We start from the raw sequence: 456,487 nt of genomic DNA, 5'->3' as shown, positions 1-456,487 counted from the left end.
TTTGCGGATACAGCCATAGAATAGGGTACCGAGGAGGAACAATCGTACCATATGGTTTTGGGGTAAAGTTTAGCACTTGGGATTTAATATCCGCATTCAGTGTTTATCTGTACAGCATTTTGTGCGCCGTCTGTCTCTCGCGTCTCATCCTGTTGATTCTGAGGCATTCACATTCACTATTGCCTACATTTGTCTTATTTTGCCACTCATTCGGTGCTAAGAAATCAGAATGCTTCATTTCCGTACATAAGAATTTCTATTTTTTTGTCACTGTTCCTTATTACCTGAAAAATTTCTTGCGGTGTGAAAATAAATTCTTTCATATTAACAGTCTTTTCTATTATACCAAGGACTCCGTCATTAGGCGGTATGAGTGACCCGACAGTAAGAACTTTTTAATCAAAGGTGTCTACCATGACAACTATAAACAATTGGGTAAGTCATTCCGTTGGAAAGGGGGGGCAGGGTGTCACGTTGCTATTGGTTAACGCGTAAGACGTTATCGCAAATGCCGTTCTACCGGCGAGAGTGTACTAGCCTATTGTCAACGAACAACAAAAAAATGACAGGCGGAAAAAATTCTTCGAGTCGCAAGCTTTTGTACTATGGTAGGACGGAGTGTCATGAGCAACATACTAAAAATCCTGACCGATGGGATATGAGCATTGTCCCTGGGGGGCGGGAGGGGGGGGGGGGTTAAAGGTCACTTTTTAGGTTTTTCTTGAATAACACGAAACCGCGGATTATGGCGGAAATGTGTGTCAGTACAAAATTAAATTACATTCAGTTTGCTACAAAAATGGTCCTATTAACTTTTTTCTCTAGGCTAATAGTTCAAGCGTTGAAAGTGATGAAAAAATCGCAAATTATTAAAAATATTGTTTTAACGGTATAAAATTAATATTTATCTTTAAATGAAGTATGTAAAAAACAAATATTAAATGTATGTACCACGTCAAAGTACAGTAGAGTCGTATTAAGAGGTAAGTTACGATCCGGTGATGTAACAGGGGTGTGGGGGGGGGGGGGGGGGAGAGATGCTTGGGGTAGAAGCGCAAGGGAAGGTAGGTCGCCGGACTGTGTGCATCTACTTTCAACTTTCATGCGCCTGCAAACCGACAATCGAGCAGGTGATTTCCCACTCTATATACGTCACAAGTAGAGCGAACTAACGGATCCAAAGGAACGGTTCACCAAAATGAACGGGAGGAGCAAAGAACGAATTCTAAGGAAAGGTCTTTCACAGTTCACTTCGGTCGCGGCTTTCTACTTACAGTTCCCGGGAACGGGAAACGGTCGGTCTCGTTTCCCCAACGGCACGTCGCCCGGTCTCGTTCCAGCCTCGGTCGCGTTCCCGTCTCTGTTTCGGTCTTCCTCGGCCGGACTCGTCCTCCTTCGCGTGGCCATTCGTCGCATTTTCACTGCCGACTGCTCCTTGTTAGTTCAGTACCGAGTTGTTCGTTTCGTTCGCTGCGCACGCCCATTCTAAATCTATTTTAAACCTTTCTTGAACTCTGGACTTCTGGTTCTTTTCGTATTCTAATCAGCGTCCACGACCGGTAATTAAAATGTATTCTGTAAATTACATAAAATTACGTGGTATGTAATACGTACATCTTTTCAGGTAACAAAAGGGCACATCAGCTTACTTCATTATTTCGATCAAAAGCAGAAGACATACTTATAAAATAGGCAAGTTTTTTTTTTGTTATTACACATACAAAAGAAGTCGGCACGGCACACACGAGTGGTCATTTTCCGTCTTTTTTTTATCCAAGGTAAAACAGCATGTTCATTGTTGTGGAAGGCAGACCGACTTACAACCGAATGAAGCCTGCGCTCCGGATTCGAGTGTCAGGTGTCACATTTTGTAATGAGAATATGATAACGTCGGCCGAAGTGGCCGTGCGGTTAAAGGCGCTGCAGTCTGGAACCGCAAGACCGCTACGGTCGCAGGTTCGAATCCTGCCTCGGGCATGGATGTTTGTGATGTCCTTAGGTTAGTTAGGTTTAAGTAGTTCTAAGTTCTAGGGGACTAATGACCTCAGAAGTTGAGTCCCATAGTGCTCAGAGCCATTAATATGATAACTTCTACAATATAATTTCAGTGGTACAGCGTGGCGCACGAAAAATCGGCCCGAGTACTATATTGCCCATTGCCGCCCACCAATCGTCATCTATTGTTTCGAAGTTGTTGTTTGCATTAGGCTATTTGTTATTTCTTTACTGGCTAATTATTACATGTTTATCTACTCTGCTCCTAGCGCTCAACAAATCGTGCGTAATTGGCGAGCAATCTGTACTCGGGGCCGGTTTTTTGTGAGCCGAATTTTACTTCACTGCGATCAGCCACATATCGCTACAATTGGCTAAACGAGAGGTTTTTCAGGTTCACGAAAATTACTTCTACAAGTGTGTGAGAATTCTGTAATTAATAAAAACTCCAGGGGGGAGGCAAGTGCCCCCTCGCTTTTGGCGCCTTCCATCTTCAGTCATCTATGCTACTAACTTTCAATTTTTCATAAGAACCATATACCATGCACAAATGAACTGTGAACGAGTGAAAATGAACGGTTCCCAAAAAAGAGCGATCACCGGTGGACTAGTTACCAAGGATGAACGAATTTGTCCATCTCTAGTCACAAGAAGCCAACTTCAGGCTGTTTCATCGACTTATACCGAGCCTCCACAGCGCGCCTTACTGCAGACGCAGTGCGCATACATTCCCGGGTCAAAGAGCAGACAGTATACAGAAAGGAAAGTAGAGGGTGGCTCCTTTGATTTGTATGAAGCCAAGCGCTGTGCTCATCGTCATACTGAAACTGAGTAAACGCGAAACGGTAGCTGCTTACTACTACGGCTCGAAATGGACTTTCTAACGAAGCAGAACTAATGTAACCGACTAAATGAATACTTTTACGAAAGGAAACGGTAATGAAACAAGGTGTGATAAATTTTTAGTTAAAAGCTTATCACATGAGCTTTAAATTGATTTCTGTTCACGTGTGCAATCTGCGAACGGCCACTGCCTTTACGAGGGTTGCCCAGAGAGTAATGCACCAATTTTTTTTTTCTCAGCCATAAACAATGCTATGAGTGCCAAACGTTACGTGTCTATTATTTGAAGTCTTCTGAGTGAGCGCGCCAAATTTGCATCACTTTCGACAGATAGCATAGCTGCAGTACATTTCAAAACGGCGTCTGTAGGTGATGTAGGTTACAAGCAAAGTGCCGTCATTGAATTTCTCACTGAAGAGAAAGAAACTGTGGGAAATATTCACAAACGCTTGTGCAAAGTCTATGAAGCAAATGATGGCGACAGAAGAACATTTAGTCGCTGGGCACGGTGGCTGAGGTCACCAGAAGGTGGTTCGGCAAAGCTCCACGATTTGCAGCGGTCGGGGAGACCATTCACGGCTGTATCACCTGACATGTTGCAGCGAGCTGATGATGTCATTCCCGAGGACATATGCCATTCGTGGAAGACAGTTTGAGGACGATGAGGAGGAGATTCACGCGGTGAAGCACTGGCTTCGCCACTAGGACAATGATTGGTGCCGATATGGCATACACGCCCTTGTTTCGCGCTGGAGGAAGGCCATAGAACGAGATGTAGATTACGTGGAAAAATAGGGTGTGTATCTAAAACACCATTCTTTCGTGTGCGTAATTATCATTATGTTCAATACAAAACTGTCGAAGAAAAAATGCGGTGCTACTTTGTGGGCAACCCTCGTAGCTTCAGATGACAATGGAGCTACTTCGTTTTGTAAATATCGTTTTTTCTTTATCTGCAGCAGTTTTATTTTACACCTTAATTTTTCTTTTCTGAGACTGTGAACCGATAAATCAACTTCACTTCCAACAGAAATCGTTGTTATTGAACACTCCGCTGGCGTATCAGTGTTTGCATCATTGCTTAATTTTTCATTCATGTTTTCAATCTAAAAGTAAGTCACACTACTGACCATTAAAATTGCTGCACCAAGAAGAAATAAAGACGATAAACGGGTATTCGTTGGACAAATATATTATACTAGAACTGACATGTGATAACATTTTCACGCAGTTTGGGTTCACAGATCCTGAGAAATCAGTACCCAGAACAACCACCTCTGGTCGTAATAACGGCCTTGATATGCCTGGGCATTGAATCAATCAGAGCTTGGATGGCGTGTAGAGGTACAGCTGCCCATGCAGCTTCAACACGAAACCACAGTTCATCAAGAGTAGTGACTGGCTTATTGGGACGAGTCAGTTGCTCGGCCACCATTGACCAGACGTTTTCAATTGGTGAGAGATCTGGAGAATGTGCTGGCCAGGACAGCAGTCGAACATTTTCAGTATCCAGAAAGGCCCGTATAGGACCTGCAACATGCGGTCGTGCATTATCCTGCTGAAATGTAGGGTTTCGCAGGGACAAATGAAGGGTAGAGCCACGGGCCGCAACACATCTGAAATGTAACGTCCACTGTTCAAAGTGCCATCATTGTGAGCAAGAGGTGGCACCCCATACCATCACGTCAGGTGATACGCCAGTATGGCGATGACGAATACAAGCTTCCAATGTGCAATGGATCAAATGGTTCAAATGGCTCTGAGCACTATGGGACTTAACTTCTAAGGTCATCAGTCCCCTAGAACTTAGAACTACTTAAACCTAACTATCCTAAGGACATCACACACATCCATGCCCGAGGCAGGATTCGAACCTGCGACCGTAGCGGTCGCGCGGTTCCAGACTGTAGTGCCTAGAACCGCTCGGCCACCTCGACCGGCTCCAATGTGCATTCACCGCGATGTCGCCAAACACGGATGCGACCATCATGATGCTGTAAACAGAACCTGGATTTTCCCGAAAAAATGATGTTTTGCCATTCGTGCACCCAGGTTCGTCGTTGAGTACACCATCGCAGGCGCTCCTGTCTGTGATACAGCGTCGATGGTAACCGCAGCCATGGTCTCTGAGCCGATAGTCCATGCCGCTGCAAACGTCGTAGAACTGTTCGTGCAGGTGGTTGTTGTCTTGTAAACGTCCCCATCTGTTGACTAAGGGATCGAGACGTGTCTGCACGATCCGTTACAGTCATGCGGATAAGATGCCTGTCATCTCAACTGCTAGTGATACGAGGCCGTTGGGACCCGGCACGGCGTTCCGTATTACCCTCCTGAACACACCAATTCCATATTCTGCTAACAGTCATTGGATCTCGATCAACGCGAGCAGCAATGTCGCGATACTACAAACCGCAATCGCGATAGTCTACAATCCGACCTTTATCAAAGTCGGAAACGTGATGGTACTCATTTCTCCTCCTTTACACGAGACATCGCAACAACGTTTCATCAGGCAACACCGGTCAACTGCTGTTTGTGTATGAGAAATCGGTTGGAAACTTTCCTCATGTCACCACGTTGTAGGTGTCGCCACCGGCGCCAACCTTGTGTGAATGCTCTGAAAAGCTAATCATTTGCATATCACAGCATCTTCTTCCTGCCGGTTAAATTTCGCTTCTGTAGCACGTCATCTTCGTGGTGTAGTAAATTTTAAGGCCAGTAGAGTATTACTTTAAATGAATTTACACAAATTTAATTTACACAAATCTATTGAATTAGTCCCAGCTTTAAAAAGTTCACTCTAATATATTACGTAATATGAATCATATTCGTTAAATAAATGACAATTTGTAAGTGTCCCTTAGAAACTTTGTCTAGTGTTGGCCTAAACATGAGATGTGTTCACGTTTTCCATTATGTAACAGTTAGCAAAGAATGTCGTCTTCTTCATAATTTTCTTCTAGCGTTAAGTGCTACAATAAATCGCCAGCACTAGTTTGAGAAACGTGCATTTACTTCAGCGAACTGTTCATAACTGACAAGTGGACCGTCTCTACCAATTTCTTCCAAATTTATGGTATACGCAGGGCTTGCGTACAAATGAAAATAACAGAAGGAGGAGTCCAGATGGCCTAGCGTTTAGAAAAAATAGCATTTTTGGCGCGGGTCGGGTGAGGCAGTTTCTAGGCAGCGGTTGGCGCAACAGAAAGAGTGCGGAACGGAATTCCGACGGTGGCGGCGTCGAAACGCCATGGGGAAACTATTTTACTTTTTTTCTTTTCAATTTATACATTACTTACATTGAAAATAAACCAAAATAATGCTCAATATGTTGAATACATTAATATTTTCATAAAAGGCGTGAAAAGGAAAGGTGAAAGCAAAATTCAGAGACTCTCATATCAGCCCCACATATAAAAATTTTGACTGATGTATCGAAGTCCTATATATGTGGGAAGGACAAACAAATCTACACTTATACAACGAAATTTTTCAAGATCGTGCAGTGTTAAAGTGATTCTACCAAAGGCACTACGCTAGTGCAAATGTGCGAGTTCCTTTTTTATCGCCAGGTGTATGAGTTGATTTGGAACCTCGAAAACTGCTCTTATGTCATCGATAAAAAATGGGAAATCCCATCCCGAGTACACTACAGCACAATACTCTCTGCTGTACATCACCGCCAATGTTTGGTGACGTGATGCATTCATGCGGTTTCAGGGGCGGTGGCAATGGGGGGAGGGGGGGCTATAGCCCCCCCCCCCCTCAAATGGAGTATCATATTACACTGGATAAAATGACTTCAGAAATCAGCGAATATATTACTTCAACAGATTCAATCATTTTTTAAAATAATTATGTAGCAATATAGGTATCAATGTATTTCAAATACATTTTAACAAAAGGATATGAGCGGCAAAAAGCTTACTACCTAAACCATTAAATATCATTTAACTTAAAATGGGCGTCATATTATTTATTAATATACATTGGATGTATGTTAATGTGCGAGTACCACTTACAATAATTAAGAAACCTAAATATGCCGGGGATGCCTACCAACACTTAAATTGCTGACCCCAGACAAAAACTTCGAAATCGCCGGACATTTGGGCCAAATTGTATTATTTTCCCGGGCACACATGTTCTGTAGACACGCTTTTACCCTTAACTCCAAAACAGTTAGCAAAAACAACTTTAAGCAACACCAAATTTGTCGGTGAAGGAACCCAGCTCTCCTTTTGTAAGGGATATTCCATTCCCCCAAACCACACCCCTCCCCCGCCCTCAGCCGTTACCCATGACCGACTTCTAGAATCGACCCTGTGTGGTTTGCTGCTAAGCAATACCACAGTATATATTAGATTGTGGCAATACGATGAGAGAGGGACTTTTACGAATGTAATCGAAGTTTGTGTATTTATAGAAATTTTAAAACAACCATGTAATTGTATAAAAACGACGTTTTAGCGTGCAACAAGCCGAGAAAATGACTACTTTTCCAGTTTTTACAGTAAATATCGCCCCAACAGTTGTTAATCAACCATTGCAAAATAATGAAAGTATCTAATTTTACATACAAAGCTCTCATATACAGTTTAAAATCGCTTACTGAGAAATTGTATGCAATCACAAATTTTTTTGCCTTTCCATTTACATGCCTTTTATGAAAGTATTAATAAATACAACATATTAAACATTACTTCTGTTTATTTTGTAGTGTAAGCGACGTAAAAATTTAAAATATGAAAGATGAAATAGTTTGTACAGACGGACTCGTAATTACGATTCTTGATTTATCCTTCCGTTTTCTTTCTACTGAGCCATTCCCTAATTACAGACTGTGTTATCATTAACGTCTCATGCCTCGAACAAGCAACGCCAAAAATTTTATTTTCTTTTAAACTTTTGCCACCTGGTGTTCCCACGTTTTTTTTTTTCTGCCAGCAGCGTAATACGCCGCTCTGCAACCTACAGATAAAGTTAAAAAATACATAATGAGAAGATATAACAATAAAAACAGGTGATAAAACGGTGACTGTTTAAAACTGGTACATGGCGAAAAGTTCTGAAGAAAACATGAAAAACAAAGGGGTCAGTGATGCTGATTAAAAACACTTAGGAAATAGGCACAATTAAAAAATATGGTGACAGTCTGGTTTCTGTTTGCAACACTTTAAGGGGGGCTGGAAGGATCCATCTTCTCCATGTTAATTTTAGCAAATAGAAGGAACATTTTTTCTAAAACCATTAAACATATTGCTCTGTAACTTGGACTACAGGTCCAGTGAATATTTCTCTACAAAGTTATAATGCCATGTTAAGAAATATTTATTGGTTTTTGTTTCACGTTTTTTTAAAACAGATGCTTATATTTTCTCTAAAATTTTGCACTTTTTCTTCTATAACTCTTGAATTATACAATGTTTTTTACAATTTGTTGTAAAAAATGAAGGAAAAGAAGTAAAAAATATTGTGTATAAATTTCCTCAAAGATGAAAATTTTAAAGTTACGGGAAAGGGCTTCCAAAGTTTTTTAATACATTCCTGCCAAATATGATGGATTATCAGCATCCTCTTCTTTCTCCAGTGTTAGTTTCCTTTTCACTGGTCTTTTCTTCCCTTTTGCTGCATGTTGTAGGCTTTTGTCTCCTCTTCCTACACCTCTTAGTCTTTCTTCATCAATTAGGCACATTGTGGAAATGGTGTTGTGCCCTGGTTGGAAACCTAAACGTTTCAGCACATCACATTTGATAATGTTTCCTTCATTGTATGTTGCCACTGCAAAATGCAATGTTTTTATGTGTACAAAAACTCTTTTGGGAATCCTAATCCAAATTAAATTATTTACACTTTCATTTGGATTTTGTGTTTTCCCATGTAAACACTTTTCCAATAAACTTTGATGTGATAAATCTCTAAATATGGGCTTATTTACATCAATTACAGCATTTGGCAAACTGTTTTTATGGGCATATTCTTTTCCTGATTGGTACTTACACCATGAGTCATCACCTGTGGTGCACAGTGTATGTTGTGGGTGCTCATTTTTTGATGCAGTAAGAAAAAATAATGCCGATACTGCTCTCCTCATATGCTCAATGCTTCTTGTATTTTGCCTAATTGCACACCCATAATAGGTCTGCAATCTCTCAATTGCTTCATCTGTCAATCTTCCTCTTCCTCCAAGGCTCTTACCATCACTAAGGTTCTGGGATCCTAATGTCTGCTTTAGTTTGTGCAAGCGAGTGCCCATGCACTTCCACACATGTCCAATGCACTCCTGTTATGTAATGTGAATTTCATTGCCATAAAGTACGCAACTCGTGGTTTTGCGGTAGCGTTCTCACTTCCAGCGCATGGGGTCCCGGTTTCGATTCCCGGCAGGGTCAGGGATTTTCCCTGCCTTGAGATGACTGGGTGTTGTTGTGTCGTCTTCATCATCATCATCATTCATCTCCATTACGGTCGGAGGAAGGCAATGGCAAACCACCTCCGTTAGGACCTTGCCTTTTCGGCAGTGCAGGTCTCTCGCATTGTCACCTACACTCCTCAGAGTATGGGACCTCATCATCATCAAGGTTGAGTTCTACAGCTTTATATCCCTTAGAATCACCATCTTCTAGATAGTTAGTGTATTGTACATTATACCACTCCTGTGATCGGGCAAGAATTGCTTTCACGCCCTCTACTTCCATCGCTCCACTCATGCCGTGAAAATTTGCTTCACAACTTTCACTATGTTCGTCCTTGGTACTGCCCTTACATCTACAATGTTTTGAGAGAATAACAACATCAATTACTTCGCAACTGTCTCCACTGGTAACTGTCACAACTCCATTTAAAGATTTATGACCTCTACATTACCATGATCCATCTAAAGTAACAGTTAAATCTCTACAATTCCCATTATCTGTCACAGCTTCTTCAGCTACTTTCTTCATTGTTGCTTGAGCAATATCTTCAGCAGAAGATCCCACCAATTCATTATAAAATCCAAACTTGGTTTGTGATTTTGGCAAGTTCATAATTCCACATAACACTGTCCCTGCAGCACTGCCCTTGCCAATGCAACGCAAGCTATACACTAGCCTAACATTTATATCATACACTTTCTTTCCACTATTACCACTACTGTTAGAATTAGAAAACGAATCTTTTGCAGCACATTTGTTACACTTCAATAACATTTTACATGCCAAACCAATGTGTGAAGTTATTTTCATTTCCAGTCCTCTCTCTTTGCAAACTTGGCATAATATGTTATGTTTCAAAATATTAGAGAGCAAGGAAATGTTAATTATTTCATTCACATCATTACTGTCACTTTCATAGTTTCCAAATTTTCTTTGCTGTCACAAAGTATCTTGCTGGAAGAAGTTCTATTACATTCATTTGGAGTAGTCAGCATAGCAGTCTGAGCAGCATCTCCCTTCGAAACAACAAAAGATTTCTTCTTCCACTCATGGTGCCCTTTCTTGAATACTCGATTGGTGAAATTGGGCATACTGATATCCACAAACCAAATACATAAAACAGGTACAAGCAAAATTCGTCAAATATGCAAAATTGAACAGCTAAACAACACAAAGCAAACTCAACAAGGCAACACACATGGTATAGCGTTTATGTTTACCGACATGAACAGTCACTTGTCACCGAGATAAAGCCATACAACGTTGGAAAACAAAACACTGTCTAATTCTGCAAAGATACCCTGTTTGCAGCCAGCGAGCGCCGCCATCAGAGGTGACACACCAAGTCGCTACAACTGTTTACATGGCACGTCAACTCTGCAGCGATAAAAAACACACTTAGAATTCACTTAGAAAGGTGAAACGTGATTTGTTTTATTCGGAAAACTCCAAATAATTTTATAATGAAAAAAAAACAAAAAACGTTAATTTTGTCATTTTCATCATTCCGGCTCCCCTTAAAAAGGGGATGCACAACACTGAACACTCACAGAAAACACTGTACTATAGAGTATGACAGCATATGGGTATGAGGGGGGGGGGGACCCGGACGGATGAGGGTGGGGAAGGGGGGAGCTGATAGAGTGAGAGGGCACAGAAAAAGGGGGGAAGTGGGGTGGATGTGAGAAAGGAGTGGGGAAGACAATGGAGGGGAAAGAAAAAGGACTCGGCTCGGGGGGGAAAGAGAATGGAGTCAAGGAGTGGGTATGGTGGAGAGAAAAGAGGATGTAAGGGGGAAGAAGGAGCCCAGGAAAAGTACTGAGGGAGAGAGGGGGAGGTTAGGATCATTGTTGATAGGAGGAATAAATGGAGGGAGAGAGGGCATCATCCAGGAGGGTGAGTTGATGGAAGCCACCTCAGGAAAGGAGATGAAGGGTGTAGAGGCGGAGGGTAGGGGGGACACAATAGTGAAGGTGCAGCCGTGGGTGGGAGTTAGAGAGGAGAGGAGCAACCTGGGGATGGGGGCATCAAGTCGGCAGGAGGTGTAGATGACGCGGACATGGTCAAGGAAAAGGAGCAGTTGGGGGAAAGGAATCAGGTCATAGAGGATCCGCGTGTTGGATGGAAGGCATATACAGAGGGCGATGCGGAGTGCATGGCACTCGAGGATCTGGAGGGACTTATATAATTTGGGGGGCGAATATCCAGGCAGGAGTGGCATAACAGAGGATTGGACAGATTAAGGATTTTTAGGTGTGGAGGATGGTAGAGGAGTTCAACCCTCATGTCCGGCCAGAGAGGAGTTTAAGGAGACAGAGGTAGTTGTGGGCTTTGGATTGGACAGAGGAGAGATGAGGGATCCAGGTGAGATGACGGTCAATGGTGAGTCCTAGGTAGGTGAGGGTGGGGGAGAGGTGGACAGGATGAGTGCAGATGGTAAGGGGAAAATCAAGGAAGGAGTGAGTGGTACAACCTACGATGATTGCCTGGGTCTTGGAAGGATTGATTTTTGGGAGTCACCACTGGTTACAACATGTGGCAAAAAGGTCAAGGTGAGTCTGGATAAGGAGTTAGGACCATTGAAGGGTAGGAGCGAGGGCAAGGAAGGCGGTGCTAATGGCATACTGCAGAAGGTGGACCGGAGGCGGGGGGGGGGGGGGTTGGGGCATATCTGCATGTACAAGAAATAGAAGCGAGGGGAGGGGACAGAGCCCTGGGGCACACCTGCAGAGGGGTAGAAGGTGCGCGAATTGGTGTTATGAATGATAATGTAGGAAAAGCAGTGGGAGAGGGAGGCAATCAGATGGACATAGTTGATAGGAAGGGCATAGGTCTAGAGTTTACACAGGAGACTGGGATGTCATACATGTTCGTAGGCCTTTTCAAGGTCTAGGGAGACAAAAATGGTGGAGCAACGGGAGTTAAGCTGGAGAGAGAGGTGATGAGTGAGGTGTAGGAGTTGGTCATCAGCAGTGAAGGAAGGTCAAAAGCCTCACTGGGTGTTTAGGAGGAGGTGGTGTCGGTGAAGGTGGCGATGGATGCACTGGGTAAGGATGGATTACAGGAGCTTGCTGATTACTGAGGTGAGACATGTAGGGCGATAGCAAGAGGCATCAGATGGAGGCTTGTTGGGTTTGGAGAACATCAGGATACAGGAAGTTTTCCACAGTTTTGGGTAGAAACCAGTGGCAACGATTATGTTGTAGAGGGCAGCAAGGACTACAGGGAAGGATGTGTTTGAGATGGTAACGCTGTCGTGGCTGGGAGCGGTGTTGCGTTTAGTGCAGACTGTGAGGCTGATGTCCTGTGTAGTTATGGGAGTGTTAAGTCCTGATGGTGGCGTGTCGCCCAAGTACTGGAAGCTAGGAGGAGGATGAGGAGATTACTGTTTAACGTCCCGTCAACAACGAGGTCATTAGAGACGGAGCACAAGCTCGGATTAGGGAAGGATGGGGAAGGAAATCGGCCGTGCCCTTTCTAAGGATCCATCCCGGCATTTGCCTGAAGCGATTTAGGGAAATCACGGAAAACCTAAATCAGGATGGCCGGACACGGGATTGAACCGTCATCCTGGAAGCTAGGAGTAAGGGGAGGAGTGGAGGTATCCATACGTTTGATGATGTTGGGGAAGAGGGAATAATCAAATTAGGGATCATCTGGAATGGAAAAGACATTGGATAGTTGGGAGGCAAAGTGGTTGGCCTTACTGAGGTTGTCAGGAAAGGGATGGTCATCAAGGAGGAGAGGGTACTGCGGGGTAGGGCAACTCCCAGTAAGGTGGTGGAAAGCAGACCAATACTTGGAACAGTTTATCGGGAGTGTGGCATTGAGTTGTTTGCATGTCTGTCGCCAGGCATGGCGTTTCTTCACAGTAAGCATGTTGCGGCTGTGTCGTTGTAATTGCCGGTGGTGGGTGAGTGTGACCCCATCACGAGTGCAGAAGAAGGATTGGTAGAGGCAATGGGTGGGATTCATGAAGGAGAAGGACGGCCTGTGGGGACAGGGCCGGGCGGTGAGGGTGGATGGCTTTGGTAGGGATATGGGTGGCGAAGGCGTCAGATAAGGTCTGTTGGAGGAAGGTAGTGGTTCAGGAGATGTCATCGGCAGATTGGAGGGTAGGGTCTTGGCGTTCGACCTGGGTGTGTATGGAGTCGTGGTAGGCATCCCAGTTGGTGCAGGAGTAGTCATGGACAAGTTTAGGAGGAATGTCAGTGTGAGGAACAGGGTGGGGATGGTGACCACCAGAAATAGTGAGGAGGAAGAGGGCATGGTCACTGCCAATTAGGTCAAGGACATCCGTGGTGATGCACCCAAGGAGGTTGGGAGAGGCTAGGATCATGTCAGGAGTGGTGTTGGATTCGGGTTCAAATGGTTATGAGCACTATGGGACTCAACTTCTGAGGTCATTAGTCCCCTAGAACTTAGAACTAGTTAAACCTAACTAACCTAAGGACATCACACATATCCATGCCCGAGGCAGGATTCGAACCTGCAACCGTAGCGGTCTCGCGGTTCCAGACTGCAGCGCCTAGAACCGCACGGCCACTTCGGCTGGCTTGGATTCGGGTCGGGTGTGTTGGGGGAGGGGAACCAAGTCTCCCTGGAGGGTGGTGATAAGCAAATGCCACTGCTGGAGTTCGGCAGGATCACAGCTGTGGATATTGAGGTTTGCGGCAACCATGTAGGTGCCGGCCGCGGTGGTCTCGTGGTTCTAGGCGTGCAGTCCGGAACCGTGCGACTGCTACGGTCGCAGGTTCGAATCCTGCCTCGGGCATGGATGTGTGTGATGTCCTTAGGTTAGTTAGGTTTAAGTAGTTCTAAGTTCTAGGGGACTTATGGCCACAGCAGTTGAGTCCCATAGTGCTCAGAGCCATTTGAACCATGTAGGTGGAGAAGGTGCAGTCATTGTGGCCAGGAAATCGTATGGGATATGGGTGCAAGGGCGGTTGTAGATGGTGACACATGTGACGCTAAGGGTGGGGAAGAAGAGGCTGAGGGTGAGATGCTCAACAGGATTGTTGAGGAGAGGGTGGGGCTGAACAGGGGGGTGCTTGAGGTGGCCAATAGCAACCCTGTCACAAGCCAGGGGGGTGGGTTATCGGTGACATAGACAAGGGTTGTGAGGTGGGTGAACGTCAAGTGGGCCTGGTTGTGGGAGTAGGTGGCATAGGTGGTGAGGTGGAAGATGGAACAGGCAGAAAGGGCGATTTGGGAAAGGTTGTGGGGGTATTGGAAGGAGTGGATGTTTTGGAGGACTATGGTGACAAAGCAGATGATGTCCTCTGCAGTAGGAGGAGGGCGGAGTGAATTGTTGGGGTGGATGGGGTCATTGAGAGGGCGGACAGGGACAGTAAGCTCAGGATGACGGGAGGAGGTATTGCTTTATATTTCGAGGAGGAGGTAGGAGGGGGTTTGTTACTGGTATTACAGAGGGGGGACAGTTTTGCAGTGGGGCAGGTAGGGGGCTCTTGCAGGTGGCAGTGACATGGTCGTTGTACTTTAGGCAGCATTGGCAGTGGTAGGATTGGAGGGGGGAACGGGAGGGGTCCACTTTATGATGTCTATTGTAGATTAGGGCTCCTTCTGTAAGGAGGCAGTCGATGGAGGAGGAGGATTCGTTTAAGAGACACATTAGGTAAGTCAGCCTGGCATCATTAAAGATGCAATGGGCCGAGCAGATTTCAATGTCAGGATGGGGATTTAGTTCCACCAACACCTCGACCTCTGTGACCATGGGGCTAAGCTTCGTGATCACGGCAGTGAAGGCCAGTGGACATTGGGGAGGTTGAGGCTGTCAGGGAGAGGATGGGGTTTGGTAGGGGGTATGAGTGGCTTGTGGACCAAATTTGATACTTGGGATTTTAGAGAGAAGATCGATGTGGAAGGAACCATTGGGGGATTTAAGGAGGACCGAGTCCTTTCGAGGAATGAGAATCGAGATGGGGGCACTGGGGAAGTATTTACAGATGGCCAGGGTGAGGGTGTGGGCGTTGAGGAATTGTGGGCTGGGATTGGAGAGGATGAAGGTGTGGGTAGAAGGGGTTGTAGGGGTGGGGGCCAGGGTCATGTCCATGGCGGCTGGTGGGTGTCAGGAATCAGGAGTTTTCTTTGTGGAGATGGTGGGGGCAGAGTCAACATTAGAGCATTTAGCAGGTTTATTGGACAGGGCAGAATAGGAAGGGGGCTGAGAGAGGGGTTGCAGGGGGAGGTGGTGGGGATCAAGTTCTCCCTGAGGGGCGGGTGATGCAGGATGTGGGGGTGTGGGTGTTGCAGAGACTGTGGCACGGCGGGTGGAAATCCGTGCCGGCTGGGAGCCTGTTGTAGGAGGTGCAGTAAGTGGTGGCAAGTCTGAAGATGGCGATAAGGCGACAACTAAGGTTGAGGGAGAGTCAGGGGAAGAGTCAGCCGAAAATGGCGTAGGAGTGGGGTGGACAGAGAGGGAAGGGAGGACGGGGATGGGGCGGCAGATGAGCTCCATGTGATGGTGGTTGGAGCAGCTGAAGGGGAGGTGAAAATGATGGAGGTGGTGGGGTGGGACATGGTGGTGATGTGCAAGTGGGGGATGAAGATGGTGATGGTGGTGACAGTGACAGCGGCAAGGACGAGAAACGGCGGCAGTAGTGAGGACAGTGACGGCGGCGTAGGATGGCATTGGTGTCAATGGCAGCTGCGGAGACAACGGCGGCAGTGACGAGGAACCCTTCAGCGAGAGGGGGATGGCAGCCCCTCCGGCAGACGGTCGGGGTGGTCTGGCAAATCCCTTTTGGCAGCGGCTTTGACGGACAAATGGCGTGGCCCAGGATCCTTGGCGGGATGCGGTGGCGGTGGCGGCGTTAGCAGCGAGCTCCAGATGGCGCTGGCGAGCTCCGCACGGCGGCTAACATGCAGACGGACCTTGAGGGTATTCCAGGCAATATAATACGAAGACTTTGAAGGATGTGGAGCGAGCTTCCCCACTCTTTTTGTTATCCTTTATTGAATTTCGATTCCCCCCCCCCCGAGGGGGGGGGGGAGCGGACTGACAGTAGCTTAATACGGTGCTCTGCAGCTGATAGAAGAGTTAAAAAACATAATGGGAAGATGATAAGCAATATGTAAAGGCGATAAAATGGTGACTTTGTTAAAAGCAGTAAAATGGCGGATAGCTGCGGAAGTTAAAATAGAAAAAACTTGGGGTTGACAATGCTGATGAAGACACACAAAAAGTACACAGGCACAATTAAAAAAACATGGCGACAGTATGGTTTCTGTTCACAACACTTTAAAAAGGGGCCACACAACACTGAACTCTCAAACACTGCACCAGAGATTAGAGACGGAGATAATACACCACTGCCTAAAGCAGATGGGGTGGGGGTGGGGGAGGGAAGAACGCGGACAGATGAGAGGAAAAAGGGGTGCGGAAAGCAAAAAGGGAGGCGAGCCGATGGACGGTGAGGACACAGAAAAAGGAGGGAGCAGAGTGGACACGAGAAAATGAGTGGGGAAGACAGTGGGGGGGGGGGGAACTAAAAGGACTGGGGGGGGGGAGAGAATGGAGTCAAGGAGTGGATAGGTGGAGAAAAAACAGGATGGAAGGGGGGGGGGAGAGGGAGGCCAGGAAATGGACAGTGGGAGGGAGGGATAAGGGGATAAGAGCTCTCCCTTCTGTCACTTTCATTTCCAAGCAAGCCTTGCATATGCCACAAATTTAGACGAAATCGGTGATGATGAGTAGGCACCATCCCCTTGAAGCTGCAGGCTACTTGGACGTGGTGTGCTCAGCCAATAATCTCAGGTAAAATACAGGTGTACCAAAAAGAATCATCCAATTTTAAAAAATTACAACTATTGTGTTATTTGACACATGTGTCTGAACAGCATAATGTTGGAAAGAGCAACCTCTCGAGTTTTACCTTGTTACCGTGAGGTAGCAGCAGTGTGTGCCCACTTCAGTTCTAGTAAAAATGGTGTCGGGACAACAGAAAGCGTTTTGTGTTTTTTGTTTTTCGCAGTGCAGGTCAGTTATAATAGTTCAGCATGACTTCCATGCTAGGTACAGTGTGAATCCTCCTACAGCACAGAGCATTAGACGATGGCATGAACAATTCTGAGAAACAGGTTGCTTGTGTAAAAGCAAATCGCCGGGCCATCTCCGAGTGTCTGACACAGACATCGAACGCATCCGCCGTAGTTTCACAAGGAGTCTGGAGAAATCTGTTCACCCTACAGCTCGACAGCTCAACGTGCTCCCGATGTCCAGCCGGCCACTGTGGTCGAGCAGTTCTAGGCGCTTCAGTCCGGTACCACAAGGCTCCTATGGTCGCAGGTTCGAATGCTGCTTCAGGCATGGATGTCTATGATGTCCTTGGGTTAGTTAGGTTGAAGTAGTTCCAAGCCTAGGGGACTGATGACCTCAGATGTTAAATCCCATAGTGCTTAGAGCCATTTGAACCCAATGTCCATCTGGCGTGTGTTGCGTTGACGTCTACTCATGAAATAAGACAAAATTCAGTGACTGCAATCTCTTTGTGAAGGTGACAAACTACAACGTGTGGAGGTCTGTAATTCCTTTCTTGGCAAGATGGAGGACGACATTTTTTTTTACACAATTAGTGTTTAGTGATGAGGCAATATTCCATTTAAGTGGAAACGTGAACTGTCATAATGTGAGAATTTGGGGTATGGAACAAGCACATGAAGTTGTACAACATGAGAGGGACTTTTCAAAATTTAATGTGTTTTGTGCAGTTCTGTGTGAAATGGTGCATGGTCCATTTTTCTGTTACAGGAAGAACATATCTCGATATGTTTGAGAACTTTCTTTTCCCACAGTTGGAGACTGATTCGAACGACTTCATTTACCAACAGGATAGGGCACCGTATCTGGAAGTACAGAAATTTTGAAATCAAAGGATTACTGAATGATGGCCCGGTCGCACAGGGCTAAATGATTCAGCCTTACATTACTGCCCTCCAAGGTCACAGGAACTGAATGTATATGATATTTCTTGTGGGGGGTTTATAAAAAATTCTGTTTACGTGCCTCCATTACCAACAACAATGAATGAACTGAGACATCGCATAAACAGCAGCTGTGGAAGCTGTAACTAGACATGCTCGCTGCAGTATGGGAACAATTTGCATACTGCATTGACATAAGATGTGCATCTCAAGGGGGGGGGGGGGGTTCATATTGAACACCTATGAAAAGGTATTTAAAAAAAGCTTTTTGATTTTTTCGTTCATCAAAAAACTACATTCACTGTATATGATTATTAATCTCAAAAATGTAGATGTGCCAAACAAGATGATTCTTTTTGATGCACCCTGTATTTTAACCTCTATTTTCTCCATACTTTAGTGAGGTGTAGCTTTCCTTCCACCTTTAAAAACAATTACCATATGTTAGCTGCATTTAGTATACAACGACGTATCACCAAAAATGAACCAAACAAAATAGCCAGCGGCCTCATTTTTCACTGCAAACCCTTCAAATTTTATTCTACAGCGTAATCAGAAATTAGATACCAGAGTAACTACAACCCATAACTAAAAACAGACACTTCATCATCAAGATGTGATATGATACTGTAAGATACGAAAGAAATCAATTTTATATACCAGTTATCTTCCTCAGAATCGTATGAGAGATGCTAACACAATAGCGAAGAAGACGTGGAAACGTGAAACAATCGTTTTCCATTTTTTAAAGGAAAAGCAGAATCTCTACCGAAAAGCTAACTCAAGGAGTTGATGTAGCCTTGCTTCATTTACATACAGTATCTGTTTACAGTTTAATGAGCTTTTATTTTTTACATCAAGGAAAGTCGAAAACTCATTTTTCCCATGTACTGCTACTTCGTGGGAATCGCTCGTTACTTTCCTGTGTGGTGTTTTCTCTTACTACTGCTCATTACATGTTTCTGACTTTTACAGCATGTCAAACAACTGTTTACTTTTAGTTACACCCAACAGCTAAAATGCACAATTAATAACGTAAACAAAACCTATCGGTCCTCCCTTATGTTAGCTTTAAACACAGCTGTTTACACGGTTTCAATGTGGCAGACTTCGTGTATGCACATTAAATTTCACGTATGGATTTCAGCTGAGTTTCCATTCTGTATACTTTCTATTTTGTGCACGGGGAGTTTGTGTTTTGCACATCAGTGAGCGCTACGTGGGATGCAGATGACTAATACCATTAACGCAAGAAATACTCATTTAATAAACTGGAAATAATTCCACTACATAAACACATGTTCAGTGAAATTGTTTTGTCGATTCACATAAACTGGGCAGCAAATGTCGGGGAGGTGTAGTCTGTAAACTGAAAACCGAGCAGCGCTCGTGGTGGAGGAAGTCACCTTTCCCAGTGGAACATTGCAGCTGCCGTACAGGATGACTAAGAAACTACACTACTGGCCATTAAAATTGCTACACCAAGAAGAAATGTAGATGATAAACGGGTATTCATTGGACAAATATATTATACTAGAACTGACATGTGATTACATTTTCAGGCAATTTGGGTGCATAGATCCTGAGAAATCAGTACCCAGAACAACCACCTCCGGCCGTAATAATGGCCTTGATTCGCCTGGGCTTTGAGTCAAACAGAGCTTGGATGGCGTGTACAGGTGCAGCTGCCCATGCAGCTTCAACAAGATACCACAGTTCATCAAGAGTAGTGAATGGCATATTGTGACGAGCCAGTTGCTCGGCCACCATTGACTAGACGTTTTCTATTGGTGAGAGAGCTGGAGAATGTGCTGGCCAAGACATAAGTCGCACATTTACTGTATCCAGAAAGGACCGTACAGGACATGCAACATGTGGTCGTGCATTATCCTGCTGAAATGTAGGGTTTCGCAGGCACGAATGAAGGGTAGAGCCACGGGTCGCAACACATCTGAAATGTAACGTCCACTGTCCAAAGTGCCATCAATGCGAACAAGAGGTGATCGAGACGTGTAACCAGTGGCACCCCGTACCATCACGCCGGGTGATAGGCCAGTATGGCGATGACGAATACACGCTTCCAACGTGCGTTTACCGCTATGTCGCCAAACACGGATGCGACCATCATGATGCTGTAAACAGAACCTGGATTCATCCGAAAAAATGACGTTTTGCCATTCGTGCACCCAGGTTTGTCGTTGAGTACACCATCACAGGTGCTCCTGTCTGTGATGCAGCGTCGAGGGTAACCGCAGCCATGGTCTCCGAGCTGATAGTCCATGCTGCTGCAAACGTCGCCGAACTGTTCGTGCAGATGGTTGTTGTCTTGCAAACGTCCCCATCTGTTGACTCAGGGATCGAGACGTGGCTGCACGATCCGTAACAGCCCTGCGGATAAGATGCCTGTCATCTCGACTGCTAGTGATACGAGGCCGTTGGGATCCGGCACGGCGTTCCGTATTACCCTCCTGAACACACCGATTCCATATTCTGCAAACAGTCATTGGATCTCGATCAACGCGAACAGCAATGTCGCGATACGATAAACCGTAATCGCGATAGGCTACAATCCGACCTTTATCAAAGTCGAAAACGTGATGGTACGCATTTCTCCTCCTTACACGAGGCATCACAACAACGTTTCACCAGGCAACGCCGGTCAACTGCTGTTTGTGTATGAGAAATCGGTTGGCAACTTTCCTCATGTCAGCACGTTGTAGGTGTCGCCACCGACGCCAACCTTGTGTGAATGCTCTGAAAAGCTTATCATTTGCATGTCACAGCATCTGCTTCCTGTCGGTTAAGTTTCGCGTCTGTTGCACGTCATCTTCGTAATGTAGCAATTTTAATGGCCAGTAGTGTATTACCAGTTATGGGCGATTACTTCTGAAATAATAAATAGTTCACTTACTTTTTTCCCATCTCTCTCGCTTTTATTTGACTGCTCCTTAGACAATGGGCACACCGAATGCGCCGCGCTTGGCACCTAGGAAGTTGTAGGATACTCTTAGCAGTGCCAATTGTGTTAACAGTTCGAGCGGCGCGGTCTATTGCCCGACGAATTTGCAGCAGTTCTGAAGAGAATGCCGTGAAGTGTTTCCTTCAATTTAGAAATCGAGTAGAACTTACGAGGGCTTAAGTCAGGGGAGTGCAGTAGGTGTTATAGCACTTAGCAGCCCCATCAGTCAAACAAATAAGTGACAGCTTGCACTGTACGTGCTTGAGCACTGTCCTGCAAAATGATGGTCAGGTCCTGCAGAAAGTGTCATTACTTCTGTCTCTAAGCAGGTCGTACATAGGTTGTGTTCGAAAAATGAACAGCATAGAGACAGAAGGATGACACTTTCTGCAGGACCTGACCATCATTTTGCAGGACAGTGATCCAGCACGTACAGTGCAAGCTGTTACTGATTTGTTTGATTGATGGGGCTGCTAAGTGCTATACCACCTACTGCACTCCCATGACTTAAGCTCTCGTGAGTTCAACTCGTTTTCTAAACTTCACGGCATTCGCTTCAGAACTGCTACAAATTCGTCGAGCAATAGACCGCGCCGCTCGAACTGTCAACACAAATGTCACTGCTAAGAGTATCCTACGACATCCACATCGCTGGCAACGGGTTATACCAATGCTGGTGACTACTTTGAAGGTCAGTAAAACTTTGTAACACATATCTGTTTTGTACGAGCTGTAAATAAATAGTTGCCACTATTAAAGTTCCAACCCTCGTAGAAAGAGCGAGGGAGACAATGGCAGTGTGAGAGAAAGAGGGGGACACAGTGGCAGTGGAACATAGTTTACAGTGACAGAAGAGACCTAGGGAAAGAGTGAAGAAGACAGTACCAGAGGGGGTGGGGTGGGGACGGGGAATAAAGAGAAAGAGAAAGTGGAAGTGGGAGAGAGCCAGTGATCATGAGAGACTGAGTATATGACAATGACAACAAGGAAAAGAGACGTAATGACAGTGAGATGAGACAGAAGTAGTAGGAAGGAAGGAATGAGATATTAGCAGAAAGAGGGAGCAACAGGGAGACAGTGACAGTGAAATGAGACCATACTAGTAGGACACAACGAAGGTGACTGTGGCTGTGACACAGGAGACAGACAGTGAGAGACAAAGAGATAATGAGTGGGAATGGACGGGTATGAGAGACTTACAGTGATGGACTAACGGGTGTGATTTAGCTATAGTTAGAGAAGGTTGTGGGAGTTTGAGATCAGTTGCATGTTGGCATGCCAAAATTTTTGTGAAAATTTTTAGGGAAGGTTCTTTTAAATAAGTAAGAACGTATTTGCATTTTTGTCCTCTGATAGGACCATTTTTCTGCTGGTTCACTGCAGTGTTCATACATTTGTGCTGAGGTCCTTGTCGGCTGAATGCAGGACAAAAATATACGTGAATGTCTTCGTGATTTGTGGAGAGTTTGTCATGCTCCATCACAAAATTATGGAGAATGCATACCGCTTTTGTAGTTACTTACATCAGTTTCAGTAGCTTTTCGCAATAGTCTCCACTTTGATACCCTTATATCGAATGCACACTCAACGCTTCGGCAAGCTCTCTAAAGATAGTAATTGTACGCTCTTTTTCTGTCATTGGAATTTCTCCCAGGAAAGGATTTCATCAAGTAGTCCAATAGAGGATAATCACCATTTCTTATTAAAACAAGCTTATTAAAATGAGCAGACCTCTCTGAGGGAATTTTGAGGTGACCTGAGTCTAGATTTTGAAACAATGTTGCAGTTTGGGAGTTGTCCGAGTCATATTGTCGCCACCGCGTGCTAATGTCAGCGCAACAAATTTACAACTGCAACTGGTTCAACTGGTTCTGAGCACTATTGGACTTAAACTCCTGAGGTCATCAGTCCCCTAGCACTTAGAACTACTTGAACCTAACTAAGCTAAGGATATCACACACATCCATGCCCGAGGCAGGATTCGAACCTGCGACCATAGCGGTCGCGCGGTTCCAGACTGTAGCGCCTAGAACCGATCGGCCACTCTGGCCGGCAACAGATTTACAATTCGCGTCTACTACAGCTTGCAGTAAAATGGTAAATTCTTGTTTGTAGCTGTAATACAATGATCCACTGTGATGCGGTCTTTTAATCTCTACGTATTTCCCGTCCATAGCACCGATGCAGTTCGGAAAATACATTTCACAAAAAAGTCGTCGGCAGTGTTCCAACTTTTCTTAGTAGTAGGAACTAGCAGGTATTTATCCTTCTTGAGTACCAGAGTATTTGAGATGTCTCCTTTACTATGCAAGCCACTGTTGAGTGGCCCAGGCGAAAATGGAACGCAAGAGACCTGTAACACTCTCCCATCGCTAAGTATTCGATATTAAAAATAGTGAAAACATTATTATTTCACTTCTGAACCAATTGTGGAGTCAGTTTCTAGTCCGTATAAAACAAACTTATAGTTTCTTTTCTGAACAACGTTTAAAAGGGAGGTGGAAAAGCTAGCAGTCCCGCTTTCGTAAAGAACTGAGAGAAGTCCGCAAAGAACGAAGTCGAGACGGAGCTGATAACTTTGCCACAAGCTCTTGGTGCGTTCTTGAACAGTTACAATTAAAAAAAAAAAATGCTACAATGATCTCCGAGCATAGAGATTCTAGCGTTTTAGAAAGTGAAAGCCAGTCAACAACGCCACGCTCTTACGAGGCATGTTTTTTTAAGTAAGTACTGTTTTGAAATTAAAAAAAGACATGCTACGATGTCTCAATAATTTTATTTTTACATGAAAGCCTGTACCTTAATCTACTTTTCTACATAATTTCCGTCAATATTGAGGCACTTGTCATAACGTTGTACCAGTTTTTGAATACCCTCCTCACAGAAGTCTGCCGCCTGACTTGTTAACCACTGCATCACCACTAATTTGACTTCGTCATCGTCTTGAAGACGCTGACCGGCCAGGTGTTTCTCCAAATGCTGGGCGCAAGATCGGGGCTGTACGGAGAATGATCTAGAGTTTCCCATCGAAAAGATGTGATGAGATCTTTGGTTTGATTCGCCACATGCGGACGGGCATTGTCTTGCAGCAAAACGATGCCCTTGCTTAACTTGCTACGTCTTTTGTTCTGAATTGAACGGCGCAGATTGTGCAATGTCTTACAGTAAGCTGCTGCATTGATTGTTTCATTACGAGGCAGAAATTCCACAAGCAATACTCCTTTTCTGTCCCAAAAAACTGTGCACATGATTTTCCCGGCAGAAATTGTTTGCTTAAACTTCACTTTTCTGGGTGAATCACAATGCCGCCATTCCATGGACTGTTGCTTTGAGTCTGGTGTGACGTAGGCCACCCATGTTTCAATTGTTCCACGAGTTCATGTTGAGTTTGAGCGTCATCTTCATCCAGTAAGGGCTGCAAACCGTTGTTTTTGAACTTTTTCGGTGGTTTCCCGCCCTCGTCGTTTCTCACCTCAAAATCAACACTTTTGAATTTTTTGAACTACTCGCGTCGACAAGCATTCGACACGATTCTGCAGCAGTTTTCTTCAAATAATAAAACAGAACCAATGCTGCCCGCAAATCGTAGTTCGTAGGTACAAAACTCGACATGTTTATGGGTTTGAAACAGATACCAATGTATATAACTTGGCTTATTGTGTGTTGACATTCGTCGTCAGCCGTTACAGAAAGTAATGGCGCTGTAGAAGCGGTCTCACGGGCCCAACACTGACGGCTAGCACCATGTATAGGGAAATTCCGGTTTCATACTTCTACACCTGGTATATACATCGACACATTTATATACTTCGACACATACAAATAAGAAATAAGTACGCATGATATAACGTTTGGTTACATCAGAATTCTTACCATGACCCTATAGTCCTAGCCATCTGTTCACTACATCAGTTAAAACTACGTTTACGCCTCATACCTGATATTACGTGCATAATTTTGGTAAATTTGAATTTCTGGGCCACGGTAACAGATCATGATATCGACAAAAGTTTCGAAGTTCCCCGAGAATTTCATTTTAAGAATTGCGATGATACATCCTGAATAGAAATTATAGAGGTGACCATCTCCATAGTTCGATACTGATACCCGAGATATGATCACATGAAAAATCATATGTTCTCGCCCACCTTTTTGTAATATATTGATACCGCGCACTGCCATGTACTAACTTGACCATGCTAGCATTACATGGCAGTAAATATAGCTTTCGTATCATCTATTCAGTATTAGGGTTATGGGGTTGCCATTTAAATAAACCATATTCGGAAATAGCTTGTTTCTAGAGGCGTTTTAAACGATTTAGAAAATAAGGGTAGTGCTTCAGTGTAAAAACACTTTAAGAATGCAAATGTGATTTCATATGTACTGTAAAGTACAGAACAATGTTCGCAAACGAATGGAAAAAGTTTGATTACTTACTTAATTATAAGGGGTGATCACAAAATTTTACAAGGGATGATCAAAAAGTTTCTGTATGAAGGCCGTACAGTCCAGATCGATGTACCAGTCACGCAGGATCGCCCTGAGCATTGAGGCAATCATTCCACCTGCCCATGACTCCACTGAACCTTTCACCTGCCTCCTGCATCTTTCCCTCCTCTTCCCTCTCTCTGACCATCTCCTTCTCATCCTCATCTGTTTGTCCATTCCCTCATTATCCATGTGTCCACCTCCTCCTCCTCCTCCACACTCTTTCTGTCCATCTTCTCCTCTATCTCTCTCTATCCATTTCCTCCTCATTCTTTCTCTATCCTTCTCCTCATCTCCTCTATATGACCCTTCCCTCCTTTGCCGCTACCTCTGTCTCTCCCCATACTGCCCCTCTCTTTGTTCATCTCCTCCTACCCCCCATCTCACTGTCCATCCCCACCTGCTCCCTGTCTCCCTATTCATCCACTCCTGATCCCAATCTCTGCCTATTCCTTCCTCTGTCAGTCTCAACCTTCTCCCAGCCATTCCGATCTACATATGTAGCCCCTGAAAAACAGGTCGATAAAGCAGGCTATTACTACTTCCACATCACACCCATCATGCAGGACAACCTACATATCAGGAATTTAAAAAACTGAATTTTGCCCCTAACATGTAGGCTGCCATGCAAAGCAAGCTGATAATGGATGCTGATACTACTTCAGCCTATAGATTGGGGGCTGGAGAATTGTTCCCTGCTTTTAACGTGTAGGCTGCCATGCAAAGTAGATTGATAAGGCAGACTGATACTATTTGCACACATCTCACCTGTTGTACAGGGCAGCCTATGAGGCATGCTTTGAAAAAACACGTTTTTACCCCTGTCTTCTCTCATAATAGGGCTAATAGGCTATAAATCTCACATTACTGATGCTCAGGAAGTTAACTGTTTGTGTGCCAAATTTTGTTGAAATCATTCCAAGGGTTTGGGAAGATATCCCAGACTTACAAATTCATCTATAGAACAGTATACTTACTGTGGATGTGGCCAGTACTCCATATAATCATCAACATATGACACATTTTTCTACTACAGTGCTTTCATTTCCATTCACTTGTATCAGAATTTTCAGTAGATGCAACCTTTGTTCACATTCTTTGGGTTTCACAGAAACATTTCTGTCTGAGGTGTAGCTTCTTAAAAATTATTAAAGGTGAGGTAATGTAAACTTGGTGCTAATAAGTCTCATCGAAATTATTCATTTCAGTTGGGTGGTGTAAAACAGATACTTAACTTCTTCTTATTCGATGTCCTGGTGAACTTGACCAGAACAGGATAGGTAGAATTACCATCAGAGTGCAATGTAACTTGAAATTATGGGTATACCTTTCTACATTTTTAAGACATTTTATTACTCAGAGTGATACAGGAGGCTGGTTGCAAATAACAGTTCAACAGTGAACCTCGTACTCCCCAACTCATATTTTCATATACACTTTCAAACAATTACTCCATTGTTCATTTTACAGTTTTCAGTAATTACAATTGAAAAGTATCTCATCAAGTCAATTTGACATACATAAAAATAGTATAAACATTACTATTTGTTTAACACATACAAATTAGCGAGAAAATAACGATAACAGTGGATTTTATGTCAGACAGGGGAATAAACAGTGAGTTTGGCAAATTCATTAATTACACAATAATACAATTAAATACTGTGTTCCTACCGTGTTTACAACAGATGTTTTAACAGATCTTTCAGTTGACATTTAGAATAATTTGGTATTTTAAACAGAAAGTATCTTTTGACGATTTGTTTACAGGTTTTGGGTTTCGTTACTTCGTTAAACACATATTAGTACTTCAAATATCAATTAACATTGATAGATACCGTGCTTATACTTACGTTATTATGAGCATTACTTTATGTATATTGGTCGACAAACAAAAATGAGTGACATGATATAACACGTTTTTATTATAATATCTTAATTAAAACAGAATAGGATAATTTCAGATATTTCTACCAACTGATTGACTTTTATGGTCCTTTTGTGTTAGTACTTCATAATCATTTATGTATTACATTAGCCGTTAGGTAGAGATTACCACTTCGTTTACGTTTCTTACATTGTGGTTATCTTGCTCTTTGCCTAATTTGGAATAGTTGCTTATTAAATAATTAACTCACTAGGGTAATATACGAAATAGATCCATTATACTGTTGTAACAGTATTGGAATTTGGTCAGTGGCTGGCCCTCAATAAAATAAGAGTTGGGGTGGCGATCTGCTCAATTTGTCGTTAATTCTGGTCTGTTATACTGGTACACAGGGATGGTGCTATGATTTTCGTCCTCTAGGTAAACGTTCTTAAGCTCCTTCTCCATATTTTTATTTTCACCTTTTTTATAAAGTCGAAAAATTTTAATGGAAAATAATTAACCCTCCACAACGCTGCTTTGCAGATGTGCAATGCAAAGTTTCAACTCTCTTTTCATCTTTGTCCTTGAAGTTTAACACTGGAAACTGCCTTGCAGATGGGCAATGTTGCTTTATGAAGGCAATTGAAAAGAATCTGCCGCTAGAATGCGCTACTGAGTGTATTCCTCCATGTAGCGCTGTTAGTCAGGCACACATTTCTTTCTGTCTATGGTGATTGTGATATTTTCAAGCAAGAACACGTGAACATAAAAGATATACAGTGCTTCTATAACCTCTGGCGAATACAGTTTACAGTTCAGATTGTATCTTTGCTAATAAATACGTGAGTACTACATGAATCAATTTTGGTTGCATATGTGCAACAGAGCATAGTAATTCTCTCACCAAATAGCAATAGAAATTCTAGTTTCTCGTGCTACTTCGAATGTTATAATGGAGTTAACAGCATATTTTGAAAATGGACAGTTAAAGTTATGACTTATGAAGAATTTATGTCCCTAAAATGTCCATCTGACAGTGAAGATGGTTTATATTTGATGATTCAGATGAAGGTCTTACAATATCTGTAAATGCGCTGGAATCTGCATGATAGCGAGCCATAGAATACTAGAGGGATTACCCATAATTCAAATAATTTTTTGGAGGATGATAATAATGAATTTGTTGCTGATATACCGGTATTACAAGGTTCTGAAATACAACCAAGGATACAGAAAAATAGAATCATTTGGAAAGAAAAATCATTTCACAACTAACCTTCGCCAAAAGCATCTGGGAACTCTGTGATTCGCCTTGCATTGGAAATTACAACAGAAAAGAACTACACATATATTTTGACATATATTGTCAATAATGAACCATGAACCTTGCCGTTGGTGGGGAGGCTTGCGTGCCTCAGCGATACAGATAGCCGTACCATAGGTGCAACCAAAACGGAGGGGTATCTGTTGAGAGGCCAGACAAACCCGTGGTTCCTGGACAGGGGCAGCAGCCTTTTGAGTAGTTGCAGGGGCAACAGTCTGGATGATTGACTGATCTGGCCTTGTAACACTAACCAAAACGGCCTTGCTGTGCTGGTACTGCAAATGGCTGAAAGCAAGGGGAAACTACAGCCGTAATTTTTCCCGAGGGCATGCTGCTTTACTGTATGGTTAAATGATGATGGCGTCCTCTTGGGTAAAATATTCCAGAGGTAAAATAGTCCCCCATTCGGAACTCCGGGCGGGGACTACTCAAGAGGACGTCGTTATCAGGAGAAAGAAAACTGGCATTCTACGAATCGGAGTTTGGAAGGTCAGCTCCCTTAATCGGGCAGGTAGGTTAGAAAATTCAAATAGGGAAACGGATATGTTAAAGTTAGATGTAGTGGGAATTAGTGATGTTCGGTGGCAGGAGGAACAAGGCTTCTGGTCAGGGTTATAAATACAAAATCAAGTAGGGGTAGTGCAGGAGTAGGTTTAATAATGAATAAAAAAATAGGAGTGCAGGTAAGCTACTACAAACAGCATAGTGAACGCATTATTGTGGCCAAGATAGACACGAAGCCCACACCTACTACAGTAGTACAAGTTTATATGCCAACTAGCTCTGCAGATGACGAAGAAATTGAAGAAATGTATGATGAAATCAAAGAAATTATTCAGGTAGTGAAGGGAGAAGAAAATGTAATAGTGATGGGTGACTGGAATTCGGTAGTAGGAAAAGGGAGAGAAGGAAACATAGTAGGCGAATATGGATTGGGGCTAAGAAATGAAAGAGGAAGCCGCCTGGTAGAATTTTGCACAGAGCATAACTTAATCATAGCTAACACTTGGTTCAAGAATCATAAAAGAAGGCTGTATACATGGAAGAAGCCTGGAGATACTGACAGCTATCCTGGAGATACTAAAAGGTATCAGACAGATTATGTAATGGTAAGACAGAGATTTAGGAACCAGGTTTTAAATTGTAAGACATTTTCAGGGGCAGATGTGGACTCTGACCACAATCTATTGGTTATGAACTGTAGATTAAAACTGAAGAAACCGCAAAAAGGTGGGATTTTAAGGAGATGGGACCTGGATAAACTGACTAAACCAGAGGTTCTACAGAGTTTCAGGGAGAGCATAAGTGAACAATTGACAGGAATGGGGGAAAGAAATACAGTAGAAGAAGAATGGGTAGCTTTGAGGGATGAAGTAGTGAAGGCAGCAGAGGCGCAAGTAGGTAAAAAGACAAGGGCTAGTAGAAATCCTTGGGTAACAGAAGAAATATTGAATTTAATTGATGAAAGGAGAAAATATAAAAATTCAGTAAATGAAGCAGGCAAAAGGGAATACAAACGTCTCAAAAATGAGATTGACAGGAAGTGCAAAATGGCTAACAAGGGATGGCTAGAGGACTAATGTAAGGATGTAGAGGCTTATCTCACTAGGGGTAAGATAGATACTGCCTACAGCAAAATTAAAGAGACTTTGGAGAAAAGAGAAACACTTGTTTGAATATCAAGAGCTCAGATGGAAACCCAGTTCTAAGCAAACAAGAGAAAGCAGAAAGGTGGAAGGAGTATATAGAGGGTCTATACAACGGCGGTGTACTTGAGGACAATATTACGGAAATGGAAGAGGATGTAGATGAAGATGAAATTGGAGAGACGATACTGCGTGAAGAGTTTGACAGAGCACTGAAACACCTGAGTCGAAACTAGGCCCCGGGAGTAGACAACATTCCATTAGAACTACTGACGGCCTTGGGAGAGCCAGTCCCGACGGAACTCTACTATCTGTTGAGCAAGATGTATGAAACAGGCGAAATACCCTCATACTTCGAGAAGAACATAATAAGTCCAATCCCAAAGAAAGCAGGTGTTGACAGATGTGAAAATTACCGAACTGTCAGTTTAATAAGCCACAGGTGCAAAATACTAACGAGAATTCCTTACAGTCGAATGGAAAAAATAGTAGAGCTGACCTCAGGGAAGATCAGTTTGGATTCCGTAGAAATATTGCAACACGTGAGGCAATACTGACCCTACGACTTATCTTTGAAGCTAGATTAAGGAAAGGCAAACCTACGTTTCTAGTATTTGTAGACTTAGAGAAAGAGTTTGACAATGTTGACTGGAATACTCTCTATTAAATTCCGAAGGTGGCAGGGGTAAAATACAGGGAGCGAAAGGCTATTTACAATTTGTACAGAAACCAGATGGCAGTTATAAGAGTCGAGGGACATGAAGGGGAAGCAGTGGTTGGGAAGGGAGTGAGACAGGGTTGTAGACTCTCCTCGATGTTATTCAACCTTTATATTGGGCAAGCAGTGAAGGAAATAAAAAAAAATTCGGAGTAGGTATTAAAATCCATGGAGAAGTAATACAAACTTTGAGGTTTGCCGGTCTTGGAAGAGCAGTTGAACGGAATGGATAGTGTCTTGAAAGGAGGATATAAGATGAACATCAACAGAAGCAAAACGATGACAATGGAATGTAGTCGAATTACGTCAGGTGATGCTGAGGGAATTAAGTTAGGAAATGAGACACTTAGAGTAGTAAAGGAGTTTTGCTATTTGGGGAGCAAAATAACTGATGATGGTCAAAGTAGAGAGGATATAAAATATAGACTGGCAATGGCAAGGAAAGCGTTTCTGAAGGAGAGAAATTTGTTAACATCGAGTATAGATTTAAGTGTCAGGAAGTCTTTTCTGAAAGTATTTGTATGGAGTGTAGCCATGTATGGAAGTGAAACATGGACAATAAATAGTTTGGACAAGAAGAGAATAGAAGTTTTCGAAATGTGGTGCTACAGAAGAATGCTGAAGATTAGATGTGTAGATCACATAACTAATGAGGAGGTATTGAATAGAATTGGGGAGAAGAGGAATTTGTGGCACAACTTGAATAGAAGAAGGGATCGGTTGGTAGGACATGTTCTGAGACATTGAGGGATCACCAATTTAGTATTGGAGGGCAGCGTGGAGAGTAAAAATCGTAGAGGGAGCCCAAGAGATGAATACACTAAGCAGATTCAGAAGGATGTAGGCTGCAGTAGGTACTGGGAGATGAAGAAGCTTGCACAGGATAGAGTAGGATGGAGAGCTGCATCAAACCAGTCTCAGGACTGAAGACCACAACAACAATATATTGTACATCTGCAGATATAGCTGTATACCTGTCTAAGCTCGGGATACAGTCTTTGGGAACGATCCAAAGGAATAGATTGCCAAACTCCAAATTTCAAAATGAAAAGGAGCTGAAAAAACAAGTACGCTAGTATTCTGAGGAGTATTAAAGTGTTGGACATTTCATCTATTTTGTATAAAGATAATAATATTGTCTGAGTTCTGTCTACTTTTGATGGCGAGCTACTAAAATCTGAAGGGAAAAGGTTTGAGGGAATGGTACCATGTGCTGCTGTTGTTTCTGTTTACAACTGACATATGGGAAATGTGGATATATTAGATAGTGGAATTGGCAGGTGTAATATAAAAATTAGATCAAAAATTAGAGCCAAACGATATTATTTACGTTTTTTTCCATGTGACTGATAATGTAATAAATTCGTGGACTGTATACAGCAGGGTACCCACTGAAAAAGGAACGGCAGATATGACAATAATCCAGAAGAAGTTAAGATCTGAATTGGCTCAGACTCTCTGCCAGATTGGTCCTGGTGCAAAAAACGGGGAACTAGCACAGAGAGCAACAGGCTTAAGTATAATGCATCGTCTTTGCCTCCAAAGGATGTAAGCTTAAATCCCTCTGTCACTGGCCATTGCGGGATGAGAACAACGTTCAAACGCCATAACTGCAAAAGCTATACCTCAGTCATGTGTGAGAAGTGCAAAGTAAACTTATGATTAAATAAACACAAAAACTGCCGCTTTGCATTCCATAGCATCTAAAGACGTCCATCAGCTTCTTATAGTGCCATTAATTCTTTCATAAATGTTTTGCATTAGGTGTTTAAAACTGTTTTGCACTCAGTTAATGTTTATTGATGATATAAATTTCACATCGCTTTGCGTAAGAGCAAAGCATCGTGTGTTAAGTGTATATGAAAAGTTTCATACTGTGTTGCATAAATGCAATGCCTTTTTTTTTTTTTTTTTAGAATTAAGGATGTATTACTTTATCGACATTTTTCCTGTCGTCCTTGAACAATTTCAAGGAAAAAAAATTATTTGCTGTTCTAAGAAAAAGATGCAAAAACACTTAAACAAGGCTTTTTGAAGACCCTTTTTAATGCTTGTAGTTTACATAAATTCGGTATATTACAGAATTGTCTTTTGTCATAGTCTTTTTTAGATTCAAGCTCGTCCATAATCCTGGTATAATTTAACGAATGGGCTCTGAGTCTATTACGCTCATAGTTAATTCAACAAATCTCTTATGCCCCATTGTAGTTCCCAAACGTTTCTTCACTCTTGCAAGACGCTGAATGACCTCTCTGTTTGGGCAACAGTAACAGGTAAAGTGCAGACAATCTGTAAAGCTACCATTATATTTGGGAATATGTTACCAACACTGCGTTTGTGAAGGGCATTGAGAAGGTATAGAGGGCCCTCGTCACCAGTTTTTTTCTTATTTAAACTGTTAAAACGCTTTTTCCACTCAACAGCCCGATATCGAAATCTAAAAGCTTCTCATTCCCTGTCAAACTAGCCATTTCAGTTTCTGGAACGATTTTATCATTGTCAGCAACGCTTGCTCTAATACTATCGCTTCCACTATTTTGTGTGCCTTCGTCCTCAATGCCGGAGGGGCCGTGCGAATCTGGGCGTTACAGTCTGGAGCCGAGCGACCGCTACGGTCGCAGGTTCGAATCCTGCCTCGGGCATGGATGTGTGTGATGTCCTTAGGTTAGTTAGGTTTAATTAGTTCTAAGTTCTAGGCGACTGATGACCTCAGAAGTTAAGTCCCATAGTGCTCAGAGCCATTTGAACCATTTTTGCAAATGCTGCCCGGACAGTCATCTCTCATTTGATAGATATGGTCCTATCTCTGCACTGACGATGCTACAAATACTTTAAGCATCTTTCTTGCATATCAACACCTGCAAATTAATTTTTGAACGAGACGGTCGTTTTTAAAAAAAATGGTTCAAATGGCTCTGAGCACTATGGGATTCAACTGCTGTGGTCATAAGTCCCCTAGAACTTAGAACTACTTAAACCTAACTAACCTAAGGACATCACACACATCCATGCCCGAGGCAGGATTCGAACCTGCGACCGTAGCAGTCGCACGGTTCCGGACTGCGCGCCTAGAACCGCGAGACCACCGCGGCCGGCAGGTCGTTTTTAAGTACCAACACGATAGCACCTTTAACCAGTTACAAGTCCATCTAACAAATGACGTACCTTGCCTCTGAGAATTCTGATCCTGCTCATTATTAATTAAGGAAACCTCATCGTCGTATCTGTGTCCAACATGGCTGGATTAGCGAGTGGCACAAATGCCTGTCCCTATTAGGCAACAATGTCTTTTTCGGACGTATGCTTTCGTTTTTTAATTTTCAAATGTGTGTGAATTCCTAAGGGACCAAACTGCTGAGGTCACCAGCCCCTAGACTTACACATTACTTAAACTAACTTATGCTAAGAACAACACACACACCCATGCCCGAGAGAGGATGCATACCTCAGGCGGGAGGGGCCGCGCAGTTCGCGACATAGCGCCTCTAACCGCGCAGCCACTTCGCGCGGCTTCGTTCTTGATAACCTGATGAAGTTCTCTAACATTTTTTTTTCCTAACAGGTCTTTCGTTTCCATGATAACAATACTCTTAAAACTGTGTGATGCAACGATACAAAGACGTAACTTCCTGCAGAATCACGAAGTAATGGAGAGCGTGCAGCAGCTATTCAGCTCGACTGACTTCTGACAAGGGAACCTCCCCATCGCACCCCCCTCAGATTTAGTTATAAGTTGGCACAGTGGATAGGCCTTGAAAAACTGAACACAGATCAATCGAGAAAACAGGAAGAAGTTTTGTCGAACTATGAAAAAAATAAGCAAAATATACAAATTGAGTAGTCGATGTGTAACATAAGCAACATCATGGACACGATGATCTGAGGAGCGCCGTGGTCTTGTGGTTAGCGTAAGCAACTGGGAAAAAATTGAAAACGTTAAAAACGTATGTTTTGACAGAGCACAGGGAAAGCTGTGTGACTGTGAAACTGTTGCATTCATTTGTTGCAGTTTATGTGACAAACTCTTATGTTTTCATCACTTTTTTGGGAGTTATTATCACATCCACAAGAAAACCTAAATCGGGCAAGGTAGAAGAATCTTTTTACCCATTCGCCAAGTGTACAAGTTAGGTGGGTCGACAACATATTCCTGTCATGTGACGCACATGCCGTCACCAGTGTCGTATAGAATATATCAGACGTGTTTTCCTGTGGAGGAATCGGTTGACCTATGATCTTGCGATCAAATGTTTTCGGTTCCCATTGGAGAGGCACGTACTTTCGTCTACTAATCGCACGGTTTTGCGGTGCGGTCGCAAAATATAGACACTAAACTTATTACAGTGAACAGAGACGTCAATGAACGAACTGACAGATCATAACTTTGCGAAAATAAAGGAAGTAAAGATTTTACCCGAGGGAAGACTTGAACCAAGGACCTTTCGTTCCTCAGTAGTTCACGCTAACCACGGGACCACGGCGCTCCTGAATTGACACTATGCTTAATGTTGCTTATCTTGCACATGGACTACTCAGTTTGTATATTTTACTTATTTTTTCCATAGTTCCACACAACTTCTTCCTGTTTTCTCGATTGACCTGTGTTCAGTTTTTCAAGGCCTGTCCACTGTGCCAGCTTATAACTAAATCTGAGGGGGGGGTGCGATGGGGAGGTTCCCTTGTGAGGACTACTTACCAGTCAAAATACAAAACAAAACTTTGCATGTTCACACTCGCACGAATTCGTTGAATTCGGTGCGGTAAACTGGGCTTGTTAAAACTCTTCCGTTCGAAAGCTGGAGCTCTACAATAGCTGATACTCGTAATAGAGGTTGACGCAGTAGCTCACCCTACTGACTGCCTTCTCAAGTGGAAGTGTAAACTGTTTTAAAATGACCGAAACGTAAACAGTTTTATCTACAATGTCATCCTAATTCTCTAACAGGCAAAAATCTTTTTGAAATGGCGAAAAGATGGAAGTAACAAAGAGTGTTTTGAGACAATGGGTACTCCCCACAGCAAATACAGAAGGCACTGAAAATGAAACAGACCTGCCATATATGGGTAACCTCTCATCAAAAATAGGACGGCTTCTCAGCAGACAAAAAGTAAAAGTGATTTTTCGTCCTCCACCCAAGATAGCTTAACTCGTGGGCTCCGCCAAAGATGATTTGCTGCTCCTAAAATCTTGAGTTTACAAAATTCCATGTGAATGTGGCCTTTCTTACATTGGGCAAACAATTCGTACTGTCCAAGAAAGATGTACAGGACACCGGAGGTACACACGAATTTTACAACCTAACAAGTCGGCAGTGGCAGAGCATCGTATTGACACTGGTCACAAAATGTTGTATGACAACGTCGAAATTATGGCAACTACGTCGTCTTTTTGGGACTCGATAGTGAAGGGGGCAATTGAGATTCGCTTGACGTCGAATCTAATTAACAGAGATAGTGGTTTCAACCTTGATAAATCATGGAATACGGCACTTGGTGTAATAAACTCACAAAGTCGACGTCACAGTGCAGCTCACAATGATGTATCGACATGCCAACTCAGATCGACTGCGGAGTCATAGATGTAACTCGAGCATTGTGCACGTCTCTGCCGCCGACCAACGTTTGTGGCGCAGTGGCGCATTTGCGTCTGTGGCCGTATCAGGCCCCCACAACCGCACGAGTGGTCGACTGTGAAGAGCGGACAAATTGAATAGCTGGGCGGCGGCCATTAGAGTGGTAAACTGACGCGCGGAGTTCGAATGTTTATACATCGCTTTTGGTTCTAAAAAGCCTTCCCTTGAGTTAGGCCACAAACATAATGCCCCATTTAAATACGTTACTACAATATACTTTTTAATTTATGAACAAACAGCAACTAGTAACTGTTTATGAATTTATCTTACGTACTGCATGGAATCTGCCGTAGATAAAAGTTATGTACTGGACCCCTAGCATTTTTCGTAGTTCATTTACGATAGATGTACGCAAAATGCATCAAAATACTCGAAGATTTGCCGACTATATTAATAGATTTTATATTAATAGATATTTTCTGACTCTACCTTGCTTTAGATTTTATGACGAGAAGTGCGTTATATATGGCATATTGCTTTGGCAACTCACGACCAAATTATCAAGTTTCAACGTAACCTAGACCATGAAAACACTACCGATCAGCCAACTTTCTTCAAAATGATCAGAACATATAAAAAGTTATTCTGTCGGTCGGAAATCTTGCCTCCTGACAGCGTGTAACCATTTTTGTAACAGGTATGGTTTTGAGAAAGGAAACCTGCAAATAGATGCACAGACATTATGCTAATACCGTGTTACAAAAACATTTATTAAGCAAGTACACTGACATACAAAACAACTTAAAATATCCACATACCTGTGAAATGTAATATTCGTTCTTTTCTCGAATTTATTTGTACAATTAATCGCTGCACAACTCTTCACCATTGTACTTCTTTTGATTGGAACGTACAGACAGTAGAATTACGAGTAACAAATACTGTATGTACGCCCCAACAAATATACAATGTTGAATCAGGGTCTTCATAAACAACAATGCTACACAACACATCAGACTACAACCACTATAATGGCGTCCAGCCGAAGGTTCAAATTATCCCGCGACTGCAGCGCCATAAGTGAGTCTAGTTATTTTTTACAAGGTCTTTGGGCCGTATGCTCAGTCGTGCGGTACACGAGTCTAAAGGGACGAAGCGAGCACTGGAGCGGTAGTCTTGCGGCTCACTCTGAAGATGGTTGAACGTTATACAGCCGAAATATTAGAAGGAGAATTCTTGCGGCAGCACACCCGAAACTTAATGGAACAACAAATATAGATGTTGATGATGTCAATTAATTAAACTTTTAATTTATTTAATACATTTATTTGGACACTAACCTAAAAGCTACCAACATAAAAAATCATTTTAAGATACTCAATTCTCTTACTAGTGTATATGAGTTCTACATTGTCTGATGTACTGGTTGTGCCTTCCCTGCAAAACTGTAGTACCTTGAATTAGTTTAACCACTAGTTATAAATGTGCAGTACATGGTCTTTTTTTTTTTTGAAAAAAAAAAAAGAGGCACAAAGGTTCAATCAAGGCCTCCAGTGCTGAGGCCTGTCAGTCAAAATCATCGGTGCAGATTTTAAAACTTACATTTGATTTCTGTTTAGTTAGGCACTCAGGTCTACCCTAGCCCAGGGTCCTTGTGTCGAGCTTACCCTCCTCCCCGCGTTTCTCCCCTCTCCCCCACCTAAATTCAGCCCTGTTGGTGTGGTATTATAACTTATCTGTTAATTTACATTATATTCTACATCCTTCTGCAACACGTACAATTTCATATGGGACACGTCAGTGAAGCAAAATCATGAGGTGTAAGTGCAGACATTGTCTTTGCATTATGGTACGAGATCTCTATCAACTGCCACATCAGATTTGTACGTGTTTGATACGTTGAGGAATAAGTGTGATGACAAGCATTTATGCATTTACACATTTGCCTCAGTCTCGTGACGTAGCCTAAAGAATATCATTAGTACCCATTCTTGGCAACGTAACTTGTGTGTAAAATGTGAAAACAAATTCGTACTGTTACCATTCTTCTCTCAAAAACCCTGCTTTGCCTTTATTTCAACCAAAGTGTATCGTTCCTCATTGATTCCGAAGAAAATCAACATTAAATGGTTCATTTAAAAGTCAGTGTTCTCTTTACGTCGAAGAGGCTGAATTAAATGTCGGAGCAGTTATTCTTTGCTGTCAGTTAAAACATCTTTGTAACTAGGGGGGGTAGACGGCAACTGCCAAAGTTCTCCCCCGATTCTGGAAGATTACCTTTCATTTTTACAATACTCTTGATGTCATTATCATTTCTTTCCTTTTTGTTTCGGGCGCTTTTACTTGTGTGACAACGAGAAATGGACGACGAGAAGGAAGACACGCCACAGGAGGACATGGAAGAAGACGAACTGGAAGAAGAGCAGGACGGCGACCTCCCTCCAGAAACTGAGGAGGAAGAGGTAGATAACGAACCCGTAGAGGAAACTACAGACCAGGAAGAATTGAAATCTACAGAAACTCGTAAAAAAAGTGTAACGATGAAGGGAGATGTCCCTACGTTTAGAGAAGGAAGTGACGTAGCCGGCCAGTTTTCGGGAGAAATTCCTGTACGCTTCTTGCAGAGAGGTTCACATGTTGGAAAAGGGTTAGCAGTACTCACGAGTGGCGGCGATTCTCAAGGTAGGAATTTAAAACTATAGTACTGTCTACGACCGTGCAAACGGCCTTCTAGCTAATTTGACAGCATTTTATTTGTATGCCATCTCGTTTCTTCGGCATTTAGCCATCAAATAACTTTCATAAATTTGTGCTGTTTCTAGTAAAATCTTTGCATAATAGGAACAATACCCTATTAGAGTATATTTTCTCCTTTTTGAGATTTAGAAATATGAATGTGATGATGTAAATCTAAAATTACCTTACACTGCCTGCCTTCTAGGAGGGACTGAAACAAATACAATATAAATGATGGTTTATTACAAATATAATGATCCTCATTACCAGCAGCATCTTCACTGCTTCATTAAGCATTTACTAGAGCCCTCAGTTATATGCGTACATGTTTCTAGTGTCATGTGTCCACATTCCATTAGGAAGTCGTGTCATAGTTTTCTTATCTCTTGGAATCTAGTAAAGAATTTCTTGTGCCGTCTATCTTCATTTCATTTTCGTTATGGCCATTAATAAATCTTGTTTCAGTCCGTTCCCCGATCAATTTATTTGTTTTCCTTTCTATTTTTAGTACTCGCTAATTGGCATCTTTCCACAGCTGTGTGAGCAATACTCGGTTTTTGAATGGCTTGCCCATTAAAAGTTCAGTTAAATTTTTATATATCGGTTCCTCACTTTCAGGCACTGTAGCACAACAAACCGAGGAGAAAAGGACGTCTCTTGGATAGATCTTCAATGCACTGTAGCACTGAAACTGCATATTTGAGGAATAAGCAAATATAAATACGAAATCCTCCAAATACGGCACGATAAATTCGGAAACTGTAAAATCGAGATTGCGCTGTACGATGTGCTTTTGTTACGGAATCTGAGCACAGGACATGTGATCTACAGTAGTTACCCAGTTACAGCAAGCATAGCAGACGTGTGGTCTACTCAGCCAAACACGTGACTTTTTCGTAGCGCGCATACATAAATGAAAATACGTACAGTATAGGAATAAGTAGTGCTATGGCTACATATATAATTTTAGTTCTGCTTTTTTTCATGAGAGATGTGGTTAGGCTGGAATGCAAGACGACATCTTAAATTCATGCAAATGATGCTATGACATTGCTACTATTGTTTGAGAGAAATATGTGGCTTGGAAGTAACAACAGAACTTAACCCTACAACATTAAAGTGGGAGACATTATGAGATGCTTACTAAGCATTATAAATTTTACTACCACATATTTCATTCAACGGAGGTCATAATTTATAGTTTATGTACTAGTTAATTACAATTATAAGGTCTCCAGTGGTAGGTTGCATACAAAATAAGTACGATATGTACTGTTTTACATCCGATACTGGCAATTATACAGCTCAAAATGTTGGCGGGAACCACGAATTGGTAGTAATTGCAATGGTAATTTCTAGGAGGGTTTAGTTATCTAGGGTTAAATAACTGGTAGTGAAGCAATTAATTTTATATTCTTTACTGTCACAAATACTTGGCTGTTATTCTACGAATAGGTCGCGGTTTCCAGGAAAGTGGTTAAGCTGTTTCGACTGCATTTTCGAATACCTCGCGATTTACAAAGGTGTTTTTATGCTGGGACGTAAGGGCACGTCTTGCATTGGCAGAAGAAATCTGGTTGTGGTGACAGACTGATCTGAGCGTAGCCAGACGTCTAGGTAAGACGGGAATACACTAGATTTGTTGTGAGTTGGCGAAGCGAAATTTGGGAACAAGAAAAACAAGAAAGGCCGTGAAATAGTTGGAAACTGATGTTCGATGGAATTCAACGAGTGTCGAAAAAGTGCTTCCTTGAGTCCATTGAATTTTGCACTAAGGAAGTGTTGTTCAGAACACTGAAAGAAAAAATGCCCCCTGAGGCGAAGATCGTTAATGGCTGCTTCATTTCATACAACATTCAAAATACTGAAGGTTTTTACCTACGATTAACTATGGTCCGAACTTTGTAGTTACGAAAGATGGTTCTGTTCACACACAGAACATGGACAGAATGTGACGGGACGTCAGAAGTGCCATCCCACGATATGGGAGAAAGACCAAACATTTCGTGTGCTACCTAGCTGACTGTATGCACCGTCGAGCACAGACAGAAAAATTACGTCACTTTTTTGTTGAAGCGGGTAATCTTTACGCGCCCAGAGGAATTGTAATGCAATAATTCTTTCGAAGAATGTTCAAACAAGCTTGGCGACTATAATTCAGTGCTTTTCGGGAAACCGGCGCCTTCAGTTTCCTCAACATTACAGATATGTTACATATTTGCTTGGTAGTGGAAATTTTGTACATTACTTTGGAATATCTTTGTTCGCGTTTCATTCCAAAAATTTCTCGTTGTTTATGTGTTGGCGCACTGTAAATGTGTTGATACGATTGTCTGATTACATGCTCTCATTCTGTGTTTTGATTGGCTGAGGAGATCACGTGTCCTGTGCATCGTACGGTGCAGTTTCGATTTCACAGCTTCCGAAGCTATAGAGCCATATTTGGCGGATTTCGTATTTATACTTGCTTATTCCGCAAATAGGCAGTTTCAATGCCACAGCGCATTAAAGACCTATCCAAGAGGCGTCTTGTTTTTCTGGCGTTTTTGTTCTACTGCGCGTGAAAGTGCGATACTGATATATAAAATTGTAGCGAAAGTTGATATCTCACTGCTATTACTCAGAGTTGGAAATATACGCTGACTGTAATTTTCCATTTTCAGACATACCAGAAGCTTTGCTTTGAAACTCCTATGTAGTAAATAACACAATTTTATGCTATTCCAATCTTTTTCATTTCCTTTGTTGTTCACCCAGTCGTCTTCTGATGCTCTAATTCCGAAAGTTCAGGCATTGTTTCTTTGACTTGATGATTAATTTGTGGTGTCAACTTCCGATATGCTGATTATAAATTATTTTAGCATTACTGTAATTTATTTCTAGACTTACTCTGTTAGGTCATTTCCTCCATTAGTTGTTGACCTTAATTTCATTCCTGAAATTTCCACAGTCAGCTGCAGTCTAATTGTACTGTATTGTATATTTGTTGGTTGAGGTTTATTATATGCACTTGACTGTGTACACTACCGACAAAAGTTTTCGATCACCATGATAAAAACTACATACATTATTTCAATGCAGAAACGCATTGTACTAACTAAATAGACTGACAAAATAAATATTTTCTCTCTCTATCATTAACTACAATACGTTATTATTTAGATTTTAGTCTCTTCAAAGTATCCACCATTTGCCCGAGGAATAGCTATTCAAGAGCTTTGCATTCTGGAGGTAAGATTTTGTAGTGTTTTTGCAGGTATTACTGTCCAGCAAGTCTGTAAAGTATTCTATGGATCTTCAACATTAGAAGACCTCAGTGTTCTGACCTGCCAGTCAAGTTCATCCCACAGGAGTTCTATTGAATTTAAGTCAGATGATGCACTTGGCCAAAACATGTTCTTCAGATCGTCACATTTCTCTTTCCTATTACCATACCCTTCAGCCAAGGCAGGAGCATGTCTGGGATCATTACCCTGCCGCAAAATAAACCCACGACCAACAAGTCCTTTGCCAGATGGAACTGCATTGTTGATCAATATCCTGTGACATTGTTCCTCCTTCAGTGTTCCGTTAATTCTCACTAGATCATCGACTTTATCATCCGCAAAACATCCTGACACCATGGCCGATCCTCCACTATCCTTCAACATTGGCATGACAAGTTGATTCTTCATACGTTCTGTAATTTTCGTTTGCGTGGTTAATGAATTGACATCTGAAGGCTGTATCTGCTTATCTTTTTTCTATATTCCCTTCAGTTTAAACGAGTTTCTAATCTGAGGAGTTAACTTTTTATGGTTTTAATTACTCTTATTGATTATTCTCTGTTATTTCTGGTTTAAATCCACTTCTAATTTCACTGTATACAACATGTTTCTGCGACATGTTTAAATATAGCCCCTTTACCATAGGCGACGAAATATTGCACATAAATCACTCACTACCGCAACGGCTAATCAACTGGCATATGGAAACACCCTACTGGCTCACTGTCATAACTGAGGACCAGTGGTTGCTGCCTGAAGCTATCATTTTATTATTATTATATTTTGTTGAAGTGTCAGCGCCATTCGAATAAAACCACCGATGCTATCGCAAGACAGAGACATTTCGTGGTTCACTGAGTTTCTCCTACACTCAGTGCGGAGATTGTGCTACGTTATTCTATGAGAGTGTGACATGTGGATTTTTCTTCACCCTCAACGGGTGATTGTGTGGTGTGCACTGTCGAGTCACGAGATAATCGCCAGTATTTCTTGATGACACGGTGACTACGTGACTACCGAAAGGTACGTGAAGGTTTTAGAAGATCATCCTCATTATCCAAAGTGACCCTGATTTCGACAAGATGTGGTTCATTCGTGCCGGAGCTCAACCACATCGAATCAGAAAAGTGTTTGATGTCCTAGAGGAACACTTTGGGGACCGCACTGTGGCTCTGATGTACCCAGAGACCATTGGCATGGGCCTCGATTGGCCGCCATATTCTCCGGACCTGAACACAAGCGACTCCTTTTTGTGGGGCTGTATTAAAGACAAGGTGTACAGCAATAACCCCCAAACCATTGCTGAGCAAGAAACAACCATTCGGGAGGTCATCGACAGCATCGACGTTCCGACACTTCAGCGGGTCACGCAGAATTTCGCTATTCGTCTGCGCCGCATCACCGCCAATGATGGCAGGCATATTGAACATGTCATAACCTAAATCCGAATATCTGTAGTGACGTTTACATGTTGAATAAAGTATGTGCACGCCGTAGTTTGTAACTAATTTACTTTTTTCGTATAGTTCAGCAAAACAAGGAGTGCTGGTCATTCCATGCAACTCGCATTGTACGATAAGCAGGGAGTGAAATTTCAAATCAGCTGCTTTGCTTAAAAAAATTGATTTATTTATATGAAGCAAAGCTTCATCCGTCTCTGTAGTTACTGTAGTTAGTTTCTCAGTAAAGCTTTTACTTTTCGTGTAAAAACATAAAAACGACTGTTATGGGAATCGCGTGTGTTCCCTGCTACGCAGTCTGTCTCATATGATTTTGAGGAAACTATTGATTAAAAAAGAATTCTTTATCTTATAGCCACTCGTCACAGCTTGACACTGAACTGGTTTTCTTTTTTGTCATCGTAGTTATTATTGTGGTGCTTCAAAGTGAAGCACAACTAAGCGCATATTATAAAGAATTTTACAGGAAGATTGTAGTCGCTGTCCATTTTACGTTTGGTGCATTTTAAGGCGTATATTCCTTCGTAAGAAATGTAGCTAACATATTTAAATTGTGTTTAATGCTGGAAAGAAATCCGTTGATGTTCCCAGTCTCAAGTAAATACGAGATACGTTTGGGCGTTTGGATGCGATGAGCTACGACACACCACCCTCGATAGGACCGCGCTCTGCGCAATGCGGAGCTGTCGGCTGCCGATACATGCTGAGGCATTCAGTCCCACTTGTGCTTTCAAGCTGGAAAGATGTCTTGACTTGTGCATATCTATGCTGCGTTTAGTCAACACGTCGTTCACGCTAGAGGACTGTTTGAAGTTGATGTCTTTTGACCAGTTTATTGAGAAAAGCCGATATGTGAGGGATTACGCAATTTTCTTTCTCAGTTGTTTCAGCTTGAAATATTGATAACGCCCTCTTCAGAAGAGCTCATGATTGCAGCTGAGCCAGAAAAGTGAACAGTGATTCGTACTGTCTTGTTTGTCGTAACCCAGGTCGCATCGCGTAATTGTATAGTATATCGTATCGCCCCAGCGGTAACGCGAGTGTCGCACCAACAAAGATCGCGTTGCGCGATTTTTATTACAAGGAATGGTATCGCATATTGTGTTGCCTCATTGTGAACAGCACCTAATGTGTTACATAATATCCCGTGCCACAATGCAAGAATGTAACAGACAATACGTTACGTATACGGCCTACTTTCACTAGTTAGCTGATATGTTTGTCTATGACGTTTCTAGACATTTCTGTATTCGTTCATGCTTTAATGTTCAAACCATTCAGAGCAACAAACAGATCTGACAACTTTGAAGATGTCCGCAATGAAATCGTTATCAGTGACCGTGAAGCAATTGTGAAAATGATTATCAAAGTACAACAGGCAACTGAAGCATGTAAAAATATTTGTATGTTCAGCAAACTAAATAAAGTGACGGTAGTGACATATCTAAAAAAAAGCAAAAGCAAAAATGCTGAATTCCATTATAAAAATTTCTTTACACAGAACAAGTCAGAGATATTGCAACAATTTAATTCTCACATCACTACAAGGATGAGTGATATAAATATTCGTATCAGTGATGGTAAGAAAGGGTAGAAATCGCTAAAACTGAGCAAAGTTCCAGGGCCCGATTCTATACCGAATTTGCGACTGAGTGAGACTCTCTTTTAACCAAAATCTACAGCAGATCTCTCTTATCCTTGATGTCGATTTGCTGCAGAATCTTAGAGCATATTTTGAGCTCAAACATAATGACACCAGAATGAAAAATTCTCTTATCATAGCACAAAAAGGCGAATATGTCCTGAGCAGGGCTACGGATGCAAAAGAAGGAAACTAGCTTTTCAACTTATCAGGCAGCTTCAGAGACCGTTAAATCAAAAGATTGCATAAGTAGGGTTAACTCGCAAAATAAGCGCGAATATGTGAAGATGTTTTGATTTAAATGTCTTTGAAGCTGGCAGACAAGTCGAAAAGCTACTTATATTTTACATTCCTAAGTCTGACCAGGAAATAATCGCCTTTTTTGTGCTATGATAGGAGCATTTTTCATTCTAGTTCTCAATTTTTAATCTATCATAATTCTGATATTAGTCCGCGATAGCTCGACAACCAATGCAGGTCCATGTTGATTCGGCCGACGACCGATCCTGTGTAGGTTTTTTTGTTGTCTTTGGAACCATGTTGCCTACGTCGTGGCGACGGATAAATCTTTCACAAAACAACGGTACGACCATTAATTACATGTATTTGCCAAACTTCTTACAAACTCTGAACCGATCGCACAAGTCTGAACTATACTGTTTTTGCTTGTAAAATCTGAATGATGCTACATATTTGAAATCGAATTTTCAATTTTATCGTAAGAATGCATTTTTACTTGCCTGACTCACTTTAAATCGTTTCCGTGCATTCAATTCACGGAAGAACGAACTTTTTAGCTCGACTTTAAACCATCGTATCTCGAGAACGCATAAAGATAAGTGGATAATAATTTCATTTTGACTTTATCCATCTATCTACGTTCGTGCAAAGTTTGAAACGATTGGTTTAATTTCAAAGTTTAGAAATGACGCGCTTCAAAAACTTCCCAAAAAAGGGTTCTTTTGCATGTAAAATTCAAACAAAGGAAGATGTTTTCGGTTAGAATATATCTTACGTTAAACCTAGATCCGATCCACCGTGGACCATATTTGAACCATCCGTCTCGCTCCTATCCGGAGTTATTTAATACTGTCTGTTTTTCCACGAAGAATCCGGACGGTGATGAACTCTTTTCGCACGTAAATTTCGAACGGTGCGTATGCAAATGGTGCCATTAGCTGAGCATCAATTTTAGCCCAATTAAAATCTTTTGCAAGAGGAATTAATCGATTAGCTCAATTTGCCTGGGTACCAGGTGCAATTCGTTGTTGACCTTGCTTACTTAATATACTGTAACATAGCTACACTAAGACAGATACTCGAATGGTGAAACAAATGGTGAGTTTTTCGCGCGATGCTAGAGTTACCGTTGTTGCGCTGACATAACCCGACATGAACTACACTCCTGGAAATTGAAATAAGAACACCGTGAATTCATTGTCCCAGGAAGGGGAAACTTTATTGACACATTCCTGGGGTCAGATACATCACATGATCACACCGACAGAACCACAGGCACATAGACACAGGCAACAGAGCACGCACAATGTCGGCACTAGTACAGTGTATATCCACCTTTCGCAGCAATGCAGGCTGCTATTCTCCCATGGAGACGATCGTAGAGATGCTGGATGTAGTCCTGTGGAACGGCTTGCCATGCCATTTCCACCTGGCGCCTCAGTTGGACCAGCGTTCGTGCTGGACGTGCAGACCGCGTGAGACGACGCTTCATCCAGTCCCAAACATGCTCAATGGGGGACAGATCCGGAGATCTTGCTGGCCAGGGTGGTTGACTTACACCTTCTAGAGCACGTTGGGTGGCACGGGATACATGCGGACGTGCATTGTCCTGTTGGAACAGCAAGTTCTCTTGCCGGTCTAGGAATGGTAGAACGATGGGTTCGATGACGGTTTGGATGTACCGTGCACTATTCAGTGTCCCCTCGACGATCACCAGTGGTGTACGGCCAGTGTAGGAGATCGCTCCCCACCCCATGATGCCGGGTGTTGGCCCTGTGGCCCTGTGTGCCTCGGTCGTATGCAGTCCTGATTGTGGCGCTCACCTGCACGGCGCCAAACACGCATACGACCATCATTGGCACCAAGGCAGAAGCGACTCTCATCGCTGAAGACGACACGTCTCCATTCGTCCCTCCATTCACGCCTGTCGCGACACCACTGGAGGCGGGCTGCACGATGTTGGGGCGTGAGCGGAAGACGGCCTAACTGTGTGCGGGACCGTAGCCCAGCTTCATGGAGACGGTTGCGAATGGTCCTCGCCGATACCCCAGGAGCAACAGTGTCCCTAATTTGCTGGGAAGTGGCGGTGCGGTCCCCTACGGCACTGCGTCGCTGCGGTCCGGTCCCAGGTCGACGGGCACGTGCACCTTCCGCCGACCACTGGCGACAACATCGATGTACTGTGGAGACCTCACGCCCCACGTGTTGAGCAATTCGGCGGTACGTCCACCCGGCCTCCCGCATGCCCACTATACGCCCTCGCTCAAAGTCCGTCAACTGCACATACGGTTCACGTCCACGCTGTCGCGGCATGCTACCAGTGTTAAAGACTGCGATGGAGCTCCGTATGCCACGGCAAACTGGCTGACACTGACGGCGGCGGTGCATAAATGCTGCGCAGCTAGCGCCATTCGACGGCCAACACCGCGGTTCCTGGTGTGTCCGCTGTGCCGTGCGTGTGATCATTGCTTGTACAGCCCTCTCGCAGTGTCCGGAGCAAGTATGGTGGGTCTGACACACCGGTGTCAATGTGTTCTTTTTTCCGTTTCCAGGAGTGTATATTGAGTCTACGCCTACAGTAGGATACGTCACTCATAGTGACCTTCAAAAGTCCAGTAGCTTATTGTGCTTTATTTCGTTTGCTCGAAATTCGTGAAGCGTTCGATAAGCATTATTTACAAGTGGGTCTAAACAGAACTTAGCGTCATGACAACTCGGAAATACACCGAGGTGACAAAAGTCATGGGCAGCGATATGCACATATACAGATGACACACAAGCTTTAAAAGACAGGAATTAACAGACTTTGAACGCGGAATGATAGTTTGAGCTAGATGCATGGGGCATTCCAGTCCGGAAACCGCCAGGGAATTACGAATGTAAGATCCACAGTGTCTTGAGTGTGCCGCAAATACCACATTCCAGGCATTATCTCTCACAGCGGACAGCGGCCTCCACGTAACGACCGAGAGCAGCGACATTTGCGCAGGTAGAGTCGGCATTGCTAATAGAGCAGCAACAGTGCGTGAAATAGCCGCAGAAATCAATGTGGGACGTACGACGAACGTATCTGTTAGAACAGTGCAGCCAAATCTGGCGCGACTTACTAACAGCACATCACCTGCAGCGCCTCTCGTGGGCACTTGACTATATTGTCTGGAACCTAGACGACTGGAAAATCGTGGCGTGGTCAGATGAGTCCTGATTTCAGTTCGTAATATCTGATGGTAGGGTTCGAGTGCGGTGCAGACCCCACGAAGCCATAGACCCAAGTTATCAAGACACTGTGCAAGCTGGTGGTGTTGTGTACGATTTCGTACACAGTGGTAATGAGAGGTGGGATACAGAGTGGTGTGGCAACTGTTGTCATAGGAAAGCTGGACGGGAGCAGAAATGGTTAGTGAAAAAGCAAACGCATAAACAGAAAATTTACTTAACTTGTATTTTACCAAGTGTACGAAGACACATTACAATGCTGCAGCAAGACATAGAGTCCAGCTATCAATGTAACAAGGAAGGGCTCCAAGTACGAATCAGGCTGAATGGCTGCCGTCAGCCGCCCAATATCGCAGCGGCAGAGTGTGTTCGTGGGACAGCGGGCACGCGTCATTGCGTCCAGCAGATCCCGCATAACCTAACTGAAGCTTGCCATTCCACTGGTATAACACTCATGGGCTGGTATCGATAAGTGATACCACATTTCTCCCCCCCCCCCCCGCCTCCTCCAACCCTCCTCACGATGCAGGTGGCAATGAGGGGATGGGAGCCAAAACTGAGGAAGGTGCCAAGTTCCGACCTGTGCCTGGCATTAAGTCCTGAGCCTGCCTGGGAACACCAGCCAACGAGCCAGGCAGAGGGTGTGCATCCACATCTAGAGGCGGAGTAGCAAATGAAGATGGTGGCACTTCGATGACTGCAGAGGGACCCGAAGCATGTGGGACGGCCGCTGGAAGGAGACGGCAACAACCGTGAAAGGACGTCGACTGGACGTCGACTTCCATGAGGTCCAGGACCGGGCCAATGGCCGGGGCACACTAAGAGGACGGTCACGCAATTCACATGGGCGAATTTGATGCTGGTGGCCCATTAGCAATCCTCTTGATCCCTGCAGGAGAAACATAGAACATTCCAAGGAAACATACAATGGTGCCTTACTCCCAGTGCCTCCATCCGCCATACGGCCTATAAAAGTCTAGTATCGTTAGTCTGATACTCTGTGGGAGGTACAAAGTTTGCCGATCTTTTACTTAAATGTGTGTACAAAACGTTAAGATTCGCCGTTGGAGTGTGGGTGGAATGGTGCACTAGTAATGTGGTTGATGCCAGAGGCAATGCAAAACTGTTCAAACTCGGTGGCAACAAATTATGGCCTGTTGTCAGTCACAAACACTTCAAGCAATCCCTAGAGGCAGAAGATCGAAGACTAGGCTGGGATTGTGGAACAAGCCGTAGAAGAGTACATAGGAATCGTGAAGGAAAATTTGCTAAAAGCGTCAACGACGATTATTCCCATGTTTAGTTGCTTTGCATTTCACTGTTTTCACCGCATATCAAGGAGGGATTCTCGTTTTAATTTCCTGTTCAAAATAATTTTTTCTATGCAATTTTTTTTTACACCATACAATAGTTACAACAAGTTGGGAGAATTTGTGTGTGCTGCAAATTGCATAACATCGTTTATGCATGCAATGGCTTCTTCAGGGGTATTCATTTTTCTAGGGGCATCATTTTGCCCCTCTTCTTCTTCCTTTGTTTCTTCTTCATGATCCTCTGCGTTGCGGATTTCTATTAAATCTGTTTTTGAAGTGAAAGTGGAGTGAGTTGATAGAAGGTCATCATTTCGAATGTAATCATCTGCACTACATGAAGTGTTTCCATTTTCATTAATTCCACAGTTGCTGCTGCTGTTTTTCTTGAAATTCGCTGGCCACAGGAGTGTTTTGTTGAGTTTGCATCAGTATTCGCCTATAATGGCACTTGAATATGTAAATAACGACCTGGTCCATAGGTTGTGTGAGGCTGGTTGAACCTGGAGAGAACCAAGCCAATTTCACGTTTGATAACGTTATTTTCGGGTGGCAGGTTGCGGTGTCTAGGAAAAGAACTTGTCGATTTATTTTTTTCACTTTCTCATTGAAAGAGTCCAGTCATTCTTCCATAAGACCACTCACCATCCACGCCTTTTTATTGCTTCGCCATGTGACTGGAAGCTTACTGACGTCTATGTTTTCGAAACAACGTGGTTTTGCCACCTTACCAATCACCAGTGGCTTCTCCATTGCTCCTAACATGTTTCCACACAGCAGTACAGTGAGTCTTTCCTTGGACATTTTTCCGCCGGTACACTTTTCACCTCGAATTGCTAGCGATTTTGAAAGCAGCGCGCGATAAAACAGTCCCGTTTCATCGGCACTGAACACGTCATTCGGGTCATAATTCACAATTAGGTTGGACAGTATTGTCTTCCATTCTGTTGCTACAATTTCCAGCGCGTCCTAAGCTTCCCCACACACTTCATTCCACACGATGTTGTGCCTAGCTTTAAAAGTGTCCAGCCATCCTGTGGATGCTTTAAACTCCGTAAGTCGAAGCTCTTTAGCGACTTTCAGAGCCTCACTCTGCAACATGGGTAAGTATTTTGCTCGCGCACTTACGAACAATTCCCATACTATTTCGTTAATTCCTCCATTTCTGGTCTTCTCTGCCTTTCAGACAATAAGAAATTCAGCCTTCAGTTGCAATGCAAACTTTTTTTATTTTACCAAGGTTTTTCAGAACCTATAAATTAACCCATACAGACATATATTAAACATTGAACTACATCATCAATCTAATGATTTCATAATAAGGAAAATCGTGATACTTACAGAAATTAAATTATTTTGAGGGCAAAACGTTGGCCATGCCACAGAATAAAACTAATATAGAATAAAGACGCATAATCATAAGATTATGTTTGTCAATACTAAAAACATTAAGCAAAACGGGCCAGGAATAAGGGTCACATGTAAGCAACAAGGAAACTAGGCGTCGCGAGCAGTTCCGCAGCGAGGCTTGACCAGCGGCCAAGCATATGCGCATGCGCAAGCGCTAGAGACAAGTTGCCTCAAAATTACTTACAAGGGAACCTACCCATCGCACCCCCCTCAGATTTAGTTATACGCTGGCACAGTGGATAGGCCTTGAAAAACTGAACACAGATCAATCAAGAAAACAGGAAGAAGTTGTGTGGAACTATGAAAAAAATAAGCAAAATATACAAACTGAGTAGTCCATGCGCAGGATAAGCAACATGAAGGATAATCTGAGCTCAGGAGCGCTGTGGTCCCGTGGTTAGCGTGAGCACCTGCGGAACGAGAGGTTCTTGGTTCAAGTCTACCCTCGACTGAAAAGTTTAATTTTTGTTTTCAGACAATTATCAAAGTTCAGGCACTCACACATAATCAACTTCGCTCTCCAAAATTCCAGGACATGTTCAGATTTGCTTGAACATATGCAGGATTTGACGGTCTACACACGGAAAAATTTGAAAACGTTAAAAACATATGTTTTGATAGAGCACAGGTAAAACTGTGCGACTGTGAAACTGTTGCATTCATTTGTTGCAGTTTATGTGACAAACTCTTATGTTTTCATCACTTTTTTGGGAGTGATTATCACATCCACAAGAAAACCTAAATCGGGCAAGGTAGAAGAATCTTTTTACTCATTCGCCAAGTGTACAAAAAAAGGTGCGTCGACAACATATTCCTGTCATGTGAAGCACATGCCGTCACCAGTGTCGTATAGAATATATCAGACGTGTTTTCCTGTGGAGGAATCGGTTGACCTATGACCTTGCGAACAAATGTTTTCGGTTCCCATTGGAGAGGCACGTTCTTTCGTCTACTAATCGCACGGTTTTGCGGTGCGGTCACAAAACAGAGACACTAAACTTATTACAGTGAATAGAGACGTCAGTGAATGAACGGACAGATCATAACTTCGCGAAAATAAAGAAATTAAAATTTTCACTCGATGGAAGACTTGAACCACGGATCTCTCGTTCTGCAGGTGCTCACGCTAACCACGGGACCACGGCCCTCCTGAGCACACACTATCCTTGATGTTGCCTATCTTTCACATGGACTACTCAGTTTGTATGTTTTGCTTATTTTTTTCATAGTTCCACACAACTTCTTCCTGTTTTCTTGATTAATCTGTGTTCAGTTTTTCAAGGCCTATCCACTGTGCCAACTTATAACTAAATCTGAGGGGGGGTGCGATGGGGAGGTTCCCTTGTTAGCGCAATGTACATTGTAAACAAAATGTGATAGGAAACAATCCTGCAAATGGACAAATGCCTACTTATGGTACAATACATTAAACAATTTTCCTAAGAACAAGCTACTAAGTCAGGGCAAGAATATTTACATTCAAATATTATGATGAGGGGGCAAAACCCCACTAACTATTAAATTAGTATGGGAGACACAGGTGTGCAAAGCATGAAATATCTTGAACATAAAACAGGCAAATTAAGAAACACCTTTGCAACTGGTGTCATTACCAGTATAATACAAAATATACGGAGACACAATGTACGAACGCACTATAATAAAGGGGCAAAGCAGATAGGAAACAGCATCGGCCATTCGAAGCAGACCGTGGGTCAACTCCACTGGAGTAAAGGTTGAAATCCTTCGAAATAATTTCTATTTTTTAGTTACAGCTGATCATTAAGTAAATTTTCTCTATCAATAATAAGATGTTTAAACATCTGCAATTCTTCAAGGGTGTCTAACTTACATTTTCGACTTCATTATGCAAAAGTTCTGCATCTTTTAGAGGCTTGGGAGCATGGGCCATTTCGACAAGATGTTCAGCAAATATAGATCCTCGTGTTCCATCACCGCTTTTATTCGGCAGATGCTCTTTAAACCTAACAGACAGGGCCATTCCGATCTGGTCAGTGTAATAACAGAGACATTCAGCACAAGTGATTTTATATACACCTGATAGGGATGATTTGACCCAGGGTCCACTTCGAATGTACGGTGCTCTATCCTATCTGCTTTGCCCCTTTATTATAGTGCGTCTGTACATTGTGTCTCCATATATTTTGTATTAAACTGGTAATGACACCAGTTGTAAAGGTGTTTCTTAATTTGCCTGTTTTATGTTCAAGATATTTCATGCTTCGAACACCTGTGTCTCCCATACTAATTTATTAGTTACTGTAGTGGGGTTTCGCCCTCTTATTATATTATTTTAATGTAAATAAATATTCTTGCCTTGACTTAGTAACTAGTCCTTAGGAAAATTGTTTAATGTACTGTTCCATAAGTAGGCATTTGTCCATTTGCAGGGTTGTTTCCTATCACATTTTGTTTACAATGTACATTGCGCTAAGTAATTTTGAGACAGCTTGTTTCTAGCGCTTGCGCATGCGCTCGCGACACCTAGTTTCCTTGTTGCTTACGTGTGGCCCTTATTCCTGGCCCGGCGTAGCTCCGTCTACGTTTTTGGGTTAATTTATAGGTTCTGAAGAAGATACAATTATTGGCTTCGAAACCTAGGTACATTAAAAAAATTTTACCTTGCAACTGAAGACTGAATTTCTTATTGTCTGAACAGTTCACGGTTGCTGAAGCGCTCCATTATGTTAAAGATTTGTTCTTCGCCTTTCTTTTCATCTGCCTATTCCCTTTCATCCATTCGTCCCGAATCTTACCCCTGTTTCATAAAGTCTCATAAATTTGTGTTTTACTGCATTTGAAACGCAACATAATTTCGCGCACAGAGAGTTTGTCTTCCTCACTCGCCTCGATTACATTACTCTCTTCGTTGAGTGTTAACGACACATACCGTTTGTTTGACATCATGTTACTGTATCTATTAAAGTGCTACTAGTCAACTGTTAATATTTGTACGGTTTGGGCAGATTTCCGAATTATACACGTGCCGATTTGAGCAAGTTTTACTGTACGTCGGTTTCTACAATATATAAGCACCTGAGATCATATTGTTCGGATCATAAATTAACAAATGATAATTTATTTTTCAAATCTTAGAAAATGTGGTATCGTATCCAGGTAGGTTAGCGTGTGTGTGCGCGCGTGTGTGTGTGTGTGTGTGTGTGACGGGAGCAATTTCAGGGGCACCAAATTCATATTCTTGAAGATGAAGGGGGGGGGGGGAAACCTTATTTCACAAAGCGCCTAGCATCCAGCGCAAGTTGGCCTATTGATTAGTCATGTGATTTCGAAATGCATCCCAGTTCGTTTTTGAATAGAACGAATCAAAAGTTGATTTTTGAGCGCATGCTTAGTGTACATGGTGTGTCTGCCAGGGGAATCACTGTCTCAACAGGAAATAAAAAGCCTACCCGCTGACAGAAGGAGATGAGGCTAAAAGAGCTGGCCGAAATAAACACGAATGGGTGAACGACAGTCGCTGTTAGTTTATATGGTTGACTGGGTGTGCAAATGGTAAGCGTTGTTATAATTATTAGTGAAATCTATAGATTCAGATTACCAGAATGGCAATAAACGACTATCAGGTAAGAAAGATTACATATTATCTTCTTGGTGTATCCGAGGAAATGAAATTTTCACAGAAAATTTTTTGCCAGATCGCTACACAAGAAGTTGTACAGTCCTCGGTTAGCAGCCGCATTAAGTTCTGTTCTCGCAATAGCGTGGAAAACGCATTGTGCGAACACGTAATAATGCCTAACCGAAGAATAAACGCGGGATAACTGTACCTGTGATTCTGGCAGGGTTAGTGAAGTTAACCGGAGAATTAAGTTTTGACAATGGCAGGAATAATGACATAATTAGTGATGACAGGATCGTATGTTAGAACGACTAAGGAGAAGAAACACAAATTTTATGGAAGAATACGTCAAAAATTTCGTTATACCACTTTTCGATCGCATGGTTGTGAAACCTGAGCCCTAGTAGACATTTGATATTGGTACTTAATGAATTATATTCTGTCGTGCGATTTTTGTAATGAGGTACGTAAAAGTGACCAATTGTATCAAAACAGTCTCGCTTATTTGGCGTGTGCTACAATTGCTGGAATATTAGAAAGGCCTATTTCGTTTTATCTAGCCGACAGTGACAAAATAGACGTAATCAAATGGAGAAACCACACCAGTTCTGGGTACAAATCGTGTTAACAGCTTTTTCAGTTTTTGATTTTTCATGTAGCAAAACCTTTGACGAAGTTTGATGAGGTAATAGATTCCTTCGCAGAAAGGAAACACACCGTGTAAAGCTGCAGCGAGATTAGAGTGAAAAATATGCTGGGACCTAAGGATTGAAGAAATGAGTACTGTATTGCTTGTCTTTTGTCACACTAGTTTTGTGTTTTCTATATTTAATTTTATGCCACACAAAACACAAAGTTATTAGCTAATAGGCAATAAAGAGTGCAAATTTTCTGGAGTTATTCTCCCTGCCACAGGCCGACTGGGAGCGGGAGAGGCACCACAGCACATTTTAATTTACACTGACCTGAATATAGGTTTGACGGCTTCCATTACGGAATATACACATTTGAACTTCCACAGAGTGAAGTACAGTGACGTGCGATTGAAGAATGGTTCAAATGGCTCTGAGCACTATGGGACTTAACATCTGAGGTCATCAGTCCCCTAGACTTAGAACTATTTAAACCTAACTAACCGAAGGATATCACACACAGCCATTTCCGATGCAGGATTCGCACCTGCGACCTTAGCAGCAGCGCGGTTCCGGACTGAAGCGCCAAGAACCGCTTGGCCACATGGCCGGCGATTTAAGAATGCTGTGTGAAGAGATGTACCACTCCACTTTGCGCATGCAAATAACATGTAAGGCATTTCTTCGAAAGTTTGTGTTCACACCCTTCAGAAAGATTTGCGGTATAAAACGAACATATTTTTGAAAAATCGATTTAAAAAAAAAAATTGTATATGTCGTAGGCCTATCTCAAATGTTCGGGGGTGGGGGGTACTATCAAGTTTTTGCCCTGGTTCGGGAATATCGTAGATCTGGGACTGATTGTATCATCACAGTCTTAATAACAACAATATTTTCAAATTTTGAAATACTGTAATATGAAAACAGAGAGAGATAAAATGCTAAAATTTGAATTTGGTGTGGTTACATATCTCCTCAGGGAGAAAAAATAAGCCGAGCTTAATCCAAATCCGGGAAGGTGGGTGCGATTGCCTGAATGACTTGATATGGAATGACACTACCTCTAGCTGATGGTTAATTATGGGAATTTGTTTCTCCCTGAACGTGACAGGTAGATATAGTAGTATCACTAGGCAAGAAGATTAAAAGGGAATGGTAAATCATGGAAAGATTCATGAAATAACGTCTTGATTTGAAGATTTCCTGTACTGGGGCATTAACAAGGCACAATCAGTTGCATAAACTTACAAAAATGTCTATGAATGAATGAACAACAGACCAATTGGATACCAGTACACACCGTAAGTGTCAAATGTCTGACGGAAAGATCAGTTAATGTAGTCTCTTTAGATGACATGTATCTAATCAAACAAAAATGAACAACGTAATTTATGGATAGAGAATGTAGTTACTAATCTAGTACAATAACCAAAGCAACTGCATGACACAGTAATGAACTTGTGGTCTGTATTAGAGATGGGGGATCCGCTCTTGAACTAATTCATAGAGTTCAATCTTTCAAAGGAGTGAACAATCAGTGATTCAGAAAAAAAGAACGGTAGCTCCAAACGTTTCCCAGGCAGAGAGAGAGAGAGAGAGAGAGAGAGAGAGAGAGAGAGACGGAGCATATCAGCAGCGCCTCTGCTGGTCAGAGCACAGTGCACGCCACACAACACAGCCAGCGCCGGCCTCTGCCCTGCTTCTACCTTGGCTGCCTGCATTGTGCAGTGCCCCATTGGATTTTGTGTTTCACATATGCCGGGCCGTCTCTGTGCGTCGTCTGCCGTGTGCACTGTGCAGTGTCTGGCGCAGCTTAACTTCGCATCGCACTCTGTCGGCGATCGTTTCAGTCGCACGTCCTGCCCTCTGGGCAGTTGATGCCAGCAACAGGACAGAGAGCCACCTAGCGGATAACATAGGAACTACTTGCAAAAACCTGCTCGCAAGGGAGCGGACGATTTGTCTCGGAGCGGGTGAGCTCCCCCCACCCTCGGAACTCGCCCGCTCAACGCTCACCCCACCGTCTCGACTCTAGCCAGAGCGTCGAGCAAAGCGACTCTGGTGTCACTCTGGTCTCTGCGGTCTCAGCTCACGCAGTAATACAGCTCGCGGCTCGACCTGCTCGACTCAGCGCCTCTGCATCGGAGTTTGTCCCCACTGGATATTGTTCTTCATAGTAATACCGCTATGTATATTACATTATTATGTTATGTGTACATCAATTGTTTTTATTTTATTTTTATTTGTTTAAACTGATTAGATTAGGTTCCTGATGACTACTCTTACTATAGGATTTTTATTATGGACACTCGAATTTACGCTTTAATTACGAGCGAACCGATAAACGTATCGCAAAATGTGATACACCAATATTTTCCTTGTTTTATTCTGCGTAAGGCTATATGCAGCACTTTCGTTTTACAGTCAAATTTATATTTTTTTTTCTTATTCTGGTACGGATTTTGCGATTTTAGGCGTCTTCGAAAGGAAAAATATATGGCTTGCGATGTATTTGTATGAGGTTAATGACATTTTAATACATTATAGCCAAATATATTGTTAATGTAAATCTCAAGTTACAACATTTTCCGATCACCCAAAAAACCACGCTAGTGCAAAATAAATCAATAATCAAAAACTTTGTCATATCGTGGAAATTTCAATAAACAATACAAAATTCTTACTCATTATCTATGTTACTTCAAAATAGGATCAAATAAGATCAAAATACAGGTATAGTACTGGAATAAACCAAGTTTAAAGGGCAATGTGCCTTTCATTTATTTTCTTTTGTAAATGAGTGGTGAGTCATGAAAAACAGCTAATTCATTTCAGGGAGTGAACAGTTCTGATCCAATCTCTGAAAAGAACAGTTTTGCCCATCTCTAGTCTGTATGTGAACTAATCTGCCAACATTTGTTTTCATCTCTGATGGCTTCATACATGGCACTGTAACAGGTTACGTAGTTTGCAAAAGGGGTTGGATCACATTCCACTCCCGATATAGTAACAAATTCTCAGATAATTCACAATTAGTTCTCGATAGTCATCAAGGGAAGTCTGTAGTACTGTTATATTAATAGGCACACAAAACCAACTTATCTTAACACCTTCACAGGTTGTGCATCTATCTCTTAGCACCACGGAAAGCCATTTGAATTAATAACTTGAACATGTAAGAAACATTTAATCACTGTGCTTGTCATATGAACAGCTCGGTGCTGGTGCAGGAAGTTCCAGGGATTGGGACTGCTTCTTGTAGCATGCTTTTCAGGCAAAACTCAGCACTGCGGCAAAGAGACACAGGACAGAGAAAACTCTTGTCATAGTAAGCTTACAACTCATGATGTGGTTTTTGCTGTGCGATGGACCTCTGTTGTAATGCTTGATTGTCTGCCAGGGCAGATGAATGGCGGGCATGAGTGTGTAGTAGTGCATCACCACACAGTAATCTTCAAGCAAGAAGGTGAGAGCTGGGTGTTGGACACAGTGGATGTTCCTGGGGCAACAGTTGTGTCAGTAGGGCCAGGCCCACTGCCAGTGGCATAGGCAGCAGTGTGGTATGCAGTGGCCTCTGGGATGCCACGTTACAAGCCGAGCCCAATGGCGACACCCTGTCATAATGCCAGCGGGGCAGGGGACTGTGGTACACTGCAGTCAGCGAGCATAGTCAGGTATGCTGCAGTTTGGGGGTGGGGCCTGGTGACAGATGCGGTGATGTGCTGCTGCTCAGGCAGGTGGCACATGGAGGGAAATGCACAGTGTGCCCTACATGTGTGGCATAACACACGCTGTCCTGCACAGGTGCTGCACATTCCCATCACTGCTGCATCTTGCTTGTATACTGGTCACATGTTGTGGTGAGGGCATGTGCCAATCTCGCATGGGTAGTGACAGGTGTCTTGGTGCCAGAGGCATGGTCGCAGGTGTCTTGGTGTCAAAGGCGTGGAGCTGGTGCCTTGTGATTGAGTTGGGGAGGGCCATAGGGCAGGTCCAGCAGCACGGATGAAGTGGTGGGTGTCATGGCAGCTCTGCAGGAACAGGTGGTCGTGTAAACAGCAGAGCAGAATCTGTCCTCGGATCCAAAGCACTGCCCATCAGGTCAGTAGTGTCACCTGGGTTAGTGTTTCCACCACTCGGTGCCACCTCAATTTTGAAGGTTGGCAATACACAAGGGCTGGGAAAATTGAGCATCTACATTGGCGTCAGTTGTTCAGTGGTGACTGTGGTGGTAGTGCCACATTGACATAGAGAAAAGGTTTTTTTCTCAAGCTTGAGCACAATGTGTGGGACTGAATACTGTGGTTGGAGTGGCAGGGGGCTGGCATTCACCTTGAGCATGACATGCTTGCGCTTGTTAAGGTCCCATTGCGCAAAGGATCTACAGTCATCTTGGCATTGAGGGGTGCTAGGTGCACGGGTGCCATGCAGTCACACAGCTGGGTACGAAGGCCAGGGTGCAGGTGCTGGGTGGCAGAGGCTGCAGCTTGATGAAGTCACTTGAAATGGTGAGCAGCATCCTGTACATGACCTCAGGGATGGACACACCCAAGTCAGTCTGTGGGCCACCTGTAAGCCAAGGATAGCTAGCAGCAGAATGGAGGACCAATTTGCAGGTTGACAGGTAAGGGCAGCTTTTAGGGTCTTATGGAAGCTCTACACGATGCCTTTAGCAGCAGGTTGGTAAGTGGTTGTAAAATGGATAAGTGTACTGCAAGTTTTGGTGAGTGTCTTAAACTCTTAAACAGGCAAGATGTGATCTGTCATCTGTGGTCTGTCATCACATGGTGATGGCACCCAAAATGCTAGACGCAAATGCCTATAAAAGCCTTGGCTACTGTATCTGCCATGATGTCGGCCAGTGGGAAGGCTTCTGGCCAATGAGTGAATCTGTCAGTGATGGCAAGGATTGTAAAGATTGCTGTTTGATGATGGAAGGGGGCCTGCAGTATCCATGTGAACAGGGGAAAAATGGTGGTATACTTGGGGGAAAGAAGTGATAGGTGCTTGTATATGATGGCCTGATTCAGTGTGCTGACACTGGAGGAAGGTTTGGACCCATTTTGGTGCATTCCCACTGGATACCAGGCTGGACAGAATGCTCCTATACAAGGGCCTCAGATGCACAGACAGCAGGCTAAGTCCCTATCGGGAACTGCATGTCATTTGTGGTTAGGGCCAATATATGTGTCACTATGCAGTCTTAACAGATCAGGATTGGCTGCCTGAGCAGCAGCTGCAAAAGTATTGTCAATGTGAGTGGTGAGGGCGCAGGAGCCACTGAAGCTTTTGTCAGTGATATTCTGTGCCTTCTGTTGGTTGTGAACTGTGCCATATGCTCCCGCTGATGAAACTGCTTAGGGGAAATCTGTGTGCTTCCCTTTTGACAGTAACCTATTGTAAGGGGTTGTCATTGGTGTAGACCATGAAGGGGCATCCTCCCACCAAGGGGTGGAAATACTTGACCGCCTCATATATATGGTGAGGAACTTGCGGTCATATATGGCCCAACTTTGCTGTGGCACAGAGAGATTCATGGAAAAGAATGTCAATGGCTGCCAGGAATGTTAAATGCATTGTTAAAGTATGGGGCCTGGGGCAGACTGACTGGTGTCCGTTACAAGTGCCACCAGGGTGTTCAGGTGGGGGCGTTCAAGGAGGGCAGCATGTGAGAGGTCATGTTTTGTTTGTTTGAAACCCTCCATCTTTTACACCATCCAGGTTAAGGGCCTACTGCCTTCAGATGTGTCACCATGAAGTGCGGCAGTGATTGTTGCTTGCACACTTGCAGAATTTTTGAGGTGGCACCAGAAAAAAAGTTTGTCATTCCAAGGAACCTGCAGCATTTTTTGAAGTTTGCAGAAGTGAAAATTTGGTAGCAGCCTGGGTATTCTTGTCCATTGAGCGGGATCAGCAGATGATATCCAGTGTCCAAAAAAGTTAGTCTCTGGAACACCAAAAAAGTACTTCTCCAGATTGATGACAGCTCCTGGCTTTTGGAGGCAGGAAAATAACTCCTGGAGGCACTGATAGTGCTCTGCAAGATTGTGGGCATAAATACCATCCAAGTAGGTGAAACAACACAAAACACCATGTAGGACATAGGCGAGAAAGCGTTTCCTGATGTGGTTAATGTTGTGGAGTCGGAAGGGCATAAACGCACTTTCCAGAGCCTGAAGGTGGTGATTAGTGTTGTCTTCTCCATGTCCTCTGGGGCGACCAGAGACTGCGCAAATGCTTGTGTGCAGTCTGCTTTGCTGAAAACAGTTGTGCTAGACAGATTATCTCTGTAGCTGCGAAAGAGGATAACTGGAGAGTGGTAAAGGCCTATCCTTGCCTTGCGAGAATGAAAGATGCTGCATGGAAGCCGTGTGCCATCCTTTCTTTTTTTTACTAGCTGTGGGGTGGAGGTCCATAGGCTTTTTGAGGGGTGGAGCACACTGGCGGCAATTGCTGCCATGATTTGGATCTGCATGGCACTTTGTTTAACTGGTAGAAGGCAGTGGTGGAACCGTGTCACCACTATGGTCGCAGGTTCGAATCCTGTCTTGGGCATGGCTGTGTGTGATGTCCTTAGGTTAGTTAGGTATATGTAGTTCTAAGTTCTAGAGGACTGATGACCTCATATGTTAAGTCCCATTATGTAGTTCTAAGTTCTAGAGGACTGATGACCTCAAATGTTAAGTCCCATAATGTTCAGAGCCATTTGAACCATTTTTGAAGGCAGTGGAGGTGACAGAAAACTGTAGAGCATGCTGCTGTTTCAATGTAGTCAATGTATCAAGATGCAGCTCCTAGGTGGTGCTGAAAGGACAGTTGAGGAAAGTCCGAGAGGTGGTCAACAAAAGGGCCAGAAGATGATTGCTTGATGGTGATATCACTGACGACACAGCAATTCACCAGGTCGAGGAGGATGCTGTAATGAGTGTGAAGTTAACACCATGGATAGGATCCATAATGTCAGCTACTATAAAGGTCCATGTGAAATCTCAGTCGAGGCTGAGGTCAACGGACTGGGTGTGGGACCAGTAGGTTGTGGCCACAGAACCATTTGCTGCGGCGAGGAGGAGGAGACATGGGTGGTGGGAGGGGGTAACAGATAATGGAGATGGATGGAAAGATTGGAGCCATTGTCAAGAAGGAAGATTGTCAGACAAGAGGAGTTCTGATAATCATGGGCGAACAAGCACTGAGAAATAGCAGAGCAGCTTGCAATGTGTAAGGCCAGCATTGCCATATGCTCATTTCATTTTTTTGTTGGCTGCCACCAGTGTTTCGGGACCATGCATATGGTGTCTGACAGTCTGTGGCATCACAACCAAAATGCTCATGGTACCAGCAAAGATCTCTGGCAACCGAAACATCCCAGCCACCACTGTGCCACTGGCTGGCTGGTTAGGGGGTGGGAGGGGGAAGAGTGCTTTCGCAGGCATTCACACTGGTAGTCATATGCATTGTGAGGCAGGGATGGGCACAGTGCGGGCTTGGGTTTTGTGCGTGATCCAGGATGGAGGTGAGCTTGCACATCTTGCCAATCATGTAGGTTATAGTGAGCGGAGATGCTGGAAGAACTGTGAGGGCTACATGTTGGTGCATTCCTCTGATGAAAATAGTACACATGTGCACTACATTTTCAATGCGAGCAGCAGTATTATCAACAAATCCCTTAGGCTACCAAATCTGCCTGGCTGTGACAGATCAGTGATGATATTACAGGCCTCTGTAGTGACCAAATGCTTGTGCTGCATGACTGTTAGGGCGAATTGCATGGAGTCACAGGTAATAAAGGAGCCTGCAGATATTGCCTCCACAGAAGCAAACCATAACTGGAGGTTGGAACAGTTGAACAGTAACAGGTGGATGGTGGTGTGGGTCAGTTAGGGAGGAGCGGTGTGTGCAAGGATGGTGGCGGTGTTAGCAAGCCGTACACAGTGGTTGAGGAAGGTGTGGGCACTGGCCATATATGCTTGTAGATTTCGGGACTGGGAGGGTTTAGGTTACCAGCCAGGGCTGAACTTGATAGTAGTGGTAAACAGGGATTGGACTTGCTCTGCTGCGTGCCACTTCATTTGCTATGCTGGTGTTGTAATGGTGGTGTACTGTGCTGCTGAACATTCACAGACTGGGTGTGGTGATCACCAACCAGATGGTGGGGAAATTTGACTTATGTGGTCATTTGGTGCGCATACACGCTGCCCCATGTGGAGCTTGGTTGGGGAGGGGTATTCAGACAGGGCACCAGTGTGGGAATTTGTTTCTTGCTGAACACAAGATGCAGGTACAGTAGTATTGCTAGGCATTTAGGGTAAAAGGAATGCTAAATCATGGAAACATGTCATGAAAGAATGCCCATATTTGAACATTTCCAGTACTGAAACATTAACAAGGCAGTATCAGTTGCATAAATTTCCAAAAATGTCTATGAATGAGTGAACTTTGGGCCTGGATACCAGTACATGCCTGAAGTACCTACTGTCTGCCAGAAGGATCAGTTAACAGTGTCTTTAGATATTCGTGTGGTACAGCAAAGACGATTAATTTAATACATGGATCCAAGAACTATACAGTACACCAATAACTGGTTTGAAATGGGTAACATGAGTATCGATAATCAAACAAAACTGAACAAGGCAAAAATTTATACAATTACTGAATTGAGAATGTAGTGACTAAACTAGTACAATAACCAAAGCAACTTCACCAAACGATAGTGAACTTTTGATCCGTAGCAGCGCTAATCTAACAATGTTCGGATTTCATCTCAAATGGCTGCAAGCTGGTTACCTAGTTCACAAAGGGGTCAGATCACATTACACTGAATATGTTGTAACAGACTACATGAAGTGGATACTCCACAGTCGGAAAGGCCATGGTGAGGTGGTACTGAATCATTCATGCCCCAAAATATCGTGTCAGTCCTGTGACAGTTAGTTCTATATAGGTGTCAGGGGAATCCTGCAATGTTGTTAGCTTATTAGGCACACGAAACAAACTCACCTTTGGCGTGCTCACAGGTAATGTGTCTATCTTGTAACACTACAGCAAGCCATTAAGTTTTGCTGAATTAATAACATGAACATGCAAGAAACATTTAATCACTGTGTTTCTCACATGAACAGCTGGACATTGGCGCAGGAATTGTCGGGAGTTGTGAGTGCTTCCTGTACCATGCTTTTCAGTAAAAACCAAGGGGCTGTGACAAAGAGGCATGTGGCAGAGAAAACTCTCGTCATAGGATGCTTACAGCTTGCCATCCATTTTTTGCTGGGTGATGTGTCATATGCTGTAATGCATGTTACTCTCAACTTAACAAAATATATGATTTATTGCTTATTTAGTCTGACAATGAGGTGTTTGGACCGAAATTTTGATGAAAAGCTAACAAGATTATCAAATTGGGTCATTTGAAAGTAAAAGGCCACAAGAAATACCTATTATAGCAATCAGCTGCTGATAATGTAAAGCAGACAGAGTGTGTCTGATGCAGTTCTGTATGATTTATATGCAATAACAACTACTTTACACATCATCTCAACAACTGTTTATGAATAGATCCAGATGGCAAAGACAGCTTTATGGACCAGCCATATTTGCAGCCCCTATGGTAAAGGTAAACTTGGAGGATTATAAAGCACTCAGGATTTTAAAATGTTCATGAGCTACAAAGATGTTATATTATGACAGAATTTCAAAATTTTGGGTAAATAGCATTGTGCCAGGATATACCAATCAGAGATTGGATTGAGAAATCAGGTAGAGTGTGATGGAATGTTATATTTGCTAATAAAGTATTCATAATCACAGTTATTTTAAATTTATGGATTAAAGGATATACTTCTTGGTATCACTGGAAGATATTTTGATTGAGAGAGTTGATGGCTGTAACATGAAAACTAACAAAATGAGGAGAATAACTTGAAATTTCAGTTAAGGTTCCCAGTGACAGAGGTTTGTTTCCCAGAGACAGAGATTTGAGAAACAGAAATGATTAACTGCACTGGAAAGTGTATGTGATTATGTGAGTGAAGTCTGGAGTGATCATTCTGAGATAGACAACTTCGTGTCAAAAATGAAAGAGACCAGTGATGGAGCTATGAATTGATGAAGGGTTCTGTTTATTCATGGTAAATTCCACCATTAATACTAGGACCTGCATGGTGAAAAAGGACCAGGAATGTTTAATAGATTGATTCAATACCAACTATAACATTTGTAGATTTGTGTTTTCCATGAAGTACAGGTTATTGATAACAAAATGTTGCTAATCAGATAGTTTACTGCCAGTCAAATTTTTAGATTACCCCTCTCTGAGAAAAATATTTGTGAATGGCAGTAACATGAGCACAGTGGAAAGTGATGTTGTTTATAGTGGCAAAATTCCTTTATATGGGCAGTGTGGTGAGGAATTCCAGTAGTCACCATCCTGTAGGACAAATAACATCTGAGTTCTCCAGCTACCAGTCATGCCCAACTGCAGGAAAGATACTTCATTGTTGGGGGAAATGGGTTTCATTTCTTCAGGTGTGTCATCTTTCTTTCTTCAGTGCTGGCCAACTATTTCTATTTTTTCTTTCTTCCTTCCCCTTCCACTGCTGGTAGAGTACGAATCTGCCAACCCATTTTTAGTCATTCCTTATGAATAAGGCAACTTGAGAACACCGTTTATACATTGCCTGAAAAGAAGAAGAAGAAAAAAGAAAGAAAGAAAGTAAACAAGAAGCATTTCAGACATGTACACACTACTGATGGGTATGTAAATTATTAGACTTGCAATTATCTGTGACAGAATGGTCACCAAGTGCATTAGTGTTACTCATGTGTAGTGTTGTCACCAAGTCTAGTAGGGTATGTAAAGGGCATGAACAATGTCAGATATTAAGTGATCACTCTGATGGTCACAAAGATGCCACATACGCATGTGAGACAGCATTATCAACATCTGACCTAGATTGAAAGGGGCCTCATTGGGTTTGCCATTTAACTGGCTGGTCAAATCATGTAATATCAAGATTTATGGGGCATTCAGATGTGGTAGCTGCCTGATGCTGGACTGTATGGAAAGGTGAGGGGAGGCACATTTGTCATTTTCAGTCGACCTCATCTGACTACCACAAAGGTGGATCATGGTATTGTGCACCAAACACATAATAATCATGTTCACATCAGTGCTTGTCATTGAAGAACAGGTAATGGATTCTGTGCAACATTCTATGTCATCCGATACCATTTACTGGAGACTGACATCAGCCAGACTATGGAATTAGCATCTCATGTGGAGGCTGCCGTTAACACTACAACACATATGGCCGCGTTTGAAGTGGTGCTGTGGCTAGGAACCATGGACTGCCAATGAGTGGCATTACTTTGTGTTCATCAATGAATCACAGTTCTTCACTATCCCATACAACCATCTTCAGCGAGTATATTAACACCCTGTGAGGTGGTCCCATTCTTCCAATGTTTTGGAGAGGCATAACAGTGTTATTTCTGGTGTCATGGTCATGGTGTAGGCAGCTATCAGTTATGCCTTTAGCTCATGGCTGGTTGTGACTGAGAGGACTCTGATGGCACAACCGTATGTCACGGACTTCCTGCATCCTGCTTCCTCATTTGCTGCCTCTAATACAGCAATATCATTGTTCCATTTTTCAACAGGAAATTGATTGTCCACACATGGCATGTACCTCTGTGACCTGTCTCTGCGTGATGTTGAGACACTCCTGTGGCCAGCAAGATCCCCAGATCTGCCCTGACAGAATATGTCTAGGATCATCTCAGATATCAACTCCATCCCAGTGCCATTATCCATGAGAGCCAAGACTAGTTACAACAGGTTTGAGCCAGCTCAACTCAAGAGAGGATATAGCAGCTTTATGGTGCCTCCCCAACTGAATCAGTGTATGCATCATGGCCAGACATGGTGCAACATGATGCTGATAAATGGGCTCGTACTGCAAAGTTCTTTGTAATCACTGAAATAACATCACCTACCATCTCAACTTTCAAAGTTTCATTTTGTTTCCTTCTGCCCTTCTGGATGCTTTACCTGTTCTGTCAGACATTTTATTATCTTCTCTCTATCCCACACTCATAGCGTTACAAGTGTAAGAACTTTAGCACTTCTCAGAGGTATACTGCGTCGCAGTTGTATGCGAAATGCTTTGCTTCATGCATGTAAGAGTCAAGTCCAACCAATGCCCTACACTTTTCACCATCCATTTCAAATGTAAACGAGATATGTGCTTTTGTTAAGTTAAACTAATCTCTTCCAAGCAACAAATATTCTCTTCATTAGGATCTGTACCATACAATGCCTATAAAATATGCCCATAATTTTGCAAATCTGTTATCAGTAGTTGCTCCTATTACAAGCAGAATAAAAGATGCTCACTAAAATATTCTTGACCGAAAAAAATGTGTCAGGCTCAATTTAGTTCAATCCAAAGAAGTTGAATGAATCAAAAGAAGATGAATAAGTGTTGGAATTAATTTTCATTATACATAACTCAGACTTCTTTCCATTTTCCTCATTGAGCTTATATATAGGATGTCCCAGAATGTTTAACCTGATCATAAAACAGGCATTACTATTTATTTATGCCATATATCCATGATATCCTCCTTTTATTGTTTTGACAAACTTATTAAGTTTCCATGATGGTGTGCTTCAATTTACGAATCTCTCTCTGAGAGTACCACTGTTGATTAAAGAATAAAATGGCAGCATCAGTTTAGGAGAAAGTACAATGTGTTGTATGGCTGGATAAGACAAAAATTTCCAATCACAGTGTGACAGTGGTTCAGTATACTTACAGGAAATGGAGCAAGTATTTTGAAATGTGGATACAGTTGAAAAGAAGAAAAGCAGCAACTGACCTGCAGAGACTATCGACAACATCTGGACAATGTTTACATGATCACCATGTGTCCAGGAGTCTTTGGCTGAAAAATTTCCATGTTAGTGGATTGGAAGGGATGATCCAATCTCATGACCACCAAGATTGTGAGACATTACACATTGCAATTTTGCTATTGGGGATATATTGATACCAAGATGGGTGTCACACCTGTACTGGATATGCTCACATTGCTTGGTCACATCATTCAAACTGTTGAAAGTGTCATCCCTCAAATGTACAAAGTTTTGACATGAGATAGAGTACCATTTGGAAGCTTTGCAAGTTATCAACGATGTTCACATCGAGTGTATTAAATGATATTGCATAAGACTAAAAAGTTTATTACTGTGTGTATGCATGTGTGAAATACTTTGTATCAATTTTAATTATAGAGCTGTGATCACTTTAAATCATGATAAACTTTCTAGGATGCCTTAGGTATCTGACAAAATCACTGAATACCATGAACCAGACTGTAAATGTTAGTCGTTAATAAATAACTTGTTCCTGATGGAAATATTGATATCTGTGTGTATGATTTAGGAAATGTATTTCAGAATTATACTGTATGATATATGTTCTAAAAATATAATAACTTATATGTAACACAGCAAGTTTGTACATTAACATTAAGATATTGGGAACCACTTTTTATGAATACTTTTTCATTGTGCTCTCTAGGGATGAATGCTGCAGTACGTGCAGTAGTACGTTTTGGTATATATCTTGGATGTAAAGTTTATTTCATAAAAGAAGGTTATCAAGGAATGGTAGATGGCGGAGACAATATTGAGGAAGCAGGCTGGGCGACAGTTTCATCCATTATACATAAGGTAAGCTGCCAAATGTAACTGTTCTTTATAATTTACGTTAGGTGGAATGCTTGGTTCATCAGAGTAATTTTTGAAACTTAGACTGATTAAAACTGCAGGCCAACTGAGCGATTTTTCTCTTTGTATTTGTTCCTGTTTTATTATGTTATGTCCGTATCTGTAGCTGAGCATTCAGCATCAACATGTTGGACTGCCATGCAGAGTTCCTGGGTTCAGTACCCAGTACTGACAGGTATTTTTTCTTTGTGGGAGGACTGGAACAGTGTGTACTAAGCCTTATGAGGCTACCTGAGGAGGTATTTGAGTTAGAAGTAGCAGTTTCAGGGTCTGGGTAGCTTAGAATGACAGGATGAGTGATATGTTGACACCATGCTCTTCTATTTTATCAAGCAAGTACCTTTAGCAAGCAAGGAGCTTGTCAGCAACTGAAAGTAATGATATCTGTTTCACACCTTTATTTCGCCTAATCATCTGGAAAACTCTAGCTAGGTGGCGAACTGAAGTTACTGTATTGTAGTGCATTCTAGAGAGAGACGTTTAGAGACTTACTGCAGAGAGAGAAATCACAATGCCAGAAACAAATAAGTGTCTTTAACACTCTCAAAACTTGAATATTAATCGTTGATTAATGATGCATCGAAGCCTAATTGTGAGATATGGAGACAGGATTCAAGAGTGAAGATTCAGCCAAGCTATTGGTTCTCCTCATCATAAGAAACAGAACTTGAAAATCATGTGGAAGTTGGTACAAGTTCCTGAGGCTTAGCTTTTTGAGCCTTCAGAAAACCCATATAGAACAGTGCTTTGAAGTGCCATGCCCCCAAACATCTGTTGCATTTTAAGTTGCAGCCTTAAGTCTGCTAACTGTTTGGAGAACATAACTTGATATTAAAATTTCTATAAACATTGACTGTCATTTTAATCTTTGTGGAAAATATTCAAAATGCTTTCTGGTAACTTAAATTTTGCACTACATTATGGTCATACTGAATGCTAGTCAGGGACATGTAGTCTGAGCAACTAAATACTGTAGATAGTTTTAATCTGTTTACTGGCTTTACAAAAACCAAGACATGTTAGGATTTTTGCCAGATTAGTCAGCAAAATTATACTTTCAAATTCATTGAACACTTATCACATGGCTTCTCTTATGTTCATTCTTGGCTTTGTTCAACTTTTTTTGTGTAGGAGACTTTGACATTGCTTAAATCTGTGAAGGAGATTTCTTTCCTTTTCTAGCAATTTTATATCATGGCTGTTGAGCCAATATGAGTTTCTCTCATCCATTACACTCTTACTTGGCATATACATATCTGAAATATATTGAACAATACTTTTTAATTTTGTCAGTTGATACTCTACATTTTTGTCCCCAGAGATGAATGTTTAATATTGATCACCTGCATGATCTGCAGTCTGTCCCCTGTGTTCACTTCTTAAGCAAACATATGTTCACAACTTACCATTCTTTTTAATACCTACAGTCATTGTTGCCATAACACTCACATGGTCACAGATTTCCTGCTCTGCTACACCATACTTGAAAAGTTTGAGTTTTTTAATTACAAGGAAATCTTAGGCTGCAGATATAATCATACATTGTAAATAATCAGTATTTATTATCCAAAGTGTTGTGTTGTTAAAATGGAGGCAAATAAATGTAGTTTATGATATTATTTATTATGTTATTATTAATTTCTTGTTGCTATGCAAATTTGAATAATGCTGAAAGCTGCATTTCATTCGCAATGTCCATAAATGAGTAGATAACTGTTAATTTCAAGTGGAAATGTTGTTCTTCGTATAAATAACAATGAAAATGAAGATGAAGAAGATAATGTTAAATATTGAGCTTGGAAGAATGATAACATAAGTTAACTGTGACAGCAATATGTGTTATGTCTGGAACTTGTGGTGACGGGCAGATGTGCAATATTCAAGCCAGAGTGTCATATTCACTCCTCCCCACCTCCCTCCCCTGTCCTTTCTTCCTCCATAATCTCAACACTTACACCAAAATCCATTTCATCTGGTCCTTCTCAAATCAATGAGCCACCCTCCTACTAGATGTCAATCTCCACATTTCAGGTGACTTCATAAATATTTCTGTTCATATAAAGTGTTCAACCACCAGCAGCACTTCCAGCCATCATCAGTTCCACATCAAAAAGTCTCTTCCATACAGCTTCGCCCCATGAATGCTGCATCTGCAATGGAAGGCAGGAGTTGTCGAAATGTAACGATAACCTTCCAGAACCTTTATTGACAGATAATATCCTATCCAGCTCATTCATAAACAGATCTCCTATGCCACATTGTCCTCAAGTGCCAGTAAACCTGGTAACCAATGCCCAACAGCACTCTTCCAATTACACAATATCACCTCCTTAAAACGTCCAACAACATCCTTCTCCAGGGCAATGTCATTCCCTTAGGTGAGGGATACCCTATGCAAAATCTTGCCCACATCACCAAAAGTAGTGATCAGCCATCCATCCAACCTACAGAATATCCTTGTCCATCCCTGTTTCAGTTGTGCTTCGTGTCATACACACGAGTCACTCCCTTGTGGATGACCCAGCCACAAGACTTCTCCCATACACCCGTTCACCACCTCCTATCACAGTTCTGTTACAGACATTTCATACCTTGTAAAAGGCAAGAATGTGTGTAAAAGTAGCCGTCTTACATGTCATCTATGTTGCAATTACTGCACAGCATTCTATGGGGGCATGACAGGTAACTCACATGGGTGGGTACTGTCCAAACTGTGGTGAACTGCGAACTTGACCATCCAGTTGCCAAACATCCTGCACACTGCCACACAAATGACTTCCCTCTTTCCTGATGAGGCAACAGTTTGTTGCGAAAGCTTGAATTTTGTGTGTATGTTTGTGTGTCTATCGACGTGCCAGCACTTTCGTTTGGTAAGTCACATCATCCTTGTTTTTAGATATATTTTTTTCCCACGTGGAATGTTCCCCCCCCCCCCCCCCCCCTCTCTCTCTCTCTCTCTCTCTCTCTCTCTCTCTCTCTCTCTCTCTCTCTCTATATATATATATATATATATATATATATATATATATATATATATATATATATATATAATGAGGGAAACATTCCACGTAGGAAAAATATATATAAAAACAAAGATGATGTGACTTACCAAATGAAAGTGCTGGCAGGTCGACAGACACACAAACAAACACAAACATACACACGACCTGCCAGCACTTTCATTTGGTAAGTCACATCATCTTTGTTTTTAGATATATTTTTCCTACGTGGAATGTTTCCCTCATTATATATATATATATATATATATATATATATATATATATATATATATATATATATATATATATAGTTATGATTTTTGAGACTTTATTTTTATAGATCATGAATTTTCTGTGTATGATATAATTAGGGCTGAGAATCTAATATGTATATAATGATAAAGTGTAATTGTAGTTAATACAACCATTATGGTTATAATAGTTGTTATGTTATTTTCTATTAATGATTGTATTACAATTCATTTTGGTAGAAATCCAAGGAATGGCGGTAAACCACCTAGGGATAGTAGAGATAAGAATATTATGAATTTAATTTCAGTTTTTATATTTCTGGCTGAATAAATTTGGTTCATAAAAAATAGATTTATTTGCTTAAATAATAAGACCATAATTAATCTTAATAGTGAATAAATAAAAAAGTATAGTTCTCAGATGTTTTCTCTAACTGTTAGGGATCTGATTATTCACCCTAAATGTCTAATTGAGGAATATGCTAGAAGTTGTCGTAGAGATGTTTGATTTAAACCACCTATTGCCCCAATAATAACTCTTAGAATGATAATTGTTCAAATGAAAGTTCTTAGTTGAATACAATAAGATAATGCCATTATTGGGGCAATTTTTTGTCATGTTATTAGTGTTAAACAGTTATTTCATCTCGAAGCTCCTATTACTTCTGGAAATCAGAAATGAAAGGGTGCAGCCCCAATATTTAATAATAATCTAGATCTGATTATTATTGATGGAATAAATTCTGTTTCTCATCTTATTGGATACTTTATTTGAATCAACAAAATTGAAAATAATAGTATTGTCGATGCTATTGCTTGGACAATAAAATATTTAATTGATGACTCATTTATTATTATATTTTTATTTCTTGTTAGGAGCGGAATAAATGAAAGTAAGTTGATCTCAAGTCCTATTCAAACTCCAAATCAGGAGTTTGATGAAATGGACAGGATCGTTCCCATCATTAATGTTGATAGGAAGAGAAGTTTTGTAGAGTTGTTGGTCATTAAAAAGGAGGGGATTGATACCTCTATAAATGGGTTATGAACCCATTAGCTTGTTTAGCTTACCTTTTTACATTAAGGTGTATGATGCACGTTAGTTTTTGATACTAAAGGAGGTAGTTTAATTCTGTCTTATGTAATTCTTAATGAAGGTAATTTTTATTTACTTGATTTACCCTATCAAGGTAACCCTTTAGTCAGGCACTTCGTTTATATTTAATATACAAATTAAAATTTTTTTTTAAAAATTTGTTTTTGTATTATTTTGGTTATTTCTAATTAATTTATCTCGTTTCGGATAATTTGAATATATATATATATATATTACATTTAATTAAATTTAAATACCTATAATGTTATTTTATTATTATTAAATGATTATTTTAATACATTTATTTACCTAGGATTATAGCTACTTATGTTTTTAGCTTAAAATAGGTTATTATATTATAAATTATATAATAATATGTAATTTAATATTAAATATTATTATAATTGGATATAATAAATATAATTAATAATATTTAATATTAAATATTATATTAATATAAATAATTATATTAATTATGATAATATAATTATATAATTAACTATAATTAGATTATTTAACTAATTAATATTTAAGTTAACTTAATATAAAGTTAATTTTATATTAATAACATATTACATTAATTTACATAATTGTATAAAATATATTTATTATATTATTTAATCTTTCTTTATTAATAGTGAAAAGAAAGAATATAATACATTTATTGGTATACATGTTCCATATTAATCTTTATTTATACATAATAGAGAAGTTGTTGTGGTCATTCGGAGGTGCGTTTCTTTTTTTTTGTCATTTTTTGTTTTCTTTTCTTTTTTTTTCTTTAAATATTTGAATCTTTTATTTTTTCTTAATTTTATAAATTTTCATATTTCTTATTTTGTTTCCAAAAGTTTTATTCTTGCTTGTTTATTCACTTTTTCTTTGCATTATATGTAAGTTTTGTTAAACTAAATGTTCTTTTTGCGGTAATTTGATTTAATTATCAAGTGATTTTGGATTTAGCAATTGATTTAGTATCGGCATAATTCGTGCCAGCAGCCGCGGTTATACGATTGATACAAGTGAATATTATTGGTTAAAACAGTTGTTTATATTTTTAGGGTTAAAATATAAATTTGTAAGGTGAAATGTTAAAATTTATTTATTGCTCTTTTTATGAATCTGTGAAATTTAAATAATAAACTAGGATTAGATACCCTATTATTTTAAATTTTAATTATATTTACCAGGGTACTATTAGTTAATGTCTTTAAACCCAAAGAATTTGGCGGTATCTCATTCCATTCAGAGGAACCTACCCCGTGATTGATAATACACGATTTACTCTACTTTATTTATTTGTTTGTATATCTCCGTTATCAGAGGATCTTTTTAGAGTTATAATTCTCAAGATTTATAATTATAAAGTATTTCAGGTCAAGGTGCAGCTTATAGTTAAGAGGAGGTGGGTTACAATAGATTTTTGTTTATAACGGATTTGATGGTGAAATACTATTAATGAAGGTGGATTTGATAGTAATTTAATTTATTTAATTTAACTGATATTGGCTCTGAGGTGTGTACACATCGCCCGTCGCTCTCATTATTGATTATTCTATTTATTAATTAAATGTAGCTTCAATTTAGATGAGATAAGTCGTAACATAGTAGATGTACTGGAAAGTGTATCTAGGAAGAGTTTCAAGATATAACTTATTAGTAAAGTGTTTCATTTACACTGAAAATTTTTCTGTGCAAATCAGGATATCTTGATTATTTATTTTATTACATTTATTTTTTTTGTTTATTTAATTATTTAATAAAAATAATTTTGTCGAATTTTGTCTTAGTATATTTTGTAGAATTGATTTTTTAGATTATAGTTTATTGGTAATGTAATTGTTTTATGAAATATTATTTTGAATTTTTTAAAGTAGATTTTATTTATTGTACCTTTTGTATCAGGGTTTATCAAAATTTTAGTATTTACTTTACTTTTCTCGATTTGGGTAGATTTATAAATAATTTATAGTTAATGTATCATAATTATTATTAAATTATTTATAGAAATGAGATGTTAATCGTTTCCTAAGATATCTAGTTTCTTAAGAAAAAATTTAATTTTTTAAAGTTAATTGTTTTTATTTAATTTTTTAAGTATAAATATTAACTTATTTATTCTTTAAGGGGTAAGCTTTGAAGTTAATAACCTGTAATTTGTTTTATAAAATATAATAGTAAGCTTTAAACCAGCTATCTTTAAGATTACGTTTTAGTTCATTATTTTTTATTTTGATTTTATAGTTATTTTAGGTTTTTTATTAAGATTATTTATTTAATTTTAAAATTTTTGTAATAATGATAGAATTAGTATATTTATTTGTATATAATTTTTACCTTGTGAATTTATTATAAGGAACTAGGCAAAATTGATTTCCGCCTGTTTATCAAAAACATGTCCTCTTGAAAATACTTTGAGGTCTGGCCTGCTCACTGAGCGGATTTTTAAAGAGCCGCGGTATTTTGACCGTGCAAAGGTAGCATAATCATTAGTCTCTTAATAATAGAGGGAAACATTCCACATGGGAAAAATATATCTATATATATCTAAAAACAAAGATGATGTGACTTACCGAACGAAAGCGCTGGCAGGTCGATAGACACACAAACAAACACAAACACACACACAAAATTCAAGCTTTCGCAACAAAATGTTGCCTCATCAGGAAAGAGGGGAAGGAGAGGGAAAGACGAAAGGATGTGGGTTTTAAGGGAGAGGGTAAGGAGTCATTCCAATCCCGGGAGCGGAAAGACTTACCTTAGGGGGAAAAAAGGACAGGTATACAGTCGCACACACACACACATATCCATCCACACATATACAGACACAAGCAGACATATTTAAAGACAAAGAGTTTTGTGCAATTAATACTATATATATATATATATATATATATATATATATATATATATATATATATATATATATATATATATATTGTCTGCTTGTGTCTGTATGTGTGGATGGATATGTGTGTGTGTGTGCGAGTGTATACCTGTCCTTTTTTCCCCCTAAGGTAAGTCTTTCCGCTCCCGGGATTGGAATGACTCCTTACCCTCTCCCTTAAAACCCACATCCTTTCGTCTTTCCCTCTCCTTCCCTCTTTCCTGATGAGCCAACAGTTTGTTGCGAAAGCTTGAATTTTGTGTGTATATTTGTGTTTGTTTGTGTGTCTATCGACCTGCCAGCGCTTTTGTTTGGTAAGTCTCATCATCTTTCTTTTTAGATATATTTTTTCCACGTGGAATGTTTCCCTCTGTTATATTCATATATATATATATATATATATATATATATATATATATATATATATATATATATATATATATAAAGAAAGATGATGAGACTTACCAAACAAAAGCGCTGGCAGGTCGATAGACACACAAACAAACACAAATATACACACAAAATTCAAGCTTTCGCAACAAACTGTTGCCTCATCAGGAAAGAGGGAAGGAGAGGGAAAGACGAAAGGATGTGGGTTTTAAGGGAGAGGGTAAGGAGTCATTCCAATCCCGGGAGCGGAAAGACTTACCTTAGGGGGAAAAAAGGACAGGTATACACTCGCACACACACACATATCCATCCACACATACAGACACAAGCAGACATATTTGAAATATGTCTGCTTGTATATATATATATATATATATATATATATATATATATATATATATATATATATATATATATATATAGGCAAACATTCCACGCGGGAAAAATATATATAATCATGTGAGTCAAGTCTCACGAATTAATGAAATATCCACAGAAGAAAAGTTTGTTGACAAAGAATTGTGGCTGCCATATTTGCTGAAAGTAACCACTTGTGATGTTTATCTGTGGGCTGTCTAAAGGGAAATCTGTACACAAATAACCCAATAATGTTATAAGACTAGAATAAAAATATTCATAATGAAACTCTGAGAACTGATCTGACAGAATTGTGCAAAGTGTACTTTAACATGTTACGACAAGTGCAAAAGTGCTTTGAAGCACAAGGAGGCCATTTTCGGCACCTAATGTAATGTAAATGACAAGATCAATTCAGTAAATACAGACCTTTGCATAAGCTTATTCATTATTTCTTTACTATCTAATTATTAGATATTTATGTATTTGTCGTTGTATCTGCCTGTGGTGGGCAATGTTTTGGCATAATTGGCAAGCAGTCTGTACTCAGTGCCATTTTTTCATATGCCACCCTGTATTATGCCTATCTATCTGCCACACATCAGTCTGCTGTAGGTGAGTGACTTTTCCTTATTTTATGTATTGTTCCACCCAGAATTTTCCTGCTATAAGTTTTTTCTATTTCTGAAGTTGTTATATCTATTTTTTAATTTTATTTTGAATCATAAAGTTTCCATATAGCTATGTCTTCCTTTTTTATTTGAACTGTAGTGTTGCAATGTACTTTTCTGTGAAAAGCTTGACACCATGTGTCCTTTTGTATAACTAACAACTTTATTATTTTGAAGTTTCATCCAGATAGTTTAAAAGTTTTATGTTTATTTATTGCTTACTTAGCCTGACCAGATTTCGGCCTTAAGCCTCTCTCTTACATGTGGCCAGGAATAACACATACAAAGATACCACAAAAACATTCACAACAACAACAATAATAATAACTGACAGTAATAATAATAATAATAATAATAATAATAATGTTCTTTACTATACAGATAATCATTTTGAGAATGCAGCTGAGTTATGTATTGGTACAGAGAGGATTTTGCTTCATTGAGACCAATAATAATAATAATAATTATTATTATTATTATAGCAAAGGACATTAAGAATGATGAATATTAGTTTAGTATGTTTGATGCCATGTTTTGTTTTATTTACTTTTAGTTTAGTTTTAGTTATATCATGTTCCATAGACCATTTTCTTGATTATTTTATCGATATGATGTGGAACAAGTCAGATTACAAGATATATATACACACATGAATAGTGTTAATATCATTATTACTAAAATTTTTATTTCTACACATAAATATTGCTAATATTAATATTAATGAAATTTGTAGTTCTACACATGCAACTATATTTAGAGGTACAATTTTTTAACCATTTCTGAAACAGAAACTCTTCCATAGAGTAGAAGGAGTTGTCCAAAAGAAATGATTTTAAGCTAGGTTTGAAACTTGGTCTGCTACCTGCCAGACACTTTATGTTGTTGTGCAAATGTTCAAAACTTTTGTTGCTGAATAATGTACTTCTTTTTGAGCAACTGACAGCTTCAATAATGGATAGGAAAGGTCATTATTCCCTCTAGTGTTGTACGTATGAACATCACTGTTCTTTGTGAATTGAGATGGATTATTTGTAACGAATTTCATTAGCTAATATATGTACTCTGATGGTGCAGTTAAAATACCTAACTCCTTGAAAAGGTGCCTACATGACGTCCTTGGGTGAACACCACTAATTATTCTCACTGCTCTCTTTTGTGCAATCAATACTATATGTCTAAGTGGTGAGATACCCTAGAAAACTATTCCACAAGACATTATTGAGTGGAAATATGCAAAGTACGTTAGGAGGCTGATCCGTTTATTCCCAATTATTTGAATGAAAGTAAATCTAATCTAAATCGAATCTAATCCAAGACTAGCGATTATACGAAGAGCGAAAGAAGCTAGTTGTTTGAGAAGCACAGTAATATGTTTTTTCCAATTCAAGTTGTCATCAATGTGAACATCCAAAAATTTGGAGAAATCTACCCTGTTAACTGAGCCATGTTTGTATGCTGTATCAATTGTCAGTATGATACTATTTGGTGTACAGAACCGGATATAGCGAGTTTTTTCAAAATTAAGGGAGAACCCATTATCTGAGACCACTTAATAATTCTTTGAAAGACATCCTTTGTTATCTTCAGCTGCTTTTTCTGGAATGAAAAAAGTACTAGTTCTGCTTGCTGAACGTAAAGTGGGAGATTATTCACATGAATAAGGTACAGCAAGGGACCTAAAATTGAACCCTGTGGAACTCCCTTTGTGGTAACTCCCCATTCACTAGAATTTACCACCCTCCCAACATTGTTTGTGCTATTCAACACATCGTTTTGCTTTCTGTTCATTAAGTATGATTAAAACCAGCTGTGTATATAGCCTTCAATTCCATAAAACCTGAGTTTTTCTAGGAGTGTGACATGATCCACACAGTCAAATGCCTTGGAGAGATCACAAAAAATACCAACTGGCGATAATTTGTTCATCAACACCACATGAGCTCTTGTTTTTCAGTATATTTATAATTCCCTTAATTTCAGTCGTGGATGTTGGTGCTATTTCTAAAGGCCTAAAGTCTTGGGGAATGACATTTTTAACATTTTTTTTTTTGCTTTTTAAACTGAACCCTTTAACCCTATTTTTGCTGCTATATTCAGAAAGTGATTGTAAAAAATACTTGCAACTTGTGAATTATTACTCACAACATCATCATTTAGCTTTATTGCATTGGTATGCTGTGCAAAATCAGGCTGCCCCGTCTCCCGTTTGACAATATTCCCTATGATGACTAACTGACAACCTCAGCTGCTGACAGGTGTTGTTGTTATACCTCGATGTGGACAGCTGAAAATGTGTGCCCCGACCGGGAGTCTCACGGGAAGCGTGCAAGGGATAAGTCCCTGCAGTCGTGCTATTCATCTGTGTCCTCGGTGGCTCAGATGGATAGAGCGTCTGCCATGTAAGCAGGAGATCCCGGGTTCGAGTCCCGGTCGGGGCACATATTTTCAGCTGTCCACATCGAGGTATAACAACAACACCTGTCAGCAGCTGAGGTTGTCAGTTAGTCATCATTTATTTCAGGGAAAAGCTGCACAGTCATCAACAATAACTGTTCTTTCGAGAACAAGTTACTGTCTTTGTATATAAATATTCCCTATAGTTTTAATTTTATTATCCGCATTATTAATTTCTGTCAGAACACACAAGCTACTTGACTTCTTAATAACTTTGTAAGCAAGTAACGTCGGATCCTGACTTATTCTGGCCTGTCCATATATTACCCTCTTCCTCTTACACAATATCTTAAATCACTTAGTAATCTATGTCTTACTTGAATTTGTAATGGCTTTTTTGGATAACATTTCTGGAAAGCAACTCCCAAATGTTGAGACAAATTTACGGTGGAATAAATCAGAAGTGGAAGGGATAAAGAAAGAGGAGAAGATTGAAATGACAATGACACTGGGTGTTAGAAAAGAACAGAATTTAAATCAAGAGCTCTTCTGACAAGGGGGGCCGGACAAGTTGTAGGGGAGACCGGTGATGGGAGTGAGCTGTAGGCTAGTAAATGGAAGAGATGGCTATTGTGGTAGAAGGTGGGCCATTAGCAGTGTTTTGCAGTTTGGAAGGAATTTAATTTCTGTGATATTTTGAGGAAAATTATTCCAAAGTGTGGTTCCTGATACAGACAGTAATTCTGAGAATGTGGCTGCGTTATGCATTGGTACAGAGAGGATTTATCTTCATTGAGAACAGTTGTGCTGTGTTGTTCAGGAAACAGTGTAAGTGTTGAAGATAAATAAGAAGAAGTGCAGTGATTGAGAAGACAACAGAGCAAACTAGAATATGATAGTCTCTATGCTTATCAGCACATAGCCATGATAATTGTTTGTAGGCAGGAATGATATGGACAAAATAGTATACATCACAAATGTATCATACACAAGTATTCATCACAAGTTCTAGTAGCCTGTGTGAGCTTGTGTATAAAAGTCCTTGGAGAATTGCATTGCCATAGTCAAGTGTGAGAAGTATTAGGCTTGAAAGGAAATACTTCTTGTATTTCTATAGTGAATGAAGTGACACTGACACCTTCATACACGCTGCACTTGTATGTTCAATCCACTCTGACGTTACTGTAGCACCACAAAGTTTTTTAGTTAAGATAGTCCAAATACTCACTTTTTTAGTTAAAATAATACAGTTACATGATAAATTATTTACAGGGTGGGACCATTATTGGTTCAGCCAGATGCATGGATTTTAAAGAACGAGAAGGACGCTTAAAAGCTGCTGCTAACTTGGTGGACAGAGGAATTACCAATCTGGTGGTGATTGGTGGTGATGGATCATTGACAGGTGCTAATCATTTCAAGACAGAGTGGCCTTCTCTTCTGGAAGAACTTAGCAGTACAGGTGAAATCAACTGAATACTATTTAATAGTAAAATTTATTTTGGTGTTATTTATTGATATTATCAAAAGTCTTCAAAACTCAATAGAATATTTGATTTAATGCTTATCAGAGACACATGGAGTTTACTATACATGTGTTATTGTTTTTTTTATTAGTCCATCTCTTTTCCCTAAGATTCTTTGAGAACTAAGGATCCACTCTTTATCTTCAAAAACATGCACACACATGCGCTCGCATAACCACACACACACACACACACACACACACACACACACACACACAGAGAGAGAGAGAGAGAGAGAGAGAGAGAGAGAGAGAGAGAGACAGAGAGAGATGATAGATTCTCTCTTTCTCTCTCACTCTCCTGATGGGCTCAGTACGGGATGAGTGGCAGAATGGGTGGTGAATAGTGGAATGGGTGATGGGCTCATAGAAGAGACGTGCATTGGGGAGAAGAGGGCAGGGGATTGTGCAAGAATGTGATGGGCTGCCACCCCCACCCCCCTCCACCCCCCACCCCCACCCCCACCTCTCTCATATCTGTTTTTGTAAACATACAGATGAGACTCTCTCTCTCTAATGCATTCTTCATTCCTGTGATCCCCCTGGCCTCAGTCTCTGCTTGTTCCGTCCTCCACATACCTTAAACATCTCTCTATTTTCACTTTGTTCCATCTTGTGCCCTCGTAACACCACCACTGCTGGTTTTTTAGTCCACCCCAGCTCACCTGCAGCTTTCTTATCTGCTTTTGTCATCCTGCAATTCTGCATTCTCCATCTTTCCTGTCTTCCACCATCATGCTATTTTCTTAGACTTTTTCATACCAACCTCCTATTCTGTGTGTGTACCAGCCACCCCCCGCCCCCTACGCACAATTACATATTAGAAATCAATACCCTTCTGCTGCTGGCTGTGCCTCTTCTCACCCCATTCCTCATTCATCTCCCTTCTGTCCCATAGCTAAGTTCAAAAATTGCCCAAATTATACTGCAGTGATTGGGGAGTGGGTGACTGTGTGTAAGTGGCTGTGTACATGTGGCTGTGTGTATGTGGGGTTTGTGTGTATGTGTACATAAGGATTTTGTTTTCACTCACATGTAAGATTTTGTCTGAAAGTTCAAGTAGCACTCACCCTTTGGAATGCATCTATTTACTATGAGTTGTTTACTCTATAAAGTAACAACTATATTGTACAAGATATTGGTAGAACATCCACATACAATAATAAAAATGAGTTTTTTTTTTTTTTTTTTTTTTTTTTTACATTTAGGTATCCCTCTTCTGTTACCTTCCAGATACAAATTTGTGGTAGTGATGATAGACACATATAAGAGTAAAACAGGGCGTATACGACCCGGGACAATTGGGAGATCCGGGAAAAACCTGGGAATTTTTTAATCTGGGAGAAAAGCGGGAAAAACCTGGGAACTTTTTAGAATTCCAGGAATTTTTCATTGTTTTAGTTTTCAGTAAAATTGTAACTTTGACTGGCAAGAACCAATACTCTAGCCAAGAATATTACTGTATCTCGCTACTGCAGAATAATACTGCAGCAATAAAAAACGAACGAGAGAAAAAAAAGAAAATAAAACTTAAGTTGCAAAGGAAATACACCATATACAACAACAAAACACAGTGCTCATACAAGTGTTTGCTGACAGCAAAATGTGTCAAAGGCTTTAGGAAGACTATGCAATGTTTCATAACAACAAATTGCCTCTGATGAACGTGACATCACAACTGTTTACATTAGATTCGTTTGAGAGGTTGTCAGCGAGCTTATGCGCATGCACACTTAAGTCACGTTTGAGGAGTACCTTCTCCCATTTCTGGCTACAGAAGTGTGGCAGTGAGCAGTATAAGCAACAGCAGCAAGCAGCCAGATGCTATCCGGAAAAATTTTACTGGTGCGCCTAAGCTGCCAGATTCATGTATACGCAACAGGCCCGGAACTAGGTGGCGGGGGCAAACAGGGGTATCTGCCCCGGGTGGTAGTTTCAGAGTGGGGAAAGGGGGCCAAATTCATACTGAATGCGTGCATGGTGTATCTGATGTCTCTGCCAGGGGAATCCCTGTCTCATCTAGAAATAAACTTTCCTGCAGACCAAAGGGGATGGGTCTATACGAGCTGAGTGGAATAAAGCCGAACGGGTGAATACCAACCGCCATTTATGTGGTTCATTGGGTTTGCAAATGATCAGCGTTGTTATAAATACTAGCGAATTCCATAGATTTAGACTACCAGAGTGGAAATAAATAACTAAAACAAATAACAGGCAACAAATATTGCGTATTGTCTCTTCCGTGTATCCAAGAAAAGGAAATTTTGACAGAAAATATTTGGCTAGACCACTACACTACTAAGGGCCAGTTGTACAGTCCCTGGCTAGCAGCCGCTAAAGTTCTATTCTGGGAGTAGTGCGGAAAACGCATCATACGAATATGTAATAATGCCTAACCGGAGAATAAATGCGGGATAACTAAACCGATGATTGTGGCAGGGTTACTGAAGTTAACCAGAGAATAAGTTTTGACACTGGCAGGAATAGTTACAGTATTAGTGATGACAAGATTGTTTGTTAGAACGAGGAAGGAGAAGAAACAGGGATCCTCACAAATTACGGAAGAATATGACGATTCCAAATTTATATAAAAGTTTCATACTACTACTTTTCGATCTAATGCTTCAGAAGCTAGAGTATGAATGAAATGTGAAACTATTTCCTAACATAAAACTTTTTGCTTGTAGTAGGCCTAGGCATTTGATATAGGTACTTCGTGAAATATATTCCGTCGTGTTAGAAAAATGACCATTTGTTCTAAAACAGATTCGTCTATTTGGTGTGTGTGACAAGCAATATTAGGCAGGCCTATTTCATTTTATTTAGCATTGACAAAATACACATAATCAGATCGAGAAACCACACCAGCCTTGGGTACAATTTGTATTAACAGCTTTTTTAGTATTACAAAACATCATTTCGTTTTTTCAAGTGGCAAAACATTTGATGAAGTTTGATGAGATAATAGATCCTTTCACAGAAAGGAAAGGACACCATGTAAAGCTGCAGCAAGGTTAGAGAGAAAAAAAGCTGGGACTTAACGATTGAAGAAATGTGTACTGTCTTGCTTGTCACTTGTCTTTACTCCTTTTATGTATCCTATATTTAATTTTATGTCTCACAAAACAGCAAGTTATTAGCTAATAGGCAGTAAAGACTGCAAATTTGCTAACGAGTTCTTGTTCTGCCAGTTACAAATAATCCCATCCAGTATTAATTGCGAGATTTTTTTAAAAAGGGGCTGGATGTCAAACCAGCTGACTGGGAACAGGAGAGGCACCACAGGACATTTTAATTTGAATATAGTTTGATGACTAGACCACGGATTTTTAGGTCGTAAAAAAGTGTGTTTTAGGCACCTAAAATAGGCTCCTTCAGTAGTTCATTTAGGCTATATAAAACCTAAAATAGAGTCTAATAAAAATGATGCAGAGAAAATAAAAATAAATTAAAATACAAAGTGTTGACAGTATGAACATCTTATTAGTCATTAAAACAAGGAGAATGAATATTTACATAGTTACAGAGCACAGCAATCTACAACATTAATGTTGAACATAACTCCAAATATTTTTGACTTCCTGCAAGATAAAGATCTCCGTAAAAAAGATGTGGCAGTGGTTTAATTAATACATTCATAGTTCCACATATTCTGACCATAGTTGGCTTCACGATAAATAACCAAAATCTTTTCTTGGTTTTCCAGTGAAAAACTGTGGTGCTTGTCAGTCAGAATCAATTCATACGCTGAAAAAGAACTTTCTACATCAACAGATGTGACAGGGGCGTACTTCATTTTCGGCACATGTTGGACAGGAATGCTGCAGTCAGGAGTGCTGGATTTTCCACTAAGTATGTCGGCAGCTGCACACAACTCCTTCAGACCAGTGTTCTTCTGCAAAACCGTTTGCATTTTTGCCCGTACTTTTTCCCCTACTTCACCTGGCGCTTCATTAATTTTCATTTTGACTTCTTCAAGCAAAGAAATATTGTCATAAATAGGTCTCCTTGAGCCTTTTAATTTTGAAATTATTCTTGCCATAAATGTGTAGTGGGCCCTAATGTAAGATAAGACCCGTTTTAAAGAATAATCTTTGAGTAACTCCATTGCTGCAGTTACGGATGCAGCATCCTCTGGTATATTTTCAACCACCTTCTGGACAACTGAGAGATGCGTACTATAGTTTTCTGCTGCTATCAGCCACGTGCCCCAGCGGGTGACAACAGGCTCTGGCGGCAATGGGACATCTGGAAGCTGTTCTTTGAATGCCTGTATTCTTGATGGTGCCTTAACAAAAATTTTCTTCACCATAGATATTACTTTATTTACTTTAGGAAATTGTAGCCTTACTTGCTCTGCTATGCGGTTGATCCCATGCACTACACAAGTTACGTGCAGCATCAATGGGTAGAATACTTTTAATAGTTGAAACGCTGCTATCATATATGCAGCAACGTCAGTGACGGCCAGAAGCACCTTATTCTCATCCACTCCGTTTGGGTATAGCACCTTAAGCCCATTGTTCACAAACTGTGCTATTGTTTGTTGGTTAGTTTTTGCAAGCTATTTTGAGTAAATCAAATGAGCCCTGGATGGAGCATCTGGATCCAGGTTGCCAATAATCAGGTTTGCAATGTAACGGCCAAGACTGTCAGTAGTTTCATCCACAGAAATCCATATACAAGATTCTCCAACATCTTCTCGGATTCTGTGCAATGCAGTATTGTAAGCTGAATCCACATAATTCTTACGTAAAGTTGACCCTGCAGAAATAGACTGATGGCAGTACTTCTCAAGAAAACCTTTGAAAATAGGCTTTTCTAGTTTCCGAAAGGGGATGTTTGCTGCCACAAATGCATGACACAAATCACTGCAGAACTTGTTTTTTTCGGAGGATTCACCAGATTTATTGGTTAAAAGAGTTTGCTTCAATTTTTACTTCCGTTCAACATTAGCTTTATGTGCGATTCCATCTGCATGCTGAGTTAAGTGAGATTTCTTAACACTCGAAACCTAATACGAGAGAAAAGGAAACGCAGCTTAGAGTCACATATAAAGAATATTTCGTATTACTAAAGGATAGCGATAAAAAAGAATCCTAAGTGACAGGAAAATAAGAAGTCTAAGAAAAGCATCAACTAACCTCCTTGTTGCATGCTTGGCAGAAAATAATTTTCCCATCTGTTGTATAATGTGGAAAATCTTGCAGCCACTGTCTTGTATTAGTAGACTTTGAACTAGCTGTTCTCACACAGAAACTAGTGCATGGGAGCGGTAGGGGAAGTACCGTACTCGTTGCTGGACATATGGCACCTGACAGATGGCCGCCCCTTCTGAACAAGCGAATGGAATCTACTGGTGGTTCAGATGAAAACATCTCACTACTGGCAAATTATTTTTCGAACCGGAAAATTCACGTATAATACCTTTCACGAAACAGAGTAGTTTGATAGGACTGCCTGTAGACAGCAGCGAGAAAATGCCCGAAGGGCAGTAATTTAGCTATATAGGGCGTCTATGATTAACATTGTGATTTTTTAATCCGTGCTCAGCTTAAGGCCTATGAAACCGTTTCTTTGCGAAAATACACAGCTGGCTAGAATCCTACGAACGAAATATTTTCAAATATAGCATTTAGTACTCCCACGTTCGATTCTAATGTGTAATTCAAATCTTTGACTGGTTCCCATTCGCTCACCGAAGTTAAGCACTGTCGCGCTCGGTGCGTACTTGGTTGGATAACCATTCAACCGTGCCGAGTGCTGTTGGTAGTAAGGCAAGCAAAGGAATTGTAAACAGTCTCTAACGACCTTCGCCTTCGACGAGACGAAAAGCCCTAAGTTTACTTCCTTTTTCTAATCTTTGAAAACACAAGAACTCTATGTCAGATTAACGAAATAGGTACTTTTTAGGATGTTGATGCTGAAATAGGCAAAATTAGGCATCAACATCGAAATACGCAATTTTAGGTCCTATAGAACTAACAGTATTCAGTTTAGTTAGTCATGAAACGCATAAGTGCCAACTTATATGCAAATTGGAGCTTAAGGAAAAAAATAGGTTTTAACCTAAAGATCTGTGATCTATTTTTTATATATGAATAATAAAACATCTATAAAGAGTATTTGATATTAACAGGGATAGTGATATAAAAAAATAAAAGAAGACCGAAGTGTTAGGCAAATACGAAGCATGAGCGCATATCAACTAGCCACCTTGCTGCACGCTGGGCAGAAAATATTTTTTTCCATCTGTCGTATAGTGTGGAAAAACTTGGAGCCACTGTCTTATATGATGAAATAGGCACTTTTTAGGATATTAAAGCCGAAATAGACAAAAATAGGCACTAACGTCGAAATAGGCTTTTTTAGGTCCTATAGAATTAACGCTATTAAGTGTAAATAGTCATGAAACGCATAAGTACAAGTTTTTATGCAAATAGGAACTCAGGAACAAAATAGGTTTTTACCTGAAGTCCGCGGTCTATTGATGACACCCATTACAAAATATTACATGTTTGAATTCCACAGAGCGAAATGCAGAGACGTGCGATAGAAGAATGCTGTGTGAAGAAGCGTGGCACTGCACTTTGGCATACTTAAGACCAAATAACATGTCTTACGTTCCCTCAAACATATATGTTTTATGTATCACACTCTTCAAAAAGATGTGCCCTACAAAATGAAGATATTTTATAAAAGTCGATTTTTTTTAATTTTGGGCGTCCAACCTCAAACGCTTGAGAGAGGGGGAGCGCCACTATCTAGTATTGCACCGGTTTGGAAATATCGTAGATCCAGACCTGATGCACAGAGCAGTCTGCGTTGTAGTGGGGAGGTGGTAGTCTCCACGTGACCCCTGTTTACGTTAAGTGATTTTCCTGTTTCCTCTTTGTTTATTGCTCTCACGTCAAATGAAAACAAAATGGATGTCTTGGCCAGGAGCTATCAAGTGAATTAAAATACATTCACATAATTACGGGAGGCTAAAATACGTTGTTCGTTTCAGATTTTATTTTGTTTCCACCTTTCTGACAGTCAAGCGTTGATCGCCTTGCAGAACAATGAAGTTATTTTTGTCAGTTTGTTAAAGAAATTTGGCTTTTGTTAATCTTTTCTGCTGAGGCAGTCAATTTGTTTGAAATGAAGTGCTTAATTCCACACTATTGGCTAGTTTCAACTGTTAGCTGCATTTCAAGTTCATGTTTTCATCTTCTAGCACATATGACATTATGCCTTAATAAAGAACCAAACATTAGGTAATACAGTACTGGTACTCCAAGAAAATTTACATCTGAATCTGGACATACGAATGAGCACTTTAAGCCGAATGATGCATTATAGTATGGTTCACAAAATTCCCATGCTCTTGGAGTAATCCCTAATGTCTTGTTTCTTTTATGACATAATGTAAGATCTTTCAATGTTTTACACGTACGAACGTACGGGCTTCCTGCATCATTGTTGCTGCGCACGTGTGGTGACGCCTGTTATCTGGCGCTCTTTGGCAACTGCTGAAACGAATCTATTTCTAACAGGTCGCGGGAAAATATTCCGAATGGTTCTTTGAAAAGCATTACTTTCAAAGTAAATTTTCTTTTACGCAAGAAGAACTCTGTGGGCGAATGTCCGATGAATTTCTTAAATCACAGGGCGTTTGACTCTAATTCAAAAATCATAATTTGAGGACGACCATTTACAATATTTTCGACCCAGGAAGATCAGACTTTTATGTCATTGTTAAAAATTTTACTTGCACTTTGTGTGATATATTTTAAAGTGTAACATGCACTTGACAGTGATGTTGCTCTTGGCTGACTACATCATGTGTCCTATGCTCTGAATATCCTCTGTCATCAGCTGGCGAGATCATTTGTCATGAGCTACGACTGGCTTACAAAAGCACATCACAGTCTCTATTCAGTCCTTCGGAAAGTAACGTGTGGTGTTTGGAATTCATACTTTCGTAATACGAAAATATGCAGTGTACATGTTGCTGCACATCAGACATCTTTCCAAAAAGTGTTTTTTCCCCTGAGTTTCGTTCTCTAAAGTGCCTGGAAATTCTACGCCGGTGTATAAAACCACAACAACTGAAAGGATTGATAAGTTTTACAGTTCTGAGGAAAATTATACTGTTACTTAACACGGAAAAAGTGTATTTTCATCTGAGAGAAAGTGTATTTTTAACTGGGAAATCTGGGAAAAATCCGAGAATTTTTTTTTCTCGTCCACGTATACACCCTGTAAAAGCAATACACAGACCTAATAGATTCTTCCTTGAGTAGGAGAGAAGAACATATTGGGAAAAATTAAAAGAAAGGGTAGGGCACTCAGACCCCAGGATGAGACAAGGATAGACAAAGATGAAGGGGGAGGCAGCAGGGAGAGTGGTACATTAATAAGAACTGTGCCACTTGAGTCCTGAGATGATAAGGATGGAATGAGAAGTAAAGATAAATTAAGATGAAGAGAAGTGAACAGCACAGTTAAGAATTAGGTTAAGAGAAAAGAAGGAAAGAGTCATAATATACATAAAAATAGGGAGAAAGAACTGTTGGCTAATACTTGTCTTCAAGAGGCAATAGACTTACATAAAAGTAAAAGCGACTCACTATCTAGCTTTTGGAACTAATAGTCCATTCATTGGGGAGAAGAGGGACATTGTTTGGGCAACTTAAAAAAGAAGGGAATGGAAAGGAGGGCTTGGGAAGGGGAGGTAAGGGAAGGGAATGGAAGGGAAGGGAAGGGATGGGAAGGGAAGGGAAGGGAAGGGAAGGGAAGGGATAGGAGAGGAAGGGAAGATCATTCAGGCCCCAGGATTTATTACATGTGGGTCTCTCTCTTCTGGGGCCCTTAGTGGTCTGCCAAGCTCTCTCCTCCAGTGTTCTGTGAAACAAGTATTGGGTGGGAGGATCCAAACAGCCCATGTGTTGTACCAAACACTCAGATCCCTTGAGTTATGCAACTGGGTATTGGTCATCCACTAAGACGAGCAGTTCTTCAGTGGCCAGTCAAGCACTAAGCCAGTTTAGTGGTGGTAATGCCTAAAAGACATAACTTAGTTGATAAACAACATATGTTATTTTACAATTTGCTCTGTCTTTAACATTGTCACATTCTACCAGTGGTGGGACTAGAGCAGATGGTGGTGTGTGAATGCGCAGGACAGATTTTACATTGGGGATGATAGCACATACCTTACGATACCTTGTGGTAGGGATAATGGTTGGGAATGTCATAAGATTTGACTAGATTCTTACAGAGGTTAGGAGGGTGACAGGAGATAAGAATGGGTGGTGGGGGGAGGATTGAGGAAGTCATAGCGTTGGTGGAGTAAAGCATTGTGGCATTCAGGGTCTAAGTATACAGGGTGGTCCATTGATATTGACCAGGCCAAATATCTCACAAAAAAACTACAAAGAACAAAACTCGTCTAGCTTGAAAGGGGAAACCAGAAGGCGCTATGGCAGGCCCGCTAGATGGCGCTGCCATAGGTCAAACGGATATCAACTGCGTTTTTTAAAAATAGGAACCCCCATCTTTTATTACATATTTGTGTAGTGCGTAAAGAAATATGAATGCTTTAGTTGGATTACTTTCTCCGCTTTGTGATCAATGGCGCTGTAATAGTCACAAACGTATAAGTGCATGGTATCATGCAACAATCTGCCAATGCGGATGGTATTTTCTTTGTGATACATTACCCGTGGTAAAATAGACCATTTACCAATTGTGGAAAAGGTCAATATAATGTTGATGTGTAGCTATTGTGATCAAAGTGCCCAACGGCCATGTGCTATATATGCTGCTCAGTATCTGGATGACATCATCAAAGTGTCCGGACCATTTGCCGGATAGTTACGTTATTTATGGAAACAAATGATGATGCCCAAGTAGGTATTATAGCTGCTGTCGCGGCTAATCCGCACATCAGTAGCAGACAAATTGCGCGAGAATCGGGAATCTCAAAAACGTCGGTGTTGAGAATGCTACATCAACATCGATTGCACCTGTACCATATTTCTATGCACCAGGAATCGCATGGCGAGGTCTTTGAACATCGTGTACAGCTCTGCCACTGGGCACAAGAGAAATTACGAGACGATGACAGATTTTTTGCGCGCATTCTATTTAGCGACGAAGCGTCATTCACCAACATCAGTAACGTAAACCGGCATAATATGCACTATTGGGCAATGGAAAATCCATGATGGCTGCGACAAATGGAACATCAATGAACTTTGCAGGTTAATGTATGGTGCAGCATTATGGGAGGAAGGATAATTGGCCCCAATTTTATTGATGGCATTCTAAATGGTGCAATGTATGCTGATTTCCTGCGTAATGTTCTACCGATGTTACTACAAGATGTTTCACTGCATGACAGAATGGCGATGTACTTCCAACATGATGGATGTCCAGCACATAGCTTGTGTGCAGTTGAAGCGATATTGAATAGCATATTTCATTACAGGTGGATTGGTCATCAAAGCACCATACCATGGTCCACACGTTAACCGGATCTGACGTCCCCGGATATCTTTCTGTGGGGAAAGTTGAAGGATATTTGCTATCATGATCCACCGAGAATGCCTGACAACATGCATCAGCACATTGTCAATGCATGTGCGAACATTACGGAAGGTGAATTACTTGTTGAGAGGAATGTCGTTACACATATTTCCAAATGCATTGAGGTTGACGGACACCATTTTGAGCATTTCTTGCATTAATGTGGTATTTACAGGTAATCACGTTGGAACAGCATACGTTCGCAGTAATTATAAGTTCACAAAGGTACATGTATCACATTGGAACAACTGAAATAAAATGTTCAAACGTACCTATGTTCTTTATTTTAGTTTAAAAAACCTACCTGTTACCAACTGTTTGTCTAAAATTGTGAGCTATATATTTGTGACTATTACAGCACCATATACCACATTGCAAAAAAAGAGGTCCAGCTAAAACATTCATATTTCTTTACGTACTACACGAATATGTAATAAAAAATAGGACTTCCTATTTAAAAAAAAAAAACACAGTTGATATTCATTTGAGCCATGGCAGTGCCACCTAGCGAACCAACCATAGTGCCATCTGGTTTCCCCCTTCAAGCAAGACAAGTTTCGTCCTTTGTAGTTTTTTCGTTCGATGCTTATTTCTTGAGATATTTGGCATGGTCACGACGATCAATGGACCACCCTGTGTATAAGGAACAGGAGTGGCCCCAGCACTGATTCCTGGGGCACCCCCCCCCCCCCCCCCATTTGACCATGCCCCACTCAGACCCCACAGCATACTCATTCTGTTCGCCCCAATAGCTGAGAGCTGAGTGGTCAGTGTGACGGATTGCCGTCCTATGGGCCTGGGTTCAATTTCTGGCTGGGTTGGGGATTTTCTCCACTTAGGGACTGGGTGTTGTGCTGTCTTCATCATCATTTCATCCCCATCCAGTGCACAGGTCGCCCAATGTGGCGTCGAATGTAATAAGACCTGCACCAAGGCGGCCGGACCTGCTCCGCAAGGGGCCTCCCAGCCAATGATGCCAAATGTTCATTTCCATTTCCATAGTCATTCTGAACACGTTGGATAATGAGCTTTTACTGTCTGTTGTTAAAGTAAGAGATGAAACAGTTGTAAGCAGCTCCCCATATGTCATAATGATCCAACTTCTGGAGCAATATTTCATGATCAACACAATCAAACACCTTAGTTAAATCAAAAAAGATGTCTAGTGTCTGAAACCTTTTGTTTAATCCATCCAGTACATCACAGAGAAAAGTGAATATAGCATTTTCAGTTGTTAAACCTTTTCTAAAAGCGAACTATACATTTGATAGCGAATTACGTAAATTAAATAATCAATTATCCTTACATACACAGCCTTTTCAATAACTTTAGAAACACTGATGGTACATCGAAATAGGTCTAAAATTGTCTACATTATCTCTTTATCCCTTTTTATAAAGCGTCTTTACTAATGAATACTTTAATTGTCCAGGAAACTGACCATTCTTAAAGGAAAAATTACAAATATGGCTAAGTACAGGGCTAACATGTGCAGCACAGTACTTTAATATTCTGCTAGGTACTCCATCATATCCATGAGAGTCCTTAGTCTTCAGCGATTTAGTTATAGACTCAATCTCTCCCTTGGCAGTATCACAGAGGAGTATTTCAGATATCAGTCTTGGAAAGGCATTTTCCGAGAGAGTTATATGATTCCCTGTAGAAACTAAGCAATGCTCAGAAAGTGATTGTTAAATACCCTACATACAGGGTGAGTCAGGAGGAAAGGTACGTGCTTTGACAGGTGATACCACTGGTGATTCTGAACAAAAAACTTCTAATAAACATATGCCCTTTTCTTAACCAACTATGGGTAAACCAGCGAAAACAGCTAGGAATGGGAAAGGTGCAGGTGATACTGTTATTTTATGGTTTGTTTAATTGTGTATGTTCCCTCACAGAAGATGTTCAAACAGTCCACCGTCAACTTCAATGCATGTTGCTGCTCTTGTAGATGAGTGTTGTGTCGCTGATCGCTCAGTTTTGTGTTCCTTTACCTGGACACAAGCATGTAAAACACAAGCGAGAAGTTTCTCTTTTGTGTCCACTCTGCACTTGTAGACATCTCTCTTCAGCCATTCCCACAAACAGTAATCCAATGGGGTAAGATCGGGTGACCTCAGTGACCAAGCAATGATCCGCAGCGACTCATACAACGACCAGGATATGTTGTGTTGAGATGCTGTGTCACTGGCCATACTGAATGTGTAGGAGCACCGTCATGCTGAAAGTACGTATGAGCTCGTGTTGCCAAAGGGATATCCTCCACATAATCTGGTAACATACACTACTGGCCATTAAAATTGCTGCACCACGAAGATGACATGCTACAGATGTGAAATTTAACTGACAGGAAGAAGATGCTGTGATATGCAAATGATTAGCTTTTCAGAGCATTCGCACAAGGTTGGCGCCGGTGGCAACACCTACAACGTGCTGACATGAGGAAAGTTTCCAACCGATTTCTCATACACAAACAGCAGTTGACTGGCGTTGCCTGCTGAAATGTTGTTGTGATGCCTCATGTAAGGAGGAGAAATGCGTACCATCATGTTTCCAACTTTGATAAAAGTCGGATTGTAGCCTATCGCGATTGTGGTTTATCGTATCGTGACATTGTTGCTCGCATTGGTCGAGATCCAATGACTGTTAGCAGAATATGTAATCGGTGGGTTCAGGAGGGTAATATGGAACGCTGTGCTCGATCCCAATGGCCTCGTATCACTAGCAGTCGAGATGACAGGCATCTTATCCGCATGGCTGTAACGGATCGTGCAGCCACGTCCCAATCCCTGAGTCAACAGATGGGGACGTTTTCAAGACAACAACAATCTGCACGAACAGTTCGATGATGTTTGCAGCAGCATGGACTTTCAGCTCGGAGACCATGGAAGCGGTTACCCTTGACTCCGCATCACAGACAGGAGTGCCTGCGATGGTGCACTCAACGATGAACCTTTGGTGCACGAATGGTAAAAGATCCATTTTTCGGATGAATCCAGGTTCTGTTTAGAGCATCATGATGGCCACGTTCATGTGTGGCAACATCGCGGTGAACTTACTTTTGAAGCGTGTATTCATCATCGCCATACTGGCGTATCACCCGGCGTGATGGTATGGGGTGCCACTGGTTACATGTCTCGGTCACCTCTTGTTCCCACTGACTGCCTTTTGGACAGTGGACGTAACATTTCAGATGCGTTATGACCTGTGGCTCTACCCTTCATTCGATCCCTGCGAAACCCTACATTTCAGCAGGATAATGCACTACTGCATGTTGCAGGTTCTGTGCAGGCCTTTCTGGATACAGAAAATGTTCAACTGCTGCCCTGGCCAGCACATTCTCCAGATCTCTCACCAATTGAAAACGTCTGGTCAATGGTGTCCGAGCAACTGGCTCGTCACAATACGCCAGTCACTACTCTTGATGAACTGTGGTATCGTGTTGAAGCTGCATGGGCAGCTGCACCTGTACACGCCATCCAAGCTCTGTTTGACTCAATGCCCAGGCAAATCAAGGCCATTATTGTGGCCAGAGGTGGTTGTTCTGGCTACTAATTTCTCAGGATCTATGCACCCAAATTGCCTGAAAATGTAATCACATGTCAGTTCTAGTATAATATATTTGTCCAATGCATACCCATTTATCATCTGCATTTCTTCTTGGTGTAGCAATTTTAATGGCCAGTAGTGTATTTTAAAGAAACTCAAGATACCATGTCCCAGTGAGATGGTTATCTAAAACAACTGGACCAATGAGTTGGTCATCAATAATATCACACCACAAGTTGAGTGAGAAACGTCATTGAAAATTTTTTTCCACAGTAGCTTGCACATTTTCATTTGTCCATACGTGAGAGTTGCACGTGTTGTTGATTCCATTGCGTGTAAATGTTGACTCATCAGTGAACAGAATATGTGGAATTAATCGATCATTGCCAATGATCCATTGATGGAATTCTTGGCGGGCGGCAGCATCTCCTTCATGCAGATTTTGTACACTATGTCGATGAAAGGGATACAGACTGTGCTCCTGCACTGTGCATATTATTCATGTTTGTGGAATACCAAGTTGGGCAGCAATTCTTCTAGAGCTAGTAGTAGGGTTGTGTTCCATTACTTGAAGAATGTTCTCAACCACATTAAGAGTTGGTTATATGGGACGTTTGGAGACAACACTTATGCTGGGAAGTGTACCACACTCACGCAATCCATGAAACACTTTACTATTTGGCACTCTGAAATTTGGAAATCGTTGTTGGTATTTTTGCACTGCAGCTCTGGAATTTCCATTGGACAAACACCATGTCAGCATACTCTGCATGTGTGAAGATCTGTGGCATTTTCACTACACAAAACTGTATTCATTGTTCACGTAACAACACTGTAGTGCCATGCACTACGAGAAGCACTGTCGGACTGAGACTTGAGGTACACAACTGCACCATGCACAAGTGAACTGCGTACTGACACAGTTAGTAAGGACGATGCTACACGCTTCCCATTTCTAGTTGTTTTCATTGGTTTACCCGGAAATGGTCAAGGAAAGCGCATATTTTTATTAGGAGATGTTTGTTCAGAGTCACCACAAGTATCACCCCTCAAAGCATATACCTTTCCTGCTGACTCACCCTGTATATCTGAGTTACCAGTAACAGAAATATTTTTACTATGTACTGACTTTATATTGTTGACCTTATGCTACTGACCAGACACCTCCTTCACGACTGATCATATGTTTTTAATTTTTTTCTTGTGAATTAGCTATTCTATTTATGTATCACATACTCTGCCTTCCTAATAACTTTTTTAAGCTCTTTACAATACTGTTAGTAATGGGCTACTGCAGCTCGATTGTGACTACTTCTAACATTTCGATATAATTCCCTCTTTGTTATACATGATATTGTTACGCCACTAGTCAGCAACTCGGGGTGCCTTTCACTGCTAGTACCCATGAGCCACATGCAGCCCACTAAGGGTTTCTTTGCAGCTTGCCAGGAGAGAAAAATCTGCATTAAACTGAGATTCCTGTCCCGTGTGCAACTGAAGTTTCCTACTAGGACTACCTTGCCATTACCCATGCACAGTGTAGACACAAATCAAGCAAACCAAGGTGACATTTGGACCAGTGGCTGGTGGTAGCAACTGGAAAGATATTTCCCATTTATGGTCACTCCAACCAGCCACCGAGTTGAATGTCAAATTGTGCTGAATTTTGGTGGCTTCCTTTGTTTTTAGCTGTTATTAGCAAGATTTGTTGAATTTAGTCACCAATGATGTAAATCATGAATAATTGCAACTATCCTCTGGATATTATTTGCCGTACTAAGTTTATTCATGCTTAATAATTGTTCTGATTTCCTTTTTCTTTTTGCTTTTGAAATTTTTGTGCATAACAAATGCATTTGATATTTTGCTGACACTGCGAAGAATTTTCCGCTGTTACTTGTACTGCACAATAATTCTTGATTAGAACCAGTCCTCTGCATGAATTAAAGTTCTTTTTTCAGCACTAGATGTTAGCCACCTGTTTTCTTGGCTTCTGCTGTGATTGTCGTCAGTTCCTTGTAATGGCTACACTATAATGTCTTAATCAAGCTAAATATCATCACTCTGTTGCTCTAAAATAAAATGTGTTTCTTTATCAGTTTTCTGTATCCCAGAGACTCCTCTTCATGGTTTACATGTAATGTGATTCATGTCTCATCCTTTGCCAATAGTATTTTTTTCTTTCAAGCAGCTATCATAAATTTCATTTATGCACTTTATTAACATTTAACTATCACTACAGTGCTTGATACTACATATGCTTATCCCAGATAAATGCAGCCTAGTAAATTAGCAGAGAAGATGCTACTTCTGGGGAAAATCTGCTGTTTTCCATTTGTACTGAATAGCTGCTTTTTAATGTTTACTTAACTATAATTGAATTTTTTTGAAGAAAATAGTTACCTTTATCTGTAAATACAAAGACCTGTTTACAGTACATTTACACTTCTGAGGCAGTTTTACTTGATACTTGCCATATTAGTAACATGAATTTTCAGTCCTTGAATGTAGATATTGAGTTAATTTTGTAGAAAATATGGCTAATGAGGTGGGTATTGAATTTTTCTTTGAATTGGATTCCCAATTTCTTCCCATATGTTAGATGGGAGCTTATTGAATACCTTTGCACCAGAGTACATAACTCTACCGTGAACCTTAGACAAGGAGACATACTCTCCCAAGAAAAATATTATTCTGGCTTGTATTATAATTGTGTATATCACAGTCCATTGAAACTGTTTTTTATTATCAGCAACAAACCACTAAGAAATAAATGTGCTAACTTGTAGATGTAAGAATTCCTAGATTCTTAAAGAGACCTATGAAATGTGTGGCATTACCTATTAAGTATAATCTCATAACTGCTTAGTTATGCTGAATTAATATTTGTATTTACTGTAGATGCATTGTCTGAGAAGATAATCGTAAATGGGGACAGGGAGTGAAAGTTTGAAAAATATAACAATACGCTTATCTTTGATTCACCATAATGAGAGATACTTATAAATGGAAGGTATTGAGTTCATTTTACTTTTTTATCTAGCTGGACTCCCAAAGAATTTTACATATATTGTTTTTATTTAGTGTATGGCCATTAATGTCTACTTCTGACTCTCCAGGTCAATTTTATATGTTTGAAATTTATATAATATGACTTTTTGCGTGGTTCATTGATAAACTGTTCACTGTGAAGCAGCTGTGGGCTGTTCAGCTATCATACTGATCTGATTTTATTTCATAACTCTGCAAGCCACCTCATGGTGTGTGGCAGAGGGTACCTTGAACCACTAATAGCCATCTCCTTTCTTGTTCCATTTGTAAATAGAGCAAGGGAAAAACAACTATCTATATGATTTGGTGGTGTTCTCCATCCTTAACGCTTCGAAGGCCAAGGCTGAGCATAGCTTGGGCCACAGCTTTGAGTTAAAAAGATTGCATCCAAGTATAGGTCAGGCCGCTTTCTCAATGTGCAAGCCATCTGTTGCTCGAAAACTGGAGTCACTGTTTACAAGAACAAAGTACAAATGTCTTGCTACCTGTCCCTTGATTGGTGCTGCCTTCTGTTGTTAATTTCTGGAATTATTTTGAAAGAAACATTAGCGAATGTAACAGCTGCTGTCATGAGTGGCTAAGCCAATATGATCACATTGACATAATTTCGTGCATCTACTCATTACGTTTCACAGTTTTCTGTAATTTCACTACATATACATCATGATTGCTGACTGAGCAAGAAATTTTGGACGTTCAAGAGGAAGTAATTGCTCAGTAACTCACATCACACTTTTTTTTGGATCAATAATTATTTTAAAATTTGTGATATATCAAGGAACTAAAGTAAATATGAATAATAGACCTAGAAACTTGGCCTTTTTTGTATGCATTACTCTTATCAATTACATATGAGTTTGTAACACTTTAAATAATGCCATAAATGGCTGGTTTCCTTGGCCTGGTATTCTTCTAAGCAGATTTTCTTCAGTATTAATCCATTTACTTGGCACATACTTCTTGAGAGTGTGATTACAGTTTTTTAAACTTTGCCCATAATACATCTTTGTTCATCACAGTGGAAAGAAATGATGTCCATTCATTGTCTTAGTGGGATGCTAACAACTGCTTATCTGCTCTTTCTTGCAAAATACTCTCCTGGCCACACATGTGTGTCATGGTGCCTAGTGTAGATCGGGAGTATGTTAGTTCTGTACAAAAGTCAAAAAATAATGAGGAAAAGTGTTCGATATGCAAGAAATTCTGTGTGTATTATGACAGTATGTGTATGCCTTGTTATATTATTGCAAAAGTAGTTGCCAAATAAAACCTGGGAACAGGAAAATGTTATAATCAAGTATCTCATCCAGCAAATACTTCGACTTTATCGTGGGAAATGGTGAACTCTGATACAACATGCCACTGCAAGAAACGTTTTGTAAAAGGTGTAATGTGTTTAAATTGTAAAACGGTTTTTCATTATTCATGTGTTCATGTCAATCCTAAAAGGAAACTATGGTTTTGCAATAGCTGTTTGAAAGGTGAGTTATTCCAAAAAACTAATATGAGAAACACCAAAGACGAAGTTATCAATGCTCTACTGGAAGAGTTTTCAGTTATAAAACACGATGAACAATAACATTTTGTAAAGAAGCAAATAGGCTTAGTGATTTTCCTCAAGATACTTTAACTTGTGTTTATAACAGTTCTGTTGTTTGTGTTTGTAGAAAGTGCGGGAAAATCACAAACAGTGGTGTTACCTGTAGCAAGTGCGAAACAAAACATCAGTCTAAAACTCCGAACCATGTTCCAAAACTTTTCATTTTAGGTGATAGCCACAGTCGCGGTATTGTCTCACGTATAAATAAAACTTTAGATGTGAAATCGATGAGCTTTGTAAAGCCTGGGGGGGCCCCTCTCAGAAATAAGAAAACTAGTTTTTTCTAAAGAAATAAAAAAGCCGTCTTCAAAAGATTTTGTAGTCCTCTTTGGTGGGTCTAATGACATTTACCAAAATGATACATTTAAAGCCTGCTGTGAATTAAAGAAGTGTTTATCTGAACTAAGTCATACAAATGTTATTCTCGTAAATATACCACAAAGGTACGCCTTGATGCCCTTATCATGTGTAAACAAGGAAATTAGTGCTGCCAATGAACTTTTTTCCAGTATATGCAAGCAATATAGAAATGTTTTTATAGTTAGTATGAATACCATTGGATGCAGATTCCACACTACTCATGGACTGCACTTAAATGGCCTTGGAAGGCAACTTGTTACATTAAAGCTAATGGAAATGATTAAGAGACTGCAACAGTTACCACCAACATCATTAGGGGTACCTGTATCATCACCACAGAAAGTATTTCCAGGAATTACTAATGCAGAATCAAATACAGTAACAGAAAATGCAGCAGAAGTACCTAAAGCAGCAATACTAACAGCAGTAGAATCAACAGCAGTATCAGAAGAATCACCATCAGTGACAGCAGAAGTAATTCCTCCAACATTACAAACAGCTCCTACAGTAGCAACACCATCTCCTTCACCAGCAGTAGCAGAACAAATTCCTTCACCAGCAGTAGCAGAAGAAACACCATCAGCAACAGCAGAAGCAACTCCTCCAGCAGTAGAACCAGTTCCTACAGCAGCAGCAGCATCTCCCACACCAGCAGTAGCAGAACCAACTCCTTTACCAGTAATAGCAGAAACTACTTCTCCACCAGCAGCAACTAAACCAACTTCTCCACCAGCAGAAACAGAACCAGCTCCTCCTCCATCATCTTCAGGGGTAGAAAAAAAGAATAGATCAGACACAGCAAGTAAAGTATCATCTTTGTCTCATGATGAAGTGGTACCAAATGATTTGGGAAAACATGTTCTTATGAAACTTGTTGACAGTGAAGTGAAACAAACTTAAAATCATGTTTCAAGCAGACCCAAAAAATTACCAAAGAGAAATGAAGATTTTTATGGATTATTCCAAGAAAGTCCAACCGCCACCTAACATGGATTCCAGAGCTGGAAAAACAATTAAATGTTCTCCATTGCCCCATAAAACTGTACTCCTCCCCTCCTGCGACAAAAAGTCTATCTTATTTCTGCACTTAAATATCAGGTGACTGAAAAATAAAGCTGATGAGCTTGGTATACTGTTAAAAAGTAACAAAAGAATGATTTTATGTATAAACGGATATTGGTTAAAGGAAGGAGATATAAAACTGTATGTACCATCATGTTTCAAATTAGCTGCATACTACTGCAGAGCCAGTGAATCTTATGGGGGTTCATCAATGTATGTTAGCAATGATCTAGACTTAAAGTTTTCTATTCTTATTGACGTATGTATTAAAGGTGTTTTTGAAGCAGCTGCTTTGATTAGTATACAGCTCAAAACTGTATCTTTATATCACACTCCTGAAAGTAATGTAGAACAGTTTATAGAATGTTTAGAAAAACTTGCAATCCTTATACTAAAGTATACTAAATACAAAATATTAATTTTTGGGGATCTAAACATAGACATTAGGAAAATGACAGCCAGAAATGTTAATTTAGTAAATATGTTAAGATCCTATAATCTCTTTTGTGCTAATGAAAATCCTACAAGGCATTTCTCCTGTCTTGACAATCTAATAACAAATGTATACAAATGTGATTTTGAGCTAGGCTTATTTAATGTCTTATTACCTGTCAGACCATTGAGGTATATGGGTGAAACTAATTACTGAAAAACCAAAAGAAGACCAAGAACAAACTCAGTGTGTGAGACTATTTACAGATAGAAATATTAGCAAGTATAGAGAAGAACTTAAGTCTATAGATTGGAATAGTGTTATACATTCTTCCAGAAATGTTGATGAAGCCTTCAGCACATTCCTCAAAATCATTTCTGAAATCTTCCAGACATGCTGTCCACTGGTTAACAAACAAAAAAACAAAAAAAAGTCAGGAAACCTAGCCACTCAATTTTACAGAAGTGGTTTTCACCTCAATTAAAAAAACTGAGACTATTGGTAATTACTTGTCATGATAAGGTCAAAAAGGGAGCAGTAGATAAAGAAACCTACAAAAAAGCTGAAAAGAAAATACCGATCTGAAATTAAAATAGCCAAGTGTAAGGCAAATGGTGATTTCATTAAAAAATCACACAGTAAATGTAAGGCTGCATGGAAAGTAATAAAAGTAGAGCTAGGTGTGGATATAAACTATAAAGAAAACACAAATGCTGCTAACATCACTGCTGATGATTTCAATCACTTTTGTGTCAACTCTGCCAAACTTAGCCTCTCAACTCAGGGCAACCAGAATTCCAGTTCTAAACATACACCTATTTCTCAGCCCACATCTGGCAGATATTTTCAACAAAACATTACAAACATAGTGTCAGCTTGTAAATGGAGAGAAGTACAAGTAACTGATATAATTAAAGCAACCTCTAAATTAGGATACTCCAGGTCTGAAGATGTTTATGGTTTGTCAAGTTTTGTAATTAAAAAAATTGTAGATCTCATATCATATCCACTTTGCATATTGATAAACTGAATGCTCTCTAGTGGACACTTTCCAAAATGTCTCAAAAAGAGAGTTGTCATACCATTTTACAAAAAGGGTGACAAGTCCTGTATCAATAATTATAGACCAATTTCACTTGTGCCTATTCTCTCAAAAATAATAGAATATTGCATACTGCAGCAAATATGCATACACCTATCAGACAATAATGTATTAAATGATTCTCAGTGTGGATTTAGGTCAAACTTATCAACAGTCAAAGCAGTTGAAAACCTTATCTCTTTTGTACTAAGGTCATTCGAGTCAAAATGATATGCTTAAGCCATTTTAATTTGTCTGAGTAAGGCTTTTGACTCAGTTAACCACAAATTATTATTAGGTAAACTGTGTTGCTATGGAATCAAACACTTGGAACTCTTTCTAATTGAATCATACCTCAGCAGTAGAAAACAAATTGTAAAGCCTAATGGCCAAAAGTCTCAGAATTTAAGTATAAAACAAGGTGTTCCTCAGGGCTCAGTGCTTGGCCTTTTACTATTTGTATTATTTGTGAATGACTTTCCGAGTAACTTACCCTGTAAATCTAGCCTCTATGCTGATGACATGACATTAGCTAATTCCGGAATGGATATAAACAAATTGAAGGAGGAAAGTGAAGAATGTCTGAAAATATCTAATATCTGGTTTAAAGCTAATGAGTTAAGCATGAACCATGAAAAGACTGTCAAGATAATCTCCAGTCTATCAAACAGTAACATTGGGTTCTCATCTGTTAAACTACTAGGAATACACGTTGACTTGAAATTAAGGTGGGACACACATACAGATTATGTATGTCGAAAGTTATCACAAGTTACCTACCTACTATCCAAACTACACACATGTGTTACACAAGATTTATTACTTCATTCATACTATACTTTCTTTCACTGTCATCTAAAATATGGCATTCTTTTATGTGGTAACTCCCCAGGAGCCAAAAAATTTTCACTTGGCAGAAAAAAGCAGTTAGACATCTTTATGGAATCACTGACAACAAGACCTCATGTAGACCTTATTTTAAAGACTTTAAAATTCTCACAGCCCCATCTCTTTACATATAATTGTTGCCTATTAAACATAAAAGAAATCTTAAACCACTACACTATGAGGAAATCTGTTCATCAACACAGTACTCGACAAACAAATATGATTTATATACCCACAACAAGGCTTAAGAAAACCCAATCTAGCTATGAATACATAGGCATAAAATTATTCAATACTTTTCCCATACAGCCTCAATTGGTTTCACTGGATGTTTTCAAAACTAAAACCAAAATATGGATGAAGGAAAATACCTTAGATGACCTAATTTTTTGATAAATTAAGGCTTACTGTCATGTATAGATATGGATGTAGAGGCAGACATAAGCTAATAGGGTACAACACTACTATATTTTTACCTTGTAATATTGTGTTATGTGAAACATAATGTACAAACAGCTGTAATTCTTCTGACGACATCGATTGCATGTTAATGCTGAAAGATGGATAAAAATAAATAAATAAATATTAACTTCAGTAACCATTGTCATTGTGATAACATTTATGATCACTAATCCCTGTCTCCATACTGACACCATTGATAAAGTTGTATGGGCTGTGTCTGGTATGACTGAGTTGAGGCCTTTTACCAGGATTTTTAATGCTGTTTATGTAAGTTAAGGACATGGACGGATTCCTTAGTGGGAATCCACATGTTATGCTTCCACATTCTGCTTGATTACGTTCCTGTGAAACAGTATGCCTTTGATGAATAGGGTATAGGGAAAATCCTGGATACACCCTCTATTTTACCCTTCTGTGTGGCCTGAAGCACAAACTTATTATTGACATTTGTGTTATTTACTTATGTATTTATTTCATATGGCAATATGAATTTGTATGGTACAAGAGCAATATACAATAATAATAAAATAATAATAATAATAGTAATAACAGTAATACTTATACTAAAACTAAAACTAAACTCCGCACGAACAGACCATGAAGGCCCAACGGTACCAACCAGCTGCTGTGTCATCGTCAGCCCGTAGGTGTCACTGGATGTGTATATGGAGGGGCATGTGGTCAGCACACTGCTCTCCCAGCCGAATGTCAGTTTATAAGACCGGAGCCACTACTTCTCAATCAATTAGCTCCCCAGTTTGCCTCACAAAAGTTGAGTGCACACAGCTTGCCAACAGTGCTCGGCAGACCAGATGGTTGCTCATCCAAGTGCTTTCTCATCCTGAGAACTGTGGTGATCTGACAGAAACTGGTGTTACCACTGTGGCAATAATAATAATAATAATAATAATAATAATAATAATAATAATAATAATACATAATGTATTGCAGTCTCATTCTTTGCCAATGATAATTCATTAATTCTGTCTTTCAAGCACCTGTTATAAATTAATAATGATAACATGTATGGCAACAAGTATGTGGTGTTAAAGACATGTCAGTCTTTTCAACATTAGCAATTTACTTATTACTTTTTTAAATTCTTTTAAAATGTGAGTTGTCAAGTTGAGTGTAGGAAGAATCTTTGCGGAAGAGATGTTGACTGTCAAAGGAAAAAGCAAAATAATAGGGTAAGATTAGCAGATAAGATAGAAAGAAGAAAACATAAATGGAAAGGAATGAGAAAAGCAGAGAGAGGAAAGCTTCATTGAAGGTTAAGAGGTAAAACTTTAATCTACTCTTGAATGTTGAGTGGTTTTGGATATGTCATACATTACAGGCCAGTTTGATCCATAACAATATGACTGAAGTGGAGAAGGAGATAATAAATTATAGAAGTAACAGTAGTGATGATAATTTCATATGTAATTACAGTTTTAAATTATACTGAAAGTATTTATCTGAGATTCATCACCTGAACATAAATTTTTAAATTTGAATATAAAAAAATTTAATGATTTGTTTACTCATAAAACAATAATGTATGTGATTTAAGAGAAATATGTGTGTATCCTTTGATATAGTTGTCTCAGTGTATTGGGAACTCTTTAAGTATTTGTATGTACTTCAATTGTTTGTATCATCAAGTACAAAGCCAGCTGCAGTGGCCGAGCGGTTCTAGGCGCTTCAGTCTGGAACTGCGCGACTGCTACGGTCGCAGGTTTGAATCGTGCCTTGGGCAGGGATGTGTGTGATGTCCTTAGGTTAGTTAGGTTTAAGTAGTTATAAGTTCTAGGGGACTGGTGACCTCCGATGTTAAGTCCCATAGTGCTCAGAGCCATTTGACCCAATTTTGAACCAAGTACAAAATGTAATGAAAATAGGCCATTGATCAGTTCCATTATGAGATAGAGAAAGATTTGATCTTGTACAAAGACATGGATAAGATGTGTTCAATCTGGTTATTGCAGTTATGGAATCAACGTAGGTATTGGTTATGTCAGAAGAGGTATTATGGACACCAGTCACATCCCACCTTACTGAGTAGGAGGACTGGTAAGATCAAACAGTTGAACAGTGCACATTAGGAGTTTGTGCCATGTGAAACTACATCACAGTAGTAAAGATTAGGGAGCACAGAAGTCTGAAATAATTTTTTTTTTTTTTTTTGATTTGAGGTGTAAATATTTTTTAAATTTCTGGATTGTGTATAGACAGGAGAGATTTCTTACAAATTGAAACTGTTTGTTCTTCCCACTTAAGATGATTATCCAAGATTATGCTATGGTCTTTTATTGTTTTCCACACCATTAAGAAGTATCTGAGGGATTTTTTCATGGTAATGTCAACCGATCAACTTCTTAGGGTTTCATTTGAGGCCTAAGTTTTGTGCCCATCATGAGACTGAATGAGGAACATCATTCATACCTGCAATATTTGACGGACTGGCACCTATTTACAATTGGATATCATCATCATGTAAGTGATAGTTACAACAGTGAAGTACAGATGAAATATCATTGCTTCTAGATCAGAGTGAACACACAGCCCCTCTCCACTCTCACTACCCTTATAAGCAGACAACCTGTGGAAAGAACAGAGTTGGAGAATATGTTCGGTCTGAGATATGTCTCTGAAAGAAGAATAATTTTGAAATAGGACTGGTGTAGATGGATGTAAAACTCTCTAAGTGAGCTGTCAGTGACTGCTTGTTGGTGTTATAAGTAGCTTGCAGGTATGTTTCATTGTGAATGCCAGAAAGCTAACCTATGCTGCATCTGTCTCCCTGGTAGAAGTGATGCAAAGACCAGTATTCATTGAGGTAGACATTCTGCAAGGCTGTCCAAAGTTATGGCTGTAATGGTTGTATGCAGCTTCAGAAAATGACAGACTAGCTAATAGAAAATTTCAAAAGAAGGGGCCTGTTTAATGACACACTAAGTGCATATATCTATCTTAAGCTCCAATTAAGAAATGACAATGGGAGAGGTCTGAATAAGACTGATTATAGGATTCAGAAAGAAGTAATTTTGGGATTCTAGGATGCTGTGAGTAATTGTAACCCAAATGAAAACATTTACTTTTGTTGTGCCTTGAAACACAGTTAAAGAAATAGATAGTAATAGTGAGGAAGTGAAAAATGTGGTCTTTAAAAGGCAGATTGAGAGGATTGTTGTTAATATGCTGTGTCAATACCAACTAGATTGACATATGAATATACATAAAAATTTAGAGAATAATCAGAAATACAAAGAAGTAAAATAGTTGAGGAAGTTTATATGATAACATAGAGTGAACAAAAAATGAAGGTGTTAGTCTTTGCGTATTGTGAGACTTCACGTAATGTCTTCGTTACAGACTCTTTTCCCCTTCTGCCATCTTCACTACAATGCTGCTGTGCTGAGTTCACAGTTTTGTAGATCAAACTGTGATGTGACCCTCACAGAGTTGATGACTGATTCTACATCTATCATGTCATTGCTGTGCAGTTCCACAGGGACAGGACCCATTCCCCAACTTTGGGAGGGACCCGTCGTCTGTTACCAGCGACTGGATGTCTGCACTGCCTGTGTCACTGGCCCTACTCTTACTTCTGCCACCTCTTGGTTTTCCCATTATGATTCAGTGGGAATTTGTGACACATAACTGTACACAACACAGCAAAACGAATAACACTTGTGTAGAATGTTACATATGTAGTGAACTATCATACTGCTCTAGAATATTTTCAATATTACTAAAAACTCTTGGGTCGAAAAAATGTAAGTCACCCAGTAACAGTTACTGGAACTGTTTATAAGAATTTGCCTTCTATATCCAATGTGACTGATGCCTGGTCAAGGTTACCCTTGGCTGGGGAAGAAAATGAATAGAATGGAGAAGAGGAAGAACTACAGATAACTATACATGAAAGTAATGGGTGGAGAAAAAGAGATGAACTCCATCTGTAAGGACATGAGGAGGCTTCAGAATGGGGCCAAACGTTGAAGTTCATCATAGTAATCTTTGGAAGTAAAGGTTATGAGAAAATTACTCAATATTATAAAATTTATAAGGGGTTTTATTTAGACACAGAAGTTTGGAAAAGATTAGGGAGTATGTTTTCCAGATGAGTATGTAGAAACGTTAATAAATTACATCCACCCATAGCTGTAGGCATTATGGGGCTCAGAAGTGTCTGGAAATACTACAGGCATATATTTATTTTAACAACGTGGCAATGAGGGTAAGAAGCCAATTGGATTCTTGTGAAAACTGTCAAAAAGTAAGTGTAGTACTATTACAGTACAAGGAGAGATACAGAATATTATTCCTGAAAAGAATGGTGAACTACTGACTACTAATCTGTTTGGGAACTAAGAGCAGATTGAAATGGTGTGAAATATGTTCTTTTAGCTATTTATGTGTTCTCCATATTTGTAAAGCTGCATCCCCTACAAAGGGCTACCAGCCAGTGTAAGAAGCTAGAGAGTGATTATTTTGTCAATGTTGCAAAATGAGAGGACATTCTGTCTGACAATGGAGCACAATTAGTGTCTGGCATGTGGGACAAATTTACAAAAAGATCTCGGATAAATTATATAAGAATGTGCATATATCATCCTGTGAGCAATCCTACTTAGAGGTATGTGAGGAAGCTGGGTAGGCTATGTAGCTCATATTGCGGTAAGAAGCTTAGCAGATGGGCAGAGCATATAGCTGCATTTGAGGATTTGAAGAATACAATGAAGAGTTTTGCAACAGGATTCTCACTGTATGAGCTCATGTAAGATGTCCGACCAGACAATTTGATAGCACAACATACAGATTTCCCACCTCAAAGTTTGGTGAGCCAAGCAAGGGAACAGCTGGCCAGGCAGTAGATGTTAGAGAACAAAAATGATCATGTGACATTGATGGCCAGGAGGCAACAACTGGGAACGTTTGGCCACCAAGTTGCAAGTCTTATTTCAGGTGATGCCACATTGAGCGACTTGCGTGATGGTGATGATATGATGATGCCAACATAACACCCAGTCCACGAGTGGAGAAAATCTCCAATCCAGTTGGGAATCGAACCTGGGCCTGCTGCATGGTAGGCAAACATGTTACTGCTCAACTAAGCAGGCAGACTAGATGTTAAAGAGACGACACAAGAGACAGAGGAGACATGGAGGAAGATATAAACCTACTAAATTCAAGCAGGGTAATAATGTGTTGGTGAGGACCAAGAAAAGGATCCAGTGACATTGATGGATAAATTAAAAAACTATTTGAACTCTACGATGGACTTTTTGAGATTATTGGTTGCCCACACCGTAATGTTTATAGGTGTCCAAAAGCCATTTGGACTGAGGAATGTAACTGAGTTGAAAAATATGATGAGAAAGAATAAATGAATGGGAGGTATGACATTGCCAAGTGCAGTAGATGTACAGTATTATGTTTTAGTATGGGTATATTAGAAGCCTCGATGGTACAATGTGATCACTTAAAAGTGGGCAAATTATCCACAGAAATGGTAGAAAAGAGTGTTCTAAGATATTGTGAAGTATTATGTAAGGAACTGTATGTAAATGTATAGAAATATTTGGGGTATACTTACATACTTGAATAGATATAGTTGTACAGATACTGTGAAAGAGTTACTGACTTGAGAACATTTTATGATTAGATAGGGTGACATTGGGTATATTTGATTATTCCATGTTTGTATTTGATAAATGTGCATTTGTGATGCTTGTATAAGCCATATTTGAGAGTTGATCACAATGGATATAGGATCCTCCACAGAGGGTTTGGATAGCCTAATTACTGTGAATCATGGGTCTGCATTTCTAGGCAATATTTTATATGGATTTGTTTGTATTTGATAGATGGTTTGGCTGGCAATGAGGGCATGTGATTGCAGATGTGCTGATAGAATTTGGTGAATCATGTGCCTGATGCTGACTAAAAACAACAAAGACTGCAATTGACAGGTACCTTCAAGCAGTGAAGTGTCAACCAAAGTCAGTTTGAGTACACACAACTGTGGGCCAATAAATAAGTAATAAACTGTAATTATACTGAACAGTCTTGGTGCTGCTTTGTGTCAAATGTGTGCAAAATTGACCCAAAGTGGGGGTATGTCACAAAACTAGCAGCATGGTTGATCTTTTGAGTGCTATAAGGAGGTGAAAGCCAGTGTGGCCTGGCAACTGAGTGCGGGGGATTAACAGTATCATAAATATACTAAAATGGCTAGGACTGCCTATTGTTGTGGTACAGCAAATATAGGACATTTCTGGACTTAGCAGAATCGCTAAACATTAATTATTAATGTATTTATACAATGTCATATTAGTGATCACTACTGTTTAAATATTTGTGTATTTATGAAGCATAATAACCATTAGCAGACATCTTAACATGTACAGTACACCAGGAAATGGTTCATGACCTGAATTACATGATGGGCTAGCCTGTTGTGTGATATGCATGAAAACAAACTGTTAAATTATTTATATTTTTGATTAAACTGTGATAAAGACAATTCAGCAGACACATTTCCATAGTGTCGGCATGTTGATATTGTAATAGAGATTAAAATGTAATAATTTATGTAAATACTGTTTGTTATGTTCCTAAAGATATTTAGCAATCCTCTTTGAATCTAGTAGTGCCACAGCAACAAGTGGAATATGGACATGTATTTGACTAGCTTGAGAGATTTCCTTTTAAAACAGGAATAGAAAAAAATAATAAATTAAAAGGACAAAGTGTTGACATTAGTTATGGAATAAGATGTACAAATAAGTAGATCTAAGAATATGTATATTAAAATTTATAATGTATAAAGAACAGTGTATTCTGACAAGTTAGGTGAAGAAAAGTAATGAAATTGAATACAATAGTTGGTCTTTTGTAGCTGTCATTTAAAAGTGAAGATGGGGTTCAGATCTTTGGTGTTGGAACAGCAGAGGTACTTTTAAATGAGTTTCAGTGGAACGCAGAAAACTGTGAAATGTTGAAAATTGTACATGTGCTACAAACTCTGACCAGTGTTAATGTTCAGAAATTTTATTTGATTCTCTGCTTGCTTTGCTCTGCAGTATACAGTGATTAATTTATCTGCTGCAGTTTTGCTTAGAAATTTATGGCCACCTTATTGTACTTGTTTGCTTTAATTCATTACTTGCAAGTAAAGTTAAAAGTTAAACCAATGCACTGTTACATTATTATCCTTCATGATATTACCTCATCTATTTTGCAAAAAAATGATTTAATATATTTGAAAACATTTTCCTAATTTTGTAAAATTCTGCTGATTAATATGTTAAACCATCTCAATGCATAATTATTTGGGGCAAAAGGCAATAGCATATGATCAACCCTTACATATAATCTAGTGAAAATTATCCTAGGTTGTGTGCTTGCACAATCACATGTTGCTACTGATACGATCACAGTGAACATGCAGTTGGTACACTTGTCAGGAAGCAGCCAATAAGCTTACAGGCTACTTATCAAAGCTCTTTTTGAAGGTTTTAAAATGTGTTTTGACATGATCTGATTATAGGGGGGCCTAGAGTGAGTCATAAAAGACATGATTTTATATTAACAATATAAGAAATAAGGTAATTGCTACTCACCCTAAAGATGACTCATTGAGCTGCAGACAGCCACAATGAAAAGACTGGTACACATGCAGCTATTGGCCAAAGCCTTCTCCAGCAAAGAAAACATACACACACATTCACGTAAGCAAGCACACCTAATGCACACTTAGCCCCCACCACCAGCAGTTCCAATTGGAATGCGTTCCGGGTCGGAGCTGCCAGTGGCGGCGGTCAAGTGTGCATGAGGTGTGCTTGCTTTAGTGTATGTTTTCTTTGCTGAAGAAGGCTTTGGCTGATAGCTGCATGTGAATCAGTCTTTTTGTTGTGACTGTCTGCAACTCAGTGGGTCATCTTTATGCTGAGTAGCAATTTATTCTATTCCTTATATTGTCATTATTCGAAACTGGAATTTACATTGTTTGATTTCATATTAAAACTCATGTCCACCAGTGGACATTATGCATTAAAACTTGCTCCTCTTTTACTCAGCTACACCTATATCACATTATTAAATTCTCTTTCTCAGACTATTAATTTTTCACTAAATTAGTGTGAAAAATGAGCTAACATATTTATACTGAGTAAAGATAACCTTTGCTAAGAAATTTGTACAGCACCAGCCACGAAACTTAGTAGATTGTAAAAAGCATAAATCCTTTTGTATAAAACTCATAGCAAAAACAGTATTACTACCGTCCCTTAGAGAAGTTTACGAAACCTTTGCAAAACATACATCTTGAGTCATGGAATATACCCAATACCTCTTATAGTTGGCCAGATGTCTCAATAGACCTTACATGCTTCTCTAGGTAAATTTTTTTTTTTTTTTAAGCTATATGTTGGTAATGCATACATCTTGAGTCAATGAATCAATGTAGTTGACGAGATACTCAATAGATCTTACATACTTTTCCAGGTAAATTTTTGTTATTCCTTGTTCATCATCAGCAAGCAGTAGGTGTTACATTTGTCGAGTAACTAAAGACCTTTTATTGCCTTACCTCACACTTTCCATTATTCATTATTACATATACACTGAAGAGCCATAGAAACTGATACACCTGCCTAATATTGTGTAAGGCCCCAGTGAGCATGCAGAAGTGCCATAACTTGATGTGGAATGGACTTGACTAATGTCTGAAGTAGTGCTGGAGGGAATTGACACCATGAATCCTGCAGGACAGTTCATAAATCTGTAAAGAGTATGAGGGGGTGGATATCACTTCTGAAAAGCATGTTGCAATGTATCCCGGAAATGCTGAATAATGTTCATGTCTGGGGAGTTTGGTGGCCAGCGGAAGTGTTTAAACTCAGAAGAGTTTTCTTGGAGCCACTCTGTAGCAATTCTGGACGTGTGGTGTGTCACATTGTCCTGCTGGAATTGCCATAGACCATCGGAATGCACAATGGATGCAGGTGATAAGACAGGATGCTTACATACGTGTCACCTGTCAGTGTCATATCTAGACGTATCAGGGGTCCCAGATCACTCCAACTCCACATGCCCCCTACCATTACAGAGCTTCCAACAGCTTGAAGAGTCCCCTGCTGACATGCAGGGTCCATGGATTCATGAGGTTGTCTTCATACCCGTACATGTCTGTCTGCTCCATACAATTTGAGACAAGACTCGTCCAAGCAGGCAACATGTTTCCAGTAATCAGCAGTCCAATTCAGTGTTGACGGGTCCAGGTGAGGTGTAAAGTTTTATATCATGCAGTCATCAAGGGTACATGAGTCGTCCTTCAGCTCTGAAGCCAATATCGATGGTGTTTCATTGAATGGTTCACATGCTGACACTTTTTGATGGCCCATCATTGAAATCTGCAGCAATTTGCAAAAGGGTTGCACTTCTGCCATGTTGAATGATTCTCTTCAGTCATTGTTGGTCCTGTTCTTGCAGGATCCTTTTTCAGCCGCAATGATATCAGAGATCTAGGTTTTACCAGTTTCCTGATATTCAAGGTACACTCTTGAAATGATCATACGGAAAAATCCCCACTTCAGCACTACCTCAGAGATGCTGTGTCCCATTGCTCGTTTGTCAACCGTAACACCACATTCAGACTCACTTAAATCTTGATAACCTGTCATTGTAGCAGCAGTAACTGGTCTAACAACTGTGCCAGGCACTTGTTGTCTTATATAGGCATTTTGACTGCAGCACTGTATTCTGCCTGCTTTCATATCTCTGTATCTGAATATGCATACCTATACCAGTTTCTTCGGCACTTCAGCGTATAATGAAAAGCATATAAAGCTCAGACACTGTGTCATTATTATTCACTTATTCAGCCACTACATCACTACAGTTTAAGTACATTGCTGTATTTTGCAATTTGAAGTAAGCTTTCAAACCGACAGTATTCTACTTCTATAGAAACTATCAGCTACATCACCTTCTTTAGAAGGCCACCTCCTAACAACCATCCAATTATCACAGTAATAGTGTCTATATATATATTCAACTCATTGTCCTCCCTTTAGGTGTAAGTCCTCCTATTGGTACACCATTCTATTCATTGAACCACATGTGTATAAGATTACTGCATCCTGTTTAATATTGTGTATGACTGACCTACTCGGCTTGGAATGCGTACCTGATTACTGAGCCATCTTGTATGCTCTCTCTTAAATATACTGTTCTGTGTTCCATTCAAAATGACCAAAACTTAATTTGCTTATTGTAAATGTATCAGGTTGTTGTGGCTCTTTAATTTGTGTGGGACTCACCTGCATGGTAGCTCATCATCCAGCTACTGTGTCAGTGTACCTTTTACCCTTCCTTTTTCCCCCTCGTCAACATCATGATGCTAATATCCAGCATTCATACAGTTAACTTCAAAAGAACATTCATATTTAAATGACACATCTTTGTTCAGATGTTGTAGTAACAAGGAACATTGCATGTTTCAGTTGTGATATGTTAGAAGTGCTACAACACTCAGATTATAGTTATGCAGGTGTTGTCAGAAATTTTGCAGAAAATTTCATCCATAAAATATTACACAATAAACTCGTAGTATCTGTTATAGTCAAACATTCATGAATTACTAATATTCCATACATTAGCAAGTGCCATATTATGTGATCGCTGTAGATAGGATAATGAAAGGAAATATAATTTAAAGAAGATAGAATAGTAGGAGAGGAAGAGACCATTCTATAAAAAATCTAAATAGGAAATAATATAATGGACAACTGAGGCCTTGAAGGTGTCACTCTAATAGTTCACAGAGATCAAGATCTCCCCCAAGGTCATTGACACTTAACAATCATTTCTATGTGCCCCATGGTGTTGAAAAGAGCACCAAAAATGTTATCCCAGATACATCAGTTGACCCAAACACCTCAGCTTGCTTTATATATGCGTGAGTCTATCTGCCTTTGATTTCAAATCTACCTTTTTATCTTCTTTTAATCCTTCATAAATATTTAAAGTTAGTATTTGGCATACCATACAGTTTAAATGCCAGTGTGCAGTAAAACCTGACAGTGTCTTTTTCATCTTTCTTGTGGGTAATTAGTTTACTGAATGTTAATTCAAAATCATTTATACTTATTTCTATGAAGATATCAGTACATAATCTCATGCAAACACGAGACACTTCTGAGAAATAGATACTACAAGTCTAGGACAACTAAAATCTGAGTTACCATTTTCAAATTGTAGGCAAAGCTCTGTCATGTATATGTTCCACCACAGAAGTTGAAACTGTGTGTCAAATTTTTCAATAGTCTTGCCCATATAGGTTACTTAACTACATCCGACAAAGGAGATATGTCTATAGCTAAGTCAAAATCTGACTGTATCTTTATTTCACATGAATTCTTACTGCTCTCCTGCAAAGCTGTGAAATGTCTACCTTACTTTTATCTTACTTGGTTCTAAAATATAAAAACTGACATTAGTATCTCGAGTTTGTGTTATCTTCCTATTTAATTCCATAGCATGTGCATCAGCTGCACAATTCAGAGTGTAACTCCTTGGTTATATTTACAGTTGTTGATTCTAAGTCTGACAAATTGCTAGGCAGCAGAGGTACCAATGGCCCTTTGCAGGAAACACTGGTCCAGAAGCAAAAAGGTTCTGTGCTAATCAGCTCATACATACATCTACAAATATCCATGTATCTTGTCCTAAAGGATTGGTAGCAGCAATAACTATATTTATTTCACACTGTTTCTGTAGTTCATGAATCTGCCACTGCAGCACCACTTGGTATGTGACAGGTCTGTCAGTTGAGGCAGAACTATGGTATTCCAGCTTTCTTCTATTCATCTGTTACAGAAATAATTATAAAACATTGAAAACAATATTTGACAAAAATAATTTAATTGGATGGATAAAAAATGTACTCGCCAAGTGGTGGCAAAACACACACCCAAAATAAAGTTATAATTAGGCAAGCTTTCAGAGCCAGTGGCTCCTTGGTAAGGCAGAAGGACCTGGAAAAGGTGTTCAAAAATGTCAAATGGCACAAGATGTTTGAAATTCGGAGAAAAATAGACGTAAGATTTAGGGAAAGATGGGTAGTATGTAATATGTACAATAACGAAAAGGGTACAATAAGAGTTTGAGACCAAGAACAAAGTGCTCAGATTGAGAAGGATGTAAGACAGAGATGTAGTCTTTCGTCCCTGCTGTTCAATCTATACATCACAGAAGCAATGACGGAAATGACAAAAAGATTCAAGTGTGGGGATTAAAAATCAGAGTGAAAGGATATCAGTGATCAAATTCGTTGATGATATTACTATCCTCAGTGAAAGTTAAGAAGAATTATGGGATCTGTTGACTCAAACGTGTAATGAGTTCAGAATATGGTTTGAGAGTAAATCAAAGAAAGGATAAAGTAATGAGGAGTAGCAGAAATGAGGACAATGAGAAACTTAACATGAGATTTTGAGATCACGAAGTAGACAAAGTTAGGAATTCTCCTACATGGGCAGCAAAATAACTCATGACAGACAGAGCAAAGAAGACATAAAAAGCAGACTGGCAGTGGCAAAAAGGGCATTCCTGACCAACAGAAGTCTATAGTATCAAACATAGGCATTGATTTGTGGATGAAATTTTTGAGGATGTATGTTTGGAGTGGAACATGGACTGTGGGAAAACCAGAACAGAAGAAAAAAAGAAGCATTTGAGATGTGGTGCTACAGAAGAATGTTAAAAATAAGGTGGACAGTAAGGTAGGGAATGAAGAGGTTCTCCACAGATTAAGGGAGCAAAGGAACATATGGAAAACAGTGACAAGAAGAAAAGGCAGAATGATAGGACACCTGTTAAGACATCAGGGAGTAACTTTCATAGTACTTGAGGGAGCTTACAGGGTAAAACCTCAAATGGTTCAAGTGGCTCTGAAATCTATGGGACTTAACATCTGAGGTCATCAGTCCCCTAGAACTTAGAACTACTTAAACCTAACTAACCTGATGACATCACACACGTCCATGCCCGAGGCAGGATTTGAACCTGCGACCGCAGCGGTCGTGCGGTTCCAGACTGAACCGCATAGAACCGCTCAGCCACAGTGGCCGGCGGGGTAAAAACTGTAGGGAAAGACAGAAATTGGAATACATCCAGCAAATAGCTGAGGACATAGTTTGCAGTTGCAATTCTGATATGAAAAGGTTGGCACAGGAGACGAATTTGTGGTGGGCCACATCAAACCAGTGAGAAGACTGACGACTTAAAAAAAAAGTGAGAAAACAAGTTTATAGGTTTTTGAATAAAATTATGAAATGAGATGATGTGGTAGAGTCATGCATATTTTTTGTACATCCAAAAACTGGTCCAATAAAATGTAAATGGACAAATTGAAAGTATACAACTCAGACTTCAAGAATAATATAATAATTCCAATCCCAAAGAAAGCAGGTGTTGACAGATGTGAAAATTACCGAACTATCAGTTTAATAAGTCACAGCTGCAAAATACTAACGCAAATTCTTTACAGACGAATGGAAAAACTGGTAGAAGCCGACCTCGGCGAAGATCAGTTTGGATTCCGCAGAAATGTTGGAACACGTGAGGCAATACTGACGCTATGACTTATCTTAGAAAATAGATTAAGGAAAGGCAAACCTACGTTTCTTGGCTTAGAGAAAGCTTTTGACAATGTTGACTGGAATACTCTCTTTCAAATTCTAAAGGTGGCAGGGGTAAAATACAGGGAGCAAAAGGCTATTTGCAATTTGTACAGAAACCAGATGGCAGTTATAAGAGTCGAGGGGCATGAAAGGGAAGCAGTGGTTGGGAAGGGAGTGAGACAGGGTTGTAGCCTGTCCCCGATGTTATTCAATCTGTATATTGAGCAAGCAGTAAAGGAAACAAAAGAAAAATTTGGAGTAGGTATTAAAGTCCATGGAGAAGAAATAAAAACGTTGAGGTTCGCCGATGACATTGTAATTCTGTCAGAGACAGCAATGGACTTGGAAAAGCAGTTGAACGGAATGGACAGTGTCTTGAAAGGAGGATATAAGATGAACAACAACAAAAGCAAAACAAGGATAATGGAATGTAGTCGAATTAAGTTGGGTGATGCTAAGGGAATTAGTTTAGGAAATGAGACACTTAAAGCAGCAAAGGAGTTTTGCTATTTGGGGAGCAAAATAACTGATAATGGTCAAAGTAGAGAGGATATAAAATGTAGACTGGCTATGGCAAGGAAAGCGTTTCTGAAGAAGAGAAATTTGTTAACATCGAGTATAGATTTAAGTGTCAGGAGGTCGTTTCTGAAAGTATTAGTATGGAGTGTAGCCATGTATGGAAGTGTATGGAAGTGTGCTCCCTGCCGCTGTTGGATAAGCAGCTGCAGCAGCAAGTCGTATACCCCTAGCTTACTTATTTGTTACATAGTTTAATTCTTAATTTCTTTGCGTGTTTTTGGGTACTTGCATTGTTTAATTCATAAATTTCGGGCGTATTATAGTATCTGAGAGTTGTAGCATCGTGCTTTAGCACCTGAATAGTGTAAATTCGCATAGTTGTTTGTCTTCTGTTTTTGTTTTTAACGGTCAGTGTCGGTTGGTCACAGCCAGTGTGCTCCCTGCCGCCGTTGGATAAGCAGCTGCAGCAGCAAGTCATATACCCCTAGCTTACTTATTTGTTACATAGTTTAATTCTTAATTTCTTTGCGTGTTTTTGGGTACTTGCATTGTTTAATTCATAAATTTCGGGCGTATTATAGTATTTGAGAGTTGTAGCATCGCGCTTTAGTTTTTACTTTGTAGATTCTTACTTAAATTGCATGTGGGTTTTGTATAGGAGATGTAATTTCGTGTTTTAGTTACTGTAATCGTAAATTCTGGCAGATTGTAGTGCAGTCGTTAGGCATTTGTACAGGTTAGTTAATACATCCTTTGCGTGTTTCCCTTGCGTAATCTAGGCACGGACTCGTGTTTCAGTAACTGTTGTTCAACATCGATTAGAATGGACAGGGACTGTGATTGCTGTGTTCGGATGAGGGCTGAGTTGGCATCCCTTCGCTCACAGCTGCAAGCGGCACTGACTTCGGTCGTGCAGCTTGATGCTGTTGCCAATGGGCACCACTGTGGGGAGCCGGACTTGAGTATCACGGGGATGTCAACCTCGTCCCGTCTGTCCCCAGATCGGTCTGCCGCTGTGGTTGCCCCAGTTGCTGCCCGCAGTGGGGCTGAGCCCTCGCCTGTGGTTGATTAGGAGGTCGTTCCAAGGCATGGCAGGCAGTGAAAGACGCGCCCGGAGGCTGATCAGAAAGCCTCCCCAGTGCGTCTGACAAACAGGTTTCAGGTACTGTCTCTGGCTGAGCCAGATGCAGCTGCCTGCCCTGTTTGAGAGGATGATTCTCAGCCTTCAAGGTCCGGGCAATCACAGAGGGTGGGCTTATTGGTAGTTGGGAGCTCCAATGTTAGGCGGGTAATGGGGCCCCTTAGGGGCATGGCGGCTAAGGAGGGGAAGAAATCCAGTGTGCACTTCATGTGCATTCCGGGTGGAGTCATTCCTGATGTGGAAAGGGTCCATCCGGGTGCCATGAAGAGCACAGGGTGCAGCCAGCTGCAGGTGGTGGCACATGTCAGCACTAATGACGTGTGTCGCTTTGGATCTGAGGAAATTCTCTCTGGATTTGGTGAAGGCTGCCGGTCTTGCTTACGAGATGAAGGCAGAGCTCACCATCTGCAGCATCGTTGACAGAACCGACTGCGGACCTTTGGTGCAGAGCCGGGTGGAGGGTCTGAATCAGAGGCTCAGACGGTTTTGCGACCGTGTTGGCTGCAGATTCCTTGACTTGTGCCATAGGGCGGTGGGATTTCGGGTTCCGCTGAATAGGTCAGGAGTTCACTACAGTCAGCTGGCGGCTACACAGGTAGCGGAGGCTGTGTGGTGTGGACTGGGCGGTTTTTTAGGTTAGAAAGCCTTGGGAAAGTACGGGGTGGGCTGCAATCTCAAAGGGTGCACGGCAAATACAGGACGTGCTTGGATCAAGGAACAGTCGGAATTGTAGTTGTAAATTGTTGTAGTTGTGCTGGGAAAGTCCCTGAGCTTCAAGCGCTAATAGAAAGCACAGAATCTGAAATCATTATAGGTACAGAAAGCTGGCTAAAGTCTGAAATAAGTTCTACAGAAATTTTTACGAAGTCTCAGACGGTGTTCAGGAAAGATAGATTAGGCAGAATTGGTGGTGGAGTGTTTGTGTCTGTCGGTAGTGGTTTATCTTGTAGTGAAGTCGAAGTAGATACTCCGTGCGAATTGGTATGGGTGGAGGTTATACTTAACAGCCGAACTAAGTTAATAATTGGCTCCTTCTACCGACCCCCAGACTCCGATGATATAGTTGCTGAACAGTTCAGAGAAAATTTGAGTCTCGTAACAAATAAATACCCCACTCATACGCTTATAGTTTGTGGGGATTTCAACCTTCCCTCGATATGTTGGCAAAAATACTTGTTCAAAACCGGTGGTAGGCAGAAAACATCTTCCGAGATTGTCCTAAATGCTTTCTCCGAAAATTATTTTGAGCACTTAGTCCACGAACCCACGTGAATTGTAAATGGTTGCGAAAACACACTTGACCTCTCAGCCACAAACAATCCAGAGCTGATAGAGAGCATCATGACTGATACAGGGATTAGTGATCACGAGTTCGTTGTAGCTAGGCTCAATACCATTTCTTCCAAATCCACCAGAAACAAACGCAAAATAATTTTATTTAAAAAAGCAGGTAAAGTGTCACTAGAAGCCTTCCTAAGAGACAATCTCCATTCCTTCCAAACTGACTATGCAAATGTAGACGAGATGTGGCTCAAATTCAAAGATATAGTAGCAACAGCAATTGAGAGATTCATACCTCATAAATTGGTAAGAGATGGAACTGATCCCCAGTGGTACACAAAACAGATCCGAACTCTGTTGCAGAGGCAACGATAAAAGCATGCGAAGTTCAGAAGAACGCGAAATCCCGAAGATTGGGTAAAATTTACAGGCGCGAGAAATTTGGCATGGACTTCAATGCGAGATGCCTTTAATAGGTTCCACAACGAAACATTGTCTCGAAATTTGGTAGAAAATCCAAAGAAATTCTGGTTGTATGTAAAGTACACAAGCGGCAAGACGCAGTCAATACCTTCGATGCGCAGTGCCGATGGTACTGTTACCAACGACTGTGCCGCTAAAGCGGAGTTATTGAACGCAGTTTTCCTAAATTCCTTCACCAGGGAAGATTAATGGAATATTCCAGAATTTGAAACACGAACAGCTGCTAGCATGGGTTTCTTAGAAGTAGATACCTTAGGGGTTGCGAAGCAACTCAAATCGTTTGATACGGGCAAGTCTTCAGGTCCAGATTGTATACCGATTAGGTTTCTTTCAGATTACGGTGATACGATAGCTCCCTACTTAGCACTCATATACAACCGCTCGCTCACCGATAGATCTGTACCTACAGACTGGAAAATTGCGCAGGTCGCACAAGTGTTTAAGAAGGGTAGTAGGAGTAATCCATCTAACTGCAGACCTATATCATTGACGTCGGTTTGCAGTAGGATTTTGGAGCATATACTGTATTCAAACATTATGAATCATTTCGAAGGGAACGATCTATTGATACGTAATCAGCATGGTTTCAGAAAACATCGTTCTTGTGCAAAGCAGCTAGCTCTTTATTAGCACGAAGTAATGGCTGCTATCGACAGGGGATCTCAAGTTGATTCCGTATTTCTAGATTTCCGGAAACCTTTTGACACCGTTCCTCACAAGCGACTTCTAATCAAGCTGCGGGCCTATGCGGTATTGTCTCAGTTGTGCGACTGGATTCGTGATTTCCCGTCAGGAAGGTCGAAGTTTGTAGTAATAGACGGCAAATCATCGAGTAAAACTGAAGTGATATCAGGTGTTCCCGAGGGAAGCGTCCTGGGACCTCTGCTGTTCCTGATCTATATAAATGACCTGGGTGACAATCTGAGCAGTTCTCTTAGGTGGTTCGCAGATGATGCTGTAATTTACCGTCTAGTAAGGTCATCCAAAGACCAGTATCAGTTGCAAAGCGATTTAGAAAAGATTGCTGTATGGTGTGGCAGGTGGCAGTTGACGCTAAATAACGAAAAGTGTGAGGTGATCCACATGAGTTCCAAAAGAAATCCGTTGGAATTCGATTACTCGATAAGTAGTACAATTCTCAAGGCTGTCAGTTCAACTAAGTACCTGGGTGTTAAAATTACGAACAACTTCAGTTGGAAAGACCACATAGATAATATTGTGGGGAAGGCGAGCCAAAGGTTGCGTTTCATTGGCAGGACACTTAGAAGATGCACTAAAGAGACAGCTTACACTACACTCGTTTGTCCTGTGTTAGAATATTGCTGCGCGGTGTGGGATCCTTACCAGGTGGGATTGATGGAGGACATCGAAAGGGTGCAAAAAAGGGCAGCTCGTTTTGTATTATCACGTAGTAGGGCAGAGAGTGTGGCAGATATGATACGCGAATTGGTGTGGAAGTCATTACAGCAAAGACGTTTTTCGTCGTGGCGAGATCTATTTATGAAATTTCAGTCACCAACTTTCTTTTCCGAATGCGAAAATATTTTGTTGAGCCCAACCTACATAGGTAGGAATGATCATCTAAATAAAATAAGAGAAATCAGGGCTCGAACAGAAAGGTTTAGGTGTTCGTTTTTCCCGCGCGCTGTTCGGGAGTGGAATGGTAGAGAGATAGTATGATTGTGGTTCGATGAACCCTCTGCCAAGCACTTAAATGTGAATTGCAGAGTAGTCATGTAAATGTAGATGTAGATGAAACATGGATGATAAATAGTTTGGACAAGAAGAGAATAGAAGCTTTCAAAAAAGGTGCTACAGAAGAATGCTGAAGATTAGATGGGTAGATCACATAACTAATGAGGAGGTATTGAATAGAATTGGGGAGAAGAGGAGTTTGTGGCACAACTTGACAAGAAGAAGGGACCGGTTGGTAGGACATGTTCTGAGGCATCAAGGGATCACAAATTTAGCATTGGAGGGCAGCATGGAGGGTAAAAATCATAGAGGGAGACCAAGAGATGAATACACTAAGCAGATTCAAAAGGATGTAGGTTGCAGTAAGTACTGGGATATGAAGAAGCTTGCACAGGATAGAGTAGCATGGAGAGCTGGATCAAACCAGTCTCAGGACTGAAGACAACAACAACAACAACACAACAACTCAAAAATCATGAACTGAACAGACTGATGCTGTGTTATTAAAGTGAGGGGACAGACTGATCTCTCTCAGTGAATACCTAAACTGAACCTTAGCATGTGGGTCTTACTTAGTCATAACATCATACAGCTCAGAGAGATGATGAAATGTTACATAAAGACTGACACTGAACTGTAATATTATGTCCTTTTAAAAATATTTGTTTTACACGTCAGATACATTAACAGAAGCCTTATTGAAATACTTTGTTCCAGGGCGTATTACAAAAAATGCACAGCAGGCATATGCTACTCTTAGAATTGTTGGATTAGTTGGATCCATTGATAATGATTTTTGCGGAACTGACATGACAATTGGAACAGATTCAGCTCTACATCGTATCATTGAAGCTATTGATGCCATTATGTCAACAGCCTACTCGCATCAGCGGACGTTTATAATGGAAGTCATGGGAAGACATTGTGGGTTGGTATTTCTTTAGTAACCATAGCTCATAAGATGAACCTAATGTAAATAATATTAGCAACATCACATTTTTTGTTAGTTTCGTAATAACATTAAAATAATACATACTGTTTTTGAACATCATGAGCTGTTTCTAAATTTCATTCCAACTGCAGAGCTGTCACAATGTACCTGTGCAGGTGTGTGTGTGTGTGTGTGTGTGTGTACATGTTTATGTATTCCGACTACTCTGAAGAAGACTTCACCAGAAGGCTTAGCAACATTCTGTCTTGTTTATGTACCTTTTGACAGCTCAATACCTCAACTATATTGTGTGATGTTATCTATATTCCTTTCATTATTAATGTTTGTGTTTATTATTTTGTTGTGTGCAAATTTATATTGTGTTAGGCTTAACCAGTGATCAATAGCTTTTGAAATGTTGAGAAGATCAAGGTGGTGTTGACTGCTATATAATGATCATGAGATGGAAATAGCATATTGGTGCACAAATCTTTGGGTGATTAATTATAAGGTAATTTGTATTTTGAAACAAATTGTAGAGCTTGTCAATGTCCCCTTTGAGATGGCCCTTTGGCATAAAACATCATGTAATGGTTGTGGGGAATCCAGACACATTGTTGTAAACACATCTCACAACAATATGAGGATCATGTTATTATATGTATTAGTATTAGTATGATGCCAATGGCCTTGCTGCAGTGGTAACACCAGTTCCTGTCAGATCACCGAATTTAAGCGCTGTGAGGCTGGACTAGCACTTGGATGGGTGACCATCCTGTCTGCCGAGCGCTGTTCGCAAATGGGGTGCACTCAGCCCTTGTGAGGCAAACTGAGTGGTTACTTGATTGAGAAGTAGCGGCTCCGGTCTTGTGAACTGAGTTACGGCTGGGAGAGCAATGTGCTGACCACGTGCCCCTCTATATCTGCATCCAGTGACGCCTGTAGGCTGAGGATGACATGGCATCCGGTCGGTACCATTGGGCCTTCTGGCCTGTTCGGACAGACTTTAGTTTAGTATTAGTATGATAAACTCCAGATGAAGCATTTTATTAAACATGCTAATACAGAGCTTGGAAAATCACTCAGAAGGAGACATTTGCACACAGATGTGTAAGGGGCATTTAAATGAAACCCGGTCACTAATGTAAAGTAACGGTAATGATTTTACGAACTCAAAAATGTAGTTATTCACAGTACACATACTCAAAAATAGTCACCAAAACTGTTGGCACATTTACCTCGTTGTGACACTAGCTGGTCGATTCCATTCTTGAAGAAGCTAGTAGACTGCTGTCGGATCCAGGCCTGGACCCAGTCACACACTTCACTGTCTGTTGTGAATCGATGTCTGTGAATAGCTTGTGTTAGAGGTCCCAACACCTGAAAGTCACATGGTGAAAGGTGAGGACTGTACAGTGGATGCAGGAGGATAATGCCATTGGACAATATGCCTCGGAGTTTTGACTTGATGGCTTGTCTAAGGTTCTGTAAAGTGGCTTGATAATGCTGGGCATTGATGGTGGTTCCCCATTCCAGGAACTCGGCAAACAGTGGGCCCTTGTGTGTGTGTGTGGGCGGGGGGCATCATGCCCTTACCAGAACTGGTGTGGGGGAACTGGTGGTGTGTATGTCCTTTGATTTCTTTGGAGGTGGTGAAGTCGCATATTTCCACTGCTTGATGTGATGCTAGCTTTCCGGTTCAAAATAGTGACTCCATGTTTCATCACCTTTGACAATCCTTTGACAACACACAACAGAAAGCCGTATTCCTCCTCACGATAACATTGCAGTTGACTCAAAGACAACGCCATTCGAGTACTGCACTGTTCGGCGGTCAGTTGGTGGGGAATACACTGTGCACAGATTTTTCGAAAGTTCAAGTGTTAATGGATTATGGTGTGGGAGGGGCTCACACCAATACCCAGTAGCTAGTGAATTTCATCCACAGTGATTCTGCGGTTGTCCAAGACTAAAGCATTCACTTTCGCAACCATTTGTGGTGTGATGACACGATGAGCCTGTCTTTGATGAGCACTGTCTTCCAATGACTCGCACCCCTCAAGGAATCGTTTGCACCATTCCACAACATTTGAACAACTCAGACTGTACTCACCGTACACAGCCTTCATCTGTCGATACATTTCATGACCTCCAACTCCCTCCACCACCAGAAAACAAATCACTTCTCATTGTTCCTACTTACTTGCCTGCATGTTTGATAGTGGACGATAACTTGTGTGACCACCTTCTCTTCAGTGTGAAACCACACTGGCGTTATACAACATCAAATGGTGCGCACACATCAGTCTCTCTACCAATAGATGGTCCCACCATATCCACAGTTACGTGGTGCCAACTTATGTGTAAGGCAAAGGTAGACGCACTGACCAGGTTTTATTTGAATGAACTTCATATTTGATATATTGATTGTCATTATGTCACATTGTCTTGCATTGGAATGCTTATGATAAGGTGCTACTTTCACTGCTGACTACCAGATATATCCAGTCTGATCGAAATAGTGTTCATCATATCTGGTGTGTTCGCTACATTTACTTTAGGGTAAAATTGCCTGAAATACAGAACTGTAGAATAAAAATAGTTACAGTTGAACCATGTATCAGTAAAACTAAATACTGCAACTTGGACAAAAATATGGATATGAAAGAACATCCATTTTGTATCTTCCATGATAACATCAGGAGCCTCATTAATAAAGACGATGAACCTGTAATATTCATATAGAAAGATAAAACAACAGGGGGAATGCCAACAGATGCATTGAAATTGAAATTGAGTAGACAGCACTTGATGGATACAAGCTAATTTTGTTTTAACATGAAGCCACTATGGAGGAAATGGAGGGAGGTCACTCTCTGGTCCTTCAGTTTAATGAATATTGTGTTGAATATCTTTTTGGTTGCTGTGCAACAGTAATGTTTCAGGAAAGCACACAATCTAGTTTACATGTCCTCAGCAGGAAGTATCTTGCCCTTCATAAAACAGTAGTGACAGTTTTAATAAGGTCTACAGACATAACTTTAGAATAATTGTTTGTGGGGACATGGATGTTGATTTTCTGTCGGATACTACTGATCAAAAATACCTAAAACTGTTGTCCAGCTTCGGATTAACTACTGTAGTAAACCTTCAAAGATAACTGAAGTACATAGTTCAATAGCCATTAGCAATGTGTTTTTTGTATCCAACTAACTTTAGTGATTTAGATGTAAAAGTATCAATCAATGGATAATCTAGTTGTCATAGAGAATCGACAATACCCATATATATGCTATTATCACAATGAAACAGCCACTCACAAACGCATTTCAAAGCCACTAACAACACCACCCTGGGAAGATATCTATGTATCCATTCTGCCTTTGTCTAGTCTAATTGCATGGTCCAATGTGACATCATTTTTCAATGTGTTTGTGCATCATGTATCTGAGGCAGGATGTGGGAACCAATCCACTATTTACTTAGATGGATGTGGAAATCTGCCTAAAAACCACATACAGAGTGACTGATGCATTATCCCCCTTCGTTAATCCATGAGCCAGATTCAATCCAGGGCCAGTGTGCATCCCCATGTCCTGGTAGTGGGCACTTTAATGCACTCAGTTAACTGTGTAGGTCAGATTATGTGGCTAGATAGCCAAATATTAACAATAAAAATATACTCACTAATTACATATGTACCATAAAAGAAAAGTATAGAGTGACGATCAAGTGTTGTTTTTCCAGAATGAAACAAAGGTAAAATTGAACAAAAACAAAGACAAGGTGTTGGTAACTCCAGGGATTAAGGTGTCTTGTGCTAGGAATTCAATTCAAAGGACAAAAAATAAGTGCAGAACTTGTAATATGCACAAGAACCAAAACATTCCAAAAGTGAACCAAAACAATTTTGAATACTATTATCCATGAATCAAACAAACACTGATTTGACGAAAGCACTGGCAGGTCGATAGACACACAAACAAACACAAACACACACACAAAATTCAAGCTTTCACAACAAACTGTTGCCTCATCAGGAAAGAGGGGAAGGAGAGGGAAAGACGAAAGGATGTGGGTTTTAAGGGAGAGGGTAAGGAGTCATTCCAATCGCACACACACACATATCCATCCACACATATACAGACACAGGAGTGAAACTAAGCTAAACACGTGGGAACCAACACCTATGGCCACACAAGAATTGGTACTGTGTCTCCTCTTGTTCTTATCCTACATAAATTATCTTCCAGTGATGTTAAAGGGCAATTCAAAAGCTGTAATATTTACTAATGACACAAGCATATTAATCAAAGAACCAAACTCAGTTTCACTGGGCAGAGCCTAAATAATAGTTTAACAGTCCTTCAGTTGGTTCACGGCAAACAGCTTAAAACAGCCCAACAAAGAATCACATAATGAGTTTCAAACAACTTTAAATTTTCTGAACCCTGAAGGAGAAATCCAAGGATCTTGTTGCAATGATACAGAATTTGTCATCATTATACATTGAAAATATGCTACCTAATCAGAAAAATGAAGCACCCAAAAGAGGAGGTGGAAATGAAATGAAACCTCAGACTCCAAGGCATTGATGCTATAGGAGAAACTAGGCTGAAGCAGTCAAACTGACAATGTCTCCTGAACCATTTTAGTGATTAGAAAGGCTTGACTTTAATACAGTCCTCTGTTCTACTGATAATATTACTACTGCATCACACTGCTAACTCTCTTTGTGCCACTGCAAAATCAGCTTGAAGTTTCAAGATGAGCTACTCATTTTCATCTAGGTTGTACTACAATTTCTAACATTAAAATAACACTGATGTTCCTCACACTGATTGCGATTTATGATGAGTCTGTGACTGTTTACACATGTCTCCATTGTGGTAGTCAAGACATTCAGTTAAAAACCATCATTCAGTTGAAGAGAATACCTAAGTGATTTCTGAAATTGGTTTTTTGAAACAATGTTTAAAAATGACAATTATTTAGTAGAAATTTTGTTATGCAATTAAAATATACCATACCTTAAATACTTTTTGTAATAAAATCTACATTCCCTGACAAGAAAGTGAAGCACCCAGAAGGGGGCAAGGAAATGGAATGAAACATGACGGGTTGAGAGGGTATGAGATGTTTTTTCAATGATTACAAAGCCAAGGTAAATTGGCAAAGAACTAGGCAGTATGAGCCCTCTTGTGTTCTCTCCTGTGTCACACTGGTCCACAACTGTTATAACTTGTCCTTAATATCCCGGATACTGGCACTGGGATGGAGTAAATGTCTGAATTTGTCACACATTATGTTCTGAATGGGACACACATGGGGATCTTGCTAGCCATGGGAGTACCTCAACATCATGCAGACAGTTTATAAAGACGTGTACCCTGTGGTGGTGAGCATTGTCTGTTGAAAAATGGTACTACAATATCGTCACATGAGAGATAACACATGGGAACACAGGATGTCTGTGAAATACAATTCTGCCATCAGAGTTCCCTCAATCGTTATTAGCTGTAACCTGAAGTCGTACCTGATGGCTCCCCACATCAGGAGCAGTACGATTGTTCCTGCCCAAAACATTGGGAGAATGGGACCTCGACTCAGATTGCCGCCTTACTCACCAACAGTGGTTATCTGGGCAGTGCAGAATTGTGTTTCATTGCTGAACACAGTTCAGTACCAATCATCAGCAGTCCATGCTGTCTGGCTACAGCATCACTCCAAATGCAGTTGTTTACATATTGATGTTAATGGTAGCCTACATATGGGGTGGTAGTTCCCCAGTGTGACTGCTGATAGTCTCCAACCAATGGTGCAGGATGTTGTCACAGAAGGTTGGAAGTAGGTTGTTACTTCGTTTTGAATGGAAGGCACAGTTGTGAAGGGGTACACTGCACTTGGTGCAAAATCTGTGATCCTCTCTTGCGGTGGTCAGATGTAGTTGACTGGAGTGTTAATGATGAGTACGTATCACCTCATGCTTGTGTTCATGCTTCCCCTCAGTCTGCCTGGAAAACAGTCAGCATCCTCCCATAGTGAGTGAGAAATTGAACTCAGGAAGCATTACTGTCATGCCCTGTAGTCCTTGCCACATGATTTTCAAGTAAAAGCATTACATTGTGATAATGTATTGTACTCTGGGTATTTCATTGTTAGTCACTACTCTAAGTCCTCCCATTTATCATTAATTGTGTAGTAAGCATTACTTATGAAGGATGTCTTAGCTGTTTTTTTTTTTTTAATAGATGTATTTTAGTAACCTTTTTCATCTGCTTGGGCAATTTATTATCCAGCTTTATTCCCTAGTATAAAATACTGTTTTGAGATTTCTATTTGTTTTTAATTGGTAAATATTAAGTCCAAACCCACTCTTGTTCCATGATTATGCATAGAACTGCCACTAAAATACTTGGTAACACTTTCTTTGATATGCACAATAGATTGATGCACATGGTGCAGTAAGGATACCTAGCTTTTTAAATAGTTCTTTATAATGAGCCTAACTATTATGTCCAGTTATTAAATTCTTATGATCCTTTTCTGCAGTTTAAAAATGATGTCCATATTTTATGCCTTTGATCTCCAGGAAAATCTACCAAATCCAAGAATTAAGATTTAGTAGGAATAATATATCACCATAAGACATTGGCTTTTACAAACTGATGATAAATCCCTAAGAGAATAACGTGCTGCTGACATTCTTTTTGCTGGTATCTTTGTGTGTTCATTCCACATTAATTGAAAGTCAGTATTCATCCCAAAAACGTTACGTTCTGTTTGTCACAAAATCTGCATTCAAACACAATTTATAGTGGAGTATTGTATGTAAAACTCGTTGGATTCCAACTGGATAAGAAGTTAAAATGATTTCAACATACAGATGAAGTGATCAAGAATCTCAGTCCAACATATTTTGAATGTAGAAATATCTCTCACTTTTTTGACCTGAAGACAAGATTTTTCAAGTATTTTGCATATTTTCACTCTCTCTTATCTTCAAGAGATGTTTTATGGTGCAATGAACCTAAAGTGAGTAAAATATTTATATTTACTTGGCAGAAACAAGCAGGATGAACATTGTGTAAACTATGCAACCACACATCTTCCAGCTACCTCTTTAAGGATCTTGGGATTATTGCTCTCTCTACTTAATGATTTTTGTTGTCGACATGAAAAGACGGTTTCATCAGAGCTATGGTTTCACAGTCATAATATGAGAAATAAAAATAATTTTCTTTACCTCTTTGTCTAGGCTTAGGAGTGGAGTTATGTACCTTCTGCAAAGATATTCAACAAGTTACGATCCAGTATAAAGCAAGAAACTGGGAATCTCTGCCAAACAAAAAAATATATAAAAAATGTACCTTCTTAGCCACTCCTTCCACAAATAATCTGATTATTCAGATTTGTGGACTGAAATTTTCTGTTACTGAAGTGGCAAGTAGCAGTGTTTATTGCAAAGCTGCCTGACAAGTGATAACAAATTGCAAACAGGCTTCTGCTGTTATCAAATGTTGGTATGGTCTGCACAGAATACTGTGAGTGGTAGATGCACAGATGACAGAGCATGCATGAGGAGAGTGGTGGTGGTGGGGGCTGCGGGCAGGCACTGACGGGAAAATGCCAAGCACTGCAGGGGAAGTTCTTAACTAAAGTCTACACCAACATTTATTGTAAACATTAAGTGGGGTCTCTCCACGCCCACATTTGCATGATGATCATTCAAACAGATCTGTCACCTCTGCTTTGGTTAGTATCTAAAAAGAATTCTGCAGAAAATTCAACGATTTATTTTTGCTTGGCTTGTTAACCATTTGTAACTTTCAGAGACATGCAATGAGTAATGAATTTTGGGTAAAACCTACACGTTTATCTTGTTGCATTGTTAAAATTGTCTTCTTTTGCCAAAACACAGCAGAGTCTGCACAGTCTCACCTCACTAACATGTTGTGCAGACACAGTTGTGAGAAAATTCTGGAACAGTGGTTTATTAAGTGAGGAACTGAGGAAAAGTAAGATCAGTATCTTATGAAAAAGAACATGAGTTACATCGGTGCACTGCTGCTGCCAGTTGAATCCAATGTTGCCATTAGCATAACGTTATAACAATGGCAAAGATGATGATGCTTAGGACACTTCCTTGAGAGACAAAATTCTCCTGACAAAACAACTCTGATAGGAATGAGACATGATGTGTATGAAGATAAGATGTTCCCATAAGCCCACTGTTGGAGCTTTCTGAGTACACATAGTGTATCTGAACTGGGATATCTGGAAGATTGCAAATTTTTTTAATTGTTTGTCTCTCTCTTTCTCATGATTTAGCATAATGTACGCAATAAGTTCCACCTCTGTAGCTGATTGGTCAGCATGGCTGTCTGCCCTGTGGAGGACCCAGGTTCGAATGCTGGTACAGCCAGAGATTTTTCAGTGGTGGGAGGATTGGAATGCGGTGCTGTAAGCCTTGTAATGCTAACTGAGGAGCTACTTGACAAAGTAGTAGTGGCTCCAGGTTACAACCAATGTGCTGACCCCGTGCTCCTCCATACCTCATTCTGTGAGGCCAATGGCAGCAGTTGACATAGTGGTCAGCAATGAGCCTGCCAAAGCCTGTGGATTGAGTTTACATTATTACACAATAAGTTAGTCAGTTTAATGCTTGTTACCAATAGAAAGCCACAACAGTGTTCCTCATCTGTTGAAGATTTCACATTCTTCTTGGTCCTTCTCCAACAGTACTGTGGCAGCATGTCAGTTTCAGCTAAGCATTAAGGAGTTAGATGGTATACACCAATAACACGTTTCACTAGAGAAAACCACATATATTTATTACCACAGATCAAAGTTTACTTACAAGACACTTAATCTTATGAAAAAGGACACCGTCCTGTAGTTGAATTACTCCACGAAGTGTCTGGGTGTTGTTTATAATATCAAGCACAATTTGAGGAGTTTGAATTCGGTGTCATACTTTCTTGAGTGAATTACCCATCGATTCAGAGGAGAAAATGGAAAATGCCTTATCAATTTTTATCAAGCCTTTGTATGGCCCCTAACTCTTTTACAAATGCTATGTGTTCCACAGAATCTATAAATCTAAAGATTGGCTACGATACCATCATGACCTTACTAGGCTGACTGCCTAGTGCAGAGGCTGGTGAAATACCTCTATCACTTACTGTCAGCTCCTTGTGGTATCTCCACAGTTACTGTTTTTCCATTTATTGCCACAATGCCATATGGGATTTGCCCAGTGTAAGACCTTGAAGACAACCCTGGCTTACCAAGTAACACTGGAGGTTCATGCAGTCTTGAAATAAATGAGATGTACTTTGGCTGCAATGTTCAACATCTACTGTGATTTCCTGAGTGCATTATGAGCTGTCAGTGCATGTATCCATCCGAGAAACAAGTCCTGCATGTATCCATCAAAGAAACAAGTCAATTCTATCAGGATGGCTTTATTCACCTATAACATCCAAGTAAAGAGGTGATGTGCTGTCGGGTATGAGGACATGTGATAATTTGGGTGAAAAGACTGATGAATCCAACAACCAAGAAAGTGTATAAGATACATACCATGAACAAATGTGAATCCCCCCTATATGCTGTAAGCTCATTATTTATGAACAGTGTCATTGGCAGATGTGGCTAAAAAAAGGTGAAAAGAAAGAAAAACATTTTTAGTTGCTGAAACTATCTTCATAGCATAGCTCCATCTAACCACTGAGGCATAATGAATTCCTCTTAATGTTGCCAATGTTGTTCTTGAGTCAAGCTGGGACCTGTTATGGCTGGATGGTTGATTACTTCAATGGGTAGTTGGTAATGACAGCATATATGGCACACAGCTGACAGATTCAGGTGTCCTGTGCACATACCCTAAGAGATGAGTTGTGGCTGTTCATGGAAATTGGTCACCCAGTGCCGTAATTGTGATGGTTATGATAATCAGTAGCATATAGGTTTCTTTTGCAAGGGTATGTTCTTTTTTACTTTCATCTTGAGCTTCATTATTAAATTGAGTTTCTGGACTGTTGATTAGAACTTGTCTCATTGATGATAGAGAGATAAGTGTGTTTTCAATAGTAGACAATAGCTCAGAACAGTGACTGTAGCTTTAACTTGTAGCAGTTGCTTCATAAATCTGGAGTTCGAATTTAAGACAGTCTGTAATTTGTGTGAGGCCTTGAAGAAGTCCCAGCCATGGATAATATTGTCCCGTAGAAGAAGGTGTAAGTAGATGAATGACGAACACTAACTTCCCTTAACGAAGATTTATTCAGCACTTGCACATAAAAGAGGGCGGAGCGAACTGCCTCTGGCCAAAACACATACAGTATATATACAGCTACAGAACATTCCAGTACAATGATTCTTGATATTTGTGGATACTTCTAGAATGTATTCGAACCAAATATAGAAATTATTTTGTACAGTCCAGGTGAGTTTTGAACTCACGACCTGCCATGTAATAGTTTAGTATCATAACCACTACACTATAGTGACTGTGCTGCTCAGTTTCTTCTGTGACATTACTCCCTCCTTAAGAGAACAGTGTCTCGGTGTTACGTTCTCCTAGTCCGGGAAAGAGTCATTGGTCCTGCGTACTCTAACTCCTGATGACTGATTCTCACACTGGCAGTGATCATCTTAGAACTTCTTTTGCCGCTACACTCTTCATCACCTTTCTGCTTGTTGCCTGTCACTGGAGCTTTGAGTTTACCCTGGGTTCCAGGATCTTTATAGAGCTTCATTCAAAGGACATGGACCGTATCTCTGTTTGTCGTCTTGTGTTTGGGTCAAAATCTTCAACTTCATAAGTAACATCAGACAACTGTCTTACGACCTTATAAGGTCCAAATTAGCGCCTGAGGAGCTTCTCAGAGAGACCAACTTTCCGAAGAGGAGTGAAGATCCAGACAAGGCCACGAGGCTGGTAGACAACAGGGTGGTGGCTCGTGTCATACGTTCGTTGATCATTTTCTTGAGCCTGCAGCACGTGAAGTCGAGCTAACTGCTGAGCTTCCTCAGCTCTGCTTAACATCTGGCTGATATAGTCATCATCCATGTCATCAGGATGTAATGGAAACAGTATCCATTGTCGTAGTCACCTCATGTCCATGCACCAGGAAAAATGGCATAAATCCTGTGGTGTCTTGTTTGGCGCTGTTGTAGGCAAACATCACGAAAGGTAACACCTCATCCCAGTTGCTCTGCTCAACACTGATGAATGTTGATAGCATGTCAGCCAAGGTCTTATTAAGGTGTTCAGTAAGCCAGTTAGTTTGCGGATGATAGGCAGTCATCATGTGATGAGTAATGTTGCACCGACCATTTGTCTTGTCACAAGATTCGATTGAAAAACTTTCCTGCGATCCATAATTAGCAACCTTGGGGCACCGTGTTTTAATACAATGTCTTCCACAATGAATTTGGCTACCTCATATGCTTCAGCTGTTTCCACAGCTTTTTTAATGGCATAGCATGTCAGATAATCAGTGCAAACAATAATCCATCTATTGCCAGTAGCAGACGTTGGAAATCATGCGAGGGGGTCAATCCCAACACACTAGAAAGGTATTTCGGCTGCTGGAATTGGCATGAGTCGGCCAGGTGGTTTCTGAAGAACTGATTTTCTCCTCTGGAACTCTCTACAGTGTGACACATAGTGACGAACACTCCTAAATAAACGTGGCCCAAAAAATGTCTTGCGGATTCTATCGTAGGTTTTAATAAATCCTAAATGTCCGGCCTCAGGTGTGTCATAGAATTTCTGTAGAACATCTAAGCACATGTGTTTAGGAATCACTAGTAATCACCTCTTTCCAAATGGATCAAAGTTTTTCTTGCAAAGTAATCCATTAACTACCTTAAATTGTCCTTTCACATCCTCTGTCTGATTTAAGGCAAGCATAATTTGAGATATCTTGGTGTCCTTTTTCTACTCAGCAGAGAGATCCTGTAGTGCAGCGAGACAGTCACTATCTTCATCAAAGTCTTGACGGTCTTGCACAGAGTTTCATGAGAGACAGTCGGCATCTTGGTGTTTTCTTCCACTTTTGTTCACTGTGGTAATGTCATACTCTTGAAGACGTAATGCCAACCTGGTGAGTTGTCCTGTTGGATCCTTAAGACCTGTCAACCAACAAAGTGAATGATGGTCTGTAACAATTGTGAATGGCCTTCCATAGAGATGCTATCGAAATTTGCACATGGCCCAGATCACAGCAAGAGATTCTCTATTTGTAGTTGAGTAGTTTCTCTCGGCTTTTGTAAGTGTCCTAGAAGCATAGGCTATAACCTCCTCTTTTCCATCCGAAATTTGCACCAGAACAGTATCGAGCCAATACCCACTGCCATCTGTGTGTAGTTCTGTAGGTGCTCTCAAATCTTAACAGACCAAGTACAGGGTCAGTCATCAGAGCTTTTCGCAGCTTATCGAAAGAATCTTGTTGAGCACCACCCCAGATAAATTTAGCATCAGCTTTTAACAACTCTTGGAGTGGCCTGGCTTTGATACAAAAGTCTTTGATAAAACAACAGTAATAGGAATATAATCTGAGGAAGCTTCTCACATCTATAATACTTTTAGGAATAGGAAATTCCTTTATAGATCTCACCTTTTCTGGGTCTGGCTGCACACCTTCATTTGACACAAGGTGTCCAAGTATTTTGATTTCTTTTGCTCCAAGAGACACTTTCTTGGATTAAGTTTCAGTCCGCCTTGTTGGAGACACTTAAGAACAGCCCTCAGTCTTTTTATATGTTCATCAAATGTCTCTGAGAACACTATAATGTCATCTAAATAACAAAGACACATCGTCCACTTCAGGTGGCGTAGAAGATTATCCATCATCCATTCAAAAGTTGCTGATGCATTACACAAACCGAATGGCATTACCTGAAACTCATATAGACTCTCAGGGGTGATGAACGCAGTTTTCTCACGATCAGCCTCATCTACTTCGATTTGCCAGTATCCTGAGTACATGTCCATGGTTGAGAAAAACTTAGCCCCCTTCAGACAATCTCGTGTATCGTCAATTCATGGAAGGGGGTAAACATCCTTTTTAGTTATCTTGTTAAGCTTCATGTAATGAACACTAAAGTGCCAACTGCCATCCTCCTTCCTGACGAGGACCACTGGTGACAACCATGGGCTCTACGAAGGCTGAATGATGTCATTCTTCATCATTTTCTCTACCTCGTTGCAAATTATTCGAAATTCTGTTGCTGACACACCGTATGCTCTGGTTTATTGGTTGATGGTCTCCAGTGCTAATCTGGTGCTTCACCATTGATTTGTCTAATTTGCTCTTCACCTGTGGATTGAAGCATTCAGAGAACTCTTGAAGAATGGCAAGTAGCTTCTTCTGTTGTTCCTTAGTGAGATCTGGTGATAGTCGAGCTAGAAGATCTTGTCTCATAGTGGTAGCACACAGTTGCTGTCATTGTAACATCCTCTTCTTCTTCTGTCTCCGATAGAGTGCGATCTGTTGACTATGGCTCAAACTCGGGTTTCTTGACACAAAAACGGTGGCTGTGTCGTGGCATGATGGGAGCCACTTGTGTCATCGATAATGGTCACTATCACAAGGTCCAATGCCCAGCACCTCCACCAGAATAATGTCACATAGAAGAAGGTCTAAGTGGATGAATGATGAACACTTACTTCACTTAACAAAGGTTTACTCCGCATTTGCACAAACAAGAGTGTGGAGCGAACTGCCTCCAGCCAGAACATGTGCAGTATATATACAGCTACCGAACATTCCAGTACAATGATTCTTGATATTTGTGGATACTTCTAGAATGTATTTGAACCAAATATAGAAACTAAAATTGTACACTCAAGGTGAGTTTTGAACTCATGACCCTCCGTGCAACAGTTTAGTATCATAACCACTAACCCACAGTGCTACTCAGCTTGTCCTGTGACAATATTATGGCTGCACTTTGATGAAATGACAAATTGAGAGGGCATGTCCTCTCATTAATAGTTCTAATCACAACACAAGTGTCTGTTGGCTTCATATTTGTGCTGTGTATCTGAAGTAAATTTCATGAAAGTCATGAATGGGCATCCAGAGGGAGTGCAAGAAAAAGGTATTTAAGATCATGTCAGTATATTCTGACAATACGGTAATTGGATGCACCCAGGGGTGGAACAAAGTCTAATAGCAGTTTGGAGAGAGAGGTAAGGATGTCTGTCATGCGTAGCTGGAAACCAGAGTTAGAGAAAATGTCTGTACATGGTCCAATTCTGGCCACATCTTTCAACCCAGTGTGATTTGTCACCCGCACTCCTCAGTGGTCACTTAGACTCAACATGTGGGGACTAGCCAGCAAATGCATTTTATGGAAACAAACAACATCTGTGGAGGTGACGATTCTTCTTGTCACAGAGGCCATAGTAGTTGGTATTTGATTTCCGAAAACAAAAATTCAAGCTGAAAAAATTTAAAATCAACAACAAACATCTGCAATAACCCTAGACTGGCCAGGTGACCCATACATACTTCCTCCTTCCATAGAAGGTGGAGTAACTATTACTGGGGGCTTAATAGCTAAGGGTAACAACAATTTAAATTTTTTCACGATTTTCAAAATGCCTTACAAAGGCTTACAAGAGTTAATTCATTTTTAATGTGATACTGGTCTATGCAAAGGCCTTTAGAAGTTGCTGAGCAATGTGGCTGGAGTGAGGTGGCATAGGTTGGTCACAGGGTGCCAAGAAGTGGGACTGTGAGGAAGTGGCAGAAATTTTCACAGCAGCCAGGCAGCATGAACAGCAAGTACAGGGACTTTACTGGATAATTCATATCAGTAGTACTAGCCTGGAGCCCTAGAGAGACGCTACAGATTTCTTACATGGAGAATGTAAGGCCCACAACCAGCACCTAAAATCACATTAAAGTTAATTCCAATATTCTGATGAATGTGACTAGCTAACATACAATTCTACAAACAAATTCAGGGAACTGCTCTTATGATATAAATTTAACCTTAAGTCATTCAAAATAGTAAATAAAAGAGCTATAGTTACCTCGCAACACTGGGTATAAGTAGCAGCAGGTGGTGAGATTTGCTAAGGACCAGACTGAAAGGAACAGAGTAAAAATTCAACTTCTTAAGGCTAAACTAAAATATATTGAGGCAAAAACTGAAGTAATTAATTGTGAAATATAAAAACTTTTTACTTGCTTGCATTTAGATATTTCTGCACAACAAGCTTGCCTGTTTCGGTTTACAGTGCCATTTTCAAATGCATACTGGATGGAGATGATGAGCATATGGCATCTGGGGGTCAACGGTGAGCTTTCTGTTGTGAAATATTGTTATTATAATCATGTAGCTGTCATATTAGATAATGTTTCATGATAACTAATGTTTGACAGCTATTTGACAGTTGTGGTCCTTAGATTCTCTAAACTAGCTGTGTGATTATATTAACAGTATTTCACAAAAGAAAGCTCATAGTTGGCCCCTGAATGCCACATGATTGTCAACTCCAGTTAGATGTGCATTTGAAAGTTGCATTTTAAGCTGAAACATGCAAGCTTTTGTTGTGCAGAAATATCTAGATATAAGCAAATAAATATTATATTACAGCTATTGGAATTGAGCTCTTACAAAAAATGCTAGATATACTAGGCACCATCGTAACAAGTGTCCCAGAACGAGTATAAAAATTACTCATAATAACTTTTACTTCTCTAAATTGTAGTATATAATTGAAAATAGAATCATAGCAAGAAACCATCCCATCAAAATAAGTGAAGCTGCTTCAGTGTGAATTAAGCAGAATTTAGTATGTGTGTGGCACATAGCTTCTTTTTGAAATAGTCACATTGTTCGTGCATTAGAATTGCAAAAGCAGCTATGATTGACATAGGTACTAAAACTTGATAATTAACAGCCATGCATATAAGTTCATGCTATGATCGATTGGGAACATTCTTACTTTACTTTTTCATATCCAGAAAATTTATTTTAAAGTTTTTCAGTGCTCATTGAAAATGTGTTTAAATTATTCTGTATTCTCATGTGCAGTTCTGTGGGATTCATGATCTGAGAATCTGGCCACTTTATATAACTTTTCAAGTGGTGTAGGTTTCATGGATCTCGTTGTTAACCTGCATGTGTCATTCTATTGATTTTTTCAGCGTGTTCATCTGGACTATACAAGGCATGTGTATTCCACTGTGGAAAATCAAAGTGATTGGGCAGTTGTTCTTAGTACAGTTGGCATGGTTCCTCATTTACTATTTCTAGTTTTCTCAACGTGTTGTTTCTGGCAGCAATCATCAGGCTGGTCTTCTCATGATGACATTTGTATGTTGGTGATCTGTCCACCATAACACCCAGGTATGTTGATTCGTTTGTGTGTTCCAGATTGCTGTCTTTCCAGGTAATGTCCAGCTTTTTGTCTGTCTGTTTTGAGTGAAGATGGAAAGTGCTAACATGTGTCTACAAGGGGTTTGATTTGAGGGAATTCTCTCAGTAATATTCAGACAAGATGTTTAGCAAGTTTTCCAGTTACCCTTCTATCTCTCAAACCTCTTTCCTTGTGCAGTAATAGCCAGATCACAAGCATACAAGAAATGGGTATTAGGTTCTGATGTTGGGTGATGATTTGTGTATACATTAATTAAAAGGGATAGCAGGACACTTCCCTGAGAAAGACCATTTTTTTGTTGATGGCCATCGACTGATAATACCCGCAGCATTACATAAAATTACCTGTTTTGTAATAGAAGTTCTGTACTTTTTGTGAGCTGATAGTCCTTAAATGTTTTGTAGAGTTTTTTCATGAGGATTCTATGGCTGTCAGTTCCATATGTAGAACTTAAGTCTACCAGAGCTACAAGTGTTACTTGTTTTGTTTCCAAACCATATCTCATTGTGTTCTGTACTTGAAAGGATTTGACTGATGCTTGATTTTCTTGGTCTGAATCTAGACTGGGAATGAGCGTTTTCTCTGTGGTATTTGCTATGTGATTTAAAATCGTTCATTCATACAGCTTTTACAGATGGCATAGGAGTGTTATTGGGCAGTAGTTATTTGGTCAGAAGAGTTGAGAACATAGATGCTTATGTCCACAGGAAGGAACTCTCTTGTTACAGTAAAATAGGGGATTGACAAAAATAGCACAATAACATTAAGCAAATGTAATCTTAAACAGGTATTTCACCTCTCTGATATTTATCTTAAACTCTAAGAACAAAGTTTAAGATTGCAAGTTCAACCATAGGGTGAAGTTCAGGAAAAACCTGCCATGAAGAATTGCAAAAGCATTTACAAGATCTATGTTTGTGTAGAAATCCCACCATTGTTCCTAATAGTAGTGTGACCAAGAGTGAAGAAACAGAAATTGGAGCATTACAGTGAGCATTGTTTCGTCCTGGTGTAAGTTGGAGTGTCGTGTGGAAGGTTTCTAATTATGATGTGTTCCACTCCATGTAGAATATGTTACCCAGATGCATATGTTTGCCGACTATGCATTATAAATAATTTGTGGTCACAATTCCTGAAATTAATTACTTTTGTGGACCTTCTATGCACACGCACTAGACCCTGAGTGTGACTTCATCTTTTGCAATGTGGTCTTCTCCAGCTTTTGCAATGTGGTTGGGTACTGAAAGAGAGTTCTGATCTTTCCAAGCTACTAAATGAAGTAAACAGGTTTGCAGTAACTCTTCTGCATTTTATGCACAATGTTTTTCATGTACAGCTCCAGTTACAGTGATGGACGAACCGAACGCTCTTATGTTGTAGCTTGTAGCAAATGACACTATTCACTCATGTACTCCTTTCATATTATAGGAAAGCATATAATTGAATGACATTTTTATTTATGTGCTATTTTGTTTTAGTCTGTTATGTAGATACAAGGATAGATCAACGTTGCACATGAACTGACATGAAAATGGCATACAATATTTTAACATAATTTAAAATGTGTTAGTATAACTAAGTGTTATAGTGTTTTTGGGGGGGGGGGAGGATATATAAAGAAAAAATAATAATAATTTTTAAAAGAAAGAAAAAAGTGCCACATGCTACCCTTTGACCATCTGGTGCACAGATATATGTTCATCCAGAATCCAGAAGGCTCATGCTATTATTCTGTTGTACCATGCTGCATTGCAGGATGTATAATTGTGGACTACCCCACTGTACAACAGTATACTGCACTACACTATGCCACACTACACAGCACAGCACTACACTACACTACATTACTGCACTTTGCTTCAGAACCAAGATATATCCTTCATTTATCTGGAGAGTTAGCACTTGGCATGATGAGGTGTAATTCAGGAGTCACAGGGGCTGTGCTGCTGTTCCAACCAAGGTGTAGAGATTGGCAGATGGCTGTCAGGATCTGAGGAAATCCTTCCTACTCCTCCCCAAGGTTCATCTCCTTGTAACTTACAGAAGGTTGTTGTAGATAGATGTTCTGCTATGGTGCATTTTGCTATGATGATGTATGGCTTCTTATTGCTTGTCTTTCAGCCATGTAGCTTGCAGTTCATAAACTTGTACATCAGCTGTCAGTGAGTTCAGCTAATGCATCATTCCTTATTATGTTATAGACCATTGTATTACCACAGATGTTCCTGTTCTGATCTGTAACAACTTCTCTAATGGCACATCCCCAGACAATGTGGTCAGGGTGCCAGTTGCTCCACTTTCACAAGTGTCTTTTGGTCATGTGAATATAGGGTTATAAATACAAAATCAAATATGGGTAATGCAGGACTAGGTTCAATAATGAATAAAAAAATAGGAATGCAGGTAACCTACTACAAACAGCATAGTGAATGCATTATTGTGGCCAAGATAGACACGAAGCCCACGCTGCAGTAGTACAAGTTTGTATGCCAACTAGCTCTGCAGATGACGAAGAAATTTTATGAAATGTATGATGAGATAAAAGAAATTATTCAGATAGTGAAGGGAGATGAAAATTTAATAGTCATGGGTGACTGGAATTCGATAGTAGGAAAAGGGAGAGAAGGAAACGTAGTAGGTGAATATGGATTGGGGGTAAGAAATGAAAGAGGAAACCACCTGGTAGAATTTTGCACAGAGCATAACTTAATCATAGCTAACACTTGGTTCAAGAATCATGAAAGAAGGTTGTATACATGGAAGAAGCCTGCAGATACTAGAAGGTATCAGATAGATTATATAATGGTAGGACAGAGATTTAGGAACCAGGTTTTAAATTGTAAGACATTTCCAGGGGCAGATGTGGACTCTGACCACAATCTATTTGTTATGAACTGTAGATTAAAACTGAATAAACTGCAAAAAGGTGGGAATTTAAGGAGATGGGACCTGAATAAACTGACTAAACCAGAGGTTGTACAGAGCATAAGGGAACAATTCACAGGAATAGGGGAAAGAAATACAGTAGAAGAAGAATGCGTAGCTTTGAGGAATGAAATAGTGAAGGGAGCAGAGGATCAAGTAGGTAAAAAGATGAGGGCTAATAAAAAACCTTGGGTAACAGAAGAAATATTGAACTTAATTGACAAAAGGAAAAAATATAAAAATGCAGTAAATGAAGCAGGCAAAAAGGAATACAAACGTCTCAAAATTGAGATCGACAGGAAGTGCAAAATGGCTAAGCAGGGATGGCTAGAGGACAAATGTAAGGATGTAGAGGCTTATCTCACTAGGGGTAAGATAGATACTGCCTACAGAAAAATTAAAGAGACCTATTGAGAAAAGAGAACCACTTGTATGAGTATCAAGAGCTGAAATGGAAACCCATTTCTAAGCAAAGAAGGGAAAGCAGATAGATGGAAGGAGTATATAGAGGGCCTATACAAGGACGATGTACTTGAGGACAACATTATGGAAATGGAAGAGGATGTAGATGAAGATGAAATGGGAGATATGATACTGCGTGAAGAGTTTGACAGAGCACTGAAAGACCTAAGTCAAAACAAGGCCCCGGGAGTAGACAACATTCCATTAGGACTACTGACAGCTTTGGGACAGCCAGTCCTGACAAAACTGTACCATCTGGTGAGCAAGATGTATGAGACAGGGGAAATACCCTCAGACTTCAAGAAGAATATAATAATTCCAATCCCAAAGAAAACAGGTGTTGACAGATGTGAAAATTACCGAACTATCAGTTTAATAAGTCACGGCTGCAAAATACTAATGCAAATTCTTTACAGGTGAATGGAAAAACTGGTAGAAGCCAACCTTGGGGAAGATCAGTTTGGATTCCGTAGAAATATTGGAACATGTGAGGCAATACTGACCCTACGACTTATCTTAGAAAATAGATTAAGGGAAGGCAAACCTATGTTTCTAGCTTTTGTAGACTTATAGAAAGCTTTTGACTATGTTGACTGGAATACTCTCTTTCAAATTCTGAAGGTGGCAGTAGTAAAATATAGGGAGCGAAAGGCCATTTACAATTTGTACAGAAACCAGTTGGCAGTTATAAGAGTCGAGGGACATGAAAAGGAAGCAGTGGTTGGGAAGGGAGTCAGGCAGGGTTGTAGCCTTTCCCCAATGTTATTCAATCTGTATAATAGGCAAGCAGTAAAGGAAACAAAAGAAAAATTCAGAAATTCAGAGTAGGTATTAAAATCCATGGAGAAGAAATAAAAACTTTGAGGTTCGCCAGTGACATTCTAATTCTGTCAGAGACAGCAAAGGACTTGGAAGAACAATTGAATGGAATGGACAGTGTGTTGAAAGGAGGATGTAAGATGAACATCAACAAAAGCAAAACAAGGATTATGGAATGTAGTTGAATTAAGTTTGGTGATGCTGAGGGAATTAGATAAGGAAATGAGACACTTAAAATAGTAAAGGAGTTTTGCTATTTGGGGAGCAAAATAACTGATGATGGTCGAAGTAGAGAGGATATAAAATGTAGACTGGCAATGCCAAGGAAAGCGTTTCTGAAGAAGAGAAATTTGTTAACATCGAGTATAGATTTAAGTGTCAGGAAGTCGTTTCTGAAAGTATTTGTATGGAGTGTAGCCATGTATGGAAGTGAAACATGGACGATAAATAGTTTGGACAAGAAGAGAATAGAAGCTTTCGAAATGTGGTGCTACAGAGGAATGCTGAAGATTAGATGGGTAGATAACATAACTAATGAGGAGGTATTGAATAGAATTGGGGAGAAGAGGAGTTTGTGGCACAACTTGACTAGAAGAAGGGATTGGTTGGTAGGACATGTTCTGAGGCATCAAGGGATCATCAATTTAGTATTGGAGGGCAGCGTGGAGGGTAAAAATCGTAGAGGGAGATCAAGAGATGAATACACTAAGCAGATTCAGAAGGATGTAGGTTGCAGTGGGTACTGGGAGATGAAGAAGCTTGCACAGGATAGAGTAGCATAGAGAGCTGCATCAAACCAGTCTCAGGACTGAAGACCACAACAACAACAACATATGGTTAATTGTTGTATATTCAGTAAGTAGCAGGGATATGGACCATGTCATGAAAGGTTGAGAATAGCTCCTTTGGTGGGAAGAAGATATGACATTCTGGATGTTTCTTTTATTTTTGGAATGAACTGGTAAGCTTTGCCTCCAAGTTTCTGCCCTATCCCAGATTTCTCTCCATTCCCTATCAACGTGTATCTTTGTTTCTTTATTGAATGTGGCTCTTGTGACCAGTATCTCCTTAACCTTACCATAGTCTCCTTTTTTAAGTCAACATAGTGCACCTTACTTTCTTATGGCTATGTCCAGAGGTAGCAAGCCTAGTATCACCAGAAGTGCCTCAGTTGGTGTTGTTCTATATGTGTCTGTCAGTGGCAGGAGAACACTTCTCACTTCTCTGTGATTGCGGTAGAGCCTGTGTGCTATCCTTACATTTCTGTCTGTATGAACCCAAATGCTTGACCTACAGCTTACAATAGCCATTAAGACTGTGTTTTGGTGTGTTCTTATTGCAGTGTAGCGGCACTACCGTTTTGGATAGGAAAAGTCAGTTTTGGTGCAATATTTCTGAGTGCCCAAGTTCCAGCCAGGGGCAGGCCTGTTTACAGTGAGTTATGCTCACCAGCAGTTGTGAAGTAAAATAGAGGCCACACGGGCGTAGAATTGCAGGGAAAAGTACACACAGCGGTTTGCATGGCGTAAGTCACAGGCAGAAGGAGCCCACTGGCTAACCTAAGTGTTATGAGTATGTGACACGGAGCAGCGCGTTTAGCAAAACAGAGGCGCACAGCCATATATGAATAGGTGCCGGTCCTCTAACAATGCATTCAAATGTGGCAGCTCTCCTGGACAGCGGTGTGTGTCATACCACTGGCTTTACCTGGCAGCAGATGGGGCGCCAACGTTCCAGTCCAGGGCGGGTCGCTGGTTCACCCTCTAAGACCAATGCGGGCAATTGAAGTGTGGCAGCTCTCCTGGATGGTGGGGCATGTCACACCACAGGCTACACACAGCAGCAGTTAGGGCGCCAGCATTCCAGTCCATGGTGCATTGCTGGTTTAGCCCTCTAAGCCCAATGCGGGGAATTCAAGTATGGCAGCTCTCCTGGACGGCAGGGTGTGTGTTGGAAACAGCAGATGGGGCACCAGCGTTCCAGTCCATGGCGGGTCGCTGGTTCAACCCTCTAAGGCGAACATGGGGGATTGAAGTGTGACAGCTCTCCTGGATGGCGGCTACACACAGCAGCAGATAGGGCGCCAACCTTCCAGTCCATGGAGGGTTGCTGATTCAACCCTTTAAGGCCAACACAGGGGATTCAAGTGTGGCAACTCTCTTGGACGGTGGGGCATGTCACACCACTGGCTACACACGGCAGCAGATGGGGTGCCAGCATTCCAGTCCACAGTGGGTCTCTGGTTCAACCCTCCGAGGCTGATGCGGGGTCCGTAGCCAGCCAGCGGTGGGCCATTCCATGGCTTGCTACCGCAGGCAGTCGTCTTGGCTCCCAACACACACTGGAGACATCCAGAGCGAGGGCTGCAGATTCAGCTGCCGGATTGCAGGTACTTGTTGTCGCCGTGACCCAAGCCACACCGGTGAGGATGCACGGTGTGGGGCACCTTGCAGTTGTCAGCGGGTGGTGCTGAGGCAGTGCTGGATGAAGGCTGCTGAGTCGGCTGCCATCGCAGCCCTGATGTCCTCATATCACCACAGCTGTACAAGGCTGACACGTTAGCAGAACGCTTGACGGGTCGCTGAGGTGGCGTCCTCAGCATTGCGGGACCCGGTGACGCAGACCGAGGGGAATGCGGCACTGTAGTTGGAAACAATAAATCATTTGGAAAGGTTGGTCGAGTCTCAATACGGTGCCTTCTACCTCTTCCTGCTAAATTTGGTGTTGCTGTTACAACAGAAGTTGTTACTACATTTGGTGTCAGAATAGCTGGCGTTGTCTGTATAGTAAGACGTTCGAGCCCTCCGCCTGCATTACAGTCACAAGATGTGGTGAGTTTTGACCAGTTTTCTTTTCAGTGTTGGACGTTTTATTTCTTTGTTGTGTATTTGAGTATGGCTCTTGGCAGGCCATTGTAGATGTCTTGCGTGGGCATAGTATTTTTTGTTGTCAGAGTAAGTGTTAGTGTATTTGGGGCCGTAAGATTTCTTTTTTTTTTTCATGGCATTTAATTACTTTTGTATTGGTTTGAATATGATGTTACTGAGTATGATGATGCTATGGTGTAGGGAGTTAGGTTATTTTTTTACTTAATTGTTTTGTTTTGGGATTAACAGGGAACAAAAGCAACACAGTGTCAGAGTCAGGAAAGCGAGATGTGTCAGAAACAGAAGCAGTACAGATTTTGTTGGAAAAGGTAGCACAATTGACAGTGGACAATATGCAGTTGAGGAGTGAATTAACATCTAGAAGTGAGCAAGAAACCACATCGGGTCAGTCATTGTTGCCTAGGATGCCGCAGCAGGAGATTGATCCAGCTGCCGTGAGTTTGATTATTCCATTTTCTGGCAAGGCATCTGAGGATGTGTGTTCACTTGTGGAGGACTTGGGAACTTCAGCTGTGGTGAATGGTTGGTCGGATGAACAGTTGTTACATGTAGCCAACGTTAGATTGACGGGTGATGCGAAGACATATGTAAAGATGTTCTGAGGCCTTAAGGATGGCAGGACAGTCTAAGCAGTTGAAGGAGAGGCTTTTACAAAGGTACAAGAAACAGAATAGTGCTCTTGGTACTTTAAGGAGAGGTTGGATACAATGACAAAGAGACTGGGGGAGATGGTAGAGAAATTTTCTGACAGAATAAGAGAAATTAAAGAGTACACTTACGAGTTGGGTCAGAGCGATGAAGTGAATGGTGTTCTGTTGCAGGAGGTTGAGCAAAGGGCACTTGATGTATTTTTGAGGGGGTTACTGGCACATATGTTGCGGAAAGTGCGTGAAGGGACTCAAAGATTTGTATTCGGCCATTGAGCTGGCAATCCAATTTGAGGAAATAGACGTGGTAACAGGGGTACGTGATAGACAAGCAGTGTTTACAGTGGGTATAAAATGTTATAGCTGTGTTCGTACAGGACATTTGCAGAGACAGTGTACCCAGTCACCGAGGAATAGAGGAAGAGGTGGAAATCAGCAGCGTGGAAGATGGGGAAGTGGAGTTAGTAGAGGTAGTAGAGGTGGACAATCGTTAAATGGCAGAGGGGGCCCAAGACCCACCAAAGGGAGCTCCCGTTTAATTTCAATGCTAAAAAATACATTTGCAGAAGTAGAATGTTAAGTGGTAGGATCCATAGGAACTAAAAAAATTAAGATTTTGTTGGACACAGGGGCGCAAGTGTCAGTAGCTACTTAGAGTTTAATGGGAAGAAAGAAGTTAGACCCACCACGTTATAGGTTAAGTGGAGTGGGGGATAAGGAGGTCACACCATAGGGGTCAGTGACAGTTGACTTTCGCATAGGGAAAGTCTGATTTGATGTATGCATAGAGTAGTACCATGGGTAAGCGAGGGCTATGACATTATCTTAGGAGTAGCTTTCTTTCATCAACATCATGCCAAAACTGACCTTGGACAATGAACTGTGGAACTTTGTGGAATGTTATTACAGCTAGGGGAAACTTGTTGATGCAGAGCTGTCATGAGGGGCGTTCAACGTAATGAACAAACCAATTGAACCACGTACATTAGCATTAAGGCTTAATTCGCATGAGTGTGTGTCTGATGGCACCAGGAAGTCGCTTTGAATAAGTGTGGAGTTGAATCTACCTGTGGGTACAGTGTGTGTCATTGAACCATTGGAGGATAATGAAGTTTTGGGTCCATTGGGTTGTTGTGTGAAACGTAGTATTGTACGCATACAGGAAGGGAACGATGGGCGAGTAGTTCGCGTGAACATGGATAATTTTAGTGCTGTAGATGCGAATTTGAGAAAAGGACTTTTAGTAGCAAATCTGGATGTGCCAGATGACGAAGACTGGTGTTCGAGAGGTAGGCAAAGTGATCAACCACTAACTGCCATTAGAACTGCATTGCATGACAAAATTAAGAGGAGGAAGAGAGCATATGGAAGAATTATTGTGGGAATTTAAGGATTTGTTGTTTCCACAAGGGCCGTTGCCAGCAACTCCATTAGTTCAACATAGGATACCAACAGGGAATGAAGCACCTGTTTACTATAAAACATGCAGAATACTGAGGTATTTGCAGCTGATTGTAGAGGATTTCATTGATCAGCATCTTGCGGATGGTATTGTAGAGCACAGTAATAGTTTCTGGGGAGCAGGCATTGTCGTTGTGCCTAAAAAATCTATGGATGGAACTAAGAAATACAGGTTCTGTCATGACTACCGACACCTCAATAAAAAGACAGTAACGGATGTGTACCCCATTCTAAACATATTGGAGACTTTGTATCACTTAAGACAGTGCCAGTACTTTTCTATGATGGATTTGACAAGTGGCTATCATCAGTTAGAGGTGGCTCCAGAGGATCATCCAAAAACTGCGTTCTATACTCCTGAAGGCCATTGCGAGTGCATCAGAATGCCATTTGGTTCGAGAACTGAAAACAGTTAAGGAAGTGCAATCATCTATCGGAATTTGCAATGTCTATTGAAAGTTCATGAAGAGTTTTGCAGATTTAGCACAGCCGTTGATGCGATTGTTATGGAAGGGTGTGAAATTTGAGTGGACAGTAGAGTGTCAGGAAGCATTTGACAAACTGAAAGAAATGTTAACATCAAGTCCAGTTCTTGTGTTTCCAGATTTTGAAAAGTAATTTATTCTAGCATGCAATGCATCAAATCAAGCATTTGGGTGTGTTCTTAGTCAGGAAATTGATAGGAAAAAACATCCAGTAGCCTATGTGTCTAGGCAGTTGAGTGCAGCATAGAGGAATTACTCAACAACAGAGAGGGAGATGCTTAGCGTAATCTTTAGAATGACATATTTTAAATGGTATTTATATGGGAGAAGATTTTGGGTAGTGACAGATCATGTTGCGTTCAAGTGGTTGTTGGAGTTGAAGGATCCATCCATTAGACTTGCTAGATCGGCTATGAGGCTTAGTAATTCGACTATGAGGTGGTGCACAAGCCTGGGAAGAATCATGGTAATGCCCGATGCACTAAGTAGGAAGGTGCCAATACTAGAAGTCATAGGTATGGCAAGAATTACAGGACGTGGACAATGATTCTAAATTGTATCGGAGACAGCCACAATTTAATATATACAATGGTCTTCTGTGCAGGGAAACAAAGTCAGCACCAAGTGTAGTAGTGCCAGCGAAACTGAGAGATGAGGTTTTAAAGGAATCAAATGATCATGTGTTATCTGGTCATGGAGGGTGTAGAGCAATAAATAGGAGAGTGGCACAGAGGTATTGGTGGAGAGGTAGGAAAGTAGATGTGGATCAGTGTGTCAAGAATTATATACCATGTGCGCAGAGAGCAGATTTGAGTCGCAAACAGATACAGCTACAACGATTGCCCGAAGCAACAAGCCCATTCTCTATGTTGGGGATTGATGTCTTAGGACCTTTCAGGTGAACACCATCAGGGAACAGATTTGTTCTGACAATAATAGACTATTTTTCGAGGTATGTGGAGATGGTGGCTATGCCAAATCAACAGGCAGCAATGGTCGCACAAGTGTTAATAAACAACTGGATTTTGAAGTTTGTTGTACCAGAGACAATAATTACTGACCAAGGGACTAACTTCATGTCAGATTTAATGAAGGAACTGTGTAAATTGTTGAACACAAAGAAGTTGAGGACGAGCATGTTGCATCCACAGGCAAACGGGAGGACAGAAAGGGCACACAGAACAATTGGGAAGATGCTGAGATTTTATGCGGATTCTCATCACCATTGGTGGGACGAGTATTTGAAGCAAATTGTATGTGCATATAATGCAAAAATCCATACAAATACCTGTTTGTCTCCATATGAGGTAGTGTATGGGCAAAAAATGCCATCACCATTTGATTTAGTGAGGCTACAGAAAGGAAGGATTGGTAAATCTGCACATCAGTTCGCAAGAACAATTTGGTATGTTTGGAACAGGTACAAAAGGTGGATAGGAGGGCTTTGGAAAGGCAGGAGGATGCAGTGAAGTGGAAAGGAAATTTACTGAAATATAGAGTGGGGCAATGGGTAATGGTGTCCAGCCCCATACGCAAAAAGGGAAAGTGAAGAAGTTCCTCATGAGGTATCAAGGGCCCTACCAAGTTGTTGAAACCACATCCCCCATTAATGTTAAGCTTCAGCTGCCAACTTGATCAATTATAGTACACATTGGGTGGCTACGGAAATTTAAAGGTTGCCCAGATGTGATTCCAGGCGTGTCACAGGAAGTTAAGAGGAAGAAAGAGAGAGTGAAGAGAGGTGTTCAGCGCAGAGGAAATCAGGAAGATAGAATACAGCATCATGTACCATATACTTTGTGATCCAGAAATTAGTAGAGTATTTGTAATTTTTGTTTTGTGTTATGTATCATTGGGTTTGCATAGATTAATTAGGGTATTGTATTTTCACATGTTGTGTGTGTTTTCGAGTATTGTGAGCCTACTGGGGAGAGCAGTCTTTTTGAAGAGGGAGGAATGGTGATGGTGGTCACTGTCCTCAGGTAACTGAAAAGGGGAGTGTTGAGCAAGTGGTAGAAGTAAAAACCTGAGGAGGTATTGCTGATCTTGGCAGTTAACAGCTGATATGTTGAGATGACAAGGGAGGAATTACGAAGTTGCCATAGAGGGAAGGTAACGGTATGTCCAGCAAGGATTGTAAGCACCTATCCAGACATGTGCCTGATACAGTTATTTTTAGCCAGGAGGGAAGAAATAGACTGTCTAAGGGACATCATGGAGCCAAAATTGAGCTTGCAACGGGTCGGGATGTATTTGATCTTCTCCACCTATGAAAAATTAATAGTAGTAGCAAGTGGTTTTGAGCATGGGGTATTTGCCAAAGTGAAATGTATAGAGCTCGAGGGGAGCAGAATTTTAATCAGTGGAACTGCGTGTAATATAATAGGACCAACCTTTCACCTGCCAGTGTCACTTTCAGGAGTCACGCAATTGAATGTTATGCAGCTGCAGCTGTACTGGCCAGAAGCCACTTTAAGAGTTTTTCCAAGGCAGAATCTGACCTTGTTAAATCAAACTCTGGAGCCAGGTCTCTTGAGATCCATAAACCAGTTCATTTTAGAGCAAGAGGGGTGCATATCAGCCAAACAGCTTGTGCGACATGTCGCTCAGTATAGGGAAAGGCAGCGGCAAATAATGATTATTTTGAGCACCTCTGTGCCAAGTGTCTTTGCAGCCTTAACTTTGTTATGTGTTGTTTTCATTCTGATCAGGCGGAGAGCCAATTCCAAGAGAGAACCAAGGGTAGTCCAAGTCCCAGTGGATTGGATACAGAGGGTGTGAGATGAGTAGGTAAGGGTTTGATCGAGCAGTGGTAATCCAGTAAGGAATTTTTACGTTTCATGTTATGAGTTTTAAGGGGCACAAGACCACATTTAAGGTTTCCAAAGGAAGGAAATATGTCATAGGTGCCCACCCAAACAAGTTAAATGTTAGTTAAAGGTTGACCTGGGGACCGGGTCTTTCCGAAGGGGGAATAATGTAGCGGCACTACTGTTTGGAATAGGAAAAGTCAGTTTTGGTGCAATATTTCTAAGTGCGCAAGTTACAGCCAGGCGTGGGCCTGTTTATAGTGAGTTACGCTCACCAGCAGTTGCGAAGTAAAATAGAGGCCATGGGGGCGTAGAACCGGTTGGAAAATTACACGCAGTGGTTTGCATGGCGCAAGTCACAGGCAGAAGGGGCCCACTGGCCAACCTAAGTGTTATGAGTATGTGATGCGGAGTGGCACATTTAGCAAAACAGAGGCTCACTGCCACATATAAATTGGTGCCAGTTCACCAACAAAGCATTCAAGTGTGGCAGCTCTCCTGGACAGCAGGGTGTGTCACACCACAAGCTACACCTGGCAGCAGATGGGGTGCCAGCATTCCAGTCCACGGTGGGTCACTGGTTCGACCCTCCGAGGCTGACGCAGGGTCCATAACCAGCCAACGGTGGGTAATTCCATGGCTTGCTACCAGGGGCAGGTGTCTTGGCTCCCAACACGCACTGGAGACATCCAGGGCGAGGGCCGCAGATTCAGCTGCCGGATCGCAGGCACTTGTTGCCATGACCCAAGCCATGCCGGCGAGGACGCACAGCGTGGGACACCTTGCTGTTGTCAGCAGGTGGTGCTGAGGCAGTGCTGGACAGAGGCTGCTGAGTTGGGTGCTGGCACAGCCCTGATGTCATCATATCACCGCGGCCGTACAAGGCCAACACATTAGCAGAACGCTTGATGGGCTGCTGAGGTGGGGTACTCAGCTTTGCAGGACCCGGTGATGCAGACCAAGGGGAATGTGGCACTGTAGTTGGAAACAATAAATCACTTGGAAAGCTCAGATGAGTCTTAATACGGTGCCTTCTACCTCTTCCTGCTATATTTGGTGTTGCTTTTACATTTGGTGTCAGAAGTTGCTACTACAGCAGTTAGTGGCAGCTGAAAACTTCTTTGGCCAGTTGTTGCCATTTTGTTCATGATTTTAATGCCTCTCTGGCAGATGATTCATGTTATGGTGTAAAGTCAAGTGCTGGCAGGCCAGTTGGCAATGATAGCGCAGAGAGGGCTGTGCGAAGACATCAGCCAATCAGATGCTGATTGTCCCTTCTCCAGGATGACACTGCAACAGCAGCGGCATCTATTTGAAGAGGACATAAGTGCCATGCCCAACTGGTCACAGCCCAGTTGAACAGTGTCATCAAGATTAGGCACTTGTATAACAGTGACTTAGGAATTGTATACAATGAAGAAGCTTGTTTATTTTGACTGTCACTGTTTGCTTGTGACACATCTGTGTAACACAGAATTAAGTATTGTAATTGCTCATTTTGTAGTAAAACTCATTAATATGATTTGCTTGAATTGTTGTCTGGTGATCCAAGAAAGCACGTTTCGTAGACACCCCATAGTCAACGACTAGGCACAATTTAACAGTTATATGTGTGCATGAAAGTTTTGCTTTTTGTTGATGGTACCAAGGTACCTATACACAGTGTGACCCAAAATCCATTAACATTTGAAAATTTAATACTTCATAGAATAATGTAGCTAGAGAGATAAAAAATGACACTATGGTTGAAACAATGTGGGGCTTCATTGAAACCAAAACAAGTGCACAAAATGACCAACAGATGGTGCTTCATATGATACAAAACAGTAATTAGCACAGCAGTTGATGTTTAACAACGACAATGAGCTTCAGAACAAAGGCTGATCATGTCAGCTGTCATTCATCAGCGATACCTGTTGTCGAGGGACAATGTTGTGAATAGCACTGTGCAGCATAGCAGTAGATATGGTGAGAAATAGCGATTGGATGTTGTCTTTTAGCATCCCATTGAACAATTATAGTAGACTTATGAAATCAGGAACTCCACAATCAATAACCACACAAATTGAGGTATGTGGGCCGGGGAGGTGAAGCATGATTAAAGTGGTGTCTCAGCATGCAGTCTTCACCAAATGATATGCACAAGAGATCTTTCACATGTGTAGAAATATGGGGTGGAAAGCGATCCTGCATAAAAGCTGTACCTTTCAGCAGGTGTTTATCAGCCAGGCTAAGTATGATACAATTCTATGACATATTGGCATACCTCATACATGTCACACTGACTTTCTATACATGCTTCTTGCATGGCGTCCTGTATGTGTTGCTGTCCAGTGCCATCTGTTGGCTGCTTTTTGCTCTCGTTTTTGGCTTCGATAAAACACGATGTCATTTTAGATGTCTGTGTCAAGTTTTACCTCTTTATCTACACTATTCCATGAAGTAGTGCATTTTCAAATGTTAACAGACTTTTGAGCCAACCTGTACTTCTTCTCTTTTAACAGGTTGGTCATTTATTCTGATTAAGTGGTTTCTCATTCTTGATAATGTTCCTTTTAGTGACATATAAACTATTTTGTATGCTGCTATTGCTAGTTTTTTTTTCTGTGCACCAGTTGCTTAGTCTTTCAGGCACTATTCTACTATTTTCCTTTAATTTAGACCTTGAGTTGGTAGGTACTAGAATTACCAGAACTTCTACATTGGTGATGCAGCCTCTAGTGTTTTGTGACAATCTGAAGCTGGTTCAGTAATGGCTCTATGCCAGCATACCAGAATTCAGGACCACAGACAGATCCCTCTGGGCAGCCTTTGGTGATGTTTTTCATAATTTTCTTTCCAGTGCATTTTAATTGGCACTTGCTGTCTCTGCAATAATCTTGCAGGCTGTTATAGAGACACCTAGGACAGTCCACATTTAAATATGGTATGCCACCACAAATTACCAAGTGCCCCATCTGTATAAATCATTATACCTATAATGTGCTTGTCATCTGAGGTGTTCATAATATTCATTGTATGCCCAGTGGATTGCCATTTCCTGAAACTGTACTGCAGAGGGCTGATGCCTGTTACCTATCTGTGGTCCCTCAGCTGGCAGTGCAGAAGCTTTTCCTGTACTTTGGCTTGACTAGTTAACAAACAAATTGGCTTGTAACATTTTAGTTCTAATGGGTTTTTGTCATCCCCTTTTTTTAGTATAATGATTTTCAAGATTTACCAGATTCTGGACACCTGTCTCTGCAAAAGACATTCGTTTGATAACACTGTTTTATATGGTACAGTTTGATCCTCTAGCTGATGCGTCACTCCTGCCATAATTCTATCAGGCCCCTGTGCTTTCTTCTTGTTTAACTCCATTATTGCAGCCTAACTTCCTACTGGGCAAATGGCATCACAACACTATTATTCACTTGATGCTCTAGTAAATGAGGCCAAAGATACTGATGGTACTGTGTATCTTCCATTGTCATATTTTCCAGTGACAGAGCTCTGAGTAGGTACTCCACTGGTGTCTCCCAGTTGTCATCATCATGCCATCAGATCATTTCAGAATTGATAATACAGTAGATGACGTTTCTTGCAAGTTTGTATGGAAAACCCCAAATATCTGTTACCATTTGGCTCTTGGTATATGCCGCCCATTTTTCTACTCTTGTCTGGTGTAATAGTTCTTTATATTGTTGTTTGCCTGTTTGATAGAAATTTAGCACGGTAAATGATAACAGCCAAACAGTTGTAGGATAAAGATGTATTAAAATCCTTGACCACGGTTTCGGTATATCTAAATATACCTTCATCAGAAGTAAAATGCACCTGAACAGGAAGACACCTTTATTAGCAAAAACTTAGCACTGTAACTGAGAAAGAAAAAACACTTATAGCTTAAGTAACTGTAAAATTACCAAAGTATTGCAAGCACAAAAACTTTTAGTCACTTACTAAAATCACATCATGCAGTGGAGATACATAAAACAATCGTGCCGAAGTTGTCGTCAATAGTTAAAACATCATCTCCATTTATACAACATAATTATGAATAGAGGCTCGATGCAAACACAGCATAGCATCAGTACTTCACCTATGAACTAGTGTGAAGAGGGTGTGAAAGCCCTAGGGCAGACAGTTTCACCAAGAGAGGGCACTTGTGCTATGCGCGAGACACTCGCACACATTGAAACCCATGGATACATACCCATGCGCATCAAAATTATTAAAAGTTGTGCTAATTCAAACCTTCTGTCTTAATAAATAAAACATATCAGAACCATTTCAAAACAACTACGTACAATAGAAAATATGAAACCAATTTACCTGTGTCCTAACGTCAAGCAGATTAATCTTGTGCTACAGAACACATCTAACGAGAGAGGGCATGAGTGTTATGTGTGAGAATCTCGCATAACTTAAAGGGTAAAATACATACTAGTGAAAACAACCAAAATGTTAAAGTAAAACGAAACCGTCTGTCATTGTGAAAAAAAACATAACAGAGTCATTTAACCACACATACACTTCAAAAGCCACAAAAAGCAAACATCAAAAATACGTAAAATCCCAACAAGACAGGAAAGGCGCATCTCACCAGCATCAACAGGCAAGAAAAGTAACTTCTAGTCAGCCAGACTATATTACATTCGAGCAAGGAGGGGTTTGAAACTATCTAAAAAAATTTTTGTTTCTAAGCTGCACCTGTTCATTAAGAATAAAACCATTTTTTTGAGACAGATGCTTGAAAATCTCTAATTCTTCAAGCAGGTCCAGTTTGTAACACTTACTCACTTTGCGAAGCAATTTTACGTCATCTAGTTTACATGGCATATGCTGTAAGAGCCATAGATGTTCAGCAAACATGGAATTATACACGTTTTCCCCATTTTTACCTAGCATGTGTTCTTTATACGTTACTTTAATGGGTCTACCTGTCTGTCCAATGTAATAGTTTGGGCAGTCATTACAAGTAATTAACTCCGGATTTAGTGCCAAGTTCTTCCTGTGCCCCAAGAGTATGAATCACTCTTTTTTCAGGCTATTATTTACAGAATAGGCAACTCTGTAACCATATTGTTTCTGTAGAAGTCTCCTTATCTTATATGATACATTCCCCAAAAATGGAATAGAAATAAAGTTATTACCCTCACTCTCTTTCACCCTATTATCTCCTAAGGTTGAACATTTTACAGCTGTTTTTTTCCTAACAATTTGGTCAATTAACTTAGGGTCATATGCATTGTTAGTAGCTATTGATTTTACTAAAGATATTTCTTTTTCTAAACAATCCTGTTCTAAAGGTGTGCCCACAGCATGATGAACTGCAGAATGAAAGAAGGCGATTTTGTGAGTGTGAAGATGACAAGAATCTGCTGGGATAATTTTATCTGAAAAAGTATTTTTACAAAAAATATTGAAGTTAATAGTGTTGTCAAATAACTCAAGTTTTAAATCAAGAAAATGGACTTCTCACTCATTGTTTTGCATATTTTTTTTTGAAATTCATTTTCTCATGAAAACTGTTAAAAACATGAAACATTAGTTATAGATCTTGGTCACTCCCCTGAAACATTATGAGTATGTCATCAACATAACAAGCATAGAAAGAAATATTACCCAACACAGGATTATTTTTGAAAAATTTTTCTTCTAACGCAGTCACAAAGATGTCAGCCAAGATACCAGCTAACGGCAACCCATGGCTAAGCCGAATGGTTGCTCATACATTTTGCCATTAAACTGAAAGTAATTATAATTGAGTACAACCTGCAATAGTGACATAAGTTCCGACAACTGCAACTCACTTAAAGTTGTATGTTGTCGAATGTTATTTTCAACAATTTTAAGTGAGATATCCACCAGAACATCAGTGTATAAACTTACAACGTCGAAAGAAACCAAACAAGAGGAGGAAGTGATATCTATCACTTTTAGCTTTACCTCAGCACTATTTTTAACAGAATAATTATATTCAAAAACGAACGTTTCTTTAATTTATTGTGTAAGAATCTCGCTACATTTTTGCTAATGAAGGTGTCTTCCTGTTCAGGTGTATTTTACTTCTGATGAAGGTATATTTAGATATACCGAAACCGTGGTCAAGGATTTTAATAAATCTTTATTCTGTAACTGTTTGGCTGTAATCATTTACCATGAAGAATTTCAACAGTGACTGTTACAGCCATGTTTAAAATCTTGAGATAGAAATTTAGTCTTCTTTGTTGCTCTGTTTTCCCTAAGGAATTCTGGAAGTATCTTCCCACCTTCCTTGCTCTGTGTCTGAAAGACTAAGGTGGGACTCCAGTGGATATTAAATCCTTTTGATATCCTAACAACTTTTAGGTTTGCCTTGACTTGCACCATATGCTACACTCTCACCAATTTGTCAGCTTTGGCGTCAACATCAAATCTGCTTCCTTACAGGGGTTGTATCTTGAATTCTGCATTTAAAAGTTGCCAGTTTGCTTTGCATAGATTGTATAGTCGCTCAGGCTGAATGTTAGCATCTCAGTCATTATTGTGAAATAAATGTGAAATGAGATTATGCTCACATGTTGTAAGTTCCTCACATACCTTCCTGTTTACAATATGTTCACTGACTTTCGAGTTTGTGAGGAAAGACTGGATTGCGAGGCCTGTTCGTGACTTGAAGGCCAAGTTCTTGTATAGGGTCCCCAAGGCAGAGTTTTCTTATTTCAGTCACTGTCCTATGCCACATTTGCTCTGAGAATTCCTTAGGGGAATTCTGGAAGTATCTTCCCACCTTCCTTGCTCTGAGTCTGAAAGACTGTAAGGTGGGACTCAAGGGGATATTAAATCCTTTTGATTTCACATTTGTGTCCATTGCAAAAATGTGACTGTTGTGTTGACCCAGTATCACTGCTGTTTTTAACTTTTTATATGTGGTTGTATCTCATGACTGTACTGAAAATATTAATTAGTTACATTTCCTAATGCAGTCATTATTTCTATTGTCACCGCATATCTGTCACACAGTTGATGCATCTTTGTCACTGTTATATCTTTATTTGGTGATACAATGGCTGCCATTGAATGATGACCTGATGTTATGATCTGTGCTGTAACTGGCATGGAAGGTAAGGCCCCATTTCTGGAATATGGCTCCTGTATACATAGTATGTGTAGGTCCATCTCTTCTAATCCTTTCCCAAGTTGCTGCATCATCACATTTATCTGGCTCATTTTAATCATTTGTCTATGTTCCACTGTTGTTAGGAATGATGACTGTATGTGAATGCTATGGGAACCTAGTGATCACTAATCGCTTGTATAGATGCTCAATATCAAGTGTCTTCTTTCTCGTCTTAGAGACATTGTCAAGCAGAGTCTGTATTTCCTCTGTATTTGTAAGTATTGACAGTTTTCATGACAATTTTTCAGTTGTTTCTTGTCATTGTCATTGCTGCCAGAACTTTTACTTCTGTGGCTTAAAGGTACCACCAAGGCACAATGCCAAAGCGTTAGTGGGCGTCCACAGCAGATAGAGACATGCATATCTCATTACGTCCTGTCAGTATGCTGAGATGATTTCCTTTTGCATCCATCAGTGCATACACCAAATGAGGGTGCACACATTGGATATTCCACACTGAACAACTGCCTAAAGCATGTCTTCAATTTCTATAAACATCTTTCATTGGCCTAAGTGGTTAAAAGTGGAACATGTTATTACCTAGAAGCATGTGTCACACCACAGATGCCTCAGATGAGAGATCTTGTGCAATCCAACTTAAGTAACTCATTACAATATTGTGAAAAATCTCATAGAATCCAACTTAATTAACTCATTACAGTATTGCATTACATTAAAAAATTCTTTAAATAATAATAGGACACGAATGAAAAATGCTTCTATTGTAACACAGAAGAGGGTGAATATGTCCTGGTTAGAGTTAGGAATGTAAAAGAAGGGAACTAGCTTTCCACTTATGTGGCAGCTTCAAAGACATGTAAATCAACACATCTTGTCATATTCATGCTCGTTTACTTGTAATATAATTTTCTTAAATAATAGTAGGATTCCTCATTATTTCAGTTATCATTTTTCCAGTGCTTAAAAGTCTCTTAAGACAAAATCCATTTCTATTTTTGAAAATAAATCTGCACCAATTAATTCAGCTTGTGTAGACAAAGGATAGAGTTACACTTAACATACTTCATTCAAAATATTTGTGTGTCCAACCATTCATACATTGGTTCATTACATTCTATAATCTAGTAAATGATTTTTCTATTTTGCATTTTATTGCTCTCTTTGTACGGGATTTCTAAGTACATTGTTTCCTTTTTGTATAGAAGAGTGTGGGAATAGGTGAACTGTTTGATCAGTATATATCACGGTTACTGTGCTCTGCTTTCTTTGCTTTTAAATTATTGAGATAGAAAATTGATTAAGTTCATCTTAACAAGGTAGTACATGCTGAGATTTTAATTTACAACACACTTAGCAATTTTGAAACTCAGATCCATGGTAACTCAAACATGTGTGGAAAAGTAAATGCAAAGAATCATCAGTACACAGGTAAGTCTATTTGCCTTTAAAAGAATGTGTAGACCATCCCTTCCATGGGTCCACTACCCTTTGTCTCTCCAATACCTACAGAAAATCAGGTACCCCCATCTTAAATGTTTAACAGCATCTACAGACTGTGACCCTTACCTTGGTGTTGCAAGAAGTCTTCAGTCCAGAGACTGGTTTGATGCAACCCTCCATGCTACTGTATCCTGCACAAGCTTCTTGATCTCCAAGTAACTACAGAAATCTACATCCTTCTGAATCTGCTTACTGTATTCACCTCTTGGTCCCTCTCTACAATTTTAACCCCCCCCCCCCCCACACACACACACACTGCCCTCCAGTACTAAATTGGTGATCCCTTGATGCCTCAGAATGTGTTCTATTAACCAGTATTTCTTCTGGTCAGGTTGTGCTACCAATTTCTTGCCTCCCAAGTCCTGTTCAGTACCTCCTAGTTAGTTACATGATCTACTCACCTAATCTGTAGCACTACATTTGAAAAGCTTATATTCCCTTCATGTCTAAACTGTTTATCAGCCATCTTTCTCTTCTGTGCATGGCTACACTCCAGACAAATACTTGCAGAAAAGACTTCCTAACACTTATATCAATATTTAATGTTAACAAATTTCTCTTCTTCAGAAACTCTTTTCTTTCCATTTACAATCTGCATTTTATGTCTTCTCTACTTCGGCCATCATCAGTTATTTGCTGCCCAAATAACAAAACTCATCTATTACTTTAAGTATCTAATTCCCTCAGCATGATCTGATTTGTTTCAACTACATTCCATTATCCTCTATTTACTCTGTTGATGTTCATCTTATATCCCCCTTTCAAGACACCATCCATTCTGTTCAACTGCTCTTCCAAGTCCTTTGCTGTCTCTGACAGAATTACATTATCTCCAGCAAACCTCAAATTTTTCATTTCTTCTCCCTGAACTTTAATTCCTATCCCATCAGCATGTCATATCTGTCCACAGATAGTGTTTCCAGCCACCAGAGAAAGTACTGTCAACCATGGACTACTTTACTTCCTCGAACAGGTGCAAAAGACAATATGCCACTGATACTCACTCAGTGCCAGTAGTTCCAGCAGTTATAAGAGTCCTGCGAGTTCTAGCAGTTCAGTTTAGAAGACTGCAGCTCCAACATAGCAGTCACTATTTCTGGACAACAGGGAAAGTTAACTATGGGTGTCTGCATAACAGTTTTAGTCATAGTGACTAAATCATAGACTGCCAAGAGACAGCAATGTTATTTAGATTTCATTGTATTAAGTATGAGACTTAATCAGACTGTTACCAAAGTTAAAAACAAACAAAACACTACTAATAAGTATTATTTTTTATTTCCTGTTGTGTTATCACATTTCAATTGTAGTGCCTCCCTGTTAAGCATATGTATAATTAGATATTAATAGCATTCATAGTGCCATCTTAATTGGATCTAGTGGAAATGCATTTTTTGCTACTGTGGATAGTAACATTCACTTACACCATCCCAACAAATCCTAAAGCAACTGGATGGATATTTCATAAAAAGTTCCATCTGAAATCAAGAATGTAATAGCAATGTACAAAATGTGTCTAATTTTCATTAAGACTGTGGCTGTGAAAAATATGTCATGAATTATGTTCACAAAATCACTGTATTTATTCAAAATAGCTTCAACCTGAATCAATAAACAGCTGAAATCACTTTAAAAGTATTTTGAAACAATCACTGTTGCCCGTTTATGGAATTGCATTCAGTACTTCTACAATTTTCTTGGACACCCTTACTTGCATTGTAATGGTGTTGTTTTATTGCCAACTTTAATTTGTGGAAGAACCAGAAGTTGGCTGGGACCAAATCTATAAAATACAGCAGGTGATCCAGGATTATGATCTGTTTGCTAGCCAAAGATGTGTACAATCTTTTCTTTGTGGGCTGGGACATTGTCGTGAATCAGTAGTCAGGAACCTGTCCCATTGTATTTGGGTTGAATTCGACAAATTCTCATCCACAGGTAATGGAGGACACTGAGCTAATACTCAGATTAACAGTTTGACCTTCTGATAGAAACTCCTTGTGAATTATTCCTTCAGAATCAAAAAAGTTGTGAAACTGTTAGCATTGCCTTCAGACGACTCTTCTGCAAGCACACTTTCTTTGGTTTTGGCTTCTGTGGGCCCAACAATGCTGCACTCTGCCACTCTGTAAGATGCTCTTATTGGAAACACCCTGTCTCATTGTTAGTTAGAAACAATTTTGTGAAATCAGTATCAGTTTAGTAATTTTTTAAAACATTTTTCATAGAGAAGAAATTAGTGGTCTAGCTAGAATACTTCAAAAATGGATAAAAACAGTCTTGATCACAATAAAATATTTACCCATAATGTGTGGTTTTAGTCTGAATGTGACCGTCTTCAGACCATTTATACGATGATGGTAGGTGTTGGCAATGAACAGAATGGGTGTTGTGACTTGAGTGCGAACTGAGATGGGCCATGGTCTTCTATTGATAACAAGCAAGTTCAGCGGTCATGAGTGTGTGTGGGCAGGAATGGCTTTTGAAAATGCATGGTGAAATGGAGTATGAACTTTTCCAGCACATTGTTTCCTTATGAGAATACTGAAAATTATTGAGTGTACTGCTGAGTAGCAAAGACGTGTGAGCAGGGCAGTTCATGTATGAAAGAGTCAGAAGAACAAAATTGTCTATGTCATCAACAGTATCAGCCAAGAAATGACTCCTGGTGAAGAGAAAATTTACATTTTGATCTTCACCATGATCAAAGAAAACTGGTGTGTTAACTTTACTACCAAACTTTTTAGTTTTTTTGAATGTGCCTGAACTGCAGCTGCACTACCTTAAAATGGAGATTGGCTTCTTTTTTTTCTGCAGAATCTGAACTTTCCAAAATTGTGCAGTGGTACAAGACTGCACTTGAGGAACATCACTGAGACCAGTATAATGACCAAGAAAGAACAAGGGAAAATGATTCTTATTCTGTGAATATCTTTAATTTCAACTGAATTGCCCGTAGTTTAAACAATTGCAATTCCAAGTGAAATTTGCCTGCAGAGTGACCATCAATGTACAATGTCAAACAGTCCTATGTTGTGACACCAATGTGAAGGAATGACCATTTATATGTCGCAGAGACAATAGTTGGATCACTCAAAAATTTATTCACTGCCTGCTCAAGCAACAAACACTACAGATATACTATACAAGCAACTATTGTTATGAAAATGTAAAAAGTGACTGTTATAAATAAAATGAATATAATAGTAAATTATTTACTAATAATGCCCCATAAAACTCTCAAGGTAAAGCCAGGCAATGCATCTAGTATTGAAGCAAGTGAGGATAATAAGAAAACACTTATCAACTTGTATTTATCTACCACTAAATAAGATCTTCCCCCATGAACCATGGACCTTGCCATTGGTGGGGAGGCTTGCGTGCCTCAGCGATACAGATGGCCGTACCGTAGGTGCAACCACAACGGAGGGTTATCTGTTGAGAGGCCAGACAAACATGTGGTTCCTGAAGAGGGGCAGCAGCCTTTTCAGTAGTTGCAGGGGCAACAGTCTGGATGATTGACTGATCCGGCCTTGTAACATTAACCAAAACAGCCTTGCTGTGCTGGTACTGCGAACGGCTGAAAGCAAGGGGAAACAACAGCCGTAATTTTTCCCGAGGACATGCAGCTTTACTGTATGATTAAATGATGATGGCGTCCTCTTGGGTAAAATATTCCGGAGGTAAAATAGTCCCCCATTCGGATCTCTGGGCGGGGACTACTCAAGAGGACGTCGTTTTCAGGAGAAAGAAAACTGGCATTCTACGGATCGGAGCGTGGAATGTCAGATCCCTTAATTGGGCAGGTAGGTTAGAAAATTTAAAAAGGGAAATGGATAGGTTAAAGTTAGATATAGTGGGAATTAGTGAAGTTCAGTGGCAGGAGGAACAAGACTTTTGGTCAGGTGATTACAGGGTTATAAATACAAAATCAAATAGGGGTAATGCAGGAGTAGGTTTAATAATGAATAAAAAAATAGGAGTGTGGGTTAGCTACTACAAACAGCATAGTGAACGAATTATTGTGGCCAAGATAGACACAAAGCCCATGCCTACTACAGTAGTACAAGTTTATATGCCAACTAGCTCTGCAGATGGTGAAGAAATTGATGAAATGTATGACGAGATAAAAGAAATTATTCAGGTAGTGAAGGGAGACGAAAATTTAATAGTCATGGGTGACTGGAACTCGATAGTAGGAAAAGGGAGAGAAGGAAACGTAGTACGTGAATATGGATTGGAGGGAAGAAATGAAAGAGGAAGCCGCCTTGTAGAATTTTGCACAGAGCATAACTTAATCATAGCTAACACTTGGTTCAAGAATCATAAAAGAAGGTTGTATACCTGGAAGAATCCTGGAGATACTAAAAGGTATCAGATAGATTATATAATGGTAAGACAGAGATTTAGGAACCAGGTTTTAAATTGTAAGACATTTCCAGGGGCAGATGTGGATTCTGACCACAATCTATTGGTTATGAACTGCAGATTGAAACTGAAGAAACTGCAAAAAGGTGGGAATTTAAGGAGATGGAACCTGGATAAACTGAAAGAACCAGAGGTTGTAGAGAGTTTCAGGGAGAGCATAAGGGAACAATTGACAGGAATACATTAGAAGAAGAATGGGTAGCTCTGAGGGATGAAGTAGTGAAGGCAGCAGAGGATCGAGTAGGTAAAAAGACGAGGGCTAATAGAAATCCTTGGGTAACAGAAGAAATATTGAATTTAATTGATGAAAGGAAAAAATATAAAAATGCAGTAAATGAAGCAGGCAAAAAGGAATACTATACAAACGTCTCAAAAATGAGATCGACAGGAAGTGCAAAATGGCTAAGCAGGGATGGCTAGAGGACAAATGTAGGGATGTAGAGGCTTGTCTCACTAGGGGTAAGAGAGATACTGCCTACAGGAAAATTAAAGAGACCTTGGGAGAGAAGAGAACCACTTGTATGAATATCAAGAGCTCAGATGGCAACCCAGTTCTAAGCAAAGAAGGGAAGGCAGAAAGGTGGAAGGAGTATATAGAGGGTTTATACAAGGGCGATGTACTTGAGGACAATATTATGGAAATGAAAGAGGATGTAGATGAAGATGAAATGGGAGATAAGATACTGCGTGAAGAGTTTGACAGAGCACTGTAAGACCTGAGTTGAAACAAGGCCCCGGGAGTAGACAACATTCCATTAGAACTACTGATGGCCTTGGGAGAGCCAGTCATGACAAAACTCTACCATCTGGTGAGCAAAATGTATGAGACAGGCGAAATACCCACAGACTTCAAGAAGAATATAATAATTCCAATCCCAAAGAAAGCAGGTGTTGACAGATGTGAAAATTACCGAACTATCAGTTTAATAAGTCACTGCTGCAAAATGCTAACGCGAATTCTTTACAGACGAATGGAAAAACTGGTAGAAGCGGACCTCGGGGAAGATCAGTTTGGATTCCGTAGAAATGTTGGAACACGTGAGGCAATACTAACCTTACGACTTACCTTAGAAGAAAGATTAAGAAAAGGCAAACCTACGTTTCTAGCATTTGTAGACTTGCAGAAAGCTTTTGACAACGTTAACTGGAATACTCTCTTTCAAATTCTGAAGGTGGCAGGGGTAAAATACAGGGAGCGAAAGGCTATTTACAATTTTTACAGAAACAAGATGGCAGTTACAAGAGTCGAGGGGCATGAAAGGGAAGCAGTGGTTGGGAAGGGAGTGAGACAGGGTTGTAGCCTCTCCCCGATGTTATTCAATCTGTATATTGAGCAAGCAATAGAGGAAACAAAAGAAAAGTTCGGATTAGGTATTAAAATCCACGGAGATGAAATAAAAACTTTGAGGTTCGCCAATGACATTGTAATTCTGTCAGAGACAGCAAAGGCCTTGAAAGAGCAGTTGAACGGAAGGGACAGTGTCTTGAAAGGAGGATATAAGATGAACATCAACAAAAGCAAATCGAGGATGTGATGATGAGGGGATTAGATTAGGAAATGAGACACTTAAAGTAGTAAAGGAGTTTTGCTATTTAGGGAGTAAAATAACTGATGATGGTCGAAGTAGAGAGGATATGAAATGTAGACTGGCAATGGCAAGGAAATCGTTTCTGAAGAAGAGAAATTTGTTAACATCGAGTATAGATTTAAGTGTCAGGAAGTCGTTTCTGAAAGTATTTGTATGGAGTGTAGCCATGTATGGAAGTGAAACATGGACGATAACCAGTTTGGACAAGAAGAGAATAGAAGCTTTCGAAATGTGGTGCTACAGAAGAATGCTGAAGATAAGGTGGGTAGATCACGTAACTAATAAAGAGGTATTGAATAGGATTGGGGAGAAGAGAAGTTTGTGGCACAACTTGACTAGAAGAAGGGATCGGTTGGTAGGACATGTTTTGAGGCATCAAGGGATCACAAATTTAGCATTGGAGGGCAGCGTGGAGGGTAAAAATCGTAGAGGGAGACCAAGAGATGAATACACCAAGCAGATTCAGAAGGATGTAGGTTGCAGTAGGTACTGGGAGATGAAGAAACTTGCACAGGATAGAGTACATCTACATCTACATCTATACTCCGCGAGCCACCCCACGGTGTGTGGTGGAGGGTACTTATTGTACCACTATCTGATCCCCCCTTCCCTGTTCCATTCACGAATTGTGCGTGGGAAGAACGACTGCTTGTAAGTCTCCGTATTTGCTCTAATTTCTCGGATCTTTTTGTTGTGATCATTACGCGAGATATATGTGGGCGGTAGTAATATGTTGCCCATCTCTTCCCGGAATGTGCTCTCTCGTAATTTCGATAATAAACCTCTCCATATTGTGTAACGCCTTTCTTGAAGTGTCCGCCACTGGAGCTTGTTCAGCATCTCCGTAATGCTCTCGCGCTGACTAAATGTCTCCATGACGAATCGCGCTGCTTTTCGCTGGATCATGTCTATCTCTTCTATTAATCCAACCTGGTAAGGGTCCCATACTGATGAGCAATACTCAAGAATCGGACGAACAAGCGTTTTGTAAGCTACTTCTTTTGCCGATGAGTCACATTTTCTTAGAATTCTTCCTATGAATCTCAACCTGGCGCCTGCTTTTCCCACTATTTGTTTTATGTGATCATTCCACTTCAGATCGCTCCGGATAGTAACTCCTAAGTATTTTACGGTCGTTACCGCTTCCAATGATTTACCACCTATGGCATAATCGTACTGGAATGGATTTCTGCCCCTATGTATGCGCGTTATATTACATTTATCTACGTTTAGGGAAAGCTGCCAGCTGTCGCACCATTCATTAATCCTCTGCAGGTCTTCCTGGAGTACGTACGAGTCTTCTGATGTTGCTACTTTCTTGTAGACAACCGTGTCATCTGCAAATAGCCTCACGGAGCTACCGATGTTGTCAACTAAGTCATTTATGTATATTGTAAACAATAAAGGTCCTATCACGCTTCCTTGCGGTACTCCCGAAATTACCTCTACATCTGCAGATTTTGAACCGTTAAGAATGACATGTTGTGTTCTTTCTTCTAGGAAATCCTGAATCCAATCACAAACCTGGTCCGATATTCCGTAAGCTCGTATTTTTTTCACTAAACGTAAGTGCGGAACCGTATCAAATGCCTTCCTGAAGTCCAGGAATATGGCATCAATCTGCTCGCCAGTGTCTACGGCACTGTGAATTTCTTGGACAAATAGGGCGAGCTGAGTTTCACATGATCTCTGTTTGCGGAATCCATGTTGGTTATGATGAAGGAGATTTGTATTATCTACGAACGTCATAATACGAGAACATAAAACATGTTCCATTATTCTACAACAGATTGACGTAAGTGAAATAGGCCTATAATTATTCGCATCTGATTTATGACCCTTCTTGAAAATGGGAATGACCTGCGCTTTCTTCCAGTCGCTAGGTACTTTACGTTCTTCCAGAGATCTACGATAAATTGCTGATAGAAAGGGGGCAAGTTCTTTAGCATAATCACTGTAGAATCTTACGGGTATCTCGTCTGGTCCGGATGCTTTTCCGCTACTAAGTGATAGCAGTTGTTTTTCAATTCCGATATCGTTTATTTCAATATTTTCCATTTTGGCGTCCGTGCGACGGCTGAAGTCAGGGACCGTGTTACGATTTTCCGCAGTGAAACAGTTTCGGAACACTGAATTCAGTATTTCTGCCTTTCTTCGGTCGTCCTCTGTTTCGGTGCCATCGTGGTCAATGAGTGACTGAATAGGGGATTTAGATCCGCTTACCGATTTTACATATGACCAAAACTTTTTAGGGTTCTTGTTTAGATTGTTTGCCAATGTTTTATGTTCGAATTCGTTGAATGCTTCTCTCATTGCTCTCTTTATGCTCTTTTTCGCTTCGTTCAGCTTTTCCTTATCAGCTATGATTCGACTACTCTTAAACCTATGATGAAGCTTTCTTTGTTTCCGTAGTACCTTTCGTACATGATTGTTATACCACGGTGGATCTTTCCCCTCGCTTTGGACCTTAGTCGGTACGAACTTATCTAAGGCGTACTGTACGATGTTTCTGAATTTTTTCCATTTTTGTTCCACATCCTCTTCCTCAGAAATGAACGTTTGATGGTGGTCACTCAGATATTCTGCGATTTGTGCCCTATCACTCTTGTTAAGCAAATATATTTTCCTTCCTTTCTTGGCATTTCTTATTACACTTGTAGTCATTGATGCAACCACTGACTTATGATCACTGATACCCTCTTCTACATTCACGGAGTCGAAAAGTTCCGGTCTATTTGTTGCTATGAGGTCTAAAACGTTAGCTTCACGAGTTGGTTCTCTAACTATCTGCTCGAAGTAATTCTCGGACAAGGCAGTCAGGATAATGTCACAAGAGTCTCTGTCCCTGGCTCCAGTTCTGATTGTGTGACTATCCCATTCTATACCTGGTAGATTGAAGTCTCCCCCTATTACAATAGTATGATCACGAAACTTCTTCACGACGTTCTGCAGGTTCTCTCTGAGGCGCTCAACTACTACGGTTGCTGATGCAGGTGGTCTATAGAAGCATCCGACTATCATATCTGACCCACCTTTGATACTTAACTTAACCCAGATTATTTCACATTCGCATTCGCTAATAACTTCACTGGATATTATTGAATTCTTTACTGCTATAAATACTCCTCCACCATTGGCGTTTATCCTATCCTTGCGGTATATATTCCATTCTGTGTCTAGGATTTCGTTACTGTTCACTTCCGGTTTTAACCAACTTTCCGTTCCTAATACTATATGCGCACTATTTCCTTCAATAAGCGATACTAATTCAGGAACCTTGCCCTGGATACTCCTGCAGTTTACCAATATTACGTTAACTTTTCCTGTTTTTGGTCTCTGAGGACGGACATTCTTTATCAACGATGCTGATGTTCTCTCTGGTAAGCCGTCAGGTATTTTATCGTTTCGCCCAAGGGGGGGTCCCTCTAACCTAAAAAACCCCCGTGTGCACGCCACACGTACTCTGCTACCCTAGTAGCTGCTTCCGGTGTGTAGTGCACGCCTGACCTGTCTAGGGGGGCCCTACAGTTCTCCACCCAATAACGGAGGTCGATGAATTTGCAACCATTATAGTCGCAGAGTCATCTGAGCCTCTGGTTTAGACCCTCCACACGGCTCCAAACCAGAGGACCGCGATCGACTCTGGGCACTATGCTGCAGATATTAAGCTCAGCTTGCACTCCGCGTGCGATGCTGGTTGTCTTCACCAAATCAGCCAGCCGCCGGAAGGAACCAAGGATGGCCTCAGAACCCAAGCGGCAGGCGTCATTCGTTCCGACATGTGCTACTATCTGCAGCCGGTCACACCCAGTGCGTTCAATAGCTGCCGGAAGGGCCTCCTCCACATTACGGACGAGACCCCCCGGCAAGCACACCGAGTGCACACTGGCATTCTTCCCCGACCTACCCGCTATTTTCCTGAGGGGCTCCATTACCCGCCTAACGTTGGAGCTCCCTATAACTAATAGGCCCGCCCTCTGTGACTGTCGGGACCTTGCCGGAGAATCGGCCACTGGCCCAACAGGCGAGGCATCCTGTGGTGGCTCGGAAACGATGTCATCACCACTAGGAAGCACCCCGTACCTGTTGGAAAGGGGTAAGGCAGCTGCCACGCGGCCAGATCCCACCTTCGCCTTTCGGCCAGGCACGCGCGAGCCCACCACTGTCCGCCATTCACCCTGGAGTGATGGCTGACCGGTAAGATGCTCACTGCTGGAAGACGCAACGACATCAGGGGTTCCATGTGATTCCAAGGCCACGGAAGTAGGCATAGGTCTCACCACAGTTGCCCCAACACCACTACGAGCCGACGCCTGCGCCTCGAGCTCGATGAGCCTAACAGACAAAGCCTCCACCTGCCCCCGAAGAGTGGCCAATTCTCCTTGCGTCCGCTCACAACAACCACGGTCCCTACACATGACTATGTTTACCCTACTCTATACGGTGACAAATTCCCAAGATAATCTTCTGATGAGCTACTCTGATAATCAAGAAACACTCACTGAAATACGAGACGCGAAAACTACGCTAGGTTTTCCCAGAAAAACTATTTAAAAGCTAAGCGCAGCAAATAAGTACAAAATAAATTTCTCTCCTAACGATCAAGAACTGTTAGTTTCTATGCAGAGCAGATAAACACAAATAGAATCCCTTCCTTAGTGGAAGGTCGTAAACAAAATGCAAAATAAACGCTTTATACAAACAGTACTCGCTGCTGCTAGCATGGAGAGCTGCATCAAACCAGTCTCAGGACTGAAGACCACAACAACAACAACAAATAAGATCACGACTGTGTATTATTAACTTTACCCGAAACTTAAAATTTGTGCAAAATGAGAACATGCTGAGATCAGTGACTACTGTAGAATATGTAAGCGTCCACTATTGTCAAGAATGCAAAAAGCAGTTTACGTAAGTTTGTTATCATCATTACCATGAATATTGACACCCTGGTTAGGAGCTCGTTTCATTTGAACAGACTCCTCAAAGAAACATCCTGATTCCTTACTGTGTTTAGGGCAGGCAAAGCATATGTAGTTCACATTCTGAATCTCACCACTGTCTTATTGCACAAGAATTTAGTGGTCCACTCGGTGGTGGAGTTATTTTTCATTTTTGTGGTGTACCTTTGCACCTATGGTATTTGATGTTGTATTTGATTGCTCTGGGAACACTTTTGCAGATTTTTGGTCATCCATTGCTGATTCCATTCATTTTCAATTATTTTTCTCAGTACAGAAATTAGAGTACATTCTAGAACGTGTTCCTCCTGTATTTGATACTTCACTTCATATTATACCAACTGGAGTGCCCTTTGATTCTTTGTGATCGCAGCATGCCCTGACAGACACAACAGAAACTTTTGTGTTATTTATTCATAATTCTAGTAGTAACTACTGTCTGATATGTCCAATAACAATGTCTTCTGTCTTTACATATTGTTGCTAGTTCTTTCAGTAAGAAGTGTGTTTCCATTATACAGTCCTCTCAGATTATCTGCCTGTACCCTATTGCTCCTTCAGTGGTATGCCACATAAACTAGTGTCTCCTTTGGTAGGCAGAACAATATCTGATTAAGTATAGCCAAAGAATTTAGCACAATTGAATTCATGCATCTGACATTGGAGAAAAAAATTTCAAATATGTTATTATTCATATCTGATTTGTCAGAGCAATCTGTGTTGATATGCATATTCAGTACCTGGTTAAAATTCCCATACTGTTGTTCAGAACAGAGTAACAGTTGCTTTTTCAAATTAGATTCCTAATACTAGCTTAGTGTTGAAAATTCATCAACAAAGGGTGGAGCAGCTGTTGTTCTAGCAGTGACTAATGCAGCACCTTTCTGTAAGATCACATATTTTGTTTATCAACTCATTGCAAATGTTTTGTAAGTGTTTAAGAACAAATTTTCTGCTTGTGATGCTTTCTGGGGATATGTTGGAGTTCTTCAATTGTTTAATTGTTTCAACTAATAGTGCATTTGGGTGTAGGGGTGGGGGCAATGATTTGTGGGAGGGGGGGTGGGGGGTGGGGGGAGAGGTTGATCTTAAAGCTAAGGCTGCCTTGGAGTTGTGCCAATACCTCATATAAGCATAATGTATGTATGGGCACAGCAGTATGCAGTATAATTGTTGTATTATGAAGGGGAGGGGCTATTGCATCTTGTTTCCCTGTTGTTTGAGCAATATATGTTTCGAACATTTTTGCACTAAAATTTAATATATTTTTGTGCTGAGCTTGTGTGATCTTATTATCTATATGAAGCCATATATGTTAATGGCTGCTCAACAACATATTTGATAAGCATCCTGGGATACACAATATTCTGCCATTCATATATAATTACTATGTTGTTCTATAAAAAAATGAGGGAAGAATCAGTTAATGTGTCAAAACCATTTACCTACAGCCAGTGTCATAGATTGTATATTGTATTATTTTGTTTGTTTTTTATGTTCACCAGTGATTCAACAATAGCATATGTATGCAAATAATTGGAATCTTTCAGTATTCCATTTTCTTCAGATAAAATACGTTGGAGATTACTTGGATAAATGTTAAACAGCAAGGGGATAGAACAGATCCTTGGGCTAACCCCAGACTGCTCTAGTAATGTGGTTTGAAAGAATTGCCAACCTTTCCTGTTACAGTAACATTAAATTGTAAAAGAAGCTCTTTGGCAGTTTTAAGATTCTGTTTTTTAGTGGTTATTGGCTGTATTACTGTGTTATGCACATTACATAAATGCACATAAAATGATCTTTATTAATTATTTACACTGCAACAGCTGTAAGTCCACTAATATGTTTGGTAACATATTTTATGAAGACTACCCTTGTCGAAATTCTGCTACAAGCTATTCTAAATGTGTTTCAAACATGATTTTCAATGTGTTATGGACACTTGCCAGAACTGTGTTGTCGTGATGAATGAGCTCCAAGTTGTCTTACCACACCTATAGGTTCTTGTTAAAAAATTTTCTCATCGAAGCTTTTGAAAATGCTTGACCACTTGACAATCAGTCAAAAATTTTATATTCTTAATTCCATAGACATAAAATTCCTATGTGCATCATTTTGACACTGGATCAACACGTTTGTGCACTTTGGGTACATAGATAATTTGCATTACAATGACTGGACTTTTGTTTTACTGTCATAGTAGCAGGCCCCGTATTTGCCTCCTTTGTTGAATTTAGCATAAATTTTTTGCTCAAGAAGTTCCTTGTAAACATTCACTTCATGTTTCTTCTGCTTCTGAGTCATGATATGAGAAACAATCTTTGCTGCAAATCATTCCATATCAACTTTTCTGCTTAAAATCTCATGACATGAACGAAGTGGGATTCCTGTTCTCTGGTTTATGTGTAACATATCTCAGATTTTCTTAATGAGAGAGCCATGAGTTGAGTTCTAAAGCCTTCTTGGCCAAGGGTCATTTTCAGTCAGCTGACAGTAAAGTTTGACACAAGAAAACAATGCATAGCCTTGCATTAGACCCCGAGGCTTTCTACAAAAGTTACCCTCTGGTATTGAGATTTCATGCAAAAGGAAATGATTACTGCACATTGCCACAAAAAAAAAATCTGACAACCACACCCAGTTAAATCATTATAAAAATACTAAAAAGTACTAAGCAAAATTATTCAGAAGTCAAAAAGGTGTATCTGTTCTCCAAAATTAATAAATCTAGTAACAAAATCAAAACCGTATGGGAAGTGATAAGAGTGAGACTGGTACACATTGCCCCAGTAGGTCCCAGAACATTGTTCTCAATAATGAAGATACACAGTTACAAAATCAAAATATTGTGGCAAAAATTTTCAATGAGCATTTTCTAAGTGTTGCTGAGAAAGCAGGACACATGGCCCCTTGGAAGAAGCATTAAAAATACTGAAAGGTCATTTCCCAAACTCCATAGAGCAGATAGGTATAGCCCCTGTAAGAGTACAGGAAGTAAGAAAAACCATTATTTTTTTAAAAGTAAAAAATTCAACTGGCATTGATGACATCTTTAGCAAATTGCTAAAAGCCTGCTGCAGTGAGTTCAGTGAAGTCCTAGCTCATATATTCAATGCCTCTCTCAAACAAGGCATCTTCCCTGAAAGAATGAAATTACTATTGTAAAGCCCCTCTACAAAAGAGGCAATGTCTCAGATGTTACAAAATATCTTCGTATCTCTCTTTTGACTACATTTTCTAAAGTTCTCGAGAAGCTAATATATGCCAGAATAGTCAGTCACCTATAAAAACATGCAATAAATAGTAAAAACCAGTTTGAATTCAGAGAAGGTATCTCCACAACCAAAGCAATATTTTAATTTACAAATAACATTTTGGAATGCCTAAACAAAAAGACATTGCCTGTGGGCATATTTTGCTATCTGTCTAAAGCCTTTGACTGTGTTAGTCATAGAATGCTTATAGAGAAAGCATGCCTCTATGGACTCCGAGGACAAATGGGCAACTGGCTCAAATCTTACCTACAGGGCAGACAACAGAAAACAGTGCTAGATGGTAACAATAGTCACATAGGAGGGATAGAGTCTGACTGGGGAACAGTAAAATATGGAGTTCCACAAGGTTCTGTCCTTGGTCCCCTGCTATTCCTCATGTATATCAATGACCTACCATTGTCCTCAAACAAAGCAAGCAATTTTACAATGTTTGCTGATGACACAAGTATTGTGATAGACAGCAAGATACCCTCTGATCTAGAATTAAATGCCAACCATTTACTTGAGCATGTTCTGAACTCGTTCACAGTAAATTCTGTACCAATAAACCTCAGCAAAAGTAATTATATTCATTTCCATTCTGGTCACAAAAGTCCACAGGAAATAAACATTATATGTGAGAGCCAGCAGATAGAGAGAGCAGATTGCTTGAAATTCTTGGGCATATATATAGATAGCAGGCTTAACTGGGAACAGCACAGCAACCAAACCCTGAAAAGGCTCAGCTCAGCAACATTAGCCATTCGGATAATCGCCAAAATCGTAGACATCAGTTTCGTAAAATCTGCTCTTTGGCTACTTTCATTCACTTATGTGTTATGGAATAATCTTCCGGGGCAATCCACCACTATCAAAAAAGGTTTTTACAAGTCAGAAAAAGGTTGTCCGAATTTTGTGTGGAGTGCCTCCAAGAATCTCGTGTCGCAATCTTTTTAAACAAATAGAGATCCTAACCACTACTTCACAATATATCTTTTCAATCATGACATTCATGTTTCACAATCCTTCTCAATATGAAACAAATTAAATCTGCCATCACCATAACACAAGGAGGAAATGTGACATACACTGTGACCTGAAAAATCAGTCCCTGGTGCAAAAAGGTGTGAAATACATAAGCACAAAAATCTTCAATGCACCTCCAAGTAATATAAAGTGTCTATGATATAAAAAAGTACTGTTTGAAGATAAACTAAAGGAGTTCTTACTTGAAAAAAGTTTCTATTCTCTAGAAGTATTCTATAGCTGAGATACCTAATTTTATTTCCCAAATACTATTGTATATTCCTGCTTCAATATATCTTGCTGTGTTAATCAGATTAATTGGTGATCTGTAAAAAATTGTTTGGACAAAATCAGAATGTTGTATCTGGAACTCTGCTTGTGAGTGTAATTTTATTTTACTGATTGTGTTTCCAACTTGTATTATTAATCTTCGTTTATTGTCCTTATGGAAACTAATGTAATAATAAACTAAATGTTTTTGACTCATTCCACATCCATACGTTAACACACAGAACTGGATCTATGGAATACATATTCCAGTAAATAAATAAATAAAACATTTCCTCTTTTCATGTAAAATCTAATGTTACATCGTTGCTCCCATTTATTAGTCATAGTAAAAATTACCATGGACTCTGTACTATTTGTAACTCAGGTAACAGTGGCACAGAAACTGATGAAGCTGATATTATGAATGCTAATAATGTGCCACTGTAGCTATCACTGACTGGATTAAAATATCCTTCTATTTTATAAACACCTCTATCATGCAGTTTTCTCCATGTAGCCATTTTCAACTGGTTGTACAGTGTAAGGCATCAAAATGCACCAACTCAGAGTTGAGCTGAAGTGTTTGTCAAGTCATACAATCATAAAAGTGTAGCACCAAGTGATTCTTTAACACTTAGAGTGCTAGTCACTTACTTGAATCTACTTAGCCTGTGCCAGCTTCTTATCCCAGTCACCTCCCCCCCCCCCCCCCCCCCCCCACACACACACACACACTCCCAGTGCTGGGCATTTTTACTATACTTTAACTTTCAAGTGCATGCTCAAATAGAAACTTGAAACCATTTTCTATACATTGAAAAAGTTTATTAATTGCTCTGTAAGAAAATGTTAAATATGTTGTACTCACAAATCTTTCATAACCTGGTGATGAACTGTATATTTACAGTATATGAATAAAATGATGAATTTATATGTTTACATATAGTGAAAATGGAAATTATATAAAGGTTGTCCACTTTTGTGTGCTAGAGCTGTAAGTATGGTTGTATAAAAAAAACCACTTTACATCTGCCTGAAAATACATATTTTTCCTCTTGGCTGCTCATTCTCCTTTCTTGTCCCTTTCTGAGCACACTCTGCCAGTTTTCTGGGCTTTCTTTCTTCCTTGTGGTACTGATATTCTCTCCAGGAAATTAGTTCCAGATAGCCGTGAAATATTAACACCACTTGTGGGAAGTTTGGGGCCAGTACAGCATGTCATGCAAAGGTGCTTAGAAACAGCAATAATAAACAGACTGGTACAATATTCTATTTCATTACCTGCATATACAGTATACAAGCAGTGGAAATAGCCTTGAGAAATAGATGAAACGAAAGTTTTCTTCACCACTTTGTAGACTGATGGTAAAAAATTCGAAAGGATATTTTCTGGTCACTTAGATGAACACCAAACTTGTTTTTATTGTAATCAAGGACTTCTGCTGGCCTGACTTTTTCTCTTCTTCTCCTGTCGGTATAGGAAATCATGTCTCTTCTGTGCCTTAAGCTTATCATGGAAACATCTCTTTGTCTTTCCATCATAAGGCTAAAATGTTTTCCTCATGGAAAATTATTTTATTGCTCTGAAGAGATTTAGCATTCAGATAAGATGGCATTGCTCTTCTGTTCTCTTTGACAGTGCCAGTGAGACCAGTACCTTTTGCTTCAAGAACTGTTAGCTGCTGCTAATGGAACACTGATAATAGTACAGGTCAGTGAACAGAGTGTGACCTTTAACTGCTAAATTGTCAAGCAGTTATAGGACAACATTGGTTACAGCATTGTCCTGCTTATAGAATACTTTGAAAGTTCCAGTTGTACACTGACAGTGCCTCTGAAACCATGCATAGCTTTATTTCATATCAGTGTGGTTTCTCTGGCACATAGGGGATGATTCAGGAGCAATATCACATAATTTTTGAAGTGGTTCTACATGTGAAGATAAACCAAAAAAGTTCTATGAACATGTGTCTGATTTTGGATCATTACAAAACTGGAGAGTGTTGGAGACTATATACATTTCTGGAAGATTATGAAGACAAGTGTGAATATTACTTACCAAAATTCTGTGTGGGTGCCATGGTGGACAGAATAATTGTGCAACAGATGACTGATCCATCCTACAAGAGGTGTTTGAATTTCTGGGAGAGGAGGGAGGTGCCCCATGGCTTCTGTAATGACTAACGGCACTCTCCACACGGATCTGCGAGACGTTTCCCAGACTATGGCAGCATATTTTTCCATGGTTACTGCAACAACCAGTCAGGATCCGTGTTTCCACCGCCATAGAGTGGTTGTTGAGAGGTGTAGTCTGGACTTCCAATCCACCTCTCATGAAGTTTACAACTGCCCATTTTCTATGTGGGAGCTGGATTCTGCATTGTCTGCAGCTCGTGACACATCCCCTGGTCACGACAGGATCCATTACAGTATGCTACACGTAATGGTCGCCTAGTCGTAGATATTCCTAATTGCTATAATCGCACTATTTCACTCCAATTTATGGAGCTTGTTAGCACTTGATGTTAGGTTGGCACCATTAAAATGCATTGTGGTAATCGCTGCTGCTTGCTGGATCGCTGCTGTGTCTCGATGCTGATGCTGGCTCTAAATCTGGTTGTCTAGGGTTAAAAACATGAGGTCCCGTGTTTTTTATGTGCTTTTGATGATAAAGAACGAGCGAAACCAACAAATATGTAAACTTCAAATATTTATTACTCTGGTGGCCATCTTAATTCCACTGTCCACCAAAGACCATGACACAACACAAAGTAGTACTTCCTTTACATGTTCTTTGCATTGTTTATCCACCTCAAACAATAACACACAAACACACTTTACCAAAGTGATGTTCCGACTGTGTCCCGACCCTTCTTGCTGCTTGTATTCATAACATTGTCAAAGAACTACTAAAAAGAGATATAGTTTATAAGTCACATGTACATCTGTTATCATAATTTGTGCAGAAAAGTTATTAATTTGCATCGAGAGACATAATTTAACATGTTATTAAAATGACAGACAGATTTGTTGACTTGACAGAATAATTCTTTATTACAAAAAGGTCGTTTTTTAGAAGTTTGTCAATTGACTTCTCTAATTTGCATAAATAAGTAAGTAACATGAATTATTAAGAATTACATTGGTTTTCATCTAAAATAGGATTGATTACGTGAATACTGATTGAAAACGCTCCTAGTGAACAAATAGGTTTCACTGGGTGATTTTTATTTAAGGAGATCCAAAATACCTAAGTTGGCCACTATTTTTCGTACTTCATATTAATTATTTAAGATAAACTTAGTGTTTTTACATGATGACATTTGCTGTATCAGTGATCAAGTGATATTAACTTTTGTGTGGGTCAGTTATTCAGTATAATTTAATGGGTTGACTGTTTATGGAGACATGTTGTGCAATCATTGTTAACATACACAATAATTTTTCTATAATCATAAATACTCGTTAAACTGGTTGAATTTGGAGGGTATCGCATACTTCATTAAAGTAAAGCCTTTAATATGCTCCGTTACATACAGCACCTCACAAGGCGCAACAAAGAAATCCTCCTTGCACTATTTAATGCCTTTTGGGTATCAGGTCACTTTCCTGACTCGTGGCGTGAGGCAGTTTTAATTCTTTTTTTGAAACCTGGGAAAGACCACATGAGTAGCCCGAGTAGCTACCGTAGTGTTGCCCTCACTAGTTGCATGGGAAAGACCTTGGAGCGGGTGGTCAACCCCCACCTTGACTGGATGTTAGAATCCTGGCAACTCCTTAGTCGCTTTCAGTGTGGGTTCAGGAGGTTTTGTTCCACCTTCGATAACCTTGCCCTCCTGGAGGTGGCTATACAACAAGCTTTCCTACGCCGTCATCACCTTCTAGGTGTATTTTTCGACATCAAGAAGGACTACAATACCACTTGGAGGCGTCTCATCCTGGAGCAGCTTCACGAATGGGGTTTTCATGGTTGTCTTTCTCTTTTTATTCAGTCTTTCCTCTCACCACAATATTTTAGATTTGTGTTTATTAAATTTATGGAAAACTGTTACAAACTTATGCACCAACTCAAATATGCTTTGGATGTAAATTTTTTGAGTTAATCTTCTTTCTGTCTTCTCCAAATTATTTAACTTTGTATGTATTTATGAAGTGACAGTCTGAGGCATAAAGACATCTGGTTTTAACTGACAATATGTAGTACTCCAATTTTATAATAATGAATAAGGAGTTTTTTTTTTTACATGTTTGTTACGCCATTTCCATTTCTGGTTCTGTTTATGTTAGCTGGTCCTTATTATTATTATTATCATTATTGTTATTGTCATTGTATGTACATTCAAAAGTACATACCGAGCGAGGTGGCGCAGTGGTTAGCACACTGGACTCGCATTCGGGAGGACGACGGTTCAATCCCGTCTCCAGCCATCCTGATTTAGGTTTTCCGTGATTTCCCTAAATCATTTCAGGCAAATGCGGGATGGTTCCTTTGAAAGGGCACGGCTGATTTCCTTCCCAATCCTTCCCTAACCCGAGCTTGCGCTCCGTCTCTAATGACCTCGTTGTCGACGGGATGTTAAACACTAACCACCACCACCACAAGTACATATATAATGAATTTAAAAATTAATTTTTAAACTTGGCAATCAGATCACAGTCACGTCATGCAAGTGTTTCAGACCATATTTAAAGGTGTGTCGCAGACAGTTCTCCATAATATTTCTATCTGTTCCTCCACATTACACTCACATGCACTTCTTTCACAATAACATCACTGCTTCAGAGTGTGGCCACATCTCTCTTGTCTCTTTTGGATGTGATTGTATCTTGACCATTTGTGATGGGGAAATCTCTGCCACCTTTGTCATTGGGTTTTGAATTAGGTGGGCCTTTTGACACAGATGTTCCTCCAGTGTTCTTTCCACTTCTCAACAACGTAAAAAATGTTTGCTGTCTGAAGAATGATGGAAAGTGATTTGCATGACTTTGGCATATAGCTGATGGATTCTGGAAACCACTACATAAATATGAATTCTAATGTGACATATCTTCTTCAGAATTTGCACCTTATCACCTTTTCTTCCGAGATCTTAAGGGGCTTACCTGTTGAGATCTGGAGGGTCAGTAGTGGAGAGAACATGGAACCACTCAGTGGGAGTAGATCTTACAGTGCCAGCAATATACCTCACGGACTTATTTAGACATATATCTATCTTAGATTTGGGTGTTCTTCTTTCTGCATTGGTGCACTATATTTAGCAACTGAATACACAAGTAAAATTGCAGCATACAGTGGGTTATCCGTATATACTCCCCAGCTGTTTCCTGATATTTTGTAGAGAGGATTTACTGTTGAGCAAAACTGCTTCAACAGATTCCTATACTGCTGCTTAAATGACATTGTTCAGTTGAGACCGACTCCTGGATATTTAGGGTCATGGTTTTGGAAAACTTCGACAGCATAAAACAATGTGTATAACTTCCTGTGTACCTCATTACTATGGAGATGGAATGCTGTTACCTCTATTTTACTTGGGTTTGGCTGGAGTCTCTATTTGCAAAAGAGAGAGAGAGAGAGAGAGAGAGAGAGTGTGTGTGTGTGTGTGTGTGTGTGTGTGTGTGTGGAAGGGGGGGGGGGGAGGGCAGAAAAAACCACCAAATTTTGAGATGATGGTAGAAGTTGCCAGAATACTTGTCACTCACAACTCACTCATTTACTTAAGAACAAAATTTTTACGTCACTGAGTTGGACTTTTCAGGTAACTCATTGCACCATCCATTCATTTCATGAGTTCAAGAAAGTTCTCTGTAATTTCTGTGGGACTGTGGACCAAATTACACTGTAAGTAATCTGGAAAATGCCTTTTCAGAGTTGAAATTTCTGTCAGATTACTCAATGGTCAGTCCAAATGCCCCAATTTTTGTAATTCAGACTCACAAAATTCATACGTGCATCCACAGTTTCGCTGTAGCGTGCACGCATCAGGAACTTATTCTGGAGTTGCGTGTGCTCTCCTACACCCAATAGTTATGTAGCAGTAGCATCACAAATGTGACATAATCAGTAAATGCTGTTACATTTTGATTTGCTCATGTCTATGCACCTCCATCAAGCTGCTGTGTTATGAACTTGACATTTGCCACATCAGGCATGCCCTCCACAAAACAATCCTTACACAAGGCCAAGAAATCTACCACATGGTATTTTACTTTCGTCTAAAATACTGTATTCTGGGCCTTTCCATGAAATTCATGGTCCCTCCCTATCTCATAACAATGTTACTTAACGTGACCTTTCTTTCTTACTTCTACCTCTTTAAGAACAGCAGCATACAGTCTGCTCACCTCAAAGATTACTGAGTCAGCTCTTCCTTAGCCTCTGTCTGACTCTGAGCCACATGGCCTATGCTGCTTGACATTGATTTCAACACAGATTCCATCTCTTTCATCTTTTTATTGCACTCTTTCCACACAGACTCTATTCTCTGTCCCAAATCACTGTCAACAGTAATAATTCAGTTGGCCAGCTTTTTCTCCACATCGCTTATTAGTGAGCTAATTGCCTCTAAAATGTTCTGGATTTCCTCATTTTGATCTTTTAAATATTTTCTAAGTTCAGCATTTTGGTCTTTTACTATAAAAAATTATGCCCAGTTTCTGCACATTAACTTGCAAAAGCACATTAGAGTCTCCTGATACCAACATCCCATCTCCTTCCCCAAAACTTTTACTCTCATATCCCTCAGGCTTAGTAGGACTCCTCATATTGCTGTCTACTTGATCTAAGCCACACTCTGTTGGTGACTGCTTGATGTTGTCAGCCATGACTAACAAGCAGCAAATGTCAAAGTAAATTGTGAAAGCTGCTCAACTTAATCTGTGACTGTCATACTGCTGCTGGTGTGAAGTTGGCAGCTGCATGCATCATGTCACCTGCCTAGAGTGGAGACCTAAAATGCATGGTGCACTGGAAGTGGACCCTTGTTGTGGAACTGCACTGAGGGTGGCTGATGTAGAGACAACAGCCACATGGCTACTGCAGTGGCAAACTGGAGCCCAGACCCTCAATGTATGGCACTGCGATGAGTTTCTTGGTGTGGTGTGGAAGTGATGATAGTGACAAATGCGCATTCATGATGAAAACAAATAAAAAACGTGTCTCTAACTCATTGATATGGTTTGCACCTAGTTATCCTAGCCTTTGGGTCTAGTTGGCCAGCAGACTAGATGCTGGAGCTGAGCCCACAGCTGTGATGGTAAGGAGTGAAATAACATTGTTGGGCTGTAAACTGAATACAATGGCTCTCATTCTCTTCACTGGGGATGATAAAGTCAGCTACTTTTTCTTGTGTGCATTTGTATCTGAAATAATAAAATGAAACTGTTCGTGATGCTATTAATCAGTAAGACAACTAGGCATTACCCAGGCGCAAATGATATGAAATGACAACCCACAGCTACAATATTTCTGTTTTCACTAATAAAAGTTTATTATCTTGAAAATGTTCACAAAGACTGAAAGACTGGTGAAGTCAACTATTTCAGTAAGTGATGAAAAGAGACTCGAGTCCCCAGTATAGCAGCAGATAAGCTCACTATATAAAATTTAATAAACTGAAAACTGGTGGAAAACATTAACTATGTTCATTGCTAACCATTAAGGGAAAATAAACTACAGACTACCTCACATCTAATTAAAGTCAAACCAACACACAACACAAAAGTCTAAGTGCGAATTTGCCTCACAGGTAAAACTGAGGTAGAGTGCAACTTAAGTGTTCAAAAACAAGAGTCAGTAACCCAGACAGTCACCTGGCAGAAAATAGGCAGATGTTGTATGGGGCCCTGAGTTTTCTAAGCCCAGCTACTGGACTGCCTGTAGAACTTTTCTCTTCTGCCCTTATCAGGTCCTATGAAACTGTCTATCTACTGTCACCCTTATATAGCCTCGGACGACCACCTCAGCGAAATTCCCATACACATTACTTAATGAGGCTTGTAGTTTCACCAGCCTCACTTATATCTTTTGATACAGATTACTTATGAATGATTTAACTGCACCATTAGCTGCGCACTGAAAAATATAGATTGTACATTTAATAGCCGATCCAATAATTAAAGCTGAATAATTGGAAACTTTGTTGCAGTGCTAAAAAAAAGTTCTTTTTCCTTGTGCTATTAAATATTATTATAGCTATTAATTTGCAGCACTTCTGGAATTGAATTTTATTGCTCATTTCATGGCATTACTCAGAATTTACATATCTTTAATCCACCAGTCAAAGTGCTTGGGTGTAAGCTACAAATCAATTGTCCCATCTCCATTTTGCATTATTTAGTAAAGAAATCATTGTGCTTTTGCAGATTAGCACTTACTGGAGAACTTTCCAATGCTGCATCTTTTTATATACAAAGATTACAAGTTATATTGCACACTGGCAGAATACTGTGTTCCCCTCTTCCATATGACATATCATCCTTCTTTGTATGGTTAACCGTTTACTGTGTATGAGCACAAATGCGAACAGTAGTTATCTGCCATTGTTTGTTCAGTAGCTGAGCTAATGTTACATTCATGTATTCAACTTTGATAGAAACGCATGGCCCAGATGGTGGACAGCAGCAGTCAGTGTAGAAACAGGACTGACACAAATTAGCACACAGACTGGCTGCAGACAAGCAGCAAACAACACAAACCTGGCCTACACCTTGTCCAGCCTCCCCATCACAGTGTGCATACTATTCAAACGTCACTCGAAACCCCTCTTTCACACATAAATGCAGTCCATTGTGGCACATGTCCTACTGTGGGCATGGATACCTAACCCGCAGATCAACACCATTTCCTCCTTCCATTTCAGTGCCCCACAAAAACTACATACCTTGTTCATATGGTCAATTTTGATGAGACTATAATTAGTGTATTTAAAGTTGGATCATAGTTGGAAGCAAATTTGTTTTTAAAATCATCAGGTATTCATTGCAAATATTTTCCAACATTCACCTTGTTTTTGAGCAACAGTAAGTTGGCATGTGTCTGCCTCATTGACAGTCTCAGAAGCATGTGCAGAAGCTATGCATACTGCATTCTCCTGATATCAAGAAGTCATATCTTTGGCTCACTGAAAGGCCATGCATTCTGCTGTATGCTGTCATGGAATATATGACTGCTCTGGTGTCTCAGCTGCACACCAAGCTGCAATGTATTCAGCGTTCTTCTGACATCGATGTTTCAGCAGTTTGAGCACTTGCCTGATGCTCCACCTGCTCAATTCTCTACTGTTCAACACAAATTTATCATTCTTGCTACATAGCTGTCTTCATAGCTTGAACTGGTTGTGAACTCTGTGGAAGATATGACTTGAGCCTGCCAGTCATTAGAAATTTAAACAGTGATACCTCATGTGAGGAGCTGATCGTGTAAGATATCCAATCTAAACAACCTAATCTAATAATTAACTGTATTAAAACAATACAGCCAAATGGATGACACAGTTGGTAATCCAAAACAAATGCCAGTTAAGTGAAGGAAAGTAATAACAAACCTAACCAGGAAAGAAACTATCAGTATCCTACAAACCAATAAAACCACCAAAGAAACTATGAATCACTCAAATCTAACCAAAAAAATGCTACATTTCTAAAAATTTTAATGATGATTTTACCCTACAAGACTATTTCTGCTGTCCCAGATTCATGTTCATACCTATGTCATTTGTCAAAGCAGTTAAAACTATGCTATACTTGATGCATTCATTTACAATTTAACTTTCATTGATTATGTTTTAGTTATGTTATGCATCCCATGGGAACATTAATCATGTTGATCATCCAATGGAAACAGTGATTTTTTTTTTGTAATAAGAGGTAGCCTTTGTGTTCAGGATGTATGCTATCTCCATTCTTAACTTCATCCAAATATGCCCAGATGCCTCAGTGTGAAGGAGTAACAAACATACTAACTTGAAGAAGAAAGAAAATAAGAAACTGCTAGTTGTGTAATGCAAATTTTATAATGCAAGAGTGGTTGAAAAGTTCTTGGAATCACCATGAGAAGTCAGCACTAGCGCAGCGAGTTGTTCACATGATATTAATTGGACAGTTGCCTGTAAACACATGCCACGTTAGTGCTCTTGGAAGAGAGCTGTGGCGGTGACGTGGCTCTGTTATTGTTCCCGCATAGTGATTTGGGAAGACGGAAAAAATCAGGATTTGAGCAGTGATTAAGTACTTCATAAAGAAAGGTATGAAAGCAAAGGACATTCATGCTGATTTTCAGAATACTCTGGGGGACTCTGCTCCTTCATATTCAACTGTTGCCAAGTGGACAAATGACTTTAAATTTGGTTGGGAGAGCTTAGATCTGCACAGTGGTCAGCCAAGATGCGTCACTACTCCAGAAATAATTGCAAAGTGCACAAAATGGTCATGGATGATCGCTGATTGAAAGTGCGTGAAATTGCTCACACTTGCCAGATGTCATCTGAAAGGGTATGTCACATTTTAACTGAATAATTAGAAATGTAAAACTTATCTGTAAGAAGGGAGTCAAGACTCATGATCAGAAACGCATGAGAATGGACATGGCAAAATTACACAAACTAAGGTATGAATTGTTGCCACACCCACCTTATTCACTCGATGCGGCTCTGTCAGACTTCCATCTCTTCCCAAAACAGAAAATTTTTCTTGATGGACGAAGATTCACTTCAAACCAAGAATTGATAGCCAGAGTTGACAACAATTTTGCAGGCCTGGAGGAAACTCATTTTTGAGATGGGATCAAGGCACTGGAACATCATTGGACCAAGTGCATTAATCTACAAGGAGACTAGGCCTACATCAAAAAATAAAGAAAGTTTCAGTGATGTGAGTACTTTTTTTCTATTCCTACCGAGAACTTTTCAAACCACCCTCGTATTTGTATATGCAACAATGTTATCTGCCTTCATGTGTGCGGATATTTCGCATATCATAATCAATTTAATGTAATTTTCTTTGTATGTTTGAATATTTTTTCCCCACTGTTTGAAGCCAGTTGGTACAGAATTTTTATTTACTTATTGCAGAGCAGTAATTTTTTTAGTCCTGTTACATGCACAGGTTAAGAAGGTAACTCCATACTGTTAGAATACCAAATAACATGTCTGCTTCTAATCTTTAGCTCTAATAATAAAATTATTCTATGTGAACAATGGTGTATGAATACTTTTTTCCATGCATACCTATTTCAAATATTGGCTTTGTGTATAGATACTTTGACTTTATTGAGCTAAACTGTTGCAAATATCATCTCATTTTTAACATGAATATGACCTAGTTATAGAAGTATGTTATTACAATTGTAGCTCTGAATTCATTTTGAGAAGATGAGAGAAGTTCTTACTTTCTGAAAACTTATCTTGACTTATGACTTGTAAACCAGAGACAAACTGGTCATTTACCCCAACCACTTATTGAATGCTGCACAATGTCTGCCGTGGAAATGTTGTTATGTAATGCTTTGCTGGCAGACACAGTCACTTTAGGAAACTAAAACAATGGTTAAAGAAATTCCTTCTTTTCATTTATGGAAAGAGAAAGAAACCATATAGCTGAAAAACTGTCTGAATTTTTCACTGTTCAAGAAATATTGTGTTTTTTTCTGTTTATTTAAATTATGTGTATCTTCATGGTGGAGCCTCAGCTTTGGTTGCTTGTCTTAAATTCTATTGAAAGTGTTAGAGAGATGGCCAGCAATCCAATCTGTGTTCCATACCAACCACACTTTTATAATAATGTTTGCTGTTATGAAGTGTTATGTCACGTAATTAAAAAAAAAAAAATAAATAAACGAGAAAACTAAAAAAGACTTGTTATTCAATGGTTCTATAACAAGTTTTTTTGAGTCTTTAATGGTATGAGATGGATTTCATGTATTATGTTTCTTCTTTCTATTGATAAGCATTAAAGAATTGCAGTTAAGTAAAATCTGACGTTTAAGATATTCTTTTTTGTGCAGATATCTGGCAATTGTAACTGCAATGGCATCAGAAGCTGACCTCGTTTTTGTGCCTGAAGATCCACAACCAACTGACTGGCCTCAAACACTCTGCAAGAAACTGTCACTGGTATTTGGGATATTGATAATGCTGCCATTATTGAAACAAATATTTCACATAATAAGAGATAATTATTATTTTCGTTTTCACTTTTCCATGACAGGAACGAGCATCTGGACAGAGACTGAATATTATAATTGTTGCTGAAGGAGCAGTAGATCGTGATGGTGAACCAATAACAGCTGATAAAGTGAAAGATGTTCTTGAGGAAAACTTGCATCAAGATACACGAGTCACTGTGCTTGGACATGTACAGAGAGGTGGAAATGCATCTGCATTTGACAGAGTCCTAGTGAGTAAATGGGAAATTCTGATATGGGGAACACTGCTATCCTTGTCCTGTTATGCCTAATACTTATTTCATAATTCCACAAATTCTTCATTTTCGGGATGTTTAAAATGTCATAGTTGTTCAATGTAAAGACAAACAAATTTTCCTTTATCTCTAGTATTAGTCAACATTTACTTGTTCAGTCATGTCTAGCTACATACGAGGTCTGTTCAAAAAATTCCAGAACTTAGTCCACAAAATTTTTCTGTGCGTAACTTTTACTTGTTGTGCATGGTCTCCTTCAAAGTACTCTCCTCCACAATTGATACAATGTTCACAGTGCTATTTCCACTTCTGGAAGCAGTCTTGAAATGCCTGTTGCTGGATTCCATGAAGCGCCATCTGTGCATTTTCTTTTCTTTCATTTATCATTGCAAATATTAGTCTTCTCATCGTGATTTCATCTTTGAAAATAAAAAAAAAATGTCTGCGGGGGCCAAGTCTGGAGAGTACCCTACAGGACGAATCCATGATGAACTAATCTTTCAAAGTCAAAGAAAACTATCAGCATAGCTTTGAAATTTGACCTGACTTGACGAGGTGGTTTTGGCCTTGGGGAACCTTTCTCAACCCTTTGTAAAGACTGAACCTTGGTCTCAATGTCATAACCATAGACCCGTGTCCCATCACCAGTTATGATTTGCTTAACGAACAGATTTTGAGGTAAAGTTCTTCCTGGCCTTGACTCAGGAGCCGTGGTACTAACTTGGTGGCAACATGGTGCATTCCAAGATGCTGTGTCAGGATTTTATGATGTTAATCAGCTGAAATGTTAAATTGTTCTGTAATCTCTTGGACAGTCAGTCTTTGATTAGCATGCACAATTTTGTTGATATTCCTGACACGTATGTTGTCAGTAGATGTTGACACGCGTTCTCAATGAGGGTCATCTTTAACTTCTGTCTGGACATTTTTAAGCCGTGTGAACCATTCATAACCCTGAGTACCGTACAGCATAAGCACTCATCACCATAGGCTGCCTGCATCATTTGGTGTGGCTCTGTAAACGTTTTCTTGTGTTTCATGCAAAATTAATGCAGACACGTTGCTCCTCTAACTCTGTCACCTAGAAATTCACAAACTATGCGACACAATGTTATCCTCAATACAGCACTGAGCATTAACTAACAGACATACAAGAATGAAACTTGCAGCAGTTACACATTAAACACAGGTGTGTGTAGGGACGCCAACTGCATTTCGTTCCAACACACCATTGGTACAAAAGTACGAATGTCCTGGAGCTTTTTCAACAGACCTCGTATGTTGTTAAAGTTTCTACTGTGGAGTCATATATCAGATAAAAGTATTCATGTTATAATAATAAGTTAGATGCAAGATTCATATACCATTTGTTTGATACGTTATCATTGCATCAAATAGCATATGGGATTTTACTGCCTGCTATTAGATATTTTGCATACTCAGGTATATATTTGATTTAGCAAAATATTAGCTGTGGTTTCTCAGAAAAATTAAATACAGCAAAATTAAAAACCTTATCAGATATTTTTTAAACAGATAACTTTGTTAAAGGCCACCGTCACTGCTACCTTCTTTCTCAAAAATAATGAATAAAGTTAATGTAAAAGTCTAATAAACCTAATAGAAAACAATATTTGAATTTAAAAAAATTAATATAACATGCTTTTAAAATGGTGTAAAAAATATAAAATAATTTATCCTAGTCCAATACAGATTCATAACCCTATATAGATAGTCCTGAAAAATTGTGCTTGTGAATGTTTAGTAGCTATGACAATACTTGTAAAATTTAAAATGAAGAACATGAGAGTATGCAATAAATAGTTGATGCATGTATAGTTCACTTAGGTTACAAATATCAACTGATTTTTGTCAACAACAGCTATTCCCTATATTCCAAATATTGTCTAGTTCATGCAGATCACATTTTTCCTTTAAAACTTGTAGGTATGGGGTATAAGTAGGTACTAAAATACCGAATAATAAAACCATTACTAAAAACACTGATTTATTGTACTTGATGGCACAATGTATACAGCACAAAAACAAAAAAAAGGGCGCCAAGACGTGGGTGTGACGCTCCAAAGAACATGGCAAAGAGAAATCAAACCTTCATAGCTGGTGACGGTTGATGTTTAACTACTTCTGTGAATGTTGCCACATAGCCCCCCCCCCCCCCCCCTTCCCGCCTTGCACTATGGAGTACTCATCGGTAGGGGGGAGGCAGTGGGCCGACAGGCAGATGCGTGATTGGTAACTCCTTGACGTCGCCTGGGATCGGTGGCGATGGCTGTGCTTGCAGCTCGAGGGGGGGCCACTGGGTGGCTTAGTCATTGAATCTCTGAGGGTGGCGAAGGCGTCGGCCGGCCCTGGAGTGTGGGTGTGGTGAGGAGATCTGTGACACACATGGCACATGCAAGAACACAAACCCGTTAGGGCACACAAATGCTCTGATAGCATTGACAGAAGTGGAGGGCAGGAGTGGGAATCATTGCACTACTGACGTGGCTGGTGTGGAAGTAGGGGGCGGCACACTCGGTTTTACCAACAGTATGTAAGCAGAATCACTTCGGATGGTGATAGAGAGGTTCATGATGTCCTCCGGGGAAATGTCCACCTGCAGTTCAATCATGCGGGTCTCCGGTGGAAGGCCCTGGTCAGTTCTGGGTAGGGGTGCTAAGAAACCTCGGAATGGGGAGCCGGGAGGGATCAGTGGTTTGTGCTGAGCCGGTGAGGGGGGCACAGGAGTGTGGGGATAATATGTGCTTGGTTGGGAGTTCCTTGATGTTCCCGGCATGGGGGAGAGGTCTGAGATGGGGGTAAAGAGCTTGACGGGGAGCTGTTGGTGTCACTGGACTCGGCTCGGGATGAATTGGACAGTGAATGTCGGGGCGAGAAACCTCGAAAGGGTGAGCCGGGAGTGCTGCAAGTTGCAGGGGGCCTAGAAGTGGGAGTGGCTGGGGGCGAAATAAGGGAGCTCGATTGTGAGCTGTGAAAGTGATTAGAGGAATTTGCGTCCTCAACAGGAGGGGGCGGGGACATTGGCTCCACGTATGCTGGTTTTACCTGGTGAAGTGATACAGTGACTGGGTTGTCTTTGACCTTGATGTCTAACGTGTGCTCTGTGCGTTTAATAATTTTGTGTGGGCCAGTATAGGGAGGCTTTAGGGGAGTCCGCACTGTGGCGTCGCGGAGCATTACGTGTTTCCAATGTTCGCAGGATGTATGTGTGCAGGAGAGTATGGCTGGAGGCTGGAGGGGGGGGGAGGGTGTTGGAGTTTAGAGCAATGCAGTTTGACGCATTCGAGTAAGGTGTTAGTTCGGAGAGGATGGGTTCAGGTGAGGGATTGACCAGTTCACCAGGTAAGATGAGTGTCTGTCCGTACATGAACTCTGCAGTGGTACCCTTCAAGTCTTCCATGAAGGTGGCGCGGAGGCCAAGCAGTACGAATGGCAGTGTCTCTGTCCATAGATTTCCATGGCATCGTATCGCAGTCTTTAGCGCTCAACTAATCCATTGGATTGGGGGTGGTAGGCTGTGGTGTGAACATGGGCAACGCCGCAAACAGCGCAGAGCAAGTTGAACAATGTGGACTCGAACTGGTGACCTTGGTCAGTGGTGACGGTGGCGGGGGAACCAAAACGAGCGATCCACACGGAGAAGAATTCTCGTGCTACAGTCTCTGCGATAATGTTCGGCAGGGGCGCTGCTTCCACCCACCGTGTCGTCCTGAGAGGATGTACCTGTAGCACTTGGCGAGGGAAAGGGGGGGGGGGGGTAGGGGCCCCACTAAGTCTATGTGGACATGTTGAAACCGGCTTGTGGGTGTAGGGAAACTATGCAGTGGGGGTATGGTGTGGCGTGATATTTTGTTCTGTTGACATGGTGTACAGCTATGGGCCCACTCTTGGCAGTTATGCTTCATGTTGTGCCAAACAAAATGTTCCGTCATGAGTCTTGTGGATGCGTGGATGTCAGGGTGTGCTAAATTGTGGAGCTTGAGAAACACTTCGCGCTGTAAGGTGCGCGGGGAGAATGGTCGTAGGGTCCCGGTGGATTCGTCGTACCAAATCTCGCCAACTATGCCCAGCTAAGTACTGCGTACTGGTTTGATTGACGGGTTTTGGTCGGAAATCAGTGTCAAGAGTTCCTCATCCGCTGCTTGCAAGATAGCGAGGTTCAGTATACCGAAAAGTGACGTCACCGTGTCCACTTGCGATAGGAAGTCTGCGACAACGTTGTCGGCGCACTTGATATACCGCACATCAGTGGTAAACTGTGATATGAAGTTGAAATATGAAAAAAGCCATGGAGGTGGGACTTTTGGGGGGTTCTGTATGGCAGTGGCTAAGGGTTTGTGGTCCATGAGTACATAGTCCTCGGCCCTCGATCTCTGGACAAAAATGTTTGATTGCCTAGTAGATTGCTAATAGTTCGCGATTGAAGGCGGAGTACTTCTTCTGTGCGTTGTTAAATTTCTTCGAGAAGAAACTCAGTGGGGAGGTAGATTCGCAGGCCGTTTGGCTCAGGACAGCGCCTACTGTGTTTTCGCTAGCGTCTGTAGTTATGAATATTTCTGCCTCCAGGTGAGGGTGTGCTATGGTAAACGCTGAGGCCAAAAGTTTTTTTAATTTCTTGAAAGCGGAGTTCATTTCTTTAGTCCGAGGGACGGGTCATGTGCCTGAAGTTAACCGTCCTGCGAGCGCGTCCGTAAGTGGAGCCTGGACTTCTGCCACAGCAGGTAGGTGCTTCCTGTAATAGTTTATTGTTCCTAAGAAACGGCGAAATTCCTTGTAAGTAGTTGGATGTTGCATCTCTAACACTGGTTGCACTTTAGCAGGCGGGGGGAGGGGGGGGGGGTTATTCCCGCTGATGACACCACGAACCCTAGGAAGTCGACGGAGGTCCGTGTAGCTGCAGCTTCTTATTGTTGGTTTCGATACCTGCTGCCTGCAAGGTGTCGAGTACAGCTTGTACATGGCTCTTGTTGTCCTCTAGTGAAGGGCTGAATACGAGGATGTCATCTAAGTAGGAAAACAGAAATAGAGGTGAAAGAGAACCTCATTTATGAATCGCTGCCAAGTCTGGGCTGCGTTATGAAGACCGAAAGGCATGTAACGGTCTGCAAAGAGGCCAAAAGATGTGGTAATAGCCGTCTTTTCAACGTCTTCGTGTACCATACGTATCCGATGATACACATGTTTGCAGTTGATGCCCGGAAAATAACTACAGCCGGACAGCGCGTGTGTAAAATCGGCTATGTTGGGTACAGGGTAAAGAATAGTGTGGGCATTGAGTAGTCTGTAGTCTCTGCACATTCTCTTACTACCGTCTTTCTTATCTACGAATTTCTAGGGAAGATGTCTGCGCGCAGGGGTGACAAACGCTTCCAGAGTCAGCGAAAAAAGTGCATTAAGCTTGCGTGTAGTGGCGGCCTTGTCTTTAGTTAGCGGGTCTAGCACAGGAGGCGTCACTGGTGGTGAAGGAGTACGAGCCTCAACCACGGTGTTGGAAACTGGTGCTAGTGGCAACGTGACAACTGCCGTGCGCGAGACGTCACTGTTTCTGCACGTGGTTGTCATGGTAACGCCTGAATGTTTACAAATATCCGTGTCTGTGTGTTGCAGTTGTGCGGAGTCTGCTGAGGGAAGATTAGCACTGTGTGTGGGTGGAGAATCACTGTTTGCGCACTGAATCGAGGCACTGGTACTAACCTTAGTATCGTGCTCTGTGTTGCGTTGCTGTAGCATCTCGATGTGGTGTCTGGCGGCCGTAAGCTCGAGCGTAACCTTTTCCATGCGACGTTTGATCTCGTGCTGTTCCTGTTGTAAAAGTGTCCTCTCGTCTGTCTTGGCGAACAGTTTGTCACTAGTTTGTTGTAAAGTGGTTGAGAGCGAGTCACACAAACTTATTAGGTGGGAGTACGAACTCAAGTCGTTATCACACACACTCTCAGTGGCGCACTGGAAATGTTCGCCTGAGGGTTCATGAAAAACAGTATCACACCCTATGTTAAGCGAAAGTACATGGTGTTTAAGGAAGTCATTGGCCAAATTCGGTTCTGGAATGTCTACCACCAGAAAAGTCCACTTACGCACGCACTTCGGGGAAAGGTGTATGGAAAATGACGTCGAACCTACTCACTTTAGACACGTATCGATGACCTCTTGTATGTTTGCTGGTTTCATCGACAGTGGTAGCAAAGACACATCTGCACCCGTGTTGAGTGCACTTAGGGAGTGGCTCCTCTACTGAGTAGAGGGACAGCCGGCACCTGACTTTTTCGTTGCAGGTGGCAGCGCGTCGACCGACCTGTGTGGTGGGTAGTGTTGTGGTTGCTCTTGGGACTCTGGATCATTGGAAGTGTCAAGACTAGGGGTAAGGGGCGGAGGTGGTGTAGTCGCTGCTGTTTGTGCGACTTGTAGCTGGTTCGGCTGGCCCAGTGAGTTGTGCCCGGCATCTAAGTTGTGGTGTCATCTGCAGCCTGCTGCTTGGGGGGGGGGGGGGGAAGGCTGTAGCACAGGGGGTTTGCTGGGCATGAAGTTCGCGCTGGAGAGCGGAGTGTGCTCGGTCAGCAGCGCAGATGCGTTCTTCAGTTGACTGATCTTCGTGGCTGGTGATGGCAGTTTGGATGGAGAGAGGCAGTTTCCTGATCCATATCGACATGAGGGTGTCATTGGGCAGGGCCCGTTCATTGGCGAGGAGTCGTAAGTGTTGCCACAGCTGTGACAGAGTTTTGTCACCGAGATGCTCCTCGTAGATGAGGTTCTGAACCTTTCCTGTTGACGTCTGGGTGACGCGTTCCAATATTATCTTTTTGGCATTTGTGTATTTGTCTACCCGTGGGGGTGCACTTACTAAATCAGGGATCAGGTCTACATGGTCGGGGAGGTTGGTCAGCAGACAGATGAATCTTGAATCATCATTGAGCAAATAATATAGAAAAGTTTGTTCTCTGCGAGAGCGAACCAGAATTCAGGGTGCTCTAGTGTGAACACTGGTTGTTTCGGTAGCCTCTTGGTGGAGGAGGTTTGGAAGTGGCCAAAGGTTAGGTGTGGGCGTGGATGTCGGGTCCCACGTGAGGCCGGTGTGCTTGGTGGCACTGTAAGAACGGGCGATTGGGTGATAGGGTAGCTCAGCGCAATGAAGCAGTCAACTAACGGGGCTGGCACATCATGTGTTGTGGTACATGGCTGAGCATTAGGCCAGCATTCACAATTGACGTTACTTGGTCCTCTGGCGGAATTGTTCACTGTGCTCGACTGGAGCTGCGCAGCACTACAGGACCACAGTGCATTGTTTACAATGTTCACATGGCGTGTATAAAAAGAGGTGCCATGAATTGGTACGAAAAAGTCCTGAGGTACGTTCACTGGCGAAGGTATTGTAGCACTTGCATTATTAGAGTAAATGCCTGACAAGTCGACAGAGGCGTTCGTGAACTGTGCAACTTGTTGCTGTGCCACGTTCGTGGAAGGATACTGTTGAAGTGTATACAGGACAGAAGTAGGTCCATCTACGGAATTAATGCTGTCTGTTTGCACACTGTAATTAATGTTTCGTTGCACTGCTGTAGATGTAGGAGATGCGAAGGGGTTGTTCCTCTGGTGGGATTCATATTTCGGTGTAATGTGAGGGAAGTATGGCATCACAAAACCAGAGTCACTTGGATGGTTCTCTAGGTTATGTACTTGATGGCACAATGTATACAGCACAAAAACAAAGAAAAGGGCCCCAAGACGTGGGTCTCTGCTTGACGCTCCAAAGAACATCGCAAAGAGAAATCAAACCTTTGTAGCTGGTGACAGTCGATATTTAACTACTTCTGTGAATGTTGACACATAGGTATTACAAATTCACAAGCATAAATTTTCAGGACTGTCTGTATGGGATAAGGAATCTGAATGGCGGTAGCATAAACCATATTGTACTATTTAGCCCATTTTAAACATTTGTTATATTAAAAGGATTTTTAATTTGAATATATATTTACTGATCTTTAGTCTCTGTGTGTGAAATTTTTCAATTGATTTCAAACATTTTGATGAGCTGTGGTAAATTTCAAAGTGATTTCAGTTTCTCTTCACCTAACTGGTATATTGCTTCCTTGCATGTATATCTCATGAATAAAGGGATTCTCACCATGTAAAGACAATAAATTGTTATATGTGATAAATTACAGTATTTTAAAATGTAAATAATATGGTCACTGCACAGTATCTAAAATGTCAAATTAATGTCTAAGTAACAGCTACCAGCACAAGAGTCCATTTTATTGTCTGAATATAATGTTATCATTACTTAAATATTCATTCAGTGAACAACAGCATTTATGCACAAAAATGGGGCATAATCACCTTTTTATTGATACTAATTCAATGGTGTGTAATTTTCTGCTTTTTCATTTGTTATACATCTTCACATTGATGTGCTGAGCAGACTGTGAATAGAATTTAAATAGAATTTAAATATCTAAGAGGGAAATATGAAATTTTCTCAGTTTCTTGTATTGTTCACATGTTGAAAACAGTTGACTACAAATAATTCTTGGTTGTTTTTTATCAAGATGCATTTGATTTCATCAGCCACAGTATGTTGCTCAGTAAACTGGGATGTTACAGACTACAGACATAACCCATGGCTAGATGGTATCTTACTAACAACTTGAAGAGAAAGTAAGAAGGAAACATCATCATAAAGTTGAACTACTTAGAAAAGTGCAGTAATAAATAGGGCATATCATATGGCTCCAATACAGGGCCAGTTCTGATTTTTCATTTTGTAAATAACCAAGAAGAATTCAGTCATAATCATAGGTAGGTCAAGTTTGCAGTAAGGGAAGAACCATTGATTTTGTCTGTATACTTTAGGTTTAGAGTGTGCTCAATGTATCTACATTCTTGTAAACTGGAAGTCTTGATCTTTGATATCTTCTGCATCGGTAAGTCTCTTATTCGCGTTAATCTTCCTTCTGTTCTTTGTATACAAAGAGGATGGTTTGTCTGTTGTTACTACACAAGTACCATAACTCTTGTCTGGAATAACACCAATGTAGCTCTCAAGTCCTCCAAGTGGTGAATCACCTCCTCGTAGTACAGCAATTGTAAGCCAAGAATTACCACTAACAACCTCTGTAGTCGTGCAAGAGAAATTTATCTTACATCCTACAAAAGTTATAGATCCTCCAAGTAATTGCTGTTGTTCAGTTTGCTTGGGCTTCATATCAAATGTATCTACATTCTTGTAAACTGGAAGTCTTGATCTTCGATATCTTCTGCGTCGGTAAGGCATGGCTGTCTGGACAATGCGGCTGCCTGGAGTCGAATGAGCATGCAGCTGCCTCAGCACTGAGTCTGGGTCCCCAGCGGATGTGCATACTGATAAGAACGCGCTGCAGCCAATCAGCACCCGACCGGATGGGCGTTGGCCGCACTTCCTACCTTTTTAGCAGTGGATCACGCTCTGTTAAAACTAGAGCGCGATCCTCCGCTGCTGCTCCGCTGTGTGGAGATCCGAATGGGGGACTATTTTACCTCCGGAATATTTTACCCAAGAGGACGCCATCATCATTTAATCATATGGTAAAGCTGCATGCCCCCAGGAAAAATTATGGCTGTAGTTTCCCCTTGCTTTCAGCCGTTCGCAGTACCAGAACAGCAAGGCCATTTTGGTTAGTGTTACAAGGCCAGCTCAGTCAATCATCCAGACTGTTGCCCCTGCAACTACTGAAAAGGCTGCAGCCCCTCTTCAGGAACCACACGTTTGTCTGGCCTCTCAACAGCTATCTCTCCGTTGTGGTTGGACCTACGGTACGACTATCTGTATCGTTGAGGCACGCAAGCCTCCCCAGCAACGGCAAGGTCCATTGGTTGATAGACCTACACAAACATTGTATTGAAGGTGTATTTGAAGTAGCAGCCATAGTACTGCATACCCAAAAAAATATCATTGCTTCTGTGTACCGTACACCAGCCTCTGATGAGGAAGTTCTTATAGATAAACTAAATTCACTAATCAAATTATTCACTAAACACAAAAATCACAAAATTTTTATTGTGGGTGATTTCAATTTAGATATAAGGGAAAGTAGAAAAAATGTAAATGGCATGGTTAACAGCCTAAAGGCACTAAACTGCTACTGTATAAATGATAAACCTACTAGACTAGATGCATGCCTTGACAATGTAATTAGTAATGTAAATCAGGATCAACTAAAGCATGATGTGGTTAAGTTAGAGTTATCTGATAATGACGGGATATGGGTCAGAATAGGCAGTATGAACCCAGAGAGAACTAAACAGTTAGTCACTTTCAGAACACTAACAGAGAGCAATATTGTACAATTGAAACATGAACTGAAGGTGGTAGATTGGCCAAATACACTACACAGTGTAAAAAGTCTTGATGAATGTTTCTCTATGTTTTTATATATCATTAAAAATGCAGTAGATAGTCACTGTCCACTTATCACTAAAAGATGCACCCCTAACAACAGAAAAAAACCTCAGCACTCTACAAGTGGTACACTCCAGAGCTCAAGCAAATGAGGACACTGATACTTATACTAAAAAATAATAGTGATAAAAATGAGGAAGCCAGGACACACTATGTGACCCTTAAGAAGTTGTACAAATATGAAATAAAATCAGCTAAATGTAAAGTAAATGATGAATATATTACAGGCTCAAAAAATACCTGTCAAGCAGCTTGGAATATAATAAAAAGTGAAATCAATATGAGTAAACAGGAAGCCACAGTGCCTATAGATTGCAACATCCTTACTGAGTATTTTATAAACTGTGCCAGCTCTCTTCTTCTTTTTCTTCTTCTTCTTCTTCTTTTGGTAAAAACAATTCTGATAATATTTCAGCTGCTGTAACCCTTATTAAACAACAAGCACCAGCAACCAAGAAATTCTCTTGGTCAAAAATCACCTCCGGCCACATTATCAAATCTATAAAGAAATTTAAAAACTCAAAAACAGAGGACTATTACGGACTTAGTAACAGTATTGTTAAACACATAGCCACTGCAATCTTAATGCCACTAACATATCTGACGAATTGCATACTAGAAGATGGAGTATTCCCTGAATGTCTGAAAATGACAGTTACACTCGCAATCTATAAGAAAGGTGACAGAAAAATGTCAAATAATTATAGACCTATATCAATAGTTCCCATTATATCAAAAGTATTAGAAACTGAATACATATCCAAATTTACAATTATTTTGAAAGTAATAAATTATTGAGTAAGAACCAGTTTGGCTTTCGATCTGAACTATCGACAACCAAAGCAGTTGAATGCCTCCTTAGTAATATATATGAAGAATATGAAAATAAGAAACTCACTTGTGCTACACTGTTAGATTTAACAAAAGCCTTTAACTCAGTCACACATGAAATAATGACAAAAAAACTAGAATGTTATGGTATTGTAGATAAACCATTACAATTTTTTCAATCATACTTAAGCAATAGGGTACAATTAGCAAAACAAACTATCAAAAGTCAACACCCATGAAAGTAAAGAGAGGGATTCCACAAGGCTCAGTGCTTGGCCCTTTCCTGTTCATTGTTTACATCAATGACTTCTGAAATTATATGCCATGCAACAATGTACTGCATGCTGATAATATGACACTAATAACAGATGGAGAAAATCTGCAAGATGTCATAGAATACAACAAAGTAGTAATGGAAATGGGCAGTGACTGGTGCAGAGCCAACCTTTTATTAATAAACAAATTGAAAACTGAAGAAATTTACTTCACCCTGAAACCAATTGAACAGAATACAAAAAATGTCAAGTTACTAGGTTTAAATATGTCTGCTTGTGTCTGTATATGTGTGGATGGATTTGTGTGTGTGTGTGAGTGTATACCCATCCATTTTTCCCCCTAAGGTAAGTCTTTCCGCTCCCAGGATTGGAATGACTCCTTACCCTCTCCCTTAAAACCCACATCCTTTCGTCTTTCCCTCTCCTTCCCTCTTTCCTGATGAGGCAACAGTTTGTTGCGAAAGCTTGAATTTTGTGTGTATGTTTGTGTTTGTTTGTGTGTCTGTCGACATGCCAGCACTTTTATTTGGTAAGTCACATCATCTTTGTTTTACAAAGATGATGTGACTTACCGAACGAAAGCGCTGGCAGATCATTATTGTAACTGTATTAGTCAAAATAATCAAGTAACTTTTAATGAGAATCTTGTTCGTAATTTTTTTGCATTCTTATATTGTAACTATATCTGAAGGCTTACAAAAGAAGTAAAGTGTCAGGAAGAAGATTATGTAAGTGGCTGCAGCTGTGATTGCATGCTCTCTGATTCATCAAATGTTTAAATATAATTGAATCATTTTTCTACTCCAAAACTCCTTATCTTTTGCAAAACTCTCTCAAAAATTAATGAGAAGATATAAATTATGAATTTAAATGTGCAATGAGTTTACATCGTAGTTGTGAGCAGGAATGTTCCAAGGGGAAGAGACCGAGTCCAATGGTAAAGGACAAGTGGCTTAAAATGGAAAAAAGCATTTAAAGGAGTGGAGAAGACTGGGCCAGAGTAGCAACAGAGAGGTGGTGGGAAGACAAGATAATGGAGAAGTTTGTGTTCCAAGGAGATTCCACCAGGGGTAGGAAGCTAAACAAGATTATGATACTATCTTGTACCTGTGATGTTTGCCTGCTTTATTTCTTCGCTGATAGCCCTTGGTGTTGACGTACTGCATTGTCATCTGGCTGAAAACTGGGGGGTGGAAGTTCAACACTGACTACTGTAAATGATGGAAGCCGACAGTTGCACAATTGTGTTTCACAGTTCTTTACTTTCACTGTCCACAACCCCCTTCCCTCAAAATTGCACAATTATATGGCCAGTTCGCTATTGGTAAATGTTGATAAGTCTCGTTAATAGGTTGCAGGCAATGTCAGCATACTGCTACAATAGTTTGCTGTTGAACATCTATGAGCAGTAAAAACCTAACAACACAGTTCACAGTTCTTGTAGAATAATACGGTACATGTGACACTATTTTTCAAATAAATTAAATAGACATTGTCATTAATTGTTTCAAAATCTGGCCTACTTGTGTTACACTTATTCCACTGTTAAGTTGACGCATTGTTCTTAATCTAACCAATACATGTTTCACATCTGAAAATTGGCCGTGGACTGACTGACTGTGACAGGACCAAAAATTGGTCCTTTATATATCATCACAATAATAGACATTGACACTACACATTGTTCGATGTTTAAGTTACAGAAATTACAATTAAAACATAACTCATTCAATTTATTTATTTATTTATTTTAGTATCCATCTTTAGGCATCAAAAATGCAATTTATGTCATCATTTGGGTACAGATACAGTTTACATAACTAACAGAAATGGTGTAATTTATTGTAGATCATTATTGTCTAATAAGATAAAAAAATTTGTCCTTGATGCTGCACAAGGTATTTGCATTATATTTACATGTATAAGTTTAATCTAAGTGAAACTATATTAGTACCGGTACTTAAGATCATATTTAGTCCGCATTCTAAACTCTTCTATTGTGTAAAAAGCTTTTTCTCAAAGCCATTTCATTATGACACTTTAAAATTCATTCAGTGACACATTATGTGCCTCTATTGGCAATATGTTAAATAGTTTTACTCCCATGTACCTGTAACTATCTGGAGTTTTCTTTTGTCTAGCAACTGGGATGTCAATTTGCTGTTTTATACGTGTGTCATGGTGATGGAGAGATTGTCGTAGTTTGTGACTGTGTTGGTTTTCTTTTGTGTGTATCAGACAACTTAGTATAAAGAGGGCAGCAACTGTTAGTATTTTTAGATTTTTGAAATATGGTCTACAAAACTCGTTATTTCTGACTTCATGGGTGCATCTGACTGCCTTCTTTTGCCAAATGAAAACTTGTTTTGCTCCGGGTGAGTTTCCCCACAACAGAGTGGCATATGTTAAATGGGTGTGGAAAAAGGCATAGTATGCATTGAGTAATAACTTACCACTAACACATGACCTTAGTTTACCTAACAAATATGTCACACGTGCTAACTTAGTACAAATATAATCGGTATGACTCTTTCATGTTAATTTTGAGTCAAGATGGATCCCAAGTAGTTTAGATGAGACACAATCAATCTTATCACTCTTAACACACAAGCTAAAGAGAATATTTACAGTTTTATCATGATTTATATGCAAGTCATTGAGTTGAAACCACTTGATGGCTGCTCTGAGATGAGCCTCACTTTCCTCGTTTAATTTTCCTAAATCTTTCCCTGCTGTAACAAAAGTTGTATAATCTGCATAGAGTGTGGATTTACATAACATGGTGCTGGGCAAGTCATTTACATATACACTCCTGGAAATTGAAATAAGAACACCGTGAATTCATTGTCCCAGGAAGGGGAAACTTTATTGACACATTCCTGGGGTCAGATACATCACATGATCACACTGACAGAACCACAGGCACATAGACACAGGCAACAGAGCATGCACAATGTCGGCACTAGTACAGTGTATATCCACCTTTCGCAGCAATGCAGGCTGCTATTCTCCCATGGAGACGATCATAGAGATGCTGGATGTAGTCCTGTGGAACGGCTTGCCATGCCATTTCCACCTGGCGCCTCAGTTGGACCAGCGTTCGTGCTGGACGTGCAGACCGCGTGAGACGACGCTTCATCCAGTCCCAAACATGCTCAATGGGGGACAGATCCGGAGATCTTGCTGGCCAGGGTAGTTGACTTACACCTTCTAGAGCACGTTGGGTGGCACGGGATACATGCGGACGTGCATTGTCCTGTTGGAACAGCAAGTTCCCTTGCCGGTCTAGGAATGATAGAATGATGGGTTCGATGACGGTTTGGATGTACCGTGCACTATTCAGTGTCCCCTCGACGATCACCAGTGGTGTACGGCCAGTGTAGGAGATCGCTCCCCACACCATGATGCCGGGTGTTGGCCCTATGTGCCTCGGTCGTATGCAGTCCTGATTGTGGCGCTCACCTGCACGGCGCCACACACACATACGACCATCATTGGCACCAAGGCAGAAGCGACTCTCATCGCTGAAGACGACACGTCTCCATTCGTCCCTCCATTCACGCCTGTCGCGACACCACTGGAGGCGGGCTGCACGATGTTGGGGCGTGAGCGGAAGATGGCCTAACGGTGTGCGGGACCGTAGCCCAGCTTCATGGAGACGGTTGCGAATGGTCCTCGCCGATACCCCAGGAGCAACAGTGTCCCTAATTTGCTGGGAAGTGGCGGTGCGGTCCCCTACGGCACTGCGTAGGATCCAATGGTTTTGGCGTGCATCCGTGCGTCGCTGCGGTCCGGTCCCAGCTCGACGGGCACGTGCACCTTCTGCCGACCACTGGCGACAACATCGATGTACTGTGGAGACCTCACGCCCCACGTGTTGAGCAATTCGGTGGTACGTCCACCCGGCCTCCCGCATGCCCACTATACGCCCTCGCTCAAAGTCCGTCAACTGCACATACGGTTCACGTCCACGCTGTCGCGGCATGCTACCAGTGTTAAAGACTGCGATGGAGCTCCGTATGCCACGGCAAACTGGCTGACACTGACGGAGGCGGTGCACAAATGCTGCGCAGCTAGCGCCATTCGACGGCCAACACCGCGGTTCCTGGTGTGTCCGCTGTGCCGTGCGTGTGATCATTGCTTGTACAGCCCTCTCGCAGTGTCCGGAGCAAGTATGGTGGGTCTGACACACCGGTGTCAATGTGTTCTTTTTTCCATTTCCAGGAGTGTATTATAAAAAGTAAAGGTCCAAACACAGAGCCTTGTGGTACACCCTGCATGATATCCAAGACATTTGACCTCATATTGTTAAAACGCACAATTTGTTTTCTGTCACTCAGATACGATCTGACAGAGATAGTTCTGAGCCTCTAATACCATAGCAGTGCAGTTTTTCTAGTAGTATCCTGTGACTGTTATTCATACTGGCAGCATTAATGAAGAAGGTGTCGAAATCATCCAGTGTGACACGAGCATCACATGAATTATTTTTGTTAACATCTTTATTTCTACCCAGATGAGTCCAGGCTGCTTTGCATTTATTTTGGGACTTATTAATATAATCGTCATTTGCCTTGCACTTGCTTAACCTAATTTCTGCCTTGTATTTGTTCCTCAAACTTATGTAGTTTGCTTTTTCGGCTTCACTATTTTTTTATTTGTCATAGCAAATCATTAACAGAGTTCTGAGCCTTTGTAGGTCAGGTGTGCACCAGTTATGCACTGATGTGAGACTATGTTTCCTCATAGTTCCCTTATTTTTTCGCATTACTTTAGGGCAGCAAGTTTTAAATGTATCTGACAATGCACTAATGAATAATGTAAATGCTTTTTCAATATGATTACTTTCCGGCAGAATGTAATTGCAATTTGTCATCTTTATTTGTATTCTGTAGTTATCAATATCCTCTTCATTCAAAAACCTAATGTACTTAATTTTATAGGAGACAGATGCTGGCTCTTTTGTTATCAATTTTAACCAAATACCTTTATGGTCTGATAAAAAATGAGTATTGAATAGCCCTAGTTCATACCGATTTGTCTCAACATTTGTGATTACATTATCAAGGCAGGCAGACTGTCTTGTTGGGTTTTCATTAATGCAGTGCAGGTCATGTGATCTTAGCATATTCAGAAGATTAAGTTGTTTAGGTGTGTTCTGCCTTATATCAATATTTATGTCACCAAAAATTAAAATCCTATATTTAGGCCACTTATTGAGGTGTAGTACCAGTTTCTGTAAGGTCTGTACAAATACTTCAACATCAGTATCAGGTGTGCGGTATACCGACACCATTATGAGTTTTAACATGGGCAGTAACATTTCTGCTAGTTCCAGTACATTTTCTATATAGTAATCATTAACACTAAGGGCGATGTAATCCAAGTCTATACCACTACTAACATATATAGAGGCTCCCCCGTAGTTGTGTGTTGGTCTACAATAACCTGTTACTAAATCAAAGCCTGGGGGTACATATAACTGCAGTTGGTCTTCACTTAACCAGTGTTCATTGATACATAATATAATATTCTTGTTCACTCCTATCAAAAAACTCAGGTCATAAGTTTTGTTTATTAATGACCTGATATTTATATGTACAAATAATAATGAGTCACCCTCACAAAGGGGTAGATCTGGATTCCTCTGTAGCAGTATATCAGTTAGTTCACTGTGCTTGTACATTATTCTGTCACTTGTTGATTGTGTACTTGCATCTCTGGCTAGTTTCTTGATCATGTTGGATCCAGATGATGATGAGATGATTTCCCTGGTGCCATCCATAAAAAATCACTGCTCCTCTGTGGAACTTTGCTCACTCTAGAAGATCCATGTACAGTAGCTTGTTTGTTTTCACTCATGTCTTGTGTACTTGCTTTTCTCACTTTTACAGCTTGATTGCTTACACTCACTGGCTGAACACTTACATTTAAATCATGTGCTCTTTGAATGTTCTTATTCACTGACTGAAAATTTCCTTTTAACTGACCCACTTGACCTGGCGATGACAACATCACATTTATATGTGTAGATGATGTGCTGACAGTTCGTGGAGACTTTCTTCTTTGCTGGGAAGTGGACCGGATAATTGTTTCACTTCTGTTAATATGTGTGGTTGGTGCGCTGACAGTTTCTGGTGACTTCCTTCTCTGCTGAGAAGCGGACTGGATATAGGTGTCACTTCTGTTTATCATATGAATACCCTGTCCCAAAACTGGTGTCATCATATGTCTGCAGTTTACTGAGGAGGTAGCTACCTTTGAAATATTGCCCTCCGTGTGCACCTAGCAGAAGTGGCATTAGTTTTGCTTCCTTCCTGTTGCGTTGAGATGCATCCCTTGTTTTGTGTAGTCTTCTCTATGTAGAAGTTGGTTCAAGTTGATTACAATGACGTTTGTATGTGGAGAAGCCAGGTCCATTATAATACAGTTAAGATTGTACACCGTATAGTTGTTTTCTGGCTTATCATATCTGTATGGGATTGTACACAGTAGCAGCCTAGTATTTTTAACTGAATACATTGAAAAATTCCTTCTTTTTAACAGTTTCTTCTACCACAAAGGTTAGGCCAAATTATTTGTTTAAATAATGAAATTAATGGATATAGTTATACAAACAATACTTTTGACAAACCTGGTAATTATTTTGGAATTATTAAGGCCTTGCTTTGCTAATATTTTTTGAGTAGACCCAAATAAGTGCTTTAAGAATCGTTCTTCCAAATGTTTATAATTAGTACAGGATTTATAATTATTTATAAGTCAGTAACAGAAACAATTACTGATTTCACCCTATAACGATTTACAGGAAAATATATTAACTAGGAATGGTCAAAATAAATTAGTAAATTAATTACATACACGAAACTAAGCACAAAACTAGACCTGGTGCTATATTTCTTAAGACTGAGGCCCATCTTTCTCTTTAATGGTAATGCAGATTATACTCATGAATGTTAATGGTTGTTGTTGTTGTTGTGGTCTTCAGTCCTGAGGTTGGTTTGATGCAGCTCTCCATGCTCCTCTATCATGTGCAAGCTGCTTCATCTCCCAATAACTACTACAACCTAAATCCTTCTGAATCTGCTTAGTGTATTCATCTCTTGGTCTCCCTCTACGATTTTTACTCTCCACGCTGCCCTCCAATACTAAATTGGTGATCCCTTGATGCCTCAGAACATGTCCTACTAACCGATCCCTTCTACTAGTCAAGTTGTGCCACAAATTTCTCTTCTCCCCAATCCTATTCAATACCTCCTCGTTAGTTATGTGATCTACCCATCTAATCTTCAGCATTCTTCTGTAGCACCACATTTCAAAGCTTCTATTCTCTTCTTGTCCAAACTATTTATCGTCCATGTTTCACTTCCATACATGGCTACAATCCGTACAAATACTTTCAGAAACGACTTCCTGACATTTAAATTTATACTCGATGTTAACAAATTTCTCTTCTTCAGAAACAGTTTCCTTCCCATTGACAGTCTACATTTTATATCCTCTCTACTTCGAACATCATCAGTTATTTTGCTCCCCAAATAGCAAAAGTCCATTACTACTTTAAGTGTCTCATTTCCTAATCTAATTCCCTCAGCATCACCCGACTTAATTCGACTACATTCCATTATCCTCGTTTTACTTTTGTTGATGTTCATCTTATATCCTCCTTTCAAGACACTATCCATTCCGTTCAACTGCTCTTCCAAGTCCTTTGCTGTCTCTGACAATTACAATGTCATCGGAAAACCTCAAAGTTTTTATTTCTTCTCCATGGATTTTAATACCTACTCCGAATTTATCTTTTGTTTCCTTCACTGCTTGCTCAATATACAGATTGAATAACATCGGGGAGAGGCTACAACCCTGTCTCACTCCCTTCCCAACCACTGCTTCCCTTTCATGTCCCTCGACTCTTATAACTGCCTTCTGGTTTCTGTACAAGTTGTAAATAGCCTTTTGCTCCCTGTATTTTACCCCTGCCACCTTCAGAATTTGAAAGAGAGTATTCCAGTCAACACTGTCAAAAGCTTTCTCCAAGTCTACAAATGCTAGAAACGTAGGTTTGCCTTTCCTTAATCTAGCTTCTAAGATAAGTCGTAGGGTCAATATTGCCTCACGTGTTCCTATATTTCTACAGAATCCAAACTGATCTTCTCCAAGGTCGGCTTCTATTAGTTTTTCCATTCATCTGTAAAGAATTCGTATTAGTATTTTGCAGCCGTGACTTATTAAACTGATAGTTCGGTAATTTTCACATCTGTCAACACCTGCTTTCTTTGGGATTGGAATTATTATATTCTTCTTGAAGTCTGAGGGTATTTCGCCTGTCTCATATATCTTGCTCACCAGATGGTAGAGTTTTGTCAGGACTGGCTCTCCCAAGGCTGTCAGTAGTTCTAATGGAATGTTGTCTACTCCCGGGGCCTTGTTTCGACTCAGGTCTCTCAGTGCTCTGTCAAACTCATCACGCAGTATCATATCTCCCATTTCATCTTCATCTACATCCTCTTCCATTTCCATAATATTGTCGTCAAGTACATCGCCCTTGTATATACCCTATACATACTCCTTCCACCTTTCTGTTTTCCCTTCTTTGCTTAGAACTGGGTTTCCATCTGAGCTCTTGATGTTCATACAAGTGGTTCTCTTTTCTCCAAAGGTCTTTTTAATTTTCCTGTAGGCAGTATCTATCTTACCCCTGGTGAGACAAGCCTCTACATCCTTTCATTTGTCCTGTAGCCATCCCTGCTTAGCCATTTTGCACTTCCTGTCGATCTCATTTTTGAGATGTTTGTATTCCTTTTTGCCTGCTTCATTTACCGCATTTTTATATTTTCTCCTCTGATCAATTAAGTTCAATATTTCTTTTGTTACCCAAGGATTTCTACTAGCCCTCGTCTTTGTACCTACTTTATCCTCTGCTGTCTTCACTACTTCATCCCTCAAAGCTACCCATTCTTCTTCTACTGTATTTCTTTCCCCTATTCCTGTCAATTGTTCCCTTATGCTCTGTACAATCTCTGGTTTAGTCAGTTTATTCAGGTCTCATCTCCTTAAATTCCCACCTTTTTGCAGTTTCTTCAGTTTTAATCTACAGTTCATAACCAATAGATTGTGGTCAGAGTCCACATCTGCCCCTGGAAACGTCTTACAATTTAAAACCTGGTTCCTAAATCTCTCTCTTACCATTATGTAACCTATCTGAAACCTGTCAGTATCTCCAGGCTTCTTCCATGACTACAACCTTCTTTTATGATTCTTGAACCAAGTGTTAGCTATCATTAAGTTGTGCTCATTAAGTTGTGCTCTGTGCAAAATTCTACCAGACGGATTCCTCTTTCATTTCTTAGCCCCATCCATCTCCCTTCACTATCTGAATAATTTCTTTTATTTCATCATACATTTCTTCAATTTCTTCGTCATCTGCAGAGCTAGTTGGCATATAAATTTGTACTACTGTGGTAGGCGTGGGCTTCGTGTCTATCTTGGCCACAATAATGCGTTCACTATGCTGTTTGTAGTAGCTTACACGCACTCCTATTTTTTTATTCATTATTAAACCTACTCCTGCATTACCCCTATTTGATTTTGTACTTATAACCCTGTATTCACCTGACCAGAAGTCTTGTTCCTCCTGCCACCGAACTTCACTAATTCCCACTATATCTAAATTTAACCTATCCATTTCCCTTTTCAAATTTTCTAACCTACCTGCCCGATTAAGGAATCTGACATTCCACGCTCCGATCCGTAGAACGCCAGTTTTCTTTCTCCTGATAACGACGTCCTCCTGAGTAGTCCCTGCCCGGAGATCCGAATGGGGGACTATTTTACCTCCGGAATATTTTACCCAAGAGGACGCCATCATCATTTAACCATACAGTAAAGCTGCATGCCCTCGGGAAAAATTACGGCTGTAGTTTCCCCTTGCTTTCAGCCGTTCGCAGTACCAGCACAGCAAGGCCGTTTTGGTTAGTTTTACAAGGCCAGATCAGTCAATCATCCAGACTGTTGCCCTTGCAACTACTGAAAAGGCTGCTGCCCCTCTTCAGGAACCACACGTTTGTCTGGCCTCTCAACAGATACCCCTCCGTTGTGGTTGCACCTACAATACGGCTATCTGTATCGCTGAGGCACGCAAGCCTCCCCACCAACGGCAAGGTCCATGGTTCATGGGGGGGGGGGGGGGGCATGTTAATGGTAATTAGGCAAAAATGAAAATAAAATGAATTTAAGGAGGCAGATGGCAAAACAAGACAGGAAGTAAACAGAACCCAGCTTGCTTCGTCACACTACCTCCTCATTGGATAGATCATATAGATATTGCAAATAGCTAACTGGACAATTCAATGACTGCAAGTGACAACGGAAAGTAGGTTCAACATTCTACACAAAAGAATATTACATAGGAAATCTCCTTATCAAAAACTACAGTACATATGTTTTTCAAATTTCTACATAATGAACTGGCCATAAGAGAATTCCCATACATAATATTTACGTATAGTATATTGTACAATGGCACAAAATATCCACAAGTTTTATTTTTAATAAAAATGGGCATTTCATCATAAGTGACGTCCTTTTTTGGATATACAAAGATTACATTCTTAGATACATATCACTTTATACAAGTCCTGTATTGCTTCTAAGAATAAATGATCATGGGTTGCAAAAACTTAAATTGCACTGCACCTCGCAGTTCATTTTCAGACAGAAAATTTTACTTTTTCAATGTGTATTATTTTTCACGAGCACTTTTACTCTTTCAATGACCATTAACACATTTCCTCACCAAGTCATCCACGCCTTCAAGAGGTCCAAGTGGCAGTTAGTAAGGAGGCCATTCTCCTCTGCCACAGTACATGAAAAAATTAGACAAAATATCCTACTTTACTACACTCACTTTCACTTCTAACTAAGTATAAGGAAAAAAAAATGTTAAACACTAATGGCAAATAATAGTCATTACTTCATAAACAAATACACAGCTCTCATAACATCACAGTGATTAGCACTAAAATTGACTATAGTACAAAAGGTAGGGGACTAGTAAAAATTTAAAGTCAAGTGCACATTACAGTACAAAACATTACTCTAAGTCATAACTCTGCCTCAAACTGGTAAAACTTGAAAGATTTGGATTTCTTTTCCATTTGCAAAATCACTAAAATGCCAAGTTCTGGTTTGAAATTCACAACATTTATGGATTTATATCACCTTAATGTTGAAAATATGTACGTTACCTCTAGCAAAAACTCAAGACGTGCAGTAGCATAGATTTACTAATCACTACATTATGAAAAAAGAATAGAGTCACCATCACATAATTAATTACTACTCAAATCAAAATTAAGGGGATGGAAGTTATACCAAACCATTGTCCTACTTCTCCACTCTACTCCACAACCAGATAGTTAAATCCTCACAAAATCACAAAATGTTACCAAGTACTTGACCTGTCAGAATATTCATACCACTGTAACACCACAGTTATCAGTTAATCAGTAAAAATTACTTTTTTTGTTCCAGTATTACCAGATTAAGCTCATAATTGCTCAGAACAGAGATAGAAGTTTTCAGATAACCTACAGATCCGAAAATGCAGCATTGCATGACTTGTACTTTCTAAAATATTGCTCTTTCTGTTAAGCTCTCATTCCCAGCTGCACTATCATGAACTGCACAATATACACAGTACCCAATGTTGCCTAGTTCAAAAATAGATAATCGAGATAGTTACACCACATTTGTTTATGTACAGTTATCTTTTTCATTACTCACTCATGTCTGTCAGCTCCATTATTTTACTTACATTTCTCCCCTCATTAGCTAGTGGAGTGTGTTCTCAAAAAATATCCCTACTGCAGTGACAGGCTACCTAACCGTTAAGACCCTAACATTATTCATTATTTTATTATTTCATTATTGCTTCATTATCTAATAAATAAACACCTGCTCTGCTCATCCAATGCAAAATTGACTCTACTGAAAAACACTCCATACTAACAGACCCTTATGCTAAGGCAAACTTAACTCTCATTACTGATCAGACAAAATTATCACTTAGAAAAACTATTATTTCACTGTATTCTATTAAATTGCTTGAGATTTTAGCCAGAAGGGTGATATACATACAAATCTTGCTTATTCTTTCAACACACATTACTCTAGGTAACTATGTTCAAAGTTTTATTTCCTTAATGAGGCTGTACCATGACACACTTCTATAAGTAGATAGTTATCTCCATATACTGATTGCACTGAACACAGACACTTCTATTATACCACAATAAGACATAGTATTCAAAATGGTTTTTACTGCATATTGCCTTTGATGCTGTACTAATTTCACATATGAGCCGATTACTTCATATGGTAATTGTAGTTTTCAGGTAATTTGCACCTTGTCCTCCACAGATTAGATTAGATTATATTAATACTTGTTCCATAGATCATGAATACGACACTTCGTAATGATGTGGAACGTGTCAGGTTAATAAAAGATGTCTGTACAAGATATTACATTAGACAAAATATTGCATGACACTAATGTTTAAGATCATCATTTCTCCTGGTGTTATAGCTATGCACACTGCTATTACTTTTGAACTGGGCTGTATTATTAACAACAAATTTCATAAGTGAATATATATACTGTGAGGATCTCTAGATCCTTAAATAGGTGTCTGCAGGATGACCGTGGGTGGGCTCCAGCAATTATTCTGATTACACGTTTTTGAGCAATGAATACTTTTCTGCTCAACAATGGAATACCCCAGAATATGATGCCATACGAAAGCAGTGAATGAAAGTAGGCATAGTAAGCTAATTTACTGAGATTCTTATCACCAAAATTTGCAATAACCCTAATAGCATATGTAGCTGAACTCAGATGTTTCAGCAGACCATCAATGTGTTGCTTCCAGTTTAACCTCTCATCAATGGACACACCTAAAAATTTTGAAAATTCTACCTTAGCTACAGACTTCTGTTCAAAGTCTATATTTATTACTGGAGTTGTACCATTTACTGTACGGAACTGTATATACTGTGTTTTATCAAAATTTAAAGAGAGTCCATTTGCTGAGAACCACTGAATAATTTTGTGAAAAACATCATTTACAATTACATCACTTAGTTCTTGGTTTTTGGATGTTATTACTATACTTGTATCATCAGCAAAAAGAACTAACTTTGCGTCTTCATCAATGTGGAATGGTAAGTCATTAATGCATATCAAGAACAGTAAAGGACCTAAGACCGAACCCTGTGGGACCCCGTACCTGATAGCCCCCCAGTTTGAGGAATCAGCTGTTGTTTTAACATTACATGAACCACTTATTTCAACTTTCTGCATTCTTCCAGTTAAGTATGAATTAAACCATTTGTGCACTGCCCCCCTCAAACCATAATGATTTAGCTTATCTAAAAGAATTCCATGATTTACACAATCAAAGGCCTTTGAGAGATCACAAAAAATACCAATGGGTGATGTCCAGTTATTCAGAGCATTTAATATTTGATCAGTGAAAGCGTATATAGCATTTTCTGTTGAAAAGCCTTTCTGAAAACCAAACTTACATTTTGTTAGTACTTTAAGTTTTACAAATATGGGAGGCTACTCTTGAATACATTACTTTCTCACAAATTTTTGATAGAGCTGTCAGAAGAGAGATTGGGCGGTAGTTGTTGACATCTGACGTATCCCCCTTTTTATGCAATGGTTTTACAATGGCATATTTCAGTGTATCGGGGAAAACACCGTGCTCCAAAGAGCTATTACATACGTGGCTGAGAATCCTACTTATCTGTGCGGAAGAAGCTTTAAGTACCTTGCTGGAAATGCCATCAATTCCGTAAGAGCTTTTACTTTTCAGTGAGTTTATTATTTTACTGAATTCAGAGGGAGAGATTGGTGGAATTACAGTTGTTTCAAACTGCACAGGTATGGCCTCTTCTATTAGTAGCCTTGCCTCTTCTAGTGAAGATCTAGATCCTATTTTCCCCACATTTAAAAAATGATTATTGAAAATATTTTCAATTTCTGATTGTTTGTTAGTACACTTGTCATTCAGTTTTATGGCACTAAAGTCTTCTTGTGATCTTGGTTGCCCTGTTTCCCTTTCAATAATATTCCAAATTGCTTTAATTTTATTATCAGAGTTACTGATCTCAGACATGATACACATGCTTCTGGACTTTTTAATAACTTTTCTTAGTACCGCACAATAGTTTTTATAATATTGAACAATTTTGGGGTCAGTACTCCCTCTTGCTGTTAGATACAGTTCTCTTTTACGGTTGCAAGATATTCTTATTCCTTTAGTTAGCCATGGTTTTTTACACACTCCTGGAAATGGAAAAAAGAACACATTGACACCGGTGTGTCAGACCCACCATACTTGCTCCGGACACTGCGAGAGGGCTGTACAAGCAATGATCACACGCACGGCACAGCGGACACACCAGGAACCGCGGTGTTGGCCGTCGAATGGCGCTAGCTGCGCAGCATTTGTGCACCGCCGCCGTCAGTGTCAGCCAGTTTGCCGTGGCATACGGAGCTCCATCGCAGTCTTTAACACTGGTAGCATGCCGCGACAGCGTGGACGTGAACCGTATGTGCAGTTGACGGACTTTGAGCGAGGGCGTATAGTGGGCGTGCGGGAGGCCGGGTGGACGTACCGCCGAATTGCTCAACACGTGGGGCGTGAGGTCTCCACAGTACATCGATGTTGTCGCCAGTGGTCGGCGGAAGGTGCACGTGCCCGTCGAGCTGGGACCGGACCGCAGCGACGCACGGATGCACGCCAAGACCGTAGGATCCCACGCAGTGCCGTAGGGGACCGCACCGCCACCTCCCAGCAAATTAGGGACACTGTTGCTCCTGGGGTATCGGCGAGGACCATTCGCAACCATCTCCATGAAGCTGGGCTACGGTCCCGCACACCGTTAGGCCATCTTCTGCTCACGCCCCAACATCGTGCAGCCCGCCTCCAGTGGTGTCGCGACAGGCGTGAATGGAGGGACGAATGGAGACGTGTCGTCTTCAGTGATGAGAGTCGCTTCTGCCTTGGTGCCAATGATGGTCGTATGCATGTTTGGCGCCGTGCAGGTGAGCGCCACAATCAGGACTGCATACGACCGAGGCACATAGGGCCAACACCCGGCATCATGGTGTGGGGAGCGATCTCCTACACTGGCCGTACACCACTGGTGATCGTCGAGGGGACACTGAATAGTGCACGGTACATCCAAACCGTCATCGAACCCATCGTTCTACCATTCCTAGACCGGCAAGGGAACTTGCTGTTCCAACAGGACAATGCACGTCCGCATGTATCCCGTGCCACCCAACGTGCTCTAGAAGGTGTAAGTCAACTACCCTGGCCAGCAAGATCTCCGGATCTGTCCCCCATTGAGCATGTTTGGGACTGGATGAAGCGTCGTCTCACGCGGTCTGCACGTCCAGCACGAACGCTGGTCCAACTGAGGCGCCAGGTGGAAATGGCATGGCAAGCCGTTCCACAGGACTACATCCAGCATCTCTACGATCGTCTCCATGGGAGAATAGCAGCCTGCTTTGCTGCAAAAGGTGGATATACACTGTACTAGTGCCGACATTGTGCATGCTCTGTTGCCTGTGTCTATGTGCCTGTGGTTCTGTCAGTGTGATCATGTGATGTATCTGACCCCAGGAATGTGTCAATAAAGTTTCCCCTTCCTGGGACAATGAATTCACGGTGTTCTTATTTCAATTTCCAGGAGTGTATGTTTTCTTGGAATTATGTTTAACTATTTTCTTGGGAAAACAATTTTCAAATACCCTTAAAAATGTATCGTGAAATAAGTTATATTTCCAGTTTGCATCAGGTTCCTTATACACTTCATCCCAGTCTAGTTGCTGTAGGCTTTCCCTAAAGTTTGCAATATTTATATTGTTAATTGAACGCACTGCTTTGAAAGTCTGATTTGATATACTGCATGGAGCTATGTCATGTACTGTAACTAGCTGTGCACCATGATCTGAAAGACCATTCTCAACAGGATAAGCATTTATATCCTTAAAACTTATCTTGGTCTATAAAAAAGTTATCTATCAATGTACTGCTGTTCTTTGTTATCCGAGTAGGAAAATCAATGACGGAGCTCAAATTGAAAGAACTGAGTAATACTACAAGGTCATTCTTCCTATTACACTCTTTCAGGCAATCAACATTGAAATCCCCACAAATGATAATTTGCTTCCCCCTGTCTGACAGATAGCAGAACAAAGCATCCAAGTTTTCTAGAAATAGCTGGAAGTTCCCTGAGGGGGACCTATACACTGTTACAATTATGAAAGTGCCATCATTTAGTTTAAGTTCAGTGGCACATGCTTCCATATGTTGCTCTAAACAAAATTTTTTAGTTTCTAAATTTTTTACACTGTGGAAGCTTGTGACATATATGGCAACTCCTCCTCTCGTCATATTATCTCTACTTACATGTGCAGCTAATTTGTACCCATTGATGCTAACCTTTTGCATATCAGTGACAATGTGATGCTCAGACAGGCATAGTACATCTATTACATTCTCAGTTTCTATATCTTCTAAAAAGCTCATCAATTTTATTCTTCAATCCCCCAATATTTTGATGAAATATACTAACATTATTTTTCACTTTACTTTTGTGAGTATCTTGAACTTTTTTAACATCTTTAGTACTTGCCTGGTTGAGTTTCCCACTGGACACTGATCTTACGCTGAAAAAGAGTTTCCACCATGAGATGTAGTTCTTCCCCCCTTTAAATATCCTGCTATCAGCCCAGCCAGTCTTGTTGAGGTGTAGGCCATGTCTAGTATAGTTCCACCTACAGAGTGAATCAACAGGAACCACATCAATGTGTGACCCTGCACCAGATCGAAGTAGCCGTTCCAACTTCAAATTAACTTTCCTGACAGAAGAGCTCAAATGAGGTCGGTCATGGCGCTCCAGAACCAACACAAACCCAACACTGGTATGACTCGATGTTGATGCAATCTTTGCCAGGTCACACTCTATGCTGTATCCCGGATCTCTGTCAATACTATTGCCCGGCCCACCCACAATAACCATGGTATCTTCCTTAGTAAAGCCTCTACATAGTGAACTTAAATCCTCTGTAACCTGCCTCAGTCCAGCACTAGGTTGACCTGGTATTCTGATCCTAATTCATCCTGCAGAAGTTGGCCCACACCCCTAGCATGCAAACTACCTAGCAACAAGACTTTCTTTCTCTTTGCAGACTTCCCTAGATTCTTATTCAATTTGCTGCTGGAAGCTTGTTGAGCCCTGTCTACATCTACTTCCGTGAGAGGCTCATCAGTTTCTGACTGAGGCAACAGGTCAAACCTATTTTGTACATTAATAACAAAGCTGTCAGAAGAATTTCTTGGCCTGTTCCTTATGCCTGTTGCCACTTCCCACCCCTGTTTACCCTTTTCCCCCCTTAACCTGCCCAGTTCTAGCCTAGCCTCATCTAACTCAGCCTGAAGGGCACCAATTTTCCACTCCTGTTCCACAATCTTTCTATCTCTACTGAATAGCCTACAGAACCACTGATGAGTCTCGCTCATTTTCCCAATTCCCACGCCACTACAATCGCCCCAATGAAAAAAGTTACTACATCCATCACACCAGACCCCGGAGCTAACGATTCTACGGCACATCAGGTTTTTAGATTAGATTAGATTTACTTTCATTCCAATTGATCCGTAGTGAGGAGGTCCTCCAGGCTGTGGAACATGTCAGAAAAACAACAATACATGACAAATATTTACAACTAAAACAAATAAGCTAATGTACCATTCCACAGGTCCCAAGTGGAATGATCGTCATTTTTTAATGAACACTAAGAGTCATTTTACAAATACTAATGCACTGAATTTAAAATGAAAAAGTTTTTTATTTATTTATAAGGTAATACAACTACTGTAATACTTATTTACAATGAACACATTACTGCACTGAAATGGTGCAGAAGTTAGATTATACTAACACACACACACACACACACACACACACACACACACACACACACACACAAATTTTCAATGAACACATTACTGCACTGAAATTGTGCAGAAGTTATGTTGTACTTATATACAAATCAGTTGGTTTTACTAAGAAATTCATCAATGGAGTAGAAGGAGTTGGCCACCAATAAATCCTTTAGGCTTCTCTTAAACTGAATTTCATTGGTTGTTAAGCTTTTTATGGCTGCTGGCAAGTTATTGAAAATGTGTGTTCCTGAATAATGCACACCTTTTTGTACAAGACTAAGTGACTTTAAATCCTTGTGAAGATTATTCTTATTTCTAGTATTGATTCCATGAATTGAGCTGTTGGTTTGAAAAAGTGATATATTTTTAATGACAAATTTCATTAAGGAATAAATATATTGGGAAGCAGTAGTTAGTATCCCTAGTTCCCTAAACAGGCTTCTGCAGGATGTTCTTGAGTTCACACCACATATAACTCTCACTGCACGTTTTTGTGCCCGGAAAACTTTAGCTTGGCTTGATGAATTACCCCAAAAAATAATCCCATATGACATTATGGAATGAAAGTAAGCATAGTATGCCATCTTTTTCATTTTTATATCCCCTATGTCTGACAAAATTCGCATTGCAAACAGAGATTTGTTAAGACGCTTCAGCAGTTCTGTGGTGTGCTCCTCCCAGTTGAATTTATTATCAAGCTGTAATCCCAAGAATTTAACACTGTCCACTTCTTCTATCTTCTTGTCATCGTATGTTAGACATATACTCTTGGGACACCCCTTACAAGTTCTGAACTGCATGTAGTGTGTTTTTTCAAAGTTTAGTGACAAAGAATTGGCTAGGAACCAGTGATTAATGTCCACAAATATTTTATTGGCTGATCTTTCTAAGACTACATTTGACTTGCTATTTATTGCAATGTTTGTATCATCGGCAAACAAAACAAACTTGGCATCTGGTAATGTTACTGATGAAAGGTCATTGATATACACAAGAAAAAGTAAGGGCCCCAAAATTGAACCTTGTGGGACCCCACATGTAATTAGTTCCCAGTTGGATGAGGCCTGATAGCTTGATACATGTCTCTTTCCTAATAACACCCTTTGTTTCCTGCCAGAGATATAAGATTTGAACCATTTTGCAGCATTTCCTGTTATACTATAATATTCTAGTTTACTTAAAAGGATATTGTGATTTACACAGTCAAATGCCTTTGACAGATCACAAAATATACCAGTTGCCTGCAATTTTTTGTCTAATGAATTAAGCACATTTTCACTGTAAGTGTAGATAGCCTTCTCAATATCAGAACCTTTTAGAAATCCAAACTGTGACTTTGACAGTATGTTATTTGAGATAAGATGGTTATAAAGACGACTGTACATTACTTTTTCGAAAATTTTTGAGAATGCTGGCAACAGTGAAATTGGACGGAAATTTGATGCTATTTCTTTATCTCCCTTCTTAAACAGTGGCTTAACTTCAGCATATTTCAGCCATTCAGGAAATATTCCACTAATAAACGACTGGTTACATAGATAGCTTAATATGCTACTTAGCTCAGAATCACATTCTTTAATTAACTTTGTTGATATTTCATCATACCCACTAGATGTTTTTGATTTTAAAGATTTTATGATGGACATTATTTCTGTTGGGGTAGTGAGGGTCAAATTCATATTAAGGAAGTTACTTGAAATGTCTGGTCTAAGGTAATCCATAGCAGCATCTACCGAACCTGACAACCCCATCTTTTCAGTAACAGTTATAAAATGTTTGTTAAAAAGTTCTGCAACACTATACACATCTGTCACCAATGTATCATTTACTCTTAATGCTATTTGTTCCTCTTCATGTCTGGTTCTACCGGTCTCCTCCTTCACTATATCCCATATTGTCTTTATTTTGTTATCTGATATGACTATCTTTTCCTTGTAATATATTTGCTTTGACATCCATATTACAGTCTTTAATATTTTGCAGTATTTCTTATAATGTGCTATAGCATCAACATTGGAAATGTTTCGGAGTGACAGATACAGTTTTCTTTTTGTTTTACAAGATACCCCTATTCCTCGAGTAATCCATGGCTTCTTTGTAGACTTTGCTCTAACCTTGGTAAGTTTTGGGGGAAAGCAGTGTTTGAATAAGGTAAGCACTTTATTAGCAAAAATGTTATATTTTTCATTCATGCCATGAACGCTGTAAACATCAGTCCAGTGAATGTCTCTGAGGAGTGTCCTAAAATAATCAATTTTTGGCTTACTGTTTACCCTTTTGAGCTCAGATTTAACAGATTTTATATCCTGTTCAGTATTAACATTTAACAGAAGGAACTGCATGTCATGGTCTGAGAGGCCATTGACTATTGGTTTTGTAATATAATTTTGTTCATTGGACTTTTCTATAAAGATATTATCAATGGCTGTTTGTGAGCAAGTGGCTATCCTAGTGGGGAACTTTACTGTGGGAATTAAGTTGAATGATAGTGTTACTAACTCAAACAAGTTCTTATTGGGAGAGTCTTTAAAGAAATCTACATTGAAATCACCAGCAACCACTATTTCTTTGTTTTTGGTTGTTAAATGGGCCAGTACAGCTTCAAGGTGGTTGACAAACAGATTAAAGTTACCTGCAGGTGCTCGATATACACTTAATATTATGAAGGATTTTTTGTGAAATTCTAATTCTGTTGCACATGCTTCCATATGCTGTTCTAGGCAAAATTTATGAATGTCTATGTTCTTAAATTTATGACAGTTCCTGATGAATGTGGCAACTCCTCCTTTCTCCATTTCTGATCTACAAAAGTGAGATGCTAACCTAAACCCTGTAACACTTAAAAGTTCTATACCAGTGGTCACATGATGTTCAGAGAGGCAGATTATGTCAGCTGGGTTTGAAGACTCTAATTCATCTATGCAGATAGTTAATTCATTAATTTTATTTCTCAGTCCTCGAATATTTTGATGCAATAAAGATAGCTGACATTTCTCATTGACTGAGTTAAAATTGGGTGGAGTTAAAATATCTGCTGACAGTTGAAAATTCTTAACCAATGGCTGTTTATGCTGATGTAATAAGCTGGAATTATGTTTTTTGATTTCTTTCTCAAACTGAAGATTTGTCTCAGTTCTAACCTCTCTTAAAATTTGCTTTCTTTCTGTCCTCCCTACCCTAAAAAAGGGTCTTTTCTGAATCCTATAACCACTGGTATTTTACCACTCATGACAGTGCCTCCCCCCTTTAACTTTCCTGCTATTTCCCCAGCCAATTTACCCTTCCCCTTCCTGTTGAGGTGAAGGCCATGCCTAGTATAATCCCACCTACTGAGAGAATCAACAGGAACCACACCAATGTGTGACCCCGCACCCGACATGAGCAGCCGTTCCAGCTCCAAATTAACTCTCTTGACAGAAGAGTTCAAGGCACTTTACACTCATGGTACAAATCGATTTTAGTGACAGAAAGACAATTAAGTTACCGGAAAACAATGGAAATACGTGTACGAAAAATTAGGCTTACTTACGACTATGTAAACAGTGGTTCAGAAGTTTTTTTACTGGAAATTACTTAAGAGATGACGATACTCTACAGATATAAAGGGGCAGCAAACGTATTTAGCACACCAAACTATCACTAAATGCACTTAAAATTGCGGTATGAAGTTTAATCTGAAAGCTCAAAAGTTCGGCCTGGCCGCGATATGTAAACAAAAGGAAATTTACGCGATTACTGTGAAAATACGTGAGTAAGACAAAAACAATTACTTATCTTGTACGAGAGCTGTGACACAGATGTCCGTATAGCAGGTGCAGGGCCTATTGAAAGGCAATAACTACAGTACAGTATAGTACAGAAGGTACCTTTCATTTTCTGATTACCTTACCTCTTTGTTTGACAGAAATTCTTTAACCATGATACCAATTTATTTTCATTTAACACAACATAATAGATAGGAGAAGGGTTTGACTGCCTCAATAAACACGAAAAATAGACAGCTGGGGTAAGCATTATCGCCACATAATGTTGAACCCAATACTACCTTATCTAGTTTAAATGGTTTGATCCAGAATTACCATCTTCTCATCCATTTATGTTCCTTGAATTTCTCCTACCATTTCTGTGCCCATTCTGGCTCTCCTCTGCCCAATTATTCCTTGAATTTCTACTTGTATTAGTTCTGTTCATCCTATTTACCTGAAACTCTCTCCCTGATTGATTATTATCGTCAAAATTCCTTCTACAATCTACCACTGAGGGATTCACCCTCTTCACTTTATCAGTGTAATTAAAAAAATTACTAATATCACCCCTTTGGGCAAGTACAAGCAGTTCTCTAGCTTTCTGAGCCAACTTAGTTTCTACACCCATAATTATTGATTCACTACCTAGCTCTTAGTCCAAATATTTCAGTTTGCTTATTCAAAACTGACAGAAAACTTTCACAGTACTGTTCCTAGAGTCAAATCTCTCCCCTCCCCAAAATTCACTCACAAGTCTCTGCTTCTCCTCTTTGGAGGAACAGAAATGGATGAGAGGAACAGAAGTGGATGAGAAGATGGTAATTCTGGATCAAACCATTCAAACTAGATAAGGCAGTATGGGGTTCAACGTTATGTGATGGATTCAATTGTGTGGTGATAATGCTTACCCCAGCTGTCTGTCTCATTTTTCGTGTTTATTGAGGCAGTCAAACTCTTATCCTATCCTATCTATAGTTTATAAGTGAATCAGAAACATTCCATCTTCAACTTGCATGTGATTCTGTGCAGCAGGATACTTCATCTAAAAATGTTTCTTGAAGTTATGCCACTAAGTACAACTATCAGCTACCTAAATTGCCCTCCCATAAGCATCGCCTTTCAAAAAATCTCTCGCAAATGACATTTTCTCTTTGTCATTCCATGTTTCATGCAAATTATTAAATTCTCTAATGAAATTCAGTAGATGCACTTCTCCAAATGGACCAAAATTATTAAATTTCTTACAACTAACAAATGAAGGACTGTTTGGGACACTATACACTCTATGCTTTAGATTTTGTAACTCTTCCATCTTTTTCTCCATTTCAGCCAATTTTGAATCTACATCTTTATTTACTTTTACCAGTTTTTCCTTTGCCACTACTGCATACTTGGTTTCTACCTCCATTTCTAAATCATTTTAATCTGATCATTTGCTTCTCAAGTTTAGCCCTATTTTAAGCACAAAATTTCCTGCCTGCTTTGACTTCATCTTTACACTGTTTCTCAGAAACCTACACCCTCCTACTGTGTCATCACAGAGTTTCTTTCTCTCTTCTACACATTTACTACTCATTAAAGTTAATTACTCATTAGTATTCTGTACTACTTTCTTTATCTTTTCATCACAGTCTTTCAGTACCACCTCAACCTTCTTATTTTATTCTGAAAGATTAGAGCTGACTACCTTAATTTCCTTTTTAATTTTTTTCTTCATTTCATCCTTTAAGCTAGCCATGTCAGTTTTAATGCTATTGGTTATATTTTACTTCCTACTAGTGTCTTTTTTCATACTATTAATGTCTTTTTCATACTATTTTCCACCCTACAAATGTCTTCTTTCATACTCATACTACTCAAACTCCTCATAATTTGCCTTGACATCACTTCCAATATTCTGTCTGCCATAAACTTTTCCCTTTGCTGACTTTCACTACTAATTTCTTCCTTCTTAGCCTTTATGATTTCACCCACTTCAGTACTGTGTTTGTCCATTATGCTCACATCACCAGTGTAGAACATGCTTTTATCATCTCATCTACAATATGACTTTTGTCCCCATCATCCGAAGTTACATTCATGTCTGACTTATAACCACTATCATTTGCTTGATCGGTCCCCACTGAGTCTTTCTGTTCATTTAAGAACTTCATCTCTACAGCTTTGCTATCAGTCACATCACTCCCCTGTTGTCCATTCTCCCCCATCACACTGTCTTGTTTGTTAAGGCCACTCACTATGTATCAGTAAATATGAAATGGCTTCTGCTATGAATTACCTTATTTTTATTCACTTGTTTCCTGCTGCTGCTGTGGTTACTCCCACTCGTCCAAAACCCGATTGCTTATGTTAGGTGGGTTGAGGCCAGCTGGCATGCTGATTGGCTGCTGCAGCTTCTCTTCATAATTGCTGCCCGGACAAGCTTGATTCCCAGTTGGCTACTGCACCTGTCCTCCACAATGGCTACTGCAAGGAGCTTGTTTCCAGACTGGCTGCTGCATCCAAATTTGTAATGGCTGCTTCCATAACCTCGGCCAATGATATTCTGTTGTTGTGCTGTGTTGTTGATACTCCCTATTGCATTACTTATTCATGCACAATCAGACTTTTAGAATACTGTAATTATTTTCACTGTCAATTAGACTGTTCACTGTTCTCAATAATACTGATGACTCATGTTCCTTAAATTTGGTCACTCTGTTCATACTGCTCTGTTCACAGTTCAAAGTTCGCAAGTCCTTGGTTATTGTGTCCAAATACAATAATCCTCACTCGAAAGGGCACCATATGTGACGCTCACCTGCTTTATTTCTTCATTGTCAATGTACAGCATTGTTATTCTGGCTGAATACTGTAAATAATGTAGCCAACAGTTGCACAATTGTGTTTCACAGTTCTTTACTTTCACTGTTCACAACCTTCCAATATTGCAAAATTATATGGCCAGATCACTGTTGCTAAATGTTAATAAGCCTTAATAATAGGTTCCAGGCAACATCAACATACCGCTACAATAGTTTACTGTTGAACATCTATGAGCAGTGTAAACCTAACCACACAGTTCTTGCAGAATAATATGGTAAGTGTGACACTATTTTTCAAATAAATTAAACAGACATTTTCATTAATTGTTCTAACATCCAGCCTATTTGTGTTACACTTATTCCACTGTTAAGTTGACGCATTGTTCTTAATCTAACCAATACATGTTTCACGTGTGAAAATTGGCCTTGGACTTACTGACTGACTGTGATGGGACCAAAAATTGATCCTTTATATACCCTCACAATAACAGGCATTGACACTATACATTGCTTGATGTTTAAGTTACAGAAATTACAATTAAAACATAACTCATTCAATTAACTGAATACATCAAAAAATTCCTTCTTTTTAACAGTTCCTTCTACCACAAAGGTTAGGCTGAATTATTTGTTTAAATAATGAAATTAACAGATATATAAACAATACTTTTGACAAACCTGGTAATTATTTTGGAATAATTAAGGCCTTGCTTTGGTAATATGTTTTTGAGTAGACCCAAATAAGTACTTTAAGAATCCTTATACCAAATGTTTATAATCAGTACAGATTTAATATTTATCTATAAGACAACAACAGAAGCTGAGTCTCAAAACAATTACTGATTTAACCCTATAATGATTTGCAGCAAAGGATAATAAGTAGGAATGGTCAAAATAAATTAGTAAATTAATTACATACACGAAACTAAGCACAAAATTAGACCTGGTGCTATATTCCTTAAGACTGAGGGCCAACTTTCTCTTTTATGGAAATGCAGATTATACTCATGCATATTAGTGGTAATTAGGCAAAAATGAAAATAAATAGTGTGAGGCAGGTCTTTCGACAGATGACTTATGGCTGTACAACAAGGTGAAAGGAGTTCAGAAGAGAGTAGAGCATATAAGGCAAAGGCCAAAGAAAGGAGGGGGGACAAGAGATGAGAAGAACAGAGGAGTGTGTAGTTGAGGAGAGGAATGGGGAAGGAAGATAGAAAAGAGGGGTGCAAGAGGGAGGAGAGAGAAAGGAGGAGAGAGGGAGGGAAATAGGATGAGGAACTTTTGTCTGGTTTAGCTTTTAGATGACATTTTCATGATCTGAACTCATGACAGGGCAACCTTTGTCATTTTCTCCATAATCTTAACACCTTCTGCCAAGTCTGTCTTGCCCAGTATTTCTCAACTCAACAAGCCACCTTCCTAGATGTTGATCTCCACCTCTCCGATGCCTCCATGAATATGTCTATTCATATCAAGTGCACCAACCACCAACTGTACCTCCATTTTGGCAGTTTTCACCCATTTTATGGCAAAAAGTCTTTTCCTTGCAACCTCATCACCTATACATGCCCTATCAAAGAAATTGGAAATAGGTGTCCCACAGGGCAGTGTTCTTGGTCCCTTATTATTCTTGCTTTACATAAATGACATAAAAAATCCTAATATTTCTACCAAAGTAATGTTTTCGCAGATGACACTAGCATAATTATAAGTGATGATAAAACATCATTAACCACCACAACTGATATAGTCCTGAAATATATTCAACATTGGTTTAATGCTAATGAGTTAACACTTAATCTAAGTAAAACAAATTATATACAGTATGGCAAAGCAACTCAAGATAAGGACCTCCAGTTAAAACTAATGGATAAGAAGATAGAGAGTGTACAATCCACAAAGTTTTTGGGCATGCACATTGATCAAAACTTAAGCAGGAAAGACCATGTCAAGTACTTATCCCAAAGGCTCAATTTTGCATGTTTTGCATTGAGGATATTATCTAGAGTATGCAGCACAGACTGTACTAGACTAGTGTATTTTGCTTACTTTCAGTCCATTGTGTCTTACGGCATAGTGTTCTGGGGTAAAACTAAATCAAGCTTAACAGATATCTTCAAATTTCAGAAAAGAGCTATACGAATCATAACACATAACTCTCCAAGAACTCATTGTAGGCCCCTTTTCAAAGAATTGCAAATACTCACAATACCATCACTGTATATTTTTAAAAGCATTCTGTGTACAAGAGCACATATGAAAAATCTACTTACAAATGAGGACTGCCATAATTATAATACTAGAACTCGTAAGAATTTGTATGTAGAAAGGGTAAGGACAACACAAACCCAAAAGCATGTAAGTTATTTTGGAATAAAACTCTACAATGCTCTGCCAGTGTACATGAAGGCAATAACAGATGAAGTAAAATTTAAGACTGAGCTTAAAAATTACCTTTTAAGCAAAACTTTCTATGATGTAGATGAGTACTTTGATTGTGTGTAAATTTATTGCCAAAAATTTTAATTTATATGTCTAAATTTGTACTTTTAAAGAATGCCTTGAAAGTGATGTTCCATTATTATGTCTGTAGTACTTGTACTAGTATGATAACTTTGTTGTGACAATTCCTACATCATGTAAATGATATACAGGAAGATAATAAAATGAAATGAATGAAATGAAATATCTGCAGTGGGAAGTAGGAGCTGTTGTAATATAACAATAACCTTACCAGAGCCTGTATTGACAGTCAGTATCCTATCCATCTCAACCATAAACAGATCTCTTGTGCCATCTCCTCCTCTGACATGACAACAGAAATGATTTCAACAGCTGCTTCACTACACAAGCCATTTTGATACCCTCTACCAGCACTAATTTCTCTTAACTAAGCAGATGGGAGTTGTCTCTCCAACATATACTGTGCTCTTGCAGTCCCTTTGGCCTAAACCTCAGCTAACCAGTGTCCCACTGCCTTGTGTTACCTCCCCCCAACCTTCATGTGAACATTCTCTCTCTCTCTCTCTCTATCTCTCTCTCCATCCCTACCTCCTTGCCCTCTCTCAACCCTCTCTCCTTACCCTTTCTCACCCCTCTTCCACCCCTCCCTTTCTCTCTTTCCTCTCTGTCCTCCTTTCCTTCTTATCTTACTTCTCATCTTCACCTTCCTCCACTCTCATTTTGTACATAGCAGCAGAGGTCTGTAATTTCTTCATGAAATCACTCTCTGTATACTAGTCTTAAAATCTGTTGTACTTCAGTTACTGTCATTAAAACCAGCAATAATGATCACAAAGTCATTCTGAGGAATGTATTTAGAGAATTAAACTTCTTCCCTGAGAACATAAAAATTGGCATTTCAGCCTATGCCCTCCTCTGACTCCCTCCCTTTCTCTATCTCTTATGTGCTCTGCTGTCTGTCTGAAGTCCTTTTGTTTTGTTGAGCTTCTGAATCATCTGTCAAAAGACTTTTCTCACATTATGCTGCTACCCTCTTGCCTCATGTGTCCTTCTTTAACCCCCCCCCCCCCCCCAAAGAAAAAAAAATTCAGTCCCTTTGGGGCGGGGGGGGGGGGGGGGGAGGGGTGCATTAGGGTAACTGTATGGCTGAGTGTGTGAATATGTACTTCTACTAGAGAAAAAACAAGAGCTCAAAAACTAGTGTAAATTCTGTTTTCTATTACATGTTTCTATGCACCACACATCAGTCAGCTGAAGATGAGCAGTATACTTTCCTTCATTTCATGTGTTATTATATCTAAGAATTTCCATTGTTGTTGTAACGTAATCATAAGTTTTTGACTGGATAATCTGATTTCTTACCAATGTTTGCTATTTAACGCTGCATGTTTGGCTTTCTCTGCATAACATTTTTTTAAATTCTTCACAAGAAATCATCATCAGTGTTCTAAGCATTTGTAGATCATTTGTGAACAGTTTTTGCGCAGCTGTGAGATAATTTGTTCTGGCAGTTCCTTTATTTTTTTCTTTTCCTTGGAACATACTTGAATCTGCATTAATTAATAACCTGAGTTCATCATCAAGATGAGTCCTTTTGTGAATATCATTTCATATCACCACCTTTAATTGTGTCCTGTAGCTTTCATTGTACTCATCTTTCAGAAACATAATATACTTACTTTCACTACATTTTAATTTGTAATCTTAACTATAAAGATTTTTTATCAGATCAAAAAACATACAACAGCTTGTACTGATTTTTCTGAATGCTGGTGGTTACATTATCAAGACAGGAAGGTTATCAAGTTGAATAATCACTAATACAGTACAGCTCATCTGATTGTAATGTGTTAAATTACATAAGTGCAAATTTTTCAGTAACTCTGTTATTAAATTAAATTATGTAATTGAAATAATGATTTTTAATGTGGCTAGTAACAGTGCAATTGATTCCGGTGCATTTTGTCATCACAAGCAAGTAGACTGGGATTCTTTTACACGAACATATTGCTTACTGTATTTGTACAGTTTCTGTCACAAGAAGATTGTGTACTTGCAGCTGCGGCTAGCTTCTCGATCACACTGAGTGCAAAATGATTCTCTCGCAGTCATCAATGAGAAATCACTGTTCCTCTCTGGAGCTTTCCTTGTTGATTCTTGTTTAGTAGCTAGTTTGTTTTCAAATAAATGTGGGTACTGCTTTCTTTCAGACACTGATTGAGCTGTTATTCTTAACACTTTTGCATGGGATGTGGATCCCAATTAGCCTTTTCTGTTGGTAGGAGGTGTACTTACAGTTTCATATGGCACCTTTCTCTGGTAATGAGAAGTGACCTGGATGAAGATTTTACCTCTCTTCTTTCTATGGTCAAGAGGTTTCACAGCTGGTTACAGGTAGTCATTTTTATTACTTGGGTTCTCTCCTGCATGCAACAAGTAGAGGAATCAAAACTTCAATGTAGTTAAATTTCCATTTTGTGTTTTTGTGTAATCTTATATTTGTAAAGAATGGTTGATATAAATTACAGTGATGTTGAAACATATCTGCTAGTTCTATTGCAGTGCAGTTCATATTATATATGATACTGCCAATTTCTGGATTGTTATACGCATACATAATTTTGTACATAGCAGCAGAGGTCTGTAATTTCTTCATGAAATCACTCTCTGTATACTAGTCTTAAAATCTGTTGTACTTCAGTTACTGTCATTAAAACCAGCAATAATGATCACAAAGTCATTCTGAGGAATGTATTTAGAGAATTAAACTTCTTCCCTGAGAACATAAAAATTGGCATTTGATTTTACATCTGCTGATATTATTTAAGAATGGTGCACCCCAATATATTAATGAACGCAGTATTAGTGCACCTGCGAGTGAGGGCGCTTTGGTCAACTTATCATGAGATTTTATCATGAGGATATTCTGAACCACTTAATAGTACATGCAAAAGTGTCCTGAAAGCATTCACATTGCAATGCATTTTTGTTAGTCGCCGCTGTATTTTATTTTACTGTAAAATCACCAAATGTTTTTGTTAAAGGCCACAGAAGGCCAAGTGCAATAATATTGTGGTTGATTAGTACATGGCTGTCAGAAAATGGAAATATTATATTTTTACTCCTATTCTTGATAATTCTCTTGACTGGCCATTCTGTCAACTGGAAGACTATTCAAAATGGTTATGGGCAGAAATTTTTCTCTAGCTTTTCTGGGTAAATGACCCTAACATTTTTTCTTAGTGGGAAATCAAACATACAATGTTCAGCGCACCATGTAAATCTTACAGTTGCCAGATAAAACTCTTAGTGTTTCATGTACATACCACTTCACCTAATTGTATGTAAAAGGTTACTACCAAATGTCAATAAGCAGAAGGCACACTCAACGAATTCATTAGAAAAGTAACCTACTTCTTGAAGTTCAACTCTTCTGGGGTTGTTAAGCCATGTCATATTTCTTCTAAGCTATCAACATTTTGATCCCTCTGCTGATATCATCTTCAGGATCTTCTAGAGTCCACAGTAGACTGCTCAATCTACAGTGGGCATGACAAGATCCTGAAGAGGATCCCAGTAAAGGAGTCAAAATGTTAATTAATTAACTTATTTATTTAGCAACTGTATTATCACATTCATGATACTGGACTTGTCAAAGTACAGAACAGTATAAAATATTACATATTTACATCATGTACAAAATCTTATCATTGGTATCAACACATCTTTATAACAGAAACATTATTCTGCTTAACTAGATTATAAAATTATATACGTACATACAGATAGAATAAAAGCTAGCAAAACCCATTGGTTGATTTTACTAAAACTACTAAATACAAATAGTTTAGAAGAAATTTGATGTGGCTGAACGACCTAGAAGATTTTAACTTCAGTGACAATGGCCACAATAACCTGCAGACTTGCACAACCTGCTTCTTGTTAACAGTGCTTTATAAGACACTTGTCTGAGATATTTCTTTGTGAACTTTTCACTGAAAGTTAACATAAAGTATGCCATACTCATTTGTATAATATATTATTTTAATAATTAATTTCATTTTTAGATATGGATAGCTAGGAAGTTATCTTGTGCACATAATTATTCCTGTGTGAAAGACAGTGAGAAACTTTCTTTCTTTATTTCTTTCTTTTTTTATTAAATAAAAAAAAAAACCAGGGTTGTCGTATGGGTGCAGAGGCTGTTATGGCATTAATGGAAACATCAGAAGACAATGAGGGAATACTAATTTCTATAACTGGCAACCGCATTGTTCGACTGCCTCTCATGGAGTGTGTTGAGAGAACAAGAGGAGTGGCAGCTGCTATGGGTCAAAAGGAGTGGGATGAGGCAGTCAGATTGAGAGGCAGGTAAGACAATTTGTTGTTCTTCCCTCTACCACAAGCAGAGATAATAATTTAAGAAAGAAAAGCAACTGGTCAAGTATAGGAAGTATATATGCTTGAAAGTGGAAAATCTAGGATGGGATAATGGTAATATTATGGGGAGAATAGATTGCCATTCACGATATAGCAGAGATGTTGAGTCACAGATGGACACAACAAAGAGGCTATAAAATAGGTAAGTTTTTGGTAAAAAAGGTCTTCATCAGAAGTAGACAAAGCACACACACACACACACACACACACACACACACACATTCACGTAACTACAACTCATTCACACATGACCACTGTCTCTGGCTGCCGAGGCCAGACTCTTGAATCTGAGTTGTGTTTTGTGGAAGAGAGAGAGAGGGAGAGAGAGAGTGTGTGTTTGTGTATGGGGCAGAAGCAAAGACTCGTGTGAAGTTATTCTAGGAGCACGCTCAACATACAACCTTGAGCAGTTGGTTAGAAAACCAACTTGAGATGAGAACATCTTAGAGATCTTGGTGACAAACAGACCTGATCTTTTTGAGTAAGTTTTGTGGCTTCTATGTCAGAAGTTTTCTTGTTTGTGGAAGCAGATAAAAGTGTCATTAATGGATATCTTCGTAGTCAGCTCCAAACATTCACTGTGGAATTTAAAGGTATTGCTAGAGAAATATGTGCCTAGCAAAAATACAGGGGAGGGAAAGGAGCCACCTTGGTTCAACCAACATATTAGGAAGTTGCTGAGAAAGCAGAGAATTTTGCACAGTCATTTTAAACGTAGTCGCTGCCCCACTGACAAACATAAATTATGCAAAATGCAAGCAGCTGTCAAAAGGTCAATGAGAGATTCTTTTAACAAATTTGAAAGCAATATTTTATCTGCAGCTAATAAAAATAACCCCAAAAAATTTTGCTCGTATGTAAAATCTATGAATGCTACAAATAATTCAATACCTTCTCTTGCTGGCAGTATTGGTAATGTAACGGATGATGATAAACAAAAGGCCGAAATTCAAAACCTAGCTTTCAAAAACTCTTTTACGGTAGAGGACTGCAGCACCATTCCTCCTTTCAATTATTGAACAAATGCAAGGATGGCTGACATAGTGTTTAGTGCATCTGGGATTGCAAAGCAGTAAGATCCTTAGATGCACATAATTACTGGCCAATTGCACTGACATTGGCTCTGAGCACTATGGGACTTAACATCTGAGGTCATCAGTCCACTAGAACTTAGAACTATTTAAACCTAACTAACCTAAGCACATCACACACACCCATGCCCGAGGCAGGATTCGAACCTGCGACCGTAGCAGTCGCGTGGTTCCGGACTGAAGCACCTAGAACCACTCGGCCAGTGCGGCCAGCTTCACTGACATTGATTTGTTGTAGAATCATGGAACATATTTTGTGTTTAGACATAATGACCTTTCTAGACTCTGAGAAGCTCATCTGCAGAAACCAGCATGGTTTTAGGAAACAGTGGTCATGCGAGACACAGCTGGCCTTCTTTGTGCAAGATATACAACAGGCTCTAGATACCATCTCCCAGGTTGATGCCATGTTCCTCAACTTTTGAAAGGCATTCAACTCAGTTCCACACTGTCGCTTGCTCCAAAAAGTTCGTGCGTGTGGTCTATCTGATGACATATGCGGTTGGATAGAAAGTTGTCTAAGAAATACTCGCGTCCGTCGTAATTTAATATATTATTATTGTTATTTTGATTTTTGATTGTTGCCGACTTACGTGGTGGGCCTTAATAAAAATGATATTCCATTTAATTTTGATTTTGCGATTAAATGCTTTCCTGAAGTTCTCCTTTTTAACAATATTAATCTCAAATTATTTGTTACGTTAATGAATGTTAGACTCGCTGCATCTTAAAACATGAGCATACAAGCTGAATAATGTAATAAACTTTTCATATTAATTTCCTCGGCTAGTCAGTTCACTTTAAAGCAAAAGATCTTTAGTTATTAATTACAATTGCGGCCCACACATGCGCGAGAGTATTTTTCTTACCTCCGTTAACCATTGTATTGTAGTCGGAGTCCTGGCTCTGGGTCTCGGCTATGGTACTGAAAATAAGAATCTTAAAGCTAAGTATTTTCTGCAACGTCGGGCGGCTGTGGAGAAAAATTAATATTATGTTAATAGCGGGCGAGTTTTCCACTTCCGCTAATTTTTCATAAGTTAATATTGCCACGTAATGGCGTCGCTGGCTGCATCAGCAGCTGCGATTGTTGAACTTTAAATTACTTGAATGCAGGTTAATTCAAGGAAGGCGGACATGAAATTGGGATCACCTCTTACAAATTAAAAGTGCACAATAATATTAAATCGGTATATTATATGCTTAACTCATACAAATATGCTTACATTTGCCAGCACTCGCAAGATGTCCGTCTATACACAACAAAGACAAGATAGGAAGTGAAGACGACTAAAAAATTAACAAAAGACCGTATCTTGTCGTCTCTTTAGATCACTTTGTTATATTTCTTTGCATTGCATTTCTTTGCATTTCTCGACAGAGAAATTATTGTTTTACGGCTACATGATAAAAATATATTATTCAATTTTTGAATGTCTCTTCTTTATAAATATTGTTTTTTAAGTCTTTTCGTAATATAGCACTGGGGACGCTATATTGCCCCCCGAAATGTTTGTCATAAAAAATGTTCATGTTTTTTGACATAAATATTTCCTCTTTCATGTCCACAGTGTCCACACGCAGATTTTTCTTTCACAGTCTACATATGTCACATCGTATGTTTACACCGTAGTAATTATTGAGGTGTGTTGCACACAAAGTGTAATACAGATGAAGTTATCTACATAACAATACAATATACAATTGGTTACATATACAGTCATGTACAAAAGGACATAGAATACAATTAGTTTCATTTTGGCTGCTTCTTTTTAGTGTTGCAACTTTTGCAGTGTTCAAAGGTATACAATCACGAGTTAGTCTGTAGAACTTGAAGTCCCAGGGGTGTCAACTGTTCGCTCCCCATTTGGCACGGCCGTAGGGAAACCCTGGGGAAAACCTCGGCGGAGCGGCAGACTAACTGCTTTGGTCACTTTCACTTAATTGTTTCTGGGATGTTATTGGAGAACAGGAAGTGCATACATTACAAATATTTTTTTTGTTGCACTATGCAAAGAAATGAGGTCATTATAACAATTGATTGCGGTGTCATTGATGATCTACGCCGCGACGTTTAGCTCGCGACGGCGTCGGTTGGTGTGTTTGGTGGTCGGCGTTCGTGGCGGCTGCGGAGAGGTCAATGCCCGTTCGACGCCAGCGTGTCTCTCGCCGTCGCGGAACGTCAGAATCAGCTGATCGGCTGCACGGTTGGCGATGCGCTTCTGTCTCGCCCGGGCGTGGCAGAGTGGGGTGATATTCGCCCCCCGCACTTGTTGGCCAGAGTCAGCTCTGCTACGCATCTCCAACGTAGCACATGAAACATACACACAACCAACATAATATTTGTTTCCCGCTGCAGATGGTTACGCTCGTGGGAAAGAAGCATGTATTAGTGCGGCAGTTGTTAAGTTTTCGCCAGTTTCCGAGTGTCAAGCTAGCACTGTCCTGCAGAATACATGACATCGATCGTCTCCTGTGAATGAAGTTTTGATGCGCCACTGTTTCCATTAGACTTCAGTTTTTGTCTTTTGAGTTTTATGGTGGTGAGGATGCTTTGTGGAATTGTCTCCGTTCTTTGACCATGGGATGGTGTAGTTTGCGTGACAGAAAGTATCGTGAGGTACCACTTCGATGTTATAGGTGTAGCCCTCGATAACACCGGGTTTTTCCGAAAACACATTCCCATAATCTGTAAGTAGCTGAGTCAATTCGTTTTGTTGTGCATCAGTCAAATGTTATGACTCCCTGACTTTCATGGCTATCAGTTTCCTTTTTTCCTCTTTGTCTTCAGTAATAAAATCTTTAAAATATGCTTGTCTTGTACTTAAGTCAGAATATAAATTCATTACCTGTATTCCTTCGAATCTTGACTGAAAGTTCCGGCAATATTTACCGTGCACTTCCCGTGTCCTCAACAACGGCAAAATTACCCGTCTACCCTCATTCATAAGGCTTACTTCCCCGCACAAGAGGTCGATTATTGCGTCCCTCTGGCGTAAAAATTCCATCCCCAGGATGCAAGCAACACCTAATCCTTTAACTACTAGGAACGAGCTTTTCATTGATTCATTTCCTACCGTAAACTCGACTTGCACCTGGTGCTTTATGATATGAGATTGTGCACCTATTCCACCTGTTACACGATAATTCTTCACTGGCAATAGGGGTATTCTATTATTTTGACTCAAGTACTTGTAAAAATTTTCACTCATGACATTGGTTGACGCACCGGTATCGACTATTATCTGTATTGGTGCTCCGTACATATCTGCTTGCAATATAGCCTGCACAACACTTTTGTCGGTTCGGTTACACTTCTGCGGTATGTCTACAAGTTCCTTTTCTATTTTTATTCCGTCATTGTATCTCAGCATACACAGTTTTTGGCTGTCATCCATGAATGTGCCCTCACTACACCATCCTGCAGCCAGCAACGGAGAGCGTATTGTGGCTGTCTTAAGTTTAACGGATGAGCATTAGTGGGTTGACAGTTGTCTGTCACTTCCAGTAACCTCACATTGTGTTTCTGGTTGTTGTTGTTGCTACTGTTGGATTGGCCGCCCTGCCCCCCCCCCCCCCCCCCCCCCCCCCCCCCCCCCGCCCCCCGCCCGATGGTGTATTTTGATATTATGTACGGCTCTGGTTTTGCGGTGGTCGGTTGTAACTCCCTGACATGTTCTGTGAAAGACCTGGGTTGGCGTTCCATTGTGGCGCTGTGTTTTGTTGCCACTGTGGTGTCGGTTCATTACAACCACCCCACTGGTTCCGGTTGTTCTGCCATTGCGGATTGCCGTTACCATTATATCCATTACTCATGCGTCCATCATGATGTCTCTTTCGATTTTGACGATTATAACCATTGCCGTTATAACCCTTGCCATTGTTTGTGCCTCGATTCTGTTGCCGGTGCTCTTGCCTATTCCCGTTACCATTTGGTACTAAGTTACTACCGTTACTGTGGCTGCCATTGTAATCGGCTTTTTGTTGATTACAGCCTGCATGGTTCCACTTGTTTTCGGTTTTCATATCTTCGATCAATAAGTCAACAGAATCCACTATTTCCATGAATTGTTCTATATCGTATTCTGGCACATTGATGAAATATCTTTAAATTTCACTGGGCAACCTCATTTTTATTAACCTGATTATGTCACGATCGGACATTGGCTCGTCCCAGTACCTGGTTTTGTTTATATACTTTTCGAAATATTTGCGTAACGTTCCCATCTTAGGATTGTACATTTCTGGACTGTACAACTCCTTTCGTAGTCTTTCTTGGACGCTATCGGACCAGAATTTTTGCAAGAAATCACCTTCAAACTGTTGCATCGTTAGACATTTTTTGGACACGTCGGTGGCCCACAGTGCCGCGTCACCTTGAATAAAGGAGACCACAAACTGTATTCTTTGCCTTTCTGTCCATGTCCTGGGAAACACATTCCTGAAGCTCTTAATAAATACCACAGGGTGGACATTTCGTTTTTCGCTATTGAAGGGTTGGAATGTCCTGCGTTTTATTACATTGTCCTCTTTTTTGCACATCTGACTGCTACATTCTGTGACACTCATTACTTCGTGATGTGCGCTGCACGGTATCGCATGTTGTTCATGCTCATAATTCGCATTAGGTTGCGGTTGCGCACTCGCACCCTGCCTACCGTCAGCGTTATTATAGTAATCAGTATGCGGAGTCGGATTCATTATCTGTCCGCCACTGTTTACATTGCTTTCCAACACAGACAGTCTCCGCGCGACCTCCTGTTGCCAATTTGGCAACTCCGCTGTCACACGGGACTTGATCTGTGTTAATTCGGCATGTAGTGCGGCAGCGCTAGCGTCAATATTTACACTTGCGGCTGCAGTCACTTGTTCTACAGCTGTTTTTACGTCGCTTTTAATCTTTGCAGATATCTCGCGATCCTTTACTTCTAGCCATTCATTTAATTCTTTTTCTACTTTTCGAGCTTGCACTTCCAAATATGCGTCAATACTTTTCTGTGCATCTATCTCCACATTATCCACGCGGTTGGTTAAAGTCTGGACATTATCTTCAAGCCTAGCCTGCGATATCTGTAGTTTTTGCATCTCGCCGGCTAAGCTTTGCACAAGATCGGGTATTTCTTTGCACGCGTCCCGCATCTCGTCAAGTTCGCTTTGTATATGGTCTAGTTTCGCTTCACTGCGCTGCTCTTGCTCACTGAGCTTTTGCGTAAATTCTTTCCCTTGGTCATGTAGCATTTGCGTTAATTTTTTCTCTTGCTCATATAGCATCTGAGCCAGTTTTTCGTCTCTTTGTTTTTCCCTCTGTTCTAACATTCTTTCTTTTTCCCTTTCTTTCTGTTCTCTTTGTTGCTCTTGCTCATAGAGCATCTGAGCCAGTTTTTCGTCTCGTTGTTTTTTCCTCTGTTCTAACATTCTTTCTTTTTCCCTATCTCTTTCTTCTAACCTGCGCAGAAATTCTGCAAATGGGTCTGCAATCGGTGAGCATACTGGTGCCCCACTTAATCTAGCACTCGATTGGCCCCTCTGCCCAGGCAGTAGAGTTGTTGTTACTCTATTCCCATTCTGCTGTGGAGAGTCATTCACCATCCACTGTTCCTGGCCCCCCGCTCCGGAAATTATGTTATCCGAGGCGGTGGCTTGGGATTCGTGTACGTATTGCAAATGACCCTCACTTTCCATATTAACAGAATTTTGTTCTTCTGGTACGGATGCTTTAGGTTGTCCTATCTTACGCATACTAAATTCACTTTAAGCCACTGACAAATCTTTAACACTGATACACACACGAATAATTATCCCCTCCAAAAATAAACGCATAAATACACAAATGCACACAATTTAAATTGCATATACTTACTTTTTTTTTTCACTGAAGGTATCTCATGTGCATATGGGTTCGATATTCCGCACAGAGCTACACAGGATGCTTGCACAATAGGCCTTACCTTTGTTTTTCTTTCTCGTAATCCCTTTTCCTTTTCTACACTTTTTCTTCTCCAGTTCTCCTCAGGGTGTGGTTTTGTTGCTGTACATGTAAAAGAATTCATATAAGCATTAATATTTTACAACAATTAAACACATACATAATTACATTCATTACAATAGAGTCAGATTAGTAAATTTCGTATTTTCTTTGATCGGGCCCCAAAGTTGCGGCACCAATCTCGCGCCCGTCGGCCATCGTAATTTAATATATTATTATTGTCATTTTGATTTTTTGATTGTTGCCGACTTACGTGGTGGGCCTTAATAAAAATGATATTCCATTTAATTTTGATTTTGCGATTAAATGCTTTCCTGAAGTTCTCCTTTTTAACAATATTAATCTCAAATTATTTGTTACGTTAATGAATGTTAGACTCACTGCATCTTAAAACATGAGCATACAAGCTGAATAATGTAATAAACTTTTCATATTAATTTCCTCGGCTAGTCAGTTCACTTTAAAGCAAAAGATCTTTAGTTATTAATTACAATTGCGGCCCCCCACGCGCGAGAGTATTTTTCTTACCTCCGTTAACCATTGTATTGTAGTCGGAGTCCTGGCTCTGGGTCTCGGCTATGGTACTGAAAATAAGAATCTTAAAGCTAAGTATTTTCTGCAACGTCGGGCGGCTGTGGAGAAAAATTAATATTATGTTAATAGCGGGCGAGTTTTCCGCTTCCGCTAATTTTTCATAAGTTAATATTGCCACGTAATGGCATCGTTGGCTGCATCAGCAGCTGCGATTGTTGAACTGTAAATTACTTGAATGCAGGTTAATTCAAGGAAGGCGGACATGAAATCGGGATCACCTCTTACAATTTAAAAGTTCACAATAATATTAAATCGGTATATTATATGCTTAACTCATACAAATATGCTTACATTTGCCAGCACTCGCAAGATGTCCGTCTATACACAACAAAGACAAGATAGGAAGTGAAGACGACTAAAAAATTAACAAAAGACCATATCTTGTCGTCTCTTTAGATCACTTTGTTATATTTCTTTGCATTGCATTTCTTTGCATTTCTCGACAGAGAAATTATTGTTTTACGGCTACATGATAAAAATATATTATTCAATTTTTGAATGTCTCTTCTTTATAAATATTGTTTTTTAAGTCTTTTCATAATATAGCACTGGGGACGCTATACCGAAATTCTAAACCTAGCTTTCAAAAACTCTTTTACGGTAGAGGACTGCAGCACCATTCCTCCTTTCAATTATCAAACAAATGCAAGGATGGCTGACATAGTGTTTAGTGCATGTGGGATTGCAAAACAGTTAAGATCCTTAGATGCACATAATTACTGGCCAATTTCACTGACATTGGCTCTGAGCAGTATGGGACTTAGCATCTGAGGTCATCAGTCCACTAGAACTTAGAACTATTTAAACCTAACTAACCTAAGGACATCACACACACCCATGCCCGAGGCAGGATTCGAACCTGCGACCGTAGCAGTCGCGCGGTTACGGACTGAAGCACCTAGAACCACTCGGCCAGTGCGACCAGCTTCACTGACATTGATTTGTTGTAGAATCATGGAACATATTTTGTGTTTAGACATAATGACCTTTCTAGACTCTGAGAAGCGCATCTGCAGAAACCAGCATGGTTTTAGGAAACAGTGGTCATGCGAGACACAGCTGGCCTTCTTTGTGCAAGATATACAACAGGCTCTAGATACCATCTCCCAGGTTGATGCCATGTTCCTCAACTTTTGAAAGGCATTCAACTCAGTTCCACACTGTCGCTTGCTCCAAAAAGTTCGTGCGTGTGGTCTATCTGATGACATATGCGGTTGGATAGAAAGTTGTCTAAGAAATAGAGAGCAGTATGTCGTCCTGAATGGGGAGACTTCAACAGAAACATTATCACGTGTGCCCCAGGGCAGTGTAATAGGTCCGCTGATTTTTACAATTTATGTAAACGATCTGGTTGATGGTATTGACAGTGGCATTAGACTGTTTGCCGATAATGCTGTAGTCTACAGGAAAGTAGTATCACAAGAAAGTTGTGACAAATCAATGAGGATTTGCAGAAAATAAATGCATGATAATGACTGGCAGTTATCTCTCAATATTAGTAAGTGTAACCTACTGCATATAACGAAGCGAAAATCCCCATCAATGTATGAGTACAAAATAAATGCCCAGTCTTTGGAAGCAGTGACGCCCGCAAGTATCTGGGTGTGACTATTCGAAATGATCTCAAATGGAACAATCAGATTATACAAGTAATGGGTAAGGCAAACTCTAGATTGCAGTTTATTGGTAGAATCCTGAAGCGATGCAGTCCTTCAACAAAGGAAATTGCTTACTATATGTTAGTTCATCCAGTCTTAGAGTATTTTTCGTCTGTATGGGACCCTTACCAGTTGGGTCTGATTCAAGAGATTGAGAAGGTCCAAAGAAGAGCAGCAAGATTAGTGACTGGTACAGTTAGCCATCGTGAGAGTGTTACACACTTGCAGATAGACGATGCACTAAATGGAAGGGGCTCCACACTAAATTCCAAAACACGATCTTCACCAAGGATGTAGAGCATATATTATTACCACCAACTTTCAAATCGTGCAATGATCACCATTCAAATATAAGTGAAATTAGAGCTCGTACTGAGGCATTCAGACAGTCATTTTTCCCTCGCATAATCCATGAGTGGAACAGAGGGGGGTAAATATGACTTTGGCGCGAATAGTGCCCTCCCTCACACACCGCTTAGTGGCTAGCAGAGTATATATGTAAATATGTGTGTATGTTGTATAATTACTATGATGGCTTTTTTTTTGCTGAAAAGTTATTTGTTTGACAATCTTTTTGTTATGCCTATCTGTGACTCAGTATCTCTGCTACATGAAAGGATAATTGAAATTTAAGATAATGTGTTTTATGTTCTCTGTGCACATATTTTAATATCAGATATGTTGAATGTTTATGGTTTAAGGAGGATTCAGTCTGCAAAATATCCTTGTAGTGAAATTAGAATATTGGAAACAATTCTTTGCATAATTTAAATTGAAAATGTGTAAATAAAAACCTCAGATTTTATGTATGTATCATATTGGAATGTTCATTACTGAGTCTGTACTTAGCAACTCATTGTACAGTCCTTTAGAGGGAAACACATTGTATATACATCATTTCAGCCTTTTCTTATTTAACTTTCAACTTTTGCACTGAAGAAACACCTCCTCATTCGTCTTGGATTCACAGTGTTACATAGCTCAGTGGGTTAGAGTCAGACTGCACATTGAAACGTTTGGTGTTTGGTCCCGCATTAGTACGAGGATTTTTTTATATCACTTGCTACTCCTTTCACTTCTGACAATGATTTGTTAATCTGAAATAAGCCATGTTGCACAGCTGGCTGGAGATACCAATTCATGGACTGGAGGAAGACAGTGGTGTGTCAACTCCAATGGGTCAGTGTCATGTAAAACGTTCTGCTATTCAGTTCAAACTTCAGGCTGCATTCAGCTTTTCTTTAAACAACAGTTAACATACCAAATTTGTCAGATCATGTTGTTGTAGGTATTATGGGTATGAATGTGTCTCAGATTTAAATATTAAGACTTTATATCATGCACGATGTCTTCCAGTAAAGATCTTCCACTGGAAATTACTGAGTATTTGTGCAACACTTTCACATTGGAGTAACAAAATTTGCGATAAATATTTCCATGTTTCTTTGATTTTTTTCTATCTCTTTATATGATAACTTACTTTGTTGTAGACTCTTCTTTTCTAGGCTGTGATTTGCTGGTTGGTAAAATCATGACAAATTATTATTCTTGAAGTACCTTCCTTTTAAATATATTCCTTATTAGTATACCCTTCCTTATTCTGGAAATAATTATCCACAGGATTAAATAACACTGTACATTTATTACATGAACTTGTGCAATGTGCTGTTTGGGGGTGGATCCATGACGACTCTAGGAGTGGCAGTGAAAAATTTTTCCAATGATCTGAAGCTGTCATATGTTACTATTTGATCGAAGTTTGATGGAGCTTTTCATTACCAATAACCAGATTTAGAAAAATTAGAGCCAAGGTATAAATCAAAAAATGTATGAAATTTTTAGAAATAAAATTTTTAATTTGAGAAATAAATACTCCTTTATTTAGAATTTGAATAAAATAGTGTTGAATATAATCATTAGAAATTTATCGTGCTTAAATTATAGAAGAGCAGTGATTGAAAGATTGTCTTACATGTTAATGCGACACATTACTTTTTTGTATTTGGTGAATCCCTCAGTTACATGGTACAGCTTAACATTAATAGTTTTTTAAATGTGGAGCAAAACTAAGCTTGTGAGTTGCTCCATATTTATCCGCATATACAGGAGGAGGACAAAAATATGGAAACATCAAAAACACAAATCATTATCATGCCTAATATGGTGTAGGAAAACTGTTGGCATTCAAAACAGCTTCCAGTTATCTCTGAATGGATAATTACAGGTCCTGTATGGCTTTCAAGAGAATTTTGACCATTCTTTATGCAAAATAGTGGCAAGTTCAGGTAATGGTGATGGAGCTGGATAACAGTCATACACTCTTTCCTCTATAGTGGACCACAAAGCCTTAATAATATTAAGATGTGTTGACTGTGGTGGCCAGGAGTGATGTGACAATTCATCCTCCTGCTCATAGAACCAGTCCTGGACAATGCTTGCTGTGTGAATAGAGGCTCTGTCAATCTTGGAACACAGCATCACTGTTGGGCAACAAACATTGTGGTGTGGGATGGATCTCATCAGCCATAATTTTCACATAATCTTTGGCAGTAATGGCGGACCTTGCAGAGTAACTACAGGGCCCATAATATGGCTGCTCAAATCATTTATGAATGGCCATCGTATTTCTCTCTTGGGACATAAACTCATCCAGAAGTTTGAAGCAGTGTCAAACAAGACTCGTCTGACCAAATAGCTTTCTTCAATTGTTTCACAGTACAGGTTTTATGGCTTTGGCATCACGTTTTCACATTATGGGCATATACATTATTGATGAGTGGTTTTGAAACTCAGCTCACCCTGTATTTCCTTGCTTATGGAGCCCTCTTCATGCTGTATCGGTGCTGACACGATATGTGAGTGGGACATTCAGCTCTGTTGTGACTTTTGCAGCTGTTGTCCTCTTATTTTCCATTAAATTGTTTTCACTGTCTGTCCATCCTGACCACTCATCACACACTTTCGTCTACATTATGACCTTGAAGATGACATTCCTCTGCTTTTGCTGTATGCAGCATAAATCTTCAAACTCTTGAAACACCAAACACTTCAGTTACCTTGGTTATGGAACCAACTACCATATGAGCACCAAAAATTTGCTCATGTTTGAATGCACTGAGCTCTGACATAATGCACTCAGAGCTACACAGAACACTGTTCTGACCACTAGTTAAACTTATAATGTATTGAGGGCATTGCACAGGTGTTATACATGGCCAAACACTACAGCACAATACAGATATTCTAACATATTTTGCATCCAAAACAGCTACATGTTTAGACCTCTGGATCTGATCATTGCAGTGATGAGACGCAATGGTTACAGCTCTGAAACTATAGAATATTTCCTTTATGCTCTGCTCCAGATATGTTGGAAATTAATTTCTGCATTTTCATGTCTGATAGTCAGAACTTAGATGAGAGACAACACAGCACTTGAAGCCTGCTTCAGACCATTTCACTTTCCTTGCAATGATCTACTTTAAGGAAGTGACAAATATAACACTTCATCCAGAATGAACAGTGATATTATAAACTTAACATCATTTAATGCTAAAGATAAAAAAATATGCTTTGGCAGCTGCCTTTTGTCTCTCAAGTTGACTATTTGGTCTTACACTTCCACCATTGCATTCAGTGAATTGATACACAGTCCCATGATGCTATTCCCACCGGTGTTCACATAGAGATGTCAGAGAAGCATCTAACTTTGACAGCAGTAGAATATGATGTTTTGGCTGTTTTCCAAAAAAGCATATGTAGCTTTCATTGTGACAGTGACATTTCTCACTTGGGGTGCAGTTTATGATTTAAACATGACATCTGCACTGCATTTGGGGCCTCGTAACAGGCTGTAGTGCCAGTACTGCCAGTGTTATCGTAACTGCCGTTAGCTTCACATCTCCTGTGTAGCAAGCTATGTAAATTTAAGTATTAACTATGTTTTTCTTACTTGTCACTTCATTTTCCATGTGTTTCTGCTTTTAGGAAGCTTTAATTTTCCAGTACTAGTAATAGTGTTCCACAGATTTTGTGTTTGTTTTGAATACAGTCCAGAGACAGTTAGTGATTATTTTCATTGTTTCCAACAAGAAGTGTCTAGTAACCACAGTTTAGTCAGCTATCAGCCACCTTTAGTGAATTAGCAATCTAGTTAAAAGGTGACTACTTAACTCTCTACAGTAAATTGTTGATTTCTTAGGATGGATAGGATGTGTGACTGCTGTGAACGGACGCTGGAGGAGCTGGCCACTGTTCGCGAACAGCTGAACGTTCTGATGGTCAGCTGTCTTCAGACTGCTGCCTCATAGTGTAGCAGCAGGGGGAGCCTGGTGCATCACATGGTACACCCCAGGTGTTACATGCTTCACCCAAGGTACCCGCTGGTGAGACATCTTCGCGGGTACCAGGCGCGGTCGGGCCACCCTTTCCCCAAGGGGAGTGCTGGGTTCAACGGCATTCACGTTGCACGGGATCGGAGGGTGAATGTGGAGGCTGGCCATGTGGCATTGCCCACTCTGCCTGTGAGTGGACATGTGGCCACTCCTTCGGCAAGGTCTGAGCAGGCACACGGGGCGAGGGGTTTATTAGTAATTGGGGAGCTCCAATGTTAGGCGAGTGATGGAGCCCCTTAGGGAAATAGCGGAAAGGTTGGGGAAGAAGGCCAGTGTTCACTCTGTCTGCTTGCCGGGGGGTTTCATCTGATATGTGGAGGAGGCCCTGCTGGTGGCAATAGAGAGCACTGGATGCACCCGACTGCAAATTGTCGCTCATGTCGGCAACAATGACTCTTGCCGTCTGGGTTCAGAGGTCATCCTCAGTTCATACAGGCGGTTGGCAGAGTTGGTGGAGGTGGAAAGCCTCGCTCGTGGGGTGGAATCTGAGCTAACTACTTGTAGTGTCGTTTCCAGAACCGATCGCGGTCCTCTGGTTTGGAGCCGAGTGGAAGGCTTAAACCAGAGGCTCAGATGATTCTGCAGAGATCTGGGGTGCAAATTTCTCGACCTCCGCTATTGTGTGGAGAAATGTAGGGTTCCCCTGAATAGGTCAGGTGTGCACTAAACGCTGGAAGTGGCTACAAGGGTAGTGGAGTATGTGTGGAGTGCTCATGTGGGTTTTTTAGGTTAGAGAATTCCCTCGCTAGGCCCGACAAGATGCCTCCTGAGACGCGACAAGGTAGCAGTAGGCAAAATGCAACAGGGAATGACAATATTAGTGTGGTAATAATAAGCTGCAGGAGCGTCTATTGAAAGTTACCAGAACTGCTCTCATTAGTAAAGAGTCACAATGCCCACATAGTACTAGGGACGGAAAGTTGGCTGAAACCAGATGTAAACAGTAATGAAATTCTAAACTCAGATTGGAATGTATACTGCAGAGACAGGCTGGACAGTGAAGGGGGAGGCATGTTTATAGCGATAAAAAGTGTAATAGTATCGAATGAAATTGACGGAGATCCGAAATGTGAAATAATTTGGGTGAAGGTCATGGTTAAAGCAGGCTCAAACATGGTAGTTGGATGTCTCTATAGTCCTCCTAGCTCAGCAGCTGTTATGGCAGAACACCTGAAGGAAAATTTGGAAAATTTCCCAACAATGTTATAGTTTTGGGTGGAGATTTTAATTTACCACATATAGACTGGGAGACTCAAACGTTTATAACAGGTGGCAGGCACAAAGGATCCAGTGAAATTTAAAAGTGCATTATCTGAAAACTACCTTGAGCAGTTAAACAGAGAACCGACTCGTGGTGATAACATATTAGACCTTCTGGTGACAAACAGACCCGAACTATTTGAAACAGTTAATGCAGAACAGGGAATCAGCGATCATAAAGCGGTTACAGCATCGGTGATTTCAGCCATAAATAGAAATATTAAAAAAGGTAGGAAGATTTTTCTGTTTAGCAAAAGTGACAAAAAGCAGATTTCAGAGTACTTGATGGATCAACACAAAAGTTGTATCTCAAGTACAGATAGTGTTGAGGATTAGTGAACAAAGTTCAAAACAATCGTACAATCTGCATTAGATGAGTATGTGTCAAGCAAGACCATAAGAGATGGAAAAGAGCCACCTTGGTTCAACAACCAAATTAGAAAACTGCTACGGAAGCTATGGGTACTTCACAGCAAACATAAACATAGCCAAAGCCTTGCATACAAACAAAAATTACACAAAGCGAAATGTAGTGTGAGGAGGGCTATGTGAGAAGTGTTCAATGAATTCAAAAGTAAAGTTCTATGTGCTGACTTGCCAGAAAATCAGAAAATCCTAAGAAATTTTGATCTTTTGTCAAAACGGTTGGTGGATCAAAACAAAATGTCCAGATACTCTTTGACCGAAATGGTACTGAAACAGAGGATGACAGACTAAAGGCCGAAATAATAAATATCTTTTTCCAAAGCTGTTTCACAGAGGAAGACTGCACTGTAGCTCCTTCTCTATATTGTTACACAGATGACAAAATAGTAGATATCAAAATAGATGACAAAGGGATAGTAAAACAATTAAAATCGGTCAAAAGAGAAAAGGCCACTGGACCTGATGTGATACCAGTTCGATTTTACACAGAGTATGCGAAGGAACTTGCCCCCCCTTCTTGCAGCGGTGTACTATAGGTCTCTAGAAGAGCGTAGCGTTCCAAGAGATTGGAAAAGGGCACTGGTCATTCCTGTTTTCAAGAAGGGATATTGAACAGATGTGTAGAACTATAGACGTATATCTCTAACTTCAATCAGTTGTAGAATTTTGGAACAGGTATTATGTTCGAGTATAATGACTTTTCTGGAGACTAGAAATCTACTCTGTAGGAATCAGCATGGGTTTCAAAAAAGACGATCGTGTGAAATCCAGCTCACACTATTCGTCCACGAGACTCAGAGGGCCATATACACGGGTTCCCATGTAGATGCCGTGTTTCTTGACCTCCGCAAGGCGTTTGATACAGTTCCTCACAGTTGTTTAATGAACAAAGTAAGAGCATATGGACTATCAGACCAATTGTATGATTGGATTGAAGAGTTCCTAGAAACAGAACACAGCAGTCATTCTCAATGGAGAGAAGTCTTCTGTAGTAAGAGTGGTTTCAGGTGCACTGCAGGGGAGTGTCGTAAGGCCATTGCTATTCACAATATGTATAAATGACCTTGTGGATAACTTGAAAGTTCACTGAGGCTTTTTGCGGATGATACTGTAGTATATCGAGAGGTTGTAGCAATGGAAAATTGTACTGAAATGCGGAAGGATCTGCAATGAATTGACTCATGGTGCATGGAATGGCAATTGAATCTCAATGTAGACAAGTGTAATGTGCTGCAAATACATAGAAATAAAGATCCTTTATCATTTAGCTACAATATAGCAGGTCAGCAACTGGAAGCAGTTAATTCTATAAATTATCTGGGAGTAGGCATCAGGAGTGATTTAAAATGGAATGACCATATAAAATTAATTGTCGGTGAAGCAGATGCCAGACTGAGACTCATTGGAAGAATCCTAAGGAAATGCAGGCTGAAAACAAAGGAAGTAGGTTACAGTACACTTGTTCGCCCACTGCTTGAGTACTGCTCATTGGTGTGGGATCCGTACCAGATTGGATTGATAGAAGAGATAGAGAAGATCCAACGGAGAGCAGTGCACTCCATTACAGGATCATTTAGTTATCACGAAAGCATTACGGAGATGACAGATAAACTCTAGTGGAAGACTCTGCAAGAGAGACGCTCAGTAACTCGGTACGGGCTTTTGTTGAAGTTTTGAGAACATACCTTCACCGAGGAGTCAAGTAGTATATTGCTCCCTCCTACGTATACCTCGTGAAGAGACCATGAGGATAAAATCAGATAGATTAGAGCCCACACAGAGGCATATCAATAATCTTTCTTTCCATGAATAACACGAGACTGGAATAGAAGGGAGAACCGACAGAGGTACTCAAGGTACCCTCCGCCACTCTCCGTCAGGTGGCTTGCGGAGTATGAATGTAGATGTAGATGTAGATGTAGAAGTTCATGGCTGATACAACAGCACTTTTCCATCATGTCCTTTCCTCAACCTACTTTTTATTTAACAACGTATATTTTGAGCAGACTGATGGTATTGCCCTGGGCAGTCCTCTCTCACCTTTAGTAGCAAACTTTTTATGGAAGACTTTCAGGAAAGGGCACTTGATTCAGTGGAACTTAAACCAAGAGCCTTCTGGCGATATGTAGATGACTCTTTTGTTGTGTGGCTCCATGGTGAAGAAGAACTGTCACATTTCTTGCAACGTCTGAATGAAATCCACAAGGACATTCGGTTTACAATGGGAATAGAGAAGGATGGTTGCTTGCCATTTTTGGACATCGTGGTTACTAGGAGAATGGATGGGTGATTAGGGCATTCTATCTACCGCAAGCCCACACATACGGACCTTTACCTGCAAACGTTGTTTCCATCACCCTTCACAAACTACCGACATCCTTGGAATGTTGGTGCACCATGCTAATGTTGTTTCTGATGGAGACAGCCTTACAAAGGAGCTGGAACATCTAGAGTCAGTGTTCAGAGGTAATGGTTACTTTCCACATCAGATTAGAACAGCACTAAGAAGGAAGAAACATGACCACCCACAACTTCAAGAAGATAAGGAGCTGTTCAAGTCCAGGGCATTCCTTTCATATGTCGGCAATCTTTCATCTAAAGTACGTAGGATCCTAAGGAAACATCAAGTTAAAGTAATCTTCTGGCCACCGGTGAAGATTAGTGTCCTCATTGGTTTGGTAAAAGACAATCTAGGTCTGAGGAAGGCCGGGATCTACAAAATTCCTTGCCAGTGTGGCAAAGCTTACATTGGTCAGACGACACATACAGCACATGAAAGGTGCGTTGAACATGAGTGCCACACTTGCCTTTCACAGCCCATAAGTCGGCCATAGCTGAGCATTGTATTACCCCAAGACACGCTGTGGATTTTTCTGCCATGGAAATCTTGGCCCCAGCAAGAACTTTTTGGGATTCAGTAATTAAAGAATCTGTGGAGATATGCCAAGCACAAAATCGTATAAATCGTGACAGCAGTTTTCAACTGGACAAGGCTTGGGACCCAGTGATCTGTCTAATTTCTTCTTAGAGAAAACAGTTTATTCATAATGATACATCTGGCAACATCTGACACCTGTTTATAGTGACACGAGCGCGTATTCCGACAGATGGTGAAACTGTAGTTTTCACATTATGTACATGCCTGCACGCCACAGGTAGAACAGTATTTCATAGGACACAGATATTGATAGAGGATGCTCCTGTGATGACCACCAATGCACACGTGTTTCCACGCCAATTTTTTGCTATGAAGCCGATGCTGGGAACCTGCAGTCTCCAGTGACGGGCACTCACCTGAAGATGGTTGGACGATTGCCAGCTGAAGTATCGTGGCAAGAAGTCAACATGATCCAACTGCAATCCCGAAACCTCATTGAACATTCAGTACACCAGGAAAACTTCAAGAATCACAAGAAAGTTTTGTTGTTAGGTTTCTCTCGTGGTAGAGGTGTTGGCCAACTGTTGCAGGATGAACTAGGATCAGGTTACCAGGACACAAGCTTTTTAAACCCAGTGCAAGTCTGGGTCAGGTGATAGAGGATGTACGTTCACTTTGCAAAGACTTCACAAAGGAAGACACCATGGTAATAGTGGGTGGGGCAGGCAACATCGTAGATAGTGACCCTAATTATTCAATTGAGGGTGACCTGGTAAAGATAGCTTCAGCAATGAGACAGAATGATCTTGAGCTTGTAGCAGTTCTGAGGCACCATGACAAGCCTCATTTAAAATCTTATGTTAGGTGAATCAATTTAGAGATGGAATGACTGCTTGGATCAGGTACGGAGTCTTGTATCAGTGCGGTTCCTGTTGACTCTTTCAGCAGGTGGGACTAAAGTAGGCATGTCTTCACCTCAACAGGAAAGTTAAGGGAAAACTGTGTTGGCTAATAGCAAATAACTTATAGGAGGCACTATCACAAGTGGTAAAGTATCAGTGGCTACAAGTGACAGAACAGATGTTTTTAAATGTAGGGAGGCAGAAACATAAGGTGTTTAGAGACAGGCTGGAAATGACTTTCATATTGATAAAACAGGTAGCCAGAAAGCAAATTTTAATGTACACAATTCATGCAGACAGCTTCTGATTGAAATTGGAGGTATTCAAAAGTTGACAGAAAAATTAGGTTCATCATGTTGTAATTCAGCCAGTCCACAAAATTAGTTATGCTTATTGCATCAGAACTCCGAGGACTAAGGGGTAAGCTTAATGAGTTGCTTATTTATGTTGAAGAACTGGAGTTGAGCAAACCGGTTCATATAATGTGCCTCCCTCAACATCATGTTACCACTGGTATAGATGTTTTAAGTGTTACGGGATTCAAGTTAGTTTCTTACTTCTGTAGAGATAATACGGAGAAAGTATGAGTTACCACATTTGTCAGAAACTGTTTTGGTTTCAAGAATGTTGATATTAATAAATTTTGCTCACAACAGCACTTAGAAGGCTGTGCAACAGAAGTAGTATTTCATAAAATGTCCTTTATAATAGTAAGTATTTACAGAACACCTTCTGGAAACTTAAACCTCTTCATAAAAAATCTGGAAACTCTGTTGTCCCATCTCACAGTAAAACACAAGTAAATAGTGGTTGCTGGTGATATTAATGTGGAGTTATTGAAAAGCCCTGTCAGTGAACAATTACTGTTCATTCAGTTTAATTCCTATTGTGAACTTTGCAGCTGGGGTATGTAAATGTACTGAGACAGCTGTTGATAATATCTTTGTAGACAAATCTAGGAAAAAAGGTCATATAACAAAGCCAATAGTAAATGAGCTATCTGATATTAACATGCAGCATCTTGTGTCAAATGCTGGAACTTGTCAGGATAAAATTCTGTTAAATCTGAGTACAGGATAGTAATAAATCTGCCAAAAATTGAGACTTGTAGGAAACTGCTCAAAGACATGAACTGGACAGATGTTTACAATACTTCCTACTCAAATGGAAAATAGAAAGCATTCATTAATAAAGTTACTTTCTCTTTTGCAAATCATTTTCCCCTAAAGGTAACTCAAATCAAACAGAAGTCTAAAAATGCATCATGTATTGAAGCAAGTAATACAGAAATCAAAGCAGCTTTGTTATGAGAAAAAGATGATAACATCAGGCAACAAAGTAAAAACTGTATGAGATATAGTCAAGGCAAGACAGGCAAGGCCAAAAATGAAGAGAAACAGATAGCTCAAAAATAAATGAGACATTGGTAACAAGCACATGTAGCATTGTAAACCTCTTAAACAAATACTTTGTTTCTGTTACTGACAGCTTGGGATTACCAGGTTCAGTAAACAGTGCACAAGAGTATCTGAGACCAGACCTTACAATTTTAGTAATATGGAAATATATGGAAATAACACTAATGTTTCCCAGAGGAGTAACGTCCATCATAAAATTCTTAAAATCTAAGTATTCTAGAGGTTATGATAACATATCAACAAAGTTAATCAAAGAGTTCTGTACATGTTGAGTTCTACCTTAAGTTATTTGTGTAACCAATCTCTTATCAGCACAACATTTTCAGAGTGGCTAAAATCTGCTGAAGTCAAGCCTCTTTACAACAAGGGGGATAAAGAGATACCATCAAACTATTGAACAATTTCACTTTTGCTGGCTTTTTCAAAAATATTTGGAAAGGTTGTGCTCAAGTTCTCTTTAAATGTCTGATGGCAAATAATATATTATCCAGGTCACAGTTTGGGTTTCTTAAGGATTCTGATGTAGAGAAAGCTACTTACACATACAGTGAGAATGTACTTAATTCATTAGGTAACAAATTAGAGGCTACTGGAATTTTCTGTGACATATCAAAAGCCTTTGACCTTGCAAATCACAGAATTCTCCTAAGTAAATTAGAGTATTATATTGTCACTGGCAGTGCTGTGAAATGGTTTGAGTCTTATCTAGCCAACAGGAAACAAAGGTTGCCATGCCATTGTGAAATACCCATGTAGTAAACAGTCAGTCTTCGTTTGACTGGGAATTAATTACATGTGGTGTTCCTCAAGGTTCCATCTTGGGTGTGTTGCTTTTTCTTGTGTACATTAACGATCTCTCATCTGTTACATTGCCTGATTCTAAGGGTTTTTTCCCCCCCTGATGATACAAACATTGCAGTAGGTTGCAAGTTAAGTACAGATTTATAAATGGCTGCTAATCAAATTCTCACTGACATTAACAAATGCTTTAAAGGTAATTCACTGCCATTAAGCTTTGGAAAGACCCACTATACACAGTTCATAACCTGTAAGATATTTCCCTCCAACAAATGTATAACACATGAAGGCATGCAGATAGAAGAGGTTGACAGTGTTAAATTTCTGGGATTACAACCTGACAATAAATTCAGCTGGGAAGGGCATACCACAGAACTGCTGAAGTGCCTAGACAAGTCTGTATTTACAGTCAGAATGATGCCACATGTAGGAGATATAAATATCGAAAAAAACTTGCATACTTTGCTTACTTTCATTCTATTATAACATACGGGATCATATTCTGGGGTAACTTGTCAAACCGAGCAAAAGCATGTAATAAGAATAACTAGTGGTGTGAATTTAAGAAAATCATGAAAAAACCTGTTCAAGGAATTTTGTATTCTAATCACTGCTTCTCAGTATATTTATTCCTTAATGAAATATTTTGCAAGTAATATATCCATATTTCCAACTAATAGCTCAATACATAGTATCACTACTAGAATAAGAATCTACATAAAGACCTAAAATGTCCAGTATTCAGGCACACACATTTTTGATAAATTGCCAGCAACCTTTAAAACCTGGTTTCAGATAAATGATAGTTTAAACAAAGTTCGAAAGACTTTTTGATAGGCACCTCCTCCTACTCAATAGATGAATATCTTAACAGGGGCTGTTAGAACAGCTTAAGTAAAATGTCTGTTAGGTTTCAGGTTTGACAGAATTTTGTTACAACAGTCAAGATTAGATATTTTGTGTTTGATAAATATATTAAAAGTCCATAACTACATTTCATTCTGATAGTGTATTAATTCTGTAAATATTAGCAGTCCCAGTTTACTGTAATGTATTCATCTATTTTGACAATCTCCTGACAAATGATCAGGGTAGTGAGCATTATATTTAAATGTTTTATGTTGTTTATGTTTACTTTCTGGCATGTTCCGCATCCATGAGAATCATTTCATTTTTGGCTCAAAGGAACAAAAACTGAATCTAATCTAATAGGCAAAATTTCATAAGAAAATCATTTTTGTGTCTTCTGTTGTGTAGAAAATCACAGTTCAGCCGAAACTGATTCTAGAGGGATGTGAGCACTAGACCTACAAGATCTCTGAAGAGATGCCTGCAAGATTTGTGACCACAGTTCTCACACAACTTTCCCATTAGCTGCTAATCATTAGCTCAATAAAAATACTATTTATTTCGGATGGATTGCTTCAGAAAGCAATCCCACAACACAACAGTGAGTGAGAATATTGAAATAAGCCAATAATAAACAGCCAAATACTTTGAACTGAATTTCTCGATTAGTTTATCCCTGTTTTAAGGACATTATCCTAATTTGTTATCAAGCTGGAGTCGAAAGGAAGATTGGTGTAATGTCTTATCTACATTGAGGTCATTAGAGACAGAGCACAAGCTTGCATTGTGTCAATAACGGGGAAGGAAATTGGTCGTGCCCTTTCAAAGCAAACATCTGTGGCATTTGCCTGTAGCAACTTAAGTAAATACAGTAAATCTAAATCTGTTGTCCTCCTAATGTGAGTTGCATGTGTTAACAACTGCACCATCTTGCTTGGTAGCTGGACGTGAAGGAGTTACACACACATGCACAGTACTTCGCCCACTTAATAACCACTGATCCCAGTGGAACCCCATACATTATCTGTGTGGCTTTCTTATTCTTCTTGTCTTTGTAGTGTTCAGACCATAATGTTTTTAAGATGTTATTCAGTTCCTTTTTTATGATCTTTTTCTAGTCTTTTTAATCATTTTACTAATAATATTATGAAGAGGATAGATTGCTATCCACCTTATAGAGGAGACATTGATTTGCATGTGGAGTTGCAGACAGGCACAACAGAAAGTCTGCTATACATTTAAGCTTTTGGCCAACCTCGGAGACCAGAGACAGTGGTCATATGTGTGTGTGAGTTGTGAATGTGAGTGTGTGTCTCTTCTACTTTAGAAGAAGGCCTTTTTGGCTGAAAGTTTAAATGTCATGCCTGTCTGCAATTCAGGGTGTCCTCTGTATGACACATAGCAATTTGTCTTTTTCATAATAGTCTTGTTATTCCATTGTGGATTTTCCATTGTTTGATTTTGTTACTTTACTACTTTTACACAATTATTATGTTATTTTTAGATGTTTAGTTTCTAATGATTCACCTGCACTATGCATATGCAATATGACTACATAAAGAAGATAATGTGTGAAGCCTTGTATATCTAATACTATATTCAGGAAAAATATATCTAAAAACAAAGATGATGTGACTTACCAAATGAAAGTGCTGGCAGGTCGACAGACACACAAACAAACACAATCATACACACAAAATTCAAGCTTTCGCAACAAACTGTTGCCTCATCAGGAAGGAGGGAAGGAGAGGGAAAGACGAAAGGATGTGGGTTTTAAGGGAGAGGGTAAGGAGTCATTCCAATCCCGGGAGTGGAAAGACTTACCTTAGGGGGAAAAAAGGGATGGGTATACACTCGCACACACACACACACATATCCATCCACACATATACAGACACAAGCAGACATATTTAAAGACAAAGAGTTTCAAAAAGGAAAGTGAGTCTCATCTCAGAGCAGCCATCAAGTGGTTTCAACTCAATGACTTGCATATAAATCATGATAAAACTGTAAATATTCTCTTTAGCTTGTGTGTTAAGAGTGATAAGATTGATTGTGTCTCAGCTAAACTACTTGGGATCCATCTTGACTCAAAATTAACGTGGAAGAGTCATACTGATTATATTTGTACTAAGTTGGCACGTGTGACATATTTGTTAGGTAAACTAAGGTCATGTGTTAGTGATAAGTTATTACTCAATGCATACTATGCCTTTTTCCACACCCATTTAACATATGCCACTCTGTTATGGGGAAACTCAACCAGAGCAAAACACGTTTTCATTTGGCAAAAGAAGGCAGTCAGATGCACCCATGGAGTCAGACAGAAATAAAGAGTCTTGTAGACCATATTTCAAAAATCTAAAAATACTAACAGTTGCAGCCCTCTTTATACTAAGTTGTCTGATACACACACAAGAAAACCAAAACAGTCACAAACTACGACAATCTATCAATCACCATGACACACATATAAAACAGCAAATTGACATCCCAGTTGCTAGACTAAAGTAAACTCAAGATAGTTACAGGTACATGGGAGTAAAACTATTTAACATGTTGCCAATAGAGGCACATAATGTGTCACTGAATGAGTTTGAAAGTGTCACAAAGAAATGGCTTAGAGAAAAAGCTTTTTATACGATAGAAGAGTTTATAATGTGCACTAAATATGATCTTAAGTACCGGTACTAATATAGTTTCACTTAGATTAAACTTATACGTGTAAATATAATGCAAATACCTTGTGCAGCATCAAGGACAAATTTTTGTATCTTATTAGACAATAATGATCTACAATATATTACACCATTTCTGTTAGTTATGTAAACTGTATATGTACACAAATGACGACATCAATCGCATTTTTTAATGCCTAAAGATGGATAATAAAATAAATAAATAAAATAACCTTCATCACTTCTGCAAGGATTTCACAGGATGGTTTTGTAACTACCTCTGTGAATTCTGTAATTAGTGTAGTCTTGAATCTTGTCTTCACAATCCGTACGGTAATTATATATGTTGGGGTGTATTGTATTGATAGATTCCTCATTTAAAGTGATGCTTGAAACTTTGTAAGTGAGGTTTCACAGGCTAGATTTTTCTGTCCTAGAAGCATCAGTAACTTCAGGGTTTTTTTTTCTCCAGCGTCATCTTGAAGCTCTTGCTTGGACCAAACAAACCAGTGACTGTTTGTGCTGCCATTCTTTATATACAGGTTGATTATACTTGAAGTTAAACTTTCAAACCACTTTGTAAATGACACCACTGGTCAGAATGACATCAAATTGCAGCGGCATATTATCGAAGAAGGGGGAAAATGTGTGGCAGAAGAAAAATAAATAGTTACAAAATGTAGCACTAGATGGTGCACTGTAAGCAACATAATTTAATAGTGGTCGACTATAAAAGACAAATGAATCATACAACAATGCCCCAGGTGTACATTGGACGTTAAACAAACTATACTACTCAGTGAGTGGGTGTACAGGTGTGATACTGTTAGTTACATAAACCCATCTGCCATAGGAAGTTCATATCACATTGGATGGGAAAGATTGGTTTTTAATTGTCCTGAGACCAAAAAGTGCATAAAAATCATTGATCACATTGGTTTTTAATTGTACCTGGGGCCAAAAACTCCATAAAAAGCACCAATCACATTGGTTTTTAATTGTCCTGAGGCAAAAACCACATAAAAAGCGTCAATCAAAATCAAATCACATTATTAACTTCCGTGTGACTGGTGCAAAACATGTTCAATATGCTGTTGACCAATTTCTGTAACAAATTCAAATCGATAAACAGCATGTTACACAACTGACCGAAGTGTTTCCAGGGTCTCATTCAGAATTTTTTTGTACAATACATGCCTTCAATACAGCTAAGTTTGCAATCAAACACTGAACACAACATCTTTCAGATAGTCTCACAGCCAGAAGTCACTTGGAGTTAGATCAGCTGATCAGGATGGCCAGGCCATAGCTAAATGGCAGCTGATAATTCTAGCATTTCCGAAATGGCACTTCAGCAGCTGCTTAACTGTATTTGCAATGTGTGGAGGTGCGCCATCTTGCATAAAAATGATGCCATCCACACACCCACGCTGTAGGTGAGCTGGATTGACGTGGTTGTGCAAAAGACACTCATAGCGCTTACCAGTGTTGGAACAGGTAACAGGACTGGAAGCACCTGTCTCTTAAAAAAAATATGGCCCTATGGTAAATCATACTGTAAACCTGCACCACACAGTGACCTTTTCAGGATGAAGTGGTACTGGTTGATTTGCGTGTGGATTTTCCATTGCCCATATTTGACAATTCTGTGTATTGACATATCCTGTCAAATGGAAGTGGGCTTCATCTGTCCACAGCCGATCATTTTCCACTTCCGTGCAAGCAAGAAATTCTAAAGCAAAGGTCTCCCTTGCTGGCAGGTTAACAGGAAGCTACTCATGCACATGGGTAATTCTGAATGGATAGCAAAGAAGGATGTTTTCGTAAGATTTTATGTACCATGCTCATGGGTATGTCCAATGTCCAGACAGTTCCAGTGTTCACACCATCATTTGTCTCCTCCTGCACTGCTGTGGCCACTGCTTCCACTGATGTTGAATCAGTTTGTTTCCTCCCTCTACCAGGTTGCACACCAAAAGAACCCGTCTTTTCAAATTTTCGAATCATTTTCTCCAGACCCATGGCAGTCTTTGGACCAATGCCTTTTTTCAGACCCTTCAGTGTCCTAACTTCTGAAGAGTGACATGTGCAGAGTCATCATTCTTGTAATACAGCTTTACAAGCCCAGTGCTATCCTGCATTGAGACAGTCCTGTTGAACGTTGCAGCCATGGAAGGAGGAAAAGCCATGTACCCGGTTTGTTGACAGGTGTTTTCATTTACGTATTCTGACACATGCAAGCGCCATCTGTTGATCAATTTTCACACTATTTTTTTTCTTCTGCCTTACATTTTCCCCCTTCTCTGATAATATTCCATTGCAATTTGACATCATTCTGACCAGTGCTGTTATTTCTACAGCATTTTGGAAGTTTAACTTTAATCATAATCACCCTTTCCATTTGTTATGCTATTGGTGCTTTTCAGTTTGAGGCTCATACATTGCGTGATAGGTCGCATGAGTGCTCTGTAAGTGATATCCATTGTAGAGAGACTGTTTTTTTAAATGTGATTTGAGACTTTCTCGGCGTATTCCATTCGTGAAATCTTCTCGGGTGATCAGCCGAGTAAAGGCGTCGTCTTCTCGCAACGTTTCGAAGGGTTTCGTACCCATCATCTTCAAGCGAAGTGTCGAGATGCTGTGTTGCGCGGTCCTATAAAGGCTCCTGGACCAGTGACTGATTCCGGGCGCCGACCAATCAGGTACCTGCGGAATCGGCCGCCGCGCCAGTGGTGGGGGGTTCGCTTATGAACAAGTGGATGGTGTGGCCATGGGGTCCCCCTTAGCTCCAGGCATCGCTAATCTTTACATGGAGCACTTTGAAGACATAGCCCTGGACACCGCCCCATTGAAACCCAAAGCCTTTTACAGATATGTGGATGACACTTTTGTCGTGTGGCCACATGGCAGAGAGAACCTGCAAGACTTCCTGCGACATCTCAACAGCATACACAGCAACATACAATTCACCATGGAGGTGGAAGAAAATGGAAGCTTGCCCTTCCTTGACATTCTAATCAAGAGGCACCCTGATGGCACCTTGGGTCACGCTGTGTATAGGAAGAAGACACATACGGATTTATACCTTCATGCACAGAGTTGCCACCACCCAGCACAACGCAACTCAGTGCTTAACACTCTTGTGCACAGGGCCAAGTCTATCTGTGATGATGACAGCCTACCTGCAGAGTTACAACACCTAAGGAAGACCTTCCGCAGCAACGGTTATAATGAGACGCAAATCTCGCGCGCCCTACACAAGAGCAGGAAGGTAGACACACCAGAAGAAGAAGATGAGACCAGATGCCTGGCATTTCTACCATACGCGGGACCGCCAACAGCCAAGATTGCCCGCATTCTGGAGAAACACAACATCAAGACAATTTTTCATGCCCCAAGTAAAATTAAGGACATACTTGGCTCAGTCAAAGACCACCTAGGACTGCAGACTCCGGGCGTATACAGTATTGAATGTGAATGTGGTGCGAAATACATCGGACAAACGCAGCGCTGCATCACGCAGAGGCGCTCGGAACACATTAGAAATGTACGCCTTGGTCAGACAGAAAAATCGGCGGTAGCGGAACATAGCCTTAACGAAGGACACACCTTCCTCTTTGAGGGTACGAAGAAGCTGTGTGACGCTAAAGGATTTTGGGATTCAGTTTTCAAAGAGGCTGTAGAAATTCGGTTGAACAGCAACCTGATCAATCGAGACACTGGTTTCCAACTTAGTACAGCTTGGAATCCCGCAATAACTAAAATTAGAAGAGAACGCTCCGGCACGAAGACGGTAGCGGCCACAGACGTATTAGGAACCGGCAGGGACTCGACGCCCGGTCCGCGCCGCGAACCCGCCACCACTGGCGCGGCGGCCGATTCCGCAGGTACCTGATTGGTCGGCGCCCGGAATCAGTCACTGGTCCAGGAGCCTTTATAGGACCGCGCAACACAGCATCTCGACACTTCGCTTGAAGATGATGGGTACAAAACCCTTCGAAACGTTGTGAGAAGACGACGCCTTTACTCGGCTGATCACCCGAGAAGATTTCACGAAGACTGTTTTTTTCATAGTAAGCTACCACTGAACTGATGTCTGCCACTTCTTTAACTATTCTGAACCTTTGTGATTGGTTTTTGTATGATTTGACTGATTCTAATTGTAACTAAATGATGCTTCAGGCATCGGATGCTGGTTTTTGTGAACAATTTTACATTTGTAAACATTTAAAGTACCACTCTGACATTTTATCAAGTTCTGACTGAATATTTGTGTAGCATTTTTCAAGCAGTACTTGTAGGTAGTGGGGAGCAGGCATGGTAATTACAATGATAAATAATCACTCTCACTCCCGTCACTTACGATGAATACTTTTATTCTTACAGTGTATACATAATGTGTATAGCATAGAGTGCATACTACAGAGAACTGCATACTACAGAGAACTGATCTGGTAAAGATACAGTTGCTCTTGCTGTGGTAGGGCAGTGATATTATTGAGGGGTGGGGTTAGAGCCAGTGGTTCTATGTCCCCACAGAGCCTCTCACAAGTGCAGAGCACAGTGACTGGTGTATGTCATGATGCATTGTCCTGCTGGTGATGGTGAGGACTGACATATCATAGTCTGTCAGGTGCCCAGATGACGACCCTTGACATTGGTGGCGGTGCCAATGGGGCATTGAAGTGTTGGTGGCTGGATGTTGTGTTGTCCAGTAAGGCTGTCAGTTCACCAGTGGTGGTGTTCGGGGTGTCAATCATCATTATGAACTGCTCCAGGTCCAACACGAGCAGGTAGCTGTCCGAAGAAAGACTGGATTTCAGACTTGCTGTGTCGATAATAGGTGAAAGGGGTGTGGAGCATGCTAATGACCTCAAGACTGTGCTGTATCCAGTCTGTCTATTATCAGATTTGTCCCTAACCTCAAGTAGTGAGTCCTGCAGTGTTACAGAAATATCTTCTTGCAGGTAGTCTCACACGGCTAGGCTAACTGTAAGCTGGCTTGAGGGGCCTGGAGCTGGGGTCGGTGGAGAGTAAACACAGGGTGTGTCCGTTGAAGTCCACGCCAGTTTTAGCCAGTTCAGTGACACTGTTGTGATTTTTCCAGCTTGCAAGATATCAAAAGTGTTTGGCCTTCATTTCAACACCTTGTACAGGCCACTGTATGCAGGCTGGAGGGCGGGTTTGATGGCGTCAGTCCAGAGCATGACATGTGTACACTATTGGAGGTCCTTGTGCTCAAAGATGGTTGGTTTGGCATGATAGGATGGTGATGGGATGCAGACATGGCATGTGGTTCCTGACACGTTTCCCTGGGACTGGCAGGTTGATGTCCATGGGGTCAGTAGTTTGTGACATGAACTCTGCTGGGAGTGTGATCGGTTCCCCATAGAGCGCCTCTGCTAGTGAGGCATCCAGATCTTCTTTTTAGGCAGCTTGTATGTCCAGCAGCACCCAGGAGAGGGCCTCTGTCTACTCCTGGTCATGGCATACGAGTAGTGTCTTGAGGGTGCAGTGCCACTGTTCCACAAGTCTGTTGGCTTGAGGATGGTAGGATGTCATGTGGAACCAGTGGCACACACAGAGACAGCAGAGCTTGGAGAACAAGGCCAACTTGAACTGCCAGCCCTGGTCTGTTGTCAGGGTCTTTGGGAAGCTGAAGTGTGCAATCCATAGTGTGACGAAAGCTCGGGCGACGGTGTCGACCAAGATATCAGTCAGAGATGTGGCCTCCACCCATTGAGTTGTTCTGTCAATGGCTGACAGGATGTACTTGTATCCGTATGGATCTGGAAGTGGCCCCATCAGGTCTACATGGACATGTGGACATGTTGGAAATGACCCTTCGGGATGGGGAATTTCCCAAAGGGCAATTGGGTGTCAATGCTGTCTTGGTCCATTGGCACTGGATGCAGGCTCTCATCCAGGCAGCCCAGTCCCATTTAATGTTAGTCCAAATGAAACATTCTGTTATGAGTTTCAGTGTTGGACGTACTCCAGCATAAGACAAGCTGTGGATGAGGTCGAAAACTATCTTCCTGAAGTTCTATGGGACGATTGTCTTTGCCTACCACAGGATACGTCACACCAAACTAGTTTGTTTGTGCCTGCAATGGTGCACTGCTTGAGCTGGAGGCCCTTGTGTGTCCAGATAGCAGATTTTGAAGGTCTGTCAGTTGTTTGTGCCTCTGCTAGTTGGTCGAAGTGAAGGTGTGCCGATGTGCCAGTGAGTCATGAGAGGTAGTCAGCCACCATGTTTTCTGTCCCCCGTACATAGCAGACGTCCATAGTATATTGTGAAATTAACTCTAGGTGACGGAACTGCCAAGGGGAGGTATTGGCTGGTGGGTTTTTAATAGCATCAGCCAGGTGATGGTGGTCTGTGTAGATAGTAAATGGCTGACCCCTCATGTCATCTTGGAAATACCAAACCACCTCGTATATTGCCAAAAGCTCACAGTCAAAGGTTGACCACATTTTCTGGGAATTGGTAAGTTTCTGCGAGAAAAACTGTAGGGGCTGGGTTGCACCGGGGATTCCCTATTGAGCACCACCCCAATCGCCCGGTCGCTGGCATCGGCCGTTATAGCTATATGGGCTTCTGGCAATGGGAGTGCCAGGTTGGCGCTCTGAGTGAGCTTGGATTTGATGTTCATGAAAGCTGCTTGCATATCTGCAGTCCAAGTGAGCTTACGTTTGCCTGATGTGTTCTTGCGACGGAGTGACTCAGTGAGCGGCAGAATTGTTTCCGTGGCATGGGGGAGGTGTTGTCAGTAAAAATTAATTACCCCTAAAAATGGCACAACTCTTGATAATCCTTTGGGGGTAGTAGGTTACAGCTTTGGTCTATCTTTTCTGGGGCGGGACGGATGCCAGAAGCGTTGACATGATGGCCTATGAATGTAACATATTTTTGTCGGAATTGCCATTTGTCCTCATTGACCACAACACCATGCTGTGCTAATTTGTCGAATACCATTTGGAGGTGTTTCTCATGATCTTGAGCTTATTGTGAGAAGATAATTACATAAGCCATAAATGAACTGTTGCCAAGTCTGGTCTGCGTTCTTTAGTCCAAAGGGCATAAAGAGGAATTAAAATTGGACAAACTGTGTAATTATTGCCATCTTTGGGATGTCATCCATGGTCATTGGGATCCGTGAATAAGCTCTTTTGCAGTCAGTTATGCTAAAGATGGTTGCACCAGGCAGTTACTGGGAGAAGTCCTGAATATTGGGCATGGTTTAACTTCAGTTATGATGCATGCATTCAAATGCCTGTACTCCCCACACAGGTGCCATGTTTTATCTCTTTTTCATTCTCATAGTAATTGGTAAGGCCCACACACTGTCTGATGGCCTGATGGTCCCTCGTGTAACGGTTCATCTATCACGACCTTGGCCACCTTCAGTTTGTGAAGGGTAAGGCGGTGTGGTCGGTATTGGCCGGTGGACCAGGGTAGTATTACTTCTGTGTGGAGTGTCTTTGTATACAGTGTTAATCTTTTTACAGAGTTAATGAGGAGGAGCACATGAGGCACATGATCCACTCGTGAAGGTTATATCACTGTTTGCATGCGACTTACTCATGAGAGCATTACTGTTTTTGCGCATCCTGCTTATGGGAGCATCATCACAAAGACACTGGACTGACCTGTGGTTCTGAAAGCCTGGTGGTGTCTCGGGAGGACGGCTCTCATTGTTGCTGTTGCGACGACAGCTGTTGCTGTGTGATGTACAGTTGTGCCGTGAGCTCAGAGCAGCAGTTGCAAAGGTATTCGTTAGCTGCTCATGAGCTGGCATTGGTCTGGCAGAGGTCGGTGTACGCAGTAGTCTTGGTTTTGAGCTCCTCGAACAATGCCTGGCACTTAAACATGAAGTCCAGTACTGTTTCAGAGGTAAGAGAAGAGGCAGCGGAGTCTCATCCATTGGTAGGTGGTCACTGTTTACTCCACTGATTGGCCTGTGGCTGTCATGATGTAGTAGTAAGGCCGTACCCAGGTCTGGCAGAAGGTTATAATGCCTCAAAAAATATGTGCCCGACTCTGGCTCTATGGTGTTGGCCGAGAAAAACCTCCATGGGTGGAGGGTGTGGTTGTCCAGTCGAACTGTGATAAGAGGCTGTGCCTATCATGGGAATCACTGTATCATTCATGGCACTTGTATAGGGGATAGTGTCTGTTTTCCGGGCACCAACTGAGTTGGCAGTGTGCTAACGTTGGCACTCGTGCCGACTGGGAAGTACGCTCTAAGATGGTTGTTGTAGAAGAAGAGCCGCATACCGTTAGAATGTAGTCACGGGATATGACGAGTGTTGTCCTGGTTTGTAGCGAGGCAGCTTGGAGCAGGAGAGTGACCTGATGCAGAGGGCGCATCTCAGCACTGAAGCTTGTGTGGAACCAGCAGGAGCATGTGGCCAAGTAGGCACAGTGTCCTGGCTAGGTGAGTCGTTATGACGGTTAGATATGGGCGTGAATGTGGCTTGTTTACATTCCATAACAAACATGGTGCCTGGCTCCATCGTGGCATCTGGCTGTTGGTGCCTCACCACTGTGGAGTCTTGGGAGGCTGCTGTGGGTGCTGCATCGAAGGGCTCGGCTGAGGTGGGAGCAGCTCAGCGACTGTTGCTTGGATGGGTCCTAGTCTCCGTGGGTGCGTACAGTGCCCACACTGGCCCGGGCTGGCTGTAAATGTAACAGGTGTTGACATCGGTGCCGTAGCTGATGTGTGTGTTTATCAAGGCATGATGTTGTTCGAGAGCAAGCATCAGGTTGGCGAGGCATAACCAGGTTTCCAGTGGTTTGTCCTCACACGTTAGCATGGCTGTCTGTATGTTTTGAGGCAGTTTGAGAAGCCATAGTGACCAGAGAGCATGATCTTGTAAGAGGTTTGTGTCGATTGGGATCCGTAACCTACACCAGTGCGCTGATGTAGAATCGTGGCCCAGTGACATCTGAATGATGGCTAGGTGGAGTTGTTGTTCAGGTGAACGTGACAGGTGCTGTAGTATGAGCATCATCACTGTCTCATATCTGTCAATGGTTGGTGCATGCAATAGGAGGTCGCTGATAAGATCGGTGTTGGTGTGGAGGCACAGTGTTGGGTCGTCTGTGGTCCCAGCCGATTCCATCATGCACTCGCAGAGTGTGAACCATACTTGTGTAGAATCAACTTGTAGTGGCGGCAGATGTAACTTGGTGTGTGGTCGGTGGTAATCTGCCTGGTGGTGAGGGGCTGCGACTAATATGAGGTCGTTCTAATTGTATGAAGTAAATTGTGCAGGTTCGTGAACACTGTCTCGTGGCACTGATAGAGGCAGCAGCTGGCGTCGCGGTGTGGTAGTCATGATATGTGTGTCGGTGATGTTGGTGTCGTGACCGATTACTGGGGGACACAACATGGGTGTCATAGCTGGTGCATTGGCGTCATGGAGGATGGCATCGTGGCGGGGTACTGAGGAACGTGGTATGGTGGATGGGTCCTGGTCTGTCGCGATAATGGTGGACGGCGCGTCAGTGTAGGTCATCCAAAGTGGCAGCCTTGTGTTCCCATGGTGCGTGGGCCTTAGTTGCAGCGAGGCTTGCTGTATTGATACGCTGTGGTCACGAGATGTGAAAACCCAGGCTTTCTCTCACCACTTTCACTGATAACATCTTACTTGATTTGCAATTTAGTATGTTTGTCCACTTGGCGACAGCTAATCAAGCCCTTCTTTGGCTGTTGTTAAAACAATGGGAACATTGTTTATCATTCAAGAACCATTGTTGCTCTGGTTATATCGTCTGGGAATCAGTGAGAACATCAATTGCATGCACAAATAAATCATGTGTAGTGATGCCAGGCGATGAAACACTATCATGGGGCATATGCTTTGCAGTGTGAAGTTTGTATCCCACAATTATTGGCGGTGTGCTGCTGCAAGTGTAACTCTGTATTTTGTGGCACAGTTGAAAAGAAAATAATGGGGTCACCACTGTAGGTGGTGGGGAGCGGGCATGGTAATTACGATGATAAATAATCAATCGTTCTCCCGCCTCTTACTATGAATACTTTTATTCTTCAGTGTATACACAAGGCATGTAGCGTAGAGTGCATACTACAGAGAACTGATCTGGCAAGGATACAGTTGTTCTTGCTGCAGAAGTGCAGCTGTATTGTTGGGGGGTACAGCCAATGGTTCTACATCCCCACAACATCATTATAGATAACTACCTAATCAAAGAGTATGAAATTACTATTAATATTGTCTGCAAGGTCATTAACACACAACATGAAGAGTAGGTGTCTCAACACAATGCCTGGGCAAGCCTGAAATCAGTCAGTGTCTTTATACCCAAGATAACATATTGAAAAGGATAGATTGCTAATCACTACATAGAAGAAGCACTGAGTTGCAGATAGACTGAAAAAAAAGACTGGTTAACTGTTAGCTTTCAGACAGGTAAGTCCTTTAGAAACAGAAAACTCACATTCACACAAGTACTAACACAGGGTCACTTGACCCCAACTGTCAATGCTAGTAAGGCCTGAGCAGCCATGTTTGTGTGAGTCATTCTTGTGTATGTATGCGTTTTCTGCTTCTGAAGGATTTTTTTTGTCTTCAGGCTAACAGTCAAGCAGTCTTTTTGTTGTACCTGTCTGTGCCTCCATATCTACTCTATGTGGTGAGTAACAGCATATCTTTTTGTGTTGGTGTTATTCCATGCTGGAATTTCTAGATAAAATACATGTCTCATCTCTAGTAAGATATCCTTAATCTGCCACAAATTTCATTTGATACCCTATTCAGTCATACTTTCGATTATAAGTATAGAGATGATATTGAGTCAAATACATTTCAGAGATCAAGAAATACAGCATCCACAGGATTGTCTTGATAAAGAGCTTTCCCAATTTATGTGAGAAAAGCAAAAATTGGTCTTTACAGGTCTGATGTTTTTGAAACCCAAGTTGATTTTTGGATGGAGGAGGTGGTTCTGTTTGATATTCCTCATTATATTTGAATGCAGAATACATTTTGAGAGTAAACAACAGGTGTATGTCACTGATACTGAACTGCAGCTTTGTGGATCACTTCTGCTACACTTCATGTCAACAAGTGAAACCCTTGCTTTCTTCCAGCTATTAAATACAGTTTTCTGTTCAAAAGATGTATAGTATACTATGGCTAAAAAAGTGAAAATAATTGGCATATTAATTCAAAGGTGACCAGTTTCAATCCTCACATGGTCATCTTCAGACCTACAGCCATTTTGATTGACGATGACTGTGTATGGAGCAGTAACTGCTGAATGATAGTAGCCAATACCTCAGCAGTTCCTGCTCAATATACAGCCATTGTCCATCAAAATGATTGTAGGTCTGAAGATGATCATGTAATGATCAAAACTGGTCGCCATTGAATAAATGTGTCGTACAATAGACTGTTATAATTATTTTCAGAGATTGTAATTGGATCACTGATACCCCCAACAATATTTTTAAAAATAGTTAAAAAAGTGGCAAACTCAGCTATAAATTGTGAGTAGAGTCTGACATGCATTTCATTGGGCTCTGAGCCTTGTTTGGTCTTTGCTGTTTCAACACACTAACCACTCAACTGGACAGGCAGACTTTGCTGTCATTATATTCCGTCTATTTCCATCATGAATTAGCTGATGAACTATCATGTGTACATGATTTTCAGAGAAGGCATTTAGTACTGTTTACAGTATGTCTTGTCATGCTTGCCACTTACAAAACCCTGAATTTCCCCTGGCATATAAAAAGTACAAATAGCTTATGGGAATGCAGCTAAGTGAACTAATGACATCAACTGATATTTTGGCATATAAAAAGTACAAATAGCTTATGGGAATGCAGCTAAGTGAACTAATGACATCAACTGATATTTCGATAGGTGCATACTCTTGTCATTTTCAAGACACAGACACAATGTGAGCCTGTTGTGCAAGTAAATTTTAAAACTCACTGTGAAGAGCATATGTGGAAGGACACACACACACACACACACACACACACACACACACACACACACTCATGCACTAGTGCTACAAAATAAAATATGGCATGCCACAACTGTAAGGAATACAATAGACACCACCTTAAACAAACCAGGATCATCCTGTATAAATCCTGTAAGAGCTCTAATCTTAAATGGCAATGAAAAAACACATTCAACATCATATTTCCACAGAATACAACCAATCCTGTCAGAAATGCTTCCTGTGTTAGGAAGATAATAGACATTGTTGTCACCTCATTATAATCATCACTCACCCAGTTCATGGTTGGTTAGTAGCACAACACACATTTGATCATTTTTTTCTCTGTAACCATTCTTATAAGAGGTGGGTTCAAGATGGGCTAATTCAGTTAAGAGACGTTGGAGACCTGAAATGATGTGTGCCCTGTGAGCCAAGGTACGAAGTACCTGATCAGGCTGAGCTGGAAGGTGGCAATTATCAGCCTGTAGACACAAATCAATGTGAGTTGGCTTCCAATAAATGGGCTGACCCTATGTACCATCAGCCTTCCTCCTGAGCAACACATCAAGGCAGGGAAGGCAGCCATTCGTATCCATCTCCATTGTGAAGTGAATATTCTACACCTAAAAATACATGAGTACTCTGCAGTTCCAGATCCCAGACAACACACATAGTTCATTCCTTTGTGCTTTGCAGCCTTGTTCTCACAATGGATGCCTGAACAGTGTCTTCAACATGTTGAATGAGGCCTTCAGGTATACACATTGAGTGCACAAGGCGATATTTCTTATTACTTGCCATAATCTTCTTAAGGGCTACCATTATTTGCCTTAAATTCAAACTATGAATGATTAGTAGACCACAACCATTTTGTGGGTGCTTTCTATTGATTTGGAACATAGCAGGTCTTTCAACAGGTGAGGAGTATCTCACTGACTAACTTTCACTCATCCTCATTACAGGTGAGTTTCCATATTATGGTCTGAGTGATATGCCCTTCCCTTTTAACCTTCCTCAACTTATCCCTCTTTTCTTCTCCGAGGAAAGAACTATTAACACTGAAAGTTAAAAGTGATCACGTTTTCTCTCATTTGTGTCTTCTGCCAGTACTGCACATTTCATCTTTTGAAGCAAAGTACTGGCCAACATATCTGTCTCATAGTTTATTATTTTTCTCACCTGCATTTTCCTTTAATATAATTAAGCTTGCTGATTTTACACTCCTGGAAATTGAAATAAGAACACCGTGAATTCATTGTCCCAGGAAGGGGAAACTTTATTGACACATTCCTGGGGTCAGATACATCACATGATCACACTGACAGAACCACAGGCACATAGACACAGGCAACAGAGCATGCACAATGTTGGCACTAGTACAGTGTATATCCACCTTTCGCAGCAATGCAAGCTGCTCTTCTCCCATGGAGACGATCGTAGAGATGCTGGATGTAGTCCTGTGGAACGGCTTGCCATGCCATTTCCACCTGGCGCATCAGTTGGACCACCATTCGTGCTGGACGTGCAGACCGCGTGAGACGACGCTTCATCCAGTCCCAAACATGCTCAATGGGGGACAGATCCGGAGATCTTGCTGGCCAGGGTAGTTGACTTACACCTTCTAGAGCACGTTGGGTGGCACGGGATACATGCGGATGTGCATTGTCCTGTTGGAACAGCAAGTTCCCTTGCTGGTCTAGGAATGGTAGAACGATGGGTTCGATGACGGTTTGGATGTACCGTGCACTATTCAGTGCCCCCTCGACGATCACCAGTGGTGTACGGCCAGTGTAGGAGATCGCTCCCCACACCATGATGCCAGGTGTTGGCCCTGTGTGCCTCGGTCGTATGCAGTCCTGATTGTGGCGCTCACCTGCACGGCGCCAAACACACATACGACCATCATTGGCACCAAGGCAGAAGCGACTCTCATTGCTGAAGACGACACGTCTCCATTCGTCCCTCCATTCACGCCTGTCGCGATACCACTGGAGGCGGGCTGCACGATGTTGGGGCGTGAGCAGAAGACGGCCTAACGGTGTGCGGGACCGTAGCCCAGCTTCATGGAGACGGTTGCGAATGGTCCTCGCCGATACCCCAGGAGCAACAGTGTCCCTAATTTGGTGGGAAGTGGCGGTGCGGTCCCCTAAGGCACTGCGTAGGATCCTACGGTCTTGGCGTGCATCCGTGCGTCGCTGCGGCCCGGTCCCAGGTCGACGGGCACGTGCACCTTCCGCCGATCACTGGCGACAACATCGATGTACTGTGGAGACCTCACGCCCCACGTGTTGAGCAATTCGGCGGTACGTCCACCCGGCCTCCCGCATGCCCACTATACGCCCTCGCTCAAAGTCCGTCAACTGCACATACGGTTCACGTCCACGCTGTCGCGGCATGCTACCAGTGTTAAAGACTGCGATGGAGCTCCGTATGCCACAGCAAACTGGCTGACACTGACGGCGGCGGTGCACAAATGCTGCGCAGCTAGCGCCATTCGACGGCCAACACTGCGGTTCCTGGTGTGTCCGCTGTGCCGTGCGTGTGATCATTGCTTGTACAGCCCTCTCGCAGTGTCCGGAGCAAGTATGGTGGGTCTGACACACTGGTGTCAATGTGTTCTTTTTTCCATTTCCAGGAGTGTATTTTAATTTCTGGATCTGTTACAGTACAAATGTGACAAGTCACCGTTAAGAACTGAAGCAACAAAGAGATTTACATTGATTCCATGATACTACAATGAATATTTCTTTTTTTCCCCCTAACAGCCTCCACCAAAATCTCAAGTAAAAAGCCAGAGTATAGTGGAAATTTATGATAAATGCTGAAAATATACTCTCACATTGAAAGAAACAAATTAAATCTAACACTTCACAAATGCCGATTTACTACAAAAAGTTATGCATAAAACTCATAAGTTTTGTAATTAATAACCTCCAAAAATTTTCAGTGATATATATTTATCCATGTTGATATACACTGAAATTTGGGGTGAAATTTTTTTTTGGATCAGGATAGTACTCCAAAATTATGTAAAGTAGGAATGTATATTATAGCAAATACAGTAGCATGGAATATGGTTTCTTCAGCACTCAACATAAAAAAAAATCTTGCTTTAGTTAACATATTTAGTTTCCAACAGACACTTTTCTATTATAATATGTAACTTAACTGGCATTACTTTTCTTAAGTTTCTCTTGCAGTATGGGATTTATACAACATTATGTATCTGTGTATGAATGAATGCTGTTCCTCTCGTTCTTGTATTCATTCCCTTCAAACATAAATCAGCTCGGAACACCTACCTACTGAATTACTATCACTAGTACAATGACTAATTTTTAGCCATATAGATAATGTAACTGAACTGCAGTTGTTAACAATTGCTTTCTGTTACTGATGTTATAAGTTGAATATTTCTCTTTGCCACCCAAACTTGGACAACTGCTCCAACTCCCCTGGTATGTGTAGCATTAACTGAACTCCTTGCTGACTTTCCTGTCAAACATTGCAAATGCTTGTTTCATCATTTCTTCTGTTCCTTCTAGACAAGCAGTTTGTAGATCTGAAAGAAAGTGTATTGTATAGTTATTATATTTATCTGTCAATCTACTGCTGCTAAATAATAATTTCTCATTTTTATATACAGTTTTCTTATAGCAATTCAGATTGATTTATTTGAATATTTATGTTTTATATTTATAAAAGTATCATATTATTTTGCAGGAACTTTGCTCGAAACTTAGATATGTACAAGAAACTTACCAGATTGAAACCACCAGCATCAGTTGGACATTTGGCAGAGGTATTTTGTTTATCACTTACTCTTTAATTTGTGTATTGATGTATGTAAAAGCTGTCAACATTTTCCAGAGCATACATAAAATAAAAATGCCAAGTCCATAAAGACCAGGACTGAGGGAGAGTATCCCATGCGTTATGAATAATTGCATTAATTTAAAAAGGGACTTTGTTGGAAAATAAGTGCATCCCATGCGTTATGAATAATTGCATTAATTTAAAAATGTCCTTTGTTGGAAAATAAGTGCATTATTTTCCTCACTAAATTTTCAATAGGATCTGATTTTGAGTATATATTAGTCCATTGTTCTTCCAGGGAGTATATTCCATTGTTGAGGACTGATTCTAGAGAACTTATGTGATATCCATCTTCCTCTGTCACTGCATATTTCCCAGTAAATTTGTGCCACAGAGCCATAGTTTTCACATTAACAAAGGGCCTTTCATTGTTCTGGTTTTTTTGGCCCTGGCTTCTCCATTAATTCTTCATCCACTTGGGTAAAAAAAGTGTAGTTTTCCCCATTATTATTTTTTCCAGGATGAAGAATAAGGAGAATCCAATTTTCATTGCAGGAAACACTACCAATAAATTCTTTAGCAAATTAAATCAAGTTTTTTGGTGAAGGCCACCTGTATGCTTTATCTCCATCTCATTTGTGATATGAAGTCATAAATACATGCAAGTAATCAATAAGCAGACAAAACCAGTTCTTTTAAACTCATAACAAACATTCTAATTTTCAATTACTTTTGGTCAGTATGTGGTACTCGTACTTCACAAATCTTTCTTGTAATGAATTCGTCTTCATATCTCCTCAGATGTGAAGTGTCAGCTATTTCATACACCATTAAGTACTTTGAATCTCTCTATCCGTGAGTGATTCCTTGATATCTACATATACAGCACTCAGAAAGCAGAAGGTATAACCATCCTTTAGCTTAAGTAATAATGGTATGATAAAGGGAGACATATTTACTTAAACTTTTATGTAGATTACATATTGCCGTGTTCTGTGATGGATGCAGTGTGATGTGTTTATTGTCACTGACTGGCAGGTTGTGGGTTGCACTGTAATTCATTGAATACTTGGATCATTCCAGCAACTGGTAGAGAGGGTTCAGAAAACCAGCCTTGCACACGGAGTTTCAGTGAAGCACACAATTTGCAGCATGGCCCCCAGAACTGATCATGGCCCCTGGGTCCTGAGTCAAGTGGAGGGACTGAATCAGAGACTTATAAAGTTCTGTAACAAGCTAAACTGTAACTTCCTAGACTTTGTATGGTGTGCAATACACACTACCTAGTTAGCTGACTGTACGAAGTGCACACAAGAACTTTCTAGATTAGGAAAACTCTCCATCAAAACCAGATGATGATAGGTCTAAGAAACCCAGAAGTACCAGTATGAGATTGAAAGAAATGCCTCCCACAGGTGAGAATATTAAAGTCATAGTGATTAACTACTGAAGCATTTGCAAAATAATGCCAGAGTTCGAAGTGCTCCTGAAAAGCAGTTGAAGCTCACATAACACTAGGTACAGAAAAATAGTTGAAACCTGAAATTAATACCAGTGAGATTTTTGGGGAAAATTTAAGTGGTTATCAATAGGATAATCTAATGGGAAATGGAAGTGGTGTGTTTGTTGCAGTAAAACAACTCAAATCCAGCATGACAGAAACCGAAGCTGAATGCAAGATTGTTTGGACAAGTCTCAGTATCAGGGATGGGCATAAAATGGTAGTTGGATCCTTCTATTGTGCACCAGACTCATCTCCCGATGTAACCAAAAACTTAAGAGAAAACATCATTTCACTTGTACATAAGTTTCCGAGTCATACTCTAATCATCAGTGGAGACTTCTCCAACAATCAGTTGGGAAAATTGTACTTTGTTAGCGGTGGGTGTGATAAGACTGAAACATTACAAAATGCCTTATTTGAAAACTACCTAGAACCAATAGTTTGGAACCCCACTCTTGATGAAAATATATTGGTTATAATGCTGTCACATAGACCTGACCAATATGAAGATGTCCACATTGAAACTGATATAAGTGGCCTTGATGTGATTGTGGCAACAATAGTTACCAAAATGCAAAGGACAACTAAAACAAGCAGAAAGGTATATATGATTAGTGAATTAGATAAAAACTGGGAAAACTTTTTGGGACAAAGAAGGCTTACAGCTAAGGTAATTCGAGGAACCAAATGGACCTTCACACAAAACCAACTAACCCAAATCAACAAGAGCTTCGCTAAGAATAACACCAAAGATTTCTGCAGAACCTTCAAGCAGACACTTTGAAAATACAATCTGCCAGACCTCCACTTCAGAGACTCACAGGGCAAAATAGTTTTTAATTAGAAGGACAACTGCCACCTGTTAGCTCAGTGCTTTAAAAACCTACACAACTGTGATCCACCCAGTGAAGACTTTGAATACAAACAACCCCACCAAACCCAGACTCACTGCCTCCTTCATCGAAAGAATTTGGACAAATCATTCAACTTCTTAAGAATAATAAAGCAGCTGGAGAGGCCTCTATCATTACTGAACTCTGGAAGTGTGCTGGAAGCAATGCCATGGGCAAGCTCACTGAGATCATCCAGGACATCTGGGAAACAGAGAAATTACCACCTGATTGGAACATGGCTCTGATCCATCCGCTTCACAAAAAGGAAGATTTTACTGATCTGAACAACTACTGCAAATTTCATACAAGATTCTCTCCAAAGCATTACTAAAAAGGGCAGAAGATCAACTGGATAGTCAGCTGGGAGAATATGAGGGAGGTTTCAGGAAGACCCAATCCTATGCTGAGCACATCCTCAACCCTAAAACTGTACTGGCATACTCCAAGATGAGAAAATGCAAGGTGGTTGTCACCTTTATTGATTTCAGGAAGGCCTATGACTCTGTTGATAGAGAAACACTTGACAAAATTCTTCAGGAACTAGGACTAGACAACCAAACCTGCAGACTCATTCTAGAAACCTTGACCAACACCCATTCCAAGGCAAAATTTAGAGGTGAGATCTCAGAAAGCTTTGAGATAAAAACTAGAGTGAGACAAGGGGATGGACCCTCCTCATTTCTCTTCAACTGTGCTCTTGAAAAGGTTGTGAGAGAATGGTGCCAGGAACTGGCAAGTTTGGGTGTTCAGAGTGGTGTCTACCTGGGCTGTAAAATCGAAGGACTGATTGTAGATTTCCTGGCTTTTGCAGATGACATGGCACTGATCGCCGATTCTCTTGAAATAGCAACAATGCAGGTAAAGTGCCTCAGAAAACAGGCAGGGAAAGTGGGTCTTCAAGTATTGCTGGAGAAAACAGAGTTCTTCACAAACATCAAAGAAGCTAACAGAGAGATGTTACTAGACCAGGGAAACATAAAAAGAACTGAGAAGTTTAAGTATCTCAGTGAATGGAAAGAACCTAACTTATCAGAGAAAACGTCATTATCAATGAGAGTCAACAAGTTGGAACTAGCCTATCAACTGACTACAAACACCTACAACAAAAAATGCCTGTCACGCAACCTGAAACTTAAGCACTACACTTACGTCATACGATCAAGAGCCCTATATGCCATGGAATGTCTTTCCATGAACCGGAGAAGTCTGATTGAAAAATTGGAAGCCGGTAAGAGGAGAATCCTCAAGGAGATCCTAGGCCCAGTAGAAGTAGATGGGGAATTCAGAAGGTGACATAACTCAGAGGTCTGTGAACATAACGAGAGGCTCTCTGACTGTGCAAGAAAAAGAAGGGTAGCTTCCTATAGCCATGTTGCAAGAGTGCCTCCAAACAGATTGACCACCCATCTGTTCATGTTCTGGCAAGACAAGAAGGCTAGCACCACTTGGCTGACAGAAACTGAAAAGGACATTACAGAACTGGGAATAACTGATCTCCAGAACAGACAGTCTCTGAGACATACCCTGAAGGATGCCCGAGGATTTCGGGAAAAGCCCCAAAGGAAAGGTACTGCTGGACAGAAGAAAGGAAGGAGTTACATAAGCAGTGGATGTGACAGTACTGGGCAAAGATCAAAGCACAACAGTTGAACAAGTGTGTCCAAAGTTGGCCTATTCGAAACAATAAGAAGAAGAAACTAGATAAAATATCGGTAGATTCATATCTCAGTGAGGAACTTGAAACATTCAACACATTGCAGGAGCACATAGAGGTACTCTGGCTCAAGTTTAAAAGAATAGTTGACTATGTAGTGGACAGATATGTGCACAGTAGAACAGTTCATAATGCGAGTGACTGTAGGTGTAAAACAAATCATGGGATTATAGGTAGAGAGATCGTGAATGAAACCTGTTTGGTTGCCAGGAAAGCAATTTGTGAAGTCTTTAGTGACTGCTCTAGCAGAACATTGTGAAATTACCTTTCACAAAACCCAAAAAAATTCTGCTCTTATGTAAAGGCTGTTAATGGCACCAAAGTTAGTGTCCAGTCACTAGCGAATAAGACAGAAAATGCATTTAAGATAGCAAAACAAAAGCTGAAACACTTAATGCTGTTTTCAAATGTTCATTTACAAAGGAAAACCCAGGATAATTCCCCCAATTTAATCCTTTTACCACCGAAAATATGGATTAAATAAGTAGTAGTGTCTGTGCTGTTGAGAAACAGTTGAAATCATTAAAATTGATCAAAGCTCCAGGGTCTGATGAAATTCCTATCAGATTCTATACTGAATTTGTGGCTGCACTACACCCTCCTCTAACTATACTCTATTGTATATCCCACAAACAAGAAAAGGTGCCCAATCCTTGGGAAAAAAAACAGAGGTCCCACCTGTCATCAAGAAGGGTGGTAAAAGTGATCCACAAAACTACTGTTCATTATCCTTGACATCAATTTGTTGTAGAATCTTAGAATATATTCTGAGCTGAAACATAATGAGATATCTTGAACAGAAAGATCTCCTCAATGCCAGCCAGCATGGATTTGAAAATATTGATCATGTGAAGTAGTAGTAGTAGAGGGGTTTTGTGGGCGCACGACAGCAAGGTCTTCAGCGCACCGATCATGTGAAACCCAACTTGCACTTTTCTCACATGGCATACTGAAATTCTGATTCAAGGCAACTAGGTAGATGCAGTGTTTCCTGATTTCCAAAAAGTATTTGACTCAGTACCACACTTTTGCTTATTGTCAAAAGTATGATCAAATGGAGTATCAAGTGAAATTTGTGACTGGATTGAGGTCTTTTTGGTGGGGAGGACACACCATGTTATTTTGGATGGAGAGTCATTGTCAGATGTTGAAGTAACGTTGGGTGTGCCCCAGGAAAGTGTGTTGGGACCCTTGCCATTCATATTGTATATTAATGATGTTGCAGATAATATTAATAGTAAAATAAGTCTTTTTGCAGATGACACAGTTATCTGTAGTGAAGTACTATCTGAGAGAAGCTGCATAAATATTAAGTTGGATCTTGATAAGATTTCAATGTGGCCCAAAGATTGACAATTTGCTCTGAATGTTCAGAAATGTAAAATTTTGCACTTCACAAAACGAAAAAAGTAGTATCCTTTGAATATAATATCAGTTTGTCACTGTTGGATTCAGCCAACTCATACAAATACATGGATGTAACACTATGTAGGGATAAGATCACATGGATGCTGTCATTGGTAAAGCGGGTGGTAGTCTTTCATTTATTAGAGGAATCCTGGGGAAATGCAATTAGTCTACAAAAGAGTTTGCTTACAGATGTCTTGTGTAACTGGTTATAGATTATTGCTCAAGTGTGTGGGACCTGTACTAGATAGGATTAACAGGGGATATTGAATTATGTAGGAATAAAGGAGACAACTTACTGAAGGGTAGAAGTGCTGTGTCGTCTGTAGGTACTCAAACAAAAGGTACAGAGCTTTGCTAGCTTTCCAAATGAACTTCCTTTTTCAAGCTTGTACGACAAGCATGAAAAAGGAACTTCATTCTGAAAGCTAGCAAAGCTCTGTACCTTTTTTTGTGTATATATCGACGACACAGTGCTTCTGCCTCTTGGTTAGTCATCTCATTTATTCCTAGATAATTTGTAATTCTCAATTGCGGGCTACTGAGTGTATACAGAGAAGGGCAGTTGAATGGTCACGGGTTTGTTTAATGCATGGGAGAGTGTCACAGAGATATTGAAGGAGCTGAATTGACAGACTCTTAAAGACAGACGTAAACTGTCTGGAGAAAGTCTATTCACAAAGTTTCAAGAACTGGATTTAAATGATTACTCCAATGATATACTACAACCCCCTTTGTATTACTCACAAATGGATGCACTTTTTGGTGATTTGCAGTGTGTAACTGTAGATGTAGACTTAGAATACCTTTGGATTTGGACTTGATTGTGGTTTCAGTCTGACAATATCGTGTATGATATGGTCATCTTAGAGGCAACTTTCTTTTAATGATTCATCTTGAATTATATGTAGACAGTAGACTGCTTGGGTTTTGGCTGGTTCACTAGAATAGTATTCACAAAGACTATGCAGGTCTGTCTAGAGTTTGAAGGAATACCACAAGCTACCAGCTTATATAACATGAGAAGTTGGCAATGAATATTTTTTCAGAATAAAGTGTAGAATTCCATTATCATAACTGCTTCTATAAGCCACACAAATTGCTGGAGCCTAAAACTGAAACTTCCTTTAAGTACCTCCTACAAAAGGTACCTACTAGAGTCTAGTTTTTATATGTCCATCCTTTTGATTGGAGGTTTGAGGGACTTTGGCCATTCGCTTATGTAATAAAATGGAACATCAACAGCCATATTTACGATGATATTTATTACAGAGCTGCTAGTTTTGGTACTTCAGTACACCATCTCTAGGCCATAATTGATGCTGAGGGGGTTAACTCTAATCATGTACATGATTCCTCAGTGCCCAAAATATATAAACTGGTTGTTACAGACCACCTGTAACAACAATGTCGTATCTCCAACCATCAAATACCAAGTTGGTAGTTGATGATTAGAAACACAACACTGTTGGTAACAGGTAGTGTGTGAAAACCAGTTCATATATGTTGGGCACTGAGGAATCATGTATATGATTAGAGTTAACACCCTCAGTGTCAGTTAAGGGCAGAAGATGGTATACTGAAGCGAAAAAATTGGGAGCTTCTTAATAAATAACATCATAGGGATGGCTGTAGGTGTTCCATTTTATTACATGGAGAAGTCTCTCAGCACTTTTATGGGGCTGATACTCGCTGAATTTGTGGTGTATTGATAAAGCCACACATGACCCTTGGAGTTTTCTACATGGTAAAAACCTCATGGAAGTCAGCCATTCTGGCTGATAAAGTGTGGCTCTGCATGGAGTGTGTTTTGCTTCTCTAACTACTCAGACCAAAAGCACATCAACTAATGCTAGAGATAGATAGATAGATAGATAGAGAGAGAGAGAGAGAGAGAGAGAGAGAGAGAGAGAGAGAGAGAACTAAAAGAAAAACACTAAATTTCAGTTACATGATAAATTCCACAAATCTAAAGGCTGTGAATTCACTATGTTCTTAGGGATTACAGTTATGAATAACTTAAATTGGAAAGACCACATAGATAATATTATGGGTGAAGGAAACCAAAGACTGTGATTTATTGATAGAATACTCAGAAAGTGCAACAGGTCTGCTAGAGAGACTGGTTACACCGTGCTTGTCTATCCTCTTCTGGATTACTGCCGTATGTTGTGAGATCCACATCAGATGGGACTGACAGAGGACACTGAAAAAGTTCAAAGAAGTGCAGCTCATTTTGTGTTATCGTAAAATAGGTGAGAGAGTGCCATGAACATGGTACATGAATTGGGGTGGCAATCACTAAAGCAAAGGTGTTTTTCATTGCAGTAGGACATTTTCAAATTCAGTCACCAGCTTTCTCCTCCAATTGTGAAAATATTCTGTTAGTGCCCACGTACACAAGGAGAAATGATCATCATGATAAAATAAGAGAAATCAGAGCTTGAACAGAAATATTTAAATGCTCGTTTTTCCAGCTTGCTGTTCAAGAGTGCAATGATAGAGAAATACCTTGAAGGAGCTCTGTGAACCCTCTGGCAGGAAATTAACTGTGAATTACAGAGTACTCATGTAGATGTAAATGTAGAGAGAGAGAAAGAGGAAAGCAAGTACTGCTAGTAGTCTAGGCCGCCTGCTGGTAGTACTCACCAGATTCGCAAATAATTTTGGATGATCAGTGCAACTCGACTGCTGATAAAGGCTATGTAACTGCAAAAACCTACATTCATATACAAGAATGTGTTTAAACATGAAAAAGTCGCATTAGAGAAATCTCTAAAAATAAAAACAACTAACAGTTATCAGACAACACTACTTTTGAATGACAGATGTCTTCCCAAACAACTGATTTAACAGAGTTGAATAACAATGAAACTGAAAGAAGAATGAGACTTCATGGAAACAATGAAATTACAAAACAATAGTCCACATTTAGTGTCATTAATGTCATGAGTGTATCAAGAAAGGTAAGTCATGAGCTACAGATTAGACAAACTTTTGTTCTGAACATCAACAGTCAAATTGTCTCTGAATTCATCATTGCAGGCTTTATCTGTGCAGGCTTCATAGAGGTCCACATAAAAAACCCACTGTGATGCTTAAAATGCCAATGTTTTGATCATAGCATGCTGACATATTAGAACAAGAAAACATGTGGTAAGGCAGTCCATGATGCAAAAACATTATGTCTGTCTGCTGAGTATTGTGTCAGTTCTAATGATGAGCCCCTTATGTTAAGCATAGAGTGCCTTGTTTACCTATTTGAATAAAAAATGTAAGAAATAAAAAATAAAAATGTGCACCATGTGCTTAAATGTGAGAGGTGTGCAAAGTACCACAGGCAGCTTTCTGATTTTCTTTACAGTATATCTGAAAACGTTGACACAGAAAATTACTATATCTACACACATGCATGCTGGTGATACTGGGACAGCTAATGGTAATTGCAAAGATAAACTAGCTTACAACTTATGTCTTTTGTCATTCATAGGCAGTATTAGAAGAAATCATTTTAAATACTAATAATCCTTTTAGAGAGGAAACTATTTCAGTCATACAATGCAGTTAGTCCATCATATCTTGTAAAAGCAAATATGAAGAGATTTCCTTCAGAAGTAGAAAATACATGCACATTCACACAAGCAAACTCACAGACAAATGACTACACTTGTGTATGTGTGAGCTGTGTTTGAATGAATGTGTGTGTGTTTTCTACTGTAGCAGAAGGCCTTTTGGCCAAAAGCTTAAATATATATGTCTTTTCCTTATGCCTGTCTGTGATTGTCTCTATACAGTGCGTAGCAATCTATCCTTTTTTATAACAAAGAAAACAATCAATTTTTGACAGTATAATGTAACTGGATATATATTAAAAAAATCTGCTCATCAAGCATTGGGAGAACACACATGTAAAAGAAGGTAATAATTAGGAAGCTTTCACTGGCTCCTGCCTAAGTCAGAAGGATTAAAGGGCAAGGAAGAGGGGTGAAGGAAAGGGACTGGAGAGGTCTAGGAAAAGGGGTAGATTTCGGAAAAGTCACCCAGAGCTGCTGGTCAGGGGAGACTTAACAAATCCACCGTTTTTCCTAGACCTCTCCAGTCCTTTTCCTTCACCCCTCCATCCTTCCTTGCCCTTCAGTCCTTCTACCTGAAGAAGGAGCCACTGGCTCCAAAAGCTTGCCTAATTATAATATTCTTTTATATGTGTATTCTGCTGTCACTTGGTGAATACCTTTTTATCCATCCTATTACATTATAATTTATCCTTTTCATAATACTGTTGTTATTCCCTTGTGGGTTTTCAATTATTCAAATATTGTGAGAAAATTAGTAAACAGTGAAGAGAGCAAGTGCAGATGCCCATTATACCACACTGGATGTGCCACAGGGGTAGACGATTACCTTCCAAGTCAACCTATGGTGCTTGAAGTTTCCCCTCTGCTTTCATCGAATTCTCCTCCAATGTAATCATTAGTGAAAGGGGTTATAGATAAATAAATTTAACTAGTAATTTGGTCTCCATATACCCATGACACAGCAATGGGTTCAGATTCATAAACAGGAACTTACAATAAGTTAGACCATTAGTGAAAAGAAGAGCAGTGAATTTATGTGTTCAGAAAACTTATTTCAATGACATTATACCCATGTGCATTGACTACAGTGGTGCATGTACCAAACAAGGTTAAAGTGTATTTCCTGTGCCAGTTACTTAATGAAGGTTTATTGCTTTTGTGTGTTGCCAGTATTTTCATTTAGAATTACATCTGGTTATAGCTTTTGAGTTATGTAGAATTCTTATGTCTCCAGGACATTTAATGTTTTTCATCTTTTATCTGAGTGAAAAAATTAATTAGTGCTTTATTCATTAATAGTGTGCTTTCAGGTTTTCAACCAAGTTACTGTGCTCGTCTTTTGCGCAATGTTTAGACAGCCAACTCAGTTACCAGCTTCAGGTTGCAATATTAGTTCCAAAATTAGCTACATAAATTATACTGTTTCATTCTGCAAAATTTCCAGATGTTTTTAAATAATATCTACACTCCTGGAAATTGAAATAAGAATACCGTGAATTCATTGTCCCAGGAAGGGGAAACTTTATTGACACATTCCTGGGGTCAGATACATCACATGATCACACTGACAGAACCACAGGCACATAGACACAGGCAACAGAGCATGCACAATGTCGGCACTAGTACAGTGTATATCCACCTTTCGCAGCAATGCAGGCTGCTATTCTCCCATGGAGACGATCGTAGAGATGCTGGATGTAGTCCTGTGGAACGGCTTGCCATGCCATTTCCACCTGGCGCATCAGTTGGACCACCATTCGTGCTGGACGTGCAGACCGCGTGAGACGACACTTCATCCAGTCCCAAACATGCTCAACGGGGGACAGATCCGGAGATCTTGCTGGCCAGGGTAGTTGACTTACACCTTCTAGAGCACGTTGGGTGGCACGGGATACATGCGGACGTGCATTGTCCTGTTGGAACAGCAAGTTCCCTTGCCGGTCTAGGAATGGTAGAACGATGGGTTCGATGACGGTTTGGATGTACCATGCACTATTCAGTGCCCCCTCGACGATCACCAGTGGTGTACGGCCAGTGTAGGAGATCGCTCCCCACACCATGATGCCGGGTGTTGGCCCTGTGTGCCTCGGTCGTATGCAGTCCTGATTGTGGCGCTCACCTGCACGGCGCCAAACACACATACGACCATCATTGGCACCAAGGCAGAAGCGACTCTCATTGCTGAAGACGACACGTCTCCATTCGTCCCTCCATTCACGCCTGTCGCGACACCACTGGAGGCGGGCTGCACGATGTTGGGGCGTGAGCGGAAGACGGCCTAACGGTGTGCGGGACCGTAGCCCAGCTTCATGGAGACGGTTGCGAATGGTCCTCGCCGATACCCCAGGAGCAACAGTGTCCCTAATTTGGTGGGAAGTGGCGGTGCGGTCCCCTACGGCACTGCGTAGGATCCTACGGTCTTGGCGTGCATCCGTGCATCGCTGCGGTCCGGTCCCAGGTCGACGGGCACGTGCACCTTCCGCCGACCACTGGCGACAACATCAATGTACTGTGGAGACCTCACGCCCCACGTGTTGAGCAATTCGGCGGTACGTCCACCCGGCCTGCCGCATGCCCACTATACGCCCTCGCTCGAAGTCCGTCAGCTGCACATACGGTTCACGTCCACGCTGTCGCGGCATGCTACCAGTGTTAAAGACTGCGATGGAGCTCCGTATGCCACGGCAAACTGGCTGACACTGACGGCGGCGGTGCACAAATGCTGCGCAGCTAGCGCCATTCGACGGCCAACACCGCGGTTCCTGGTGTGTCCGCTGTGCCGTGCGTGTGATCATTGCTTGTACAGCCCTCTCGCAGTGTCCGGAGCAAGTATGGTGGGTCTGACACACCGGTGTCAATGTGTTCTTTTTTCCATTTCCAGGAGTGTACAATAATGTCTCAGGGAAAATTTAATTACAAGGTTTTAAGTAAAATATTCAGCATGGGTCATTGAAATTGTGTTGTTTGGCACACTTGGTGTTTAAGAACCTATTAGGTTGGCGCGTAAGTTTGTTGTGTTTTTGTTTTGCATGTTGGAATTCCTGTTAATACGGGTTTATTTATGGATTGTGATTTTTTATTTGTAGTTCACTGTTGCCATTTGAGTTTACATAGTGTCAGTTTGTCATTTGGAGATAGTGAGTGAGCTGTGGATGCTAGAACATGGAGGGCCAAGTGGAGAAATTGGAACATTTCTGACATTTTTTTCTGTTGGAGTTCAGTAGCATGGTAGTAACTGTGGAGGCAGCCAAAAATATTTGTGCCACATGTGAGGATAATGCCATTAGACAGAGCACAACATTAAAATGATTTTATTGTTTGGAGAAGGAGCATTTTGACATTAGTTACTCACCATGTTCAGGACGACTTTGAGGTTTGATGAAGATCATTTATAAATGCATTATTCCACAGTGAACCATGTAAGTGTACTCAAGAACTGGCAAATGTAATGAACTGTGGTCATTCCACCATCATGCAACATTTGCATGCAGTGGGGAGGATTCAAAAATTGGGTGTGTAGGTATCACATGCTCTAAGCCAAAATCACAAAATCAGTGGGTGGCAATGTGTGTGTCTCTGTTTACTCATCCTCAGTTGACTCACGAACAACACCAACTATTCCTGTCCTTTATTCTTACTGGTGAGAAGAAATGGTATCTGCATGCTAACATAAGGAAAAGAAAGAAATGATTGAGCCCAAACAAAGCAGCAACTCCCTATACAAAGACCTGGGTGCATCCACCAAAGATACTATTATTCATCTGGTGGAACAGCAATAGTGTGGTGTACTATGAATTGCTTCCCTTAGGTGTAACCATCACTGCTGACATTTATTACCAACAACTATGATATATTGCAGATGCAATCCAAGAACAATGACCAGAAAGACTGTGTGAAGTGTTGCTTCTCCGTGATACTGCTTGCTTGCATTCTGCTAAACTGACAAAATACATTGTATAGTGTTGGTTTGGGAAGTCATTCCACACCCACCTTATTCATGTGATCTTGCACTCTCAGATTTTCATCTTTTCCCTTCTCTATTGAACAACCTTGAAGATACTTCATTCCAGATGAAAATGCACTCTGAAGATGCCTTGACAAGTTCTTTGCCTCAAAACAACCTGATTTCTACAGTCACAGAATTGAAGAGTTTCCCCAGCATTAGTAAACTGTTGTTAATAGTGAGGGAGAATATGTTATTGATGATGACTAAAGTCTCTGCTACATGTATCAGATGTGTATCTGTTGTGTTTATTAAATTTGTGGAAAAATGCTCCGAACTTATGTGCCAACCTAATATTTTCTACTGTAAGTCTCTTTGTGGGAGGTAATAATTACAAATAACAAATAAGTGAACTTATCTTTTCACATTGTCTCATTGATAATCTGAAGATGATTGCAGATATTGTCATGTAATGGGGCAGATTCGCATTCATTGCGACTGAAGTACTCTATGCTGTTTTCAAGTTTATTTTCTTGTAAAACATTTCTTAAAACTTCCTCATGACATTGCAGACAACAAAAACAAATCTTTTACTAAGCTCTTTTTAACAAGAGTGTGATCTAAAACAATTGAATGCATCATCGCAGGATGTGTGAACCGACTGAGATCATAAACCTTACTGAATATGCAGTTGGCACTATGCATCTATTTATAAGTTAATGTTTGGCACCAGAAAGTTCTAGAATAGTATGCTTTTCTGATTACAATATTTTTGTGAATAAAATACAAATTTCCATGAAAGTAAATATTTGACTGCTTTCAAATGTTAATTTTTGTTATTTAATTTAATATTAAATTTGTATTCTAAACTTCTCGAATCTGCAATTTTATTTTGTAATATTTGTTTTCAAAGAACTGTTTTATAATTCAATAAGATACTCCCCTCATCAACATACAACAAAGTGTTTTCAATAAAGTAAGTTGATTTAATTAACTTTTGTCCATGGAGAAATATTTGTGTTTACTCTCCTTAAATCACTAAAACTAATTACATTCATTCAAATGAGTGACGTCTACATTTTGAAATATGAATGTGAATCTATTATGTTCCAAAGGAAATCGTTGTAATTTTGTACATTTGGTTGTAGTTCATTACAAATCCAATAAATTGCATGATTCAGAAAGATAATATAGAATATATACTGGTAGCTATTTATCTGTGCTTGCTTTTTTTAAAATAATCAATGAGATGGCAAATGTTTATTATAAATACTGTGTTTATGTATTGTGCCTAACTATTCTGATCCATAATAACTGAAATAATTATTTCTGTGTTACCAGTAGGATCATGTAATATTTTTACAAATTTGTATTGGAAAGTGGGCATGACACCTGGTACTGACTACTACATTAATGGAATCTTGCCTACCTCCAGACAGATTTCAAGGTGCTGCAAGCTGTGTTGTTTGTATGTAGTTGTTATCTAGTCTCCAACCAAACTGTTGTTGATGTTATGCTATTTGCTGGAAGTAATGTCCAGTGACATCTTAAAAAATTGATTATGGGACCCTAAGCCTAGACTCTTTAATCAGGCTATCTCAGAAACTTGGTAATTACACCCCTGTACTTGTTTCATCATGTTTAATTTCATAATTATATTTAAAGCACTGCTTAGTAACAGTTAATTTGGTTGGTTATTTTGTTGAGTGTGTCAATGGCTTTCCTTTCACATTTCCTCAACTGTCCTGTTAGTCTGCTCCTCAAACACATACTAAATTCCCATGGACTGCAGTACACCCACTGCTTTTGGTCGCCTGTTGTCTTCATAATTGTAAAGTCAAATTTTTATTGTTGCTGGCAGGAGAAAAATATTTTGGATGCCAAGTTTCTGTGGTTGTCTATCGATTTTTGCATAGATTGAGGCAGCATAGGTCAAGGTAAGTGATTCTTGATGATTCTTTCTCTGTCTCAGCTTCTTCCTCAGGTACTGTTGATTTTGACACCTGCCCAGTTTATCTGAGTGCCCATTCTTTCAGAAAACTATCAATAGGTGTTGTAAGTCTTTGGTGAAGTTCTGCTTGTCTGACAGTATTCAAGCTCTCAGTGAATCAGAATCTTTTTTAAACAGATGATGTGGCTCAAGGAAGGAAGATAAGAGATCAGCATGTGTGGGTTATCTACATAGTCTGTGACTCAGGGGTCTGTCCATTCTTCTCGTAATAGACACTTTGAGGAAAGTTAGCTGGCCCTCTTTTTCAAATTCCATCATTAATTTTATTTTAGAGCAGATGGAGTTTTCATATTCCAGGAGCTCCACAAGTTTTTTTTTTTTTCATGTATTCACATCACAACACATCAACCATGTCTTGATAGAAATACCGAGCGAGGTGGCGCAGTGATTAGCACACTGGACTCGCATTCGGGAGGACGACGGTTCAATCCCGTCTCCGGCCATCCTGATTTAGGTTTTCCGTGATTTCCCTAAATCGTTTCAGGCAAATGCCGGGATGGTTCCTTTGAAAGGGCACGGCCGCTTTCCTTCCCTATCCTTCCCTAACCCGAGCTTGCGCTCCGTCTCTAATGACCTCGTTGTCGATGGGACGTTAAACACTACCCACCACCACCTCTTGATAGAAACAGTCATCCTCACTCTTGAACCAGGCATTATAATTCTTTACAGAATGGACTGTCCTGAATTAAGTTTTCACAGTTTTGTTCCATGGCTACCACTTATAGTAAGAACTTTGACTTCTTGATTATTTGTTACCAATGCACTACATTTTGTTTTTCAATATGTTGTCAATAATTTAGTACACAGTGATTTATTACTTCAAATTTACTGTGTTTCCAACTCGTTTGCTAGTTTATTTACTGGTTGTTTTAGACCTAACAGTTTGCATATTTTCATATACATCATAACTTGAATTTCCCACCGGGATGTGTTAAGAGTGACATATTTATGTTTCTAAATCTCTCTATGTTTTACAGCATGACACTATGTTCTTCTTGCAGCAGTTTTATAATTTCATCCTGGCACATCACTTTTTACCATGAATCAGAAAAAGGTGGAAATTTTGGTGTATTTTGCTTTGTCAGCTATTCACATTTTTTTCTGCATGAAATTTATTCATATTGATTTTTAGCACAGTGATGATGCACATTCATTTCATCTCTAAACCTCACCAATACAGTTTGGACATATTCTTTTTTAAAATCATTATTCATGTTTTTAAGAAGATATGCAAAATACTGTAATGCCGCAGAATACTATCCCTGACAGACACTAAAAGTTCATCCATATTCTACCTTGGCAGCTCCCGGAAGCCAGACCACCTGTGTTAATGACTAGTAGACTGCCAGTCAGGGAGAATTGCTGTGTGATTTACTGCAAACATGGAAGTTGCCATAGCATGGGGAAAGTAATGAGAGGCCAAGTCTGCAAGCAGAGCATAATAACATCATGGAAGCCGAGAGATACTGTCACACTAGTGACAGAGCAGAGTTTTGTAAGAAAGGCTAGGTACAATGCAACTTTAACAAGTATTCAGGTGTAGAGCCAGCAGAAAAGAGCCTCTGAAAAGTTAAGTTGCAAAAGTTTGAAGTCACTAGGAGAGCTGACAGTGAAGAAAAACCAGAGCACATGATGATGATGTCATTGCCATCCTCACTGCCATGGTGCACATGGGAAGTGCCAACATAAATACCCCACCCTTCCTAACACATGTCATTCCTGATTGATGAGTGCTGACTGCTGACTGCCCAGTGTGGGGTCATTTTCAATAGTGTCAAATGCCTGTCAGACACAAGAATATACCTCCCACTTTTCAAAGATTATTGGATGGTCTACGTGGAGGACTGAAACCAAAGCAGTGTTTGATGTATTTGAATTACATGATAGTGTTTTCAAAGGAAATGGAAGAGCATGTATAATGGTTGGAGGAGATATTCAAAAGACTGAGAGAATGGGACGACAAACACTAAGCATCGATAAATGTCATTTTGCAGCAATGGAAGTAAATTATCCTGGGCATATAATTAGCATGGAAGGTGTGAGAACAGACTCACATTTCGTGACAGCAATTCAGAATTTTTCACCACCAAAGACAGTTAAATAGTGGCAGAGTTTCATCAGCCTATGTAATTTTTATCTTTGATTCATATAGGATTTTGCTGACGTTGCTGGACCTTTAAACAATTTGTTTCTGAAAACAGCAAAATTTGAATGGTCTACCAAATTTCAGGTGTCATTCAATTCTTTAAAGTGAGCATTGAGATCATATCCAATTTTGTTGTTCCACAATTTTGAAAACAAATTTATTCTGTTTTGTGATGCAAGCAGTATGGTTGTTGTGTGTGTCTTAGGACAGAATATAGATGGTAAAGAGCTTCCTGTAGTATATGAAGCCCAACAATTGAAAAAATCGAAGCAAAATTATTCCATGAATGAGAAGGAGATGGTAGAAGTAATCTATGGTATTACATACTTCTGCTGTTACTTATATGGCCAAAAGTTTAAGGTATGGATCTCACGGATCTTAAATGGTTATTGGGATTGAAAGACCTTTGCTGCAGATTAACAAGTTGGGCCATCTGTTTGAGTGAATTTGATTATGAAGTAATACATAAACCAGGAGAAACGGCATTCTAACTTCTATAATTTGAGCAGAAAAATTGAAGTTCTACAGGCACTGGGCAGGAGTATCACTGAATGGGAAAACGTTCAACCTGCTGAAGCTGACTACGGCGACGTGTGTAGATATCCGCTATTTTACTCCAAAAATAAGTTACAGTGAAGCCGTTAAAAATTCATGTGTAAGGTGCAAAAGTGAATTATTAAAGTATAATGAGCGTATTGCTAGTTTACAATGTGTAATCAGCAGTCTAAGAATAGAAATCGACAGCCTGAAGTCCAAAAATATGGAACTGAAGTCGAAGCGAAACATGGATCCATTGCTTCAAGACAGACAGAAGGACAAAAACTTTCGCCAGAACATGGCTACATTAGTGCAAAATGACACTGATAAATCATCAGAATGGAAGGTAGTACACAACAAGCGTCAAACAATCGGCACAAAAACTTCGTCTACAGCAAATGTTTCGAGGTTCGAGAATGTAAACAATTTTGATGTACTTTGTTCTAGTAATAGTCTCACAGAAAGTGAAAACCATCGTAAGAAGAGTGTACCGATAAACTATCGGAAAAAGGTTAGGTTTGATCTTCCAAAGCCACAACGTTCAGTTAACAGCAATGAAAGTGGCAGTGGTGTGATCCAGTCTGCTGTGAGTGAAACATCAACAAATCGTTTTCACATTTTCGCTGATAGTCATGGTAGAGGCATGGCTGATATAGTGAAAAGCAGTTTTAATGCTGCCGATGTTTGTGGAATTGTGAAGCCAGGTGCTAAACTTCAAGAAGTTGTAGCGGGGTGTGATCCTGAAAAAGTAAAAAACGAGTGTGTGATCTTAATAGGTGGCTCAAACAACGTTGCCTGCAACGAAGGGAATGATGTCATACAGTCGCTCAGGAAGAAAATATTGGCGCTTCATCTGTCTAATGTATTTGTTGTGAACATTCCAGAGAGACATGACTTAATTCCACAGTCCTGTGTAAATGAGGCTGTCTCACAAACGAACTCTAAGTTAGCAAAGTTGTGTAATCGTTTTAAAAATACTTGTGTTGTAGATATAAGCAGTTTTGGACAAGAATTATTTACAAGACACGGTATGCACCTGAACAGATCAGGAAAAAAAGCATTAGGTACCCTTTTAAAAACAAAAATATTGGAAGAAGTCCACAAATGTACCCCAAAGTTGGAACCAATCGCACTTAAATGGCTCCAGCCATCAAGTCAGACTCGGCTTCAAACTCAAATGTTTCAGGGAATTGTTAGTAATGAACGTACTGTGTCTGTAGCTACAGATAATTTTTTAGGCAAAAGTTTACATCTGTCTCTAATTCCAAAGAAATGACGATTTTTCACCAAAATGTGGGAGGACTTGATAATAAAGTAAATGACATTACTGTTCTGTTAGAGGAACCACAAGGAATAAAAGATACCGATGTATTATGTTTTAGTGAACATCATGTAAAAGATATTGAAAGGTTACAGCTAAGTGGTTACTGTCAGGCAGCGCATTACTCTAGAACCATCATGGAAAAAGGTGGAGTGGTAATTTACGTAAAAAACAACGTATCTTACAATGCATTAGATTTAAAGAGCCATTGTATAGAGCAACAAATTGAAGTATGTGTGTTGAGATTACTGTAAATGACTTCACGGCTGTAGTGTTAGCACTGTATAGATCTCCCTCAGGGAATTTGAATGTATTTCTTAAGCACTTAGATTCTTTATTATCCATACTGTACTCAAAGTCCAAGGACTTGATAATTACTGGTGACTTTAATGTTGATTTCCTAAATGAGAGCAATAGTAAAGCTGATTTAGTACATTTAATGGAGTCTTATAATCTGATGACAATAGTAGATTTCCCAACTAGGGTTACTGTTAACAGTAAAAGTCTGATAGATAATATATTTATAGATAAGTCTAAATGCAATGAGATCACTGTGCATCCAATCCTTGGCCTTTCTGATCATGGTGGCCAATTGCTTAGGCTCAATTACATCAGTGTGTGCAACAGTTCCGAGCATTCTTGGAAATCTTTTAGGATAATAAATGAACAGGGCCTTAAAAAATTCAATGATAGCCTAAAAGAGATAGATTGGAGCCCAGTTTATAGGGAAACAGATGTAAACAAAAAGTACAATTCATTTTTAAATGAATTCATGTCTGTATTTGAGTCCATCTTTCCCAAAAAAGTAGTTAGAAATAGTCATATAGGCAATGCCAAGAAGTCTTGGATCACTACAGGGATAATAACATCTTGTAGAACAAAGAGGATGTTATACAGTTCTCTCAGGACTTGTAATGATCCAAAGAAATGACAACACTACAAACTTTACTGTAGCATTCTCAAGAAGGTTATAAATAAATCTAAAAGTATGTGCATAAAATCAGAAATTGAAAGCTCAGAAAATAAAATTAAAACTATATGGAATGTAATAAAGAGGGAAACTGGCAGGACAACAGGGAACATGTCTCAGGTAGAGATTAAAACAGGGGACAGTATCATAAAGAAACCTGAGTTGGTTGCAGAAATATTTAATAACCACTTTTTGAGAGCAGCAGAGAAGACAGGCTGTAATGGTTCTATGGAAGAATCATTGTCCCTCCTACAGAAAGCTATTAGCAACAGAATCCCACAGTTATCCTTACCTCCAGTTACTGTAAGCGAAGTCATAAGAGTAATTAGATCATTAAAAAATAAAAATTCTGCTGGTGTGGACAATATTTCTAGTAAAATACTGAAACACTGTTATAAATTTGTTAGTCCCATCTTATGCAACATATACAATGCATCCCTACAAGATGGGATTGTCCCTGACAGACTTAAGTTGGCTGTAGTGATTCCTCTCTTTAAAAAAGGTGATAGAAGCATTATTACAAACTATCGCCCAATATCCCTATTAACTACCTTCTCGAAAATTCTAGAAAAACTCATGCACAGGAGGATTGTAGACAATCTCAACTTCCACAGTATCTTAAGCAAAAATCAGTTTGGTTTTCGTGCCGGTCTTTGTACTGAACAGGCAATATTCTCTTTCAGCAACCAAGTTTTGGAAGCCATTAACAAAAAAATGTCTCCAGTGGGTATTTTTTGTGATCTTACGAAAGCCTTTGACTGTGTAAACCACCAAATTCTTTGGAAAAAGCAGAATACTATGGTTTAGGTGGTACTGTTGGCTTGTGGCTACAATCATATCTACAGGATCAGAAGCAGACTGTAATGCTAAATGGCTCTTCTGGAGAACCTGCCTCGTCTGAATGGGGCACGATAACATGCGGTGTGCCTCAAGGCTCCGTTTTGGGCCCACTGCTTTTCCTCATCTTTATTAATGATCTTCCTCTTTGTTCTGAGACAAACAGCAAATTTACCCTGTTTGCTGATGATACCACAATTCTAATTGACGATTTGATTGATCATGATCTTGAACAAACTACAAATACTGTTTTTAATGACATCTTAAATTGGTTCTCCTCAAATGGTCTCTCACTCAATGCAGATAAAACTCATTATATGAGGTTCCATACATCACAAAGTAATCCCGATGAAATTAAGATAAAATGTAGAGATCAACCAATACAGAAAGTTGAAGATACAAAATTCCTGGATGCTTACATAGACAGTAAATGTAATTGGTCAGTTCACATTCTTCATCTATGTAAAAAACTTAGCTCGGCAACATTTGCATTATGGGTAATTTCTTCAGTGGCTGAAGTTGACACTATTAAGGTTGCCTACTTTGGCTACTTCCACTCATTGATGTCATATGCTATCATATTCTGGGGGAACCAACCACTTGCAAAAAAAGTTTTCACCATCCAAAAAAAAGCAATCATAATAATGTGTGGGGTCCATCAAAGACACTCTTGCAGGCCCTTGTTTCGGAAGATAGGTATCCTAACAACTGCCTCACAGTATATTTTTTCCTTGCTGACCTTTGTGTGCAAAAATTATTCCATCTACCAAGACAACAGTAAATTCCATGGTTATAACACCAGAAACAAAGACAATCTACATTTCGAAATGAAACGTCTCACTCTGGTACAAAAAGGAGTTTACTACTCCAGCATTAAGCTGTTCAATGCTCTACCACCACATATCAAATGTGTTCATACAGAACTGCCAAAATTTAAACAAGTTCTCAAAGATTACCTGACAGAGAAATCTTATTATACTGTGGATGAATATCTGAAAGAAAATGTATACCATCACTAAACTTATTGTGTCTAGAAGTAGTTCAATTGATTTTATTGTGCATTTGGGCATTAGCACACTTTTTGTAACAACAGATTGGCTGTACATGTATTTACTCTTGTAGGCCTAATACCTGATTTAACCTTGTGCTCTTATCTTTAACCTTTATTTGAAACTCCTTTTTCTGTTAAATGGTTGTTATGTTATCTAGCTGACATTGTATCTGTTACTGTATTTATAGTATGTCTTACTTAAAATATGTACAATTTGCCATTGAATTGCCCTTGTATTTATTGTAAGTTTAAATTGAAACCTGTACAATTTGACACGTTCCATATCCTTGTGATTGACTCACTAACTGGATCTACGGAACAAGAAATAAATAAATAAATAAATAAATAAATAAATAAATAAACAATTCAAGTTGCAACCTCAGTTCGTGACCCACAACTGCTTGCTGTGCAGAACAGCAAAGTGCGGATTATGAATGGTAGTACCTGCAGTATTCTGGAATGAAGTCTTGGCACAAGCATGTGACCATATGTTGTCAGGCCATGATGAGAAAAGTGCAGCTGATAGACAAATTGCCAAAAAAAAAATTTGGTGGAGGACTAGAAAACAAGATGTAGAGCAACATGTCAGGATCTGTGTACCTTGTGCACAATGAACTGATCATAACCACTGACTGATTCCATTGTAACATCTGCTGGATGCATCTAAACTGTCTCAAATACTTGTTTTGGACTTTTTAGACCCATTTAATAAAACACCTGTAGGAAATAAATACATATTGGCTATAATTTACCATTTCTTGTCTTATAAAGTAATGGTTGCAATTTTTGATGTAAAAGTGGGTACAGCTGCTCAAACATTAGTAAATAATTGGTTGCTCACATTTGGTATTCCAGATACACTAATTATAGACCAGGGAACCAAATTCATGTCCAATCTTGTGAAGTAGTTGTGTTGACTGCTCTGAATTTGAATGCCCCTTCCACCCTCAGGTCAATGGTAGAACAGAGGGAGTTCATCATGTGACTTTGAAGGTATTGAGCTATTATGTTAGTAGTAATCATGAAAATTGGGACATAATTTAAATTCTGTAACCACAGCATACAATTCTGAAGTTCATAAGTTTACTGATATTTTGCCATATGAGGTAATATAGGGGAGAAAATTGCCTTCACTTTATGAAGTGATCAAGATGAGATTTGGATTCAATGATGAATCAGTAAAAAAGTTTGCTTGGAAATTGCAAGACAGTTGGCAACAGGTAAAACGCACAAATATGAAAGCCTTACAACAACAGGAGCAGATAGGACAATGTGTAAGGAAGTTACTGCGGTACAGGATTGGCCAATATGTATTAATGACCATTCCATGTACACCAAAAGACAAAACAAAGAAATTCCTGACCTGATACCATGGACCATACCAAGTAATGGAAATGATGTTACTTGTCAATGTTAAAATACAAATGCCAGTGAATACTTTGATTATTCAAGTGGGACATATTAAGCCTTTTAAGGGAGTCTTACACACTTAGACCACACCAGTTAGATAAGATTTGAGATTGTTGTTTGCCTATTTTGCATTTGATTTGTTCTGGTGTATATTATTAGGAAGTCATCCTGTTATATTTTGTTCTATTTGTAGTTGTTGTTGTTATGGTCTTCAGTCCAGAGACTGGTTTGATGCAGCTCTCCATGCTACTCTATCCTGTGCAAGCTCCTTTATCTCCCACTACCTACTGCAACCTACATCCTTCTGAATCTGCTTTGTGTATTCATCTCTTGGTCTTCCTCTACAATTTTTACCCTCCACACTGCCCTCCAATACTAAATTGGTGATCCCTTGATGCCTCAGAACATGTCCTACCAACCAGTCCCTTCTTCTAGTCAAGCTGTGCCACAAATTTCTCTTCTTCCCAATTCTGTTCAATACCTCCTCATTAGTTATGTGATCTACCCATCTAATCTATAGCATTCTTCTGTAGCACCACATTTTGAAAGCTTCTATTCTCTTCTTGTTCAAACTATTTATTGTCCATGTTTCATTTCCATATATGGCTACACTCCATACAAGTACTTTCAGAAATGACTTCCTGACACTTGAATCTATACTTGATGTTAACAAATTTCTATTCTTCAGAAATGCTTTCCTTGGCATTGCCAGTCTACATTTTATATCCTCTCTACTTCGACCATCATCAGTTATTTTGCTCCCCAAATAGCAAAACTACTTTACTACTTTAAGTGTCTCATTTCCTAATCTAATTCCCTCAGCATCACCCGAGTTAACTCGACTACATTCCATTATCCTCGTTTTGCTTTTGTTGATGTTCATCTTATATCCTCCTTTCAAGACAGTGTCCATTCCATTCAGCTGCTCATCCAGGTCCTTTTCTGTCTCTGAAAGAATTACAATGTCATCTGCACTTCTCAAAGTTTTTATTTCTTCTCCATGGATTTTAATTCCTGCTCCAAATTTTTCTTTTGTTTCCTTTACTGCTTGCTCAATGTACAGATTGAATTACATCGGGGATAGGCTACAACCCTGTCTCACTCCCTTCCCAACCACTGCTTCTCTTTCATGTCCCTCAACTCTTATAACTGCCATCTGGTTTCTGTACAAATTGTAAATAGCCTTTCACTCCCTGTATTTTATACCTGCCACCTTCACAATTTGAAAGAAAGTATTCCAGTCAACATTGTCAAAAGCTTTCTTTAAGTCTACAAATGCTGGAAATGTAGGTTTGCCTTTCCTTAATCTATCTTCTAAGATAAGTCATAGAATCAGTATTGCCTCATGTGTTCCAACATTTCTATGGAATCCAAACTGATCTTCCCCGTGGTCAGCATCAACCAGTTTTTCCAATCGTATGTAAGTAATTCGTGTTAGTATTTTGCATCCATGACTTATTAAACTGATAGTTCAGTAATTTTCACACCTGTTAACATCTGCTTTCTTTTGGATTGGAATTATTATATTCTTCTTGAAGTCTGAGGGTATTTCACCTGTCTCATACATCTTGCTCACCAAATGGTAGAGTTTTGTCACGGCTGGCTCTCCCAAGGCTATCAGTAGTTCTAATGGAATATTGTCTACTCCGGGGGCCTTGTTTTGACTTAGGTCTTTCAGTGCTCTGTCAAACTCTTCACACAGTATCATATCTCCCATTTCATCTTCATCTACATTCTCTTCCATTTCCATAATATTGTACATTGCCCTTGTATAGAACCTGTGTATATTCCTTCCACCTTTCTGCTTTCCCTTCTTTGCTTAGAACTGGGTTACCATCTGAGCTCTTGATATTCATACAAGTGGTTCTCTTTTCTCCAAAGGTCTCTTTAATTTTCCTCTAGGTAGTATCTATTTTACCCCTAGTGAGATAAGCCTCTACATCCATCCCTGCTTAGCCATTTTGCACTCCTTGTCGATCTCATTTTTGAGATGTTTGTATTCCTTTTTGTCTGCTTCATTTACTGCATTTTTATATTTTCTCCTTGCATCAATTAAATTCAATATATCTTTTGTTACCCAAGGATTTCTACTAGTCCTTGTCTTTTTACCTACTTGATCATCTGCTGCCTTCACTATTTCATCTCTCAAAGCTACCCATTCATCTTCTACTGTATTTCTTGCCCCCATTCTTGTCAATCATTCTGTAATGCTCTCTCTGAAACTCTGCACAACCTCTGGTTTAGTCAGTTTATCCAGGTCCCATTTCCTTAAATTCCCACCTTTTTGCAGTTTCTTCAGTTTTAATCTGCAGTTCATGTCCAATAGATTGCGGTCAGTGTCCACATCTGCCCCTGTCTTACAATTTAAAACCTGGTTCCTAAATCTCTGTCTTACCATTATATAGTCTTATCTGATACCTTCTAGTATCTGCGGGCTTCTTCAATGTATACAACCTTCTTTCATGATTCTTGAACCAAGTGTTAGCTATGATTAAGTTATTCTCTGTGCAAAATTCTACCAAGTGGCTTCCTCTTTCATTTCTTACCCCCAATCCATATTCACCTACTATGTTTCCTTCTCTTCCTTTTCCTACTATCAAATTCCAGTCACCCATGACTATTAAATTTTGGTCTCCCTTCACTATCTGAATAATTTCTTTTATCTCATCATACATTATATCAATTTCTTCATCATCTGCAGAGCTAGTTGGCATACAAACTTGTACTACCGTAGCGTGGGCTTCATGTCTATCTTGGCCAAAATAATGCATTCACTATGCTGTTTGTAGTAGGTTACCTGCATTCCTATTTTTTTTATTCATTATTAAACCTACTCCTGCATTACCCCTATTTGATTTTGTATTTATAACCCTGTATTCACCTGACCAGAAGTCTTGTTTGTTCCTCCTCCCATTGAACTTCACTAATTCCCACGATATCCAACTTTATCCTATCCATTCCCCTTTTTAAATTTTCTAACCTACCTGTCCAATTAAGGGATCTGACATTCCACGCTCTGATCCATAGAATGCCAGTTTTCTTTTTCGTGATAATGATGTCCTCCTGAGTAGTCCCCGCCCAGAGATCCAAATGGGGGACTATTTTACCTCTGGAATATTTTACCCAAGAGGATGCCATCATCATTTAACCATACAGTAAAGCTGAATGCCCTTGAGATAAATTACGGCTGTAGTTTACCCTTGCTTTCAGCCGTTTGCAGTACCAGCCCAGCAAGGCCGTTTTGGTTAGTGTTACAAGGCCAGATCAGTCAATCATCTAGACTGTTGACCCTAAAATTACTGAAAAGGCTGCAGTCCCTCTTCAGGAACCACACGTTTGCCTGGCCTCTCAACAGATACCCCTCTGTTGTGGTTGCACCTACGGTACGGCTATCTGTATCGCTGAGGCACCCAAGCCTCCCCACCAACGGCAAGGCCCATGGTTCATGTGGGGGCTAGACTGTTGACCCTAAAAGTACTGAAAAGGCTGCAGTCCCTCTTCAGGAACCACACGTTTGCCTGGCCTCTCAACAGATACCCCTCTGTTGTGGTTGCACCTACGGTACGGCTATCTGTATCGCTGAGGCACCCAAGCCTCCCCACCAACGGCAAGGCCCATGGTTCATGTGGGGGCTATTTATTGTTATAGTTTTTTTTAAATAATCAAGGCCTCAATACAATGATGTTTTGTATGTAGGGGTATATTTTTTTCTGGGAAAGCTCACCTTCTGAAGGGATGGGGAGATAGTGATAAGCTTCCTTTCTCTCAAGTCACGTGCCAAAATGGGTACAGGTGTGGACCAAAGATCTGTTAACAGTTTCATAGCAAAGACATGGGAAACCAACAGGTATGAATAGAGTAGAATTACAGGATAGTGGAATGATAATAATAAATGGTATGCCATGTGACTTAGCAGGCACGGCATTTTATCTACTATCTACTATCTACTATCTATGATCACCTGTATAACCACACTTAAGTGGATACATCCTAATGTTGTACAGGTCTGAGATGCCATTAAAGGTGGTGCCTACCCAACACTTAACCTTCCTAAATAATACTCTGAATCCAGGCATTCTACACTCACTGGACAAACTAGTAACAGTGCAGAAAGGGAGAATTACAGCCAAATAAATGTTCCAGCCCATACACGAATATCGTAATAGACACCGTAGTATCATGACTATAATCATGACATCTATCAGTGCTGTGGTGGTTCTGATTGTGATTTTTCTAACCTTTCTTTTGCTTTAAATGAAAGTCAGTGCAGCATTTTAAATGAAAGTCAGTGAACCACCCTGATTTATCTGTGCATCAGATACACATTCATTGGTCTGTAAATAAGGGTCCGACATAGTAGGGGAATTATGTGTAAACTAATAGATGAATGTGTAAGTATATGAGTAATTGTGTTAGCATGTAAGAAATGGCTTCTGCAAAGGACTAAATTATTGCTTAAATATACCAGTGGTTGAAAATTGCGCAATGTGCAGCTACTGGTGCAAAATCTGTAGGGTGAATTTATTGTGGGTACTCCTAACTGAAACATTTGAGATGAATTTTCTGAAGGTAGGGGGATATGTTATGCCCAAGGATGTACCCCCTGCAGACACTAAAAATTCATCCAAGGTCTACCTTGGCAGCTCCCAGAAGCCATAGAAGCCAGACTGACTGTGGCAGTGACTAGTAGACTGCCAGCTAGTGGGAAATGCTAAGTGAGTTGTGGCAGATACAGAAGCTATCCTGGCATGGGGGAATGACTGAATGCCCAAGTCTGCAAGCAGACCATAATGCTTTCAAAGAAGCCAAGAGATACTGTCAACAGAGCATGGTTTCAAAAGAAAGGCCAGGTACAACACAATTTTAAGTATTCAGGTGTTGAGCCAGCAGAAAAGAGCCCCTGGAAGGTTAAGTTGTAAAAGTCTGAAGTCACTAGGAGAGCTGCCAGCGAGGGAAAACCAGTGCATCTAATGTCATAGCCATCCCCATTGCCATGGAGCACACAGGGAAGTGCCAACATAAATACCCCACTCTTCTTAACAAACATCATTCCTGATTGAGTAATGCTGACTGCTGACTGCCCAGTGTGGTGACTGCCCAGTGTGTAGTCTCAGCCCTTGTGTCAGTTGCAGCCATCCAGTGAGAGGGGAGCCTATGGAGGTCAATACTCAGCACATTGTCTCCAATCATCTAAGGAACCATGAGTCTGGCTGGAAGGATGATGCTGCTGCTGCTAGATGCACTGCCAAGTTCTGAGGCCACATTGATAGGGCGCAGAGGTCAACAACACCCTGCAGGTCTGTTGGAGACTTGACCCCTGTGACCTGGATGCTGTCTTTCATCCACCTTAAATGGGTGAGTGCTGCTGCTGCTCATCCCATTTCTGTGGTAGACAGTGATGGTGCTGAAACTTCCTAGCAGATTAAAATTGTGTGCCAGACAGAGACTTGAACTTGGGACCTTTGCCTTTCACGGGCAAGTGCTCTACTGACTGAGCTACCCAAGCATGACTCACGACCCGTCCCCACAGCTTCAATTCTGCCTGTACCTCGTCTCCTACCTTCCAAATGTCACAGAAGCTCTTCTGCAAACCTAGCAGAACTAGCACTCCTGAAAAAAGGATATTGCAGAGGCATGGCTTAGCCACAGCCTCAGGGATGTTTCCGGAATGAGATTTTCACTCTGCAGCAGAGTGTGCGCTGATATGAAATTTCCTGGCGGATTAAAACTGTGTGCTTGGGCAGTGCAGTTGGTAGAGCACTTGCCCGCGAAAGGCAAGGGTCCCAATTTCGAGTCTCAGTCCAGCACACAGTTTTAATCTGCCAGGAAGTTTCATATCGGTGCACACTCTGCTACAGAGTGAAAATCTCATTCTGGATACATCCCTGAGGCTGTGATAAGCCATGTCTCCGCAATATCCTTTCTTCCAGGAGTGCTAGTTCTGCTAGGTTTGCAGAAGAGGTTGTGTGAAGTTTGGAAGGTAGGAGATGAGATACTGGCTGAATTGAAACTGTGGCAACAGGTTGTGAGTCATATTTGGGTAGCTCAGTCGGTAGAGAGCACTTGTGTGCACAATGTAAAGGTCCCAAGTTCAAGTCTCAGTCTGGCACACAGTTTTAATCTGCCAGGAAATTTCATATATGTGGACACTTCACTGCAGAGTGAAAATCTCTCCTCTTTCCTAAATGAGGTATGAGACCCAATCCCTGTGAACCATCGAGTACTTCAGGTGGACCTGGGGCGAGACTCCTGAGTGCAAATCTGCAACATCCATGAGAGGACATTGGAGATCATTATGAATGAAACACACACAACAGTGTTGTAATATTTTAAAATCTTTATTATTTGTTATAAAAACCGGTTTTCACGTATTACGCAATCATCTGATACAAAGATAAGTATGTGGTACAGTGAAATTTTGTTGGATCAAAGGTTTTAAACTAGTGCATGTACAGAGTATCTCCATTTCCACAGATGAAAAATATTAATGTTAGAATTACAAATAAAACAAGCGAGATTATATCAGTGTAAATGTGATTTAAGCTTATTTGACTAAGATAAAATATGTGACACATTAACTAATGAACTATAGACAAATTACAACAGTTGTACATAGAAGAACATAAATGAGCAATAAACTTTCGTAACATACTCCAAAAATGTGCTGAATGAAATAATCTTGTCTTTAATAGATCCTAAATTACGAACAGATGAAATACAATAGCGATATTAAGCAGGTGAGTGAAGCAGCTGTGATTATATATGGTATTTTTTAAATATTTTTAACACAATGAGAGAAATTATAATATCTGAAATGAAGGAAATGGAGCATGTGAATGAGAGGGGTATTTACAACATGGCCTGGATGCTATTATGAGTAGCATCTGCGGTTTTAAGTGGTGAGTAAGGGAACTGTGTCTGGTGATTCAGTACTAAGCTTGCATTGATGGACATGTGTTTATTAATATGCATTATTTCAAAATAGCTCCTCTTCCTTTCTTTGTGGACGTGATGTAGTACTTCATGTTTCACCTTGTAACAACAGACTTCTTTGAGCAGGTGGTCTGCAAAAGTAGAGTCTCGTTTTCTAACTTTCATCTTCTGTGGTGTTCCTTTAAGTGAAGACATATTGCTCTGCCAGACTGAGCTATACAAATTTGCAACAGTTACAAGTAATTTTATATATTCTACTCTTTTCTGCAGCTGAGGTGCTGTCTATAGACTATTGGGCAAAAAGTGTCCAACAGTGTTTTTACATCCCTGGATTTAAGCTATTTGGCTGCATCCATTGAGACTTTTCTTATGTATGGAATTGTGCACCATTTATTGCATTGTTGAGGTAGTGGGTCAAGGACAGGGTAAAGAAGAGGGTACAGCTGTTGTTTCTGCTTTTTGTGCATGATGGAGTCCACATAGTAGGAGGATTGACACATCCACAAAGGAATGTAGATGAACTATCTTGAAACAATGGAAATTAATAAACACCTGTCCATCAACCCAAGTTTAGCACTGAATGAGCAGACACTGTTGCCCTACTTCTAACTGCAGATACACTATGTGATCAAAAGTATCCAGACACCCCCAAAAATGTACGTTTTTCGTATTATGTGCATTGTGCTGCCACCTACTGCAGGATACTCCATATCAGCGACCTCAGTAGTCATTAGACATCGTGAGACAGCAGAATGGGGGGCTTCACAGAACTCATGGACTTCGAACATGGTCAGGTGATTGGGTGTCGCTTATGTCATACATCTGTACACAAGATTTCCACGCTTCTAAACATCCCTAGGTCCACTGTTTCCAATGTGATTGTGAAGTGGAAATGTGAAGGGACACATAAAGCACAAAAGCGTACAGGCCAAACTAGTCTGTTGACTGACAGAAACTGCCAACAGTTGAAGAGGGTCGTAATGTGTAATAGGTAGACACTATCCAGACCATCACAAAGGAATTCCAAACTGCATCAGGATCCATTGCAAGTACTATGACAGTTAGGCGGGAGGTGAGAAAACTAGGATTTCATGGTCAAGCGGCTGCTCATAAGCCACACATCATGCTGGTAAATGCTAAACGATGCCTCGCTTGGTGCAAGGAGTGTAAACATAAGACGATTGAACAGTGGAAAAACATTGTGTGGAGTGATGGTACACAATGTGGCGATCCAATGGCTGGGTGTGGGTATGAAAAATGCCCAGTGAATGTCATCTGCCAGCATGTGTAGTGTCAACTGTAAAATTCGGACTTGCACCCCTTGTTGTTTTGCATGGCAGGGTCACAGCTCAGGCCTACATTGATGTTTTAAGCACCTTTTTTTGCTTCCCACTGTTGAAAAGCAACTCAGGGCTGGCGATTGCATGTTTCAACACAATCAAGCACCTGTTCATAATGCATGGCCTGTGGCGGAGTGGTTACATGACAATAACATCCCTGTAATGGACTGGCCTGCACAGAGTACAGACCTGAATCCTATAGAACACCTTTGGGATGTTTTGGAACGGCAACTTTGTGCCAGGCCTCACCGACCAACATTGATACCTCTCCTCAGTGCAGCACTCTGTGAAGAATGGGCTGCCATTCCCCAAGAAACTTTCGAGCACCTGACTGAATGTATGCCTGCAAGAGTGGAAGCTGTCATGAAGGTTAAGGTGGGCCAACACTGTATTGAATTCCAGCATTACTGATGGAGGGAACCACAAACTTGTAAGTCATTTTCAGCCAGGTGTCCGTATACTTTTGATCACATAGTGTACTACTCATAATCCCATCCAGGCCATGTTGTAAATTACCCCTTACTCACATGATCCATTTCCTTTGCTTCAGTTACTATAATTTCTCTTGTATTAAAAAAGATTTACTTTGTTTAACCACAGTTTCTTCACTCACTTGTTTAATATCAATATTGTATCTTATCTGTTTGTAATTTAGGATCAGTTAAAGACAAGATTGTTTTGTTCAGCCACATCTCTGTAATATGTCACAGAAGTTTATTGTTCAAGTACATTCTTCTATGTATGACTGTTGTAATTTTTCTATAGATCATTAGTTAATAAGTCACATATTTTATCTTAGTTAAGCAATCGTACATCACTTTTCACTGAAATAATTCCAATTGTTTTATTCATAACTCTAACATATAACATTTTTTGTCTGTAGAAATTGAGATACTCCATAAATACACTGGTTTAAAATCTATGATCCAACAAAATTTCACTTTGTCACATACTCGTCTTTGTACCTGATGATGGCTCAGTCGTTGAAAACTGGTTCGTGAAACAAATAATAAATATTGTAGAATATTACAGCAGTGTCATGTGTATCATTCATAATGCGTGAAGTATTCCACTGAGAACTGATGGAACAGTCAATCAATACACTTTGGAAATCTATACACAGAGCTGAAGGCTGCCAGATTCCATAGTGGAGAGCCATCTGTGATGTAGCAGCCACCGCCCAATGCTTTTCTCTACTGGCAGTACTGCAAGCCGAGTGCAAGCTGGCCTTCTGCCACTGATGAGACACTGCTCCACTGGGCCAGCTGAGGCATGGCCCTTTGGTGGACAATCCTGTATTACTGCCCGATAAATGTGTTATTGTCAATGATGTTTTCTTGGCACTTTAGAGTGTAACTAGGTCCTCACCGCTGCATCCCACCCAGCTCTCTCTTGATGAATGTAGGAGCCTTGACATGTAATACTTTTACACTGACCACCTTTTTGTTGGTTGTTTGACTCACTTTTTGTCAGAACGATCCATAAATAAATCTGAGTGACTTCAATGAGGCATAAGCATGGGTCCTACATATTCAGCATTCTGTCTGAAAGGTTTTACAAGTTCACTGCTAGCCATATTGTTATGAAGTGGTATACATCAGACATTTTCTAAATCCAGTCATTCCTCTCTTAGGCTTAAGAAAATAACCAATAGAGATCAATGAACTCCTTTCTGGAATCCTTTTTTATATTTCCAGAGGAGCTCAGGTACAGGGACCAATGACGGGTCTGCTAATAATGCAGCTATCCAGAAACCATAACATGAGAGACAAAGTGCTTTATGTTATGGGAAATGGGAATACGGATAACTGTATATGCAACAAACTGTTCCCATAAATGTCTATACATATATTTCAGCAGAAAGAAAGATACATGTGTACACTGTACAAGGTACAAAGGCTGACCGGAACATTAACATGGCGGCACGTCAGAGCAATTAGAGTTCAAAGATCATGCTTTATGTGTTCAATGTGACCTATCAACGCCACACAGCCCCCCCCCCCCTCCCCCTCCCACAATATGGAGTATGGCATGAGGGGAGGTCGTGTGGGCGTCAGCATCGGGGTGAGTAGTGCGAGGTGGAAGGTGCACGACTGGAAGCTCCATCTCCGTCAGAGTGGCGTGCAAAGTTGTGGTGACGGGCAGCAGATCGACACCATAATCAGACAGCCAGCGGGGGCAGATCATGCATCGGCCGGCCCGGGAGTAGAGGTGTGGGGAGGGGTGCGGTATGCGTGCGTGCCTGCCCCTAATGCAGATCGAGCTGTCCGAGGAGATGAACGCATGAACTCTTGATGGATTGCACTCTTGGGGGAGGGACAGGACTATCTTGACATCTAGTTCCTTGTTGAGTGTCAAGTCTGCAGTGTCTGTAAGGAGCATGAGCACACGGCTGTCAAAAGCGAAAATCAACACATCATCGATGCGGTTAGGTGGTACATTGCAACGCAAGTTGAAAGTCGGTGACGAATCATCAGAAGGAGAAGACCCTACCATGGGATGAGCTAACTCATTATTGGGCTTGGCAATGGAAAATTCGTCTGGATGGTCTGACTGGGACAGCAGTCCACAAAAGCAGGCTTGAGCCTGTGTAGTAAAATGGTCTGCGGGCGATATTAAAACATAATGTCAAATGTCGTCTCACCCCTCTGGAGTACTTCAAAGGGACCGAGGTATGGGGGTTGAAGGGGTTGTCTAATGGAATCGTCCCTGACCATAATGTGGGAGCATGTGTTGAGTGCAGTTGACACATAAGTGTCCACTGGGGAATGATTGACAGGCAGGTGTAGCTGTGCGTGTCTAAAGTGGGTGCGCATTCTACTAATAAAGTCTGGGGAGTTGGGGAAATCCTCAGGTGCTTGAGGAAGAATAAGGTCCCCAGGTAGAACTGGGCTCTAGCCGATTACGAATTTGGAGATGGTTCCCTGTAAGTCAGGTTTAAAGGTTGAATGGAGACCGAGTAACACTCAAGGAAGAGCCTCAGACCAGTGGCAGTCATGGCACCTGAGTGCTGTTTTAATGAGACATGTGGTCGATTGTGGAGAGGATATATCTGTGGCCCTCTGATGGTGGCAGAGGGCCGATAAGGTCGATATGTACATCATGAAAACATCCTTGCGGAATGTCAAACTTGCCAAGGGGGGGAGAGGTGTGGCATCTGATTTTTTTGCGGTGGCAGGAAATGCAGCTGCGTGCCAGGTTTGACAGTCCTACTTAACATTTTTCCAAACAAAACGCTCAGTGATTAGGCACGTGGTGGCCCAGATGCCAGGGTGGGCAAGGTTATGCAAGGTGTTGAAGGCTTTTCAGCACAACATTGGAGGGAGCAGCGGCCGCAGAGTGGTGGCAGAAGAGTCGCACAACACTTCATCCAAAATGCCAGGGAACTTAGCTTTGGTAAACACAAGCAATGTCTGAGGATCCATGAGGAGAGCGTGAGATTCCTCGTCAGGGCCTGGAGAGTGGCAAGGTCAGATAAATCGACGATGCGTGAGACAGTATTGATTCGTGAAAAGAAATCAGCAGGGATGTTTTCTGTGGCTTTGATGTAGCATACATCTGTAGTAAATTGAGAGACCAGGTCGAAGTGGCGGAAACGCTCAGGGGGGTGGATCCTTGGAAGGGTTGCAAAAGGTTTGTGATCAGTAAGGATGAAGAAAGAACAGCCTTCGATGTCAGGGCGTAAGTGTTTGATGGCTTCATACACTCCTGGAAATTGAAATAAGAACACCGTGAATTCATTGTCCCAGGAAGGGGAAACTTTATTGACACATTCCTGGGGTCAGATACATCACATGATCACACTGACAGAACCACAGGCACATAGACACAGGCAACAGAGCATGCACAATGTCGGCACTAGTACAGTGTATATCCACCTTTCGCAGCAATGCAGGCTGCTATTCTCCCATGGAGACGATCGTAGAGATGCTGGATGTAGTCCTGTGGAACGGCTTGCCATGCCATTTCCACCTGGCGCCTCAGTTGGACCAGCGTTCGTGCTGGACGTGCAGACCGCGTGAGACGACGCTTCATCCAGTCCCAAACATGCTCAATGGGGGACAGATCCGGAGATCTTGCTGGCCAGGGTAGTTGACTTACACCTTCTAGAGCACGTTGGGTGGCACGGGATACATGCGGACGTGCATTGTCCTGTTGGAACAGCAAGTTCCCTTGCCGGTCTAGGAATGGTAGAACGATGGGTTCGATGACGGTTTGGATGTACCGTGCACTATTCAGTGTCCCCTCGATGATCACCAGTGGTGTACGGCCAGTGTAGGAGATCGCTCCCCACACCATGATGCCGGGTGTTGGCCCTGTGTGCCTCGGTTGTATGCAGTCCTGATTGTGGCGCTCACCTGCGCGGCGCCAAACACGCATACGACCATCATTGGCACCAAGGCAGAAGCGACTCTCATCGCTGAAGACGACACGTCTCCATTCGTCCCTCCATTCACGCCTGTCGCGACACCACTGGAGGCGGGCTGCACGATGTAGGGGCGTGAGCGGAAGACGGCCTAACGGTGTGCGGGACCGTAGCCCAGCTTCATGGAGACGGTTGCGAATGGTCCTCGCCGATACCCCAGGAGCAACAGTGTCCCTAATTTGCTGGGAAGTGGCGGTGCGGTCCCCTACGGCACTGCGTAGGATCCTACGGTCTTGGCGTGCATCCGTGCGTCGCTGCGGTCCGGTCCCAGGTCGACGGGCACGTGCACCTTCCGCCGACCACTGGCGACAACATCGATGTACTGTGGAGACCTCACGCCCCACGTGTTGAGCAATTTGGCGGTACGTCCACCCGGCCTCCCGCATGCCCACTATACGCCCTCGCTCAAAGTCCGTCAACTGCACATACGGTTCACGTCCACGCTGTCGCGGCATGCTACCAGTGTTAAAGACTGCGATGGAGCTCCGTATGCCACGGCAAACTGGCTGACACTGACGGCGGCGGTGCACAAATGCTGCGCAGCTAGCGCCATTCGATGGCCAACACCGCGGTTCCTGGTGTGTCCGCTGTGCCGTGCGTGTGATCATTGCTTGTACAGCCCTCTCGCAGTGTCCGGAGCAAGTATGGTGGGTCTGACACACCGGTGTCAATGTGTTCTTTTTTCCATTTCCAGGAGTGTAGAATGCCAGAAGTTCTCTATCAAAAGTGGAATATTGCTTCTGTGCTGTAGACAATTTTTAGAGAAGAAATGAAGGGTTAAAAATGTGTCGCCTTTGCATTGCTGTAATATTGCCCCAACCACAATGTCGCTGGCGTCCATAGCGATGAACAACTCAGCAGACAGATCGGGTTGGGTGAGTACGACGGTTTGAGCTAATGCTGTCTTTAGAACCCTGAAAGCCTGCAACATAGGTTCAGTCCAGTGGGCTGGCTTAAGGCCCGAAGTCTGTTTGCCAGAGGGCAAGTCCTCCAGAGGGGCCTACACGGTGGCAGCAGAAGGTAGACATAGTAATTTATAGTACCCAGGAAGCATCGGAATTCTTTGTACATAGCCGTGGGTGGCAATGATGTGACAGTCTGCACATGGGATCTGGGAGGCTGCATTCTGTCTGAGGAGACAGTGTAACCAAAAAATGTCACAGAAGACTGGCAAAATTGGAATTTATCTTTGTTGACCTTGACACCATTGGAGTTCAAGGTCTGGAGGACCTGGGATAAATGATCTTCATAGTTCTCAATCGACTTGCTGAAAATGAGGATGTCATACAGGTATGCAAAGCAGAACTCGAACTGTTGTAAGATTGAGTCAATGAAATGTTGCCACATTTGTGCCACATTCTTTAAGCCAAATGGCATGAAGTTGTATTGGAACAAACTGAGCGGCATGATGATAGCAGTCTTTGGGATGTCTTTGGCGCTACAGGAATCTGGTGATAGGCATGTTTACAGTCAATCACACTGAAGATTGTGGCGCCCGATAACATATGGATGAAATTGTTTATGTTCGACACTGGGTAATTGTCCATGATGGTACGAGTGTTTAAGCATCTGTAATCACCACACATTTGAAAAGAACCATCGTGTTAGGTGATGAGGTGAATCGGAGAAGACCAGTTGCTGTCCAGTGGCTGTAGAGTGCCTGCCTCCAGAAGTTCGTTAATTTGCTGCCGGGCCATGCGCAACTTAATGGGGTTGAGGCATCTAACCTTGTGCCTAATAGGAGGGCTGGCAGTGGTAATTATCTGGTGTGTCATTCCATCAGTGACGGTTAAGACTGAGAACTGCACACAAGGCTGAGTATCGTCTTGATGTGAAGTTTTGGGATGAGTGGGGCGCGATGAGGCATAGCTGTTATTGCAAGTGGGAAAAGGCAGCACAAAAAGTCACATGCCTATTACTTCAGTGTGGTGCGTGCTTGTTTAGAGATATCAGCTGCATGTGTAGCACAGAGAGGATTGGGATGCACAGCGACTGTCTGTTGTTAGCTTTGCCTTGAGTAACCGTCGCGGGCGAGAGAGGCACTGGCATCACGTGGGGAATGACAATGGCCGCCAAATCACATGGTTGATGTGCGAGAGAGGGGGAATGTTTACCAACGCACAGGGCGGCTGCCTGCATGGTGGGCATGTACGCATCGCGCGCGTGACTGTCATTAGAAGCACTGTTTGAAACACATGGCACTGCACATAGTGGGCATGTGGCTGGTGCAGAGATCACTGAACACAATGAATGTTTTTGAACTAACCTGATGAGTGTCCATGCTGGTATCTGCTGATGAAGGTCGATCAGGTGAAGGAACTTTGGATTGCAGTTGCAGCAGTGAGGTATGAGCTGTGGTGAGTTTGTTGAAAGTGTGAGCAATGCGTTGTTTCAACTTGTCATTTTGCTGACGGAGTTGCGCCACTGTGTCATACTCTGACAGTAGATTAGTGATGCAGGTCACAATTTTGTCTGTGAGGGTGGAGCACTTGTGAACCAAATCACATGTCGCGACGGAAACGGAATGACGAGCATAAGTGCCTGAGCACGGTATCTGAGTGTCAGAAGGGTAGTGTAGCACTGAACCTTGGACTACATTTGGGAAGGGTTTCTAATGGGACAAGAAATCCATACCAAGCATTGGTTTGTCAACATTGGCTATGTAAAAAGTCCACAGGAAATGTAAAGGAGGAGATAGATGCACCATAACTTCAGCAGAGCCGACAGTTTGTAATGTTGATTCATTGACAGTGTGTAGAAGTGACTTTGTTGGTGAAGAAACGGGAGGAGCCAACGATGTAGGTATGATAGACATGTCAGCACCTGTGTCGACTAGGAAAACAAGCCGCGATGAAATGTCGGTCATGTATAAATGACTACTCAGGAGAGGACAAGTGGATGGACTGCAATGTTTGAGGTCCCATTTGAGCTTCTCTGCAAGACTCAGTGTCTTTTAGATCCTGTGGTCAGCGTTTGAGTGCTGGCAAGGTAATCTGCATTTCTTGGCCTCATCCCCAAAAATCTTGTGGTCCCAGCAGTATGGATGAGCCGGATGTGGCAGTGGTGGTGATTGTGACAGTGGAGGAGGCTTGTCCTCATTGATCTGATTCGAGATGTAAACGGGGACGTATGGTGCGTGTGCAGTTCTTGAGTGCTCAGAAAGAGGGGAGAGTGAACGAGTACTGCTCAGTGGTGCAGATGGCGTGGAGGTGAAACGAGCCCTGCCTCTGCCCACAGACGGCCGGTAAACAGGCGACGTAGTGCCAACCAGCGGTGAGAGGTGTGCTGGTTATTTTTGTCACAGTAGTGCATACAGCTGATCTGCGATGCAAAGGCGAGAGCCGGTAGACCTGAAGGAGTGCAGTAGCAGGTGTATCTGCAGGTCGGTAGGTAACTTGGCAGACCATACCGCCCACAGGGTAACGTCCAGAATCGTGTGTTCACTCACGAGTAGCTGAAGTTGTGATGGAGTGCGGTCCCCCAGGTGTTCCTCATACAGGAATTTGATTATTAATTCCTGTGGTGAGCAGGCGAGTTGGTCCAATATTGTCTTCTTGGCGAACTCGTATTTTGGCAGCAGCGGTGGTGAAAGGAGGAGGTCACAAATTAAATGTGAGTGGTCATGGAGGTGCGTGACGAGACATAGAAATTTAGAGTTGTCATAGGTCACCTGATGTAACTCTAAAAGGTGCTCCACAAGCGTGAACCATGAAACGGGGTTGTCCTCGTATAAAGGAGGTAGCTTCAGCAGACGGTTGGTGGAAAGGGGGGGGGGGGGGGTGGCTTCGGCGTATGTTGGAAGGCCTGCTGTCCTGTGGTAGGATAGGCTGTCCTGTAACCCAATGGCCGGTTGCAATGTCCCTGCTGAGTCATGGAAGCACGATACGGCATGCACGGTCAGTACCATGGGAATGAATGAATGAGCGGCATGTGAGGTAGGCCAGTAAACTGTACCGGAGTATAAAGGCACAGTACTTAATTTGTCCACCTCGGAAATGCCGCAGAGGGCCGGCACGGCAAGCGTAGACGGTACTGTGGAAGGAGTTGCTGAATTGTGAACAAAACTGTTATTATATAGCTGCAGAAAACGTCCAGTTCTAAGCTGCCGCCACCTTGTAGCAAGCACAATATAGTCTAAAATGTTTACATGTGCACATGCTTCTGTTTTTTCATAATCTAAAACCTTGTATTAGTCCAAAGTAGGGAGCCGCTGTGAGTAAGGGGGGGAGGGGGCGGGAAGGGGGAGGGGGGTGGTTTGGTACTTGGTGTGGCAACAGCGAGAGTTTTCTGTGTACATTGGAAATGCACCCTATGTGGTAAGACCATAAATCACTGGTGAAACTTGCTGGCAGTCACATTGTCATGGTACAACGTTCCTGGATGGCGAAGCGCCATCGGGTGTGCTCGAACCCACGTGGTCGAGAAACTGGGCGACAGATCTGGTGGTTGAGCCTGGCGAACTTGATGTATAAAAATGTCCGTTATTAAATTGTGAGGAAGGCAAAACTGGCATAGCTTGATAGCAGTTGATCGCATGTGCGTGTTGCACGAATGGCGGCATTGCACATGGCACTACTATAACCGATGTCGCAGAGCATAGAGGATCAAAGCATGTGTGCAAATTTTGGTCCCTTTGAACACTACACAAGCGATTGATTGTTGCACAATTGTGGAAATCATCCACTTCACCTTTCACATGTTGGCGTGCACGGTCTGGTGACACGAAACCCGAGTCCATTGTTTGAGGTAACAGCGTAACACTTGGCCATTGTAGAGGTGCAAAGTTTGAGGTTAACTTCATTGGAGATCGCGAATCACTGTCCGTTAGCAGCGAAACAACCATTGGCAGGGGATTGGAGTGGCCTGGTAGTAGTAGCTGAGCCTCCAAATCCTCTTATAAAACGTTGGGTGAGGCAGCCATGATGTCGAACGTAAAACCTGTTGATTCCGCACAGCCGGTGCGGAAGTCGCAGAAGATGTAGAAACTTCGGGATCACCAGTATGGGAAATGCGAATATGGATAACTGTATACGCAACAAACTGTTCCCATAAATGTCTATACATATATTTCAGCACAAAGAAAGATACACATGTACACTCTACAAAGTACAAAGGCTGACTGGAACATTAGCATGGCGGCTTGTCAGAGCAGTTAGAGTTCAAAGATCAAGTTTTTGTGGTCGATGTGACCTACTGACACCACAATGTGATTCAGTGATACAGCATTGCTGTCATTGGAATGATGAGTGTGATGATATGTGATGTCACATTCAACTTAGGATGCTTGCCTTACATGCAATATCTGTCTGAATGTACTGTGGTGATAGTGACATATGGTGGATGTTATGTGATGGTCCATAACTGTATTCCCTACTTTGGACTAATACTAAGTTTTAGATTATGAAAAAAACAGAAGCACGTGCATATGTAAACATTTTAGACTATATTATGCTTGCTACAAGGTGGCAGCAGCTTAGAACTGAACCTTTTCTGTAGCTATATAATAACAGTTTTGTCCACAATTCAGCAACTTTTGAATCATCCTTAGAAAAAATGAGGTGGATTTGCAAAAACTGGATACTCAGAATTACAATCTTAGCGCTGGAGAACATATTTAAATAGGACTGTAATATCAGTTATCTGCAAAAATTGTTTATTCAGAAAAACTACATCTGTTCAAAATGATTCAGGAATAATAGGCAGAAATTCTATCTCTCTGTATCATATCATAGTGGATAGGCCCTCCTGAGGATTAAACACTGTAATGGTATCTATCTGAATACAAGTAATGATAGAAAATTTGTATCATGACCATCATTTAAATCTCAATGTCCTGTGTTTTTTTAGTAGTTCCCATACCATGGAGGTATCCAAATTCTTGTACACACAGGGTAAGTGTTAAATACAAGACCAAAAGCCTGGAGTTTAAGTTTAAGTAAAGCCATTCTGACAAAGATTTGTATGCAGTAATTCAAACCAGGCATTGCAAGCCTCCGTTTAATCCAGGATGGATGACGAATGATTACTACATAAAAAAAAGAAAAGATAAAATCAAAAATATGCTGGGAGTGAGTGTGATCAGTTGCTGAGATGCACCTGCACATGTTGTTTACAATCATACTCACTTTAGCCATTAATGTTGTTTCACCTGCTACCAGTCTGGCAGTGTCTGCTCAGGTTGAGAGTGATGAGTCAGGTTTCTTAGAGTAGCATAATGAAAACAAAAAAATAATAAAAGCAGCTAGATCTCATTTGACATTTTTCTGGGTGTGAAAATGCAGGCTACAATGAAGTGGAAATGTGATTGAACCAAGAGGGGTTAGTTAAAAGTGACCAACAGTGCTATTGTGGATATGGTAGATAAGGTAACAGAGATTCTAGTGATGAAGAGGCCAGTATTGGTGGCAACAAAGTGTGCCACAGTTATGGAATGGTGGCATTAGAATTAGCATTGAGCTGTGTGTTGATGTTAGCCGTATACGGTGGTGGCAGGACTATGCTGCTAAGAATCCTTCACAAAATAAAATACAGTTGATTCTATTTTCTGAAAGAAAAATATGTACAGTAGTAACAGTTGTATAGAAGTTCATGCAATACATATGTGTTTACAGTAAATGTTTGAGTTTCTACTAGAACATTACTTCTAAAACCAACTCTTATTAATACTGTAACTGATGAAATAAATTTTTACTGTAGTATTAATATGAACATCAAGTTATGAATCTATTTTTAAATAAAAGGTCTTTAAAATTGTCACTCTTGTGTAATTGGAGTTTTCCGAAATGCAAGCTCTACTTGGCCCCAATTACCTGGAATTACTAAGGTTTTCTGTATTATTGAAAAATGGCAAGTTGCTCAGTGATTCAGAGTTTGCAGTACACATTAAACCCCCTATAATTTGCTTGGTAAATTAGTTCCAAGGTCAGTTAAAATTAAGGGCATTTCAACTCCAATAGGACCATACTTATAATCAGGACCATGCTTATAATCAAGACAGCGTAAGTTGATACCTAACTGTTGCAGTGGGCTGGGAGCAAAAGTTTACCTCAATCAGTCACTTTATGAAACTTTGTAAACGTCTCTGTAATGATGTTTCACTGTTGTCACAGCTCTATAGACAGTTACTGTTTTCACTTGCAGCTGTTTGCACTTCACAGTTGAAAATAGGCAACAGCACTGCTAGCTGTCAGGGATCTTCTTACATCGACTTGACTATAGCCTTCTGGTGGAGCACAGATTATTTTTGTTTTCTTTATGAGATGCTGGTTATCACACATAAATAACTTGGATATTGGTTGTGTGCAGTAATCTCTGGTTTCAGTATAATGGAGCAGCACCACATGTCAGTGTTGCCGTGAGATGACAGATAACTGTCATCTGAACCTGGTACATTTTCCGGGTTTGACAGTCCTTCACTTTTTACCATGTAGAGGCATCAATAGTATGATATACATCATTCATACCGGACATGTCTCACATCATTGAGGATTCCTCATAATGGCTCTAGGAAATGAATGATGTATTTGATCTAACATAACCTAATTACATTTATTTCTCCCTGAAGTGACAAATGAAATTTTGTGATGGGACCAAAATTCAAATCTGGATTTCTTACTTTTTACAAGTGCCAACCTTCCTGGATGTAGGCAAATTCTCACTTTCATTTAGGTTCTTTATTACATGTAATAACAGGGAAAAAACTATCAATTATGTGTCTGGGATCATTTGAGTGAACAGCAATTGTTATTGTCTTCTACTAAGTTACTAGAAATGCCTATTAAATACGAAAGTCAAAAACTGATATAATGTTCAAACACATCTATGTTGTCAGTACAACAAAAACCCAGTCCAAAACTGCAAATTCTACTTTTTTTATCCACTCAATGACTAGTTTTAGGCCGAGACCCATTTTCAAATTGTTGTAACTTAGTCAAAAATGGTATTTGACTCTGTTATGATAATTTGAAAAGAGGCTCAGCCTGAAACTAGTCATTGAATGAATAAAAAAGTAACATTTTAAAATTTGTTCTGGCATTTTGTTGTACTAATGAACTGAAATTGCTGACCCACAGCTATTCCAGCATGCTGTAAGCTGTAAACATCTTCATTGTGTTCAGAAATTACAGTTTAAATCAGCACCTTTTATTTGATTATTTATTATTATAATTTTTGTTATTAGTTATGAAATACCAATTCAAAATGGTTTATGAAATTAATATGAAACAAATTAAATATTCTGTTATGACCATTAAATTTAGTAACAATATTTCTGTTTAAATTTTCATTTCAAATCTTACTTATGTTGCTGTTGAAGGAAGACTAATGTGTAAACATCTCTCCTGTGAACAGTCATTTATCATGGCTGTAATGCATGTTGGAGCTCCAGCCTGTGGAATGAATGCAGCCGTCAGGTCATTTGTAAGGTGCAATGTGTATAAAGGTGTAACTACATATGGCATCCAAAATGGAGTTGAAGGATTGGAATCAGGAAATGTTAGTATAAAGACAGTAGTATTAACTAAATGTTTAGTACTTTTGAGCCAAATATCCATTACATAGTAGTTCTACTTGACAAGACAACATTCATTAATCATTGTGGTTTGATCACATGTAGTATTGTGATTTTAGCAGTCCTTTTTACCCTCATTTTCATACCTGTTACCTCGATTTTGTGAAGATCACCAGCAATGTATCTCATAATGCAGGAAATGGAAAAATTCATTACAGTACTGAAATAAAAAAACAGATAACCATTGAGCGCAAATCGTTAAATATTTTGTCTTTACAAAAATTCATTTTTGAAGTCTCTTCCATAGAATAACTGTAAACATTACTGTATAATTGGAGTGATAAAATAATCAACTGACCAAGCAGTGGCAGGAGAAAAAACATAAAAGTGCCTGCATCTTCTGGAGAAAGGGTGAAGGGATAGGAAGAGGGATGAAGAAAAAGGACTGGCAAGATTTAGGAAATGGGAAGAGTTATGGAAAAGTTGCCGTGAACCCCAGGCCTCTCCATTTCTTAAATGTCATCAGTCCTGTTCCTTCATCCTTTTTCCATTCCCTTCAACTTTTTTGCCAAAAGAAGTTGTCACTGAATGTGAAAGCTTGCACATTTCAGTAACTTTTGTATGTTTTTTTTCTCCTGCCCCTGCTTGGTGAGTAGATTTTTAAACTATCCAATTATATTATATTTTCAAAAATTGATTATTTTTGTTGATATTTTACCATAACTAGATATAAAAAACATCTTCTCGCCAAGTGGCTGTAGGTGTAAACACATAAAAGTTGTGGAAATGGCAAGTTATCACTTAGGATGAATGGGCTTAGACAGTGGGTATATATGGGTGAAGCACAATGTCCTGTTCCAGAACATGCCATGACAGCTTGGGGCCTGCTTAACCACATGTGCCATCTGGATTCTCCACCTGACACCAGTTTCTCAGAACTCTGAAGGTGGGAACAGATGTCACAACATGTTTTTGATTCTTGGCACCCACTTGTACTAAATTTATGTTACTTTCTGTAGTCTCAGCATTTCTGGAAAAGAACTACCCCATCTTCCATCTTTGAGCTCTCAGGTTCTTCAGTCACATCCAGTGCAGTCCTCAGCAATCAGTCTTTCCTTCTCATCTCATTCAATAGGCCTCCTCTGACACAGGCTTCCAGATGAGTTTTCCACAACTCCCCCCACTTCCAGTACCTCAACAATCCTTTTCCTTCATCCCTCTTCCTTCCCCTTCAGCTCCAGAAGCTTGCATGGTACCATAACTTTCTTGTGTATCTTTTCCTGCCACCCCTTCATGAGCAGCTTTTTTATCTATCCAATTATATTATCAAAGAGATACTATTTTTGATTAACAGTACTGGTATCTTTGTGAGTTGTTAAGTCTTCTACAAAGGTACTGCAACGAGATACAATAGGTGAAGGCAGGATATAAATGTGATGCCTCTATCTCAGAATCAAAATCTTTAAATTAATATTTGCAATCTTTTTTTAACTGAAAGTTATAGGTTAAGTGATCTTCAGCAGTGCAAACAATTGCTATGCTGACAGCACATAGTTACAGGAGTTATTTTCAGAAATTTTGTGTTTCTGTAATTTTTTATTCATCATTCAATGTCTTCAGTTGTTTTAGCTTGTGGTGAAAGTTGTTTTCTGTTATGCTTTGCTTGTCTAGTTAAGCATACGTAGCTGACCACACTGTTATAACAAAGTTATTGCAATAGTAATCTTGAAAGAGAAACATGTACATGGAATATATATGGTTCCTGATAGGGTATGTAATGGTAAATCTGACAGTTGATTACAAGGAGGTAAAGGTTGATAGTACACATCCGGGAGCACCAAGGAATAGTTAATGTGTTAAAGGAGGGAACTGTAGCGTTAGAAAGTTACAGAGACATGCCAAGAATGTGGGTTGCAATAACTATGCAGAGATGAATACATTTGTACAGCATAGACTAACATGAAGAAATGCATCACACCAGTATTTGGACAAATACTGATTGACATTGCATTTCATACAGCAAGTACCATGTGAAGACTGACATGAGAAAAAGAGCAGTGATCACTTAAATCAAGGTTTCATGGAGTAGGTAATTCTTTGCTGATTTGCAATGAAGAGAGAAACCTACACATATGTTTTTGTGTTTCAGCGCTCAGCCACTGGCTTTGTGATTGTCATGAAGGCAGTTGCTGAGTGCTAACACATACAAAGGAGTGTTTTCTTCTTTGCTCTGATCATGTCCAATGCATAAATAAAACATGGAAGCAAAAGTTTTTTGTGGAACCACATTAAAAAGATATTTGTGCTCTAATGGCAGAATTATTATTGATAACCATTATAAAGTTCAGGTAAATAAAACATGTAACACAGTACTGTTTAAGAAACTAAAGTTAGCAGTCTTTGTAGATAGAGAACAAGAGGCATGGAATCTACAGCTTGTTGCCAACAAGGAGGTCACTTGGCTCAGGGATGTCCTGGGTGAGAAAGAGGGTGGAAGTTGTCATCATGTTGCAGAGCATCTTGAGGAGGAAAGTTTACATCTGACATCAGGTCATACCAATCTAAGAATGCGTGCCTAGTAGAGACAGCACAGGATACTGCAGCTGATGTGCTGTGACCATTTTTCATCCAAAGTGCTGGTGAGTTCCTGTGTTTGTTCAGAAGTGGATCCTGATTGTGTTTTGCCACCTTTCAGTGGGTTGGCAATGACAGAATTGAGGTGGACCCCCTGCTGTCTTTCTCAAATGATTTTACAGAAGGTACTGGGTAAAAAAAATGGTTTTTCCTGTACTTGAAGCTTTATATGACAGGTTCGTTGTGATGTGCCCACCATGTTGTTAATGGCCATAGTTATTGTTATATTTATGTGGAAGTAAGACACTGTGCTAAATTTGAAAAAGGTTTGCAAAGAAAATAGGGGTCACTATGATCTTGTGTTTGGTGTATATTACATAATAAGTGGCCTGCATACAAAATTAGCTAATATACTGAATTTTTCTTTAGACATGGGTGGAGGTCTCTACCTACCACCAATTTCAAGAAAAGTGATCTGACATTTTACACTCATTTGCGATCACACCACACCAGTGATAAAACCAGAGTGAAATATCCACAATATTCCTCATATTTCATAAATGGTTTGAGGCATAGGAATGAGATTTTGGCAAATGATAGCATGCAAAGAGGAGAGTATTTTACCATGTGGTTTTTTGAAAAACTTCATTGTCTACTGTGTTATTCTACTCTTCTCCATTTTGTTCTTTTCCTAAAAAGACAGTCCTGACTGTCTTGTTTGTGCAGTCTTAAGTTTTGAAACTGTTCCTGCACTTCCTTAGAGTATGTTTTTTTCCTAATGGCTTGGTATAGTCTTACTGTGATACATTGTTTTAAAACTCCTAGCTCACTGCCTTAGCAGGCTGGGCCACCTAGTGGTCCTACTTCTGTTTCACTAGTTTCCCAGACTCAAAATTAACCTATTATCAGACTGCCATGATGTCTTGTAGAACTGTTGGGCAGTCTGTTTTATACAGGCCCTAATCATGGCGACATCCATTTCATCATGCAAGGTCTTAGTTGGGTAGTTTCGAGGAAGGTGCAAGGCGAGTCGCACGGTTCTACCTCGGATGCTCCTTGGAGCTATGTATGTGGCAGTTGGCTGCATTTCCTCCACTGTGGATGCATGTTCTAGCAGTGTTCATCAGTGCCAGATATACCATAATGCCACAGAGTGTCAGTGTCTTCATCTCATGGCGTTTCTGCTGTGAGCTGGTGCAGTATGTTGTCTGCGCCAATGACATTCGGATCTGGGATAACACCAAGAGAGTAGACTCTCTTCCCACTCTTCCAAGTTCACCTTTCCTAGCTGCTGGTATCTTTTATGTGCCTCCATACCTTCAAGACCCATGTCAAAATTGACCGGTAGGTGGTCAGATGAAAGAGCCACTCTTACTCATTGCTGTAGTGAGGTGTCCGACTCCTCTCGCTACTGTGATATTGAGCACGTGAGGATGGTAACAGACATTACTAGGGTAGTGTGTGGAATCATACCACCAAAGAACTACGGCATTGTGCTGTCAAGCTATATGTAGCTGGCAGTGACCACTTGTGTTTGTAATCCTGGAGTACCATTCTGCATCTGCAAGGGGTAGCCGCGCAGTCTGAGGTGCCTTGCCATTTTTCACACAGCTCCTCCCCCCCCCCCCCCCCTCCCCGTTGGAGTTTCAAGTCCTCCCTCAGTCATGTGTGTGTGTGTGTGTGTGTGTGTGTGTTGTCCTTAGCATAAGTTAGTTTAATTTAGATTAAGTAGCGTGTCAGGCTAGGGACCGATGACCTCAGCAGTTAGGTCCCATAGGGACTTACCACCACCACCATTCTGCATATTTTGCTTTGAAGTCTCCCACAATAAAGAGTTTACCACAGAGAAACAGCAGTGCTTCAGAATCTCTAGGGTCTAGAAGGCGCCCAGATGTCCAGTATATAGGAATAGAAGTGTTCTGGCCTGATTATATTTCTACTGCGACTACAGTGGCCACAGCTGTGAGAATCTGTGGTAGCTGCACAATGTGGTGCTTGAGGGACATCTTAATGTAAACGGCAATACTTCCTCCCACTGCTAGCCTATCATTTTGCTGGCAAATGAAATTTGCTGCCCTCACATATGTGCCATATTTCAGGAAAGTTTCCTGGATGGGGCAGATGTCAACTGCCTCATGACGTAGGAACTGCCAAAACTGTCTGATCTGGGGGCATATACTGTATGCAGGAAACGCGCATACTGTTAATCTGTGGATTGCATTAGGTATAGCACACTGATCTTGCCTGTTGGTGATTGCCCACAATGACTGACTGCACTGCTGTCACAAGGATGTGCAGGAGAGTTTGGAGCAATTCTTTGGCTGCTTTCAGTAGGGAGCAGAGCACATCTTGAAATCATCTGCATTTGCACCAATTTCTTTGGTTGCAGGGATGTTTGTATGACATGGGCATTCTGTCATTGGTCCACTCCTATGAATGTCTACCCTGGCTGGCTGTGCAGACCTTGTAAGAAATTCCATGGTGTGAAACTGAGTAAGCAGAGGATAACCATTTTACTTGTGGTCAGTGCTGAAAAATTACCTCTTTTGGTAACTGGTAAATTTAAAAAGTCAAGGTATTTAAAAAATTTGAGAACTCTGCTCACTAATTATGATTCCAACAGCACTGCATGGATGACCAGTTCCATCTTCACATCCACCATGCATGCATTGGATGCCAAAATGGGGGCAAAAAATAGAGCAGTAGTGCTACTACTTAACACATGTCCAGCAAATCCTGATAATCTGAGCTCAGAAATATTAAGTCAGTGTTTCTGCCTCCTAATTGCATGAGTGATCTTCAACCATTAGATGTGGGCATAATCCATTGATTTAATGGAAATAAACAAAATACTTGTCCAGAAGGCTGTATTTATGCATGATAATGGCATGAACCTAAAATCTATGACTGTAACAATTTTGGATGCTAAGGACTGTGTAGCTGAAGCATGGATGGATCTGACTTCTTTATCTATTTTTAACTGTTTCAAGAAAGCAGGATTTAACTCCACTTAAAACACACAGGAACCACAGTAGATTTGTCTGTATGTATTATTCTAGAGTGTGTTAGGAAGTAATGTAATTAATTTATAAGGAAAGTTGTGTAAGGTGTTATAAGAGAACAATCCTGAGAGGCCCATAAAATTTTTCTGTTTGTTTGGTTTTTAATTATCTGATTTTGAGATTAGAGAGACTACTTTCAAATGGAAGAAGCACAATGAGCTCCCAGTTGTTACCTACGTTAATACTGCATCAATAATTAGCTCCATATTTTTCCTCAGAAGACTGAGTTGATCTGCCTTCAATCCTTCCACCAACAAAAACCATTAGCAACACTTAAGCTGCAGTTATATAAGTTAACAGGTTACCATAGAGGCAGACATATCACGATCAACATAACATTTTATTTTATTTATGAATTCTGCTGTGTCTAGGCACTTTGAGTTACTATTCCATGCATATGACCTTTGCCAGTTTTACCATATGTTGAATGGTGAAAAGCTGAAGGGTATTTCCAGGTGCTGGAACTGACACTTGTATTTGACAGTTAAGTAGTGTGTAAGAATCGTTGTTACTTTAAATCTGTTTTCTGGGTGAGGTGACATTCTTCCTCTCTTCTTCTATTTTCCACTTTCTATTTTTTATATTTTGCTATTCATAGAGTTGAGTGGTGACATTCAGTTCATTATATGTTGACAGTTTCGTAAGCTTGAGTGGCCAGATGTGAGAGGCTGGGTGCCACTTGGAGGAGCCATTCTTGGTGCTAAGCGTACGTTACCAGGACGTCGGCTACCAAAAATTGCAGAGCAGCTACGGAAATTTGGCATACAGGGTTTGCTGATAATTGGAGGCTTTGAGGTAATGTAAATTAGGCTGTTTTGTACAGTTAAGGTAATATGCTACCCTCATGATAGGAGAAAAATCTCATAGCTAGTGCATGTCATTAAGACACTCTTGAGAATTAATTAAGTCAACTGAAATATTGGTAACTACAGCAAAACGGATACTATGCAAAGAAGTAGGTCAACTTTCTGTTTATGTATGGTTTTATATTAACAGGAATATGAAAGTAAACTGACAAAATAGTTTGGTTTGCAAGGTAGATTGTAGTTGACTCCCAGCTATATCCCAAGGCATATTGTCCATCATTTATATGTGTGAGTAGGAAAATTATATAGAATAATAGTTATTACTCATTATCACAAGTCCGCACCCGGTAGGTGTGTGGTCAGCATGACAGAATGTCAACCCTGTGGCCCAGGGTTCGATTCCCGACTGGGTTGGAGATTTTCTCTGCTCAGGGACTAGGTGTTGTGTTGTCCCTATCATCATCATTTCATCCCTATCAACGTGCAAGTCGCTGAAGTGGTGTCAAATCGAAAGACTTGCACCTGGTGACCAGTCTACCTGACGGGAGGACCTAGTCACACGACATTCATTCATTATCACAAGACTCCATAATTGTAATTTCCCATTTGTATAACTCTATAGAGCTAGAAGGCAGAGCAGTGCTTATATCTCATTGAACAATGTTATTTATCCATGTAGTTGTTGCATATGAGCTTTATTTAGTAGTATTAGGTAGTGTTTGCACATTTCATTTGTTGAACAGGCAAAACTACTTCATATTTGGTAGGAGAGACAGTTTGTAATGGTTCATGTTAGAAATGACCTTAACAAATTGAGGCCATGACTATATGTTTTTTTTATATGTATTATGCTGCAAAACTTACGTAAGCTAATTAAGTGCTACTCAGTTATGTTTGATAAAGAAACATTGTTTTTGAGCAAAATCAGTAATCTGGGTGAGGTCTTGGAAGATGATCTAGTTTGGTTCTGAGAGCCATACATTGGACAAGACAACATCCAACTGATGACCAAATCTGCAAAATTGTGAGAGATGCTATAATGACAATAACAAACATTATCAATATAATTCCAACTCTGTGAAAAATACGACATTATGATGAGCATTCCCTTTGATAGAGACAATTTCTCATTCTAGCAGATTGCACATTTCATTGAAGTAACATACTTCCAGTATGAAGATACCCTGAAAAAATAGACCAGCTGTTACAGTTCTACATAAAGTCTGAATGTGATTTCATGAGTGCAAAAACGTACAGAGGTGCACAGCAAGCATTTTTAACACATTATAATTTTTAAATTTTTATAATTTTTAAAACTGCTCTCTAATTTTAAATAAAAATATATTTTCTGTTGTTGAATGTATATATTATTGATGTAAGGGCACCTTTATCTTGGAAGGATTGTGACTGTTAATTGCCCTGTCCTAAATTCACTCTTCTTTTTCACTGCAACTGTCTGAAGAACTCTTGCAAGTATTTTTCGTTAACCACTTCACATAGTGTTCTTATTGCAAACTTCTTGCTTTGTGATCTCAGCTGCATGCCTCACAAGATGTACCTCTTTGACAGCATTCAGTGAGAGTACTCAAAGTATCTTGACCATTCCATTCACAGCTCAATGTAACTGAGAGAGATTTCTAAGTGGAAGTCATTCATGTGCTGGTGCCACTTCACTTTGTTATCAATCTGGATGTCTATGTACCTCATACATGTAGTCTTATCCAAAACAGTGACATGTATGGTCATGGCATATTAATAATTCAGCTGTCCTTTACCTTTTATTCATTTTCTAATATTTCTTCTTCTCCAGATCTTGCACATAAATAACAAAAGCTACATTACATTTTAAACTTCAACCAAAAAAGGTATGAAGCTGAATTATAACATACATATTGACTTCTCAAATATACATCAAACAAGCTGCATCAAGATGTTCCATCAATGATCAGTGCTAGCCATGAAATTAATTTCAAAGAACATCTCATTTGCTTTTCATAGCATGATGGGCACTGTTCATGTATTAATTCATACACTATGTGATCAAAAGTATACAGAGTGGTTACACAACAACAACATCCCTGTTATGGACTGGCCTGCACAGAGTCCTGACCTGAATGCTGTAGAATATCTTTGGTATGTTTTGGAACGCCGACTTCATGCTACGCCTCACCCACTGACATCAATACCTGTCCTCAGTGGAGCACTCCATGAAGAATGGGCTGCCACTTGCCAAGAAACCTTCCAGCACCTGACTGAATGCATGCGTGCAGGACTGGAATCTGTCATCAAGGCTAAGGTGGGCCAACACCATATTGAATTCCAGCATTACTGATGGAGGGCACCACAAACTTGCAAGTCATTTTCAGCCAGGTGTCCGTATACTTTTGATCATGTAGTGTATGAACTTGCTGCATCTTATGGCAAGCTAGTGAACCTTGGAACTACTATTTTCACGTCTAAGGTGGTATGTCCTCTCCTGACCATATGGTTTTAATTTTAGCCTTTGAATCAGTTATTCTATTTTTGCATCACATACTCTTTGTCTTCCTAATAGTATTTTGAAGCAACTTACAATACTGTGTGTAATGGGCTACTGTAGTTTGATTGTGACTACTTCCAACATTTTGATATAATTCCTGCTTTTTTCTATGTGATATCATCCCAATAGTCAGCCACCCACACTGCCTTTTACTGTTAGTACCCTGTTTAGAATGTTCTAGCAGAAAGCAACTCTCAAAGAGCATGAGAAATATGTTAAGGAAAGCATTATATTTGTCATCTGTTGTGGGGCGTTGATGGTCGAACCCGAGACTCCAGGTGGCCGAGTTGAAGCCGGGACCCACCGCATCTCTTTTCATCAGGAGACCGAGCAAGTTCAATAGCATCAAGGGGCAGTGCAGAGTGATACAGCGGTATTTGGAAGCATTGCTTTATTCAGCTAGTTTACAGAAGCGTAATGTCGGCACGCGGTCTGCGCGCTGTTCCGCGTGTCCGGCCACCTCAGCACTCCTGAACTGCCGACACCGCTGCTGCAGTCATCAAGGCCACCCAACGATGGAAGTAAGCTGTGCTCACCCAGTTGCCGCTCGCTGAGGCGTAGCGACTGGCACCGTTCCTTCCGTGATTCCGGAGACTGTTACAGTCCCTGGTCCCCACCGCCCTCCATCCTGTTTGGCCTGTTCTGTCCGACCAAAGGTGGTTGTACTGGTCACCCATGGCCCTCAGACTGCCGCTGCTCCCAGGACAGGACCGGACTTGAACCTGTGACCTCCTGGATGCTGTGCCGCAACTTGCTGCTAGTGGTGCTTGCCGGATGGCAACACCTGCCGCTGACTCTTGTGCTGCCACTGCGCTGCTGCGTCTCCTGAAGTGCATGCCTCGCCCAGACCCCAGTACACCAAGTGGGAAGTAAACGTGGCTCATCATGGACCTGCTGCAGACAGCTGTCACTGCCCTCCTTCAGGTAGACTGTGCATCTCCAAGTACGCTGCTGCCATTCTGTCCCGCCCTGGTGTTGTGTCCCCGAAGCCGGAATACAGCCCGAACAAGTACATAGAAATAAAGTACAGGTTTACACAGAATATTTACAACATCGCTGCCAAACTGGCCCCTATAAGTGTAGACCAGCACAAGTCCAACCCAACTCTCGACTAACCTAACATACACTTGTCTCTAGCTAAAATTGCCCATCTATTTATACTGCTTTTCCCCTCACTTCTGATGTAGTGTCAGAGAGAGACAGAAACTATGGCAGGGATAAATTCCCATACGTCAGCCATTTACACCTCACCCTCCTGGCTCTGGCCTAGTGTCCCCACCTCATACATCGCAATAACTTCAAGCAACGCTACAGTTCCCTGCCTCGGTGTTTCTTCACACTAAACACATCGTGCGTGCAATAATGCTGTTTCAGCTCCGTGCCCTGTTTACTCTGCTTGGTCTACTGGCTGCCGACTATTATTACACACTGTCAGTGGCCCCAGACTTCATTCCCCAACCGCGCCTTTACTTAATTTTCACAAAATTCCCCTTTTCTATGACTAAGACTAACACTGGTGCACATCTGTGTTATTGGCACTATATACATCCTGCCACTCTTGTTCCTTAATGAGGTTTAAAAATCTTTCTGTTGCCATTGGATTAGCTTCCCTACATAATTTGCAATTATATATAACATTTGTTTGAGTACAAAAGCCTTTTAGTGTTAAAATTTGTGCATCATGGTCTGAAAGGCCATTCACTCTTTTACTAACAGAATACCCATCTAGTAATGAAGAATGAATAAAAATATTGTCTGTGGCTGTGCTACTGTTCCCCTGCAACCTGGTTTTTCCTTTTCCTTTCACACTGGTTTTTCCTTTTCCTTGCACAATCATATACAAAATTAATATTGAAGTCATGACATATAACTAATTTTTGGTACTTCGTATAATGTGAACCAAGAACCCTCTCTAACTTGAGCAGAAATGCTCGGAGGTCAGAGTTAGGAGAACTATAACAACAATAATTAGAAGTTTAGTTTCACTAAATTCAGCTGTTGTTGCACAACTGTTGCTGTTCAGTGCAGTGCTGTGATACATCTGTGGACTCAAAGGGAATACTTTTTTTTTACGTACAGAGCCACTTTCCCACTCTGCAAAGAACTCCTTGAAAAACAGCCAACTAATCTATATCCTGGTAAAGGAAGCCACTGAATTGTCAAATAATTTAAGTAGTGCTCTGATATACCAATAATGTCAGAGCCAACATCTGTAAGCAGTTCACTAACTTTATCTCTAATACCTCTTATGTTTTGATGAAATGATTCCTTCTCTACTTGGATACCTCCTCTGAAGGTGATTCCTTTGTTGGAGGGACTTCCTTTAAGCAGTTATACCTATTAGCTGACTTCAATCTAAAAAAAGGTGCAGCTCTAACACAAACTACTGGAGGAAATTTTCCATGAGTGATCCCACCACCATCCACAACACTGTCACCTATAAGCTTTGCCAGCCTCTGCTTCTCAAATCTATTGAGATGCAGGCCATGCCTAGTAAAACACAATGTACTGGTAGATTCAACTGGCACTACTGCAAAGTGACCCAAGCCCTCCGCCATCAGTGCCTTCTCCAGCCCCATATCTAAATCACCTCCCTGCAAAATCTCCAATCTGATAATGGTCAGCTGTTTGGACAATTTCATGTCTGCACCACCAGAGTTATTTATCCTGATGTTTGTATGACTTACCCATTGCCTAACTCCCTTAAACATTCCAAAATCATGTGTATGAAAGGCATTACTTTATCGAATTAATCTTTTCCTTTGTGGCTCTACTACACTAATATGTTTACCAACAGATTGGTTCCTATGCTTGCCCACGGTTGTTACTCCGTAGCTCAAGTTAGTTCAACTCACGAGTCAATTCTAAGAGACAATATATGCATATAAATTGCCTTTCACCATATCTAGGGCATGCTTTATGGCAGTTCAATATTCTAGGCCATGTTACCTAAATGTAATGATATACTTCCAGGAGATGGTGCCCCACAGCTCTTCTGTATTTGAAAAATGCCATATTCCCACATTGAGCTGTGGTAAAATCCTTTATTTATACAACCAGTTTCATTTGTCTGACCATCATGAGGTTCATAAAGTACTTACAGCCTCACATTAAGCAAAATATAAGATCATTATCATCAGGTGATAAAATCGTGAATAATGCACTGTTATCATATCATAATATAAATTATGTCATCAGTTTATAAGAGCTGTATTAGAGTGTGCATACATTCATGTTAAAACATCTGAGTGTATACATTCCCGAGCACAGTTTTTATAGATTCACACCATAATTCATATTACAATATGATAAAAGTGTACAAAAAATTCTGGATCTATAGCCACAAAATTTTTCTGTGCTTACCTTTCAATTATTGTGCATGGTCTCCTTCAAAATACTCCCCTCCACAACAAATACACTGCTCCCAAATGCCGTTTCCACTTCTGGAAGCAGTCTTGGTACCCCTCTTGCAGGATTGCAGGAAGCACAATCTGCAAATTTTCTTGTATCTCATCTATTGTTGCAAATCTTCATCATTTCAACAGGCTTTTCAGTTTTGGAAATGAAAAAGTCCACAGGGGCCAGGGCTGGAGAATACAGAGGATGAGGTAGCACAGTGATTTCATTTTTTGTGCGGTAGTCAGAACAACAGGGATGGATGCACAGGTTTGTTATCATGATGCAAGAGCCATGAAGTGTCTCACATTTCAGGCCATTTCCTTCTCACATTTTCTTGCAGGAATTGCAGCATGTCCTGATAGTACCATCGATTAACAGTTTGTCCCTGTAGCATGAGTTCATGATGAACTCATTAGCATGAGTTCATGATGAATTCGTCCTTCAAAGTCAAAGAAAACTATCAGCACGGCTTTGATAGCTGACCTGACCTGATGAGCATTTTTTGATATTGTAGAACCTTTCCTGACCCTTTGTGAAGACTGAACCTTGGTCTCAACATCATAACCGTAGACTCATGTCTCATTACTAATTATGATTCTCTTAAGGAACATCTTGTTCTTATCTGTGCGACTCAAAGGCTCTTCATATATTGTGAGGCGAAGGTCTTCCTGCTCTTGACTTACGAGCTGTGGGATGAATCTGGTGGCAACACAATGCATTCTAAGATCCTGTGTCAGGAATTCATGATGTGATCCAACTGAAATGTTACATTCTTCTGTGATCTCTTGGATGGTCAGTCTTCAATTGGCATGCAAAATTTCATTGATGTTCCTGATGTGTCTCATTGATAGATATTGAAGGGTGTCCTGAACAAGGGTCATCTTTAACTTCTGCCTGGGAATTTTAAATCATATGAACCATTCATAACACAGAGTACAGCATAAGCACACATCACTGTAGGCTTCCTGTATCATTTGGTGTGTCTCTCTAAAAGTATCCTTGAGTTTCATGCAAAATTTAATGCAGACAAGTTGCTGCTTTAACTCTGCCACCTCGAAATTCACAAACTGTGAAGCACAATGTACAACAATGAAACTTCTGGTAATTACACATTAAACATGCATAGATGCCAATCACATTATGCCTCAACATACCACTGGTGCAAAATTACCAACGTTCTGGAATTTTTTGAACAGACAATATTTTCATGGTTTTATCACTTGATAATTATGATTTTACATTTTTCCTAACTTGATGCTATGAATATTTTTATGAACTTGATAATGGTCAGACAACTGAAACTGGTTATACAAATAAAGTATTTTACCAGACATTAAAGGCAGTAATGTGACATTTTTCAAGGAATGGTATACCATCCAGCTCCACTATGCACTATTGTAAATCAATTTTAACATGGTGTTTAAGCAGGAAATTTAACCCTAAGATTGCACAGTCACCCTCACCAAAATGAGGCAAGACTGCCATACAAACACGGAAATTTCTTATACCAAAGCAAAACCTCCATACTGCTGATGCCAGTGAGCACACATCATTTTGACTCACACCAGTTAACTTACATCATGGTGGGCCCAATCTCGTATTCTCCATGATGTCCAAACTTGCCATAGACACCTGTGAACCCATGTACAATAAAAACTTACACTTCTCTCACTGGTGGCACCATGCAGTGACTCTGGAGCAAACCCCCCGCCCCCTCCCCAAATGCCCAAATGCTGTTAAACAGTGAATTACTATTCCCACTCCGTGTACACATATCATTCCCCATGTTAGGGTTTTGCCTGCAGTCGCATTCTGGAAGCACCATTTTTTCACATTTCTCACGTTGGGACTCTCTGCTTTTCCACCATCTATGATCCTTTTCTCTACACCTCTAATATTTAAGACCTATGCTAAACATTGGTTACAGCATCTATCTACCCCTACACTGTTTTAGTTGCTATGCCTTCAGGTAGCACTTAGGAAATTTTGTCCATATGTTTTTGACATATTATGTGACAACTGCCACAAAAATATATGTTTGTAATTCCCTCTGTTCTGTCCTCATTCAGAAGGATGCTTATGGTATCATTGCTTTCCATCAACTAGTACATAGTAACATTCAGCTTTAGAGCAATATTATTCCTGATATACATCAATGACTTTCCCACTAGTGTTACTCTCGGTGAAAAAATTCTCTTCACTGATGACAGCAGTATTATAGTCACTGAGAAAACAAGAGAACTCCTTGCCGAGAAAGCAAATGAAACTCTCAAGGAAGTTTATGATTGGTCAATAAGCAATAAAGTGACATTGAACACAAAGAAAACTAATGCCATGAATTTCAGTTTGAAGAGGAAAAATTAAAATGTTAAATTAAATGTAGATGGCACCTCTATAGACTGTGTAACAAATGCAGAATTTCTAGGAATGAATATTGATTCTCAGATGAAATGGTGTGAACACACAAAGGTACTTGTGAACAGAATGTCATCAGCTTGTTATGGCCTTAGAATCCTATCATCAGTGTGTAACATGCAGTGTCTTTTAGTTACATTTTATTCATATGTACACTCAGTTCTTAGCTATGGCATTCTTTTTTGGGGAACAAATGCACAAAATATGAACACAATTTTCAAACTCCAGAAAAGAGTCATAAGAATAATAACCAAAAATACTAGTCATGCTCATTGTAAAGATCTGTTCAAAACACTGGTGATTTTAACTGCTCGTTGTGAATACATTTGACAGTCAGTTATACACATAATTATTTGTGAAATCGTTGCAAATGCTAGGAACAACGTATTCTCAAAACACACACATTCGAAGAATGAGTGCTCCACAACACAAGAAGACTGCAGGAATGGGTATAGACAGGCGACATTGGACAAATGGCTGCTGAAAACACCAGGTAAAGCTGATTCTTCCCAGGCTCACAGTACATGGAAACAGACCAACTTGAATAAATGGATAGTGAAAAATACCAAACCCACTCTGTCAACTGATAATTCTTTTTTAGGGATAAATGTATAAGTGGTTCTGGTAGGGTGACACGTCCATCAAGCATTCAACAATGCAAACTCACTTTCAAATTAATTCAGCAGAACTTTCAAAGTCTTGGCAATAAGCACAACAAGTTGGATACCATTGCAGCAATTTATAACCCCGATGTTTTAGTTATAAGTGAACACTGGTACACAGATGAGCTAATTAGTGTATGTAAGCCACATTCCATGATCTTTTGCTCTGCCTTCAGTAGAAAAGAGAAACGTGGTGCTGGGGTAGCTATCTTTGCAGCCAGTGGTAGTAATTACAGTGTAACAGATGTACATGCTTTCAGCATTGAGGGTGTAATAGAACTAGCAGCAATTAATTATAAGTAGGGGAAAGAGAACTTAATTATTATAGGCCTATGCAGACCTCCATCTGGTAGCCTAGATAGTTTCTTTGATGTTCTTAATGACCTCCTTGTTGACATTGACAGTAAACACTGCAATAAAAATGGCTGGGTTAACATAATACTAACTGGAGATATAAACATTGACTTGCTGTCCAATGACTCTGTATCTAAAAAACTAATGCTAATACTAGCTCACTTTAACTTAAAATTTCTGATAAACTAGCCCACTAGAGAGGTCAATAGTGTAAAATCATGCACTGACAACATTATAACTGACATGTCCCACTTTTCATGCAGTGCATCAGTTCTGAAGCTTGCCATTTCTGACCACCACGCAGTACAGGTATTGATAGAAGCTGAAAATCTTCACGTGAATAGAAAAGAGAAACAATATGTGACAAAAAGAATCACCAATGATGACAATGTTAAAGATTTCAACAGTTTGCTGAAAAGCTAACAATGGGGTGAAAAAAACAGCATTACTTTCAGTGATTTTTCATTATTATTGCTTCAATGTCTCATGTCCAGAAATGACTTTTGCAGTAAATGACTGCAAAAAGATACAAAAAAATAACTGGGTAAATCATGAAGTAAAAACAGCAAGAGAGAAACTTAGACTTTTCCAATATGGAATGATAAATAATAACAATAATAATAGACTAAAGGTAGAATTTAAGAACTATCAGGATTACTATAAAGATCTAGAAGCTAAAAGTAAATATGTAGCCACAATGTTAAGAAACTCTACCAACACCGGTTTAGCTGTTTGGAAAGTAATAAATAGCTTTAGGGATTGCAAAGACAGATCAACAAGTGAATTTACTATAAACCATAAAGGGCATATCATGAAATGTCAATGTCAGATTGCAAATTTTTAAATGAGTACTTTTCTTCTGTTGGAAAATTTGTCAGTGACCATTTTAAGAATCTTCAGCATAGATATAGAGGCATTCCAATAAAACAAAGCGTATACTTGGCCCCAACCAATAGCAAGGAAGTCAAAACCATAGTAATGTCATTAAAAAATACAAAATCAGCAGGCTATGATGGATTGTCTATTAGTACACTGAAAAGATGCATAGACAACATATCTGATGCCATGGCCACAGCAGTAAATGAAGTCATTGCATCTGGTTGCTTCCCAGATAGTCTAAAGGCAGCACAAGTAATCCCGATTTACAAGAAAGGTGATAAATCTAAAATTGAAAACTACCGCCCCATCTCAATCTTACCTGCATTTTATAAGGTAGTTGAGAAAGTTATTTAACTAGACTATTGACATTCCCGAGTGAACACAATTTAATACTTGAAAATCAAAATGGCTTAATGAGAAACAAGTCAACTTCAGTAGCAGCAGCACAATTAATAGACAAAATAATAACAGCGATAGAGAACAAGGAGTAGGTAACTAGAGTGTTCCTTGATCTAGAAAAAGCTTTTGATTGTGTCAACATTACCATATTACTTGACAAGCTGTGGAACCTGGGTATCAGAGGTACTGGCTATGGGCTAATAAAATCGTATATGAGCAGTAGGAAACAATTTGTCTTGCTTAAAACAAACAGTGGGTCTCACAAATCTAAAATTACTGATATCAAGTATGGAGTGCCTCAAGGTTCTGTCTTGGGACCCCTTCTTTCCTTGATTTATGTTAATGATATACAGTATTATTCTCCTAACTGTACAAAAATATTGTATGCAGGTGACAGATCAATAGTGTGTAAACACAAAGACTATGAGAGCCTGCAGGTGCTGTGCAACAGTGTAACTAATGAAATATTCAAGTATTTTAATGAAAGCCATCTAAATGTAAGTGCTTCAGAGACTGCAATGATGGAATTTAACACAAGGAAACAAATAGAATTTGACATGAAATTATCCATAGGAAATGACATTGTAAAAAAGGAAAAATGGACAAAGTTCTTGGGAATTACAACCCAGAACAGCCTCAAATGGGACATGTATATTTATTCCTTAGCATGTAAGCTGTCGAAGAATGTATTTGCTATAAATATGATTAGCAAATATTGTAAGGACATGTGTGTACTAAAAACTGCTTATCATGCCCTATTCTCATCAAATTTAAACTATGCTGTAGAAATATGGGGTGCAACAACTCAAGCCAATCTAAGCACATTATTAATACTACAGAAAAAAGTGGTGCCAAACATTGAGAATCATGTCGGAATCTGTTCCCAAAATTAGGTGTGCTTAGCATTATAGGTGTATACATATTGAAAGTTATATTGCTTGTGAAAACAATAAATCCAAATTTCAACTGTGACCTGCACCAGTACATCTACATCTACATCTACATGACTACTCTGCAATTCACATTTAAGTGCTTGGCAGAGGGTTCATCGAACCACAATCATACTATATCTCTACCATTCCACTCCCGAACAGCGCGCGGAAAAAACAAACACCTAAACCTTTCTGTTCGAGCTCTGATTTCTCTTATTTTATTTTGATGATTATTCCTACCTATGTAGGTTGGGCTCAACAAAATATTTTCACATTCGGAAGAGAAAGTTGGTGACTGAAATTTCGTAAATAGATCTCGCCGCGACGAAAAACGTCTTTGCTTTAATGACTTCCATCCCAATTCGCGTATCATATCTGCCACACTCTCTTCCCTATTACGTGATAATACAAAACGGGCTGCCCTTTTTTGCACCCTTTCGATGTCCTCCGTTAATCCCACCTGGTAAGGATCCCACACCGCGCAGCAATATTCTAACACAGTACGAACGAGTGTAGTGTAAGCTGTCTCTTTAGTGGACTTGTTGCATCATCTAAGTGTCCTGCCAATGAAACGCAACCTTTGGCTCGCCTTCCCCACAATGTTATCTATGTGGTCTTTCCAACTGAAGTTGTTCGTAATTTTTACACCCAGGTACTTAGTTGAATTGACAGCCTTGAGAATTGTACTATTTATCGAGTAATCGAATTCCAACGGATTTCTTTTGGAACTCATGTGGATCACCTCACACTTTTCGTTATTTAGCGTCAACTGCCACCTGCCACACCATACAGCAATCTTTTCTAAATCACTTTGCAACTGATACTGGTCTTCGGATGACCTTACTAGACGGTAAATTACAGCATCATACGATATAAGGCAAAAGTTCAGATACCATGTAAATAGCCACAGAACAGCTTTATATGAAAAAAAATGCACTTCATGCTGGGCTGAAGTTAGCCAAAACCCTACCAAAAAGTCTCACAACCATTACTACTTACAAATTAAAAGATCAGCTAAAAAGAATTCTAATTGAAAACCCTTTTTATTGCCTAGATGAGTATTATATCTGTATGAAAAGTGCTTCATAAGTATGTCAAGCTCATAGTTTTAAGTAATATAATGTTGATAAAAACAATATTTGTAATGTTGTGATTGTATACTACCAAATGTAAAATGCATCAAAATGTAAAATTTATTAATACAAACAAATCTTTAGTTTGTAATTTATAAACTGACATATTCAGAAGAATAATCTGTATGATGTCCTGAAACTGTATTATTTCTAGGGATTGTATTTGATTATTCGATGTTGAATAAATATGATTATTATTATTATTATTATTATTATTATTATTATTAACATTGGTAATTACTGAACAAAAAACTCTGTCCATGACCATGCAACAAGAGATAGAATCAACTTACATTTACCAATAAAAAATAAACACAAAACTCAAAACAGCATTTTCTACCAAGGAATAAAACTGTACAATAAATTACCAAAAGAGATTAAAGAAATGGCAAAAATTCGCTTTTCTTAAAAAAGGCAGCTAAAATGTACCTGTTATGCTATACATTTTATACATTGAAGGAGTACTTAGATAAAACAGAGTAGGGGTTTGATAAAAAAATTTGTACAAATAAATAATAATAATACTAGTAATAATAATAATGATAATGATTATAAAACATCCAACATTCCACATAACACCTTTACTTTATGTTTTTTTCCTTCTTTTTTTCCTTTCTAGAAATACTTACCCTCAAGCTATGCATAGCACAATACTAACACCTCTTCCTCTTTCTGAGCTCAACATCTCACTCATTATGAAGGGATGCTGACTCAGTTTTTCAGGATGGCAAATGGGAAATTGCGGTACAGGAAATGGTTCAGACATCACCAGTGTGTGTGTGTGTGTGTGTGTGTGTGTGTGTGTGTGTGTGTGTGCTACTACTAATAATACTGTCCGCAATTTCTTCAATAAATTCCCATTCCCCCCTCCTCCTATGACACATTGCTCAACTGTTCCCTGTTCTTTCCTCCATATTGTTTTTGCGCCTCTTTATTGTCTGATTTTACAATGTCTGATATGGCTACATGGTGGTAACTTGCTCCACCACTTGTTTATCCACTGCAAGGCCTGTGTCCACAGGAAAAATGGAACAGGACAGGTTTGAATACCAATACCACAATTAGTTCATTTTCACTCATGACATCAAAGTGATGTTGCAGATTGTTAATCTGCAACATCACTTGTAGGCTCTGGATCTTCTGTCAGCAAAATATGATGGTATGACACCACACGTAATGGTCTGGCATGAACATATGACACTTATGCTAATACGTGAGCTGCAGGATGGCCACTTTCAGCTCAGAATGGCATGTGCAAGATCTTTGGGGTACCATAGTGAGCGTAGAATCAAGAATGTTTACTCAAAAAAACAACATCCTTTATTAATCATTGCTCCCATACGGGAGTTTCAGAACCACAACCAGGAGCCAGCTAAGAGGCGGTGAATGTGTGTGATAAGGCAGCAGAGTGCTGTCACAGAAAAGCAGGGTTGGCAATATGTGTGGCCTTGCTGATACAAGACTGGAGATAGATTGATAGCCAGCAAGCTTATGCCTGGACTTGGGTACACCGCAAGAAGTCCCAAGCAGCTGGTAGAGGTGGGCAGATGCCTTGGTGAACTGAGGACCTTTGGAGACTAGCTAGAATGTTAGGTGATACCCCAATGGCAGCTTCACCTTGGTGATACTAATTTGAGGACCAGAACCATCTGCACTATCTAATGGTTCATACACCAGCAGCTTTGCTTGGTTGTTGATGCTGCTCAATGCAGATGTAATTGATTGACCTAACATTTGACTGATGTGGAGACTGTCATGGCACTAGCAAAAGTCAGGAATCCAAGTTGTGCTAATATCTGAGTGGCATATTTTTATTTCCAGGTAGGTGTGTTGTGGTAGGAACCCACATCTCATCACATAGCAGGCTGCAGAAACACAGTTTTGTGCTACGACACAAAGTCATCTACCCCAATGCTGATGGTTCTGTATTGCAGAATACCACACTACCATTATTTTAGTAACAAGCTGTAGAATTGCATATGAGGCTGACCTGCTCCCCCATTTACTTGTTGCAACAGCTTTCCTGAGACTGATGTCACAACAAAGGCTGATGTCACAACAAGTGGCCAATGTTTTGCATTTGTGATGACACAATAAAGAATATTTGCCTTATTGCTTGTGGTATATGTTTACGTCTTGATCAGAAAATTCCTCAGCATTAAGTGAAGCTCTCTTCCTGTCACAAGACATATTGATTCCAGATGTTGTCATTTCTTTCTCTTAGTTTTCAATGTAATATTGTCCATGACTTGTTGTAAGGATGTAAAGTGAACTGGATTGGAGAGATACATTAAGGAAATAAATGGTTCATCTACTGTTTCCTGTTATTTATGTAGTAAATTCTCTATAAATTGTATAACTGGGGAAGATTCACATTATTACAGAAAAATCAAGATTGTTAATTCCTCCTAAATTAAATGAACAATATGTTTAAAAAAAAAGCACTTGGATCATACAGTAATAATGCCCTATATCTGTCATCAGCAGGAAACATAGTCTAGAAATTCATTAACAGCTCATTCTTCAACCATTGACTGCAGAAAAGAAAAGAAAAGACATCATCTTCACTTTGTTCTACTTTTAGTTACTACACCATTAACACTTTGCAGATATAGCTGATTTTTTGCAGTGAATGATTGCATTGTGCATCCTCAAATACCTCTTTGTCAGTTGTAATAGTTTATTACCTTCTATAAAAGCAGGCCTTTAATTTTTCAGGATTTGGAGAAAGTCGTGGTCACTCCATTGGTCTGCTGTTTGACTTGTAGCTCAGTTCTTGTCATAATGTAAATGTGTTGCTGTTCAGCACCTCACTGATGTTATGTTTGGCAGGTTCACCTTTGCAAGTGACCTACAGTGCAGTGCATTTGGTGTTTCTATGGGCATCACACTGATTTATTGGCATGTCCTTCCTCTTACTTTATGGATGGGTGGCACATCGTACATTCACTGCACAAGAGAATGGCTCAGTTTCAGTTTCTGTGGAAGCCAGCACCCCAAATTTGTTGGCTAATGTACAGATGTAACATACTGAGTTCTCTCTGGTCTCAGTCTCTCCTGTACAGGATGCCTAGACCTACCACTTTCTGCAGAGGTGGTATACACAGGATAGGACAGAACTTGATGTACCTTTGATATCATTGGTATGTGACTTTCAGTACCTCTACCAACACATCTATTTGCAGCAGCTTTCAATTGTTTGAAAATAGTAAGGGTTATTTCCAGGTGCTTACAAACAACAACTTACACATCCCATGCATGAGAACAGCATACACACTGGTGTTGCACTGTATCTGGTGCAATATTTAACAGAACAGTAAACAAACAATTTCATGGTGTCTATTCTTTCAGACATATCTGAAAGAACAGACACCATTTTGATCCTGCAGACGCTATGAAACAAAACACAAAGGAATTAAGACATTAGCTGCCAGTTGGCATTATTTATATCAATGAGGAAAATTGAAAATCTGCACTATTTAGCTGCACCTGAAATTCTATGCCCAGGAATCACGCAGGTATGGATGTGTGCAGGTTAAGAAATGTTGTGGCAGTTCTGAAATATTACTTGAAGATTAATTCCTTTGAGACATGGTGTATGGTCTGGTACTTACCTTGTCTCCCCAATCATGTACAACTATGCTGGCATAAATGCATTGACTATTCTCTTCATGTTGACTTCTTCTCTGAAAATGTCCACTTCAAAATGCAGGGTCTCATCATGTCTGGGCATAGATATTAGGATGTAACTCGGTAGGAGAATGAAAACTTGAGACTGTTGCATATTGTAACTTTTAATTTACACATTACTGGGAGAGTGCAATTACATATTTCTGTATTGCACTAACTCAAAAGACCACAGAGATAACCATACCTCAGTACAATATAACAGGGATAACGTGAATATTTATTTATATGTGTAGGCCATTTAAAGAACCTACACATCTTGTAGAATTGGGTGTACTGTTCATGTTCCACATCTTCCCAATACAATATTTCAACATTGTAACTTAGCATCAAAACATTGTGTTGGACAGATGTGGAAAACCTGTAGAACACAAGATGACAATAAATTGCCAGCAAAGTCTAAGAAATTACATGAAAATAACTTTCTTGTGCTAGAGCAAACATTCATTTTCAGTGATGTAGACTTAGTTATAACAGAAAAGTTAAAACATAGAATGCAAATACTTTACTCAACTTAACAATAAGCAGACCCAATCTAGATAAAATGTTAGTAAAAAAAAAAGTGTTTCAGAAATTAAGCAGAAACTTTGCATTATTCAGGCATGATAGTTTCAGTTTTACATACATAAATAAACAGTAAATGTGGAAATTTCTTTCAGTAACAGCTACAGAAGAAAAATTAATCTATAGATAGGAAAAGGAAAGCACCAGGTACTGCATGATGTTATCTGTCTGATAAAATGTTCTCATGGCAGGTCAGTTAGAAAATTAGAATACTCTAATATTATTTCCCTGGTGATGTATGTACCGTCTGTGTTGTAAAGAAATTTCAAATGAGAAAATGAAGACACTTCTAGCTCTAAAACTGAAAATAGTGATTACAACATGACCAAGAAACATACTTAAAAGGCATACTATACATTTTCTGATTTTCTCTATACAGTTTTAATTCGTTTCAAACAGCAACAGAAAGAAAATTATGGTGACACCTGGTACATAACAGTGAAAACTACTTATGTGGGACTTCTATGAGATCAAAGCTACAATAGCCAAGTATCTAGAAGGAAAACTGTATCTGAAGTGGATCTTGTACTTAACCAAGAACACTCATGGCAGATCATTAATTAACTGGTTCATACCATGTTCAATGGATGATTTAGAGGACATATTACAAAATTACATTACAGTAAGGAGTTGGAGAAAATGAGTCTGAATAATGGTTAAACAAGGAAACTCACTCAAACAGGACAACATAAGGGGAAAAAAGCAACAAATTTTTATATTACCATAAGTTCAATAAATGCTCACATAGAGGCATGTCACTTGGGCCCATTCACAAATGCAAGAGTGTCTGTAAATACCATGATCCAGCATTTGTTCATCATTTCTTGCTATCCTCTTGAAACTGTTGGTAGGTGCCATTTAATAAGAGTGTGATTGACCTGACCTGGATTCCTTCCTGAACTGTTTTATGCACCTTAATGATGACTCTCATTATGCTGTGGACTTCATTTCTGGATAAACATTCACTCTGTCATCATTGACCGCAAGAACTGCCTGTTTGTTTCACTGGTCTTGACATCACCACCAGTACAAGTGATCATATACTATGTTCTGTGTATGCAGAGTAGGATAGGAAACCAACAATTACAGGCATTCCAGGAATGCCTCACTTCCAGTGTTGCCTTTCAGCCCTTCCTAAAAAATATAAAATCAAACCACAAACATTATTCAAGCTGTGCCCCAAGCTATCTGTGATCTGAAGGCAATCAACTTTGTCATCATCCTCTATGTGGACGAAAGGTCCACTACTGTAACACTTTATTAAGAGGACCATGTAGCAGAGGGGGCATCAGCATTTCTCGTCTCCTTGACATACAAAACTGTTCCTAATCACCCCATTCCTTCCAATGATGGTGAGCTGCAGAAAATCTCTAGTCTCTGACAAGAAACCATAACCATTTCCATAGAAATTCTTACCAGTCCTGTTTCATGCACCGCCACCCTCTAGTTACTTTTCAAGAGACATAGAAACAGCCAGCCTCACCATCCCATTGTAGCTGACTTAAAATTTCCCAATGAATGCACTCTGACCCTGATAGACCAGTGTCGCCAACTCATCACAAGGAACCTTCCATTCTTTGTGCACCAACCATTTCCTACATATCTCAGATCTAGTTCCACCCTCTCCCATCTGGATCTCTCGCAGCTACTATCAAATGCCCTCTCAGCCCTGGAACACCAGATGTAATGGCCACCTGAGTGCATCACCATAACTAATTTCATCCTTACCAAAATCTTATTTGCCACTGCAGCCCAGAACTACAAACAAGTCAGGGGGACCATTATGGAAACCAGTGTGGCTCAGTCATTTGTGCAACTTTTCAAGGGTATGTGGAAGAGGGAGTTCTACAAGACTCAGGAACTGGTTCAGCCCCATCACCCCTACTGGCACCCCTGGCTTAATACAGATTTATCAATGTGGTTTGGACTCATGGTGAAAAAGAACTGTCCAATTCCTGCAACAGCTTAACATATTTTCCCTAGTCAGACTCACTAATCTTTTTCCAAATATGAACCCATGTTACTATTGTTGTAAACTGTATGGCATTCCCAGATGATTATCCCCATCCCAAGAACCCTACACTTGCAATTATTTCCACTCTAAAACTGGCCCCATGCCCCTACCCAGTATCACTTGGTACAGTCCTGCCTCTGGTAAATCCCTCCATATCAAAGACAGAGCAACCTACAAAACCATGCATGTTGTCAACTAACATGTGTCCATTGCACAGCTTTTTATATAGGAATGACCTGCATCTACATAGATACTCCACAAGCCACTGTATGGCGCATGACAGGGGGTACCCTGTACCAGTACTTGTCATTTCCCCTCCTGTTCCACTCGCAAATAGAGCCAGAGAAAAACAACTGTCAGTGCACGTCAATATGAGCCATAATTTCATGTTCCTTACACCTGACATATACTGGTGGCAGTCTGCTTCAAATGCTGGTTCTCGAAATTTTCTCAAAAGTGTTCCTCAAGAGGAATGTTGCCTTCCCTCCAGGGATTGCCATTTGATTTTCCAGTGCATCTCCGTAACACTTACATATTGTTCGAACCCTTCCATAACAAATCTAGCAGCTCGCCTCTGACTTGCTTTGATGTCCTTCTTCAGTCTGACCTGGTATGGATGCCAAACACTCAAGCAGTACGCAAGAATAGGTTGCAGCAGCATCATATATGCAATCTTCTTTACAGATGAACCTCTCTTTTACTGAACTGAGTGAAGAAAAATGAGATAATCATCAATGTAAGAAAGAGCCAGTTGGTAAGTTTCAGTTCCAGAAGATATTTCCAAGAAAATTTTTGATTGTTATTTAGCTATTAACTCAGTTAACAAATATTAAGTATTGAAGATTCATATTAGCTGTAAGACAAATGGCAAAGTTTATCGCAGAGAAGCCTTTATTGTTACAGTAGCAGTATGGAAATAACTATTTGATATGGTATTATATTTTACTGGATCTTTATATTCTACAAAATAAATTTTTTGTGCAGGCCTTCCAAGCAGCTCTTCAGTTAGTTGAGAGCAGAAGGGTATACCGTGAATTTTGTATACCCATTGCAGTTATTCCTTCAACCATAAGTAATAATGTTCCAGGAACAGAATTTGCACTTGGTTGTGACACTGCACTGAATGAAATAATAGAGGTAGGCTACAAATTTCTTTCTTAAATTAAATACAGTTATTGTAAGTTTCCAAAATATTTGGTTACTTTGCAGATATGTGACAGAATACGGCAGTCTGCACAAGGAACAAAACGAAGAGTATTTATAATTGAAACCATGGGAGGTCACTGTGGATATCTTGCTACATTGTCGGGTGAGACAGTTTAATACTATTGTGGAGGATAGTAGTTACGGAGCTAGTTACATTTAACTGAATAAGTATGATTAATTAAGACGTGTATGTTTTCTCATAGGATTAGCTGGAGGTGCAGATGCTGCTTACATTTTTGAAGAGAAGTTCTCTGTTCGAAATGTTTTGGAAGACGTCTATCACATGGCATGCAAAATGGCAGCTGGAGTACAAAGAGGCTTAATAATTAGGTAAAATATCATTCGTCAGTTAATTCTATGCACTGTTAATGAATGCATTGAAAAGAAGTGTGACCTATCATTGGAGTATGTCAGAACACTTAAAAGGTAAGTATGTAAGTAAATAGCTGGTCTGATGAGAAGTGCCACTCTGGACATTTGTGAGTAATCAAAGTGTTATGGGTTGATGTTTCAATGTGGGCAAATTTACCTTTTATTTGCTAATGTTATACTTGGTGAATTGGATTTCAGCTATCTTTTATCTGAGATATTCATATTACATCAAAAAGATAGCTGAGTGGTGTTTTAACTTCCTTGCACACTGTGTGGTTCTTTAGTGAATAAAGGATTGAGGAACAAATGCTATTCATGAACAGAGAATTCAAACATCAATTTATTTATTTATTTATTTACATTTTCTTTGCGTGGAGCCATCATAATGATTTCTTTTGCAAAGGTCATACTTAATACTATGGTTATATTTATACTTATAAAATACACTATATTCTGTAGCTGTTGCTTCTTATGTCTAGTTTTTACATTTATCACGTTACAACTGATATGTTAATGCCTCATGTTACGACCACTATCTTAAAATTCATTGAAAGAACATAAACATTTTTCTATTAGAAAAGATTTTAATTTTGTTTTAAAAACATTTCCCGTGTACGTTCTTAGAGAGTTTGGTAGCTTCTTATATCAAATAAAACCACTGATATAGGGACTTCTATCAGTCATTTTTAATGTTGTTTTGTTACAGAAATAGTTGCACTTTGTTCTGGTGTTGTGATCATGTACATCACTGCCCTTGGTAGCTTCTGTTGGTTGACTTATAAAAAATACAACTATTTTGAAGATGTACAGAGAATATATTGTCTGATATTCGTGCTGCACAAGCACTTCATGACATGAATCTGTATGTCCCATCCCATGTATAAGTCTTATTGCTCTTTTCTGTAGTAGTAGTATTCTTTTTAAATGTACATCAGCTGCACAGCACCATAGTTCAATTCTGTAATTGAGAAAGGGGTTAAGTGTTCCATAATATACTAATTTCAGAGCTTGGCTAGGAACTATCTTTGCGAGCTTACTGAGGAGATATATGGCAGTACTGACTTTTCCGCATACGAAATTAATGTGGTATGTCCACCACAAATTTTCATCAACATATACACCCAGGAATTTACAGCTACCATTTTCTGTTGCAGAGATATTACACACACTATTCATATTGTTGTGATGAGAACTGCCTGTTTTAAATGTCAGTAGTTGAGATTTGGCGACATTCACCTTGAGTCCCTGATCATTGAAGTATTTTGTTACTTCTGTTAGACCACTAGTAACAAGAGATTCTAGCTCTTTAGATTCGCTCCCATAGAATAAGATGGACGTGTCATCTGCATAGCTTACAATATGGGAGTTAATGGGTTGTGCAATGTCGTTAATATATATAAGGAAGAGAAAGGGTCCAAGGATTGAACCCTGTGGTACACCTTGTAATACAGGTTCACTGGTGGAGTGGGGATTCATGATTTTATTATCTAGTTTGTATGACAATTTAGTGCTTTGCTTATGATTCAACAGGTACATAGTTAGAAGATTCATGGCTTGATCCCCAATACTGTAAGATTTTAGCTTTTTAAGAAGTACCCTATGGTTTACCGTATCAAATGCTCTTGTCAGGTCCAAAAATATACCTGCAGTCTGCTTCTTCTGGTCCAACAGACAGTAAACTTCATGGATGAACTGTGTAACTGCTGTGGTTGTACTTAGCTCTTTTCTGAAGCCATGCTGTGAATCTACAAGCAGTTTATGTTTTGTGAAAAAGGCACTTGCTGAGAAATATAATGCTTTCGAATATCTTATTAAAAGCAGGAATTAATGATATTGGTCTATAGTGGGAGACTTCTTCCTTACTTCCCTTTTTATACACTGGTTTCACTACACTCATTTTTAGAACCGTTGGATACATGTTATCTCTAATGCTGCAATTAATCGGGTGAGTAAGAGATTTGGAAATTTCTTTTAAGCATGCTTTAGTAATAGCACTGGATACGCCATCCCATCCAGATGAAAATTTTTTCTTTAGCATGTATATTGCCCTGCAAACTTCCTACTCATTCACTTCCACAAATTCAAATTCGGTACACTGGATGAGATGGCATCGGTTCTCTATCTGTGAATCTGTAATATGCGTTGATTGTTCACCAGAAATGTAGTAGTTATTACAAATATTACATATAGTATCTGGGTTTTTTTTAATGTTACCATCATGTCTTATGCTGAGTGGTTCCATGTTCATCTTGTTGGGACCTTTTCGTATTTGTCAATCAGCTTCCAAGATGCTTTGCTTATGTTGTCAGACTACGTCTAATATCACATAGTAAAAATGTTGTCAGACTACTTCTAATATCAAATAGTAAAAATAATACATCAGTTGCTAACAGTAGATTTGAGTGTAAAAATATATACAGATACAAAAGATTTATAGATCTGTCACTCTACAATACAGTGTCTGTTCAGAAGATGTCACGCCTTCACCACTATGAAAGTCTATAAACATTATTCAGCTGGCAAACACACTAAATGGATTCAGTGCATGAATGTTTGAACTTTTTAAGTACACTTGCCACTGGAGTTCTGGAGAGGGAATGCTTGCATCTCATTGGCATCAGCATAGTCATTCATGGTAGTGTCCTTATGCCATGGTAGGAACTGCAGGAGTGTAACTGGTGGCATATGTATTTGAAAGTGTGGCCGACTGTATAGCGGGTGATACCACACTGCCCAACTTCGAAGGTATATGGACAGTGATGCAGCTTGCTACTTAGTTGGGAGCAGAGTAGACCAATCTGTATCCTAACATTGCATCATGTGAATGCCAGGTTAACTTTCCCAGAAAAACAAGCACACGAGGCATTTGCTGGCACTGGTAAGAGCTTGGAGGGTGTTGCGGAGGATGCTGGCAACTAGCTGATGGTGATAGTGTTGATGTCCATGAGAGAGGCGACCTGTAGTGTTGGCGGCAACAGTGTTGCAGGTGGGCAGTCAGAACTACCATCAGTGAGACAGCTGTAGATGGAGGCTATGGGTCAGTAAGCTATGTGGGAGGCTTTGTTGCAGTGGATGGATGTGGCTGTGTCGTGACAGCCAGACGTCATGCAGTGAAGATATCTGAAACAGTCCAATCTATGGCATTGTCACTGAATTCGTACAGCTATAGCTGATTTTGGAGGTGCTGATGCATGCCTGTGCTGCCGCAAATAGTATACTGCACCCTGCCAGCTGATTTGAGAACCATGCCGAATTCACATAAATGTGACTTGTTCTACATACGATTTTGAACTCAGATGTTCAGATAAAACTTCTACATCTACATGGATACTGTGCAAATCATTCTTAAGTGCCTGACAGAGGGTTCATTGAACCATTTTCACAATAATTCTCTATTTTTCCTCTGTCGAACAGCGCACGGTAAAAATGAACACTTATATCTTTCTGTGCGAGCTCAGATTTCACTTATTTTATTATTATGATCATTTCTCTGTATGTAGGCCAGCATTAACAAAATATTTTCACATTCGAAGGAGAAAGTTGGTGATAGAAATTGTGAGAAAACCCGCTGCAATGAGCAACACCTTCGTTTTAATGGTGTCCACTCCAAATCCTGTATCGTGTATATGACAATCTCTGCCCCTGTTTCTGGACAATACATAATGTGCTGCCCTTCTTTGAATTTTCTCCATGAACTCCATTAACTATATCTGGTAAGGATCCCACACCATGCAGCAGTACTCAAAAAGAGAATGGAGAAGTGTAGTGTAGGCTGTGGTGGTTAGTGTTTAACGTCCCGTCGACAACGAGGTCATTAGAGACGGAGTGCAAGCTCGGGTTAGGGAAGGATTGGGAAGGAAATCGGCCGTGCCCTTTCAAAGGAACCATCCCGGCATTTGCCTGAAACGATTTAGGGAAATCACGGAAAACCTAAATCAGGATGGCTGGAGACGGAATTGAACCGTCGGCCTCCCGAATGCGAGTCCAGTGTGCTAACCACTGCGCCACCTCGCTCGGTAGTGTAGGCTGTCTCCTCTAGTAGATCTGTTGCATTGTCTGAGTGTTCTGCCAATAAAATGCAGACTTTGGTTCACCTTCCCTACAACATTTTCTATGTGCTCTTGTCAATTTAAGTTGTTCATAATTGTAATTTCTTGGTTCCTTTTGTCTCTCATGTGAATGACCTCACACTTTTCATTATTTAATAATAATAATAATAATAATAATAATATTTATTCAACATTGAATAATCAAATACAATCCCTAGAAATTATACAGTTTCAGGGCATCATACAGATTATTCTTCTGACTATATCAGTTTATAAATTACAAACTAAAGATTTGTTTGTATTAATAAATTTTACATTTTGATGCATTTTACATTTGGTAGTATACAATCACAATATTACAAATATTGTTTTTATCAACATTATATTAGTTGTAGGTTACTTAAAACTATGAGCTTGACATACTTATGAAGCAATTTTCATACAGATATAATACTCGTCTAGGCAATAAAAAGGGTTTTCAATTAGCTGATCTTTTAATTTGTTAGTAGGAATAGTTGTGAGACTTTTTGGTAGGGCTTTGGCTAGCTTCAGCCCAGCATGAAGTGCATGTTTTTCATATAAACCTGTTCTGTGGCTATTTACATGGTATCTGAACTTTTGCCTTGCATCGTGCTGCTGCAGGACACAGTTGAAATTTGGATTTATTGTTTTCACAAGCAATATAACTTTCAATATGTATACACCTATAATGATAAGCACACCTAATTTTGGGAACAGATTCCGACATGATTCTCGAGGTTTGGCACCACAAATAATTCTGATAACTTTTTTCTGTAGTATTAATAATGTGCTTAGGTTGGCTTGAGTTGTTGCACCCCATATTTCTACAGCATTTGATGAGAATAGGGCGTCATAAGCAGTTTTTAGTACACACAGTCTTTAAAATATTTGCTAATCATATATATAGCAAACACATTCTTCGACAGCTTACATGCTAAGGAATCAATATGCATGTCCCATTTGAGGCTGTCCTGGATTGTAATTCCCAAGAACTTTGTCCATTTTTCCTTTTTTAAATGTCATTTCCTATGGATAATTTCATGTCAAATTTTATTTGTTTCCATGTGTTAAATTCCATCATTGCAGTCTTTGAAGAACATTTAGATGGCTTTCATTAAAATACTTGAATATTTCATTAGTTACACTGTTGCACAGCATCTGCAGGCTCTCATAGTCTTTGTGTTTACACACTGTTGATGTGTCATCTGCATACAATATTTTTGTACAGTTAGGAGAACAATACTGTATATCATTAACATAAATCAAGAAAAGAATGGGTCCCAAGACAGAACCTTGAGGTACTCCTTATTTGATATCAGTAATTTTAGATTTGTAAGACCCACTGTTTGTTTGAAGCAAAACAAATTGTTTTCTATTGCTGATATACGATTTTATTAGCTCATAGCCAATTCCTCTGATACCCAGGTTCTACAGCTTGTCAAGTAATATGGTAATGTTGACACAATTAAAATCTTTTTCTGGATCAAGGAACCCTCTACTTACATACTCCTTGTTCTCTATTGCCATTATTATTTTGTCTATTAATTGTGCTGCTGCTACTGAAGTTGACTTGTTTTTCATTAAGCCATTCTGATTTCCAAGTATTAAAATGTGTTGACTCAGGAATGTCAATAGTCTAGTTAATTAACTTTCACAACTACCTTATAAAATGCAGGTAAGATTGAGATGGGGTGGTAGTTTTCAATTTTAGATTTATCACCTTTCTTGTAAATCAGGATTACTTGTGCTGCCTTTAGACTATCTGGGGAACAACCTGATGAAATTACATCATTTACTGCTGTGGCCATGACATCAGATATGTTGTCTATGCATCTTTTCAGTGTACTGATAGACAATCCATCATAGCCTGCTGATTTTGTATTTTTTAATGACATTACTATGGTTTTGACTTCCTTGCTATTGGTTGGGGCCAAGTATATGCTTTGTTTGATCGGAATGCCCTTATATCTATGCTGAAGATTCTTAAAATGATTATTGACAGATTTTCCAACAGAAGAAAAGTACTCATTAAAAAATTTGCAATCTGACATTGACATTTCATGATATGCCCTTTATGGTTTATAGTAAAATTACGTATTGATCTGTCCTTACAATCCCTAAAGCTATTTATTACTTTCCAAACAGCTAAACCAGTGTTAGTAGAGTTTCTTAACATTGCGGCTACATATTGACTTTTAGTTTCTAGCAGAACATCTTTATAGTAATCCTGATAGTCAATTACCAATTTTTGCACCATGGTATCTTCTCTAAATCATTTTACAGTTTGTTTTGAAATTGTAATGACTTTAGTAGATGATGAATAACAGTATCATCTGTATAGAACCTAAGTTGGCAGCTCAGAATGTCTCCTAAACCATCTATGTAGATAAGAAACAGTAGAGGGCATATAACAATACCTTGAGGAATGCCAGAAATCACTTCTGTTTTACTAGAAGACTTTCCATCAATTACTATGAACTGTGGCGTCTGATAGGAAACCACGTATCGAGTCATATAACTGAGAAAATATTCCATAAGCATGAAATTTGATTGCAAGCTTCTTGTGAGGTATGGTGTCAAAAGCCTTCTGGAAATCTAGAAATATGAAATCAATTTGAAATCCCTTGTCGATAGCACTCAACACTTCGTGTAACCTAGTTGTGTTTCACAACAACGATATTTTCTAAATCCATGTGTCAACAGATCTTTCTTTTCAAGGTAATTCATAATGTTTGAACACAATATACGTTTCAAAATCCTGCTACATACTGACATTAATGATTTGGGCCTGTAATTTAGTGGATTACTCATATTGCCATTCTTGAATATTAGTGTGACCTGTGCAACTTTCCAGTCTTTAGGTATGAATCTTTTATCAAGTGAGCAACTGTATATGATTGTTAAGTATGAAGCTATCGGATCAGCATTCTCTGAAAGGAATCTAATTGGTATGCAGTCTGGAATGGAAGACCTTCTTTTATTAGAAGATTTAAGTTGCTTCACTACTCTGAGGATATCTATTTCTAACTTTCTCATGTTGGCAGCTGTTCTTGATTCAAATTATGGAATATTTACTTCATCTTCTTTGGTGAAGGAATTTCAGAAGGCTGCATTTAGTTTACTCGACTTTAGCAGCACTGTCACTGATAGTACTTCCATTGCTGTTGGGCAAAGAAGGCACTAATTGTGTCTCGTCACTAGCATACTTTACATATAACCAGAAGCTCTTTGGATTTTCGGCCAAGCTTAGAGACAAAGTTTCATAATGGAAATGGTTATAAGCATCCATGCTAATTTTTGAGCTTCTGTAAAATATTGCCAATCTTGGGGATTTTGCATTCTTTAATTCTGGCATAATTTTTCATTGTTTCTGCAACAGTGTTCTGAACTGTTTTGGGTACCATGGGGGATCAACTCTGTCATTTGTTAATTTATTTGGCATAAATCTCTCAATTGGTGTTGATATTATTGCATTGAATTCAAGCCACATCTGGTTTTTACTTACATTGTTAATTTGGCAGGAATGGAGAGTGTTTCTCAGGAAGGCATCAAAAGAATTTTTATATGCTTTTTTTAATAGATTTGGAGGATTTGGGAATTATGGTATTCAGTCTCACTACAAAACCTTGTGTTTGTCACTAAGACGTGAAGTCTGAAGCTGGAGCAGAGTGGTAAGGATGAAGCAAATGCAGCAAGTCCCAGTGGTGTACCACTTGCTAATGTTCTGCTTGCAAAATATCAGGAGCAGACAAAGTATGATATGAACTCAGAAACATCAGTAAGGCATCTTCATGTGAATGTGATGCTCAAAGTTTTGACATCTGCGTCTTGAACTTTTGAACAAAATGTTCAGCCTCTCCATTAGACTGTGGCAAGAATGGTACTGTCCTAACATGATGTATTCCATTGCGTTTGCAAAACAAAAGAAGGTCCATTGACAGAAACAATTATTTGGGGTAAGCCTTCAAGAGAAAATACAGAAGCAAATGCCTTGATAGTGCTGGCGGCATTCATTGAATGCACTGGGATAACAAAAGAGTGTTTTCTATAGGCATCAATGATAATCAACCAACATTTTTTACCAAAAGGGGCCAGAAAGTTTATATGGGGGCACTGCCCTGGGGAAGCAGAATGTGGGCAGGAGAAAAATTCCTGGCATGGAGTGGCCTGATTGTCTGTGCAAGCATGACATTGTGCCATCACACGTTTTATTTGCTTATGTAAACTGAGCCACATACAATGTTGGTGTACCAGCTGCTTCGTGTGAACTGTTCCCTAATGACCTCTATGTATAAGGCTTAACAGCTGCTGTTGCAATGAGGCAGGGATTAACACTCTTGTCTGTTGGGCTTGTGAAGCAGACTCACATTATTCAGAAGAGATAAACTGTTGGGTTGCACAGAGTATCTATGCACTAAGGGATCAGGAATACATTTCTGAGAGAGTGACCAACCTTTGTCAATGTAACTTAGCAACAGTAGTGGCTTGTGTGGATCTACAAAAAATCAATATAAAAAGAATCGAGTGCTTGCAAATCAGAAGGATCAATATGTAAACAAGAAGCTTTCAATGCGTTGAATGCTGCATATGCACTGACAAGTAAATAACATAAGGTGTTGCTGCTTGGTGGTGCGCTACTGGGCAATACAGAATCTCATACTGGTAATTTGACAGTAATAGTGACCAACATTGAAGTTTTTGTGCCATGTGGACTAAGAAACAATGATGTCAAAGGCTTATGCTGCATGACCATAAAAATTTTTCTGCAATACAGGTAATGATGAAATTTGATGACACCATACATAACAGCCAGGGCTTCCTTCTCCAGCTAACTATAATTAATCTGGGCACTGTTCAAAGTTTTGAAAGCAAATGTGATGAGGTGTTCTGTTTTGGTAGATTTGTGGGCTAAAACCTACCCAGTGCCATCGGATGAAGCACTGACTGTAAGCACACATGGTTTGAGTGGATTGTAGTGCATAAGGCAAGGCTGACGAAGCAATGCACTTTTCAGTTTTTGAAGAACTTGGTCAGAGTCTTTTGTCTAATGGAACAGAACATTTTTACATTTGAGATGGTTCAGAGGCACGTCAATATGTGCCAAATTAGGAATGAACTTTATGTAGTAAGTCAATTTTCCAACAGTTTGCAGTTCACAAAAAAATCTTAGGATGTGGAAATTGCTGAATTGAATTGCTTGCAAATGTTTTATTAAAGGACGAGTGCCATTGTCATAGATGATATGTGCTTTTGTTGTGTTGAAAAAAGAACATTTCTGCAAGTTACAATTGAGGCCTGTCTCAGTTAAAACAAATTTTTGAAACAATGGAGATCCAGAAGCACTTCTGAAAGGTAGACACTGATATTCAAATAAGCCGACATGAGTATTTACAACAAAAAGTCCTTTGTCGTTCCATCCCATGGTAATTGGAAATAGGTTTCTGCAAGATCAATTGTCAAGAAGTATTGTCCTCTTGCTAGGCAATCCAAAATTTCCTCTGTACATGGGAGTGGTAAGGAATTAATGACTGTCTGTGAATTTACCATGCATTTGAAGGGTGCACAAATATGAATCTTTCCATTTGGCTTACGAATGATGACTAAGGGTGATGCCCACTGACTTGCTGAAATCAGTGTTAAGTCACTAACAGGCTCCAGTGTCCGAATTTCTGTAGGCGCTTCAATCAGTTAATGCCTGAGGCACAGGTCATACATGGCAAAATTTGGGTTGCCCATTACCTTTCAACATAATGTGAGCGTGAAAATCTTCTGGATGTCATAGAGTACTGTTGAACAAATGTTGATACTCGTCATGGAGTTGTTGAATTGCAGAAAGGGAAACGTTTGTGTCAATGGCATGCACATAGTGCTGTGTGTCTAATCTGAAGAAATCAAATGCATCCAAGCCAAAAATATTTGGGCTAATGTGTGAGGTGGGTTATGGTGAAAGGGACTTCCTTAGTTTTTGTATTTTTCAGATAATCACCATGTTCCAAGCACTGAAATAGGTGCTGAGAGCCAGATTTGATGTTTTCAAAGATGGTTGGCCACTTTTTTCTTATGCATCTAGGTTAAGCAGTATGACAGAATCTCCAGTATGTAGTTTAAAATGCATGACTGGCTAGAAATTTGCAATGCAATCCACAGTTTGCAGTGTGTTCTCTGAATGCAGTTGTCCTTTCCTTGTCTGTTTTCACCTGCACACTTGAGTGCTTTTGTGAATTTTGATGTTGGAATAGCCTTTTTGAAGTGTGTGGTATTCCCATTAAATGTGTGTTTGTGCATTTTCTGCATCTTTGCATGTCTCATTTTTGAGGAGAAGGAGACACAGAATATGAACATGAAATGACATTGATTTTCATCTGTTCCTGCTTTGTATTATTCCCCCGTGAAACAGAGGAGGGCTTTCTAGTCCTTTATGGGCATGTCCCCCTGTGATGACAAAATTTGCATTCAGCTTGTCTGAAAAAGCAATATTTCTGATCATGGATGACACAGCATTTCATGCATGATTTCATTTTTGCGTGGATGTGATTTACAGAGTGAAATGTATGAATTAAGGAATAATGTTATGAAGCTGGGAGTGACTAGGATGGAACACAAGCACCATCACATCTATGAAATATTTATCAACTTGTTCTTATGCACTGTCAAAATGATGGAGTTGCCTAGTATCTCGCTGAATATGTAAGCTATTTCCAGAATGCACACAATTAGACAGTAGGTTTCTGCGTCATTCAGTAGAAGACATAATAATGAATGTAATAAGGACACTCTTTCATCTTGTAAGCATCATCAATGTTATTGCAGAGTATTAAAATCAATAGGAATCTTTTTAAACTGTCAGTTGTGAGAGAAGCATTTTTTTGCAGATGTAATTATATAGTGGGAATATGTAATAAGAAAATGGAGATAATCCATGTGAAATCTTCCCAAAAATATTCAATAAAGCAACCTACATTCATTATGAATTATTCGCACACTTAAATTTTCTGTTATTAATTATGAGTCTTGTACTGATTAGTTTGTTTATTTCTGGTTTCATTTATGGAATAATAATTGACATAATACTGTAACAAAAACTAGTAGGAATTCATTTTTTAAGAAAAATTGTAAACTATTTGGAATATTGGAACTTCCTGGCAGATTAAAACTGTGTGCCATACCAAGACTCAAACTCGGGACCTTTGCCTTTCATGGGCAAGTGCTCTACCAACTGAACTACCCAAGCAAGAATCGCAGCCCATCTTCACAGCTTTAATTCCACCAGTACCTCGTCTCCTACCTTCCAAACTTCACAGAAGCTCTCCTGTGAAACATGCAGAACTAGCACTCTTAGAAGAAAGGATATTGTGGAGACATGGCTTTGCCACTCTGCAGCAGTGTGTGCACTGATATGAAACTTCTTGGCAAATTAAAACTTTGCGCCGGATCGAGCTTCGAACTCTTTGGAACATTGCTATTTCGGAAGAGTGTGATAGTTGTACGCTTGCCTCTGACGTGACCAGACATATTTTTGTATGAAAAATTGTGTGAACAATGTAATTTCAGCTTCATTAATGTAAAAAATCAAAAGACTGTATGATATACCAAAATGAGATAAAATCAGTGGAAAATATATTTACGCAAAAAATTTTGCAACAACTATCTTCCAATTTATTTAGTTCAGACCAATCATGAGGACTTGATGGTAGATTTTCAGCTTTAAGAATCTGACCCTTAGACAAGAAGAAAGGGAGCCATCTCAACATGACAAGCTAAGTAAATTTGAAAGTTTATGGTAATCTTTGTTCCCCTCAAATCTTAATAAAAGACTTTGCTTATTAATTACTTTGACTGGGCATTTTTTAATGTGGACAATAGATGGAAGAAGGAAGTAAGGGGGGGGGGGATTACAATGGGATGGTCATTTGGACACAAATATGTGATGGACAACGTGGTATATGTAACCATGGTCGGTCAGAACTTTACGGCTTCTCCATCATGGCACTGAACATATTAACCAAACATACATCAATGTGAGGAGCTACCCTTTGGTCACTATATAACAATGTGCAATTAGTTGTCGTTTACAAAGTCATCGACCCGAGGGTGAACTGTTCTCCATAGTTGCAACAATGGTACTGCAAGGCTCGCATGCAACGAACACCACTTAACAACATGTGGAGATGTGGCTGCTCAAACTATGTGCAGTGGTTACACTTCAGTAATGGAGCAAAAGAGTCTAATCCAAACATGCTATTTGTCAAGTCATGATATCTCAGAAACTGAACCTTCAAAGTTTTGTCAATTTCATGTAAATTAGTTTTAATATACATAAAGATCACACAAGCAGCAGATAAATGAGATATAAACATGGTCACAAATAAAGGGATTTGATCCCGAGCCTGGCCAAAAAGTAGTTTAAGTGGTACTTCCATATGAAATTTGATTATTTATGTTATGTATGTTTATAAAATGCACAACTATTGTATACTGTTGTTCAGTAATCATGGACCAGGATGTCAGTTGTGATTGATCTTATTTTGGTCTAGCTGTACAGTACATGTCATCTAATAACTATCAGAACATTGTGTGGGGCAAAGATGCAATATAAACATTCCCACACCAAAAAGAGGTATGTACAAAAAGAAACATGAACATGTACCTGTAATCTAATGTTACCTTAAGCTTATATCAAATTTTTCACTCTTAAACTATCTGTCTCTTCCCGTCTATGATTCTGGGTGGATGTATTGCTTGTAATGGGTGGATGTATTGCTTGTAAGTCAGTGAACAATATATATTTGTGTAAAAGTTTTTACAGTATATCAAATGAAAAGGAAGGCTATTTCTATGGTGAGTCACAATAGGGTCAACAAAAAGATTTACGCAATTGTAGCTTTCAGCCATTAAAGCCTGTGTCAGCAGTAGACACCCATACACACAAGCACACACACAAGCACACACACACTTACACAAATGCAACTTGCACACACGTCTGCAATCTTAGACAACTGAAACCACACTGCTGACAAAGGCCTTAATGGCCAAAAGCTATAATTGTGTGAATCTTTTTGTTGTGCCTATTGCGACTCAGCATCTCTGTTACATTATTTATGATTGTATTATACATCATTCTTTATCATGGAGCTGTATCCTGCATCTTCTTCTTCAAGAAAGAAGAGGTAAATATCACTCTGTTCAAAGGAGAGTTCATATACCAATCAGTTTAGGCTGTTAATCATAGCAAGAGACTGGTGAGGTGTGAACATAGATGCGTGAATTGCTGCTGGTGAAAGAATCTGGCAGTCACACACTTCAAAATAACCTCCATTATTCACATGTCCTTACAACATCAGTACTTAAGTACCAGCATACTGTACTGCACTCAGATAGTATTACTATCTTCAGAAACTGGAAAATGAAATCCTCATAAAATTCCCTAAACTGTCACCAAATTATCAATCCTTGTCAGAATATTCACATTGTCTTTTGAGTCAATGTACTTGATGAGAAAAATCTTTTTTGTTCAATGTATCATTGTTGCCCCAAGTTAGTCACTACCCAGACCACAAACAGCATTTCTCATTAATTATCATCATTACCTCATCAATGCATCATTATACCTTCATTATTACCTCGTTATTTCACTGTCTAAGAAATTTTTAAATACTTGGAAAAGTTGCCTACAATAGAATAAACTAAAAATTAAACTCAGTAATCTGGCTCTGAAGACCACACTGTGTTGATACTGACTCAATTAACTAAGCAGGATCTGTTAACTGACTGTCAGTTTGCACTTTGATGAAACTTTTTCATGTAGAAGTCAATGAAAGCTTCCCACAAATGAAGTTGGTGTATTTAGTGACATTGACTAATCCTTTCATTGTGTGAATCAGAAAATTCTACTTAGAAAACTACTATTGTGGTGCTAATGGCATCGCCTTTGCATGGATGGTGCTTTATATTCATTACAAAAAGAGAGGGTGTCAGTGAGAGACAGTCTCACACAAGTAGACATCTTGATCATTGTATTGTGCCCTTATGAGCATCTCTCAATGTGTTGACTTAAAGGCAAGTTATTTAGCAAATGTTTTACACTCTATTGTTTTATCTGTTGGGGCAGAGTACCCAAAATAAATAGTGTTTTGTCAGTTAAAGCTCCGGAACTGAGCTAACATTTTATTCAGCTGAAGTGAATGCATTTTTTTGCTTACAATAAAAAACTTTCAGCTGAAACATGATCTACACACTCAGAATATGAGATGATTCAGAACAGAATATTGGACACGCTCTTATCTACCATAAATCATGAGTCTGGGAACCTCTACCAACTGAAAAGAAAAAATTACTGATTAGTCACTCATTCTACAAAATATCTGGTTCAAAAACTAAATGGTTCTATTAGCCACATGACAAGCAGCAGCATTCATTGTAAATTGGTTTGACAGTAAATAATGCACAGTATTACTACGTACACTCTAAGACAAAATAAGAATGATGAACCATTAAGGAATTATCTGAATGGGATGGAAATTGTTAAGCAAACAAATGTTTACAATTTCAGAAAAATAGGATGGTTTAATCCAGAGACAGAGCTTCAGAAATAAAACACTCAATAATGCGTTGGTTCACCTCTGGCCCTTATGCAAGCAGTTACTCTGATTAGCATTGATTGATAGATTTGTTAGATGTCCTGCTGAGGTGCATCATACCACAGTTTGTCCAGTTGGTGCATTATATCATGAAAATTATGAGATTGTTGTGGGGCCCTACCCATAATGGTCCAAATGTTCTCAACTGGGAAGAGATCTGGTGACCTTGCTGACCAAGGTAGGGTTTGGCAAGCATGAAGACAAGCAGTAGAATCTCTCGTTGTGTGCTGCAGGCATTTGCTAAACTTTAAGCACAAGATGGCTTGCCATGAAAGCCAATAAAGTGGGGTATAGAATAATATCAACACAGCATTGTGCTGTAAGGGTGCCATAGATGACAACCAAACGGGTCCTGCTATGAAAAGGCACCCAAGACCTTCATCCTGGTCATCAGGACATATGTCAGGTGACAGTCAGGTTGGTATCCTATCACTGTCTGGGGCATCTCCAAATACATCTTTGGCCTATGATCTTTTTGGCTGGATTCAGTGGTGAGTCCCACTTCGAACTGAGCCAAGGCGACCAGCAAGAACATGCCTGGAGTTGCACCAGACAGTAGTAGGATACCACCATGATTATTTCCCTCCATACAGCCCAACAATCAGGAGTGAGGGTCTTGGGTGTCATTTTTGTTTCTCTAAATGAGAGAGCTGTATGTGGAAGCACCCAATTTATAGTTTTACCAGCTGTAATTAATTACTGTGCAGTAGTCATTGTGGGGATGACAACTATCTGTCTGCTTGCATGAATGACTGCCACTAAACTGTGGCTAAGAGTGAACTAAACCATCTGATTGCTGAACATCCTGCACATCTTAACACCAAGTCTTCAATAGCTGCCTCAGTCCATACTATATGGATCCACCTCCCACTCCCAACACCAGCTTTTCTGAAATACATTCTGCTGGAGCTGCCCCTACCTTAAGCTTCCACTACTCCTTTTCCCACTTCCATAACCTTCCTCTCAGTTTTCTTGTTGTTTTGCTTTCTGTGACACACTTCCCCTCCTTCACATTCTAATGCATTTCTACTCACAAATTATTCCTAATGGTAGTAATAAATAAATATCTAAGTTATTCTCTTATATTCACTTTCAACATATGGAAATTTAGTTGTTCTGAGTGATTCCTTTGCTGGAATGAATTACAATCTGTCTGAAGCTCATGGTCTAGTGGCTAGTGATGCTGCTTCTGGATCATGAGGTCCCTGGTTCTATTCCCAGCTGGGTCAGGGATTTTCTCCACCGAGGGACTGGGTGTTTGTGTTGTGCTCATCATTTTGTCATCATTCAGGAACAGTGGCAAGATTGGACTGTGAAAGGATTGGGAATTTTTAGGGTGGTGATGATAACCATGGAGGATTGGGAATTTGTAGGGTGGTGATAACCATGGAGTTGAATGCCCCAAAAATTAAATATCATCATCATCAATTACAATCATTTTTGTTATCTTTAGTTCTCTCACACTTCTGTTCACCACAAATAGATTCTGTCTTACGACAAAAATATTTAACTGATATTTCAATAACATTTGCATCTTTAGTTGGCTAACTGCTACCATTTCAGATATATACTTTACAGCTATTTTCAATTCACAAACTACATCACTGATGTGCTTTGTACAAATAAAATAAGTACCCACCATACTGAGTAATGTTAAATGTTACTTTCTGAATTTTCCCACCTTCAATGTGTAAGTAAAACCATGAATGAAAACCATTTTTAACTGTTTGCAGGAATGAAAAATGTAATGATAATTATACAACCAGATTTATCCATCGTCTGTTTGCTGAAGAAGGGAAAGGTCTTTTCAGTGTGAGAATGAATATTTTAGGTAATATTTCAAATTAATGTTGTTAATTTGTATTCACTAATATTATATTTATTTTAGTGTCAGTATTATTTATAGAAAATATGTTTTAATTCAAATATATGCAGGCAAGGTAAGTTATTATAGTATTATCATAACCACATGAATAGACACCACCCATTAATAATCTGTTTTTAAAGAGAGAAGATATTCAGACACATTATGATAAAAGGGGATGAGAAGGCAGGGCAAGAGAGAGTCAGTTAATGCAGGAAGCCTAACGGTGGACTTCTCTTTAAGACTATAGGTGATCAGTGAGTTAAAACACATAGGTCATGACTCAAAAGTGAAGGCAGCCTTATTATGAGTTTAGGGTAGCTACTGAAAATAATAATCACAAATAACTAAGAAGCTTCATGAAGTGCCCATAATGAGAGTTAAATGTCATCCTTGTCCTTAAGGTGAACTGCCCTCAAAAATGTAGACAGGTGTGTATTCTGAGTTTATCATGACTGCTTGTTCAATCTTTAAAAAGGTGTCAAAGCACATTTTATGCAAGTATTATTTCAGGGAATTTAGTTATAACTGACAGAGGAAGATAAATTATCACAGGATGGGCTCGTGTAATCTGAGTGCCTAAAATATATCAGAATCACCAATAAAGAAGTAGTTTCAGGGTGTGTCTGTGATGAGATTGTACATCATCCTTGTCCTTATGGTGGCATACTGTCCTAAAGGGAGAAGAGTCAGGAATGATCCACGCCATGAGGACACAGAAGGCAATGGAAGCCATTCTTTCAAAACACATGAAGTATATTCACAGAATTTGTAATCTTCTGCAGGTAAACTAGTTTCCCATTCAGACCTCTGACTGGGGACTGTTCTGTAGGGGTTTATCAGTAGAAGGATGAATCTTCTACAAACTGGATCATGTAATTTTAGAAGTCTGAATATAGAAGGGAAACTGAAGAGTCTGAGAAGGAAGATGAATGGAATGAACTCACTGTTGGCAGGAATTAATATATTGAAAAAGAGGACAGAGATTCTGATCATGGTCATAGGGTGATAGTGACAACATCATTGAAGATGTTGGAATTTTTATGAATAGAAAGGTAGGTAACATAGTGAGATATCATGAGCAAATTATTCTTCTTAGGCTGAAGAAGGATGAAAATGTGACACTAAGAGATTGAAATGCTATTGTAGGATAGGGAATGTAAGATAGGTTTACTACAGAGTATGGGCTAAAGGAAAGAAATGAGAGAGCAGAGTGTGTTCTTGAATTTGTCATAGATTTCAGCTGGTTGTAGCAAACAGCCTCTTCCAAGACCACAAGACAAAAACATATTCTTTGAGAATACTATGAAGTGAATATTAGCTGGATTAAATCACATTTAGCTAATGATTTAGAACTCAGCTCCAGGACTGAAAACATACAGAGATGTTGTAGTAATGACCAGCAGGTTGAAATTCTGTTTGGAGCATGGCATTGTACAGGAGTCAAATGTGGATCACTGGACATCAAGAGAAGTAGAAACTGGGAGCATCTGAAATATGCCGATACCAAAGAATGTTAAAAAAGAAATGAACAGATAAAGTACAAAATGAGGAAGAACTAAAAAGTAGATGGGGAAAGAAGGGTAATATACAGTGAAGAAGTGCTAAAAAAGTGGATAAGGAAAGAAGTATGTGGATGACCCTTGCCAGAAAAAGGGACAGGTTAGTACATCATCTGCTATGGCATCCAGCAATATTATCCCTACCCAAGGAGAAGGTGCAGCTGCATGTACACATGTTGGTTTGTGCTGATGTTTGGCCTGAATGACCGAAATACCACACCCACCAAACTAACAATGAGGCAGCTGATATTTGCCACTAGGAATTGGCTACTCATGTCATCCCTCTGACATTAGGCAACTTGGGCTCCAACCACAGTGGTCAACCAGGTGCTCAAATAACCATCAGAGAAAAAAAATAGTAGGAGGAGGCCAATATATACAAATATTAGCAGAAGTACTGTCTCCTGATTGTGTTTATATGTATTGATCTGCCCCTATTACTTTTTTTCCTCTAATGATTTTTCTAGCACACAGATAAAGAAAGTATAATGCTTTAAAACCTACACTTTTTCTCTTCATCCTTAATAGCTATGACAACTAATACAGTTTTTGCATCTAGAGTCTTTAGACAGTGCACTTCATTTACAATCTAGTAGATAAGCTTCATTTCTTGCCTCTTTCAAGCTCCGAAAATGATAGTAGACCTATGGCAGCTGAGCTGCAAAAATGTGTGAATGAACCAGAGCTACTCACAACTGGTCCAAGTCAGTTGCATCAGATACCCATGAGTGCACATACCTACTAATAGGTAAAAGTCTGGCAGTGTGTTGCGCACACGCAGGCGCATGTCAGCAAAGAGCAAGGGCAGTGAAAAATGATCCACTGTACAGTACAGACACTTTTTTTTTGAGAGTCTATAACTTCAGTCCACTGACCATGTGGGTTGAGCTTATGTGAGATCTCCACAGAATGCTACAGAAGTTCGTTTAGACCTCTCTACTCGTTTCCACTTTCGCTTCGTCACATCTGTGAAATACATGGCACTCTACAGTCTTGAAAAAAGTTCATTTCATTTTGGATGTGCATTCTTTGTTCTCCCATGCTCACAAAATTGGACAATGCACTCATCACTTGGGAGTGTACACCCTCTGGGATCAGTGTTCAACTATTATGCAAATGGAATTCTGGTGATTGCTGGTTAATGGACACTGTGATTTGATTTCATTCTTGTCACTTGTTCATTTACTCATTTATGCAGAATAAATACATTCAGCAAATGTGTACTTATCAGTTCCTATTGGCACATCATCATCATAGCCTACATTCTGAACAAAGTGCATGGGTGCAACAGTAAAGTTGGCTCACTTCACGACTGAAATCCAAGTGGTGATACCCAGACATTCCCACTTCACTGGTGACCCCAAAGTGATTAATAGGCTAAATACATGGTGACAAACTTGCATCAGTGTGAGTGACGTGGAATCATGAGTGATCTACTACTTATGTCCTTTCATACAAAACTGATTTGTTTGTGAACAAACCACTGGGAGCTACGTGATAATTCAAGTTTACAACCTTGTACAAATTTCATAATAAGTAGACAAAAGACTGTAGATGAGCTGCTAGTGTGCAACCAGAGGCTGGTGAGTGAGCTGCAGGCACTCTTCTCTTGCACAATTTCTGCCCACCTGGAATCAGCTGAGGAAAACTTTCATTTGCAAAGCATGACCACACTGACACCTCCAACTGTTATGGGAACAGTGGCAGGCACAGGACAAGTGTTGGTTAGGCTGCTGCCCTCTTGGCCTCATGACATAATCATGTGATTCAAGCAACTGGAAGCTGTTTTTCTTAGTAACAACATCATCTGTGGCCTCATCAAATTTTAATATGTCGTGAGGCACCTAATCGAGACTATGAGGCCAACACAGACTTCATATAAGCAACTAAAAGAGCAATCAATCTGGGGAATTTCATCATTGCTGGAACAACAGGTGCATCAGTTTCTGCCTGAAGGGGAATATGGTGACAGAAAGCCATCTCACTTCCTGTGGAGCCTCGCAGAATGCAACATGGTCCTGGACTTGCTGTTGTGTGCCGTCTGAATGCACAGCCTCTCAGCCCAGGTGCAAGTGGTCATTGTTACACAAACAGAAATGCAAATGAATGCTGTCATGGACTTTCCTGTTTCTTTGCATGACACACTGGCAATGGTGCCCAATACTGCTGCCATGGCAACCTACAGTGCTGTAGCTGTGCTGGAAAATTTGACCCTGTAATAAGGCCAGTATTACACTATCACATTTATTTGTCAAAGTTGATATGTCAAATATTTATGTCAAAGAAGTTTAATGGTATAATAAGGCACTTTGTCAAATCTCATCTGTTATCAAATAAATTTGATCAAATCTAGGGCCTCGCTGTAGATTTGACCATAAAAGTCACTGGTCTTGTGTTCACTGCAATGTGACATGTTACCACTTGGAGCGCTAGCATCGCTGCAGTGTTCTGTCATCTATAGTGTGTTTATAAACATGGCCATTAAATACAATTGGTTTGTACCGTCAATCACAAAATAAATAGAGATCTATGAAGCTGATGAGGCGCATTACAATGTGAGGCACCCTGAATACAAAAATAGATTAAGAAGATTGGAGAGCTATAAAAATATTGTGGAGGTCATTAGCCATAAGATACGGTTTTCGGACACAAAATTTAATGGATTTGTTTATAAAATAAAAATAGTTCTTAATGCACATAAAGTGTATTGAACATTTATTTACCTTCAGACATTGGTCCTTTAGTGCTTTATAAATTGCTGCACACATTTCAGGTATTATTTTCGTTAATGTGCACTGTGGTATTCGAGTGCTGTACTGTAAGCTAGAGTAACTCTCTCCTGTAGCAAGGCATCGGAGTGTTACAGTGAGCCTGTCTTCTGCAGATATAGCAGTTATTAAATGAGTATCGTGCTTTGTGATATGAGGATACACTTCACTAAGCACATACTGAAATGTATGCTCATCCATTCTTAAGTATTTTATGTATGACTTGATGTCCTCCACTACAAGCTCACATAACAAGATTTGTTAAATGCTTTTATTGTCTCATCATAAAGCCCACAGCTTCACCCCGGAACATTTCCTTTTCTTCCCCCACTTCTCTTCCACGTGTGCACTCAGTGCAATTGTGTTACATGGCAACTGCTGTGGTAAATAACAAGTTGTTGTTGTCAGCCATCTTGAACTTTGATGCAAAATATGATGACAGTGTAATATCCCTTTTTAGTGCCACATCAAAGATCTTTGTCAAATAAATTTGATGAATATTGGATCATATCTTTGATCAAATCTTTGACAAATAAATTTGATAGTGTAATACCGTCCTAACACAGGTCTCCTGCAGCCACTGGCATGGCCACCTCACCATGCAGGTCAACCAGTCGATGCACCCATGGACAGAGGACAGCAGGCACTGTAGTGACAGCAGATCCTACTACTGCCGATCCAGCTCGCACAACCACCAATGCATTACTATCCATTCTGGCAGTACGCCAACAATGTCAGAGCAGCAGCAGAGTGGTTTATGCTTATAACATTCCCAGTTTGGCAGTGAAGTGACAAAGTGTCAGCCCCCCTGCTCACACTGAAGTGCCAGCTGCAACCGGGCCTAGGCACACCTGGGTGCAGTGCAATATCCAGCTGTCTCTTCATAATGGAATGTGCTGGCAGTGTGAAGTATCTTGTCGACACAGGTTCCGATCTGCCTATTGTCCCCTGATCTATATTAAGAAACTGCTGGAAGTCTGATGCACTGTCTCGTATGACAGCAAACAATGCAACAATAAAAACATATGGCATGGATCACCGAAATTTGGATGTTGGGCTGTGCTGCACATTTGCATTGACATTCACTGTGGTTGACATCAACAAGCCAGTCCTGGGTGCAGATTTCCTCGGCCACTACAAAAAGTTTTAAAACAGCGGGAGCTGATGCTTTTTCAGTGTTAAACAACCAAAGTCTCGTTGACAGTACACAGATATATTGGAGAAATTTCTGGAGCTCACTCACCCAGCTGGTGTATCAAAGGAAGTGACAGTCCATCGCACCATAACTACACCTAATGCTATTCATGTTGACTCACACCCAAGTGACTTGCTGCGGCAAAGGCTGAGTTCAAGGCCATGTTGCAGCAGTGCATTGTTCGACCAGACCATCATGCTCCTCTGCCTTGCGCTTAATGCCAAAGAAGGATAATTCATGGCACCCATTTGGAGACTGTTGTACATTAAACACACAAACAGTGCCAGACTGATATCTGGTAATGGACATGCAAGATTGTAGCCACATCTTGGCAGGCTCAGTTATATTTAGCAACATTAACTGTGTGAAGGCATTCCTGCAGATCTCTGTGGTACCTGAAGACATTCAGAAAACACCAATTATCACGCTCTTTTGGGTTTTTGAGAGCATGTACATAATTTTAGAAGTTTGAAATGCTGTCCAAACATGGCAGCGTTTCCTGGATGGCATCTTACAAGGCTTACCGTGGTGTTTAGTGTACCTTGATGACATCCTGGTCTATTACAAGTTGTCCAAACTCTACCACTACCATGTAACAACCATCTTTTGACACCTGAGCGAGGTTGGCATCATCATTAACCCCTCAAAAAGAATATTCGGGATCACAGAAACTGAGTTTCTAGGGCATTTAATCACCCCTAGTGGATCCATGCCACTACTGTAACAGGCAATCTTGAACATGCCGAGCGCAGAGATATCTTACCATGATAAATTTTTATCAGCACCATCTGCCCAGTGCCGCTGCATGGTAGAACCACTGACTGCAGTGCTACATGGCCCCACCTTGAAGAGAGGACGCCTGTTACCTGTATAGATGTGGGGGAGAGAAGCTTTATTAAGTCCGAACAAACTCTCGCAGAAGCAATGCTGTGCACTCACTCTGTGCACGACACTGAACCGGCTGGGTTCAAGAACACTAGCCAGACAGCCATACTTGCAGAGCTTCAACAATGTGTTCATGGTGGCTGGCAGTCACTTGGTTTCTTCTCATGGAAGTTTTCAGTGTTGCAGTAAAATACTTCCTTCTGTTGGTAGAAGCCTGTTGCTTCATGATTTACACTAATGACAAACCCCTAACTCAAATGTTTTGGAACAATAATACCAAGTATATGCCACACCAATTCTGGCAGTTGTAGTACATGTCACAGTTCTCCATGGACTTCTGCCATTTTTCTGGAACTGACATCAGCACCAACTGCTTGTCTCACACATGTACTCTTACTTCTCTTCTTGTGAACTTAAAAGATGTTGCCCAAGAACAGGAGAATGACAAAAACCTGGACAGCATCCACCATGACACCTCCAGCTGCCTACAGTGAGTTAGTGCCCATTCCCAGATTTGCCTGCAAAATTTGCTGTGGTGTTTCAAGAGGCACACATCATCCATCATGCATTTTATATGGCCAGTACTACAGAAAGACTGCTGTCAATGGGGTTGCATCTGCACAGCATGCCAGTGTCTTGAGGTCTGGAGGCACACTCAAGCACCTGTCAGTGCCTTTTGAGACACAACACGAAATTTTACACACGTTGATGTGGACATTGTGGGTGCACTCCCTCTATCTCAAGGCAAGCATTGTCTGCTAACAGTGGTAGACTACTTCGTACAGTGGCCAGAAGTAATGCCTATAGTGAACATCACCACCAAGCCATCGCCAGATCATTTGCTGACACCTGGATGGCACACTCCAGCTGCCCCAATCACATCATAATGGATCCCGGGTGCCAGTCTGGCTGTGCCCTGTTTATGTAAGTCGCCCGACTGTGGTGACAGACTGCTCAACATCAAGTGCAATGGCAAGCTGACCAGGGTGTCAATTGATCGAGTCAAGCCGGCTTAAGTCTTGACAGTTCTTGGTGTCATTCACTTCTTCAATGCTATGGAAGAGCTGTTAATGGATGATGCTTTCTCTTCCACTGGTCAGACAAAGCCTGCACCAATGGCCGCCAATGACGCATGTGTGTCACCAGCTGCCATTGTGCTGCCACTTGTACCGCAACCCCATGCCACCTAGCCTAGCCAGCCGGCACAGCCATCTAGACCACACTCACTACTGGTGCCCAGGCCACCCTCACCAAAGCCACCTGTGAACTACTACATGTGTTTCAGCCACCACATCCATTTCAAATGCCCATGTTGTATTCTAACCATGCTCCAGGTGTCACCTGCTGTAGACACCCTGTGTCCAATGAGCTGTGCTGTCAGCACATCATCTGCAGTCAATCTCTGGAAACCATCTCCTGCATAACCGGCTGCTTGTATGTCACAGCTCCTGGACTCACATTTGCATCCCTGTGCCTCTGCTGCATAGGATTTTGAGGCAGGATTAACTTTCGTTCCAGGTTTCTGTGTCCTTTGCCATTGAGGTTTGGACATCCCCATTTGCACCACCAGGCTTGTCCATTACAGTTCCAGAAACTATCTCCATGTGACAACACTGTACTCAAGCGAGTATAGACATTTCATGCAAATATAGACCCTTTGTGTGATCTCCATGCCTCCACTGTGCTAAAGCGCCAAGTCCAGATTGAATTCTGTGCTGTGCTTCCATGACCGAGTATGTCAATGAACTTTGAACAGTGCAGCTCACAGACACCTTTCCTTCATTTCGCTTTTATCATCAGTATTTTTTTGGGGTGACATCCTTTCATGCATCTCACAGCCTTGAGGTCAACCACTTGTTACTACGGTCAGTTCACAACCAGCATTGCCTTCCGCTACTGTCACTAGCCAGCAGTGCGTGGACACACCACTACACATCCACATGTTGACGTCATGTACCACTGCGCAATCACTGCTGACCAGCCTGCCATGATCATGCTCCCATTGAGATGATAAAGCATGCAAAACCCAAATACCTGTTACACAAGCTGGACACCTACACTTTCTTGCAGCTTCTGAGCTCCGCTCTCCAAGGGGGGGGATACATGAAAGAACCAATACCACTCAGAGCTGGCCCAAGTCAGCTGTGACACATATCCTTCGGTGGGCATACTTACCAATAGGCAAAATTCTGGCAATGTGTGTCGCACATGGGTGCAGGTCATCAAAAAGCAAGAGCAGTGAAAAGAGCCACGTACAGTAAAATGCATTTTTTGAGAGTCTTTAACTTCAATGCATGGAACATGGGGGTCATATACAGTGTCCTACAATGGCAAAAAAAGTTTGTTTCATTCTGGATATGCATCCATTGTTCTCCCATGCTCACACAATTGCACAATGCACTCATCACTGAGGAGTGTATATGCTCCAGGATCGGTGTTCAAGTGGAGCTGTTATGAAAAAACAATTACCGTGATCACCGGTTAACAGACATTGTGATTTGACTTCATTCTCATCATTTGTTAATTTACTCATTTGTGCACAATAAATACATTTTGGAAAGTGTGTAGTTATCAATTATTGTTACCACACTGCCACTGTAACATACATCCTGAACAAAACGGGTGGGTGCAACAGTAAAGGCACTCTCTGCACAACTGATTTGTAAGTGGCAATACCCACATTTTCCCACTTCATACTATGCTTGCTTATCAGTTCAAATGTACACATTGAATTCAGATAGTTATGCTCTAACATAATAGTATGTTCTATATTTAATGGCTTCAAACTGAGTGTAATGTGATTTGTATGAGGATATTTACTTACCACATACCATACAGTATGACCCAATTTATTTATGTGTTCAGTGCATAAAGCAATAAAATAATGGTTATTTCAGGTAAATATATATGTACAAAACAAGTAGACATATATGCTAAAATAATAATAATAATAATAATAATAATAATAATAATAATAATGACAACAGTAACACAATAATCATACATACAGTGGTGTTGTACAGTGTTAATATAATGTGCACTACTGGCCATTAAAATTGCTACACCAAGAAGAAATGCAGATGATAAACGGGTATTCATTGGACAAATATAATACACTAGAACTGACATGTGATTACATTTTCACGCAATTTGGGTGCATACATCCTAAGGAATCAGTACCCAGAAAAAGCACCTCTGGCCGTAATAACGGCCTTGATACGCCTGGGCATTGAGTCAAACAGAGCTTGGATGGTACAGGTACAGCTACCCATCCAGCTTCAACATGATACCACAGTTCATCAAGAGTAGTGACTGGCGTATTGTGACAATCCAGTTGCTCGGCCACCATTGACCAGACGTTTTCAATTGGTGAGAGATCTGGAGAATGTGCTGGCCAGGGCAGCAGTCGAACATTTTCTGTATCCAGAAAGGCCCATACAGGACCTGCAACATGCAGTCGTGCATTATCCTGGTGAAATGTACGGTTTCGTACGGTTTCGCAGGGATCGAATGAAGGGTAGAGCCACGGGTCGTAACACATCTGCAATGTAATGTCCACTGTTCAAAGTGCTGTCAATGCGAACAAGAGGTGACCGAGACGTGTAACCAATGGCACCCCATACCATCACGCCAGGTGATACACCAGTATGGCGATGATGAATACACGCTTCCGATGTGCGTTCACTGCGATGTCACCAAACACGGATGCGACCATCATGATGCTGTAAACAGAACCTGGATTAATCCGAAAAAATGACGTTTAGTCATTCGTGCACCCAGGTACGTAGTTGAGTACACCATCGCGGGCGCTCCTGTCTGTGATGCACCGTCAAGGGTAACCGCAGCCATGGTCTCCGAGCTGATAATCCATGCTGCTGCAAACATCGTCGGACTGTTCGTGCAGATGGTTGTTGTCTTGCAAACATCCCCATCTGTTGACTCAGGGATCGAGACGTGGCTGCACGATCTGTTACAGCCATGCGATTAAGATGCCTGTCATCTCAGCTGCTAGTGATACAAGGCCGTTGGGATCCAGCACGGCGTTCCTTATTACCCTCCTGAGCCCACCGATTCCATATTCTGCTAACAGTCATTGGATCTCGACCAACGCGAACAGCAATGTCACAATACGATAAACCGCAATCGCGGTAGGCTACAATCCGGCATTTATCAAAGTGGAAAATATGATGGTACGCATTTCTCCTCCTTACACGAGGCATCACAACAACGTTTCACCAGGCAACACTGGTCAACTGCTGTTTGTGTATAAGAAATCGGTTGGAAACTTTCCTCGTGTCAGCACGTTGTAGGTGTCGCCACCAGCACCAACCTTGTGTAAATGCTCTGAAAAGCTAATCATTTGCATATCACAGCATCTTCTTCCTGTCGGATAAATTTCGCGTCTGTAGCACGTCATCTTCGTGGTGTAGCAATTTTAATGGCCAGTAGTGTACAATAGATTCATAAGTAATTTAAAATTAATTTTAAACTAAGTACACATATACAAAACAGCATAAATGAACTATGTTGATACAATACTGTCCCACAAATATAATCATAGTGCATAATGCTGTTATCGGCTACTTATTGCATATCTTTTTCTATTTCGCTGCTACGATCTCATCAGTTGAGTAGTACGGTGTAGACTTCAACCACATTTGTATGATATGATCAAAGTTATTCAGGGTCAGATTACTTACTGACTTTTGGAGTTCATTACAGAATTTCAAAGTTAAGTGCTTATGACTGTTATGTGTTAGTGTCAGCCTGAATATGGAAGCTTAATTTTACAGTTATTTCTAGCACATTGTCAACATGCACTTTGGATCTTAAGTTAAAATTCTTTATGTTTTCTTTAATACATATTATACAATTATAATGAAGAAGATAGGTCACTACTCACTGCATAGATGTCACATTAAGTTGCAGATGGGCACAAACAAAAGACTGTTACACACAGAGATTTTGGCCAAAGCCTTCTTCAGAGAAGAAAGGAAGACACACACATATTCACACAAGCAGGCAAACCTCACACTCTCATGACCACTGTCTCCAGCCACTGTGGCCAGGCTGCAGCAATTGCGTTGAACAAAGGCACCAATCTGGAATGGGACAGGGAAGTGGGAGGGGTAGCAAAGTAGTGGTGGGGGTGGAGGGAGCAAAAATTACTGCCTGGTAGAATGTGCAGGGACTAAAGGTGGCAGGACAGGGTGACCAGATGCAGCATCGGAAGGCTGTGGTGAAGGAGGTGATAGTACAGAGGGGCCAGAAACTGTTGGGTGGAGGTCGTGGGGACAGAAGCTTATCATAGGTTGAGACTGGAATAATTTTGTGAGCATTTCCACAGTTCAGATGGTAAAAGGGAACATCCAGATGGTCCGGGCTGTGAAGCAGCCATCGAAATCAAGCATGTATGTTCAACTTCATGTTGTGCAAACAGGATGGTCCACCTTGCTCTTGGTTGCAGCTTAGCAGTGGCCATTCATCCTGGTGAACAGCTGGTTGGTAGTCACACCAATAAAAGAGCTGATGGCAGCAGAGCTGGCATATGACATGACTGTTTTCACAGGTGGCCCAGCCTCTGATAGTGTAGGAAAAGCTTGTGACAGGACTGAAAGAGGAAATGCTTGGTGGTTGGATTTTGCAGGACTTGCACGTGGGTCTTCCACAGGGATATGAGCCCTGTGACAAGGGTCTGCTACTAGGAGTGGCGTAGGGATGGACCAGGACATTGTGGAGGTTTGGTGGGTGACTGAAAATCATTTCCTTTCTCATCCCTGTGACACCTTACATACCCACCTTCTACATGCTCCCCAAAATGCACAAGCCCAACAATCCTGGATGCCCCGTAGCTGCTCACTATATAGCCCTTTCTGAAAGAATTTCAGCCACCACAGCTTAAGACCTTCATCATATTGCCCAAAATCTAGCCTCCCACATCAAAGGTACTAACAACTTCCTTCACCAACTCTCCACCATCTCCACCCCTAGGCTTCCTACATCTATACTAGTCACTGTTAATGCCACCTCCTTATACACCAACATTTCTCATGCCCATGGTCTTGCTGTTTCAAATGCTACCTCCCCCAACGTCCACCAGACTCCAAACACACTACTTTTTCCTGAAATACTGCTGCTGCTCCTTTGAAGGCAAGGTATGCAAACAAATACACAGAATAGCCATGGGCACCTGGATGGCACTCTCCTATGCCAAGCTATTTATGGTCATGGCTCATTGATGATCTTTCATGATCTGAACTCAGGGCCAAGACACCCTATCCTCATTCCTTTACAAGCTCACCACCTTCTCTCCCATCTGCTTCACCTGGTCCTCCTCAACACTGCATGCCACCTTCCTGGATGTTGACCTCATCTTCTTTGATGTCACGATATACACCTCAGTCCACATAAACCCACCAATCACCTGTAGTACCTGCATTTTGATAGCTGCCATCCCACCCATACAGTCTAGCCACTGGAAGAGGGCATGTCTGCAGTGACAAGATCTCCTTTGCATAGTACACTGAAAGTCTCACAAAGATCTTTACAGACAGGCAGTGTACCCTGGACATAGTCTGCAAACAGATTTCCAATGTCATAACCTCACACATCCCAACCCTCCCAATACCTGCAATAACAAGTTACAAAGAGGTTCCCCCTTCATCTCCCAGTAACATCTCATACTGGAACAGCTGAACCATATCCTTTATCTGTCATCATGCCTTGAAATAAAGACATCCTACCCAGGATCTTTCCCACCCTTTATGAAGTGGTGTTTAGTCACCCATCCAGCCTCCACAACATCATAGTCCATCTCTACACCACTCCCATTCCAACCACGCAGCACTTCCTATTACAGTTCTGTCACAGGCTTATCCTACCCTTTAAGAGGCAGACCACATGTGAAAACAGTCATATCATATATCAGCTCTGCTATCATCCACAGTTTTTTATATTAATATGACAACCAACCAGCTGTCCACCAGGATGAATCACCACCACTAAACTATGAACAAGAGCAAAGTGGAGCTATCTGTGGCACAACATACAGCTGAACATATGATTGATTTCAATGGTTGCTTCACAGCAAGGGCTATTTGGATCCTCCCCTCCACCACCAGCTTTTCTGAAAAACATAGATGGAAGTTATCCTTACAACACTTTTTCTGCTTCAAAAATTATCCTGGCTTCAACATCAACCAAACAGTTTCTGCCTCCTCTGCCCTATCACTTCCTCTTAATTCATGTACTTTCACCCTCATTGTGTGCCATTCTCTGATGATGCATCCATCGGTTTTTCCCACCTTTGCTCCTCCCCTCATCCACTCCCCATTTCTCCCATCCCCCTCCTCAACAGCCTCCTGATAACGCATCTGGCAGCCTTGTACTGCCATCTTCTAGTCCCTGCACACTCCATCTTCATCCCCATCTATGTCTACATTTATTTTATATACACCAGTACTGTGTAAACAACTGTGAAATACTTGGCATATGGTACTTCCCATTGTATCACATATTGTGAAGAATATTTACTTAAATTCTCTATGTAACTGGACTAATCTTGACTTTGGAGTACATACAAGGCTAATGGTATGGAGCTGTGGCATATTCCTAGATTCCTAATAAATGACAGACCTTGAAACTTTATAGCTAGGCTTTTGTAGGATTCTTGATGTCTATTGTCAAGTGTCTGTCAGTGCAAGTTTTTCATTCTCCCATGAGTCAAACAAACTTGTGACCATTTGTGCTGCATTTCTTTGTGTGCATTCATTATCCCTCGTTAGTCCTATCTGGTATAGGATCCACACCCTTTGGAAATATTATAGGATGGATTACAAGAGTATTTTATAAGCTGTCTCTCTAAACTGACTACGTTTTCCTAGCATCGTACTATATTTATTTATTCATGATTTGATCACTTTTTGTAATGATACTGGATATGCCAGGATATACATGGATGTATTACAAAGTATTTGGCCTGTGCATAAAAGGACTTAAGAAAAATATATGCAATTGTGTGTAAATACAGTGGCTAGCTCAATGTCTTTACATTATTTACATGAAATTTGCTGAAGAGTCTCTTATCCAAGAATTTTGTGTACTTTCAGCTAAGAACTCCTTCACACTGTTATATTGGTATCTAAGAACTTCTTTACACTGTAACAACAGGTTGGGAGCAGGTGACATCTTAGTTTTTGCTTGAAATCTGTGTTTCTGAGTTCTTTATACTGGTTGGAAATTTGTTGTAAAAAATTCATCTTTGTCACTTAAGTCTGTCTGTGTGTATGTTTGTTTATCATAGATGTGCAGTTTATTTTTAAGAATACAATAGTTTCATATATATGCAGAACAAGCACTGTCAGAATTGGTAAATCTTTGAATTTATTTGTGCAGGACTGCCTTGGTGACAGGTTTACAATGCACCTAATCACCTTCTTTGGCAATTTAAGTAGTCCGCTTATGTGTATATTAGCTGTACTTCCCCAAATGGGTATACCAAGAGGTGTGTGGATAAATTAAACCATAACACATTTTTAGTCAAGTGTCTTGATCAACAGTTTGTGACATTTTTCTGATAAGAAATACACTGATAAAGAGAGAGAGAGAGAGAGAGAGAGAGAGAGAGAGAGAGAGAGAGAAAGAAAGAAAAGAAAAAAATGAAATGAAATGAAATAAAAATCACAACACCAAATAATAATTAATGTACAGTAATGAAATCTCAGGAACACATGACTAGATAACATATTTAAATAATTAACATTGCACGGTTACAGGTAATGTAAGTATGAGATAAACCATTGCAAATATCAAATGCTGGTACTTTAATAACTGGTGTAACTGCCAGAATGTTGAATATAAGTATGCAAACGTGGATGCATTATGTCATACAGGTGCCTATTGTAAGTATGGGGGATGGAGTTCCATACCTGTTGCCCTTGGTTGGTCAGTACAGGGACTGTTCTTGCTCTTAGTGGATGACACTGGATTTGTCACCAGATGATGTCCCATATGTTCTCAACTGGTGACATATCTGATGACTGAGCAGGCCAAGCCAACATGTTGACATTCTGTGGAGCATGCTGGGCTACAACAGGACTATGTGGGCTGTCTTTTGGGAAACACCTCTTGGGATGCTGTTCATGAATGGCAACAGAACAGGTTGAATCACTAGACTGATGTACAAATTTGCAGTCAGGGTGTGTGGGACAACCACAAGAGGGCACCTCCTGTCATGTGAAATCACGCCACAAACAATAAATCCTGGTGTATTTCCAGTGCGTCTAGCTTGCAGACAGGGTGGTTGCAGGCCCTCAACTGGACTACTTCTAAACAACACACAGCCATCACTGGCATCAAGGTAGGACCAGCTTTCATCAGAAAACACAACAACAGACCTCCACCCTACCCTCTAATAAACTATCTCTTGACTCAACTGAAGTCGCATATGGCGGTGGTTTGGGTCACTACTCACTCACTACAGGGCATCTGGATCAAAGCTGTCCTTGAAGCAACTGATTTGTGACAGTTCATTGTGTCACTTTAGTGCCAACTGCTGCTCAAATTGCTGCTGCAGATGCAGTACAATGAGCCAGGGCCATATACTGAACATGATGGTCTACCCTGTTGGTAGCACCACGTGGCTGTCTGGAGCTCAGTCTTCCTGTGACCATATATTTGTGTGACCATCACTGCCAACAGTCATGTACTATGGCTTCATTCCTACTAAGTTTTCCTGCAATATTGCAGAAGGAACCTCCACCTTCTTGTAGCCTTATTACACAACCACATTCAAACTCTGTGAGGTGTTGATAATGGCTCTGAGCACTATGGGACTCAACTGCTGTGGTCATAAGTCGGTGTTGATAATGGTGTCTTTGTCACCTTAAGGGCTAAAATCAACTCGCAATGTCCAAACTCAAAGGTAACTAATGGTAACACCTGTTACAGTGTGTATTTAAAACAAATCTGATTTGCATCCTCATAGGGCAGTACTAGCATCACTCTTATGTTACTGGTGCAGAATATGAATAGAAATCAGCTTTCAGACATAGAAACATGCCTACCAATTTTCACTTATATTGAAAAACTCCCTCTTGCTGTTGTATTTTTTTCCATCAGTGTATATTTGTGCTATTTTTTGAGCATATTTCATCTGTACGAGTCTCCCATTTCATAATACTGTCCACCATCAATTCCAGAAACTTGCTGCAATGAACTTCTGAAATACTTGAGTCCCCAAGCTTAATATAAAATTCATCTGCTTGCTTTACCTATGACTTAATCTATATGATAATTCCATTTCACACTTACTTACTTGCTTAGTGGTCACCAGCCTTCAAGGCTATGTGCTGTGTCAACAATCAGTCTGTAATGCATTCTGTCTGTTGCTGTTTCCTCCCAATTAACTACATTAAAAACTTTTGCATCTTTCATTATATTGTCTTCCCATCTGTTTCTTTGCCTACCCAGGGGTCTTATTGTTGTAATGCAGACAATTAAAGCTTGTTTAGCATGTTAGGTATCCGGCATATGTATTACGTGATTTGCCCACTGATATTACAAAATGTTGAGCTGATTCATCATTTCATAAATTCCATTATTCTTTCTTGCACTCCAAGTATCTCCATCTCTCACTGGGCTCTAGAGTCTTCTCATCACCTTTCCTTCAAATCTTAGAAGGTTTTTCATCTACCTTTTAGTTAGTGTCCAGATTGCTGAACTTTCTGAACCACAGAGGACAATAGGATGTATAATGGCATTGCATGTCTTCATTCTCACAGAATTTGATATGCTGTTGGACATGAATGTATCTTTGAGGACATATAGACATCTGAAGCCAGCGAAATTCTGTGATTTACATCTCTGGATATTTTATTATAGCAGTTGTACCAGTTTTCCAGGTAGTTGAACTGATCAACACACTTGAACTTGTCTCCATCAGCTGTGAAGTGCTCTTGTGTATATTTAGTCTCACCTGCTTCCATATGTTGTTTATCAAAGAGTGGTTCTGCTATAATTGCTGCCATGGTGACCCTTTTCTACATCTCCCCAAGATCTTGTTCTTTCTCAATCACTAATGCTTTGTCATCAGCACCTTCCACTCGTAGCCCATTAGACTCTTTAACTTTACTCTCTCTTATGGATTTATCCAGGGTATGTGTGACAGTGCATCTCCCTGTCTTACCCAGTTCTTATGGAAAGAGGTTGTGTGTATGCTCCTCCAGTTCTTATTATTGCTCTTGATTCAGTCATACATATGCTAAACACTCCAATGATTTATTTTGCATTTGGAATATCTCAAGCTTTTCTAGGAGCTCTTTTGATGAATATTGTCATAAGCTCTTTGAAAATCTAGGAACAGTATCTAGATTTTTTTGTTTCTTTCCTAACAATTGTCAAGGATATGCCTGAGAGCAAACACATTGTCAGTAACTGAATGGCTTAGGTGGAATACAATCTGATATTATCCCATGATATTTTCTGCAAGTGGTATTAGCACATTGATAAAATAATTGTAGAAAGAATTTTGTATGCCACATTAAGTAAACTGATTCCTCAATAATTAAATCAATTCATCTTGCTTTCTTTCTTGTATACTGGACAAATTACTGCTGTCTTCCAGCTGTCTGGTAGCACCTCAGTCTTCCAAATGAGCTGAATGAATTTTTGCAAGTCAGTCCCATTTCATGATACTGTCCACCATCAATCCCAGAAACATGCTGCAATGAACTTTTGAAATACTTGAGTCCCCAAGCTTAATATAAAATTCATCTGCTGCTGTGGTGACCCTTTTCTACATCTCTCCAAAATGTAGATGGTTGCAGGCCCTCAACTGGCCTCCATCTAATCAACACACAGCCATCACTGACATCAAGGCACAAAACACAACAGACCTCCACCCTACCCTCTAATGAGCTCTTGCTTTTCATCATCAATATGGCTTTCACTATGTCTTCCACTGTCATGTCAACTTCTGTCTCATTTATTTCTACTTAGTTTTCATTGACATGTAGTTCTGGGGTATGGCAGCTGAATAGCTTGCTGAAATATTAATTTCATTCCTCTAAGAGTGATTCAACATCCATAATCATGTTTACTTTTTTGTCATTGATATTCTGACTCGCGTTGAACCATTTTCTTGTTGTTTCCATATGCTGAAAGAATATCGGACAGTCTGTTTCAAAAGTTTTTGTTAGCCATCTTCTCATTTCACCTCTCAGCATACTTGATGTATCTCTGAGCACTTCCAAAAAATTTGTCTTTTGTGTTTCATTATCTGTATCCTGTAGCCATAACTCATGTGGTTTTCCCCTTCTCTTAACTATATCCCTGCATTCCTCATTAAAGAGTTTTCTTGTTCCTTTTTCTTTACTTCTTCACAGTACTTTATTTGCATCATCTGTCATTGCTGTCTTCATAGTATGCCACACTTTCTGCACATTTTCTTCTTCATCTACATTTTGTAGTACATCAGCAATGTAGGAAAATATAGATTACTACTTATGGTACAGATGACATGCTAAGTTGCAGACAGGCACAATTAAAAGGCACTTGCACATAAGCTTTCATCCACAGCCTTCATCAGGAAAAGAGAAACACACACCATTTATTCTCATAAGCAAGCACATATCGCGTGCAAGTGACTGTCAACTGCAGTTGCTAGGGCCAGAATGCAACTACCACATGGGATGGAAACAGCAATATGGATTGATGGGGAATAGTAAGCAACAGCAGTATATGGGTGGGGGAAGTGCTGTCTGATGGAGTGTGCAGGGACTAGAATACCAAAAGGCACAGAGTCATGAGGTTGTGGAGAAAAGAGATGGGTTAAAGGAACAAAAATGGAGAGGGGAGGGGAAAGATGGACAGGTTCATTGGCAGAGAGTAGCAAACAAAAAGGGTGGAGGACAAGAATAGAGTGGAGGTGATGGGGCAGGGCGGGTGGAAACTGTTGAGTGGATGATGTGGAGACAGTATCTTACCGTAGGTTGAGGCAGGGATAATTGTGGGTATGGAGAATGTATTCTAAGGATAACTGCCACCCGCACAGATCAGGAAAGCTGGTGGCAGAGGGAGGACCCAGCTGGCTTTGGTAGTGAAGCAGCCACTGAAATCAAGCATCTTATGTTCAGCTGCATGTATAGACCACCTCTCTTGGCCACAGTTTGATGGTGGCCATTCATCCTGGTGAACAGTTGATTGGTAGTCATACCAATATAAAATCTTAAACAAGATTCTAGCAGAGTTGCTAAAAGACATGGCTGCTTTCACAGGTGGCTCGGCCCCTGATGGGATAGGGTAAACCTGTGTCAGGACGGGAACACGAAGTGCTGAGTGAGTGGTGAGTGGATTGGGCAGATCTTGCACTGGGGGTCTGCCACAGAGATATGATCCTTGTGGCAAAGAGCTGCAATTGGGAATGGCATAAGAATGGACTATACTGCTGTGGAGGTTGAAGGGGGGCAGTGGACACCACTTTAGGAGGGGTGGTAACGATCTTGGATGGGATATACCTCATTTCTGGGCATGAGGACAGGTAGTCAAAGCCATGGTGAAGGATGTGGTTCAGTTGATCCGGTCTGGGATGGTACTGGGTGACAAAGGAGCCACTCCTTTGTGGCTGGTTCTGGGGGGTGGTTGAAGAATTGGATGTGTGAGGGGAAATGGCATATGGCATGGGATATCTCTTTTTGGGCTAGGTATGCATGATAGTGCCTGTCTGTGAAGGCTTTGGTGAGACCCCCTCAGCATACTGAGCAAGGGAGTTCTTGTCAAAATAAATACACTGTCCCAGGTGGCCAGGATGTATGGGAGAAATTTTTTGGTGTGGAAGAGATGAAAGCTATAGAAATGCTTGGTTGGTGGATGGAGCCATCAGAGATGAGGAGGTCAACATCTAGGAAGCTGGAATGCTGTGTTGAGGAGGAACAGGTGAAGTGGATGGGAGAGAATGTGTTGAGGATGTGAAGGAATGAAGATAGTCTATCTTGGTTCTGAGTCCAGATCATGAAGATATCATCATTGATATCTGTGCAGGATGTCATAGTGGTGAGGATGGAAATGGATTCAGGGGAGAGGTTCTGGGAAGGACCTAAGGCTTTAAACAAGGATTTGAGGTTTTGAACTTGTGGAATGGGATCATTCTGGGAGAGTTTGTAGGGAGGTTTCAGATAATTGAATTGGTGGAGGACTTCCATCAGGTAGTCATCTCAGTGTTGGAACCTTTGTTTGCATGTAGAATGATTAGGTAAGGATTAGTTTTACAGTTGTGTATGGCTTTTGCTAAAAGGTTATTATTCTGAGGAAGGGACCTGGGGAACGACTGTGTGGCTAAATTACAGGCCAGTAATTCCTGGAAGGTGACCTGCAAGTGGTTAGTTGAGAGGGAGGGAAGATCATGGTTGGATGGTGATATGAATTGGGGGAGGCAGGGTTCAGTATTGGAATTAGGTTGGATTTAGTTGAAGGGATTGGCAGCAAAGAAGTGTTTCCACTGCAGGGATTAGGAAAAGGAGAGTAGGTCTTTGATGAGTCAGGTATTAGTAAATTTGAGTTTAGGGCTAAAGCTGAGGCATTTGGATAAGACTGAACCTTCTGTGGAGGTGAAGGTTTTGGCGAAAAGTTTAACAACAGTGTTATAGGAATGTTTTGCCACTGGATTTGGTGAAGTGTTGGTGGATGTGGCAAGTTGAAGACGTTAGCTAGTCAGAGTTAATGTGCTATATGGGGTGGAAGAGGAGGAACACTGTGGGACAGTCGTGCCCCAAGGTGGCAATGGGATGTTAGCATATTGGATAACTTGGGAGGTGGTGTCTGGAATGCTCCCCAGGTGCTGAAGGGCAAGGGATTCAATTCATAGTAAAATGGTGTAAAGGGAACAGTGTATTGACACAGTGCTCATTTCAAAAAGTCAAAAGTTCATTGTGTAAGGAGTGCAAAAAACGTGTTATCAAAGGTATCTTGTGTGTAAACTGCAATTTGTGGCTACATGAAAAATGTGTGGAAGTGACACTAAAATTCATAAAAGATGACTGTCCTTGGACATGCTCTGACTGTTTACGCCTAGAAATGGCAGAATTATGAAGTGCAGTGAATTCAAAAGATGAAATTATAAAACTACTGCAGAGTGACATAGAAACACTTAATAAAGAAGTGTCAGCTGTAAAGGAAATAAATGCCAATGTAGTAACTGAATCAAAGTCGTGTGTCTGCAAAAAATAAGAACCAAACCCATGTGTTTGTGACAGTAAACAAATAGTAGGCTGTGTGTCCAACGAGAAGATTACAAATGAAGCACTAGTTAGGAAATCAGTCTCAAAATACAAATGGAAGACTGAAGCAAAAAATAAAAAAAAATAAAAAAAAAAAAATAAAATAAAATAAAATAAATTACGACCTCAAAAAATCTGATAATAGTCGACTTGCTGTTAAAAAATATGGTAGTACCAGATTGCAAAATCGATGTTCATCCTGGAATTAGAACTTACCAACTCAGTAAATATATTACAAGCATTTCGACAGCGAAACAGGATGTGGGAACTAATGCATCAGAAGCCAGACATCACAAAGGTGTTGGGACAAATTCTATTCGAAATAGCAGTGAAGAAGAACTTATCAACGAAGCCAGAAACCTGATTCATTCAGCGAAAAGTGCATATCCATCCTCAAAAATAATAATCAGTGGCATTGTAAATAGGAGGTCGGTAAGTGAAAAGTACATTTTCAAAATAAACAGTGGTGTGAGAGAGCAGTGCAACAGACTTGGAGCAATATTCAGCAATCCTAATAAATTTTTAAATGATAAATGTCTAGGGAGGGATGGTTTCCAATTGAACAGACTAGGCTCTGCAGCTTTAAGTAAAATGTATATCAATGTCTGCAAAATCATAAACGAAGGAAACTAATATATCCTGATAGTGGTTGTAAACTATTTAAACAGAAAAATATCCACACTTCTGCACCTACAACATCACAAAGTTGTGAAAAGGCAGTTTTTCAGGAGGAACATCCTGAAGAAACAAAAAACAAAACAGGTGTCAAAGTGTTACATCAAAACATTCAGTACCTAAGCAAAAAGTGCATACAATTACAGCAATGCAGATGTTGTCATTCTTACAGAACATGTATTGTCTAATATCTGGTAGCGCACGCCTTGGAATTTGAATCTGCACCATACGTCATGGACGTCGAAGATCCATAGAGGTCTCTGCACCATCATGCCGTAAGCTGTGGTGGCACATGCCTCCTGGCCTGCTTTTAGTGTGAGTGCGTCACAGTGGAACACGTGGTCCCAGCAGCCAATAGCGGCGCCCCCGATAGCGTACTTAAGTGCCTGCCTCGCGCTCAGCCAGCCAGTCTAATCTCGCGTACGTCAGTTTACAGCTTGCTTCGTGCTAGACAGCTTACTTCCTTGTTCTGTATACGAGTGGATGTGTTTGTTTCCTTGTGACTCCATTGTTCGATCTTGTTGTATTCGTTCTTTCCTTCATTGGTCATGTCTGTCCTCTCCCGTGGGCCTCTCTGCGGGTCTCGCCGCACTTTCCATCATTGATATCCCACGACCGACTTGTCGCAGTTACAACATTTAGGCGACGAGGTAAATGGTGGTCGTTGTTGGTATGAAGGCGAAGTTGGTCTGTCTGCTGGAGCAACAACAGCAGCTCATGCAGCAGCAGCAACTCGAGTTAGACATCTTACAAAAGTCGCTGCAGTTGCTAACGGACAAAGTCGATTCCCGGGATGCATTACCGCACCAGCTTCAGGGGCCTCGGACGTCTCTATGTCGTCGGCGCCTTTGGTCACCCCTCGTCACCAGTCCTGTGGCTCAACGTCTCCAGCGCTGGGCATTGTTTTTATGTAATTACACTTACACCATCCGGTATAAGCCCAACGCCCACCATGCTAATGGGGACACTTTGTCACGTCTCCCAGCAGGCCCCGATCCTGCCTTTGACCAACAGGAGGTCCTCTGGTTTCACATTGATTCCGTCCGCCGTGATGCGCTGGACAGTCTTCCTCTTATGGCCACTGAGGTTGCTGTAGCTACCCGCCATAACCCTGTCTTGCCGCAGGTTCTCAACTACATGGTCCACAGGTGGCCGTCATATGTTACTCATCAGATGCAGTCCGATTTCAGCCCTTGGCGCCACTTGTCACACAGGCTCTCCGTGGTCAATGATGTCCTTCTGTTGGTCACGGAGTTGGATGCCCACCGGGTAGTCAGCTGTCCAGAATTGTGGCTTTGAGTGCTCAGTTTGTTACACTGCAGGCACTGGGGTATGTCTCATATGAAAGTTTTGGCTCGCCGGCATGTGTATTGGCCCGGCATCGATGGCGAAATTGAACACCTGGTCTGCGGGTGTACTGTCTGTGCGCGACACCAGGCAAGCCCCCCTCCATAATTTGCACCCTGGCCTGTGCCTTGCCGGCCCTGGGATTGCATCGATTTTGTGGGCCCGTTTTTAGTGTCCATGTGGTTACACATCATTGATGCCTACTCCAAATACCCATATGTTGTCCGAATGGTGTCCACCACCACAGAGGCTACACTCATGGCCCTGGCCCAAGTTCTCGCCATTGAGGGCCTGCTCCAAACGTTGGTCTCCAATAATGGCCCCCAATTCACAGCATCCTCCTTTCACGACGTCTGTCAAGCCAACAGTATCAAACATATCCCTAGTCCCCCTTTCCACCCTTCGTGCAATGGTGTGGTGGAGAGGCTTGTCCGCACTTTTAAACACCATTTGACTAAGGCAGTCCACACATCTCCAACCACGTTGGCCCTCACCCTGTTTCTGAGCACCTATCGCACTACTTCAATTGACGGATGATGCAGTCCGGCAGAGCTCTTTCATGGGCGACAGCTGCGGACCCTGCTCCATTTGCTGATGCCGCCCTCCCGCCCCCCCCCTCCCAGCCCTCACAGCAGTATGTCCCTGGCATGGCCATGTGGGCCCGCGAGTACGGGCGCAAGGCGGGTTGGACACCTGCCACGGTCGTCGCGGCCCATGGGCGGCATGTGACGTCGGTGCAGACATCGAAAGGGTTGGAGCGCCGCCATCATAATCAGCTCTGCCCTCGTGCTGCCATGGGACTCATGCCACCGCCTCTTTCCTTACCTCCTTTGGGTACAGACATGGTCCTCAAGTCACCATCCCAGCCCCGGTAACCATCTCCCCCCCCGGCATGCCACCGGCCCGCTCCACCTCCATGTGGATCGGCAGCTCCCTCCCCCATCCTGGACTCTGGATCGGCTGTCATGGATACCTCAGGCGTCCCTTCCTCCCCACCAGTTGCGGTTGATATGCCCAGTTCCTCTTCCCACTGCCGCCCACCTCGGCACCGTCCTGGGCGTTTCAGCCCCTACGCTCAAGTTTCAGGGGGGAGGGAACAGGTACCTCAGGCCGCGGGATTTGAATCTGCGCCAGATGTCATGGACGTCAAAGACCCATAGAGGTCTGTGCACCATCGTGCCATAAGATGTGGCAGTGCATGCCTCCTGGCCTGCTTTTGGTGTGAGGGTGCCACAGTGGAACACGTGGTCCCAGTGGCCAATAGCGGCGCCCCAGATAGCGTACTTGAGCACCTGCCTCGCGCTCAGCCAGCCAGTCAAATCTTGCGTACGTCGGTTTATACCTCACTTCGCACTAGACAGCTTACTTCCTTGTTCTGTGTACGAGTGGATGTGTTTGTTTCCTTGTGACTCCGTTGTTCGATTTTGTTGTATTCGTTCGGTCCTTTGTTGGTCGTGTCCATCCTCTCCAGTTGTGTGGTTGTCCGCAGGCCTCTCCACAAGTACGGCCACGCTTTCCATCATTGCTACCCCGCGACCGTCCTGGTTGCAGTTACAACATAATACTTTAATTACAATGGCTAAATTTGACAACTATACTCTGAGTAGTAATTTCTTTTGAACAGAACATAAAAGTGGGGGAGTTGCCATATATTGTAAAAACAATCTTCATGTCACAAAAATGGATTTTATCACAGAACTTAGTGTGAAAATGACATTTGAAATTTCAGCAATAAAATTGTTAGTAAACAAAGTGGCCCTGATTTTTACAGATCTGTACAGATCTCCTAGTAGTATTGTGGACAATTTCTTACAAAACATGGAAGAAATGATGGAAATTGTATGTAATAAGTAAAAGAACATAGATATTGTTATAGCTGGTGCTTTTAATATAGATTCCTTAAAGTATACTAAAGATTATGAAAAAGTAAATGATATTCTGTGTAGCTACAACTTCTCAGACAGAGTTAATGGGCCAAACAGACTAACTAAAGAATTCTCTAGCTGTATAGATCACTTTTACAGCAACTTAGATAACTGCAGAGTTGACATAATAAATCTTCACCTTTCTGATCATCTTTGCTAGACAATGGAAATACTGAATACGTACGATTCACAAAGTACATATGAGATGATAGAAATAAGATGTGCAAATGAAAAATGTTTAGAGAAGTTGGAGTCCGCACTGCAGTCTGTGACGTGGAATGACATATATTGTGCAGAAAATGTTTCAGACAAATGTAATAACTTTTATAACACTTTCTTTGCCCACTTCAATGTAACATGTCCAATTACTTTCAAAAAGAAATGTACTCAAAACCATATAAGACTTCCTTCAGAAGTAAAACAGCTGAAGAAGAAAATGTTTATTACTTGGAAAATATATACAGGGTTCCTGGGCACATCAACCAGAGACAACTACCAAACATGTTGAAAAGCCTATAAACAAGCACTGAATGTATACACAAAGGAAATTATACAGCAAAAAACTGCTACCTCAAATAACATAAGCAAATCAGTATGGAACTGTGTAAATGAATCAGCAGAAAACCAAAGCCTAGTGTTAACAATATCCAACTAACAACTAATAACGTGAATATTTCAGATCCATATATGATCAGCAATGTTTTTAATACCCACTTTATAAATTCAGGAAACGTGTGTGACCTCTGACACTGATAACTACAGAACTCCTTACCAGGTACAAAAATCAGTGTTTATGTATGAAACAGATACAACTGAAGTAGAGGGAATCATAAATAAAATGCAAAACAAATTCTCTACAGGATGGGATGAAATCTCCTCTATTATATTAAAATGATGCAAACATTCACTCATACCTGTTCTGGTCCACCTCTTCAATGAAGGTGTGAATAAAGATGTGTTTCCATCTGAATTAAAATATACAATGGTCAAGCCATTGCACAAAAAAAGGTAGTATCAACAAAGTCGAAAACTACCAAACCATTAGCTTAATTCCAATCCTAATCAAAGTATTATAAAAGATTGTTTCACCACAGTTATAAAACTTTCTTGTCAAAGAAAAAGTGCTTCGAAAAACCCAACATGGTTTTAGGAAAGGCTATTCAACATCATCTGCCACATGTGATGTAGTACATACAATACTTATGACATTAGATGAAAAAGAAAGGGTGGCTTGTTTCTTCCTAGATTTATCACGTGCATTTGACACAGTATCTCATGAGCTGCTACTTGAGAAACTGGAAACTTATGGTATCAGAGAAATAGCCAAAAGTCTCATAGAGTCATATCTACAAGACAGATATCAGGTCACACAAGTCACACACCAGGTGGGCAACATTATTAAGAAGTACAGCTCCAGTCCAACTATCTATATCTACATCTACATCTACATTTATACTCAGCAAGCCACCCAATGGTGTGTGGGGGAGGGCACTTTAGTGCCACTGTCATTACCTCCCTTTCCTGTTCCAGTCGCGTATGGTTGCGGGAAGAATGACTGCCGGAAAGCCTCTGTGCACACTCGAATCTCTCTAATTTTACACTCGTGATCTCCTCAGGATGTATAAGTAGGGGGAAGCAATATATTCGATACCTCATCCAGAAACATACCCTCTCAAAACCTGGACAGCAAGATACACCATGATGCAGAGCGCCTCTCTTGCGGAGTCTGCCACTTGAGTTTGCTAAACATCTCCGTAACACTATCACGCTTACCAAATAACCCTGTCATCAAACACGCTACTCTTCTTCGGATCTTCTCTATCTCTTCTGTCAACCCGACCTGGTATGGATCCCACACTGATGAGCAATACTCAAGTATAGGTCGAATGAGTAAATGTAAGCCACCTCCTTTGTTGATGGACTACATTTTCTAAGGACCCTCCCAATGAATCTCAACCTGGCACCAGCCTTATCAACAATTAATTTTATATGATCATTCCACTTCAAATCGTTCCGTATGCATACTCCCAGATATTTTACAGAAGTAACTGCTACCAGTGTTTGTTCTGCTATCATATAATCATACAATAAAGGATACTTCTTTCTATTTATTCGCAATACATTACATTTGTCTATGTTAAGTGTCAGTTGTCACTCCCTGCATCAAGTGCCTATCCGCTGCAGATCTTCCTGCATTTTGCTGCAGTTTTTTAATGCTGCAACTTCTCTGTATACTACAGCATCATCCGTAAAAAGCTCTGCTTGGAACTTCTGACACTATCTACTAGGTCATTTATATATACTGTGAAAAGCAATGGTCCCATAACACTCCCCTGTGGCACACCAGAGGTTACTTTCATGTCTGTAGGTGTCTCTCCATTGAAAACAACATGCTGTGTTCTGTTTGCCAGCCACACAGCTGGTCTGATATTCCATAGGCTCTTACTTTGTTTATCAGGCGACAGTGCGGAACTGTATCGAATGCCTTCCAGAAGTCAAGGTAAATGGCATCTACCTGGGAGCCTGTATCTAATATTTTCTGGGTCTCATGAACAAATAAAGTGAGTTGGGTCTCACACGATCATTGTTTGCGGAATCTATGATTCCTACAGAGTAGATTCTGGGTTTCCAGGAATGAAATGATACATGAGCAAAAAACATGTTCTAAAATTCTACAACAGATTGATGTCAGAGATATAGGCCTATAGTTTTGCGCATCTGCTCGATGACCCTTCTTGAAAACTGGAACTACCTGTGCCCTTTTCCAATCATTTGGAACCTTCCGTTCCTCTAGAGACTTGCGGTACATGGCTATTAGAAGGGGGGCAAGTTCTTTTGCATACTCTGTGTAGAATCGAATTGGTATTCTGTCAGGTTCAGTGGACATTCCTCTGTTGAGTGATTTCAGTTGCTTTTCTATTCCCTGGACACTTATAGTAAGGTATGGTGTGCTCCGAGGGTCAGTTCTATTTCCTTTATTGTTCATACTATATGTTAATGATCTGCCCACAGAACACAACAGCAAGATACTTAACTATGCAGATGACACAATCTTGGTTAACTGGGGAACCAACGAGAATGATTTGACCTAAAATTGTTCTGGTGTCTTATTTGTGAAGAATTACTTCCAAAACAATCACTTAAGCTTAAACATCAACAAAACAACTCTAATGGAATTTCAAATACACCACAAACAAGATGAAATGCAATGGATTGTTGTGTCTGATGATGGTTCAGAAATAAAATGAAAGAGAAAACTTCTTTCCTTGCTGTAGTGTTATATCAGCATCTCTCTTGGGAACATCATATCAATTTCTTATGCCAAAAACTAAGCAAATCAATTTATGCAATATGGACAGTGTCACAATTTCTTAAATAGTGCCAAAGACTGAGACGGTGTGGAGTTTTGTCCGCTGAAGCCAAGATGCCCTGTGGTTGAGATGAACTCGTCGCTGTGAGGTCAGCTGCCAATGCCTGCTGCACCGGTGGCTGGGAAGCTGTCAGTCGCGATGTGCGCGAGGTCCCCATCATGGACAGACCACGCGTCATGGCCGGGTTGCCGTGAAGTCTGGGTGTCAGTCCCTGGCAGTGCCTGTGACCAAGACCACACTGTGGCTGGTCCTGCTGGAAGTTCTCGCTGTAGTTAGTCAGCCATGGTGCCAACCAAACTTGGGCCAACCCCTAGAGCTGGAGTTGACATCTGGCGGCGAACGGATGACTCCTGTGAGCTGGAACAGACTTCCATAATTGACATCTACGAAGATTGAACATTCGGACGTGGACTACATCCGTCCTCAGATCTGAACTGCTTCCTAATGGCTTATGTCTGTTGCTGCCTGTGCTCCACTATTTATATCCGGCAGGAGGATGTTTTTTACCCTCGGTAGTAGCTTTTTGTTATTACACCCACAGTATATTGCAGTTTAACTTAGCGTGCTGGCCTCACTTCCCCTTACTCAGCATTGTCCAGGCTTTGCTCGGCACTTGGTCTTCATGCGTCCTTGCATTAGCTGGTTGGTAGACTGCTTCTGTCAGCAAGGCTATCTGTGCCGCGCTTACTTCGCAGCGCCTCGGTTGCCAGCTGCCTCTGTTTTGCCATTCTCCACTGCGTGAAGCAACGCTTACTACATGTGGCCGCAACAAAGCTTAGAAATAATGAGTCCTGCAAAGCAATTTTCAAAATTAACAAACTACTAACACTCCCATCACTATATGTTTATAAAACTGTTCAACTGATACTAAAATACAAGCAGTACAATCATCTAAATAGAGAAGTACACATGTAAAATACTAGGAGAGATGATGATTATCACCGGGAAAGAAATAATACAAAAAGTGCAGACAAGCGCCCCTGTTACATGGAGATCAAATTTTATAACAAAAACTTCCAAAAAAATAAAAAAGTTTAAGTGGAAGCTGCTTTGAAATTGCCTTGAGGGAGTTCTTCAGCAATAAGTGTTTTTATAGTATTAAGGAATTCCTCTCAGAGGAGTAGAATACTTTTGTTTGTATAAATAGTATTTACATGTACCAAAAAAAAGCAACATAACTTTTTATCTGTAGACCTATTGTATATAATTGTTTCCCACAATGTTATAAGGGGAAATGATCAATATGTAAACTATCCAAAACAATCCTTGTATTTGTCGATGGAGATTAAATAAATAAATGTGATTCATGAAGTAGAGATTCCACAGTAGCAGTATCTTGCAGAGGTGGTTCTGAGGTGCCTGTACCATGGAGATAAATTTTTGCAGTATCAGGTTTGTGAGGGCCAGGGACTGGTGGAATCTGTAAAGGTGAAGGTCAGTCTGAAAGGAGGGGTGGAATCCAGAGAAAGAAATTTTCATGGTTGGGACGTTTGGGGGGATTCTGTGGTTTAGGCAACATTTTAGAGATAGGATGTGGGACTGGGTTTTTTGCCAGGGGAAGGGATATTTTTCTAGTCAGAAGGACAAAACAGGAGCCCACTGTGGCAGGAATGTTGTAATGGAAACAGGAATGATGCAGAAATGGGCAGAATATGTCTTGATGTTTGTGAGAGGAGCTGGATGAGATAAAATACGCTTAAAAATACATAAAGACATGCAAAAATACCCACATATATGAAAAAATAGATGAAAATGTGTGTAATCAAATAAAACCACTTAAAAATACTCACAGATACTTTAGAAACATACAGAAACGTGCTGAAAAAAGCTACAAATTAGGTGTGGGAGTATGTGTGTGTTGCGATAATGGAAGAGAGAGGGAAGGACGATGGGCTAGGTTGAGAATCCAAGTTAGTGTGGCACGGGCAGGTGTGGAAAATAAAATGCTAAAGTATGTCAGGATGAGGGATGAAGTGGGGTCAATAGGAATACATATGATAACAATTATCAGAGGAAAGAATCTGGAGCATCAGATGATGCATCAACAGTCTGTGTAGTCATGAAGCCTGTTTTGTGCACAAACCATTGTAGTGCTTTGAGAATTTCCATGTAAATTCTAGAACCACTTGGTCTTCCTCTGTCTCGAACCCACGATATTTTAAATAGAAGTGTGAGATAGATGAATCCGACCTACAGCACATTGCATGTTTGTGTGTGCAGGTCTAAAAACAGTCATGTGCAAAATGTGGACACGGTGGCTGACAAGTACCTGCTGTACGATCCATAGAGTTTCAGTGTATGTGTAGAGAAGAGCCTGTGATATTCTTTGCTGGTTTAGTGGCCGTGATGAGACTTTTAAGTAATTCACATGTTGGACTTGCTAGAAGTAAGACATGTTCATATTTTCTGGTGGTTATTAAACCAACCCTGTTTTAAATGTATCCTAATAGAGTCTTATGTTTGACGACTTGGTTGACTCACACAAATTTGAATATTTATATGAGAAGTGGTGAATTTGTTTTTTGTGGAAGTTGAAATATACCATGATTGAACTAAAAGTATTCTTCATGTACCAAATTATTTCAAGAGTAGAGAGAGAGTCTGATAAATTCCCTTAACCAGCATTGTTCTTTGGAGAAGAAGTTTTTGGAGATCGACATGGCCGACTGTCCAGAGAAGTAGATTGGCTGTGCATACCAAGTAAGTCAATCTAAGAGAGAGGTGGGAAGTCTGCAAACCAGCTCCACATCTCTTCTTGTTGTCTAAAGCATTAGAACATGGTGGCCAATGAAAAAGCCCCCCCAACCAAAAAAAAAAAAAAAAAAAAAAAAAAAAAAAAAAAAAAAAAAAAAAAAAAAAAAAGAAAAAGAAAAAGGAATTAGAGACGAAAACGAGAAAAGTGGACGTTGCAGGTTGCCATAACAACCAAGTATAACAAGATGAGAAAACAGTTACGAGAAACTTGATTTAGCCCAGAAAGCAAATGAAAAAGAAAATATGGGAATACAGCAAAGGAAAAGACTCAAGGAAGTAATAACATTAAAAGAATGGAAAGGAGATCTCGAAGTATTAGGCTAAGAAGAGATACGACGAGAATAATTCAACTAAGAAGATCCAGTGTGGGGAGTATACAGCTCTCACACACATAGCAGAGACACCGACTCAGAAACCCACAACCCACGCCACCCACACCAGTTGGTGCTCTCCGGTGCTGATTCTACACCTGCTCACCAATGCAGCCTAAAACTCTAAACTGTGTGAGCATAAAACAATAATTGTTTGAGTATAAAGTTGAAGAAACTGTTCAATAGACTGTATTTGTGTATTTATTATAATTAGAATTATTTTTTTTAAATGCTTAAATGCTAAAATTAGTAAAACCATGGAAAACGTACAGTTGGAAAAACTTCACAACCAGCCATGGCAATGAAAGTGAGTAAGGAGGTGCCAGACTGGTCTGAATTAGTGAATTTGATCAAAAACTTTAAATGATAAAATCGATGACCAGAGGACAGATTCAACTGCTCAAAATGCTTCTTTAAGAAAGGAACTAAATACAACTTTAAATGCTCAGTGTCTTAAATTAGATTCAGTGAATTTTTTCAACTTTTTTTTTCAACTCCGTCTACAGGCCGCAAGCGACCCATCGGGACCATCCGACCGCCGTATCATCCTCAGGTGAGGATGCGGATAGGAGGGGCATGGGGTCAGCACACCGCTCTCCCGGTCGTTATGACGGTTTTCATTGACCGGAGCCGCTACTAATCGGTCGAGTAGCTCCTCAATTGGCATCACGAGGCTGAGTGCACCCCGAAAAATGGCAACAGCACGTGGCGGCGGGATGGTGACCCATCCAAGCGCCGGCCACGCCCGACAGCGCTTAACTTCGGTGATCTCACGGGAACCGGTGTATCCACTGTGGCAAGGCCGTTGCCTTAGATTCAGTGAATACTCAATTAAATAAAAAATTGGATGTTCAGAACAAAACTTTAGGGTTGTTACGTGCTAAAGTAGATGACCGAAGTAAGGAATTTAGCCATTTATGTGAAGGCATGGGAAATTTGAAAACTGAATTTTAAGCTTTAATTACTAAAGTAGAAAATTTTAAAATAGATTTGAAAGGTGAACTAACTAGTTCTTTAAACAGTCACGTAAATCAACTATTCACTGACTTTAATCAGACAGAATGAACAATTTCAGGATTTGAAAAAGAAGTTAATACCGATAGTCCAATCGCAAATTGCAGGCATTAACACTCGAGTAGATAATGTGGAAAGAAACTTTAAAGAGAAATTAGCAACCTCATATTTAATAAATATAAGTAGTCTGGAGGAACAAGTAGAGGAAATAATTGACTGAAAAGTTGCCGTGAGAGTAATCTCCAAAAACGTATCTGTTGTCTTATCTTCTGAAGTCAATGATACCAAGAAAGGTATGGATGAATTAAGGAAGTAATTCAGACTTATTCAGGACGAGATGGATAAGAGGATGACTTCTCCTAATGTGGTATTGACTAGTGAGGTAATGACAGATTTACAATGGGGAGCGAATTTGAGGTTATGTAGTCAATTCTCTAAGTTTAAGCCAGATGGGGAAGTACATCCCACTCATTTTCTGAAAAGATTTAACCAAGACTTGCTGAAGAACTGGGAAGATTCGAAAAAGATTGGATTTGCTGATGGGTACCTTTTAGGGGAAGCCGGAGGGTGGGGTACTGTAAATATGAAAAACTCTTCTCCTTGGGGGGACTTCCAGAAGAAATTTAAGGAAAAATACTGGTCTGCTAGTGCACAGGAAAAACTAGTATCAGATTTGTGGGACCCAAAGTATTACAATAATACATGGGAACAATGAGAAAGTATTTTGACTGGCATTTAATGGGAGAGAAGTACTTAGATAAGCCAGTGGAAGAAGAGGGTTTAGTTCAAATTTTAATCAGACACTTACCTATCTATGCAAGAAAAGACATCTTGTGTAGTGGATGGAAAACAATAGAAGAATTGTCATCCTTTGTAGATGCACTTGATGCCTTAAATAAGGGTCCCAATGAGAGTGTACACCAAAGTGAAAATCAGAATTACAAAAGGAATAGTAATAATAATTTTAAAAAAACATGAGGCCATATTAGCCAATTAGTACTTTTGTGCAACAGAAATAATGGCAATGATAATTATCAGAAGAAGCATCCACCTTCAAATTTAGGTCCAGTAACTTTGCAGGAATTTACGCCAAGTAACAATAGACCATAAAGTAGTAACGTAGTTCCCCGATTTGGTAACCAACTAGTGATTACTAATATTGAGGAAAATGCTGTACGATCTGGATCCAGGGCCTGGGCCCAGGTCGTAGAGATACACTGGGAGGCCTGGTTCATAATAAGTATGTTAATTTCACGCACAAAATACCTACAAAAGATTGGTTGTTATTGGAAGAACCAAGCTTGACTACCAGCAATACACAACCAATAATAGCAGGAATCATGGAGACTTCTGATGTTAACATATTTATAGACTCAGGGAGTGCTGCGTTACTCATTTCTAGCACGTTCTTTAATGCATTACAGATTAAGCATTACTTACCTCTGTTAACAGTAACTGGAGTTTACATATTTGGTATAACCGGAATGAAAAGTAAGGTTGTGAAACATGAAACCCAAGTGAACTGCCACCTCAGAAATATCAGAGTTCATCAAACACTTTTAATAGTAGAAAATATTAATAGGGATTTTTATTTGGTCTAGATTGGTTATTAGAATTTAACTTCATATTGAATTTTGAGGAAAATCTTCTTTGCTTTAGTAAATGCAGGGTACTGTTTGTAACCGATAAATACATTGCAAGAGATACAACTGAATGTCAATGTTTATGATTAAATGCTCCAGCACGATTTCACCAGAGATCGATAATGTAAATCAAGTATCACATCAAGCTGACATACAAAACAAAGTAAATAAATCTCTAATATTAACCAGTGAACAAAAACTAGATTTACATAAAATTCTAATGGAATATGAAGTAGTATTTTTTGATCATCCCGGTAATATCAACTTTACAAATGTAAGTTTAAAATCAAAGATGATACTCCATTTTTCTGTAAGCCATGTCCAATACCGATAAGCTTGAAAGAAGCAGTTAAGGAGGAACTTGACAAAATGATTGACAACAATATAATAGAATTTAGTTCTAGTGTCATTAATAACCCTTTAGTAGTGGCAGAAAAGGTTACAGGAAGTGTGCGATTAGTGCTAGATGGGTGTACATTGAATAAGCATATAGAGACAGACCGTGACAGACCAATTAACATTGGTGAATTATTATCCAAATTTGAAAAAACAAGGTTTTTTAGCATCATGGATCTGATGGCGGGCTATTGGAAAATTAGGCTACGTCCTGAATCAAAGAAGTATACAGCGTTTCTGTTTGATTGTAAATTGTATCATTTCAATGTGTTACTGTTCAGACTAAATATCTCAGTATCCATATTTATACATGCTCTGGATGAGGCATTTGGAGTAGATTTACTGAAGGATTTAATAATATATGTGGATGATATCCTCATAATCTCTGCTACCTGGGAAGTACATTGTCTAAACTTGAGTATGATCCTGAAAAAAATTAAAGAAAAAGGTATTACAGTAAAATTGTCTAAATTGCATTTTACATGACAAGAGCTTAAGTTTCTAGGGCATATTGTAGGGGTGCAGGAGATTAGACCAGATCATGAGTGCATAAAAGCTATTAAAGAATGTCCACCCCCTAGAAATGTAAGACAGTTGAAGGGATTTATAGGAATGGCCGGATACTATACATGATATATACGACATCAAGATCTGAATGACCCTAGAATTTTATGTTTATTAAGATAGGGAATACTGTGGGTTTGGGATCAAGAGGCAAATGATGCATTTGCAAATGTACAAATAGTACGGGTAGAATCACTCATATTACATCATCTGCGTATGGGTGAGCCATTTAAAATTTCAACCAATGCTTCTGATTAAGATATCACTGCAGAACTTTTTCAAGGAGAGTGGGGTCTAGATAATGTAAATCATAAATCCATAGCTTTTGGTAGCCATAGTCTTAATAAACATGAATTAAACTACACAGCTACTGAAAAAGAACTATTGGCAATAGTATGGAGTATCCAAAAATTCCAGACACTAGTATGGGGTCAGCAATCCATGTCTATACAGATCATCAAGCTCTATCATTTTTAATGAAGAGTCAGTTGTTATGTAGTAGATTAAGGTGATGGATGTTGTTCCTACAGGAATATGACATTAGGATACAGTATGTGAAAGGTTCTGAGAATATTGTACTGGACACTTTGTCTAAGTTACCAGTAGGCATGGAGGAGTTAAACTGTATGGAGGGACCTGGCGTAATTTTTGCAATTTTATGACAGTAGAATATCCGCATACCAGGGTACAAGAGGTGGCCCAAAGAATAACAGAAAACATCCATCATGATCCCTATTTTACAGAAATGTTTGTGTATCAGGAATTCCTTACTTCCTAATCAAGCAGGAAAGTGGAAAATTACAGGGCATAATTCGTTTTGGAGAGACAGAATAACATCACAAAGTTGGCACATTTGCATTCCGAAGTTAATGGAAGATGAAATTGTGTGGTATATTCATACAGGATATGGACACTTTGGAATAAAAAAGTGTATAGCTCATATGAATAAGTTCTATTATTTTAAGAAGCTAGGACATAAAGTAGCATCTTTAATTAGGACCTGTGGAATATGTCAGAAGGTGAAAGAGAGTAACACTCATGTTAAATACAAAATTTATCCAATTATTCCTAAATCGTTACACAATCTTACAGCAGCACATTTTTTTGGACCAGTTCCTAAAGGAAAGGGTGGAGTGTCATACATTTTGGTCATCATAGAGTGCTGGTCAAAATATGTTAAGTTATATCCTATCAAAAGAGAAAATACACAGATAGTTATACACCGTTTGCAACAGAACTTTCTGAAGATGGGAAAAACGAAATAATATCTCACAGATAATGGACCACAATTTGTCAGTAACGAATTTAAAGAATTTCTAGCTTGGGAAGATATTTGTCAGGTATTAATATCCAACTATAACTTGTCCTCAAATCCATGTGAAAGAGTTCTGAAAGTAATTGGGAAATTATGCTGCACCTACTGCCATGAAAAACATACTTTATGGACAATGAAAATTAAAGACTTTGAACTTATTTTAAATGAAATACCACATTTATCAACTGGATTAACACCTTTGGAAGTAATAGGCAAATCCTTTGTAGGAGAACCTTTCATTAAATGTTTTACTTGGCCTTGACATCTTACTGTCAACTACAAACTGAATCAGGAAATAGTTTCTAGAAATTTAGTTGAAAAGGCACAATAAAGAGTGAGTAAGCATAATGAGAAAGCTGTAGAACTGCAGTACAAGGTCAATGATCTAGTCCTTGTAAAACAGCATCTTCAGAGCTCTGCCCTGAAGAAAGAGACACAAGTTTTTCCAAAAGTATGAAGAACTATGAAAGAGGAAGCTGCCTGGTAGAATTTTGTGCAGAGCATAACTTAATCATAGCTAACACTTGGTTCAAGAATCATGAAAGAAGGTTGTATACATGGAAGAACCCTGAAGATACTAAAAGGTATCAGATAGATTATATAATGGTAAGACAGAGATTTAGGAACCAGGTTTTAAATTGTAAGACATTTCCAGGGGCAGATGTGGACTCTGACCACAATCTATTGGTTATGAACTGTAGATTAAAACTGAAGAAACTACAAAAAGGTGGGAATTTAAGGAGATGGGACCTGGATAAACTGAAAGAACCAGAGGTTGTACAGAGTTTCAGGGAGAGCATAAGGGAACAATTGACAGGAATGGGGGAAAGAAATACAGTAGAAGAGGAATGGGTAGCTTTGAGGGATGAAATAGTGACGGCAGCGGAGGATCAAATAGGTAAAAAGACGAGGGCTGGTAGAAACCCTTGGGTAACAGAAGAAATATTGAATTTAATTGATGAAAGGAGAAAATATAAAAATGCAGCAAATGAAGCAGGCAAAAAGGAATACAAATGTCTCAAAGATGATATCGACAGGAAGTGCAAAATGGCTAAGCAGGCATGGCTAGAGGACAAATGTAAGGATGTGGAGGCTTATCTCAATAGGGGTAAGATAGATACTGCCTACAGGAAAATTAAAGAGACCTTTGGAGAAAGGAGAACCACTTGCATGAATATCTAGAGCTTTGATGGAAACCCAGTTCTAAGCAAAGAAGGGAAAGCAGAAAGGTGAAGGAGTATATAGGTCTATACAAGGGCGATGTACTTGAGGACAATATTATGGAAATGGAAGAGGATGCAGATGAAGATGAAATGGGAGATATGATACTGCGTGAAGAGTTTGACAGAGCACTGAAAGACCTGAGTCGAAACAAGGCCCCAGGAGTAGACAACGTTCCATTAGAACTACTGACAGCATTGGTAGAGCCAGTCCTGACAAAACTCTACCATCTGGTGAGCAAGATGTATGAGACAGGCAAAATACCCTCAGACTTCAAGAAGAATATAATAATTCCAATCCCAAAGAAAGCAGGTGTTGACAGATGTGAAAGTTACTGAACTATCAGTTTAATAAGTCACAGCTGCAAAATACTAACATGAATTCTTTACAGACGAATGGAAAAACTGATAGAAGCTGACCTCAGGGAAGATCGGTTTGGATTCCGTAGAAATGTTGGAACACATGAGGCAATACTGACCTTATGACTTACGTTAGAAGAAAGATTATGGAAAGACAAACCTACATTTCTAGCATTTGTAGACTTAGAGAAAGCTTTTGACAATATTGATTGAAATACTCTCTTTCTGAAGGTGGCAGGGGTAAAATACAGGGAGCGAAAGGCTATTTACAATTTGTACAGAAACCAGAAGGCAGTTATAAGAGTCGAGGGGTATGAAAGGGAAGCAGTGGTTGGGAAGGGAGTGAGACAGGGTTGTAGCCTATCCCCGATGTCATTCAATCTGCATATTGAGCAAGCAATAAAGGAAACAAAAGAAAAGTTCGGAGTAGGTATTAAAATCCATGGAGAAGAAATAAAAACTTTGAGGTTCGCCGATGACATTGTAATTCTGTCAGACACAGCAAAGGACTTGGAAGAGCAGTTGAACGGAATGGACAGTGTCTTGAAAAGAGGGTATAAGATGAACATCAACAAAAGCAAACTGAGGATAATGGAATATAGTTGAATTAAGTCGGGTGATGCTGAGGGAATTAGATTAGGAAATGAGACACTTAAAGTAGTAAATGAGTTTTACTATTTGGGGAGCAAAATAACTGATGATGGTCAAACTAGAGAGGATATAAAATGTAGACTGGCAATGGCAAGGAAAGCGTTTCTGAAGAAGAGAAATTTGTTAACATCGAGTATAGATTTAAATGTCAGGAAGTCGTTTCTGAAAGTATTTGTATGGAGTGTAGCCATGTATGGAAGTGAAACATGGACGATAAATAGTTTAGACAAGAAGAGAATAGAAGCTTTCGAAATGTGGTGCTACAGAAGAATGCTGAAGATTAGATGGGTAGATCACATAACTAATGAGGAGGTATTGAATAGAATTGGGGAGAAGAGGAGCTTGTGTCACAACTTGACTAGAAGAAGATGATCGGTTGGTAGAACATGTCCTGAGACATCGAGGGATCACCAATTTAGTTCAAATGGTTCAAACGGCTCTGAGCACTATGGGACTCAACATCTGTGGTCATAAGTCCCCTAGAACTTAGAACTACTTAAACCTAACTAACCTAAGGACATCACACACATCCATGCCCGAGGCAGGATTCGAACCTGCGACCGTAGCAGTTGCGCGATTCCTGACTGAGCGCCTAGAACTGCTAGACCACCGCGGCCGGCTACCAATTTAGTATTGGAGGGCAGTTTGGAGGGTAAAAATAAACTGCAGTAGGTACTGGGAGATGAAGAAGCTTGCACAGGATAGAGTAGCATGGAGAGCTGCATCAAACCAGTCTCAGGACTGAAGACCACAACAACAACAATGAAGAACTATACCAGGTTCAAATGATAATCCATCCCAATACATTATTTTTACTGGATCCTACAACTGGGTCAGAAACAGGAAAGTACAAGACATAAAGTTGTATACCTCCCAGGGACGCTAACGTTCTGTGCTTATTGGCGGAATGACGACCGTTGGATCCCGAGTTGTTTTCGGTGTTTCTTCTGTAATAATTTTCCTGCACCAAATTCCCCCAAACTCTTAAACTATGCTATCATCCCACACTTAGAGGTACTGGTAAAAACCATACCAGTGAGAATTTGTTATTACGCCACCCAAAATTGCTCCCGGTATGTGACTGTGTTGTCCTCGGTTGTTAGAAGGTTTTGCCTGCTAGGAGTTTTGATTGCATCTTCCTCGGTTATTTCAGGGATGCCCCTATCTGTCTTCGTGAGTCATCCTAGATCACCTCGACTTGTCCTGACTTTACTAGGCGGCAACATGAGGTGGGAATTGGTACACATATTATCTCTGAAATAAGGTAGATTAAATCTGCCAGCACTTTCATTTGGTAAGTCACATCATCTTTGTTTATATATATATTTGGCATGGTCTTTAAATATGTCTGCTTGTGTCTGTATATGTGTGGATGGATATGTGTGTGTGTGTGTGCGAGTGTATACCCGGCCCTTTTTCCCCCTAAGGTAAGTCTTTCCGCTCCCGGGATTGGAATGACTCCTTACCTTCTCCCTTAAAACCCACATCCTTTCGTCTTTCCCCCTCCTTCCCTCTTTCCTGATGAGGCAACAGTTTGTTGCGAAAGCTTGAATTTTGTGTGTATGTTTGTGTTCGTTTGTGTGTCTGTCGACCTACCAGCACTTTCATTTGGTAAGTCCCATCATCTTTGTTTTAGATACATTTTTCCTACGTGGAATGTTTCCCTCTCTCTCTCTCTCTCTCTCTCTCTCTCTCTCTCTCTCTCTCTCTCTATATATATATATATATATATATATATATATATATATATATATATATAGAAAGATCTTTTAGATATATTTTTTCCCCACGTGGAATGTTTCCTTCTATTTTATATATAAATAGAAAGAAACATAAATATATTGTTGCTCCATCAGGAAAGAGGGAAAGAGAGGGAAAGATGAAAGGATGTGGGTTTTAAGGGAGAGGGTAAGTAGTCATTCCAATCCCGGGAGCGGAAAGACTTACCTTAGCGGGGAAAAGGGACAGGTATACACTCACACACACACACATACACACACACACACACACACACACACACACACACACACACACACACACACACACACACACACACATATCCATCCGCACACATACAGACACAAGCAGACATATGTAAAGGCAAAGAGTTTGGGCAGAGATGTCAGTCGAGGTGGAAGTACAGAGGCAAAGATGCTGTTGAGTGACAAGTGATGTACGAGGGGTGGCAACTTGAAATTAGCGGAGGTTGAGGCCAGGTGGGTAACGGGAAGAGAGGATATATTGAAGAGCAAGTTCCCATCTCCGGAGTTCTGATAGGTTGGTGTCAGTGGGAAGTATCCAGATAACCCGGATGGTGTAACACTGTGCCAAGATGTGCTGGCCATGCACCAAGGCATGTTTAGCCACAGGGTGATCCTCATTACCAACAAACACTGTCTGCCTGTGTCCGTTCACGCAAATGGACAGTTTGTTGCTGGTCATTCCCACATAGAAGGCTTCACAGTGCAGGCAGGTCAGTTGGTAAACCACGTGGGTGCTTTCACACGTGGCTGTGCCTTTGATCGTGTACACCTTCCAGGTTACAGGACTGGAGTAGGTGGTGGTGGGAGGGTGCATGGAACAGATTTTACACAGGGGGCAGTTACAAGGGTAGGAGCCAGAGGGTAGGGAAGGTGGTTTGGGGATTTCATAGGGATGAACCAAGAGATTACGAAGGTTAGATGGATGGCGGAAAGACACTCTTGGTGAAGTGGGGAGGATTTCATGAAGGATGGATCTCATTTCAGGGCAGGATTTGTGGAAGTCGTATCCCTGCTAGAGAGCCACATTCAGAGTCTGATCCAGTCCTGGAAAGTATCCTGTCACAAGTGGGGCACTTTTGGGGTTCTTCTGTGTGAGGTTCTGGGTTTGAGGGGATGAGGAAGTGGTTCTGGTTATTTGCTTCTGTACCAGGTCAGGAGGGTGGTTGCGGGATGCAAAAGCTGTTTTCAGGTTGTTGGTGTAATGGTTCAGGGATTCGGGATTGGAGCAGATTCGTTTGCCACGAAGGCCTAAGCTGTAGGGAAGGGACCGTTTGATATGGAATGGGTGGCAGCTGTCATAATGGAGGTACTGTTGCTTGTTGATGAGTTTGATGTGAATGGATGTGTGAAGCTGGCCATTGGACAGATGGAGGTCAACGACGAGGAAAGTGGCATGGGATTTGGAGTAGGACCAGGTGAATCTGATGGAACCAAAGGAGTTGAGGTTGGAGAGGAAATTCTGGAGTTCTTCTTCACTGTGAGTCCAGATCGTGAAGATGTCATCAATAAATCTGTACCAAACTTTGGGTTGGCAGGCCTGGGTAACCAAGAAGGCTTCCTCTAAGCGACCCATAAATAGGTTGGCATATGAGGGGGCCATCCTGGTACTCATGGCTGTTCCCTTTAATTGCTGGCATGTCTGACCTTCAAAACTGAAGAAGTTGTGAGTTAGGATGAAGCTGGGGTGATGAGGAAAGAGGTTATAGGTAGGGTGGCAGTTGATCGGCGTGAAAGGAAGTGCTCCATCGCAGCGAGGCCCTGGACGTGCAGGATATTTGTGTATAGGGAAGTGGCGTCAATGGTTACAAGAATGGTTTCCGGGGGTAACAGATTGGGTAAGGATTCCAGGTGTTCGAGAGAGTGGTTGGTGTCTTTGATGAAAGATGGGAGACTGCATGTAATGGGTTGAAGGTGTTGATCTACGTAGGCAGAGATACGTTCTGTGGGGGCTTGGTAACCAGCTACAATGGAGTGGCTGGGATGTTTGGGTTTGTGAATTTTAGGAAGTAGGTAGAATGTAGGGGCGCGGGGTGTTGGTGGGGTCAGGAGGTTGATGGAGTCAGGTGAAAGGTTTTGTAGGGAGCCTAAGATTCTGATACATCTAGATATGATTTTGACATGTGACATGTACGCAAGCATCCTGTCCGATCACTTCCATCCCTTCATGTCCTTTGGGCATTCCAATGGAATTGAGAAATTCCAACAGCACAGTGCAACACCCCACACATTCAGAATTGCTACAAAGTCTCCAGGAACACTGGCCACCAAACTCTCCAGATATGAACAATATTGAGCATATCTGGGATGCCTTGCAACATGCTGTTCAGAAGAGATCTCTGCCCCCTCATACTCTTATGGATTTATGGACAGTTCTGCAGGATTCATGCTGTCAATTCCCTCCAGCACTACTTCAGACATTAGTCAAGTCCATGTCTTGTCATGTTGTGGCACTTCTGTGTGCTCACAGGGACCCTACATGATATTAGGCAGGCGTACCAGTTTCTTTGGCTCTTCAGTGTATGGAAAATGCCAAGCTGCAAATTGTTTCTGAGTTCAACATTAAACTGTAGGTATCCCTATAACCATCTGGCTAAATCAGTTTGAAGGTTAGAAGTTGAAAGTATACTAACTCCAATTGGCCCATGCCAAAAAAGCACTGCAGTGTTCAAACCAAATTTTGCATTGAAGACAGCCTTATTACTTATTCTTCAGTTTACAGAAAATGTTATTCTTATCAGTTGAGCTTAAAAAAAAAAATGATGCAGTAACACATTAATGGATGGGTGCAGAAAAAACTAAATTATTAATTTTTAAATAACCTACAGCCTTTAGTATTGTGTCCATCTACAGCAACTACAGTCATAAATAATGAAATCATAAACAACCACAAGCATAAAGGAAATTTAATTTCTTGACTGGTTTTGGGCACTTAGTACCCTTCTTCAGAAGGTTATGCCTATCGCATTATTTGCAAGTGTCAATAATAAAGTGCATGCAGCATACAGCAAATTATTCTTTAGGACCATGGCATTGTGCTGTATGCACTTTATTGTTGACACTTGCAAATAATGCAATAGGCATAACCTTGTGATGAAAGGCGTTAAGTGCCCAAAACTGGTTAAGAAATTAAATTACCTTTATGCAACTGGTTGCTGATTATTTCATCATAACCTACAGCCATAATCTTGGACATCGCAAATGTAGCTTTAAGTGTTATTAATGTGTAATTATGTTCCTGAACGCTTGTGGAATTTCATCTTTGATTGTGCTCCTGTGATTGTAGAACTTGGTCAGCAGTTGTTATATGACATACACAGTGCTGCAGAAATTAATATTCAGTCATTCCATATTATTAGCACATAGTTATGTTTTAATGACTAGGTGATATTCCCGAATTTAGACAGTTAATACATCACAGGTCAGCACTTCACCTAATCTATCAGTTTTTTGACAGACTTTTTTAAAGTTTACCTTCAGTTTAATTATTGAGCACTGACTGACAAATACTAACATGTAAGTTATCATTTCAACTACTGGGAATTAACTGACTGACATAGTAACTGCAGAGTGTGAATGTTCAACCTCAGTTGTCTCATTCTTTGTGTGTGACACCTGTCTACAGATGTTCATATTACAGAAAATTACACATTGTTAAAGTACTACTTAATACATTTGGTTATTAATATAAAATATGGCAAAATAGAGGATACAAAGATACAATATGCAATTAAATGAGTTGTTTAATGAACCCCAGTTCAGACTGCTACTACAAAATAAATTTTGTGTCATATAATGAATAAAAGGACATTTCTCCAGCACCAGCATAGCCAGTGTAGCTCTAGCATTCCACTTCAATTCTTCACTGTTATGATTCTTACAGGGCAATTGCATACAATTACATTTCATGTTTAATCTTGAATGGACAATACTTTCTTTAGACAATGTGCAATAGAAACACATTGTGATGGAGTCCAAAATGTGGTCCCTTTAAATGTTGTTGGAATCCTATCAAAATATTTCCCCAACTGTGAAGTGTCATTATATAAGAGCATGCTGAAAAGTAATTCCTCCAATTTTTTTTTGTTCCCAATGTCAGTAGAGGTATTAAATGCATGGATATTACTCAGTCAGCTTTCCCTCTTTGCTGATGACAGTTGCAACCCCGCTGCCACTAGAGGGCTCTGAATTATAGTGTATAACATAGCACTGTGTATTGCAAGTATGTCAGTGAGTGAGAGACCCTACGAAAACAGAACACACAAATTCAGAGTTCATGGAGCTTGCTCTCCTTCACCATGACAATGCTACAACATCTGCAACAATTTGGTACCTTGGGTTCACTGTGGTGTTCATCCTTCATATAGTCCTGACTTGCTCTCATCCAATTTTCATCTGTTTCCAAAATCTTAAGAACACATTCAAGGACTTAAATTTGGTAGTATTGAAGCATTGCAGGCAGAGATGATGATGCGGTTTCATCAGTGAAGTCAAACATCCTACGCTGATGGTATTAACAAGCTAGCCTCCTGTTGGGAGAAATGTGTTTGTTGGCAAAGTGACTATATTCAGAAATGAATATGAAGACACAAAGAATAAAGGTGTAGAATATTACTAAAATTTGTGTTATTTAAAAAGTTTTCATGTAAAAAATTTAGAGGCATTACTTTTCCACATGCCCTCTTAATTTAGTAGCGTTGTCAACACCATTTAAAGGTTAGGCAATTTGGATTCCATCAGAAGCTGATTTTACATGAAATATACAGAAAATTCTTTATGATCAATAGTAAAACCTGTATATTTGTATATAGTTGTCCTCTAAGAACTGTGAAGGTGAAGAAATAAAATGATGTGATAGAGGTGCATTGGCCATGCTGAAGCTGAGTAGTAAAGAGGTAGTGTTCTTCTCTTGTTTATTCATAGGTTAGACAACTTACATGAGCACTCTCAGTTTACTCGATGTTATATTATTTCTTTGTCGAAGAGACTTGGTTTTCAGAGCTTCATCTCAGAAAACTGGGTATCCAAATAGTGGAAATTTTCTAGTAATGTAGAGCTCTTAAGTAGTTATAGTCCAGTTCTTGCAAAACACCTTAGGTGGGTCAGAGACAGACAAAAATTTGGAAAATGTTTACAAGTGCAGTATCTGTCAAGTTATACCCAGAATGAATTTATTTCTTATTGTGCCCATCTTTGAATGATATTATAATGTTTAGTGAGATTAATATCAATTCCAAATGCGAAATATTTTGGAAGAAGACAAGATTAAAGTTGCATCAAACATGGTCATTGATTGCTTTTATAGACCTTCTACCTCAGCAGCAATAGTGGTTGAATGCTGGAGGATAAACTTGGAGAATATTTAGTGTGAATTTTGTGTTTATGTTGTAATCTTAGGCAGAGATTTCAGCATACCAGCTATATACAGGGAGAGACATGTGATTAGGGTGGGTGGTAGTGAAAGGAAATCATGTGAAATTGCTTTAAATGCCTTATACAAAAAATTACCTTGAGCAGTTAATCAAAGAACTGACTTATGAAGGTAACATCTTTGATCTGCTGGTGAGAAACAGACCTAAACTTTTTGATGCAATTAGCATAGAACAAAGACTCAGTGATCATAAGGCCATTTCAGCATAACTGAATTTGGCAGCAAATAGGAATACAAAGAAAAGTAGGAAGATATAACTGATTAGCAAGAGCAACAGGAAATAGATTTAAGATTTCCTTAGTGATCATCACAAAAATTTCATCTGCAGCACTAATGACATTGAGTATTAATGGACAAAGTTTTTGACCATTGTACAATACATTCCGGCAGGTAAGCAGTAATGAATTCATGGGGTAGCCAAAGGGGGTGGTAAAATCCACCAGTGAAACTAAAAATTTTCCCCAAGTAATTCATATCTATTTGTATACAACATTAAAAGTCAAAATAATTTATGAAATTAAATTATCTTCCGGGCTGGTGTAATGCAATAACTAATAAGCTTGCATTGTTTTTACAAATTTCAACTGTGCCAACACCTGCTGTTTACATAGTTAGAAATCAATAATGGATAACTTATGATACACACAAAAAGAATCTGTCTAAATACAAAGGTTGCTGCCTGCTACACACTATGACTGTAATAACCTTCCATTGTTGTCATAAATTTCTACTACTTGTATACAGCTATTTTAATGGTTAGTTAGCCACCAGCTATCTGTGGAAGAGCAATGTGATTGTGCAATGTGCGTGAGGTCTTTGTTGGTATAAAAAGCAGTGTTAGTGCCAAAATACACTGTCAAAACAACAAACTTTATTTGCTTTCTTTTCTAATACAGGGTTTAGGTTAGCATCTCACTTTTGTAGATCAGAAATGGAGAAAGGAGGAGTTGCCACATTCATCAGGAACTGTCATAAGTTTTAGAACATAGACATTCATACGTTTTGTCTAGAACAGCATATGGAAGCATGTGCAACAGAATTAGAATTTCACAAAAAATCCTTCATAATATTAAGGGTATATCGAGCACCTGTAGGTAACTTTAATCTGTTTCTAAACCATGTTGAAGCTGTACTGGCCCATTTAACAACCAAAAACAAAGAAATAGTGGTTGCTGGTGATTTCAATGTAGATTTCCTTAAAGACTCTCCCAATAAGAACTTATTTGAGTTAGTAACACTATCATTCAACTTAACTCCCACTGTAAAGTTCCCCACTAGGATAGCCTCTTGCTCACAAACATCCATTGATAATATCTTTATAGAAAAGTCCAATGAACAAAATTATATTGCAAAACCAATAGTCAATGGCCTCTCAGACCATGACATAAATGTAAATACTGAACAGGATATAAAATCTGTTAAATCTGAGCTCAAGAGGGTAATTAGTAAGGACACTCCTCAGAGACATTCACTGGACTGATGTTTACAGTGCTCATGGCATGAATGAAAAAAAATAACACTTTCGCTAATAAAGTGCTTACCTTATTCGAACACTGCTTTCCCCCAAAACTTACCAAGGTTAGAGCAAAGTCTACAAAGAAGCCATGGATTACTTGAGGAATAGGGGTATCTTGTAAAACAAAAAGAAAACTGTATCTGTCAATCCGAAACATTTCCAATGTTGATGCTATAGCATATTATAAGAAATACTGCAAAATATTAAAGACTGTAATATGGATGTCAAAGCAAATATATTACAAGGAAAAATAGTCATATCAGATAACAAAATAAAGACAATATGGGATATAGTGAAGGAGGAGACCGGTAGAACCAGACATGAAGAGGAACAAATAGCATTAAGAGTAAATGATACATTGGTGACATATGTGTATAGTGTTGCAGAACTTTTTAACAAACATTTTATAACCGTTACTGAAAAGATGGGGTTGTCGGGTTCGGTAGATGCTGCTATGGAATACCTCAGACCAGACATTTCAAGTAACTTCCATAATATGAATTTGACCCTCACTACCCCAACAGAAATAATGTCCATCATAAAATCTTTAAAATCAAAAACATCTAGTGGGTATGATGAAATATCAACAAAGTTAATTAAAGAATGTGGTTCTGAGCTAAGTAACATATTAAGCTATCTGTGTAACCAGTTGTTTATCAGTGGAATATTTCCTGAATGGATGAAATATGCTGAAGTTTAGCCACTGTTTAAGAAGGGAGATAAAGAAATAGCATCAAATTTCCATCCAATTTCACTGTTGCCAGCATTCTCAAAAATTTTCGAAAAAGTAATGTACAGTTGGCTTTATAACCATCTTATCTCAAATAACATACTATCAAAGTCACAGTTTGGATTTCTAAAAGGTTCTGATATTGAGAAGGCTATCTACACTTACAGTTAAAATGTGCTTAATTCATTAGACAAAAAATTGCAAGCAACTGGTATATTTTGTGATCTGTCAAAGGCATTTGACTGTGTAAATCATAATATCCTTTTAAGTAAATTAGAATATAATAGTGTATCAGGAAATGCTACAAAATGGTTCAAATCTTATATCTCTGGCAGGAAACAAAGGGTGTTATTAGGAAAGAGACATGTATCAAGCTATCAGGCATCATCCAACTGGGAACTAATTACATCTGGGGTCCCACAAGGTTCCATTTTGGGGCCCTTACTTTTACTTGTGTATATCAATGACCTTTCATCAGTAACATTACCAGATTGCCAAGTTCGTTTTGTTTGCTGATGATACAAACATTGCAATAAATAGCAAATCAAGTGTAGTCTTAGAAAGATCAGCCAATAAAATATTTGTGGACATTAATCACTGGTTCCTAGCCAATTCTTTGTCACTAAACTTTGAAAAAACACACTACATGCAGTTCAGAACTTGTAAGGGGTGTCCCACGAGTATATGTCTAACATACGATGACAAGAAGATAGAAGAAGTGGACAGTGTTAAATTCTTGGGATTACAGCTTGATAATAAATTCAACTGGGAGGAGCACACCACAGAACTGCTGAAGCGTCTTAACAAATCTCTGTTTGCAGTACGAATTTTGTCAGACATAGGGGATATAAAAATGAAAAAGCTGGCATTCTATGCTTACTTTCATTCCATAATGTCATATGGGATTATTTTTTGGGGTAATTCATCAAGCCAAGCTAAAGTTTTCCAGGTGCAAAAATGTGCAGTTAGAGTTATATCTGGTGTGAACTCAAGAACATCCTGCAGAAGCCTGTTTAGGGAACTAGGGATACTAACTACTGCTTCCCAATATATTTATTCCTTAATGAAATTTGTCATTAAAAATATATCACTTTTTCAAACCAGTAGCTCAATTCATGGAATCAATACTAGAAATAAGAATAATCTTCACAAGGATTTAAAGTCACTTAGTCTTGTACAAAAAGGTGTGCATTATTCAGGAACACACATTTTCAATAACTTGCCAGCAGCCATAAAAAGCTTAACAACCAATGAAATTCAGTTTAAGAGAAGCCTAAACAATTTATTGGTGGCCAACTCCTTCTACTCCATTGATGAATTTCTCAGTAAAACCAACTGATTTGTATATACGTACAATATAACTTCTGCACAATTTCAGTGCAGTAATGTGTTCATTGAAAATTTCTGTGTGTGTGTTTGTGTGTGTGTGTGTGTGTGTGTGTAAGTACAATCTAACTTCTGCACCATTTCAGTGCAGTAATGCGTACGTTGTAAATAAGTATTATAGTAGTTGTATTACATGTTTATTACCTTATAAATAAATTTAAAAAATTTTATTTTAAATTCAGTGCATTAGTATTTGTAAAATGACTCTTTTATAGTGTTCATTAAAAAATGACGATCATTCCACTTGTGACCTGTGGAATGGTACATTAGCTTATTTGTTTTAGTTGTAGATATTTGTCATGTATTGTTGTTTTTCTGACATGTTCCACATCCTGGAGGACCTCCTCACTATGGATCAATTGGAATGAAAGTAAATCTAATCTAATCTAATCTACAGTGTTTATACTTTTGCCAGAATCAGGGTGGAGATCTGTGTGTAATGCATTTAAATATGACATTAAGGAGTGTTCATTTCTGCAGCTTTCACTAAATTTAGAAAAGCCTACTGGAAGCACAGGAAAACTAGAAAAGCACACTAAATATGCAAAAGCCTTTGTACTTGAGAAATGTAAATAACAGGGATTAAACACTCTAGTTCATGTGCAAATAATTAAGATAAAATTGAAAAAGTTTTAAATTGCCAAGCAGTGCCTTCTTTAATTTGAAGTGCATGTTTCTGTAATAAGGAAAAAATACGTCACACAATAAAATATGAGCCACTAATTTGTAAGATAGTACTTACAAATGAAATTAATCTTTATGAAAACTGGGTTGAATTTCAGAGTGAAAGGTCAAAGTATGTTAGCAAATATATTGCTTCAGAATTATTTGATTTCGTTGGTGAGGTTATCAGACTGTGACCTGCTGACTGCATGCAGCCTGATTGAATTATTTGTGCAGCTTGCAGTTCTCAGGCATATTTTATAATAATATGTTTCTAGCAACTAACAGTAGAATTAAAAAAAAATTGCTATTCCTGATCGTATGAAAAAACAGGTAGCCTTGGTTTCAGTGTTAAAACTTTTTATTATTTCCCAATGACACATTTCACCTTTATTTAGGATCTTCAGATTGGGTGACAGAAGAAATACAAATTTTCATAATTGTGGTATGACCCCATTTAGTGAGATTGGATTACCAAGAAAATATTAAACAACTTACTGATATTTGGTGCAATGGGTACATTGGATGCCACACAGAAGATAAATGCCCCTTGTTGAAGCTGTCACATGTAGCTGCCACTGGTGCTCTTGCACTTATATAAATAGACATTTTAAAGTAAAATGTCCATTATTTTTTAAATTTGTTGATCCTTAATATGCAGGATGTAACATATAGCTGCCACTGGAGCTCTTGTGCTAGATTAACTCTTTGTTTTAACAATATGGTTTATTATTGTTTGAAAATGGGATTCTTAAGTTTGATTCTTGCTGTCAGTTTTGCACAGAGTGTCTTCTGTGTTTTATTTAGGGTGTCATACAGATAACACTACCAGTTTTTAATATTGCTGTGACTATAGATTATATTTGATGTTTGTATTTGCCTTTATCAGCATCCCACAGAACTGTATTTTTTTACTTAGATGCAGCACTTGCTTGGCATCATGGCAAAGTATTGATACTGTTCATCAGTAGTGAAAGGTAGCTAACATAACACAATCTCATGCATCAGGTGGGGAGGAGGAAGGGGTGCAGATTCTGCTTTTAGGGATGTTTTTGGCCATAATCTACTTGGGACATTCAAAATTAGTATTCAGAGGTCCCCTATGTAGTTTTGTTTTTCCCTGTATTGCAATGTATTTTTTGTATGCTTTAGTTTTTAATTTTTATTCTCTCTAATTATTCTGACTGTTAATGTAACCATTTTATCAGCAGTTTTTAGAGTATCAATTATCTATAATAACTGCTATGGTTTGTTGTTACGGCAAGATTATCAATTGAACACTGTCATAGTTCACAGCCTGCAGGCACCATCTGCTGAGAGATGCATGCACTAGTCTTAGAGACCTTGTAGGTATTCATAAGCAGAGTGATGTGTGCAACCAGAATATGCGCTACACCTCCGACATGTTTATGATGTAAAACTTTACTCTAGGCCTGATCTGTTTGGTTTGTATTGGACTGCACCATATGCTGTAATGAGGTATGTGCTGATTCCTTCTTTTTTCCAATGTAGGTTGTCAATTTAGGCAAAAAGCAGTTACATATATTTTTTTTAAATACCTTTTGATCATTTTCGGTTTTTTTTTTTTTTTTTTTTTTTTTTTTTTTTTTTTTTTTTTTCATGTTATAGAACACCACACAGTGTTTTTAAAACTTTGGTAAGGGGCAGTTATCTGCTGGGATATTTTATACACATTATCCCATGTACCTGTTGTTACCAAATATTGGTAAGTTGTTTAATATTTTCTTGGTAATCCAGTTTCACTAAATGGGGTCACACCACTATTATGAAATTCTGAATTTCTTCCGTAGTACAATCTGAAGATGCCTACATAAAGGTGAAACACATCACTGGGAAATAATAATAATAATAAAAATAATACTGCAACCGAGATGGCTTGTTTCTTTGTATCATACATACTGAATGTTGTACCAACCCTGTTATGAACCGAAAAAGTTTTATTCCCGATCAGTAAAAAAGAAAAATACTTAAGAGACAGTAATATTTTAAGATGGGCTTTATTTCAACTGAAGTTGGTGAATTTGGTGGTGAGCTCAGTTAGCCACTTACCTGAGGAGCAGATACGTTAAGACCGGCCACCACAAGATTAGAAAATGTGAGAGGTAGAATGTATTGTATCTTGCAGTACTGACAACTCGTGGGTGTGTGTGACTTCTACTGATCATCTACTGTTTTGTCACAGAAGTATCATGGATTAATGAATGTACACTATAAACATAGTCACCTTCAAATGTGGTACATATTTGTAGCAAGGAATATACAACTAAATTAAGGCTGTTATCACACAACATAATGAATAGAGGAAGAATGACATTCAAACCATTTTGTAAACATTTATAAACTGTCTCAAGCTACATAATGCTTTTAATATAAGCACAATTATTATTATTAATCGGTTAATCATCTGGCCACATAGACAACACAACAAAATTTTGTCAAGTAATTACAGTGTCCCATTTTTGGGGTCACTGAGAGTGGCAGCAGTCTGAAACAAAGAACAGACGAAGTGTTCTGAGTGGTATCAACTTTTAACTGTCATCACTTGGGTGCCAATGGGAAACTAATCATGTAGATAAGGACAATCACAAACTTTTTCATGCTTCTCCTAAATGAAAAAATACATTGCACAAAATTCAGTGTGCTTTAGAATAATCTGTTTTAAAAACACCCTAAGCTGTTGACATCCCTTAGGTGCATACCTTCTACACAGTAAATATTATATTCCTATGCTACAAACGTCTCAAAAATTAGATCGACGGGAAGTGCAAAATGGCTAAGCAGGGATGGCTAGAGGACAAATGTAAGGATGTATAAGGATGTAGAGGCTTATCTCACTAGGGGTAAGATAGATACTGCCTACAGGAAAATTAAAGAGACCTTTGGAGAAAAGAGAACCACTTGTATCAATATTAGGAGCTCAGATGGAAACGCAGTTCTAAGCAAAGAAGGGAAAGCAGAAAGGTGGAAGGAGTATATATAGAGTCTATACAAGGGCGATGTACTTGACGACAATATTATGGAAATGGAAGAGGATGTAGATGAAGATGAAAGGGGAGATATGATACTATGTGAAGAGTTTGACAGAGCACTGAAAGACCTGAGTTGAAACAAGGCCCCAGGAGTAGACAACATTCCATTAGAACTAGGGACAGCCTTGGGAGAGCCAGTCCTGACAAAACTCTACCATCTGGTGAGCAAGGTGTATGAGACAGGCGAAATACCCTCAGACTTCAAGAAGAATATAATAATTCCAATTCCAAAGAAAGCAGGTGTTGACAGATGTGAAAGTTACTGAACTATCAGTTTAATAAGTCACAGCTGCAAAATACTAACATGAATTCTTTACAGACGAATGGAAAAACTGATAGAAGCTGACCTCAGGGAAGATCGGTTTGGATTCCGTAGAAATGTTGGAACACATGAGGCAATACTGACCTTATGACTTACGTTAGAAGAAAGATTAAGGAAAGGCAAACCTACATTTCTAACATTTGTAGACTTAGAGAAATCTTTTGACAATGTTGACTGGAATACTCTCCTTCAAATTTTAAAGGTGGCAGGGGTAAAAAACAGGGAACGAAAGGCTGTTTACAATTTGTACAGAAACCAGATGGCAGTTATAAGAGTCGAGGGGCAAGAAAGGGAATCAGTGGTTGGGAAGGGAGTGAGACAGGGTTGTAGCCTCTCCCTGATGTTATTCAATCTGTATATTGAGCAAGCAGTAAAGGAAACAAGAGAAAGATTCGGAGTAGGAATTAAAATCCATGGAGAAGAAATAAAAATTTTTAGGTTCGCTGATGACATTGTAATTCTATCAGAGACAGCAAAGGACTTGGAAGAGCAGTTGAACGGAATGGACAGTGTCTTGAAAGGAGGATATAAGATGAACATCAACAAAAGCAAAACAAGGATAATGGAATGTAGTGCAATTAAGTCGGGTGATGCTGAGGGTATTAGATTAGTATTTAATTTAGTATTGGAGGGCAGCATGGAGGGTAAAAATCGTAGAGGGAGACCAAGAGATGCATACACTAAGCAGATTCAGAAGGATGTAGGTTGTAGTAGGTACTGGGAGATGAAGCAGCTTGCACGGGATAGAGTAGCATGGAGAGCTGCATCAAACCAGTCTCAGGACTGAAGACCACAACAAAAACAACAACAAGCCCATTATGGTGGCATGTGAACATATACACAATGATGGTGAAGATTTAGCATGTTTGTCGGGGAGAATCTTGTTAGAAATGATGAGCTGCATTTTCACTGTAGGCTTAATGATTTTGGGCGATACATTAAATGCCATCTCAAACATGCAGAAAGTTTTGCAAAAATAATCATTCAAAATTTTGCATCTCCCTGTTATTGTTTCTGGAACTCTGGAATGTCTGATGCATATCAACCACATTTGCAATTGTGTTGAAAATAGTGCAGAAAATGAAACATGGAATAAAATTGAAAAACTATAACAGGATGGAACAGAGATTAAAAGTGTGCTATTTATAGAAGACTAGAACCAAACTACGAAAAATTTAAGGAAATTTTTTAAAAGTATAATTAATGAAAATGAACAATGGTTCAATGGCAAGACTGTGAAAGTACTTTGAAAGTTTTAAAATATTTCCAGTCTGTTAAGCATGTTGCTTGTAATAAATCAGAAGATTTGTTTTGTGATGTTGCTTCTTTGATCTCAAAGGCTTACATCGCATTGGCTATGAAGCACTAAGGACACTCTTTGAATGTGTGCTATGCATTACCGTTTCCACTTCCAGTGTTGGTAGGTCATGCATCACAATGAATGGTGTGACAAAAAAATTAAGAAACAGGATGTGTCAGGATATGCTTTGAGCTGGTGTAAAGGTGTCAACAGAAGAAACAAGGAAAAACTTTCATTGATGATGATACCAGCAGATATGGTGCAAAAAAGCCTTGATACATTAGTCTGCTGTAAATGTAGGTTAGCACATGCAATAATATTATTTTATTGATTCTCATAATTTAATGCTTCAAGATAATGGATTAACTTAGGCTATATATACTTAGGTCAGCTGCTCATAGTCTTGAGGTAGTGTTCTTGCCTCCTGAGCATGGGATCCCAGGTTTGATTCCCTGCTAAGGGCAGGGATTTTCACCTGCCCCAAAATGACTGGGTGTCATTGTGTCATCTTCATCATTATCATTCACCCTGATTATGGTTGGAGGAAGGTAATGGCAAATCACCTCCATTAGGACTTTGCCTAGTACAGCGGTGCGGTTCTCCCACATTATTCCCCTACACTCTGTCACAAAGCATGGCACTTCATTTCCATTCCTTATTTACTTAATTAAATTAATTCAATTAAATATCAAAGATTAAGGGAATTTTTTAAATACTAGTACCATTTCTAGTTTTTTAGTATGGTATCACTAAAATCTGAAGCCCATAATCTAGCTTAATATTCATGTGGACGAAAGTGGTTGTATTCATCACTGTAGGTATGTGCCAAACAAAGCTGTGAGGTATGGAAAAGACATGCCATGGCTTGACAGCCATGTTAGACAGCTGCTACAAAAGCAAAGAAAACTTCACTACAAGTTTAAATGTAGCCACAGCCTCACAGCCACACAAAAATTAAGTGAAGTGAAAACAGTGTAGGGAAAGCCATGTGTGAAGCATTCAGGAAATCTGAAAGTAAAAATTTGTCCACCGACCTGGCAGAAAATGCTGAGAAGTTTTGGTCTTACATTAAAAATAAGTAAACAGTTTGTGGCCATCTGTCCAGACACTCTGTGATCATAATAGGATTTCAATGGAGGATGCCATAGAAAAGGCTAAAATACTGTCTTTTTTCAAAACTGTTTCACTGAGGATGATCACATTGTAGTTCCTCCTTTAAATTGTCACACAAATGGCAAAATGGCTGTTATTGAATTAAATGACCATGGGATAGAAAAAAAAAATGTCTGAAATAGCTTAACAGCCACGGGACCTGACAGGATGCCAGTACAATTCTACATAGAGTTTTCAAAAGAACTGTACATTCAGAGCTAGTACATATCGATTATAACAACGAAAATAAAGTAGTTCCTTTTCATAGATCTTTAGCTTGAAGTATAACGTATTGTGCCTAAAAATATATGAAATTTGTAGAAAAACAGCTGACATAATATGGACCTGTCCAAAATTTGAAAAAAAAGTTCTGGTTTCGACTACTTCTGTCGACAAAAAGTAATGCTAGAGGAGGGTGTCCCTTTAGAATATCCCCCTCCCAAAATTTGGAAACAATGTGTTTACAATATTTTGTGATCTACTGTAAGGTTTGACAGACAGTCTACAAAACAATGCCAAAAAGATAGAACACAGATGTGTAGAAGTATCTGTTACATAACATATTACAGAAAACCTAATAAAAATATCCACTACATAAGTCATAATCTATACACAAATGAGGATATGGCATTCAGATTTTCAGATATGTGGTACATACTGTCACAAGACAAATGATATGTACTCAACATGACAACATTACAACACTTAACTATAGAAGTAAGTGCAGAGATAATGTAAATTACAAACTGCAAATTTAAATCTATAAACTCACACCTTCAAAATCATCAAAAGAGAAGAAAAAAAGTTCATAGCCTAATTGTATGATGAGTGAGCTGACTCAAAAAACTCACAACAATGGGTATAGACCAAAAGAATATACTCAATCATGAGTAGGAAAATAGCACAAAATCAATCAGCCAGAAAAGCCAGATTATGTAAGGATATGTTGACACATGAAAGGAGAAAATAATGAAAAAACATTAGGGCCTAAGACAACAAATCAAACCAGGTTCAGATCATAAGAAATGTTGCGACACAACAAAATGAATAAATTTCTGTATCATATATCCGCAAGTTCAGTCATAAATAAAGAATAATTATAAGAAGCATGTAGCGTCAATCAATAGTTGCACACGCTCCTTGAGTAAACACACTCAGTCACGACAACCAGGGGTACCCAAAATGGGGTTAAGCATGAGTTTGCCACAACTCAAGTTCCAATGACATACAATAATGCAGTACTGAGGATAAATACAGGTAATCAGAGTCATAAATAGCTTTGAATGATGGCATAATCGAGTAGTTTGAGGACCAAAATCAGTGTGTGAAGTCAGAAATGTATACATCTTGTTATACTCTCTATACTAGTAAATGTCTTCCACATTATTTGCTAATTGTTCATGCAGACTAACCTTTGTACATAGAAGCCTAGAAGATTCATTTACAATTGATAAAAAAATAAAAAAACATAATGTATTGGTAAGTTAATCCCCCACATGGAAAAACATGGCTTTATGTGGAATAAAACTGTCCATGGCAGTGATGACTTTTCTTAATACAGGGTGATTCAAAAAGTATACCACAACTTTAAAAATGTGTATTTAATGAAAGAAACATAATATAACCTTCTGTTATACATCATTACAAAGAGTATTTAAAAAGGTTTTTTTTTCACTCAAAAACAAGTTTAGAGATGTTCAATATGGCCCCCTCCAGACACTCGAGCAATATCAACCCGATACTCCAACTCGTTCCACACTCTCTGTAGCATATCAGGCGTAACAGTTTGGATAGCTGCTGTTATTTCTCGTTTCAAATCATCAATGGTAGCTGGGAGAGGTGGCCGAAACACCATATCCTTAACATACCCCCATAAGAAAAAATCGCAGGGGGGTAAGATCAGGGCTTCTTGGAGGCCAGTGATGAAGTGCTCTGTCACGGGCTGCCTGGCGGCCAATCCATTGCCTTGGGTAGTTGACGGACAGATAAGTGCCAATGTGGTGGCGCTCCATCCTGCTGAAATATGAATTGTTGTGCTTCTTGTTCGAGCTGAGGGAACAGCCAATTCTCTAACATCTCCAGATACTGTAGTCCAGTTACAGTAGCACCTTTGAAGAAAAAGGGACCAAAAACTTTATTGGCTGAAATGGCACAGAAAACATTCACCTTAGGCGAGTCACGTTCATACTGAGTTGTTTCCCGTGGATTCTCAGTACCCCATATATAGACATTGTGACAGTTGACTTTCCCCTTAGTGTGGAAAGTTGCTTCATCACTAAACACAATCTTTGAAACGAAAGATTCATCTGTTTCCATTTGAGCAAGGATAAAATCACAGAAATCGATTCTTTTAATCTTATCAGCTGCAGACAGTGCTTGAACCAATTTCAGACGATAAGGTTTCATAACTAACCTTTTTCGTAGGACTCTCCATACAGTTGATTGTGGAATTTGCAGCTCTCTGCTAGCTCTGCGAGTCGATTTTCCTGGGCTGCGAACAAATGCTTGCTGGATGCGTGCTACATTTTCATCACTCGTTCTTGGCCGTCCAGAACTTTTCCCTTTGCACAAACACCCATTCTCTGTAAACTGTTTATACCAACGTTTAATACACCACCTATCAGGAGGTTTAACACCATACTTCGTTCGAAATGCACGCTGAACAACTGTTGTCGATTCACTTCTGCCGTACTCAACAACACAAAAACTTTCTGTTGAGTGGTCGCCATCTTAGCATCAACTGACGCTGACGCCTAGTCAACAGCGCCTCAAGCGAACAAATGTACAACTAAATGAAACTTTATAGCTCCCTTAATTCGCCGACAGATAGTGCTTAGCTCTGCCTTTTGTCGTTGCAGAGTTTTAAATTCCTAAAGTTGTGATATTCTTTTTGAATCACCCTGTATATAGTTCCATGCGTTCTTCATATAGGATAATTTCTTGGCTAATAATTTAAAAATTTCAGTCACAACACTGAGGGGGTAGTTGAGATATGCTTGAGCACATTACCCAGCACCAATGATCTCTTGCAAGTCGACTGTATCAGCAAGGGTGCAGCTACACAGGGGTGTGGGAGTAGATTCACCCACAGGTTTCAGTTTCCTTACTAGATTTCTCATCACAGGCTCCAATGGATAGATAACCTTCTGTCTAGCTTTCACATCAAATCCTGAAACATTATTCTGTGTACTAAGTATGCTGTTCCATGCATCCCTCATATCACACGGCATATGCTCTGCCTATTTGTATTGGGGGAAAAAAAAAGAAAAAAGGAATACAGGGTTTACGTTGGAATCGATTAAAAATTGTTTACATAAAAAGCTTGAATATACAAAGCTAAAAGCAATGAAAAAATGAACTAGTAAGATGATGTACACAGATATACCGAGATACTAATCCTAATTTTTACAGTATATATGAATAAAATGAGTCTTCACTCAGTTTACTAGAACATCCACTACTTTACCCAAAATGACAAATTCAATTATTCTCTGCAGATTGCATAGGAATAATAATAATATTTAACTATTTTGAGGTAAGAAAATTTATTAGTAGATATTTAATGGCATTATCCCATTACAAAAGTGTAAAAAGATCTACTCATTTAGTCTAATAGCATATATACATCAAAATCTATAGCACAGATCTATTACAAAACATAATTAGATAGTTTATGAACCTGCAAATATAGTGTGGCATAGATTTAAACTCAGTCAATTGATAAGATAGAACTTTAGAAATCACATCATCTCGCATACTACATTCCTGATAAACAAAACACAATTATATAGTTGTAGGAACCTGCAATTATAGTGAGTATTTTCTTACAAACAAGGGATCATTATGCATCCTTGTTCAAAGGTCTTGTCTTCTATATTAAAAGTTAACAGTACTTGAGATTTTACCAGTTTGCTTTGCTTACCAGTAGCTGCTCTTAACTTTACATATACAAAGGACATTTCCACAAAATTCTTGCTATACTTTGTCTTGTCCCTAAACTGTTTGAATATAACACAATTCGGGCTACCTGTATCAATCAAAAAGTTACCTTTCTACTGATCAGTATTAACTTTAATGTAAGGACACCCAACATCTGAATCATCTTCTCTGTTGTCAGACACTTTCAATTTCATCAAATGCTACATCCACACAATCTTCACAAAGATTTATCAACTTTACAGGTATCATAGCATTACTTGAACACAATCAGTAGATTCCATACAACTAACATCATTTGCTATAGAAGGAATACAAAACACATTACTGTCAAAATTACACTTCCCGTGTAGATCCTCTTTCACTTCATTCCATCATTTGGGATACAAATTATGATTAACCACAGCTAAATTATTCCAGAATTCACATTTATCTATGTTATCAACAATCCCCCCCCCATGAACCATGGACCTTGTCGTTGGTGAGGAGGCTTGCGCGCCTCAGTGATACAGATAGCTGTACTGTAGGTGCAACCACAATAGAGGGGTATCTGTTGAGAGGCCAGACAAACATGTGGTTCCTGAAGAGGGGCAGCAGCCTTTTCAATAGTCGCAGGGGCAACAGTCTGAATGACTGACTGATCTGGCCTTGTAACACTAACCAAAACGGCCTTGCTGTGCTGGTACTGCGAACAGCTGAAAGCAAGGGGAAACTACAGCTGTAATTTTTCCCAAGGGCATGCAGCTGTACTGTATGGTTAAATGATGATGGCATCCTCTTGGGTAAAATATTCCGGAGGTAAAATAGTCTCCCATTCAGATCTCCGGGCGGGGACTACTCAGGAGCACATTGTTATCAGGAGAAAGAAAACTGGCGTTCTACAGATCGGAGCGTGGAATGTCAGATCCCTTTATCGGGCAGGTAGGTTAGAAAATTTAAAAAGTGAAATGGATAGGTTAAAGTTAGATATAGTGGGAATTAGTGAAGTTCGGTGGCAGGAGGAACAAGACTTTTGGTCAGGCGAATACATGATTATAAATACAAAATCAAATAGGGGTAATGCAGAAGTAGGTTTAATAATGAATAAAAGATAGGAGTGTGGGTAAGCTACTACGAACAGCATAGTGAATGCATTATTATGGCCAAGATGGACACGAAGCCCACACCTGCTACAGTAGTACAAGTTTATAAGCCAACTAGCTCTGCAGATGATGAAGCAACTGAAGAAATGTATGATGAAATCAAAGAAATTATTCAGATAGTGAAGGGAGCCGAATATTTAATAGTCATGGATGACTGGAATTCGGTAGTAGGAAAAGGGAGAGAAGGAAACATAGTAGGTGAATATGGACTGGGGCTAAGAAATGAAAGAGGAAGCCACCTGGTAGAATTTTGCACAGAGCATAACTTAATCATAGCTAACACTTGGTTCAAAAATCATAAAAGAAGGTTGTATACATGGAAGAAACCTTGAGATACTGGAAGGTCTCAGTTAGATTAGATAATGGTAAGACAGAGATTCAGGAACCAGGTTATAAATTGTAAGACATTTCCAGGGGCAGATGAGGACTCTGACCACAATCTATTGGTTATGAACTGTAGATTAAAACTGAAGAAACCGCAAAAAGGTGGGAATTTGAGGAGGTGGGATCTGCATAAATAAACAGAAAGAACCAGAGGTTGTAGAGAGCTTCAGGGAGAACATTAGGGAATGATTGACAAGAATGGGGGAAAGAAATACAGTAGAAGAAAAATGGGTAGCTTTGAGAGATGAAATAGTCAAGGTAGCAGAGGATCAAGCAGGTAAAAGGACGATGGCTAATAGAAAACCTTGGGTAACAGAAGAGATAATGAATTTAATTGATGAAAGGAGAAAATATAAAAATGCAGTAAATGAAGCAGGCAAAAAGGAATACAAACATCTCAAAAATGAGATCAACAGGAAGTGCAAAACGGCTAAGCAGGGAGGATGGAGGACAAATGTAAGGATGTAGAGGCACATGTCACTAGGGGTAAGATAGATACTGCCTACAGGAAAATTAAGAGAACCACTTGCATCAGTATCAAGAACTCAGATGGAAACCCAGTTCTAAGCAAAGAAGGGAAAGCAAAAAAGTGGAAGGAGTATATACACGGTCTATACAAGGGCGATGTACAATATTATGGAAATGGAAGAGAATGTAGATGAAGATGAAATGGGACATATGATACTCCATAAAGAGTTTGACAGAGCACTGAAAGACCTAAGTCAAAACAAGGCCCCGGGAATAGACAGCATTCCATTAGAACTACTGACAGCCTTGGGAGAGCCAGGCCTAACAAAACCCTACCATCTAGTGAGCAGGATGTATGAGACACACGAATTACCCTCAGACTTCAAGAAGAAAATAATAATTCCAATCCCAAAGAAAGCAGGTGTTGACAAAAGTGAAAATTACCAAACTATCAGTTTAATAAGCCACATCTGCAAAATAATAACACGAATTCTTTACAGACGAATTGAAAAACTGGTAGAAGCTGACCTTGGGGAAGATCACTTTAGATTCTGTAGAAATGTTGGAACATGTGAGGCAATACTGACCCTACAACTTATCTTAGAAAATAGATCAAGGAAAGGTATACCTACATTTCTAGCATTTGTAGACTTAGAGAAAGCTTTTGACAATGTTGACGGGAATACTCTCTATCAAATTCTGAAGGTGGCAGGGGTAAAATACAGGGAGCGAAAGGCTATTTACAATTTGTACAGAAACTAGATGGCAGTTATAAGAGTTGAGGGGCATGAAAGGGAAGCAGTAGTTGGGACGGGAGTGAGACAGTGTTGTAGCCTATCCCCAATGTTATTCAATCTGTATATTGAGCAAGCAGTAAAGGAAACAAAAGAAAAATTCAGAGTAGGAATTAAAATCCATGGAGAAGAAATAAAAACTTTGAGGATCGCCGATGACATTGTAATTCTGTCAGAGACAGCAAAAGACCTGGAAGAGCAGCTGAATGGAATGGACAGTGTCTTGAAAGAAGGATGTAAGATGAACATCAACAAAAGTAAAATGAGGATAATGGAATGTAGTCGAGTTAAATCAGGTGATGCTGTGGGAATTAGATTAGGAAATGAGATGCTTAAAGTAGTAAATGAGTTTTGCTATTCGGGAACAAAATAACTGATGATGGTCAAAGTAGAGAGGATATAAGATGTAGACTGGCAATGGCAAGGAAAGTGTTTCTGAAGAAGACAAATTTGTTAACATGGAGTGTAGATTTAAGTGTAAGGAAGTCGTTTCTGAAAGTATTTGCATGGAGTGTAGCCATGTATGGAAGTGAAACGTGGATGTTAAATAGTTTAGACAAGAAGAGAAAAAAAAGCTTTCGAAATGTGGTGCTACAGAAGATTGCTGAAGATTGGATGGGTAGATCACATAACTAATGAGGATGTATTGAATACAATTGGGAAGAAGAGAAATTTGTGGCACAACTTGACTAGAAGAAGGGATCGGTTGATATGACATATTCTGAGACATCAAGGGATCACCAATTTAGTATTGGTGGGCAGTGATGAGGGTAAAAATTGTAGAAGGAGACCAAGAGATGAATACACTAAACATATTCAGAAGGATGTAGGTTGCAGTAGGTACTGGGAGCTGAAGAAGCTTGCACAGGATAGAGTAGTATGGAGAGCTGCATCAAACCAGTCACTGGACTGAAGACCACAACAACAACAACATCAACAATGTGGTCCCAAATCAACTTCAAAAAGTTTTCACCTTTATTCTCCATGCTCACAGATACCTTCTCTTTACTGTTTGGATCCATACATGACTTTTCTTACCTGTATTGTCAACATCATTTAAAAATAACTCTGAAACTTCATTATCTTAAACTCCACAAATACATGATCCTCATCATCATCATATTCCTCCAAAACTACTTCATCACCATATCACTAACAATACATGTCCCATCTCCATCAGAGTCACTTACCTCACCTACATTCATTTGCAATAAGCCACCAGTCTCAGACTTATCAATCACAGTTATTTCACAGCTCTCAATCACATCTACATCAAAACCCCTAGTTCAGATCCAATACAGTCATCACCTGATTTACATACATCAATAACACTGTTTTGTGACCCAGAGAATAAATCACTAGTACATACTACACTAAAATTCTCACTACTCTCACATTCTGGTTTGTGATTAGCACCTACATCACCATAATTAAACATAGTATCCCAGAACGTTTTTGATCAAAAGATAAATGAGAAATCTGATATATCTTCTGTTCAATTTCAGATACATGTGCCATATCTTTAACACTGTTACTATTGTATAATTGAAATTGTAACCTGGGGGTCCTGTGCTTATTATGTTTCCTCGCCTCAAAACTGTGGACCTTTGTAGGGGCAAACTGCTGTTTCCCGAGTACTTACTTCTATGATTGTTTCTTCTATTAAAATGCCCATGGTTATCCCCATTATTCCTATCATGCTTATATTCAAAATTTCTCTCTCTTTTGACACTTTGATCCTGATAGAAGTTACCATTACCTCTGCTTCTGTAATTACTCCCATTATGATTTCTATCATTTCAGTTATTATGGTACACACTTCTTTCTACTGCCCTATCCAGACTGTTAACATATTGTAAAAATTGTTGAAGACTATCATCAGGTCCATGTACTAAATCCCACTGCAACCTTTCTGGTAACCTCCTTTTAAGTGTATCAATGTAGTTCATTTCATCAAATGGTATGTCAAGTGTGCTAATTTTTTAACTTGGTTCTTACAAAACTCTTTCAAAGTGCCATCCTTATTACTATAATTAGTACCATTCAAAAATTCAATTTTGATTCTCCCCAGTTTGTCTTCTGACTAAAATTTATTTAAAAAACTTTTGTTGGAACTCTGATATGTTTTCCACATTCTTAAATTTAAATTTACCCATGATAAACATCTTTTAACAAATTTAATTTTTTAATTGTCATTCATACCTGACAAAACTATCTCTACAGTGGTGCAGAAAATCCACTGGATTTAAATTGTCTGACGGAAAACTTTGGATAGGAGTGTTGGACCACACAATACCATTCTTTGCACGCAGACTTTGGTTCACATAAATTTCCTGAACTGCTGAAATTTTTTGATCTAAAAGAGTTAAATTAGTTTACATATTGTTTTCGACATTTAAAAGTTTTTGGTTTAAACTGGCGATATTTTGTTCCATTTTTTCTAGTACGACCTTTTGTCCAACTCTGACATCATCAGCATTCTTTGATTGTTTTGCTGACTCAGCGAAACAAAATGAATTTATTTTTTAAAACATCAACTTTTTGATTCACACTTTTTACCCCTCTGACAACCCATATTTTAACTCTGAAATTTGATTACTACGTTGACCTATCTGTTCATTTTGCGATTGTTTTCAGTTCTTATTTCACTTAACTCATCATTAACTGCACTAAATTTGCTATTTTTATCTGTCTTTGTTTCCACTAGTTTTGCCAAAATTAAGTGCAAAACATCAGGTTCCCCCCCCCCCCCCCCCCCCAACCAGAACATAAGCTGTACTTCCGTGTCAGCCCCTTCCTGGATCCAACACTTGCAACTATCAATCTTCTCAATTTGCTCCCTGCAATAGCCACCAGAAAGATCGCGGGAGGCGCACATCGGCACGGCGCGTCACGGACGTTAGTTGCCGCAAGTAGAGTCCCGTCCACCAGAGGGCACGCGAGAATTCGGACGCGACCTCTGCCGGCATAACAACAACAACAACTCAGGCAGCACGGGCCGTGCCCAGTCAGTTAACATCGGGCATGCCTAGGACACAGTCCCGGTCTATGCTAAGTGAAGTGCTACGTAAACGTGAACAGTGTTACTACACAATTGGCGACGAGTAGGGTCGTTCTTTTGCGTGTTGCGTCATTGTTCCGGTTTCGCCGCTTCTCCACGGCATGGAGGATTTAGTGCAGGTTTTGGTTGAGCAGCAGACGGAGCTCATGGCCACCATGAAACAAGTGCTTCCGGCATTGCTCTCCACGCAGTCTGCTCCAGCGCCGTTCCCTCCTCCCTTTCCCCCATATGACGAGACGGCGGAGGATTGGGACGCATATGAACATCGCCTTCGGCAGCATTTCCAGGTGTTTCATGTTGCCAATGTGGAGGTATGTCATGCTCTCTTCTTGTCTTGGATATCTCCCTCGCTGTATCAAGTTTTGCGGCAGCTAGCGCCGTTGCAAGAACCCTCGTCCTTGTCTTTTGACGCATTGTGTTCATTGCTGTCTTCATATTATCGCTGCCGCATGCATGTTGTGGCGGCTAGGGTCGAGTTCTATCAATGCAAGAATCAGCCCCATCAGTCTTACCGGGCGTGGGCCGCTACCCTGCACGGTCTTAGTCGTAAGTGTCATTTTGTCACGGAGCAGTCGCGAGAGTCGTATGCCCACGTTATGGTACGCGACGTCATTGTTCGTTCGGCCCCTGATAGTGAGGTCCGGCAACGGGCCCTGCAGTTAGAAGACCCTTCCCTTGAGGAAGTCCTGTCCATTGCTCAATCGTATGAAGTCTCTCACCCTGCAGGTCAACAGCTGGAAGTATGGTGCGACGTCGTGGCAGTTCAGGGCGGTGCATCCGTGTCCACGTCCACTGTGTCTGGGATGGACGACGTGCGAGCGGTACAATCCGCCCGTTACGGCCACTCCCGCATGGCGCGTAAACAGAATTCCAGCCGCCGGCCCCTGTTGGTGTCCTGTGCGTTGTGCTATATACATCATGCTCGGTCAGAGTGCCCCCAGCGATGGGCCGTTTGTCGCAAATGTAATAAAAAAAGGTCACATTCCTAAAGTTTGCCGCTCAGCCTCAAAAGAATCGAAGGAACAGGCACAGAGGAAATGGACGTTGACATTCAGGAAGTTTCATCGGGCCAGGCTCCTGACGCATCGGCACGCAAACTCTTTATCGAGGTGTCGGTTCGGTCGCGCCGGTTACAACTGCAAGTAGATACGGGCGTGGCAGTTTCGTTGTTGAATGCACAAACTTATTCCGACCTTGGATCGCCCCTGTTGGCACCCATTTACCGGCGTCTACGCGGTTATAGTAAACAGTTCATTCCCCTACTGGGTCAATTCACTACCGACGTGACTTACAAATCAGTCACTCGGCCTATTGCTTTTATTGTTGTCAGTGATGCGAGCTCCGCTAACCTTTTTGGCCTGGATGCCTTTCAGGCTTTCGGATTTTCTATCGCTGACACCATACAGTTGGTCTCCGAAGACGTTGCCTATCAATCATTGGAATCTTTGATCTCTGACTTTCCACATATCTTTGAGGAGGGCATGGGGCGTGTTTCAGATTTTGAAGCTCACTTAACGTTGAAAGCGTCGGCTCTCCCGCGTTTTCTACGTGCGAGGCAGATCCCCTTGGCTCTCCGCCCTCAGGTAAAGGAAGAGCTAGACCGGCTGACAGCCCTTGGGGTCGTTCTTCCCATTTCTTCTAGTGAGTGGGCTTCGCCCCTTGTTATTGTAAGGAAGCCCTCGAGAAAATTACGTCTTTGTGGCGATTTCGAGGCCACCATTAATTCCCAATTGGTGGTGGACACCTATCCTTTGCCTCGTGCTGATGAATTGTTCTCTGCCGTGGCGGGAGGCCAATATTTTTCGAAAATCGATCTTTCGGAGGCTTATCATCAGATACCACTTGATGAGGACTCCAAACAGCTAGCAGTTGTCAACACCCCGTTTGGCCTTTACCAATACCAGCGGTTGGCCTTCAGAATATCCAGTGCCCCGGCGATATTCCAGCGTTATCTTGAGCATGTCACGTCGACAATCCCTCATTGTATTAATTACCTGCATGACATAATTGTCACAGGCCGCAGCACAAAGATACACTTGCACAACCTTCGCACCCTCTTTCTCAAATTCAGGCCTGTGGGCTTGCGTTGCAACCTGCATAAGTCAAACTTCTTCCAACCGTCCATTGAGTATGTGGGCTACACCATCTCTCGGCACGGCATCCAGCCACTAGGAAGTTTAGTCCAAGGTATTGTCGACCTTCCTCGGCCTGCTTCGCTGACAGAGTTACAAGCTTTTTTAGGCAAGATAGCCTATTACCACCGGTTCATTCCCAGGGCTTCCACCATAGCCTGCCCACTGTCCTGCCTTCTGCGCAAGGGTGTTCCTTTTGATTGGTCGTCTGCATGTGAGCGAGCGTTCACCTCGTTGAAGGGCCTCCTCACGTCAGCAGCTTGTTTGGCTATTTATGACCCCCATAAGCCATTGGTCCTGGCTACAGATGCTTCGCAGTATGGGGTGGGGGTGGTCCTGGCCCATCACAACGCAGATGGTTCCGAGCAACCACTGGAGTTTGCGTCTAAAACTCTTAGTCCCGTGCAGGCCCATTACTCCCAGGTGGAAAAAGAGGCTTTGGCCATTGTCTACGCTGTTACCAAGTTTCACCCTTTCTTGTATGGCACGAAGTTTCAGTTAATCACTGACCATAAGCCGTTATTATCATTATTTGGCCCCGCCTCTCAGATTCCGGATAGGGCGACCCACAGACTACAGCGCTGGGCCTTGTTCCTCTCTAAGTACCATTATGACATTTATTTTCGCCCTACTGGATAGCATGCCAAAGCCGACGCTCTTTCCCATATTCCGGTGGGCCCGGATCCTACGTTTGATTGAGAGGAGATTATATGTTTTCATTTGAATGTGGCGTCCCGCTAAGCGGTTGATGGCTTCCCGATCACTAGTTCTCGAGTCGCCAGGGAAACAGCAGCAAGTAGTTCGCCTCATTCAGCAGGGGTGGTAATCCTGCCCTCTTCGTAATTATATTATTCTACGAGACCGCCTCTTGGTCTTGGAAGGAGTTCTCCTTCTGGCTACCGATGATACAGCTCCTCGCGTGGTTGTTCCTGCAAGTTTACGAAGGGAGGTCCTCACGTTATTACATGCGGGGCACTGGGGTGTTTCCCGTACTAAACCTCGGCTCGCAGACATGTGTACTGGCCTGGTATTGACAGAGAAATTGAGCACTTGGTGGCCGCCTGTTCCCAGTGTGTGAGCCAACAGGCATCTCCCAGGGCAGCGTTCTCTTCATGGCCGCTGGCAATCCAAGCATGGGAACGTGTTCACATCGATTTTGCGGGCCCGTTTCTCAATGGCTTTTGGCTCATTGTCATTGATGCTTATTCCCAATTCCCATATGTGGTTCGCTGATCAACCACTTCAGAAGTTGCAATCCAGGCACTAGCAAAAATCTTTTCTGTGGAAGGTCTGCCAATCACCCTACTCTCGGACAATGGACCACAGTTTATTTCGCAGACCTTCCAGGATTTTTGTAGGCGCTTCGGTATTCGGCACGTTTGCTCTCCCCCCTTCCATCCACAATCGAATGGGGAAACCGAGCACATGGTGCGCACATTTAAGATGCAGATGAAAAAGTATGTGCACAAATTTCCTGCGGAGGAAGCATTGACGTTTTTCCTGACGGCATACCGGACCACACCAATGGGAGAACGCAGCCCCGCCAAGCTCCTCCTTGGGCGCCAACCTAGGACTCTGCTGCACCTCCTCCGGCCTGGTCCTCGCCAGTCTTCACAAAATGGAGTACCTGGCTTTCCACTGGGTATGTCGGTCTGGGCCCGTGGGTTTGGTCGCAGTCCACGTTGGATACCGGCGGTGGTCCTGCACCGAAATGGCCGCCGGCTCTATACCTTGCAGGCGGGGGGCCGGGTGGTATGTCATCACCAAAATCAGCTGTGTCCACATTTGGGCACCCACCCTCCGACCTCTCGGACACCAGCTTCCCCATTGCCGGCACCCGTGTTGGTTTCTCAGGGGACGTTACCGCCTCTCCTCACTGTGACTCTGCTGCACTGTGATGGTTCTCAGCCTTGGCAGCCTCTGGTAGCTCCAGCACCAGCATCGCCATCGTTAGAGATGCCCCAGCGAGAGCCAGCCCCCCTCGCAGGCCCGGTTTCTCAGGAAGCTGGTTCACCTGGGTCTTGCCCCTCCCGAGGTGGAACAGGATCTGGAGTTCAACAGTTTGTCGCCCGTTCTGTCCCGGGCTCCGGTGGTGGGACGACGGGGGCCTCTTTGTGTGGGTCACTTCCAGCCGTATTCAAAGGTTCCCGCTCGAGGGTTGGCAGATCCCCTCAACTCCGGCCTTCCAATGGATGTGGAGGTCATCGCTCCTGCCCGACACTCCACCTTCCGACGCAGTGGATCACAGTGGCTTCACCCCCCAAAGGAGGAGGAGTGCAGTAGCCACCAGAAAGATCGCGGGAGGCGCACATCGGCACGGCGCGTCACGGACGTTAGTTGCCGCAAGTAGAGTCCCGTCCACCAGAGGGCACGCAAGAATTTGGATGCGACCTCTGCTGGCATAACAACAACTCAGGCAGCACGGGCCATGCCCAGTCAGTTAACATCGGGCATGCCTAGGACACAGTCCTGGTCTATGCTAAGTGAAGTGCTACGTAAACGTGAACAGTGTTACTACACTCCCCATGTCGTGGCACCTGTGACCCTCTCTTCACATAACTAACCCTTCCTCTGCCAGCATTTACAACACTTTAGGTTATTGTCTATCCATAACTAATAAAGATAAAATATTTGTTTGCCAGTTCCCTTGATATTCATCATCTGCACAGTGAAACAAGATTGCCAGTGCAGGATGTTTGGATGCTCAAACAAAATATCCCTCTCATTTTCAACCTTATGCCATACAAGACCCATAGATGTTAGTACTTTTCACAGAGAGACAATACTCCACTTCCATCCTGTTTTGTTGTGCAGAGCTGGACAAAGTCTTCACAGACTCGGTGCAATCTTTCTAACCGGGTAAAATTCTACTGTTGTGTCCCAAATAACACGTTGGTTGAAATTGTCAGACAGTACTTCGATCTCTTCTCTTCTTTCCCTAAGTTCAAAGAGAGATAAAGATTTGTTAGAAAATGAGTTCTATGCTGCATGTATTTGTTAGAATGTTAGACTATACAGTAACATGAATGGTTTTCAAAACAATACAATATTCAGCAGTGTTTTCATACAAAGCAATAGGGCAACAATGAATGTACAATATAATGTAATTCAGATGAAATATAGGGCTCATTCAAAGTTATCTCAAACAAAATGTCTGAAATGAAAACACCTTTTTTTGTCAGGTGTTTTCGGCGATCCACCAGGATGATTCATGGTAAACTGTTTAAACCTCCCAATGCTATGTGTGTATGTAGCAGCTCTCAGGGGAGATTTGTGGATGGGATGGATAAATTCCTTCTACCCCTGTTCCATTTCCCAGTACTTAGCCACACACAATTTTTTGAGCATTGCTACATAGTACTCATCTCCTTCTAGCAGTAGGCCTACCGGTAGGAGTTGTAGGTGACTCCTGAGATTGGACAAAAACTGCCTCATTACTCATGTTAGTAATGTATCATGCAGGAAAAACCACTGAAAACAATGAAGTGTGAAACAATAACAAATCAGATGGCATGTAAAAAAAAAAAAAAAAAAAAATGCTGACCAGAAACTTCCAGTGTCTACTGACTTATACCAGTGCAGGATAGAGAGTGGTCTACCAACTAAAAATTAACATACAGTATGGCATTCGATATAGTTCCACACTGCCACCTAATGAACAGAATATGACTGTACAAAATATCATACTAACTGTGTGGCTGGACTTAGAATTGACACTTGTTGCAGGTAGTGAAATGGCAACTGACCCTCACCATAAACAAATATAACATATTGTGTATACATAGACAGAAGGACCCACTATTGTATGGTTACATGATTACAGAGCAGTCACTAGAAACAGTTACAACCCTTTTGTAAAATATCTAGACATATGCTTATGGACTGGTTTAAATCAGAAAAACTACATAAAACCAATCACAGGAGATGTAGATGCTAGTTCGATATGCATCAGAAGAATCCTCAGGAAATATAGCAACAAAGGAGACGGCTTAAAAAAACTCTCATTTGACCAACCTATACTAATTATAAAAGTGTAAAACCATCGTGCCTGTCTGTTCATTTTTGGGGACACTACTCTCCAAAATCACTAGACGAATTTTCATGGTTTTTTCAGGTGTATAAGCATAGTTTGGGGCACTGTATAGGCACATTAGTTCAGGCAAATTTTATGGGGTCTTCATGGTAACTTAACCATAGTTAGTGGCACACATACGCTATATTTCATCAAAGTTGCATCACAGAAAAAAATTAAAGAAAAATATCATACATATTATAAAAATGTTTGTGTATATATTCCATGTATACTCTGAAACCACTGCACCGATTTCAACCAAACATGGTATTGGTACAGATATCACTTACTGTCTGGAAAGAATCACTGTGGGAGTAAGAACTATCCACCAATCATAAAGGTGGAAGTGGGGGTGAAAAGGAAGTGTAGGCTATGATGAGTGAGTACCAAGACTTAATTCACCCAGCATTTGAGAGTGAGAGTGCTTAGTGACCTGCACAAACTTTACATATTACATAAAAATTTTAGGAAACTTTTTCTCACTGACACCCTCCCACATAATGATAAAAGGAAAAAAGCTCATCCCTTACTGCATTTCACAGTCCATTTTCATATGAGGCATGACCTTTTAATTTACTACTTTTTTACTCGTACTAACCATATTTATGACACATTTTCCAGACAGTCTTCACATATACCACTGAGTGTACCTGCAAAATTATATCATTGTACGACACATAGGTTGGAATGTATAACGCCATGAACACTTGAATATATGAAAAACTGCATTACGATTGACATTTAAATTTATTATTACTAATCTAACCAACTGATTTCAATTAAATTTGGTAAGGAGAGTGCATGAACCCTGAGAAAGACCATAGGCTACTGTAGAAAGTGTGTAGTGCAAGATAATTTCTGTGAATTTGGGAAAAATATTTACTCTTCGAGAAATGTGTTTACTCTTTAATCTCTTAAATTTATCTGATTTATGAAAACGCTTTTCTTGCTAAGTATGTGCTCCATGATATGACTCAAAGTAATGAATACAATGTTTGTACAATATTCAGTGTGTTTAATACATACTTCCACATTGTTCATTGCATAATGTACTCACTGTGTAATGTATATCTACTATGCACAATATCCAGTATTTAGAACAAGAGCAGTTAATGACTTTCAACAAACTTTACACATATTTTCAAAGCTTCATGAAAATTTTTCTTGCCCATAAAATGATGAAAGGAAAACAAGTTTATTGCTTACTACATTTTCGCTGTTCAAGTAGGGGGGAGGTATGTGGAGTCAGCAAATGTGTCTTCTCAGTCGGCCAATGAGGGAGGGCAGAGGAGTTATCATAGAGGGAAATTTGCACAGGACAATGCCTCACTGTACAGCAGCTCAGCAAGCGAGCTGTGTGCACACTAAGAAGAACCCAGGGGAGCATCAGTCCATCACCTCCATGGCAGTTTAGGGCCACCTTGAGGATATGGAGCTGCATCTCAATGAGCCCATTTCATTCTGTCTGATAAGCAGTTGCTTCGTAGCAAGTGATGCTCCACAAGTTGCAAAGTCCATGGAAAAAGGAGGATTCAAACTGTCTGCTGGGGCCAGTGGTGATGGACAAGGGGCATCCAAAACAAATGAACCAAGTAGACATTAGACCCTTTGCAACAGTTTTGCTGTCTGGAATGGGGGCTGCCTGCTCCCATTGTGTTATGCAGTCAACGACCAATAGGATGTAATGGCAGTCGGTTGAGAGAGGCAGGGTGCCTATGAGGTTGACATGCTAATGCTGGAATCTACCTTTCAGTATTACAAAGTGATGAAGCATGGGCTGTGTGTGTCTTGAGGTTTTCTTTTGTTGGCAGGGAACAAAAGCTCATGTCCACAACTTAAATCTTTCTTGATGTTTGGCCAAACAAATCACTCAGCGGTAAGATGTATGGTTGGTCATACTCCAGGGTGTGCAAGGCTTGAAGATTGAGCAGCTGAAAGGTTGAAAGACAAGGGAGCATGTCAGGTCCTGTGATGAGTCACACCCAGTATGAGCCTCCTGGACTTGATGCAAAGGTTTGTCATGGGATTGTTAAGCAGATGTTGGAGTTTCTGGTCACTATGTTGTGCCTGTGCAAATTCCTCATAATCAGTGTGCATGGAAATAGCACCAACATGTGAAAGGTAATCAGCTACAATGTTGTTGCTGCCTTTTACTGTGTTGGGCATCAATTGTACTCTTGAATCTTGAAGTGTCTGTATCATTTATAGCACTCATTTTGTGTGTGTGTGTGGTGGTGGGGTTAGAGTTAGGGTGGCATCTGCAAGTGGTCAGTGATCAGTGTACATGACAAGCGGACATCCTTAAATGTCCTCTCGAAAACAGCACACAGCTTCATAGACCACTAAGAGTTCTCTGTTGAAAACAGCCATTTCTATTGTGATTCTGTAAGCTTACAGCAAAAGAAGCACAGGGGCTGTTGGGAGCCACTGACTTCCTCTTGAAATGCAATACCATGTTTAGCTTGCTAACATCAATGGGAACTGATAGGTGCATGTCAGGGAGAGGATGCACCAAGATGACATCTTGCACAAGGGCATCCTTGATGCATTCAAAGGCTCACTACATATCTGTCATCCATGTAAGTTTGCATCAGCCAGAGGTGTTTTTGCCCTTTTGTGCTTCGGTGAGGGAAAGTTGGAGGGAGGCTGCATCGGGCAGATGGTGGTGGTAGAAATTAAACATTCCCTGGAAATTGTGAAGTTCATGATGAGTAGTAGGTGAGGTTGGTTACAAATAAACTTTGGGCACTTCTTGCCCAAGGCATCTGCAACATGGCCTCAGAATGTTACTTGGGTTTGGCAAAGCTGACATTTGTCATTGTACATCACAACACTGTTCACAACACTATTATCAGCCATTGCACTGAGAACTTGTTTGAGGTGAGACGAATGAGCTTCGAAGCTGGAATTGGGTGAGAATATTCATATGTTGTCAAGATACGCAAAGTGAAAAAAAATTATAAGAAAAATAAAAAAAAAATGCCTCGGACAGAGCTTATGTAGTATGCATTTCTGCCACTAGGCACATGTAGCACAACTCATTAATGTTGAAAACAGCTTACCAAGATGACACTATGGGAAAAACTCAAGTGTACGAGTGGTTTGCTTGACATGTCGATTGATGTCAAATGTCCATCAACTGCCCGAATCAATGAAAATATTCAAAAAATTTGAGAGTTTGTGCTCACAGACCATCAACAGATAATTGATCAACTGTCAGAGATTAGTGAGTTGTCCAGGGGTTCAGTTCAGCAGATTTTAACAGGGGATTTGGGAATGAAAAGGACTGCTGCCAAGTTTGTTCCTTGGGTTCTGACTGACAATCTAAAGGAACCTCAAGTTGAAACATGCCATGCTTTAAAACAACTGCTTGAAACTGACCCACATTTTCTGTCAAAGATCATTACTGTTGATCAGTCATGATGCTATGGTTATGACCCAAGAACAAAGCAGCAGTAAAGCCAATGGAAGACATCATCATCACCCCATCAGAAAAAAGTTGTCAAGTCAAATCAAACATCAAAACAATGATGATTTACATTTTTGATGGCAGTGCATAGTTCAGAGTTTGTTCCCTCAGATTTGACTGCCAGTCAAACCTATTTTGTGGCAGATAGTTCACCTGCACACTCAACCACCTCTGTTACCAGGTTTCATGTGACTTTTTCGTATTTCCATGCATGAGAAGGGGCATGAAAGGACACAAATTTTACAACATTGAAGAAGTCAAGGAAAAAATGAGGGAGGAGTTGTCAGCCAATTCTAAAGATGACTCCAAAAAATGCCTCAGGAAGTTAGCCCTCAACTGAGCAGATGTGGTGGCAGAGAACTGCGTTGTCATTCTGGAGTTCAGTCCACACTACATGAATGTCCATGTGAAGCTGTTGGATGTCCTGGATGTGTTCAGTGTAATTGACACATTGTCATAGGTACTGCTCCATGGAAGATGATAGAGTTGCATGATCTGGTTGCTGAGTGATGCCCTTGTGACACATTTTCAAGGTGGTAGGATTGTAGATTGCCATGACAGAGCATCTGGAAGACAAATGTGTTAACTCACCCATGCACAGTGAGAGAACAAGGTGGAAGACCTGAAGGAAATTGGAGGCTAGAACAGGTTTACTCATATTAGCAATGATGAACGTCCAGTTGAATAGCATGGAGAATCCCAGGTTGAGTGTGCAGGATTGAGAACTGTGAACAGAATGACCGAGTCATTGGTGGCCTTCACACAGAGCTGCAATGCAACTGCTGTTGATAGGGAAGGTAAAGACAGTGAAGAGCAAACTTGAGAATTGGTGTCAACAAGAAAGTGGGGGCTTCTGTTCTAATCAAGAACATATAATCTGTTTTTTAGGGAAGCATCATGTGGACTGAGGCAACTTACACAATTGATATGGCCCAGGACACCTCTCATGGGCCATGCAGCATGTTGCGATGTTCACAGAACTGTCACCAGTTGTGCACAGTGCCCCCAAAGCAAGCATGATACCAGCTGTAGCACAACTGCTCATGCATAGTGTATGCGTGATGGAGGCAACAGTGGTGAGAGTGTCTGTTTTCTCAACACTTCAGACATTGACATTGACTTGCCAGCAACAGGTGGGGTCAGAAGTGCTCAGCAGTGGTCAGAGGCAGCAGGCAGATAGTTCCTTGGTGGTACTTCATTGCATCCAGCACCATTATTAATGGCATTGTTGATGCAGAATAAGTGCAAAAATTCTATCAGCCACGTGAAGATGGGCCTCAATCAGTTGACGTTCACTTGCTACTATCCTTATTTGAACTTGCGTAGGTAGTGTAACCACCCAAAATGTGAAGATGGGCCTCAATCAGTTGACGTTCACTTGCTACTATCCTTATTTGAACTTGCGTAGGTAGTGTAACCACCCAAAATGTTGATAAAGGGTCATCAGACAAGAGATGTGAGTCAGTCTGTAAGAGGAGGTGGTACCACAATTGGAATGAAGTCCCATCCTGTAAATGTTCATAGTATAATATGGGATGCAGCTGTTCCTCGGTTGTACATGAGAACCACCATAGTTTTTGCTGTCAGGTGCTTGTCACTTAAGGGGATTTCATATCATTGGTGATGATAGTGTTTGTAGTGAAGATGCTTTCTGTGATATTTAACCAAAGCTGAGGGTTATCAGTTCAGAATGGTGGAAGTTTGAAATGTGATGCTGTACGTTGTTTTGTTGGATAGTGTTATAGCAGCAAGGCTGTGCAATCCAGATATGTGTGTGGTGAATTCTGAAGTACAGTCAGTGTGGTGGCCGGTAATACAGCCAGAAACACGGATTGAATGAGGTATCACATGGTGTGGTTGGCAGACAATGCATGACAAGCAAAAATGAGTCTGGTGCATGCAAATAAAAATGTGACACAGTTGGATCAAGCTGATGTGAATGTTCATGTAAGACTGCAGAAGTCACACCACAAGCAGGTTCTGAAGCAACGTCAACAAGAGGATTGTCCACTGTACACTGTAGTTTTACAATCATGTTTGTCTACAAAACACTGGAATGTGGAGTGTCACTGTCCCTTTTTATCACTTGTGAAGCGTGAGGCGCACTGTCTGTATTTGATAATAGTGAAGAATATGGAAGAATGTGGACTAGTGGTTTGTGAGGCAGTGGGTACAGGAAGGCCACATTGTTGGAGTAGTACTGTTAAACAAGCGTTATCTGTGTGGTAATTAAATATTTCTGAGTGCTATAGAAACTTAGAATCAACATAATCTTCATTAACTCTTTATTAAAAGTATGCAGTTTCTCACTTATTACTTTGAGTGTTTTAGGCAAAGCACTGAATAAAGTTTTGTTACAAGGTTTTTGTATGAATGTCTCTATGAAAATCATTCCTATTTCTGGTTTCATGGTGATGTTTAGTGTAGACCATTCTTTTTTGATTGTAGGAAGGACTGTGCATGGTACCAATATGTTCCAGACATCTGCGGATGAAAATGCAGTTTTTCAGTGGGTCATGTCTTGGGTTATATTGATTACACAGACAAGGAGTCAAGTACTTTGGATAGTTCTTGACCCAGTGAACATCAGTATACCTGTTAGAAGAATGGGCATACTGTAGCTGTCCTACAGCAGAGGGCTAAAATTTAAACATGACACACTTCCTCCAGCCGAAATTGAGTAAATCAGGAAGTTCTTTTGCATTAGGTGTAGTCTAGGGTGGACCTTAGATGGCTTATAAAAGCACCATTTGCTCGTGGGCAGTTTGTGATAAACTTTGTAGTGGTTTGCATTCTTTTATTTCTTCATTTGTTGTCCACAGTGTCGACATACTGGGTGAAAAAATAGGGGTTGTGCAATTATTATAAATGATGTAGCCAACAGATACACAGTTGCATTTCACAGTCTTTTACTTTCACTTTTCACAACCCCCTAATAAAACACAGTTATATACACTCCTGGAAATGGAAAAAAGAACACATTGACACCGGTGTGTCAGACCCACCATACTTGCTCCGGACACTGCGAGAGGGCTGTACAAGCAATGATCACACGCACGGCACAGCAGACACACCAGGAACCGCAGTGTTGGCCGTCGAATGGCGCTAGCTGCGCAGCATTTGTGCACCGCCGCCGTCAGTGTCAGCCAGTTTGCCGTGGCATACGGAGCTCCATCGCAGTCTTTAACACTGGTAGCATGCCGCGACAGCGTTGACGTGAACCGTATGTGCAGTTGACGGACTTTGAGCAAGGGCGTATAGTGGGCATGCGGGAGGCCGGGTGGACGTACCGCCGAATTGCTCAACACGTGGGGCGTGAGGTCTCCACAGTACATCGATGTTGTCGCCAGTGGTCGGCGGAAGGTGCACGTGCCCGTCGACCTGGGACCGGACCGCAGCGACGCACGGATGCACGCCAAGACCGTAGGATCCTACGCAGTGCCGTAGGGGACCGCACCGCCACTTCCCAGCAAATTAGGGACACTGTTGCTCCTGGGGTATCGGCGAGGACCATTCGCAACCGTCTCCATGAAGCTGGGCTACGGTCCCACACACCGTTAGGCCGTCTTCCGCTCACGCCCCAACATCGTGCAGCCCGCCTCCAGTGGTGTCGCGACAGGTGTGAATGGAGGGACGAATGGAGACGTGTCGTCTTCAGCGATGAGAGTCGCTTCTGCCTTGGTGCCAATGATGGTCGTATGCGTGTTTGGCGCCGTGCAGGTGAGCGCCACAATCAGGACTGCATACGACCGAGGCACACAGGGCCAACACCCGGCATCATGGTGTGGGGAGCGATCTCCTACACTGGCCGTACACCACTGGTGATCGTCGAGGGGACACTGAATAGTGCACGGTACATCCAAACCGTCATCGAACCCATCGTTCTACCATTCCTAGACCGGCAAGGGAACTTGCTGTTCCAACAGGACAATGCACGTCCGCATGTATCCCGTGCCACCCAACGTGCTCTAGAAGGTGTAAGTCAACTACCCTGGCCAGCAAGATCTCCGCATCTGTCCCCCATTGAGCATGTTTGGGACAGGATGAAGCGTCGTCTCACGAGGTCTGCACGTCCAGCACGAACGCTGGTCCAACTGAGGCGCCAGGTGGAAATGGCATGGCAAGCCGTTCCACAGGACTACATCCAGCATCTCTATGATCGTCTCCATGGGAGAATAGCAGCCTGCATTGCTGCGAAAGGTGGATATACACTGTACTAGTGCCGACATTGTGCATGCTCTGTTGCCTGTGTCTATGTGCCTGTGGTTCTGTCAGTGTGATCATGTGATGTATCTGACCCCAGGAAAGTGTCAATAAAGTTTCCCCTTCCTGGGACAATGAATTCATGGTGTTCTTATTTCAATTTCCAGGAGTGTATGTATATGGCCAGTGCACTATTGTCTATCTTCCCATAAGCCTCATTAACATTTAGCAGGTGAACATTCACACACTGCTACAATAGTTTCCTGTTGAACATCTACGAGCAGTAAGAGCCTAACCACAAAGTTCACAGTTCTTGAAGAATAGAGAGGTATGTATGGAGCAGACACTGTCACTGTTTTAACACAAGGCCTAATTGTGTAACACTTATTACACTGTTAAGTTGATGCATTGTTATCATTCTAACCAACGCAGGTTCCTCATGTGAAACTCATCCATGGAATGACTGTCTCATGACCAAAAATTGAGCCCTAATATATCATCACAATAATAGGTGCTGAAACTACACACTGTTCAAAGTTAAATTTACAGAAATTACAATTAAAACTTAACTCATTAAATGAACTGAATACATCAAAAAATTGGTTCTTTTTAATAGTTTCTTCTGCTACAAGAGTTAAGCTGAATGATTTACTGAAAACATGAAATTAACACGTATAGTTACGCAAGCAATACTTTTGACAAAACTGTTAATTACTTTGGAATTAATTAAGGGCTAGTTTTGCTAACATTTTTCCGACTAGAGCCAAATAGATACTTTTAGAATACTAGCATTTCATCTTCCAAATATTTACAATAATTACAGAATTTATATTTGTTTATATGTCAACAGTAGAAGTTAAGTTATGAAACAATGACTGATTTCACCCTATAACAAAAGATACTAACTAGGAATAATCAAAATAAATTATAAAACCAATTACATACATAAAACTAACCACAAAATTAGATCTGGTGTTATATTCTTTAAGACTGGGGCCCAATCTTTCTCTTTTATGGAAATTCAGATTATATTCATGTATGTTAATGGTAATTAGTTAAAAGTGAAAGAATGAATTTTAAGGAGGCAGACTGCAAAACAAGAGGGGGAAAAATATCCCAGCTTGCTACATCACAACTTCATCTCTTGGATGTATGACACATAGATATTAACTTAAACTTCTTATTAAAATTATTTCCATAGAGTTTCTTAGTATCATTTAATAATGTGTTAAAGACATGTCTTCTAGCAACAAATGGGCCTTAATCTCTACTCCTTTCATTATTCACTGCCATAAGATGATCATCACTATTGCAAGTATTGATGATATTTGGATGATACACAAGGCCTGACAAAAAACTGAAGCACCCAAAAGACATGGTATGCACACCCATCATCATCAGGAGTGTAAATGATAAAGAGCTGCAATTCTCTTTGAGAATTAGAATCACCATCAGAGAGCACTAGTGTTGTTCATGTTTAATGTTGTTACAAGGCCTGGTAGTATATATAAGTGGCGTAAAAAGCATCAGATGCTGAGTGATTACTGTGAAGGACATGGAGATGCTGCATAGTCATGTGAGACAGCATTATCAGCCCTTGACAGATTTTGAAAGGGACTTGTGGGTCTCTATGTGGGTGGCTGGTCAAACTGTACAGTATGCAAATTTTTGGGGCATTACAATGTGACAGTGGCCCATTGCTAGACATCATGGGAAAATGAAAGTAGCCATAGCCATCGTCAGGGTTCCAGTTTACCATGTCTAACCACCACAAGGGAGGATCACTGTATTGTGCAGTACATATACAACTTCACCCTTTGGACTTTTCTACTCTGCTCACATTGCAGGTCACTCATGAGATAAAATCATTAGCCTGTAGAATGTGCCAACAATGTGGGCAATGTATGGCCTATAACTTTCAGCATGACTTGCTGTCATCAACAGGATTGGCTGTACACATTTTCTCTAAAACCCAAACATTTATCACAACAATCTTCATACAAACACTTATACCAATAATGAGTCAATTTAGTGAAATATACGATAACTGACTTGAGGGCAAATGGTTAACTAAAATGCCCAAGGATAGTAAAGCTCTCTGAGCCAAATTGTTTTCAGTAGATTTGAATTTTTATTTCAGTTATGCACAAAATAATTATGTGAATTGTGGCCTCGTGTACTTAAAACTAAATGTGTCATTGATCAGTAACTAAACCAGCAGTGCAAAATTTATAATCTCTTTGTGCACACAGAGTGTTTACAAACTCATGAGCTAAATAATTATATATTTTTTATGCATTGACACATGAAATGACACAATGACTTAATGTTTGATAGTATGAACTCTTTGATCATCAGTGAATTTCAGCTCAGTAGCTCACAATACTGATGGTTCACTTTTCACTAAGTCCACCACAATTACAAATAATTTAAACACAGCTAAATTCCCACAAGTCTACAGCTGCCAAGATTAATAAACCTGAAATTCAAGTTCAAACAAAGTGGCTAAGCACTCACAGAGAAAAACATGCAGCACACATGCCACACAAAATCTTACCAAGTGACAGCCAATGAAAACACACAGAGAACCACTGAAGATGAAAGACCGTGAGCTCTGTGACATTCACTTATTGAAAGGAACAGTCACATGACCTTTACTTGGCTCAATGAAGCTAGTTATTATACAATATTATACAATATTCTATAAATCTTTGCGGCTGGTTTGCAACCTCTTAAGACAAAACATTTATGCATCTTTTGAACAGTTTTAAGTAACACTTAAATATATATTTTGCCACATCAATTATAAGTCAATATACATGCTTTATATATTTATAAGTTGTGAATGTAAATAAATACATGTCATATTCATTGAACTATTGAGATTCCCTTGCTAATAATATATGTCGATCTGTGGAGGATCTTATATTAATGACACTATTTATGTAAATTAAATTCTTTGTAACATCTTATAACATCACAAGCACATCGTAACCTCTTCATATCTGCACCTGCCCCCCTTTGGTCACAGAATAGCAGCAGCTGAACTAGGGAAGTATCATCCTATGTGTAGGCTGCCATTAACACCACAATACAAATGGCAGTTTGGAATGGTGCCAGGATGAATGCTGTTGCATGTGTTTAGTAATGAATCACTGTTCTGCACTTCTTGAATGCCCATCATCCATGAGTATGGCAGCAACATGGGGAGAGACTCAATTCTTCCAATGTTTTGGAGAGGCACAGTGGTGTTACTCCCAGCACCAAGTTGTGGGTAGGCATTAGGTATGAATTTAGGTCATGGCTGGTAATGATTGAGAGATCTCTGATGGTAGAACAACACATCACAAGTATCATGTGTCATCATTTTTTACTTCTCTTGTTATAGTATCTAGGTGCCATTTTTCAACAGAACAATCCTTTTCCACTTATTGTACATGTCTCTGTGAACAGCTGCATGATACTGAGGTACTACCATGGCCAGAGTGATCCCCAAATCTATCCCTGATAGAAAATGTGGGTGAGTTTGCATTAGGAGAGGGGGACAACATTATAAAACAAAGTGTTTTAGTAAATTTAATTCTATTTTGTAATCATTGGAATAACATTACAAACCTTCTCAGCCCATGAAGTTTCATCTCATTTACTATTCCCCTTCTGGGTGCTCCACTTTTTTTGTCAGGCACTGTGAATAGCATAAAAGTATCTTAACAAATTTGTAACTAATTTTGTGCAGGCCACATGCAGCAAGGAGGTAAACCATCTCCTTTTGACCGTACTCTAGGCACAAAAATGGCCGGAAAGGCAGCTGACTGGATGTTTGAGAGAATTGAAGAGTCACAAAATGCAGATGGTTTTGTTTGTGCAAGAGATCCTGAATCTGCTGTTCTAGTAGGTATCGAACAACGACAGTACCGTTTCACACCTTTGCGAGATCTGATACCCCATACAAATTTTGAGTAAGTGTAGCTAAAACATGTTATTAAGAAATGAACACATAATTATTTTATGCTGTACTAATTCATGCATTTTCTTTAATTCTTTTGAAGACATAGAATACCAAATGAACAGTGGTGGTTGAAGTTGCGGCCACTTCTCAGAATACTTGCGAAACACGAAAGTGCTTATGAAGAAGAAGGAATGTACATTTCAGTAGATACCACACCCGTCCGTGATGTTTGGCGTGATCCTTCCAGAGCAGTAGGTGCTTGGGATAGGGAGACTTTAGAATGAAATGTTAGTTAGTACTGTGTTGATTATGAAAAACAGAACCAAAATGACATCAAGTCCAGGTGTTTAAATGTAATGCAGTAATTTATTATAAACTGGGAACTTAAAATTTCTGTCACTCCTTACAGAGAGAGAGATAACTTGATCCAGTGTCTTGTTATGTAAATTAGTATCTCAGAGAGAATTAATGTCTTTATTGTTTCATAATTTTCTCTTTGGAGAGTTATATATATTAATAAAAGAAATAAATTGTGGAAATTGATGACACATACAATGAAAATTACATTTATGTAATAAAATAATACATATAACATCAAAATTCTTCAAGGAATCTACCTACAGAAGTGACTTAATGTTGGATTTTATTTTACATCAAGACTGATTGATTTTTATTAGGTCCCATCTGATTACATTATGTGTGGAGTGTGGACTTGTAATACAGGATCGGTCAACTTAACCAAATATCTTAAAACATTTAGCTTATGTGTTACAATAGAAAACACCACACTGTAAGTTATTAAGTTATTTACATGCATTATACTACAATGTTACATTACATTACATTTACATTGCATCATTTACCGTTTTCCATGGATCCCTTGGAGAGGAGTCTCTGGAATGTGGAAAGAGTCAAAGGTATTTTTCTTATAACACTCAGATACATGGATATGGTACAATTCTAATGCAGACAGAGTTATGAGAAGTAATCCTTGTAAAGATATTCATCAATGGAGTAGAAGGAGTTGTCCAACAGGAAGTTCTTTAATTCACTCTGAAACCGATCTTTATCACTTACAAGACATTTGATATGCTCTGGTAAGTTATTGAATATATAAGTATCTATGTATTTGACTCCTTTTGTACTAATGTTAAGCTTTTGTAGTCTTTATACAGATTGTTTTTGGTTCTAGTATTATAATCATGTTTTGCACTATTTTTTACAAAAGGAGACATGTTGGAAATGACAAAGGACATCAGTGAGTATATGTACTGAGAAGTAGTAGTTAGAATACCAAGTTTCTTAAAGAGGTCTCTGCATGATGATCTAGAACTGACAGCAGATGTAATTCTAATGACTCGTTTCTGAGTTTTGAAAATGTTCTCTTTGTGAGAGGAGTTTCCCCAAAAGATGATTCCATAACTCATTAGTGAATGGAAGTAGGCCAAATAAACTAACTTTTATATTTTTAAATCACCTATATCTGCTATCACACTGCAAATGTAGCCGAACTAAGGTGTTTCATTAAGTCTACGGTGTGAGTTTTCCAATTTAGGTTGTGGTCAATTTGTAGCCCTAAAAATTTGACACCATCTACAGTTTTAATTTCATTGTTTGAATACATTATACTTGTAGGGGTAGGTATTCTTTGTGAGGTACTAAACTGTATGTACTGGATCTTGTCAAAATTCAGTGACAATACATTTGCTGTGAAGCACCCATTGATACTTATAAATATTTCAGTAGATGATTGCTCAGTGAGAGCATCGAACTGTTTATTATACGAATACTTGTATCATCTACAAATAAGACATAATTTGCATTTTGTGACACTGCATATGGAAAGTCCTTAATATATAATAGGAACAACAAGAGACCTAAAATAGAGCCCCGTGGCACCCCTTGTCTGACGGTTTCATATTTTGAATCACTATTGTTATGTGGTAAGCCTAATACAGACACACAGTGTTTTCTATTAAAAAGATAGGATGAAAACCATGAGCCTGCTACTCCTGTTGTCCCATAATATTCTAACTTTTGTATAAGGATATCATGCTTAACACAATCAAAAGCTTTAGCCAGATCACAGAATATGCCAAGTGGTAATAACTTTTGATTTATTGATTCTGAGGGGTGACGTTCGGGTTGGTTACACCAGACAATGCTCCCATTTTGCAGTAGTTCATTTATTCACCTCTTTACACAAGCAAGGCTTACAAAGAACTAACATGGCAGTTTTTCCCAAAGATAATCTTAGTTTACTTCCATAGAGTAAATATCTCTGGAGTGAGCATTGCGTTCTGCGCATGTTGTCAACATTAAACCAGGATTGTCACGTGATCTCGGGACTTCGCTGTGCGAGTGTGCTTTCTGCAGCGTTTGAAGTTTATAATACCAAGAGTTTTTGTTGTGTTTCACCGTTTGTTGATAGTGTAATAGCGATGGTGAATTACTGTCGTTGCTATGGATGCAAAGAAAAATATGTCAAAGGAGGGATAGTAACTTTTCATGGTTACATTCCATATAGCTCTAATTATAGTTTTCATTTTAGTAAGAGACACTGTATACGTTTAAAAATTTCGAGACGCATTATAATTAAGACTTGATTCTGTAGACCTATTTTTCTACGATTTTATGACTATATAATAGATATTACGGCTCGTACAAAAGCTTACAAACAATCGCTTCCTCTCGTAAATTTGCTAGTGGAACAGGAAAGGGAAAGGTTAGTTGTTTCAGTAAATACTATCCTCCCTGCATTTATCAGTGACTTGTCAATTATGTATATACGAGGGCCGTTCAGAAAGTAACCTCTGGTTGATTTAAAAAAATACACCAAGTTAAAAAAAATATTTTAATATATACATCTTACAACTACATCTTTGCACTATTTTTCTACATAGTCTCCATAGCGATTGAGGCACTTATCGTATCTCTTCACAAGCTTTGAAATTCCTTCTGCATAAAAATCACCCGCTTGTGCCTGGAGCCAGCCTGTGACCGCATCTTTGAGCTCTTCGTCGTCATCAAACCGCTGTGACCCGAGCCATTTCTTCAAATGCATGAAGAGGTGATAATCACTTGGCGCCAGGTCTGCGCTGTAAGGTGGATGGTTGATAACGTCCCACTTGAAGGACTCAAGAAGGGCCGTTGTTCTGCGAGCAGAGTGAGGACGGGCGTTATCGTGCAAAAAAACGATACCGGAAGTCAGCATACCACGGCGTTTGTTCTGTATAGCCCGTCGTAACTTTTTTATTGTTTCACAGTACACGTCTTGATTAATGGTCGTACCACGTTCCATGAATTCAACCAACAACACCCCTTTGGCATCCCAAAACACCGTTGCCATCAGTTTTCTGGCAGAAAAATCTTGCGAGGCTTTTCTTGGTTTGGTAGGCGAATTTGAATGTGCCCACATCTTTGATTGTTCTTTTGTCTCAGGGTTCACGTACTTAATCCAGGTTTCGTCACTGGTCACGATTCTGTTTAACAATGGTTCTCCTTCGTCCTCATAACGTGACAGAAAGTCTAATGCAGAGGCCATTCTTTGAGTTTTGTGGTGGTCGATAAGAATTTTGGGCACCCATCGTGCACAGAACTTACGGTAACCCAATCTTGCTGTCACTATCTCATACAAGAGAGTCTTAGAAATCTGTGGAAAACCAGTAGACAACTCCGACATTGAGAAACGTGGATTTTCACGAACTTTTGCATCAACTGTCTGAACGAGTTCGTCAGTCACCAATGATGGTCTACCACTCCTCTCTTCATCATGAACGTTTTCTCGTCCACTTTTAAATAAACGTACCCATTCACGGACAACTCCTTCACTCATAACTCTTGGTCCGTACACGGCACAAAGCTCACGATGAATAGCTGCTGCAGAATATCCTTTGGCTGTAAAAAACCTTATGACAGCACGCACTTCACATTTGGCGGGGTTTTCTATTGCAGCACACATTTCAAACTGCCACAAAAACTAAACTAGCGCAGGTACGACTTTCACTCGACCACGGCTTGATGCCGACTGACCTGTTGAGTGCGTGAACGCACAGATGGCGTCGCTACTCCCCCCACAACCCGCACTGTGACCAATCGGAGGTTACTTTCTGAACCGCCCTCGTATATTACTCAGTCTACTATTTATTTAATGAACTGGGAGCAAGTACTTAAAATGCGTTAACTAAATACCTCAAAGTGCCACCAGTAAGAAAAATTGTGCTTTAGGTCGCAAAAACGAGAAAATAAATACGCATAAACACAAGAAGAAAGGACGAATTAGCAGGGATATAATCGCTAATGTGTGGTGAATTCGTACGAATGTACTAACGTACTGTCAGGGCGTTTTGCAGGACTATCACTGCAAAAATGTACTTCAGGCTCTGTAATACTATAAAGTGCGGTATCGTACCAAAAACCACCAAAAATCGAGTGCATCTGAACTATGACACCTATCGCAAAGAAGCTGAATGTAATATCACTTGCCCTTAAAAGTTACGTAGCTGGTTTATTCCCGGTATCAAATGGATACTGTTAAAATGTCTGCATAACATATATAAATAATACACAACACGTACGAAAAGAATCCGTCTGTACTAGGGATGTAGTGACATTCTAAATATACAGGGCGCTATACGAACACACGCACGACGTCCCGAGATCATGTGACCAGGCCGGCAATGTATGTTGACAACACAAAACATGTTCTGCGCATGTGAGTGCTCACTCCAGAGATATTTACTCTATGTTTACTTCAAAGACGATACTCAGATTGATGCTGGTGTTGACCTCATCGGTGCCACAATTCTAATATATCATCTGTAAAAGTGAATGTAGCTTGATCAGTTGATAATCCTTTCCAAAGTCCAAACCGATTGCGAATGAGAATATTTTTCTGTATTAAGTGTTTATAAAGTATATTGTACATACAAAAAACTAACATAGTGGTTTCACCCAAAGATTATCTTAGTTTAGTTCAAAGACGATACTCAGATCGATGCGGGTGTCGACCTCATCAACACCCCATAGCCCCCCCCCCCCCCCCACGCAATACGGAGTACTCTTGAGAGGCCGGGGAGGGGGGGGGTGACTATGGCGTCAGCAGGGGTGGTCCACGGGAGCTGGACCACGGTCAGCTCAACAGCATCGTCGGGGAGCTGGGGAGCTGTGTTGGTAGATGTTATGAAGGAAGGTTCGGCCACCGAACCTGGCAGGCGTGCCGGGCGTCGTACTGGGCGCGCTGGTCCTGCGGCAACAGGGAGGCCAGCGGTTTGCGGGTGGAATGGAGCAATGATGACGATGTCTCTGGTGGGCGTGGTGAACACACGAAGCATGTCCGGGTTGACGTCGGGCGACAGGGGAACAAATTTCACCAGGTGGCAGGGAATGGCGGGGGTTGTGTCATGAGCACTGGATGAAGGGAAACACATGACGAACAGTGTGTCATCGTGTAGTATTATAGAGATGTCATGGATTATGTCCGGGGGGACAGGCACAAACACCTCGAGTGAGGGCACGTTCAAGATGGGGGGGCCATGAGAAACCTCGACAGGGTGAGGCAGGCGATGGTGGAGAGGTCGAAGGGACCGGCGAAGGGCCCAGCAGCGAGGGTGTAATCTTAGGTAAGCTCGACGTGATGAGCATGTGATCACTCGATGGAGTGTGTGAGACTGGAGTAGAGGGCAAGGTCGGAGAAGAGCTTGACGATTGGAGCTGGAAGTCACTTGACCGAGTGTGTAAGTCCCACGTAGAGGGAGTGGTCAGAGCTTTGTGAGCCATGACAGTGAGTGGCGTGGTCATGGCCTGAAGGGCGGCAGAAGTGGGCTTGACATGAGCAGGCATAAGTCTGTTGAGAGAGACTGTAACAGCTGAATCTTTTATCTGGATGTCATCGGTGTTGGCTGAGCGCCAGAGAACTCGGTACGGGCTGGTATATGGAGGTTGGAGGGGAGCACGGACAGTGTCATCTCGGAGCATGACATATTCACAATTGTCCACGAAGGAAGGCAAGTCAGACTGAGGGAGAGAAGCGGAAGGGCTCACAAGTTCACCAAGGAGAACAATGTTCTGTCCGTATACAAACTCGGCTATTGTGCCTTTGAGGTCTTCCTTATAGATCGCAAAAATGCCAAGTAGCACTAGAGGAAGGGCCTCCATCCATAGAGTGTCATGGCATTGAAGAGCCGCCTCGAAAGTGCGGTGCCAGCACTTGACTAGCCCGTTACTTTGCGGGTGATATGCTGTGGTATGGATGTGCCGGATGCCGCAAATGTTACAAATCTCGTTGAACAGGACCGACTCAAATTGTCTGCCCTGGTCATTCGTGATGATAGCTGGACATCTGAAACGCGATACCCATGACTCGACAAAAGCTCGAGCAACAGTTTCTGTCATAATATTGGGGAGGGGGACAGCCCCGACCCAGTGAGTTGTTCAGTCGATAGACGAGAGAGCATAACAAAGGGAGAGGGCCGAGAATGTCAATATGAATATGAATATGCTGGAAACGCCCAGGAGGGATCGAAAAGGCGCCGAGGGGGGTGGGGGGGTGAAGTGTGGTTGTGTACTTTGCAGCATTGGCACGCGACGCAGGAGCGTGCTCATTGCTGGCAGTCCTTGTTGACATTTCTCCACACAAAGTGCTTCACTATGAGGTGGGCGGACGCATGAACACCAGGGCGGGCTAAATTATGCAGTGCGTTGAAGACAGCTAGACGGAGAATGGTTGAGATGAGGGGGTGTAACATGCCTGTACTGTCGTCGCACCAGATCTCACCAGAAATGCAAGGGAAGGTGGTGCGAATGAAGTGTAGTGAAGAGATAGAATCTGAAATCAGATTTGTGTTTCCTTGTCGGCAGGTTGGAGGTTAGGCAGTTATAAAGTAAGAAAAATAATTATTTATTTAAATGAATGGAGAGTGTTTGATAGTTGGTTTGTCGAGTTAAGTTATCTGAATTTTGTGATTCCTAGATGTGCTGTAAAAAATATTTTCATAGCTAAATTACAATGTGTCCTAGGAAACTTTAACTTACAAGTGTTAGTTGACAGCAGTGAATCCACAAAATTTTGTGACTTAATTCAGAAATCTGATTGCATGTTAAATTTTTCATTAGGTAATGGAGAAAACATTAGATCAGTGACCTGTATTAATGATACTGTTGAAAACTACCAATTTAAAATTGCAAATAAGTACTGTTTAGATGAAGATATTTTGGATCATTCAGCCGTGTTTATTAAATTCCCAAAAGCAAATAGACTAAAGACCCCAAAAAGTCTTATAAAAAGGAATTTCAACAAAAGTATTATGGACGTATTCTGCAGTAAACAAAGTGTTATTAGCTGGACTGCAGACCACTGCAGTTCAACCAATAGCAACTATTATAAGTTCTTAAATAGTTTCTTACATGCATTTAATTAATCCTTTCCTCACAGAATTTTGCAAAAGAAAGTAAATGTAAGTGGATTACACCAGGAATAAAAATCTCCAGTGCCAGATACAAACAGCTCCACAGTGTACTAAAATCAAACAGAAATCCTGATTTTTTTGTGTACCTCAATCACTATAAATTCTGTATTCAGGAATGGTGCACTAAAAACAGCAAGTACTACATAATCCTAAAACAAAGAAATAAAACAAAACCAGTGTTTAATCAAAATTAAGAGTCAAGTGATTTTGATCATTTGATTTGAGAATGATATTGAAGTAAACCCTATTTATATTTCCAATTGTTTCAATAAATTCTTCTTAAATGTAGCATTGTCAGATGTACCATACACAAGGCAAGTTTCATAGGCATAGGAAACAATCAGAAACTTTCTTTTAAAGAGACTAAAAAAGTCATCCAAAAGTGTGTGAAAAATGAAGTATATTCTTTAAAAAACAAAACCTTATCAGGGTAAGATAAAATACTCACATCAGTGATCATGATATCATTTGACAATTGTTGTGTTGTTGTGGTCTTCAGTCCTGAGACTGGTTTGATGCAGCTCTCCGTGCTAATCTATCCTGTGCTAGCTTCTTCATCTCCCAGTACCTACTGCAACCTACTTCCTTCTGAATCTGTTTAGTGTATTCATCTCTTGGTCTCTCTCTCTACAATTTTTACCTTCCACGCTGCCCTCCAATGCTAAATTTGTGATCCCTTGATGCCTCGGAACAACCAACTGATCCCTTCTTCTAGTCAAGTTGTGCCACAAACTTCTCTTCTCCCTAATCCTATTCAATACCTCCTCATTAGTGATGTGATCTACCCATCTGATCTTCAGCATTCTTCTTTTGCACCACATTTTGAAAGTTTCTATTCTCTTCTTGTCCAAACTATTTATCGTCCATGTTTCACTTCCATACATGGCTACACTCCATACAAATACTTTCAGAAACGACTTCCTGACACTTAAATCTATACTCCATGTTAACAAATTTCTCTTCTTCAGAAACGCTTTCCTTGCCATTGCCAGTCTACATTTAATATCCTCTCTACTTCGGCCATCATCAGTTATTTTGCTACCCAAATAGCAAAACTTTTTTACTACTTTAAGTCTCTCTTTTCCTAATCTAATTCCCTCAGCATCACCTTACTCAATTTGACTACATTCCATTATCCTCATTTTGCTTTTGTTGATCTTTGTCTTATATCCTCCTTTCAAGACACTGTCCATTCCATTCAACTGCTCTTCCAAGTCCTTTGATGTCTCTGACAGAATTACAATGTCATCAGCGAACCTCAAAGTTTTTATTTCTTCTCCATGGATTTTAATACCTACTACGAATTTTTGTTTTGTTTCCTTTACTGCTTGCTCAATATACAGATTGAATAACATCAGGGAGAGGCTACAACCCTGTCTTACTCCCTTCCCAACCACTGCTTCCCTTTCATGCCCCTCGACTCTTATAACTGCCATTTGGTTTCTGTAAAAATTGTAAAGAGCCTTTTGCACCCTGTATTTTATCCCTGCTACCTTTAGAATTCGAAAGAGACTATTCCAGTCAACATTGTCAAAAGCTTTCTCTAAGTCTACAAATGCTAGAAGTGTAGGTTTGCCTTTCCTTAATCTCTCTTCTAAGATAAGTCATAGGGGCAGTATTGCCTCACGTGTTCCAATATTTCTACAGAATCCAAATTGATCTTCCCCGAGGTCAGGTTCTACTAATTTTTCCATTCGTCTGTAAAGAATTCGCGTTAATATTTTGCAGCCGTGACTTATTAAGCTGATAGTTCGGCAATTTGCACATCTGTCAACACCCGCTTTCTTTGGGATTGGAATTATTATATTCTTCTTGAAGTCTGAGGGTAATTCGTGTGTCTCATACATCCTGCTCACTAGATGGTAGGGTTTTGTTAGGCCTGGCTCTCCCAAGGCTGTCAGTAGTTCTAATGGAATGCTGTCTATTCCCGGGGCCTTGTTTTGACTTAGGTCTTTCAGTGCTCTGTCAAACTCTTTATGGAGTATCATATGTCCCCTTTCATCTTCATCTACATCCTCTTCCATTTCCATAATATTGTCCTCAAG

The 456,487-nt window shown here is 40.2% G+C and overlaps 1 protein-coding gene across 1 annotated transcript; it reads left to right on the top strand.

The window, feature by feature from the left end:
* The first annotated feature begins 39,138 nt into the window (after positions 1-39,138).
* On the top strand, positions 39,139-447,260 carry LOC126256905 (ATP-dependent 6-phosphofructokinase-like). The gene is made up of 16 exons (XM_049955523.1): positions 39,139-39,460; positions 69,872-70,023; positions 82,398-82,587; positions 125,227-125,437; positions 190,483-190,591; positions 190,686-190,874; positions 233,680-233,870; positions 274,581-274,659; positions 319,041-319,184; positions 325,473-325,631; positions 345,604-345,756; positions 345,829-345,928; positions 346,029-346,155; positions 362,638-362,735; positions 446,764-446,986; positions 447,077-447,260. Exons 1-16 carry the CDS (start codon positions 39,139-39,141, stop codon positions 447,258-447,260), a joined length of 2,631 nt encoding a protein of 876 aa, XP_049811480.1.
* The last annotated feature ends 9,227 nt before the right edge of the window (positions 447,261-456,487 follow it).

The sequence above is a fragment of the Schistocerca nitens genome, chromosome 1 (genome assembly GCF_023898315.1).
Source record: "Schistocerca nitens isolate TAMUIC-IGC-003100 chromosome 1, iqSchNite1.1, whole genome shotgun sequence".
Classification (NCBI taxonomy): Eukaryota; Metazoa; Arthropoda; class Insecta; order Orthoptera; family Acrididae; genus Schistocerca; species Schistocerca nitens.
This window is presented reverse-complemented; position numbering and strand designations above follow the sequence as displayed.

What these genes read in the sequence shown, in the direction of transcription:
- LOC126256905 (XM_049955523.1), top strand. Translation starts at nt 39,139, where the DNA reads ATGGACGACGAGAAGGAAGACACGCCACAGGAGGACATGGAAGAAGAC. An exon ending in AAGGATTGGAATCAGGAAAT is followed by an intron (nt 319,185 to 325,472) that starts GTTAGTATAAAG and finishes ATATGTTGACAG; the next exon opens with TTTCGTAAGCTTGAGTGGCC. An exon ending in TGTGAGAATGAATATTTTAG is followed by an intron (nt 362,736 to 446,763) that starts GTAATATTTCAA and finishes AATTTTGTGCAG; the next exon opens with GCCACATGCAGCAAGGAGGT.